At 49.6% G+C, this 525,300-nt stretch overlaps 1 protein-coding gene and 2 long non-coding RNA genes across 3 annotated transcripts; 2 read left to right on the top strand and 1 right to left on the bottom strand.

The window, feature by feature from the left end:
* The first annotated feature begins 53,280 nt into the window (after positions 1-53,280).
* Positions 53,281-398,529, top strand: LOC139059839 (hydroxylysine kinase). The gene is made up of 10 exons (XM_070538251.1): positions 53,281-53,381; positions 158,195-158,269; positions 179,509-179,647; positions 212,859-212,952; positions 286,959-287,075; positions 339,951-340,084; positions 369,083-369,260; positions 373,022-373,287; positions 391,839-391,991; positions 398,184-398,529. The coding sequence occupies exons 3-10, from the start codon at positions 179,513-179,515 to the stop codon at positions 398,373-398,375; spliced, it is 1,269 nt and encodes a 422-aa protein (XP_070394352.1). The 5' UTR covers positions 53,281-53,381; positions 158,195-158,269; positions 179,509-179,512; the 3' UTR covers positions 398,376-398,529.
* On the bottom strand, positions 256,437-258,555 carry LOC139059838 (uncharacterized). Its single transcript, XR_011514380.1, has 2 exons — positions 257,592-258,555; positions 256,437-257,507 (listed from the first exon to the last, which is right to left on the bottom strand). It is a non-coding gene; the product is annotated as an uncharacterized lncRNA (long non-coding RNA).
* LOC139059840 (uncharacterized) lies at positions 384,106-385,639 on the top strand. The gene is made up of 3 exons (XR_011514381.1): positions 384,106-384,406; positions 385,214-385,307; positions 385,502-385,639. It is a non-coding gene; the product is annotated as an uncharacterized lncRNA (long non-coding RNA).
* Positions 398,530-525,300: the final 126,771 nt, after the last annotated feature.

Genomic DNA, 525,300 nt, shown 5'->3' with positions numbered 1-525,300 from the left:
CGCCCTCTCCATCCTCACCATGTACATCATAAACAGCAGCGGGGATAAAGGGCACCCCTGCCTCAGTCCCTTGTTGATATGAACTTTCTCCGCGCTCCTCATCCCTTCCCATTCAACGCAAACAGTATTTTCTAGGTAAATCTCTCTCAAAAGCTGTATAAAATCGTTACCTAAGCCTTCCCCTTCCAGAATATCCCACAAAATGATGCGGTCTACGTTGTCGTATGCTCCTGTAATGTCCAAAAAGGCCACATACAACGGTCTGCTTTCTGCTTTTGATATTTCAATACACTGAGTAAGAACAAACAAGTTATCATTCAAACGCCTACCTATTCTAAAGCCATTCTGAAGCTCTCCCAAAATGCCATTATTTTCTGCCCATGCTTGAAGCTTTAATTTGATTGCCTGCATTGCTAGCCTGTATATTACCGATGTAATGGTCAACGGTCTATACGAGTGAATTCTGTCTTTCTCCCCCTTACCGTTATAAATTAAATTCATTCTACTTTGTCGCCAACTGTCTGGTATTCGTCTATCTTTTAAAGTTTTTTCAACTGCTTTCACGAGAGCTTCCTTACTTTTTGGTCCCAGTTCATTTATCAGCCTAACGGGAACCTCGTCTAGCCCTGTAGCTGTGCGCTTAGGAATTTTCTCTTCCGCTTTCTTCCAGTTTAAATTTGTAAGCACTAGCTCCTTTCCCCCTTGGGTCTCTTTCATGCTCTTTTTTTCTTCAAATACAACCTCGTCCTTGCCTTGGAAAGATTCGGCTGTTACTTTTTGGATGTAATTTATTGCTGCTTCTCCTTCCAGTCTGTTTTCATCTTCGTCTAGGATATGTTGTATTGTTGTTGACTTCCTGCCTAATAATTTTATGTGATTCCAAAATATTCTAGGTGCGGCCTTCTTTTTCTCACGTATTTCTGACAACCAACTTTCACTTTCACCTTTTAATTTTGCTTGCACCAGTATTTGAACCATAGACTTTTTCTCCCGGTATATTTCCCATTTACTGGTTACTTCATCCTGTGGCAACTGCGCCTTTGCCTGCCTGTGCTCTCGAGATGCTTTCTGTCGTTCGGCGATCGCTTCTCGTATCTCCTTGTTCCACCAGCTTTTCGGTTTCTTTTTTCCTTTCCAATGAACATGTTGTTTCTCTTTCCGTATTTCTGTCGTTACTACACTTAGAAGCTCACCATATTCCCACCCCTTACTTGGCGACTTGCCAATTTCTTCCTCCACTCTAGTGACTATATTTGCTATTTGTTCAGCGTTCAAATTTGGACTGGCCATTTTGCTTTTGTTGCTCTCTTTCCCAACTACATATCCCATTTTCAAAATGATGCGTTTATGGTCACTCCCTATGCTGCTAAACCCTTCCTCATCGATGACCATTTCTCTCAACTTATCATGAATTCCTTCTGTCATCAGACAGTAATTAATGGTCGATTGCCGGTTTCCCACTTCCCACGTGATCTGTCCTTCACACTTAGGCCCTGTATTCACGATCACGAGGTTATGTTGCTCGCAAAGGTCTAGCATTGACTTCCCGTTATTGTCGGTATAGCCATCTAAATCCTGTATGTGGGCATTCATGTCACCTAATAGGACTATCTCAGCACCATTCCCGAAACCCCTAATATCAGCGCTTATGCATTTCACTAACTCTTTATTCTTCTCTGTGCAATTTATTCCGGTCCACAAATACGTAACTCCAAGCCAAGTTTCTTTCCCACTCATTGTACCTGATAACCAAAGATGCTCTTGACATTGTGAATTTACTCTTTTCCATTTGGCTCCCTGATGGATGAGCATTCCGACTCCCCCTCCCTTTCTTTCCGACTTAGTTCTGTTGCAACCTTCCCATACATAATTCTCAATAACTGGCGGCTCTTCCGAGTCTCTAAGGTGCGTTTCTGTAACCGCATACACCCCTATTTGTTCTCTATGTAACTGCTCCTCAATCTCTGCCCACTTTTCCTTTCTTCTGCCGCCCTGCATGTTTATGTAGCCTATTGCATGGCAAGCTCTTGTTCTTGCTTTCCTCCTTTTTCTCTTATCAACGGCGATGCTCTTCTGATGTTCCCCTAGGGGACCTTCTTTATTACTACCTACTCTGACCTCCTGAGCGCCCGCGGGCCCCCTAAAAAAGCAACAGCGCGACCCCCAAGTCGCCAGCCCACTTCTCGTGCTAGCCTGTAATTGAAGTGGATCCCATCTCGTTTAAAATCACCACAACTTCTCACTTCCCTGTTTACTTCGACAACCTCGAAGCCTTTCTCTCGGCTCATTTTCCATATTGCCTCATTGGCAGCCATTACGGCTCTTTGTACGTGACTGTCACGCACAGGCACCTCCGGCACCGTGCACACCACGATCTGCACCTGAGGGGATAGCTCGCGCAAGTCGTCCACCCCCTTCGCCAAGCGCTGGGCTAGTCCTGGCCCTTTCCTGTTCAGGACGTCATTTAGCCCACCTGCTACTACGACAAGGTTGCGCACGTGGGCATTTTCCGTGAGCTTTTCTTTTGCTCGCTCCATGACAGAACCCAGTGTCTGCCCTGGAAATGTCCCTACCGCCACTCTTTTGTCGCCTTTCACCCTCTCCACAATTGCTTTTGAGCACCCAGCCATGTTCGAGTCGCCAGCGATAATCACCCTTTCACTCTCTCCTACCTCTCCCTGCTTCCCGGCTTCCTGTGGCTGCAGCGTCACCTCACTCAGGGCGTGTTGCGCTGCTTCGCTATAGCTACGCTGATTCACCGGCGGCGAGCTGGCGACCGCTTGCTTTGGCTCCCTGCCTCCCACTTCGCCCTCGCTTTGGTGTCCTGACCCGACATTATCCGCTGCCCGAGTCTCAAGAGTGTCGAGCCGCCTTTGCAGTTCGGCGCTCCTTTCTTTCGCCTCCCCAAGCTCGGCCACAGTCCTCACCAACTGCGCGGCCTGGGCCGCCTCCACCTTGACGAAATTTTCAACCTTCGCCTGCAGTGCTACCCGCTTGTTCGAACAGAGTGCCATGCAGTGACAAATTCTCATCACAGTAAGAAAATCTCTGAAGGAGATTTTTTAGTGTGACTACGACTTCATCTTGGGCAAATTGGTGAAGTCTGCTGCACATTGTTTTTGTGTGCGAAAATCTATTTACAGAGGAAATACACATGAAAGTGCGAACTACTAACTGATTTAATGATTCAAAGGATGAAACATAGTGTACACATTTTGTGCACAGGCAAGAGATGAATGTTGTGACAGTGCTAGTTTGTCTTTTAATGCTACAAATAGCCATTAAACAAGTGCACCTCTGGGGAATTAAGGCAATTGAAGTGCTACTAACATGTGCACTCTCTGATAAAATATACCTTCGTGAGCTCATGCGATGTTTTGTTGCTACTCCTGCCCAGGATCGTAATGTGCGAAAGCACGGCTCATATGAGCAGGCCTTGCAATGTGTGCTGCACCATCCGGTTTATTTAAATTGTTTGAATGCTCCCTCAAATAGTCATTCAGGCATTGGGCCATTTGGTCCACGTAGAACTTGCCACAGCTGAGAGATATCTTATGACCAACCCACAGCACAATGCTCAATATGGTTGGCGTGATTTTTCATACACCCTTGTCTTTTGGTACGAGAACACAATTGGGCTAATTTGACAGGTGTATAAAGGAACAAATGGGACATTGTATCTAGCAGGCATGTTCTTGAAGCTGTGGGTAAATTTGTGCGCATATTTGTACATGAGGTGTACAATTTGTACACCTCAGGCCTAGTGGCGTCTGTTCCGCTTACATCTGATTAGCAAGTCCTTCTCGAGCTGCTCTTCAGCTTTCAAGAAATGGATTCGGCCATGGCACGCATGACCTATAGGATAAACCTTCTTTTAAAAGCCTGTCGATCTTATCTGCCTCATTTAGCCATCAGTAATAAATAATTCACTGCTGTTACTGTAGCACCCACTTAAATATAGTCCAAGGTGATCCTGTTTGGTCCCAAAACATGGATGCCGTACCTTACCTGCAGAAGTATAGATCTTAAATTCTTTAGGTTGAGGGGAACAAATGTCTTCAATTTTCTTTGTTTTGACATTGTACAAAAATAACTGTGTGCCAATTCATTAAGAGTAACCTACAAAAAACAGATGCCTCTCTTCACAATAACGTACAAGCTTCTGGCACTGCCCAGGTGGCGCGTCGGTGCAAAAGCTATCATTGCTTCGCATGACAAGTTGAGTCAACACTGGCACAGTGGGTCTGGTCTGCCAGTGTTGGGCTAATACCGAAACTGCATGCATGCTCTTGCTTAGAGCAACAGAAATGGCACGAATTTTGCTTTGTTACTGGAAGCCAATAGCAAAATTATTCGCTTTCACATAGACAAATGTTGTACACTGCTGCGCATATTTTTGGGGTGAAAGAAGGGGTCTTTTTTTTGCTGAGATAGCAATTCAGAAGAGTGTGAGCATGAATCGGCTTGATATTCGAATAGCTCACTTTTTCATGGCACTGCCTCAACGCTCTAGTGAGCCCTCAAATTTTGATTACTTTAGCGTGTTCAAAGTGATTAGCCGCTTCTCAAGCTAATGCACGGAGGTAATGATGAAGTGTGACCATTATATTCACGCCACTGAAATATCTATGCATTTCGCTGGATCTACTACTGCGGCCACACATCTTTTTTAATACATACTGCAGCCTGTTAGGGCTATGGCAGGAGTGGGTGTACATGCGAGTAAAACTAATTATGATATGCAGAAACAGGAACATAGAAATAGGAAAATGAAAACTATACATCATCAATAGCATTTAAAAATTGAGAAATGGATAACAAACTAACTTAGGCAAGTAACAAATTCCACTGTTCAATCATGCGGGGTAAAAAGCTATTTGAAAGGGTTAGTTTGTGGATGGAGTGGTCTGATATTAGAGGCATGATAAGCTCTAGTTGAAGTTGGGCAAACAGGCGTTAAAAGAGAGGGATCTGATAGGTGACAAAGAGAGTTCTTGTAAGAATAGAAAATCTTCAGAGATTATATGTGCTGCCGTCTAGAAAGAAACTGGAGGTTTAATTCCGCAAAAGCAGCTGACGGTGAAAAGTCTCAGTCGAAGCGATGGCAAACATAACGAATAGCCTTCCTCTAGACCAATTCAATACAATTAATTTCACATTGTTTATATGGGATCCAAACAGAGGAAGCATATTCTAAAATTGGGCGAATCAGTGTATTGTATGCTACTAATTTAGTGTCCCTCGGAGCAGCAGACAAAGTTCGGCGGATGTAACCAAGTTTTTTTAACGCTTTACTACAAGTGTAATTATATGTTTGGACCAAGACAAGCTGGATGTAAAAATGACGCCTAGATATTTGTATTGAAAAACTCGTGTTAGTGGTGCACCGTTGAATACATAATCAAAACATATGGGCATGCTTCTGTTAGTAAAATACATTATAACAGTTTTGTCAAAATTGATGCTCATTTTCCTGGTAGCACACCAGTCACAAAATGAAACAAAGGCATCTTTAAGGCGCTGAGGATCAGCGAGTGAGTCAGCTGGGCTGTACATAACACAATCATCTGCATAGAGGCGTATTTTTGAAGTAACATGGTCTGGAAAGTCGTTAATAAACAATAAGAATAGTAGAGGGCCAAGTACAGATCCCTATGAGACCCCTGAGGTGACGTCGACTACAGATGAATCCGCAAAATCATAGCATACGAATTGGGAACGCAAAGAAAGGAAACTGGAAATTCAAGACGTTAACTGAGGGTTATTTTGAATATTATGGAGTCTCAAAAGAAATTTAGATTGTAGTACAGTGTCGAAAGCTTTGCTGTAAAGTCAATGGTGTCAGTCTGATTACCTAAGTCGTCGTAATGGGAAAGGTCATGAGTGAACTCCGCAAGTTGGGTTACAGTACTAAAACCACGCCTGAAGCCATGCTGAAATCTGTTCAATGGGTATTATTTTCAAGGAACATTATTATATGCTTATAGATTATGTGTTCTAGTATTTTGCATGAGGTTGGGGTTAAAGAAATAGGCCTATAGTTAGATGAGAGCTGTGTGCCATCAGATTTATATAAAGACAGTACTTGAGCTCTTCAGGAAGAAGGCACAACGCCGCTATTAAGGGACTTCTGACATATAATGAACAGATATTTATATGTCCATAGCGAGAATCGTACTAAAAAGGAATACGGAATTCCATCAGGGCCGGCTGGTTTTTTAGTATCTAAGTTTAGTACGAGATTCAAAACATCTAGGGTAATGTTGATATCATCAATTGCATAAGAATCGTTAGTTGTAAGTGTTGAAAGACTGGAATCATCCGAGACGAACACTGACTGAAAATATGTATTAAACACTTCTGAAATCTCTAATGGATCGTTAACAGCACTGTTGCTGATTTTAAAAGATGTGGAAGAAGAAGAGCCAGGAGATGTGAAAGACTCGAATTTACGGGGGTTAGATTTGAACAGTTTCGGCAACTGAACATTTGGCCGAGGATTTCTTTTTTCTGCAGTTCATATTTTACTTGAGTGTACAAAACGCATGCCTGAGGATTGTTTGAGCATTTAGTGCGAAGTCTGCCTGCACGTCGCGATCAGTGCAGCAGTTCTCGGTTCATCCAGGGAAGGTTATTGTTTCTTTTTCTTAGTTTTCAAAGGAACAAATAGATTTATACATGATTTTACAATGCTTTCAAAACATGCCACAAGCGCATCTACGTCACTAGATAGTCCAAGATAGTCCAAGATAGTCCAAGTGCGGAAAGCGAAATGGAAAATTTATTTAGGGGCGCGTTAAGGTAGATATAAGTCCAGATTTTTGTAATAGGGCTGCCTCACGATCGACTTTTGCCGCATTATTAGTATGCATTGCAGTGTTACCACAAGTCGGTGACAAGCTTCACACTATTTTAAATGTAAAAATTGTCTCTAGTTGCAAATCAGATTAAAGGGTCCGGTTAGGCAGACACTGCTGCTCCATGTAAATAGCACCCCCCAGGTGCATACCTTCACTGGACGCTGAAGTAACTAGAGCCTGGTCTGGCCGGCAGCATGAAACAAGAGAGGCAATGAAGCCTATGAAGCATTGGGGAGAGGGGGAATCAAGTGAGGCACTAGATCACCCGGAGCAACAGTCTAAATAAAACATGTATTTTATGTTAATCTTGCTTTATTAAGCAATTGTCTTGCCCTAATTTCGCAAAGAGGACATCTTAACCAAGCCTCTACACAGACAGGCAGAAGAATGACACAAATGTCTGGCAATGCCCTTAGAAATGTCAACATACGAGCACAGAAAGCGCAGTTGCCGGTGATGTGAGGACTGACGACTTAACAAGTACCACAACACGGAATCGAAAGCGTATGCGTCAGCTCCCGCCTTTTAAAAAGATTCATGCTTTTATTGAACACGCCAATACCATGCTGTGCGCCGACCAGCTTCAAAGCCGCAAATTGCACTGTCTTGCAGGGTGCCTATTCCCCCATCTGTTCGCTAGTTGCCCTTCTGCTGTGACGGGTGTTGCGGCGCTCGCCACCAAGGTGCTCTGTCAGGAGCATATACTAGATTGACAAGTAACCTTATTTCCGCATTTCTTCTCAGCAATTTGGGCACACTTAGCTAAACTTTCATGTTTAGTGCACTAGTGAGTAGTTACTCTAAGCACCTTTATGACAAGTTGACTGTCTTTGCTATGCGCTTAGCTGAAAACCTTCTATGTTTTTAAAGCTGATTCTGAACAGTATCCACAATTGCCGACCAAGTCACTTCCTTTGGCCTCTTCGGATGTTCTTATCTTCCAAGCTGAATTAGCCTTTATTGAGCTGAGCCGTAATTGTTTGACCAGATGATGAAAATAGGTAATGAACTTGGAGAAAGCATAGGGTAAATTAAATGTGCATTTTTGGAATTTGTAAATAGTAATGATAAGGGAAATGAAAGTGGACGAAAAGATAGTTTACTGTAGGGAGGAGCTTAATCCACACCACCTTCATTAGGCATGTAGTGCCTTACCAATTCAGCTACTGTGGCACTCACCCTCCCATCCCCTTGGCATAAGCCACTACCACTCACAGCCACAGCAGCAGACGTCTTAACTGCAGGCATCATAAAATACATCAGCAGGCAACTGTTCAAGGGCTCTGACTTCGGCTGCCCCTTGATGCCCTAAGACAGGGTATGATGGTTTATTGGCCATTTGCCCGATTGGGGCAAGTGGCCTGTTGATGTGATTTGATCAAATGAACAGGCATTTGAAATCCCACTTACTCAATTGGTTGCACATGCCGTTACCAAATCTGTTCTTTGAAAGGTGAAGCGTTCCTCACTAGGACACACCATCGGGCATAAGAAGAACAGATATCACGAGATATGACTTCGTGCCATATGTGCTCAGAATTAGCCACAAATCGAAAAACTTGACTAGTAGATATGGTGCCCCAGTGGTTTCTCCCGCACCGAAGTGATTAGCCCAATTGTGTCTTTGTAACACGAGTACTGAGAGACAAGGATGTGCAGAGAACCATGCCAAGCACTTTGTGTGTTGTGCTGTGGGGGTTATCAGTGCAATACCTCTCTGCTGTGGCAAGTCCTATGCAGGTCAGAGGGACTAGTGTCTAAAGGGACACTAAAGGCAATTATTAAGTCAAGCTAAAGTAATAGATTAGTGCTCGAGAACGTCGAAGGCATCACTGTTATTGCGAACAGAGCTTCAGTAATTGATGAACGGAAGTAACTGCAATACACAATTAGAGGCTGCCCCAGCACATTAAAGTACCAGCCCGATGATGAAGGCACTCCTCATTAAAGTTCTGTCGCTAGGACTTGTCTACTAGTAATAAAAAAGATTGCTGCATTGCATTATAAGATGAAAGAAAATGCTATTCGTCTAGTTCTATTTGATATTTAGAAAAAAGAACCCATTGAGGTTACCCTTGAAAGCATCGCCCACGCTTACATGTTTTAGTAGTTTCGTTATCACATAGTGCTGAGCTGGATTTTCTGGCTCGCGAAACTCGCACAACCTGCAAGTTACAGAGAATTCGATGTTTATGTGATGTTGCGGGATTCCCGAACAGTCCGTGCTACTTGATCAAGAGCAGTTGCAGCGGCAAGTCCATCGTTCTGTCTTGGCTCGGTTGCTACATGGCCGGGCTTACGCATTTTGCACAGAAAACTGTAGCACCGTCTGTAGGGTACTGTTTTACTCACCAATGGAAGTGAAGGGCAGTGATGGCACAACGTCGCCACTCTGTCCTCAGGAGCAGGCGAATTGAATTGCTCTCTAGGTATGCGAACCCTTCAGATGCAATTTTCTCGTAAACTATCTCTTCTTGGCATGGAAGAAGCACTGTGAGGTTTATGGAATGCTACTTTAATAGGCAACATCTACTTAGCATTTGCCTTTAGTGTCCCATTAAATGGCCATAATAGGAAGCACTCAAACAATTCAAATAAATTTCATGGTGTGCATCTTGGCACGCTTTGCAAGGCCTACTAATGTGAACTGTGCTTTTTGCGTGTTATGATCTTGGGCAGTGCATGAGTTCATGGAGGCATATGTTATTAAAGCAATCCTGCATGTGTTAGTTAATATAATTCATTTTAATTGCATGTGACCTTAGAAGCAGGCTAGCAGCCAATAAACTGTTGTATGCTACCCCAAGGCATTTAGGCGGCCAAAGTTAGGGCCGTCGACCATTTGCCTGCTCCTAAGCCCGATTAATGGCAAATCAGTTCTGTGGAAGCCCGCAAAATCAAGGAGGGTTCACGAAAAGGAAAATTCTCATCAACCTGACTTTAGCACAATGTCCTGGGTTCCATCCCAGGACCTGGAGAAAATTCTTTTTCAGCTATGAAGCTTTTTTTTTTTTTGAAGAAATCCCTTATGGGTTTTTAAAAAACTGCTTTGGGCTGAGAAACCTATGAAGCCATCATTGTTTTAACATACATCACATGACATAGCCATAGGTACGTACGATTGTATAACACATAATCACTGATAACTTGACAATCCATGCTTCTCTTTCATATGCTCGTCCAATACACATGTAGAACGCAACAGTCTGCAGGTTGTAAGCTGACTTCAAATGGCCGGAGTAGAAATCATGCTGTCAGTGTCACACAATCATAGTCACTGACGTCTTTTTGCTTTTGTTACACACATAGTTCATTTTACACAAACATGTTGGTCCGCCTAGCAACACTTCACGTTAATCATAACAATGTTGGGTTACCAGCAAAATGTTGCCATAACATTGGTTCCCATAATGAATGGGAGTCGCTCCATTTTGATTTCCGGCTTGTGTAATTGTTTAACCCTTTTGCTGGAATTCAAATTAACAAGTCCTCATTGTTAATTACATGAATGCAATAATGACTTGCAGGCTAAGGCAATGTTTTCAGACTTGCGACGGAAGCACTGTGAGCAGAGGTGTATGTACAAGTACAAAGAAGTTGTGCTAAGGCTAGGTTCGGTCGTCCTGGTCACCAATTTATGGGAGGCAGCATGAAGAGGTAACCACGGCTTATTCAAGCCAGTCAGCCATGGTGTCACGGGATCTTGGGAGCAGCCGTTCAGGTCGCGTGCACCAGCATGTTCTATTTTTGCTCTGCCTGTGCGTGAGCCCATCTTCTTTGCCTATGTTGGAAGTGATAGTCGCGCGGCTACAGAGCCCATCTCGATCCTAGTGCGAAGTGCAATTGAAATAAAGTCCAATGGTAAAGCCCCCAGGTAAAGTGTGCAGACGGTGTCGTCATTGGTAGTATCGGGTTCTCGCAATCTGAGAGGTATACACCAGGCAGCATAGGTTGTGAGTGAAGCGCAGCCACAACGATACCAGAGTGAGAAATCGCAACCTGCCACAGGCACTCGTAGATGCACAGGCCTGTAGAAGTCGTAGCTCCAAAAGTAGACCATCTGGCAGCTTGGGACTTGCGTGGAGATAGCGCAAGTGTTGGTCACTCATGCTGTTGACTTAGAAGTGATTCTCGAGCTGAAGAAACCAGATGGCAAAGTTGCTCCTGCAAAATTTCGGTAGGCCATGCATCTGCGGAAGATGTGAGCACAACATCGGAAAGCTTGCCTGCTGCTGCTTTCAGTGGAATCTCGAATGCCGATAGCATCAGGGTTGCAGTGGTCACTCAATGCATCACGAAGGTTGTGCTTGTGGCAACGCCGCGCCAGCGAGAGTGAAATTTGCGCCTTGTTGAGTCGGTGGCTGAGCCTCTGAATTGGCGATGAGTGAGTTTCCCCGAGTGGAAAGCGGGCAGCTTGTGGGGACGTCTAAGGAAGGAGAGCGACGAGCTGTAAAGTAGCCGAAGGCGCTTGCGTTTAGCCCAGTGTATTTCTTGGAAAGAATCGTCGAGCAGCTGCCTTTGAGCTGGGGGAGGAAGCTCATGGACCACGTAGAGGTTTGATGCTGGGGTCGGCGCATGCCGACGACCGGCACGGGTGGACGCAGGTGATGTGGGACGACCATATTCAGAATGACACGATAGATGGCGAGAGCTGTTGTGATGGAGCACCAGCTGGAGGAGAGTGAGTGCTCGAGGTGACATAGTGAGCAAGGACGGCTGCCCACGAGTCCTTGTACAAGTCAGAGCAGGGGCTGAGAGCCGGAGCCTGGAACCTTGTTAAGAAGGAAATGGTTGTTTAGCGGGATGAACCAGATGTCCAGCATGTCAATGTAGAATTCCCATGCCCCCTACAATCGCAAGGCTTCTGCCAAACCGTGCGAGGCCATGTCACTACTCGCCTTGGTAAAGTTGGTGTGCTGATGCTGGCATGGCAGGGCTCAGTCGTCCTGGTCACCAAGTTGTGGGAAGGCTGGGCTCGGTCAGCTGTGTCATCACTTTGAGGGAGGCAGAGCGAAGAAGTAGCTGCCGTAGCCACTGTTTGTTTAAGCCAGCCATGGTGCCACGGGATCTCGGGGCAGGCTGACACCGCGGCCGCTTTGGTCAAGTGCGCTAGCGTGATCTATTCTCGCACTACCTGAATGTGAGCTCATCTTTGTCGCCTGCGTTAGACATTCATGCCGCTAAGAGGTACTAAACATGTTCACTGTTTGAGCATCTCTGAATTGCATGAGCTATTAAATACACCCATCACGCAAGTGCAGAGCCCTTCCGCTAAGTCTATCTATCAGGAGTCTTTTGTCCTGTAAATATTCACGTTTTCCCTGTCCATTGTACAGCTGTATCCTGCTTCGTCTACTTGGTTAGATGCTGACGCCAAACTTGGAGGAAAAAGCGAAGCTAGATCCTTATTAAACGACTTCAATGTTATAGAATTTTTAGAATTATCAGCATTCAAAATTAGCTCTCATTACAAACCACATTTAAATTTGCAAGAAACTCTCACTAAAAGGCAAAGCTTATACTTTCTGATGAGCCTACCCTGTGCATTTTCATTCCTTAAGAATTTGTGTACTTTTCCTTATGGCTTTTATCTTCAACATTAAGTGAACAGGGTTTTTCAACTTACGGCCAAAAGACATTTACACAAGAACTAAAATTCGTGCTATCTTGTGCTGTCAGGCCAAATTTAAGCTTTTCTGTGTTGTACGTCATCTTGCTTTTGTGTTCTACTTGGCGCTTAATAGACAATTTACGCACAAACAAGCCATTTGTATTACAGACTCTTCAACTTTATATGCAAAAAGTATTGCCATTGCAGACGGAAAACACTGGAATATAGTAATTCTGAGAATTGTTTTCCGCGCAAGAAATTTGGCTGGCTTTGGGCAAGGGTCTAAAAATGGTGCATAATTTGGTTTCCTAAAGTCAGTTTTTCCGTAATACAGCTGTAGTCACAGGATATGTGTGTCCCTTAATTACAGACGTGCGCACCACATGTGCTTACACATGTGCTTAAGATACCCCGATAGACATTTTACACACAAACAAACCATTTGTATTACAGACTCTTCAACTTCAAATCCAAAAAGTACTACAACTGCAGACATAAAATACTAAAATATGGTAAAAAATTCTGGGAATTGTTTTCTGCACAAGAAATTCGGTTGACTTTGGGCAAGGGTCCAAAAATGTTGTGTAAGTCGGTTTCCTAAAGTCAGATTTTCCGTAATACAGCTGTGTTACGCGGGGAAGGATGTCAAAAGTGAAAAGAGGCTGTTGTCACAGGACATGCGTATTCCTTAATTACACACGCACGCACCTGCTGTCTCCTGTCATACTACAAATACCGACACATGTAATAACTACTGGCAGCCATTCAAAGCTGTTTCTGTGGAGATTTAAGGCCCATGTTCTGGGGTGAAAAGTGCGGCCCTAGCTGTAAGAAAGTAACGTTTTGTTTATCAAGCCAAAGTTTATAGTGTTCATGTTTTTGAAGTGTTTAATATTTCTAGAATAATAGCTACATCCTTGCAAGGTAGTTGAAATAACAGCTCACATTGCCCCAGCCATGTCCAAAGTAGCTCTGATGGCCTGCTAGTACAATAAATAGGTGTATTGGTGCTTTTACTGACAGGAGACGGAGGGTGCACAGGCGTATCATTTAGGGGACACTAAAGCAAAACAATAAATCAGTTTAGACTAATAAAGCATTGTTTTATGACCCTGCAGGCAGTCATTTTAAAACAATAGTTTGGTTATTAGATGTGAAAATGAGGTTCGAAGTATCAGTATTTGAAATTCACGCCAAAACCTCGACACAGCTGCGTCAGTGTGACGTCGGGGATTTCAAAGTATATTTTTGCATTTGGGCAGCGTTAGCTGAGTAAAAATTCCAGAAACTTCATATTTGGTTCCTTTAGAACACAATGCAGACAGTCTGTACCGCTATGTACTTAAGTAGGCCCTAGAAGATACCATCCAAATCCATGACGTCACAGCGACCAGGTCTGGGAACTTCAAGGAGGCATCGCCACCCGTCTTTTGTTTTTGCACTTTTTCTGGTCTACCAAGCATCTTATACTGGTAAGAGTGGTGTTTTTGGTGTTGTAGAAAGGTAATTTACTAATGCAGAAGAAATAATTTTTCTCTTTATTGTCCCTTTAAGGAACACATTATATGTCCCTGACAGTGGCCCCTTTCCACTTTTATAATATGCTTCGCCGTCGTACATTGCATATGCTTCACTGCATAACAAGACCGTATTGTGGCGAAGCTGATTTCAGGAAACAATTATGCAACATTTGGGAACCTTACATGGCTTCATTCTGTAGAGGCTCTAGGAAAAGGCACGCTGCTCTATATTCACAGCAAACATAATCTGCGTCATAGAAAAAGAAATGTTTGTGATGTTTATTCGCAAAATATTCATGTAACCTCAGCCAAAATATTACCTGCGGTTTTATTGCGGCACTGCTGCCAGTAAGCCTGAATACCTGAGTGGGTCTGAGTAGTCTGGCTCTGAAAATTGCCCATTGATAATATTTGCATTCCGTTAAGATCAGTTTTTGCCTTTACTAGGATGCAAATGAAAAAATGTTACTGTGACGTAGCATTTAGCATGACCTTTTATACGCCCCGAAGACATGGTGAACCGGTCACACTGAAGGCACAGTTCAATCTTAAGTTGGGTCCCCACAAGAGATGAAGATGAAGAACACGATGTGATGATGATCATGTGCAGATGATGAAGTGCCTAAGAAATGCCCACATTATAATTATTTGTGTCAATAGAAGAATTCTAAGCAACCTCTAAAAATCTGACTTTTTGTGATGAAATTGTAAAAGTTGGCAGGTATGTATTGTGACATTGATGCAGAAAACATTCATTTTGTCATTAAAGAAAGTCATGTATGCATTCACTTTTTCATCTTCCCTCTTGGGCTTGGGCCTTCAATTATTGACACGCATTGCAGATAGTACTATGGATCAAGCATGAAGCTGACCACAATGCCCTCGAACTCTTCCCAGCATACATATATTTTCTAGCATCCTGGGCCAACCTTCTGGCCATGCTTTGAAGCTGCTGTCAGGTTTCGAACCAAGCCCAATCTTTCTGGCTTTGTTGTCCTCCTTGTCGTACCATTTCCCCCCTCATTTATGTTTGCCTTATTGAGATAGATAGATATGTGATGATTTTTCATTTGTGTGTAGTTTGGGCAAAATCGATTTCAAATGAAACAAGCCACCCAGCTATTTTTATGGCCTAATTGTTTTTGCGCTCATTGATCATGGAGACCTACCTGCACGGCTGCATGTATATGGCAACTAAGTTCTCGTCAGATGTTATGTGAATATTTAATTAATAAACTTCATATACATTTCTGTGCAGCACAGACCCATTGCGGCTGCAACTATACTGAGCTGCATGGCTGTTCACAGTATCATTACAGAATAAAATCTGCCAGTCTTTATTTAATGAACAGTCAACATAATGAATAACCGAATACTATTTTGTATATTCTAAATTTAAGTACTTTATGGCTTGCACTGTCGTGTTCTTATAACTTTGGTAGGCCTAAAAATCTCAACAGACCATCTAACTATGTGGAGTGATTTTTTAGCCATTACATATTCATTGCGTTTGCCTGCTTTCCACACGGCTACCAATAATCAGTAGATATCATGTCGGTTATTTATATTTGGAATTGGTGACTTTCCCAAAACTTCATAGTACCCCCCCCCCCCCCCAAAAAAAAAGATCCATCGCATACATGCAACAAAAGTTTAATGCCCCCATGGAAGGGGAAGTAAATCGTAAAGATTTAAGTTAGAAGCTGAGAGTAAGATGGTATTTCGACGTGAACAGCAGTCTACAACAAATAAATCAGTGGCACAAAACAAAGCGAATGAAAAAAGTATTCAGCCAATAAAAACATTTCACTGTTGCTGCAAGGTGAGAAGAGGGAAGCAGCCCTGCACTCACCCCAGCAACTACAGGCTTGACCGAAGGGTCCAAGACATCTCTAACATAATGTCCACACTTGGCCAAAGAAGCGGGAACCATATCTAGAAGCTTGTGTTCTGGCCACAGAAGCGGGAGCTCACAGGCCTTGTGTTAGAATTCTGTAGCCTGGTGAAGTTACAAACCGTACTCTTGTAGCAATGTGTTGGCCAGGTTTTGACTGGTTGCCCTGGTTCAGTGAAGTCTTGACTGCATGTCTTCAGCACAAACCATGGGGCGACCTTCCTATGTGGCTTTCATCCATGTTTCAGCTATTCCCTTCATTTTTGTCGCCCGGGGCTTCGTGGTCCGCAGTGATTAGTCCCTTACTTAATATGTACAAATAGGTCCTTTAATTTTCTTGTTTTCATGCCTTGAATGCCCTCATACCTATTGCAAACAGAAAAGGAAGATAGCACCACTCTTCTATCATGATCGTTCACATTAGAGTTCCATTAAAGGAGCAAGATCAGGGTATCCATGGCATCTGTCTCGATTCTTTACATTTTGTGCCATAATACCCAGGACTCGTACTGTGGCTGCAGGCGTCATCTGTAGGTTTGGGAGGTGGGAGCACCTTCTGCTTGCTTCAGCTCCTGTCTGACCTTGCCCTTCAGCACAACGGTCTAAAGTTCACAAAGCCAGGATGCTCCCGGAGGTGAATGACACAACCTGTCAGTCCAGCCCTTGGAGCAGCCAATGACCTGCCTATCGATGCGAAGGACAACTGCAATGACAACTGCAAAGCTTGCAAGGCTGGGACGATAAATTTCTCCAGTGACATCCATCTTGAAGTCCTAGCCCTTGAAGTGAATGGCACATAGAGTGCAGACTTATCTTGCCACCACAACGATGACTGCTCCATAGCTCACAAGGCTGGGATAGCAAGTCTCATCCGAAGGCTGATTGTGCAGGCCTAGCCTTGAAACCACCAGCTGTGTGTCTGCCAATATTCTGTGCCTTCATCGTAATGGGCACTCCAAGGTCTGCAAGGCTGGAACGCTGAGGTCATCCCATCTGAAATTTGGAAGCTTTGCCCTTCAAGCATCAAGTATCACCATGGCAGTATTAAAGATGGGAGGAACTGCAAGGATCACTAGTGTTTACTAACAATTATGTAGCATCTTTGTCTGTGCACTCACAAGTGCCCTAGGGACCTAAAAGACTGAAATATGGGACATTGAGTGGCTGAGAATTATGGGAATATTCTTGCACACTGACATCAAAGAAAAGTAATAGAATACTTACATCTATGTCACAAATAGTTAAGTTCAACTTTGTTTGCTTTCAACAAGAGTGACGTAGAGGCTTGTGAATACCTTGAATTGGACATCTGCTGCCGTAAAGTGAAGCTCGAGGTCCAATTGACCAAATTAGACAAGAAAGCGCGTTACACATCCGCTAAGCCAACAGGGATTTTAATAAGCAGGCCATAGAGCTGGGTTTGTTCACATGACTAGAGGATGCCCATTGATAAAGCTAAGCAACTCGATCTAAATTTAACACTACTTGAGTAGCGATATTCTCACAGCAAATAGATGCGTTGCACAAGCAACAGTCATAGCTCCAGAAGCACAGAAACTCGAAGGCGAATCTGAATTTGTGCCACAAAAGCCATTCTGTTCTCTGTCAGCAGGTCTACTATGCTGTGTCTGCCCTGAAGACGGCGACAGCTTACCTTTAACTGGGACTGATAGTCCATCTAGCACCACTGCTAAAGTAATGTTAAACATTTATCCTAAAGACAAAAACGCAAAACAAAGCGGGGAGGGAGGGGGGGGATGAAGCTTGCAGAAAAACGAGACAAGGATTCTTTGAGATAAGGTGTGGCAGTCATGATCAGAACCAGAACGATAAGTCAAAGGAGAGTTTTTTGCACTTTCATGTGTGATCAAACAGACAGGCATCATACTGAAGGCGTCAAGAAGAGCACAAGGATGAAGCAAGGACACTTGGCAGCTTGGAAAGACAAGAGTCACACTATTGAATGCAGAAGAATTCTGGGAAACAACTCAAGCACCCGAATGCAAGAAAAGAGTGAAAATAATACTTTGTTAAAGAAAAATGATTGCCTTTTGAACACAATATTAATATAACACTGCCCCCACTGTACGATACATCAAACATTATACACAGCTCCAAAATTGCATAACTGTGCAAACTCAGCCTGAAATAGATGGAATAAAATTTGTTCCTTGTAAGCAAATCGGGATGTGTGGCTTGCATAAGCTGAATGTGTGCAGTTTTTGCTTAGCAGAAAGGTTATTAATTAGTCAAACTTCTATAGTGGTGACCAAAATAGGAGTTCGGCAATGGGAAAGAAAAGAACATTAACATTTGTGTGCAGTAGTGTGAGAGTTAACGTGGGCAGAAGTGAAATGTGTAAATAGGGTCTATTTTGGGCAGATATACCGAGATATAAATTGCACTGGTATTGTACTGAATCAAGTTATCTTGACATGAAGCAATAGCCTGCCCTTTAATTTGCATAGATTTTGCCATACAGTTTGCCAACACTTGCATGGCTGTTAGACTACTGCATACTTTGGCAAAGCCGGATAGCTGTCATGCTAAATGTTATGTATAAGGCAGCCATGTATGTCTATCCATGAGCAGGCATATCTGTATTTTATGACTGCGCAAGTTTATTGTTGACAGATACCGTATGTTGTGCATAACATAAAGTATGTCCTTGCATTTATAATGGACGGCAATATTTTTCAGTTCTACCCTGCCCCCTCACTCTAGGTCTTTGTCCAGAGAAGGAATGCCCACTGCTTGAGTGCCCATGACACAGTCGATGCTGCTTCAAGCTTCAACAATTCTTGTGTCAGTTACAGCTATGCAAGCCAATATTTGCACCAAGAAAATGTTACTTAGCTCCTTCAGGTTTTTTAAATAAAGTACTTTACCAACAAAACTATGCCCGGGGGCTGTCCCCCCTCGACTTTTCTTTGGCATTTACAACACATCCGAAGACCATAAATGCTTATTCAAAGCACCCAATACACTTTAGGCCGAACATTGTCTGCAAAGTTCCATTTGAAGAGGTACTGACATGATCTCTTCAATTATTCCTTTTTTTTCTCATTAAATTAAGGCTTTAGAGCTCTAAAAGTATACTAACAAGCCTTGGAGTGGTGTGATCTAGTATAATAGCTTTCCTAGAGCCGGTTTCAGTTTTTTCTGGGAGGATACTGTGTAGTGACATCACTACACACTATGTGGTCATGTGAGAAAAGGACATTGCGACGTTTTGACACTTTCTGGAGGCCTCCGGCCAGCTCAGTCGACTATTATCATTATTATCATCAGCCTGGTTACGCTCACTGCAGGGCAAAGGCCTCTCCCATATTTCTCCAACAACCCCGGTCATGTACTAATTGTGGCCATGCCGTCCTTGCAAATTTCTTAATCTCATCCGCCCACCTAACTTTCTGCCGTCCCCTGCTACGCTTCCCTTCCCTTGGAATCCAGTCCGTAACCCTTAATAACCATCGGTTATCTTCCCTCCTCATTACATGTCCTGCCCATGCCCATTTCTTTTTCTTGATTTCAACTAAGATGTCATTAACTCGCGTTTGTTCCCTCACCCAATCTGCTCTTTTCTTATCCCTTAACGTTACACCTATCATTCTTCTTTCCATAGCTCATTGCGTCGTCCTCAATTTGAGTAGAACCCTTTTCGTAAGCCTCCAGGTTTCTGCCCCGTAGGTGAGTACTGGTAAGACACAGCTATTATACACTTTTTCAGTCGACTTGTGCACTGCAAATTTTGAAGGTCAATGTAGCAGCACAGTGGACGACTGAATGAGCTAGAGTGAGTGTCATAACATTGTAATGTCCTGCTCCCACATAACCATATATTGTGTCGTGACATCAGGGCATAGTATCCTCCTGGAAAACAAAAGTGCTGTAAAGAAGCTACTATATTAAATTATTTACGGTGTTTTGAGGCTTCACCCCTCAAACGCTGTCTGTCGTCTTCTCTCCGCCCATCTTCAGCACTGGTAAATTCAATTATAAACGTGCACTAACCAGCTCAGTTAAGCACACTCGTGCAGTATGTACTACCAAGCGCTTTTTTATCCCCTTCCATGTCGCACTGTTACCCCGATGGAGGCGAAATGAAAAGGCACCCATGTATTGTGCATTTGGCGCATATTAAGGAAACCCAGATGGTCAGAATTAATGCGGAATCCCCCACTACGGTGTGCCTCGTAATCATATCATGGTTTTGGCATGTAAAACCCCATAATTCGTTTCATTCTGACGAGAAGTGGCTAATGTATTTTTAAAACCTCAGTTGGCAACGTGTTTTACCTGCTCAGAAAGAATAAATTTGCTTCTTCTTGTGCTGTCCCATGGATTATGCATTGCCTTTGATCAAAAGCCTGATTAAGCATTGAGACACATCTTGGCTTGTCCATGGCAATGCTAGAGAATGCGAAATACTGTTTATGAGCTGAGCTTGTTTTTGGCCGTTTTTAGCAAAAAGCCACGGACGAACGTAGCTCGTCGAAGGCACGGAAAATGTTAAACATGCCACTATGTGTACAAGTATTTCATTTCAGAATCAAGTAGGGGAACACAAGCTGCACACCTGGCAAGTATTGCTTGTACAATTGACGGAAAGCTAAGTCTACCAATCTTGCTAGAAAGCACGCCTGAAATGATGCACATCAGCAATTCCAAAACTAGACAGCAAGGACAAAAGTCTAAGAATGCAAGGCATGCGGTGAAAAATGTTGGGTAGCTTTTGCAAAGAAACTGCAGGTAAATTATTAGGCTACTATGAAAATGCCTTTGGCAGACCAGTTCTTTTTAATAAGCTTGATGACACAAATTTGCATTGCTTAGACAAAGGAATACTGTTAAGAGCTTGGGGTCATGGCTTTCAGTGAAACGCGCATAATGAAGAACAAGTCTTAGCACAGCCACTTACATGCTCTTTTTGTTTGGACAATGATTTAAAGCAAGGGGGGTGGGGGGCTCAGAAGCAGATTAAGAATGATGTATGTAGAACATGCCCACACATCATTAACAATGGCAGATGACATCGGTGATATTTCTGGCTCCTGTTCCAAACATTAAAATATGAACCAGATTCTCTCTACAATGACTGCTTTATCATCAGGTTTATAATATTGCCCTTTTTTATACACCTAAACTTATAAAAAGGAGCTGCAGACAGGCTTCACACAAATCAGGTAGCAATGTCTTTTGACAAATTAGCTTAATAGCATCAGCATTAGGCATATACTTCCACAATCCTGTTCATTAAGTACTACTTGGAACATATGCAGAGGAAAGGTTACTTATATTGACATTAATTAGAGCTGCATGAATCTCTGAACTTTCAAGCAACCAGCGGGGCTCCATGCTGTAACGTCTTCCTAGTTGTATTAGTATGTATGGAATACAGCTTTAGTCACATAAGTACACTAAAGGCAAAACATTTTTATTAGTGACCATGGTTCTTTCTTTTGTGTTTCTTTTTCAACTTGAAAGGAGAGAAATGAGTGCAAGATGATGGTTGTCGATACATTTAGATTGCCACAACAGAGTGATTAATAAAAATGGAGTTGCCGTGAACCCGTTAAACGCATATCCAATATATAAAGAAGGGAACCTTAGCAAAGCTACACAACCATAAATCAAGTCAGTTCAAGTGCGTATACTAGTTAAAAAAACAAGCTTAAAATATAATGTACCAAATATTAATTTAGCCGTCATATATACCACTCATAGGTGCTAGCGTGGCTGAGTTAGTGATCAGAAATGATCCTACAAAAAAACCATTGTTGTAGAAGAAACAAAATCCGTGTTCCTGCTAGGGTTTGCATTCATGACTTAATTTATAAGCCAGGTGTTCCATACATGACATGGCAGCAGTTTCATTCTTTTCTTTCTAATGTAGACACAATCCAATAATTGTAACCCAGTGTATTTGACCACATTTGAATGTTTCAACAATTCAAATGCTGAACTCTTAAGAGTACTAAAAGTGAAATATTTTTATGTGGGTAGTTCCATCAGTCAATGCAGTCATCCTTAGTCCACTATAACTGCTGTTGTCTTAAATATTAAATGATGTGCAATATTGGGAGATGTTGAACAAGTAAGCACCATCGGAAGATAAATCATTTTTGTACACCACAGGTCTTAGAACAGTTACCCATTGACAAAAAGCTAATAAAATTGACATTGTGCTTAAGAAGCCCGAGTATGTTAAAGTGAGCAAAGGCTTTGCAAGTTTAAAAGCTGTCTATCAAGAAAGATGTGTTTTCAGGGCAAGTGGAACAGTAGGAGCTCCAGATTATATTTGGTCATGGCCAGGACATTACGTGAAATGATTATGAGACTTTCAGCTGTCCACAGAGTTGACAGTGCAAGCCTTACCTTAATTAGGTTTCCCTAAAAGGCTGCCACAGTAGGTTGACGCCTACTTGTATGTAATGGTTCATTTGAAGTTTTGTGGGTTGTTTTCGTCACCCCACTTGGAAGAACCCTTAGCACACCCCTTTTACTATCGCAAACTAATCCTTGCCTTCAAAGCTTTCCACTTCCCCTTTCTATATCCTTCATTTTACTCTTACGCACCTGATGTCCTCCTCGACCCTTGCGAGCGATGAGCTATGTGGAAATCAGTTTTTAATAAGGCAAGTCCCTTTGTCCAAACATTGACTCCAGGCAGAAGATTCTCTTGTTCAGTGACTGTCAGTGATTTAACTTATTGTGTGGTGATCTACTTTCTCTACACAAAACCTTGCACAATAAGGTGTAATTTAAGACCACCATTAATTTCTGGCAAAGTGGTACCTTAGTTGGCCAGGCCATTAATTGCCTGACCAAGTGTGCTGACCAATTAGCTATCTCTAGTTAAGTACAAGGGCATCTCATTCATTCAAGTGAGTATGGGAAAGAACATTTCAACAATACCTTTGGTTTATTCTCACATAAGAATAAGTTATTCTGACAGGGCTGCCTTTGTGGAATCGCTGGATCAAAAAAGCACACATGCATGAATCACGTGCATGCATACTTTCATATGAAAAGCTGACATTTCTATTGCGTCAGTCTTTCACGCTACAAGTTAAATGATATATTTCATTAATGTGGAAAGCTGGGCTAGTTGGTGATTAATCATCATACCTTGCAGCTAGTGTCATAAATTCTTAGGTGTCTTCGCCTTGTCCTTGTCAGTGCACTGCTTCACCACCAAGATATGATAATCTATATTTCATGTTTCGCAAAGGCTAAGTATGAAGCTTTCGATGACAGTAGATACAGAACTATCAACTGACAACTCTGACTACATAAAAGATAGACCATCAGAACACCAACATGATTGGGTAAAAAGGAAGCAGAGCAGTTCCTGACTGCCACCTTTGTTTCCTATACTAGTGAACGTGCCACAAATGTCGGACACGTAAATTGGGCAGCCACAACACAACGGCTCCTGAATTTCACAGGTGCAAACACCTCGTCAAAAATTCTAATGTGCAGTGCGGAAAGACATTTTTATAGTGTATCCTGTATGTATTGGTAGTGCGCTATCAAAGAACTGCGGCGCAGAAAAATCGTGAAGCTATTACGAAATCAGCTATATTTATACATCCTTCACTGCAACCATGCAAGAACGTTATACCAGAAAGAAGTTCCTGCCGTTTACACATATAACCGAAGACAGATTCAAAACGATGCATGTTTAGAGTGTTCAAAAAACAGAGCTATCTTAATAAATTTACAAGTACCGCATCGTTAGCCTGCACAACGCCTTGTATTGCATTGGAAATAAGAAAGGAAAAAATAAAAAAATGTAAATCTAAAACATAAAAATGAGTAAATCATTGCATATTGTCCAAGTTTCTAAGTACTAACACATACAGCTTTAATGGACGACTGCAAACAGCAGACAGAATGAATCACTGATTGGTAGCGCACACCAAGAGACGCGTAGTATGAGCTGAATGAGTACTGATTTGCAGGGACTGTGAGATCACTGTGACCATTGTGAATATGGGCAGCAGTTCATGGCGAGAACCACTAATTTGTTAGTCACTGTGCAACGAGTAAAGAATATGTACTTCTGACATGCAGCTTCTTTGCAGTACAACGTAATAATGAACCTCACTGACAAAAAACTAGAAAGTTGGAAACATCTCACTCGCACGAAGACACTAAAACTACGAAACTTAAGCTAAACAGCTATTGGCTTAATTTTGTGGATGGTTTATTGTACCAGAGCAGTCGGATATGTATAGTACACGTCGAATACATTTTCACTGCAGCACAAATTTTATGCTATGAAGCCGATAGATTTTGGTGTAAAAGCTAGTTCATCGCAGCCACTGCAACTGCTGAGAACATATCGTAATTAAAAACTTGATTTGCACACACACACACACACACACACACACACACACACATATATATATATATATATATATATATATATATATATATATATATATATATATATATATATATATACTGGCTACCTGCGAGACACTGAAAATTGCGAAAACATGATGAAGCGCAATGTGTTTACCGGAGTTTAAAATTTTTACGATAGCGCTTCACTGCATAATACTTAATGCTGCTGCAAAGCCCATTTGCAGACAACAATTATGCATTGCAGCGAATAGCTGGGTTTATTAGTTGGTTTTATTGTTGTTCGCGAGCGGTTGTGTAAAGAGGGCGCAAACAGAGAGGAATCCTGAGGGCAAAAAAAACGGCTTAAAACACCACACCAGAAACACCTCTGAATTCATGTCGGTACACATGTTAGATGGTTCAGTGCTCATACTGTGACCGGAGACGACGTGTACGCACGTGTGTAATTAGGGACTCTTATTATAGTCCCCGTGAGAGTTGAACTGAGCCCCCTTTCAATCTCAGTATGTTTCACAGCAATGCAGTTTGTATAACTCACCACATAACTTGTCTGCATTGTGGTGAAGATAAAGCAAATCTGTCAACAACCATTAAGAAACACATACAAGACCTTTGCCAACGTGTGTGTGTGTGTGTGTGTTTGTGTAAACACACACACACACACACACACACACACACACACACACACACACACACACACACACACACACACACACACACACACACACACACATATATATATATATATATATATATATATATATATATATATATATATATATATATATATATATATATAGATTTAGAAACGAAGGTGCACACTTACGAAAATTGCATCTTTAATGATTGTATCATTAAACACAATCACACAATCATTAAAGATGCAATTTTCGTAAGTGTGCACCTTCGTTTCTAAATCTACTTATGCACCGGACCTACAGAACTTCTCATTGAATTAAAATATATATATATATATATATATATATATATATATATATATATATATATATATATATATATATATATATATATATATTAGCACATATGCACACTGCATTTTGTACAATTTAGCCTACAAGATGTCTATGTTGCAGTCAAGTTTGCCTCCTTTGGGTTGTATTTTGTCCCCCCAAACAATAATCGTCATTTATGTTGCCCACATTTCCTTTCTTTAATGCTGTGAGGCCGGTACTTCCTAGTCACGAACGGCTTAATTGTGCATAATCAGCTTGACACAGCAGTCTCGACAGTAAAGTATCGAGCTCTGAGTTTTCAAGAAAAGAAATATGCAAGTAAGGCAGATATGACGATTATCGCTGTAGGCCAAGACAAGCCCGAAAGGTGTAAACTTTTTTTAGAGTGTACTGTGGACTGTCAGTGGCCGTGAAATCTTCAACGTCTAGCTCTTCTCTTTCTTTCGAGATAACATTTAATTGCATCTAGAGAAGCCCCAGCTCCAGGCTTGGAAAACTATTCTCCATGTTAGACGGCAAGGGACTAAAGAAAAGAAGTAAGAAAAAAAAGAAAAAAAGCACACTGACTTACACTTACATCCGTGCGAAATGCACTATCACAAAAGTGACTTTCTCATTGCCTTTGTGGAGTGCAGCTCACATATATTTTTGGTTGCACCACAAATCGTGTATTGTGTGGCTACTAAATTCCTAAAGACAGCCCTCACTGTTACAAAGCCTCTGCAAATATAAATCAATGGTCCCTGTCCTAGTTAACACAACAGGTGGGTAAATGTATGGCATGCTAGACAAATAATTCTAAATAAATCCCTCTTGAGCACATGGCCGTTAACGAGACCTTTAGCATTTTGAAATGTAAGTTTAGCTCTGAAGTGGTTAAATTGGTGATGCAGCCATGGTCTTGAGGTAGCATTTTCTTGAATCTACTGTGTGTAAAACACACTCACGATTGTTGACAGTTGAATTGTTACAATTGCAATCAGCAGAGAGACCTAATCTCGGCCTACATAGCTATACATACTAAAGGGCTCAGAGCACATATTCAACATTCCACCATCTTGCTTGAGTACCATCTCGTTTGCTTGAAAGTGGTGAGCTCTCAGGCTACATTTTCAAGAACCATTGTTACTCACTAGCCTCCACTTTCAAAGATGTTTGCACGTGCTGCAACATCACCATTTCCCCTTCGGGGTGAGAGAAAGCTCTATCAGAACTGTTTATGACATCTGGGCCTTCTTTGTAACCCCTGGTATTTAGAGGCATACTTGATCAAGTGCCTTTACAAATTCACTGTCCTTCGTTGTTAAATGTGACCACTGTAACTGCAAAAAGACCATTGAACACCTCCCCTGTCAGTCTTTGATGTCCAATGTCAGCCCTTTTAGAGTGTACCCACACAACTGGATAGTCGACCTTTCAGAGAGGCTAGGATCCTGAGTGCTTGGCCATATTAATGAAGAACGCTATGCATACATGCTCTTATGACTTTCTAAAATAAACGAATCTGAAAAGATACTTACAGACACCATCTGTCTTTTGTGCGAGTGAACTGTCTCGACTTGCCTCCTTTTTATCTTTTAAACCCTCATACCCTCACCCCCATGCAGGGTAGCCAACTCGATGTACGTCTGGTTAACTTACCCGGCCTTTCTTGTTCCTTTCTTTCTCTCTCAGATGTAAACCCCATGCAGAAAAACTAAAAACCACACAATATCTAGTCAGCCATACCTGTTGAAACTAAGATGCGACATGCTTAAACAATTTCAGACGTGTAAATGCACCTAAAATACAACTACAAAAGAAAGGACAACACACATGTAGCACATGCACTACTGATTCTTGTGCCTTCTTTTAATTGTCCTTGTATCTTATATCCTTTTACAAGTCTGCAATGCTGAACCAACTCGCCCAACTACCTACATTGCTTAAACCAATTCAATTAATGTTTTGGTTAATGTATACCCAAGAATTCCTGCGATGACTGGCAGATTCTTCTCTTGCAGAACTTCATCCGACCAAACACCAGAGAAAAGAGTGATGCTGATACAGACACACAAGTTTTTTTGGCAGTGGAATATGTTAACTGGACAAACTGCTGCAAGCGTTGCATAGCAACATGCATTGAAGCTGGTGAGCAAGTTGAAGTGCATGATATGCAAATTTTGTGCCAATAATTTGCATTGTGAGACATCTGTGACGAAGGTGCAGAAAGGATTGCTGGCATCTGGACCAGGTTCTTGCTAAGTTCGTAGCAACTGCTATTACACTGGAGGACAAAATAAAGCAACCACTGTGCCACATGAAGCAGTATTCTCGCTTGTTGCTTAACCCAGCAAGGACAGGAAAAGAGTGGAGAATGCTGCCTTCCAAGCTTAATTACAAGCAATGCAAAAGCAACCTTGGTAATCGAATCAACTGCATCATTCTGGGCAGAAATGGGAGAAGTAAAAAGATAGGATGACATGCAAGAGTACAGAAATGTTTGTACATTGGCCCAGGAAATATTAATTTTATATTATTGCTGCAACCGAAGGAAGCTATGCTAAAAAAAAAGAGCAGCAGCTGGGCCTTGAGTTGAAAAACTGCATGCCATAATCACAATAATATCAGCTTTTGCCATGACTGGCAGGAGCTATGTCAACGTGTACAAGCATCAATGACCAGCAAATTAAAGTCCACCAAACAGGAAGTGGACTAAACGAGACATTTGCTTGAGCTTTGGCAAAGTGTTATCACCTGGCATTTCTACTTTCATGGCCTCATCAATAAAATAATGTAGCTTAAGTAATGCAATATTGCTTTTGCTGTAATGGACTTTTTATTGTGTATTTGCTTATGTTAGTATACGATTTTTTTGTGTAGTTTTATAGGTGCAACAAAGCAAAAAATTTTTTGTTATAGTTTGTATTGAAAGATTTCAATAATGGGGTTGTTACTCTTACATGTTTTTATGCCAACCCAGTAGCCCAAGTTGTATATTAGCTTGTGCTGCTAGATGAGTGGATGTGTTATGGTTGTGATGCCATCGTGTTCGCTGCGTTGTCGTCATTCCAGGTTTGTCATGCGACTCTCACGCTACCTGCGTTGGAACCAGATGGCTCACATGAAAAGATTCAGGTGTCTCAGCAGCAGCACACCCACCCATTGTTGGTCACCTCCATTTGAGATTCAAAAGGAAGTTTCACATGAGTGTTCATTTCGAATCACCGATAGCAATACCTCACCTTGGCATAGCCAACTACCTGTAAAATACTTCACATAACATCAATTTTCACATTGCGTGGGATTTACGCAAGTTTATCTCATAGTTTTCATGTAGAGCCTTTTGGACCTTTATGTGCGGGATAATAAAATGGCTTTTCAAGTCTAGCTCCTCCGAAATATATATAATTCGACACCTTGCATGCGAAGCTGCAGCTTCTTAAGTCCCAAACTGGCATCAAGAAAGCCAGGACTGTAAAATGATACTGGGCTGGACAAATCAGTTTCCAAAGATTTATGTTGCGTTCTTGACCTCCTTTCCAGAGTTCCTGTGATAAGTTTGCGTGAAAAGACATTCTCAAAGCTAACATATGTAGAGACCAGGCTGAGAAGCTTTATGTCAAGAATGGCTTAGCTGGCTGATGGTGCCTTTGGTGGAGCAATGAATTGCAATTTTTTTTATTATGTTATGAAGATAAATAACACCATAGCATGCAGACTTATGCTGCAGAAAGAAAGCAAGAAGCGAATGAGTAATTGCAAAGTGATCTGCATATTGTATCCCAGCTGTATTGTGCATGCCACATTACCAGAGAATCCTGCTGACCTTTAATTAACCTTTCCGGCACAACATGTCTTTATCAAGCCATACCTTTACATTGGGTTGATATATGCAGGGATGCCCTTTCACCTTCATGTAAGCTTAGCTCTGTCAACAGCAGATGCACTAAAGCTGAAAACTCTTGCTACCTACTTCACATACTGCAACTGAAATGAAGGAAACACAAGTCTTAACAGTAAACTTTTAAACAGTGCATTTAAATACTTGTGCAACCTTCTTTTTGGAAAGACCATGTGGTGCCTATAGATGTAGCTTGACAAGTAAGAAACTGATGTGCTTTTATCTAAAAATAGAATTGATTGATGTTTAATGGGACAAGGTGCCTGGTGTCTCAATGAGCACGCTTTATGGCTGAGAATATTTTTGCCATTGTGTCAGCTTTGAAAACTTGTCAGAATCTTTAATCTTGGTGCATTAGAAAACACCTTGACACAAAATGAATGTAACCCTTGATGTCATTGAAAGAACAGCGCTGAAAACAATTCGATGAATACAGCAGAATGAAATGCAGAGAACTTAGGTGGGAAATAGGTAAGCAATTTACCAACCACATTATGAATGCAAGCAGCTGACACTTAATACAATAAGAAAGCCCTGGAGCAAGTCTCTGGCTTGCAGTGCAAGACCTGTGCACACTTATGATGATATTGCAGTATTCATGGCAGGGACGGGACCATTCAACCTTACGCACTGCAACACTCTGTATATCTCTTTGAAATCTTCTTGAACCAATATGTAAAAACTGCATGTTGCAAACAGTAAAATCATTGCTATTGTCCTACAGACAGTTTGCATGTTTATTGGATTCTCATTTTAACAGCTGACTTTAAGCTTCCATACTGAGAGCTGGACGAGTTAGTGCGTTTTTGAAAGAGTAGAAACAGTGCACAAAGTATGAAGGACAGTGAAAACGCAACAGGAGCACTGACTTGCAACTGAATTTTTTATTCAGGTATACATAAAAGAATAATATGCACACACCATGCAATGTGAAAAAAAAGCAAGCAAATGAAGTGCAAACTATTAATCATGATTGACATTGCTAGAAAACACAAGCATGAGTGACGTCGTGAGTTAACTGCGACATCATACTAAATCCACGCAAAAAACCATGTTAGAACTTACATGGGCATTATGCGATTCAATGAATTCAACAGTATGCTTATAAACTATGTATTCTAACATTTTACTTGAATAAGGTGCTAAGAAGATCAATCTATATATAGCTACAAATGCCTTAGTCACCAGATTTGAAAAGCAGGAGGACTTTCGTTTGCTTCAGAGATGAAAGAATACCTGTTGTGGGAGAATGCTGAGAAATAACAGCGATACTGAGGAGTCCATTGGGAATAATATAATGTACCAACATGCATTAGGAATTACGTCAGGATCTCCAAATTTATTAAATTTGCAGACATACTTCTATATTTTAACAATATTATTAAGGCATACAAATTTAAAAAAGAAATGCCACTACGTTAGTATTTGCCATAGCAAATGATTTCCTAGGGGTGCATGTACAATGGCCCCCAATTGAATATTGTACAACTAAAGCTCTACCACATGTGTTTGACCCCTGTTGATTGCAAGTCGCACAAGCCTGTTCCCTTAGTGAGTGAAACTCAGTGAAAGAAACTTGGCCTTCTTTGTGGAGCAAAGACAGTTGGCAAAAATGAAGCACACAAAGGTATAGCCTGTACAGTGAAAGATCCACTCAAGATCCAGGTGCTGCACCGTATCTTCAGAAGATAAAGCATTTATCTAAACACGAGCACAGGGTGTAAATGATCGCACTCCGATGCATGTGATACATAACGACAATCACCACGAAAGCCCATCGCATTACTATTACTTCCACAGCTAATTTTCATGGCTGCTATGGAATGGCTGTCTCACTGCACCACAATCTATAGCAACTAATACACTGGGCATTTCAGATGGTTCATGAAAGCGGGTTGGGCCCTGGCCAGACTGAAGCAGCGGCACTCGAGAGACACTTTTCAACGCCCAGCCTCGTGTGAGTCATTTGACACTCGTCACGGACACTTGCTGACATTGCCTTCAGGCAGGAACAGGCCTTTCTGTTAGATTCACGTTTCACGTCCAGGCTTTCGTTACTAGGCTTCTGCGTGCGTAAGGCGACGCGAAATGTGTATGCACCCTACATCGACGTCAATGCCGACGCGCACCACTTCTGCGTTTGCGAGCTCGACAGCAGTGTGTCGGCGTGGTGTCCAAAACCAAACAGGCATCCGACTTTGCCAGAAGGCGTACACACAACTTAAGGAATCGCTACATACGACACACCCTGCAATATGCATGATCCGTGTCGGCACCATATGCGGTCGGCGCTGTGCTACCACGACTCTTCGAAACCGACAGTCCAAATGAGGCGACATGTCGTGCTGTTTCGTGGATGCAGCAGAGTTCGTTCGAAGCTTCTGTAGCTTCGTAACGGCAGCGTTATTCGTACTCGCCGATATTACACAGTGACCCAATATGCAGTCGGCGCTGTGCTACCACGACTCTTCGAAACCGACAGTCCAAATGATGCGACATGTCGTGCTGTTTCGTGGATGCAGCACAGTTCGTTCGAAGCTTCTGTAGCTTCGTAACGGCAACGTTATTCGTACTCGCCGATATTACACAGTGATTCAATACTACAGTACACACCACACAGCCACAAGGAATCGCAACGGTCCTCCCACTCCCACTGCGTGCACGCGTGTGTAGGCGCCGACAGTCATTTTCGATTTTAAAACGCAGCACAAAATAAATGCTTTATTTATTTAGGCGCAGTGTATTTAACAACAAAACGATAACGTTAGCATTTCATGTATTGTTTACTAAGTTGTCTGTTTGTGACGTCATCATGCGTGGCAGCAGCGGACTCCACTTGGGGTCGTCTGCTGCCACGCGCGTGTAGAGTTACTGTATATGCTACCGCAGGTAGCAGAGTTGCGCGTAGGTCCGCCATCTTGCCTGGCAAGCAACCATATCTATACGGCGAAGCTGCACTCTGTTTTTGCAGGCGACATGCCTACCGTATCGTCGATCGACCGTGGACTCTTTTGCATCGCTTGTGGACTGATTTTCCGCCTAATCGCAAACAAAGTGCATCGAAACAGCTGACTGAATAAGATCGTCAAGAAAAGGCGCCGAGATCGGTCCCCACCGAAGCTTATGCCAAGCGTATCCGCCGAGTCCGTCTGCACGCTCTCGGCGCGTTTAGGCTCAGGAATCAAGAAGTCTAACAAGGATAAATCACCATATTTCAGCTTTCGCATCAGTGTCCTTAAATAAACACAAGTAGCATGAGCGCACAAACAGCACAAGTAGCGATGAGCGCCGATGTGACGCGTCATGAACACATATGTGCTGTCGCCGAAGGATCACAGTCCTAGCCTGCGCTTCTCTGACGAAGATATATGAATAGACAGACGTGTCGACTGAAAGGCATCACTGAACTAAGAAAACGTTGCAGATCCTTCGCGTGAAGAACAACAAACGGCTATCCAAATCGGTAGTAACAGCCCATACAGCGTCCCGGGTCGGCGGTTCATTTAGGACTTTAAAATGCCAATCGCAAGTGAAAATCGGTGTTGTGGCACTTCCGAGCAAGCTACTGAATATGAACAGCAAAATTTTCCTTGTGGTACAGGCGTGAGCTTTAGTTGCTGGGCGATAGCGCATCTACCATGGCTGAGCGAGACTTATCTCTGTGAAACTAAAACTGCTTCTTAGTCCTTGACGTAGAAAATCATGCGCCGACGTTCTGCTTCTGGCGTGGCGTAGTGGTAAAGTATCGGGCTTGGGATTTGCAGGTCCCGCGTTCGAATCCTCGTCGGAGCTTGCTTTCTTTTTTCGTTTTTTTTATTGCGCCAAAATGCTCTGTTTCTTTCTGTTCTCAAAAATATATATACGGTGTCCAGGCACCGCGTATTCAACGTGCTAGAGCTGTTTTTCGCACCAGTACCCAGTGCCTCCCAGTACGCCGCACCTGCCCAGCATTCAGCGCGCGGCACTGGGCCCATAATCCGGCGCTGCACTGGATACTGGGTTTTGCAATTGGCATAAATGCTTATGTGCCAAAGCTCTCAACGTGTAGGTAGTCTTAAATATTACTGGTGAATCAATGACCAACCATTAGTATTTCGACTCTGGTACCCCATTAAATTTGCTGTAGGAACGTACCCACCTACTAGCAGGCACTGGATATCAGCCACACCTTCAAGTGCCATTTCATTATGTGCCTTTTCACTGCAGGGATTCGAAAAGTAACCTTCTGTGGGAGTGTAGTGAAAGTTTTTCTCTCACAGGATTGACATAGCTACAATATGGGTAATATTGCAAAACACAGTAAAGGCCCTTACCGTATGGTAAATAACGACATTAATTCCTCTTGCATCCTGCTTCACATAAGCAGTAGTAGATGAAATATCTTTACTTAGTTGTGTAACCTCTTTTATGTTCAGAAACAGCAACCAAAGCTGTGCATTATCCTGAAAATGTGAGCTGACTTTTTTATGACAGTTCTGTGAAAGCAGTGTGGTGCATGGGTTTGAATGGGATCGAATAAAAAGCTTTTCCGCTTTCAGAGCGATTCGTGCAGACGGAAGCAGAGCATCCGGTCATTATATCATTCCGATGGGACTGCGCGGACACTGCGATGAACCAACTGTGAGATGCGCTGCGCACGTTGTGTTGTTGCTCCGCAGCTAGCGCGCACGCGAACAGCGAACGCCAAGATCGGCCGGATTCGCTTTGAATTTGACTTGTGTCAATCCAGTTCGCTGCAGCGGCGGCGTCGGGAAATACAAAAATTGGCCCGGGCATCTGCTTCTCCGCAATGCACGGTTGCTTGACTACCACGTGATGACGCTCTGCCAATAGGGGCGCTAGCGGCGGGATAAAACAGACGCGCAACTCTGCTACCTGCGGTAGCATATACAGTAACTCTACGCGCGTGCACCCAGCGCCGGCAAAACCCCCAATCTCCCAAAGTAGCGCCATTCACTTCCCTCCTCCTCCGCTCGGCGCGGCCTCGACGGTGGCACCGCCGGTGGTGGGCCTGCCGTAGCAGACGACGGCTAACACGCTACGGGAGGAAATCCGCGGAAAAGTTCGTTCGAGTCCTGCGGAGCAGTTTTTTCAATCTAGATCTTGCTTTGTCAGTCGGTAACTGGCCTTAAGAATGTCGTGTCGGATTTGCGGAAGAAATAGAGAAAAGCACCATTATTCAAGGCGTATTTAAGGCGTAAAGCGCGCGCACGTTGAAAGTTCGTGTTGCTGAAACACGACACAAGCACGCGGTGTGCTCAGACACGCGAGTAATTACCAGAGTTTCAGGTTTTGACAGCGTGAAAGTATGTGCACGTGGTTTCGTAGGTTAATTTACGTACCTGCAGGATGCTTTTGTTCGGCCGGCGCGTGAGAGATTCCGACTGTCTGCGGTCAGCAATGCTGGCAGCAGGGCCGTTTCTGTTCAGCGCCTTTTACAGATGTACGTAGCTCATGCACAGGTTGTGGTGGCCATGAGCAACGTTTTCACACACAGGCGGTATAGATAATTTGAACAACGTACCAGCATATGAAATCGTTATTTATTTATTACAGTGCAAATGGTTAGAATTTGATAGAAAAAAAGAAGGAACTTGATGGGACAACTGGAAAGAGGTTCAGAAAATAATTATCCCCCTCCCCTCATTGGCACCAGCAACACTTTTGTTGAAGTGCTAATTTTATCTCTGTATACTACGTGCGTCTCTATTCTTTTGCGTTGTAAGTTTTCACAAGGAAGCAGTGTTGCGTTAACTGGAACAGTCAAGGCACACACGACAGAAAAAAAGTTGATTCTTGGGTTTTACATCCCAACACCACGATCTCATAAGGCACGCCGTAATGGGGGCTCCGGATTAATTTTTTTCCAGCTGGGGTTCTTTAACGCGCCCCCAATGCACTGGACACGGGCCCGTTTTGACACGGGCGTCAGAAGAAGAGGTCATCACCTGAGACAGTTCATCACATTGTGTCGATTAATGGTTTTAGCGATCATTCCTTACTGCAAGTCACTCTCAATGTACTCTCATCTTTTACAGGTTTCGCTACTAAAGAAATACGCGAATATAACAAAACCAATTACAACGTTATGAATTCAGCATTAGATATATTCTTTTCCCACATGCTGTTACCTTCATTCCATAGTCGATCGGTGGAAGAGAATTGCGTACTCATCAGGAATGAGATTTCTTTAGAATAAGAACAGGAACAGCGCAACACAAGACGAGCGAGTAAACAGGACAGAGCGCTAACCAATACGGATTTCAGCCTTGGCTAACCAGTACGTCCCTCTCATTAAGACAGTAAATGATAAATCTAATGCATGGTTCACCAGATCCCTATGCTTACTGAGAAACAGGAAGAAGCGCCATTACGAAAGTGCTAAGCGCTTGCGCGCGCAAGCAACTTGGGGCACCTACAATGAAAGCTTGAAAATTTACTGTTCTGCCCTGTCTTCAGCTAAACGTAAATACTTCACTTATGGCCTGCCATTGCTTTTGAAATCTAATCCCAGAAAGTTCTGGCACATTATAAGCCCAGATCAGGACCACAATAACATTCCTTTACACAACAATAACACTCCCATTACAGGTAATCTGTGTGCCTCTACTTTAAATACTTATTTTTCTTCCATATTCACCATAGATGATCAGGCTGATGTGCCAGATGCATCGGAGCAGAACTACCAATGCATGTCACCAATTGAAATAACAGTTGAAGGTGTCGCATACGTGATAAATAACTTCAAGCTGACCACATGCTGTGGCATTGACGACATCAATTCTAAAATTCTAAAAAAAACACCGTCACAGCATCTAGTAAAATTCTGTCTCACATTTTCAGGCAATCTTTAGAGACTGGACAGCTGCCTTCAGAGTGGAAGATAGCAAAGGTCATACCCGTATTTAAGTCAGGTAATAAACACGCACCGGAAGACTACCGTCCAATATCATTAACGTCTATATGCTGCAAAATGCTAGAACATGTGATTGCATGAAATGTCGACAGTCACCTGGAACCAAACAAGTTTTTCTTTTCTAACCAACACGGATTTTGGAGGGACTTCTCTTGTGAAACGCAATTACTAGAATTAACAACTGATTTGCATGGTAACATGGAAGAGGATCTCCAAACTGATTGTGCTTTTCTAGACTTCTCAAAAGCGTTTGACCTCGTAGCACATTGCCGTTTGATTTTGAAATTATCTGCTCTTCAATTAGATTCATTTACATTAGCATGGATTCGCAATTTTCTTTCTAATCGTGAGCAATTCACACCAGTTAATAATATTTTGTCTCCTCTTTCGCACGTTACTTCAGGTGTACTACAAGGCAGCGTTCTTGGGCCATTACTCTTTCTAATATACATTAATGACTTACCCGATAAGATTCCCTTACACGTGCGTATTTTTGCAGACGACTGCATTGTTTATCGTTCCATCAAATGTCGCGATGACCATGCAATCCTCCAAAAAGATCTTGAATTTATTTCTCTTTGAAGTAAGACTGGGCGAATGAAGCTTAACGTTTCTAAATGTAAAATTATCTCTTTTAGCCACAAGCAAACCAAATCTACGTTTCCTTATCACATAAATAAGATCACTATTTTGCATCATACTCAATATAAATATCTTGGTGTTTACCTAACTTCGACTCTATTGTAGTCAACGCACATTGCATACATATGCGCTAATGATGCAAGATCATTAGGGTACATAAGACACAAGTTGCATAATTCTATAACGACATTCGTAAACTAGCTTATCATTCGTTCGACGTCAGCTTGAATACCGTCTGGTCTCCCCATCAAAAATACTTGATCGAAAAACTCGAATCTGTTCAGAATAGGGCTGCGCGTTTTATTTCACGTTGTTATGACTATAACAAAAGCATAGCACAAATTAAATTTGACCTCTCACTACAGCCCTTGCATGATCGTCATGATATAGCCCTGCTATCATTATTTCATAAATATGTCCATAATAGAGCACCATCAGTCCTGTCTCTTGAACCTCCTCATTACAGGTCACTGCGGCTGTATAATCCGTTCAATTTCATGCGTATCTACGGAAAGACAAATTCATTCACCTACTTCGCTCTTCCAATAGCCATTCGCCTTTGGAACAATCGTCCTAACACAATCGCTTATGAAAGCGACCACGAAAAATTCCGGCAACTTCTAGCAATGCATTTTTCAAACTCTACATAACCTAACGTGTTATTCTTTCTTGAGTTTCCTGTTATTATTGTGCTACTACCCCTTAAATACTGTTTATTATAGCCAAATATTTTCCCCCTCGGGCTGTAATTCTACTGGCTATATTTTACTTTGGGAAAATTTCTTGTTCACTGACCTCTCGCGTTCTAAAGCATTCGGTTTGCCTTTTGCACAACGTTTTACCTCTGCATTACTGCATGTTAGCGCATTTCTTACATTGTTTTTTTTTGCATATGTATTTGCATATTGCATATATTTGCATACGCATATATGTGTATGCATATGCATATGCATTTAGAGAACGTAGACAGTAAGCTTCTACACATGTGGGAAGCTAAGGCAGGGTTGCAACGGAGATGGAAAAAACAAAAACACAACCGGACGCTTCGTAGAAAGATAGCCAAATTAAACAGGGACATAGAATAGTATGCCCAGCAGCTATGCAAACAACAGTGGGAGGAAAAATGCAACAACATGGACAGTCAGATAGGAATGGCAAAAACGTGGAACATCCTTTGAAATTTGTTAGACCTGGACCGAGCAAAGTCGGCCCATAGGCAAAATATAAGTCGGCTAATGAAAACGTACCGAGGGACAGAGCAGGACTTCCTCAAGGAAATCGAGAAAAGATACATCTCGCAAGCGCTGCCCGTCATACACCCTGACTACACAGGGCAGGTAAATGACGAATAAGGCAGCAAAATCGGCGAGTCAGAGGTCAGGGCAGCCCTACAGAAATTCAATACGAAGTCGGCACCCGTACTAGACGGTGTAACGAATAAAACGCTAAGGAACTTGGACGATGCATCTATAGCTAAGTTAACTGAATATATTAACGAATGCTGGGACTCAGGGCAGATTCCGCAGCAATGGAAGACGGCACAAATCGTATTAATACTTAAACCGGGCAAGCGACTGCAAATTGAGAACTTGAGACCCATATCTCTCACTTCTTGCTTGGGGAAACTGATGGAGCACGTGGTCCTAGTGAGGATAACCACCTACTTCGAAGACTGCGACGCGTTCCCGCCCACGATGATAGGATTCAGGAGAAACCTCTCAGCGCAGGACGCTCTGTTACAACTAAAACCTCAGATCATAGACGATTCGGGCAGATCGACAAAGGCAATCCTCGGGTTGGACCTAATGAAGGCCTTCGATAACGTAACACATGCCCCGATACTAGATAGAGTAGGCGAACTAGGACTGGGAAAACGTTTACGTACGAATATGTACGCAATTTTCTAACGGGCAGAAAGGCAAAGATCACGATAGTGGACCTAGTTTCGGAGGGGATCGAGATAGGCAGCGCAGGTACGCCACAGGGCTCGGTCTTTTCACCGATGCTATTCAATCTGGCGCTAATCGGGCTGCCAGCCAAGCTATAAGAAATCGAGGGTCTAAGTCATATCTTATACGCTGACGATATCACCCTATGGGTGAGAAACGAAAGTGACGGGCAGATAGAAAAAACGCTTCAAACAGCGGTCGAAACAATCGAAAAATATCTAGAGGGGACAGGGTTAACATGCTCGGCAGAGAAATCGGAGCTGTTGCTGTACAGACCGACTCGCAGAGGTCACAAACCAGGCAACTACAAGGAAGATCTCGCCGATAGAGAGAAGATTCAGTTAAAGACGGCCGATGGGAAACCCATACCCAAGGTCGATAGGATCAGGGTATTGGTGCTCCTCAGTGAAGCCAAGGGCAACAACGGAGAAACCCTCAGAAGACTGGAGGGAACTGCAGCGCGAGAACAAAGATAACAAATAAACATAACGGGATGAAAGAGGAAAACACGATCAGGTTAATACAGGCCTTTGTAATAAGTAGAATAGTATACGTAGCGCCGTACTTAAAATGGCAGGTCGCGGAAAAGATCAAACTAGAATGCCTCATTCGGAAAATATACAAACTAGCCATAGGACTACCGATCAGCACCAGCACGGACAAGTTGCTGCAATCAGGCCTACACAACACGATAGACGAGTTCATTGAAGCGCAGTGTACGGCACAATATGAACGCCTCTCTAAGGCTAGAGCAGGCAGACACATCCTAGAGAGATTAGACATAGGTTACCACACACAGCGCGGTGTCAAGGTGGACATCCAGAGAGAGACGAAGGAAAGATTGGTAATACCTCCCATACCAAAGAACATGCACCCAGAACACAATAATGACTAAAGAGGGAACAGAGCGAAGCAAATACAGAAGAAATTCGGCAGTGACAAGGACGCAGTGTTCGTGGACGCGTCTCGATACAGTCGAAGACGGGGGTTTACGGCAGCCGTAATCGATAGGGAGAAACGGGAGAAAGGGAAAGGGAGAAATGGAACAGTTTAGAGTGCCCCTTCTGATAACGCGCGTGCCGTTCGTTACTGGAAAGTTCCGGGCTCGAAGCGTTAAAGAAAGGAAACGCATCAAGGCAGATAACGATTATTGTTGTGTGGCAGAAGGGGCAAGCCAAAGGGTAACTTTGCCTAAGAGTGTAATTTCCATTAAGTTATCGTTTCTTAGTTTCATTTATTAAGCACAAGTAATTTCCCCTATGTTTCCTTGGTGTCAGTGTTTGTTGGCTTCGTATGATATGACTAATAAAAATCGGGCCCCTCGGTTAGCCCCCTTTCTTCTGGTTACCGCAACTAACCGCAACAGGAAGGAGCGGTGCAATAGTGGTGAAGTAGGAAGACGAGGTTTTGGAATAAACAGAGCTTCGCACGACCGCCATGCCTCTTGCGTTACACTAGTCGACAGGATCGACCGTGCCCTACATCATAACAAATAAAAAAGAAGCCATGAACATCCCGAAGTACTCGAGAGTACTCGCGGATGTTCATGACAAGTGGCTTTGACAAGTGGCTCCGGCTTTTCGAGGTGAAGACTGCGGCCGCTGCACGGATGGAGCGAGAGAAGCTGTGGCATTTCTGCAATTACATTGAACGTGAGGCCATCCGATGCTACTTTACCGAGGTCTTTGACACTGATGAATCTTGGGAGACCATGACTCAATGCATGACACAAGACTTTAAAAGCACCATTGCGGATCCTTTCCCTCAGTTCATTCATTGCCGGCTGAAGCCGGGCCGATGGACTACTGCAATGAAAAAATGTGTCTGGGGCGCCTTGCGAATCTAAAGGAAGCGCACTTTATAGCAGGGCTCATCGACGACTTTCTCGACCCGCCGTGGTTGCTCAGTGGCTATGGTGTTAAGCTGCTGGGCACGAGGTCGGGGTATCGAATCCCGGCCACAGCGGCCGCATTTCGATGGAGGCGAAATGCGAAAACACCCGTGTACATAGATTAGGGTGCACGTTAAAGAACCCCAGTGGTCGAAATTCCCGGAGTCCTCCACTACGGCGTGCCTCATAATCAGCAAGTGATTTTGGCACGTGAAACCCCATAATTAAAATTTTTTAATCGACGGCCTTCCCGCTGATATGGAGATTGATATCAGATGATATGAGCTGTGTCATATGTAAGTGCCGCGAGTCGCCCCAAGAAGATCGGAGAGAGAGAGAGAAGAAACTTTATTATAAAGTGAAAGGATTTATGTGGTTGGGGCCCTCAGTCCAGGGCCCCAATGGCTGTCGCCACCGCTCGTGCTCGTCGTATCAGGGCCAGCCAGACCTGAGGCTCGGAGCGACGGAGGATTGCCTCCCACTGCGCATATGTTGGTTGGGGGGATTGTAGAAGAGGGATATCCTTAGGTGGTTTTTGGCACTCAATCGTGACGTGGAACGTCGTCGGTGGTGCACCGCACCCTGGGCAGGTGGTGGGATATAAGGTTGGGGAGAGTTTGTTGAGAAAGAGGAGGTTCGGATACGAGTTGGTTTGAAGCCGTCGCAGTGATACGGCTTCATCCCGGGAGAAAGATTTGGGAGGAGGGTGATATTGCAAGCGCCCTAGTCTGTAAAAGTCTAGAGTGTCCCGGTATGTGTTGGGCAAATTCTGGGAGGCTTGATATTGGTTGCTCGCCTCACTGCCAGGTGCCCGGCAGGTTAGCTCTCGGGCAGCCGCATGAGCGCGGTCATTACCCGACAGTGAGGCATGAGCAGGTGTCCAAATCAGCCTGATGCGTGGTACTGAGGGATCTGGAATGGCGGGGAGCTTACGTGTGCTGGTGAGAGCGCGATTGGCTTCCTGAGGAATATGACCCCTGAGGTAGGCTCGACATGCGTCTTGTGAGTCTGTAATGATGATGTGGTCGTGGTTTGGGGATCTTTCCATGTGACCGACGATGTGGTTGAAAGCGAGTGCTATGGCCAACGTTCCCCTGTGAGCGTAGCTTTGGTTTGGACGCTACACGAGGTGACGATATTACCTTGATCGTCCGCCACCACCGACACTTGTCTTTCTTTGTTTCTGGTCGCAAGAGCATAGTGGGCAGCGTCGGTATAATAGACGGTGCCCTCCGGCTGGGCGTTGAGGAGTTTCCGAAGGTATCTAACACGTGCATCCCGGCGACCATTATGATGCTCTGGATGCATATTGCGCGGTATGGGCGCTATGGTGAGTAAGGTTCGGATGTTTGATGGGACTGGGACATGCTCTCGCGTAGAGGGTGAATGCTGTGGGTAGCCCAGCCGTGCGAGCAAATGCCTGCCTGTAGGGGTCAGACTCAATCGCTCGAGTTGTGCCATTCTGTGCGCTTCGATGTGTTCCTCGATGGTATTGTGTACCCCGAGAGCAAGTAGTCGTTCCGTGGAAGCATATACAGGAATTCCGAGTGCTTGTTTGACGGCTCTTCTAATAATTGTGTTTATACGGTTGGTCTGAGAGAGCGTCAGGTTGTGGTATGGGAGGTGATAGGTTAGCCGGCTGATAATGCATGCCTTGACCAACCGCAGCATATCGGCTTCCTTGAGTCCTGAGCGGCGGTTACTAACGCGCCTCATCATACCGATGATTTGCTCGCACTGTCGACCAAGGAGATCTACCGTGAAGTGAGCTTTGGCGTTGGATTGTAGGTGATAACCAAGGATTCGGACCCTTTGTGCAGTGGGAATTGGTATGCCTTGTATTCTCACTTCAATCACTGGAATTGGCGTTTCATAGCTGCTTAGCGGTCGGATTAGTAATAGTTCTGATTTATTTGGCGCACATTCAAGGTCTCCAGTCGCGAGGTATGCCTGCACTATATCCACCGCCGTCTGTAGGCGGTCCTGAATGTCTCCATCCGAGCCGGTGCACGTCCAGAGAGTCAGATCGTCAGCATATATCGCGTGGCATAGCCCCTCAACCTTCTCCAGTAACTGGGGTAGTCTCGCCATAGCTATGTTGAATAGCGTCGGCGAGAGCACCGACCCCTGAGGTGTCCCCGCTCCGGTAACTTTAATGTCTGTTGACCGATATGGGCCCATTCCCACTGTGGCTACACGGTCCTTGAGAAAGGCTCGCACGTAATTGTACATACGGGAGCCACAGTGGGAGTGGGCCAGGTTCTCAAGGATGAGACCATGGGAAACGTTATCGAAAGCTCCTTTGACATCAAGCGCCAAAAGAGCTCTCGTCTGAGCCCTGATGGGGGGGTCAACGAGGTCCTCTTTTATCTGAAGAAGAACATCGTGAGCGGACAAATGGGGGCGAAATCCAAACTGTGTGTGGGAAAAGAAATTTTGCATCTCCAAGAAAGGTTGAAGCCGTTTTAGGATTACATACTCAAGCAGCTTTCCGATGCACGATGTGAGGGAAATCGGCCGTAAATTTTGGATCGACAGGGGTTTTCCGGGCTTGAGCATGAAAGTGATCTCGGCACGTCGCCATTCTAGAGGAAGAGTGCCGGCGTGCCAGTGCTGATTGTACATAGCACAGAGCGTTTCCAGGTCCTCATCCGGGAGATTTCGCAGTAGAGTATAGCGTATCCCGTCCTCTCCGGGTGCGGTGTTCCTATGAATGTCTGCGAGTGCGGCTTTGATTTCTTGGACAGTTATGTCAGTGCCTAGCGGGTCACTTTCTTCTCTATACGGATAGTTCGGATAGCTTGGCTTAGAGCCACGGGAGAGATACCTTTGTTCAAGGTCCTTCAGGAGCTGGTCTCCGTCTCCTCCGTACTGGTGGAGGAAAATTTGAAGCTGCCGGTTTTTATGGGATGTCGTGTTTGTCGGATTTATTAGTGACCGAAGGATTGCCCACGTTCTCGCGGTGCCCAGCGTACCACTTAGCTTACCACAAAACGTTTGCCAGTTAGCACTGGTTAGCTGGTCTGCGTATTCCTGAGCTGCTCTCGTAATTTGGGATATTCTGCAGCGCAATTTTCGATTTAACTTTTGCCGCTTCCATCGCTTCGTGAGACTTCGGCGCGCGTCCCACAGATGTAGGAGATGCGGGTCAACCTCGGGGGTCTCTGTCGTCGTGGTTATGCGGCTAGTCGTTTTGTTTAGATCATTACGTAAATCACTGAGCCAACTGGCATAAGTTTTGGGGCTGTCATCTCCTGAGGCTCGATCCTTACGGATTACGCGAAGTTTGGTCCAATTTGTGATGCAAATTTTCTTTTCAGGGCGTTTGTAACTTGTGTGATTGATGCGGATGATGAGAATATGGTGATCGCTACCCAGCGTCTCGCCAGTGTTCAGCCACTCGCCCTGGACCCCCCTGGTGAAAGTGAGATCCGGGCAAGTGTCTCTCTCGACGCTATTTCCCTGGCGACTAGGCTGGGTATGATCTGTTATGAGGGTGAATCGGTGATTATGTGTGAGGTCCCAAAGCCGGGTGCCCTTTGGTGTGTTACTGCGATAGCCCCAGGCCACGTGTGCGGCATTGAAGTCACCGCACACTACGGAAACCGGGCCCAACTTGATGAGTTCCAAGAGTAGATACTGAAAATTGTCCCACCGAGCCCGAGGTGCACTGTATACATTTAAGATGTACAGGCTATTTTGTCTCGTGTCCGCGGGGACAACCTCGATGATTTGATGAGGGATATCTGACGTGAGAGTACTATGGGTATATGTGAGTTTCCTGGACACAAGCGCGCACACTTTCGCCTCGTCCGAGCCCCTAATGGCCTCGTAGCCACTGATAGTTACAAGGGTGGCGCCCGGCTCTTGGAGAAGTATGTTGTCCGGCGGTTCTGACGATGCGGCAACGTACTGTTGCAGCGAGCCCCGTTTAGAACGGTACCCCCTGCAATTCCACTGCCACATCGTCAGTCCCGCCGTTCTATTTTGCATTTGCATTGCAGGCGCCATCATTCTGTAGCTGGGCTGGGCGAACGTACGGGTGAGCGCGCTCGCTTGTCGCTAGTGACGGCGCTGAGGTTGGTGTAGCGCGTGCGACTAGTGAAGATGAGGAGGAGGAGGATGATTTAGGGGGAAGGGGTTGTGCCGTGAGCTCTCTCACGCTCTGCTTGAGTTCGTTAGTAATTTCATGCAGCATTGGTTTCAGCACGGTGGTTTGGAAGTCTACAAAGGCGGCTCGGATCATTTCCTTAACCTCCGTGAGAATGCTTTCTCGCATCTCCTGTATAGCTCGGTGTAATTCTCTTCGAAGCTACTGCTGGAGGTCGCGGCACAATGAAGTTGTGGACTGGGGAGGGATCTTCGCGCGAGGCGCCTGGGATTGGGATTGAGTTTGTGGTAGGGTCTGAGGTTCGGATGAGTGTGAGGGAGATTTGCGCAGTGAAGGTGGCGGGCCCTCCGCCCAACTTACCCCTTTAGGTCCGGCTGGCCCTTCGGGCGCTACTAATGGTAGCTGTTGCGGTAGTGGTGGCGGCTTCTTCTTGGCCGGTGGTGGTGCCACTGGTGGTGGTGACGACGGTGGTGATGAGGATGATGATGACGATGGTGGCGGTACCCGCTCGCGGTTCTTAGAACACTCGCAGGGGCCTCGGCTCCGAGATCGTGACCGGGATCGGGACCGAGATCGGGAACGGGAACGCGATCGGCTTCGTCGCTCTCCAGATTGGGCCATAGGACGATGCTGTTGCCGTTTTTGTTTCTCGAGTTCCTGGCGCACTCGTTGCTTGTTGGGTGGCTTTCGTGCCCGGCCCGGACAGCTGGGATCGGTTGTCGGATGATCCCCTTTGCACGTCAGGCACCGGGGCTGGCACTGGTGAGGTTCGGTGGTGGATGGGTTTTCAGTCCCACATGTGGTGCAGCGCTTGATGCTTGGCGTGGGGCAGACGTCCGCACGGTGGCCCACTGTGAGGCATACGCTGCATACCTGGGCCCTCGGGGTGTGTATGTAGCATCGGTACTCGGCCCCATAATACCTAACGTAGCGCGGTACCCTGAGGCCAGCAAATGTTATGATGGCCGTGGTTGTTCGCCCCATCATGCGAGCATGGAGGATTTCCACCCCAGGTGCCAACAGGTGGTCTAAAAGTTCGGTTGATGTAGTCCCTGTGTCGGGACCCGTGATGACTCCTTTGCAGGAATTATCGGGGGAGGCGATGTATGTTGAGATGGGGTAGCGACGCGGGCCAAGTGCAAGCGATGTCATCTTGTTAAGGCTGGTCGCTATTCTTTCACTTGGCGTGCTGATGAGGGCGATGTTTTGGGCACGTTGAACACGTAGGTGAAGTTCGTCGACCTCTTGTTCCTTGAGGCGCGCCTCGATGCCGACGGCGCGAGTCAGAGTGTGACGAGGCCACTCACCGAATGTGAGACCGTTTCTCGGGCGCAGGATGACTTTAAAATCGTCAATGGGCAGAGGTGGTGGTCTCTGGGGTCGTCGTGGTACAGTTTGGTTCGAATGCTGCGTCTCTTGGCGGCGGGCTGCTGGGTCAGACGTACCGTCGGCGCGGCGTCTCCGCCGGCCGCGAGCAGTGAGCCATGATCCATCCGCCGGGTCTTCTGGATATCCTTCTGTTGCTGGATCATCGCCGTTGGTAGCTTCCACATCCATGATCGTGGTCAACGGGTTTTCGCGGTGCTGGACAAGGTCGGCAGTCCCTGGACGCCGATCCTGACCACGCTGAGGCTTAGCTTGAGCACTACGGCTCAGAGACGCCCAAGAAGATCGGAGCGGCCACCAAGCTCCGTGAACGACGAGGAAGACAACGGGTGCACGAGCACGGCGGCACGAGGGCGCGCTCGCGGTGTTCGATCCAGGCGGGCAGCAGCTCCGAGCTCCTGGGCTGAGCGAGGCGAGGGTTCCTGCCAGGCGAGACGTCCGCGGCAAGGTGCGGAGGACCGCGGAGCCGAGCGTACACGTCCCAGGGCCCCTGCTGCCAGTGCTCGAGACGCTGGCTGACCCGAGGGCCGCCGGTCCCTGAGCTGTCGCACCTGAGCTGTGCCGAGCAGCGCTTCAGTCTGGCACAGATGTTGCTGTGCTAGACGAGGTCCTCACGTGTGACCGCTGCACGTGGATTGCGAGCGGCGTACGAGCTGGGCACTGAGGTCGTGCTGGACGTGCGACTGTAGCACGTCGGTCGTGAGCGGCGTCCGAGCCGGACATCGAGGGCGCGGGGAATGAAGAGTCCCCTGGCTGCTGCCGCTGCGGCTCCTGAGCGGGCCGAGTCCGAGAATCATGCTGAACGGGGCCCGAGCGTGTGGTCGTCGCGGCCAGCTCCAGCACGGGTGACCGCACGGTGCCGTGACGACCGAACTGTGAGCCTCGCAACCTGGGACCTGTCTCAGCCCGTGGACGCACTGACTGCAGTTAGGCTGTCATCAACTCTCTGTATATATTCATGCTTTAAAGGCTGCTTTGAGTTTTATAAACGCACATAAATGACTCTCTGTCTTTCTTCCGCATCACTGCTCACTAGCGAAACTCTTGCTAGGCTTAACCCGTCTACACCAGCGACGTGGGTTTCAGCTGCGCTGCGAGTGGAGTAAACTATGCAGCGAGTTAAATCACAGCGCGTTCTACCAGGCCGAAACACGCAGATCAACGCAGAAGGCGGCAGCGCCCATCAGCGTCCACCTAATACGCCGTTACAGGCACCCGCGTTCGAGTGCAGACACCGCGCAATGGATGGCTTACCCCGACAGATGCGCTGGCACAATGAATGTCCACGACGCGCAAGCATTTATGCCCTCGCTACCAACCAGGGAAACGAGGAGGGCGACCGCAAAGCTCTCTCAAGAGGAAGCTTTAGCTCGGGCCCAACTCCGACGCGGCCTATTCAAATACATGTAAAAACGCAAAAACGTTTTTCTGCGATAGCCCCTGGACCGATTTTGATGAAATTTGTTGCATTTGAGAGAGTAAGATAAATTCGAGTGACTGTTGGAAGCAGAATTTTGATTTAGGGCTTGAATTTTGTTAGAAAGATTTTCAAAAATTCAGAAGTGTGAAAAAAATAGAAGCATGAAGTTTACAAACTAATAGCTCTGCATCAAAAACAGATATCGCGGTTCTGTAAACGGCATCCATTAGATCATTCAAAGCGGACAAATATTATATGTCATTTTACATCTTGCGTGAATTTGTTACATTGTTTACGAGGGTTCTGCAAAAGTTGTAATTACATATTAATACATTTTTTGAGGTTCATCTGTAACATATCAATTTTGTCCGCTTTAGATGTGCTATCAGATAAAATTCACAGAATTGCGATATCATTTTTTCTTGTTGAGTTACAGAGTTGTAAACTTGATAGTTTCGTTTTCTGAAAATTTGCAATTTTTGTCAATTTTTTATAAAAAATTGACGACCCAACTCAAAAGTTCGAAACGAACAGTCGCTAGATTTTAAGTTTTTCTTTTAAATGCACCAAACCCAGTCAAATTTGGTGCAGTGGTTGCCGAGAAAAACGAATTCTCCTTTTACATGTATTTAGGTAGGAGCACGCGAGCTAAAGCTTCCTCTTAAGAGGAAGCTTTAGCTCGAGTGCTCCTATAAAGCACGCGAGCTAGAGCTAGGAGCACGCGAGCTAAAGCTTCCTCTTAAGAGGAAGCTTTAGCTCGAGTGCTCCTATATAAATGCATGTAAAAGGAGAATTCGTTTTTCTCGGCAACCACTGCACCAAAATTGACGAGGTTTGCTGCATTTAAAAGACAAATAAAAGACAAATTTAAAATCTAGTGACTGTTGGTTTCGCATTTTTGAGTTAGGTCGTCACTTTTTTATTAAAAATTGGCAAAAATCAAAAATTTTCAGAAAACGAAACTATCAAGTTTACAACTCTGTAACTCAACCACTAAAAATGATAATACAATTCTGTGAATTGCATATAATAGTACATCTATAGCGGACAAAATTGATATGTTACACATGAATATAAAAAAAATTTAATCATAGGGAAATGCAACTTTTGCAAAACCGTTGTAACCAACGTAACAAATTCATGCAAGATGTAAAATGACAGATGGAATTTGTCCGCTTTGAATGATCTAATGGATGCCGTTTACAGAACCGCGATATCAGTTCTTGATGCAGAGCTATCAATTTGTAAACTTCGTGCTTCTATTTTTTTCATACGGTAAAATATTTAAAAATTGTTTTACCAAAATTCAAGCCCTAAATCGAAATTCCGCTTCCATCAGTCACTAGAATTTAACTTTCTCTTTCAAATGCAACAAATTTCATCAAAATCGGTCCAGGGGTTATCTCATAAAAACGTTTTTGCTTTTTACATGTATTTGAATAGGCCGCGTCGGAGTTGGGTACCCTGTCAGCGCTATACTCTTGATACCGGAGCCACGTTTACCCTGTTACGTTTCGCCTACGACGCGCGGTAAAGCCAGCGCGGATGCAACGTACGTCGGAGCTTCGTTCAACGCGGCGGACATTTTGGCCCGTTCGGAGCGGCCGCGATCGCATCCCCGCCGAGCGCGTCCCGGCATGTTCAGTGCCACGTGTCTTTGTGTGTGCGTGTGTGTGTGTGTGCCCACGCTTGTCAAAGCGCGGCAGCCGGGGAGAGGAGCTCCCCCAGTGTGAAGCGAGGAGGTCTGACCGGCGCCGGCCCGGCTGATGCGTCACCTCCTTGTCCCAACGTGTCTCTCAATCCGTCCGTCGCCGCTGTCACGTGGTGTCATCTCGTGACCTTCCTTCTTGCCCGCGACGCCAAGAGTATAAGAGCAGCTGCCCCCGGACGCCAGGAGAGAGGCTCCGATTTCTTCTGTTGAGTAACGTGCACTCCCGTCTCTCTACTTCGGTCGACCTGACCGCCCGCTCTTTGCGATGCTAGAATAAACAAGTTGTTCTGTTAGCAGTCGCCTCATGCTTTGCTGGGACCTTCGGATGCTTCCAGTGTGCCCCAGGCCGCCAGGCCAACGCTACCCTTGGGGCTTGCGACCCACTTGCAACAACGGGCGCCAACGGTCCGGTTGCAACAACGGGTGTCAGCACTGAGGTTCCAACAGCTGGTGGCAGCGCTGAGATTCCAACAGCCGGTGCCATCGGTGCGGTTCAAACAACCCGAATCAGCGAAGCAGTGCTGGCGGCCGTTCACCTGCAAAAAATGAGATTCATGCATCAATGCTCGACAAGTTACATCATTTTGTAAGTTACAAACAAGTTACAAATTTTGGGTTGCTTCAATCTGAATATACAGATCGGAAAAATCACGAAGAAAATTGAGGCACATGTACTACAAGGCATGAAGAGCTTACTTCTTGGCTTAGACACTACCTGTCTACTTAACGTGTCTCTGGATCTTGATACCCTGACCCTACGCCAAGGGAATGACATCCTCCACGCTCGCCTACAAAACTATTCCACGGCTAATATGAATGACTGTTGGCAGGAAGTAGAAGTTTTTGGTGCATCTAAATGACACCCAGAGAATAGCATTGAAGCAGCTTGTCCATTAGTACGAGGACCTTTCTTTCCAAATCATGGACTGGCATTGCATGCATCACTAGCGAAACGCATCCCAATCATCTCACCACCAATGTTCCCATCCGCAGGGCTCCCTATCGATGCTTAGAAACCGATAGCGTCGAAATGGGCAGACCAATCAACGACCTTCTCACGCAAGGAGTAATACAACTACCTCCGTCACCGTGACAAGAAAAAAGGAGAAGCATGCACGCGTTTCAGCGTAGATTACCGCAAGCTAGACGCAGTGACAGTGCCCGGCTATCAACCCATTCCTCGCATCGACGGCGTTCTTAAATGTCTCGGGAAATCGCTGTATTTCTCGACGTTAGATGTAATGTCAGGTTACTGGCACGGGAGTATGCATCCGGAAGACATTCTGAAAACCGCCTTTGTCACACGTACCGGTCACTACAAATGGCTTGTCATGCCTTTTAATCTCCGGAACGCTCCAGCCTCTTTCGAACGGGCTGTCAAGTCCATTGTGACTAAACACCACTTTACGCACGTGACAAACTACTTCGATGTCCTTGTCGTCTATTCTGATACTTTCCCAGACCATTGGAAGCACCTAGACGCCGTTTTGAACGCTTTGAGAAGCGAATGCGTTAAACTGAAATAGAAGAAATGTCAGTTCAGCACAAACTTCTGTTGAGTACTTGGGGCACAGGCTTGGCACAGTCACTCCGAAGCAAAGCAACGTGGATGCAATCCTGCGGTTCCCACGCCATCACGCCCTAAAGAGTTACAGCGTTTTCTCAGCACCGTCAATGTTTACCGTCGATACATCGCCCGCTTCAGTGAAATTGCTCATCCATTGACACGCCTACTCAGCAAAGACCCCACCTGGAAATGGCTTGTGAAGTGGCTGGAAATGGACTGTGAACTGGCTTTTACTCATCTTAATTAAGAAGTGTGTAACGGAAGAACTCATCCTTGCCATCTACGATACCACCAAACATTGCGTGATACACTGGGATGCGTCCAACAAAGGTATCCACGCTGTCTTGAAACAGGCGGCTGAAGATCGAGAGCATCCAGTTGCATGCCATTCACGCCAAGCTGCTAAAACATGACATAAATTACGCCATTATAGAACTCGAACGTTAGCAATTATTGATGCCATCGATAAATGGCATTGTTATCTACATGGAAAACATTTCGCTCTGGTCACCAATCACGCGGCATTGTAGTGCCTTAAAAACATCAAAAATCCTCGAGGCCGTCTGTCCCGATGGTCGTTGAAGCTCTCCATGTACAACGTAAACATCAAGCGCCAAAATGACATTAGCAACGTTGAAGCCGATGCACTGTATAGAAACCCTATCATTTAGCTACTATCTGCTGAACAAGTGCGAGAGTGTCACCACGACAAACCGCCTTGTAAGCATACCATTGAGAATGGAGTGACCATAGTGATGTGCAGAGGAATACGAAAAGTCCACGTTCCTCTCCGGTCTTCTCTTCTTCAGAAGGCTTATGGCGCTTTCACTCATGTCGGAGTAAAAACTTTTTTGTCCGTGAAATAGAAAATTACATCCTGACTGATCGTCAGCTTGTGTTCATTGCATTCATTGCTAGAATCCCGAAGAAAGGTAGCACGCCTAACATTGCTTTTCCGCCTTTGGAAAAGGGAACTACAACTTGGTCATTCCCCCTATGTCCAGCCGCTACCAGCTAGAGCTACCAGAAATTATCACCCCTATTTTCGCGAGTATAAATTGCTTTAAATATTCCTTCTTTCCTAGAACAATAAATGATAGGAACTCTCTGCCGACTGATGTATTTCTGTCCAATAACATATTACATGCCATTGAAAAACAGCATTTGAAATAAACCTGTTACCGCATGAGTACTTTCATGCGTGTTAGCATGAAAAAAAACAACAACCTGTGTAAACTGTGCAAAACTGTGTAAACTGATACTGTAAATATTTCTCTCCTTTCAATTCAATCCCTTGCATTGTATTCTTGTAGAATGTGTTTTTTATGTATTTATATCATCCTTCAATGTACCTCATATGATTCAATGTATTTCATATTTCATATGCACTTCTTTTCTTTGAACGTATTTAATTGCATTGCTGTGTTAACGTATTCCCTCATGCCTGGGTCACAAGTTGGCCTGCAGTATTTAGTAAATAAATAATAATAAATAAATAATCTTTTATGTCACATCGTCAAATAGCTCTTAGCACAGTCGACACACATCCGCACGCTTCCATCATACGATTTTGTGGTTGTTGATGTGTCATTTTATTGTATTTAACCTGGGGCGAGTGACACAAATTGTTGTTGTCGTATTTTTCTTAAAACTGGTGTGCATACCTTTTCTCTTAAGCGCGTTTTGTAAGTCCTGTTTTTGTTACATATTTTGGTTTGTTACATTTGTTGCTCTAAACCTGTTGTTACAACCATCCCGTTGTGTTTTTCTGTATTTAATCACGTTCGACACGTGTATTGCTTATTTGTCACAAATGAAAGCACCTTGCAGCAGAAGTCTGTTTTCTGCTGCCGAAAACGAAGGAACACGAAGAAACACAGACAGCGCTCCTTTGTGTTTCTTCGTTTTCCTTGTATTCCGTCTCGTTTTCTTTGCGCTGGTCAGACTTTACTTCCGAAGAACGAATAAAGGCGCGTCGACCACGTAGTGGCGGCGTCGGCGTAACCGGCAAATTCAGATGTAATTGCGAAGCACCAAAGGGACGCGTCCAAAAGCAAGACAGCGTCAAACGGCTGCGCACGTCGATATTCGCGGTCACCGCGATGATTGGAACAACGCTGCTATCACAGCTAAGGAAAGGAATCTGATGACTCGGCTTTTGGTGGAATCTCTACTTACGTAAACCACACTATCAAGAGGACAGATGGGAAGCTACTCTCGCTCACTACGTCATATTTTGGCGTAAAGGGGACTAATGACTCTCCCAAGAACACGTACTGATACCGAACCGTATGTTTTTTTTTTCTCGTTGACTTCGTCAAAGACGAAAAACTTGACCATACGTCGATTTTACCAAGGTAGGAAGTGGAATTTGTTGTTAGTGAAATACCAGCTGAAAATTTCACTGTTGGAAATTGTTGCAGCGCACAAAATAGGCTGCGCGGCAGCAGCTGCCCCGCCTGGCCGGACAGGCTCTGCGCATCAGATAAATCGATTGAGTGCCTCTTTCGGCTCCGGCAGCCGGTCGGAAGAACTCGGCAGTCTCCGTTATCGGGCCGAGTGAGGAGGGGCACTGGTGGAGGGAGGTGCAGGCCAGTTGCGAGCAGTGAAGGAAGGCGTGTCGAGCCAGCCCATCGCGTGTCGGAGCTCAGCGCCGTCGTCGCAGTCGAGGTGAGCATTGGCTTCTTTCGAGGTACGCGTTTGTGTGCCAGGGTCTCGGGAGCGGGTGGAGTAGTGTAAAGATGCGGTACTGCCGACGTACCACCCAAATTTTACTATTGGTTGCAGAGTGTCACAAATTTGGATTAATGTTGTACTTCAAAAGGCCAGCTTCATACTTTTAATGCTTTGGGTATGGTAATGTGAAGAAATTCGTGTCGGCTTGTAGGTTTACGCAGGCGACAGTGCCAGTGGAAACCGTAATTTATCGTCTGCATTGCAATGGCGCGAAGATAAAATGCCTTCTGAGCAGAAACCAAGCAAACGCCATGATCTCGTGATGCGCCCGACTCTCGACGCCTTGCGACACTGGCAAGTGTCGCAAGGCGTCGGTTTAGTCCCGTGATGTACGCACGAGTGCACTTTCACAACCTGGCATGTGGCCAGCGGCCTATCGCGGGCAATCCTGCTCGAAGTTGTCGGAGAGCTTGCTGAGGGGCAGATGTCGTGGTGGTTCAAGGAATAATTGCGAATGATTGACGAGTGACAAACACATACCCGTTTATGCCACTCAATTACCATGCTGACACGACGCGTGACCCTGTTAGCGCCTCCACTAAAACTAAAAACAAAACAAAAACCGACAGAATTTGACATACTAGCATAAGCAATAAAAGAAAAGTTCGTACCATGTAGCGTCAAGCTCAAATTTCGGCAATATTTGACAGTCCACATTGAAGGCAAAGTTAAAAGCTCGTTAACTAATCGGGAGCAGTCCCGTTCCCATTTCCTTATTTTTACATATTGTTGGCGGTGTCCTTTCTGCAGTTTCAGTTAATTGGTTTCGAATAACGTACCGTCGATGGTAGCAAATACAAAAGAAGAGGTCCCAGAATGAAATACTTCATTGGGACTGGTTGATGTGATGATTCTAGTATGACTAGAACAGCAATAGATCAAAATAGTCTTGCACCTAATCTATAGCGAGTGCTAACAAGTAAATTTAGAACTGCATACAGGGCAAACAGAAACAACAAAATGGCAACAATGACTAGGATAGAGCATTTCTTGTGCCAACTACTATGTGAAACAGTATGAGATATGTATTTTAAGCAGCAGATTAAAACATTTTAAGTCTAAAAGAGTTTTAAAACTGCGTGGACGAAGGCTTATGATTTAGAATTTTAGTTTTGCACTGTTTGTTGTCCGTTCAGTGTGGGGCAGTCTATTTCTTTTCTGCTAGAAAAGAGGCTACGCGTGACACTCACCGTTGTTCCATTTGGCTTTACCGGGACCGGGACTGTTCTGCGTAACCCGCCCTCTATTTGAGTGTACTGTAATCGCGGCCTTTTGTCGCTTCCGTCTTGGGGGCCGTCTTTTAATGTAGAGCTAGTTTCGCTATGGTGGCTGTAGAGGCATCATACGCACGTCACTTATTCAACTTGTCTAGGTTTTGCCAGAAGGCGGCACTTCATCTGGTACGTATAAGGTGCTCCGGACTGGGCTCTGGCAGTCTATTTCTTTTCTGCTAGAAAATAGGCTACCCGTGACACTCACCGTTGTTCCATTTGGCTTTACCGGGACCGGGACTGTTCTGCGTAACCCGCCCTCTATTTGAGTGTACTGTAATCGCGGCCTTTTGTCGCTTCCGTCTTGGGGGCCGTCTTTTACTGTAGAGCTAGTTTCGCTATGGCGGCTGTAGAGGCATCATACGCACGTCATTTATTCAACTTGTCTAGGTTTTGCCAGAGGGCGGCACTTCATCTGGTACGTATAAGGTGCTCCGGACTGGGCTCTGGCAGTCTATTTCTTTTCTGCTAGAAAATAGGCTACCCGTGACACTCACCGTTGTTCCATTTGGCTTTACCGGGACCGGGACTGTTCTGCGTAACCCGCCCTCTATTTGACTGTACTGTAATCGCGGCCTTTTGTCGCTTCCGTCTTGGGGGCCGTCTTTTAATGTAGAGCTAGTTTCGCTATGGTGGCTGTAGAGGCATCATACGCACGTCACTTATTCAACTTGTCTAGGTTTTGCCAGAGGGCGGCACTTCATCTGGTACGTATAAGGTGCTCCGGACTGGGCTCTGGCAGTCTATTTCTTTTCTGCTAGAAAATAGGCTACCCGTGACACTCACCGTTGTTCCATTTGGCTTTACCGGGACCGGGACTGTTCTGCGTAACCCGCCCTCTATTTGAGTGTACTGTAATCGCGGCCTTTTGTCGCTTCCGTCTTGGGGGCCGTCTTTTAATGTAGAGCTAGTTTCGCTATGGCGGCTGTAGAGGCATCATACGCACGTCACTTATTCACTTGTCTAGGTTTTGCCAGAGGGCGGCACTTCATCTGGTACGTAGAAGGTGCTCCGGACTGGGCTCTGGCAGTCTATTTCTTTTCTGCTAGAAAATAGGCTACGCGTGACACTCACCGTTGTTCTATTTGGCTTTACCGGGACCGGGACTGTTCTGCGTAACCTGCCCTCTATTTGAGTGTACTGTAATCGCGGCCTTTTGTCGCTTCCGTCTTGGGGGCCGTCTTTTAATGTAGAGCTAGTTTCGCTATGGCGGCTGTAGAGGCATCATACGCACGTCACTTATTCACTTGTCTAGGTTTTGCCAGATGGCGGCACTTCATCTGGTACGTATAAGGTGCTCCGGACTGGGCTCTGGCAGTCTATTTCTTTTCTGCTAGAAAATAGGCTACCCGTGACACTCACCGTTGTTCCATTTGGCTTTACCGGGACCGGGACTGTTCTGCGTAACCCGCCCTCTATTTGAGTGTACTGTAATCGCGGCCTTTTGTCGCTTCCGTCTTGGGGGCCGTCTTTTAATGTAGAGCTAGTTTCGCTATGGCGGCTGTAGAGGCATCATACGCACGTCACTTATTCACTTGTCTAGGTTTTGCCAGAGGGCGGCACTTCATCTGGTACGTATAAGGGGCTCCGGACTGGGCTCTGGCAGTCTATTTCTTTTCTGCTAGAAAATAGGCTACGCGTGACACTCACCGTTGTTCTATTTGGCTTTACCGGGACCGGGACTGTTCTGCGTAACCTGCCCTCTATTTGAGTGTACTGTAATCGCGGCCTTTTGTCGCTTCCGTCTTGGGGGCCGTCTTTTAATGTAGAGCTAGTTTCGCTATGGCGGCTGTAGAGGCATCATACGCACGTCACTTATTCACTTGTCTAGGTTTTGCCAGAGGGCGGCACTTCATCTGGTACGTATAAGGTGCTCCGGACTGGGCTCTGGCAGTCTATTTCTTTTCTGCTAGAAAATAGGCTACCCGTGACACTCACCGTTGTTCCATTTGGCTTTACCGGGACCGGGACTGTTCTGCGTAACCCGCCCTCTATTTGAGTGTACTGTAATCGCGGCCTTTTGTCGCTTCCGTCTTGGGGGCCGTCTTTTAATGTAGAGCTAGTTTCGCTATGGTGGCTGTAGAGGCATCATACGCACGTCACTTATTCAACTTGTCTAGGTTTTGCCAGAGGGCGGCACTTCATCTGGTACGTATAAGGTGCTCCGGACTGGGCTCTGGCAGTCTATTTCTTTTCTGCTAGAAAATAGGCTACCCGTGACACTCACCGTTGTTCCATTTGGCTTTACCGGGACCGGGACTGTTTTGCGTAACCCGCCCTCTATTTGAGTGTACTGTAATCGCGGCCTTTTGTCGCTTCCGTCTTGGGGGCCGTCTTTTAATGTAGAGCTAGTTTCGCTATGGCGGCTGTAGAGGCATCATACGCACGTCACTTATTCACTTGTCTAGGTTTTGCCAGAGGGCGGCACTTCATCTGGTACGTATAAGGTGCTCCGGACTGGGCTCTGGCAGTCTATTTCTTTTCTGCTAGAAAATAGGCTACCCGTGACACTCACCGTTGTTCCATTTGGCTTTACCGGGACCGGGACTGTTCTGCGTAACCCGCCCTCTATTTGAGTGTACTGTAATCGCGGCCTTTTGTCGCTTCCGTCTTGGGGGCCGTCTTTTAATGTAGAGCTAGTTTCGCTATGGCGCTGTAGAGGCATCATACGCACGTCACTTATTCAACTTGTCTAGGTTTTGCCAGAAGGCGGCACTTCATCTGGTACGTATAAGGTGCTCCGGACTGGGCTCTGGCAGTCTATTTCTTTTCTGCTAGAAAATAGGCTACCCGTGACACTCACCGTTGTTCCATTTGGCTTTACCGGGACCGGGACTGTTTTGCGTAACCCGCCCTCTATTTGAGTGTACTGTAATCGCGGCCTTTTGTCGCTTCTGTCTTGGGGGCCGTCTTTTAATGTAGAGCTAGTTTCGCTATGGCGGCTGTAGAGGCATCATGCGCACGTCACTTATTCAACTTGTATAGGTTTTGCCAGAGGGCGGCACTTCATCTTGTACGTATAAGGTGCTCCGGATTGGGCTCTGGCAGTCTATTTCTTTTCTGCTAGAAAATAGGCTACCCGTGACACTCACCGTTGTTCCATTTGGCTTTACCGGGACCGGGACTGTTCTGCGTAACCCGCCCTCTATTTGAGTGTACTGTAATCGCGGCCTTTTGTCGCTTCCGTCTTGGGGGCCGTCTTTTAATGTAGAGCTAGTTTCGCTATGGCGCTGTAGAGGCATCATACGCACGTCACTTATTCAACTTGTATAGGATTTGCCAGAGGGCGGCACTTCATCTGGTACGTATAAGGTGCTCCGGACTGGGCTCTGGCAGTCTATTTCTTTTCTGCAAGAAAATAGGCTACCCGTGACTCTCACCGTTGTTCCATTTGGCTTTACCGGGACCGGGACTGTTCTGCGTAACCCGCCCTCTATTTGAGTGTACTGTAATCGCGGCCTTTTGTCGCTTCCGTCTTGGGGGCCGTCTTTTAATGTAGAGCTAGTTTCGCTATGGCGGCTGTAGAGGCATCATACGCACGTCACTTATTCAACTTGTCTAGGTTTTGCCAGAAGGCGGCACTTCATCTGGTACGTATAAGGTGCTCCGGACTGGGCTCTGGCAGTCTATTTCTTTTCTGCTAGAAAATAGGCTACCCGTGACACTCACCGTTGTTCCATTTGGCTTTACCGGGACCGGGACTGTTCTGCGTAACCCGCCCTCTATTTGAGTGTACTGTAATCGCGGCCTTTTGTCGCTTCCGTCTTGGGGGCCGTCTTTTACTGTAGAGCTAATTTCGCTATGGCGGCTGTAGAGGCATCATACGCACGACATTTATTCAACTTGTCTAGGTTTTGCCAGAGGGCGGCACTTCATCTGGTACGTATAAGGTGCTCCGGACTGGGCTCTGGCAGTCTATTTCTTTTCTGCTAGAAAATAGGCTACCCTTGACACTCACCGTTGTTCCATTTGGCTTTACCGGGACCGGGACTGTTCTGCGTAACCCGCCCTCTATTTGACTGTACTGTAATCGCGGCCTTTTGTCGCTTCCGTCTTGGGGGCCGTCTTTTAATGTAGAGCTAGTTTCGCTATGGTGGCTGTAGAGGCATCATACGCACGTCACTTATTCAACTTGTCTAGGTTTTGCCAGAGGGCGGCACTTCATCTGGTACGTATAAGGTGCTCCGGACTGGGCTCTGGCAGTCTATTTCTTTTGTGCTAGAAAATAGGCTACCCGTGACACTCACCGTTGTTCCATTTGGCTTTACCGGGACCGGGACTGTTCTGCGTAACCCGCCCTCTATTTGAGTGTACTGTAATCGCGGCCTTTTGTCGCTTCCGTCTTGGGGGCCGTCTTTTAATGTAGAGCTAGTTTCGCTATGGCGGCTGTAGAGGCATCATACGCACGTCACTTATTCACTTGTCTAGGTTTTGCCAGAGGGCGGCACTTCATCTGGTACGTATAAGGTGCTCCGGACTGGGCTCTGGCAGTCTATTTCTTTTCTGCTAGAAAATAGGCTACGCGTGACACTCACCGTTGTTCTATTTGGCTTTACCGGGACCGGGACTGTTCTGCGTAACCTGCCCTCTATTTGAGTGTACTGTAATCGCGGCCTTTTGTCGCTTCCGTCTTGGGGGCCGTCTTTTATAGTAGAGCTAGTTTCGCTATGGCGGCTGCAGAGGCATCATACGCACGTCACTTATTCACTTGTCTAGGTTTTGCCAGAGGGCGGCACTTCATCTGGTACGTATAAGGTGCTCCGGACTGGGCTCTGGCAGTCTATTTCTTTTCTGCTAGAAAATAGGCTACCCGTGACACTCACCGTTGTTCCATTTGGCTTTACCGGGACCGGGACTGTTCTGCGTAACCCGCCCTCTATTTGAGTGTACTGTAATCGCGGCCTTTTGTCGCTTCCGTCTTGGGGGCCGTCTTCTAATGTAGAGCTAGTTTCGCTATGGCGGCTGTAGAGGCATCATGCGCACGTCACTTATTCAACTTGTATAGGTTTTGCCAGAGGGCGGCACTTCATCTGGTACGTATAAGGTGCTCCGGACTGGGCTCTGGCAGTCTATTTCTTTTCTGCTAGAAAATAGGCTACCCGTGACACTCACCGTTGTTCCATTTGGCTTTACCGGGACCGGGACCGTTCTGCGTAACCCGCCCTCAATTTGAGTGTACTGTAATCGCGGCCTTTTGTCGCTTCCGTCTTGGGGGCCGTCTTTTACTGTAGAGCTATTTTCGCTATGGCGGCTGTAGAGGCATCATACGCACGTCACTTATTCAACTTGTCTAGGTTTTGCCTGAAGGCGGCACTTCATCTGGTACGTATAAGGTGCTCCGGACTGGGCTCTGGCAGTCTATTTCTTTCTGCTAGAAAATAGGCTACCCGTGACACTCACCGTTGTTCCATTTGGCTTTACCGGGACCGGGACTGTTCTGCGTAACCCGCCCTCTATTTGAGTGTACTGTAATCGCGGCCTTTTGTCGCTTCCGTCTTGGGGGCCGTCTTTTACTGTAGAGCTAGTTTCGCTATGGCGGCTGTAGAGGCATCATACGCACGTCACTTATTCAACTTGTCTAGGTTTTGCCAGAAGGCGGCACTTCATCTGGTACGTATAAGGTGCTCCGGACTGGGCTCTGGCAGTCTATTTCTTTTCTGCTAGAAAATAGGCTACCCGTGACACTCACCGTTGTTCCATTTGGCTTTACCGGGACCGGGACCGTTCTGCGTAACCCGCCCTCAATTTGAGTGTACTGTAATCGCGGCCTTTTGTCGCTTCCGTCTTGGGGGCCGTCTCTTACTGTAGAGCTAGTTTCGCTATGGCGGCTGTAGAGGCATCATACGCACGTCATTTATTCAACTTGTCTAGGTTTTGCCAGAGGGCGGCACTTCATCTGGTACGTATAAGGTGCTCCGGACTGGGCTCTGGCAGTCTATTTCTTTTCTGCTAGAAAATAGGCTACCCGTGACACTCACCGTTGTTCCATTTGGCTTTACCGGGACCGGGACTGTTCTGCGTAACCCGCCCTCTATTTGACTGTACTGTAATCGCGGCCTTTTGTCGCTTCCGTCTTGGGGGCCGTCTTTTAATGTAGAGCTAGTTTCGCTATGGTGGCTGTAGAGGCATCATACGCACGTCACTTATTCAACTTGTCTAGGTTTTGCCAGAGGGCGGCACTTCATCTGGTACGTATAAGGTGCTCCGGACTTGGCTCTGGCAGTCTATTTCTTTTCTGCTAGAAAATAGGCTACCCGTGACACTCACCGTTGTTCCATTTGGCTTTACCGGGACCGGGACTGTTCTGCGTAACCCGCCCTCTATTTGAGTGTACTGTAATCGCGGCCTTTTGTCGCTTCCGTCTTGGGGGCCGTCTTTTAATGTAGAGCTAGTTTCGCTATGGCGGCTGTAGAGGCATCATACGCACGTCACTTATTCAACTTGTCTAGGTTTTGCCAGAAGGCGGCACTTCATCTGGTACGTATAAGGTGCTCCGGACTGGGCTCTGGCAGTCTATTTCTTTTCTGCTAGAAAATAGGCTACCCGTGACACTCACCGTTGTTCCATTTGGCTTTACCGGGACCGGGACTGTTCTGCGTAACCCGCCCTCTATTTGAGTGTACTGTAATCGCGGCCTTTTGTCGCTTCCGTCTTGGGGGCCGTCTTTTAATGTAGAGCTAGTTTCGCTATGGCGGCTGTAGAGGCATCATACGCACGTCACTTATTCAACTTGTCTAGGTTTTGCCAGAGGGCGGCACTTCATCTGGTACGTATAAGGTGCTCCGGACTGGGCTCTGGCAGTCTATTTCTTTTCTGCTAGAATATAGGCTACCCGTGACACTCACCGTTGTTCCATTTGGCTTTACCGGGACCGGGACTGTTCTGCGTAACCCGCCCTCTATTTGAGTGTACTGTAATCGCGGCCTTTTGTCGCTTCCGTCTTGGGGGCCGTCTTTTAATGTAGAGCTAGTTTCGCTATGGCGGCTGTAGAGGCATCATACGCACGTCACTTAATCAACTTGTCTAGGTTTTGCCAGAAGGCGGCACTTCATCTGGTACGTATAAGGTGCTCCGGACTGGGCTCTGGCAGTCTATTTCTTTTCTGCTAGAAAATAGGCTACCCGTGACACTCACCGTTGTTCCATTTGGCTTTACCGGGACCGGGACTGTTCTGCGTAACCCGCCCTCTATTTGAGTGTACTGTAATCGCGGCCTTTTGTCGCTTCCGTCTTGGGGGCCGTCTTTTAATGTAGAGCTAGTTTCGCTATGGCGGCTGTAGAGGCATCATACGCACGTCACTTATTCAACTTGTCTAGGTTTTGCCAGAAGGCGGCACTTCATCTGGTACGTATAAGGTGCTCCGGACTGGGCTCTGGCAGTCTATTTCTTTTCTGCTAGAAAATAGGCTACCCGTGACACTCACCGTTGTTCCATTTGGCTTTACCGGGACCGGGACTGTTCTGCGTAACCCGCCCTCTATTTGAGTGTACTGTAATCGCGGCCTTTTGTCGCTTCCGTCTTGGGGGCCGTCTTTTAATGTAGAGCTAGTTTCGCTATGGCGGCTGTAGAGGCATCATACGCACGTCACTTATTCAACTTGTCTAGGTTTTGCCAGAGGGCGGCACTTCATCTGGTACGTATAAGGTGCTCCGGACTGGGCTCTGGCAGTCTATTTCTTTTCTGCTAGAAAATAGGCTACGCGTGACACTCACCGTTGTTCTATTTGGCTTTACCGGGACCGGGACTGTTCTGCGTAACCTGCCCTCTATTTGAGTGTACTGTAATCGCGGCCTTTTGTCGCTTCCGTCTTGGGGGCCGTCTTTTATAGTAGAGCTAGTTTCGCTATGGCGGCTGTAGAGGCATCATACGCACGTCACTTATTCACTTGTCTAGGTTTTGCCAGAGGGCGGCACTTCATCTGGTACGTATAAGGTGCTCCGGACTGGGCTCTGGCAGTCTATTTCTTTTCTGCTAGAAAATAGGCTACCCGTGACACTCACCGTTGTTCCATTTGGCTTTACCGGGACCGGGACTGTTCTGCGTAACCCGCCCTCTATTTGAGTGTACTGTAATCGCGGCCTTTTGTCGCTTCCGTCTTGGGGGCCGTCTTCTAATGTAGAGCTAGTTTCGCTATGGCGGCTGTAGAGGCATCATGCGCACGTCACTTATTCAACTTGTATAGGTTTTGCCAGAGGGCGGCACTTCATCTGGTACGTATAAGGTGCTCCGGACTGGGCTCTGGCAGTCTATTTCTTTTCTGCTAGAAAATAGGCTACCCGTGACACTCACCGTTGTTCCATTTGGCTTTACCGGGACCGGGACCGTTCTGCGTAACCCGCCCTCAATTTGAGTGTACTGTAATCGCGGCCTTTTGTCGCTTCCGTCTTGGGGGCCGTCTTTTACTGTAGAGCTATTTTCGCTATGGCGGCTGTAGAGGCATCATACGCACGTCACTTATTCAACTTGTCTAGGTTTTGCCTGAAGGCGGCACTTCATCTGGTACGTATAAGGTGCTCCGGACTGGGCTCTGGCAGTCTATTTCTTTCTGCTAGAAAATAGGCTACCCGTGACACTCACCGTTGTTCCATTTGGCTTTACCGGGACCGGGACTGTTCTGCGTAACCCGCCCTCTATTTGAGTGTACTGTAATCGCGGCCTTTTGTCGCTTCCGTCTTGGGGGCCGTCTTTTACTGTAGAGCTAGTTTCGCTATGGCGGCTGTAGAGGCATCATACGCACGTCACTTATTCAACTTGTCTAGGTTTTGCCAGAAGGCGGCACTTCATCTGGTACGTATAAGGTGCTCCGGACTGGGCTCTGGCAGTCTATTTCTTTTCTGCTAGAAAATAGGCTACCCGTGACACTCACCGTTGTTCCATTTGGCTTTACCGGGACCGGGACCGTTCTGCGTAACCCGCCCTCAATTTGAGTGTACTGTAATCGCGGCCTTTTGTCGCTTCCGTCTTGGGGGCCGTCTCTTACTGTAGAGCTAGTTTCGCTATGGCGGCTGTAGAGGCATCATACGCACGTCATTTATTCAACTTGTCTAGGTTTTGCCAGAGGGCGGCACTTCATCTGGTACGTATAAGGTGCTCCGGACTGGGCTCTGGCAGTCTATTTCTTTTCTGCTAGAAAATAGGCTACCCGTGACACTCACCGTTGTTCCATTTGGCTTTACCGGGACCGGGACTGTTCTGCGTAACCCGCCCTCTATTTGACTGTACTGTAATCGCGGCCTTTTGTCGCTTCCGTCTTGGGGGCCGTCTTTTAATGTAGAGCTAGTTTCGCTATGGTGGCTGTAGAGGCATCATACGCACGTCACTTATTCAACTTGTCTAGGTTTTGCCAGAGGGCGGCACTTCATCTGGTACGTATAAGGTGCTCCGGACTTGGCTCTGGCAGTCTATTTCTTTTCTGCTAGAAAATAGGCTACCCGTGACACTCACCGTTGTTCCATTTGGCTTTACCGGGACCGGGACTGTTCTGCGTAACCCGCCCTCTATTTGAGTGTACTGTAATCGCGGCCTTTTGTCGCTTCCGTCTTGGGGGCCGTCTTTTAATGTAGAGCTAGTTTCGCTATGGCGGCTGTAGAGGCATCATACGCACGTCACTTATTCAACTTGTCTAGGTTTTGCCAGAAGGCGGCACTTCATCTGGTACGTATAAGGTGCTCCGGACTGGGCTCTGGCAGTCTATTTCTTTTCTGCTAGAAAATAGGCTACCCGTGACACTCACCGTTGTTCCATTTGGCTTTACCGGGACCGGGACTGTTCTGCGTAACCCGCCCTCTATTTGAGTGTACTGTAATCGCGGCCTTTTGTCGCTTCCGTCTTGGGGGCCGTCTTTTAATGTAGAGCTAGTTTCGCTATGGCGGCTGTAGAGGCATCATACGCACGTCACTTATTCAACTTGTCTAGGTTTTGCCAGAGGGCGGCACTTCATCTGGTACGTATAAGGTGCTCCGGACTGGGCTCTGGCAGTCTATTTCTTTTCTGCTAGAATATAGGCTACCCGTGACACTCACCGTTGTTCCATTTGGCTTTACCGGGACCGGGACTGTTCTGCGTAACCCGCCCTCTATTTGAGTGTACTGTAATCGCGGCCTTTTGTCGCTTCCGTCTTGGGGGCCGTCTTTTAATGTAGAGCTAGTTTCGCTATGGCGGCTGTAGAGGCATCATACGCACGTCACTTAATCAACTTGTCTAGGTTTTGCCAGAAGGCGGCACTTCATCTGGTACGTATAAGGTGCTCCGGACTGGGCTCTGGCAGTCTATTTCTTTTCTGCTAGAAAATAGGCTACCCGTGACACTCACCGTTGTTCCATTTGGCTTTACCGGGACCGGGACTGTTCTGCGTAACCCGCCCTCTATTTGAGTGTACTGTAATCGCGGCCTTTTGTCGCTTCCGTCTTGGGGGCCGTCTTTTAATGTAGAGCTAGTTTCGCTATGGCGGCTGTAGAGGCATCATACGCACGTCATTTATTCAACTTGTCTAGGTTTTGCCAGAGGGCGGCACTTCATCTGGTACGTATAAGGTGCTCCGGACTGGGCTCTGGCAGTCTATTTCTTTTCTGCTAGAAAATAGGCTACCCGTGACACTTACCGTTGTTCCATTTGGCTTTACAGGGACCGGGACTGTTCTGCGTAACCCGCCCTCTATTTGAGTGTACTGTAATCGCGGCCTTTTGTCGCTTCCGTCTTGGGGGCCGTCTTTTAATGTAGAGCTAGTTTCGCTATGGCGGCTGTAGAGGCATCATACGCACGTCACTTATTCAACTTGTATAGGTTTTGCCAGAGGGCGGCACTTCATCTGGTACGTATAAGGTGCTCCGGACTGGGCTCTGGCAGTCTATTTCTTTTCTGCAAGAAAATAGGCTACCCGTGACACTCACCGTTGTTCCATTTGGCTTTACCGGGACCGGGACTGTTCTGCGTAACCCGCCCTCTATTTGAGTGTACTGTAATCGCGGCCTTTTGTCGCTTCCGTCTTGGGGGCCGTCTTTTAATGTAGAGCTAGTTTCGCTATGGCGGCTGTAGAGGCATCATACGCACGTCACTTATTCAACTTGTCTAGGTTTTGCCAGAAGGCGGCACTTCATCTGGTACGTATAAGGTGCTCCGGACTGGGCTCTGGCAGTCTATTTCTTTTCTGCTAGAAAATAGGCTACCCGTGACACTCACCGTTGTTCCATTTGGCTTTACCGGGACCGGGACCGTTCTGCGTAACCCGCCCTCAATTTGAGTGTACTGTAATCGCGGCCTTTTGTCGCTTCCGTCTTGGGGGCCGTCTCTTACTGTAGAGCTAGTTTCGCTATGGCGGCTGTAGAGGCATCATACGCACGTCATTTATTCAACTTGTCTAGGTTTTGCCAGAGGGCGGCACTTCATCTGGTACGTATAAGGTGCTCCGGACTGGGCTCTGGCAGTCTATTTCTTTTCTGCTAGAAAATAGGCTACCCGTGACACTCACCGTTGTTCCATTTGGCTTTACCGGGACCGGGACTGTTTTGCGTAACCCGCCCTCTATTTGACTGTACTGTAATCGCGGCCTTTTGTCGCTTCCGTCTTGGGGGCCGTCTTTTAATGTAGAGCTAGTTTCGCTATGGTGGCTGTAGAGGCATCATACGCACGTCACTTATTCAACTTGTCTAGGTTTTGCCAGAGGGCGGCACTTCATCTGGTACGTATAAGGTGCTCCGGACTGGGCTCTGGCAGTCTATTTCTTTTCTGCTAGAAAATAGGCTACCCGTGACACTCACCGTTGTTCCATTTGGCTTTACCGGGACCGGGACTGTTTTGCGTAACCCGCCCTCTATTTGAGTGTACTGTAATCGCGGCCTTTTGTCGCTTCCGTCTTGGGGGCCGTCTTTTAATGTAGAGCTAGTTTCGCTATGGCGGCTGTAGAGGCATCATACGCACGTCACTTATTCACTTGTCTAGGTTTTGCCAGAAGGCGGCACTTCATCTGGTACGTATAAGGTGCTCCGGACTGGGCTCTGGCAGTCTATTTCTTTTCTGCTAGAAAATAGGCTACCCGTGACACTCACCGTTGTTCCATTTGGCTTTACCGGGACCGGGACTGTTCTGCGTAACCCGCCCTCTATTTGAGTGTACTGTAATCGCGGCCTTTTGTCGCTTCCGTCTTGGGGGCCGTCTTTTACTGTAGAGCTAGTTTCGCTATGGCGGCTGTAGAGGCATCATACGCACGTCATTTATTCAACTTGTCTAGGTTTTGCCAGAGGGCGGCACTTCATCTGGTACGTATAAGGTGCTCCGGACTGGGCTCTGGCAGTCTATTTCTTTTCTGCTAGAAAATAGGCTACCCGTGACACTCACCGTTGTTCCATTTGGCTTTACCGGGACCGGGACAGTTCTGCGTAACCCGCCCTCTATTTGACTGTACTGTAATCGCGGCCTTTTGTCGCTTCCGTCTTGGGGGCCGTCTTTTAATGTAGAGCTAGTTTCGCTATGGTGGCTGTAGAGGCATCATACGCACGTCACTTATTCAACTTGTCTAGGTTTTGCCAGAGGGCGGCACTTCATCTGGTACGTATAAGGTGCTCCGGACTGGGCTCTGGCAGTCTATTTCTTTTCTGCTAGAAAATAGGCTACCCGTGACACTCACCGTTGTTCCATTTGGCTTAACCGGGACCGGGACTGCTCTGCGTAACCCGCCCTCTATTTGAGTGTACTGTAATCGCGGCCTTTTGTCGCTTCCGTCTTGGGGGCCGTCTTTTAATGTAGAGCTAGTTTCGCTATGGCGCTGTAGAGGCATCATACGCACGTCACTTATTCAACTTGTATAGGATTTGCCAGAGGGCGGCACTTCATCTGGTACGTATAAGGTGCTCCGGACTGGGCTCTGGCAGTCTATTTCTTTTCTGCAAGAAAATAGGCTACCCGTGACTCTCACCGTTGTTCCATTTGGCTTTACCGGGACCGGGACTGTTCTGCGTAACCCGCCCTCTATTTGAGTGTACTGTAATCGCGGCCTTTTGTCGCTTCCGTCTTGGGGGCCGTCTTTTAATGTAGAGCTAGTTTCGCTATGGCGGCTGTAGAGGCATCATACGCACGTCACTTATTCACTTGTCTAGGTTTTGCCAGAAGGCGGCACTTCATCTGGTACGTATAAGGTGCTCCGGACTGGGCTCTGGCAGTCTATTTCTTTTCTGCTAGAAAATAGGCTACCCGTGACACTCACCGTTGTTCCATTTGGCTTTACCGGGACCGGGACTGTTCTGCGTAACCCGCCCTCTATTTGAGTGTACTGTAATCGCGGCCTTTTGTCGCTTCCGTCTTGGGGGCCGTCTTTTACTGTAGAGCTAGTTTCGCTATGGCGGCTGTAGAGGCATCATACGCACGTCATTTATTCAACTTGTCTAGGTTTTGCCAGAGGGCGGCACTTCATCTGGTACGTATAAGGTGCTCCGGACTGGGCTCTGGCAGTCTATTTCTTTTCTGCTAGAAAATAGGCTACCCGTGACACTCACCGTTGTTCCATTTGGCTTTACCGGGACCGGGACAGTTCTGCGTAACCCGCCCTCTATTTGACTGTACTGTAATCGCGGCCTTTTGTCGCTTCCGTCTTGGGGGCCGTCTTTTAATGTAGAGCTAGTTTCGCTATGGTGGCTGTAGAGGCATCATACGCACGTCACTTATTCAACTTGTCTAGGTTTTGCCAGAGGGCGGCACTTCATCTGGTACGTATAAGGTGCTCCGGACTGGGCTCTGGCAGTCTATTTCTTTTCTGCTAGAAAATAGGCTACCCGTGACACTCACCGTTGTTCCATTTGGCTTTACCGGGACCGGGACTGCTCTGCGTAACCCGCCCTCTATTTGAGTGTACTGTAATCGCGGCCTTTTGTCGCTTCCGTCTTGGGGGCCGTCTTTTAATGTAGAGCTAGTTTCGCTATGGCGGCTGTAGAGGCATCATACGCACGTCACTTATTCACTTGTCTAGGTTTTGCCAGAGGGCGGCACTTCATCTGGTACGTAGAAGGTGCTCCGGACTGGGCTCTGGCAGTCTATTTCTTTTCTGCTAGAAAATAGGCTACGCGTGACACTCACCGTTGTTCTATTTGGCTTTACCGGGACCGGGACTGTTCTGCGTAACCTGCCCTCTATTTGAGTGTACTGTAATCGCGGCCTTTTGTCGCTTCCGTCTTGGGGGCCGTCTTTTAATGTAGAGCTAGTTTCGCTATGGTGGCTGTAGAGGCATCATACGCACGTCACTTATTCAACTTGTCTAGGTTTTGCCAGAGGGCGGCACTTCATCTGGTACGTATAAGGTGCTCCGGACTGGGCTCTGGCAGTCTATTTCTTTTCTGCTAGAAAATAGGCTACCCGTGACACTCACCGTTGTTCCATTTGGCTTTACCGGGACCGGGACTGCTCTGCGTAACCCGCCCTCTATTTGAGTGTACTGTAATCGCGGCCTTTTGTCGCTTCCGTCTTGGGGGCCGTCTTTTAATGTAGAGCTAGTTTCGCTATGGCGCTGTAGAGGCATCATACGCACGTCACTTATTCAACTTGTATAGGATTTGCCAGAGGGCGGCACTTCATCTGGTACGTATAAGGTGCTCCGGACTGGGCTCTGGCAGTCTATTTCTTTTCTGCAAGAAAATAGGCTACCCGTGACTCTCACCGTTGTTCCATTTGGCTTTACCGGGACCGGGACTGTTCTGCGTAACCCGCCCTCTATTTGAGTGTACTGTAATCGCGGCCTTTTGTCGCTTCCGTCTTGGGGGCCGTCTTTTAATGTAGAGCTAGTTTCGCTATGGCGGCTGTAGAGGCATCATACGCACGTCACTTATTCACTTGTCTAGGTTTTGCCAGAGGGCGGCACTTCATCTGGTACGTATAAGGTGCTCCGGACTGGGCTCTGGCAGTCTATTTCTTTTCTGCTAGAAAATAGGCTACCCGTGACACTCACCGTTGTTCCATTTGGCTTTACCGGGACCGGGACTGTTTTGCGTAACCCGCCCTCTATTTGAGTGTACTGTAATCGCGGCCTTTTGTCGCTTCCGTCTTGGGGGCCGTCTTTTAATGTAGAGCTAGTTTCGCTATGGCGGCTGTAGAGGCATCATACGCACGTCACTTATTCACTTGTCTAGGTTTTGCCAGAGGGCGGCACTTCATCTGGTACGTATAAGGTGCTCCGGACTGGGCTCTGGCAGTCTATTTCTTTTCTGCTAGAAAATAGGCTACCCGTGACATTCACCGTTGTTCCATTTGGCTTTACCGGGACCGGGACTGTTCTGCGTAACCCGCCCTCTATTTGAGTGTACTGTAATCGCGGCCTTTTGTCGCTTCCGTCTTGGGGGCCGTCTTTTAATGTAGAGCTAGTTTCGCTATGGCGGCTGTAGAGGCATCATGTGCACGTCACTTATTCAACTTGTATAGGTTTTGCCAGAGGGCGGCACTTCATCTGGTACGTATAAGGTGCTCCGGATTGGGCTCTGGCAGTCTATTTCTTTTCTGCTAGAAAATAGGCTACCCGTGACACTCACCGTTGTTCCATTTGGCTTTACCGGGACCGGGACTGTTCTGCGTAACCCGCCCTCTATTTGAGTGTACTGTAATCGCGGCCTTTTGTCGCTTCCGTCTTGGGGGCCGTCTTTTAATGTAGAGCTAGTTTCGCTATGGCGCTGTAGAGGCATCATACGCACGTCACTTATTCAACTTGTATAGGATTTGCCAGAGGGCGGCACTTCATCTGGTACGTATAAGGTGCTCCGGACTGGGCTCTGGCAGTCTATTTCTTTTCTGCAAGAAAATAGGCTACCCGTGACTCTCACCGTTGTTCCATTTGGCTTTACCGGGACCGGGACTGTTCTGCGTAACCCGCCCTCTATTTGAGTGTACTGTAATCGCGGCCTTTTGTCGCTTCCGTCTTGGGGGCCGTCTTTTAATGTAGAGCTAGTTTCGCTATGGCGGCTGTAGAGGCATCATACGCACGTCACTTATTCAACTTGTCTAGGTTTTGCCAGAAGGCGGCACTTCATCTGGTACGTATAAGGTGCTCCGGACTGGGCTCTGGCAGTCTATTTCTTTTCTGCTAGAAAATAGGCTACCCGTGACACTCACCGTTGTTCCATTTGGCTTTACCGGGACCGGGACTGTTCTGCGTAACCCGCCCTCTATTTGAGTGTACTGTAATCGCGGCCTTTTGTCGCTTCCGTCTTGGGGGCCGTCTTTTACTGTAGAGCTAGTTTCGCTATGGCGGCTGTAGAGGCATCATACGCACGTCATTTATTCAACTTGTCTAGGTTTTGCCAGAGGGCGGCACTTCATCTGGTACGTATAAGGTGCTCCGGACTGGGCTCTGGCAGTCTATTTCTTTTCTGCTAGAAAATAGGCTGCCCTTGACACTCACCGTTGTTCCATTTGGCTTTACCGGGACCGGGACTGTTCTGCGTAACCCGCCCTCTATTTGACTGTACTGTAATCGCGGCCTTTTGTCGCTTCCGTCTTGGGGGCCGTCTTTTAATGTAGAGCTAGTTTCGCTATGGTGGCTGTAGAGGCATCATACGCACGTCACTTATTCAACTTGTCTAGGTTTTGCCAGAGGGCGGCACTTCATCTGGTACGTATAAGGTGCTCCGGACTGGGCTCTGGCAGTCTATTTCTTTTGTGCTAGAAAATAGGCTACCCGTGACACTCACCGTTGTTCCATTTGGCTTTACCGGGACCGGGACTGTTCTGCGTAACCCGCCCTCTATTTGAGTGTACTGTAATCGCGGCCTTTTGTCGCTTCCGTCTTGGGGGCCGTCTTTTAATGTAGAGCTAGTTTCGCTATGGCGGCTGTAGAGGCATCATACGCACGTCACTTATTCACTTGTCTAGGTTTTGCCAGAGGGCGGCACTTCATCTGGTACGTATAAGGTGCTCCGGACTGGGCTCTGGCAGTCTATTTCTTTTCTGCTAGAAAATAGGCTACGCGTGACACTCACCGTTGTTCTATTTGGCTTTACCGGGACCGGGACTGTTCTGCGTAACCTGCCCTCTATTTGAGTGTACTGTAATCGCGGCCTTTTGTCGCTTCCGTCTTGGGGGCCGTCTTTTAATGTAGAGCTAGTTTCGCTATGGCGACTGTAGAGGCATCATACGCACGTCACTTATTCACTTGTCTAGGTTTTGCCAGAGGGCGGCACTTCATCTGGTACGTATAAGGTGCTCCGGACTGGGCTCTGGCAGTGTATTTCTTTTCTGCTAGAAAATAGGCTACCCGTGACACTCACCGTTGTTCCATTTGGCTTTACCGGGACCCGGACTGTTCTGCGTAACCCGCCCTCTATTTGAGTGTACTGTAATCGCGGCCTTTTGTCGCTTCCGTCTTGGGGGCCGTCTTCTAATGTAGAGCTAGTTTCGCTATGGCGGCTGTAGAGGCATCATACGGACGTCACTTATTCACTTGTCTAGGTTTTGCCAGAGGGCGGCACTTCATCTGGTACGTATAAGGTGCTCCGGACTGGGCTCTGGCAGTCTATTTCTTTTCTGCTAGAAAATAGGCTACCCGTGGCACTCACCGTTGTTCCATTTGGCTTTACCGGGACCGGGACTGTTCTGCGTAACCCGCCCTCTATTTGAGTGTACTGTAATCGCGGCCTTTTGTCGCTTCCGTCTTGGGGGCCGTCTTTTAATGTAGAGCTAGTTTCGCTATGGCGGCTGTAGAGGCATCATACGCACGTCACTTATTCAACTTGTCTAGGTTTTGCCTGAAGGCGGCACTTCATCTGGTACGTATAAGGTGCTCCGGACTGGGCTCTGGCAGTCTATTTCTTTCTGCTAGAAAATAGGCTACCCGTGACACTCACCGTTGTTCCATTTGGCTTTACCGGGGCCGGGACTGTTCTGCGTAACCCGCCCTCTATTTGAGTGTACTGTAATCGCGGCCTTTTGTCGCTTCCGTCTTGGGGGCCGTCTTTTACTGTAGAGCTATTTTCGCTATGGCGGCTGTAGAGGCATCATACGCACGTCACTTATTCAACTTGTCTAGGTTTTGCCTGAAGGCGGCACTTCATCTGGTACGTATAAGGTGCTCCGGACTGGGCTCTGGCAGTCTATTTCTTTCTGCTAGAAAATAGGCTACCCGTGGCACTCACCGTTGTTCCATTTGGCTTTACCGGGACCGGGACTGTTCTGCGTAACCCGCCCTCTATTTGAGTGTACTGTAATCGCGGCCTTTTGTCGCTTCCGTCTTGGGGGCCGTCTTTTAATGTAGAGCTAGTTTCGCTATGGCGGCTGTAGAGGCATCATACGCACGTCACTTATTCAACTTGTCTAGGTTTTGCCTGAAGGCGGCACTTCATCTGGTACGTATAAGGTGCTCCGGACTGGGCTCTGGCAGTCTATTTCTTTTCTGCTAGAAAATAGGCTACCCGTGGCACTCACCGTTGTTCCATTTGGCTTTACCGGGACCGGGACTGTTCTGCGTAACCCGCCCTCTATTTGAGTGTACTGTAATCGCGGCCTTTTGTCGCTTCCGTCTTGGGGGCCGTCTTTTAATGTAGAGCTAGTTTCGCTATGGCGGCTGTAGAGGCATCATACGCACGTCACTTATTCAACTTGTCTAGGTTTTGCCTGAAGGCGGCACTTCATCTGGTACGTATAAGGTGCTCCGGACTGGGCTCTGGCAGTCTATTTCTTTTCTGCTAGAAAATAGGCTACCCGTGACACTCACCGTTGTTCCATTTGGCTTTACCGGGACCGGGACCGTTCTGCGTAACCCGCCCTCAATTTGAGTGTACTGTAATCGCGGCCTTTTGTCGCTTCCGTCTTGGGGGCCGTCTTTTACTGTAGAGCTATTTTCGCTATGGCGGCTGTAGAGGCATCATACGCACGTCACTTATTCAACTTGTCTAGGTTTTGCCTGAAGGCGGCACTTCATCTGGTACGTATAAGGTGCTCCGGACTGGGCTCTGGCAGTCTATTTCTTTCTGCTAGAAAATAGGCTACCCGTGACACTCACCGTTGTTCCATTTGGCTTTACCGGGGCCGGGACTGTTCTGCGTAACCCGCCCTCTATTTGAGTGTACTGTAATCGCGGCCTTTTGTCGCTTCCGTCTTGGGGGCCGTCTTTTACTGTAGAGCTAGTTTCGCTATGGCGGCTGTAGAGGCATCATACGCACGTCACTTATTCAACTTGTCTAGGTTTTGCCAGAAGGCGGCACTTCATCTGGTACGTATAAGGTGCTCCGGACTGGGCTCTGGCAGTCTATTTCTTTTCTGCTAGAAAATAGGCTACCCGTGACACTCACCGTTGTTCCATTTGGCTTTACCGGGACCGGGACCGTTCTGCGTAACCCGCCCTCAATTTGAGTGTACTGTAATCGCGGCCTTTTGTCGCTTCCGTCTTGGGGGCCGTCTTTTACTGTAGAGCTAGTTTCGCTATGGCGGCTGTAGAGGCATCATACGCACGTCATTTATTCAACTTGTCTAGGTTTTGCCAGAGGGCGGCACTTCATCTGGTACGTATAAGGTGCTCCGGACTGGGCTCTGGCAGTCTATTTCTTTTCTGCTAGAAAATAGGCTACCCGTGACACTCACCGTTGTTCCATTTGGCTTTACCGGGACCGGGACTGTTCTGCGTAACCCGCCCTCTATTTGACTGTACTGTAATCGCGGCCTTTTGTCGCTTCCGTCTTGGGGGCCGTCTTTTAATGTAGAGCTAGTTTCGCTATGGTGGCTGTAGAGGCATCATACGCACGTCACTTATTCAACTTGTCTAGGTTTTGCCAGAGGGCGGCACTTCATCTGGTACGTATAAGGTGCTCCGGACTTGGCTCTGGCAGTCTATTTCTTTTCTGCTAGAAAATAGGCTACCCGTGACACTCACCGTTGTTCCATTTGGCTTTACCGGGACCGGGACTGTTCTGCGTAACCCGCCCTCTATTTGAGTGTACTGTAATCGCGGCCTTTTGTCGCTTCCATCTTGGGGGCCGTCTTTTAATGTAGAGCTAGTTTCGCTATGGCGGCTGTAGAGGCATCATACGCACGTCACTTATTCAACTTGTCTAGGTTTTGCCAGAAGGCGGAACTTCATCTGGTACGTATAAGGTGCTCCGGACTGGGCTCTGGCAGTCTATTTCTTTTCTGCTAGAAAATAGGCTACCCGTGACACTCACCGTTGTTCCATTTGGCTTTACCGGGACCGGGACTGTTCTGCGTAACCCGCCCTCTATTTGAGTGTACTGTAATCGCGGCCTTTTGTCGCTTCCGTCTTGGGGGCCGTCTTTTAATGTAGAGCTAGTTTCGCTATGGCGGCTGTAGAGGCATCATACGCACGTCACTTATTCACTTGTCTAGGTTTTGCCAGAAGGCGGCACTTCATCTGGTACGTATAAGGTGCTCCGGACTGGGCTCTGGCAGTCTATTTCTTTTCTGCTAGAAAATAGGCTACCCGTGACACTCACCGTTGTTCCATTTGGCTTTACCGGGACCGGGACTGTTCTGCGTAACCCGCCCTCTATTTGAGTGTACTGTAATCGCGGCCTTTTGTCGCTTCCGTCTTGGGGGCCGTCTTTTACTGTAGAGCTAGTTTCGCTATGGCGGCTGTAGAGGCATCATACGCACGTCATTTATTCAACTTGTCTAGGTTTTGCCAGAGGGCGGCACTTCATCTGGTACGTATAAGGTGCTCCGGACTGGGCTCTGGCAGTCTATTTCTTTTCTGCTAGAAAATAGGCTACCCGTGACACTCACCGTTGTTCCATTTGGCTTTACCGGGACCGGGACAGTTCTGCGTAACCCGCCCTCTATTTGACTGTACTGTAATCGCGGCCTTTTGTCGCTTCCGTCTTGGGGGCCGTCTTTTAATGTAGAGCTAGTTTCGCTATGGTGGCTGTAGAGGCATCATACGCACGTCACTTATTCAACTTGTCTAGGTTTTGCCAGAGGGCGGCACTTCATCTGGTACGTATAAGGTGCTCCGGACTGGGCTCTGGCAGTCTATTTCTTTTCTGCTAGAAAATAGGCTACCCGTGACACTCACCGTTGTTCCATTTGGCTTAACCGGGACCGGGACTGCTCTGCGTAACCCGCCCTCTATTTGAGTGTACTGTAATCGCGGCCTTTTGTCGCTTCCGTCTTGGGGGCCGTCTTTTAATGTAGAGCTAGTTTCGCTATGGCGGCTGTAGAGGCATCATACGCACGTCACTTATTCACTTGTCTAGGTTTTGCGAGAGGGCGGCACTTCATCTGGTACGTAGAAGGTGCTCCGGACTGGGCTCTGGCAGTCTATTTCTTTTCTGCTAGAAAATAGGCTACGCGTGACACTCACCGTTGTTCTATTTGGCTTTACCGGGACCGGGACTGTTCTGCGTAACCTGCCCTCTATTTGAGTGTACTGTAATCGCGGCCTTTTGTCGCTTCCGTCTTGGGGGCCGTCTTTTAATGTAGAGCTAGTTTCGCTATGGTGGCTGTAGAGGCATCATACGCACGTCACTTATTCAACTTGTCTAGGTTTTGCCAGAGGGCGGCACTTCATCTGGTACGTATAAGGTGCTCCGGACTGGGCTCTGGCAGTCTATTTCTTTTCTGCTAGAAAATAGGCTACCCGTGACACTCACCGTTGTTCCATTTGGCTTTACCGGGACCGGGACTGCTCTGCGTAACCCGCCCTCTATTTGAGTGTACTGTAATCGCGGCCTTTTGTCGCTTCCGTCTTGGGGGCCGTCTTTTAATGTAGAGCTAGTTTCGCTATGGCGGCTGTAGAGGCATCATACGCACGTCACTTATTCACTTGTCTAGGTTTTGCCAGAGGGCGGCACTTCATCTGGTACGTAGAAGGTGCTCCGGACTGGGCTCTGGCAGTCTATTTCTTTTCTGCTAGAAAATAGGCTACGCGTGACACTCACCGTTGTTCTATTTGGCTTTACCGGGACCGGGACTGTTCTGCGTAACCTGCCCTCTATTTGAGTGTACTGTAATCGCGGCCTTTTGTCGCTTCCGTCTTGGGGGCCGTCTTTTAATGTAGAGCTAGTTTCGCTATGGCGGCTGTAGAGGCATCATACGCACGTCATTTATTCAACTTGTCTAGGTTTTGCCAGAGGGCGGCACTTCATCTGGTACGTATAAGGTGCTCCGGACTGGGCTCTGGCAGTCTATTTCTTTTCTGCTAGAAAATAGGCTACCCGTGACACTCACCGTTGTTCCATTTGGCTTTACCGGGACCGGGACTGTTCTGCGTAACCCGCCCTCTATTTGAGTGTACTGTAATCGCGGCCTTTTGTCGCTTCCGTCTTGGGGGCCGTCTTTTAATGTAGAGCTAGTTTCGCTATGGCGGCTGTAGAGGCATCATACGCACGTCACTTATTCACTTGTCTAGGTTTTGCCAGAGGGCGGCACTTCATCTGGTACGTATAAGGTGCTCCGGACTGGGCTCTGGCAGTCTATTTCTTTTCTGCTAGAAAATAGGCTACCCGTGACACTCACCGTTGTTCCATTTGGCTTTACCGGGACCGGGACTGTTTTGCGTAACCCGCCCTCTATTTGAGTGTACTGTAATCGCGGCCTTTTGTCGCTTCCGTCTTGGGGGCCGTCTTTTAATGTAGAGCTAGTTTCGCTATGGCGGCTGTAGAGGCATCATACGCACGTCACTTATTCACTTGTCTAGGTTTTGCCAGAGGGCGGCACTTCATCTGGTACGTATAAGGTGCTCCGGACTGGGCTCTGGCAGTCTATTTCTTTTCTGCTAGAAAATAGGCTACCCGTGACATTCACCGTTGTTCCATTTGGCTTTACCGGGACCGGGACTGTTCTGCGTAACCCGCCCTCTATTTGAGTGTACTGTAATCGCGGCCTTTTGTCGCTTCCGTCTTGGGGGCCGTCTTTTAATGTAGAGCTAGTTTCGCTATGGCGGCTGTAGAGGCATCATGCGCACGTCACTTATTCAACTTGTATAGGTTTTGCCAGAGGGCGGCACTTCATCTGGTACGTATAAGGTGCTCCGGATTGGGCTCTGGCAGTCTATTTCTTTTCTGCTAGAAAATAGGCTACCCGTGACACTCACCGTTGTTCCATTTGGCTTTACCGGGACCGGGACTGTTCTGCGTAACCCGCCCTCTATTTGAGTGTACTGTAATCGCGGCCTTTTGTCGCTTCCGTCTTGGGGGCCGTCTTTTAATGTAGAGCTAGTTTCGCTATGGCGCTGTAGAGGCATCATACGCACGTCACTTATTCAACTTGTATAGGATTTGCCAGAGGGCGGCACTTCATCTGGTACGTATAAGGTGCTCCGGACTGGGCTCTGGCAGTCTATTTCTTTTCTGCAAGAAAATAGGCTACCCGTGACTCTCACCGTTGTTCCATTTGGCTTTACCGGGACCGGGACTGTTCTGCGTAACCCGCCCTCTATTTGAGTGTACTGTAATCGCGGCCTTTTGTCGCTTCCGTCTTGGGGGCCGTCTTTTAATGTAGAGCTAGTTTCGCTATGGCGGCTGTAGAGGCATCATACGCACGTCACTTATTCACTTGTCTAGGTTTTGCCAGAAGGCGGCACTTCATCTGGTACGTATAAGGTGCTCCGGACTGGGCTCTGGCAGTCTATTTCTTTTCTGCTAGAAAATAGGCTACCCGTGACACTCACCGTTGTTCCATTTGGCTTTACCGGGACCGGGACTGTTCTGCGTAACCCGCCCTCTATTTGAGTGTACTGTAATCGCGGCCTTTTGTCGCTTCCGTCTTGGGGGCCGTCTTTTACTGTAGAGCTAGTTTCGCTATGGCGGCTGTAGAGGCATCATACGCACGTCATTTATTCAACTTGTCTAGGTTTTGCCAGAGGGCGGCACTTCATCTGGTACGTATAAGGTGCTCCGGACTGGGCTCTGGCAGTCTATTTCTTTTCTGCTAGAAAATAGGCTACCCGTGACACTCACCGTTGTTCCATTTGGCTTTACCGGGACCGGGACAGTTCTGCGTAACCCGCCCTCTATTTGACTGTACTGTAATCGCGGCCTTTTGTCGCTTCCGTCTTGGGGGCCGTCTTTTAATGTAGAGCTAGTTTCGCTATGGTGGCTGTAGAGGCATCATACGCACGTCACTTATTCAACTTGTCTAGGTTTTGCCAGAGGGCGGCACTTCATCTGGTACGTATAAGGTGCTCCGGACTGGGCTCTGGCAGTCTATTTCTTTTCTGCTAGAAAATAGGCTACCCGTGACACTCACCGTTGTTCCATTTGGCTTTACCGGGACCGGGACTGCTCTGCGTAACCCGCCCTCTATTTGAGTGTACTGTAATCGCGGCCTTTTGTCGCTTCCGTCTTGGGGGCCGTCTTTTAATGTAGAGCTAGTTTCGCTATGGCGGCTGTAGAGGCATCATACGCACGTCACTTATTCACTTGTCTAGGTTTTGCCAGAGGGCGGCACTTCATCTGGTACGTAGAAGGTGCTCCGGACTGGGCTCTGGCAGTCTATTTCTTTTCTGCTAGAAAATAGGCTACGCGTGACACTCACCGTTGTTCTATTTGGCTTTACCGGGACCGGGACTGTTCTGCGTAACCTGCCCTCTATTTGAGTGTACTGTAATCGCGGCCTTTTGTCGCTTCCGTCTTGGGGGCCGTCTTTTAATGTAGAGCTAGTTTCGCTATGGTGGCTGTAGAGGCATCATACGCACGTCACTTATTCAACTTGTCTAGGTTTTGCCAGAGGGCGGCACTTCATCTGGTACGTATAAGGTGCTCCGGACTGGGCTCTGGCAGTCTATTTCTTTTCTGCTAGAAAATAGGCTACCCGTGACACTCACCGTTGTTCCATTTGGCTTTACCGGGACCGGGACTGCTCTGCGTAACCCGCCCTCTATTTGAGTGTACTGTAATCGCGGCCTTTTGTCGCTTCCGTCTTGGGGGCCGTCTTTTAATGTAGAGCTAGTTTCGCTATGGCGCTGTAGAGGCATCATACGCACGTCACTTATTCAACTTGTATAGGATTTGCCAGAGGGCGGCACTTCATCTGGTACGTATAAGGTGCTCCGGACTGGGCTCTGGCAGTCTATTTCTTTTCTGCAAGAAAATAGGCTACCCGTGACTCTCACCGTTGTTCCATTTGGCTTTACCGGGACCGGGACTGTTCTGCGTAACCCGCCCTCTATTTGAGTGTACTGTAATCGCGGCCTTTTGTCGCTTCCGTCTTGGGGGCCGTCTTTTAATGTAGAGCTAGTTTCGCTATGGCGGCTGTAGAGGCATCATACGCACGTCACTTATTCACTTGTCTAGGTTTTGCCAGAGGGCGGCACTTCATCTGGTACGTATAAGGTGCTCCGGACTGGGCTCTGGCAGTCTATTTCTTTTCTGCTAGAAAATAGGCTACCCGTGACACTCACCGTTGTTCCATTTGGCTTTACCGGGACCGGGACTGTTTTGCGTAACCCGCCCTCTATTTGAGTGTACTGTAATCGCGGCCTTTTGTCGCTTCCGTCTTGGGGGCCGTCTTTTAATGTAGAGCTAGTTTCGCTATGGCGGCTGTAGAGGCATCATACGCACGTCACTTATTCACTTGTCTAGGTTTTGCCAGAGGGCGGCACTTCATCTGGTACGTATAAGGTGCTCCGGACTGGGCTCTGGCAGTCTATTTCTTTTCTGCTAGAAAATAGGCTACCCGTGACATTCACCGTTGTTCCATTTGGCTTTACCGGGACCGGGACTGTTCTGCGTAACCCGCCCTCTATTTGAGTGTACTGTAATCGCGGCCTTTTGTCGCTTCCGTCTTGGGGGCCGTCTTTTAATGTAGAGCTAGTTTCGCTATGGCGGCTGTAGAGGCATCATGCGCACGTCACTTATTCAACTTGTATAGGTTTTGCCAGAGGGCGGCACTTCATCTGGTACGTATAAGGTGCTCCGGATTGGGCTCTGGCAGTCTATTTCTTTTCTGCTAGAAAATAGGCTACCCGTGACACTCACCGTTGTTCCATTTGGCTTTACCGGGACCGGGACTGTTCTGCGTAACCCGCCCTCTATTTGAGTGTACTGTAATCGCGGCCTTTTGTCGCTTCCGTCTTGGGGGCCGTCTTTTAATGTAGAGCTAGTTTCGCTATGGCGCTGTAGAGGCATCATACGCACGTCACTTATTCAACTTGTATAGGATTTGCCAGAGGGCGGCACTTCATCTGGTACGTATAAGGTGCTCCGGACTGGGCTCTGGCAGTCTATTTCTTTTCTGCAAGAAAATAGGCTACCCGTGACTCTCACCGTTGTTCCATTTGGCTTTACCGGGACCGGGACTGTTCTGCGTAACCCGCCCTCTATTTGAGTGTACTGTAATCGCGGCCTTTTGTCGCTTCCGTCTTGGGGGCCGTCTTTTAATGTAGAGCTAGTTTCGCTATGGCGGCTGTAGAGGCATCATACGCACGTCACTTATTCAACTTGTCTAGGTTTTGCCAGAAGGCGGCACTTCATCTGGTACGTATAAGGTGCTCCGGACTGGGCTCTGGCAGTCTATTTCTTTTCTGCTAGAAAATAGGCTACCCGTGACACTCACCGTTGTTCCATTTGGCTTTACCGGGACCGGGACTGTTCTGCGTAACCCGCCCTCTATTTGAGTGTACTGTAATCGCGGCCTTTTGTCGCTTCCGTCTTGGGGGCCGTCTTTTACTGTAGAGCTAGTTTCGCTATGGCGGCTGTAGAGGCATCATACGCACGTCATTTATTCAACTTGTCTAGGTTTTGCCAGAGGGCGGCACTTCATCTGGTACGTATAAGGTGCTCCGGACTGGGCTCTGGCAGTCTATTTCTTTTCTGCTAGAAAATAGGCTGCCCTTGACACTCACCGTTGTTCCATTTGGCTTTACCGGGACCGGGACTGTTCTGCGTAACCCGCCCTCTATTTGACTGTACTGTAATCGCGGCCTTTTGTCGCTTCCGTCTTGGGGGCCGTCTTTTAATGTAGAGCTAGTTTCGCTATGGTGGCTGTAGAGGCATCATACGCACGTCACTTATTCAACTTGTCTAGGTTTTGCCAGAGGGCGGCACTTCATCTGGTACGTATAAGGTGCTCCGGACTGGGCTCTGGCAGTCTATTTCTTTTGTGCTAGAAAATAGGCTACCCGTGACACTCACCGTTGTTCCATTTGGCTTTACCGGGACCGGGACTGTTCTGCGTAACCCGCCCTCTATTTGAGTGTACTGTAATCGCGGCCTTTTGTCGCTTCCGTCTTGGGGGCCGTCTTTTAATGTAGAGCTAGTTTCGCTATGGCGGCTGTAGAGGCATCATACGCACGTCACTTATTCACTTGTCTAGGTTTTGCCAGAGGGCGGCACTTCATCTGGTACGTATAAGGTGCTCCGGACTGGGCTCTGGCAGTCTATTTCTTTTCTGCTAGAAAATAGGCTACGCGTGACACTCACCGTTGTTCTATTTGGCTTTACCGGGACCGGGACTGTTCTGCGTAACCTGCCCTCTATTTGAGTGTACTGTAATCGCGGCCTTTTGTCGCTTCCGTCTTGGGGGCCGTCTTTTAATGTAGAGCTAGTTTCGCTATGGCGACTGTAGAGGCATCATACGCACGTCACTTATTCACTTGTCTAGGTTTTGCCAGAGGGCGGCACTTCATCTGGTACGTATAAGGTGCTCCGGACTGGGCTCTGGCAGTGTATTTCTTTTCTGCTAGAAAATAGGCTACCCGTGACACTCACCGTTGTTCCATTTGGCTTTACCGGGACCCGGACTGTTCTGCGTAACCCGCCCTCTATTTGAGTGTACTGTAATCGCGGCCTTTTGTCGCTTCCGTCTTGGGGGCCGTCTTCTAATGTAGAGCTAGTTTCGCTATGGCGGCTGTAGAGGCATCATACGGACGTCACTTATTCACTTGTCTAGGTTTTGCCAGAGGGCGGCACTTCATCTGGTACGTATAAGGTGCTCCGGACTGGGCTCTGGCAGTCTATTTCTTTTCTGCTAGAAAATAGGCTACCCGTGGCACTCACCGTTGTTCCATTTGGCTTTACCGGGACCGGGACTGTTCTGCGTAACCCGCCCTCTATTTGAGTGTACTGTAATCGCGGCCTTTTGTCGCTTCCGTCTTGGGGGCCGTCTTTTAATGTAGAGCTAGTTTCGCTATGGCGGCTGTAGAGGCATCATACGCACGTCACTTATTCAACTTGTCTAGGTTTTGCCTGAAGGCGGCACTTCATCTGGTACGTATAAGGTGCTCCGGACTGGGCTCTGGCAGTCTATTTCTTTCTGCTAGAAAATAGGCTACCCGTGACACTCACCGTTGTTCCATTTGGCTTTACCGGGGCCGGGACTGTTCTGCGTAACCCGCCCTCTATTTGAGTGTACTGTAATCGCGGCCTTTTGTCGCTTCCGTCTTGGGGGCCGTCTTTTACTGTAGAGCTATTTTCGCTATGGCGGCTGTAGAGGCATCATACGCACGTCACTTATTCAACTTGTCTAGGTTTTGCCTGAAGGCGGCACTTCATCTGGTACGTATAAGGTGCTCCGGACTGGGCTCTGGCAGTCTATTTCTTTCTGCTAGAAAATAGGCTACCCGTGGCACTCACCGTTGTTCCATTTGGCTTTACCGGGACCGGGACTGTTCTGCGTAACCCGCCCTCTATTTGAGTGTACTGTAATCGCGGCCTTTTGTCGCTTCCGTCTTGGGGGCCGTCTTTTAATGTAGAGCTAGTTTCGCTATGGCGGCTGTAGAGGCATCATACGCACGTCACTTATTCAACTTGTCTAGGTTTTGCCTGAAGGCGGCACTTCATCTGGTACGTATAAGGTGCTCCGGACTGGGCTCTGGCAGTCTATTTCTTTTCTGCTAGAAAATAGGCTACCCGTGGCACTCACCGTTGTTCCATTTGGCTTTACCGGGACCGGGACTGTTCTGCGTAACCCGCCCTCTATTTGAGTGTACTGTAATCGCGGCCTTTTGTCGCTTCCGTCTTGGGGGCCGTCTTTTAATGTAGAGCTAGTTTCGCTATGGCGGCTGTAGAGGCATCATACGCACGTCACTTATTCAACTTGTCTAGGTTTTGCCTGAAGGCGGCACTTCATCTGGTACGTATAAGGTGCTCCGGACTGGGCTCTGGCAGTCTATTTCTTTTCTGCTAGAAAATAGGCTACCCGTGACACTCACCGTTGTTCCATTTGGCTTTACCGGGACCGGGACCGTTCTGCGTAACCCGCCCTCAATTTGAGTGTACTGTAATCGCGGCCTTTTGTCGCTTCCGTCTTGGGGGCCGTCTTTTACTGTAGAGCTATTTTCGCTATGGCGGCTGTAGAGGCATCATACGCACGTCACTTATTCAACTTGTCTAGGTTTTGCCTGAAGGCGGCACTTCATCTGGTACGTATAAGGTGCTCCGGACTGGGCTCTGGCAGTCTATTTCTTTCTGCTAGAAAATAGGCTACCCGTGACACTCACCGTTGTTCCATTTGGCTTTACCGGGGCCGGGACTGTTCTGCGTAACCCGCCCTCTATTTGAGTGTACTGTAATCGCGGCCTTTTGTCGCTTCCGTCTTGGGGGCCGTCTTTTACTGTAGAGCTAGTTTCGCTATGGCGGCTGTAGAGGCATCATACGCACGTCACTTATTCAACTTGTCTAGGTTTTGCCAGAAGGCGGCACTTCATCTGGTACGTATAAGGTGCTCCGGACTGGGCTCTGGCAGTCTATTTCTTTTCTGCTAGAAAATAGGCTACCCGTGACACTCACCGTTGTTCCATTTGGCTTTACCGGGACCGGGACCGTTCTGCGTAACCCGCCCTCAATTTGAGTGTACTGTAATCGCGGCCTTTTGTCGCTTCCGTCTTGGGGGCCGTCTTTTACTGTAGAGCTAGTTTCGCTATGGCGGCTGTAGAGGCATCATACGCACGTCATTTATTCAACTTGTCTAGGTTTTGCCAGAGGGCGGCACTTCATCTGGTACTTATAAGGTGCTCCGGACTGGGCTCTGGCAGTCTATTTCTTTTCTGCTAGAAAATAGGCTACCCGTGACACTCACCGTTGTTCCATTTGGCTTTACCGGGACCGGGACTGTTCTGCGTAACCCGCCCTCTATTTGACTGTACTGTAATCGCGGCCTTTTGTCGCTTCCGTCTTGGGGGCCGTCTTTTAATGTAGAGCTAGTTTCGCTATGGTGGCTGTAGAGGCATCATACGCACGTCACTTATTCAACTTGTCTAGGTTTTGCCAGAGGGCGGCACTTCATCTGGTACGTATAAGGTGCTCCGGACTTGGCTCTGGCAGTCTATTTCTTTTCTGCTAGAAAATAGGCTACCCGTGACACTCACCGTTGTTCCATTTGGCTTTACCGGGACCGGGACTGTTCTGCGTAACCCGCCCTCTATTTGAGTGTACTGTAATCGCGGCCTTTTGTCGCTTCCATCTTGGGGGCCGTCTTTTAATGTAGAGCTAGTTTCGCTATGGCGGCTGTAGAGGCATCATACGCACGTCACTTATTCAACTTGTCTAGGTTTTGCCAGAAGGCGGAACTTCATCTGGTACGTATAAGGTGCTCCGGACTGGGCTCTGGCAGTCTATTTCTTTTCTGCTAGAAAATAGGCTACCCGTGACACTCACCGTTGTTCCATTTGGCTTTACCGGGACCGGGACTGTTCTGCGTAACCCGCCCTCTATTTGAGTGTACTGTAATCGCGGCCTTTTGTCGCTTCCGTCTTGGGGGCCGTCTTTTAATGTAGAGCTAGTTTCGCTATGGCGGCTGTAGAGGCATCATACGCACGTCACTTATTCAACTTGTCTAGGTTTTGCCAGAGGGCGGCACTTCATCTGGTACGTATAAGGTGCTCCGGACTGGGCTCTGGCAGTCTATTTCTTTTCTGCTAGAATATAGGCTACCCGTGACACTCACCGTTGTTCCATTTGGCTTTACCGTGACCGGGACTGTTCTGCGTAACCCGCCCTCTATTTGAGTGTACTGTAATCGCGGCCTTTTGTCGCTTCCGTCTTGGGGGCCGTCTTTTAATGTAGAGCTAGTTTCGCTATGGCGGCTGTAGAGGCATCATACGCACGTCACTTATTCAACTTGTCTAGGTTTTGCCAGAGGGCGGCACTTCATCTGGTACGTATAAGGTGCTCCGGACTGGGCTCTGGCAGTCTATTTCTTTTCTGCTAGAAAATAGGCTACGCGTGACACTCACCGTTGTTCTATTTGGCTTTACCGGGACCGGGACTGTTCTGCGTAACCTGCCCTCTATTTGAGTGTACTGTAATCGCGGCCTTTTGTCGCTTCCGTCTTGGGGGCCGTCTTTTAATGTAGAGCTAGTTTCGCTATGGCGGCTGTAGAGGCATCATACGCACGTCACTTATTCACTTGTCTAGGTTTTGCCAGAGGGCGGCACTTCATCTGGTACGTATAAGGTGCTCCGGACTGGGCTCTGGCAGTGTATTTCTTTTCTGCTAGAAAATAGGCTACCCGTGACACTCACCGTTGTTCCATTTGGCTTTACCGGGACCGGGACTGTTCTGCGTAACCCGCCCTCTATTTGAGTGTACTGTAATCGCGGCCTTTTGTCGCTTCCGTCTTGGGGGCCGTCTTTTAATGTAGAGCTAGTTTCGCTATGGCGGCTGTAGAGGCATCATACGCACGTCACTTATTCAACTTGTCTAGGTTTTGCCTGAAGGCGGCACTTCATCTGGTACGTATAAGGTGCTCCGGACTGGGCTCTGGCAGTCTATTTCTTTCTGCTAGAAAATAGGCTACCCGTGACACTCACCGTTGTTCCATTTGGCTTTACCGGGGCCGGGACTGTTCTGCGTAACCCGCCCTCTATTTGAGTGTACTGTAATCGCGGCCTTTTGTCGCTTCCGTCTTGGGGGCCGTCTTTTACTGTAGAGCTATTTTCGCTATGGCGGCTGTAGAGGCATCATACGCACGTCACTTATTCAACTTGTCTAGGTTTTGCCTGAAGGCGGCACTTCATCTGGTACGTATAAGGTGCTCCGGACTGGGCTCTGGCAGTCTATTTCTTTCTGCTAGAAAATAGGCTACCCGTGGCACTCACCGTTGTTCCATTTGGCTTTACCGGGACCGGGACTGTTCTGCGTAACCCGCCCTCTATTTGAGTGTACTGTAATCGCGGCCTTTTGTCGCTTCCGTCTTGGGGGCCGTCTTTTAATGTAGAGCTAGTTTCGCTATGGCGGCTGTAGAGGCATCATACGCACGTCACTTATTCAACTTGTCTAGGTTTTGCCTGAAGGCGGCACTTCATCTGGTACGTATAAGGTGCTCCGGACTGGGCTCTGGCAGTCTATTTCTTTTCTGCTAGAAAATAGGCTACCCGTGGCACTCACCGTTGTTCCATTTGGCTTTACCGGGACCGGGACTGTTCTGCGTAACCCGCCCTCTATTTGAGTGTACTGTAATCGCGGCCTTTTGTCGCTTCCGTCTTGGGGGCCGTCTTTTAATGTAGAGCTAGTTTCGCTATGGCGGCTGTAGAGGCATCATACGCACGTCACTTATTCAACTTGTCTAGGTTTTGCCTGAAGGCGGCACTTCATCTGGTACGTATAAGGTGCTCCGGACTGGGCTCTGGCAGTCTATTTCTTTTCTGCTAGAAAATAGGCTACCCGTGACACTCACCGTTGTTCCATTTGGCTTTACCGGGACCGGGACCGTTCTGCGTAACCCGCCCTCAATTTGAGTGTACTGTAATCGCGGCCTTTTGTCGCTTCCGTCTTGGGGGCCGTCTTTTACTGTAGAGCTATTTTCGCTATGGCGGCTGTAGAGGCATCATACGCACGTCACTTATTCAACTTGTCTAGGTTTTGCCTGAAGGCGGCACTTCATCTGGTACGTATAAGGTGCTCCGGACTGGGCTCTGGCAGTCTATTTCTTTCTGCTAGAAAATAGGCTACCCGTGACACTCACCGTTGTTCCATTTGGCTTTACCGGGGCCGGGACTGTTCTGCGTAACCCGCCCTCTATTTGAGTGTACTGTAATCGCGGCCTTTTGTCGCTTCCGTCTTGGGGGCCGTCTTTTACTGTAGAGCTAGTTTCGCTATGGCGGCTGTAGAGGCATCATACGCACGTCACTTATTCAACTTGTCTAGGTTTTGCCAGAAGGCGGCACTTCATCTGGTACGTATAAGGTGCTCCGGACTGGGCTCTGGCAGTCTATTTCTTTTCTGCTAGAAAATAGGCTACCCGTGACACTCACCGTTGTTCCATTTGGCTTTACCGGGACCGGGACCGTTCTGCGTAACCCGCCCTCAATTTGAGTGTACTGTAATCGCGGCCTTTTGTCGCTTCCGTCTTGGGGGCCGTCTTTTACTGTAGAGCTAGTTTCGCTATGGCGGCTGTAGAGGCATCATACGCACGTCATTTATTCAACTTGTCTAGGTTTTGCCAGAGGGCGGCACTTCATCTGGTACGTATAAGGTGCTCCGGACTGGGCTCTGGCAGTCTATTTCTTTTCTGCTAGAAAATAGGCTACCCGTGACACTCACCGTTGTTCCATTTGGCTTTACCGGGACCGGGACTGTTCTGCGTAACCCGCCCTCTATTTGACTGTACTGTAATCGCGGCCTTTTGTCGCTTCCGTCTTGGGGGCCGTCTTTTAATGTAGAGCTAGTTTCGCTATGGTGGCTGTAGAGGCATCATACGCACGTCACTTATTCAACTTGTCTAGGTTTTGCCAGAGGGCGGCACTTCATCTGGTACGTATAAGGTGCTCCGGACTTGGCTCTGGCAGTCTATTTCTTTTCTGCTAGAAAATAGGCTACCCGTGACACTCACCGTTGTTCCATTTGGCTTTACCGGGACCGGGACTGTTCTGCGTAACCCGCCCTCTATTTGAGTGTACTGTAATCGCGGCCTTTTGTCGCTTCCATCTTGGGGGCCGTCTTTTAATGTAGAGCTAGTTTCGCTATGGCGGCTGTAGAGGCATCATACGCACGTCACTTATTCAACTTGTCTAGGTTTTGCCAGAAGGCGGAACTTCATCTGGTACGTATAAGGTGCTCCGGACTGGGCTCTGGCAGTCTATTTCTTTTCTGCTAGAAAATAGGCTACCCGTGACACTCACCGTTGTTCCATTTGGCTTTACCGGGACCGGGACTGTTCTGCGTAACCCGCCCTCTATTTGAGTGTACTGTAATCGCGGCCTTTTGTCGCTTCCGTCTTGGGGGCCGTCTTTTAATGTAGAGCTAGTTTCGCTATGGCGGCTGTAGAGGCATCATACGCACGTCACTTATTCAACTTGTCTAGGTTTTGCCAGAGGGCGGCACTTCATCTGGTACGTATAAGGTGCTCCGGACTGGGCTCTGGCAGTCTATTTCTTTTCTGCTAGAATATAGGCTACCCGTGACACTCACCGTTGTTCCATTTGGCTTTACCGTGACCGGGACTGTTCTGCGTAACCCGCCCTCTATTTGAGTGTACTGTAATCGCGGCCTTTTGTCGCTTCCGTCTTGGGGGCCGTCTTTTAATGTAGAGCTAGTTTCGCTATGGCGGCTGTAGAGGCATCATACGCACGTCACTTATTCAACTTGTCTAGGTTTTGCCAGAAGGCGGCACTTCATCTGGTACGTATAAGGTGCTCCGGACTGGGCTCTGGCAGTCTATTTCTTTTCTGCTAGAAAATAGGCTACCCGTGACACTCACCGTTGTTCCATTTGGCTTTACCGGGACCGGGACTGTTCTGCGTAACCCGCCCTCTATTTGAGTGTACTGTAATCGCGGCCTTTTGTCGCTTCCGTCTTGGGGGCCGTCTTTTAATGTAGAGCTAGTTTCGCTATGGCGGCTGTAGAGGCATCATACGCACGTCATTTATTCAACTTGTCTAGGTTTTGCCAGAGGGCGGCACTTCATCTGGTACGTATAAGGTGCTCCGGACTGGGCTCTGGCCGTCTATTTCTTTTCTGCTAGAAAATAGGCTACCCGTGACACTCACCGTTGTTCCATTTGGCTTTACCGGGACCGGGACTGTTCTGCGTAACCCGCCCTCTATTTGAGTGTACTGTAATCGCGGCCTTTTGTCGCTTCCGTCTTGGGGGCCGTCTTTTAATGTAGAGCTAGTTTCGCTATGGCGGCTGTAGAGGCATCATACGCACGTCACTTATTCAACTTGTATAGGTTTTGCCAGAGGGCGGCACTTCATCTGGTACGTATAAGGTGCTCCGGACTGGGCTCTGGCAGTCTATTTCTTTTCTGCAAGAAAATAGGCTACACGTGACACTCACCGTTGTTCCATTTGGCTTTACCGGGACCGGGACTGTTCTGCGTAACCCGCCCTCTATTTGAGTGTACTGTAATCGCGGCCTTTTGTCGCTTCCGTCTTGGGGGCCGTCTTTTAATGTAGAGCTAGTTTCGCTATGGCGGCTGTAGAGGCATCATACGCACGTCACTTATTCAACTTGTCTAGGTTTTGCCAGAAGGCGGCACTTCATCTGGTACGTATAAGGTGCTCCGGACTGGGCTCTGGCAGTCTATTTCTTTTCTGCTAGAAAATAGGCTACCCGTGACACTCACCGTTGTTCCATTTGGCTTTACCGGGACCGGGACTGTTCTGCGTAACCCGCCCTCTATTTGAGTGTACTGTAATCGCGGCCTTTTGTCGCTTCCGTCTTGGGGGCCGTCTTTTACTGTAGAGCTAGTTTCGCTATGGCGGCTGTAGAGGCATCATACGCACGTCATTTATTCAACTTGTCTAGGTTTTGCCAGAGGGCGGCACTTCATCTGGTACGTATAAGGTGCTCCGGACTGGGCTCTGGCAGTCTATTTCTTTTCTGCTAGAAAATAGGCTACCCTTGACACTCACCGTTGTTCCATTTGGCTTTACCGGGACCGGGACTGTTCTGCGTAACCCGCCCTCTATTTGAGTGTACTGTAATCGCGGCCTTTTGTCGCTTCCGTCTTGGGGGCCGTCTTTTAATGTAGAGCTAGTTTCGCTATGGTGGCTGTAGAGGCATCATACGCACGTCACTTATTCAACTTGTCTAGGTTTTGCCAGAAGGCGGCACTTCATCTGGTACGTATAAGGTGCTCTGGACTGGGCTCTGGCAGTTTATTTCTTTTCTGCTAGAAAATAGGCTACGCGTGACACTCACCGTTGTTCTATTTGGCTTTACCGGGACCGGGACTGTTCTGCGTAACCCGCCCTCTATTTGAGTGTACTGTAATCGCGGCCTTTTGTCGCTTCCGTCTTGGGGGCCGTCTTTTACTGTAGAGCTAGTTTCGCTATGGCGGCTGTAGAGGCATCATACGCACGTCATTTATTCAACTTGTCTAGGTTTTGCCAGAGGGCGGCACTTCATCTGGTACGTATAAGGTGCTCCGGACTGGGCTCTGGCAGTCTATTTCTTTTCTGCTAGAAAATAGGCTACCCTTGACACTCACCGTTGTTCCATTTGGCTTTACCGGGACCGGGACTGTTCTGCGTAACCCGCCCTCTATTTGAGTGTACTGTAATCGCGGCCTTTTGTCGCTTCCGTCTTGGGGGCCGTCTTTTAATGTAGAGCTAGTTTCGCTATGGTGGCTGTAGAGGCATCATACGCACGTCACTTATTCAACTTGTCTAGGTTTTGCCAGAAGGCGGCACTTCATCTGGTACGTATAAGGTGCTCTGGACTGGGCTCTGGCAGTTTATTTCTTTTCTGCTAGAAAATAGGCTACGCGTGACACTCACCGTTGTTCTATTTGGCTTTACCGGGACCGGGACTGTTCTGCGTAACCCACCCTCTATTTGAGTGTACTGTAATCGCGGCCTTTTGTCGCTTCCGTCTTGGGGGCCGTCTTTTAATGTAGAGCTAGTTTCGCTATGGCGGCTGTAGATGCATCATGCGCACGTCACTTATTCAACTTGTATAGGTTTTGCCAGAGGGCGGCACTTCATCTGGTACGTATAAGGTGCTCCGGACTGGGCTCTGGCAGTCTATTTCTTTTCTGCTAGAAAATAGGCTACCCGTGACACTCACCGTTGTTCCATTTGGCTTTACCGGGACCGGGACTGTTCTGCGTAACCCGCCCTCTATTTGAGTGTACTGTAATCGCGGCCTTTTGTCGCTTCCGTCTTGGGGGCCGTCTTTTAATGTAGAGCTAGTTTCGCTATGGCGGCTGTAGAGGCATCATACGCACGTCACTTATTCAACTTGTATAGGTTTTGCCAGAGGGCGGCACTTCATCTGGTACGTATAAGGTGCTCCGGACTGGGCTCTGGCAGTCTATTTCTTTTCTGCAAGAAAATAGGCTACCCGTGACTCTCACCGTTGTTCCATTTGGCTTTACCGGGACCGGGACTGTTCTGCGTAACCCGCCCTCTATTTGAGTGTACTGTAATCGCGGCCTTTTGTCGCTTCCGTCTTGGGGGCCGTCTTTTAATGTAGAGCTAGTTTCGCTATGGCGGCTGTAGAGGCATCATACGCACGTCACTTATTCAACTTGTCTAGGTTTTGCCAGAAGGCGGCACTTCATCTGGTACGTATAAGGTGCTCCGGACTGGGCTCTGGCAGTCTATTTCTTTTCTGCTAGAAAATAGGCTACGCGTGACACTCACCGTTGTTCTATTTGGCTTTACCGGGACCGGGACTGTTCTGCGTAACCTGCCCTCTATTTGAGTGTACTGTAATCGCGGCCTTTTGTCGCTTCCGTCTTGGGGGCCGTCTTTTAATGTAGAGCTAGTTTCGCTATGGCGGCTGTAGAGGCATCATACGCACGTCACTTATTCACTTGTCTAGGTTTTGCCAGAGGGCGGCACTTCATCTGGTACGTATAAGGTGCTCCGGACTGGGCTCTGGCAGTCTATTTCTTTTCTGCTAGAAAATAGGCTACCCGTGACACTCACCGTTGTTCCATTTGGCTTTACCGGGACCGGGACTGTTCTGCGTAACCCGCCCTCTATTTGAGTGTACTGTAATCGCGGCCTTTTGTCGCTTCCGTCTTGGGGGCCGTCTTTTAATGTAGAGCTAGTTTCGCTATGGTGGCTGTAGAGGCATCATACGCACGTCACTTATTCAACTTGTCTAGGTTTTGCCAGAGGGCGGCACTTCATCTGGTACGTATAAGGTGCTCCGGACTGGGCTCTGGCAGTCTATTTCTTTTCTGCTAGAAAATAGGCTACCCGTGACACTCACCGTTGTTCCATTTGGCTTTACCGGGACCGGGACTGTTTTGCGTAACCCGCCCTCTATTTGAGTGTACTGTAATCGCGGCCTTTTGTCGCTTCCGTCTTGGGGGCCGTCTTTTAATGTAGAGCTAGTTTCGCTATGGCGGCTGTAGAGGCATCATACGCACGTCACTTATTCACTTGTCTAGGTTTTGCCAGAGGGCGGCACTTCATCTGGTACGTATAAGGTGCTCCGGACTGGGCTCTGGCAGTCTATTTCTTTTCTGCTAGAAAATAGGCTACCCGTGACACTCACCGTTGTTCCATTTGGCTTTACCGGGACCGGGACTGTTCTGCGTAACCCGCCCTCTATATGAGTGTACTGTAATCGCGGCCTTTTGTCGCTTCCGTCTTGGGGGCCGTCTTTTAATGTAGAGCTAGTTTCGCTATGGCGGCTGTAGAGGCATCATACGCACGTCACTTATTCAACTTGTCTAGGTTTTGCCAGAGGGCGGCACTTCATCTCGTACGTATAAGGTGCTCCGGACTGGGCTCTGGCAGTCTATTTCTTTTCTGCTAGAAAATAGGCTACCCGTGACACTCACCGTTGTTCCATTTGGCTTTACCGGGACCGGGACCGTTCTGCGTAACCCGCCCTCAATTTGAGTGTACTGTAATCGCGGCCTTTTGTCGCTTCCGTCTTGGGGGCCGTCTTTTACTGTAGAGCTAGTTTCGCTATGGCGGCTGTAGAGGCATCATACGCACGTCACTTATTCAACTTGTCTAGGTTTTGCCTGAAGGCGGCACTTCATCTGGTACGTATAAGGTGCTCCGGACTGGGCTCTGGCAGTCTATTTCTTTTCTGCTAGAAAATAGGCTACCCGTGACACTCACCGTTGTTCCATTTGGCTTTACCGGGACCGGGACCGTTCTGCGTAACCCGCCCTCAATTTGAGTGTACTGTAATCGCGGCCTTTTGTCGCTTCCGTCTTGGGGGCCGTCTTTTAATGTAGAGCTAGTTTCGCTATGGCGGCTGTAGAGGCATCATACGCACGTCACTTATTCAACTTGTCTAGGTTTTGCCTGAAGGCGGCACTTCATCTGGTACGTATAAGGTGCTCCGGACTGGGCTCTGGCAGTCTATTACTTTTCTGCTAGAAAATAGGCTACCCGTGACACTCACCGTTGTTCCATTTGGCTTTACCGGGACCGGGACTGTTCTGCGTAACCCGCCCTCTATTTGAGTGTACTGTAATCGCGGCCTTTTGTCGCTTCCGTCTTGGGGGCCGTCTTTTACTGTAGAGCTAGTTTCGCTATGGCGGCTGTAGAGGCATCATACGCACGTCACTTATTCAACTTGTCTAGGTTTTGCCAGAAGGCGGCACTTCATCTGGTACGTATAAGGTGCTCCGGACTGGGCTCTGGCAGTCTATTTCTTTTCTGCTAGAAAATAGGCTACCGGTGACACTCACCGTTGTTCCATTTGGCTTTACCGGGACCGGGACCGTTCTGCGTAACCCGCCCTCAATTTGAGTGTACTGTAATCGCGGCCTTTTGTCGCTTCCGTCTTGGGGGCCGTCTTTTACTGTAGAGCTAGTTTCGCTATGGCGGCTGTAGAGGCATCATACGCACGTCATTTATTCAACTTGTCTAGGTTTTGCCAGAGGGCGGCACTTCATCTGGTACGTATAAGGTGCTCTGGACTGGGCTCTGGCAGTTTATTTCTTTTCTGCTAGAAAATAGGCTACGCGTGACACTCACCGTTGTTCTATTTGGCTTTACCGGGACCGGGACTGTTCTGCGTAACCCACCCTCTATTTGAGTGTACTGTAATCGCGGCCTTTTGTCGCTTCCGTCTTGGGGGCCGTCTTTTAATGTAGAGCTAGTTTCGCTATGGCGGCTGTAGATGCATCATGCGCACGTCACTTATTCAACTTGTATAGGTTTTGCCAGAGGGCGGCACTTCATCTGGTACGTATAAGGTGCTCCGGACTGGGCTCTGGCAGTCTATTTCTTTTCTGCTAGAAAATAGGCTACCCGTGACACTCACCGTTGTTCCATTTGGCTTTACCGGGACCGGGACTGTTCTGCGTAACCCGCCCTCTATTTGAGTGTACTGTAATCGCGGCCTTTTGTCGCTTCCGTCTTGGGGGCCGTCTTTTACTGTAGAGCTAGTTTCGCTATGGCGGCTGTAGATGCATCATGCGCACGTCACTTATTCAACTTGTATAGGTTTTGCCAGAGGGCGGCACTTCATCTGGTACGTATAAGGTGCTCCGGACTGGGCTCTGGCAGTCTATTTCTTTTCTGCTAGAAAATAGGCTACCCGTGACACTCACCGTTGTTCCATTTGGCTTTACCGGGACCGGGACTGTTCTGCGTAACCCGCCCTCTATTTGAGTGTACTGTAATCGCGGCCTTTTGTCGCTTCCGTCTTGGGGGCCGTCTTTTAATGTAGAGCTAGTTTCGCTATGGCGGCTGTAGAGGCATCATACGCACGTCACTTATTCAACTTGTATAGGTTTTGCCAGAGGGCGGCACTTCATCTGGTACGTATAAGGTGCTCCGGACTGGGCTCTGGCAGTCTATTTCTTTTCTGCTAGAAAATAGGCTACCCGTGACACTCACCGTTGTTCCATTTGGCTTTACCGGGACCGGGACCGTTCTGCGTAACCCGCCCTCAATTTGAGTGTACTGTAATCGCGGCCTTTTGTCGCTTCCGTCTTGGGGGCCGTCTTTTAATGTAGAGCTAGTTTCGCTATGGCGGCTGTAGAGGCATCATACGCACGTCACTTATTCAACTTGTCTAGGTTTTGCCTGAAGGCGGCACTTCATCTGGTACGTATAAGGTGCTCCGGACTGGGCTCTGGCAGTCTATTACTTTTCTGCTAGAAAATAGGCTACCCGTGACACTCACCGTTGTTCCATTTGGCTTTACCGGGACCGGGACTGTTCTGCGTAACCCGCCCTCTATTTGAGTGTACTGTAATCGCGGCCTTTTGTCGCTTCCGTCTTGGGGGCCGTCTTTTACTGTAGAGCTAGTTTCGCTATGGCGGCTGTAGAGGCATCATACGCACGTCACTTATTCAACTTGTCTAGGTTTTGCCAGAAGGCGGCACTTCATCTGGTACGTATAAGGTGCTCCGGACTGGGCTCTGGCAGTCTATTTCTTTTCTGCTAGAAAATAGGCTACCGGTGACACTCACCGTTGTTCCATTTGGCTTTACCGGGACCGGGACCGTTCTGCGTAACCCGCCCTCAATTTGAGTGTACTGTAATCGCGGCCTTTTGTCGCTTCCGTCTTGGGGGCCGTCTTTTACTGTAGAGCTAGTTTCGCTATGGCGGCTGTAGAGGCATCATACGCACGTCATTTATTCAACTTGTCTAGGTTTTGCCAGAGGGCGGCACTTCATCTGGTACGTATAAGGTGCTCCGGACTGGGCTCTGGCAGTCTATTTATTTTCTGCTAGAAAATAGGCTACCCGTGACACTCACCGTTGTTCCATTTGGCTTTACCGGGACCGGGACTGTTCTGCGTAACCCGCCCTCTATTTGACTGTACTGTAATCGCGGCCTTTTGTCGCTTCCGCCTTGGGGGCCGTCTTTTAATGTAGAGCTAGTTTCGCTATGGTGGCTGTAGAGGCATCATACGCACGTCACTTATTCAACTTGTCTAGGTTTTGCCAGAGGGCGGCACTTCATCTGGTACGTATAAGGTGCTCCGGACTGGGCTCTGGCAGTCTATTTCTTTTCTGCGAGAAAATAGGCTACCCGTGACACTCACCGTTGTTCCATTTGGCTTTACCGGGATCGGGACTGTTCTGCGTAACCCGCCCTCTATTTGAGTGTACTGTAATCGCGGCCTTTTGTCGCTTCCGTCTTGGGGGCCGTCTTTTAATGTAGAGCTAGTTTCGCTATGGCGGCTGTAGAGGCATCATACGCACGTCACTTATTCAACTTGTCTAGGTTTTGCCAGAAGGCGGCACTTCATCTGGTACGTATAAGGTGCTCCGGACTGGGCTCTGGCAGTCTATTTCTTTTCTGCTAGAAAATAGGCTACCCGTGACACTCACCGTTGTTCCATTTGGCTTTACCGGGACCGGGACTGTTCTGCGTAACCCGCCCTCTATTTGAGTGTACTGTAATCGCGGCCTTTTGTCGCTTCCGTCTTGGGGGCCGTCTTTTACTGTAGAGCTAGTTTCGCTATGGCGGCTGTAGAGGCATCATACGCACGTCATTTATTCAACTTGTCTAGGTTTTGCCAGAGGGCGGCACTTCATCTGGTACGTATAAGGTGCTCCGGACTGGGCTCTGGCAGTCTATTTCTTTTCTGCTAGAAAATAGGCTACCCGTGACACTCACCGTTGTTCCATTTGGCTTTACCGGGACGGGGACTGTTCTGCGTAACCCGCCCTCTATTTGACTGTACTGTAATCGCGGCCTTTTGTCGCTTCCATCTTGGGGGCCGTCTTTTAATGTAGAGCTAGTTTCGCTATGGTGGCTGTAGAGGCATCATACGCACGTCACTTATTCAACTTGTCTAGGTTTTGCCAGAGGGCGGCACTTCATCTGGTACGTATAAGGTGCTCCGGACTGGGCTCTGGCAGTCTATTTCTTTTCTGCTAGAAAATAGGCTACCCGTGAAACTCACCGTTGTTCCATTTGGCTTTACCGGGACCGGGACTGTTCTGCGTAACCCGCCCTCTATTTGAGTGTACTGTAATCGCGGCCTTTTGTCGCTTCCGTCTTGGGGGCCGTCTTTTAATGTAGAGCTAGTTTCGCTATGGCGGCTGTAGAGGCATCATACGCACGTCACTTATTCAACTTGTCTAGGTTTTGCCAGAAGGCGGCACTTCATCTGGTGCGTGTAAGGTGCTCCGGACTGGGCTCTGGCAGTCTATTTCTTTTCTGCTAGAAAATAGGCTACCCGTGACACTCACCGTTGTTCCATTTGGCTTTACCGGGACCGGGACTGTTCTGCGTAACCCGCCCTCTATTTGAGTGTACTGTAATCGCGGCCTTTTGTCGCTTCCGTCTTGGGGGCCGTCTTTTACTGTAGAGCTAGTTTCGCTATGGCGGCTGTAGAGGCATCATACGCACGTCATTTATTCAACTTGTCTAGGTTTTGCCAGAGGGCGGCACTTCATCTGGTACGTATAAGGTGCTCCGGACTGGGCTCTGGCAGTCTATTTCTTTTCTGCTAGAAAATAGGCTACCCGTGACACTCACCGTTGTTCCATTTGGCTTTACCGGGACCGGGACTGTTCTGCGTAACCCGCCCTCTATTTGACTGTACTGTAATCGCGGCCTTTTGTCGCTTCCGTCTTGGGGGCCGTCTTTTAATGTAGAGCTAGTTTCGCTATGGTGGCTGTAGAGGCATCATACGCACGTCACTTATTCAACTTGTCTAGGTTTTGCCAGAGGGCGGCACTTCATCTGGTACGTATAAGGTGCTCCGGACTGGGCTCTGGCAGTCTATTTCTTTTCTGCTAGAAAATAGGCTACCCGTGACACTCACCGTTGTTCCATTTGGCTTTACCGGGACCGGGACTGTTCTGCGTAACCCGCCCTCTATTTGAGTGTACTGTAATCGCGGCCTTTTGTCGCTTCCGTCTTGGGGGCCGTCTTTTAATGTAGAGCCAGTTTCGCTATGGCGGCTGTAGAGGCATCATACGCACGTCACTTATTCACTTGTCTAGGTTTTGCCAGAGGGCGGCACTTCATCTGGTACGTATAAGGTGCTCCGGACTGGGCTCTGGCAGTCTATTTCTTTTCTGCTAGAAAATAGGCTACGCGTGACACTCACCGTTGTTCTATTTGGCTTTACCGGGACCGGGACTGTTCTGCGTAACCTGCCCTCTATTTGAGTGTACTGTAATCGCGGCCTTTTGTCGCTTCCGTCTTGGGGGCCGTCTTTTAATGTAGAGCCAGTTTCGCTATGGCGGCTGTAGAGGCATCATACGCACGTCACTTATTCAACTTGTCTAGGTTTTGCCAGAAGGCGGCACTTCATCTGGTACGTATAAGGTGCTCCGGACTGGGCTCTGGCAGTCTATTTCTTTTCTGCTAGAAAATAGGCTACCCGTGACACTCACCGTTGTTCCATTTGGCTTTACCGGGACCGGGACTGTTCTGCGTAACCCGCCCTCTATTTGAGTGTACTGTAATCGCGGCCTTTTGTCGCTTCCGTCTTGGGGGCCGTCTTTTACTGTAGAGCTAGTTTCGCTATGGCGGCTGTAGAGGCATCATACGCACGTCATTTATTCAACTTGTCTAGGTTTTGCCAGAGGGCGGCACTTCATCTGGTACGTATAAGGTGCTCCGGACTGGGCTTTGGCAGTCTATTTCTTTTCTGCTAGAAAATAGGCTACCCGTGACACTCACCGTTGTTCCATTTGGCTTTACAGGGACGGGGACTGTTCTGCGTAACCCGCCCTCTATTTGACTGTACTGTAATCGCGGCCTTTTGTCGCTTCCATCTTGGGGGCCGTCTTTTAATGTAGAGCTAGTTTCGCTATGGTGGCTGTAGAGGCATCATACGCACGTCACTTATTCAACTTGTCTAGGTTTTGCCAGAGGGCGGCACTTCATCTGGTACGTATAAGGTGCTCCGGACTGGGCTCTGGCAGTCTATTTCTTTTCTGCTAGAAAATAGGCTACCCGTGACACTCACCGTTGTTCCATTTGGCTTTACCGGGACCGGGACTGTTCTGCGTAACCCGCCCTCTATTTGAGTGTACTGTAATCGCGGCCTTTTGTCGCTTCCGTCTTGGGGGCCGTCTTTTAATGTAGAGCTAGTTTCGCTATGGCGGCTGTAGAGGCATCATACGCACGTCACTTATTCAACTTGTCTAGGTTTTGCCAGAAGGCGGCACTTCATCTGGAACGTGTAAGGTGCTCCGGACTGGGCTCTGGCAGTCTATTTCTTTTCTGCTAGAAAATAGGCTACCCGTGACACTCACCGTTGTTCCATTTGGCTTTACCGGGACCGGGACTGTTCTGCGTAACCCGCCCTCTATTTGAGTGTACTGTAATCGCGGCCTTTTGTCGCTTCCGTCTTGGGGGCCGTCTTTTACTGTAGAGCTAGTTTCGCTATGGCGGCTGTAGAGGCATCATACGCACGTCATTTATTCAACTTGTCTAGGTTTTGCCAGAGGGCGGCACTTCATCTGGTACGTATAAGGTGCTCCGGACTGGGCTCTGGCAGTCTATTTCTTTTCTGCTAGAAAATAGGCTACCCGTGACACTCACCGTTGTTCCATTTGGCTTTACCGGGACCGGGACTGTTCTGCGTAACCCGCCCTCTATTTGACTGTACTGTAATCGCGGCCTTTTGTCGCTTCCGTCTTGGGGGCCGTCTTTTAATGTAGAGCTAGTTTCGCTATGGTGGCTGTAGAGGCATCATACGCACGTCACTTATTCAACTTGTCTAGGTTTTGCCAGAGGGCGGCACTTCATCTGGTACGTATAAGGTGCTCCGGACTGGGCTCTGGCAGTCTATTTCTTTTCTGCTAGAAAATAGGCTACCCGTGACACTCACCGTTGTTCCATTTGGCTTTACCGGGACCGGGACTGTTCTGCGTAACCCGCCCTCTATTTGAGTGTACTGTAATCGCGGCCTTTTGTCGCTTCCGTCTTGGGGGCCGTCTTTTAATGTAGAGCCAGTTTCGCTATGGCGGCTGTAGAGGCATCATACGCACGTCACTTATTCACTTGTCTAGGTTTTGCCAGAGGGCGGCACTTCATCTGGTACGTATAAGGTGCTCCGGACTGGGCTCTGGCAGTCTATTTCTTTTCTGCTAGAAAATAGGCTACGCGTGACACTCACCGTTGTTCTATTTGGCTTTACCGGGACCGGGACTGTTCTGCGTAACCTGCCCTCTATTTGAGTGTACTGTAATCGCGGCCTTTTGTCGCTTCCGTCTTGGGGGCCGTCTTTTAATTTAGAGCCAGTTTCGCTATGGCGGCTGTAGAGGCATCATACGCACGTCACTTATTCACTTGTCTAGGTTTTGCCAGAGGGCGGCACTTCATCTGGTATGTATAAGGTGCTCCGGACTGGGCTCTGGCAGTCTATTTCTTTTCTGCTAGAAAATAGGCTACCCGTGACACTCACCGTTGTTCCATTTGGCTTTACCGGGACCGGGACTGTTCTGCGTAACCCGCCCTCTATTTGAGTGTACTGTAATCGCGGCCTTTTGTCGCTTCCGTCTTGGGGGCCGTCTTTTAATGTAGAGCCAGTTTCGCTATGGCGGCTGTAGAGGCATCATACGCACGTCACTTATTCAACTTGTCTAGGTTTTGCCTGAAGGCGGCACTTCATCTGGTACGTATAAGGTGCTCCGGACTGGGCTCTGGCAGTCTATTTCTTTTCTGCTAGAAAATAGGCTACCCGTGACACTCACCGTTGTTCCATTTGGCTTTACCGGGACCGGGACTGTTCTGCGTAACCCGCCCTCTATTTGAGTGTACTGTAATCGCGGCCTTTTGTCGCTTCCGTCTTGGGGGCCGTCTTTTACTGTAGAGCTAGTTTCGCTATGGCGGCTGTAGAGGCATCATACGCACGTCATTTATTCAACTTGTCTAGGTTTTGCCAGAGGGCGGCACTTCATCTGGTACGTATAAGGTGCTCCGGACTGGGCTTTGGCAGTCTATTTCTTTTCTGCTAGAAAATAGGCTACCCGTGACACTCACCGTTGTTCCATTTGGCTTTACCGGGACGGGGACTGTTCTGCGTAACCCGCCCTCTATTTGACTGTACTGTAATCGCGGCCTTTTGTCGCTTCCATCTTGGGGGCCGTCTTTTAATGTAGAGCTAGTTTCGCTATGGTGGCTGTAGAGGCATCATACGCACGTCACTTATTCAACTTGTCTAGGTTTTGCCAGAGGGCGGCACTTCATCTGGTACGTATAAGGTGCTCCGGACTGGGCTCTGGCAGTCTATTTCTTTTCTGCTAGAAAATAGGCTACCCGTGACACTCACCGTTGTTCCATTTGGCTTTACCGGGACCGGGACTGTTCTGCGTAACCCGCCCTCTATTTGAGTGTACTGTAATCGCGGCCTTTTGTCGCTTCCGTCTTGGGGGCCGTCTTTTAATGTAGAGCTAGTTTCGCTATGGCGGCTGTAGAGGCATCATACGCACGTCACTTATTCAACTTGTCTAGGTTTTGCCAGAAGGCGGCACTTCATCTGGTACGTGTAAGGTGCTCCGGACTGGGCTCTGGCAGTCTATTTCTTTTCTGCTAGAAAATAGGCTACCCGTGACACTCACCGTTGTTCCATTTGGCTTTACCGGGACCGGGACTGTTCTGCGTAACCCGCCCTCTATTTGAGTGTACTGTAATCGCGGCCTTTTGTCGCTTCCGTCTTGGGGGCCGTCTTTTACTGTAGAGCTAGTTTCGCTATGGCGGCTGTAGAGGCATCATACGCACGTCATTTATTCAACTTGTCTAGGTTTTGCCAGAGGGCGGCACTTCATCTGGTACGTATAAGGTGCTCCGGACTGGGCTCTGGCAGTCTATTTCTTTTCTGCTAGAAAATAGGCTACCCGTGACACTCACCGTTGTTCCATTTGGCTTTACCGGGACCGGGACTGTTCTGCGTAACCCGCCCTCTATTTGACTGTACTGTAATCGCGGCCTTTTGTCGCTTCCGTCTTGGGGGCCGTCTTTTAATGTAGAGCTAGTTTCGCTATGGTGGCTGTAGAGGCATCATACGCACGTCACTTATTCAACTTGTCTAGGTTTTGCCAGAGGGCGGCACTTCATCTGGTACGTATAAGGTGCTCCGGACTGGGCTCTGGCAGTCTATTTCTTTTCTGCTAGAAAATAGGCTACCCGTGACACTCACCGTTGTTCCATTTGGCTTTACCGGGACCGGGACTGTTCTGCGTAACCCGCCCTCTATTTGAGTGTACTGTAATCGCGGCCTTTTGTCGCTTCCGTCTTGGGGGCCGTCTTTTAATGTAGAGCCAGTTTCGCTATGGCGGCTGTAGAGGCATCATACGCACGTCACTTATTCACTTGTCTAGGTTTTGCCAGAGGGCGGCACTTCATCTGGTACGTATAAGGTGCTCCGGACTGGGCTCTGGCAGTCTATTTCTTTTCTGCTAGAAAATAGGCTACGCGTGACACTCACCGTTGTTCTATTTGGCTTTACCGGGACCGGGACTGTTCTGCGTAACCTGCCCTCTATTTGAGTGTACTGTAATCGCGGCCTTTTGTCGCTTCCGTCTTGGGGGCCGTCTTTTAATTTAGAGCCAGTTTCGCTATGGCGGCTGTAGAGGCATCATACGCACGTCACTTATTCACTTGTCTAGGTTTTGCCAGAGGGCGGCACTTCATCTGGTATGTATAAGGTGCTCCGGACTGGGCTCTGGCAGTCTATTTCTTTTCTGCTAGAAAATAGGCTACCCGTGACACTCACCGTTGTTCCATTTGGCTTTACCGGGACCGGGACTGTTCTGCGTAACCCGCCCTCTATTTGAGTGTACTGTAATCGCGGCCTTTTGTCGCTTCCGTCTTGGGGGCCGTCTTTTAATGTAGAGCCAGTTTCGCTATGGCGGCTGTAGAGGCATCATACGCACGTCACTTATTCAACTTGTCTAGGTTTTGCCTGAAGGCGGCACTTCATCTGGTACGTATAAGGTGCTCCGGACTGGGCTCTGGCAGTCTATTTCTTTTCTGCTAGAAAATAGGCTACCCGTGACACTCACCGTTGTTCCATTTGGCTTTACCGGGACCGGGACTGTTCTGCGTAACCCGCCCTCTATTTGAGTGTACTGTAATCGCGGCCTTTTGTCGCTTCCGTCTTGGGGGCCGTCTTTTAATGTAGAGCTAGTTTCGCTATGGTGGCTGTAGAGGCATCATACGCACGTCACTTATTCAACTTGTCTAGGTTTTGCCAGAGGGCGGCACTTCATCTGGTACGTATAAGGTGCTCCGGACTGGGCTCTGGCAGTCTATTTCTTTTCTGCTAGAAAATAGGCTACCCGTGACACTCACCGTTGTTCCATTTGGCTTTACCGGGACCGGGACTGTTCTGCGTAACCCGCCCTCTATTTGAGTGTACTGTAATCGCGGCCTTTTGTCGCTTCCGTCTTGGGGGCCGTCTTTTAATGTAGAGCTAGTTTCGCTATGGTGGCTGTAGAGGCATCATACGCACGTCACTTATTCAACTTGTCTAGGTTTTGCCAGAGGGCGGCACTTCATCTGGTACGTATAAGGTGCTGCGGACTGGGCTCTGGCAGTCTATTTCTTTTCTGCTAGAAAATAGGCTACCCGTGACACTCACCGTTGTTCCATTTGGCTTTACCGGGACCGGGACTGTTTTGCGTAACCCGCCCTCTATTTGAGTGTACTGTAATCGCGGCCTTTTGTCGCTTCCGTCTTGGGGGCCGTCTTTTAATGTAGAGCTAGTTTCGCTATGGCGGGTGTAGAGGCATCATACGCACGTCACTTATTCACTTGTCTAGGATTTGCCAGAGGGCGGCACTTCATCTGGTACGTATAAGGTGCTCCGGACTGGGCTCTGGCAGTCTATTTCTTTTCTGCTAGAAAATAGGCTACCCGTGACACTCACCGTTGTTCCATTTGGCTTTACCGGGACCGGGACTGTTCTGCGTAACCCGCTCTCTATTTGAGTGTACTGTAATCGCGGCCTTTTGTCGCTTCCGTCTTGGGGGCCGTCTTTTAATGTAGAGCTAGTTTCGCTATGGCGGCTGTAGAGGCATCATACGCACGTCACTTATTCAACTTGTCTAGGTTTTGCCAGAGGGCGGCACTTCATCTCGTACGTATAAGGTGCTCCGGACTGGGCTCTGGCAGTCTATTTCTTTTCTGCTAGAAAATAGGCTACCCGTGACACTCACCGTTGTTCCATTTGGCTTTACCGGGACCGGGACCGTTCTGCGTAACCCGCCCTCAATTTGAGTGTACTGTAATCGCGGCCTTTTGTCGCTTCCGTCTTGGGGGCTGTCTTTTACTGTAGAGCTAGTTTCGCTATGGCGGCTGTAGAGGCATCATACGCACGTCACTTATTCAACTTGTCTAGGTTTTGCCTGAAGGCGGCACTTCATCTGGTACGTATAAGGTGCTCCGGACTGGGCTCTGGCAGTCTATTTCTTTTCTGCTAGAAAATAGGCTACCCGTGACACTCACCGTTGTTCCATTTGGCTTTACCGGGACCGGGACTGTTCTGCGTAACCCGCCCTCTATTTGAGTGTACTGTAATCGCGGCCTTTTGTCGCTTCCGTCTTGGGGGCCGTCTTTTAATGTAGAGCTAGTTTCGCTATGGTGGCTGTAGAGGCATCATACGCACGTCACTTATTCAACTTGTCTAGGTTTTGCCAGAGGGCGGCACTTCATCTGGTACGTATAAGGTGCTCCGGACTGGGCTCTGGCAGTCTATTTCTTTTCTGCGAGAAAATAGGCTACCCGTGACACTCACCGTTGTTCCATTTGGCTTTACCGGGACCGGGACTGTTCTGCGTAACCTGCCCTCTATTTGAGTGTACTGTAATCGCGGCCTTTTGTCGCTTCCGTCTTGGGGGCCGTCTTTTAATGTAGAGCTAGTTTCGCTATGGCGGCTGTAGAGGCATCATACGCACGTCACTTATTCACTTGTCTAGGTTTTGCCAGAGGGCGGAACTTCATCTGGTACGTATAAGGTGCTCCGGACTGGGCTCTGGCAGTCTATTTCTTTTCTGCTAGAAAATAGGCTACCCGTGACACTCACCGTTGTTCCATTTGGCTTTACCGGGACCGGGACTGTTCTGCGTAACCCGCCCTCTATTTGAGTGTACTGTAATCGCGGCCTTTTGTCGCTTCCGTCTTGGGGGCCGTCTTTTAATGTAGAGCTAGTTTCGCTATGGTGGCTGTAGAGGCATCATACGCACGTCACTTATTCAACTTGTCTAGGTTTTGCCAGAGGGCGGCACTTCATCTGGTACGTATAAGGTGCTCCGGACTGGGCTCTGGCAGTCTATTTCTTTTCTGCTAGAAAATAGGCTACCCGTGACACTCACCGTTGTTCCATTTGGCTTTACCGGGACCGGGACTGTTTTGCGTAACCCGCCCTCTATTTGAGTGTACTGTAATCGCGGCCTTTTGTCGCTTCCGTCTTGGGGGCCGTCTTTTAATGTAGAGCTAGTTTCGCTATGGCGGCTGTAGAGGCATCATACGCACGTCACTTATTCACTTGTCTAGGTTTTGCCAGAGGGCGGCACTTCATCTGGTACGTATAAGGTGCTCCGGACTGGGCTCTGGCAGTCTATTTCTTTTCTGCTAGAAAATAGGCTACCCGTGACACTCACCGTTGTTCCATTTGGCTTTACCGGGACCGGGACTGTTCTGCGTAACCCGCCCTCTATTTGAGTGTACTGTAATCGCGGCCTTTTGTCGCTTCCGTCTTGGGGGCCGTCTTTTAATGTAGAGCTAGTTTCGCTATGGCGGCTGTAGAGGCATCATACGCACGTCACTTATTCAACTTGTCTAGGTTTTGCCAGAGGGCGGCACTTCATCTCGTACGTATAAGGTGCTCCGGACTGGGCTCTGGCAGTCTATTTCTTTTCTGCTAGAAAATAGGCTACCCGTGACACTCACCGTTGTTCCATTTGGCTTTACCGGGACCGGGACCGTTCTGCGTAACCCGCCCTCAATTTGAGTGTACTGTAATCGCGGCCTTTTGTCGCTTCCGTCTTGGGGGCCGTCTTTTACTGTAGAGCTAGTTTCGCTATGGCGGCTGTAGAGGCATCATACGCACGTCACTTATTCAACTTGTCTAGGTTTTGCCTGAAGGCGGCACTTCATCTGGTACGTATAAGGTGCTCCGGACTGGGCTCTGGCAGTCTATTTCTTTTCTGCTAGAAAATAGGCTACCCGTGACACTCACCGTTGTTCCATTTGGCTTTACCGGGACCGGGACTGTTCTGCATAACCCGCCCTCTATTTGAGTGTACTGTAATCGCGGCCTTTTGTCGCTTCCGTCTTGGGGGCCGTCTTTTACTGTAGAGCTAGTTTCGCTATGGCGGCTGTAGAGGCATCATACGCACGTCACTTATTCAACTTGTCTAGGTTTTGCCAGAAGGCGGCACTTCATCTGGTACGTATAAGGTGCTCCGGACTGGGCTCTGGCAGTCTATTTCTTTTCTGCTAGAAAATAGGCTACCGGTGACACTCACCGTTGTTCCATTTGGCTTTACCGGGACCGGGACCGTTCTGCGTAACCCGCCCTCAATTTGAGTGTACTGTAATCGCGGCCTTTTGTCGCTTCCGTCTTGGGGGCCGTCTTTTACTGTAGAGCTAGTTTCGCTATGGCGGCTGTAGAGGCATCATACGCACGTCATTTATTCAACTTGTCTAGGTTTTGCCAGAGGGCGGCACTTCATCTGGTACGTATAAGGTGCTCCGGACTGGGCTCTGGCAGTCTATTTATTTTCTGCTAGAAAATAGGCTACCCGTGACACTCACCGTTGTTCCATTTGGCTTTACCGGGACCGGGACTGTTCTGCGTAACCCGCCCTCTATTTGAGTGTACTGTAATCGCGGCCTTTTGTCGCTTCCGTCTTGGGGGCCGTCTTTTAATGTAGAGCTAGTTTCGCTATGGCGGCTGTAGAGGCATCATACGCACGTCACTTATTCACTTGTCTAGGTTTTGCCAGAGGGCGGCACTTCATCTGGTACGTATAAGGTGCTCCGGACTGGGCTCTGGCAGTCTATTTCTTTTCTGCTAGAAAATAGGCTACCCGTGACACTCACCGTTGTTCCATTTGGCTTTACCGGGACCGGGACTGTTCTGCGTAACCCGCTCTCTATTTGAGTGTACTGTAATCGCGGCCTTTTGTCGCTTCCGTCTTGGGGGCCGTCTTTTAATGTAGAGCTAGTTTCGCTATGGCGGCTGTAGAGGCATCATACGCACGTCACTTATTCAACTTGTCTAGGTTTTGCCAGAGGGCGGCACTTCATCTCGTACGTATAAGGTGCTCCGGACTGGGCTCTGGCAGTCTATTTCTTTTCTGCTAGAAAATAGGCTACCCGTGACACTCACCGTTGTTCCATTTGGCTTTACCGGGACCGGGACCGTTCTGCGTAACCCGCCCTCAATTTGAGTGTACTGTAATCGCGGCCTTTTGTCGCTTCCGTCTTGGGGGCCGTCTTTTACTGTAGAGCTAGTTTCGCTATGGCGGCTGTAGAGGCATCATACGCACGTCACTTATTCAACTTGTCTAGGTTTTGCCTGAAGGCGGCACTTCATCTGGTACGTATAAGGTGCTCCGGACTGGGCTCTGGCAGTCTATTTCTTTTCTGCTAGAAAATAGGCTACCCGTGACACTCACCGTTGTTCCATTTGGCTTTACCGGGACCGGGACTGTTCTGCGTAACCCGCCCTCTATTTGAGTGTACTGTAATCGCGGCCTTTTGTCGCTTCCGTCTTGGGGGCCGTCTTTTACTGTAGAGCTAGTTTCGCTATGGCGGCTGTAGAGGCATCATACGCACGTCACTTATTCAACTTGTCTAGGTTTTGCCAGAAGGCGGCACTTCATCTGGTACGTATAAGGTGCTCCGGACTGGGCTCTGGCAGTCTATTTCTTTTCTGCTAGAAAATAGGCTACCCGTGACACTCACCGTTGTTCCATTTGGCTTTACCGGGACCGGGACCGTTCTGCGTAACCCGCCCTCAATTTGAGTGTACTGTAATCGCGGCCTTTTGTCGCTTCCGTCTTGGGGGCCGTCTTTTACTGTAGAGCTAGTTTCGCTATGGCGGCTGTAGAGGCATCATACGCACGTCATTTATTCAACTTGTCTAGGTTTTGCCAGAGGGCGGCACTTCATCTGGTACGTATAAGGTGCTCCGGACTCGGCTCTGGCAGTCTATTTATTTTCTGCTAGAAAATAGGCTACCCGTGACACTCACCGTTGTTCCATTTGGCTTTACCGGGACGGGGACTGTTCTGCGTAACCCGCCCTCTATTTGACTGTACTGTAATCGCGGCCTTTTGTCGCTTCCATCTTGGGGGCCGTCTTTTAATGTAGAGCTAGTTTCGCTATGGTGGCTGTAGAGGCATCATACGCACGTCACTTATTCAACTTGTCTAGGTTTTGCCAGAGGGCGGCACTTCATTTGGTACGTATAAGGTGCTCCGGACTGGGCTCTGGCAGTCTATTTCTTTTCTGCTAGAAAATAGGCTACCCGTGACACTCACCGTTGTTCCATTTGGCTTTACCGGGACCGGGACTGTTCTGCGTAACCCGCCCTCTATTTGAGTGTACTGTAATCGCGGCCTTTTGTCGCTTCCGTCTTGGGGGCCGTCTTTTAATGTAGAGCTAGTTTCGCTATGGCGGCTGTAGAGGCATCATACGCACGTCACTTATTCAACTTGTCTAGGTTTTGCCAGAAGGCGGCACTTCATCTGGTACGTGTAAGGTGCTCCGGACTGGGCTCTGGCAGTCTATTTCTTTTCTGCTAGAAAATAGGCTACCCGTGACACTCACCGTTGTTCCATTTGGCTTTACCGGGACCGGGACTGTTCTGCGTAACCCGCCCTCTATTTGAGTGTACTGTAATCGCGGCCTTTTGTCGCTTCCGTCTTGGGGGCCGTCTTTTACTGTAGAGCTAGTTTCGCTATGGCGGCTGTAGAGGCATCATACGCACGTCATTTATTCAACTTGTCTAGGTTTTGCCAGAGGGCGGCACTTCATCTGGTACGTATAAGGTGCTCCGGACTGGGCTCTGGCAGTCTATTTCTTTTCTGCTAGAAAATAGGCTACCCGTGACACTCACCGTTGTTCCATTTGGCTTTACCGGGACCGGGACTGTTCTGCGTAACCCGCCCTCTATTTGACTGTACTGTAATCGCGGCCTTTTGTCGCTTCCGTCTTGGGGGCCGTCTTTTAATGTAGAGCTAGTTTCGCTATGGCGGCTGTAGAGGCATCATACGCACGTCACTTATTCACTTGTCTAGGTTTTGCCAGAGGGCGGCACTTCATCTGGTACGTATAAGGTGCTCCGGACTGGGCTCTGGCAGTCTATTTCTTTTCTGCTAGAAAATAGGCTACCCGTGACACTCACCGTTGTTCCATTTGGCTTTACCGGGACCGGGACTGTTCTGCGTAACCCGCCCTCTATTTGAGTGTACTGTAATCGCGGCCTTTTGTCGCTTCCGTCTTGGGGGCCGTCTTTTAATGTAGAGCTAGTTTCGCTATGGCGGCTGTAGAGGCATCATACGCACGTCACTTATTCAACTTGTCTAGGTTTTGCCAGAGGGCGGCACTTCATCTCGTACGTATAAGGTGCTCCGGACTGGGCTCTGGCAGTCTATTTCTTTTCTGCTAGAAAATAGGCTACCCGTGACACTCACCGTTGTTCCATTTGGCTTTACCGGGACCGGGACCGTTCTGCGTAACCCGCCCTCAATTTGAGTGTACTGTAATCGCGGCCTTTTGTCGCTTCCGTCTTGGGGGCCGTCTTTTACTGTAGAGCTAGTTTCGCTATGGCGGCTGTAGAGGCATCATACGCACGTCACTTATTCAACTTGTCTAGGTTTTGCCTGAAGGCGGCACTTCATCTGGTACGTATAAGGTGCTCCGGACTGGGCTCTGGCAGTCTATTTCTTTTCTGCTAGAAAATAGGCTACCCGTGACACTCACCGTTGTTCCATTTGGCTTTACCGGGACCGGGACTGTTCTGCGTAACCCGCCCTCTATTTGAGTGTACTGTAATCGCGGCCTTTTGTCGCTTCCGTCTTGGGGGCCGTCTTTTACTGTAGAGCTAGTTTCGCTATGGCGGCTGTAGAGGCATCATACGCACGTCATTTATTCAACTTGTCTAGGTTTTGCCAGAGGGCGGCACTTCATCTGGTACGTATAAGGTGCTCCGGACTGGGCTCTGGCAGTCTATTTCTTTTCTGCTAGAAAATAGGCTACCCGTGACACTCACCGTTGTTCCATTTGGCTTTACCGGGACCGGGACTGTTCTGCGTAACCCGCCCTCTATTTGAGTGTACTGTAATCGCGGCCTTTTGTCGCTTCCGTCTTGGGGGCCGTCTTTTAATGTAGAGCCAGTTTAGCTATGGCGGCTGTAGAGGCATCATACGCACGTCACTTATTCACTTGTCTAGGTTTTGCCAGAGGGCGGCACTTCATCTGGTACGTATAAGGTGCTCCGGACTGGGCTCTGGCAGTCTATTTCTTTTCTGCTAGAAAATAGGCTACGCGTGACACTCACCGTTGTTCTATTTGGCTTTACCGGGACCGGGACTGTTCTGCGTAACCTGCCCTCTATTTGAGTGTACTGTAATCGCGGCCTTTTGTCGCTTCCGTCTTGGGGGCCGTCTTTTAATGTAGAGCCAGTTTCGCTATGGCGGCTGTAGAGGCATCATACGCACGTCACTTATTCACTTGTCTAGGTTTTGCCAGAGGGCGGCACTTCATCTTGTATGTATAAGGTGCTCCGGACTGGGCTCTGGCAGTCTATTTCTTTTCTGCTAGAAAATAGGCTACCCGTGACACTCACCGTTGTTCCATTTGGCTTTACCGGGACCGGGACTGTTCTGCGTAACCCGCCCTCTATTTGAGTGTACTGTAATCGCGGCCTTTTGTCGCTTCCGTCTTGGGGGCCGTCTTTTAATGTAGAGCTAGTTTCGCTATGGTGGCTGTAGAGGCATCATACGCACGTCACTTATTCAACTTGTCTAGGTTTTGCCAGAGGGCGGCACTTCATCTGGTACGTATAAGGTGCTGCGGACTGGGCTCTGGCAGTCTATTTCTTTTCTGCTAGAAAATAGGCTACCCGTGACACTCACCGTTGTTCCATTTGGCTTTACCGGGACCGGGACTGTTTTGCGTAACCCGCCCTCTATTTGAGTGTACTGTAATCGCGGCCTTTTGTCGCTTCCGTCTTGGGGGCCGTCTTTTAATGTAGAGCTAGTTTCGGTATGGCGGCTGTAGAGGCATCATACGCACGTCACTTATTCACTTGTCTAGGTTTTGCCAGAGGGCGGCACTTCATCTGGTACGTATAAGGTGCTCCGGACTGGGCTCTGGCAGTCTATTTCTTTTCTGCTAGAAAATAGGCTACCCGTGACACTCACCGTTGTTCCATTTGGCTTTACCGGGACCGGGACTGTTCTGCGTAACCCGCCCTCTATTTGAGTGTACTGTAATCGCGGCCTTTTGTCGCTTCCGTCTTGGGGGCCGTCTTTTACTGTAGAGCTAGTTTCGCTATGGCGGCTGTAGAGGCATCATACGCACGTCACTTATTCAACTTGTCTAGGTTTTGCCAGAAGGCGGCACTTCATCTGGTACGTATAAGGTGCTCCGGACTGGGCTCTGGCAGTCTATTTCTTTTCTGCTAGAAAATAGGCTACCCGTGACACTCACCGTTGTTCCATTTGGCTTTACCGGGACCGGGACCGTTCTGCGTAACCCGCCCTCAATTTGAGTGTACTGTAATCGCGGCCTTTGGTCGCTTCCGTCTTGGGGGCCGTCTTTTACTGTAGAGCTAGTTTCGCTATGGCGGCTGTAGAGGCATCATACGCACGTCATTTATTCAACTTGTCTAGGTTTTGCCAGAGGGCGGCACTTCATCTGGTACGTATAAGGTGCTCCGGACTGGGCTCTGGCAGTCTATTTATTTTCTGCTAGAAAATAGGCTACCCGTGACACTCACCGTTGTTCCATTTGGCTTTACCGGGACCGGGACTGTTCTGCGTAACCCGCCCTCTATTTGACTGTACTGTAATCGCGGCCTTTTGTCGCTTCCGCCTTGGGGGCCGTCTTTTAATGTAGAGCTAGTTTCGCTATGGCGGCTGTAGAGGCATCATACGCACGTCACTTATTCAACTTGTCTAGGTTTTGCCTGAAGGCGGCACTTCATCTGGTACGTATAAGGTGCTCCGGACTGGGCTCTGGCAGTCTATTTCTTTTCTGCTAGAAAATAGGCTACCCGTGACACTCACCGTTGTTCCATTTGGCTTTACCGGGACCGGGACTGTTCTGCGTAACCCGCCCTCTATTTGAGTGTACTGTAATCGCGGCCTTTTGTCGCTTCCGTCTTGGGGGCCGTCTTTTACTGTAGAGCTAGTTTCGCTATGGCGGCTGTAGAGGCATCATACGCACGTCACTTATTCAACTTGTCTAGGTTTTGCCAGAAGGCGGCACTTCATCTGGTACGTATAAGGTGCTCCGGACTGGGCTCTGGCAGTCTATTTCTTTTCTGCTAGAAAATAGGCTACCCGTGACACTCACCGTTGTTCCATTTGGCTTTACCGGGACCGGGACCGTTCTGCGTAACCCGCCCTCAATTTGAGTGTACTGTAATCGCGGCCTTTTGTCGCTTCCGTCTTGGGGGCCGTCTTTTACTGTAGAGCTAGTTTCGCTATGGCGGCTGTAGAGGCATCATACGCACGTCATTTATTCAACTTGTCTAGGTTTTGCCAGAGGGCGGCACTTCATCTGGTACGTATAAGGTGCTCCGGACTGGGCTCTGGCAGTCTATTTATTTTCTGCTAGAAAATAGGCTACCCGTGACACTCACCGTTGTTCCATTTGGCTTTACCGGGACCGGGACTGTTCTGCGTAACCCGCCCTCTATTTGACTGTACTGTAATCGCGGCCTTTTGTCGCTTCCGCCTTGGGGGCCGTCTTTTAATGTAGAGCTAGTTTCGCTATGGTGGCTGTAGAGGCATCATACGCACGTCACTTATTCAACTTGTCTAGGTTTTGCCAGAGGGCGGCACTTCATCTGGTACGTATAAGGTGCTCCGGACTGGGCTCTGGCAGTCTATTTCTTTTCTGCGAGAAAATAGGCTACCCGTGACACTCACCGTTGTTCCATTTGGCTTTACCGGGACCGGGACTGTTCTGCGTAACCCGCCCTCTATTTGAGTGTACTGTAATCGCGGCCTTTTGTCGCTTCCGTCTTGGGGGCCGTCTTTTAATGTAGAGCTAGTTTCGCTATGGCGGCTGTAGAGGCATCATACGCACGTCACTTATTCAACTTGTCTAGGTTTTGCCAGAAGGCGGCACTTCATCTGGTAGGTGTAAGGTGCTCCGGACTGGGCTCTGGCAGTCTATTTCTTTTCTGCTAGAAAATAGGCTACCCGTGACACTCACCGTTGTTCCATTTGGCTTTACCGGGACCGGGACTGTTCTGCGTAACCCGCCCTCTATTTGAGTGTACTGTAATCGCGGCCTTTTGTCGCTTCCGTCTTGGGGGCCGTCTTTTACTGTAGAGCTAGTTTCGCTATGGCGGCTGTAGAGGCATCATACGCACGTCATTTATTCAACTTGTCTAGGTTTTGCCAGAGGGCGGCACTTCATCTGGTACGTATAAGGTGCTCCGGACTGGGCTCTGGCAGTCTATTTCTTTTCTGCTAGAAAATAGGCTACCCGTGACACTCACCGTTGTTCCATTTGGCTTTACCGGGACGGGGACTGTTCTGCGTAACCCGCCCTCTATTTGACTGTACTGTAATCGCGGCCTTTTGTCGCTTCCGTCTTGGGGGCCGTCTTTTAATGTAGAGCTAGTTTCGCTATGGTGGCTGTAGAGGCATCATACGCACGTCACTTATTCAACTTGTCTAGGTTTTGCCAGAGGGCGGCACTTCATCTGGTACGTATAAGGTGCTCCGGACTGGGCTCTGGCAGTCTATTTCTTTTCTGCTCGAAAATAGGCTACCCGTGACACTCACCGTTGTTCCATTTGGCTTTACCGGGACCGGGACTGTTCTGCGTAACCCGCCCTCTATTTGAGTGTACTGTAATCGCGGCCTTTTGTCGCTTCCGTCTTGGGGGCCGTCTTTTATAGTAGAGCTAGTTTCGCTATGGCGGCTGTAGAGGCATCATACGCACGTCACTTATTCAACTTGTCTAGGTTTTGCCAGAAGGCGGCACTTCATCTGGTACGTGTAAGGTGCTCCGGACTGGGCTCTGGCAGTCTATTTCTTTTCTGCTAGAAAATAGGCTACCCGTGACACTCACCGTTGTTCCATTTGGCTTTACCGGGACCGGGACTGTTCTGCGTAACCCGCCCTCTATTTGAGTGTACTGTAATCGCGGCCTTTTGTCGCTTCCGTCTTGGGGGCCGTCTTTTACTGTAGAGCTAGTTTCGCTATGGCGGCTGTAGAGGCATCATACGCACGTCATTTATTCAACTTGTCTAGGTTTTGCCAGAGGGCGGCACTTCATCTGGTACGTATAAGGTGCTCCGGACTGGGCTCTGGCAGTCTATTTCTTTTCTGCTAGAAAATAGGCTACCCGTGACACTCACCGTTGTTCCATTTGGCTTTACCGGGACCGGGACTGTTCTGCGTAACCCGCCCTCTATTTGACTGTACTGTAATCGCGGCCTTTTGAAGCTTCCGTCTTGGGGGCCGTCTTTTAATGTAGAGCTAGTTTCGCTATGGTGGCTGTAGAGGCATCATACGCACGTCACTTATTCAACTTGTCTAGGTTTTGCCAGAGGGCGGCACTTCATCTGGTACGTATAAGGTGCTCCGGACTGGGCTCTGGCAGTCTATTTCTTTTCTGCTAGAAAATAGGCTACCCGTGACACTCACCGTTGTTCCATTTGGCTTTACCGGGACCGGGACTGTTCTGCGTAACCCGCCCTCTATTTGAGTGTACTGTAATCGCGGCCTTTTGTCGCTTCCGTCTTGGGGGCCGTCTTTTAATGTAGAGCCAGTTTCGCTATGGCGGCTGTAGTGGTATCATACGCACGTCACTTATTCACTTGTCTAGGTTTTGCCAGAGGGCGGCACTTCATCTGGTACGTATAAGGTGCTCCGGACTGGGCTCTGGCAGTCTATTTCTTTTCTGCTAGAAAATAGGCTACGCGTGACACTCACCGTTGTTCTATTTGGCTTTACCGGGACCGGGACTGTTCTGCGTAACCTGCCCTCTATTTGAGTGTACTGTAATCGCGGCCTTTTGTCGCTTCCGTCTTGGGGGCCGTCTTTTAATGTAGAGCCAGTTTCGCTATGGCGGCTGTAGAGGCATCATACGCACGTCACTTATTCACTTGTCTAGGTTTTGCCAGAGGGCGGCACTTCATCTGGTATGTATAAGGTGCTCCGGACTGGGCTCTGGCAGTCTATTTCTTTTCTGCTAGAAAATAGGCTACCCGTGACACTCACCGTTGTTCCATTTGGCTTTACCGGGACCGGGACTGTTCTGCGTAACCCGCCCTCTATTTGAGTGTACTGTAATCGCGGCCTTTTGTCGCTTCCGTCTTGGGGGCCGTCTTTTAATGTAGAGCTAGTTTCGCTATGGTGGCTGTAGAGGCATCATACGCACGTCACTTATTCAACTTGTCTAGGTTTTGCCAGAGGGCGGCACTTCATCTGGTACGTATAAGGTGCTCCGGACTGGGCTCTGGCAGTCTATTTCTTTTCTGCTAGAAAATAGGCTACCCGTGACACTCACCGTTGTTCCATTTGGCTTTACCGGCACCGGGACTGTTTTGCGTAACCCGCCCTCTATTTGAGTGTACTGTAATCGCGGCCTTTTGTCGCTTCCGTCTTGGGGGCCGTCTTTTAATGTAGAGCTAGTTTCGCTATGGCGGCTGTAGAGGCATCATACGCACGTCACTTATTCACTTGTCTAGGTTTTGCCAGAGGGCGGCACTTCATCTGGTACGTATAAGGTGCTCCGGACTGGGCTCTGGCAGTCTATTTCTTTTCTGCTAGAAAATAGGCTACCCGTGACACTCACCGTTGTTCCATTTGGCTTTACCGGGACCGGGACTGTTCTGCGTAACCCGCCCTCTATTTGAGTGTACTGTAATCGCGGCCTTTTGTCGCTTCCGTCTTGGGGGCCGTCTTTTAATGTAGAGCTAGTTTCGCTATGGCGGCTGTAGAGGCATCATACGCACGTCACTTATTCAACTTGTCTAGGTTTTGCCAGAGGGCGGCACTTCATCTCGTACGTATAAGGTGCTCCGGACTGGGCTCTGGCAGTCTATTTCTTTTCTGCTAGAAAATAGGCTACCCGTGACACTCACCGTTGTTCCATTTGGCTTTACCGGGACCGGGACCGTTCTGCGTAACCCGCCCTCAATTTGAGTGTACTGTAATCGCGGCCTTTTGTCGCTTCCGTCTTGGGGGCCGTCTTTTACTGTAGAGCTAGTTTCGCTATGGCGGCTGTAGAGGCATCATACGCACGTCACTTATTCAACTTGTCTAGGTTTTGCCTGAAGGCGGCACTTCATCTGGTACGTATAAGGTGCTCCGGACTGGGCTCTGGCAGTCTATTTCTTTTCTGCTAGAAAATAGGCTACCCGTGACACTCACCGTTGTTCCATTTGGCTTTACCGGGACCGGGACTGTTCTGCGTAACCCGCCCTCTATTTGAGTGTACTGTAATCGCGGCCTTTTGTCGCTTCCGTCTTGGGGGCCGTCTTTTACTGTAGAGATAGTTTCGCTATGGCGGCTGTAGAGGCATCATACGCACGTCACTTATTCAACTTGTCTAGGTTTTGCCAGAAGGCGGCACTTCATCTGGTACGTATAAGGTGCTCCAGACTGGGCTCTGGCAGTCTATTTCTTTTCTGCTAGAAAATAGGCTACCCGTGACACTCACCGTTGTTCCATTTGGCTTTACCGGGACCGGGACCGTTCTGCGTAACCCGCCCTCAATTTGAGTGTACAGTAATCGCGGCCTTTTGTCGCTTCCGTCTTGGGGGCCGTCTTTTACTGTAGAGCTAGTTTCGCTATGGCGGCTGTAGAGGCATCATACGCACGTCATTTATTCAACTTGTCTAGGTTTTGCCAGAGGGCGGCACTTCATCTGGTACGTATAAGGTGCTCCGGACTGGGCTCTGGCAGTCTATTTATTTTCTGCTAGAAAATAGGCTACCCGTGACACTCACCGTTGTTCCATTTGGCTTTACCGGGACCGGGACTGTTCTGCGTAACCCGCCCTCTATTTGACTGTACTGTAATCGCGGCCTTTTGTCGCTTCCGCCTTGGGGGCCGTCTTTTAATGTAGAGCTAGTTTCGCTATGGTGGCTGTAGAGGCATCATACGCACGTCACTTATTCAACTTGTCTAGGTTTTGCCAGAGGGCGGCACTTCATCTGGTACGTATAAGGTGCTCCGGACTGGGCTCTGGCAGTCTATTTCTTTTCTGCTAGAAAATAGGCTACCCGTGACACTCACCGTTGTTCTATTTGGCTTTACCGGGACCGGGACTGTTCTGCGTAACCTGCCCTCTATTTGAGTGTACTGTAATCGCGGCCTTTTGTCGCTTCCGTCTTGGGGGCCGTCTTTTAATGTAGAGCTAGTTTCGCTATGGCGGCTGTAGAGGCATCATACGCACGTCACTTATTCAACTTGTCTAGGTTTTGCCAGAAGGCGGCACTTCATCTGGTACGTATAAGGTGCTCCAGACTGGGCTCTGGCAGTCTATTTCTTTTCTGCTAGAAAATAGGCTACCCGTGACACTCACCGTTGTTCCATTTGGCTTTACCGGGACCGGGACTGTTCTGCGTAACCCGCCCTCTATTTGAGTGTACTGTAATCGCGGCCTTTTGTCGCTTCCGTCTTGGGGGCCGTCTTTTAATGTAGAGCTAGTTTCGCTATGGCGGCTGTAGAGGCATCATACGCACGTCACTTATTCAACTTGTCTAGGTTTTGCCAGAGGGCGGCACTTCATCTGGTACGTATAAGGTGCTCCGGACTGGGCTCTGGCAGTCTATTTCTTTTCTGCTAGAAAATAGGCTACGCGTGACACTCACCGTTGTTCCATTTGGCTTTACCGGGACCGGGACTGTTCTGCGTAACCGGCCCTCTATTTGAGTGTACTGTAATCGCGGCCTTTTGTCGCTTCCGTCTTGGGGGCCGTCTTTTAATGTAGAGCTAGTTTCGCTATGGCGGCTGTAGAGGCATCATACGCACGTCACTTATTCACTTGTCTAGGTTTTGCCAGAGGGCGGCACTTCATCTGGTACGTATAAGGTGCTCCGGACTGGGCTCTGGCAGTCTATTTCTTTTCTGCTAGAAAATAGGCTACCCGTGACACTCACCGTTGTTCCATTTGGCTTTACCGGGACCGGGACTGTTCTGCGTAACCCGCCCTCTATTTGAGTGTACTGTAATCGCGGCCTTTTGTCGCTTCCGTCTTGGGGGCCGTCTTTAATGTAGAGCTAGTTTCGCTATGGTGGCTGTAGAGGCATCATACGCACGTCACTTATTCAACTTGTCTAGGTTTTGCCAGAGGGCGGCACTTCATCTGGTACGTATAAGGTGCTCCGGACTGGGCTCTGGCAGTCTATTTCTTTTCTGCTAGAAAATAGGCTACCCGTGACACTCACCGTTGTTCCATTTGGCTTTACCGGGACCGGGACTGTTTTGCGTAACCCGCCCTCTATTTGAGTGTACTGTAATCGCGGCCTTTTGTCGCTTCCGTCTTGGGGGCCGTCTTTTAATGTAGAGCCAGTTTCGCTATGGCGGCTGTAGAGGCATCATACGCACGTCACTTATTCACTTGTCTAGGTTTTGCCAGAGGGCGGCACTTCATCTGGTACGTATAAGGTGCTCCGGACTGGGCTCTGGCAGTCTATTTCTTTTCTGCTAGAAAATAGGCTACGCGTGACACTCACCGTTGTTCCATTTGGCTTTACCGGGACCGGGACTGTTCTGCGTAACCGGCCCTCTATTTGAGTGTACTGTAATCGCGGCCTTTTGTCGCTTCCGTCTTGGGGGCCGTCTTTTAATGTAGAGCTAGTTTCGCTATGGCGGCTGTAGAGGCATCATACGCACGTCACTTATTCACTTGTCTAGGTTTTGCCAGAGGGCGGCACTTCATCTGGTACGTATAAGGTGCTCCGGACTGGGCTCTGGCAGTCTATTTCTTTTCTGCTAGAAAATAGGCTACCCGTGACACTCACCGTTGTTCCATTTGGCTTTACCGGGACCGGGACTGTTCTGCGTAACCCGCCCTCAATTTGAGTGTACTGTAATCGCGGCCTTTTGTCGCTTCCGTCTTGGGGGCCGTCTTTTACTGTAGAGCTAGTTTCGCTATGGCGGCTGTAGAGGCATCATACGCACGTCACTTATTCACTTGTCTAGGTTTTGCCAGAGGGCGGCACTTAATCTGGTACGTATAAGGTGCTCCGGACTGGGCTCTGGCAGTCTATTTCTTTTCTGCTAGAAAATAGGCTACCCGTGACACTCACCGTTGTTCCATTTGGCTTTACCGGGACCGGGACTGTTCTGCGTAACCCGCCCTCTATTTGAGTGTACTGTAATCGCGGCCTTTTGTCGCTTCCGTCTTGGGGGCCGTCTTTTACTGTAGAGCTAGTTTCGCTATGGCGGCTGTAGAGGCATCATACGCACGTCACTTATTCAACTTGTCTAGGTTTTGCCAGAAGGCGGCACTTCATTTGGTACGTATAAGGTGCTCCGGACTGGGCTCTGGCAGTCTATTTCTTTTCTGCTAGAAAATAGGCTACCCGTGACACTCACCGTTGTTCCATTTGGCTTTACCGGGACCGGGACCGTTCTGCGTAACCCGCCCTCAATTTGAGTGTACTGTAATCGCGGCCTTTTGTCGCTTCCGTCTTGGGGGCCGTCTTTTACTGTAGAGCTAGTTTCGCTATGGCGGCTGTAGAGGCATCATACGCACGTCATTTATTCAACTTGTCTAGGTTTTGCCAGAGGGCGGCACTTCATCTGGTACGTATAAGGTGCTCCGGACTGGGCTCTGGCAGTCTATTTATTTTCTGCTAGAAAATAGGCTACCCGTGACACTCACCGTTGTTCCATTTGGCTTTACCGGGACCGGGACTGTTCTGCGTAACCCGCCCTCTATTTGACTGTACTGTAATCGCGGCCTTTTGTCGCTTCCGCCTTGGGGGCCGTCTTTTAATGTAGAGCTAGTTTCGCTATGGTGGCTGTAGAGGCATCATACGCACGTCACTTATTCAACTTGTCTAGGTTTTGCCAGAGGGCGGCACTTCATCTGGTACGTATAAGGTGCTCCGGACTGGGCTCTGGCAGTCTATTTCTTTTCTGCTAGAAAATAGGCTACCCGTGACACTCACCGTTGTTCCATTTGGCTTTACCGGGACCGGGACTGTTCTGCGTAACCCGCCCTCTATTTGAGTGTACTGTAATCGCGGCCTTTTGTCGCTTCCGTCTTGGGGGCCGTCTTTTAATGTAGAGCTAGTTTCGCTATGGCGGCTGTAGAGGCATCATACGCACGTCACTTATTCAACTTGTCTAGGTTTTGCCAGAGGGCGGCACTTCATCTGGTACGTATAAGGTGCTCCGGACTGGGCTCTGGCAGTCTATTTCTTTTCTGCTAGAAAATAGGCTACCCGTGACACTCACCGTTGTTCCATTTGGCTTTACCGGGACCGGGACTGTTCTGCGTAACCCGCCCTCTATTTGAGTGTACTGTAATCGCGGCCTTTTGTCGCTTCCGTCTTGGGGGCCGTCTTTTACTGTAGAGCTAGTTTCGCTATGGCGGCTGTAGAGGCATCATACGCACGTCACTTATTCAACTTGTCTAGGTTTTGCCAGAAGGCGGCACTTCATCTGGTACGTATAAGGTGCTCCGGACTGGGCTCTGGCAGTCTATTTCTTTTCTGCTAGAAAATAGGCTACCCGTGACACTCACCGTTGTTCCATTTGGCTTTACCGGGACCGGGACCGTTCTGCGTAACCCGCCCTCAATTCGAGTGTACTGTAATCGCGGCCTTTTGTCGCTTCCGTCTTGGGGGCCGTCTTTTACTGTAGAGCTAGTTTCGCTATGGCGGCTGTAGAGGCATCATACGCACGTCATTTATTCAACTTGTCTAGGTTTTGCCAGAGGGCGGCACTTCATCTGGTACGTATAAGGTGCTCCAGACTGGGCTCTGGCAGTCTATTTCTTTTCTGCTAGAAAATAGGCTACGCGTGACACTCACCGTTGTTCTATTTGGCTTTACCGGGACCGGGACTGTTCTGCGTAACCTGCCCTCTATTTGAGTGTACTGTAATCGCGGCCTTTTGTCGCTTCCGTCTTGGGGGCCGTCTTTTAATGTAGAGCCAGTTTCGCTATGGCGGCTGTAGAGGCATCATACGCACGTCACTTATTCACTTGTCTAGGTTTTGCCAGAGGGCGGCACTTCATCTGGTATGTATAAGGTGCTCCGGACTGGGCTCTGGCAGTCTATTTCTTTTCTGCTAGAAAATAGGCTACCCGTGACACTCACCGTTGTTCCATTTGGCTTTACCGGGACCGGGACTGTTCTGCGTAACCCGCCCTCTATTTGAGTGTACTGTAATCGCGGCCTTTTGTCGCTTCCGTCTTGGGGGCCGTCTTTTAATGTAGAGCTAGTTTCGCTATGGTGGCTGTAGAGGCATCATACGCACGTCACTTATTCAACTTGTCTAGGTTTTGCCAGAGGGCGGCACTTCATCTGGTACGTATAAGGTGCTCCGGACTGGGCTCTGGCAGTCTATTTCTTTTCTGCTAGAAAATAGGCTACCCGTGACACTCACCGTTGTTCCATTTGGCTTTACCGGCACCGGGACTGTTTTGCGTAACCCGCCCTCTATTTGAGTGTACTGTAATCGCGGCCTTTTGTCGCTTCCGTCTTGGGGGCCGTCTTTTAATGTAGAGCTAGTTTCGCTATGGCGGCTGTAGAGGCATCATACGCACGTCACTTATTCAACTTGTCTAGGTTTTGCCAGAGGGCGGCACTTCATCTCGTACGTATAAGGTGCTCCGGACTGGGCTCTGGCAGTCTATTTCTTTTCTGCTAGAAAATAGGCTACCCGTGACACTCACCGTTGTTCCATTTGGCTTTACCGGGACCGGGACCGTTCTGCGTAACCCGCCCTCAATTTGAGTGTACTGTAATCGCGGCCTTTTGTCGCTTCCGTCTTGGGGGCCGTCTTTTACTGTAGAGCTAGTTTCGCTATGGCGGCTGTAGAGGCATCATACGCACGTCACTTATTCAACTTGTCTAGGTTTTGCCTGAAGGCGGCACTTCATCTGGTACGTATAAGGTGCTCCGGACTGGGCTCTGGCAGTCTATTTCTTTTCTGCTAGAAAATAGGCTACCCGTGACACTCACCGTTGTTCCATTTGGCTTTACCGGGACCGGGACTGTTCTGCGTAACCCGCCCTCTATTTGAGTGTACTGTAATCGCGGCCTTTTGTCGCTTCCGTCTTGGGGGCCGTCTTTTACTGTAGAGATAGTTTCGCTATGGCGGCTGTAGAGGCATCATACGCACGTCACTTATTCAACTTGTCTAGGTTTTGCCAGAAGGCGGCACTTCATCTGGTACGTATAAGGTGCTCCAGACTGGGCTCTGGCAGTCTATTTCTTTTCTGCTAGAAAATAGGCTACCCGTGACACTCACCGTTGTTCCATTTGGCTTTACCGGGACCGGGACCGTTCTGCGTAACCCGCCCTCAATTTGAGTGTACTGTAATCGCGGCCTTTTGTCGCTTCCGTCTTGGGGGCCGTCTTTTACTGTAGAGCTAGTTTCGCTATGGCGGCTGTAGAGGCATCATACGCACGTCATTTATTCAACTTGTCTAGGTTTTGCCAGAGGGCGGCACTTCATCTGGTACGTATAAGGTGCTCCGGACTGGGCTCTGGCAGTCTATTTATTTTCTGCTAGAAAATAGGCTACCCGTGACACTCACCGTTGTTCCATTTGGCTTTACCGGGACCGGGACTGTTCTGCGTAACCCGCCCTCTATTTGACTGTACTGTAATCGCGGCCTTTTGTCGCTTCCGCCTTGGGGGCCGTCTTTTAATGTAGAGCTAGTTTCGCTATGGTGGCTGTAGAGGCATCATACGCACGTCACTTATTCAACTTGTCTAGGTTTTGCCAGAGGGCGGCACTTCATCTGGTACGTATAAGGTGCTCCGGACTGGGCTCTGGCAGTCTATTTCTTTTCTGCTAGAAAATAGGCTACCCGTGACACTCACCGTTGTTCTATTTGGCTTTACCGGGACCGGGACTGTTCTGCGTAACCTGCCCTCTATTTGAGTGTACTGTAATCGCGGCCTTTTGTCGCTTCCGTCTTGGGGGCCGTCTTTTAATGTAGAGCTAGTTTCGCTATGGCGGCTGTAGAGGCATCATACGCACGTCACTTATTCAACTTGTCTAGGTTTTGCCAGAAGGCGGCACTTCATCTGGTACGTATAAGGTGCTCCAGACTGGGCTCTGGCAGTCTATTTCTTTTCTGCTAGAAAATAGGCTACCCGTGACACTCACCGTTGTTCCATTTGGCTTTACCGGGACCGGGACTGTTCTGCGTAACCCGCCCTCTATTTGAGTGTACTGTAATCGCGGCCTTTTGTCGCTTCCGTCTTGGGGGCCGTCTTTTAATGTAGAGCTAGTTTCGCTATGGCGGCTGTAGAGGCATCATACGCACGTCACTTATTCAACTTGTCTAGGTTTTGCCAGAGGGCGGCACTTCATCTGGTACGTATAAGGTGCTCCGGACTGGGCTCTGGCAGTCTATTTCTTTTCTGCTAGAAAATAGGCTACGCGTGACACTCACCGTTGTTCCATTTGGCTTTACCGGGACCGGGACTGTTCTGCGTAACCGGCCCTCTATTTGAGTGTACTGTAATCGCGGCCTTTTGTCGCTTCCGTCTTGGGGGCCGTCTTTTAATGTAGAGCTAGTTTCGCTATGGCGGCTGTAGAGGCATCATACGCACGTCACTTATTCACTTGTCTAGGTTTTGCCAGAGGGCGGCACTTCATCTGGTACGTATAAGGTGCTCCGGACTGGGCTCTGGCAGTCTATTTCTTTTCTGCTAGAAAATAGGCTACCCGTGACACTCACCGTTGTTCCATTTGGCTTTACCGGGACCGGGACTGTTCTGCGTAACCCGCCCTCTATTTGAGTGTACTGTAATCGCGGCCTTTTGTCGCTTCCGTCTTGGGGGCCGTCTTTAATGTAGAGCTAGTTTCGCTATGGTGGCTGTAGAGGCATCATACGCACGTCACTTATTCAACTTGTCTAGGTTTTGCCAGAGGGCGGCACTTCATCTGGTACGTATAAGGTGCTCCGGACTGGGCTCTGGCAGTCTATTTCTTTTCTGCTAGAAAATAGGCTACCCGTGACACTCACCGTTGTTCCATTTGGCTTTACCGGGACCGGGACTGTTTTGCGTAACCCGCCCTCTATTTGAGTGTACTGTAATCGCGGCCTTTTGTCGCTTCCGTCTTGGGGGCCGTCTTTTAATGTAGAGCCAGTTTCGCTATGGCGGCTGTAGAGGCATCATACGCACGTCACTTATTCACTTGTCTAGGTTTTGCCAGAGGGCGGCACTTCATCTGGTACGTATAAGGTGCTCCGGACTGGGCTCTGGCAGTCTATTTCTTTTCTGCTAGAAAATAGGCTACGCGTGACACTCACCGTTGTTCCATTTGGCTTTACCGGGACCGGGACTGTTCTGCGTAACCGGCCCTCTATTTGAGTGTACTGTAATCGCGGCCTTTTGTCGCTTCCGTCTTGGGGGCCGTCTTTTAATGTAGAGCTAGTTTCGCTATGGCGGCTGTAGAGGCATCATACGCACGTCACTTATTCACTTGTCTAGGTTTTGCCAGAGGGCGGCACTTCATCTGGTACGTATAAGGTGCTCCGGACTGGGCTCTGGCAGTCTATTTCTTTTCTGCTAGAAAATAGGCTACCCGTGACACTCACCGTTGTTCCATTTGGCTTTACCGGGACCGGGACTGTTCTGCGTAACCCGCCCTCAATTTGAGTGTACTGTAATCGCGGCCTTTTGTCGCTTCCGTCTTGGGGGCCGTCTTTTACTGTAGAGCTAGTTTCGCTATGGCGGCTGTAGAGGCATCATACGCACGTCACTTATTCACTTGTCTAGGTTTTGCCAGAGGGCGGCACTTAATCTGGTACGTATAAGGTGCTCCGGACTGGGCTCTGGCAGTCTATTTCTTTTCTGCTAGAAAATAGGCTACCCGTGACACTCACCGTTGTTCCATTTGGCTTTACCGGGACCGGGACTGTTCTGCGTAACCCGCCCTCTATTTGAGTGTACTGTAATCGCGGCCTTTTGTCGCTTCCGTCTTGGGGGCCGTCTTTTACTGTAGAGCTAGTTTCGCTATGGCGGCTGTAGAGGCATCATACGCACGTCACTTATTCAACTTGTCTAGGTTTTGCCAGAAGGCGGCACTTCATTTGGTACGTATAAGGTGCTCCGGACTGGGCTCTGGCAGTCTATTTCTTTTCTGCTAGAAAATAGGCTACCCGTGACACTCACCGTTGTTCCATTTGGCTTTACCGGGACCGGGACCGTTCTGCGTAACCCGCCCTCAATTTGAGTGTACTGTAATCGCGGCCTTTTGTCGCTTCCGTCTTGGGGGCCGTCTTTTACTGTAGAGCTAGTTTCGCTATGGCGGCTGTAGAGGCATCATACGCACGTCATTTATTCAACTTGTCTAGGTTTTGCCAGAGGGCGGCACTTCATCTGGTACGTATAAGGTGCTCCGGACTGGGCTCTGGCAGTCTATTTATTTTCTGCTAGAAAATAGGCTACCCGTGACACTCACCGTTGTTCCATTTGGCTTTACCGGGACCGGGACTGTTCTGCGTAACCCGCCCTCTATTTGACTGTACTGTAATCGCGGCCTTTTGTCGCTTCCGCCTTGGGGGCCGTCTTTTAATGTAGAGCTAGTTTCGCTATGGTGGCTGTAGAGGCATCATACGCACGTCACTTATTCAACTTGTCTAGGTTTTGCCAGAGGGCGGCACTTCATCTGGTACGTATAAGGTGCTCCGGACTGGGCTCTGGCAGTCTATTTCTTTTCTGCTAGAAAATAGGCTACCCGTGACACTCACCGTTGTTCCATTTGGCTTTACCGGGACCGGGACTGTTCTGCGTAACCCGCCCTCTATTTGAGTGTACTGTAATCGCGGCCTTTTGTCGCTTCCGTCTTGGGGGCCGTCTTTTACTGTAGAGCTAGTTTCGCTATGGCGGCTGTAGAGGCATCATACGCACGTCATTTATTCAACTTGTCTAGGTTTTGCCAGAGGGCGGCACTTCATCTGGTACGTATAAGGTGCTCCGGACTGGGCTCTGGCAGTCTATTTATTTTCTGCTAGAAAATAGGCTACCCGTGACACTCACCGTTGTTCCATTTGGCTTTACCGGGACCGGGACTGTTCTGCGTAACCCGCCCTCTATTTGACTGTACTGTAATCGCGGCCTTTTGTCGCTTCCGCCTTGGGGGCCGTCTTTTAATGTAGAGCTAGTTTCGCTATGGTGGCTGTAGAGGCATCATACGCACGTCACTTATTCAACTTGTCTAGGTTTTGCCAGAGGGCGGCACTTCATCTGGTACGTATAAGGTGCTCCGGACTGGGCTCTGGCAGTCTATTTCTTTTCTGCTAGAAAATAGGCTACCCGTGACACTCACCGTTGTTCCATTTGGCTTTACCGGGACCGGGACTGTTCTGCGTAACCCGCCCTCTATTTGAGTGTACTGTAATCGCGGCCTTTTGTCGCTTCCGTCTTGGGGGCCGTCTTTTAATGTAGAGCTAGTTTCGCTATGGCGGCTGTAGAGGCATCATACGCACGTCACTTATTCAACTTGTCTAGGTTTTGCCAGAGGGCGGCACTTCATCTGGTACGTATAAGGTGCTCCGGACTGGGCTCTGGCAGTCTATTTCTTTTCTGCTAGAAAATAGGCTACCCGTGACACTCACCGTTGTTCCATTTGGCTTTACCGGGACCGGGACTGTTCTGCGTAACCCGCCCTCTATTTGAGTGTACTGTAATCGCGGCCTTTTGTCGCTTCCGTCTTGGGGGCCGTCTTTTAATGTAGAGCTAGTTTCGCTATGGCGGCTGTAGAGGCATCATACGCACGTCACTTATTCAACTTGTCTAGGTTTTGCCAGAAGGCGGCACTTCATCTGGTACGTGTAAGGTGCTCCGGACTGGGCTCTGGCAGTCTATTTCTTTTCTGCTAGAAAATAGGCTACCCGTGACACTCACCGTTGTTCCATTTGGCTTTACCGGGACCGGGACTGTTCTGCGTAACCCGCCCTCTATTTGAGTGTACTGTAATCGCGGCCTTTTGTCGCTTCCGTCTTGGGGGCCGTCTTTTACTGTAGAGCTAGTTTCGCTATGGCGGCTGTAGAGGCATCATACGCACGTCATTTATTCAACTTGTCTAGGTTTTGCCAGAGGGCGGCACTTCATCTGGTACGTATAAGGTGCTCCGGACTGGGCTCTGGCAGTCTATTTCTTTTCTGCTAGAAAATAGGCTACCCGTGACACTCACCGTTGTTCCATTTGGCTTTACCGGGACGGGGACTGTTCTGCGTAACCCGCCCTCTATTTGACTGTACTGTAATCGCGGCCTTTTGTCGCTTCCGTCTTGGGGGCCGTCTTTTAATGTAGAGCTAGTTTCGCTATGGTGGCTGTAGAGGCATCATACGCACGTCACTTATTCAACTTGTCTAGGTTTTGCCAGAGGGCGGCACTTCATCTGGTACGTATAAGGTGCTCCGGACTGGGCTCTGGCAGTCTATTTCTTTTCTGCTAGAAAATAGGCTACCCGTGACACTCACCGTTGTTCCATTTGGCTTTACCGGGACCGGGACTGTTTTGCGTAACCCGCCCTCTATTTGAGTGTACTGTAATCGCGGCCTTTTGTCGCTTCCGTCTTGGGGGCCGTCTTTTAATGTAGAGCTAGTTTCGCATTGGCGGCTGTAGAGGCATCATACGCACGTCACTTATTCACTTGTCTAGGTTTTGCCAGAGGGCGGCACTTCATCTGGTACGTATAAGGTGCTCCGGACTGGGCTCTGGCAGTCTATTTCTTTTCTGCTAGAAAATAGGCTACCCGTGACACTCACCGTTGTTCCATTTGGCTTTACCGGGACCGGGACTGTTCTGCGTAACCCGCCCTCTATTTGAGTGTACTGTAATCGCGGCCTTTTGTCGCTTCCGTCTTGGGGGCCGTCTTTTAATGTAGAGCTAGTTTCGCTATGGCGGCTGTAGAGGCATCATACGCACGTGACTTATTCAACTTGTCTAGGTTTTGCCAGAGGGCGGCACTTCATCTGGTACGTATAAGGTGCTCCGGACTGGGCTCTGGCAGTCTATTTCTTTTCTGCTAGAAAATAGGCTACCCGTGACACTCACCGTTGTTCCATTTGGCTTTACCGGGACCGGGACCGTTCTGCGTAACCCGCCCTCAATTTGAGTGTACTGTAATCGCGGCCTTTTGTCGCTTCCGTCTTGGGGGCCGTCTTTTACTGTAGAGCTAGTTTCGCTATGGCGGCTGTAGAGGCATCATACGCACGTCACTTATTCAACTTGTCTAGGTTTTGCCTGAAGGCGGCACTTCATCTGGTACGTATAAGGTGCTCCGGACTGGGCTCTGGCAGTCTATTTCTTTTCTGCTAGAAAATAGGCTACCCGTGACACTCACCGTTGTTCCATTTGGCTTTACCGGGACCGGGACTGTTCTGCGTAACCCGCCCTCTATTTGAGTGTACTGTAATCGCGGCCTTTTGTCGCTTCCGTCTTGGGGGCCGTCTTTTACTGTAGAGCTAGTTTCGCTATGGCGGCTGTAGAGGCATCATACGCACGTCACTTATTCAACTTGTCTAGGTTTTGCCAGAAGGCGGCACTTCATCTGGTACGTATAAGGTGCTCCGGACTGGGCTCTGGCAGTCTATTTCTTTTCTGCTAGAAAATAGGCTACCCGTGACACTCACCGTTGTTCCATTTGGCTTTACCGGGACCGGGACCGTTCTGCGTAACCCGCCCTCAATTTGAGTGTACTGTAATCGCGGCCTTTTGTCGCTTCCGTCTTGGGGGCCGTCTTTTACTGTAGAGCTAGTTTCGCTATGGCGGCTGTAGAGGCATCATACGCACGTCATTTATTCAACTTGTCTAGGTTTTGCCAGAGGGCGGCACTTCATCTGGTACGTATAAGGTGCTCCGGACTGGGCTCTGGCAGTCTATTTATTTTCTGCTAGAAAATAGGCTACCCGTGACACTCACCGTTGTTCCATTTGGCTTTACCGGGACCGGGACTGTTCTGCGTAACCCGCCCTCTATTTGACTGTACTGTAATCGCGGCCTTTTGTCGCTTCCGCCTTGGGGGCCGTCTTTTAATGTAGAGCTAGTTTCGCTATGGTGGCTGTAGAGGCATCATACGCACGTGACTTATTCAACTTGTCTAGGTTTTGCCAGAGGGCGGCACTTCATCTGGTACGTATAAGGTGCTCCGGACTGGGCTCTGGCAGTCTATTTCTTTTCTGCTAGAAAATAGGCTACCCGTGACACTCACCGTTGTTCCATTTGGCTTTACCGGGACCGGGACTGTTCTGCGTAACCCGCCCTCTATTTGAGTGTACTGTAATCGCGGCCTTTTGTCGCTTCCGTCTTGGGGGCCGCCTTTTAATGTAGAGCTAGTTTCGCTATGGCGGCTGTAGAGGCATCATACGCACGTCACTTATTCAACTTGTCTAGGTTTTGCCAGAAGGCGGCACTTCATCTGGTACGTGTAAGGTGCTCCGGACTGGCCTCTGGCAGTCTATTTCTTTTCTGCTAGAAAATAGGCTACCCGTGACACTCACCGTTGTTCCATTTGGCTTTACCGGGACCGGGACCGTTCTGCGTAACCCGCCCTCTATTTGAGTGTACTGTAATCTCGGCCTTTTGTCGCTTCCGTCTTGGGGGCCGTCTTTTAATGTAGAGCTAGTTTCGCTATGGCGGCTGTAGAGGCATCATACGCACGTCACTTATTCAACTTGTCTAGGTTTTGCCAGAGGGCGGCACTTCATCTGGTACGTATTGGCGGCGAGGAGTTACGGAGTCGCCCTCTATAGGAAGCGCCTCGCTGGCGTAGTATGAGGGATCACGTGGCGCGCTCCTCATAGGTTTTGCTGTCAGCGCTAACTGAAAACACCACGCGCGAGCTTTCCCGGACATTTCTGTTAGTACTTTCGAAACGAGGAAAGTTTCTTACTGTCTAAATAATAATCTTGGGCAAACTGAAAGCACACAATCGTTTACAGTCGCTATCTCTTTACCGAATACGTACAGTGAACGCCACTGCGCGCGGTCGCCGCGATGGAGTCGGCCGAACCGGCTTCTTGCGTGAAAGGTAGGTAAACGCTCAGAGCAAACTATGTGAAATATGTTCTTATAGTGTTGGTATAACTAAATGGAGCGTAATAGAATGAAGCCTCAATGCAGCGATCGCGCAGATTCGCAGCGACCGACTGCGCGTCTGCATGCTTGTCCGCGCACTGTTTCGCTTTCTCCGCGCGCGCGTTTTCGCACCGTGCCATGAGCTTTAGGCCGCAGAATATGAGCATTTGACAGTATACAAGCAACCATTGTTGCGTGGGCGCTATCAGAGCTGTTCAAAAATAATTTCATTGTAGAGACTTCGACGCCTACGGGGACTGTGATGAGCCGTCGCGACGATTCAATGTTTTTTTCTTCTAAATTCTTGGACGTTTCAATATTTCTTCTCGAGTTGCGCCGCACTGTATGTTTATCGGCGTTCTCAGCGTGCAATTTCCCGCTGCTCCTTTTTTGTAATCCAGTGCATTAATTCATAACACAAACATGACCATATGCCATGCTTTTTTTAAATGTGCTTCTTACCGCTGCCTTCCCACTCCACTGAACTTGCCAGTATCTATAGCATCGACAAGTTCATAGACCAAACCGCCATGACATTAGTCGGGCAGCGGACTCGGGCGTGCGTCTCAGTGCGCGTTTTCAGAACATCGCAGACCGGGCACCGCAGCAGAAATCTTCCTCGCGTCTGTGCTTGCTGCATACCCGAGTTGTAGCCGATGACTGTTTGCCGGTTTTATGTTTCGCGAGCCAAGCTTCACACAGCTTCTTGTCCTGCAGCTACGTGTGAATAAGGCTGACACCGGCCTCCGTTACGTGCGTCCGGCCCTGCGGCACCGAGCAGTAGCCTACCATGTCGCGTGCCTTCAAAGGTAGCCACTACCTATTGTAGTGCTTTCAAGCGTTGTAAAGGAGACACTCGAAGCGGAAAAATTTCGCCACTAAATAAAAACTTCAGCGTACGAGGGAATTTAAACTCGTTTCCAGCTCGCTTCGGCGCGCCCGAAGCAGCCGACGCGGCCGCTATGTCCACGTGATCCCTCCTAGCACGTCACGCCGACGGTGGCGCCAGCTTTTCCAGTGGTGGAGCTCGTACGTATAAGGTGCTCCGGACTGGGCTGTGGCAGTCTATTTCTTTTCTGCTAGAAAATAGGCTACCCGTGACACTCACCGTTGTTCCATTTGGCTTTACCGGGACCGGGACTGTTCTGCGTAACCCGCCCTCTATTTGAGTGTACTGTAATCGCGGCCTTTTGTCGCTTCCGTCTTGGGGGCCGTCTTTTACTGTAGAGCTAGTTTCGCTATGGCGGCTGTAGAGGCATCATACGCACGTCATTTATTCAACTTGTCCAGGTTTTGCCAGAGGGCGGCACTTCATCTGGTACGTATAAGGTGCTCCGGACTGGGCTCTGGCAGTCTATTTCTTTTCTGCTAGAAAATAGGCTACCCGTGACACTCACCGTTGTTCCATTTGGCTTTACCGGGACCGGGACTGTTCTGCGTAACCCGCCCTCTATTTGAGTGTACTGTAATCGCGGCCTTTTGTCGCTTCCGTCTTGGGGGCCGTCTTTTACTGTAGAGCTAGTTTCGCTATGGCGGCTGTAGAGGCATCATACGCACGTCATTTATTCAACTTGTCTAGGTTTTGCCAGAGGGCGGCACTTCATCTGGTACGTATAAGGTGCTCCGGACTGGGCTCGGGAAGTCAATTTCTTTTCTGCTAGAAAATAGGCTACCCGTGACACTCACCGTTGTTCCATTTGGCTTTACCGGGACCGGGACCGTTCTGCGTAACCCGCCCTCTATTTGAGTGTACTGTAATCGCGGCCTTTTGTCGCTTCCGTCTTGGGGGCCGTCTTTTACTGTAGAGCTAGTTTCGCTATGGCGGCTGTAGAGGCATCATACGCACGTCATTTATTCAACTTGTCTAGGTTTTGCCAGAAGGCGGCACTTCATCTGGTACGTATAAGGTGCTCCGGACTGGGCTCTGGCAGTCTATTTCTTTTCTGCTAGAAAATAGGCTACCCGTGACACCCACCGTTGTTCCATTTGGCTTTACCGGGACCGGGACCGTTCTGCGTAACCCGCCCTCTATTTGAGTGTACTGTAATCTCGGCCTTTTGTCGCTTCCGTCTTGGGGGCCGTCTTTTAATGTAGAGCTAGTTTCGCTATGGCGGCTGTAGAGGCATCATACGCACGTCACTTATTCAACTTGTCTAGGTTTTGCCAGAGGGCGGCACTTCATCTGGTACGTATAAGGTGCTCCGGACTGGGCTCTGGCAGTCTATTTATTTTCTGCTAGAAAATAGGCTACCCGTGACACTCACCGTTGTTCCATTTGGCTTTACCGGGACCGGGACTGTTCTGCGTAACCCGCCCTCTATTTGACTGTACTGTAATCGCGGCCTTTTGTCGCTTCCGCCTTGGGGGCCGTCTTTTATTGTAGAGCTAGTTTCGCTATGGTGGCTGTAGAGGCATCATACGCACGTCACTTATTCAACTTGTCTAGGTTTTGCCAGAGGGCGGCACTTCATCTGGTACGTATAAGGTGCTCCGGACTGGGCTCTGGCAGTCTATTTCTTTTCTGCTAGAAAATAGGCTACCCGTGACACTCACCGTTGTTCCATTTGGCTTTACCGGGACCGGGACTGTTCTGCGTAACCCGCCCTCTATTTGAGTGTACTGTAATCGCGGCCTTTTGTCGCTTCCGTCTTGGGGGCCGTCTTTTAATGTAGAGCTAGTTTCGCTATGGCGGCTGTAGAGGCATCATACGCACGTCACTTATTCAACTTGTCTAGGTTTTGCCAGAGGGCGGCACTTCATCTGGTACGTATAAGGTGCTCCGGACTGGGCTCTGGCAGTCTATTTCTTTTCTGCTAGAAAATAGGCTACCCGTGACACTCACCGTTGTTCCATTTGGCTTTACCGGGACCGGGACCGTTCTGCGTAACCCGCCCTCAATTTGAGTGTACTGTAATCGCGGCCTTTTGTCGCTTCCGTCTTGGGGGCCGTCTTTTACTGTAGAGCTAGTTTCGCTATGGCGGCTGTAGAGGCATCATACGCACGTCACTTATTAAACTTGTCTAGGCTTTGCCAGAGGGCGGCACTTCATCTGGTACGTATAAGGTGCTCCGGACTGGGCTCTGGCAGTCTATTTCTTTTCTGCTAGAAAATAGGCTACCCGTGACACCCACCGTTGTTCCATTTGGCTTTACCGGGACCGGGACTGTTCTGCATAACCCGCCCTCTATTTGAGTGTACTGTAATCGCGGCCTTTTGTCGCTTCCGTCTTGGGGGCCGCCTTTTAATGTAGAGCTAGTTTCGCTATGGCGGCTGTAGAGGCATCATACGCACGTCACTTATTCAACTTGTCTAGGTTTTGCCAGAAGGCGGCACTTCATCTGGTACGTGTAAGGTGCTCCGGACTGGCCTCTGGCAGTCTATTTCTTTTCTGCTAGAAAATAGGCTACCCGTGACACTCACCGTTGTTCCATTTGGCTTTACCGGGACCGGGACCGTTCTGCGTAACCCGCCCTCTATTTGAGTGTACTGTAATCTCGGCCTTTTGTCGCTTCCGTCTTGGGGGCCGTCTTTTAATGTAGAGCTAGTTTCGCTATGGCGGCTGTAGAGGCATCATACGCACGTCACTTATTCAACTTGTCTAGGTTTTGCCAGAGGGCGGCACTTCATCTGGTACGTATAAGGTGCTCCGGACTGGGCTCTGGCAGTCTATTTATTTTCTGCTAGAAAATAGGCTACCCGTGACACTCACCGTTGTTCCATTTGGCTTTACCGGGACCGGGACTGTTCTGCGTAACCCGCCCTCTATTTGACTGTACTGTAATCGCGGCCTTTTGTCGCTTCCGCCTTGGGGGCCGTCTTTTAATGTAGAGCTAGTTTCGCTATGGTGGCTGTAGAGGCATCATACGCACGTCACTTATTCAACTTGTCTAGGTTTTGCCAGAGGGCGGCACTTCATCTGGTACGTATAAGGTGCTCCGGACTGGGCTCTGGCAGTCTATTTCTTTTCTGCTAGAAAATAGGCTACCCGTGACACTCACCGTTGTTCCATTTGGCTTTACCGGGACCGGGACTGTTCTGCGTAACCCGCCCTCTATTTGAGTGTACTGTAATCGCGGCCTTTTGTCGCTTCCGTCTTGGGGGCCGTCTTTTAATGTAGAGCTAGTTTCGCTATGGCGGCTGTAGAGGCATCATACGCACGTCACTTATTCAACTTGTCTAGGTTTTGCCAGAGGGCGGCACTTCATCTGGTACGTATAAGGTGCTCCGGACTGGGCTCTGGCAGTCTATTTCTTTTCTGCTAGAAAATAGGCTACCCGTGACACTCACCGTTGTTCCATTTGGCTTTACCGGGACCGGGACCGTTCTGCGTAACCCGCCCTCAATTTGAGTGTACTGTAATCGCGGCCTTTTGTCGCTTCCGTCTTGGGGGCCGTCTTTTACTGTAGAGCTAGTTTCGCTATGGCGGCTGTAGAGGCATCATACGCACGTCACTTATTCACTTGTCTAGGTTTTGCCAGAGGGCGGCACTTCATCTGGTACGTATAAGGTGCTCCGGACTGGGCTCTGGCAGTCTATTTCTTTTCTGCTAGAAAATAGGCTACCCGTGACACTCACCGTTGTTCCATTTGGCTTTACCGGGACCGGGACTGTTCTGCGTAACCCGCCCTCTATTTGAGTGTACTGTAATCGCGGCCTTTTGTCGCTTCCGTCTTGGGGGCCGTTTTTTAATGTAGAGCTAGTTTCGCTATGGTGGCTGTAGAGGCATCATACGCACGTCACTTATTCAACTTGTCTAGGTTTTGCCAGAGGGCGGCACTTCATCTGGTACGTATAAGGTGCTCCGGACTGGGCTCTGGCAGTCTATTTCTTTTCTGCTAGAAAATAGGCTACCCGTGACACTCACCGTTGTTCCATTTGGCTTTACCGGGACCGGGACTGTTTTGCGTAACCCGCCCTCTATTTGAGTGTACTGTAATCGCGGCCTTTTGTCGCTTCCGTCTTGGGGGCCGTCTTTTAATGTAGAGCTAGTTTCGCATTGGCGGCTGTAGAGGCATCATACGCACGTCACTTATTCACTTGTCTAGGTTTTGCCAGAGGGCGGCACTTCATCTGGTACGTATAAGGTGCTCCGGACTGGGCTCTGGCAGTCTATTTCTTTTCTGCTAGAAAATAGGCTACCCGTGACACTCACCGTTGTTCCATTTGGCTTTACCGGGACCGGGACTGTTCTGCGTAACGCGCCCTCTATTTGAGTGTACTGTAATCGCGGCCTTTTGTCGCTTCCGTCTTGGGGGCCGTCTTTTAATGTAGAGCTAGTTTCGCTATGGCGGCTGTAGAGGCATCATACGCACGTCACTTATTCAACTTGTCTAGGTTTTGCCAGAGGGCGGCACTTCATCTGGTACGTATAAGGTGCTCCGGACTGGGCTCTGGCAGTCTATTTCTTTTCTGCTAGAAAATAGGCTACCCGTGACACTCACCGTTGTTCCATTTGGCTTTACCGGGACCGGGACCGTTCTGCGTAACCCGCCCTCAATTTGAGTGTACTGTAATCGCGGCCTTTTGTCGCTTCCGTCTTGGGGGCCGTCTTTTACTGTAGAGCTAGTTTCGCTATGGCGGCTGTAGAGGCATCATACGCACGTCACTTATTCAACTTGTCTAGGTTTTGCCTGAAGGCGGCACTTCATCTGGTACGTATAAGGTGCTCCGGACTGGGCTCTGGCAGTCTATTTCTTTTCTGCTAGAAAATAGGCTACCCGTGACACTCACCGTTGTTCCATTTGGCTTTACCGGGACCGGGACTGTTCTGCGTAACCCGCCTTCTATTTGAGTGTACTGTAATCGCGGCCTTTTGTCGCTTCCGTCTTGGGGGCCGTCTTTTACTGTAGAGCTAGTTTCGCTATGGCGGCTGTAGAGGCATCATACGCACGTCACTTATTCAACTTGTCTAGGTTTTGCCAGAAGGCGGCACTTCATCTGGTACGTATAAGGTGCTCCGGACTGGGCTCTGGCAGTCTATTTCTTTTCTGCTAGAAAATAGGCTACCCGTGACACTCACCGTTGTTCCATTTGGCTTTACCGGGACCGGGACCGTTCTGCGTAACCCGCCCTCAATTTGTGTGTACTGTAATCGCGGCCTTTTGTCGCTTCCGTCTTGGGGGCCGTCTTTTACTGTAGAGCTAGTTTCGCTATGGCGGCTGTAGAGGCATCATACGCACGTCATTTATTCAACTTGTCTAGGTTTTGCCAGAGGGCGGCACTTCATCTGGTACGTATAAGGTGCTCCGGACTGGGCTCTGGCAGTCTATTTATTTTCTGCTAGAAAATAGGCTACCCGTGACACTCACCGTTGTTCCATTTGGCTTTACCGGGACCGGGACTGTTCTGCGTAACCCGCCCTCTATTTGAGTGTACTGTAATCGCGGCCTTTTGTCGCTTCCGCCTTGGGGGCCGTCTTTTAATGTAGAGCTAGTTTCGCTATGGTGGCTGTAGAGGCATCATACGCACGTCACTTATTCAACTTGTCTAGGTTTTGCCAGAGGGCGGCACTTCATCTGGTACGTATAAGGTGCTCCGGACTGGGCTCTGGCAGTCTATTTCTTTTCTGCTAGAAAATAGGCTACCCGTGACACTCACCGTTGTTCCATTTGGCTTTACCGGGACCGGGACTGTTCTGCGTAACCCGCCCTCTATTTGAGTGTACTGTAATCGCGGCCTTTTGTCGCTTCCGTCTTGGGGGCCGTCTTTTAATGTAGAGCTAGTTTCGCTATGGCGGCTGTAGAGGCATCATACGCACGTCACTTATTCAACTTGTCTAGGTTTTGCCAGAGGGCGGCACTTCATCTGGTACGTATAAGGTGCTCCGGACTGGGCTCTGGCAGTCTATTTCTTTTCTGCTAGAAAATAGGCTACCCGTGACACTCACCGTTGTTCCATTTGGCTTTACCGGGACCGGGACTGTTCTGCGTAACCCGCCCTCTATTTGAGTGTACTGTAATCGCGGCCTTTTGTCGCTTCCGTCTTGGGGGCCGCCTTTTAATGTAGAGCTAGTTTCGCTATGGCGGCTGTAGAGGCATCACACGCACGTCACTTATTCAACTTGTCTAGGTTTTGCCAGAAGGCGGCACTTCATCTGGTACGTGTAAGGTGCTCCGGACTGGCCTCTGGCAGTCTATTTCTTTTCTGCTAGAAAATAGGCTACCCGTGACACTCACCGTTGTTCCATTTGGCTTTACCGGGACCGGGACCGTTCTGCGTAACCCGCCCTCTATTTGAGTGTACTGTAATCTCGGCCTTTTGTCGCTTCCGTCTTGGGGGCCGTCTTTTAATGTAGAGCTAGTTTCGCTATGGCGGCTGTAGAGGCATCATACGCACGTCACTTATTGAACTTGTCTAGGTTTTGCCAGAGGGCGGCACTTCATCTGGTACGTATAAGGTGCTCCGGACTGGGCTGTGGCAGTCTATTTCTTTTCTGCTAGAAAATAGGCTACCCGTGACACTCACCGTTGTTCCATTTGGCTTTACCGGGACCGGGACTGTTCTGCGTAACCCGCCCTCTATTTGAGTGTACTGTAATCGCGGCCTTTTGTCGCTTCCGTCTTGGGGGCCGTCTTTTACTGTAGAGCTAGTTTCGCTATGGCGGCTGTAGAGGCATCATACGCACGTCATTTATTCAACTTGTCCAGGTTTTGCCAGAGGGCGGCACTTCATCTGGTACGTATAAGGTGCTCCGGACTGGGCTCTGGCAGTCTATTTCTTTTCTGCTAGAAAATAGGCTACCCGTGACACTCACCGTTGTTCCATTTGGCTTTACCGGGACCGGGACTGTTCTGCGTAACCCGCCCTCTATTTGAGTGTACTGTAATCGCGGCCTTTTGTCGCTTCCGTCTTGGGGGCCGTCTTTTACTGTAGAGCTAGTTTCGCTATGGCGGCTGTAGAGGCATCATACGCACGTCATTTATTCAACTTGTCTAGGTTTTGCCAGAGGGCGGCACTTCATCTGGTACGTATAAGGTGCTCCGGACTGGGCTCGGGAAGTCAATTTCTTTTCTGCTAGAAAATAGGCTACCCGTGACACTCACCGTTGTTCCATTTGGCTTTACCGGGACCGGGACCGTTCTGCGTAACCCGCCCTCTATTTGAGTGTACTGTAATCGCGGCCTTTTGTCGCTTCCGTCTTGGGGGCCGTCTTTTACTGTAGAGCTAGTTTCGCTATGGCGGCTGTAGAGGCATCATACGCACGTCATTTATTCAACTTGTCTAGGTTTTGCCAGAAGGCGGCACTTCATCTGGTACGTATAAGGTGCTCCGGACTGGGCTCTGGCAGTCTATTTCTTTTCTGCTAGAAAATAGGCTACCCGTGACACCCACCGTTGTTCCATTTGGCTTTACCGGGACCGGGACTGTTCTGCATAACCCGCCCTCTATTTGAGTGTACTGTAATCGCGGCCTTTTGTCGCTTCCGTCTTGGTGGCCGTCTTTTAATGTAGAGCTAGTTTCGCTATGGAGGCTGTAGAGGCATCATACGCACGTCATTTATTCAACTTGTCCAGGTTTTGCCAGAGGGCGGCACTTCATCTGGTACGTATAAGGTGCTCCGGACTGGGCTCTGGCAGTCTATTTCTTTTCTGCTAGAAAATAGGCTACCCGTGACACTCACCGTTGTTCCATTTGGCTTTACCGGGACCGGGACTGGTCTGCGTAACCCGCCCTCTATTTGAGTGTACTGTAATCGCGGCCTTTTGTCGCTTCCGTCTTGGGGGCCGTCTTTTACTGTAGAGCTAGTTTCGCTATGGCGGCTGTAGAGGCATCATACGCACGTCATTTATTCAACTTGTCTAGGTTTTGCCAGAGGGCGGCACTTCATCTGGTACGTATAAGGTGCTCCGGACTGGGCTCGGGAAGTCTATTTCTTTTCTGCTAGAAAATAGGCTACCCGTGACACTCACCGTTGTTCCATTTGGCTTTACCGGGACCGGGACCGTTCTGCGTAACCCGCCCTCTATTTGAGTGTACTGTAATCGCGGCCTTTTGTCGCTTCCGTCTTGGGGGCCGTCTTTTACTGTAGAGCTAGTTTCGCTATGGCGGCTGTAGAGGCATCATACGCACGTCATTTAGTCAACTTGTCTAGGTTTTGCCAGAAGGCGGCACTTCATCTGGTACGTATAAGGTGCTCCGGACTGGGCTCTGGCAGTCTATTTCTTTTCTGCTAGAAAATAGGCTACCCGTGACACTCACCGTTGTTCCATTTGGCTTTACCGGGACCGGGACTGTTCTGCGTAACCCGCCCTCTATTTGAGTGTACTGTAATCGCGGCCTTTTGTCGCTTCCGTCTTGGGGGCCGTCTTTTAATGTAGAGCTAGTTTCGCTATGGCGGCTGTAGAGGCATCATACGCACGTCACTTATTCAACTTGTCTAGGTTTTGCCAGAAGGCGGCACTTCATCTGGTACGTATAAGGTGCTCCGGACTGGGCTCTGGCAGTCTATTTATTTTCTGCTAGAAAATAGGCTACCCGTGACACTCACCGTTGTTCCATTTGGCTTTACCGGGACCGGGACTGTTCTGCGTAACCCGCCCTCTATTTGACTGTACTGTAATCGCGGCCTTTTGTCGCTTCCGCCTTGGGGGCCGTCTTTTAATGTAGAGCTAGTTTCGCTATGGTGGCTGTAGAGGCATCATACGCACGTCACTTATTCAACTTGTCTAGGTTTTGCCAGAGGGCGGCACTTCATCTGGTACGTATAAGGTGCTCCGGACTGGGCTCTGGCAGTCTATTTCTTTTCTGCTAGAAAATAGGCTACCCGTGACACTCACCGTTGTTCCATTTGGCTTTACCGGGACCGGGACTGTTCTGCGTAACCCGCCCTCTATTTGAGTGTACTGTAATCGCGGCCTTTTGTCGCTTCCGTCTTGGGGGCCGTCTTTTAATGTAGAGCTAGTTTCGCTATGGCGGCTGTAGAGGCATCATACGCACGTCACTTATTCAACTTGTCTAGGTTTTGCCAGAGGGCGGCACTTCATCTGGTACGTATAAGGTGCTCCGGACTGGGCTCTGGCAGTCTATTTCTTTTCTGCTAGAAAATAGGCTACCCGTGACACTCACCGTTGTTCCATTTGGCTTTACCGGGACCGGGACTGTTCTGCGTAACCCGCCCTCTATTTGAGTGTACTGTAATCGCGGCCTTTTGTCGCTTCCGCCTTGGGGGCCGTCTTTTACTGTAGAGCTAGTTTCGCTATGGCGGCTGTAGAGGCATCATACGCACGTCACTTATTCACTTGTCTAGGTTTTGCCAGAGGGCGGCACTTCATCTGGTACGTATAAGGTGCTCCGGACTGGGCTCTGGCAGTCTATTTCTTTTCTGCTAGAAAATAGGCTACCCGTGACACTCACCGTTGTTCCATTTGGCTTTACCGGGACCGGGACTGTTCTGCGTAACCCGCCCTCTATTTGAGTGTACTGTAATCGCGGCCTTTTGTCGCTTCCGTCTTGGGGGCCGTCTTTTAATGTAGAGCTAGTTTCGCTATGGTGGCTGTAGAGGCATCATACGCACGTCACTTATTCAACTTGTCTAGGTTTTGCCAGAGGGCGGCACTTCATCTGGTACGTATAAGGTGCTCCGGACTGGGCTCTGGCAGTCTATTTCTTTTCTGCTAGAAAATAGGCTACCCGTGACACTCACCGTTGTTCCATTTGGGTTTACCGGGACCGGGACTGTTTTGCGTAACCCGCCCTCTATTTGAGTGTACTGTAATCGCGGCCTTTTGTCGCTTCCGTCTTGGGGGCCGTCTTTTAATGTAGAGCTAGTTTCGCATTGGCGGCTGTAGAGGCATCATACGCACGTCACTTATTCACTTGTCTAGGTTTTGCCAGAGGGCGGCACTTCATCTGGTACGTATAAGGTGCTCCGGACTGGGCTCTGGCAGTCTATTTCTTTTCTGCTAGAAAATAGGCTACCCGTGACACTCACCGTTGTTCCATTTGGCTTTACCGGGACCGGGACTGTGACGGCAAAGGTGCCGCACGAAAAACACGAAGAGGAGCTAACCAGCTGGGACCAATGCAAAGAGAAGTTGACAGAGTTGTTTGGCAAACCAGCCGGCCGTAAAATTGCCGCAAAGCAGGAACTGGCCTCCAGTGCCCAATGCCCCACGGCGTCCTATGTCTCGTACATCCAGCACGTGCTGGCATTTTGTCGTAAAGCCGATCCCGACATGACAGAAGCTGAAAAGGTCGGGCACGTGCTTAAGGGCATTGCTGACGACGCGTTTAATTGGCTCATGTGCAAAAGCTACTCAACACTTGATGCTATCGTTAAAGAGTGCCGACAATTCGAGCAGGCCAAAAGCGACGCATTTTGCTATCATTCGCCAGACCTCCCAATACTGCCGCAACGTCGAGGTGTGAAGATCCACCCGCCCAGCAAGATGCATCGCCATCAGAGGAGGTGGTGCGAATCGTTCGACGTGAACTTGATGCGATGGTGCGCGCAGCTTTCTCTTTGCGTAGCCCTGATGCTACCACTTTTACAGTTCGCTCGTACAAGCCATCATGCGCCAAGAACTTAAAAACTTTGGTTTACATTCTGTCTGTGCTGCCGCCAATCCCAGAGCTAACGAAAGCCCTTATACTATGTTCACTCCACCCCGACGCTTCTCTCCGCGTTATCGCAACCCGACTGCATGGAGAACTGCGGACGACCAGCCGATCTGTTTCACCTGTGGCCGCACTGGTCATGTCGCCAGATACTGTCGCAACTCGTGGCCCTCGACACCTCGCACGCCGACTAACCTGAGTCATTTTAATGGAAATAGCCGCAATGTTTCGCCCACCGCCAAGCCTAACGGCGCCGTCAACTCTGTTAGGAATACGTGGTGCAGTCGCTCACCATCGCCGCGCGAATATCAATCTCGTTCACCGCAAACGCATCACCCATCTTTCCATTCGCTTCAGCTACGTCACCTTTCGTCTCCAGTGGCTTTTGGCCGCAGCTTTTCGGAAAACTAAGAAATGCAGCCCTCGGAGGTGGTGCTGCATTGTCTACTACAGTAGCAAATTCTCTCTCTGTGCGCAGAAGGAGTAATTGACGTTAAAATGGACGGCGTACCTGTCCAAGCACTTGTCGACACTGGAGCCCACGTGTTTGTGATGAGTGATAGCCTACGTAGACGTTTAAAGAACGTCCTAACCCCAGCAGTGGCCCGAGTGCTTCGTGTGGCCGACAGCGGCATGCTGGTAGTTCTTGGAGTGTGTATTGCACGTTTAAGTATAGCCGGCGGCCGTGATAGACAACTGCCCTCACGACGTTAGCCTTGCATTGGACTTTTTATGCCATCATTCCGGTCTCATCGACTGTGCAACCGGCGTTCTTCAGTCGGAAATGCCTCAAGTCGCCGATGCTCCGAGCACCGCCTCACCGCACTTGAGTTTGCTTCACGATGTGCGTTTGTCACTTGAGGCAGTCACTTACGTCGCTTTGACCGCACAGCCACAAATTCCTGACGGTGAATATGTCCTTCACCCCGTCACCGACGTGCTATTCAGCCGGAACGCTGCTCTTACACACATGCTGGTGACGATTACTAATAACGGCGTTGTTCTTCTGCTTCTGAATTTTAGCCTGTGCCCTCAAGCTCTTCCGGTCGGTATGTTCTTGGCCAGCGTTTCTAATCCTTCCGAATTGCACATTGAAAGTGTGGATGCCGAGAGTAGTTTCTTAGCGCCAATTGCAGCTCACAGCTCTGGTTCCCCAACGGATGACTTCGCGAAGATGATTGCACTTGACCTCACCTCTGCAGAGGCCACGGACATGCAACTCCTGCTCGAATCATGCCTTGATATCTTTGATTTCGGTGACAGGCCTTTAGGACAAACATCTGTTGTTCACCACCGTATCAACAGTGGAGACACGAATCCTATTCGTCGGCGTCCCCATCGTGTATCGCATGCTGAACGTAGAGTCATCCAATCAGAAGTGGAAAAAATGCTCCGCAGAGGGGTCATCGAAATATTAGCCAGCCCTTAGGCTTCGCCTGTCGTCCTTGTGAAAAAGAAAGATGGTACCTGGCGTTTTTGCGTCGATTATCGCCATTTAAACGAGATCAACAAAAAATACGTGTACCCACAATCACGCATCGATGACGCCTTGGACTGCTTGCACGGAGCTAAATACTTCTCACCCATCGATCTTCGAGCCGTCTACTGGCAGGTCTCAGTTGATGAAATGGGCCGCGAGAAGACGGCCTTCATCACGCCGGATGACGCATATCAGTTCAAAGTCATTCCTTTTGGCCTGTGCAATGCTCCTACGACATTTGATGGACTCTCTTCTGCGAGGCTACGAATGCACCACCTGTATCTGTTACCTTGACGACGTTATCGTTTTTTCTCCCACGTTCGGCAGCCACCTTACCCGACTCACTGCGATTCTTGCGGTCTTCAGAAAAGTCGGCCTCCAACTCCTGCAAGTTGGAAGCCGGCGGCTCCTGCGGTCGGTCACGTACCGTTCGGTGATTCCTGGGTTCCAACTTGAGAAGACGTCAGTGGCAACCACGTCAGTGGCAACCACTGTCGTCGCCGCAGCCAGAGCATTTTGCAGACTTACGGAGTGTTGCGAGCATGAGCGTGATATCGCAACACATCCGATTATGGTGATTTGCTGCTGGACAGTCTTCAGCTTGCCTAGTCGACTCGCGTAGGCAAGAAGACGGTATTCAAAGCGGATACTTTTTGAGCAGTGGGGCAGAGGGTCCAGATATGAACTGGGACGTTTAACTTGCTCCTGCGTTGAGTGGGATTCCCTAACTGGAGTCGTGTAACTAGACTATTAAACCATTTTCCTTCATTCCTACAACCTAACCTAGCAGTCAATGGCCTTGGTAGATTCCTTGCCTTAACGCCACCCTAAGCCGCCACACTACATAGTACAGTCTCAGTATTTTATCACCATGAAAACTAAATCAAACATCTTGCAGGCGTAACTGTCGAATTTCGTTGTGCAATCACAACTTCCCGTAGATATGCTCGTAAGAGTGGCCTTCTTTGTATGTGCAGAGTCATTTTAATACCCATAGACCACTAACTTGCATTTTCCCTAAAGGCGAGTGTCACTTTTGACTTTCACGATTTCATTTTCAGGCTGTTTGTAAATAACAGCTAGATATTTAGTTGTTTCCCGGCAGCAGCAAAAACAGCAGGTATATCGTATTTTGAAAAATCGAGGGCCAATCTTTGGTTACGTCCACCAAAAATTTGAATTCTGTATAGGTCAATTATGTGCTTTCAAAACAGTTAATAATAGTCACTTTCTTCCGATTTTTATGCGTTACACACGGTATTTAGTGGTTTTGCCTCGGTATCCTCGGTGAAATATATATATGCAGAGCAAGGTGTTCACATGTGTTCGAAGTACAAATCAATGTTCTGACTCACGAGTGATAAATGCTTATTCTGTGTAGATTCATTACAGCCTTTGCGGAGAAAGGAACGTTGCTCATTGAATCATTCCAGGGGGTCACACTGCCGCTCCCCAAATGTTTTCCGGACTCCCAAAAACAAAAGCCTGGGAGATGGTTGAAATCTTGTGACATTAGAGAGAACTGTAAACGCAGTGCGTTGCGAAACTTTCACTTTCCTGCTTTGAATGCAAGTGTTGCAGATGAGCCCACTAAACCACCGCTTTTCCATGTGTTTTCGTGCATCGTACGAGTTTTTTTCTGTGGTGCCCTCGGGGAGCTTGAAGGCCCCTCGCCTTCGCTCAGGAGGTCCGCGAGCCGCGACCAGCACGACAAAGGACCAGTGGCGCAGAGAACAAAAAACCGCTTTAATTTATGATATAATAAAACACTAAATTACCGCAGCCTCGCGGCCAATAACAGAAAATAACAAGACAAAGAAGCAAGCAGCAGAACAGCGAGGCAACAAAATATACAAGCCAAAGGGAGCGACGAAAGAACGGCCGCTACAAACCATCAACCAACACAATCTTTCGGGCGATAACAGAATGCATAAAAAGCAGAAAGCAAACAAGCACCGAACCAGGCGCGCAGATAGTCCCAAAAGCGGACAATTAGAGCACTCTTTCATGCAGACACAATGCAAAGACGCTTTCCCCCCTGCTCTGCAGCCCGCTCGGAAAGAAACCTAGACGGGCCACGCCCCACCAGCGCCTCCCCAGCCCGCGCACCGCAAAAAAAAAAAAAGAAAAAGCCACGAGTGCCGTCTCAGCTGCTTTCTTATCGGGCCGCCGCTTTCCCGGCATTCCCCGCGCGAGTTCTCACGATACGCGATCGGTGCGCATGCTCCACGTGACGAGTGCCGTTGTGGCGCGCGTTTCAAAGGCTTCCACCGTGCGCGCTGCAGAGAGGGCCCAAGGGCCCGACAAGCTAAACAAGGCATTTTGCTCATACCTGCGAAAAAGTATGGCCAGCGTTTAGGCAATGTTCCAATGGGTGGGCTAAATGCTTATTTTCCACTAGAATGCGTACGCAAGTGGCCCATAGCGTAATTACTCTGTTTCACGGGTGGTGTAATAGTTATTGGAATGCATCATGTAACCACGCAAACAACAAAAGATAAAGAACGAAACACACAGGACAGGCGCGGAACTTCAACTGAGATTTACTCCGGGAAATCCCACATTTATACCTGTATCATAATCATACTTGCTAATCAACAGACAACCATCACTCGACGTTGGCATGCGGGCGTGAGTGGCATAAATGTGCATGTCAATATTTGAACTCTTTGTCACTCAGCGACACTGAAGAGCTGCTTACGCAGCGTCCCGATGCATTTTTATACAGTAAGCTTCATAGATTTCTCGGCTCAGTTGTGACGCAAACATCTTCAAGACTTTAGTATCGCGAAACCTAGGGGTGCAATTACGACAGTGGCGACAATGGTCAGTCAATCTGCCACCCCCCGCCAACACTTCTACCCCTGCGCGGTGCGCCTGCAGCCTGACGTTTAGACACCGTCCTGTCTGCCCTATGTAGCTGTTGCCACAAGGGAGGGGTATCTGGTACACTACCCCTATTCTGCATGGGAGGAAGCGGTCAACGTGCTTGATACCAAATTCGTTTCTTTTTTTTTTCTTTCCCTGCACCATGTTGCACATGCCCGCCAGTTTCTTGGGCGCCGTGAAAACCACCGGTAGTTCAATTTTTTCAGCCACCTTTTTGTGGCCGTGAGAGATTTGGTGGTAGTACGGGATGGCCACAGGTCTACGGCGTTGCGGCTCTCCGCTTGGGCGGAGCTCTGATCAACCCCGCGCTTCCTTTTCAAGGGTTTCTAGCAGCGAGGTGACCATCTCATACTGAAATCCTGCGTTGTGCAGTCTTTGCAACTGTAAGACCACGTTATGTTGCATTTTATGCTGGCAGGACTTATCAAGAGCAGCACGCAGGCAGTTTTCCGCAAATCCCCTTTTTACAAGCTGCGAATGAGCAGACTGGTAGTTTAATATACATTTTTTTGATGGAGGCTGATACCTCCAGCACGCTTGGCATCGAGCAATAATATATTCCGGCCACGGCGGCCGCATTGCGATGGGGGCGAAATGCGAAAACACCCGTGTACTTAGATTTAGGTGCACGTTAAAGAACCCCAGGTGGTCGAAATTTCCGGAGCCCTCCACTACGGCATGCCTAATTATCAGAAAGTGGTTTTGGCACGTAAAACCCCACAATTTAATTAATTTAATCGAGCAATAATAATGCAAATGTCCAGGAGCTGCAGGCATCCATGCGAAGGCAACTCAAAAGTGGAACTCAACCCAAACGCGCTCTCTCGGAAAATTTCAAGAACACGGTTTACTGCCGTTGAACCGCCTCCCTCCCCTACCCCTTTAAAAAAATGGCGTAATCGTCAACATATCAAAAAAATCTTAGCCGAGTAGGCTGTGTCAATGCGTTCAGCAATTCGCTTGTCACAATATGATAAAAATATGTCACTTAATAAAAGGGCAACAGAGGAACCACCGCACACTCCGCGCTTTTGGACGAAGTTCTTTCCTTTGAAATTAGTGATGGTCGATGCCAGATAAAAATGAAGAATTTCTAAAAAGTCGTCCACACTTACGCCACATGCATTCTGAAAAGCCACTGGGCCGTAGTCATCGATGGAATCCCTAATGGCGGATTGCAATTTATCTTGTGGAATGGAATAACGTAGGTCAATGACATCAATAGAAAACGAAAACAACGATTCCCTCGAGCCTTCCTGATCACGAAGAAATGCGATGAGCTCCCCAGGATTCCTTATCATGAACGGGACAGCAAATCTGTTTCTGCAGAAACTGATGCCACGTGTCACGCTCCGATACGATGGCTCTGAATCGAACGCCTTATTTATGGGTTTTCGCGGAGAAGAAAATGCTGAGCGATCCGCTCTTCGCACCGTTGATAGCCAATCCAAGATTTGTCAGGTTGCACCCATCACACAGACACAACCCTAGATTTTTTAGCTTAGAGGCAGTGCACGTCCTGATGGAAAATTTTTTGCAACAGCTTCCCTCGCTTTCTGTCGAAATAACGAATTGCTGTTGCAAAAAATTTTTCCGTCAAGACGTGCACTGCTGCTAAGCTAAAAAAAGCTAGCGTTGGGTCTCTGTGACAGGTGTTACCTGACAAATCTTGGTTTGGCTATCAAGTGTGCGAAGAGCGGAGCGCTCAGCATTTTCTTCTCCGCGAAAACCCATAAATAAGGCGTTCGATTCCGAGCCATCGTATCGGAGCGTGACACGTGGCATCAGTTTCTGCAGAAACAGATTTGCTGTCCCGTTCATGATAAGGAATCCTGGGGAGCTCATCGCATTTCTTCGTGATCAGGAAGGCTCGAGGGAATCGTTGTTTTCGTTTTCCATTGATGTCATTGACCTATTTTATTCCATTCTACAAGATAAATTGCTATGCGCCATTAGAGATTGCATTGATGACTACGGCCCAGTGGCCTTTCAGAACGCTTGTGGCGTTAGTGTGGACGACTTTTTAGAAATTCTTCTTTATTATTTGGCATCGACCATCGCTAATTTCGAAGGAAAGAACTTCGTCCAAAAGCGCGGAGTGTGCAGTGGTTCCTCTGTTGCCCTTTTATTAAGTGACATATTTTTATCATATTGTTACAAGCGAATTGCTGAACGCCTTGACACAGCCTACTCGGCTAAGATTTTTTGGATATGTTGACGATTACGCCATATTTTTAAAGGGGTAGGGGAGGGAGGCGGTTCAACTGCAGTAAACAGCGTTCTTGAAATTTTCCGAGAGAGCGCGTTTGGGTTGAGTTCCACTTTTGAGTTGCCTTCGCATGGATGCCTGCAGCTCCTGGACATTTGCATTATTATTGCTCGATTAAATTAATTAAATTGTGGGGTTTTACGTGCCAAAACCACTTTCTGATAATTAGCCATGCCGTAGTGGAGGGCTCCGGAAATTTCGACCACCTGGGGTTCTTTAACGTGCTCCTAAATCTAATAAGTACACGGGTGTTTTCGCATTTCGCCCCCATCGCAATGCGGCCCCCGTGGCCGGAATATATTATTGCTCGATGCCAAGCGTGCTGGAGGTATCAGCCTCCATCAAAAAAATGTATATTAAACTACCAGTCTGCTCATTCGCAGCTTGTAAAAAGGGGATTTGCGGAAAACTGCCTGCGTGCTGCTCTTGATAAGTCCTGCCAGCATAAAATGCAACATAGCGTGGTCTTACAGTTGCAAAGACTGCACAACGCAGGATTTCAGTATGAGATGGTCACCTCGCTGCTAGAAACCCTTGAAAAGGAAGCGCGGGGTTGATCAGAGCTCCGCCCAAGCGGAGAGCCGCAACGCCGTAGACCTGTGGCCATCCCGTACTACCACCAAATCTCTCACGGCCACAAAAAGGTGGCTGAAAAAATTGAACTACCGGTGTTTTTCACGGCGCCCAAGAAACTGGCGGGCATGTGCAACATGGTGCAGGGAAAGAAAAAAAAAAGAAACGGATTTGGTATCAAGCACGTTGACCGCTTCCTCCCATGCAGAATAGGGGTAGTGTACCAGATACCCCTCCCTTGTGGCAACAGCTACATAGGGCAGACAGGACGGTGTCTAAACGTCAGGCTGCAGGCGCACCGCGCAGGGGTAGAAGTGTTGGCGGGGGGTGGCAGATTGACTGACCATTGTCGCCACTGTCGTAATTGCACCCCTAGGTTTCGCGATACTAAAGTCTTGAAGATGTTTGCGTCACAACTGAGCCGAGAAATCTATGAAGCTTACTGTATAAAAATGCATCGGGACGCTGCGTAAGCAGCTCTTCAGTGTCGCTGAGTGACAAAGAGTTCAAATATTGACATGCACATTTATGCCACTCACGCCCGCATGCCAACGTCGAGTGATGGTTGTCTGTTGATTAGCAAGTATGATTATGATACAGGTATAAATGTGGGATTTCCCGGAGTAAATCTCAGTTGAAATTCCGCGCCTGTCCTGTGTGTTTCCTTCTTTGTCCTTTGTTGCTTGCACGGTTACGACCAATATCGTTCAATATCGACCACCAACTAGCCTGCCTATCCCTGTTAAATGTATAATACCTAGACGGCTGCGCTGGCATAACTACAATTCAGTGCCTCCTTCAGTGTCCTCACTGAAGGAGGCAGCTTCGTTATGTTTCATGATTACAGTCAAGTGAATGGGGGATGTGTAGCTGAAGTTCAGTATAGATGGGTAATTGAGGCTTCCGCAATAAATTACGCATGCAAGCACTCTAGAATATTTGAGCATGTCTAACGAGCGGCGAAGAATATGGCCTGCGGCCCTGGTAGCACTATAAGACCCGCCAAGGGGAAATTTAGTGAAAAATAGTGGTACGCTATAAAAACTTTATGTGCGGAGTTAAATGCGGTTTGATCAAACACAGCCTTAGTAAAAAAATATTATTCAAGAGTTAGAGCGTTTGGCATGGCCGCTATCAGCTATGTTTGAGAGTGTCCCGACATAGATATAGGCTACAACAGGTTTATATTTTCTCAAAAGGGGAGAGGGGACATGATAAATGCAATGTGCGACAAAAATATTTCTGTGCCTGGTCCAGTTAGAAGCGTTGCAAATAATTACTGAGCCGTCGTTTTCGATTCCATATTTTCAGTCGTCGTAACATGTTCAGGCTTGGTTTGATCGATGTCCTCCGTGAACTAAACGACATATTTTCTTTATTTTTGGCAGAAATAAAGGGCACATTATGGGCAATATGCTGGTAAACATCAAAGACAGGGTACACTAATTATTATATTTGCAGTAAATTGCACATGCAAGCGAACCAGAGCTTTAACAGTGCGTTTTGCGAACAAGCGATTTTACCCCGTTGCCCATTGAGAACTGTGAGCTCAAGCGATAGCGAAAATTGACATGGGGAGGGGAGGGAGGACACCATAGTAAATATTATGGCGGAGTAACATGTGTGTTGTTGAAATACTGCCTTTTTAAAAATTCCCCAAAAGAAGTGCTCCAAAGCGGGCAGATATTCAAAGGGAATATATATTGGCAACTTTTTGAAGTATGGGATACAGTCAATAGAAGCTTAGACTTTCAGTGAACCTGTTTGAAATAAACAGCTTCGCTCGAAATCGCGTTGTAATTCTGCCAAGGTCGCACACATATGTTGCCTTTCTTTCTTCTGAATATTGCAAGTAGATTATGTTGATTGTACTCCTTTGGGTGTAACCTCAACAATAATATTGACACGTGTGCTTATGTTTATCGCGCGACCACTTTTCGCCGCTTAACAATTGTAATCGCACAGCGAGGGACGCGCCTGTATGCGACGTTTCTGGAAAGTTATCAATGCTTCTACCCGGCTGTCTGTTGTCGCCGAACCTTGTATTATCTGATTTCATCGCGTAACGCGAATGGCGTAGAACTTTGTGGAAGGCACGCGGGTCCGAACGATTAGTCTGGAACATTCGACGACTGCTCTATAAAAGCCGACGCGCTTGACCCGCGGATCAGATTTTCGACGATCGCCGAGCGTGTTTGCAGCTATCGTTGTGCTATAAGTGTAGCCTGTTTTGTGGGCACAGGTTCGCCCAATAAAAGTTAGTTTTCTTGTTCACAGTATTGCTACTGTGTTATTCAACGTCACCACCACGTGACATCTGGTGGAGGTGCTTTGCGTTCATGCACCGGACGCCCCCCACAAAGCCGTGACCCAAGCCCTCACTCGGAAGACACCAACGTCGAGAAGAACCAGCGAGGTAGCCACAGGCTGCAAGGACTGCCCCCGGAGCACGGACTTTTGCCCGAGACAACTAGGAGGATAGCCACCAAGTCCACCCCAATGGTAACCCCAGCGTCACCCATCGTGCTGCAGCAGCCCAGGGAGCCTCCGACGTTCCGCGGTTCAACTTTCGAGGACCCGGAGAGCTGGCTTGAGACGTACGAGAGAGTCGCTACCTTTAACAACTAGAACAGCGACGACAAACTGCGATATGTGTTCTTCGCTTTGGAAGACGCGGCCAGGACGTGGTTCGAGAACCGAGAAGCCACCATAACGACCTGGGAACTTTTCCGAAGCGGCTTCCTGCAGACATTCGCAAGCGTCGTACGCCGAGAACGAGCCCAAGCGTTACTAGAAACCCGGGTGCAGCTACCTAATGAGACGACCGCGATCTACACGGAAGAAATGAGCCGTCTCTTCCGCCACGCCGACCCTGAAATGCCCGAGGAGAAGAAAGTCCGCCTGCTGATGCGTGGTGTGAAGGACGAACTCTTTGCCGGAATGGTACGAAGCCCACCGCAGACCGTTGACGAGTTTCTTCGCGAGGCCACCAGCATCGAGAAGACACTCGAAATGCGAAACCGGCAATTCGACCGCCGCACGAACTCGACAAATTACACCGGAGTTCAATCACTGGCCACCGACGACCTGCGCGAGACCATCAGGGCAGTCGTACGAGAGGAGCTTCAAAGGATCTTCCCTTCATCGCAACCTCAAGTGGCCACAGTCGTCTAAATTGTCAAAGAAGAAGTTCAGCGATCGCTCGGAGTTCCCGAGTTACAACCACAATCATCGCAGCCCCAGCGAGAAGCGATGACCTACGCTGCCGTCGCCCGCCGTCAAGGTCCCCCTCCACGACCGCGCCAGGGACCTGCAACGTCGCAATTCCGACGACCACCGCCGCCGCCGCCGCCAGCACGCCCACCCGTCGCCCAGCGCAGCTACCCGAGAAAGACAGACATTTGGCGAGCCCCCGACCACCGCCCGCTCTGCTATCACTGCGGAGAAGCCGGCCATGTGTATCGCCGATGCCCTTACCGCGACTTGGGACTGAGAGGGTTCGCCGTCAACGCGCCGCGTCCACAGCTTGGAGAGCGCCCACGTGACATCGCCGACTACCTCGCCGCTACTCAATGGAGCCCTCGACGACCGTCCCGTTCGCCGTCACCAGGCCGCTACCTGTCGCCGCGGCGCCGACCATACACTGGCCCAGCCCGGGGCCGTCCTGCGAGTCCATATCCGGAAAACTAAAAGCAGCAACCGATGGAGGTGCGGTTGCTGTTCGTCGAACTGACGAAGATCCTCCGCCGCCGACGAAGACACCGAAGAAACTACCTCGACGACATAACGACACGCCGCCGTCCCGTCGAAATCGGGAAGCCAAGACTACACCGACGAAAGACGACTTGACGACGCGACGTTCCAACTTCAGTTCAACACGACGCAGCCGTGATCCGACGCCAAGACCCAACTGCAACGCCAGGCAAAGAACCACCGACCTCGACGTGCTTCTCGACGGCCACGCAGTCACTGCCTTAGTCGACACAGGGGCCGATTACTCCGTAATGAGCGGACACATCGCCGCCCAGTTGAAGAAGGTCAAGACTGCATGGGAGGGCCCCCAAATTCGGACCGCTGGAGGACACCTCATTACGCCGACTGGAATCTGCACGGCAAGAATTACCGTTCATGACCGGACTTACCCTGCCACCTTCGTTGTCCTCCAACAGTGTTCACGAGACGTCATTCTCGGCATGGACTTTCTGAATCAACATGGCGCAGTCATCGACCTGAAGTCGAAATTGATAACGCTGTCACAAGACCAAGCGATACCGCCGGAGAGCTGTCGTAGTCACCACGCCTTGAGTGCGCTCGAAGATCAAGTGAGAATCCCGCCGCGCTCCAGCATTATTATTTCCGTCGGCACTGAAACACCCGCTGACGTAGAAGGCGTCATCGAGGGCGACCAACATCTACTGCTCGACCGTGAAATATGCGTCGCAAGAGGGATCGCTCGACTCCACGCAGAGCAAGTAGAAGTTATGCTAACCAACTTCAGCCAAGAGTTCAAGCACATCAACAAGGGCACGACAATAGCATGCATCGAGGAAATTATGGAAACCAGCAGTGCCTTTGCCCTCTCGGATTCAGCCGCATCTACCCCGATGAGCATTGTCCCTGAACCACCAGACTTCGACGTGAATCCAAGTCTTCCTATGAGTAAGCAGCAACAGATCAGAAGTCTTCTCCGACGATACAAAGACTGCTTTTCGACGTCATCGAGGATTCGACAAACACCAGTTGCAAAGCATCGCATAATAACCGAAGAGAGCGCTCGACCACTCCACCAGAGCCCTTACCGAGTTTCGACGCGAGAGCGTCAAGCTATTAGGCAACAAGTCGACGAAATGCTGCGCGACGACATCATCCAGCCGTCGAAAAGCCCGTGGGCCTCTCCTGTAGCCCTGGTAAAGAAAAAGGACTGAACCCTACGCTTCTGCGTCGATTATCGTCGACTGAACAAGATCACGAAGAAGGATGTGTACCCCCATCCACGGATAGACGATGCATTGGATCGGCTCTGCAACGCTAAATACTTCTCGTCGATGGACCTCAAGTCTGGCTACTGGCAAATAGAAGTCGACGGGAGAGATCGCGAAAAGACTGCCTTCATCACGCCAGACGGCCTCTACGAGTTCAAGGTCATGCCATTCATACTGTGCTCGGCGCCTGCAACGGTTCAGCGCGTCATGGACACGGTGTTAGCCGGACTGAAGTGGCAGACGTGCCTTGTTTACCTGGATGACGTCGTTGTCTTCGCAGGAAATTTCGACGATCACCTTAGGCGGCTTGCGACAGTGTTAGAAGCCATCAAGTCATCAGGGCTCACTCTGAAGCCGGAAAAGTGCCGTTTCGCTTACGATGAACTTTTGTTCCTAGGCCACGTGATCAGCAAATCAGGAGTACGCCCCGACCCACAGAAGACAGCTTCCATCGCAAAGTTCCCGCACCCAACCGACAAGAAGGCAGTGCGCAGATTCCTTGGCATGTGTGCCTACTATAGGCGCTTTGTCAAGGACTTTTCACACATCGCGGAGCCGCTAACACATCTAACCAAATGTGATGTCGCGTTCAAGTGGGAAACGCCGCAGGCCAAGGCATTTCAAGAACTCAAACAACGCATGCAGTCGCCGCCGGTACTTGCACACTTCGACGAGGACGCCGATACCGAAATCCACACTGACGCCTGTAGCCTAGGCCTCGGTGCCGTCCTAGTCCAGAGGAAAGGAGGACTTGAAAGGGTGATATCGTATGCTAGCCGGTCGCTGTCAAAAGCGGAAAGCAACTATTCTACGACTGAAAAGGAATGCCTCGCCATCATTTGGGCTACAGCTAAATTCCGCCCTTTCCTCTATGGCAGGCCATTCAAAGTCGTCAGTGACCATCACGCATTGTGTTGGCTAGCTAACTTAAAGGACCCTTCAGGACGGCTGGCGCGGTGGAGCCTCAGACTACAGGAATATGACATCACGGTAGTATACAAGTCCGGAAGAAAACACTCCGACGCCGACTGCTTATCGCGCGCCCCCATCGATCCTCCGCCGCTAGACGACGAGGACGACGACGCCTTCCTTGGGATAATAAGCGCGGAAGACTTTACTAAACAGCAACGAGACGACCCTGAACTAAGAGGCCTCGTCGAGTATTTGGCAGGGAACACCGACGTTGTCCCTAAAGCATTTAAGCGCGCGTTGTCTTCGTTCACGCTACAAAACAACCTGCTCGTGAAGAAGAACTTCTCACCAGTCCGCGCCAGCTACCTTCTTGTTGTACCATCAGCGCTGCGTCCAGAAATACTGCACGCCCTACACGACGATCCAACCGCTGGGCACCTCGGATTCTCCCGGACGCTGTCGAGAATACAGGAAAGGTATTACTGGCCGCGTCTGACCGCCGACGGCGCCCGTTACGTCAAGACATGCCGAGACTGTCAACGACGCAAGACACCACCGACAAGGCCAGCAGGATTACTACAGCCGATCGAACCTCCTCGCCGACCATTCCAGCAGATTGGGATGGATTTGTTGGGGCCCTTTCCGATATCAACATGCGGGAATAAGTGGATCGTCGTGGCGGCGGACTATCTCACCCGTTTTGCTGAAGCTAAAGCTCTACCAAAAGGCAGCGCAACCGAAGTGGCGAAATTTTTCGTGGAGAACATCCTGCTGCGACATGGTGCCCCAGAAGTCCTCATCACCGACAGAGGAACGGCTTTTACAGCAGAGCTCACCCAAGCCATTCTGCAGTACAGCCAGACAAGCCACAGGAGGACAACTGCCTACCATCCGCAGACGAATGGTCTCACGGAGCGCCTGAACAAGACCCTCGCCGACATGCTAGCAATGTACGTCGACGTCGAACACAAGACGTGGGACGCGGTCCTGCCGTACGTAACCTTTGTGTACAACACGGTGGTGCAGGAAACAACAGATCACGCCGTTTAAGCTGGTTTACGGCAGGAACCCGACGACGACGCTTGACGCCATGCTGCCGCACGTAACTGACGAAGAGAATGTTGACGTCGCTAGCTATCTCCAGCGCGCCGAAGAAGCCCGACAGCTCGCCCGCCTGCGAATCAAAAGCCAGCAGAGGACCGACAGCCGACAATACAACCTCCGACGACGCTTCGTCGAGTACCAACCTGGCGACCGTGTTTGGGTCTGGACCCCGATACGCCGACGAGGACTCAGTGAGAAACTACTCCGACGCTATTTCGGACCCTACAAGCTCATCCGACGTATTGGCGCTCTGGACTATGAGGTCGTGCCAGACGGCATTTCGCATTCACAGCGGCGCCGCGCACGATCTGAAGTGGTCCACGTGGTGTGCCTTAAACCCTTTTACGGACGCTGACGAACTTCGCCATTTTTGTTCTTTTCTTTGCTACGAGTGTTTTTGTTTATTACCTTCGTTTGTTTGCAGCATCGGGTCGATGCTTTTTAAGAGGGGGGTATTGACGCGTGTGCTTATGTTTATCGCGCGACCACGTTTCGCCGCTTAACAACTGTAATCGCACAGCGAGGGACGCGCCTGCATGTATGCGACGTTTCTGGAAAGTTATCAATGCTTATACCCGGCTGTCTGTTGTCGCCCAACCTTGTGTTATCTGATTTCATCGCGTAAAGCGAATGACGTAGAACTTTGTGGAAGGCACGCGGGTCCGAATGATTAGTCTGGAACATTCGACGACTGCTCTATAAAAGCCGACGCGCTTGACCCGCGGATCAGATTTTCGACGATCGCCGAGCGTGTTTGCAGCTATCGTTGTGCTATAAGTGTAGCCTGTTTTGTGGGCACAGGTTCGCCCAATAAAAGTTAGTTTTCTTGTTCACAGTATTGCTACTGTGTTATTCAACGTCACCACCACGTGACAATATCATTTAAACTAGCGATACATTTCTGTCGTAGACTTAAACAGCAAATACAATTCAATGTTTTATGTTGAAATTGTTTGTAGCAAACGGCCACTTTTTATTTGCGCTGCACTTCTACTGGGGGGGGGGGGGGGGTCTAGGACCTCTGTCAGGCATTCGTTACCTTTTATATCTGTATCATCATGAGGTTTTGTATAGTTTCTAGAAACACATTAAAAATGAAACAATTTTTCGGGTCTCCAGGGTTCAGCATGTGTGATTGATGAAATACAACTGACAGAAGCCTTTCAAGGCTCTTTCACTTTTTGTAATAGTAACTCGCAATATATCATCATCATCATCATCATCGTCGTCGTCATCATCAGCCTGGTTACGCCCACTGAAGGGCAAAGATCTCTCCCATACTTCTCCGACTAGCCCGGTCATGTGCTAATTGTGGCCATGTTGTCCCTGCAAACTTCTTAATCTCATCCACCCACCTAACTTTCTGCCGCCCCCTGCTACTCTTTCCTTCCCTTGGAATCCAGTCCGTAACCCTTAATGACCACCGGTTATCTTCCCTCCTCATTACATGTCCTGCCCATGCCCATTTATTTTTCTTGATTTCAACTAAGATGTCATTAACTCGCGTTTGTTCCCTCACCCAATCTGCTCTTTTCTTATCCCTTAACGTTACACCTATCATTCTTCTTTCCATAGCTCGTTGCGTCGTCCTCAATTTACGTGGAACCCTTTTCGTGTGCCTCCAGGTTTCTGCCCCGTACGTGAGTACTGGTAAGACACAGCTATTATACACTTTTCTCTTGAGGGATAATGGCAACTTGCTGTTCGTGATCTGAGAATGCGTGCCAAAGGCAACCCAGCCAATTCTTATTCTTTTGATTATTTCAGTCGCATGATCCGGATCCGCGGTCACTACCTGCCCTAAGTATATGTATTCCCTTACCACTTCGAGTCCCTTGATACTTATCGTAAACTGCTGTTCTCTTCCGAGAGTGTTAAACATTGAGCGCTAAATCTGCCCACCATCCTTCAGCAAATCTGCTGTTACCTGATCCTCTCCAGCTGCCTTCCCCCTCTGCATAGCTCCGAAGGCTGTCTTTACTTTTGCGGCGTTACTTGTGGGATGTCAAATTTCTCTAGACTATTCTCTCGTTCATTATCGTTGTGGGTGCCACTGGTACTGTATAAATCACTGTGGAACTCCTCAGCCACTTGAACTACCTCATCCATATTAGTTATGATATTGCCGGCTTTGTCTCGATACGCATGTGTGTGTGTGTGTGTTTGTGTGTGTGTGTGTTGCTACGGCATGAGCCGGGCGAGGAGAAGAAGAAGACGTTAGCGTGTGCATGCGTGTGCAGCCTCGGGACGCCATCTTTACTTCACCATCAATCTCGGTCTTTAAATAAAGCCTGTTTAACCGTAACAGTTTTGTGGTGGAGGTGCGGGGTACTTCGACCAAGACGACGGAGCTGCTACAGCAAGTACCACGCCGGAGCCGACGCCTCGCTCGACTGCCCCCAACACCACTTGAGATCCCGATGTCCCACAGCGGTGACCAACAACCTTCTCTGGCAGCTCCAGTGCGAACAACCGGCGCCTGGATGCATCAGATGGAGCCCCGCCCTTTCTGAGGGAAATTCGGCGAGGACGTGGAGGAATGGCTCACCCACTACAAGCGTGTGAGCAAGTACAGCGGCTGGAACTCCACGGCTCAGCTCGACAATGTGGTTCTGTTCCTCACAGACACTGCGCTCGTGTGGTTCGAGAACCATGAAGATATCTGCACAACGTGGGACAGCTTCGTCACGCACCTTACCGAGTGCTTCGGCGATTCCACCACGAAAAGGAATCGGGCGGAGCAGACATTGCTTCAGCGTGCTCAAGTCCCAGGTGAGACCTGTACTACGTACATTGAGGCAATCCTGAAGCTTTGCAGAACGGTCAATCCTCGAATGTCCGAAGAGGACAAGGTTAGACACCTTCTCAAAGGCATAGCCGAGGATGTGTACAATTATTTAATCGGAAAGGAGAGTCTCGCCTCGGTCGCCGACCTAATCAAGCATTGCCGCACATTTGAGGCTTTGAAGCTGCGCCGTATCACGCCTAAGTTCGGCAGGTTGACAAATGTCACAACGGTGGCAAGCGTTGAAGACAATGACAACTACAGTTTTCAATGTGACCTTGCGGCAACTATAAGGCAAATTGTCCGCGAAGAACTTGAAAGACACACCAAAGGGGCGGATGTCGAACTGCTTGACTGGGCTCCCAACCAACCTCAAGAACATGCATCTGCTGTGTCCGCATTGTCTGCCATGCCAGGCGTTGCAGAGTGTCGAGTCGATCAACTGCGACAGCACCGACGTACCTTTCCCGACGACGCGATGCACGATCAACGAACTCGTCGAGCTACCACCACGAATCGGAATTCGGAAGATCGCGTTTATTATTCTCAGCGTCCCAGGGTTGACCCTGAGGCTTACAACGTCGGTCGCGCATCGCCTGTGTGTTAGAGCTGTGGCGCCTCAGGACACATTGCTCGTTTTTGTCGCCGGCGCCGACAGACAACAAGATATGGCCCACCACCAACTTGGCCTAATTTTGAACGTGACAGTTATGACGACCGTTGGCCGACAGACCCTGATAGTACAAACGCCACAGGCGCACCACCCCAGAATACCTTCCATCAATATAGTAGAAGGAGTGGCTCGCCAGCTTCAGACCGAAGCCTGACGCCCCCAACCAGTCGCCAACGCCGTTCACCGTCACCACGGCGACGTGCTGCGTCACCACAGCCGTCGGGAAACTAGCCGGCGCGGCCGATGGAGGTAAGGTCGCCGGACAGTCTGCGTCTCTGCGAAATACTCCTCTGCCTATTATGATGGTGAAGAACAAAGTGCGTGTGTTAATTGATAGTATACCTGCAACAGCATTAGTGGATACTGGTGCTACCGTTTCCGTCATGAGTGTGACTTTCAAGGAGAGGCTGGGTCGGAAAGTTATGTTCCCGTGGAATGATGGTGTGACGTTTCGTGGTGTCAGCGGAGAGTGCCTAGTTCCCCTTGGTATTTGTGTTGCAAGTGTTTTATTCGGAGGAGAAGATCTTAAAACAGAATTTCTCGTACTACCGCGATGCACTCATGATGTGATTCTCGGGATTGACTTTCTTCAGGATTGTGGTGCATCCGTTAACTGTGGCACAGGCGAAATTACTTTGAATAGCGCGCTTCTCGCCACCCTTGCCGACACATCCTTACCAGTGAAAACCTATTGTGTTGTTTCGAACAATTTGCTGATACCGCCTTGGTCGCTCTCCCGTGTCTCTGTCAATTTCGCTGCTGCCGACCTTTCATCGTTTGACGCGCAAGTCCAGCCACTTACGTCGAGCTGCGCAAAGAAAGATGTACTTGTACCACGCTCTGTGGTGAGAGTAGTGGATGGCACCTCAAATTTGTGGGCTTTCAATTGTTCTTGTGTCCCTGCCGTTCTCCCGCGTCATATGAAGCTTGCTGAATTTGACGAGATTACTTATAGCTCCATTACAGTGCTAAGCGAGGAGGAGCAGTCTCATACTAGCGATCCCCAACGAAACATTTCTGAACAGCAGATCCTACGAATGATCAACAAGGCACTGCCCTCACATGAGCGCCGCGCTCTCGCACAAGTATTGTGGGCACATCTTTCTGTGTTCGATTTCACACAAGGCGACAAGCAGGCTTCACTCCCGCGTTCTCGTGCTCGCCACAGAATTGACACCGGATCTGCGCATCCCATTCGGCAAAAGCCTTACCGCGTTTCTGCAACAGAGAGGACAGTTATTGCTGAACAGGTGAAAGACATGCTGCGGAATAATGTCATTCAAGAGTCTTCTAGTCCGTGGGCAGCACCAGTAATCTTAGTAAAGAAGAAGGATGGATCGTGGCGGTTTTGCGTCGATTAAAGGAAACTGAATGCGGTCACCAAAAAAGGATGTGTATCCGCTTCCTAGAATTGATGATATCACCGATTGTCTACATTCCGCTGCCTACTTTTCATCACTGGATTTGCGATCAGGGTATTGGCAGATACCCATGCACCCAGACGATAAGGAGAAAACGGCCTTCGTGACACCAGACGGTCTTTTTGAATTTAACGTTATGCCGTTCGGTCTTTGTAACGCGCCAGCAACATTCGAACGATTCGTGGATACTATCCTCCGAGGACTTAAATGGGAAATTTGTTTGTGCTACCTCGATGATGTGGTGATTTTTGGCAGCACATTGAGTGAACATAACAGCCGTCTCAATCTTGTTCTGGATTGTGTCAAACAAGCCGGCTTGATCCTAAATTCCAAGAAACGTCGTTTCGGAGAAACCGAGACGTTAGTACTTGGGCATCTGGTCGACAAAAACGGTGTGAGGCCAGATCCACGGAAGATTGAGGCAGTCAGCTCCTTCGAAGCACCGAAGTCAGTGCGGGAGTTGAGGTGTTTCTTGGGCCTGTGCTCGTACTTTCGTCGCTTCGTTCCAAGATTCGCCGACGTGGTGTACCCCCTAACATGTCTTCTCCAAAAATCCGTCCCTTTCAATTAGACATCGGCTTGCGACGACGCGTTCCGTCAGCTAAAATTTCTGCTAACGTCAGGGCCCATATTGCGTCACTTCGATGCATCCGCACCTACGGAAGTGCACGCTGATGCCAGTGGCATCGGCATCGGTGCCGTACTTGTGCAACGTCATCAAGGAGCTGAACACGTTGTGGCTTATGCTAGTCGCTCTTTGACTAAGGCGGAACGCAATTACACTGTGACCGAGCAAGAATGCTTGGCAGCTGTTTTCGCTGTCCACAAATTTCGACCTTATATCTATGGACGCCCGTTCACTATCATTACTGACCACCACGCGTTGTGCTGGTTGGTGAATCTCCGTGACCCGAGTGGACGACTGGCACGTTGGGCTCTTCGACTGCAGCAGTACGACTTCGTTATTCCCTACAAGTCCGGGCGTCGCCACGCAGATGCGGACTGTCTCTCCCGCTTTCCTCTGACGACGACGGAGTGTGACGAAGACAATTTTGATGACTGTTTCGCTCCCATTTCTTCTACATTCCCAGACTCGATGACTTTCAAAGCAGAGCAGGAAAATGATATTAGTTTGGAACCTCTATTTCTAGCCGCATCGCGTCCTGGAGCCACCGGTCGATTTTGTGTCCGTGACGGCCTGCTTTACAAGACCAATTATGCGGTTAAAGGAGCACGCTTCCTTCTGGTGGGGCCGCAAAGTCTGCGAACGAACATACTGAGAGCCATGTACAACGATGTAACTTCTGGCCATCTAGGATTCGTAAGAATTTTGAACCGGATACAGGAGCGTTTTTACTGGCCCAAAATGCGGGACACAGTCAAGCACTACGTCGCCAGTTGCGAACAATGTCAACGCTACAAGCGCCTTACGACCGCTCCGCCAGGTCTTCTCCAACCTCTGCCGCCACCTTGCCTGCCATTTGAACAAGTGGGTATCGATCTTCTGGGCCCATTTCCCCGATCATCTAACGACAACCGATGGGTGATCGTATGTGTCGACCATCTGACCCGTTACGCGGAAACGGCGGCCGTACCATCTTCAACAGCTGCGTCCGTTGCGACGTTTTTGCTTCGATTCATTATTCTTCGACATGGTCCCCCCCCCCCCCCCCCCGTGTCATCATTAGCGATCGCGGTCGTCAGTTCGTTGCGGACGCCGTAGAAAAACTGCTTCGTCTCTGCAGTTCGCAGTTCCGTCATTCAACGCCTTATCACCCTTAGACAAATGGGCTCGTGGAACGTACGAACAGAACTCTAAATAACATGCTGGCCATGTACGTATCTTCCGATCACAAGGACTGGGATGACGTACTCCCCTTCATCATCTATGCTTATAGTACTGCAAAGCATGAGACGACCGATTACAGTCCTTTTTATCTCCTTTACGCACGTTCACCGCTAAGCTCCATTGACCCTATACTACCGTTTGACTTTCACAGCGAGTACTCTGTTGCCAAGACGCTTTGTCTTGCCGAAGAAGCCAGGCGTATCGCTCGTCTTCGCACTGTGGCACCGCAAGACCGATCGAAAGAGTGCTATGACAGCCGACATCAGTCTGTCTCGTACGCCAAAGGAGACTTTGTGTGGTTGTGGACTCCGCAACGTAAACGTGGCTTATGCGAAAAGTTTTTACCCCAGTACACGGGCCCATTCGTCATTGTAGATCGCTTGAGTGACTTGACGTACGTGGTGGCACGCTTGACGTCGGCTGGTCGTCGGTCTAGCCGGACCCAGTTAGTACATGTTGCCCGTCTTAAGCGGTTTCACCCAACGTTCTTAGACATACTTCAGTTTCGCAGCTCCGCTTGGGAGATGGCTCCGCTTGGGAGATGGGAACTGCGAACTAGCGGCGCTGCGATTGCGTCTTTCGTCACTTTTTGTTTCGTTTTTGATAGAAGTTGCTCCATTTCTGGTAGATTTCCGGTTTCAATTTTGAGAAGTAGTTATTTCACCGTTCTTAATTTTGAACCTCTTTGTGAAAATTTGTCATATGTGAGCTAGGTATTGTAAATGCGTTTCTGGTAATGAACTTGAAACATGACTTCTGCTTTCACTTCTTGTTTCATGTTGGTTGCGCTGCATCGTCTGTCGTTATCCTTCTCCATTTTGTAGTTGTTGTGTGATGCGTCGTGATTTGTTCTCTTGAAAAGCTTTCTTGAAGAAGCGTTTCCGCGTCTCATGACAGCAAGAAGTTCCCTATGCCGTGCTGTTTTTCCCCCGGCTGCACCAGCAGCCTAAGACACGATGCCGCAGGTCACCATGTTTTCGAACCGCCGCAAGACGCTGGAGAGTTTAAAAGTTGGGAACGCATGCTACAGCAAAAAGACAAACGCCTCACAAACAAATCAAAAGTGTGTGAACTCCACTTTGAGGACGACGACATCTTGAAATACTACGAGCATGTTATGGGTAACAAAGAAATATTGATTCCTCACGGGAAATGGATGCTTGTTCCCGGCCCACTTCTACGGCTCTTTCCTGGGCTGCCTGAGCACATCTCAAAGCCAAAAAATGTGAAGCGAAAGCGACGTCCACCAAAAGAACGAGCGCAAGTGCCGGCAAGTACATAGGGCGAAGCTTGTAGTGATAGCGCTTCAACTTAATCCAAACCTGCTGTTGGGCTTGGAAGAAGGAACTTGAGAAATATGCCCTACACACTTGGTGCTCAACGAGCTCAGGAACGTGACACTGCCTTCTACGCTCTGGAAGTTCGAAATTGTTGAGGACGACGCAACACAGAAGCGATGGGGAATATTTTATATGAGGCAACTGGTAGCCAGGCATCTGCGAGTAATGAAAACTGTTGTACTTGAAGAGGATGATACTTGCTGCATAAACGGCTACAGCAAAATTTACAAGAGGCTATTTCGAGCTGCGACTAGCATTGCAAATGTGGAAAGAATCCTGAGGGAAGCAGAGAGCTTGAACATGTGTGCGGGCGTGAAAGCAGGCAGCGTGACATGGTGACATCAGATAATATGTACCACAAGCAGTGCAATGTACTTACAAAGCAACTTGTCTGCGCGCGTTGTCTCCGTCTACAGAGGAAACTTCGACTGAGCATTGAGGCTCCGAGCGCAACGCTCAAGCAATATCAGAAACTACGCAATGTGAAGAAGAGGATGCTTAGGGCGGCTGCTGCGCATCAAAAGCAAAAGGATGAAATTTTGCCTCTGAAGAAGGCTTTCTGAAATGCCCGATAACAGAATCGAGGAAGCGTTGGCCGAACTTCCTTGCATTTATGACATCGTTTAAAGTGTTGAAAGCAAAGTCTCCGTGTGGCGCGCGGTACAATGCGGACTGGCTTCTGAGCCCTCGAGCATATAAGCTTCAGACATGAATATGCTGCCCTTGCCCTCCGTAAGCCGTCTCACACAAATTCTGAAAGGAATACCATGCAAGTATGGTTTCAATCCTCTCTGCATGGAAGCTGTTGGAAAACAGCTGGGCAACAGAGCAGATGGGAAGAAATTCAGCACACTGATTTTGGATGAAATTAAGTTGCGCCAGGCGTACAATTTCAACAAGTCAACCTTCAAACTTGATGGTTTTGTGGACTACGGTGGTATTTCAAATTAAGGAACTGACCAACTTGCAGATCATGCACTCGTGCTGATGTTCGTACCACTTCTGGAGAGCTGGGTGCAACCGATTGCCACCTAGCTTTGCCACGAAAGGTGCTGCGCCTGGCAGGATTTTAGCAGAGCTGGTGTTGCAAGATGTAATGTAATTGCATAAACATGGTGCTATGGTGATCGCCGTGGTCAGTGACGGAGCTGGGAACAATCGCTCGGTGTGGCAGCAGATGGTAATCAGCGGCAGCGTAACCTCACCTTCTCACAAGATTCCACATACATGCCTGCCTGAGCGCGCGTACCTTTATTTCCTGTGTGATGTGCCACATGCCCTGAAGTGTGTACGCAACCATTTGCTCAAGCACAAATATGGACAGGTGAGCTAGCGTAGTTTATTTCATATATAACCTGTGCTGATTGGCGTTGATAACTCGCAACCACCTCGATGGTCCGAATAAATGTTTTCTCTCTCTCTCTCTCTCTCGCTGACAGAGCAGGCGCAAGCAGCCAGAAAGAGGGCAAAATTGCTTTGAGCAAAAGTAGCTCAAAATTACTTTTTTGTGCACAAAGTAAATAAAAAGTGTCACTGTGTTTGTTGTTTGTTTTGTTCGTCAAAAAGAAAATGAATTAAGCTTTGACATAAATATGTTCATAGTATTTAACTTCTTCCTTGTCACTGCTCACAGATCACTTCCAACTCATTTGCACGTCCCATAATATCCGCGGACAACTATAAAAAATACATGTGTCAATTCAATTTATTAGGCGAAGAAGCGTTGACGGGGGTGGATCAATTCACCACAGCGTTGTCTCAAGCGACTGCTGGGCGTGATGCGTTAATGTCCCTACGTCTGCACAGGCGCTCGCCGTCTTTAATGAATACACATCTTAAGATTAAGCAGCAAAAAACAAAGCCCCTGCTGAAGGGAGCACCGTGGCGCTTTTATATGGAAAAAGTTGGTTGAAAAGCGGAATCGCAGTGCACGACCTCTCATTTGCGGTGTAGTTGCAGCTTCTAAAGACTAGCTAGACATGTCATTCAAAGGTCTTTGGCATAAAATACTGTTCGGGCAGCCAAAACACAGTCGTCGAAGAGCAAACGGCCGGCACAGGCCAGTTGGGGAAAACGACCCACCGCAGAGATGACATCGCAGGAGTAGACGATGCGCGCTGCGTGAGAGATGTGTCACTGCAGCGCCGATAGTGCACAGACACCGTGAAGTCCCCGTTACTTACGCGCGGCAGGTTTGTCACAAAACTCAGACTGCGTATCTAAACTACATTTACCAACGGATAAGCGTTTACAGGCCTGTTGGTGCAAACGACGTGTCGCAGCAGGAGCAGACGACGCGCGGCGCATGACGAAAGACGCGACTGCAGCGCCGGTAGTTTCAGTGACACCCGTTTCGGCCACGTCGGCCAATGGGCTCGCATAGGGAGCTGCGAAACTGAAGTATGTCTAAGAACGTTGGTTTCACCCTACGCTTTCCGAGTGATTTGGACTTGCCCAGCGGGCTTCGTCTGGCAACCGGAGATTGCTACGGCATGAGCCGGGCGAGGAGAAGAAGAAGAAGACGTTAGCGTGTGCATGCGTGTGCAGCCTCGGGACGCCATCTTTACTTCACCATCAATCTCGGTCCTTAAATAAAGCCTGTTTAACTTTAACCGTAATAATAATAATAATAATATTTGGGGTTTTACGTGCCAAAACCACTTTCTGATTATGAGGCACGCCGTAGTGGGGGACTCCGGAAATTTTGACCACCTGGGGTTCTTTAACGTGCACCTAAATCAAAGCACTCGGGTGTTTTCGCATTTCGCCCCCATCGAAATGCGGCCGCCGTGGCCGGGATTCGATCCCGCGACCTCGTGCTCAGCAGCCCAACACCATAGCCACTGAGCAACCACGGCGGGTAAAACTTTAACCGTAACAATATATATATATATATATATATATATATATATATATATATATATATATATATATATATATATATATTGTAACGACGTGGGGTCGACGAGTATGCGTAGCAGCACCGCCAAGAAACGCACTTTATCAGTCGTCCAAGGGAACAACAACAACGTCTTCTTCGTTTCCCCCGCTTCACCTAAACACCCGCGCTACTTCAGCGTCGTCCTCACTGGCGCATACCCGCTGAATTATGGTTCTGTCAAATATAGTTGTGTCATTTGCTCCCCCTTTAGAAAAGATCATCGTCCCGATGATAGAGGCTTGGAAAGCAGCGGTAAAGAACTGCGCAGTCTTGGCAGTCCTCATAGTACGGCTTCATACGCAGCACGTGAACGACCTCGGGTTAATGCCGTCGGCGCTTTGAACAGTGCGAGCTGTCTGGAACGACTTCGTAGTTGACGTCACTGATGCGTCGGAGAACTATGTAGGGCCCGAAGTATTTGCGTAGGAGCTTTTCAGAGAGCCCACGCTGTCGAATAGGTGTCCAGATCCACACTTTGTCGCCGATGTTGTATGTTACGGCTTTGTGCCGAAGACTGTAGCGTCTGGCGTCAATGTCCTGTTGTTCGCGGATTCGCAGACGCGCAAGCTGCCTAGCTGCCTCTGCTCGGTGTGTTATCTGTTCAGCAGCCGTCTCGTTGTCGTCAAATTCATGAGGGAGCATGGCGTCTAATGTTGTTGTAACCTCAAGGCCGTATACGAGACTGAAGGGCGTCTTGCGAGTGGTCTCTTGACGAGCCGTATTGTACGCGAAGGTGACATAAGGTAAAACCTCGTCCCAGTTCCTATGCTCTACATCTACGTACATGCTGATCATATCAGCCAGTGTCCTATTGAGTCGTTCTGTCAGTCCGTTCGTTTGAGGGTGATACGCTGTTGTCTTCCGGTGGGCGGTACCACTTAGACGTAGAACGATATCTAAAAACTGGGCCATGAACGCAGTACCTCTGTCCGTGACGACTACTGCGGGAGCGCCATGCCTTAAAACGATGGATTCCAGAAAAAATCGTGCCGCTTCATCTGCTGTTGCCCGTTGCAGGGCACTTGTCTCGGCACATCTAGTGAGATAATCCGTGGCAACGATTATCCACCTATTACCAGTAGTAGACGTTGGGAAGGGGCCCAGAAAGTCCATGCCTACTTGTGCAAATGGTGTGGCCGGTACGTCAACAGGGTGCAGTAAGCCGGCTGGTTTGACGGATGGCGGTTTACGACGTTGGCAATCCAGACATGTCTGAACGTAACGTTTAACGACCGCAGTAAGTCTCGGCCAGTAGTAATTCTGCCGAATCAGCGCCAATGTGCGAGTGTAGCCCAAGTGCCCAGCAGTCGGCTCGTTGCGGCAGGCGTGTAAGATTTCACGTCGAAGCGGTGATGGAACAACAAGTAAGTAGTTGCTGCCGCTAGGCGAGAAGTTCTTGTAGAGGACGTTGCGACGCAAGCAGTATGATGCCACCCCTCTTGCAAAGAGCCTCGGCACGCTGTTGGTTCGTCCTTCAAGGTAATCAATAAGCGGCAGTAATTCAATGTCATACCGTTGCTGGCGTGAAAGATCGGCAGTATCCACGAGTCCCAGAAAAACCGTGTCGTCATCGTCTTGTGCTGCCGGCTCAACAGGAGACCGAGAAAGGCAGTCGGCGTCTGCGTGCCGTTTTCCCGACTTGTATGTAACAACAAAGTCGAACTCTTGGAGTCGAAGACTCCAGCGTGCGAGCCGGCCGGAAGGATCTTTCAAATTAATGAGCCAGCAGAGGGAATGGTGGTCACTAACGACGGTGAAAGACCGACCATACAAATACGGACGAAATTTCAGAACTGCCCATACCATTGCGAGGCATTCTTTTTCAGTGGTGGAGTAGTTAGCTTTGGCTCGGGATAGTGTTCTACTGGCGTAAGCAATCACTTTTTCGCTGTCGTCCTGCCATTGTACTAGCACCGCCCCTAGACCGACGTTACTAGCGTCTGTATGCAATATCGTCGGGGCTTCCTCATCGAAGTGTGCTAATACGGGAGGAGATTGCATGCGTTGCCGGAGCTCGTGAAATGCCCATTGCTGGTCTTCGCCCCAAGTAAAAGGCATATCTTCTCGGGTGAGCTGTGTTAATGGCCATGCGATACGCGAGAAATTCGCAATACATCGCCGGTAATATGCACAGAGTCCCAGAAAACGTCGCACGGCTTTTTTGTCTGATGGAATCGGAAATTAGCGACGGCGGCAATTTTATCCGGATCAGGTCGGACCCCTTGGCTACTGACGACGTGACCGAGGAACTGGAGCTCATTAAAACCAAAATGGCACTTCTCAGGCTTCAAAGTAAGACCGGCAGAGCGTATCGCTTCAAAAACAGTTTTCAGCCTTCGTAAGTGTTCGTCGAACGTTGCGGAAAAGACAATCACGTCATCCAAGTACACCAGGCATGTTTGCCATTTGAGTCCGGAGAGCACAGTGTCCATTAGACGCTGAAATGTTGCTGGCGCCGAACACAAACCGAAAGGAAGTACCTGAAATTCATAGAGTCCGTGCAGGCGTCACAAAGGCTGTTTTCTCGCGGTCTCTCTCATCCACTTCGATCTGCCAATAACCGCTTTTCAAGTCCACTGAGGAAAAGTAGCACGAGTTTCGCAACCTATCCAAGGAATCATCAATACGTGGCAGTGGATAAACGTCCTTCTTTGTGACCTGATTGAGCTTCCGATAGTCGACGCAGAAGCGCAGGCTACTGTCCTTCTTCTTCACTAAAACTACAGGTGATGCCCACAGACTATTAGATGGTCGAATAACGCCATCTTCTAGCATCGTCTTCACTTGTTTTTGTATTGCTTCGCGTTCCTTTGGGGCCACACGATAAGGGTTTTGGCGGATGGGTCTGGCGTCGACATCAGTAATGATGCGGTGTTTGGTAAGTGGCGTTTGACCAACTCTTGACGCAGAGGAGAAACAGCGCTGGTACTGCTTGATGAGCTCAAGCAGACGGTTCCGCTCAACGGCCGTTAACGTCGGATTAACGTCTACAATAGGTGCAGCTGTGTGGATTGTAGAGGCCGACTCCTGCGCTAAGTGGCAGTCTTGTATTTCTGTCACTTCGTCGAAATAGGCGACAGCAGTGCCTCTAACGATGTGTCGGCGCTCCCTACTAAAATTTGTCAGCAAGAGTTCGGCGCTTCCGTCGATTACATTGATAAGTGCTCTGCCAATAGCCACACCGCAATTCAGTGCTAGCGCACTGATGTGTTGAGCTACTCCAGTCGCGCTTTGCAGGCTGTCACAGCGCACCTGTACGAGAGAGCAACTCCGCGGCGAAAGTATGACGTCGTCCGCGGCAATACGTAAGCGAGGTTGTTGTGGCTTCTCATGGGTGACATTATCTGAACTCGTGGCAAATGTAACGCTTCTGTCACGGATGTTAATCACGGCGCCGTACTCCGGTAGGAAATCCATGCCCAATATAAGTTCTTTACAACACTCAGTAAGGTTGACACTCACTCAGTGAGTACAACTCAGGTACAACACTCAGTGACGAGGTTGACGACGAAGGTTGAACCGGCGATTAAGAGTCGGGCCGTGCATTTCCCGACAGGTGTCATCAACTGACCTCCGGCGGTTCTTATGTTGGGCCCGTGCCATGGTGTCTTCACCTTCCTCAGTTTGTCAACGACCTGTAAGCTAAGGATTGAAAAATGGGAGCCAGTGTCAACCAGAGCGGCTATTTCGTGGCCATCAATGCAAACAATGAGCTCGGCGCTGACGATGTCAGTTACGTCTTTCGTACTTCTATCCGTCGTATTCGTCGTTATGCTGGGTGTCTTTTTCGTCAATGTCGTCTTCACGTCGTCGTTCGTCGATAACGGGGTATGTGGAGCAGTTCGAGTATTGGCAACCTCACCCCCGGAAATCGCTGCGGCTAGTTTCCCCGTCGAGGGCTAGGCGATCTGCCCCTAGTGATGTCGGCAAAACTGCGACGAGTCGGCGAATTGTAGCGCGCCGGAGATGGAGAAGGAGAACGTGGTCGGGGCGTCGTCGTATTTGGTGGCTGACTGTTCACAGGAGCGTCGTTGTAAGCGCGTCGACCGTCGTACGGAGAATAAGCATAGTTGGCAGGAAAGCTTGGGTATTGAGCGGTGCGATAGTTGTTCCATTTGCGGCAAACTCTATAGACGTGTCCAGCTTCACCACAATGGTAGCACACTGGTCGACGGTCGACGGTGCGCCACAAATCGGTTTTCCGACGCTGGTAGTTCGGCTCTCCATGGAGCCAAGGAGTGGCGTGCGCATGTCGAAAATACGGCGTTGTTTGTGCTGGCATGATCGGGGGGGTCGGTAGAGTCGACGAGGGTGACGATGTCGGCTCTAATTGTGGCGTAGGTGGTGTTGTAGTTATGGGAGTCAACAGCGTTGAAGTTGCGTTGAGTGGACGGCGAACAGCTTCCGCATAAGTGAGGCGCCGCGGGACGTTGCCACAGTCTGGCGCTGAAAAAGCTTGCCGGACTTCCTCCCGGACTACATCAGCAACAAAAGATAACGCTGGCGTCGGTTCCGTAGGCGCAACCACAAAGCCGAGCTGCCGAAGCTCTTCTCGCACCACTTCTCGGACAACTTCACGCAGAGACAGGTCGTTACTCGCAGCCAGTACGGAAGTGTTCGCCGTCGAGTTGCCCATGTCAAGCTGGCGGTATCGTTGATGCAGGGCCCTTTCAATGGCTGTAGCCTCTTTTGTGAACTGTGCCACTGTTGTCGGTGGATTTCTCACAAGGCCGGCAAACAGTTGCTCCTTCACTCCTCGCAGGAGATATCGCAGCTTTCTTTCCTCTGGCATGTCTGGGTCTGCCCTACGGAAAAGACGGGCCATGTCTTCCGAGAACATAGCAACACTCTCATTGGGCTTTTGAACGCGGATTTCAAGGAGTCGCTGCGCGTTTTCCCTCCTGTCGATGCTTGTAAAGGTACCCAGCAGCTGTGCGCGGAAGTCGTCCCACGTGGCAAAGCTCCTCTCCCGGTTTACGTACCACGTACGAGCATTGTCCTTCAAATAGAAATAGACACTCGAGAGTTTGTCCGCCGAGCTGGTCTTATGGTTGTACTGGGCGACGCGCTCGAACTGGTCCAGCCAATCTTGGACGTCTTCAAAGGCATCACCATGAAAGCTCTCCGGGACCATAGGATTCTGTAGTGTTACTTGCGATGGAGCTGCGGTGGCCATATTATTTGTAGGAGGCAAACGATTTCTCGAAGTTTTTTGTAGGGGACTGGACTCGGGCGCTAAGCCTAGCAGGCGACGACTGAAGCAGTGGACCGGAGTTTCGATGCACGATGGTGATTCCGGGCTCGATCATCGGCTCCGCGAAGGGATGCCAAGCATGAAGAATACCCAGCACCTCCACCAGTGTAACGACGTGGGGTCGACGAGTATGCGTAGCAGCACCGCCAAGAAACGCACTTGATCAGTCGTCCAAGGGAACAACAACAACGTCTTCTTCGTTTCCCCCGCTTCACCTAAAAACCCGCGCTACTTCAGCGTCGTCCTCACTGGCGCATACCCGCTGAATTATGGTTCTGCCAAATATAGTTGTGTCAATATATATATATATATATATATATATATATATATATATATATATATATATATATATATATATATATATATATATATATATATATATGGAGAGAGAGAGAGAGAGATAGAGACCAGATTGAGTACTATCTCTCCAGAGGGGGGTGGGGGGTGTTAGATATGGAGCTGTTTCCTGCGATTACTTCGAGTTCCCCAAACCACTTCGAAACGCAGCACAGCTAATTGAGGAATGCAGAAGCAGGAAAGCACATTCCAGAGGAGCACCCGACAAGTGCAAACAAGTTTGCGGCCCCCAGGTCGTGCGCCGCCGGGATTAGAAGGGGGCCTCGGACAATGGAGCTCAATCGTCCCCCTCCGGCTTTGAAGAAGGCATTTGCCACCACTGCGGAGCCGTACCACCGGGAGCAGGTGGGCACTCGTGCAATGGAGTATGAGCGCCCCCCCTCCTTCTCCTCCTCGAAAGAAGTGGATTGCAATTCTGCGAGGCAAGAGCGCACCGCGATCAAGTGATCAAGAGAGGAGGACCAGGCGCCGACTCTCTTCGCCGGGTATGACACCATCGCACGGGCGCCTACCATTGGCTGAAAGTGGCGTCATCGGAGCGGACTCTCCCATTGGTCGAACATGACGTGACTTACAGTGCTCGAAGGGTTTATAAGAAGCCTTCCAGAGAGACCGGAATATTCCCTGATTCCCTGATTCACCTCTCTCGAACTTCTTGCCGCGGGCCGCAGCGTCCGAGTTGCTGCCGGCCCGTAATGACTGTACGACTGTTATTTGACGCTCACCTCCCTGTACATAATGTAAAATAAATCTCCCAAGTTTGGTTTTCATCCCGAAGTCCGTCCCACAACCCCTACATCTGGTGGCAGCGGTGGGATCGCCTCCGAATGCAACAGCTGGTGGCAGCGCTACGGAACAACCTTCGTCGAGAGAGATCCTAAGGAACCGGGAAGAGCGAGGAAGAGAGAGCCTTCGTCGAAAGAGGTCCGAAGAAACTGGGAGTAGCGAAGAAGGAGCGAGCCTGCGACCCAGGGAGTCCGGAGGAACCGGGAACAGCGGACGAATGAACCGGATGGCAGGGTGCTGCAACCGTAAGTGAGCGTGTGGTTTTTTTCCTTATGATTCGCCAGACTCAAATGTTGTGTGTTCATTTTGATAATTCTGGGAATCGGCAGTTTGTTGCATTGTGTGTTTGCCCAAATTAATTAAGGAAAACAGTTTTAACCACCTGTCGGGGCAGCTGCCATGGATCTTAGAAGGTTGACGAGGTTGGACTTGTTGGTGTGCGAAGATTTGGGAGTTGAGGCGGACGAACGGATGGAAACGCCAGCTATCATAAAGGCGATTGAAGATAGTGGCAATGATGATAAAAGCATTGAGCTTGCTTGGGAAGTGATACAGGAGCCACGGGAGCGCGAGCGTCGTGTATGTGTGCGGGAGCGTCGTGAACTTAGGAGTGAACATAAGCGTGAAGAACGCGAGAATGAACGGAAGCATGAGCTTCAAGAACTTACTCTTAAGTGTGAGCGTCGCGATCGTGAGTATCAGGAACGTAAGCTTGAGCGTGAGCAAAAGTATGCGAGAGAGAAGGCAGCACTGATCAAAGAGATACAGTATTGTGATCAGTTATTGGCACAGAGACAACGGCTGTCTGAGAATTCTGTAGGTAGTACAGAGTGAAAGAATGAGGAAGTATCTAGTGGATTTTCGCCAAAAGCCGACCAAAAGAGTAGTGCCTGTGAGATTAGCTGCAGATTCATAAGTGAAGGGAAAAGGCTAGCTGCTAACGATGCCTTAGTGGCAACAGAGGCCGTTAAAGGCCGCAAGGAGAGCGACGAGCCTGCTGTGCCAACAGATGACTAGAGACAGCTAGGCCAGCTGCGAACAAATTGGCACAGTTACCGTGTGTGTGCGTCGCTGATAATGTTAGCGAGGTTGCTAGCGAAGAAAAGGGTACTTCTGACCCGACAGAAGCGAGCACCCATGTCAGGCGAGATGTGCGTGCAGAAGTGAAGTGCGAGCTGAGCGATGCAGTTGAGGGTAATTCTCAGGATTGCGAGCTGCGTAGCTCAAGAGATTACAACTGCATTGTTCAGGGATCGGTGCGGCTCTCCGCCAGTCTAGATGGCCTAGATAGGGATGATTCAGTTGTTAATCATTCGGACTGTGCGCGTGAGACAGCGAGCGATACCGACGGGCTGTGTGCCGATGCACATCGTGAGCTGGGCGATGTAGTAGAGGGCAGTTCGCAAGAGTGCGAGTTGTCTAACTCGAGTAAAGCCTGCTGCATTGTTCCAGAGTCGGTTGGGCTGTCCGCCAGTCGAGGCAAAGTGAGAGTAGATTTAAATGTAAATCACTCAGACTGTGCGGGTAAGAGACCGATCCGGGCCGACGAAATGTGTACCGGCCAGCACGAGGCACGAGAAGGCGACATGGAGGCGAGTGCAAAGAGAAAGCGCCGTAAAAAGAAGCGCGGTAAAGACCGAAAGACGGTAACTAATGTAGCGCCGCCAAAAATGGCGAGAACCCCAAATGGGCAGGGCGCGAGGAGAAGAAAGGTGCGGTCGTCACTGACGATGTTGATGCATCCTAAACGTTCGAGCCACAGGTCAAAGGGGGACCGCGAAGCATGTTCTGCACGGACGCGGACAAAGGGCACGGGGCAGTTAAACTCCTCGTCGTTCCGTAGTTCTTTTCAAAGCTCAGCGTGCAGTTCGAAGAAACGCAAGGTGGCAAGACGAGACCAGGTGGGGAGTATACCGACGCGGTCAATCGAGTTCGTGTTGAAAGCGGGGTGCGAGGACGCAAATTGGCAGGAGACCGTAACGTCTTGGGGGAGCTGATAGTGAATCAGCCCTCTTGTTGTCTCTCGGCGGCCAGAATAGCTTTGAAACTTCGACCACCCCGGGTTCGACTCAAAGTATGAGTCAGACGTAAGCGTTTGGAAAGGGAGGCCAAGAGCCCTTCCGTAGAAATGAAACGTGTTATTTTGTTTTATTTTTGAGCATCGGAAAGTTTTCGCGATTTGAAACTGGGATTTCTTTCAATGTGTAAGGTTTGAGCTTTGTTTGTTTTCGTTTGAGAAAAGCTCCGAGATTTGAAAGACGCGTTTGTGTAAACATGTAGTCTCGCGAGATGCTCATTAATAAGTAGATAGGCTTTTTTTGTGTGTGTGAGTAACCTGAGGGTCAAGGTTATTGTTGAGAGGCCTATCGTAACGCGCGTGTGTGTTATTTAACCTTCTTTCTTTTAAGTGTTGAATTTTCTAAGGTTAAGCGCGTAGATTTTCAGTGATTGCATGATTTGCACGGAGAAGCGTTCTTAGTTCCATTAGCGCGTGTCCTGTGTGGACGGAAGGAAGCAGACTTTATGACTGGGTTGCTAGTGTGTGTGGAGGGCAGCCGTATTCTGTCTTCTCTTATAAGTACGCGTGGAACGAGTTATTAAAAGACGGATCAGTTTAAGGGTTCTGCGGAGTGTGTAAGTCCCGCAAGTTTAATTGTTCGTTTAAGTCACGTGTCCTGTAGGACTTTCAGGGAAGAAACGTGAGTAAGCGTAAATGAAAAGTTTGCCTACAACGCAAGTACGCGTTCTGTTTAGTGACCACAAGGCTAGTGCGCTTGTGATTACGTACTTGTGAGGTTGACCAGATTGTTCAGTGGCACCAATACGTGCGATAAGTACGCCACTGCGATAGATTGGAAACATGCTGTTCGTGTAGTTAGGCCACTTAAGTTATGTTCGGCTGTTTTCATTTGTTGTTTGCATCGTCAACGACCCTTTTGTTTTGCAACAACAATAGTACTCTGGTCTTGTCGGCAATCGAGGAGAAATGCATAGCTGTTTGGAAGGGTGGTTACAACTGATTTGTCAAAATTGGGGAACTAAAAGATCAGGGTTGATTTTGACTCAGTAATAGCCTGGCGAGTCAGGGGTGAAGAGCCTGCGCTTACGCGTGGTGCAGCGCTGTGTTGTTTGGTTTGTTTGACGTATGTTCTCCAGGGCCCAGGATCCCGAGGGTTGTCAAACGAGGCTCGACCCCAGTACCCTGCAGCTTCTTTCAGCGTTCCTCATGGCCAGCGAATTGAGTTCACCGGCCATTCAGAACAACCGGGGCGAGGACTAGCTGTTAGATATGGAGCTGTTTCCTGCGATTACTTCGAGTTCCCCAAACCACTTCGAAACGCAGCACAGCTAATTGAGGAATGCAGAAGCAGGAAAGCACATTCCAGAGGAGCACCCGACAAGTGCAAACAAGTTTGCGGCCCCCGGGTCGTGCGCCGCCGGGATTAGAAGGGGGCCTCGGACAATGGAGCTCAATCGTCCCCCTTCGGCTTTGAAGAAGGCATTTGCCACCACTGCGGAGCCGTACCACAGGGAGCAGGTGGGCACTCGTGCAATGGAGCATGAGCGCCCCCCCCTCCTTCTCCTCCTCGAAAGAAGTGGATTGCAATTCTGCGAGGCAAGAGCGCACCGGGCTCAAGTGATCAAGAGAGGAGGACCAGGCGCCGACTCTCTTCGCCGGGTATGACACCATCGCACGGGCGCCTACCATTGGCTGAAAGTGGCGTCATCTGAGCGGACTCTCCCATTGGTCGAAAATGACGTGACTTACAGTGCTCGAAGGGTTTATAAGAAGCCTTCCAGAGAGACCGGAATATTCCCTGATTCCCTGATTCACCTCTCTCGAACTTCTTGCCGCGGGCCGCAGCGTCCGAGTTGCTGCCGGCCCGTAATGACTGTACGACTGTTAATTGACGCTCACCTCCCTGTACATAATGTAAAATAAATCTCCCAAGTTTGGTTTTCATCCCGAAGTCCGTCCCACAACCCCTACAGGGGTTAACCGCACACAATCTGATCAACTATGTGATCCTGGACTTCTCTGATCTCTACGGCGAGCTGCACATGTGATCCATTGCGTAGTGCTTAGAGTACACTCTGTAGGGCTGCCTTGGAATCACAGAAGATTGGCCATGCATGGGGTTGTTCCTCCTTAATGAAATGAAGAGCCGCACGCAGAGCTACTAGCTGTCGTTGATGATACATATGATGCTTTTAGCTGTATTTAGACAGATCTTGCTGGTTTCACCACAGCGACAGCTGAACTTGTAGGTCGATATAAACATGTACGCGGCCACTGTGCACCTCGTGTAAATGTCCTAATGTGACCTACTTCAGGTCAAACGACAGCATGTTAGCTTTCTTCGTGATTCCTGGATGGTGAGACATATATTAGAAGCAGCCAACAAACAGGCACCAAGGACAATACAGGGAAAATTGTACTAACTAAATTAAAGAAATGATAAATTAATGGAAATTAAAGTGGGTGGAAAAGCAGCATGCCGCATGTGGGGATCGATCCTACGTCTTCGCGTTACGCGTGAATGCTCTGCCAATTAGCTATAATGGCGCCATTTTCCCATCCCCGTTCTGAGGGATTTATGTGTTACTACTATAACTAACCCTGGGAGTATTCTAGTTCTAGAAGTAACACATAAATACCCCAGAATGTGTATGGGTAAACGGCGCCGCGGTAGCTCAATTGGCAGAGCATTCTACGCGTAATGCGAAGACGTGGGATCGATCCTTATCAGCGGCAAGTTGCTTTTCCATCCACTTTAACTTTCATTAATCTATAATTTCTTTAATTTACTTAGTAAGTACAAGTAATTTTGCTTGCCTTGGCCTCGGTGATGTTGTTTGTTGGCTTCCTCTGATATAATTAATAAAATTGTGCCCTCAATTAATCTTCTTTGTTCTCGCTTATTGCATAACGCGTTTCTGCAATCCGACAACATTGATACCTTCAAGTAGCATGTGTGGGTTTATTGAGCAGTTGCCTTTACCCAAAAAGAACACGTACACGTGATACCTGCGGTAGAAAGGATGTTCCACATCCGCCGCTTAGGTTTGTGAGTAGTGGCGCTGTCTAACAGGTTTCTTGTCCGAGGGTTAGTCCCAGGGTTAGTCGCAGGGTTAGTTGTAGTAGTAGCACATGAATACCCAGGAGAGTGCGTGAGAAATCGTGCGAGTGTTTAATATATGTCATTTTAATGTATAACATTTTAGCTTTTAGATGTGGTATGAGAGTCGGGAGTATGTAGCGGTATAACTACTAGAACGCTTACAAAATATGACATGTGAAACGGCGACTATATTGTCCTGCTTTAGTTGTAAAGAAATATGTGCTGAATTGCAGGCAGAAATAGGAGCGTTAAGCTTTTTACCTTATTTCACATTCATTACACAACGTGTGCGCTAAGAAATAGGAGCGAGCGGTAAGAGAAAAACGTGGCACAGCCGGCCCCGTCTGTGCCTCTTTGCAGGGAGATGTTTGTGGAGCAGCCGATCAAGCCGTGGCTGGACGTTCAGCGGGCCGCCCTTTTGACCAGGGAGGAATTTGGCTTCACCGCCCACACCATCACTGAGCTAATCAGCTACGACGACCGGAACTTCAAAGTCCAAGTAAGGCGTGTTAGAGATGCTTTCTGAGGCAGGGATGATGGTTTTGAACCGAACCGTAACTGATACGAAAACTGGACGTGAACGGTTATTTTGAGTCTTCAGCTGAACTGCAACCAAAGAGAAGCCAATTATCGTTACCGCTATCTTGGAAGCAAACGCAGACTGGGGGATTATTGGAACAACCACCCCGAACCGCTCTAATAGACATTTGAGAAGTTCCCTCTCTGCCACTGCACATCAGACAGCGTACTGCTGCGGTGTTTGCGTAGCGCACGACAGTAGGAACGACAGGGACGAGTAAAGAGTGCTACAGTGACGCTCTTCATTTGTCTCTGTTCTTCCTACTTTCGTGCTCTACGCGAACACCACCGTTATGAACCACGACCAACTCGCCCAACCCTCTGCCATCATACAACCGCCATTCGTCGCAAACCAATGCTCTGCTCTCTGCGCATTTAATAATAATAATAATAACAACAATAATCAGCCTATTTTATTTCCACTGCAGGACAAAGGTATCTCCCTGCGACTCCAAGTAGCCCTGTCTTCCGCCACCCGATTCCAACAAGCGCCCGCGAACGTCCTAATTTCATCGCTCCACCTAGTCTTCTGCCGTCCTCGACTGCGTTTCCCTTCTCTTGTTACCCATTCTGTAACCCTAATGGTCCAATGGTTATCTAACTTACGCATTACATGACCTGCGCATTCTTTTCTCTTAGGGGGCACGACACCACTCGGCACACCATGCTGATCCACAAATTGTTCCAGCTGCTGCTATGCTGGCCTCTTGTCTTCCCTTGCCCATTACCGGACCCGTTACGATTGCCGACGCCATCGACTGTCAACGAAACTGAACCCGTCACCGCCAACCAACCCTTCTTCGCCACCTTTTCTTCTGGATGTCTAGTTCCAGCGCGCACGGAAGTGCCCGTCTGGCAACACTACGCCTCGCCTCAGGGGACCGCACCAAGCACTACTTAACAAGGAATGGAATGGCGCCTGCGTGGGGCACGACACCGCTCGGCACCATGCTGATGCCCGAATCGATCCAGGTTTCTTACCTCGACATTTCAAAATATTTTCGTGGTAGTGACCGCTTTTTCATTGCGATGTCTTGCCCCTTCCATGCAAATTGGCGCATTGTGATTTGGTTATGTAGTGACATGATTGCTTTTGAAGTGCTTTCGGAATTTATGCAGTTATTGTCAGGTGATGTCGAGTTGAAGGCAGGCCCACCTGATGCTACAGACATCGCCCCTTTGTTAGAGACAATTCTAGTAGAAATCGTAGAAATACGAGCATTTCAAGCAAACCAAGACAATATATTGTCGTCCCTTCAATCACGCCTAACACAGCTGGAATGTGTTGTAGCGGGTGGCAGAGTGACGGAGACGATCCAAGAGCACGTACCGCACTGTTTTATTTCAGCGACAGCGATCTAGATATATAGGCTGCTTGCCTATGACGTAACATAAAAAGAACGAATCATGTTTGACACGTGTGGCACAGCACTTCATATCACTTCTCCCTTTCTTTAAAACTGCAGTCTTTGCACGGGTCTTCGTTGTCGGGTAGACCTCCGTAAGACGGGTGGACTTGGGGGAGAGAGCCTGTTCGGCTGGGACGGACGTTGGAGGTGTTGTCGAAGGAACAGGCGCAGCGCCACTTGCTTCTGGAGTGGCCACGCTGCACCGGGCTTCTGGCGTTGGCGTGGGCCGATGCTTGTTGTCCGAGCTGGGTTGAAGCGAGTCGGACGCCTCCGCTTTTGGGGTCACGGGTGACACAGGCACGCGACGGAAAATTTGGTCGAAGTGACGTCTGGCTAGGCCATCTGGAGTGTCGACCGTTACAAGGCGTGAACCCTCTATGCTCTTGACGATGCCTGGACGCCAACGCTCCCCTTGGCCAAAGTTGCGCACCCACACCTGGTCGCCGGACTGGAATCTGGGAGGCTGCGAGTAACTTTGAGGTAGAGAAGGAACGCAAGTATCCAAGCGCGAACGAATTTGGTAGTTCAGCAGCATCTCTGAAGGAGACTTGCCGCACGGTAGTGGGGTACGTCGATAGCCTAGGAGCACTCGCGCTAGCTTTGTTTCGAGATCGTTTACCATCGAGTGCTTAAGAAGGCCATCCTTTATTGTGCGGACCGCACGCTCTGCGAGACCATTAAATTGTGGGTGGTACGGCGCACTACGTAGATGAGTTATGTTGTTGACAGTCATGAACTGGGAAAACTGCTGACTTGCAAACTGAGGCCCGTTATCTGATACAACTGTTTGCGGCAAGCCAAAACGCGCAAACAATTGTCGAAGCCGCGCACTTGTGACTTCTGTGGTCGCCGACTTGACGGGAAGTGCCTCAATCCATTTAGTATGAGAGTCGACGACTATCAACAGCATGCGTCCCTCTATCGGTCCGGCGTAATCAATGTGAAGCCTTGACCACTTGGTTCCAGTTTCTGACCAACAGATAGGAACCTGTCGGTGGGGCATTGGCTGAGCTTGTACACATGAGATGCACGAACGTGCGAGGCTTTCGATCTCGCCATCCAACCCAGGCCACCAGAACAGCGTCCGAGCCAGTCTTTTCATCGCAGATGCACCCTGGTGTGACCGATGTAGCTCAGCGAGCATGGAGACTCGCGCTTTGCGGGGTACGACAATGCGATGACCCCAGTAGAGCAGGCCTTCTACGCTTGACAGCTCCAGTCTTCTGCAAAAACAAGGTTGAAGGTGATTGTGACACGGTGACAAGCGTTTAGGCCATCCATTCAGTACAAAGTGCTGCACAACGCTAAGGTTTTCATCTCCGTTCGTCAGCGCCCCTATGGCATCCGCTGGCACGAACGAGCTGTCAAGGGTCCCTGAAGACAACACGTATTCTGGTAAGGTGCCCGATCGACAAACGTCTGTTAACGGCACGGGTAGGCGGCTGAGTGCGTCCGCGTTGGCGTTTTCCTTGCCGGCCTTGTACTCTATGCGGTAGCTATATTGGCTTAGAAACAGAGTCCATCTCTGAATACGTGCCGACGCCATTGTGGGGCACAAGTCGATCTTCTCGTAGAAGTTCCACCAGTGGTTCGTAGTCTGTGACCAATATAAACTCGCGGCCCAGCAGGTAGTCTCGAAACTCCGAACACCAGTGTGAGCGCTTCCTTCTCGAGCTGAGAATAATTATTTTTCGGCGTGTGTTAACGTGCGTGAACGGAAAGCAATTGGCTTATCCAATTGTCCAATTCGGTGCGAGATTACGGCACCTAAACCCGAAGGTGACGCATCGCATTCCAAACGCACTGGTTGGTGGGGATCGAAATACGTCAGAACAGGCGAACTCAGAAGTGTTTGTAGAGCAACCTTGAGATATGAATTTTCCTGCGCCGTTCCCCAGTGCCATTGATGCTCTTTTTCAAGCAAAAGATACAACGGTGCCAGCATCGTTGACATGTGTGGCAAGAACCGGTGATAATAAGTCAACAGACCCAAGAAACAGCGCAGTTCGCTCACATTCGTAGGCCGTGGCGAGTCGCGTATTGCTGCTAGGTTCTTTTCAAGCGGATGCAAGCCGTCTTTGTCAATGCGATGGCCGAGGTAGACGATTGAGTCTTTGCGAAAAATGGCATTTTTCGGCCTTCAGCTTGATACCATTTTCTTGAAGCCTGCGCAAAACGTCCCGAAGCACTGAGCCATTATCGCCTTGACGTTCCGCTATCAATACATCGTCCAAATACACCTGCACGGCTGGAATACCGGCCAGGACCGTTTCCATGCGCCGCTGAAACATCGCGGAAGCCGAGGCAACTCCAAACGGAAGACGGTTGTAGCAGAACAACCCCTTGCGAGTGTTTATCACGGCCAACTTCCTCGCCTCCACATCCAATGGGAGTTGGTTATATGCATCCTTAAGGCCCAGTGTTGTGAAAAATGATCCCCCACGTAGCGACGCGAAAATGTCTTCAATGTTTGGTAAAGGGTACTGCTCAGTTATGCACGCAGCATTGATTGTGGTTTTGAAATCGCCGCAGATGCGAAGGGAACCGTCTTTCTTCAGTACTGGCACGATTGGCGCCGCCCACTCAGAATGTGCTATGGGCGATAATATGCCTTGCTCCACTAAACGGTCCAGCTCAGTTTCCACTTTTTCACGAAGAGCATAAGGAATTGACCGCGCCTTGTGGAACTTCGGTTGCGCGCCTTCTCGAATGTGGAATTTCACAGGTGGCCCCTGAATGTTTCCAAGTCCTGGCTCAAAAAGGGCAGGAAACTCGGTCCTGAGGCTGTCGGGATCTGCTGAAGTCGACTGAACCGTAGCGAGAAACCCCGACGGCAAAAGCGAGAACGCTTGGATTAAGTCCCTTCCGCAAAGGCTGGGACCCGAGCAGCCTGTAACTATCAGTGTGGCAGGTACAGTCTTCCCCGCAAAATTGGCTTCAAGGTGCAGTTCACCGACAATGGGTAGCTTGCCCGAGTAACAGTTGAGCGTGTGTTTGCATTTCGATAAGCGTGGCCAACTCAGACGGTGCTTTAGATACACCTCCTGCGGAATGATAGAAAACGGTGATCCCGTACAATAATCATGTTCAAGGGCACGCCACCCCAGCGGATAACTCTGCGGAACGCCTGGAGCAAAGATTTCTTTTCCCGTGATTCCTGCAATGTGAAGACTGATGAAACATCGCCTTCCTCCGTTTCGGATACAGAGCTCTCATAATGAACTGCGTTAGCGACGCCATCGCGCCTACGACCAGCCCGGAGCCCCGACTGGGAGCGGCATTTTCTTGCGAAATGACCAGTCTTCCGACAGCGAAAACACTGCTACTTTTTGTGCGGACAGTCGCTTGCTTCGTGATCGTAGTTTCCGCAGCTTGCGCACTCAGTATGGCTTTGCTTACCTTTGGCTAAAGTCTGATATCGGCGCGATTTACTCGCTACAGTGCACACCGCTGCCTCATTATCGGGTCTAGTCACGGCGCTTACTTCCAGTGCGGCTGTCTCTGCCACTATGGCAATCGTTGCAGCTTGGGCAAGTGTGAGCTCAGTTTTTTCAAGCAGCGTCTGCTGCCCCGCATGATTTCGGATGCCGCACACAATGCGGTCCCGTAACATACGATCCAAACTGGTGCCGAAGTGACAATTATCCGCAAGCTTGCGTAGCTCAACAACATAGTCCCGGACAGATTCGCTTGCAGCCTGATCCCTTGTAAAGAACTTGTAACTTGCGGCAACCTCATTAGTCTTCGGCGCATAGTGGTTATTTAGGATAGTAAGTGCGTCCTTGTAACTCAGGGCGTTTACTTCTGGGGGGCGCACTGTGCAGCAAGAACGCCTATCGTCTTCGTTGATAGCGTCGAACCCAAGAGCGCCCTTTTCTTATCATCTGTCTTAATATCATTTGCTTCAAAAAATGCCTCCAGTCGAGTCAAGTAAATATCCCACTTATCTTGATTTTCGTCGAAACTTGGGGTACCGAGGTTCGTAGCCAGGGCCATGACCGCCGATGCTCCGTAGACTCGATTACTTTCAGTACCCAGCAGGACTCCCAGCGCTACCGAGACGCCGCTGTTCGTGGCGGGGGCTCCGCGGGGTGGTCACCCTCGTCGCCACTGTTGTAGCGGGTGGCAGAGTGACGGAGACGATGCAAGAGCACGTACCGCACTGTTTTATTTCGGCGACAGCGATCTAGATATATAGGCTACTTGCCTATGACGTAACATAAAAAGAACGAATCATGTTTGACACGTGTGGCACAGCACTTCATATCAGAATGCACCAGACAAACACCAGGCAATCATACTTCAACATCCCAAACAACTCAGACCCGCAACGATATTGCAGCCCTAAAAACTGCAAGCATAAGTACTGGTAATAGGATTCGACGAAATCACCTTCTATTCATAGGATTAGACGACTGTGTCGGTGAGTAATGGAAGGAGTCCGAAGATTTGGCATTGTGCATTGTGCATACTGGCATTGTGCGCAGATAATCTAAACATTAAATTAGAACCGAACTCTATTGAGCGAGCGCACCGAATCGGTAAATTTTGCGAATCAAAGAAGCGGCCTATCATTGTAAAGTTCACCTATCACAAGACAAAAGACAACATTCTGTCTCATGGACGAAAATTAAAAGATACCAGCTACGCCATGAGAGAAGACTTCGAGGCTACCACGGGTGTGTGTCTATAAAATGCGATAAAAACAGTTTTTGGCATTTGTGACTGACCACCTAATAAACAGCAAGCTTTCATTGATTTGCTGTCCCAATCCTTGGCAAACATTAAACTCAAGCTGCCGAATGCACTGCTTTTTCTTTTTGGAGATTTTAATTGCCCCCAGATTAACTGGAGTATGCTGTCTGCATCAACAGGGACCTTTCCTACCGAAGCCAAACAATTTCTTAAAGTTACAGAAGATTTCAACCTCCAGCAGGTGATAGCATGTCCCACCAGAGGCGATAACATACTCGACTTCCTTCTTACAGGTCACCCGGACGACATATCAGTCATTACCGCGATACCTGGCTTCAGCGATCATTGTCTCCTGCACGCTTTTATACGTTTCCCACGGCGTAAGAAATCATCTACCCAAAACCTAATGTCTGACTACCGGAGAGGTAACTATGAGGCTATAAACAGTGGAGTAGAGTCATTTTAGCCGAAATTTCAGACCACTTTCTCGTAACGCTCAGTCAACTCTAACTGTGAGCTATTTAGAAACATAATGTTAAACCTAAAATACAAGTACATGCCCACTATTGGTGTAAAATCAGATTATAACAACCCTTGGTTCACTAAACGTGTAAAATATCTTCCTAAACGTAAAAAAAAACGTCTCTACAGGAAAGCAAATCAAAGGAATAACACTGCACGTGCGTAAAACTGTATATTCAGGAGGTCATTCAAGCCAAAAATAAATTTAACAGACACGATCTACTCTCCATTTTTCAATCAAATCCAAATAAATATTGGCGCATGCTCTCCACTAAAGACAGATCTAACACAATCGCACTCGTTGACCTCGATGGTGAACCTATTCCGAATGATGAATGCGCAACCGCCCTAAAACTACTTGTGTAATACTGCTCCCATTCACGTACCTGACCGGCGCATACTTACTGCTTCAGTGCAAACTGTCCCAGACGTAGACATTTACCCGGAGGGCATATTTAACCTAATCAATAGTCTTAAACCATCATGTTCCGCTGGCTGTGATGGTATAAGTAGTAAACTTCTAAAGAACATCCCTCATGTATCAGCACAAATACTCGGCGTACTATTCAAACAATCGCTAGAAACTGGGACCGCTCCCGGAGACTGGAAGATAGCTAATATTGTCACGTGGTAGGGACGGTGAAGAAGGCAGAAAAACTTTGATTAACGAAACTAGCGTTTTATTGGGAGAACTTAAAGCAGCCTACACTCAAAGGACGATAGCGGCGAATATTGACACGTGTACTTATCTTAATCGGGCGACCACGTTTCGCCGCTTAACAACTGTAATCGCACAGCGAGGGACGCACCTGAATGTATCCGATGTTTCTGGAAAGTTATCGATGCTTCTACCTTTCTGTCTGTTGTCGCCGAACCTTGTGTTATCTGATTTCATCGCGTAACGCGAATGCTATAGAACTTTGTGGAAGGCACACGGGTCCGAACGATTAGTCTGGAACATTCGACGACTGCTCTATAAAAGCCGACGCACTTGACCCGCTGATCAGATTTTCGACGATCGCCGACTGTGTTCGCGAACCCTCCCTCGTACTGTGAAAGACAAAACTAGCTTTTATTGGGCGAACCGCCCAATAAAAGCTAGTTTTGTCTTTCACAGTACTGCTACTGTGTTCTTTCTTCACCGTCACTACCACGTGACATCTGGTGGTGGTGCTAGTGCGTTCATGTACCGAACGCCCCCGCAAAGCCGCGATCCAAGCCCGAAGCCCGAGGACAAAACCGACACCGCCCAAGACCAGCGTGCTAGCCGCAGACTGCAAGGACTGCCCCCAGAGCACGGACTTCTACCTGAGGCGACAAAGAAGATCGTGGTCAAGACAACCTCAATGGCTGCCCCAGCGTCCCCCGTTATCTTACAACAACCCCGGGACCCACCGACCTTCCATGGAGCAGCGACTGAAGACCCGGAATCCTGGCTGGAGACCTACGAGCGAATCGCGACATTCAACAACTGGGACTCCGACGACAAGCAGCGGCATGTCTACTTCGCCTTAGAAGACGCCGCCAGAACGTGGTTTGAGAACCGGGAGTCGACCTTAACGACATGGGACCTCTTCCGTAGCGGCTTCCTGCGCACCTTTACGAGCGTCGTGCGCAAGGAAAGGGCCGAAGCCATGCTGGACGCCCGAGTGCAGCTACCGAACGAGAACGTTGCTATCTTCACGGAAGAAATGAAACGTCTCTTCCGCCACGCCGACCCGGATATGCCCGAAGAGAAGAAAGTCCGCCTTCTCATGCGTGGTGTGAAGGAAGAACTTTTCGGCGCAATGGTACGAAGCCCACCGAAGACCATCGACGAGTTTCTTCGCGAGGCCACCAGCATCGAGAAGACACTCGAGATGCGAAACCGGCAATTCGACCGCCGCACGACCTCGACAAACTACGCCGGAGTTCAGTCACTGGCCACGGACGATCTGCGCGAGACCATCAGGGCCATTGTGCGCGAAGAACTGCGCAAGGTCTTGCCTTCGTCGCAGCCTCAAGTGGCCTCGATCGCCGACATCGTAAAAGAAGAGGTGCGCCGATCGCTTGGAGTTCCTGAGGTGCAACCAGAACCGCCGCAGCCTCAGCCGCAAGCGATGAGCTACGCCGCCGTTGCCCGCCGTCAAGGTCCCCTTCCACGGCCGCGTCAGGGCCCCGTAACGCCGCAATTCCGTCGACCACCGCCGCCGCCGCCAGCACGACCACCCGTCGCCCAGCGCACCTACGCGAGGAAGACGGACATCTGGCGTGCTCCTGACCACCGCCCGCTCTGCTACCACTGCGGAGAAGCGGGTCACGTCTACCGAAGATGTCCGTACCGGGAGATGGGACTGCGAGGTTTTGCCGTCAACGCGCCGCGTCCACAGCTTGGCGAGCGCCCACGTGACATCGCCGATTACCTCGCCGCTACTCAGTGGAGCCCTCGACGGCCGTCCCGTTCGCCGTCACCAGGCCGCTACCTGTCGCCGCAGCGCCGACCATACACCGGCCCAGCCCGGGGCCGCTCTGCGAGCCCATATCCGGAAAACTAAAAGCAGCAACCGATGGAGGTGCGGTTGCTGTTCGTCGAACTGACGAAGATCCTCCGCCGCCGACGAATACGACGAAGAAACCATCTCGACGACCTAATGACGAGACGCCGCCGTTCCGACGAAGTCAGGAAGCCAAGACTGCACCGACGAAAGACGGCTTGACGACGCGACGTTCCAGCTTCAGTTCAACACGACGCAGCCGTGATCCGACGCCGAGACCTAACTGTAACGCCAGACAAAGAACCACCGACCTCGACGTGCTTCTCGACGGCCACGCTGTTACCGCCTTAGTGGACACAGGGGCTGATTACTCCGTCATGAGTGGACACATCGCCGCCCAGTTGAAGAAGGTTAAGACTGCATGGGAAGGCCCTCAAATTCGCACCGCTGGAGGACACCTGATTACGCCGACTGGAATCTGCACGGCAAGGATAACCATTCATGACCGGACTTACCCTGCCAACTTCGTTATCCTCCAACAGTGTTCTCGAGACGTCATTCTCGGTATGGACTTCCTGAACCAACACGGCGCAGTCATCGACCTGAAGTCGAAGTCAATAACGCTGTCGGAAGATAAAGCGATACCGCCGGAGAGCCCTCGTAGTCACCACGCCTTGAGTGTGCTCGAAGACCAAGTGAGCATCCCGCCCCGCTCCAGCATTGTTATTTCGGTCGGCACCGAAATACCCGCTGACGTAGAAGGTGTCATTGAAGGCGACCAACGCCTCCTGCTAGACCGTGAAATTTGCGTCGCAAGAGGGATCGCTCGACTGCATGGAGGGAAAACTGAAGTGTTGCTGACAAACTTCAGCCCGGAGTTCAAGCACATCAACAAGGGCACGACGATCGCGTACATTGAGGAAATTGTGGAAACCAGTAATGCGTTTGTCCTCTCGGATTCCGCCACATCTACCCCGACGACCACGGTTCCCGAACCAGACTACGACATTAATCCGAGTCTCCCAGTGATTAAGCAACAGCAGCTCAGAAGTCTGCTCCGACGATACAAACACTGCTTTTCGACGACATCGAGGATTCGACAAACACCAGTCGCCAAGCATCGCATAATCACCGAGGAGTACGCTCGACCACTCCGCCAAAGCCCTTACCGAGTTTCGCCGCGAGAACGCCAAGCTATAAGAGAACAAGTCGACGAAATGCTGCGCGACGACATCATCCAGCCGTCGAAAAGCCCGTGGGCATCCCCTGTTGTCCTGGTGAAGAAAAAGGACGGAACCCTACGTTTCTGCGTCGATTATCGTCGTCTGAACAAGATCACGAAGAAGGACGTATACCCCCTTCCACGGATAGACGACGCATTGGATCGGCTTTGCAACGCTAAGTACTTCTCCTCGATGGACCTCAAGTCTGGCTATTGGCAAATAGAAGTCGACGAAAGAGATCGCGAAAAGACCGCCTTCATCACCCCAGACGGCCTCTACGAGTTCAAGGTTATGCCATTTGGACTGTGCTCGGCGCCTGCAACGTTCCAGCGCGTGATGGACACGGTTTTAGCGGGATTGAAATGGCAGACCTGTCTCGTTTACTTGGATGACGTCGTTGTATTCGCCGGAAATTTCGACGATCACCTTAGGCGGCTTGCTACAGTATTAGAGGCCATCAAGTCATCAGGGCTCACTCTGAAGCCAGAAAAATGCCGCTTCGCTTACGACGAGCTTCTGTTCCTAGGCCACGTCATCAGTAAATCCGGAGTACGCCCCGACCCGCAGAAAACAGCTGCCATCGCAAAGTTCCCGCAGCCCACCGACAAGAAGGCAGTGCGTAGATTCCTTGGCATGTGTGCCTACTACAGGCGCTTTGTCAAGGACTTTTCACGCATCGCCGAGCCGTTGACACGTCTAACTAAATGTGATGTTGAGTTCAAGTGGGAAACGCCGCAGGCCGACGCATTTGAAGAACTCAAACGACGCATGCAGTCGCCGCCGGTACTTGCGCACTTCGACGAGTACGCCGATACAGAAATCCATACTGACGCCAGTAGCCTAGGCCTCGGCGCCGTCCTGGTCCAGAGAAAAGATGGACATGAACACGTGATAGCTTACGCTAGCCGGTCATTGTCAAAAGCGGAAGGCAATTATTCTACAACCGAAAAGGAATGCCTCGCCATCGTTTGGGCTACAGCGAAATTTCGCCCTTACTTATATGGCAGGCCATTCAAAGTCGTCAGCGACCATCACGCCTTGTGTTGGCTAGCGAATTTAAAGGATCCCTCAGGACGGCTGGCACGGTGGAGCCTCAGACTACAAGAATACGACATCACCGTAACATACAAGTCCGGACGAAAACACTCAGACGCCGATTGCCTATCCCGCGCCCCCATTGACCCGCCGCCGCAAAATGACGAGGATGACGACGCTTTCCTTGGAATAATAAGCGCGGAAGACTTCGCCGAACAACAACGAGCGGACCCGGAACTTAAAGGCCTCGTCGATTATTTGGAAGGGCACACCGACGTTGTCCCCAGGGCATTTAAGCGCGGATTATCTTCCTTCACGCTTCAAGACAGTCTACTCGTGAAGAAGAACTTCTCGCCAGTCCGCGCCAACTACCTTCTTGTTGTCCCGTCAGGACTTCGTCCAGAAGTATTGCATGCCCTACATGACAATCCGACCGCTGGACACCTCGGTTTTTCCAGGACACTCTCGAGGATACAACAAAAGTATTATTGGCCGCGCCTGACCGCCGACGTCGCCCATTATGTCAGAACATGCCGAGACTGTCAGCGACGTAAGACACCGCCGACAAGGCCAGCCGGATTACTACAGCCAATCGAGCCTCCTTGCCGACCATTCCAGCAGATCGGGATGGACTTGCTGGGACCCTCTCCGACGTCAACAACCGGAAATAAGTGGATCGTCGTGGCGACAGACTACCTCACCCGCTTCGCTGAAACTAAAGCACTGCCGAAAGGTAGCGCAGCCGAAGTGGCGAAATTTTTTGCCGAAAACATCCTGCTTCGACATGGCGCCCCAGAAGTCCTCATCACCGACAGAGGAACGGCCTTTACAGCGGAGCTCACCCAAGCCATTCTGAAATACAGTCAGACAAGGCACAGGAGGACCACGGCCTACCACCCGCAGACGAATGGCCTTACGGAGCGGCTGAATAAGACCCTCGCCGACATGCTAGCGATGTACGTCGACGTCGAACACAAGGCTTGGGATGCCGTCCTGCCGTACGTAACATTTGCTTACAACACGGCGGTGCAAGAAACAACACAGATCACGCCGTTTAAGCTGGTTTACGGCAGGAACCCGACGACGACGCTCGACGCCATGCTGCCCCACGTCACTGACGAAGAGAATGTTGACGTCGCTAGCTATCTCCAGCGCGCCGAAGAAGCCCGACAGCTCGCCCGCCCACGGATCAAGAACCAACAGAGGACCGACAGCCTACACTACAACCTCCGACGACGCTTTGTTGAGTACCAGCCCGGCGACCGTGTTTGGGTTTGGACACCGATACGCCGACGAGGACTCAGTGAGAAACTACTCCGACGCTATTTCGGACCCTACAAGGTCATCCGACGTATTGGCGCTCTGGACTATGAGGTCGTGCCAGACGGCATTTCGAATTCACAGCGGCGCCGCGCACGATCTGAAGTGGTCCACGTGGTGCGCCTTAAACCCTTTTACGGACGCTGACGAAATTCCTTATTTTTTGTTGTTGTTTTCTTTGCTACGGGTGTTTTTATTTCGCTTGTATGTAGCATCGGGTCGATGCTTTTTAAGAGGGGGGTATTGACACGTGTACTTATCTTTATCGGGCGACCACGTTTCGCCGCTTAACAACTGTAATCGCACAGCGAGGGACGCACCTGAATGTATCCGATGTTTCTGTAAAGTTATCGATGCTTCTACCTTTCTGTCTGTTGTCGCCGAACCTTGTGTTATCTGATTTCATCGCGTAACGCGAATGCTATAGAACTTTCTGGAAGGCACACGGGTCCGAACGATTAGTCTGGAACATTCGACGACTGCTCTATAAAAGCCGACGCACTTGACCCGCTGATCAGATTTTCGACGATCGCCGACTGTGTTCGCCGCTATCGTTGTGCTTTAAGTGTATCCTGTTTTGTGGGCACAGGTTCGCCCAATAAAAGCTAGTTTTGTCTTTCACAGTACTGCTACTGTGTTCTTTCTTCACCGTCACTACCACGTGACAATATACTCGGCGATCTTCGAAAATCTGATGAGCGGATAAAGCGCTTCCGCTTTTATACATCAGTCGTCGAATGTTCCAGATTAATCACTGGGACCCACGTGCCTTCCTCAAAGTTCTACATTATTCGCATCGTGCACACATGCAATAAGAATACCCAAGGTTCGGTCACAGGCAGCGGTTCGAACCATCGATAACATTCCAGAAACTTCCGATACATGCAGGCGTGTCCTGCGCTGGGCGATAACATTTGTTAGGCGGTGAAATGTGTCGCCCGATAAAGACAAGTACATGTGTCAATACCCCCCCTTAAAAAGCATCGACCCGATGCTGCAACCAAATGAAAGTAATAAAGAAAAGCACTCGTAGCAAAGAAAACAACAAAATAAGAAAGTTCGTCAGCGTTCGTAAAAGGGTTTAAGACGCACCACGTGGACCACCTCAGACAGTGCGCGGCGCTGCTGTGAATGCGAAATGCTGTCTGGCACAACCTCATAGTCCAATGCGCCAATACGTTGGTTGACCTTGTAGGGCCCAAAATACCGTCGCAATAGTTTCTTTTCAATAGTTTCAATAGTATTTTACTAGCTACCCACCCCTTATGTAATACCCGCAATCCTGGGGGCCTTTAAGGTAATAAAGTGAAGTACGCGTTCTGAATAGGGACCACAAAGCTAGCGTGATTGTGATTACGTACCTGTGGAGCTGACCAGACTGTTCAGTGGCAGCAGTACGTGCGATAAGTACGCCACTGCGATAGGACAAGAACAGGCTCTTCATGAAGTTAGGCTGCTTAAGTTATGTTCGGGTATTGGTGGTTGAGAGCCTTCAACTGAGGTCTGGGCAAACCTTTGCTTTTGTGCAGCACGATGGTCAGGTTTGGTTAAACTCAGGGGGAACAGGAACGCTCGCTTTGGTGGCACAAAATTTTGGGGTGAAAATTTGGGGTTCCCAGTTGAACGGCTTACATTGTAATTTTGATAGGGAGCCTGGTGGGTTAACGGCTGATTCCGGGCGTTTGCACGCTGAGGGGTATTGTGCTGCAGGGATCGACTCACGGTTGTTGTGAGATGGCTTAAGGCATTCTAAGGGCGCAGTTGCTGCAGACAGCACAGCCGTATTCGTGCTCGCCAGCCATTCTCTTCCTGCCCAGCGGTTGTCAGCAATGGCCAGTCGAGATCTTCTGGGCCATGGAGGCGTTGTTACGATCGGCCTGCAGGGGTACTGACCTGCAAACCTTTCACAGCCCACTGCAGTTGTTTCGATAATCCTGCGGGGGTAGCTACCTTCGAACCTTTCCCGACCCGCTGCGACGAGTCGTTTTGGAGAGCCAATAATGCGCCTCTTCGGAGAACCGGCGACGCCAGCTAGGTTACCCGACCATGCACCTCCTTCGGAGAATTGCAGACCACCGCAAAGTTAATCAGCCATGCGCCTCCTTCGGAGATTCGGTGACGCCAGCAACGATAGCCACGTTCGGTGGACCGAGTATTGTTACTTGATTCGCTGTCGCCTTCATGGTCTGCTTGGAGCAAGAGGACTCCTGGAAAAGGGGGTTTTGCGGTGCGTTTTCGCAGGCCCCAGAATTCGTCACAGTCTGCTGACAGTCGCAGCGGCTACCTGAGAAGTCAGCGCTGGAATCAAGAGGTGCCCGCTAGGGTCAAGCGCGACAACCTATGTGTACGAGGACCCGCTCACCTCAGCGTGTTCAGTGAGAACATAGTGAGCAAGATGGTGTGTGAACCCTCCCCCTCAAAGGGGGATCGACTGAGCCTCCAACGATGACTGTGGACGGTGCGATGCGATAGGACGAAGGTTGGACGGCAGTTTTCCCTCACCTAGGGATCTAGGGGAGACAGTGTATTTTTAAGCAGCAGTTTTTGGTGTGCTCGTGTGGAGTGTGCTTCGCGCTTCGTACTTCGTACTTCGTCTTTCGGGCTCCATTTGGGAGTCATGCTTGACTGTTGAAATGTATCTTCTGTCGTAATGTAAATATTGTAAATAAATGCCGTAATCCTAGTTATCGATGAGAGCAAGTCCCTCCCTTCAAAAACGTCAAACTGTTACACTGCAAAAGCTATCTGGATTTGGAATCTGCAATAACTTACTCAGATGGATTTAGCAGTTCCTATCCAGGCGCACACAGTACACTTCCATAAACAATCACCGCTCACCTCTTATCGATGCGATTACCAATTCACTGTATTAGTGGACACGCCCCTAAGGGTTACTGTTTAAAATCACATATAATTTCATCAAGATCAATGAAAACCTTCAGTACCTTTACTTCACCAGGAGCCAGAACCATCTGCCTGTAAAACAGATAAAATTATTGTTACGTTACATTGGTCGACGAGAGAAAAAAAGAGAACGAGGGTTCGTTTGGATTCAGAGCGGCTTCTCCAGCTAAGCCTTCCGCTATCATCGTCCATGCTCGCACTTCTCAGTAACACCTTCATTCGTAAGAATATATAAGTCAGGACAAAGATTGCTGATTGCCTATGCAATGTGGCTCCTGCTCGTGGGAGCGCAGTGTTTCTGAAATATAATCGGAAAAACAAATATGCTTTTTCGCGTGAGGTATTGAAGGTCGATTGTATCTCAAAGAACGAGATATTTCTAGGAGCCATACGCGTGTAGCCCAGCGCAAAAAGGAACATTGTAACAAGCATGTGAGGCCCCCAGGGGCATAATATTCGTTGGCCCGCCAGGCTTGGTGGCCTGCGAGGCTCAGTAGGCAACATTTCGTCACCGCACCAATCGCACCAATAAACACCGACGAGCACAGCTGCTCGGTGGTCAGTCATCGTTCATCACCACCTCGCTGCTGAGTGTCTGTCTAACGGAGGGTGCCTCCAGCCCTCCCTCATTCACGAACCCGGGCGGATCGTGACACTGGCGACGAGTACCCACGGATTGTGCCACGCCGCCGTGAGCGGTAGAACACCACTCCCTGTTGTTGCCGCCATGCCGCTGTATGGAAGACTCGAGCTGTTCGAGGGAGATGGGTCCGTCTGGCCAGTTTAGAAGGAACAAGTCCACGTGTTCTTCCGGGTAAATGACAAACCCGAGGCGAAAAAGCGGGACGTTTTCTTGGCCAGCTGCGGGTCAGGCGTCGTCATTGTCACCGGCCGTGGTGGCTCAGGGGCTATGGTTTTGGGCTGCTGATCATGAGGTCGCGGGATCGAATCCCGGCCATGGCGGCCGCATTTCGATGGGGGTGAAACGCGAAAGCACACGTGTGCTTAGATTTAGGTGCAAGTCAAAGAATCCCAGCTGATCGAAATTTCAGGAGTCCTCCACTACGGCGCTCAGAAAGTGGTTTTGGCACGTAAAACTCCATAATTTAATTTTTCTTCAGTGGCCTGCTCGACCTTCTTAAGCCAGCCACGCCACATGTTATGAGGCTGGGTGAGCTACTCGCCATACTGCGCTCGCATTTCAACCCAGCACCGTCAAGACTAATGGAGTGTTTCCGCTTCAACAACCAGAGCCGCCGGAAAGGGGAGACCCTCGGGGAGGCAAGGGTACGCGGCGGGGCCATGCGTCAGCAGGCTCGAGTTCTTCCGCGGCCAAGCTGCACGTCGTGGCCGAGGACCTGCCGATTTTCGACATGTGGCACAGAAGCTTTGTTCCGTCGTATGCGCCGCCGTACATGCTGGCCGTAGAAGTCTGCGGGCACCCCATTTCGATGGAGCTGGACACAGGGGCCAGCGTGTCAGTAATGGCCGGGAAGCTCTTCAAACGCACTTTCCCCGGCGTGTCCGTCGAGGCTTCGGGCATGATGCTGTGCAGCTACTCCGGGCAGCTCTCCCATGTCCAGGGTGAGGCCCAGGTCAACGTTCGCTTTTACTAAAGGGAGGCGACAAAGGGGTCGTCGCCGACGCTGCTGTGCTGAAACTGGATTCATGCACTGGCATTCGTCTGCCAGAGTACCAGGAAGCCAGCCTGAATGCGGTAAAAGACGTCTGCAGCCTCCTAATTGAGTTCAAGTCCTTCTTCCAGCCAGGGCGGGTACATTTGTCGGCCCGAATGCTAGCATCTATGTACCTGAGCGACCCCGGTCACGTTTTTTCAAGCACCGCCCCCTGCCGTTTGCCCTGAAGGACGGGATCACCCAGGAGCTACAACGGTTAGAGCGAGAGGGCATCCTGGTGCCCGTCAAAACGTCTGAATAGGCCGCTTCCGTCGTACCAGTCCTCAAGCGAGACGGCAGTGTCAGGATCTGCGGGGATTTCAAGGTTACCATCAACCACGCCGCTACCGTCGAGAAGTACCCGCTGCCGCGGATAGAAGAACTTTAGGCAGCGTTGTCCGGTGGACAGAAGTAAACCAAGCTTGACCTCAGAGATGCTTACCAGCAGCTGATGCTCCAGGATGCCTCCCGGAAATATGCCACAATATGGACAACCTTGGGGTTCATCCAGTACACGCACTTATCGTTTGGCGTGGCCTCAGCCCCAGCCCTATTTCAGAGGAAGATGGACATCCTCTTTAGGGGCATGAGGCACGTAGAGGGGTACGTGGATTACATCCTGATTACTGGCAGCGACGACGTGGACCGCCTGCAGAACCTGCACAACGTCCTTGCACGACTGCAGGACACCGGTCTCAAGCTAAAGCAGGAAAAGTGCATTTTCCTAGCCACCAGTGTTTTGTACTTGGGACATGTCATTTCCCAGACTGGCCTAGCCCCGGCTTGCCGCAAAGTTGATGCTGTACTCAAATCGCCTAAGCCCCAGAACAAGAAGGAGCTTCAGAGTTACCATGGCCTCATCAACCACTACAGGAGTTTCCTGCCGAACCTGTCGCCGGATCTACAGCAGCTCCATCTTCTTCTTCAAGATGGTCAGTATTGGGTCTTGAAGTAGGAGCAGGACCGCGTTTTTCAGCGCACCAAGGAGCTAATCACAAAGGCTCCAGTGCTGGTACATTTCGAACCTGCGAAGCTTGTCCTCCTGATTTTAGCTGCGTCACCATACGGCGTGGGAGCCGTCTTGGCGCACCGGGCAAGGATGGCCAGGAGCGCCCTGTCTTGTTTGCTTCTCGTCCGCTTCATGCTGCAGAGCAACGCCATAACCAGCTGGACAAGGAAGGACTGGCCCTCATGCTTGGTATCGAACGCTTCCACCAGTATCTTTGGGGGCAGAAGTTCGAGGCGGTCACGGACCACAAGCTGCTGTTGGGGCTGCAAGGATGTGACAAGGCGGTACCCGTGCAGGCATCACCTCGAGTGATACGCTGGGCCATGAGGCTGGCAGTGTACATTTACCAGCTGGTTTACCGTCCAGGGAAGGACCTGGGACCTGCTGATGCAGGGACCTGCTGCCCCTGTATGAGGTGCCTGATGCCGTTCTAGAACCTGCTGAAGTGTTCATGCTGGAGCGCGCATACACAGAGGCACTCTGCAGATATGTAGTATGGCAAGCGACCAGCCGTGATCCCGCCCTCTCTCAGGTGGTCAAGGCGGTGTTCCGTGGGGAGGAACTGGTTCAGCAGGCCTATAGCCATAAGGCCGCTGAGCTGAGCTTGGAGCAGGGCTGCCTACTCTGGGGTTACAGGTTGGTGATCCACAAGTCTCCGGTCCAGGGTCCTGCAGTTGCTGCACGGGGGTCATCCTGTCATGGCAAAGACCAAGATGGTGGCCCGGTCCCTTGTTTAGTGGTATGGCCTGGGCCAGGACCTCAGTCACATGGTGCAGAACTGCCAAATCTGCCAGGAGCATCAGCGGGCCTCACGTCATATGGAAATCACCCCGTGGCCGTTCTCACAGATACCCTGGTACCGCCTGCACGTGGATTTTGGGGGGCCCTTCAAGGGGCATTCCTTCCAGGTGGTAGTGGATCCCTTTTCGAAGGGAGTGGAAGCTCTACTTGTCACCACTCCATCCGCAGGCACGACCATTGCAGCGCTACGACAGGTCTTCGCCTCCCAGGGGTTGCCAGACGTCATCGTGTCCGACAATAGTCCTGCTTTCGCCAGCACATAGTACCTGGCCTGGCTGATGAAGAACGGTATCCACCGGATCATGGTGTCACCGTACCACCCTGCTTCAAACGGTGGAGCCGAGCGGGGGACGCGAACCATCAAGGACAAGCTCAAGAAGAGCCAGACTGGGGATTTCCCGACGCTGATTGCGCGGATACTGTTCCAGTACCGGACCGCGCCACATGATGTCACTGGCCGTGCCTCCTGTGAGCTTCTGCTGGGCCGGATGGTCAAGACACCCTTGGACGTCTTTCATCCGGACCTTTGATCCACAGTGCTCCTGAAGCAGCTGAAGCAGAAGCTGACTGCCGACCGAGGGCGCCGTCCCGGGCCTTTGCCGGAGTCGGGAGCTCCAGATTTCGCCAGGAAGTTCCGTCCTGGCCCACGCTGGTCCACCGGACAGATGGTGCGTGATGCCAGCGCCTTATCGCTGCTCGTCAACATGCCACGCGGCACAGACACGCCGACCATGTAAGGCCTCGCCTCGGGAGCTGGCTAGCACCTTCGACTGCCACTTCAGAGTTACAGCCCACAGGAGGACTAGCGGCAAAACCAGTCGCTCCCAGCGGAGCTCCGCCCAACTCGGAGGCCGCAAGCATTGCTAGTGTTGCGGTGCCCATAGGGGGGTCGGTGCGAAGTCCGGCAGCACTCACAAGGCCGACCACTGCTGACCCTCCGGACGGAGCGAGGCTGGCTCAGGCAGCGCCCAGCGTCGCCACATACGACCCGTCAGCACCAGTGCCCAGGCGGAGTACTCGACCGTGGAGGCCGCCGAACCGTTACTCGCCTGGATAGCAGACACCATCGACTTGGCTGGGAAGGCGGCAGAGCCTTAAGCTCTGAACTTAGACGTTTGTTTCTTTTAGTTAACTACCTTGATCATAATCTTCGTTAATAATCTTCGTCAGGCTTGGTGGTCTGCTAGGCTTGGTAGGCAACATTGGTAACCGCACCAATAAACACCGACGAGCTCAGCTGCTTGGCGGTCCGTCATTGTTCATCACCTACGCGTTGCGGGGCGTCTGTCTAACGGAGGGTGCTTCGAGCCCTCCCTCGTTCATGAACCAGGGCGGATCGTGACAAACAACAATTGTTTGTGTGCTAGAAGAGGCGTCTTTCTTGGCAGTTTTGTTTGGCAAGGGTTAACTTTGATGCTGATGACACTAATATCTTCTTTTCTGGTGGAAACTTGCTTACTCTCGAGGAAGAAGCAAATATTTGGCTCAGTAATCTTTCAGACTGGCTTAGAGCAAATAAATTGGAATTAAACACTAAAAAGACAAAATACATTATTTTTCGGCCTCGTAACAAAGGTATTGATGATAGCTTAGTCTTACAATTTCGTGATGAAGTCATTATACGCACTACGTGCCAGAGGTTCCTTGGTGTTACGTTTGAAGAAAACTTAAATTGGTCCAGTCATGTCGGCAACATTAAAACCAGCATTGCAAGATCCATCGGTGTTATTAATAAATTAAAACGTCTATTACCTTCTAGATTAAAAAAAACAATTATACTATAGCCTAGTGCATTCGCGCCTCCAATATTGTTTATCTGTGTGGTGTACCACGACGACAACTAACATCCATAGTTTACTAACCTTACAGAAACGCATGATTCGGGTAATTGAGAATGCGCCCTATAGAAGCCACTCCGCTCCTCTTTTCAAGAAGAATTGTATTTTAACATTAGAAAACCTTATTAACAAAAAAAACAGCCATTGCAATATTTAAAGAGGTAAGACTCAATGAAAGCGCCTTTTTTAAAAAATACCTTCCGAACGAACATAAATACAACACAAGGCAATTAACTTACACCAAAGGCAAGATCCGTACCAATTACGGCATGCAAAAGCAGGCATTCATAGTTGCAGATTTTCTGAATCATCACCCTGGCTTACTCACTATAATAAATGAATCACCGTCCCTAAACATTTTCAAAAAAAAAGTGAACATGTATTTGCTGTCGCTTCAGGTATGACTGTGCATTCTTTTGTACACAAATCAAATTCAGTATTTCTGTTACATATTTCATGTACTTTTCATTTTTTTTGTGTATGCATCCACTTTGTGTACCATGCTTACCCTGCGTGCTTGAGTGTTTTGTGCTCTGGGAATGGGTCGGGGAAGGGGACTGACACTTAGTCAGGCATTCGTGCCTTTTTGTCAGCCTCTTTGACAGAGATTATTTGTATTTTATTTGTATTTTATTTCTGTCAAAATAAACATTCATTCATTCAAATTCAGAACTATATTGTTACAGAAAGGAAGAAGCGTGCGTCTATTTACAGATAGCTTTCGATGCCTGAGCCAACAAGCGTAGAGCAGCGATAATACTAAATTCGTCTTTGTCGTCTCCTAGGCCACCATCAGCGTCCTCTTCTTCCCACATTACCGACTGTGACATCTCCTCCGTCGGAAAAAGCACCTTATTGGTGTGGCTCGTCGGTCTGAGAAAGGTACGTTTTGAGACGGCTGACGTGGATGATGTCAGAGAGAGGTGAAGGCACGGTGTCTTCTGGCGGAGACACTTCATATGGGACGGGGGTCACCTGGCGAAGAATGCGGTAAGGGCCATAGTATCGCGAGAGGAATTTTTCCGAAAGACCAACACGCCGAGTTGGATACCAAATTAGCACAGGAGCATCTGGTTCGTAGTCCACGTAGATTGCGCTGGTCGTAACGGCACTTCAGGCGTGTCTGTGAAGCAGAAAGATGAATGCGGGCAATCTGGCGTGCTTTGGTCGCTGTGGCTATGATATCCCGAGTGTACTCTGTCGGCGGCTCGGAGATAGAAGGGTAAATAGCCAGCTGTGTCGTGGCGCATCATCCCTTCATCATCCCATCATCCCTTCAAAGGTCGCCGGGCCATTGCACAAACCAAAGGCATTACCCGGAACTGATATAGGCCTTCTGGAGCAACGAATGCGCTCTTTTCACGGTCCATTTCATCCACGCCAATTTGCCAATACCCAAAGCGAAGGAATATAGATGAAAAATAAGTGGCACTGTGGAGACAATCCAGAGCATCGTCAATGCGGGGAAGTGGATATACATCTTTTTTGGCGATCGTGTTTAGGTGACGATAGTCAACGCGGAATCGCCAGCTGTTATCCTTTTTGACGAGAACAACAGGGGACGCTCACGGGCTGGGAGAGTGTTCAATAATCCCTTTGGCAAGCATCTTGTCAACCTCGTTCTGGATAACTTGTCGCTCAGAGGGCGACACCCATTATGGGCGTCGGTGAACAGGTGCTGCCTCAACGGTATTTATAGGATGCTTCACGACCGTAGTTTGACACAAATGGCGATCGTTCAGGTCGAAAATTTTGGAGTAGGACTCGAGGAGGCCACGGAGCTCTGCGGTTTGTTGGGTTGAAAAGTCCGGTACAATCATTTTTGTAAAGTCGTCGGTCCGGGCTGATGCAGAAGGCTCAGAATGAGCATTGGTCGAAGACGGCGCAACAGATACAGTGGAAATGTGGCACTTGTGAAACGGTCACAACGTGGCATGAGACATGTCTCGAAGTACTTGTGGGAACTGTCCGAAATTTAGGATGGGACGACATGTCGGATTGTCCACAACAGAAACAATGGTGTGTGGGAAGGAGACGTGTGGCGACCGGCGATACTGACACAGGCAGTACACATTCCGAGCATAGCCGGAGTTCCACCAATGGCGACCTGGAGCAGTCGAGCCGGAGCAGAAGTACTTTCTTCAAGCGCGTTCGAAGCTCCGCACTCATGATGGAAATTTGGGCTCCAGTGTCAATGAGGGCTATAATGGGCAAACCCTCCACGTCCACGTCCAGAAGGTTCCTAAGGCAGGGTCCAGAGGGCAGGGTCAGCAGAGGAATTTCAGGCCGGTGGTTCTAGAGCAGCGTCACCTCCAGGAGCTGCCCCAGTTAGTTTCCCGTCGGAGAGCGGGGAGAGTAAGCTGGGGATGGAGAGCGACGCAGCTGGGGCGAAAGGGAGCGGCGACTATGTGGTGATGGCGAGTGGCTAGTCGCGATGGCTCGAGCATTGTCAGGTGCGTCTGCAACCTCGGTGGGGAGTGATGGTGGGTGAGGATTCGGTGGGGAGCGGCGGTAAGCGGGAAAGCTTGTTTGAGAGTGGGCTGGCCAGGAACTTCGACAGTGGCGAGTGGCCCACACGTCCACAGTAAAAGCAGATGGGTCTATCGTCATGCGTGCGTCATTCGGTCGGGTTGCGATAGCTCGGATATGGACCATATTGGGTCCGGTGAACAGGGGGAGAGGTGACACACGAAGCAAAGTCAGGACGGCTGACGGAGCAGATGGACGGAAGACCCACATGGGCAAGTTCTCGGCGAATGACCGACTGAATGAGAGACAAGCGGCTGGGAATCGTCAAAGCACTGCGTCACTGGCGTGGCAGGAGACGCTGCTTCTATTTCTCGCCGAACTACACGATCGATGTTCTCGCAGGAAGTGGGCTCACGTGGTGGACAAATGTCTTCGCACGTCAATGAAGCTGCGGTATTAGGACGACGCGCAAACTGTTGAACTATGCGGCGACTCTTCGCGTCTTCAAAGCGGCGACATTCGTTAATGATCTCATTGACCGTTAATATGTTGTTGTAAACAAGCAGGGTAAACGCGTTGTCCGCGATGCCTTTTAAAACGTGGCTGACCTTGTCTGCCTCAGCCATATTGTTATCCACTTTGCGGCAAAGAGCGAGGACGTCCTGGATATACGCCACGTAGGATTCAGTGGACGTCTGTGCATGGTTGCGAAGATCCTTCTTCGCAGCACGTTGGCGGCCGACGGGCTTGCCGAACAAAACTCTAAGCTTCTGTTTGCACTGGTCCCAACGTATAATCTCTTCTTCGTGTGTTTCGAACCAGACCCCTGCTGTTTTCTTGAGGTAGAATATTATATCAGCTAGCATAAGCGTGTTATCCCACTTATTGTGTGCGCTGACCCGTTCGTAATTCTGCAACCAGTCTTCGACATCAACGTTGTCAATCCCGTAAAACATGCCAGAGTCGCGAGGCCGGGCAAGGATGACGGTCGGTGGCAACGATGGGGCCGTGGCTGAAGTCTCTCCTTCGGATGACATGGTAGCCAGGTTACGTCCGCTACGGAGCTCCGTCTTGTGCAAGTGATTACCCAGCGCTTCCACCAATTAGGTTACGGGAAGGAAGGAGCGTGCGTCTATATGCAGATGGCTTTTAATGGCTGAGCTTACAAACGTAGAGCAGCGATAATACTAAACTCTTCGTGGTCTCTTAGGCCACCATCAGCGTCCTCTTCTTCCCACATTACCGACTGTGACAATATTATTAGCGGTGAACCGTTCTTTCAAACTTGTATTGCTTAAACGAATTCGGCTGGCCTTATTTGAGTGGGACGCTATCAGTGCCCCGAAAACTAACGACAATAACGATGCCTGAAAACGACTACGTTGGACACGTTGGTAATCCATACTGAACACTAGTGACTGCGCGAAGCGACATGAACGACTCAGAAAAGATACACGGACAAACGCAGACCATCAACGGACAACTTTATTGAAAGATCACACATAAATGAGCAATGATGCACGTGACAACAACCGAAAATGACACTGTAAGGGCACACATGCCTGGAAATAACCTTGTCAACAAATTCCCAAAGAAAGTTGGCAAAGTACTGTCTGCTGATAGTCCTCGCTTGCCCGTGTATCTTTTCTGCGCTATTGGTGTAGTTTTGCGCTGTCAGTAGTTTTCAAAGATGCCTCCTCGGCTACCCGCCCAGGTGATACAATGTTCCTGAGCTTGGTTAATAAGTCCCTATCGTTAGAGAAGCGACCAGCCTTGGTTTGCGTCCTCTCCTAATATGCGTTCATATTTGAGTTTGCGCGGAATGGCCCCGAATACTAGATTACCACCCTCATGCACTCGCCGTGTGATTGACACGGGAGTCGCCCATCCCGTCGACAGACACTATATGAAGTTTCGCCAGCCAAGCTTAACATTGAAGAAGCGGTTGAGAAAATGCTGACAAAGGAAGTTATTCAAGAATCATCGAGCCCTTAGGCTGTCGCTGTTATCTTTGTAAATAAGAAACATGGCTCTTGGAGATTCTGTGTAGATAGATTATCGATGGCTCAACTCTGTTACGAAAAAAAAAACGACGTATAATTAATTTTGCGCAATGAAGATGTAATCGATTGTTTACATTTTGCTTGACATTTCTACTTTTTGAACCTCAGATCTCGGTATTGTGAAACTGCCACGCATGCCAAAGACAAAAAAAAAACTACGGTTATTACTCTAGGCTGTCTGATTGAATTCATTGTCATGCTGTTTGGTTTGCGAAAGCCCCTACTACGTTCGAGTGCTTCATGGACACAAATCTCCGTGGCTAGAAATCGGAAATCTGTCTTTATTATCTTGGTGAGATTGTGATATTTGGCCGCACTTTTGGCGAACGCAATTGTCGTCTTGATGTGGCCCTCACGTGCGTTGAAAGTGCTGAGCTTACCTTGAACTTGAGAAAGCTGTCATATTGGTGATCGTGAAACGTTCGATCGTGATCGTTCACGGTCCTCTTGTGGATAAGCACGGTGTTGTACCCGAGCCACATAAGATCGCTGCGGTCAGCAGCTTACAATCACCGCAGTCCCGTGGGGTATTGGAAGCTTGTGAAGTAACCATCTATTTGTATGAGCGATGCGAAGAAAGCAACACCATATTTATTTATTTATTTATTTGAAAATGCTGCCAGCTGCTTTTTAGCAGCAAAGCAGGAGTGGTACATTAAAATAAAAAGGGATACTGTACAAGCAAAGAAAATGTCAAAATGAAATTGAACAAAGCAAGGTCACACACAGTGCAACACAGATCATACTTGTTGGCTACTGCGCAGAACAATATCTCCAAAACTAGAGACACGAGTTGACTAGAAGTTCAGTACGAAAGGAATTGCGTGCTTCGCTCACGTCTGAGAAATAGCTGATAAGAAAGAGCCGACAGTACGTTTGTTCGTTACCTCGTGGAAGCCTGTTCCATTCTCTTATCGTTCTAGGAAAAAATAAAATTGATAAGCGATAGTTCTAGCCTGGGGTACCATAAGGGTAAGTTCTTGCTTTCCGCGGGTACTTCTACACGTGTTAAACAAAGTATTTGTTAAAATTCATTTTAGTTTGACCGTTGACTATCGTATAAAGCATCTTGAGACGGTGTAGCTTACGGCGTTCCTCCAGTGTTGGGAGACCAGACCTTGAACGGAGATCATGATGTAGGCATTAAAAATAAATCTGAGTGCTCTTTTTTGTATTCTTTTCAGCTTATCTGTATCAGCCTTGGTGTGCGGGTCCCAAACGACATCACCATATTCAAGTAGAGGACGCACCATTGAATTATAACCAACTAGCTTTGTCTTGCTCGTACAGTGCTTAAGACGTTGCCGAACTAACCATAGTCTTTTTGAGATTCACGAAACTATGTTTTTATTGTGCGCAATCCATCTTAAATCGCGAGATATTTCAATCCCTAGATATTTAAACGTATCGACAAGAGTAATGCTAACGTCGTTAATTTTGTATGCATGCGATAGTGGACTCTTCTTTTTTGTAACGGTTATCTTGGAGCACTTAGGGATAATTAGGCTCATATTCCAGGTCTGGCACAAGTTATAAATTGATGTTAGAGAATTACTTAAGAGTAATTCGTCATCTTTAGTTTGAATGGCATTACAAACAACGCAGCGGTGGCGTAACGGTGGTATAGAAGGGGTAGAACATCCGCCTCGCGTGCAAGAGGACCGTGGTTCGAATGCCGGTGCCGCACAATTTTCCACCGGATAAAAAAAATCCGCGTGTTGATAAAAGTGCACAAACAGGCCTAGAGTGTGACCTGACCCCGGTGACCAGAACCGGTAACGCACTCCCTCACCAGAGCAGGATTGGCCACCCTGGTGCAGTACTTGGCCACAACCTCCTATATGAACACAACAATAAACCCCGGCCCTCAGTCCCCAGCAGCTGCGAAGCAGCTTACCACGGCGGCGGTCAGACCTGCAACGCAGCAGAGGGTGCTAAAAATCCCTGGTTCCGGACAGGCCACCTTAGGAATCTGAACGTAGCAACATTTAACGCTAGAACGTTAACTACTGAGGCGAGTCTAGCATTGCTATTGGAAGAATTAGAGGGCAGTAAATAGGATATTACTGCCCTCTAATTAACAGTACTCACCTACGGGGCAGAAACCTGGAGGCTAACGAAAAGGGTTCTACTTAAATTGAGGACGACGGAACGAGCTATGGAAAGAAGAATGATGGGTGTAACGTTAAGGGATAAGAAAAGAGCAGAGTGGGTGAAGGAACAAACGCGAATTAATGACATCTTAGTTGAAATAAACAAAAAGGAATGGGCATGGGCAGGACATGTAATGAGGAGGGAAGATAACCGATGGTCATTAAAAGTTACGGACTAGATTCCAAGGGAAGGGAAGCGTAGCAGGGGGCGGCAGAAAGTTAGGTGGGTGGATGAGATTAAGAAGTTTGCAGGAACGACATGGACACAACTAGCACATGACCGGGGTTGTTGAAGAAGTATGGGAGAGGCCTTTGCCCTGCAGTGGGCGTAACCAGGCTGGCGATGATGATGAATTAGGATATAATATGGCTCGGTCAAGTGAGGAGGACGAAAGAAGCACATACAGTGCTGAAGAGTGGGCACGTCCTGTGCTACCGGGGCTTAGCGGAGAGACGAGAACTAGGAGTCGGATTCCTGATTAATAAAGATGTAGCTGGTAACATACAGAAAGTCTATTGCATTAACGAGAGGGTGGAAGGTCTTGTTGTGAAACTTAATAAGAGGTACAAATTGAAGGTCTTACAGGTCTACGCCCCTACATCCACTCATGATGACGAGGAAGTCGAAACTTTCTATGAAGACCTGGAATCGGCGATGGGTAAAGTCAAAACAAAATACACTATACTGATGGGTGACTTCAATGCCAGGGAGGGCAAGAAGCGGGCTGGAGACAAGTTAGTGGGGGATATGGCATAGGCTCTAGGAATAGTAGGGGAGAGTTATTAGTAGAGTTTGCAGAACAGAAAAAATATTGCGATAATGAATACCTTTTTCCGCAAGCGGGATAGCCGAAAGTGGACGTGGAGGAACCCGAATGGCGAGACTACAACTGAAATAGACCTTATACTCTGCGCTAATCCTGGCATCATACAGGATGTGGAAGTGCTCGGCAAGGTCAGCTGCAGTGACCATAGGATGGTAAGAACTCGAATCAGCCTAGACTTGAGGAGGGAACGGAAGAAACTGCTACATAAGAAAAAGCTCAATGAGTTAGCGGTAAGAGGGAAAATAGAGGAATTCCGGATCAAGCTACAGAACAGGTATCCAGCCTTAACTCAGGAAGAGTACCTTAGTGTTGAAGATATGAAAGACAATCTTATGAGCACCATAAAGGAATGTGCAATAGAAGTAGGTGGTAACTCCGTTAAACAGGATGCTTGTAAGCTATCGCAGGCGGTGAAAGATCTGATCAAGAAACGCCAATGTATGAAAGCCTCTAACCCAGCAGCTAGAATAGAACTGGCAGAACTTTCCAAGTTAATCAACAAGCGTGAGACAGGTGACATAAGGAAGTATAATATGGATAGAAATGAACATGCTCTCAGGAACTGAAGAAGTCTAAAAGCAGTGAAGAAGAATCAAGGAATTGGCAAGAACCAGATGTATGATTTAAGGGACAAAGCTGGCAATATCATTACTAATATCTATGAGATTGTTCAAATGGCTGAAGAGTTCTATAAAGATTTATACAGTACCAGTGGCACCCATGACGATAATGGAAGAGATAATAGTCTAGAGGAATTTGAAATCCCACAAGTAACACCGAAAGAAGTAAAGAAAGCCTTCGTAGCTATGCAAAGGGGGAAGGCAGCTGGGGAGGATCAGGTAACAGCAGATTTGTTGAAGGATGGTGATCAAATTATTCCCGAAAAACTGGCCACCCTGTATACGCAATGCCTCATGACCTCGAGCGTACCAGAATCTTGGAAGAACGCTAGCATACATCCTAATCCATATGAAAGGGGACGCCAAGAGCTTGAAAAATTATAGACCGCTCAGCTTACTGTCCGTTGCCTACAAAGTCTTTACTAAGGTGACCGCAAATGGAATCAGGAACACCTTAGACTTCTGTCAACCAAAGGACCAGGCAGGATTCCGTAAAGGCTACTCAACAATAGACCATATTCACACTATCAATCAGGTGATAGAGAAATGTGCGGAATATAACCAACCCTTATTTATAGCTTTCATTGATTACGAAAAAGCGTTTGATTCTGTCGAAACTTCAGCAGTCATGGAGGCATTACGGAATCAGGGGGTAGATGAGCCATATGTAAAAATACCGGAATATATCGATAGCGGCTCCACAGCCACCATAGTCCTCCATAAAGAAAGCAACAAAGTCCCAATAATGAAAGGCGTCAGACTGGGAGATACGATCTCTCCAATGCTATTCACAGCATGTTTACAGGAGGTATTCAAAGACCTGGATTGGGAAGAATTGGGGATAAAAGTTGATGGAGAATACCTTAGCAACTTGCGATTCGCTGATGATATTGCCTTGCTTAGTAACTCAGGGGACCAGTTGCAATGCATGCTCACTGACGTGGAGAGGCAAAGCAGAAGAGTGGATCTAAAAGTTAATCTGCGGAAAACTAAAGCAATGTTTCAGTTTCTGAAGAGAACAGGAGCTTAAAATAGGATGCGAGGCACAGGAAATGGTGAGGGAATACATCTACTTAGGGCAGGAAGTTACAGCGGATCCGGATCATGAGACTGAAATAATCAGAAGCCCATAAGGGGTGCGTTTGGCAGGCATTCTCAGATCATGAACAGCAGGTTGCCATTATCCCCCAAGAGAAAAGTTTACAACAGCTGTGTCTTACCAGCACTCACGTACGGAGCAGAAACCTGGAGGCTTACGAAAAGGTTTGTACTTAAATCGAAGGCGGCGCAACGAGCTATGGAAAGAAGAATGATGGGTGTAACGTTAAGCGATAAGAAAAGAGCAGATTGGGTGAGGGAACAAACGCGGGTTAATGACATCTTAGTTGTAATCAAGAAAAAGAAATGGGCATGGGCAGGACATGTAATGAGGAGGGAAGATAACCGATGGTCATTAAGGGTTACGGACTGGATTCCAAGGGAAGGGAAGCGTAGCAGGGGGCGGTAGAAAGTTAGGTGGGCGGATGAGATTAAGAAGTTTGCAGTGATGACATGGCCACAAATAGTGCATGGCCGGGGTAGTTGGAGTATGGGAAAGGCCTTTGCCCTGCAGTGGGCGTAACCAGGCTGTTGATGATGATGATGATGATTATTCATACAATGACGCACCGCACATTTGAAGTGCAGCCACAATCTATTAACAGTTGTAAAGTTTCTGTGCCACTGTAACAAGAAATCATAGTCTTGTTCCAAGAAGTCTAATACGCTGACATCGTCCACATTATTAAAATAATAGTAAGGCCTAGGCTTGCTGCGCTCAGCTTTACGCCACAGTTGGCTTCTAAAAAGGACAGAGAAATGGTCTGGTATACCAGGCACGATATCGACAGTATAACCTAGCTGGCTGACGTTTTGTCATATGAAGACGAGGTCGAGAATCGAACTTGATAACGCAGTCTGGCGCGTTGGGGTATGCACTACCTGCTGTAGATCAAAGCCATGTGCAATATCTAGTAACAGATCCACCTGTTTGCGTGTTGAAGTAGCACACATCAAGTCCCAATTTATGTTAGGCATGTTGAAATCGCCACTCATTATAACGCAAGTGTAGCGCTTTTTTGTTGTCTTACAGAAAGTCGTGTAGTGCCTCCAGCATAGAGCTGCGACCATTGGAAGTTTTATACACACCTCCGTTAAGTGCGTTTTGGCAGGAAAGTTTGGCAGCTATCCACACCATTTCAATCTGCTTATTGTGTGGGACCAGCGTATAGTGAATGCCTTCTTCATCAGAAGTGCCACACCTCCCCCTCTTGAACAGCGATCATGACGGATAATTTTATGCGTTACAGGTACAACATCTGCATCATCTATGCTATCGTGAAGCCAAGTCTCTGTTACCGCGGTGATGTCAGGATCGTAAGCAATGAGTTATCAAGCTTCCAGATCGCTTTTATTTACAATGCGTTGACATTCATTAAGGATAAAGCTCTTTGGTCGTGAGAAACTATAGGCTGCGATCGAGGGTTGTTCAGATTGCACTGTTGGGTGCAGTCATTCCAAGAGCGTGGTCATTGCCTAGTAGACTGAACCACTCCATTCCATGCCTTAATCCAAAACTTAAGGCTTTTATTGATTCTAACCTTGTCGAGGACAAGGATGACGTTATCGACAATGGACCTGTTTACTTTGGTACTTGCCCGAAGCTTCTTGCGGACAGACTGTACCCTAGGCGAAAAGTCCTCCGATATACTGAATTCCGTATCTCGCAATTTGCCACACTTTTTCAAAAATTTTATATTTGTCTCTCTCATCAACAAGTTTGAGAATAACTGGATGACACTTATTCTCAGTTGGCCTACTGGTTATGTGGATGCGTTTAATGTCCCTGTTTGGCAGCTTCAGTAGGTCGCCAAGGTATCTTTCGATACTGTCCGCTCAAGAGAGGCAGTATGCTCCCCTTTTGCATCCTTTACTCCAAAAATGATAAGGTTACTACGTCTGCTTCGGTTCTCGAGGTCATCAATCTTCAAAAGTAAGCTGTCAACTGCCTCTTGGAAGGCATCAACTTTACTTGTATATTTGGTGACCATTGAAGCTATGTTATCCAATTTCCTGTGAATGGCGTTCAATTTGTTAGCAAAGTCAATTAGGTTTACTGTTCGTCGTTTGCTTGATGTCTCGTATGTCGTCGCCTATGATTTGAAGAATGTCTTCAGTAGAAGGATCCGGATTAGACTCAATGTCTCCACAACACGGTAACAAATTCACAACATAGTGATACATCATCAATGTAAGATCAAGAATGGGCCGTGGGTGCGGCAGAAGCAAGAGGCATACGCTGTTGCTATGGTAAGAATGAACCAAATGGTCTTGGCTCACCTGCACAATAAACAAGAAGGAATTCGTGAGCTGCATGGTCTCGGTGCTTCCGCCGTGCCCACTGGTCGTGATATGTGCAGCGCAGTCCCTTAAGTACACCCATGTAGGAGACGTGACATGACTTGACTGTGGTATCACGTGAACGTCCGGCGTAGCTTCCCAACCACGCAGGCTCCATAGACAATCGTCGGCACCCTGAAACGATGTGTCAAACCCGGCAACTTGATGCGCAATCGTAGTAGCATTAGGTAGATTGTCGGTGTCCAGTGCCTCGGCCGGTACAGGCTAAGAAATGAAAAGGATGGCTTGCAGAATAAAGAAGAATGGATTCGGGAGATGCTTGGTATCGGTGCTTCTCCCGTGCCTAGAATAAGCGTCTATTTCGGCAGTTTTGTTTGACAAAGGCCAGCTTTTAAAATCACTTGATTTACCAGGTATATTTTCGTTGCGCAAATGTGTTTGTTCGCGCTGCAATCTTCCTTAAAAGGTTTTCTCTAAATAGTTGCGCTCTGTGCTGTCTTTTCACAAGGTTTCGCGTCTATTCCACCAAGAGCATTGACTCAGACATGCGTGAACAAAGAATTCTGCCTGAAATTCAGACATGTTAAGCACAGCTTCGCACTGACGATCCAAGCCGACTTGCCCCACTAGTGCGCATACGAGTTCAGTCTTCATCTGAAATAATCACTAATAAAAAATTATGTACACTTTTCAGCTGGCTAGGGAAGATCCTGATTGGGAGAGACACCCGCATGGATTTGTGCTGAAGGTCACCAACTGGATTGAAAGTCAGCAGACAGAATTCCTCGGTGAGTGAACCAGCTGACCGACAGCACGCAACGTCGCCTAATTTTTCTCGCAGTAATGCGTTTCCCAAATTCCACTATGCTGGAAACAAAAGGTTGTCGCAATGTCTGAGGCATATTATTCTTCAGTTAAGTTCTGTTTAGTACCTTAACTGTCCCCCGCAGGGGACATAATGGGTGGGTTTTTTTAAATAGCGAAAACATCGTGAGAAATAACTATTTAACAAAATGGTCGGTCACAAGTTCTGTGAATGAAAATGGACAAGTGGTAGTAGCTATGTTGTTGGGAAGGCCGTTCCAGTCTGTGGCGGCACCGAAGAAAAAGGAGGCTGTGAAGGTGGTTGTCCGTGCACGTGGGCGTGCTACCTAAAGTGGATGGCTGGTGCGATGAGATGTGCCTGCTGCAGCGGTGATGTAAGGTTCTTGCTTAAGGGAAGAAAAGAAGAACTTGTGCTAGACTGGAAATGCGACGTCGACATGAAAGCGTTGACAAGCCGGATTCTGATTTCTGAGATGAAGCGCTGACGTCGTTGATTATGAGGTATGAATGAGTCCAACAGCACTATTTTGAACTGATTCTAATGCGTCGGTGAGGTATGCCTGATGCGGGTTCCAGATGCCTGACGTATTCCAGTTTCGGCCTGACAAGTGATTTATATGCTAGCAATTTTAGATCTTGTGGGACGTGCCGTAGATTCTCTTTTAGGAAACCTAAGGTTTGGTTAGCTGCGCAGATAATGCTAGTGACATGTGCGCGCCAAGACAAATCGTGAGATAGGGTTACACCTAGATATTTATAGGATTTTACTGGTACTAATAGTGGGTTATAATTATATATGGGAAGAAGAAAGGGTTCCGACTGTGGGAGAAGGACACGAATTTACATTTGTTGGCATTAAGGGTGATCAACGAATTGCTGCACCATTCTCAAATACTATTACGATCATTTTGGAGTGAAGTATGGTCAGATGAGTTATTGATAGAGCGGTAGATTACGCAGTCGTTTGCGACCATGCGCATATTACAGGAGACACACTGAGGTAAATAATAATATATATTAAAAATAACAAGGGACGAAGAGGAGATCCTTGCGGCACGCCAGAGGTTACTGGGAGGGGACTCGATAGCCTATTGTCGACTAAAACCATTTGTGTGCGATTAGACAAAAATGCTTTTATACAGATTAGAACGTTAGGGTCCAAGTTCAACAGTTGAAGTTTTAGTAGCAAATGTGGGTGGAATACTTTATCAAATGCCTTTGCAAAATCCAAAAAGATTGCGTCAGTTTGTACATTGATGTCAATGATAGTATGTAAGTCATGAACGAAGAGAGCTAATTCAGTTTCGCAAGAGAAACCTTTGCGAAAACCATTCTGTGAAGGATGAAAAAAGTGATAACTGTCCAAGAAGGCAATGATTTGACAGTAGATGACATGTTCCTTTATTTTGCATGGCACGCTTGTTAGTGAGATGGGTCGATAATTTAATGGAGAATTCCTGTTACCTGTTTTGTAGACTGGAACGACCTTTCCCACTTTCCAACCACCCGGCATGTTTCCTGACGCGAATGACTGTGAGAACAGTAAGGACATGTATGATGCAGCCATGTGTCTTGTGTTTCTTAGACGTTTAGAGCTAATTTCATCAATGCCAAATGAAGATGATAGCTTAGTCTTCTGGATTACGGATGAAATTCCGTCAGCACAAAATATGACGCATGGCTTGTGACCTTCAATATTGAATAAAGGTAAAGAAACATTTGTTTCCATTTCTTTCGTGAATACTGTTGCAAATGCGGAATTAAAGCGTAAGTGCATTCAGTATCGGTAATTGCCTCGGGTGAGTCATTGTTGAGCATAATAGTGGGAACAGAATGAGGGTTTATTACTTGCCAAAAGTGTCTTCAGTTGGTGTGCAGCAAATGTGAGAGTTTGGTGCCATAAAAGGCGCAGTGTGTAGGCTGCCAGAATCAGGGTTAGTTTCGACGTCGCCAGATATGATTAGTAGCAGACAGGTGACATAAATGCACCCAGTGGCAATCACGACGCGGCACTGTGGGCTCTGGAGCTGTACCAGAAGACAATTGCTTGGTTCTTTAGCATGAAGTGCATATGTTTGACTAATGCTGATGGAAATGGTGATAAGTTTAAACCGGGCAAAGGATTGCACGTGGCCCCACCATCGTGACCAGCGGAAGCCTGCACTGGCGAGGCGCCCGAGAATACGCATGCCAGAGCAGGAAGCAGCTGGTTGGAGTTGAGATAGGCGGCCATCTGCATGGCGAGAGCAAAGCGGTTAGCGAACTGCATCAAGGTACGGTCACTGGGCCCACAGAGCTGCGTCGACGGTGGTTGTTCCTTTATAGCTGGTAGGGCTGTCGATGACGATGATTCTTTTCAAGTTGGCTCCAGGACCCGTAGCTCGCGTTCAAACGGCGAAGCCGATGGAGATGGTGATAAGTGGAAATCTGGCAAAGGATGGCACGTGACCACCCCGTCTTCGTGACAAAAATGAAAAATTAAATGATGGGGTTTTACGTGCCAAAACCACTTTCTGATTATGAGGCACGCCGTAGTGGAGGACTCGGAAAATTTCGGCCACCTGGGATTCTTTAACGTGCACCTAAATCACATGGGTGTTCTCGCAATTCGCCCCCCATAAAAATGCGGCCACCGTGGCCGGGATTCGATCCCGCGATCTCGTGCTCAGCAGCCCAACACCATAGCCACTGAGCAACCACGGCGGGTCGTCTTCGTGACAAGAGGAAGCCTGCACTGACGAGGCACCCAAGGATGCGCATGCCAGAACAGGAAGCACCAAGTTGGAGATGAGATAGACGACCATCTGCATGGCGAGAGCAAACCGGTTAGCGAACTGCACCAAGGTACAGTCACCGGTCACACACCGGCAACTACAGCATTGGCCTCCAATGACGGACCATGAATGAACACCCGTAACCCTCCGAAGTGAGGCATAAGCATAGTGAGCTTGATAGCTGTTGGAGGAACAAGGAGCCAGTAAGCATACCGTAAGCATACCTGGTGGCTATAACGCATCAGCTCTATATAGGGTAATATATTTACCAGGGATTGGTGGGCTAGTTGGTGGTCGATATTGGAATGCATCATGTAACCGCGCAACCAACAAGGGACAAAGACCGCGCCTGTCCTGTGTGTTTCTTCTTTGTCCCTTGTTGGTTGCGCGGTTACATGATGCATTCCTATATAGGGTATCACACGCAACTTGAGCCAAATTTTAAAAATGTGCGAATCGCACGTAACTCTACAGAACCAAGGTAGTGTTGTTTGCCGTCGCATGGAGATACTCATATAATTTTTTTTGGATTCTGCCTAATTACATAATTAGTCTAAATAATTGATCAACTTCTGAACTATTATAATTAAATGAAAAGTTTTATTAAGAAAATTGTAGAGCAATATGATGCAGCCTTTTGTTCCTCAATACCTGCTACAGAAAAGTGTTCCTCCAAGCATGAAGGTAGCCCTTGAATGCACGCAACTTGCCTCGAGCGGCCAGTCGCGCTGAAACGAAGTCGCTATTCCCACGTATTCAAGTCTACCCTTTAAAGCTGTCCACCTCGACTTCTCTGATGCCAAGACGAAGGGATGTTAAAGACGCAAGCTTTCCTTGCCGCCATTGACGAATGTACATGATATACAGCAGCTAAAAGTGAAAAAAGAGGTAACCCACGGTGTAATTGCCTTTCCCTACAGCAATGCATCTTATACTATAGCAATGGTCTCCAATAACGGACCTGCTTTTCGTAACCTGAAACTCACTATGTGGGTGGAAAAATGAGGCATCACTAAGATTTTGGACGCCGTTCCACTGGACAGGTAACGCATTCGCAGAGGGTTTAATTGGTGGTCCCAAGAAGTACTTGTATTTATACTCTACCTTGTCTGGTGGATGTATATTGTTATGCAGTAGTGATGGTGAAGAAAGCAGCCAAAACTGGGAAGGAGGAAGTTAGCGTATTATTGGGCGAACTTGTGCCCTAAAAACAGGTTACACTCAAAGAACCACGACAGTGGCGAACACAGTCGGCGATCGTCAAAAATCTCATCAGCGTGTCAAGCGCGTCGGCTTTTTACATCAGTCCACGAATTTGCCAGAGTGTTTGCTGGTACCCGCGTGTCTGCCACAAAGTCCTAGACTATTCGCGTCGCGCATATGTGCAATCAAATTACACAAGGTTCGGTGACAGATAGCGGAAGGAACCATCGATATCATTGCAGAAATCCCGAAACAAGAAATTCAGAAATTCAGAAACTTCTGATACATGCAGGCGTGTCCTGCGCTGTGCGATAACATTTGTTAGGCAGTGAAACGTGGTCACCCGATAAAGATAAACAAGTACACGTGTAAATAACCCCCTCTTCGAAAGCATTGGCCCGATGCTGCAAACGAAGGTAATAAACAAAAATACCCGTAGAAAAGAAACAACAAAATAAGGAAGTTCGTCAGCGTGCGTAAAAGGGCTTAAGACGCATTACGTGGACCACTTAAGATTGTGCGCGGTGCCACTGGGCATGCGAAATGCCTTCTGGCACAACCTCATAGTCTAGTTCGCCAATACGTTGTATGGTGTTGTAGGGTCCAAAATAATGTCGCAATAGTTTGTCACTGAGTCCTCGTCGGCGTTTCGGGGTCCAAATCCAAGCACGGTCACTGGGCTGGTACACGACGTAGCTTCGCCAGACGTTGTAGGGTCGACTGTCGGTGCGCTGCTAGTTCTTGATCCGCAGGCGGGCGAGCTGTCGGGCTTCTCTGGCGCGCTAGAGATAAGTGGCTACGTCAAGATTCTCTTGGTCGGCGGCGTGCGGTAGCATGACGTCAAGAGTCGTCGTCGGGTTCCTGCCACAAACCAGCTTGAACGGCGTGTGTGTGCTGTTTCTTGTACTGCGGTGTTGTAAGCGAATGTTACGTACGGCAGGACGGCATCCCAGGTCTTGTGTTCGACGTCGATGTACATTGCTAGCATGCCAGCGAGGGTATTATTCAGGCGCTCCATAAGACTGTTCGTCTGTGGGTGGTAGGCAGTTATCCGCCTGTGCGTTGTATGACTGTATTTCAGAATGGCTTGGGTGAACTCCACTGTAAAAGCATTTCCTCTGTCGGTGATGAGGAATTCTGGGGTGCCATGTCACAGCAGTAGGTTCTCGACGAAGAAATTTGCCACTTTGGCTGCGCTCCCTTTCTACAGAGTTTCGTTTCAGCGAAGCGGGTCCATAGCCACGATGACCCAGTTATTTCCGATTGTTGACGTCGGAAAGGGTACCAACAAGTCCATTCCGATCTGCTTGATTGGTCGGAAAGGAGGCTAGATCGGCTGTAGTAATCACGCGGGCCTTGTCAGTGGTATCGTGCGTCGCTCACAGTCTCGGCAGGTCTTGACGGCCAACGTCGGCGATCAGGCGTGGCTAGTAATACCTTACCTGTACCCTCGATAGCGTCCGGGAGAATCCGATGTGCCCAGCGGTCGGATCGTCATGCAGAGCGTGCAGTACTTCTGGACGCAGCACTGAGGGAACAACAAGGAGGTGATTGGCGGCGACTGCTGAGAAGTCCTTCTTTACTAGTAGGTTGTTTTGAAGCGAGAACGAAGATAATCGTCACTTAAATGCCCTAGGGACAACGTCAGTGTGTCCTTCCAAGTACTGGACGAGGCTCTTTTGCTGCGGGTGAGCTCGTTGCTGTTTAGCGAAGTCTTCCGCGCTTACTATTCCAAACAAGGCGCCGTCATACTCGTCATCTTGCGGCGGCGGTTTAATGGCGCGCGTGATAGCCAATCGGTATCAGCGTTTTCGTCTGGACTTGTAGGTTACAGTGATGTATTCTTGTAGTCTGAGGCTGCACCACGCTATCCATCCAGAAGGACCCTTTAAGTTCCCTAGCCAGCACAACGCGTGATAGTCGCTGACGATTTTTAATGGCCTGCCGTGTAGGTAAGCGCGCAATGTTTCTGTAGCCCAAACAATGGCGAGGCATTCCTCTTCGGTCGTAGACTAACGGCCTTCCGCTTTTGAGAGCGACCAGCTAGCGAAAGATATCACCCGTTCAAGTCCGTTTTTCCTGTGGACTACAAGGGCACCGAGACCTAGGCTGCTGGCGTCAGTATGGATTTCTGTATCGGTGTACATGTCGAAGTGCGCAAGTACCGGTGGCGACTGCATGCGTCATTTGAGTTAATCAAATGCGTCAGCCTGCGGCGTTTCCCAGTTGAGCTCGACATCACATTTAGTTAGATGTGTCAACAGCTCAGCGATGAGTGAAAAGTCCTTGACAAAGCGGCTGTAGTGGGCACACATGCCAAGGAATCTACCCAGTGCTTGTTTGTTGATGGCATGCGGGAACATTGCTATGGCGGCTGTCTTATATGGGTAGGGGTGAACTCAAGATTTGCTGATGATTTGGCCCAGGAACATAAGCTCATCGTAAGCGATGTGGCACTTTTCCGGCTTCAGAGTGAGCCCTGATGACTTGGTGGCCTCTATTACTGTTCCAAGCCGCCTAAGGCGATCATCGTAATTTCCGGCGAAAACGACGCCGTCATCCAAATAAACTAGAGAGGTCTGCCACTTAAATCCTGATAAAACCATGTCCATGAGGCGCTGGAACGTTGCAGGCACCGAGCACAGTCCGAATGGCATAACCTTGAACTCGTAGAGACCGTCTGGGGTGATGAAGGTGGTCTTTTCGCGATCTCTCTCGTTGGCTTCTATTTGCCAGTAGCCAGACGCGAGGTCCATCGACGAGAAGTATTTAGCGTTTCAGAGACGATCCAATGCGTCGTCTATCCGTGGTAGGGGGTATGCGTCCTTCTTCGTGATCTTGTTCAGTCGACGATAATAGAGGCAAAAACGTAGGCTTCCGTCCTTTTTCTTCACTAAGATAGCAGGAGATGCTCACGGGCTTTTAGACGGCTGGATGGTGTCTTCATGCAGCATTTGTCGACTTGTCTTATAGCTTTACGTTCACGCATCGAAACTCGGCAAGGACTCTGGTGGAGTGGTCGAGCGCACTCTTCGGTTATTATGCGATGCTTTGCGACTGGTGTTCATCGAATCCTTGATGACGTCGAAAAGCACTCTTTGTATCGCCGAAGTAGACTTCTGAGCTGTTGCTGCTTACTCATGGGGAGACGGATTTATGTCGAAGTCTGGCTCGGGAACTACGGTCGTTGGGTTACATGCGGCAGAATCCGAGAGGAGATACGTATTGCTGGTTTCCAGAATTTCCTTGGTGTACGCGATCGTCGTGCCCTTGTTGATGTGCTTGAACTCCTGGCTGAAGTTTGCCAGCGACTCTTTCGTTTTTTGTCCGTGCAGTCGAGCGATCCCTCCTGCGACACAAATTTGACAGTCAAGTTAGTAGACGTAGGTCACCCTCGATGATGCCTGATACATCTGGAGGTGTCTCGGTGGCGACGGAAATGACAATGCTGGAGCGGGGCGGAATGCTGACTTGATCTTCGAGTACACTCAAGGCGTGCTCACTACGACAGCTCTCCAGCAGTATCGCTGGAGAGCTGTCAGGGCGATGATTGCGCCGTGTTGGTTCAGGAAGTACGTGCCGAGAATGTCGTCTCGTGAACACTGTTGGAGGACAACGCAGGTGGCCGGGTAAGTCTGTTCATGAACGGTAACTCTTGCCATGCAGATTCCAGTCGGCGTAATGAGGTGTCCTCCAGTGGTCCAAATTTGAGGGCCTTCCCATGCAGTCCTAACTTTCTTCAACTGGGCGGCGATGTCTCCACGCATGATGGAGTAATGGGCTCCTGTGTCAACTAAGGCGGTGACTGCGTGGCCGTCGAGAAGCATTTCGAGGTCGGTGGTTCTTTGCCTTGCATTACAGCTAGGTCTTGGCGCCGGATCACGGCTGCGTCACGTTGACCTGTGGCTGCTACGTGGCGTCGTCAGGACGTCTCCAGTCAGCGTATTCTTTGGTTCCAAACTTCGTCGGGGCGGCGGCATGTCGTTGTTATGCCGTCTAGATGGTCCCTTCGGCGTCTTCATCCACGCCGGAGGATCTTCGTCAGTTCGACGAACAGCAACCACACCTCGATCAGTTGCTGCTGTTAGTTTTCCAGATATGGGCTCGCAGAGCGGCTCCGGGCTGGGCCAGTGTATGGACGGCGCTTCGGACGGCGTGAATGCTGGCGTGAATGGACCGCGTGAATGCGAACCTGTCACTGAACGGTCATCGAGAGGTACATTGAGTAGCGGTGAGGTAGTCGGCGATATCGCGAGTGCGTTGACCTTGCTGCGTGCGAGGAGCGTTGACGGCGAACCCTCGTAGTCCTATTACGCGGTATGGGCATCGGCGGTAGAGATATCCGGCTTCCCCGCAGTGATAGCATAGTGGGCCACGGTCGGGGGCACGCCGAAGGTACGTCTTCGTCAGGTGGCTGCGCTGCTTGGTGGGCGGGCTTGCCAGCGGCGGCGGTGGACGACGGAATTGCGGCGTTACAGGGCCCTTGCGTGGTCGCGGAGGGGCATCTTGGCGACCGGCGATGGCGGCCTAGTTTATCGCTTTCGGCACCAGAAGCGGAGATTCGGGCTCGACTTCGGTAACACCCAGTGATTGTCGAAGTTGGTCCTTCAAAATGTCAGGGACTGGGGACACCTGAGGTTGCGACGAAGGAAACATATTGCGCAGTTCTTGGCGCACAATGGTCCTCATGGTCTCTTGGACATCACCGGAGCCCAGTGCTTCGATGGCGCACTGCGGCGTGATCACTTAGTGTTCCTGTATATGCTCCCGCAGGCAGCAGTGCTGCGCATAGGTCCGGCATTACGTTTCAGCTATGCAGTGAAGCGACTCATCACGCTCGCAAGAAGCAAATGCCACGCGGTGTTTCATTTGCTTTTTCTGCTGGTCTGGAGCTACATGCGGCATTGTTTCCAAGTGCTGAGCAAGATGAGACTTTTTAATGCAGGCTACACTCGAACCATTGGCGTAGACGAAGGGAAGTAGTTTTCTTACCCCCCGAAATGTTTAGTTTGTATGTACATATACACACGCGCGAACGTGCGCATAGGGGGCAGGACCCCCCTCGATCCCCCGAAGTAAAATCCCGAGCACGCCTGTGGCTCGAACCACTCAAAAGTTCGCGTGCATACCCGCAGTCCCTTGCAGCAAAAAGCAGTGCAATGTTTTTCAGCTTACATATGAAGTTTTCTCGCGGAGGCCAGAAGGCAAGAAATGTTTTAGAGGATGTTTAAGTATAACTTCACTCCCTTAAGGTGGATAGTTATGTGAGCGCGTTTTCACTGCCGAAACCACCTAGTTAATGATCGTCGCCAAGTGAACTATCGTTACTGCAGTTATATCAGTTAACTGAGCGTGATTTATCACTAACCTCACTAATCTTCGTTCAGAGCAGCTGCACCCTTACATTATATGCGTGAAGAAACGCATTTCAAATGTTAACGTGCACTCACTTTATTCATAGCTTATTTTTACGATTCATTCACACTGCAGACTAAACAGCTGCTTCGTAGCAGCGAACCTGCAAGTGGAAAAAGATCAAGATGCAGGAGTTTCTAGATCAAATGTATTTCGTACAAGGGAATAGATGACCAATGGCTGCTGGCAGCAGGGCCGGAGTGCTGGTTCTTGGAGCCTTGGGAGGCAGAATTCAACGCAACTAAAAGGCAAGACGCTATTAAGAGTAACAGCTTATTTTTTATTGCACTAATGATACCAAGATAGCAAACTTGCAAATTATTCACACATTGCGGACTGTAATATGGGAACAAATTTTTTCTTGATCGCTTCATACGACTCAGGTCAATTTACTGTAACACAGCGCTTATTAAACTTACAGGCAGAATTTTACATTCCTCATGTTGACTAAGGTCGGTCTAAGACGCAAGATATTGTTACGCGCGAAGGAGACCGTTTATAACCCCAACGGATGAAGAGGACCGTTTATTTTAGGTCGCGAAGGTGAGCGCAAGACAGGCCAGCTGGTTGATCAACTCAGCGTCGTTCTCTTCTTTGCTCCACTCGGGACCGCAAGCACGTTCACCGGTCTTCGGCTTCTTCATGCGTAACATCCCTCTCGTCGCAGACGAAGCCCGCAGGGCGAGTCAATTCATTTGTCTTAATGTGAACAATTTCAAGCGGGTGACATGGACCACTTGTGCCTTGGCAGCTCTTCTACCACTCGCCCTGAGGCGAGCTATGTTATACGTGACTTCCGTGAGCCTGTTAATAATAACAAACGGTCCATCGTAGATGGCCAAAAGCTTTTGGCATAACCCGCGTTTCCGTACTGGAGTCCACAGCCAGACTGAATCACCAGGTCGATAGGTTACTGGACGGAGGCGAATGTCGTAGCGTGCTTTTGTCTGTCCTGCGATGCCAAAGTGCGCAAACGAGCAACACGACGAGCCTCTTCGGCAAGGCAGAGAGTCTCGGCGACAGTGGGATTTTCGTGACTACAGAAAGGGAAAACAGTGTCGATTGTGTACCGGGTTGGCCGTGCGTACAGCAGGAAGAAATGGCTATAGCCGGTAGTCTCGTGCTTGGTAAGAACGAAACCGCTGAACCGCAAAAATTACCGCGAGGCATTCTTGTTCCGTGACAGGGTAATTCTGCGGTGTTGAACGCGTACGTGATAAAAGGCAGTACGTCATCCCAGTTCTTGTGGTCGGATGAAACGTAGATAGATAGCATGTTTACAATTGTTCGGTTGGTGCGCTTCGTAAGCCCATTCGTTTGTGGATGGCATGGTGTCGAGTGACGCAAGTGGGATGCACACAAACGAAGCAGCTCCTCTACGACGTCCGCTGGGAATTGTCGTCCATGGTCGGCGACTGCCGCAGTCCAGGCCAATAAAAGCATTCCTGAATCCGGTAGAGCGTCCTCGCCGAACCTAAATGGCCAGACGTAGAGTCGTCGTGCATAGCACTCAGAATCGCTGTGCGAAGGCTCTCCGGTACCACTAGGAGAAAACGTGCGCCAGTGCTGGAAAAGTTCTTATACAGGAGTCCATCACGTATACAGAAATGGTTCGCTGTCGTCGAGGCGGTCGTGGCGGTGAAGAGCGGTGTTAATTTATCGTCTCTTCGCTGTTCGGCTTTGAAGTAGTCGAAGTCTGGAAAACGCGGCGACGCAGAAGCCACGAGGTGATCGAAGTCGTGGGCGTCACAGTCCGTAGTGCTAAGTGACATATGCGAGAGGCAGTCCGCATCAGCGTGTCGTCGACTGCTCTTATAAGAGACGGTGAAGCTGTATTCTTGCAGTCGGAGCGCCCAGCGAGCAAGGCGGCCACAAGGGTCACGAAGATTCACAAGCCAACACAATGAGTGGTGGTCGGTGACAACTGTAAAGGGGCGTCCATAGAGGTAAGAACGAAACCGCTGAACCGCAAATATTACCGCAAGGCATTCTTGTTCCGTGACAGGGTAATTCTGCTCGGGCCTACTTAATGAGTGGCTAGTATATGCGATCACGTGTTCGCGGTCACCGTAGCGTTGAACTAGGACGGCACCAATGCCTATGCCACTGGCATCCGTATGGAGTTCCGTCGGAGCTGAAGGAGTGAAGTGTTGAAGAACCGGTCGTGACGTCAACAGAAACTTCAACTGACGAAAAGAAGAGTCGCACTCCGGAGTCCACTCAAATGGGGTGTCCTTTCGTTGCAGGCATGTCAGCGGATACGCGACGTCGGCGAATTTAGGAATAAATCGGCCGAAATAGGAACAAACCCCCAGACAACTACGGAGCTCCTTGACAGAGCGCGGTGCACTGAATGCTTCAACGACTGCTGTTTTCTGGGGATCAGGGCGGATGCCATCCTTGTCGACGAGGTGCCCAAGCACAAGGGTTCGGTGGTCACCGAAGTAGCATTTCTTAGATTTTAAAACTAGACCAGCGTTTCTGATGCAGCTCAGGACAATATCCAGACGCGAGTTGTGTTCGCTGAAGCTGCGGCCAAAGATAACGATGTCGTCTAGATAGCACATGTAGATGTTGCACTTCAAGCCGCGCAGAACAGTGTCAATAAATCTCTCGAAAGTTGCCGGAGCGTTGCACAATCCAAATGGCATCACATGAAATACGAAGAGCCCGTCAGGGATTACAAAGGCAGTCTTCTCCTTGTAGTCAGGATGGATCGGAATTTGCCAATAGCCGGATAGTAAATCTACTGAGGAAAAGTAAGAGGCGGAATGAAGGCAGTCTATTGCGTCATCAATACGTGAGAATGGGTACACGTCCTTTTTTGTTACAGCATTGAAACGGCGATAGTCGACGGAAAATCTCCAAGATCCATCTTTCTTTTTAACAAGAATCACATGAGCTGCCCACGGACTCGCTGACTCTTGTACGACTCCCTTTTTCATCATTTCGTGCACTTGCTTGTAGATAATCTGGCGCTCTGATGGTGAAACACGATATGGCTTTTGTCTAATCGGATTTGCTGAACCCGTGTTGATGGTATGGTGCGTTCGAGACGCAGGGATTGCAGGTATTTTGTCCTTCTGCGCAAAGTCAAATACTGAAACGTGCTTCGAGAGCACACCCATTAACGTTCGGCGTTCACTCGTGCTGAGCGATTTATTTACCATCGACAAAAGGGCTGTTTCCGAACTGTGGCCATCAGGTTCTTCCGGCACATCTGTAAGTTCAGCCACTGATAAGGACGCGTGTTCCCTGGCGAAGGCTAATTTCATGCCATCTGGTAGTATAACGGGCTCTTTAAACCAGTTTACACTCCATAAGCCAGTGCGTCCGCTTTTGATCGACACCACACAATGTGGCACCAACACATTCGTCTTCACACAGTTAAACTGCATCGGTTCAACGGTAGCTTCGAAGCTGTGGGAATCGGCGCCGCAACAGACAACGGGAACGCAAACGGTAGATGATGCAGCTATGACCATATCAACACAAACACACAGTGTAGTTTCGCGATCTACAGGGTTCTCCAGGAGTCCTGACGGGATCCTACCACTTATGAATACCTTCCCTGTGCGGCAGTCGACAGTAGCACCACATTCCCTCAGGAAGTCCATGCCGAGAATAACATTATGGGTCGACCGAGGAATAATTACAAACTCTGTCGTAATAACATGGCCTCCTAAAAACACGTCAGCACTACACACCCCAATAGGTCGCAACGGCTCGCCACTCAATCCACAGAACTTTGAATCTTCGTCCCATTTAAACAAAACCTTTGGCCCTATCACGTGTAAAAGAAACACTCATTACCGAAATTGTTGCGCCTGTGTCCACTAGAGCCATCACAGGGACATTATCTACAAGAACGCGCACTTTGTTTTTCAGCATCAACACAGGAGGTATTTCTGTCAGTAGCACTTCTCCAGCGACCTCACCTCCATCAGCCGCGCTAGCTAGTTTCCCGTTGACGAAGGGGACGTGGTGCGACGCCGCGGTGAGGGAGAACGGGGAGCGCGACGTTGCGGTGGGGGTGTCAAACTCAGCGTCGTTCTCTTCTTCTTTGCCCCACTCGAGACCGCAAGCACGTTCACCGGTATTCGTTTTCTTCATGCGTAACAATATTAAGGGCAGTAAATGCTGAGGCTATCACAGCTGGCTAATAAGTGGGAGCGCGTGAGGTTTTCGCTTACTACGTAGAAATGAACACTAGCACATCAATCAACGGTACATGAAAATTACAACGCCTACAAAAAATAAAATAAAGAACAGAAGAGAAAAAACGAGGGTGCAGCGGGCAAAATGTGCCTGCTAGTCAGAACAATCATACATTTGTACCTGCTAGTCAGTCAGTCGAGACCCGCATAGTCAGAACAATCGTTAGAGCAACAGAGTAAATTCGGCGAGTTGGTAAGCTTACATTCTTAGCGTATATGCACAGCGCGACACGAACATATCGTTCACATATACGCCAAATATCGTTAAAAAAGTGAACAGCCTCTCATGCCAGGCGTGTACACATCTCGGCGTTAAAAGTGGTGTTAGCCGCGATAATTGTTGCTTTAGTGTAAACAAGGCGAACGCACCTCGCATATGCCTTTCGGAGCCGGGTGGTCTCAGCCTGTACGCAGTAGCCACACCAGTCGCCGGCGCCGTTCGCACGGCACCGCGTAAGAAGCTTTGTCACCTCTCGTGCGGTTTGTGCAGTTTGGTGCGCTTCACCCCATCATACTGGAATACAAGTGCACCTGCTACCCGCAGCCGATTAATGCAACGCACGCTGGAGGGTCCGCTGATTGCAATCTCGATGGCACTGACGGAAATACCGAGTCGGCGTCGCGCGCATAAAGTTGGCTTCGCAGTGGCGCAGTTGAACATTTGACCTCATTTGGTGCCACGTGATAGCGCTCGGCAAATAGCGATGCGAGCGGTGCCCAAAAAGTGATGCGCAACTCTGCTCCCTGCTGGAGTCTGTACAGGAACACTATGAGCACATGGCGGTTATATTGCCTAACACGTACTTCTAGAATTTTCAGGGTCAACTCAGTCGGGTCGACTAGTGAGGGTCGACTCCCGGTTCTCAAACCACGTTCTGGCTGCGTCTACTAAGGCGAAGTATACATGCCGGAACTTGTCGTCGGAGCCCCAGTTGTTAGAGGTCACAATTCGTTCATAGGTCTCCAGCCAGGCTTCTGGCTCTTAAGACGATGATCCATAGAATGTCGGTGGCTCCCTGGGCTGTTGTAGGACGATGGGGGAAGCTGCGGCTGCCATTTGGGTTGTCTTGACCACAATCTTGTTGGCCTTCTCAGGTAGAAGTCCGTGCTCTGGGGGCAGCTGTTGTAGCTGGCAGCTTGCTTGATGGTCCGGGACAACGTTTGTGTTTTCGTTGGGGTCCAGGCTTGGATCACGGCTTGTCGGGGGCGTCCGGTACATGGACAAAAAGCACCTCCACCAGATGTCACGTAGTAGTGACGGTGAAGAAAGCAGCCAAAACTGGGAATGAGGAAACTAGCGTTTTATTGGGCGAACTTGTACCCTGAAAAACAGGCTACACTCAAAGAACGGCGACAGCGGCGAACACAGTGGGCGATCGTCGAAAATCTGATCAGCGGAACAAGTGCATCGGCTTTTATACATCAGTTCAATGTTACAGAGTAATCGCTGGTACCCCCGTGCCTTCCACAATGTTCTACACTATTCACGTCGCGCATACGTGCAATCAGATTACACAAGTTTCGATGGCAGACAGCGGATGGAACCGTCGACAACATTCCAGAAACTTCCGATACATGCAGGCACGTCCTGGGCTGTGCGATAACAATTGTTAGGCGGTGAAATGGGGTCGCCCGATAAAGATAAACAAGTACACGTGTCAATATGTGCCTTGGAACGTGCAGTGACTGACTACAATAGCATCTGCTTGGAGAGGTTGGGCTGTAGTCCTTACATTTCTGCAAATAGAACAAGTGCTTGGCTGCCTACAGGTCATTACTTGGGAATAAGCCTGTTGCGTTGCTCTTCTAGAGGTCCTCAAGACAGCCGAACAGCGAATGATATATAAATTTGGTATGAAGAGATGAAGATGATGAAAAAACTTTATTTATCCCTCTTTAAAGGGAAGGGGGCAATGGAATAGAGGATGGGGGGAGAAGCTACTTGAAGTAGGCCTCCTTTGTCCTCTCAGCCCACTCCAGGATGGCCTCCTGAAGATTGCACCTGGAGCTGCGCAAGGCAGCCTACCACTTCTCCTCACTAGATATTAATTGCTTGAGGAAAGGGGGAAGAGGGTGCTTAGGGCACCCCCACATGATGTGGTTTAAGTCTGCTTTGGCAGAGACACCGAATTTACAAGAGGGAGAAAGGTAAATGGCGGGATGAATGCGGTGGAGAAGGTAAGGGGACGGAAAGGTGCGAGTCTGCAGCTGTCATCCCAGAACTTCATGCCTACGCGCGGATTTGCGCATGAGTGGCGGAAAGGTTAAGTGGTATAATTGGTAGTGTGTGCAGATGTCGTGGTAAGTAATAAGTCGATCCCGTGCTGTCAACGGCGCCTCCTTCGTGGCGAGGTCCGACACATCTGATGCCTGAGCCCGGGCTGTAAATCCTCGGGCACTGGCATGAGCCGCGTCATTTCCGGCAAGGCCCGCATGCGCGGGAGTCCAGATTAATGCCACAGATTGATGTAAAGGATGGGCCAAGAGGAGAGAAAGGGCTGACTTGGAAACCCTGCCCGCTCCGAAGTTATGTATGGCTGCTTTGGAGTCGCTAATGATAACTGATGAATTTGGGATTGTGAGGGCCAGGCCTATGGCCACTTTCATTTTCATTTTTTCATTTTATTACCTTAAAGACCCCTTGCGGGGTACTACATAAGGGGTGGGTGGTACAAAAATACAGGAGGTAGCCCACTATCTTATTTTGAAGACAGAATACTCGTTACTTCATCCACGAAGGCAGATGAGGTGGTGATGGCAGCGACGTGGTGGGGAAGGCCGTTCCAGTCTTTAGCTGTACGATGAAAAAATGATGACGAGCAGGTGACAGTGCGCGCGCTAGGGCGAGCAACATTTAGTGGGTGGCCTGTGCGCAGCGATATGCGTGAAGGTGGTACAATGTAAGGTGCGTGGCGAAGCGAGCTGGTGAAGAATTTATGGAATAATGATAAGCTCGCGATACGGCGACGGTGCGCTAATGTGTCCAAACCAGACTCTACTTTTAATGGTGATACGCTGATATCATATGAGTATGTCGAGTGAATGTATCTTACGGCGCGGTTCTGTATGGATTCTAATGCGTTGCTGAGGTAAATCTGGTGAGGATGCCATATGGGTGATGCGTATTCGAGTTTTGGCCTAACCAGTGTTTTATATGCTAGTAGTTTTACTTGTTGAGGAGCGTTGCGGAGATTGCGTTTCAGAAATCCCAAGGTTTTGTTAGCAGATGATATGATGTTAGTTATATGCGAGCACCAGTTTAAATCATGCGTGATCGTAATGCCTAGGTACTTAATAGAGTTTACAGTGTCGATTGGAGTGTCATTAATTGTGTAGATAAAGTCATGCCGATTACGTGCGGGAAATTGACATAGATTTACATTTATTATTGTTTAGTACCATTAACCATTGATCACACCAGGCTGTAATGTTGGTCAGGTCATATTGAAGAGAAATGCAGTCATTACTATTAGTAATAGTTCGATAGACAACGCAATCATCAGCAAACATACGAATCTGAGAGGAAACATGCAATGGAAGATCGTTAATGTATATTAGGAACAGGAGGGGACCTAAGACTGAACCTTGGGGTACGCCTGATGTTACGGGAAGAAATTCTGAGGTAGTATTGTTAACACTGACGGACTGTGATCGGTTACTAAGAAATTCTTTTATCCATGCTAGGACATTGGGGTGGAAGTTCAAGCGAGAAAGTTTTAATAATAAGCGTTGATGAGCTACTTTATCAAACGCCTTTGCAAAGTCAAGAAAAATTATATCGGTCACAGTGTTAATATCGAGATTTGAGTGTAGATCATGAAGAAATGTAGCTAATTGAGTGTCACATGACAGCCCTTTACGGAAGCCATGTTGCGACGGATGAAAGAAGTTATTACTGTCTAGGAAACTGTCCATTACGTGTGAGTATATGATGTGTTCCATTATTTTGCAAGGGATACTAGTTATGGATATTGGACGATAATTTAAGGGTGAATTACGGTTACCTGATTTGTAGACTGGAACGACCTTGCTCTTTTTCCACTCGTTAGGAAGCGTGCCTGATGACAGTGATTGGGAATACAGCAGGGTTAAATACATGGCAGAGATGCGCTTCGTGTTTTTTAAAAGCTTTGACGTGATATCGTCAACACCAGCTGATGAAGATAATTTAAGATTATCAATTAGTGAGGATATTCCATCTGGCGAAAAAATAATAACTGGCATTGGAGCCATGGCAGCAACAGTGAAAACAGGAAGAGGCACGTGTGGTTCGGTGGTGAACACAGATGAAAATGCATTGTTAAACAGTTTCGCGCAGTCAATATCAGGTAAGATTTCACCATCTTTCGAAATTCTGACACCAGGGGATGACTGGGGATTGATAACCTGCCAAAATTTTTTTTGGGTTACTGCTGAGCATGCGGGGTAGGTCTGAATGAAAAAATGAGTGCTTCTGTTGCCGGATAGCTATCAGGTAGGAGCGTTCAGATACATAGTATTTTTCCCAGGAGCTAGGGCTTGGCCTCAGTTTAGCGAGGCGAAACTGACGTTTCTTTTTGTTTTCCAGTTTCTTTAGTGCGTTAGTGAACCATGGTTTATTGCGATTAGAGCGAAGTAAGGTGGTTGGTATAAACTGCGCAACGAGGTTAGTCATCTTATTTTGGAAGAGTAACCAGTTTTCTTGCATTGAGCGATTTTCAAAACCTAATTCAAATGATTGATAGAATGCAATTAGTTCGCTGTTTATGGTGGTATAATTCCCCTTTTCATACAGGCGGATTGTTTTCTGATCTGAACGACGTACTGTAGGTGAAAATGAGAAAACAGCATGGATTACTTTGTGATCACTTATTTCGCGTAGGTAGCTAATGGAGGACATGCTTTCAGGATGAGTCGTTAGTATGAGGTCTAGTATGTTAGCCGAGACACGAGTTGCACGCGTTGGCTCTGTTATCATCTGGGAGAGGTTAAAATTAAGGCAGATATCTAAGAATTCTGTAGCTCCTGTCGTGCTAGTAACTGTGCTAGAATAATTTGACCAATCGATATGTGGGTAATTGAAATCCCCAAAGAGCAAGATGCAAGCGTTCGGGAATTTTTCTGTTAATTGGTTCAAGGTGTTATTCAGATGGCGGGGGAAGTCAGGATTAGCGTTGGGGGGACGATAGATCATGAAGAAATGCCTCCGCCTCCTCCGAAAAAGAGCCAGGAATGGCAGCGGCCTCAGTGACCTGGCCGTGAGAGTTAAGGACTGATATTGCGTAATGATCTCTGTTCCCATATTCGCCGGCATCAACACAGAGCACGTCTTTTGAGGTGGAGAATTGTTTTTGGAGAGCCTTTGCTCGTTGCCTCCTGCGCTGTTTGTGGTGTGCATGTTTTTAGGAAGTGGGGGGATGCAGAGGTTCTCGTGTATGTGACGTGGAATGTTGTATTTAGTCTTGATGATGGGTGCCTGAGTGATAGAAAGAGTTTGTAGAATGTGTCGACCTGTTGCGGTGCTAGAAGGTCTGCTATATTGGGATGTGAGGTGGGCTTCTGTGAGTTCAGGAAGTGTGTTGAAAGTTCCAGTAAGCATTAGCCTTTCAGTGGAGGTACGTATGGGGTATGAAAGCCTCTAACCCTACAGCTAGAATAGAACTGGCAGAACTTTCGAAGTTAATCAACAAGCGTAAGACAGCTGACATAAGGAATTATAATATGGATAGGATTGGACATGCTCTCAGGAACGGCGGAAGCCTAAAAATAGTGAAGAAGAAACTAGGAATTGGCAAGAATCAGATGTATGCGTTAAGAGATAAACCCGGCAATCTAATTACTAATATGGATGAGATATTTCAAGTGGCTGAGGGGTTCTATAGAGATTTATACAGTACCAGTGGCACCCACGACGATAATGGAAGAGAAAATAGTCTAGAGGAATTCGAAATCCCAAAGGTAACGCCGGCAGAAGTAAAGAAAGCCTTGGGAGATAAGCAAAGGGGGAAGGCAGCTGGGGAGGATCAGGTAACAGCATATTTGTTGAAGGATGGCGGGCAGATTGTTCTAGAGAAACTGGCCACCCTGTATACGCAATGCCTCATGACCTCGAGCGTACCGGAATCTTGGAAGAACGCTAATATAATCCTAATCCATAGGAAAGGGGACGCCAAAGACTTGATAAATTATAGACCAATCAGCTTACTGTCCGTTGCCTACAAAAATTTTACTAAGGTAATCGCAAATAGAATCAGGAATACCTTAGACTTCTGTCAAGCAAAGGACCAGGCAGGATTCCGTAAAGGCTACTCAACAATAGATCATATTCACACTATCAATCAGGTGATAGAGAAATGTGCGGAATATAACCAACCCTTATATATAGCTTTCATTGATTACGATAAAGCGTTTCATTATGTCGAAACCTCAGCAGTCATGGAGGCATTACAGAATCAGGGTGTACACGAGCCGTATGTAAAAATACTGAAAGATATATATAGCGGCTCCACAGCCACCGTAGTCCTCCATAAAGAAAGCAACAAAATCCCAATAAAGAAAGGCGTCAGGCAGGGAAATATGATCGCTCCAATGCTATTCACAGCGTGTTTACAGGAGGTATTCAGAGACCTGGATTGGGAAGAATTGGGGATAAAAGTTAATGGAGAATACCTTAGTAACTTGCGATTCGCTGATGATATTGCCTTGCTTAGTAACTCAGGGGACCAATTGCAATGCATGCTCACTGACCTGGAGAGGCAAAGCAGAAGAGTGGCTCTAAAAATTAATCTGCAGAAAACTAAATTAATGTTTAACACTCTCGGAAGAGAACAGCAATTTACAATAGGCAGCGAGGCACTGGAAGTCGTAAGGGAATACATCTACTTAGGGCAGGTAGTGACGGTGGATCCGGATCATGAGACGGAAATAATCAGAAGAATAACACTGGGCTGGGGTGCGTTTGGCAGGCATTCTCAAATCATGAACAGCATGTTGCCATTATCCCTCAAGAGAAAAGTGTATAATAGCTGTGTCTTACCAGTACTCACCTACGAGGCAGAAACCTGGAGGCTTACGAAAAGGGTACTGCTCAAATTGAGGACGACGCAACGAGCTATGGAAAGAAGAATGATAGGTGTAACGTTAAAGGATAAGAAAAGAGCAGATTGGGTGAGGGAACAAACGCGAGTTAATGACATCTTAGTTGAAATCAAGAAAAAGAAATGGGCATGGGCAAGACATGTAATGAGGAGGGAAGATAATCGATGGTCATTAAGGGTTACGGACTGGATCCCAAGAGAAGGGAAGCGTAGCAGGGGGCGGCAGAAAGTTAGGTGGGCGGATGAGATTAAGAATTTTGCAGGGACGGCATGGCCACAATTAGTGCATGACCGGGGTAGTTGGAGAAGTATGGGAGAGGCCTTTGCCCTGCAGTGGGCCTAACCAGGCTGATGATGATGATGATGACGTATGGCGACCCCCAGAGCGCTATTATATATTTTGCGTAAAAGAGTGTCGATCTTATCTGATTCTGATTTAAGGAAATATAGATATGGTGTTGCGAATGTAATCTTACTGATAACGAAGGCCTGGATCAAGCGGAGAAGTTCGGCCTCCTTTAGTCCGCCATGTTTATGGGAGACTCACCCTAGAAGGCGCATGGTGTGATCGACTGTGGTGTGGAGTGTATGTAGGGTATAGGTGTTGAGCCGGTTGCATTGAATGTGTAAACCGAGCAACCGGTGCCTGTCCACTCTAGTAGCGGGGATGTGATTTAGGATGACCTCTATACTAGACATGTGTTTTCCGGCCTCCCGGTGGGATGGCAGAAGTAGTTCGGATTTTTGAGGGGAACATGTGACATTCAAAGCCGCGGCATGAGCCACGACGGCGTCTGCTGCGGCCTGTAGAGTGTCTTGAATCTCTCTATCGGAGCCGCCAGTCGTCCAAAGAGTGATGTAATCGGCGTAGAGTGAAAACTTGAGATCGCGAATAGACCGCAATGCTTGCGCCATCGGCATCATAGAAAGATTAAAAAGAAAAGGGGACAGCACTGAGCCTTGGGGCGTGCCGTAGCTACCTAAAGCGTATGAAAGGGATTGCTCTTTGCCTATGTGTATCGTTGCGGTACGGTTAGATAAGAAGGTACATTTGTAGTCATATGTCTTTCCGCCAACCCCAATGAGATTAAGCTGTCGCAGGATGGCGAAATGTGAAACGTTATTGACGGCTCCGTGGAGGTCCAGACTGAGAATTGCTTGCGTATCTAGACTGCTATTGGGTGTAATGATGTCATGCTTCATTCGAAGCATGGTATCTTGGCATGAGAGAGATTTTCGAAAACCTACCATTTCTGATGGCTAAAGATAGTTGTCTTCCATGTATATACTGAGTCGGTTGAGGATGACGTGTTCGAGTGTTTTACCTACACATGAGGTTAGTGATATAGGCCTGTGATTAGAAGTGTAGAGTGCTGCGTTTGGCTTTGGGATAAAAATTACCCTGGCATCTTTCCACGAACTAGGGAGGGTACCAGTGTCAAAGCAGTGATAGAAGTACGCCGTCATGGCTGTACCAGAGTTGTCGTCTAGATTGCGGAGTATTTTATTGTTAATAAGGTCGGGGCCTGGTGCTGACATTGTGCGCAGGGTGGCGAGGGCATGGCGAACCTCTGCTTCCGTGATAGAGGGGCTAAGTAGCTCGTTGGGTTCGCCAGTATATTTTGGCATGTCAGACTTCTGAGCGTGAGGCAGATGTTTATGGCGGAGGTCGTCGAAGAATCCGTTTAGATTGTTTTTGAGTGCATGTAGCAGTCGGTTTATGCTATGGTTGTGGTGTGTGCGCGATGTGGTAGGGTCTAATAAGTATCGCAAGAGCTGCCATGTGCGCTTATTATCGAGGTTGTCATGCATGCTTTCACATACCTGACCCCACTGCTGGCAGGCCAGTTGTGTGGCTTACTCCTCGATCTGGAGGTCTAATTTGGCAATTCTGAGTCTTAGTTTTCGGTTGATCCGTTGCCTCTTCCACCGTTTGAGAAGAGGCTGCTTGGCTTCCCACAAGTGTAGAAGCTTGGAATCAACCATAGTGAGAGCGGTTTCGGGGGGCAGAGTGGTAGTGAGCGTCTAGGCATCTGGGCGTCTGAGTGTAGTTGCTGAACCTATTCTGAAATGTCTTGAATGTTTGTGGGAGCTGATGTCTGGCGGGCCTCTCGAGAATCGTCCCAATTGCTAAGGCTGAGGCGTTTGGGTGCAAAGGGTTTGTGTTTGAATTGTAGTGTGATGGTAATGATGTAATGGTCGCTACCGAGGTTAACTTGTGAGTTGTGCCATGTGACGTGTTGGATTCTGTGTGTAAGCGTAAGATCGGGGGAGGTGTCCTTAGCTACGTTGTTGCCTAGCCTGGTTGGTGCATCGATGTCGTTATGTAATGTGAGTCTGTGGTCTTGTATGTGGGTCCATAGGGCTCCGCCCTTAGGGGTAGAAACGAAGTGACCCCACAAATGGTTGGGTGCGTTGAAATCTCCAAGAATTAGGAGGGGGTGGTGGGTGGCAGCGGCAATAGCTTGAGCGGAAAGGGAGACAAAGCGGTGATGTTTGTCTTGTGAAAGACTATAGACATTCAGAATGTAAAGGCCAGATGCATTACTTTTGCGAGGAATAATTTCTAGAAAATCGTGCTCTATTTTGTTACACACGAGGTGTTTTAATGCAGAACCAGATGAATCTGGCTGATAGACGCGGTTGTTGAAGAGCGGTCTCGCGGCAGCTTGGCTCACGTCGTTCTCTTCCTTCTTTCATCTGGTTGTTTGCGCGGCAGGCGTGGTTCATGACAGCTTGTGACATTTCCCCGCTGGCAGACGAAGCCCACCGGGCGAGTCAGTCATCTCGTGGATTGTAACGTCTCAGACGCGCGACGTATGGCACTTCAGCCTGTGCCGAGCGTCGTCCACTACTCGTGAGACGCGCAATGCGGTAGTTTACATCGCTGAGACGCTCCAGAATAACGTAAGGGCTGACGTAGTGGGCGAGAAACTTCTGGCACAAGCCGCGCTTCCGCAACGGCGTCCAGAGCCACACAAGGTCACCAGGATCGAAGTAAACGTGGCGGTGACGCCCGTTATAGCGTATCTTGGACCGGTCCTGCGATGCTATGGTGCGTAGCCTAGCGAGGCGTCGCGCTTCTTCTGCTCGACATAGGAGCTCATCAATTGATTCGTTGTCATGAGCGAAGTAGGGAAATATTGTGTCGAGGGTGTAGCGCGGCGGACGAGCATACAGAAGGAAAAATGGTGAGTAACCAGTGGTCTCGTGTCTCGCCGTATTGAAGGCATAGGTAATGAAAGGCAAGATACTGTCCCAATTCTTGTGTGCTGAATCGACGTACATGGACAGCATGTTGGCAAGCGTTCTGTTTGTGCGCTCGACCAGACCATTAGTTTGTAGATGGTAGGGCGTAGAATGGCGGAAGCTACATGAACACAGACGAAGGGTTTCTTCAACCACGCCCGCGGTAAACTGTCGCCCACGATCGCTGATTACTATGCGACGAGGTCCATGTCGGAGTATAACGTTTCCCAGCAAGAAGATAGCAACTTCTGTAGCTGTGGCCGATGGCAATGCGGCGGTCTCACAATAGCGGGTAAGGTGATCTACGCAAACGATAACCCAACGATTACCCTTGGAGGATCGCGGGAAAGGGCCTAGAAGATCTATACCAACTTGCTCAAAGGGGACGCTAGAAGGGGGAACGGGTTGAAGCAGGCCATGTGGCGCTTGTGGCGGACGCTTGTAGTGCTGGCATTGAGAGCAGCTGGCGACGTACCGTTCGATATCTTTCCGCATCTTAGGCCAGTAAAAACGTTCTTGAGCCCGGTAGAGTGTCCGTGTGGAACCAAGATGACCGGAAGTTGGGTCATCGTGCATGGCGTGTAATACTTGGTGGCGAAGGTTCTTGGGGACAACTAAAAGGTAACGTGCACCGGTGGTCGAGTAGCTCTTCTTATACAGCGCGCCACTATCCCGTAGGCGAAAGCGACTGCCCGCAGGTGACTCCTGTGCTGCCGCGAAGAGCGGTTGTAAGCTCTCGTCCTTGTGCTGCTCGGATATGACGGTACCCATATCCGGAAATTCCGGGGACACAAAAGCGATGTACTCATCAAAATTGTCCGCATCACATTCAGTTGTTTGAAGTGGCATGCGAGAGAGACAATCAGCGTCAGCATGCCGCCGGCCACTTTTGTAGCAAATAACGAAATCGTATTCCTGTAGACGGAGGGTCCAGCGCGCTAGTCGTCCTGAGGGATCCCGCAGATTCACAAGCCAGCATAGCGAATGATGATCTGTTATCACAGTGAAGGGGTGCCCATAGAGATACGAACGAAACCGTTGCACGGCGAAAATGACCGCCAGACACTCTTGTTCGGTGACTGTGTAGTTGCGCTCGGAGTGGCTCAAGGACCGGTTAGCGTAAGAGATCACGTGCTCACTGTCGCCAACACGCTGAACTAGCACAGCAGCGATGCCTACGCCGCTGGCATCGGTGTGAATTTCAGTTGGTGATGAAATATCAAAGTGGCGAAGAATTGGTTGGGATGTCAACAGGAACTTGAGCTGGCGAAACGATGAGTCGCAATCTGCAGTCCACTCAAAGGGAACGCCTTTTTGGAGAAGGCGTGTAAGGTGATGAGCCATGTCAGCAAACCGGGGAATGAATCGGCGAAAACAGGAGCACAAGCCCAAGAAACTTCTTAACTGCTTGACAGAGTTGGGTACTCTAACCCCCGTATTCTTAAACACGCCTTCACTTGAAGCTCCTCCTCGACTCAGCCAAGTCGAGGCGACGGGGCTTCCTTCACTCAAGGCTCCGTTGCGTTTCATGAACACTACTTCACCTTTCCTCCGCCAAGGAACGCCTTGAAAATGCGCCCTCGACTCAAGTGAAGTGTATCGACCGAGAAAAGCGTCTGATATCGAGACTATTCTTCAATGTGCTTATTAAAGGTCCCATTATTTAAGACAGAGATGTGTTTCAGTTGATTCGTCTTCCTAATCAAACAAGTACACGGCGCAATGTACAACTTTAGCTCGGCAATGCTGCCACTGTGAGCGTTCGACTGATAGAGCCAGCGGGAGCTGTGTTTGAGGTCTGGCAGCAATCGCATCCCAACAGCTGAGAGCATGGCGCATGGCTGAGAACCAAGATAATTTGCGCCGGCATTTGTCCGCTGCTCTTTTTTTCCTAGTGTTTCATTGGTGACTGACGTTGCGGTTGATAATCGCGGTTATGATGGGTGATTTTGTCCTTTTGCGTAAGGTGACCGAGCCTGAATGACTTCTGAGGCCATAGATGGAACGGCCGATGGGCAGCTTTGTTTACCTTCAAGACCGAATGATGCTGCGAGTTTGCTGGAAGCAACAACAGGACAGAAAATATGGGTGAGTGAGCCATTATTTCATGGAAGCACATATGTCAATGCGGTTTTCTTGAAGTAGCCGCTGCGCTGTTGATAAGCCGTTTCCGATGTACACAAGCATGATTAACTCCAGTTGCTCATGCTGCGGGCATTAATTAGTACCTGAAACATATCCGAGGCAGCATAAGCTTGTGCAAAACATATTATTATAATTTTTTTGCTAATGGGAACTTGTGGAAGATTTGGCACGACAATCTGTTGTAGGTTTCGCTTTTTGAAACGATAATGTAGAAGGTACGGATCGGCGCCTGCATCCAACGATCATTCCAGTATCGCGTATGAAATCTTTCGGTAGAAGGGAAGCAGTTATAGTATAGATGTGGCAGAATGCGTAGCTCCGGCAGGTAGAAAAAAAACAAGCGTCTTTTGAGTCCTGTACTTTGTTTTAGAAGCCGTGGTGGTCAGTCGGCTTGCTCAACTTGTAGCACATATGGGCAACGAACCAGCACTGGCGCCTGCATTTCCTGTGCTCCCTCACTTCACATATACGCTACGCAATGTTTTAATCTTCCGAAAATTCACTTGTCAATACTTCATCACTGCCATTTGTTTTTTCGTCCTAACTCTTTCAGTGTGCTATGTGGTAGCAGCAGATGCACGTTCTATAAACCGGGCTTTCAAGTTCCCGCATTGCCGACATATTTTTAGTTGAGCTACCTTTTTTCATTTCCATTGCTTAGGTACACTGAATTTACTTAGCGCGTGAGCGCCCTGTCTACATAAAAGTTTTGGCATTCTGGTGCAGGATGTGGGCCTTGGAAGGACCAGCTGATGAAAAAATCAATGCCTGTGCTGCACAGTAAGGCTTCTGGCAGACCTGAAAGCATCGATAGATATGGTGCCTGCCTGTTGGAATTGCACCAGCTCGCTTCCCTGAAAGAAGCTAGGTGCTGAAGAAGTACTTGACTAGCCTACCCGGTAATTAGTTTGTGCTTATTTTCATAAACTTTGTAAAAATATTCATGTTACGTGTCCCCACATTCACAAAATGGCGAAATGGACACCCTGTTATTTAGAACCACATACATGAAACAGCCATGTCAATGAAATCAAATTAATTTTTTATTCCCCTTCAGCTGTCATATAATTTTTGTTTTAAATCGCATGAATATGATTGTCGAGGTCATCAGTTGCCCGAGGTGCTTTGCAGCTGCGACAGGATCTTTTTGCTGCGCACAATTTGTGAAGCAACACTTTCGTAGTATTTGTAGACAGCACTTCAGTATTTTGTGGCATGCTGAAGCTACTTTAGCATGAGCAAGTGTAGATTAAAAATATGCTTTAGTTTTGATGGTTGATCTCAGCTTTTCTGAAATAACGGTAGTAATGCGCTATATACTGTATTTTTCAGCATTGTCATTGTGACAGTCTGCATCACCATTTGGCCTATTGTGGGATCCCACAAGACACGCTGCTACCCTGGGTGTTGTACCTCGGTCTATTGCTGAAGTTCTGCAAACCCATTGGAGCCAACTGTCATCCGCATCCAATGGAAGAAACTCATTGTTCGGGCCGTCATAGTTTATCTTAAGCTGAAGCTAGAAGGAGGGTAGAAACAGCATATATTCTACAAGAATTTACCACTGCATGCCATCGGGTGGCTACACCCGACAGACTACTGTCTTGAAGAGAGATGGTGTTTTATTCTAGAATATATTTGTCAGCAGTACTACTCCTTCTGTTTATATCCTTGGAAACAAACAAGCGAAGACACCAAAGACAACAGAGGGGAAATTACTTCTACTTACTAATTGAATTAAAGCAATGACAAATTTATGGCAATGAAAGTGGTTGAGAAAACCTGCCATAGGCGTGTGATGCTGTAACCAATGGAGCTACTGCGGCACCGTTTTCCCATCCACTTTCTTGGGTATTTATGTTTTACTACTAGAACTAACTACTACTACTACTACAACTACATCATTTCCCACCTGCGGCAAGTTGTTTTTTCATCCACTTTCATTGCCATTAATTTATCATTTCTTTAATTCAATTAGTAAGTACAAGTAATTTCCCTTATGTTGTCTTTGGTGACTTTGCTTTTTGGCTTCTCATGCTATGATTATTAAAAATCGCGCCCCTCGGTCAACCCCCTTTCTTCTCCTTCATTACTGCTTCTGTTTGTAGGATCAGAGTTCACGCTGTATTGCATACTATCAAAGTACAAAAAGGCGAGAATAATGTTAATTTATTGTTTTAGAAAAAATTTGTACTTGAATTGACCAGAAATATTAAGGGGTACATACTGACTTAATAAGTATGACTGAAGAAAGGCCATCTGGATGAAAAATACAATGACTGCAGCTACAACGTGTCTATAAAGGCAAATACATGCAGTCAAACTGCTTTTAGTGGTGACGTTTGAGCTGGTAGGATATCAGAAAAATGATAGATGTCTTAAGCAGAATATTTCGACGGCTATTATAGTGCAGCAGGACATTACCTCGACCTCTCCTCCACTTGCACACCTATGCAAGCGCAGCACACACAGCACAGTTGGAAAGGCAGTTGCTCTTGAAGAAGAAGACGACGAGTCTGCTGCTAGCCTGTCTGAGTAGCTGTGCCTACATTTATCGTTATTTTCGTTATTTTCTGCTAGTGTTACTGGTCAGAACGGTTCAAGACGTCGGTCGACTCGAAAAGGTACCTTCCGTATCGGAGACCGACGGGTGCTGCGCCACCCGCCGCCTCACAAGGTGCTAGAAGGAACCAAGCTGGCACCGACGAGCACCCCGCCATGACCTCCCAAGGGCTGACACCGGGTCAGAAACGCCAGCTGGTTTGTACAAGCCAGCCTGACAGCAAACGACAAGACACTGGTGAATCTGACGACGAGTCAACTATCATCGAGGGCGACAACGTGGCAAACCCTTCAGACCTGGACATGGACGAGGGTGGTTTCCGAATTGTGCGCCATCGTAAAGACAGGGCGGAGGGCATTCCAGTGTTAATCACTGCAACATCCGAAAGAGCTGATCTAAGGCAAGTAAACCCTATTGCCCTGTATTCTGAGCTTGAAACGATCCTCGGTGGAGCACCAGTGAAGAGCCACTTCACAGCACAGGGAGCATTGCTATTAGACGTAGAGACAGAAGGACAGGCCAGCGTCCTTCTAGAGACCAAGAATATCGGCGGCATAGACATATCTGCCCGTGTCCCGCACAGTTATATGAAAAACACGTGCATTGTTAGAGGAGTCCCTATATGGTACTCGGATGAAGAGCTGCTCACCTACCTGAGACCTCAGGGAGTATTCCATGCAAGAAGAATCACCCGTCGGGTCCAAACCTCGTCATCTGAATGGGAGTCAAGGCGCACTAACTCGGTGATTCTCACATTTGCTCCAAATTCTGAACGCCCGGAGAAGATCAACCTTGGTTTTACCAGACACGAGCTTATCGACTACGTGGAGACACCACCACGCTGTTTTAAGTGTCAGCGCTTCGGACATATCGCTAAGTACTGTCGTGGAGAACAGAGGTGCAAGCGCTGTGGGGGACCTCATGACTTTAAGACTTGTGCAACTAAAGACAACTTTGTGTGTGCAAATTGCGGCGGTGACCATCCTGCTAGCTACGGTCGATGTCCTGCGCGGACAGCTGCTCAGCGGAGAAATAAGTTGTTTGTTCTGGGTCCAAAGAGTGCACGCGCACCATCGACCACGAAGAAGACGTCCAGAGCGCCACAACTAACTGGTTTGGAAACAGAGTACGCATCTCATTTCCCGCGCCTCACACCGATAAACGAAGTTATTGAGCCAACGCAAACGGTCACAGCGGCTGAGAAACCTGTTCGAAAAGAGTCCGAAAAACGCACCTATGCGGCCGCAGTAAACCGACCTCAAGTACCACTTGGCAACAGTCAGCAGGAGAACTGCCAGCATGTGATACGCGCCTTGTTCACGGCACTACGTTCCCACGTCGCGAAGATGCCTGCTAGTTCAACGAAGGATATCTTGGAAGCAGTGCTGGCTCTTGAGTCAGTAATACTCTGCTCTACTTCCCCGTACCCTCAGTAACATAATGGCAGCTTCTCGCCCACTTGGTCCATTCCGTCGTCCAAAAGTGCCCTTAACAATGCAATGGAACTGCGCCGGCATTCTACAGCGTCTTTCTGAACTCAGCCTTTTCCTTCGAGACATACCTATACCAATTCTAGCCCTCTCGGAGGCCGGTCTCCCAAATGGAAGGACGATCCCAGGGTACATCAGACATGGAAATCAGAGTATACCATCATTTGCAAACGGAAGTGCGATGATATACATCAGGCGAGAAATACCTCACGTCACCTTACCAGTGCAAGACCTTTGTTCTACCTTCTTGGAAGTCGCCGCTGTGCAAGTGTGCCTAGGAAAACGAAAACTCAGTGTGGTGTCGGTGTATATAAGCCCTCGCAGGAAGGTCTCCATGGAGGCGTTCATAAAGGACCTTTGCATTCGTTGCCCCTCTCCTATAATAATATGTGGCGACTTTAACGCACATCATTCGCTTTGGGGAGATAAGACTGCAGATTACCGAGGCAAGGAACTTGTCGCAGCCACGGATGCTGCTGACTTATGTATCGCGAACGATGGCAAACCAACTTTCTTCAGACCACCAGATTCATGGAGTGCCATAGACCTCGTGATCCATTCTACAGACCTTGTCGTATCGTCAACAACGGCCCCAGACAGGATGGGCAGTGACCACTTTCCGATCTTCACCACCATCACCGGATTTCACACTGCTGGGCGGCAATTCTGTGCTGTGACCCGCTGGGACACATACAGAGAAGCGTTGGATGAATCCCCTGGTGAGCTGTTCGCAGATATGCTGCGGAGCAAAAGAGTGGCTACCTCAATGTTGAAACTGCCAGACCATTTCCCTACTCCTGATTTGAAACTAAAGAACCTCTGCGCAGCGCGTAGGAGAGCGGAACGAAAACTAATGAGAAAAACGGGAAATCCATCTGCGAAAACTGAATACAACAGGATAAACGCTGTCATCCGTCGTCACACAAAAAGATTAAGACGAGTTCAATGGGCTGCTTTCTGTGAGAGTTTATCGGCGTTTACTCCCATGACAAGAATATGGGGAGTAATGAATAGCCTATCTGGAAAGATTCGCCTATACAGGCCATTTGAAGCACTTGCTTTAAAGCAAGGAAAAGATTTGCAAACCCTTGCAGAAGATTTTGCAGACGTATACACATCTGGCAGATCAGCAGGAGTATCGAACCCTCTGTTGTCTGAAGCATCACATACCATGGATACGCCGTTCACCTTTCGTGAGTTGGATTTGGCGCTTAGCAAATTAAGAAGACGCTGTGCTGTGGGTCCCGATTCGATCAGCAATCGGATGCTGACAAATCTGCCATATGAACGAAAACGAGCCCTTCTGGACATATTTAATCACGTCTGGAGCACAGGAGAGATCCCAGAAGCGTGGAAGACAGCATGGGTGGTGCCAGTGCTCAAGTCCGGAAAGGATCCTGCAAACCTCACCTCCTATCGGCCAGTATCGCTCACATCATGCGTATCAAAGTTGATGGAAAGACTAATATCTACGAGGTTAACATGGTATCTTGAGCAAGGAAATAGACTGCCATCATGTATGACCGGATTTCGTCCACGGTTGAGTGCCCAGGACAGTGTCTTGGATCTACTAAGCCATATCGAGCACCATCGCGTAGACGGCCTTTCCACACTCGCCATATTTATGGACGTTGCCAAGGCATACGACTGTGTGCTTCACACAGGCATCATCAACGGACTCCGAGCCGTGGGCGTCTCTGGAAATGCTCCTCGATTCGACCATGAATTTCTCAGTGACCGATGTGTCCAAGTTAAGCTCGGAAGTGTAATGAGTGACAAACGACGAATTTCCCTCGGCGTCCCACAAGGAAGTGTCCTGTCTCCCTTGCTTTTTAACGTTGCCATGGCCAGCCTCCCAGATGCCCTGAAAGTAGGTCGGACGGCAGTTAAAATGTCCATCTACGCAGATGACATCTGCATTTGGATCTCGGGGTACCAACACAAACGTTTGGCCCGGATAGCCCAGGCCGCAATCTCCACTATCGATCGCCACTTATCGACGCTTGGCCTGTCTTTATCAGCAGAAAAATCTGCCTTCATGCTTTTCCCGGGAGTGAGACGCAAGTCAACACGTCTGACGCTGAATATCAGAGGGCATTCAATTCTTTGTGCAACTCATGTTCGATTCCTGGGCATCACCATCGATAACAAGCTACTTTGGCGTGGTGCGGTCGAAAGTGTTGTGGCTGCATCAGTGCAAAGAATCAACGCACTTCGTCGATTGGCAGGTGTACGTTGGGGAAATAATCCTATATCCATGCTTAAACTGAACGCTGCACTGATAACAAGCCGCATTCTCTACCAGCTCCCTCTGATATCACCGTCAGCGAGTCAATTCGAGCGCTTGGAGGCAGTGCACAGAAAGGGACTTCGCTTGGCGGTGGGAGTTCCAACGGCGGCTTCAAACAAGAAAGTCACTAATGAGGCAGAGTCTCTCCCACTCCGCCTCTTGGCATCTCAGGCCTTGCTGACGCAGCTATTAAGGCTGGGCGAGTCACGCGCAGGCACAGCGCTTCTCCGACGGTTAAGAGCAAGAACTCGCTCACATTTTCATGCGGCGCTGAACACCTTCCGATTTTTAGGATTGCAATGGCCTAAACAAAGCCGCCTTGACCCGCCATGGTCTTTTCCGGACGTTACCTGCAGCCTTAATGTACCCCACCTACCGACGAAACGCACCATTTCAACTGCCGAAGCCAAGTTTCTTGTGCTGAACCACTTGAGCACTGTGTTTCAAAGCCACCTACAAGTATACACAGACGGTTCGGTGTGCGCACAAACAGATAGCTGTGCAGCGGCATTCTGCATAACATCCCTTGATGTGTCATGGTCTGGCCGACTGGATCGCGTGGTTTCCTCTACAACAGTAGAAAGCGCCGCAATCACCGCGGCTTTGCGGAAACTACGGGCCTTCTCTGCACGTGATGTCGTGGTGCTGACGGATTCCAAGTCAGCATTACAGAGATTACATCGGGGCCTACCTCTAGAGAAATTTACAAGGCAGTCTCTGGCACTGATTGACGACCTAACGAGCAAAGGATTTAGCATAAGGTTTCAGTGGATTCCATCACACGTAGGAATTGATGGAAACGAGGAAGCTGACGCCCTTGCACGCCTAGCGCTTACATGTGTCCCAAAAGTGAAAGCTCCAAAACCTTTTCAAAACTCTAAGGGTGCAATCCGCCTTCACTTTAGAGAGATGCACAAGAATCCACACGAACCCTGTGTGACTCATGGATTTACACGCGAACAAGCGACGCTTTTATACCGCATCAGGACCGACTCCGCGTACACCCCAGCTTGGTTATTCAAGACTGGGCTTCGCGCTTCCCCACTCTGTGCTTTCTGTGGTGACATTGGCGACATCGAACATTTCATTTGGCTATGCCCGCAGTTTGACACAGAAAGAAAAGCGATGGTCGACAAGCCACAAAAAAGCGGTCACGCACAGGACCTTTGAGGACGTTGTTTTCCCCGGAGGGCCCGCGGCGTTCAGGAAGAGAGCGCAACGACTGCTGATAGCCTTCCTGCAAGACACGGGGCTCATCGACAGCTGGTGACACACCCCTGATCTCAACTCGAAGGAGGATCAGGCGGAACAATTGCCGGCTATGTATGCCAGGCTAACCCCGCCTGCTTCAACATCACCACCACCACCACCACCGCAGTTGCTCTTCGTGCGTGTGTTGGCAACCTTGTTCCTGCAAAAAGAAGGGTTTGGTAATAAACATACAACGATGTTAAAGAAGGTCCATGTAACTAGCTTACGTACTGTATTCGTTTTCTTTAGTTTACATTCCTAATAATACATTAGTTTAAGAAGTTTGTGTTCTAGAGCGCGATTTTTTTTACATTAAGTAGCTCATACTGTTTTTATTTATTTTTATTTACAAAGAAACATTCTTCAGCAGGTGTACCGCTTGCTGAGCAAGACCGACAACAGCGATCTAACCCTTACATAATGAACCCTTTAGAGAGCTGCGATGTTCGCAATAAAGGTGTGCGAGATATATCTGCTACCACTTGCTAGCACTGTCTGTATTAGGTGCTGTCACTACACTGCTACATATTTATTTATCGGAATAAAAAATTATGTGATGCACAAAACTCTACTCTGTTGTATTGTTATTCTGCCTCCGTTATTCGACCAAAACATTACATTAACCTGTGTATACCTGCAGGTAGAATTCTGAATGCCATTTCATGGTTGGTGACTTCCTCGTTGAGCTTGGATCTTCATAAGGATGACAAGCTAATTAAACTGAATGGTTTGAAGCAAGGATTACGTAATTATTGCTTATGACTTTAAATTGCACCAACTGCACACGGTCCGCGCGAAATTACAGTCCATTTCTTATTTTCCTTAGCGCAACTAGCCGCATCAAATTAAAGAAAATTCCAAAAAAAACTGAACGCACCTGCTCGTTTACAAAGGTGCTCGCTTTGCTGCGGTGTGCTTCGCCGTCCTCGGATTAGCGTAGGCAGTGACGATCTGCCCGAGTACAAACAGCGCCGACGGCCGGCGCTCGCGCAAGCCACACAAGCACACAGGCAATACACCCACTGGTGACAGGAATCTTCGTAGCTGTCTTCTTTTTGCAAGTTCGAAGTCCGCCGCAGTTATGTATCGCGCCGTGCTTGAACTGATACGGCTTTCTACGATGAGCCACAAGAAACACGTGAATACACTGACGCCGATAGTAGGACGCCTGCTTCACCTCCGACGTGGGTCGGCCCGGCATTCCACAGTCTTCAGGTTGGGCCCATGTAGGGGTAGTCTTTAACGCCTGCTTCACCACCACCACGAATCAGCCCGGCATTGCACTGTCTTCGGGATCGGCCCATGTATGGGGAGTGTTTAACGCCGGCTTCACCAGCGCCGCGGGTCTGCCCGACTTTGCATTGTCTTCGGTATCGGCGGACGTATGGGGAGTGCTTAACGCCTTCTTGACCTCCGCCGCGGTTCGGCCCGGCATTGCACTATTTTCGTATTCGGCCCACGGATGGGGAGTGCTTAACGCCTGCTTCACCTCCGCGGCGGGTCGCCCCGGCATTGCCCTATCATCAGGAACGGCCCATGTATGAGGAGTGCTTCACGCTCTTCATCTCCACCGCGGGTCACCGCAGCATTACACTGTCTTCGGTATCGGCCCACGTATGGGGAGTGCTTAACGCCTGCTTTACCAGCCCCGCGGGTCGGCCCGGCCTTGCACTGTCTTCGGTATCGTCCCACGTATGAGGAGTGCTTAACGCCAGCTTCACCTCCGCCGCGGGTCGGCCCTGTATTGCACTGTCTTCGGCAGCGGCCCACGTATGGGGAGTGCTTAACGCCTCTTTCATCATCGACGTAGGTAGGCCCAGGATTTCACTGTCTTCGGGATCGACCAACGTATGGGGAGTGCTTAACGCCTGCTTCACGTCCGCCGCGGGTGAGCCCATCATTTCACTGTCGGCGGGATTGAGCCACGTATGGGGGGTGCTTAACGCCTGCTTCACCTCTGCCTCGGGTGAGGCCGGCATTGCGCTACCTTCGGGATGGGCCCACGTATGGGGAGTGCTTAACGGCTGCTTCACCTCCGCCGCGGGTCGCCACGCCTGCTTCACACCGGCCGCGGGTGAGCCCATCATTTTACTGCCATCGCGATCAGCCCACGTATGAGGAATGCTTAACGCCTGCTTCACCAAAACCGCCTCTCGACCCGGTATTTCACTATTTTCGGGAACGGCCCACGTATGGGGTGTACTTAACGCCTCCTTCACCAGCCCCGCGGGTCGGCCCGACCTTGCACTGTCTTAGGGACCGGCCCACGTATGGGGAGTGTTTAACGCCAGCTTCACCTCCGTCGCGGTTCGGCCCGGCATTGCACTGTCTTCAGGATTGGCCTACGTATGGGGAGTGCTTAACGCCTGCTTCACCTCTGCCGTGGGTGAGCCCGGCACTTCACTGTCTTTGGGATCGGCGCACGTATGGGGAGTGCTAAACCCCTGCTTCTCGACCGCCGCGGGTCGGCTCAGCCCTGCACTGTCTTCGGGATCGGCCCACGTATGGGATGTGCTTAACGCCTGCTTCACCTCCGTCGCGGTTCGGCCCATCATTTCACAGTCGTCGCGATCGGCGCACGCATGGGGAATGCTTAACGCCTGCTTCACCTCCGCCCGGGTGAGCCCGGCATAGCACCACCTTCGGGATCGGCCCACGTATGGAGGGTGCATAACACATGCTTCACACGAAGCGCGGGTCGACCAAGCATTGTAATAATTTCGGTATCGGCTACGTATTGGGAGTGCTTAAGGCCTACTTAACCAGCCCCGCGGGTTGACCCCGCCTTTCACAGTCGTCGTCAACGGCGCACGAATGGGGAGTGCTCAAGGCCAGCTTCACCTCCGGCGCGGGTCGGGCCGGCATTGGACTATCTTAGGGATGGGCCCACTTATGGCGAGTGCTTAATGCCAGCTTCACCTCCGCCGCAGATGGGCCCGGCCTTGCACAGTCTTCCTGATCGGCCCACGTATGGGGAGTGTTTTACGTCTGCTTAACCAGCACCGCGCATCGGCCCGGCATTTATTTATTTATTTATTTATTTATTGTACCCTCAAGGCATACAAGCATTATAGAGGGGAGGGGGTCAATCATTCAACATAAGTTCAGTTATTTGCACATACACAATCAAAAATTTCAAAAAATGGGAATGAATGTAATTTCTAATAACAAAAATTCACACTGTCATGCACGGCTTTATACAATGATTACGGCAAGAACATACCATTGTAACCGATTGAGACACCAAAAGATGAAGTTTCCAACCAACATAGAGAAAAAAAAAAGTTAGAATGCGTTAAATTTCGCTGGAAAGAGCATCACGAAAATGGTCACAGTTGGTAATGTTAACTAATGAGGCGGGAAGATTGTTCCAGTCGAGGCTGGTTTTGGGCAGGAAAGAGTGCGAGTATGTTGCAGTGTTTTGGTGAGGAACGTGGACTTTATGGTTGTGATCAAGTCGAGATGAAACAAAATTAGGCGGTTTAATCAGACGCGTCCTAAGAACATGATTATGATGATAGATCTTATGAAACAATGCAAGTCGAGATAGTTTCCGTCTATTTGCAAGCGGGGGCAGATTAAGTGTTGATTTCATGTTAGTTGCGCTGGAAGTTCGATGATAGTCACTTAGGATGAAACGTGCTGAGCGATTCTGCATTGCCTCCAAGTTATTGGTAAGAGTTGCAAGGCCAGGGTCCCAGATTGACGATGCATATTCAAGGTTAGATCGGACATAAGTGATATACAACTGTCGCTTGAGTGATGAAGGTGCGAGAGAGAAGTTCCTTTTCAGGTACCCAAGCATGCGATTGGCCTTTGAAGTTACGTGCTCGATGTGGTACTTCCATGAAAGGTCATTAGTAATATGTACACCGAGGTATTTATAGGTAGTTACAGATTCTAACGCCGTGCTGTGAAGAAGGTAGTTTGGGCAAGGCATGTTATTACGCGCTACTCTCATTGATTTACATTTAAGAATGTTAAGCTTCATTTTCCACGTTTGACACCAAGCAGAAATATTATTTAGGTCACTTTGAAGGATTATTGTGTCAGTGTAATTAGAAATGTTGCGGTAGATAACACAATCATCAGCAAAAAGACAGACAGAAGAAGCTATGCTAGTAGGTAAATCATTAATATATATCAAAAATAGTAATGGGCCTAAGACTGAACCCTGTGGCACTCTTGCACCATCTTGCACCATCTTCGGGATCATCCCACGTATGGGAAGTGCTTAACGCCTGTTTCATCTTCACCGCGTGTAAGCCCGGTATTCCACTGCCTTTGGGATCACCCCACGTATGGGGATCGCTTAACGCCTGCTTCACCTCCACAGCGGGTCGACCCGGCATTGCACTACTTTCGGTTTCAGCCCAGGTATGGGGAGTGCTTAGCGCCAGCTTCATGAAAACCGCGGTTCGGCCCGGCATTGCAGTCTTCGGGTTCGGCACACATATGGGGAGTTCTTAACAACTGTTACACCGCCACCGCGGGTCGGCCGAGCATTGCAATATTTTTGGTATTCGGCCCACGGATGGGAAATGTTTTACGCCTGCTTCACCACCTCGGTGGGATGCCCCGGCATTGCACTACCTTCAGTATCGGCCCACGTATGGGGAGTGTTTAAGACCTGCTTCTGCTCCGCCGCCTGTGAGCCCGCATTTCTCTGTCTTCGGGATCGGCCCATGTATCATCATCATCATCATCATCATCATCATCATCATCATCATCATCATCATCATCAACCTGGTTACTCGCACTGCAGGGCAAAGGCCTCTCCCATACTCCTCCAACAACCCCGGTCATGTACTAATTGTGGCCATGCCGTCCCTGCAAACTTGCTAATCTTATCCGCCCACCTAACTTTCTGCCGCCCCCTTCTACGCTTCTCTTCCCTTGGGATCCAGTTCGTAATCCTTAATGACCATCGGTTATCTTCCCTCATTATATGTCCCGCCCATGCCCATTTCTTTTTCTTGATTTCAACTAAGATGTCATTAACTCGCGTTTGTTCCCTTACCCAATCTGCTCTTTTCTTATCACTTAACGTTACACCTATCATTCTTCTTTCCATAGCTCGTTGCGTCATCCTCAATTTGAGTAGAACTCTTTTCGTAAGCCTCCAGGTTTCTGCCCCGTAGGTGAGTACTTGTAAGACACAGCTATTATATACTTTTCTTTGGAGGGATAATGGCAACCTGCTTTTCATGATCTGAGAATGCCTGCCAAACGCACCCCAGTCCATTCTTATTCTTCTGATTATTTCCGTCTCATGATCCGCATCCGCCGTCACTACCTGCCCCAAGTAGGTGTATTCCCTTACGACTTCCAGTGCCTCGCTGCCTATTGTAAATTGCTGTTCTCTTCCGAGACTGTTAAACATTACTTTAGTTTTCTGCAGATTAATTTTTAGACCCACTATTCTGCTTTGCCTCTCCAGGTCAGTCAGAATGCATTGCAACTGGTCCCCTGAGTTATTAAGCAAGGGAATATCATCAGCGAATCGCAAGTTACTAGGGTATTCTCCATTAACTTTTATCCCCAACTCTTCCCAATCCAGGTCTCTGAATACCTCCTGTAAACACGCCGTGAATAGCATTGGAGAGATCGTATCTCCCTGCCTGACGGCTTTCTTTATTGGGATTTTGTTGCTTGCTTTATGGAGGACTACGGTGGCTGTGGAGCTGCTATAGATATCTTTCGGTATCTTTACGCAGGGCTCGTCTACACCCTGATTTCGTAATGCCTCCGTGACTGCTGAGGTTTCGACAGAATCAAACGCTTTCTCGTAATCAATGAAAGCTATATATAAGGGTTGGTTATATTCCGCACGTTTCTCTATCACCTGATTGATAGTGTGAATATGATCTATTGTTGAGTAGTCTTTACGGAATCCTGCCTGGTCCTTTGCTTGACAGAAGTCTAAGGTGTTCCTGATTCTATTTGCGATTACCTTAGCAAACAGTTTGTAGGCAACGGTCAGTAAGCTGATCGGTCTATAATTTTTCAAGTCTTTGGCGTCTCCTAATGAATTAGGATTACGTTAGCGTTCTTCCAAGATCCGGTACGCTCGAGGTCATGACGCATTGCGTATACAGGGTGGCCAGTTTCTCTAGAACAATCTGTCCACCATCCTTCAACAAATCTGCTGTTACCTGATCCTCCGCAGCTGCCTTCCCCCTTTGCATATCTCCCAAGGCTTTCTTTACTTCTTCCGGCGTTAGCTTTGGGATTTCGAATTCCTCTAGACTTTTTTCTCTTCCATTATCGTCGTGAGTGCCACTGGTACTGTATAATTCTTTATAGAACTCCTCATCCACTTGAACTATCTCATCCATATTAGTAATGATATTGCCGGCTTTGTCTCTTAACGCGTACATCTGATTTTTGCCAATTCCTAGTTTCTTCTTCACTGTTTCTAGGCTTCCTCCGATCCTGAGAGCTTGTACAATTGTTTCCATATTATACTTCCTTATGTCAGCTGCCTTACGCTTGTTAATTAACTTCGAATGTTCTGCCAGTTCTATTCTAGCTGTAGGGTTAGAGGCTTTCATACATTGGCGTTTCTTGATCAGATCTTTTGTCTCCTGCGATAGTTTGCTGGTATCCTGCCTAATGGAGTTACCACCGACTTCCATTGCACACTCCTTAATGATGTCCACAAGATTGTCGTTCATTGCTTCAACACCAGTGGCGTAGCAACAGGGAGGGTCGGGGGGCCGTGGGCCCCGGGTGCAAGGGGCCAGTGAGGGGGGGGTGTCATATACGCCTGAAGACACCCCTCTTTCCGCCTGCTACACCCGGGGAGGGGGGTGACAGAAGACCTATGGGCCCCGGGTGCCAGACGACCTTGCTACGCCACTGTTCAACACTAAGGTCCTCTTCCTGAGTTAAAGCCGAATACCTGTTCTGTAGCTTGATCTGGAATTCCTCTATTTTCCCTCTTACCGCTAACTCATTAATCGGCTTCTTATGTACCAGTATCTCCCGTTCACTCCTGAGGTCTAGGCTAATTCGAGTTCTTACCATCCTGTGGTCACTGCAGCGCACCTTGCCGAGCACGTCCACATCTTGTGTGATGTCAGGGTTAGCGCAGAGTATGAAGTCTATTTCATTTCTAGTCTCGCCATTCATGCTCCACCACGTCCAGTTTCGGCTATCCCGCTTGCGGAAGAAGGCATGCATTATCGTCATATTCGGCCCACGTATGAAGACGCTTAACGCGTGCATCAGCACCACCGCGGGTCTTCCCGGCATTGCACTATCTTAGGGATCAGCCCATGTATGGGGAGTGCTGAACGCCGGCTCCACCAGCGCCGCGGGTCTGCCCGACTTTGCACTGTCTATGGGAGCCGCGCACGTATGGCGAGTGGTTACCGCCTGCTTCACCTCCATCGTGGGTCGGCCCCAGCGTTGCACAGTATTCGGGATCGGCCCATGTAGGGGGAGGGCTTAACGCCTGCTTCACCTCCGGAGCGGGTCGCCCGGCATTGCACTGCCTAAAAGATCGGCTTACGTGTGCGGAGTGCTTAACACCTGCTTCACCAGCACCACCTGTTGGCCCGGCCATGCACTTCTTCGGGATCGGTACACGTATGGGGAGTGGTTAACGCCTGCTTAACCACCTCCGCGCCTCGGCCCGGCATTGCACAGTTATCGGGATCGGCCCATGTAGGGGGAGTGCTTAACGCCTGTTTCATCACCACCGCGGTTCGGCCCGGCACTTAGGAAGAAGAACACAACTGACAAGACCGGCGCCGGGGCATCCTACCTCCTCGGTAGGATGCCACGGCACTGCCCTATCATCGGGATCGGCGCACGTATTGGGAGTGCTTAACACCTGCTTCACTTCCACCGCGGGTGAGCCCATCATTTCACTGTCGTCGGCTTCGGCCCATGTATGGGGAGTGCTTAACGCCTGCTTCACCTCCGCCGCAGGTCGGCCCAGCATTGCACTCTCTTTGGGTTCGGCCCACGCATGGGGAGTGCTTCACGCTGGCTTCACCAGCGCCGCGGGTTGGCCCGGCCTTGCACGATCTTCGGGATCGGCCCACGTATGGGGATTGCTTAACGCCTGCTTCACCTCCACCACGGGTCGGCCGGACATTGCAGAGTCTTCGGGATGGGCCCATTTAGGGGGAGGGCTTAACGCCTGTTTCACCATCCACTCGGGTCAGCCCAGCATTTCACTGTCTTCGGGATCGGCCCACGTATTGGGAGTGCTTAACGCCTGCTTCACCTCCGCTGCGGGTCACCCGGCATTGCACTACCTTCGGGATCAGCCCACGTATGGGGACTGCTTCACGCCTGCTTCACCTTCGACGCGCGTGAGCCTGGCACTTAACTGTATTCCGGATGGGCCCACGTACAGGGACTGCTTCACGCCTGCTTCACCTCTGCCGCGGGTCGCCCCGGCATTGCCCAACTTCGGGATCGGCCCACGTATGGGGATTTTTTTTTGCTTTCCACGCTAATAACGACAAGAAAATCTCCTTGGCTGGTATAGGTATATAGGTATATGTCTTTTAGCTTTTAATTAGGTACTCCCTTACGGCGAGGTTTTGTGTATCACGCAACCATTACCATTTATGGTCATTTGCCCCTATACACCATGTGTGATTGTCATGAACGCCACGTTTACAATCGTTTTATCGCCTTTTGCCTGTGACCATGTGATTTTCGACAACGTGTGAGTTGCGTCGCGAGATTTGCGTATGTGTATTGTGTGTTTCCGTCTATAAAGCATCAGTTGTAAGTAAGTGTTCATCCGTTTCTCTTCTTGTGTTCTCTGTTTTGCGTTTCAGTACTTCAATCACATGCACCAGCTAGCCCAACAAAAAGTTCTGCCGGGATACTTATATAGCTTCGCTGTGAAAACAACCATAAAACAAAGTCCCAATGTTTGGCAGTGCTGGTAGAACGGCTTAAGCCCCATAACATGCAGTATTTCAGGTCGTGAGCAGCGGCGCTGTGATAGCGAAATGCCGTACGACGTGACTTCATTATCCCGTGCGCTAATTCATCGGATGGTCTTGAAGGGTTCGAAGTAGCGTCGCAGAAGTTTCTCACTAAGTCCTTGTCACTGTGTTAGGGTCGAAACGGAAAGAATGGTGCTTGCTAGCACTCCACATATTGTCGTCGAAGATTTTCGTGCTGGCTGTCGGTCCTTTGCTGATTTTTGGTGCGGAGACGGGTGAGTTTCGGAACTTTTTCGTCGTGCTGGAGATAGGCGGTGGTGACAAGAATTATCTTCGTTGTTGATGTGCGTCCGCATGGCATTGAAAATCGTCGTTGAGTTCCTTTCGTATACCAGCTTGAATGGCGTGATATGCGTCATTTCTTGCAGGGCCGTGTTTAAGCGAAGGTTACGTACGAATGGACGGCATCCCACGTCTTGGGTTCGACGTCGACGTAGATTGCCGACATGTCGGTGAGGGTCATATTTAACCTCTTCGTTAGACTATTCGTCTTTGGGTGGTAGGCTGTTGTCCTCTTGTGGTTTGTCCGGCTGTGTTGCAGAATTGCTCGCGTGAGCTCCGTTGAAAAAGCCGTTCCTTTTTCGGTAAGGAGCACTTCCAGGACACTATGTTGTAGCAGTATATTCTAAGTGATGAATTTTGCCACTTTCGCAGCACTACCTTTATTCAGGGCTTATGTTTCGGCATAGTGGTTAAGGTAGTCGGTATTCATCATGGTCCACTTATTTCTGGATGTTGATGTCGAAAATTGCCCAATAAGTGCATCCCGATTTTTTGAAAGTGTCGGCAAGGAGGCTCGATTGGCTGTATAAATCATAGTGGCCTTGTTGGGGTTCTCTTGCGTAGCTCACAGTCTCGGCATGTCCTGACGTAAAGGGCAGCTTCGGGGGTTAGGCGCGGCCAGTAATAATTCTCTTGCATCCTTGCGAGCGTACGGGAAAATCTGAGGTGCCTGGCTGTTTGATCATCATGCGGAGCATGCAGTAATTCTGGCTGCAATGTTACGGGCACTACGCCAAGGTAGTTTGCGCGGACTGAGGAGTTCTTACGAGGAGGCCTTTTTGCATGGAAAAGGAAGCGCTCCTCTTGTAGACTGTAGCTCCTCACGGAATAGGACGCAGTTGTAGCAGGCAGGCGCACGATAGCACGCAGGCGCAGCTTGTTCCAAACCAACCTTGCGTCCAACCTTGAGTATCAAGTGTGAGTGAAGGCACGTGAGCCTGTAGACGACGTTCATAGTTTCCTCGCCACTGCCAAGTGAAGCAGCTGCTGACAGGAATGCTCCTCTTGTAGACTGCGGCTTCTCACGTGGTAGGACGCAGTAGTGGCACGCAGGTGCACGACAGCACGCAGGCGCAACTTCTTCCACACCAACCTTGCGTCCAAGATGGGGTATCACCAGTGAATGAACGCATGTAAGCCTGTACTGAAGCAGATAACATCACGTTCACAGTTAAGTCGCCGCTGCCAAGTGTAGCAGTCACTGGCGGGAATGCTTCTCTTGCAGACTGTAGCTTGTCACGTGGTAGGACGCAGTGGTGGCACGCAGGCGCAGCTTGTTCCACGCCAACCTTGCGTCCATGATTCGTTATCACCGGTGAATGAACGCACGTGAGCCTGTACAAAAGCAGATAGCACGATGTTCACCGTTTTGTCGCCAGTACCAAGGGTAGCAGCCACTGACGCGAATGTTCCTCGTGTATACTGTGGCTTGTCACGTGGTAGGAAGCAGTGGTAGCACGCAGGCTCACGACAGCACGTATGCTCAGGACAGCTCGCAGGTGCACGACAGCATGCAGGCGCAGCTTGTTCCACGCCCGCCTTGTGTCCAACATTGGGGATCACTGGTGAATGAACGCACGTGAGCCTGTACAGAAGCGGATAACACGATGTTCACAGTTTCGTCGCCACTGCCAACTGAAGCAGCCACTGACGGGAATGCTAATCTTACAGACTGTAGCTTGTCACGTGGTGGGACGCAGTGGTAGCACGCAGGCGCAGCTTGTTCCACGCCAACCTTGCGTCCAAGTTTGGTTATCCTCGGTCAAAGAACGCAGGTGAGCCAATGCAGAACTATATACAACGATGTTCACAGTTTCGTCGCCACTGTCAAGTGAAGCAGCCGCCGGCGGGAATGCTCCTCTTGTAGACTGTAGCGTGTCATGTGGTGGGACGCAGTGGTAGCACGCAGGCGCAGCTTGTTCCACGCCAGCCTTGCGTCCAAGCTTGGTTATCGCCGGTAAACGAACGCAGGTGATCCTGTATAGAAACAGATACCACGACGTTCACAGTTTCGTCGCCACTGCCAAGTGAAGCAGCCACTGGTGGGAATGCTCCTCTCTTAGACTGTAGCTTGTCACGTGGTGGGACCCAGTAGTAGCACGCATGCGCAGCTTGTTACACGCCAACCTTACGTCCAAGCTTGGTTATCACCGGTGAATGAACGCACGTGAGCCTGTATAGAAATAGATACCACGACATTCACAGTTTCATCGCCACTGGCAAGTGAAGCAGCCACAGCGGGAATGCACCTCTTGTAGACTATAGCTTGTCATGTGGGTGGACGCAGTGGTAGCACGCAGCCGCAGCTTGTTTCACGCCAACCTTGCGTCCAAGCTTGGTTATCACGGGTGAATGAACGCACGTGAGCCTATACAGAATTAGATACCACGATGTTCGCAGTTTCGTCGCCACTGCCATGTGAAGCAGCCGCTCGTGGGAATGCTCCACTTGTAGACGTGGCAGGACGCAGTGGTAGCAACCAGGTGCAGCTTGTTCCACGCCAACCTTGCGTTCAAGCTTGGTTATCACCGGTGAATGAACGCACGTGAGCCTCATGAGAAGTAGATACCACGATGTTCGCAGTTTCGTCGCCACTGCCAAGTGAAGCAGACGCTAACGGCAATGCTTCTCTTCTAGACTGCAGCGTGTCACGTGGAGGGACGCAGATATAGCACGCAGGCGCAGCTTGTTCCACGCCAACCTTGCGTCCATGATTGGGTATAATGAACGCACGTGAGCCTGTGCAGAAGCAGACAACGTGTTGTTCACAGTTTCGTCGCCAACGCCAAGTGAAGCGTAACGTGGAAATGTGGAAAGTAATGTGGAAAGTTGGGCTAGTTGGTCAATAGGCATCATACCTGGCTGGTGAAATAGCGCACTGACACGGACACAGTTAAGACATACAAGAAAAGACGGCACTCGCTGCGCAGCGAGTGTCGTCTTTTCTTGTGTCTCTTCACTATGTCCGTGTCATTGCGATGCTTCAACAGCAATGTCCAAGGAGAAGCACACACGTCGTAGCTTATCCTCAGAGGTCCAGTTGTTGAAGGTCAAGATCCTTTCGAAGGTTTTGAGCCAGGTTTCCGCCTACTGCGACGTAGCTGCACGGAAGGTAGGGGGTTCTCTGGGTTGTTGAAACACGATGGGTGACGCTCGAGCCGCCATTGTGGTTGTTAAGCTGGCCACGGTCTTCCTGGTGGTATCCAGAAGTCCGTGCTCTGGGGACAGTCCTTGCAATCTGTGGCTAGCTCGTTGGGGATGGGCGATGTTGTTCTTGCCCTCGGGCTTGTGGCTTTGTTCATGGCTTTGCACCTCCACTAGATGTCACGTAGTAGTTACTGTGAGGAATACAGCGGTAAATCTGTGAATTACGAAACTTTTATTGGGCGAACTTGTCCCCTCAAAAACAGGCTACACTCAAAGAACGGCGACAGCGGCGAACACAATCGGCGATCATTGAAATCTGATGAGCGGTTAAAAATCGCGTCAGCTTTTATACGTGAGCCATGGAACATTCCAGAGTAATCGCCGGTGACAGCATTTTTTCTAGAAAGTTCTACACCATTCGCCTCGCGCATACATGCAATCAGATTACACAAGGCTCGGTGACTACAGACAGCGAATTGAAGCATTCTATAAACTTCTGATACATGCAGGCGCGTCAAGAGCTGTGTGATAGCATTTATTAGGCGGTGAAATGTCGTGAGCCAGTAAATAAGTTCACGTGTCAATATACAAGCATGTACCTTGATTCTTGTGCAGATTCCTGTAACTGTTAATACATTAGTGGGCCAATGATGAACTCATATTCACCATGTGCACGATGTTAAATGCTCATCTCTCCATGAATGTGTGCGGCGGCGACGCCGTCAGCAAGATGGACGGACGGATGTTATGAGTTTCCCCTTTGTAACGGGGTGGTGAGTTGCGCCAACAAACTTTATTTACTTTATTGCCTAATGTAATACCTACGTTAAAAAGAAAAAACAAGGGAAAGAAAAAAACAACAACGATGAATTCCCATAACAACAATTTGTGAACCCTGATGGGAACTTTGTTTTTGTACTCTTCCGTTGTTAGTCCTTTCCCTACTTTTCTTCTACAAATCTTCCAATAGCCTTTTACGAATAATAGCCTCCATTGCGGACTTGTTTACTTTCCCCTGCTATCGCTGAACTCAAGAGCTTCAAGGAGGCCAGTGATTCTTAAGTCGACCACTGGGCAGATATTTTCACATTCTAATAAATCATGCCCCATCGTTTCCCTAGCTTTACCGCAGCAAGCACTTGCTTCTTCTTCCTTCATATATCTCGCTTTATGGTGCGTGTTCTAAGCATTCTGATGTGGCTACGAAAAGTAGTGAGCTTCCCTTTGAGTTATCCTAAAGTGTTTCTTTAACCTTTGAGTTATAACAGCCTTGAGTAGCAGTAAAGGCTACTCAACAATAGACCATATTCACACTATCAATCAGGTGATAGGGAAATGTGCGGAATATAACCAACCCTTATATATAGCTTTCGTTGATTACGAGAAAGCATTTGATTCAGTCGAAACCTCACCAATCGCAGAGGCATTGCAGAATCAGGGTTAGACGAGCCCTGTGTGAAAATACTGAACGATTTCTGTAGCGGCTCCACAGCCACCACCACCACCACCACCACCACCACCACCACCACCACCATCATCATCATCATCATCATCATCATCCTAGTTACACCCACTGCAGGGCAAAGGCCTCTCCCACACTTCTCCAACAACCCCAGTCATGTACTAATTGGGGCCATGTTGTCCCTGCAAATGTCTTAATGTCATCCGCCCACCTAACTTTCTGGCGCCGCCTGCTACGCTTCCCTTCCCTTGGAATCTAGTCCGTAACCCTTAATGTCCATCGGTTATCTTCCCGCCTCATTACATGTCCGGCCCATGCCCATTTCTTTTTCTTGATTTCAACTAAGGTGTCATTTACCCGCGTTTGTTGCCTCACCCAATCTGCTCTTTTCTTATCCCTTAACGTTACACCCATCATTCTTCTTTCCATAGCTCGTTGCGTCGTCCTCAATTTCAGCAGAACCCTTTTCGTAAGCCTCCAGGTTTCTGCCCCATATGTGAGTACTGGTAACACACAACTGTTATACACTTTCCTTTTGAGGGATAGTGGCAACCTGCTGTTCATGATTTGAGAATGCCTGCCAAGCGCACCCCAGCCCATTTTTATTCTTCTGGTTATTTCAGTCTCATGATCCGGGTCCGTGGTCACTACCTGCCCTAAGTAGATGTATTCCCTTCCCACTTCCAGTGCCTCGCTACCTATCGTAAACTCCTGTTCTCTTCCGAGGCTGTTAAACATTACTTTAGTTTTCTGCAGATTGATTTTCAGACCCACCTTTCTGCTTTGCCTCTCCAGGTCAGTGAGCATGCATTGCAATTGGTCTCCTGAGTTACTAAGCAAGGCAATATCATCAGCGAATCGCAAGTTGCTAAGGTATTCTCCATCAACTTTTATCCCCAATTCTTCCCACTCCAGGTTTCTGAATACCTCCTGTAAACATGCTGTGAATAGCATTGCAGAGATCGTATCTCCCTGTCTGATGCCTTTCTTTATTGGGATTTTGTTGCTTTCTTTGTGGAGGACTACGGTGGCTGTGGAGCCGCTATAGATATCTTCCAGTATTATTACATATGGCTCATGTACACCCTGATTCCGTGATGCCTCCATGACTGCTGAGGTTTCGACTGAATCAAACGCTTTCTCGTAATCAATGAAAGCTATATATAAGGGTTGGTTATATTCTGCACATTTCTCTATCACTTGATTGATAGTGTGAATATGGTCTATTGTTGAGTAGCCTTTACGGAATCCTGCCTGGTCCTTTGGTTGACAGAAGTCTAAGGTGTTCCTGATTCTATTTGCGATTACTTTAGTAAATACTTTGTAGGCAACGGACAGTAAGCTGATCGGTCTATAATTTTTCAAGTCTTTGGCGTCCCCTTTTTTATGGATTAGGATTATGTTAGCGTTCTTCCAAGATTCCGGTACGCTCGAGGTTATGAGGCATTGCATAAACAGGGTGGCCAGTTTCTTTAGAACAATCTGACCACCATCCTTCAACAATTCTGCTGTTACCTGATCCTCCCCAGCTGCCATCCCCCTTTGCATAGCTCCTAAGGCTTTCTTTACTTCTTCTGGCGTTACCTGTGGGATTTCGAATTCCTCAAGGCTATTCTCTCTTGCACTATCGTCGTGGGTGCCGCTGGTACTGTATAAATCTTCAGCCACTTGAACTATCTCATCCATATTAGTAACCATATTGCCGGCTTTATCTCTTAACGCATACATGTGATTCTTGCCTATTCCTAGTTTCTTCTTCACTGTTTTTAGGCTTCCTCCGTTCCTGAGAGCCTGTTGAATTCTATCCATATTATAGTTCCTGATATCCACAGTCTTACGCTTGTTGATCAGCTTAGAAAGTTCTGCCAGTTCTATTCTAGCTGTAGGGTTAGAGGCTTTCATACATTGGCGTTTCTTGATCAGATCTCTCGTCTCCTGCGATAGCTTACTGGTTTCCTGTCTGACGGCGTTACCACCGACTTCTATTGCGCACTCCTTAATGATGCCCATGAGATTGTCGTTCATTGCTTCAACACTAAGGTCCTCTTCCTGAGTTAAAGACGAATATCTGTTCTGTAGCTTGATCCGGACTTCCTCTAGTTTCCCTCTTACCGCTAACTCACTGATTGGCTTCTCATGTACCGGTTTCTTACATTCCCTCCTCAAGTCTAGGCTTACCAAACCATACTTCTTACCATACCATGGTTCTTACCATACTATGGTCAATGCAGCGTACCTTGCCGAGCACGTCTACATCTTGTATAATGCCAGGGTTCGCGCAGAGTATGAAGTCGATTTCATTTCTAGTCTCACCATTCGGGCTCCTCCATGTCCACTTTCGCCAATCCCGCTTGCGGAAGAAGGTATTCATTATCCGCATATTATTCTGTTCCGCAAGCTCTGCTAATAACTCTCCCCTGCTATGCCTAGTGCCTATGCCATATTCCCCCATTGCCTTGTCTCCAGCCTGCTTCTTGCCTACCCTGGAATTGAAGTCGCCCATCAGTATAGTGTATCTTGTTTTGACTTTACCCATCGCCGATTCCACGTCTTCATAAAAGCTTTCGACTTCCTGGTCATCATGACTGCATGTAGGGGCATAGACTTGTACCACCTTCAATTTGTACCTCTTATTATGTTTCACAACAAGACCTGCCACCCTCTCGTTAATGCTATAGAATTCTTGTATGTTACCAGCTATTTCCTTATTAATCAGGAATCCGACTCCTAGTTCTCGTCTCTCCTACGTGCCCACTTTTTAGCACTGTATATGCTTCTTTTGTCCTCCCAACCTCACTGAGCCCTATTATATCCCATTTACTACCCTCTAATTCATCCAATAACACTGCTAGACTCGCCTCACTAGATAACGTTCTAACGTTAAACGTTGCCAGGTTGAGATTCCAATGGCGGCCTGTCCGGAGCCAGGTATTCTCCACAGCCACCACAGCCACCGTAGTCGTCTATAAAGAAAGCAACAAAATCCCAATAACGAAAGGCGTCAGGCAGGGAGGTACGATCTCTCCATTGCTATTTACGGCGTGCTTACAGGAGGTATTCAGAGACCTGGAATGGAAAAAATTGGGGATAAGAGTTAATGAAGAATACCTTAGCAACTTGCGATTTGCTGATAATATTGCCTTGCTTAGTAACTCAGGGGACCAACTGCAACGCATGCTCACTAACCTGGAGAGGCAAAGCCGAAAGGTGGGTTTAAAAATTTATCTACAGAAAACTGAAGTAATGTTTAACAGTCTCGGAAGACAACAGCAGTTTACGATAGGTAGCAAGGCATTGGAAGTGGTAAGTGAATACCTCTACTTAGGACAGTAAGTGACTGTGGATCCGGATCATGAGACTGAAATAATCAGAAGAATAAGAATGGGCTGGGGTGCGTTTGGCAGGCATTCTCAGATCATGAACAGCATGTTGCCATTATCCCTCAAGAGAAAAGTATACAACAGCTGTGTCTTACCAGTACTCAAGTACAGGGCAGAAACCTGGAGGCTTATGAAAGGGTTCTACTTAAATTGAGGACGACGCAACGACCTATGGAAAGAAGAATGATGGGTGTAACGTTAAGGGATAAGAAAAGAGGAGATTGAGTGAGGGAACAAACGCGAGAAATGCTCTTGCGTCTCATGTTCAGACATCTACAGAGCCGCACGTTTCATACATCTTCGACGTCTTGGCTCTATGCCGCAAAGCTGACGATGCTATGTCTGAATCAGATGAAGTGTCACATGTTCTAAAAGGCATCGCCGACGTTGCTTTCAATTTGCTTGTTTTCGGCAACGTCTCGACAATCGACGCCATCATTAAAGAATGCCGTCGCCTCGAACAAGCCAAGAGCCACCGTATCACACACCACATCACGCGGCTACACAACACCGCTGCTACGTCGACATGCGAGGGTCGACCCCATCAGGCCACCACCTGTGACGACGTCATTCGTATTGTTCGACGCGAGCTCGAGGCCGCCTGTTCGCCAGCTTTCTCCGCGACGCCTCCCAATCCGCCAGCAACCACGATTGCCATGATTCAGGCCGCAGTCAGACAGGAATTTGAGAACATGGGTCAGAACTCCGTGTGTTCAACATCTCAACCCAGCGTTCCCCAGTTCTCTACCGGCCCTCCTCGTCCCCGACAGTCCTTTTCCGCCACATCTCGCCGCAACCCGTCCGAATGGCGTACCCCTGATGACCGGCCGATCTGCTTCCACTGCTGTCGCATCGGTCACGTCGCTCGTCACTGCCGCAACCGATGGCCACCACCTCCTCGGACATACACGCCGCTTATTCCCGCACCTTTGGACCTTTAGTACCCTATACCACCCGCCATGAACCCACTGCCGCTGATGCTCCTGCCCCGAACCTTCGCTACAGCCGCTCGCCCTCACCTCGACGCCATCAGTCTCGTTCGCCCCAACCCCGCCGCTTCTCTTCGCCGCCTATCGCCTCCCGGACCCAGCCGGAAAACCAGGCACTGCAGCTTCTGAAGGTGAAGTTGCATTGTCCACCCTGCCCTCAAATCCTCTGCTCACGTTAAACACGAATCAAAACCTTCTTGACGTTGACGCCCTGTCACGGCACTCATCGATACAGGGGCACATCTTTCTATTATGAGTGCTAGCTTCCGACGACGACTGAACAAGCTCCTCACTCCAGCGTCGGCACGCGTCGTCCGCGTTGCGGATGGCGGTACTGTGCCTATAATCGGCATGTGTACGGCACGTGTTAGCATCGCCGGCCGCCACACTCCTGTGCTTTTCACCGTGATTGCTCATTGCCCCCACGACCTCATTCTCGGCCTCGATTTTCTCTCCGCGCATTCTGCTCTTATTGACTGCCCTGCCAGTACACTTCGCCTTGAGTGGCCGATTATCGCAGAACCTTCTGACCCACCCCAGTGCCGCCTACGCCCCACCGGCTTTATTCGCCTGCCACCAAAATCGATAGCGTATATTGAACTCTTGTTTTCCCCACTAGTCCCTGATGGCGAGTACCTCGAGTACAGTATGGCGTTACGGTGCCTCACAGTATACTTCCTATTACTTCGAACCGCACTTTCACGCCTATCTTTAACTTTGGATTGGCAAAGCAAATTCTACCACAAGGTACTTACCTTGCCAACGTTGATGGTCTCGGCGACCATCACGTGGCAACCTAATCGACTGATGCTTCTTGCGAGCTTAGCAGGCCCATCGTGCCAGCCTCGGCCGCCGATACCAAGATACAGAAAATGGTTGCGACGGACCTGTCTTCTGCGCAGGCTGAAGACCTTTACCAAGTATTATCGTCCTACAGAGATATTCCCGACTTCGACGACCGCCCTTTAGGGCAGACGCTCGCGGCCAAGCATAAAATTCTTACTGGCGATCCTACTCCTATTCACCGATGACCTCATCGAGTTTCGGCGTCGGAACACCAAGTAATTCAAAGTGAGGTGAAGAAAATGCTAGACAAAAATATAATTGAGCCTTCTTCGAGTCCCTGGGCGTCACCTGTAGTGTTGGTTAAGAAGGATAACACGTGGCGCTTCTGTGCAGACTACCGTCATCCGAACAACATTACCAAGAAGGACATCTACCCACTTCCACGTATAGACGACGCCCTTGACTGCCTCCACCGTTCCAGCTATTTCTCTTCTATTGATCTTCGTTCTGGATACTGGCAGATTGCTATTGACGATACGGACATAGAAAAAACCGCGTTCATCACACCTGATGGCCTATACCAATTTAAAGTAATGCCATTTGGATTATGCAATGCCCCTGCCACCTTTGAGCGTATGATTGACTCCTTGCTCCGAGGTTTCAAATGGTCCACATGTCTATGGTACCTCGACATCGTCATCGTCTTCTCGCCCACGTTCGACACTCACCTTGAGCGTCTAACAGCTATACTTGATGTATTTCGAAAGGCGAAGCTGCAACTTAACTCGTCCAAATGTCGTTTCGGCCTCCACCAAATTACTGTTCTGGTCCACCTCGTTGACGCTTCCGGAGTACAGCCTGATCCCGACAAAACTCGCGCTGCCCGAGACTTTCCGGTTCCGAAGACAGCCGCAGACGTTCGAAGTTTTGTAGGGCTACACTCGTACTTTTGTCGTTTTATTCAAGATTTCGAGGCAATTGCTAGACCCCTCACTAATCTTTTGAAGAAAGGCATACAATTCTCGTAGGGTACTGCAGAAGCCGCGGCCTTCTATGGTCTCGTTACTCTTCTCTCCTCACCACCCATTCTCGCCCACTTCGACCCTGATGCCCCTACAGAATTACGTACTGATGCCAGCGGTCATGGCATAGGTTATCTCTTAGCACAGCGTCAGCGTGGCCAGGATCGCGTTATTCCTTATGCGAGCCGCCACCTCACACCATCAGAGCGCAACTATTCCATTACGGAACGAGAATGCCACGCTGTAGTCTGGGCGGTTGCGAAGTTCCGTCCTTACCTTTACGATCGCCCTTTTTCCGTAGTCACTGACCATCATGCTCTCTGCTGGCTCTCATCGCTAAGAGATCCCACAGGCCGGCTTGGTCGATGGGCTTTGAGGCTACAAGAATTTTAATATTCCGTGGCCTACAGGTCTGGCCGCCTGCACCAAGACGCTGACAGCTTGTCGCTTTACCCTGATGACGACCCTGACTCCTCCAATATTACCAGGGCTGCTTGCGTATTCTTTGTGTCGCAGCTGCTTCATTTCGCCGACGAGCAACGTCGTGACGCCTACATCAGAGCACTCATCGACCGTTTTGAGCAATCTACGGCCGACGCCACACTACGCCTCTTCATCCTCCGCGACGTTACTCTGTACCGTCGTAACCTTCATCTGGACGGCTCTGAGTTCCTACTTGTCATACCTAAACACCTCCTCTCAACCGTTCTAGAATAGCTTAACGATGCACCAACGGCAGGACGCCTCGGCGTATCTCGAACCTATGACCATGTACGTCACCGTTTTTTCTGGCCGGGCCTTGCCCGTTCCGCAGGACGTTACGTCGCCGCTTGTGAACTTTGCCAACGACGCAAGAAGCCTTCCCAGCTCCCCCCTTCCTTCGTGTCGGCTTAGACCTTCTCGGCCCATTTCCGGAATCTACATCTGGAAACAAGTGGGTTGCAGTCGCGGCGGAGTACGCGACTCGCTACGCCATAACCCGCTCATTCAACCAGTTGCGCAACTGATGTTGCGGACTTCCTCCTGCATATCATTTCGATTCATGGTGCTCCGCGTCAATTGCTAACAGACCGTGGGCGTACGTTCTTAGCCAAAGTCATTGACGACATCATGCGTGCCTGCTCAATACAGCATAAATTTACCACCTCCTACCACCCTCAAACGAATGGCCCCACTGAGCGTTTGAATCGCACCCTAACAGACATGCTATCCAAATACGTTTCAGACGATCACCGTGACTGGGACCAGGCTCTACCTTACATCACTTTTGTGTACCACTCTTCCCGTCTCGACACTGCTGGCTTTTCTCCTTTATACCTCTTCTATGGCCGTGAACCGACGCTACCACTGGGCACTGTGCTTCCGTCCAGCACAGCATCAACTAGCGCTGATGCCCGTGATGCTATCGTCCATGCTCGTCAACTTGCGCGCGCTTGTCTACAAATCTCTCAAGGCAAACAAAAGCAATGCTACGACCTCCGTCACCGTGATGTCCATTTTGTGCCCGGCACCCTCGTGTTGCTTTGGTCACCATCGCGTAAAGTTGGCCTTTGTGAAAAACTGCTTTCCTGTTACACGGGCCCATATCGCGTGCTTCGCCAAAAGACCAATGTCACCTACGAAATTGTTATAGCCACGCCCACTGCGTCCTCTGCTGTGACGACCAGTGACATTGTCCACGTCGCACGACTCAAACCCTACAACTCTCCACACCCCTTGGATATTTAACAGCACCGTGACGGCGCTTTTGCCGCCGGCGGTAGTATTACGATATCATCGAGCGATGCTCAAAGGACGAGCCGCCGCGAGAACTGCGACGATGTGGGTCTGTGCCCTTGGCGCGAGTGAATGTCGGCCTGGCGCTCTGGCTCCAGTCCAGTGTAAATAGCCTGTGAATAGCCTCTTTCATCTGTCTACACGTAACAATATCTTAGTCGAAATCAAGAAAAAGAAATGGGCATAGGCAGGACATTTAATGAGGAGGGAAGATAACCGATGGTCATTAAGCGTTACGGACTGGATTCCAGGGGAAGGGAAGCTTAGCAGGGGGCGGCAGAAAGTTGGGTGGGCGGATGAGATCAAGAAGTTTGCAGGGACAACATGGCCACAATGAGTATATGACCGGGGTAGTTGGAGAAGTATGGGAGAGGCCTTTGCCCTGCAGTGGGCGTAACCAGGCTGGTGAGGATGATGATGATGAAAGTGTTTCTTTCCTGGCTTCGTTTTTTTTTCTCTCTTAAGTCGTTATTCATGGCAGGTTTCTTTTCCATTGCCGCCACCCTTGAGATTATCTCAGCCTGTCTGACTTTCCGCTTGACGTTCTTTGTTGCAGCGTTGCTCACCATACAGGCATCATACTAGTTGTTAAGCTTCCTAGTTGTTTTCCACCACTGTGAATCAATGTTATTTTTGTACAAATACGTGAACTCTCCTCCATCCCATTTACTTTCTTATATATTCATCATTCGTCCTTCACAATTGATTTTACTATGAGCTCGCCTCACTTCAAAACTTGTCCAACCCCTGTCACCCTGAACAGCTTCATTTGTAGTGTTCCCGTGAGCAACTAATGCGAGGCGTCCCACTGACCTTTGGTTGCCATCACGTCCTGATTGTACCCGTAATTTCAAGCGAACAACCGCAATTCCAAATGTAAGTCCTGGAAGCATTACACTTTTCCTCATACCCCGGAGCACCGCGTACCTATGGTATCCGCGTAACGCTCTGCGCTTCAATATGGCCGCATTTCTCTTCTCCTTTAGTGATGTGGTTTTGTCCTGTGTTTTCATAGATATGTCGCCTTCGTTTATTCATATACCAAGGTATTTATATTCTTTTGCTCGAGATATGTCCTGGCCCTGTATTCTCACTGTAGGTTCGCTGTTTTCATAGAATGCCATAACACCTGATTCTTTAACTCTAAATTCAGACCTAACTCAGTGCCTTCCTGTCCACAGATATTAGCCAAACGTTGCAGATCACTTTGCTTGTTAGCTTGCTTCAGGGGGGGGGGGGGCACAGTGCGGCCTCGCGTCGCGCGTAGGAACTTCCTGAATAACAGTTATTCAATGGGGCGAACGTCGAATGGGACGGCCGCAGCAACCATGCGGCCCACGTGGATCTTGGCGGCCATGCAAGCAGCCACCCTGTATCACATGGTATCGGAATGTCAGCCCAATCCACCCCGACAACAAACGACACAACCCAACAGAGATGGGTGGCAGGCAGCTCTGCCTAGCTCCGATCCGAAGATCCGAGGGGCCTTCGTGAAACGGGCGAAAGGCAGCAGCCCGCGCCAACGGGATCCCGGATTCCACTTGTCGATCTTCTTTAAAGCATTGAATGAATGTTTCATTCTCTGTTTAGGAGGCCTGTCATGGCTGCTGTGTGAATCGCGCCCAGGCGTCACCCACGCACTGGCTCTCGTGATCCCCAGATTAGCGAGGCATTTGCGCCGCACTTGCTTCATTTACGCGCAGGAGACATTGTCAGCTCCAACTAATATATCGCAAAATTAAAGCCCGTATAGAGCTGCGGTCGAATTTCAGCTTAGGGACTATCGTACTCGTCGGTGAATTTGAAAGGAAAGCTTTCTTTTCCTCTTACTTCGGCTTTCCCACTACTGCTGCTGCTGTCGCGCACACCGCGTCGAACGGTGGTTCAGAGCGTGTATATAGATGACAGGCGCGAGTAAGAGAGGAAAGGCGACGGGAGAAACTCGTTTTCACCCCACCGCGTCGAATGTGCACAATGCCCACTGGATCTCCCTGGCCGTCGCCACATTAGCCGCTTGACACCTGTAATTATCCGTGACTCCCCTCAGAAACATTGCAAAAATCGCAGCACTTCCTTTCTACTAACATGCGAGGCCTGAAGGGAGGCAGATAGAACTGCAGAGAGGAGAAGGAGAGGGAGGAGAAGAGCCAGTTCCCATATACGAGGGCGAGAGGTGACGATGAAGGCAAGGAAACATCGCTGCTATACGACAGCGGTCGCGGGGAAACAGGATAAGCTTAAGTTCAAGGTACGGTGCGGTACGTTGCTGCTCTTTCTGAAAAATAAACGCCATGCAAATATGTCAAGCGAGCAACTTACACAGGGCGTGCAGAAGCAGAGGCGCAATAATTAAAGCGCACCGCAGTGTCCAGGAGGCACTACGGAAGCGGTTGACGGTCAAATCAATAATTCCGTACCTGCCACGTTAGATTCGTAGAATAAAGATCCACTTTTGGAGAAGGGAAACTGTACCTTCCCCAGTGGTGCGAAAAGAAGCAGCGGGAGTGCATGGAATTTACTTAGATGGATGCCAGATGGCACTGCTCAACCAGGATGCGGAAGTTGTTTTTCTTTAGCAAAATACAATATGGCCGCTTTTTACCAGTAGTGTACGCTGGTGCGTGCCGTGCTTATCCTGCTGGCCATGCGGCATGCCTCAATGACTTGGCTGCCGCGTAGCTGGTGCATTCTAATTGCCAGGAGACTAAAGAAACTCTACTGATGCCAATACAACAAGCCACAAGTGAGAGAACATTACGTGCGACTTTATTAGCAAAATCCAATATGGCCGCTTTTTACCGGTAGTGTACGCTGGTGCGTGCCGTGCTTATCCTGCTGGCCATGCGGCATGCCTCAATGACTTGGCTGCCGCGTAGCTGGTGCATTCTAATTGCCAGGAGACTAAAGAAACTCTACTGATGCCAATACAACAAGCCACAAGTGAGAGAACATTACGTGCGACTTTACTGGCAAAATACAAGCAGTGTGCATTCTCGGGCATTACCAGAAATAAAATTTTCATTTCGAGAGATGCTGCAATCATTCCCGCGAGCTCGTAAAAGGCTCACTATCGTCGTCGCACATGGCGGTCTGGTGACGAGCGACAACCAGCGGCCCAAGCAGATTGGACAGAGTGTCTCACCTGTTTGCAGCGGCAGTCGCCGTTAGAGATGAGGAATCGGGTGATGCAGGCATCTGCTGCCGCAGCCAGCACAGCGCCATGGACGATGCGGCATTTTAGCGTTAACTCCTTTCCAACCTGCACGTTCCTTTTCTTTCGGGGGTGGCTAATGTGTGCCTCACTCTTGGTGTCCCACATTGTCTCATTATGTAGAAGTCGCTTTCGTGGGCATCACATTCATCAGTCACTTTCGCGCCTTTCCACCCATGTGGCTATCAACTTCATACACGTCGGACCATGTAAGCACGTATGCTGATCCCCGTTCATGCTTTATTGCGGCCGAGAAAGGCCACAAGCACAATTTGCCCATGGCTGCAGCAGGAAACAATGAACAGGAAGCAGCAGTTACGGTGCGTGGATACTCGGAGTCTATGTCGCTGTGCGGACTGCAGGAGCAAATGCTTACCGCGAGAGACTGCTTACCAACGCAACTGACCAGGGCCCCACATCCGAGAAACGTAGCACGGCAACCACAACCAAGTGTGGCAGCAAAACCAGATTCTGCACTCAATCACTTCAGTGTAGCTTGCGCAAAGAGCCAGGCTAGCGAGGAAGAAGGACAATCATCAACGAGACTAGAAATATGGAAAATGGGAAAGCTTGCATTCAAGAAGGAAGCCACTCTGTTCTACTAGCATTGAAGACTAAAAACATTAAGAAAAGTAAAATAGTGCATAGCACAAGGTACGTAGGTTAATGAAAGACACATGCCAGTGATGCATCAGCTATTTCCGGAGAGAAATTGCGCAGTACAACATACACTAGAAGATACTGCTACAGATATGTTACGCTACGAGACAGACTAGTATTAATAGTATCAGCGAAGAATCGGTTGAGCATTATGTTTGCATCAGCATGAATTATCTCTAACGAGAATGGGCAATGAAAAAGCTTGCATTTATAGAAACAAAAATTACATTTGGCACAAGTGGAATTTACTTGGCCAGGAAGCTGATAAAGGGCAAACTGACGGAACTCTTTTGGCCAGCGTCGTCTGTATTTGGTCAGAAGTCGCAGGTGCATCTGAAAGCGAAGAATTTGTAGAAAGTCCTTTTTGACTTACCCGGATGACTCAGCCAAATGTCCGTGCTGGTGGAATGGTGCCTGAAGCTCTTTTCAGTCTTGACACAGTCCTCTGCTGATTTGATATCTCATCCAAATTCTTCTACATGCGCTTCTTTGTTCGTGGCGTAAAAGCCTTGAAAATTCGGCTCCAGCCCCTTCCTGTTGGTGTAGATGAGAGCGCCTGTGATGACCAAGGTGTGCTTGGCATAGACTCTGTTGGGGCAGAACAGTGACAGATGAGATACAGCGCATATTAGCCAAACTCATGTAGTGTTTTCTTTGTATGTTCGAACCAATTATATTGAACCATAAATAAGAACAAACGTTCATATCTGCTGCAAACAAATGACATGTATCTCGAAACTAGGAAGCCGATACAGCATATATCAAGCATATTTATTTCTGAACCAGGTGTTCTTTACCTTGTAGTAGCAGCCAAAGTCCACACAACGGCCTTGTTGTAGCAGGCAGTAGCTTCTGTTTAGCGCATGGAGTGTGTTGCTTTATACTGGTGTCGGCCTCATTACTGCATGTCTGGAAGAGAAGAAATTGAAAAAGGTCAATGTTGCCATGTGAAATCAAAAAGGTGGGACATCTATATTCTAATGGTTTGCGACTACAGAACCCATACAAATGCAGAGGTCTGTTCTAGGGCGCTTAAGCAGCATAATAAATAAATATCGCTATTCTCCGTAGAATTGATGTCTGCCTAACTACAATGCATGTCAACAGCTTAAGTATTATTAAGATCACAAGTGAGAATACTTGAGTATTAATTTATACAATGCAAGAGATTACGCTGCTGGTTCCACAAGCAAATATATCAGTCATGCATCTATTACAACTGATGCATTATTTTTCCGCATGAACGTGCTGCACCGCTTCACTACTGCAAAATATAAATGCCCTACGGTAAACCAAACTGAACAGCAAGAACATTTGGAACCAACAAGTACGAAATATGGGTGAATTATCATGCTTGCAACTTCTTATTACAATAAATTTGGTATTCGCACTTCATTTTGCCAAATGACTATTCGGTTTTGTGGACGAAAGAAGTTGCCGGCGGACTCGAAAAAAACATTTATATGTATATTGATAAGGCTACTCAGTCACCTATGGCCACGACTACAATAAAATTAAAAATGTGGCGTGCGTTCCGATATCACTCTCTCTTTCTTTACTGGTTGTGTGTGTATAACGACGGCCTCGCAACAAAAGGTTTATTTAGGAAAGAGCAACTGAGGATCCTGTCTGCCCATATGTAGTGCGCGATCTAGTATCTAGTTCGTTAACTTGTCTCCGCCTGTAAGTTAATGAGACGAATATTATATAACGATTCAAGGAGCGGTGTTAAACGACTCACCGTTATTGTCGTTTTCAGAGGCAGCAGAATCCAGCTCTCGTTTCGATGCAGACGTGTTCCGAATGGCTCACGACCGAAACATAGCTTTCATGCTTACATGTCCGCTTGCAAACATGTCACTTCACCCCAAATTAAATAACGCGAGACATTGAAGCGCAATAAACTAGTTTTTGCAACGAAGAAACAACCACTCCAAGTGTACGAACGAATAAATCCGTGCCGCCGTGTACTCGAACATACCGACAAAAATTTTTAATCCAGGCCAGAGGTCACGCGAAAGATCGATGATGCTGAACGACATTTGCGTTTATAGTGGCAACGAAACAATAACCTTACTAAGAAAGAGTACAATATCTAATAACAATGATAATTTCGCCATCTTCCTTGTGAAATCGGAATCGGAATCGGAATCGTTTTCTATTGAGATCATTAGAAGGATTACAAGTTGTTAATATTCAGGAGGAGGTCCCGGAGTCAAAGACTGCAATGGGACCTCCTGTACAAAGTAAACGTAATAAAAGAAAAGTACAGCAGTTTTCAACAAATTGTTAACATAGAAAAATTACAGGTTTTTGTATGAATACCATGATTGAAGAATTACATATGCATAAATGTCATGAAAAAAAAAGCACTGTAACACAATCTCGTTGACAACTGATAAAGTAACTGCGTAGATGACGTTACGAACACAGTAGAATTTGTTAACTCGAATGTATATCTGAGGCAGAAGCAGAAACGTAACTGTATGGCATTGAAAATGAAATGAAGGCACCCTGAAAGAATGGTTGTCAGTATGGACTAGGCATCAGTATTCGAGCATTATCCAAGCATAAAATTGCTTGGATAATTGTAGGAGAACGTTTGTAAGATAAAATGGATGGATGGATGTTATGAGCGTCCCCTTTGCAACGGTGCGGTAGGTTTCGCCACCAAGCTCTTGCTATCATACTGCCCAATGTCCTACTTAGGTTAAACAATAAAAAAACGCTATGAACTCCCACAAACAACTTTTCTGACCCCTATTGCGAACAGTTTTTTGTACGCCTCCGTTTTTTGTCGTTTCCCTACTTTTCTTCCACCAATCCTCCAATCGCCTCTTACTAATTCCTATTGTGGACATGATTACTTTTCCACTGCTCTGACTGAACCCAACGGCTTCAAGGAGGCCAGTGGTGCCTAAATCGACCGCCGGGTAGACGTATTCACATTCTAATAAAACATGCTCCATAGTTTCCCTAATTTTACCGCAGCAAGCACATGCCTCTTCTTGTTTCTTATATCTCGCTTTATAGGTTCATGTTCTAAGGCATCCCGACCTCGCTTCAAGATTCCGCTTATTATACCGCCTCTATTGGGAAATACTGCTAATAACGTAAGCATCCCGAAGTGATTATACTATGCTGGTTTCATGAGCAGCGGCATGCGGTAGATTCTTTCGCCCTCTGTGGCCGTTTGTTGAACTTGAAAGTGTGCTACCCCTTTTAGCTTTGCGGCAACGACATTGCTAGACGTTGTGGATTTGATTCCAGTCGCGGCACGCGCGTTTCAACGGGGGCGAAGCAGAAAACGCACGAGCACCTATATTTTGGGATACGTTGAAGGACATCACGGTGTCAAGATTAATCCGGAATATGCCACTACGGCGTGCCTCATAATTGGACTGTGGTTTTGGCACGTACAGCCCCATATTCCAAGTCAAGTTTAATACTTCTGCCACTTTGTGATGTGCCATGTGAGGAAATGACAACGCTTAACCCTAATCAGAAGTTATAAAATATGGCGTACAACAACGCCTCAAGCAAACACTTCTGCCTGTGTGTTCCGCGTACTATACAGAAAAACAGCAGTGGCGCGCGCAAGGTAACGTTGAACATCAACTTACCTCTCTCATGTTAGACTAAACATTCAAGAAATTAAGCTTTAGCCGTCAGCATCACCGCTAACTATCGTCAATCGATGTATCCCGTACGGAAATCTTCGCTTACATGGATTCCCAAAGTGCGTGGGATCTGCATAATTTTTAACAGAGTAGCTTTTCGTAAATTTTGAAGACATAGAGTATCAGATGAATCGCTACCATTGTAGGCGTTTTTGTGGCAATTTATATAGATCTCTACGATGGCAATATCTTCATAGATCTAGAGAGTAGTATGGGTGCGTCTTAACGCTATCATGTGTATTAGATAGTGGGGTTTCGATGGAACTGTAAGAGAGCTAAACCAGTTTTGCCAATTTAGTGGTTTGCGCACCCAAGTTACCGGTTTCTCGCACCGCCTAGCAGGAAATTCGTTCTCTTGCAGGTCTTTATGGGTATTCAAGAATGCTGGCTTCTTTTTTCGAACCCCGCAGGGACATCTGCGTCAGTAGGCGTTTGGTGCATTGCGACACCACGTACCCGAGCACACGAGAGTTGGACCCTCCCATGTGTAACTGTGCCCGGCTTAGCCGTGTCCGGGGAAAAGGGGATCCTGGGGGCTGAGCCTATGCCGGGTGTTCGCACCGTTAAGGTCCCCCGGTGGCCGGTGGAGGCAACACACCTCTCTGGCCTCTGCTTCACGTAGACGGCAACCCTGGACTGACCCACCCGGGGGAAATCGCTAGTTGCCTTTTCCTGTCTCTTTCTCACTCCAACCTCCACCTTTTTTCTCTCACATTGCATCTTTCCTGTCTCCTTCTCATTTATTTATTATTTCCGAGCTTCCTGGCAGCAAGGGTTAACCTTGTGTGCGTAACCAACCCAGGTTATGTCATATTTGGTTATAGTGGCAACGTACAGCTGGCGTTTGCAGGCCCTGTTTTTGCAGGCCCTGCAGCGTCCCCTTGTTGCACTCCATGGTGGGTGGCTGGCGTTGCTGCCGAAAACTGCACGTCTACACATGGCTACTTCCTTCCCTCCACTACCTGATCGCCCTCAGAAAAGAGGGCGCACCGAAGATGTTTTCCAATTCTTCGGACGCCAAGTCCACACCTTCCCTCGTTTTCATGTCGTACACTCAGAAAAACTAGGCAAACCAGTGCGAACCGTCTCACCATTCCTTGTTTCAAAGTCGTTAACTGAAATTTTTGGTCCAGGATATGAGGCGTCGAGGATGGCAAGCGGTGATCTCCTCTTGGAGCTCCGCGATCAGAAGCAGCTTGAGATACTCCCAAACTAGGGTCATTTGGGTAAACCCAAGTAATCGTAACCCCAAACCGTACTATGAATACCAATCGTGGCGTAGTTTCAGATGATTATCTTTTGGAGTTAACTGAAGCGGGACTCTTGGAGGGCTTCAGTGAACAGAATGTGATCAATGGTAAAAGAATTAAGATGAGGCGAGATGGAAAAGAAATCCAAACCAAGAACTTGATGATTACCTTCGGTTCAAGTATCCTGCCCGAGTCAATCGAGGCAGGGTACATTAAGCTCCGTGTTAGGTTATACGTGCCAAATCCCCTGAGATGTTTCAAATGGCAACGTTTCGGCCACAGTTCGCAGAGCTGCCGAACCCGCCAAACTTGTGCGAAATGCAGTGAACATGAATACACCTCTGAAGCCTGTGAGAACTCTCTCCACTGTGTAAACTGGGATGGGGAGCACGCCGCGTACTCGCGGTCGTGCCCATACTGAAAAAAAAAGAAAAGGAGATTGTCACAATCAAAGTCAAAGAAAACATATCTTTCAAGGAGGCATGTAGGCGGGTGTCATACCTGCCTAAGTGAAGCTTTGACGATGTGGCGCGTCAGGGGGAGCGACACAACGGCATTTGGCGGCTGTCCGACCAACAAGCAGTGAGTTGGCAGTTACGCCACCTGCCCCCGTGGCGGCTGCAGCTAGCGCTGCGCCGTCACCCCAGCAGAAGGGGTCATCCACCTCCGGGCAGGCGGCCTCAAATGCCTCATCCAACATGCCGAGGCCTTCACATAAAACAAAGCGCTTGGAAGATCGCGTGTCCAGCGCCTCGCAAGAGGCAATGGACACAACCACCAGCAAGACGGTGCCACCAGCGCCTAAGCAGCGGCGAGGCTTACTCGATCGCTCCGAAAAAGACAAAACTTCAGTCACGGCGTCTGCAAAGGGCTCGTGAGCTAGTCCTCGTATCTTAAACACAGAGCACTAAACACAAGTGGCATTATGGATACACAAATACTACAACGGAATGTTAGAGGAGGTCTCCATAATCTTGAAGATATTAGATAGCTCCTACACAAACATAATGCAAAGTTGCTGTGTGTTCAGGAGACGCATCTAAAACGTACACAAACAAACTTTCTTCACCAGTACACCTTCTTTCGCAAGGACCGTGATGAGGCTAACACCTCGGGTGGCGGTGTAGCAAACCTTGCAGACAAGTCTGTAGCTTGTCGCCACGTAGCCTTACAGACACCCCTCGAAGCAGTGTCAATTAGAGTTTTTTTTTCAATAAGTTAGTAACTGTCTGTACCAAATATATGTCCCCAAGCTGTTACCTTCAAAAAGCCGATTTCTATAACCTCATAAATCAGCTCCCGGAACCTTACATACTTGTGGGCGATTTTAACGCCAACAACACGTTGTGGGGAGACGCACGTTGCGACGCAAGAGGGCCGACTCATTAAAATTTTATTCTGAACTCAAGTGCCTGCCTGTCTAATAACAAGGAGCCAACATATTACAGCATTCAACACAATTCATATTCATCTATAGACCTAGCAATAGGCTCTGCTTCCCTTCTGCCTCATCTGGAATGGAATGTCATCAATAATCCTTTTGGAAGTGACCACATTCATATAACGTTAAACTTCATAACGCAGCATGACGACCGTGCCAGTGTTCTCATTTGGAAATTAGCATCGGCTGACCGGGAGCAGTTTAAAGAATCAACTCATTTATCAACAGATTTTACAGACAATTTTAGTATAGATAATGCTGTCGCATGTTTTACCGCTTTTATTTGTGATGCTGCTGAAAAGTTTATCGCGCAAATGAATGGTTATTCACTTAAAAGCCTTAATCCCTGGTAGAATGATGACTGTAGAAATGCACAAAAGAGGCAAAATAAAGCATGGGGAATATTGCGTAGATCGCCGAATGCAGAAAATATAATTGAATTTAAACACATAAAATCACAGGGAAGGCGGATACGGCGTCAGGCGAAGAGAGAAAGCTGGGTGAGGTTCCTTTCAGGTATAAGTTCTTACACACAGGAGGCGAATGTTTGGAATGGAGTAAGGAAGCTAAAAGGGCAGCAAATAAATCCGCTGCCTCTGGTGAACGATCAAGTGAATACCTTAGAAGAGCAGGGAGACACCCTAGGGGAGCACTTTGAGCATGTGTCGAGATCAATCCCCTATTCCCAATTCTTTCTTGAACATAAAAGAATAGAAGAACGTAAGTCAATCCTACGCAAATGCAGACATAATGAACAGTATAACCTGCCTTTCAGTATTGCCGAGTTGAGAGCTGCCTTAACACACGCAAAAGCTCTGCACCGGGACCTGACAGAGTCATGTGTGACATCGTCAGAAACTTACATACTGACACACAAGGTACACTACTCCCAATTTTCAACACAATTTAGGCTGCGGGATAGTTTCCATCCACATGGAAAGAAGCGATTGTGGTCGTAAAGGCCCTTCCTTGGCGGCAAGTTACCGTACGATAGCTCTTACAAATTGTCTGTGTAAGCTTTTTAAAAAAATGGTTAATCGCAGACTCATACATTTCTTTGAACTCAACAATATGCTCGATCCCTATCAGTGTGGCTTAAGAGAAGGACGGTCGACAACCGATCATCTTGTGCGCATTGAAGGAAATATCAGCGATGAATTTTCTCGACATGGTGAAGGCTTATGACACGGCATGGCGTTACGGGATCTTGCGAGACTTTTCGGGAATGGACATCCATGGAAATGTGCTGAACTTAATTGAAAGCTATTTGTCCAATCGTATCTTCCACATGAAAATCGGCAACGTATTATCGCGACCTTTTATACAAGAAACCGGTGTACCCCAGGGAGGAGTACTCAGCTGCACTCTCTTTATCGTTAAGATGGACATACTCCGTTCTTCACTGCCACCAGCAATTTTTTATTTTGTCTACGTAGACGATATACAGATAGGTTTCAAATCCTGCAACCTTACAGTGTGTGAAATACAGGTACAGCAGGGCTTAAACAAGGTGTCCAAGTTGGCAGACCAAAATGGATTTAAAATCAACCGCCATAAAAGTTCTTGTGTTCTTTTTACTAGATAGAGAGGCCTGGTTCCAGATCATTGTGTTCAACTGTGTGGACATCAAATACCTATTCACAAAGAACACAAATTTCTAGGTTTTGTACTTGACTCCAAGTTTACTTTTATTCAGCACATTAAATATCTTGAAGAAAAATGTCTAAGGACACTGAACATACTTAAAATTCTGTCCCACACAACATGGAGTAGCGACAGGAAGTGTCTGATGAATGTTTATAAGAGCCTAATTCAATCACGATTGGACTATGGTGCCGTCTTATATAACTCTGCCACAGCGAGCGCGCTAAAGATGTTAGACCCCGTTCACCATCTGGGTATCCGCCTGGCCACTGGCGCATTTAGAACAAGCTCTGTTGAGAGTCTATACGTCGAGTCAGATGAATGGTCACTCCATTTTCAGAGAACGTACATCAGCTTCATCTATTTTCTCAATGTGCCCTCTAATAAAGAACATCCTGTTTCACAACCGTTAACGACTTGACGTGTGAAACACTTTTTCGTAACAGACCCTCTATGAGACTTTCTTTGTCACTCCGTGCAAGACAACTTAGCGAAGAAATGGATGCCCTAGTTGTCGAACATAGCCTAATGCCTCCAGTTAAGCTATTACCGCCCTGGGAGTGGCAGGTGATAGATTGTGATGTATCCTTTGTAGAGGTCACAAAGCACGATCCTGACCTCGAAACCGCTATGCATTTCCATTAACTTCAATCGAAGTACTCCTGGTCTGAATTTTACGCAGACGTGTCAAAATTACATGCTGGTGTATCTTATGCTGCTGTTGGCCCCTCTTTTTCTAAATCTGACGTATTGAACCCGTGAACAAGTATCTTCACTGCAGAAGCCTACGCAATACTGTCTGCATTAGAACACATAAATAAATTAAACCTCGACAGGGCAATAGTATTCACAGACTCGTTCAGTCTTGTAAAAGCGTTAATTTCTTAAAAAAAGCACACAAATCCGGTTTTCATTGAACTTTACTCACTCTTATGCAACATTTATCTATCACATAGACATGTAGTAACATGCTGGGTACCTGGCCATAGAGGCATCGAGGGCAATGTACTAGCTGATAAAATGGCCACATCACTCACATCACTAACCACGTCTCCTACGGCTGCTGCCCCTGTCACAGATCTGAAGCCTTTCTTACGAAAGAAACTGCGACAACACTGGCAGCACATGTGGAACGCGGATATAAATAATAAACTGCACGCTATAAAGCCACAGTTAGGTTGTTGGCCCTCCTCAAAAAAATCACGGTGAACAAAATGTCCTATTTTGTCGCCTCAGAATAGGGCACACATTTGGTACCCACAATTTTATGCTTACTGGAAATAAACCACCAACCTGTGGTCGATGTGGTGAGAGGCTGACCGTCCTCCACGCCCTCTTGTAGTGTCGCAAAGCCGAATCTGAAAGAAACATTTTCCACTTGCATATCTATATTGCGTCCCTCTTCACCCAGCTATGTTTCTTGGTAAAGAATCGTTTTTTATCACCAAAGTAGTCCTCAATTTCCTAAATGATGTTGTCCTACATGTTATAAGCCCAGTAAACTCGTATCGCATTCTCTTTCCAGAAGATGCCGCTGTGATAGTTGTTCTGTATAGCACATGCCTCTAGGCCTTTGTGTCTCAAGAGCTCTAACGAGGCTGTGGTGCTCTAGTGAATTTTAGAATCTTATACATTTTTTATATCGTATCATTATTTCGCAACGCACAATAATGCTCATATTACGTTTCATTTGTCATCGCCATAATCTTATTACACGACATATTACGCACTTTACAGTGACTATATTTAGGCCCCTTTACAGCCACGTCACATCAACTTCATAGAACCCATCACGAACACTTGCGTGGCGCTCATTGGCCATACCTGGCCGTTGCGCCAATCAAAACCACACATTCATTAAATCATTCTTTTTTCGAAGGTGTAGGACAGGGGGGAAACAAGTTGCTCGCAACAGTACCATGTTTTCCGAGGGTTGTGTGTAATGTTCTTACCTCGCTTGGCTAAGCAACTGCAGAATAGATTACCTGATTAAACGTCCTAATCCATCTACAAGTTTCACTACTCTTTGTTGCAAATCATCTGGGCGCAAAGAAGGAATCAGTTGTAATTTATTGTAATTTATGTAATTTATTAATCTCCCATAAGCACATTTTAATAAACTGGTGCAACCATACAGACATAGTTTCCTACTGGCACAAGGGGAACACACACAGAGTGTCACGACTGGCCGGTGTGGTGAACAATTTGTGTCATCGCCGTGTATTCTGCCTCGCCCCCTCAGTACTCGTGAGCCGCTCAAAATGCAGTAGGTGGCATGATCCGTATGACTGGTGATCTGTCTTTAACAAAGGGTGCCAGCGGTGCAATCTGACATGTACTGGTTGTCTGCGTGAGATGCAACAGTGCGTCGGGGTGGTCTACGCCCGATTCTTGGCTGCGGGGTTTGGTGAGTGCGATGCCTTTCACCAGGAGTTTCACCAGGATTTTGCCCGTGGTAAGAAAGCGGGTAAAAGCTGTCGTTGTCGCCTACTGTGTGAGAACATCAAGGCAATACTAGCTGTATGTACAGTTGACAAAGCAGCACTGAACTGAGCTATGAATTTCAAGCAGTTGCGTAAACCGGAGTTGTCGGAGCTTGCGAAGGAGTCTGGCGGAGGCTGTATGATGATGACAAGCTTTCGGAATGCTTTGAGACGATTCGGGAGCAGGCAATAAGAGAGGCACAAGAGCGGGAACGTGCAAGGCAAGATGCCCAGCGTGCACGTGAAATAGGAAAGCGTGGACTACGAAAGCGAACAGAGCGCAGAGCATGAATTCGCATTTCAAATAACGCGACTTGTGACAAAATAGAGCACATTTAGGTAGCAGGTTTGAGCAACAAGGGGCCCGGTAGAGGAAAATGCATCTTCGAGTTAGGAAGGTTGCGAAAAGCCGAGCTGTTGAACTTGTGTTTGCAGCTTGATTTATATGTTGCGGAAGATATGACCTTTGCCGCTATTCGTGCGATCATTTTAAAAACGAGAATGTTTTCATATACTTCGTGAAGATAATTCTAAGATCAGGACTCATGACGGTTTCAACGACGGTTTCAAGCGGCAAGCCAGAGCCATACGCGCAGCGGGTGGAGCTTGTGAGAGCCTGCGCGATGGAAACGAACGAACACGCAGCAAAAAAAAAAAAACAGTAGTTCCAGGGCGGATAGTTCCCAGCGGCGAACACAATTCGGAGGCGCAACGTGCTGAGATCGCATGTACGACCTCGTTAGAGGTAAATAAGCAAGCTCCAAATGCAGCAGTTGCGGAAATGGCGGCTTCAAGAGGCGAGTCAGAGGAGTACATGCTGAGAAGGCTGAGATTGAAAGCATGTCCGAGTTTGAACCTAGTGACATCGCTGTGAAAGCAGTAGCACAGAATATCTATATGCAGAAGTTCGAGTGACTAGGAATTAGCGTGACCCATGAGAAGCGCCGTATTCCAAGATCTGAAGCACCTCTGCGATGGAGCAAGACTGCGACATGGAGTGGCCTCGGAGTCACGAAGGCGCGTAACAGGCGTGACGTTGATGCAACAGAACCACACAAAACGCCAGAGAGGTCGCCCAGAAGAAACCGGTAAATGAATCCACAGAGTCGGTCGTGGAGCCTGCGTTGAAAAGCCGAACTTGACTGCAGTATGTCCGCCTTGATTGCTGAGCACAACGAGGACGGATCCAGCCAACAAAACATCCAGGGTGACGTAAACGGAGGTGCAGCGCGGAAAATTGTGGGCTTTCAAGACGAAGGCGTCGCAGAGCTGCCAGAGTGTCCGGAAATCACGGAAACTGCGTCCAATCGTGCCTCAGTGTACCGCCCGGATGCGCTGCGCTTATGGCATGCATGTCCGCGCTCCGAGGAGTAGGGTGCTAGAGAAAGTGGTTGCTACCGCGATGAAGCGCAGCCTATATGGACATGCGACTTATGCCACGTGTTGACAAGGCAGTGGACCCAGCGGAAGCGCCAGTGATGCTAGTATGCATGACTACAGAGCCCTTTCGTCGACTCGTAGACGATGCCGTTGTAGCGACGGGTGCGCCTAACATAGAGGAAATATTGCACGGCGCAAGGGAATCGCCAGATAGGGCAACGCTTAAGGCTAAGACCGCAGTCAAGATGTATTGCTAATCTACAGCAGGAATGCTAGAATAGCAGCTTGGGCTTGTTGGTTTTCCATCCTGCTAGCAACAGCGCAAAATGTACACAAGAGACGAGACAAGAAGACACTACAAGCGCTTGTGGTGTCTTCTTGTCTCGTCTCTTGTCTACATTTTGCGCTGTTGCTAGCAGGAGCAGGAACGCGTCACTGTGAGCCAGGTGGTCCAGTGCTAAATCGCCAACTTGCAGCCTGCCTGACATTGACAAAGCTGACAAAGCTGCGAGACGCGAAATGGCCCAGGGAAAAGTTATTTTCAGGGAAGGGAAATTTGAATGGGCTTTTCTTTCCCTAGAATGAGCAAAGCCTAGCGAGCCAGTACAGGAGAACATTGAGTACGGAGTACAGGGAGTCACTCGTGGTCAAGGGAGGTACGGTTCGCTTGCCAGGTAGGCGACGTCGAAGAGGAGCGCCCCACTGATTATGTGAGTCATGAATGGACAATGCAGTGGAGAACAAGTGTGCAGCACTACTGAGAAATAGTGCTCTCGTGCATTGTATCAGTCTGTTCCTAAATTGTCAGGCCGCCATGCCGCTTCGCGTTCCATTAGTTGGAAGGCTCAATGCTCTCAGCGTTGTGCAACAGTCGCAAACACATTTCTTCAGAAATGGCCTTCTACTGCTCAAGCGTCTCTCCGTGTAGAAAAGTTATTTCGTAAAAAAGGGGAGCCCCAAGGACAAAGCCGGTGGCTTAATTCAAAGCCCTCAACGCGCGAATATACCTCGACGGGTGGGAACTTTCAGTTGTTTTTCTTCGTGACTCAGGCGTTCTCACTGTGGCTTTTATTTCGCCCTATTCGTAGAGAAAGTGTTTTCCAGTGCGACTAATTTATGTGTGATATTAGTGCTGCTGCGTTATTTTGTTAGCTTAGCTTGGCATTGAAATGGAGTAGTAAGCCTGGTGAGAATTTGTCTCGTGCTTGCCGGTTGAGTGGTCGCGTTTTCGATGTGGTTCCGACTGACGCCTGCCGTGAACTCGAGACTGCACCTCGACCTCGCAAGGCATTAGCGGTGTTGTCAACGCGGAATAAAACACCTGTCGGTAGAGATTCACCAACTGTCTACTGGACGCAAGCTGTGGGACACCCGCCTGAGGCTACGACTACCAGTGCAATCCCCCCGAACAACGGATGCAGTCCTCTGCCAACCGGGGCTCCCTGGTGGGGCAATCTGTTACTACTGGCCTGTGCGGTTAATAATCTGCATCTTCGCCGTGTCTTCTGCACGGCCCCCTCAGGGCTCGTGAGCCGCTGCAAAATGCAGTCGGTGGCACGATCCATACCACCGGGTGAACCTTCTTTAACAAGCGATGTCTCTGACAAAAATTCCTCCGAGAGGTAGGGCTGATTTTGCTTTATCATATATTAATTAGCTGGTGCTGCCATGGCCCAACGCGGAAGTTCAGAGTGCTTTCGGTCCGCTGAAACTCATTAAGTGTTAGATAAGAAAAAAATGGCTACATAGATGGCAAACGCCATCCTTACTGGGCGGGATGGTCTCCGAAGAAACGATAAATGATGCTTCGATGGAAGGCTGCACGAGCACGTTCTTCCCAAAATCGGTATGGGGAAGGTAAAGTGACCGTTCACCCAGCCACACCAGAGAAGAGATACGCATACGCACAGAGGAAGCACAGCCCTACTAAGACGACATGGAGGACAAGTAATGTTTATCACTACACCGTAGTTCAACCTATTCCGGGTCCGTGATTCTTGTTCACGGAAGGGCCTTTTTTCTAAAATTTCTTTTCCCAATATGTCTCCGCACTTCACAGCCACAGAAGAAAGAACAAGTTTATTGTTATTTATAATTTATATATTTTATGTCATTATCGAAGAAAAAAAGAGTTATCCGTCCAGCGTAATTTTGTTTAGTATATTTACTTAGACGCAATAAAAATATTTTAGACATGATAATGAGTGTAGTTTGCATTTAGCGGCTTTTTAGTGGATTTCGGGTGCTCGTAGCGCGGGTTTCAGCATTTTGTAAAGCCCCGATTAGCAGGTTTTAATGTCTAGTTCACGGGACTGAGCATGACTGGCTTTGTAGCGATGCTGAACGTTTCCCGCTGCATGGAAGGGGGCTATATTTAGCCCTGCTGTTCGCTGAAATATTTTCTTGCATCCAGTGAAATCTACTTAGCATGCTCAAAACGTAGTGCAGGGCTTCTTTAAGCAATTCACAAGACAAGTTCTTGACACTAACACATACTTGCCTCAGTGGCTCATTCCCTACGGCCTCGCGTTTTTGAGTTCGAGAGTTCCGAGCAGTGTGTTCTTATGGGGCGGAATGCGTGTACCTCGCTTTGGGCGCTCGAGGCGGTAAAAGATAAAGAACGGCGTCTCCCGCACCGGTGTGAAGGGTTTTCGCGAAACTATTCATTTTGTTCACATTTTCTGCTTTGCCAAGTGTGAATACACGGTCGCTCCTTCCATCGCAGAGTCTGTGTCTCGGCTCATGAGCGAGGTGAGCGTGCATGTGCAATGCCAGCTGCCCGTGCTATCCACGGAGGGACGCCACTTCGTCATGCAGCGCTTTCCCATCGGAGGCCCGGAAAGTAAGCGGACTACGCCACCATTTCATAGCAATTTGTGTCTCAGTAAAGCTGGTTGTCGAGCTCCAGTTTTCACTTATATTCGCTCGCAGCGGATGCTACGGTAAGCGCCTTCGCTGTATGCAGAGAAGTCAAGCTTGATTCCTCTAGTAAGAATAAAAAGATCAAGATGGACTCCGACCATCAACACAAAATACGAGGAGACTCCTTTTAATGTGCGTGCATAACTTCCAGTATTGACTTCCGTACTCTCAGTGTATTGCAAATGAAGGAGTGGTGCAATTGTAGTAAAATAACCAAAGCTTTATCGATGAGGTTGCCTATAGAATAGCAGGTGTGCGCAGCTCTAAGCTCCTTCGTGACTGGAAGCAGTTCTTACTGTGGGTGGATTGCGATTGAAATGATAACGGTTTGTACTATTCAGTCATATGAAAACAATTTTCGTAAGTTCGCAACTGCTACAAGTGCATTGTGTAAAAAAAAAAAAGGCGATGCCGGTCCTCAGCACAGAATGCGCTGGTCATGCAGATTTAGAGGATCACTAGCGATTAGAAGGAGGGCGCAAATTAACACATACGCTGACGGAGGAAACACAACGAGGCCCGTTATGTATCTGGGTGTGATGAGTCATCCCAGCTGATGGAATATTTCTGTCGACGGCAGCTCAGTGAGGGCTCAGCTCACAGGTAAGTCATGTGTGACAGCGAATGCGTGCCGAAAACGTGCAGCTTCGGGTGTAAATCCTACGCCTGCGCGAGTGTGTCTCGAGGCAATTTTCCAACGCTCATGGTCGCCGATGTTGGTACAGCGCCAGCGAAGCTTTTCATTGTCCGTGCAATGAACGCCAGTGATTGGGAACTCTACCCAGGCGTGTTGCGTTGCAGCTGCCTTCAGCGTAGGTCGGAAAAGTTATTAGAGAGCCACAACGGTGACTGGCCGAGTCGGGCCCTCGGTGCACTCTGATAAGGTAGCATGAAGAGAACCGCATATATGTATAGAAGGATTCCTGTCTATAGAAAGCTATGGGGCTGCCACATCTGCCACTCTGCGTATTTCTGCACGCAATCGTGTGCGTACTGCGTTGGCCACCTCACAGCATTTTTCGATGTGTCGTCGGCGCAGACTAGCACCCGTACAACTTGCCCCAGGATAAACGTTTGTGTACGCTCATGCACCACTCCAACCAGCACCGTATCAAGTGGACGGCGTTCCAACAGCAGCCCCCGCCCTTCCGATGCAGTCGCTCAAAACACTGATCCGAGTTTCACGGTTGTGCTTCGAGCCGCCATCTGTCGGATCGACATTAGCATTGTGGAAGGGCAATATCAAGCCTAGCGTACCTTTGTGAATCCTCACAGGGCCTTGCGGCAAGCTAATTATGGGGCTTCCCTATCCGCAACTCTCCGTGTTCATCCACGTAAAAAACTGTTCACTATATACGCCGTGAACACGTTAAGACGCATTACTAATGTGGCCAAGACCACTTTGTTGCTTCACTATTGCATGCGCATGTACTCACGTTTTAATCAGGTGACGTGGAAGATAATCCGGGACCAATACACCCTCACAACCACTACAGAAACTTCCAATGATGGGATGTGAGTTCTGGAAGAAATCAGATATCGCCAAATAGCTCTTCTTAACAATATGAAATCCGCTCATCGTACCGTGAGCGCAACTGCACCGACGCACCCAGCGGCTGCATCGCTGCCTGCCTGGACTGCCTAGGACTGATTTCGGGAACCACGAGGATCTACGTCCCGTCGATTGCTTTGCAAGTCCTTTACACGGAGCACTGCTGCCCCTTCGCCGTCATTTGGCAGCAGAAGCAGGAACAGGAGCCGACACTTACCTTTCATCTATTCTGCAGATTCTGCAGACGCTCAGCGACGTTCAACAGGACAGTGGGCGGTTGCATCGAACCATGAGTGCAACTGCACCGACACACGCAGCGGCTGCATCGCTGTCTGCCTGGACTGCCTACGAGGTATTGCGGGAACAACGTGGACCTACGTCACGTCGGTTGCCCTGCGAACCCTTTATAAGGAGAATTGCTGGCCATACGCCGGCCTTTGGCAGCAGAGGCAGCAACTAGAGCCGACACTTACCTTTCATCTATTGTGCAGGTCATAAATTATTATTTTTTATTCCTTATAGTCTGCTTTCCTGCTTTGCTGCCCTGCTGCCAACTTTTGTCAGAGGTGCTCGTATTTTGTGTGTTTGCCATGTGTTTCTGCTGTTGATGAACTTAAATGAGAAATTGCGGATCTCAAACGTGAGTTCCGCGAGGAACTTGGAGAACTCGGGCAAAGTGTAGAATTCAGTGTAGTACGAGGCTTTGAAAGCAGAATGTGAAGCACGTGGAAAAGAAAATGCCGACCTAAAAGCAGCACAAGAGCATCTTCTGCAAGAAATTGAGAACTTGAGAAAGCCAGTGTGTCAGAACTCATCAAAATATGGACAGGATCAATATTCGAGAAATATGAACACTTATGTGAAAGGTGTTCCTTGCTTGCAGAATGAAAATCTTGGGAATGTTCTGCAAAAGGTCAAGACAGTTCTTGGGGTGCCGATAACTGAGCAATATATTGATGCTTGCCATCGCGTTCCTGTGCGGAATTCTGATACCGATAAGAACATGGTCGTCTCTTTCAATCGTCGGTCGAAACGTGACACTGTGATCACAAAAGCACGATGAGCAAGGATCACCGCACAAGACGACGGTTTCTCTTCCTAGCCTTCGCGAACGAGCATCTGTGCCCTCTACTGAAGAAACTGCTTGGCATGACTGTGGCAAAGAAAAAGAAAATGAAATGGCACTTTGTGTGGGTGAGGGACGGAAAAGTGTTGGCGCGAAATACGGAAGAGTCTAGTGTTGTTAAAATTACATGCGAGGCAGACCAAGCAAAAATCTGCTAGCGATGTCTGGCGACGAACACTTTTGTATCTTATTTTGCTATGATCGTGCCACTCAACCTTGTTCGTCCTGGTTACGCCGACTCTCTTACCTTTTTGCACTTTATTGTTCAGTCTGCCCGTAATAAACACGATCAGATAGAAGCATTTCCTAATGAATTCACGTTTAGGTTTGAAATAATAATGATACGTGACACATGGTACAACTATGAAGATGATGTTATTTTCTTGCCCGGACACCAAAGCTTATTTCTAAATAGACCAAACCGCCGTGGCGGAGGTGTGATGCAAATGGTGTCAGAAAGGCTTTCGTGTGACTTGATTGCAGATTTCTCAAAAACCACACCAGACTACGAAGCGCTTACAGTACAATGTGGGTCCTATGCTTTCACTGTTTTGTGTCGACCACCTGATTGTTACAGTAAAACCTTTATAGTCTTTTTAGAACAGCTATTATGCTATGCTTACCAGAATAGACTATGGATAAACATAGGCGGTGACTGTAATATAAACTTACAGCAATCGAATACAGTTTCTCGCAATCTGATCTTACTCCTTGATTCTTTTGCTTTTGCGAATGTGATAAAAACACCCACTCGAGTCACATGCCTTTCTCAATTCCATATCGAATTATTTATTACGAACAGCCCAATGCAAAATATCGATGCTGGTATCATTATTGCAGATCTAGGTGATCACTTGCCGATATACATGCTTCCTAAACGAAACCACACACTTATATTGAGACGAAACCAATGTACACCTTTCGTCATGCAGGAAATAAATCCAAGGACAATGAATTACTTTCGAAACCAACTTCGAAGTGTCAATTGGACACCCGTATTTGAATATAACGATGCTGATACGGCGCATGATACACTCATGCGTATCATAAAAAATATGCACAATAGATGTTTTAAATTTACAAAGGTAAAAACATCCAGAAATATACGCAAACCATGGTTAACAAATGAGTGTTCAAATCTAATTCCGAAAAAAAAAACAATTTTTCTCTCACTTATTGCAGTCAAGAAGGCCAGATCATTTTTTTGCATTTAAGAAATAGCGGAACTGTGTAACTTAGTTTCTTCGAGACACGAAAAAAGAGTATCTGGAAAAACTACTAAGTGATGCGGATACCAAAGGCGACCTAGTTTGGCGTGCGCTTAAGAAACTCCTAAATCGCGACAAAAGTCGTTATGAAGAGCTCGAGATTACAGAAAATAGGAAGCCGCTAAAAGGTATAGAATTAGCAAATCGCCTCGATGAACACTTTACAAATTTACTGATTAGCACTCACAATATAGATGCTCTCAGTTTTTTGGATGCGCCCAGTGTAAATACAGCGTTTCTTGAGCCTACGACACCTGACGAGGTTCACTCTGTTTTTATTTCCTTAAAGAATAGTAAGGCACGTGACATTGATGGTCTCAAGATTAAGCCTATTAAATTTGCAATCGACTTGTTAGTGGCCGCTTTCACTCCCGTATTCAATATTTGCTTGTCTACTGGCGTTCTCCCTACAAAAATGCACAGGCAAAAGTTACTGCTCTGTTCAAATATGGGGACAGAAATGACGTGTCAAATTATCGCCCGGTGTCAGTGCTCCCTGTCATATCAAAACGCTTAGAGAAGCTTATCTATGAAAGGGTTGTGTCGTTTTGTGAAATACATCAATTATTATCTCCGCATCAATTGGGTTTTGTAGGGGCCGATCAACTGAATTACCTCTATTAGCACAAAAGGATTTAATCTTAAGCGGCTATGAAGAAAAAATTAACAATAGGCATATTTATTGATTTTTCCAAAGCCTTTGACAGGAGCAATCATATCACTCTACTAAAAAACGCGAACATTACGGATTCCTTTCATTACCCCTGGACATTCTAAGGTCATACTTAGCCGATAGGAAACAATTCGTTTATTTCTCAGGAGAACACTCCGACTCCGTCAATTTAGAAGCTGGTGTTCCCCAAGGGAGCATATTAGGGCCTATCCTGTTCAACATCTATATAAATGATTTAACAAACATCAGTAACTTACCACTCTGTATCATATACGCAGATGACGCCAGCCTTTTCTTCCAATCATGTAATGCTGATAACTTATCACAGCTAGCAAACAACGTCCTTGATAAACTATATTGGTGGAGTAGAGCAAATCCTTTACAGATTAACTCTAAGAAAACCAAAGCTTTACTTTTTGCACCAGCCCAAAAACATGTAAATCGTAATCTAAACTTATGCTGTCGATCAGAACTAATGGACGTCACCGCGGACGTGAAAACACTGGGAGTGATTTTCAATCAGCATATAAGGTGGGACAAACACGTAGAACGCGTGCAAAAATTATGGCAAAAGCATGTGGTGTGCTTTTTAGGCTTCGATATGTTGTTTCGTTAAAAGTACCGCTATTGCTGTATACCACCATGTTTATTTCTCATGCAAATTATTGTAGTCTTGTATGAGGGACAAAGTCACAAAAAATATTCAGACGTTATCTCTTTTACAAAAAGAAAGCATTGCGTCATGTTGTTTGTATTTCTTACGGCAGTCCATACAAGTACATGCTTTTCTAAGTATCAAGTTCTCCTATTTCATTACAATTATCAATTTAATCTTGCTATGAAATATAAAGAAAGCGTAAAATAAGGCCACGTGGGATTTTCAGATCTTTGTAATCTAAGCAAACCCCATCACCTCAAATACGACATTCGCGAGCGAGAAACGGGCCATGCCATTTTCACGAACAAATCATGGAAAGGACAGGCTACCGTGCCGAATAGGGGTATTACTGAACAATCTTGAAAAAAAAAAGACATGGATCTTAAGACTGTTTCACGTAGAATTCTGAAGGAATATATTATTAGCCGTGCGATTGCATGTGAACAGTGTATGTTGTATTTGCGTTTCCTTATCTTGCTTGTAACTTAAGTATGGAATAATTTTGTATTTGTCTTGTATGTGAAAGTGCTTTTTATATTCTTATGTGTCTGGAAAAATGTATTCTTTCATCACGTTGCATAAGTCTCTAAGTTCTGTTAGGAGAAGGCGTGTATTGTTGGTAAAAAAGATGTTGGTTATAGTGTATGTTTTCAAAAACGCATGTTATCATGTCCTTAGAAATGTTTTTTCAAAATATATTTTCTGTATCGACGTATCGTTGCGTGAAAAGAGTTCACAAACTGTACGCAGCCAAATACTGTAGGGGCCGGGGCTTTGTAAAGCCGCTTAAAATAGGGGATTTTTGCTCCTGTCCTAGCATTTGTACATTTAAATATATATGCTGAAATAAAGGGATTGAACACAATAAAAGCTTCGTCGAGATCAATAAAAGGTTCACTAAAATCGAACACGATTGCTCATCCATTACAACAATGAAGGAGCAATGTCCATGCCCTCTCGGACGAGAGCGCGTCGAAAATCGTTAGCCTAACCGCAAGAATGGATTATCGTGGAGACAGGGCACGCCGGTTGAAACTCGTGTTCTTTGGCCTTGATGATTCGACTCGGGAGACGTGGGAACAATAGGAAAAACTAGTGACAAAGCTTTGCGCTGAAAAGCTCGACATTCACGTGCAGCCAGCGGATATCGATCGGGCACATCGGCTTGGGTCTTTCCAGCCACATGAGAATCGTCAAAGTTGCACATTTCAAACTCAAGAATACTCTTCTATCAAGGGCCAGAAAACTGAAGGGTTCTTCATACATCGTTTCCGAATTCTATTCTCCGGCCACTCGGATGGCCCGCAAGCAACTACTCGAGTTGGCAGGAACACAGGGCAAGCACTTTAAGCTACGGTACAGCAGGCTAAGGAATGGAACTTGAACGTTCTTGAACAACCACACTTCTCGGAAAGTTGTTGCTAGTCCCGAGTAGCTAAAGGCAGTCCCACGTGCGAGAAAAAAACCTACTCCGTGCCTTTCCTCTGCACTTTTCTTCGGAATATTTTACCGAAGCTTGATTCATTGCGTCACCTAATTGACACTACAGAAAGCATAATAATTGCGCTAACTCAAACATAGTTCCATTCTTCCGTTAACGATTCCGAAATCACTTCTTACTTAGCAGGTTTCGACATCTTTTGGCACGACCGCGTTAACAGGCAAGGTTGGGGCGTCCTAATGGCAATTCACCACAGCTTACGCTGCTATCAACTTGTTAACCATAGTGATCTAGAAATAATTTCGTACGACCGCAAGTTTTTTGCCCACTCCTGATTATCGGCACGTGTTACCGACTTCAGGGCGCTGACTGCTCCTTCGTCAACCAATTCCATGATGTGCTAGATTCCCTGCTTGTAACGCACCTCCGCAGAGCGTTACCCTTGAGTGACGACTACAGTTTTCCCTCGATAAAGTGGAACGATCTCGCCCTCACGGCGTCGAAACGTTCCATGGAAGGCGATTTTATTAACTCATGCCTCACCTTTAGCTTATCTTAGTTTGTAATGAAGTCTACAAGACAAAGCGCTCGTACACCCAGCATACTAGACGTCGTGCTCACATCCCACCCCGATAATATTCCGCCACTCACACATTTATCTGGCGTCAGTGACCAAACAGTACTTCACGGTACACATTTTTGTGACCTAGCACGCATTAAAAATCAAACAAGGACATTAACACTTTATGATAAAGGTGTCCATGGCACCATTAACAAGAAATTAAATGACTTTTTTATTGTTTTTATCAATGATTTTTCGCAGCGTTCAGCGAACTATTCCCTATACAAAAATATTGCTACGGAATAGTATTTCGAATGATGAAGAGGCGAGCAGAAAGAAGACGACGACGATTGGAGGCTTGCGCGGGCTGTTGCCTCTTGGCCAAGTGCGCACTCTTGGCCAAGTGCGCCATATCACGTTGTAAATATAATTGTACATAGCTTTTCATCTGCGCCTTCTTACGTAAGATATCTGGTGGAGGTGAACGTTCTCTGTACCTCGTCACGAAGCTTCGCAGTGGACGGTACGTCGAGCCTTCCTTCATGGCTCCCGGCGATGACAACTCGACTCAGCTGCCTCCGACACATGCTGCCACTTCGACGACCTACATCACTCTCCCTGCTCCTCGTGATCGTGGCGTATTCTCGGGCAAAGACGGGGAAGACGTCGATGACTGGATCCGCCTGTATGAACACGTCAGCCGCAATAACCGGTGGGACCCTACTATTATGCTCGCCAACGTAGTCTTTTACCTCGGTGGCACACCTCGAGTTTGGTATCGCACGCACGAAGATGAGCTCACCAGTTGGGATTCACTTAAGACACAGCTTCGAGACTTGTTCGGCAACCCCTACGGTCAACAACTTGCCGCGCAGAAGGCGCTTTCCGGCCGTGTGCAGACGTCAACAGAGCCCTATGTCACGTACATTCAGGACGTCTTGGCTCTGTGCCGCAAAGTTGACACCCACATGACTGAGTCAGACAAGGTTTCCCACATCCTCAAAGGCATTGCCGATGACGCCTTCAACTTGCTCGTTTTTAACAACGTGGCGACGGTGGATGCAGTTATAAAAGAGTGCGCGCCGCCTGGAACTCGCTGAAAGCCGACGTATTGACCAGCAGTTTTTCCGTTTGCCCAACACCCCTGCGACATCTTCCTGTGCCGACGCTCCTCGTCCCAACAACACTGGCAATATTCCCAGGATCGTCCGGCGTGAGATTGAGGCCGCCTATCCGGCAGCCTTCGACTCCAGCCCCACCAACACACCTGCAGTCACGGTTTCCCTGATCCAGGCAGTTGTCTGCCAAGAGTTCTAAAACATGGGTCTTCACACCATCTGTTCGGCCCATCGCCCTGATACCCACCCGGCTTCGTCGATTCCGCCCCGTCCCGCATCTTTTTACCCACCACGTTTCCGCAACCCATCTGAACGGCACACTGCTACGGCAAGCCCATTTGTTTTCACTGCCATTGAATCGAGCACATTTCTCGGCACTGTCGCAGTCGCTGGACTTCCCCGACCCGGTCTGCTTATACTGCCTACTCTCGCCCCTCAGATGGCCCTTCTCGTCCCTATGCCGCTAGCTCCAATAATGCCGCCACTGATTCCCTGCGCCGAACCGCCCCTGTTCTCGCTCACCTTCGCCTCAACGACGACAATCTCGCTCCCCCCAACCCCGGCGCTCCTATTCGCCGACTCCCTTTGGACGCCGCTCCCAGCCGGAAATCTAGATGATGCAGCGCCTCGAGGTGACGCAGCATTGCTCCCTACGCCACCAAATCCTCTACTGACGTTGCCCACTCATCTGAACCTTTTTGACGTGCAAGTGGACGGTGTTTCTGTATCTGCTCTTATAGACACTGGGGCGCATTTGTCGGTAATGAGCGCTTTTCTTAGTAACCACCTCAAGAAAATAATCACACCCGCCTCCTGTCCGACGACGCCTCCTGTCCGTGTCGCCGATGGTGGAACAGCCCCCGTAATTGGTATGTGTGGCGCCCGTGTCTCCTTCGCCGATCGCTCCACAATCGTGCTATTCACAGTCATCGTTCACTGTCCCCACAAAATTATCTTCGGCTTAGACTTCCTCTCCGCACATTCTGCTCTCATCGATTGTTCCGCCAGTGCTCTCCGCCTTGACCTGCCTGTTCTAAATCCCGCTAAACCACACCCCAGTCGCCTCAGTTCCGTCGACTTCGTTCGCTTGCCACCTTCGGCACTGACTTACGTTGACTTGGTGTCATCCCCACCAGTGCTCGATGGTTACTACATCGTGGCCCCTATGCAAGACGTCTTACACACACACGGGATCACAGTACTTCATAACGTTTTATCTATTATGGCGAATCGCATCTGCCTTCCAGTGGTCAATTTTGGCTTGACGACACAAGTGCTGCCATGCGGGATGTCTCTGGCCCAGCTTTGCTCATTCGAGGATCTCTCAATAGCATCTATTACAGTAGACGACAATTCAGCCGATCCTCCTCCACCATCGCAGTCGGCAACTTGTACAATCACCGACTTATAGAAATTGATTGCGCCCGACATGCCATCCGAACATACTCATGAGCTCCACCGCGTTCTGTTTTCCTACCACGATATTTTTTACTTTAACGATCGTCCTTTGGCTCAAACTACAGCTCTTAAACATCGCATTAATACCGGCGATGCCTCTCCTATTCATCGCCGCCCGTATCGAGTGTCACCGGCTGAGCGTCTGGTTACTCACGCAGAAGTTCGCAAAATGCTTGCCAAGAACATTATAGAACCGTCTTGTAGTCCGTGGGCGTCACCTGTTCTACTGGTAAAGAAAGAAGGATGGCTCATGGCGCTTTTGCGTGGATTATCGGCACCTTCACAGGGTTACCAAAAAGGACGTGTGTCAAGGATGTGCGCAGCTTCATCGGCCTTTGTTCGTACTTCCGCTGTTTCCTGAAAAATTTCGCCGCCATAGCACGACCGCTAACCGACCTTTTGAAAAAAGACGCCCCTTTCGATTGGGGCGATAACGAGCCCTCTGCATTCTCGCATCTAATCGACCTTCTCACAACACCTCCCGTTCTAGCCCATTTCTATACTTCTGCGCCTACCGAAGTCCGTACTGATGCCAGTGGTCACGGAATTGGCGCAGTACTGGCACAACGCCAGCGCGGCAACGACCGTGTTATCGCTTACGCCAGCAGGCTCCTCTCACCCTCCGAGCGCAACTATTCCATCTCTGAGCGTGAGTGTTTGGCCCTAGTTTGGGCGGTTGCGAAGTTCCGCCCACACTTATATGGCCGACCCTTTTCCGTTGTCACAGAGCATCACGAGGTTCGCCGGTTATGCTCACTGAAAGGTCCTAAAGGAAGACTTCGTCGTTGGGCCTTACGCCTCCAAGAATATTCGTATACTGTCACCTACAAATCTGGCCGACTACACAAGGACGCTGACTGCCTGTCTCGCTACCCGGTAGACGAGCCTGACGACGCCGACAGTAGTACCACCAACGGCATTTTCTCTATGTCTGCCTTCGCTAACATCGCCGATGAGCAGTACCGAAACCTATCGCTGCGAGCACTCATCGAGCGTCTGCGCTCCTACCGACGCATCCGTTCGCCGATATGTCCTCCAGGGTGGCATTCTGTACCGAAGGAACTTCCTCCCTGATGGATCTGATCTTCTTCTTGTCGTGCCAAAATATCTACGACAGATTGTGCTCTTTGAGATGCATGACGCACCCACTGCAGGACATCTTGGGGTAACCCGCACGTACGACGGCGTCCGGCGCCGCTTCTATAGGCCTGGTCTCGCTCGCTCAGTCCGACGCTATGTTGTTGCCTGTGATCCCTGCAAGGGTCAGAAAACACCTCAGGTGCTACCTGCCGGTCATCTCCAGCCGATCACCGTCCCTGTGGAACCGTTCTTTCTTGTTGGATTAGACCTCCTCGGTACCTTTCCCACGTCATCCTTTGGGAACAAATGGGTAGCCGTCGCAACTGAATACGTCAACCGATATGCTATCACGCGGGCTCTCCCTACCAGTTGCGCTACTGACGTCGCGGAATTTCTCTTGCGTAACATTATCTTAGTGCATGGCGCCCCGCGACAGCTACTTACTGACCGGGGTCGTAACTTCCTCTAAAAAGTTATTGCCGAGATTGTGCGTTCCTGCTCCACTCAACACAAGCATCCTCAAACCAATGGCCTGACGTAGTGGTTAAACCGCACTCTTACCGATATGCTGTCCAAGTACATTTCCAAGGACCACCACGACTGGGACATTGCTCTTCCTTACGTTACATTTGCATATAATTCTTCCCGGCACGACAGCGCCGGATTTTCTCCATTTTATCTACTCTACGGTCGCGAACCGACCTTGCCCCTAGACACGGCACTTCCTCCTGCTGCGATCTCAACAAGCGAGTATGCGCGCGACGCCATCGCCCTCGACGACCATACACGCCAGCTTTCCCGTACTCGACTGACGGACTCGCAAACCACTCAGCAGCGTCAGTACAACGCCCGCCACCGTGACGTACAGTTTTCGCCTGGTGCGCTCGTGCTCTTGTGGTCGCCCTCTCGACACGTCGGACTTTCTGAAAAGCTCCTTTCGCCATACACAGGGCCCTACCACGTGCTGCGCCAGGTGACGCCTGTGACGTACGACATTGCTCCTGTGAGCTCAACCTCGTCATCTACTGTGGCATCTAGTGATGTCGTGCACGTCAGTAGGCTCAAGGCCTACTACACTGCTTCCTAGTCCGGCCTTTAGTAGCTCCAGGACGGCGCTTTTGCCGCCAGGGGTAGTCCTACGGAATAGTATTTTCAATGACGAAGAGGCGAGCAGTAAGAAGACGACGACGACAATTGGAATCTAGCGCGGGCTGTTGCCTCTTGGCCAAGTGCGGTGTATTACGTTGTAAATATAATTGTATATAGCTTTTCATCTGCGTCTTCTTACGTAACAATGTAATAAAATAATTAGTTCATTTATACGTCCCCACTATCACGGCACTAGATGATTTAGCTTGAGCGTGATTTAACAGCACGTCAAGGGGCCCCTCACCAGGTCTGGCCTTCTTGAGCTGACAAGCGCAGAACATACAATGCGTGCTAACTATCGTGTTTGCAAAGAATTACATGGCTAGGCACCGCGGAAAGGTGTAAACTTTTAATCCGAATCCAGTTTTCCTTTTCCCTCGCGGCGAACGCGCTCCAAGCGGGTCGGTGACACACTCGTGTCCCTGCGCCTACGTACTCGTGTCCGCAGTGTGATGTAACTCGTGGTGACACGTGGCTTCGAGAGTTATTCAAGGCAACATCTGTCATTTGTGTGAGCTTTTGCTTGCATTGACGAGTTGAAGTTTAGAGAAATAATAAAACATACAAACTGAATGTCGGCGTGTTTTTTGTTTCACTTCGCACCGAAGCAAGGAAGATGTACTTCCGCTTCGTATGCTTGTTCCCACGGTCGTGCAGGCGCTTGAGCAGGTACCGAAATTATGCCATTTTCTACTGTGTTCCAGCGCGTGATAATCCTCTGTGATGCGCTTGTTCTGCCTCAGTATTCGCGTAGCACTGAATTATACCGCTAGTCATGTGTCCTTGTGCGCAGCGCGCAAAGTCGTGCGCTGCGCGAAAGCAGACAATTATAACAGCTCGCGCGTGACGCCGACAAAGTGCACAACGCCGGAAAAAAAAAGCGAGGAGGAAAAAAATGCAGACGGGGCCCGTGACGCGATCATCGAGGTCCGGCATGGAAAGGAATTTCGCTTGCGGAAAAAAAAATTAATTATTGGGATTTACTTGCCAAAACCACTTTCTGATTATGAGGCACGTCGTAGTGGAGGACTCCGGATATTTCGGCCACCTGGGGTTCTTTAACGTTGTGATGTGTGGTGCGCGACATGGTGCGGTGACCGGGACGGTTAGGAGCAGACGACAAGGAGTGCGCGCGCCGAGGCAAATCCCGTGCTGGAAGGAGAAAAACGACAACGCCAAAAAGCGTCCGGCACGTGAACGCGCGGCGCAAGAAAAACAACTAAAAGAAGAAAAGCAAACCAATTAGGAAAGACCACGGGGCGTCAGGCAGCCAATCGGAGAATGCCTAATCGGCCAGAGAGAAGAAAAATGGCTGTGGCTTAGCTAAGGTTAAGCCCAGGATGCGAAGCATCCTGGCCTAGCTTCTTCTTGCATGTTCTTCAACTCTTGCATGTTCTTCGCTCTTATTCTTCTTGCATGCGAACTCTTCTTCTTCTTGCGAACTCTTCTTGCATGTTCTTCACAACGTTCCGCCTCACGTTGTTCTATATCGGCATCGGTGAGGCATTCTTGCGTCTGTAGTAAAACCATCTCTTCTGCGAGCTGCTCCTTTCGTTTCTCGCTTTGCCTCTTCCTCTAAGCACGTTCCTTTTCGAGACGCTGTTGCCTCTGTTCCGGAGTTTCTTCGGCACGTATTCTCCGCTTGGTTGCATTTCGCCGCTCCGAGCGAGTAGAAGTACTCCCAGTTACACTCGCAACTTCATCCTTTACCTCGGACTCTGTGGAGGAACGCTGCTGTTTAGCCGCGTACTGTGCACGTCGCTTGGCAAGCCGAACTTCTCGTTCTTCGGCCGTTTCCGTGGCTCTTTGTACCTTGCGCTTTGCGGTCTGACGAGCGGCCCTTTCCTTTCCCACCATCGCGCTATACAACTGGCCTCAACGAGAGCGCGCCACTTTTTTATACAGCTGTTATGACGTCAGTGCCCTAGCGGGAGGAACGGGAGTTAGGCCGCAGCACCGGCTGTGCGATCGCAAGCGAGCGCACGAGTTGAGCCTCCGCTTTTGCAGCTGTTATGACGTCATATGGTAGCTACGCGGCCGCGCGCGGCGCAGCAAGGAAGAGTGTGGTTGTGCGGCTAGTATGCTTCGCATAAAAGCGTGGTGTGCTGGCAGAAGAGGGGGAGACGCCGGAAGATTTCCAGGAAGTGACGCCGGGAGGAGGTCACCCACCGGACCGGGAGTTGAAGACGGGCCGTCGAGTTCCGGACCCGAGGCACCAGGACTTCACCCGACCGGGACCGCCTGCCAGCCCGTTCCTGTGCGTCGCCCGTCTACCCGAGCGTGCCGTCAGCTCCTCAAGGCCGGTGAGCTTCTGCGCCAGTGGGCAGGACGAGAACAGTCGGGCTACGGGCCCGAGTTCTACGCCAGCCTTCGTGGAGTGGTGCTAGTGACTGTGCGGAGGTTTGAAGCTGACGGTGCTTGACAACTTGGTGGGCTGGTCCACATTCGAAGGCCGGCAGCAGCGTTTGTATTTGGCGGCCTTGCAGGATATCTGCTGGCGACTGGTCACACTACAAGAGGGAAGTCCTGTAAGCCAAAAGTGCCAACCAGAAATCCTGTTTAGCTTCGGTCGTTTTCTTTAGGAGTCTCTTCACCACCGGTACCCCCTTTTCCGGTAAGCCATTGGAACGTGGGAATCCCGGACTTGAGGTAATGTGCTTGGAGTCGTAAGTGCGCGAAAACGTGGCAAATTCTCTGCTTGAAAATTGGGGACCATTCTCCAAAAGAACCTCCATTAGAATGCCATAACGAGCAAATATAGCGCTAGTCACGTCAACGACGGTCCTGGCTGTAATGCCTCTGAGGCATTCTACTTCTGGGAGTTAGACAAGGCGTCATAGACGCACAGGTAAGACTTGCCGCCGTAATGGAATATGTCGATTTCCAGGTGATACCAACGCTGGTCCAGAACGGGACGCATCCTAAGTGGCTCCTTCGGCTGGTTATACGCACACTTTTTGCATGCAGCGCACCTCTGAGCGAACACCTCGATTTCCGAGTTCATCCGAGGCCAGAAGACGAGACGACGAGCCCTAGCTTTACATTTGCCGATTCCGAGTTGACACTCGCAAATCCTTTGCAAGGTCTCTCGCCTCATACAGCTTGGAATGACGACCTTGCACCCCTTGAATGGGATACCTTTAATATGAGATAGCGCAGATGAAAATGGTTTCAACGGTCCGTCTATTGGCTTATTTGTTATGAGGTTTTGCACTACCACTTTGAGATAACTATCCTTGGCTGCTTCTGTGGCGAGACGCTTCGGTGTTTCGTCAGGGGGGGGGGGGGGGACACTCCGCATGGCTCCCGTTGGCCGTTTTCGAGCAGACGCTCTTTCGACGCTAGCGTCAAGGTCCCCTTCCATTACGGCCCTAACCAATAGGCGATGCAGAAGCAAAATGGCGGCGCACATGATTGTTTACGTTTTCATAGCAACAGCAACAGTAGCCGTGCGGCACCTTCTCTCCCAAACGTTTCTCTTTCCTTTTTGTTTTTATTATGCCGACCCGCTCCACTTTATTTCCCCCTTTCCCCCATGCAGTGCGCGCCACTCACTTTATTTTTGTTTTTACCCGTAAGCGGCGCGTTTTCTGTTTTTTTTTTATAGCGCGCTTGTTACGGCGCGCCACGCGCCAGCTCGCAAGCAATGCACGCGCTACGCCGCGCATTGGCATTGCTTGCGAGCTGGCGCGTGGTGCGCCGTGGGCTATGCGTTGGCGCGCACGCAGTCTTGCCCATACTTATAATATACCAGCATGTGCCGGGAAAAAAAAAATTTCACTTCCAACACAACACATGTTTAGTCTCGCTTTATTGACTTCGTTTCCGAAAACAGATTTTTCTTACAACGTGGTGTGATACACGCTCAAAAAATTAGCAAAAGTGAAAAGGTGCATGACATATACAAGAGTACTAAAGACAAAAGTTCACAGATGATGAAATAACAAAAGAAAGCGCTGGATAACGCGAAGGCCGTTTCATGTACACACATAAAAAACAAGATTTTTATATAACGTCCTCAAGACCTAAATGTAGACGAGCTCCTGATATGTGCACTAAGATAATGTACAAAATTGGACGACGTGTATTACATAGTCATGACAACTATAAAAAGGGAAAACTCACGGTTAATGGCAAAAATAATGACACGCAAAAATACCTGAAAGATAGAATAAAATGCTAAAATTGTTTGATTGAGAGCCATAGCAAAAGAAAGCTTACTTATAAATCTGCACGAAAGTATATGAAATGCGTGACATGTTCATTACGGCTGAACAAATTGAAAAAAGAACATGACAGAAAAAATAACATTGTACTAAAAGCTGAAACACACATTATCACATTATTTTGCACTTGGCCACAACTTGAGTGACGGTGGCAAGGGGAACAGAAGGTAGTCGGCTTTTGCAGCAGCACATAGAAAACATTCGCAGAAAGGCTTATTCCTCAATCAAAGACCAGGTAAAACAAGCCAACACGACTTTTCTTTCTGCCCGAATGCAATGCTTAGCAATAAAATTACGTCACTTAAGGCACTAAGTCGTACCTACTGGGCTCTCCTTTGTATAATAAACACGAACTGCAAAAATCTGCGTGTAGGACACTTGCAATGCTCATGTTTTCCAGAAGAAGAAACAGCGTATCATGCCTACACATGAAGGTTGTTCGCGCGGTTTTCCCATCGGGGGTTACTCAGATAGTACACAAACACTAACAGTAATTTTTCAGCCGTTAGTAGGTTCGTAGAACGTGATACACAGAAAAAGCACTGAGGGCGGTATGGAAAGCTGGGCAAGTTACTGAAGTTGCAGAATGAGACTTGGCACAGAAAAACACAAGTCCCAGACCAGGTGACAATGAGGAAGAACATCTATTTGTCAGCTTTCTCTACCGGGAAGAGGCAAGTGTAGCAGAATCAAGGCGCAACGACGTCCGAAGCCTCATGGAGCACACAAATGGACAGGGCTGTGTTCGTGTACATGCGCCTTCTGATGTCCTTGGGTCTGAGCGCTCACCTGTTGTCTTTAGGCACCCGGAATAAACTTGCAGGACTTGTTTTTGAGGTATTTGTGCACCACTGCACGATGCACGAGCGGTACGAGTCGTGAAACGGGTGAAACATCTCGGAGCACAAGCACACAGCTACCGAGGACCGCAGAACTGACGAAACTAGCCACGCCGGTCAACGCACAGCAGCGCACGCATCTCGATGACAGTATGTACATAACAAAAATAAAGCGTTACGTAAGCAGCCGCCGGGCCGGCACGGCGGCGCGGACGCGTAGACATAAAGCCCCTCAATTTTCCAAAAGTAGCGCCATTCTTAGATCTTTCCGCCACCCCGCTCACCCAGGCGCTTCCTCCTCCACTCCTCCTGTCGCCCCAGCCTCCTCCGCTCCCCCATTGGCCAATCTGTGTCACGTGAAAGCAGGCCCCGCGCTTTTGTATATTTTTTTCTTTCCGGCGCAGAGCAGGCGCCGCACTTTTGTATATCTTTTCTTTCCAGCGCGCTGCGACCCCCATTCTTGGGCCTGCGCGACGAAAATACGGCAGGCGGTTTGAAGGAGCGCGGTAGTTTTATACAATGTGTTAGTGCTGAGTGCTTAATTGCGATGCCGTGCTTCTGCGCCTACGGTTGCCACAACAGACCCAGTGACGGCAAAAAGCTTTTTGCTTTACCATCCGCCGGGCGCAACGGAAAACGAAAAGTGTGGATTCACAAGATCGGGCGGGCTGACTTCGAGCAAGTGGCAAAGAACGCGCGGCTTTGTGAAGTAAGTGCCACGGCTCCTCCAACCTCTTCTTTTGACGCCCGTGTCAAAACGGGCCCGTGTCCAGTGCATTGGGGGCGCGTTAAAGAACCCCAGCTGGAAAAAAATTAATCCGGAGCCCCCATTATGGCGTGCCTTATGAGATCGTGGTGTTGGGATGTAAAACCCAAGAATCAACTTTTTTTCTGTCTTGTGTGCCTTGACTGTTCCACTTAACGCAACACTGCTTCCTTGTGAAAACTTACAACGCAAAAGAATACAGACGCACGTAGTATACAGAGATAAAATTAGCACTTCAACAAAAGTGTTGCTGGTGCCAATGAGGGGAGGGGGATAATTATTTTCTGAACCTCTTTCCAGTTGTCCCATCAAGTTCCTTCTTGTTTTCCTATCAAATTCTAACCATTTGCACTGTAATAAATAAATAACAATTTCATATGCTGGTACGTTGTTCGAATTATCTATACCACCTGTGTGTGAAAACGTTGCTCATGGCCACCACAACCTGTGCATGAGCCACGTACATCTGAAAAAGGCGCGGAACAGAAACGGCCCTGCTGCCAGGCATTGCTGACCGCAGACAGTCGGAATCTCTCACGCGCCGGCCGAACAAAAGCATCCTGCAGGTACGAAAATTAACCTACGAAACCACGTGCACATAATTTCACGCTGTCAAAACCTGAAACTCTGGTAATTACTCGCGTGTCTGAGCACACCGCGTGCTTGTGTCGTGTTTCAGCAACACGAACTTTCAACGTTCGCGCGCTTTACGCCTTAAATACACCTTGAATAATGTTGCTTTTCTCTGTTTCTTCCGCAAATCCGACACGACATTCTTAAGGCCAGTTACCGACTGACAAAGCAAGATCTAGATTGAAAAAACTGCTCCGCAGGACTCGAACGAACTTTTCCGCGGATTTCCTCCCGTAGCGTGTTAGCCGTCGTCTGCTACGGCAGGCCCACCACCGGCGGCGCCACCGTCGAGGCCGCGCCGAGCGGAGGAGGAGGGAAGTGAATGGCGCTACTTTGGGAGATTGAGGGGTTTTACGTAGACAGTCGAAGGTGAGGTAGTTGCGAGGGCGTTACGAGAGAGGGCGTGGGAACAGGAGTTGATCGGGGGGAAGGACTTGGCCACCTGGATCGGCGCGCGTGCGCGCGACGATCTAGGAGGCCATGTAAGGGAAACGGATTTTTGCGTTCGCCCTTTATAGACCGTTTCATCGGGCGAGGAGGATAGGGCGCGCGGAGAGCCTTTCCCCCTCTCTGGCTTGGGTGATCCGGCGCGGCGCTGCTTGAAAGTATTGCTTAAAGCCCCTCAATCTCCCAAAGTAGCGCCATTCACTTCCCTCCTCCTCCGCTCGGCGCGGCCTCGACGGTGGCGCCGCCGGCAGTGGGCCTGCCGTAGCAGACGACGGCTAGCACGCTACGGGAGGAAATCCGCGGAAAAGTTCGTTCGAGTTCTGCGGAGCAGTTTTTTCAATCTAGATCTTGCTTTGTCAGTCGGTAACTGGCCTTAAGAATGTTGTGTCGGATTTGCGGAAGAAATAGAGAAAAACACCATTATTCAAGGCGTATTTAAGGCGTAAAGCGCGCGCACGTTGAAAGTTCGTGTTGCTGAAACACGACACAAGCACGCGGTGTGCTCAGACACGCGAGTAATTACCAGAGTTTCAGGTTTTGACAGCGTGAAAGTATGTGCACGTGGTTTCGTAGGGTAATTTACGTGCCTGCAGAATGCTTTTGTTCGGCCGGCGCGTGAGAGATTCCGACTGTCTGCGGTCAGCAATGCCTGGCAGCAGGGCCGTTTCTGTTCCGCGCCTTTTACAGATGTACGTAGCTCATGCACAGGTTGTGGTGGCCATGAGCAACGTTTTCACACATAGGCGGTATAGATAATTTGAACAACGTACAAGCATATGAAATCGTTATTTATTTATTACAGTGCAAATGGTTAGAATTTGATAGAAAAAAAAGAAGGAACTTGATGGGACAACTGGAAAGAGGTTCAGAAAATAATTATCCCCCTCCCCTCATTGGCACCAGCAACACTTTTGTTGAATTACTAATTTTATCTCTGTATACTACGTGCGTCTGTATTCTTTTGCGTTGTAAGTTTTCACAAGGAAGCAGTGTTGCGTTAACTGGAACAGTCAAGGCACACAAGACAGAAAAAAAGTTGATTCTTGGGTTTTACATCCCAACACCCCGATCTCATAAGGCACGCCATAATGGGGGCTCCGGATTAATTTTTTTCCAGCTGGGGTTCTTTAACGCACCCCCAATGCACTGGACACGGGCCCGTTTTGACACGGGCCCGTTTTGACACGGGCCCGTTTTGACACGGGCCCGTTTTGACACGGGCGTCAAAAGAAGAGGTTGGAGGAGCCGTGGCACTTACTTCACAAAGCCGCGCGTTCTTTGCCACTTGCTCGAAGTCAGCCCGCCCGATCTTGTGAATCCACACTTTTTTTCGTTTTGCGTTGCGCCCGGCGGATGGTAAAGCAAAAAGCTTTTTGCCGTCACTGGGTCTGTTGTGGCAACCGTAGGCGCAGCAGCACGGCATCACAATTAAGCACTCGGCCCTAACCCATTGTATAAAACTACCGCGCTCGTTCAAACCGCCTGCCGTACTTCCGTCGCGCAGGCCCAAAAGTGGGGGTCGCAGCGCGCTGGAAAGAAAAGATATACAAAAGCGCGGCGCCTGCTCTGCGCCGGAAAGAAAAAAATATACAGAAGCGCGGGGCCTGCTTTCACGTGACACAGATTGGCCAATGGGGGGCGGAGGAGGCTGGGGCGACAGGAGGAGTGGAGGAGGAAGCGCCTGGGTGAGCGGGGTGGCGGAAAGATCTAAGAATGGCGCTACTTTTGGAAAATTGAGGGGCTTTAGTATTGCTGTCGCGTGCTGCGGAACGATTTCGAGTTGGTTTTATATCGTACTTTGTGAAATTTACGCCATGTCAGTTCATATAAGGTCGTCAGGGAAGCCTTTCGGTGCATCGGTAACTACTATAGGTAGAAATATGTCTTGGGGGCGCAAAAATGTGACGCGCATAATTAGCCGCGGTGTACGCGCATTATCAGTCGTGGTGCGTGTATGTGTTCACTATTTTGCTTATATCGATTTTAATGCAACAAAGAAAACCGGTGTCCCTGTATTACCAGCATTAAATGGTAAACCAGCTCACTGTCTGATTGAATGGCGTAGGGAGTAAAACATAAAACATAAGAGCGTATGCTCATGCACAGCCAACCTAAGGTAACCACAAAACATCTGAGCGGCAGGCGCTATCAAATATTTGTGATACACTGGCATCGTTCTCATGCATTTCTAGTCTAGTATGCTTGAAATTACCATATGCCTACGCTAGCATTGCTGCATGAGGCCCATGGCGCTGCTCAACACAGCGATCACTGCGGTTGGTGGGCCATATATAAGCTGTGTGCTTCGGCATTGCCTTTTTGGCTTGTATATAGCCATAATATATGATAGGGTTCGCATAAAAAGAATGCGATGGCAATTTTTGAGCGCAAGATTTCCGTAATACGTGAGTGCGTCGTAGAGAACTGAACGAATACAACCGAAAAAAAATTTGGTTATCATCATCTTTCTCTAAAAAAAGCAAGAGAAAACGGACTAACGCCGCACAACGTTTATAAATGTACAACCAATGATGCCGTATGCTAACAAAGATATCCATAATCCAGCACCTACTACTGCTTAGGACGCTTGCGAAGTTCGTAAACGGTCGCTTTGATGGACAAGCTTAATTCAGACTGTAAGGTATGCTGCTATTACTAGCCAAGACTATTTTATTCATGGGTGGAAACCTCATCCACCCAACCAAGTAGTCACGCAATGTAACCTGCAGTGAACAGTCTGAACGCTTGTCAAAGTATAACAGCACAGCTCCTATCGTAGCAGAACGGTGCACACACTGTTACGATCGTCGCGTATGTTTCATGGCTCCTAAACCGCAGTTTAGAAGTAGAGGATAATACTGCAATAACATCACATTAGTGATTGGAACATTCAGAAATACACAACTTATCTCCGAGGTTGATTGTAGGCTCAAATATGCGCGCACACTTCGCGCTGCGTGTTCCGTCCACCTCAACGCCGTGTACTTAGATTTAGGTGCACGTTAAAGAACCCCAGGTGGTCAAAATTTCCGGAGTCTTCCACTACGGCGTGCCTCATAATCAGAAAGTGGTTTTGGCACGTAAAACCTCACAATTTTTCACCTCAACGCCAGCAGAAATTCCGGCCACGACGCCTTCAATCGCTTGAGCACGTCTCACAGAACCGTTTACCACGCAGAAGACGCACGTCATACTAAATAGACCGCACGACCGCGAAAACAAAGCCAGAACCTACCGCCGAGCGTATACCTGCCATGCAAAAGACCGCTTTCACCCAAGCCAGTATGGCGCTGCTCATAGGCGGCGCCACTGCGGTCCCAATATGGCGGCGCCTACGAAAAAACGGTCTATAGAGATGGCGCTAATTTCCTGTGCCACCTAGAGTTACTGTATATGCTACCGTAGGTAGCATATACGGTAGCACATACAGTAACTCTAGTGCCACCTAAAGTCCCTTGATAATTTGAAAGTACCGCCACTCTTTGAACTCTGCCGCCGCCGCGTGACCTCCTCGCCTCCTCCTCGCCCCTTGCGTGTCCCCCCCGCGGCAACCTGTTTTGCCCCCGTTTTTCTGCACGACGATTGGTCTCCCTTCCGTTGCCCTTGGAAACGCGCGGATCTTGAGTTTTGCTTGTGTTTTTCTTTTTCGTTCGCGCCATTTTCCTCCTGAGCACGGCTGGCTCGGTGCTTTAGCTCGGCGTAGCGAACGTTGTGCGCAGTGTTTCTGGTCGATGTGCTAGCGCAATGCCGGGCTGTTGCGCATATAACTGCAGCAAGAAGCCTGAAGATGGTTATGCCGTTTTTATGATACCACAACGAAAGCGTAACGGCTTGCGTAGGAAGCAGTGGCTGCATGACATTGGCCGAAGCAACTTTGTTCTGACAAAGAACAGCGTTGTGTGCGAGCTGAGGAGTCTTTCTTATAGCTCGTAGCAAAGCATCCCGTAATGCTGCATTTTTTTATCATTCTTCCGGCCTGCTCACTAGCGTTTTTGTTGCGGTTGTCCTCAGTATGCTTAATATTCTGGGGTGGCTCCATCACTTCGCACGTCGCTAACTGTTGTTATTCAGGCGGAAGCACAGTATTATTGATTCTGCTTTGCGCCCTGAAAAAAATAGTGGCAAGTATCCCCGTGGTATTGTAGATGATGAGTGTTCACTAGTCAAAATTGAGATTTCTTTTAAGTTTTAAGGTGAAAGCCTTTAGATCTTTATGTTTCAAGGTCGCGTTCTAAACTGGAAGTATCACGTGACTCAAGGAAGGCCAGAGGGGACCCAAAGCATGTCCACCCCTGTATGAGAGCATGATTACCCAAGTTAATGAATCATTTGTGGTTGACATAAGGTGGATTAGGGAGGATTAAGGCTGATTAGAGTGTATTAAAGAAGATTAAGGTGGATTAGAGTGCATTACGAAGGAATAAGATGCGTGGAGGAGAATTAAGGCGGATTATGGTGGATTAAGGTGAAGTCTTGATGAAAGGGTATTAAGACCGATTGGGGTGGATTAGGGTGCATGAACAACAATCCAATCACTAATCAATCATTACTTTGGTAATCATTAATCATCTCTTATGCGCGGCTGCACATGCTTTGATTCGTTTCCCGCCTTCCTTCGGTCACGTGATATTTTCTCTAGCTCACAACGGGACCTTGAAACAGAGGTCTAAGGCTTTCGCTTAATAAGCCACACACAAAGGGATGTGTCACAAGCAATACTAGACCAGACGCACGAAGTAAAGCATCTGATCATGTGGCAGAAAAATTGTCTGGAGTATAGAACTCGCCTCAAAGCTCCTTTTAAATCAGTATACCCTGTTCATACGGCTTTAAGAAAAAACCAACCTCCTCATAAACGTTGCCTCCAGCATTATTGATGCTGTTATTAGCATTTCTCAAAATTTTCAACCCCACTGGGGCGCGCAACTGACCCAAAATAACACGCCTCCATAGAATCCTGCGGCCCGTCCGCGGGAGCCCAGGAGGAATAGCGTGCCGTGCGCAGCCGGCGGGCGAAGAGAATCGAGGAGGAAAGCGCCGTGAGGAGGAGAGTGTCGCTACTTTCAAATCATCAAGGGGCTTTAGTGCCACCGAAACCGGGGAGTGTTCACCCCCTGGTTTCTTCGCTGATGAGTGAAGATACCGTACTCACGGCGTGCACTTCTACGTCAGTGGTGCCATCCGTGTCCCAATTGCTGGGTGCTCGAGACAGCATGGCTGCGATCACGAGCTGTTTTCCTCGAACAAATTGCAGGTCGAAGCCGCATCTGAGCAATCGCATAAAGAAACGTTCTAGCTTGGTGGCCTGTCACCGATTGCTTTCTTTACAGATAACAATCAAAGGTCGATGGTCGGTCTCAATGACAACCTTTCGGCCGTACACAAGGTGTTCGAATTTCTCGCAGCCCTATGTAATGGCCAGCGTTTATTTTTCTAATTGCGAATAGCGTCTTTCCGCTTCCGAGAGTGTTCTCGATCCATACGCGACCGGTTTCCATATGTCATTTTAGCTCTGCAGAGTGCGGCACCTGCGCCACGGCGTGTTGCGTCACACGAGAATTTTGTTTCTTTTTCTTTGCGTTACTTCCGAAACGCGACTTGTATTTTGCATTGCGTCGACTTGCTTTTATTCTCGCATCCAAATTGCCTGGTTCGCTACTGCTACTTCAGCTGCACTGCACTGTTCTTCTGCCTTTTGCAGCGTCAACTGGTTGTTAGAAACTACTCTCGAGTCTTTGCGTCTTTTATGCCAAAAACAATTTGGTCTCTGATCATTGACTCTGCTAGCCCATCAAAGTTACATGCTCGTGCTTTCTTCTTCAGATCTCGTAAGAAATGCTCAAAACGCTCACCAGGCTCTGGCATTCGGCTACGGAACAGGTATCGCTGATGTGCCTCATTGACTTGTGAAGCGAGGTATTCGTCGAACTTTTTGATGACTGCGTTGTAATCGTCCTTTGACTCGTCGTCCGTGAAGCTGAAGGTGTTGTATACCTCGATGGCTTCCTTGCCGGCAACGCCCAGTAGCAACGCAGTTTTTATCGATGCTTCCCTTTTCTTACTCGCTGGTTCCGTTGCAGGCAGGAATAGTTGAAACCACTGCTTGAACAGCCCCCAGTGCTTGCTCATGTCACGTTCAAACCGCAATGGCTCCGGTGGTTTTATGAAATCCATGCTGGCAGCCTTCGTTTGGCTACTGCTATCCTTCAGACGAGCGGATGCGGGCAGGTGATAGACACTTCTGACACCATACATCAGCATGGCCCCCTGGTTTCGGTTGCCAGAGCACGGGTGCCCGCGATTTTTTGAACAGTTATTTTATAAGTAAAATGGGGTAACGCCTCTCAGATGGTCATGCCACGATATACAGAGAAGTGGGACTGCGCCGCCTCAGCTTTCCAGCATACCACACGTGTCCGACGCGATGCGATACATACTGTATCTAAGTGCGGCAAGTTCGTGACACATTCTCTGGCCCCCAAAATTATCGTAATTAATTTTGTTACTTTTGCGATACATTTGAGGCACGCTCGCGGCACCAGTGGTTGTGAAGCAGTTAGTAAAAAAGCAACCCGGCCTTGGTGACAGTTTGGCGTGTACTGAATCTTGGTGAGACAAGTTTGTGACCTTGCCTATGGCGCCGCAACATATACCTTCTTTTGGTACTCACGCTTGTCGAAGACGCGACGAGCGATTGCCAAGAGCGATAACATTGTAGTTTGTTGCTTTCACCGGCAGAACGCGCACAATATAACGCCGAGGAGTACAAAAAACCAAGAACTCGAAAATTATGTCTTCTGAACTACTGAAAACAGGCTTTGCACCCACGCATTTCTCTTGAGTGTGAGTATAGAAGGCATTCTGCGAGCGTCTATAGCATGGTCTGGCTGAGAGCCTATGTCGTAGCCACCTCTGCGTATGTAGCGTACTACCACCTCGGCAGAGACCAAGCTGTTTTGCAAACGCGCAGTCGACCATGAATATGTGCTCTTAAAGTGCACGAAATAATGCCCAGGATTGGAGGAACGCTTGAAAGTCAGATGTTTTCTTCATAACTTATAGTACTGCTTGGAATGAGTCGGGTATTTCTGACGACGTGAATGTAAAAGCGAATTGCTTTTGTTTGTAAGTTCGCCCATTCACCACTTTCGCACGTTTCCCCTCTACGCACAGTATTCATATAAGGGCTAAATACGAAATGACTCATGCATGTAATTTACTTATTTCAGCTGATGCCATCCGGTGGAGCTTCGAACAGGAACTACTGCTGCTTACCTGGTGCCACAATATAGGAAAAACGCGCAAAAAGCCTCGAAGGAGCCTTTATATACAGGGAAATAGACATTTCCTAATTTAGAAGGTGTTTTGCGTCTACTTTGTGAAATTGCACGTGGCACAGATTCGACGGAGGCTCGCAAAGATCGTTCGCAATGATCTTAATTAAATAAACGATTCCGCGCTAAGACCGAGCGCGATTGAGCAGAAGAGGGAGCGAGAGAAAAAAGAGAGGCCCCGAGTTGCACAGCCGTAGTAGCCCGCGCACCCGAAACCAGTTGGAATCTCGTCCGCTTGGCGCGCTACAGTCAGTTCGGCCGCTGGGCTCAATGGGAGTGTCCGCTCTTGTTGAATGTCTTTCTTTGTGTGCCGCCAGCATGATGGTTGCATCGCGGGCTTGTAACCTGTTCTGGTCACCGCAAACAGAGCAGTTTCCATTCGTACATGTTTCTTGCTCCGTGGTGCACGGCCCTGCGGTGGCATGCGGTACGTGAGCGCAGAAGCACCTCCACCATTTGTCACGTTATGAGGACGCAGTAGCAAAAGCTGTGAATCGCATAACTTTATTTTGGGGAACCTGTGCCCGCAGATGCGAGTGAGACTCAAAGGGCGACAGCGGCGAGCGCAGTCGACAATCTGAGGCGCGGCTCAAGCACGTCCGCTTCTTACACGAGACTCGTCCAAGATTTCAGCGCAATCAAGGTGGCCGCGTGTCTTACAGAAAGAACTACGCAATTTGCGTCGCTGATTTGATCATGATCATGATACAAGATACCCAAAGAATATCTAAGATAGAATTGAAGATAAATGTATCATCGATACTGCCCTGCACTGGCGACATCGAGCAACCGATGGAACCATCGTTAACATGCTGGAAACTTCCAATAGCTGCAGGCGCGTCCTCTAGTTAGCGATAACGTTTAAAATTTGTCAGGTAATGAAATGTGGTCAGCGGAGAAAGATAAACAGGTACACGTGTCGATATCTCACATTCAACATCTGGGATATTCGATTCAACATCCGAGAAGCGACTTCGGCTGCTTTCAATCTGAGATTCAAAGCAGCCGAAGTCGTTTGCGGCACGACTCTGTGGTTGCCGGTTGAATTTTTCGTCCCATTCTCTTCAGCACCACTTAACCCGCAGCACTACGTGGAACAAATGGGGCTCCCTTTTCATCTTCTGTGAGCGACCCCGCGAGCAAAGGACTCGACTCGTGCCTTTGTATGTCGGGCAAGTATCCTGCAGTCTGTCGTGCCAAGTTACGACGGCCCTTTCCGAGCTCTCCACCAGAAGGCGCTGGCGATCCGCGGTCGTTGGTGAGGCTGCCAAACACGATTGCGCCAATCACATCGAACGCTGATGTCTTACGACGCCGCCATTCACCCATGCTCCACTTGAGTGGCGGTGCTAGGACCATCCGTTCGAAAAGTTCGTAAACGCGTGAGCAGCTTTTCGTGTTCCAAGCTATACGTCTGAGCGTTTCCAGTGAAGCGAGCTTCAGTTTTCCAGTAGAAACGCTGGAACAAGGTTTTACGGGGTAAAAGCTGCTCCTGCTTGAAAGTCCGCTACAGTGGAAGCGTACTCATTGCAAAAAATGGCGTAGTTGAATAGCAGCTGGTTTGATGAGAGGAGGAAGAGAACATAATACACGCGGAAAACTTGTCATCACTAGTTACATATGCAAACAGCGAGAAATCTAGTAGAAAGATACAGCACATATGATTGTACGAACGATGTATGAAAATTGTGTTCTCATACGAGTTTCAGGAGGAGACACAATCAAATCGCTCCGCTACTACGTGCCTGGATAGCATTGCGGCTATCAAGGCTGGCAAACACCATTTGACTCAGTCCCCGCCGCCTATCGAAAGCACCAGCACTATGTTGGTTCTCTTGGGCGCGGTCGTGTGCTGCATGATGCCATTTGCCGTTGTTCATATGGTTTTCAGTTAGATTTTTATGTGCACGTGTGCGGATGCGTGTATTTTTTAGTGTTTGCATGTGTACGTACGTGCGTGTTTGTGCAGTGCGTGTGTGCGCATTTTCGCGCTTATACACGCGTTTGTACAAATGTTTGTTTGTGTGTGCGTGATTTTGTTTACGTGTGCGTGCGTGTTAGTGTGCGCGCGTGTGCCTTCGCGTGTGCGTGATTATTTTTATGTGCGCGTGTGTGTGTGCAATTGTGGTATGTGTATGCCTACATTTGTGGGATTGTGTGCGTTTATGTGATTGCTTTTATGTGTGCGTGCATATTGTGTCTGTGCGTACATGCGTGCTTGTTTGTGTGGGTGATTGTGTGTGCGCTTGTGTGTGCAAGCGTGTTATTGTATGTGTGTGTGATTTTGTGCATTTGTGGGTGCGTGTATATTTGTGTACGTGAATATGAGTGTTGTCTGTGTGCATAGACGTGCGTTTGTGATTGTGCATGTACGGCCGTGAGTTTCTCTGCAGAAGCGCGTGTGTGGGTGCGTATCTGCATGCTCGCGTTCCGCGTGCACGTCCTTTTTTTGCGTGTGCATGCTCATTCATTCCATGGGGTCGGTAGAGTTACTGTCACGTTTATATATATATGGGATCAGTTGAGTAAATCTTCCTCTTAAGTGCTTCATTTTATATTTACGACTTTCTAACGAATATGCTAAATCCCGAACGGTTCTTTTACCAAATTTCAACCTCTGAATAACTTTTCCCGGGCACGTGCGGACAATTGCGACAAAATCACGACGCTTTTCATACATGCGCCACGACGGCGTGGAGAAGGTGAGAGCCATCATTGCACCGGCAGAGACCCCACCCTGAAAGCCGGGCACCGTAGTTTAAAAAGCGAGCGGTATTGCGTACTCCAGGGTAGCGTATCATACTGCTGCCGAGTTGTAGCGGCGCCTGCCTATAGAAGCTCGACCGACGTTACTTATCGGGTAGCGTGGCGTTGTCTGCGGGCTGCAGCCATCCGGTAGACCATGGCGATCAAGCAAGGGCGAGACAATTTCTAGTGCGAAACTTGCACGATTTATTCAAAGGCAGATGAAAGAAAATGAAAGGAGCATGAAGTGTCCAAAAGTACATTTTGGAGCCCCGTAAATAGGCTCTCTACAATAGTGCGCGAGATCTTGCTTCCGTCGACGTCACGTGAACGGCACGGAAAGAATGTCCCTCCTCCTCTGGTTATATCGAGCCTGCTATTCGGTTATACCGAGCCTGCTATCGTCCCGCCTCCTGGAATTGTAGACGCCTGTCCGCTTCCTCTGCGCGTTGCGGTTTCGTGGAAGTTCTCCTCTAGGTCCAATTCGAGAAAAGGGTCTCTCTAAACTCGCACACCCACACGCACATACACACACAAAAGAGGCCTGTACACCGCGGGGCTTCCGGCAGACAGGCAGACACTCGAAACGGTCAAGGCGAATTAGAAAGTCACGCTTCATTTCGACGATGCCTGGTGGAAGAAGGTCGGGTGAGAGAAAGTTCTTTCTGCACGTGGAGCGGGACGCCAACAATAGCAGGCGAAGCCACGCCTCATTTCGACGAGGCAGGGTGAGATGGTCGGTGGAAATTCCTTTCAACACGTGGTTCCAAACGCCAACTCTAACAACGTCTCCGGCGGGGGAGGAAGAACCAGAGGTGTAGGGGCGAACAGCCGCTGTACGAGGGATCGGCGTTTCGGTAGCAGAATTCCCCTTAGTGGTGACGAACCCTCAGTTCGTAGCACGTAGATTCCTGGGAGTGGTCATCAGTCCTCGTGGCGCTGTTGTGACTTTTCTCCCTGGTCCGGCCCGGTGAAATTGGTCTTGCAAGCAGGTCTCGCAACTTTTCCTCTCCTGCGTGGGCAACCAATCACCCCAGAACAGTGCCGGACCCACAACCACAAAGCAGCGAGCACAAGGCAACTCTCCCCCAATACACACCCGGCTTTCAAGAAAAGAAAACCCGCTACACCTTTCCCATTCCCTACGCGCGTCCTCCCCCCCTGAACACAAAAAACAGCCATTTCTTGAAAGCGTTAAGACGTGGTTATTAGAATCAGCTAACAATCGGCTTCACTTCGAAAAACGTATGAATTCGGAAAAACGAATGAACGAACGTAAAAATGCCACGGAGACCCGGATGAGCATGGGGCTTTCGTTACTCTAGGGGCAACGACTCAAACCATCGGCATTGCTGTTAAGCTTACCCTTCTGGTAGCGAATATCGAAGGTGTACTGTTGAAGAGCCAAGCTCCAGCGCAAAAGACGACCGTTTTTCGTTGACATGGACTGCAGCCATGTGAGGGGGCAGTGGTCAGTCTCTATGGTGAACACAATTGAGCTTGGGAGTAAGGGTACGCACCAGGGATCAGTGCTGTCTACCCTACTCTTCAACGTGGCTATAAGAGAACTCCCCGAGCAATTGGCAAAGCTCGAGGGATTAAAATTTAGTATATATGCGGATGATATCACCTTCTGGGTCAACCGGGGAAGTGATTCAGCCGTCGAAAGCCTGTTCCAGGCCGCCACTGACATCATAGTCGATTACGCGGCCGAGAAATGCCTAGCATGCTCGCCGCAGAAATCAGAATTGTTGATATACAATCCGAAACACTTAAGGTGCAAGGCACCGTCGGAGATCAGAATTAAAGTGGCGGGTAAGGAGGTACCAATAGTCGAGCAAATTAGAATCTTGGGCCTGATTCTCCAGTCACCCTGACACAAAGGCGAGACCACCAAGAGGCTGCAGAATCACGCAATACAGACCCTGAGCCTAATTAGGCGGGTGGCCAGCAAAGGCCGAGAGCTAAAGGAGAAAAAATTTAATTTAACTAATACAGGCGTACATATTCAGCCGGGTGAGCTATGCAACGCCATATCTCGATTTGAAAGCGGTGGAAAGAGGAAAGATTGATTCTCTAATGAGGAAATGCGTAAAAGGAGCGCTGGTACTGCCCATGTGTACATCCACAGAGAGAGTGATGGCTCTAGGAGTGCACAACACATGGGCAGAACTGGCGGAAGCGGTACGAACCTCTCAAATTGAGAGACTTAGCACCACGAGGACAGGAAGAGCCATATTCGCCAAAGTTGGAATAAATCCGGACAGAGGCCCCACCCAAAAGGTGGAAGTAGATCGGGAAGTGAGAGAAAATCTGACTATCCCCCCCGCGCCAAAAAACATGCACCCGGAACATTGCAAAGACAGGAGGCATAAACGAGCCGAAGCAAAAATTAGATTAAAAATTCGGTAATATTTCGAAACATGAGGTGGCCTATGTAGACGTGGCGGGAGGTAGCGGCAGTTTTACGGTGGCAACGGCCGTCAGCGGCTGGGGTATTCCCGTGACCACTGTCACTCTGCGCGGGCGCAACATAGACGTTGCCGAGGAAATTGCAATCGCATCAGCTTGTGCTGTAACGGACGCGAAATTTGTGATCAGTGACAGCAAAACTGCCATACAAAATTTTAGCAAGGGAAGGATCTCCGAAATGTTCAAGTGGGCCTGATAATAATATCCCTAATTTGTTTCTCCGTAGATATGCTGTAACCTTATCAAAGTTTCTTGTTATAATATTCCGTGCTTCATTATTGTCGTCTGAGTTACCGAATGACTGGAGAACAATAGCACCAATTCATAAAAAGGGAGACCGTCTACTTGTAGATAATTACCGTCCTATTTCTTTGGCGTCATCATGCTGCAAACTCATCGAACATATCTAGAACATATCATAGCAAAAAGCATAATCACATATCTAGAAAAACATTCAATTTTAACTAATTTCCAGCACGGGTTCAGACGAGGGTATTCGACTGTCACACAGCTGGTCACTGTAGTTCATTCAATAAAACTTGGTGCTGGGCTATTTGGTGATGCATTCTTTAAAACTGATGGTAGCGCTAAAGTGTGTCCGTTCCTTTTTAGCGCTACCATCAGTTTTAATGAAATTAGTTCATTCGTTTGCATCAACCCTTGACAAGAACGGACAAACAGACATAATTTTCCTTGACTTCCGTAGGGCATTCGATACGGTCCCTCATGATAAATTATTCCTAAAACTTGAAAATGCAGGAATCCCTCAGTTGTTTATCTCTTGGATTTCGGGTTATTTGTCTAACCGGACACAATTCGTTGAGATAAATGGCGAAAAATCGGGCTGCCTTCCGGTCACATCGGGTGTTCCCCAGGGCAGTGTGCTCGGTCCTCTTCTTTTTGTTCTATATATTAATGATATTGTTAACACGGTTGAAGGTGGTGTACAGATTCGATTATTTGCCGATGACTGTGTGCTCTTTAAAGATATTGTTTCTCTCCATGATCAAACTAGTTTATGTTGTAGTCTAAATAACACTCTTGCATGGTGCGAGTGCTGGGGAATGACAATAAACACAGACAAAAGCGTACTACTGCGAATGACACATAAGAAATCACCCCTGCTTTACACATATAAGTTGGGTCCATCACCTCTTCGTGAAGTCACTAGCTATAAATACCTAGGAGTGACCCTTAACAATTCACTATCAATCACATAACTAACACTTGCGCTTCAGCCTTCAGAAAACTATGCCTGCTGAGACACAAACTTAAGAAAGCCCCACCTAACGTTAAAATGCTATGCTACAGCTCCCTAATTAGACCTAAGCTCGAATATGCTTGCATAGTTTGGGATTCATACACAAAAACTAATATCAATAGTCTTGAGAGAATTCAGAGAAAAGCGGTCAGATTGATATTTAACAAATTTTCCAGATGTGATTCCCCCACCGAACTTATGAAAATTAACAACCTTGAACCACTCGAACTTAAAAGAAAAAAAACAGAGACTTGAGTTCCTAAAACTACTTCACACTAACAATTTATCCCTTGACTCATCTGAACATTTATCGCAGTTTTCGACCAGAACTACACGCCACCGCAGGCATGATGCATTAACCCCTTACTTTGCAAGAACAAACACATATAAGTTTTCTTTTTTTCCTCGAACTGTAACCGAATGGAATTGTATAAATTGAATCTACTTCCAAATCTTGTTTTTCATTGTTCTGTTTGTTTTGCCAATCTGATTTTCTTTGTATGTACCATATGTCGCCCTCCCTGCTTGGACCACGTGTCCGCAGTATTCAATAAATAAATAAATCTCGCCCTTAGCGGCCAGAATCCTAGGCCAGAGAAAGTTAGATAGAAAAATTCAAATACTTTGGACTCCGGCGCACGAAGCCGTCCCCGGCAACGAGGCGGCCCACGAGCTGGCTCGAGATCTCTACCGCCGAGCCGCTACGGGGCCCCTCGATGACCGAGGGAGCGGAGAGCGCATGCTAAAATATAGGCAGATCACGCAGCATTATAGATTGGCTCGTAGACTGGTATCCCCGCCAGACCCAAAATTAAACAACAGACAAGCAGTCGCGTGGAGACGACTACAAACTTAAACGTATCCGCACCCGGTTATGGCGAAGCACATGTTCGCCGAGGCCAGGAGCGATAGATGTAATCTTTGTGGGGCGAGAGGGTCCCTCGACCACATAATAAGGGAATGCCCGTACTCTCCCGGCGGAACGCACAAAATAGGTAGTAAAGACACCTGGGAGACCCTGCTGCGCAGCTCGGACTCTGAGCTCCAGCTCCGGCTCGTCCAACTGGCTGAAGCGGCTGCTGGGACCCAAGACCTCCCAGCCTGCATCTGAGGCGGCGGTACTCACCCCCTGACCTGCGTGTCGAGGGGTGGGTAGACCACCTTATCCGTTGGAAAGTATAGTTTATTCTATCAATCTATACGGTGAACCTTGAACCAGCGATATAGCAAGGTAGCTTCTGCACCACCCATACTACGCAGGCGCATTCCTTTTCTGATAGCTGAAAGCTTTGTACTGGCGTACAGTGCAGGGTGTTCGTTCTCGTCATCTCTCTTTTGACAGAGCACCACCCCCATACCCCTGTCGCTGGCGTCACACTGAAGAATGAATGGCTTAGAGCAGTCGGGCGCGTTCAACACTGGCTGACTCGTTTGTGCGTTCTTCAGCATACTAAAGGTCTTTTCTTTTGCGGCATCCCACTTTACCGTTTGTGGTTCTGTTTTTCGAAGAGCATCCGTTAAAGGACTCGTAATCTCGGAATACCGCGGGACATGTCTTTGGTAATAACCTGCCAAGCCAAGGAATAATCTGATGTCCCGCTTGGTGCGTGGTTGCGGGAAGTTGTCTATTGAGGTCAGTTTAACCTCTGAAGGCCGACGATGACCTTGCCCTATTACATGACCTAGATAAGCTACCTCCGCGCGCCCTAATTGGCACTTGGGAGCCTTAACAGTTAAGTTGGCCTCTCGCAGACGACACAGCACGGTTGGCAGGTGTTGCATATGGTCGGCCCATGATGAAGAAAAGATTGTGATGTCATCGAGATACGGAAGTGCAAATTCGTCGTAGCACCTGGTCCACAAGGCTAAAGAAGCAATATGGCGCATTCTTCAATCCAAAGCTCAGGACTTTCGGACGAAAGGTTCCCATCGGTGCAATAAACGCCGCAAGCCTGCTTGCCCTCTCGGTCAATGGAACCTGCCAATACCCTCTGATTAAATCGAGCGTAGAGATGAAATTAGCACTGCTGACTTTCTCAAGCCTTTCCTCGATATGCGGTATTGGATAAGTCTGGTCTTTCGTGATTAAATTGAGCCTGCGGTAGTCGATACATGGTCGCAGCTCCTTTCCTAGGACCTCAACTAAGATAAGAGGCGAGGTATAATCACTCTTTCCTGACTCGATTACACCTAGCTCCAACATCTTGTTTATTCCAGCGGTCATGACTTCACGTTGACGAGGCGAAACGCGATAAGCTTTCGAACGAACTGGGTCCGACGAGGTCAACTCAATATCGTGAACGATCGCAGTGGTCGTGCCCGGTGTGTCTGATGATACGTCTTTAAATCCAAGCACGCGTTCCCCTCAGTTCGGCCCTTTGATTGGGACTCAACTCCGCCTGTTCTTCTAACTTGTCAATCTTCTTGTGAATGCCTGTTGCCACCGTCACTGCTGTTAGCTCTGGAAAGTCGACAGGCATCTCCTCAGGTTGGTTAAGGGACATGTTCACAATGGCTTCCCTCTGCCGGTAGGTTTTAAGTAGATTGCTATGGTACACTTGGTGGTGTCCTTCGTTATCCCGGTACCGTGATTACGTAGTTTGTTTCAGATAATTTCTGAATTATGTCAACCAGTCCTTCCCATTGAACTTCTAGTTTGTTTTTTAAACGAGGATTCCGTGACTTGTAACGAGGATCCCGTGACTTGTAATCGCTGCATCATGCGTGTATGAAGGGACGTATGCAGCTTCACCGTCGATGTCGCATGTCGATGTCGCTGTTGTACACGGCTTGACTGAAGGCGCAGTAAGGAAGCTGGCGGATGACAGGAACAAAGCCTGTACAAGAACAACGAGACGCATAGTCAGCGATGTGCACCCTGCGCTTTCGCCGTGCCCACTCAAGTACGGCCCACACGGCTTTCGCCATGCCCACTTGTGTAGCATAGCAGCAATACGTCGAGTAAATTTGAAGTAGTTAAGATGGCGACAAGGAGTCTGCCGTGCAATGTATGGGGTGATTGAAAGGCAGCGGCATGGTCTTTCAAGGGGCACTGCCCCAGTCGCTCAACGTAGGTGTCGTTACGGGGGCATCCAGAAATGAAGATACCCTATGTTGAGGCGTCGAAAAAGCCATATTGACTCCAGAATGTGTTGGTGAGGGTGTTTCAAAAAATATGTAAAAAAAGGAAAAGAGAGGGGGGGGGACCGAAACCCGAATAACAAATTGGAAGGTTACGTTCGCAGAAGCGGGTGGGGGCAGGTGTACATGGGAGAAGGGTGTCGTACAGTTGATACAAACGTAAAAACCTGAAAGAGTATATAAAATTGAGTAGTAGGCAGGAAAAAAATTTTCTCAATGGAAGAGTAGGTGAGGTTAAGGATTAAGGTTAGCTGGTGGCATAATGTGTTTTGTATCTTGGTTGATGATATGAGAATTTCATATTTAAGTTACCGCTTTTAAAGATTCTAAGTTGCTACGTGCCAAATTAGTTCCCGTCGGGCGTAGGCAATTAAACTTGTGTATGAGGTATGATTCTGTATATTTCCTTTCGCGAGGGGAACGGAAATTTGTTTGTAGTATATCGAGCCTTGCTTCGTCAAATATATGATCATGTTCATTAAAGTGGCTGACTACTGCTTTAGGTAAATTGTGTTTTGTGTCTGCACGGTGACCGTTGAGTCTTGTATGAATTTGTTGTCCAGTCTCGCCTATGTATTGTTTGCTACAAGCGGTGCATTCTAAACAGTAGACTACTTGTTGATGTGCAGGTGAAAGCCGAAGTTACCTTGTGTGCTTAATTCGACGCTGTACTTTATTACCGTAGTAGTAGAATGAATATGCTTGCATGTAAAGCACCTGGGGCGGCCGCAGGGACTGGTTTCCAACTTCCTCGTTGTCTTTAGTTTGGCGTGCACAAGAACATATTTAAAATTAGTGTTGCGTATTTAGGCTACTCTGGCAGGGTCGGGAAAAATCTTGTTTCTCGTTGCTGGTGAGAATTGGGTAGTATTTACTGAGGATTTTATTCACGTTTGGGAGTGCGTTTGAGAATTTAGTAGTAAGAAGAGGCGTTGTTGCTCTTGTGATCCTTGGGCGGGGCTTGAGGACCTCAGCTCGATCAAGTTTTGTAGCAGTGGCGTAGGCTGTTTGAAGGTCACTGTTTGGGTGGTTCCTGTTTGATAGGGTTTCTTTGAAGTGATCGAGTCTATCTATGTAGTCTTGGTATTCAACGCAAATGCAACCTAGTCGTGTGGCTTGGCCTTTAAAGATACCTTGTTTGCAATGTCTGTGATGGTGGCTGGTACATTCTAGGTATTGTTGTTTGTCGAAAGGTTTCCTATACAGCGTTGTCTTTAGCTCCCCATTGTCAATGTATATTGTTGTGTCCAGAAAGGTTATGCGCTCAGTTGAGGATTCTGATGTGAATTTTAATGTTGGGTGGAAAGAGTTTAGAAATGCTTCATATTTATCTAGACTGTCTTGACCATGTCCCCATATTATGAGTACGTCGTCTACGTATCGTAGGTATGTGTGGGGCTTGTCAGTGCAGCGCGATAGGAAATCTGTTTCTAGAATCCCCATAAATATGTTCGCGTAGGTTGGTGCAAAAGGCGTACCCATGCTTGTACCATGTATCTGTAGGTAGTAACGCTCCTCAAATTCGATGTAATTATGTGTTAGAAATAATTCAAGGAGAGGCAAGTAGACTTCAGTAGAGTGTTGTGTATTGTGCTTAGACAGCGTTTGTTTTATCGAAGATAAACCATCAGGGATTGGAATGTTGGTGTACAGCGCCATGAGGTCTAGTGTTGCGAGAATTGTGTTTGTTGTGGGGTAGTGTGCCTTTAGTATTATTGTCCTCTATAATTCTCAGCAGGTGGGGCGTATCCTGTACAAATGACGGAAGTGCTTTTGGCAAAAGGACTTCTTCTTGGGCAAGTTGGTGCTGTAGTGGTTAAAGGTAGTGGTTAAAGGCAGTGGTTAAAGAATGTGGAGAAGCTCTCTGTCGGGGTGTTGTTGTTTGATAGCATTGGGCGACCTGTGATAATAGCAGTGTACAGTTCAGCGGATGGAATTTTATGAATTTTTGGAAGGTGGTAGAAACGCCCGGCAGTTTAGTTGCTTGGTTTAAGAAATTTGTATTCTGACGGTGTTATCAATTCATCACTCAAAAGTGATTTCAGCCTGTTGGTAATTGTAACTGTGTAGGATAATTTCGGATCGTTATCTATGCGTTTTCAGTAAGTTGAGACTTGGCTCGCCAGCGAGGATCGGGAGATGCAACTAGCGCTTCTCGACCAAGCACGGCGGACCGCTCAAGCCAGTGGGGCCCTGGACTAGGGGCTCCACCCACTCGCTTTCTGCATTTTTTTTCTTTTAAATAAACGTTTTGATATATATTCAGTAAGTTGAAGATAACGCGCCCAACTGACCTCTTGAAGCATGCAGCTGAATGCGTGCTGCAAAGTTTCTGACTAGCACTGGCACTGTACGTAACTTCAGTAGTCCCGGATTACCTGTGGGCCAGACACCGTCAAGCGCGCGGCTGATTTATAACGAAAGCATGCCACCAGCAAAATGACACCTTCTGTTTTGTGACTCCTTAATTCAACAACGTTCCGTACACAGTAGACTGCCAAACTGAATAAATTCAAACACACAAAACTCACGTTAAGCATGGTCCGCATCGTGGGCTGGTGAACAAACCATGTGATCCGTCCAGCGAGCAGCAACGAAGGCCTTTCAAAGGAGATAATTTGTCAGCCATCTCGCGTCGCCGCGAAAACACGACAGTCGTTAGTCATTCGTTGGATGTAACAACAAATCCTCCACGGTAACTGAATTCTAACTTAGGTGCACATTCTGCCTATATGACATACTCTCGCCAGGTAGTTGTCGCGACGCTGCGCCGACGCGATTGACGACGGACTAGGCAAGCGCACTGTGTATCTCGACGTCAGTCGAAAAAGCCAGTCCTCTCGCCCCACATCTTCTTGAACATACCATGGTTCTGGCAGCATTTGCAATCTTCAAAACTTTTAGGGATAGCGGCAAGTGACAAAATCACATGCAGTTATCGCGACGACTGAGTTATCGAAGTGATCGAGGCCGTTGCATCCGGCGACGCAGGCTCATTTTCGCTGGCTGGCTGAAGATCATAAAAACGTTGACAGGAGGCTTGACAGGTAATCACCTGCAGCAGGAACGAATATTGCGTAAGCGACGCAAGCATAGTAGCGCCGCTCCCACGCCCCAAGTGCAGACTGATGTGCCGGTTCTTAAGTACACAAGTAATCCTCGGTGTTAGTCCATGGTTGGCTGGCTGGCAGAGGACACCACTCGTAGAGGGCTTTAGTGTAAAAGTCCATATTGTTGCTTTCTTTATCTGTAGTGTCTTCCTCAGAAATGCGGAAACCAGTCCAGTCCGTTGCATTCGGTGACGCAGGCTCATTTTCGCTGGCTGGCTGAAGATCACAAAAACGTTGAAAGGATGCTTGACAGGTAATCACCTGCAGCAGGAACGAATATTGCGTAAGCGACGCAAGCATAGTAGCGCCGCTTCCACGCCCCAAGTGCAGACTGATGTGCCGGTTCTTAAGTACACAAGTAATCCTCGGTGTTAGTCCATGGTTGGCTGGCTGGCAGAGGACACCACTCGTAGAGGGCTTTAGTGTAAAAGTCCATATTGTTGCTTTCTTTATCTGTAATGTCTTCCTCAGAAATGCGGAAACCAGTCCAGTCCGTTGCATTCGGTGACGCAGGCTCATTTTCGCTGGCTGGCTGAAGATCACAAAAACGTTGACAGGAGGCTTGACAGGTAATCACCTGCAGCAGGAACGAATATTGCGTAAGCGACGCAAGCATAGTAGCGCCGCTTCCACGCCCCAAGTGCAGACTGATGTGCCGGTTCTTAAGTACACAAGTAATCCTCGGTGTTAGTCCATGGTTGGCTGGCTGGCAGAGGACACCACTCGTAGAGGGCTTTAGTGTAAAAGTCCATATTGTTGCTTTCTTTATCTGTAATGTCTTCCTCAGAAATGCGGAAACCAGTCCAGTCCGTTGCATTCGGTGACGCAGGCTCATTTTCGCTGGCTGGCTGAAGATCACAAAAACGTTGACAGGAGGCTTGACAGGTAATCACCTGCAGCAGGAACGAATATTGCGTAAGCGACGCAAGCATAGTAGCGCCGCTTCCACGCCCCAAGTGCAGACTGATGTGCCGGTTCTTAAGTACACAAGTAATCCTCGGTGTTAGTCCATGGTTGGCTGGCTGGCAGAGGACACCACTCGTAGAGGGCTTTAGTGTAAAAGTCCATATTGTTGCTTTCTTTATCTGTAATGTCTTCCTCAGAAATGCGGAAACCACTCCAGTCCGTTGCATTCGGTGACGCAGGCTCATTTTCGCTGGCTGGCTGAAGATCACAAAAACGTTGAAAGGAGGCTTGACAGGTAATCACCTGCAGCAGGAACGAATATTGCGTAAGCGACGCAAGCATAGTAGCGCCGCTTCCACGCCCCAAGTGCAGACTGATGTGCCGGTTCTTAAGTACACAAGTAATCCTCGGTGTTAGTCCATGGTTGGCTGGCTGGCAGAGGACACCACTCGTAGAGGGCTTTAGTGTAAAAGTCCATATTGTTGCTTTCTTTATCTGTAATGTCTTCCTCAGAAATGCGGAAACCAGTCCAGTCCGTTGCATTCGGTGACGCAGGCTCATTTTCGCTGGCTGGCTGAAGATCACAAAAACGTTGAAAGGAGGCTTGACAGGTAATCACCTGCAGCAGGAACGAATATTGCGTAAGCGACGCAAGCATAGTAGCGCCGCTTCCACGCCCCAAGTGCAGACTGATGTGCCGGTTCTTAAGTACAAAGTAATCCTCGGTGTTAGTCCATGGTTGGCTGGCTGGCAGAGGACACCACTCGTAGAGGGCTTTAGTGTAAAAGTCCATATTGTTGCTTTCTTTATCTGTAATGTCTTCCTCAGAAATGCGGAAACCAGTCCAGTCCGTTGCATTCGGTGACGCAGGCTCATTTTCGCTGGCTGGCTGAAGATCACAAAAACGTTGACAGGAGGCTTGACAGGTAATCACCTGCAGCAGGAACGAATATTGCGTAAGCGACGCAAGCATAGTAGCGCCGCTTCCACGCCCCAAGTGCAGACTGATGTGCCGGTTCTTAAGTACACAAGTAATCCTCGGTGTTAGTCCATGGTTGGCTGGCTGGCAGAGGACACCACTCGTAGAGGGCTTTAGTGTAAAAGTCCATATTGTTGCTTTCTTTATCTGTAATGTCTTCCTCAGAAATGCGGAAACCAGTCCAGTCCGTTGCATTCGGTGACGCAGGCTCATTTTCGCTGGCTGGCTGAAGATCACAAAAACGTTGAAAGGAGGCTTGACAGGTAATCACCTGCAGCAGGAACGAATATTGCGTAAGCGACGCAAGCATAGTAGCGCCGCTTCCACGCCCCAAGTGCAGACTGATGTGCCGGTTCTTAAGTACACAAGTAATCCTCGGTGTTAGTCCATGGTTGGCTGGCTGGCAGAGGACACCACTCGTAGAGGGCTTTAGTGTAAAAGTCCATATTGTTGCTTTCTTTATCTGTAATGTCTTCCTCAGAAATGCGGAAACCAGTCCAGTCCGTTGCATTCGGCGACGCAGGCTCATTTTCGCTGGCTGGCTGAAGATCACAAAAACGTTGACAGGAGGCTTGACAGGTAATCACCTGCAGCAGGAACGAATATTGCGTAAGCGACGCAAGCATAGTAGCGCCGCTTCCACGCCCCAAGTGCAGACTGATGTGCCGGTTCTTAAGTACACAAGTAATCCTCGGTGTTAGTCCATGGTTGGCTGGCTGGCAGAGGACACCACTCGTAGAGGGCTTTAGTGTAAAAGTCCATATTGTTGCTTTCTTTATCTGTAATGTCTTCCTCAGAAATGCGGAAACCAGTCCAGTCCGTTGCATTCGGTGACGCAGGCTCATTTTCGCTGGCTGGCTGAAGATCACAAAAACGTTGACAGGAGGCTTGACAGGTAATCACCTGCAGCAGGAACGAATATTGCGTAAGCGACGCAAGCATAGTAGCGCCGCTTCCACGCCCCAAGTGCAGACTGATGTGCCGGTTCTTAAGTACACAAGTAATCCTCGGTGTTAGTCCATGGTTGGCTGGCTGGCAGAGGACACCACTCGTAGAGGGCTTTAGTGTAAAAGTCCATATTGTTGCTTTCTTTATCTGTAATGTCTTCCTCAGAAATGCGGAAACCAGTCCAGTCCGTTGCATTCGGTGACGCAGGCTCATTTTCGCTGGCTGGCTGAAGATCACAAAAACGTTGAAAGGAGGCTTGACAGGTAATCACCTGCAGCAGGAACGAATATTGCGTAAGCGACGCAAGCATAGTAGTGCCGCTTCCACGCCCCAAGTGCAGACTGATGTGCCGGTCCTTAAGTAGACAAGTAATCCTTGGTGTTAGTCCATGGTTGGCTGGCTGGCAGAGGACACCACTCGTAGAGGGCTTTAGTGTAAAATTCCGTATTGTTGCTTTCTTTACCTGTAATGTCTTCCTCAGAAATGCGGAAGCCAGTCCAGTCCGTTGCATTCGGTGACGCAGGCTCGTTTTCGCTGGCTGGCTGAAGATCACAAAAACGTTGACAGGAGGCTCGACAGGTAAGGATCTGCAGCAGGAATGAAAATTGCGTAAGCGACGCAAGCAAAGTAGCGCCGATTCTACGCCCATATATATGTAACATTCGTAATGTACGTTTCATACTTTACATGGGTGACATACATTACATGCGGTACATATGTTAACATACGTAACGTACGTTAAACCATACGTTAAATTGCTTTATTTACAGATAGCACCTCACGAGGGTTGACCCAAATATTGTGAAATTGGGCACCCTGAATCCGTCGAAAAGCACAGTAACCGAGCCCGTAGCTTTGGTACGCTGTGCAGCCAACGCTGTTGGGTTGTATTCATGCACAGCATATTTCGTGATCATACTTTGACTCTCATTGAGGTTCGCTCTTCTAACTCCCTTGCATATAGAGTGGGGGGCCGTTTCATAAGCGCTCACTTCATATTCCATCTCCATGACCATAATACTATTGACTTCATTCTCAGATACTTTTCGTCATGATCGCAGTCCGGTTTACTAACCACCACGATATTCTGTGTGAAGTTGGGACAGAAATCTTCCTTCGCCTGGTCTGCTGTGAGTCCAGCCGCCTCGACGACCGCTTCTGCAATAGCTGCAGTGCTGACCTTGTTCAGGTTGAGGCCACCCCGAGGCCTAACGATCATTTTTTTTGTGCTCCTCCGGCAGTTGCGGCATCCTCGACGCCTTTACAATCCGGCGCTTGAGTTTGTCGGCCCCGGCGGCACTTTTGTCGGCGATCTTTATTTCTTGTAATTCTTGGGTCAAATCGGCAGCTCCACCAGCTCCCCAGGTCCTTTTCGTAGATCGTGATCTTCGGTTAGTGATCACCTGTGAACCCACATTCTTTTGTCATCTTCCGTCTCCGAGCAGAGTTTGTCGTCCCTACGTGTATCAGCCATGCCGGCTTGGCGGGCTCGCTAGACCTACGTGGCGTTAGGCCCATCGTGGCGTCCACGCGCGATGCACAGAAAAGGTGTTGAAAGTAAAAAAATCGTGGCCCACCTCGTCCAAAGGGACCCACCATTTCCTGTTAACTTTACGAATCGGATGATGTGCTTGAATGCGCGATCCGTCCCAAATTGCCTGCGGAATCATTCGGAAAAGACAGAACCGACGCGGGGACGAACGTCCGCTCTCTTCTGCTTCTTCTTCCTTCCCTTGTTTGCATTGTGTAAATGCACTCTGGCTTTCTTTTTTGTACGTTTAATCCCTGTATCAGCTTGGTGGAATATTAAAGAACAGAACATACAGGGACTCTCATTTTGCTTTTCGCATTTGTTCGCCATTGTGCTATGTGCTGAAGAACCAGACGATGTAAGAAGTGACAGGACGTAAAAAAAAATCTTGTATTCGGACAAGGACATGTCTGATTCATCGGCGTTTCCAGGCGTAAATTGGTAGAAATTTGCCTTGCCTCGACTATCTTTTTTTTTATTTCGCCATAGAACAGCAAGTTTCACGTGACCAGTACCGGGAATTTTAGACAAAAGTTGGGTAAGAATGATGGAAATAAAGTCCTTCGAGACGAATGAGGTCAGGCGAACTTTCAGCATTACTCTCGTAGTTCGATTGAACGTCTCGATGTAGCTTTCGAGCGCATACTCTTGGCGGACTTTGAGCGACGGAAATAAAATGCGAATACGCAGCCAGCGCCGAGCAACTAGCGTCGGCATGCCACCGTACTACACGATCTCACCAGACGACATTTTCTCCAGAGCGAATCTGCGCAATGTGTCTTCAGGAGCCCTGCACGGTTATTGGGCTTTCTCAAACACTATGTTACGCGGTAGGTATTAGTGGCAGCCTCGTTGCACTTTCTCCATTCCATGCGCTCAGCGGATAACCATTATTGCTTTCGCATCAGATGGGGCGGCTCTATTCCCCATGAGTATCTTTTGCGGAGCTGTCTTAGGCTAGTGTACAGCGTTTTGTCACGTGCGTGTGCGAAAACTATCATCATCTGGGCCGCGTTTACTGGCGTATGAGGCTGTAGGGGGCATGATTACATAGGTGAACGACGTAGTAAATCTCAGTTCCGTTTCACCTTTCCGATGGTTTGGCGACGTGTCGCCCGAACTGAGGGAGAACAGCGCGCGCACGATGAGCAATGGCGGGGGCAGAACCGGAATGTGCGCGGCGGCAGCGAACGGCACAGAATGCCGACGAAGCTCGTGCGAAAAACGCCAAGCGTATGCAGGTCGCCAGGCAATACGACCCATATCGCGAGGCGGAGAATTCTGCCCAGCGACTTCGGCGCCATTGGGTCAACGTCCATCTGTTCAAGGGTGCGAACGCCAGGTTCCACCTCTTAGGGGGTTACCTACCCTGACGTGGTGTACGAGTACGACAGGAGGCTCCCACAGAAGCTAGCGTACGTGGCGTTGAGTCTCTGTACCGACGTTAACCATCTCTACGTTGCCAACGCCAAGGGTGAACGCCTGTTATACCATGCCAAAGAAAACTTGCATCTTGACCTACAGGACGAGTACAGCCACAGACCATCTTCCTACTGCAACCAAGGCGTGCGCTGCTCGGCTCCTCGAGCGGCGTTCGCTCGCGCTCGCCGCGTTGAACGTGAGCTCGCTGCGTCTTCGCGCCACGGATATCGTCCACGACGCCGTGCTCAGAGACATGCCTCCCTGTGCCCGTCCGGGGCCTGGAGGGACGCCATGTTTCAGGTGGATGGCTACATTCGCGTCGTGTGCGACAGGTGCGTCGTTACCCGAGCGGGCGGCGTTGCCCTCTACGCCACGAACGACAGCGCCGCCGTTGCGCCCGATGCCTTACCGACGACGGGCCTTGCCGTGGAACGTGCCTACATCGTCGCCACCGTATACGTTCAGCACGGAACGTCAAAGAGGAACCCTGAAAACTTTAGGAACGACACATTTGGGTGGATCCACCCGGTCAACCCCAGTCCCATCATCATTGCAGGCGACCTTAACGTCGACATTTTTCCTCAAGAGGGAAAGTAGCGTTTCTGTTAGAAAGGTTCGGCCTTCAATGTTACACCAAGACCAACGTCTCCACGAAGTGCCATCGGTCGTGCATAAACCTAACGTTCGCCAAGAGCACCTCTCGGACCCTCACAGAGCCCATAGGCGTCCATGATAGCAACCATGAAGCCATAATTACAGTGGGCACGAGATAAACGTAAATACAAATAAACATAAAAAAGTGGATAGCTCTGCTATATTATTTTATTTTATTTATTTACAATACCTTACAGGACTCCAGAGGGCATTGTGTAAGGGGGACGAACAAGGATATTATCAGAAATGCAATATATATAGGTCAAAAACGGAAAGGAAAGCCTTGCACAGGGCTAGCACTAAAAAGCAGCAAACAAACATAAGTGCTAAGTACACAAAATAATTGCAGTATATAAATACAGCACAATTTTCGGATACAGGACTAAAGAAAAAAAAGTAAAGCAGGGGTTTACAAAAACACAGTCGCCAAAAAGTGCGATAATTTATGCAAGAGATGGTTTAACGTCACGGTGTCACTTGAAAGTATTCGCGCAGCTGATCATAGAATGATTGATGCTTGCATATGAATGCAATACCTGTCGGGAAGATCCATCCAAAGAACGATGGCACCTGGAAAGGCTGAAGAATTGAAGGCTTGTGTTCTTCCGTGTATGCGCTTGATGTTGTACTGATTACGTAAACGGCTCCAAATGCGTGACGGCGCTTTGACAGGTAATGCCGATTCCCTGGTGCAGTGGCGATATTTATGAAATAAGCACAAAAGCGTTTGAACGACGAATATATAATGGTTCAAGAGCGATATCAAGTTTCATCTGTGTTACGCTCGAAAGGGGGCTGTAGTTTCGTGTAATGAAACGATTGGCTCTGTTTTTTAAGGATTCATCATCATCATCATCATCAGCCTGGTTACGCCCACTGCAGGGCAAAGGCCTCTCCCATATTTTTCCTACAACCCCGGTCATGTACTAATTGTGGCCATGCCGTCCCTGCAAACTTCTTAATCTCATCCGCCCACCTAACTTTCTGCCGCCCCCTGCTACGCTTCCCTTCCCTTGGGATCCAGTCCGTAACCCTTAATGACCATCGGTTATCCTCCCTCCTCATTACATGTCCTGCCCATGCCCATTTCTTTTTCTTGATTTCAACTAAGATGTCATTCACTCGCGTTTGTTCCCTCACCCACTCTGCTCTTTTCTTATCCCTTAACGTTACACCTATCATTCTTCTTTCCATAGCTCGTTGCGTCGTCCTCAATTTCAGTAGAACCCTTTTCGTAAGCCTCCAGGTTTCTGCCCCGTAGGTGAGTACTGGTAAGACGCAGCTATTATACACTTTCCTCTTCAGGGATAATGGCAACCTGCTGTTCATGATCTGAGAATGCCTGCCAAATGCACCCCAGCCCATTCTTATTCTTCTGATTATTTCTGTCTCATGATCCGGATCTGCCATCACTACCTGCCATAGGTAGATGTATTCCCTTACTACTTCCAGTGCCTGGCTGCCTATTGTGCCTCGCTGCCTCTGGGACGCCCACATCCAAACCACCAAAACCATCCAGCGCACAGTCGAGACGCCCGAAGTCAACCGCCGGCTCCTACAGCTGTGGGAAGCCCGTGAGGGCCTCTTCAAACGGTGGAAGCGACGGCGGTTAAACCAGAAACTATGTCTACGAATCGACCGTATGACAGACGAAGCCAGAAATTACGTGAACGTCCTGACGCAGAAAAATTGGGTACAGTTTTGCACCTCGCTCAAGGGTACCCTGAGTACGGCGCAGACGTGGGCCATCCTACGTTGCCTGATCGAGCCGGACAAGGCGAAATCGACAACCATACGGACGCTTCTAGATATCGCTCACAACTTCCCCGGAAACGACCAGGATCTCATAGGCATACTAAATACCAGATACCTGGGTAGCGACCCCATGCAACCCTGCCTCCTAAAATACGAAGAAGCAACAAGACTAGACCTGAACGCTCCGATCACGGAGGAAGAGGTGTATGCCGCGCTACGAGCCTCAAAACGCAACACTGCTCCCGGAGCTGACAAAATCACCAATGCCATAATTAGAAACCTGAGTCCGATGCACATTCAGGACTTGACCTAATACCTAAATGAGGAACTCTGGAGCAAGGGCCACGTACCGAACGAGTGGTAACACGCGGAAATCGTGACCATTCCGAAACCCGGCAAGAAGCCTGCGATCGACGCCCTGCGTCCCATCTCGCTGACTTCGTGCCTCGGCAAGCTGTACGAGAGGGTCATCAAAATCCGCTTCCAACATTTCATACAGGACAGTGACCTCTTCCCGCCCACTATGCTTGGCTTCAGGTTGGGACTTACTGCGCAAGATCCTTTCCTAATCTTAAGGGAAGAAGTTCTCAAGGGCATCCCGAAGGGAGGAGAACACCTCCTGCTCGCACTCGACCTGAAAGGGGCCTTCGATAATATCTCTCACGAGGCCATTCTCAAGGGGCTGAACGACATCAGATGCGGGGAGCGCATCTCTATTTACGTCAAATTGTTCCTGATGGGCCGGAGGGCAACCATCGAAATAGGCCAGACTCGATCGGATGTGATCGACGTGCCGAACAAAGGAACGCGGCGAGGGGCGATAGTCTCCCTGATTCTCTTCAACGTTGCGATGCTAACGCTGACCAAAGAGCTGCGGAAGATCCCGGACCTAGGTTACGCCCTGTACGCAGACGACATCAGGCTCTGCGCCACCAAGGGCTCCCTCGCGCGAAAAGACGCGACCCTTCAGGAGGCCGCGACGGCCGTGGAGAGATTTCAGGCAGCGAGCGGGATGCGTTGCGCACCCCAGAAGTCCGAGGTGATGCGGGTGCACGGAGGAGGAATCTACAAGTCCCCCGGCCCTATCAACCTCTATCTAGAGGGCCAGAAGATCACGGAAAGCAATAAGACTAGGATTCTGGATTTTTGGATCCAGAGCAACCTGAAAGCCTCCCACACCATCCGAACACTAAGGTCTGCTACCAATCAGATCTCGCATATGATCAAACGAATAACAAGAAGCCGCAAGGGCACGCGAGAACAGGACACGCTTCGCCTCGTCCAGGCTCTGGTGATCAGTAAAGTGACGTATAGCATGCCGTATCACTGCCACTCGCTAAACAAACGCGACCAAGAACAAGTCGATGCCATCATCAGAGGCGCGTACAAAACGGCCTTGAGTCTCCCTGTCGCCACCTAAAAGGAGAAGTTAGCAGCCCTCGGGATTCACAACACCCTTGCTGAGCTGTCGGACGCAGTTATGACTTCGCAAAAAACCAGATTACAGAACACGGCGGTGGGCAGAGCCATCCTCCACCGGACCGGAACGGCAACGGAACTCTGTGCCCTCGGTGGGCAACGATCACTCCCACCCGAGGTCAGAGGCAAGATCACGGCTAACCCCATACCGAAGCACATGAGTCATGAACCCCATGAAGGACGACGCAAGGCTCGCATCGACAGACAGCGCCGACAATTCAAGGGTGACTCGTACGTAACGTATGTGGGCGTAGCGGCGTACCCTGTAGGGGGCCTCTTCGCGGTGGCCGCTGTGAACGGGAGAGACAACTCCTTGACCCTCGCGGCCTCCGTAAGGGCAGAGACCCCAGCTGTGGCGCTAGTAATAAAGCAACAAGACAGGGTAGGCAGGGAAGTTCACGTCGTTGCCGACTCGCAGCAGACCTGCCGTAACTTTATCAACGGACGAACACCGCTGCTGCCGGCTCAGATTCTAGACCCAAGGCTGCAAGAATTTCATCAAATCACGTGGACGCCGGGCCACGCTGGACTGTAGGGGAATGAAAGGGCGAACGCCTTAGCTCGAGTGCTAATCAACTAAACGAGGCGAAACCAATCGTCTCATGCTCTTGCCATCGAATTACTGCGACCGACTCGAGATCCAGCGACTCAACCACAGGATTTATCCTCCCCCTCACACGAAATTCAGCACTGAAGAGGCAGTAGCTCTCAGGCTTATTCAGACCAACACACTCCCAAACCTACACGGATACAGCAAACTGTACCCCCATATACATCGTGGCATATGCCCCTGGTGCGGCGACACACGCCCTACACTTTCACATCTCGTGGGGGTGCGAGGGCAAAGCTCAACACTTAAAGACGCCAAGCACGTCATTTGAGCGGTGGGAGGTACAGCTGACCGGCGATACCCTGGCGGGAAAAGAAGCTCTCGTCCAGCAAGTACGTCGAGCAGCCACGGCCAGTGGAGTCCTGGAATGAGGACCCCACCCACTCGACCTCAAGAGCAACGACCTCGATGGTCTAAATAAATGTTTTCTCTCTCACTCTTCGCGTTGCGCTATGTGCGACACTTCAAAATGCATAACCGCGAACTGGACCTCCTGCGGTTCTATAGTTAGTCCTAGATAAATGGCATTATGTATAGTCAAGTTTCTTTTCGCAACGTTCCAGGAAGGAATGTTATGAGGCAAGTCTTCATTTAGTACAAGCCAAAAATGAATATGCGCCGCATAAATAAAGGCGTGTGCCCACCTCTCGAATGCACGCATGTACAAACAAATAAGAGTTTGCGTATTTTTGAAGATCTCTTTTGCACATTTTATCTTTAGGCAAAATAAATCCGCACTGCCAAGGTCAAGCGCCATAATAATTTGGTTCTTACAACACATCATGACGAACAAAAAATAGCGAAATTTCGTGTATGTTAGTGACTCTCGTGCATACGGTGTTCTGAATTATTAACGTTTGTTATTATTAGTCGTTTTATTAGTAATTATTAGTATTTTCGTGAATCTTGGTTTGATTGAGCACGGATGAGTAGAATTTAGTCAGTCTGAGTCCGAGTGGCCCACCTGAGTATAAAATCTGTAAGTTTGAATCTGAGTGAGCCTGGCTGAGTGTAGCTCTGGTGAGTCTGAGTCCGTGTTACCCGGCTGAGTAGAATTTAGGTGAGTCTGAGTGAGCTCTAAACCATAAATATAATTTGTGAGTCTGAGTCCGAGGGAACCTTGTTTGTTTTGCCGACATACGGTCAAACGCCGAAAAGCACAGCCGTGTGTCACGCTTTCACGACAGGAACGACACTGGCAAATCATGGTTGTAAGTTAAGCTCGTGGGTAGAGAAATGGTTTATTTTAAATTGTAGAAAACGTAAGAGAAGAATGGTTGCCTTTTCAGCTTAAGACATAGTGTACAACTTCTTATAGGTGGTGACGAGGGCGCAGGTGGACCGTAAAAATTTTCAACGTGAAGGCGAGGTGAGGGCGGCCATTGCGCGGAAAGGGTGAGGGACCAAAAGAAATAATGAGCAAAAGAATTTTGCCCACCTCTTCTCGCGGTGTGATCACACTGACCTATGCTTGGGGGAGTGTTGGAAGTATCGGATACATGAAAAATTGGAGGACGCTTAAGCTTCACCTCCAAGAGTGGAACGCGATAGCGTTATCACACCCCGTTCGCACCGCCCCCTCAAACGATCTACGCGAGCCTAACGTCGTGATCGGCACGGACAGCCGGGCCACAATGCGCCATGAAGGCGGACGCGATAATGGGGCTGACGCCTCGATGGGATCGTCCTCTATCTCGCTTGGGAGCAAGACGCAGACGCATACTCCTCGCCAGCAGCACGGCAAACATCGCAAGGGACGCTTTCCCACCAGACGCGCTACAGCGCAGCGATCACGTCAGAGGCGCCCCGCATCGGACGGTGCAACAAGGAATCGCGCTGTGAGCGGAAAGAGGCACGGCGTCGCCTAAACACACACGAGGGTTCGAGTGACGTACCCTGGAAGTTGCAAGGGCAGATAGCGACAAAACTTATTAAACGCAAGGGTATTGGAGCATCCTCGCGCCGGCCCCCCGCACGGCCCCAATGCGCTCAAACGAGATAGAGGGGAGAAGCGGGTGAGTGGTGCGCCACGTGTCGGGGCAGCGCCGTACATTGCGACGAGGCGGTCTTCTGTGTTTGCCGCAAGATGGCTCTGCGTGTACGCAGAGCGCAGAAGAGATGTAGTGGAAACTTACTTCGCTACTCGTGTAAGTGTGACTTCTGTAATTTACATGCTCATAATTGCTGATGTACACCACAGTATAACTTTCTACGGCACGTTTCAAAGGCAACACCCCATTCCCTAGAGGCACTTTTGTCCCGCTTTGAGCCATCGAAGTTGTATAAAGATCTTGTTGATGTGTTCTTGCCTGTACCGTTCTATCGTGCAGCATTTGGTTTCGGTTCAGAACGAGATGTTCTTAAGAGAGTTAAACGAATGCCGGTAAGAGCTTCTGTCAAATCTTTCTTTCTTCAACTACATACAGGCACTGTCCCAGTGAAACTGTGGTTGCAAAGCGAAGGCATTTTTTTACCTTGGTCTGTGAATTGCTTTATATGCAAAAAAGCGGAGACGATTGAGCATATCTTTCTGGACTGCCATGACACAGTGTTCTGTGGGATATTCTGAACGCAGCTGTAAAAAGGATTTGCTGTTAAGTGCTTTCGTGATACGCTTCCTGCCATGCGCGGAAACAGAGGGAGTGCCTGTCGATCTGTTAATGCTCCTGTGCATGCATAGGGTGTAGCGAACGCGTATAGATATTAGACATGAGCGCATTTTTCAGGCGCCAGCACATGAATACTCCCATTGAAAGTGTGCTATATATGCGCGAATTTTTCTGTGCAGAGAGTGATCGTCCTGATTGGCTAAGCGCTTTGGACAAAGTGACTAGCCTACATCGTTTTTATCACAACACACTGGTCCGGCATTGACTAGTTGTTCTTTATGACCATGTAATATTCACATTGTACTTTCTTTTGCAAAGCCGGTAATAATAAAAAAACTTGTGTCTGAGTCGTAGCGTCTCCGTCTCAGACTCGGGAGACCCTGGTTCGATCCCCATCCAGCCCATCTTGCCAGTTCATGTTATTTTTTCATAGCCTTCCAAAATTTTTCTCTCACGGCCAACGCCACCGATGCCGACGGCACGGCTTTTCTGCGACACGAACTCCTTAACGGTTTCGCGTTAAAAATGCAGGTCAAGCAGCCGCAGCACGAAGAGCCTGACAAAGGACAGAGCATTGCAAGGAGACCGTCCTTTTTTCCTACATTCGCGTACTATGCAGTAGCGCCCTTATGACCTGTGACCAACTCGCCCAAGCTTCTAGCCTGATACACTACAGGCAGAGCACATAGGGATGAAAGTGCCGGGTTATCTCTAAACTGACGGTATCTGGTAAATGGAGCAACAAATGCAGTTACAGCTGGTTTATTTCAACTTCTTTTAAGAAAGGCACTCACCTGAAAGGTATATGTTAAGCCCAACAGTAACTCGCGCCCTCCACCGCAGGTACTTTTGTGAAGGAGTGCGCAGTACGGCTCTTCACCTTCGTGCCTGGACGCACGCTGAACCGCAGGAAAGTCAACGACCGCTTGTGCCTCACTTGGGGTGATCTCCTTGGAAGGATACACCGGACCATCCAGGTGCGTAGGAGGAAGTGTTACTCCGAAAACAGCGTCTGTTCTTCAGCCGCCTCTGGTGCGTTACTGGACGCGATATCCAGACCTGCGGAATAAAAGAGCAAATGATCAGGGTGTGCAGTTCTGGCTCTTACTTTAGTATTTTCCATGGGAGCGGTTCGACACGATGACTAGTTGTTGGCATCGCAGTGTTTCTTAGCATGACATTTTTGCCGGCATAATCGGTAACTCAATAATTTCGAAAGAAACTTGGCACCCGTGTAACTGTTCGTTAGACGATGTGTTTATATTTTCCAATAATGATATTGCAGAAACAGTCAGGTATTGGCAACGTACGTTTTAGGGCCAGTTGACATATGTTCACAAAAACATTTATGCAGAAACTCCTCTGGGAGTTGTCTACGTATGGGTAACCACTGTGCCACTTGCTCAACTCCATGGAGTCTGGTGTCATTACCAATGTTGTGAAACCTTATCCGACAAGTACAACTCCGATGGCGAATAGGTAGAGTATCCGCCTCGCGTGCAAGAGGACCGTGGTTCGAGTCCCGGTGCCGCGCAATTTTCCACCGGATAAAAAAAGAAAATCCGCGTGTTGATAAAGTTGCATAAACAGGCCTGGAGTGCGGCCTGATCCCGGTGAACAGAACCGGTAACGCACTCTTTCACCAGAGCAGGATTGACCACCCCGGTGCAGTACTTGGCCACAACCTCCTAAATGAATACAACAATCAAACCCCGGCCCCTTCAGTCCCCAGCAGCCGCGAAGCAACTGACCACGGCGGCGGTCAGACCTGTGACGCAGCAGAGGATGCTAAGAATCCCTGGATCCGGACAGGCCGCCATTGGAATCTGAACCTGGCAACGTTTAACGTTAGAACGTTATCTAGTGAGGCGAGTTTAGCGGTGTTATTTGATGAATTAGAGGGTAGTAAATAGATAGATAGATAGATAGATAGATAGTACTTTTATTCATGTCAATTCACGTACACCAAAATCAGGCCTACCAAAGCCTCACCAAGGGCTTGAGTGGCAGCGCCTGGCAGACAGCGAACATTAGCAAAACAAAGGAAAATAGAGATGGTTGCAACGAACTCGACAAACAAACAAAACAAAAAAAGAAAAATTTAACAACTCGTAGAGACAGATATAGAAACATAATTACAACAGCAAAAGGATGACAGTAATGCGAAATTAAGAGAGTAACCCTCGATTAAATCATTATGGGGCAGGAAGTAATGCGGAGACATACCGCAAAATTTTTTTCAGGGTGTATTTTGTTCTCATGCGGAATACACTAGGTGGCATACTATTGAAACAGGCAGGTACGTAGTATTGACGCGTGCGCTTTCCGTATCGGGTTGAGGAGCGAGGAATGCAGTAACGGTATTTAGGTCTTAAATCACGTGCAGGAGCATATGGAATGGTGAACTGACTGTACCAGAAATGTTTAAGCACAATAGTTTCTGTTAATAGAGCGTTAAAATTTGGAAGCTGTAATCTTCTAAAAATATCAATGTTATTACCAATGGGCAGGTCGTAGGCAATATTCTTTAAAAGTAAACGTAGAAGCGAATTCACCCTGCGCTGCCAACGAACCGTGCAGTGACCATAAATAGTGATTGCGTATCTAAGCACACTATAAGCTAGAGCGTGTGTAACACATTTACGGACAGAAAAAGGCATAAAATGCCTAATATTATACAGGACACAAGATGCAGCGCGAAGTCTTTGACAAACAAAAGAAAGGTGCGAGTTCCAAGACAGATCACTGTCGAAGATCAGGCCAAGATATTTGACCGAATACGCATATTTTACTGGTACACAGTTACAATGAGAACAGGAGGAAGTGTGCAAATAAACAGGATGACTCAACTCAATTTTTTTTAAAGGGTTATGAAAACATATAAGTTGCGTTTTAGAAGTATTAACATTGATAAGGTTAGACTTAAACCAGTCCATGGCTTTAATAGCTGCCATCTGTAATGCGGTAACAGCATCAGTGTATTTCTTTGCGCGCGCAACAATGACAGTGTCGTCGGCATACTGAAACAATGAAACAGGCACATTGTTAGCAAGATCATTAACGTATAGATTGAATAACAAAGGACTCAATATAGAACCTTGTGGGACTCCGGAAGTAATTGCCGTGAAATCGCTATGGAATCTTGAAATTGACACATACTGGCGCCTATCTTGTAAAAAGTTAGTAAGTAAGTGTAGAAACGAACCTCGAAATCCCAATGTAGAAAGTTTATCAAGCAGAAGAACGTGGCAGATACTATCGAAGGCCTTGCTGACGTCAAGAAAAAGAGAGCATACGACTTCATTCTTATCAAAAGCTGAATTTAGTGTGTCAGAGAATTCTTCAAGAAGATCTGTTGTTCCTTTTCCTGGTATGAAGCCATACTGACAAGGTGATAGAACATTGTGCGTATTAAAAAAATTAGTCATGGTAAGTAATAGATGCTTTTCAAAAATTTGGCCAATGCATGGTAGAATAGAGATAGGTCGATAATTGCTCATCATGTTTCTGGAGCCACCCTTATACAAAGGTATAACTTGAGCAGTTTTCATTGAAGTCGGTATTATACCTCTGGAAATGATACTATTAAGCATAACTAGTAGGACACCCTTAATCGCTTCAAAATTTCTGCACAATTCAGAAACAGTGAGGCCGTCATGACCAGGAGACTTGCTACGTTTAAGACTGAAAAGTATACACCTTAAATCACTTTCGGTAATGTCAGGAAGGAAAGCAGATTCCATCACACTGGGAGGCATAGGACAGTCATTAGGCGGGGTACGAGATGCACCAGAGACCAGAGAAAGTAGTTTGTTAAAGTCATTCGCAATGCTCTGTCCATCTTTATGGAAATGAGATATGAAATATGTATCATTATAGATAGCAGCGCTCATTCCTTTCAGGTTATTCACCAATGACCATGTTTTCTTGCTGTTAAAACGTGCGGCGTTAAACTGAGACCTAAAGTGATTGCGCTTGGCCACACGGATCATGGCATTAACTCGGTTTCGTTCATGTTTAAACTGCAGTCGTAGTTCAGAACAGTTTGGAGCACGTCTTGATCGAGCCCAGAGCAGATCTTTCTCTTTGATGGCTTCCAGTATTACGGGTGATATCCACTTATTGTCTAAATTTCGTTGTTTAACGGTCACCATGCGTGAAGATTCGGCTTTGTGTGAACGAAAAACCTCGACGAAACTGTCATATAAGTCTGCAGGGGACACATTGTCAATAAAAGAAGCCCAATTGTACTTTGCTATTCTTTCATCGAAACGCTTATAATCAAGTACTGATACGCTTTGGTGGCTGCGCAAAGGTGCAGGGTGGCTGGAACCATCCGTTAACGAGCAGCAGACGAAATAGTGATCTGCAAGCTTGAGTTCAACAACAGCAGACCGCACCAACAGGTTTTGAGAACGCACGTTTATGTGGTCGATGCAAGACGAGAGTAGCTGCCCAGATAAGTATTCCTCACGTGTAGGGCTGTGGATTCTTGTCTCTAGTCCCCACTTTGATAAAGTGTCAAGATAATCTGCGACCGTTGGCACAGTTGGGCGTAGAATATCGATATTCATATCCCCGATAATGCACACGTGTTCCTCACTGGAAAACGAAGATATTGCAGAATCAAGCTCAGCTAAAAAGATTCGACCGTTACAACACGGAGGGCGGTAAATTGCGAGTAGAATCAACGACAACCAAGGTGTACTTAGGCGGAGCGCAACTACTTCTGCTTGAGTAAATGGAATACTAATTTCGGAAACCGACCAAGAATCTATAACAAAAACTGCGATTCCTCCTCCTGTTCGTTGTAGACGAGTATAAGAATGTAATTGGTAACCTGGCAGCGAGAAATTTGGTAACACATCTGAAGAAACGTTCACTTCCGTGAGAGCAACAACGTCAAAATTTGAATGAAAAGGGTGAATCAGCGCACAAAAATGATCCCAATGCTTCCGTATACTGCGAATATTAACGTGAGTAAACTGAAATGAATTGCCTGTGTGATGCTGAAAGAACTTCTGGACTTCAGAAAAATTAGAACACTTCACGAAACCAATGTCAGACATGGTTATGTTAGTTTTTCAAGATCAGAAAGCTTGTTGACACGAATGAGAGGCGCGCGTTCGGACTGTTTTGCAAGGATCTTCCCATTTTTGGTCCAGATGAACTCAAAACCCTTTTCTTTGCCACGAGACCTTGCTAGACGGAACAACTCGCGATTAGCCCGAGACAGGTTATCGTTGAAAAACAGCCGAGGAGACTGATCGTCATGCACCAAATCACGAAGGCCCCTCCGGGCCCCGAGCCATTTCTGCTTAACAGTAATTGAGCGAGTTTGCACTAGAATTGGTGGAATATAGTCGCCTCTGGATGGCAGCCGATGCACTGCCGAGATATCTGCTTGTTGAAAATCAGTTATGTTTAGCTTGCCTGCCAAAGTACTTAAGAAAGAGTGTAAGTTCTCGTCAGATTTGACAGGAAGGCCGTGAATCTCGAAGTTACATCTTCTGCCATATTGTTCGAGGTCATTTATTTCCCCACTCATCCTGTCAATCACCTGTGTCTGGGAAGCTACTGTTGAAGAGAGCGATTGAACTTGTGAGCGAAGGTCTGCAAGCTCATTCTGATTAGTGGTCACTGTAGCAAGCACCGAGTCATACTTCGACGAAAGGAAATCAATAGCGGACCGTATGTCCTCGACTGCCGAAGCAACCTTTTCACTAGCTTCCCTGACCAACAATAGTTCCTCGATTTTCACCATCAGTGTTGAAACAGTTGTAGTCAAAGAATCTAGTTTCATATTCAGAGCAGACAGTTGCTGTGAGAATGAAATATCACCTGGGTTGGATGCCTCGTCTGGTTGCTTAACCGAATCAACCTTGCATGAAGGACACTTCCACGTTTCACGTGTCACTGTACTCATCTTCTTGTAGGCGCTATCAGAAACTGACGAGCAGTTTTTCCCCAGGTGGAATTCGCCCTCACAGGTAGAACAACTCATAAATCTTCCATCTCTCGGTATGGCTTTTGAGCAAGAAGTACATAAAGAAGACATGGTGCAGTCAGCGGCAAAACCCAAAAACTGATGAATTACAACAGGTGTAATCAACACTCACCTGCCAAAAACGAAGCAAACGTTTAGTCTAGGACAAAGGTTTGCCGCTGACTGCAACGTTCCACGAAGTTGACGGCCTTTAAATAGTCGGTGATCGACGCCAGGGGGACATTATTGGCAGGTCCAGAGCCAATGAAGTCAAGGATGGCTTGCTACGTCGAAACTGCAGCTTCCCCGAGATCCGCATGCGTAGATCAGTCACCAGGAACAGTTGCGAAGATGATAGCCATTGAAGATACGGGCGGTTTTCCAGCTGATACTGTCCCACAGGTATATAATAAAATGGTATATAATAAGGCTCAGTGAGGTTAGGAGGACCAAAGAAGCATTTACAGTGCTAAAAAGCAGGCACATCCTGTGCTACCGGGGCTTAGCGGAGAGAGAACTAGGAGTTGGATTCCTGATTAATAAGGATATAGCTGGTAACATACAGGAACTCTATAGCATTAACGACAGGGTGGCAGGTCTTCTTGTGAAACTTGATAACCAGTAAAAATTGAAGGTCGTATGGGTCTACACCCCTACACCCAGTCATGATGACCAGGAAGTCGAAAGCTTCTATGAAGACGTGGAATCGGCGATGGGCAAGGTCAAAACAAAATGCACTGTCCTGATGGGCGACTTCAATGCCAGGGTAGGCAAGAAGCAGGCTGGAGACAAGTCAGTGGGGGAATGTGGCCTAGGCTCTAGGAATAGCAGGGGAGAGTTCTTAGTAGAGTTCGCAGAACAGAATAATAGGCTGGTAATGAATACCTTTCTCCGCAAGCGGGATAGCCGAAACTGGACGTGGAGGAGCCCGAATGGCGAGACTAGAAATGCGAGACTTCATACTCTGCGCTAACCCTGGCTTCATACAATATGTGGACGTGCTCGGCAAGGGGCGCTGCAGTGGCCATAGGATGGTAAGAACTGGAATGAGCCTAGACTTGAGGAGGGAACGGAGGAAACTGGTACATACGACGCCAATCAATGAGTTAGCGGTAAGAGGGAAACTAGAGGAAATCCGGGTCAAGCTAAAGAACAGGTATTCGGCTTTAATTCAGGAAGAGGACCTCAGTGTTGAAGTAATGAACGACAATCTTTTGGGCATCATTAAGGAGTGTGCAATAGAAGTCGGTGGTAACTCCGTTAGACAGGATGCTAGTAAGCTATCGCAGGAGACGAAAGATCTGATCAAGAAACCCTAATCAACCCCTATCGGTCTATATCAACTTTATCCCAACCAATCCAATCCTTAACAGCCCTTATCTCTCCTTATCAACCTTATCGGACTTGATCCGAACCTTATCAGCAATTATGCTTGCCTATTAACCTTATCACAATTGATCCTACCATCATGAGCTCCTATCGCACTTTAGCAGGTAGTCCATCCCCGTCGAACCGTCATGAACCATGATGAGAGCCATATAACCCCTCATCACTCCTTATCAACTCGTTAGCTGCTTATCTCTGTGTTGCGCGACGTGAAGCTCATGCGCCCTTAGAGATCGGTGGCAGTTTGGTCTCTGAAGGAACGCCCCACAGATGACACTTCCCGCGACCACTGAAACGCATTGGGGATGTGGCATGGTTGGCATTAAATCTTAGCAACATTGGAATTTTCCTGATGTCTACAGTGCGCCCACTTTGCTCTACATGTGGTACTGGAGATGGCTTGTATTTCACTATTATCAAATCTCTCAGCAAAGCCTTCATACAAACTGTTCTGCTTTGACATTTGTTTTGTACCGCCGGTACAACATATTCATATGGTTCAGATATACTCACTATCTCTAAGCGAGCGCGGTGTGTAGCCCAGTGGTCAAGACACTCTTTTTTGGAGCGCGGGGTCATAGGTTCGAAATTCGCCACTGCCAACGTGTTTTTCTTTAGGAACTCATTCTGTATTTTCATAGAATAATTTCTTTCATTATAGGTGACGGATGGATGGGTTATTCAGTTGAGTTGGCAATAAATTATTAAGCATTTAATAAAGGCAAATCCCACGCATCGTTATAATCGACGTTATGCGAAGGTTTTTGCAGGCAGCTGGCTGTCCAGCCCACATTTCTTTAAAGACGCCACATGAGCGAATGTGTTTCTGTTAAAGAAGTAACTACGTGTGTTACGCGTGCCCCTCTGTAATGACAGAAGTAGGAGAATGAGGAAAGCACGACGACATTTTTTTTGTTTTCGTGACGAAGGAATTACCTTTTGATCCTCTAACTTTACGACCTTGGCGAATCCCAACGCGGTAGGGTGTCGCATCTGGTGATTCCATGCCAAGTGTCGCAGGCGTGTCGCGCTTCACATTTTATTCTAAAGAATCATGACAATATACTACCTTTCCCAGGGCGACTAACCGTAGCAGATCCAAAAAGGTCCGCAGTGAAGAGCACTGGTTCAGGTGGTGCACTGTCTCTCGCACTGTGTTGGCAATTCTGTCTTTTCATTACAATTGCACCTGCGTAATAATCACGAGCCATCCTTGTGATTTAAGAGGTGGTTACCGGAGGAGTGAAGTAGCACTTGAGGCGGTCTACATGAAAGTTATCGCGTCCACCGCGGTGAAGGTCGGCTGGTGGTGTAAAGAGCTCGATGACGCAGTGAACAGGAGAGACGCACGCTCGACCACGCGGAGGGGTCCTTCATATTTAGGCTGCAATTTGGAAGACAAACAAGAAGTGTGGAGGGGTACCTGCAGCCATACGAGGGTTGTGCAGAGGAAAGTAGCGGCGGGAGGGCTGATCTCTTTCAGGCGCTGGCGGTCGGTGGCAGTGAAATACCTGGCCAGTAGATAGCAGGTTTGTGCTTGGTGCTATATCCTACGAGTGTAGGGTTAGCCGTATTGATTTCCTGCATGATAATTAGATGTGGTGCATCACCTGTGGCGCGAATATATTGTTGTAAGGGCGCTTTTTTGCAAGCATATCCCCTACAGTTCCATTGCCAGATTCTAAAGGCGCCTTTGGCGCCGCTGGCCTCAATTGTTATATCTAGAATTTTGATTGAGTCTACTATGGGAATCATTCATCTGCTTTTAGTGTGAAGTTTGATGTCCCGGTCTTTAGTGTAGACCCAGCCCATTGGTTTGGGTCCAGGTCAGATTGTTGTATAAAAGAGAAGTTCTGACTTTGTTGGGGAGCATTTGAGTGACGTGGGCTCTAAGTAATCCTTGATCGCATAAAGAGTACTTTGTAATGTTGATTCAATGTGGCCGTTGCTGCCATCGGTACGCCATACAGTTACATCGTCAGCATAGATTGCGTACTTGATGCCTTCGATGGCGCTGAGCTTCCGGCCTCAGCCTATTAGGACTAGGTTGAAGAGGGTAGGTCAGATAACGGGCCCCTGTGGTGGCCCCTTGTTGCCTAGCGTTAGCAGCTGCGACGTTAGTCTGCTAAGCTTAAGCGTCGAGGTCCTGTCGGCAAGGGATGAGCTGACATATGCTGTAATCTGATTGATGCGTGTAATCTGAGTGATTGATTGGCCATGTTGTTGAATGTTTGTGTCGTCAGGTGCCAAAGGTAGAGAGGTTGGAGGCAATCTGTTTGGTACCACCGTATTCTGGTAAGCCGTGATTTCTGTTGATTGTGTGTTCGCTTCCACGGAGTGCACCCTTTGGACTAGCTCAGCGACTGTGCCACGGATCCGTTGCATTTGCTGTATTATTTTATTCTGTCCTTCCATGAGTGCGTTGAAGCTTTGAAGTAATTTTTCTAATGTATCTGTATTATATGTGCTCGCTTTGGCTGTCTTGGTGTGCTGTGTGGCCGAGCTCGCTTTCCTTTTAGCCGGGTTTGACGCTTGTTCGACTACCGGTATGTCCATTGTTTCAATTTCTTAGTTGTTTTCTTTGGATGATGCGGCAAGAGAAGCTCGAAGTTGCTTAATTTCATCCATTAGAAGAACGACCAATTTCCCGAGTTCTAGGTTGTCGTGTCTTTTGATTGTGCCGCCATTATTATAAGGCTCCGGCGGTGTGGCCGAATCTACCTCTTTCGCTCGTTGTGATTGAAGTCGCTGGGTCCAGGTGGCTCCGGCTCCCCCATCCTGGCTAACATCCATGTGGCCGCGTGGTCCGTCGGTCCACGCCCGGACGTCGAACCGGGTCCTGGTCTCGTGCTTGTCCTTGGTGGGTCCTCGGGATCGGCTCCGGGGTCCCCTGGATTGGTTGCGTGATCTTCAACTATGGTCCTTGAATCTGCTTCTTGATCTCGATCTTCCGCGGGCTAGGTTACCCCTGCTTGGTAGAGATAGGGTGAGCTCAGGGAAATGTTCCTCGTTCAGCATCAATGTGCTCTGCTGGATCCCTTGATTCGGGGTCAGCGTTGCTCTCTTCTCGATTCTACGTTTTCTAACGATGTAGGGAAGTTGGAAGCGTTGCCTGCATTCCTTGCCAGCCGTGATTTGTTCCTTCCCGCATAGGGAGCATTGTGGAGTGCAGTTATGTGCTTCCGTGGGATTTGGTTTTCCACAGCCCCTGCAGATGGGCTCGTCTGGTGATGGGCAGACACCCGCTCGATGTCCCAGTCGTCCGCAGGCATAGCAGTTGTCTACCTGCTTGCGGTATAGCGCGCAGCGTATGAGGGCGTTGCCATATCTTATGTAGTTTGGAACTTTATAGCCGTCGAAAGCAATGACGACGGTATTAACCTCTTTATTTCGTTTGGCTGCCAGGGCCAGGGGATTATGCGCGTTAACAACGTTGCGGTCGAGTGTGTCTTTTTTTCTCGCTGAGCGGGATGCTTGTAATGACGCCTGCGGCGCCGCCCTGTATGCGGCTACCTCGCGGGTCATCGATGTCTCGGATCGTGGCGCATAATTGGTTGCATTCTCTTCGAGTAGTGCGCTGACCACAACTATGCTCTGTTGCAAGTAAGGGCATATTATATCGTTCTCTTGCTTGGCCGCCTCAATGCAAGCTGCCGTTGTCGTTCGGTCAGCCACTCGTATGAGGCCCAATTTGGCAATATTAAATCCTCCACGGATCCTCATGATGATCTTAAGATCATCCGCAGGTAATGGAGGCATTTTAATTTGTCTAACGATGACCTTGTAGAAGCTTTGTGATTGCTTGCCTGTGATGGCGGTGTACAAATAGGAAGGGAGGCGAAAATCCGATAGTAATGTACTTCTTTCTTTCTTGCAGAAGAAAAGGGAGACGAGCAGAGCAGACGCCTGAAAAAGGCACCTGTGGTTCGCAACATATACGCATGTATTTAAAGATATATTTGACGCATCATAGATCAATATGAGCTATAACAAATTAATAGTTTGCATTTACAAAAGCCGCTAATTACAGACACTTCTCATACAGAAGAATCGAAAAAAAAAGAACTTTGCACTCGCGCCTTCGTACGAGAACAATATTGAAGTTTTTGCCGATGACTGTGTTATTTTCCGGGAGATCAACAGTCATGTAGACCACCTTGCTTTGAATGCATCGCTCAACACACTATCTGAGTGGTGTGAGCTGTGACAGAAGACAACGTAAAACAATCCACCGTAATTACTATAACTACAAAAAATATCCTTCTAACTTCGCTTATGCAGTCAATGACACCATGCTGACAAAAGTTAACAAACATAAATATTTAGATGTGACACTTACCGCAGACCCCACACATCGTTAACTATACCGCAGCACCACTACGTAAGTTATTTTTTCTTAAATGGTGCCTAAAACTAGCGCCTACTCCAATTAAACTGCTCGCCTATAAGACAGTCATACGGCCGACTTTAGAATATGCCAACGTGGTTTGGTTTCCGCATACAATGACCAATTTAATATAACTGGAAGCAGTGCAAAGAAAAGCCATGAGATTTGTACATAAATGGTACAGGCGCCCAAATTCACGCTCCAACCTTCTTGCCGTATGCAATCTAGAAACACTACCAGATAGAACGAAAGAAGCCCGCCTCAAACTTTTATTCCAGATACTTCACAACAATCTCAAGCTAGACGCGTCCAAATACACTTCGTTTGCCAACACTCGACCTACACGCCAAATCCATGCAAACAAACTAACTGAATATTCCTACAATAATGAAACATTTAAACATTCTTTCCGCTTGCCGTAAGAGAATGCAACCAACTGCACCCATCTCCCAAACACCAAATCGTTCTGAGAATTCACTAATAAAATTGAAGGCAACGAGACGCAGGTTTTTTTGAAATTGTAACTTTATGGTATCAGTATTGCTAAAGTTTAGTAAGACTAGAGTGATGTTCACTGTCTGTATTCATGTAACCAGTATGTGTTGTAATGCATTACTGTAACCTCTTAATTCCTACATTTGTTAACACATTTGATTGTTTTGTAAACGTTTCACATATACATATTGCCCTCCTGCTATGCTCTCAGCTGAGAGAACCAGTATTGAAAAGAAAATAATTTCTATATTAGTTCTGATCAATATTGTTTAGTGTTGCTAAGTCATTTAGTATTGTAACTAAAATCATTAACCTTAATTTTAAGAACCTGTGGATGAACGCTATATATAGTTATGCCAATTTATACATATATATATATATATATATATATATATATATATATATATATATATATATATATATATATATATATATATATATATATATATATATATATATATATATATATTCAAATTCAATAACTAATCGCAGTGTCTGGTATTGCGTCGTGTGTTTTCCATAACTTGTCCTAGTTCTTGGCAATTGACGTGAATTTCCTTTCGTAGGATAAGGCTGACTATTTTATTTGCCTCTCTACAGCTAATTCTTATGTGTCTCTTGATGGTACTTTAAAATAATGTATTTGGCCTAAATGGAGTTGTGGGTTTTTCCGTGCCAAAATCATGATTTTATTAAAAGGAACGCTGCAGTGGTGGACTATGGTTTAATTTTGATCTCGTTAACAGTGGCATGCGCCCATATTGATATGCGGCCGCCGTGGTCGAAATTTGACCTCGTGTTTAGCAGCGCAACAGCAGAGCCGCTAAGGCACCGCGGCGGGTAATATATTTGGATTGCCACCCGCCGTGGTTGCCCAGTGGCTATGGTGTTCGGCTGCTGAGCACGAGGTCGCGGGATCGAATTCCGGCCACGGCGGCCGCATTTCGATGGAGGCGAAATGCGAAAACACCCGTGTACTTAGATTTAGGCGCATGTTAAAGAACCTCAGGTGGTTGGAATTTCCGGAGTCCTCCACTACGGCGTGCCTCATAATCAGAAAGTGGTTTTGGTGCGTAAAACCCCACAATTTAATTTTATTTGGATTGCCTTCAACATTTTATGTCTATAAAGGAGCATTGGTGCGTGCAAAAGGTCAGTATTGACACGTGTACTTTATCGTGTGACCACGTTTCACCGCCTAACAAATGTTGTCGCCCAGCGCAGGACGGGCCTACATGTATCAGAAGTTTCTAGAATGTTATCGATGCTTCAATCCGCTGTCTTTTGTCGCCGAACCTTGTGTAATTTGATTGCACATAGTGCGACGCCAATGGTGTAGAACGTTGTGGAAGGCACGCGGGTCGAAGCGATTACTCTTGAACATTCGACGACTGATGTGTAAAAGCTGACGCGCCTGACTCGCTCATCAGATTGTGGCGATCGCCGACTGTGTTCGCCGCTGTCGCCGTTCTTTAACTGTAGCCTGTTTCGTGGGCGCAGGTTCGCGCATTAAAAGTCAGGTTCATCTTCCACAGTATTGCTACTGTGTTCTTTATACGTCACAACCACGTGACATCTGGTGGAGGTGCGGTGCTTACAATGAGCTTCTGTTCCTAGGCCACGTCATCAGCAAATCTGGAGTTCACCCCGACCCACAGAAGCCAGCTGCCATCACGAAGTTCTCGCAGCCCATCGACAAGAAGGCAGTGCGTAGATTCCTTGGCATGTGTGCCTACTATAGGCGCTTCATCAAGGACTTTTCGCGCATCGCGGAGTCACTAACACATCTGACCAAATGCGATGTCGAGTTCAAGTGGGAAACGCCGCAGGCCGATGCATTTCAAGAACTCAAACGACGCATGCGGCCGCCAGCGGTACTTGCACAGTTCGATGAGGACGCCGATACCAAAATTCACATTAACGCCAGTAGCCTAGGCCTCGGTGCCATCCTAGCCCAGAGGAAAGATAGACTTGAACGGGTGATATCTTTTGCTAGCTGGTCGATGTCATAAGCGGAAGGCAATTATTCTACGACGGAAAAGGAATGCCTCGCCATCATTTCGGCTACAGCTAAATTCCGCCCATACCTATATGGCAGGCCATTCAAAGTGATCAGCGACAATCACGCGCTGTGTTGGCTAGCTAACTTAAAGGACCCTTCAGGATGGCTGGCGTGGTGGAGCCTCAGATCGGAAGAATATGACGTCACGGTGATCTACAAGTCCGGACGAAAGCACTCTGACGCCTTCTGCCTATCACGCGATCCCATCGATCCCCCGCTGCAAGACGACAAGGATGACGACGCCTTCCTTGGAATAATAAGCGCGGAAGACTTCGCCGAACAGCAACGAGCAGACCCGGAGCTAAAACGCCTCGTCGAGAATTTGGAAGGGAACACCGACGTTGCCCCTAGGGCATTTAAGCGCGGATTGTCTTCATTCACGCAACAGAACAAACTGCTCGTGAAAAAGAACTTCTCACCAGTCCGCGCCAGCTACCTTCTTGTTGTACCGTCAGCGCTGCGTCCACATATACTGCACGCCCTACACGACGATCCAACCACTGCGCACCTCGGTTTCTCCCGGATGCTGTCGAGGATACAGGAAATGTACTACTGGCCGTGTGTGACCGCCGACGTCGCCCATTACGTCAAGACATGCCGAGACTGTCAGCAATGCAAGATACCACCGACAAAGCCAGCAGGATTATTACAGCCAATCGAACCTCCTTGCCGACCATTTCAGCAGATCGGGATGGATTTGTTGGGATCGTTTCTGGCATCAACATCCGGAAATAGGTGGATCATCGTGGCGACGGACGATCTCACCCGCTTCGCTCCTCTTCGCTGAAACTAAAGCGCTACCGAAAGGCAGAGCAGCCGAAGTGGCGAAATTTTTCGTCGAGAACATCCTGCTGCGACATGGCACCCCAGATGTCATCATCACGACAGAGGAACGGCCTTTACAGCAGCGCTCACCCAAGCCATTCTGCAATACAGCCAGACAAGCCACAGGAGGACAACTGCCTACCACCCGCCGACGAATGGTCTTACGGAGCGCCTGAACAAGACCCTCGCCAACATGCTAGCAATGTACGTCGACGTCGAGCACAAGACGTGGGACGCGGTCCTGTCGTACGTTACATTTGCTTGCAACACGGGTGTGCAAGAAACAACTCAGATCACTCCGTTCAAGCTGCTTTACGGCACGAACCGCACACGAATCTCGCGCCATGCAGCCGCACGTCACCGACGAAGAGAATCTTGACATCGCCACTTATCTCCAGCACGCAGAAAAGCCCGACAACTCGCCCGTCTACGGATCAAGAACCAGGAGCGTACCGACAGCCGACACTACAACCTCCGCCGCCGTTACGTCCAGTGCCAGCCTGGCGACCGTGTTCGGGTTTCGATCCGAATATGTCGACGAGGACACAGTGAGAAACTACTCCGACGCTATTTTGGGCCATACAAGATCATCCGACGTATTGGCGAAATGGAATATGAGGTCGTGCCAGACAGCATTTCGCATTCACAGCGGCGCCGCGCACGATCTGAAGTGGTCCACGCAGTGCGTCTTAAGCCCTTTTACGCACGCTGACGAACTTCCTTAGTTTGTGGTTTCTTTGCTACGGGTGTTTTTGTTGATTACTTTTGTTTGTATCCAGCATCGGGTCGATGCTTTTTAAGTGGAGGATATTGACACTTGTACTTGTATATCTTTGTCGGGTGACCACGTTTCACCGCCTAACAAATGTTATCGCACAGCGCAGGGCGCGCCTGCATGTATCGGAAGTTTCCAGAATATTGCCACGACCTCGACACAGCTGACAGCCACTCGGTGCGATTCAGTGCCACATACTAGGCATGTTGGGTGGCTCCCAGAAGAGCAGAACGACGGAGGTGCCCGGACAGCGATAAATAAACAGATTTATAGCATCGACCGAAGTCTTTTGTGACTTTGTCTGTGACAATATTATCGATACTTCTATCCGCGGTCTGTTATCACCGAACCTTGTGTAATCTGATTGCAATTCGCGCGACGCGAATGGCGTAGAACTTTGTGGAAGGCACGCGGGCCTCAGCAATTACTCTGGAGCATTCGACGACATATATATGTATACAAGCTGACGCGCTTGACCCGCTGATGAGGTTTCGACGATCGCCGACTGTGTTCGCCGCTGTCGCCGTTCTTTAACTGTAGCCTGTTTTCGTGGGCGCAGGTTCGCCCAATAAAGGTTAGTTTTGTCTTTCACAGTATTGCTACTGGGTTCTTTGCCGTCACAACCACGTGACAATATTACCATAGTAGCTTTCATAACAACCATTTTGTTCTGTAGCACAATCATTTTGATATGATTTCATTCAGTTGCCGTGTCCCATCTAATACGCCGTAACATATCTTTAGATTAGAACAACAAACTGTACTAATGAGAACTAGGGCGCTATAACGTAAAGCTGTTCCAAACTTTTCTATTCCACTTCTGCAATCATCCCTCGTCCATTGGCCAACAACTTATTTAAGCACCCCCACTTCGCCTGTCTGTCACGCGATGTCACGAAAACCGCGGTATCTGATATGATGTGAACACACTGATTATGCATGACGGAAAAGAACAAAAGAAAAATAGTTATTTCTGATTTGACGCCTTTTCAGCATTAGACCTCGACTATTGGTATAAAGTTTTCGGGCTACACCTACTTCAGCTGCCTGTCACGCGACGTCACGAAACCACGAAAACTCATCGCGTCAAAGTGATGAGTACGCATTAAAGATGCATTATTATGCCAAACAAAACTGAACTTTTCTCTGGATAACCTCAGGCTGTCCCGTTCCGAAAGGAATAAAAGATGGCTGCCGCCTGTCGCTCAGGCATTGAACACTCGCACCGGCCGGAGAGAATGGGTTTATTTGCATACAATAATACTTCTTGCATGACTGTGTAACGTTTTCGAGCACTTTCGGCACGTTTACGACCTCGCTCAGTCAATTTTTCTTTGCTAATGATTTTTTTAGGCATTCTTAACCTTCCATTGCATGCCGCCGCGATTTTCCACGAGCCACCCTAAGCTAAATAAGGGAAAGCGTACCAATCGCAGACGCCGCTCCACTCACTTCATCCGGTTATCGATTTTCAGTGCACTGGCTCGGCCCCATCGAATCCCTCTCCACTTGAGCCGTGAAGCTTGCCTCTTATCTGCCAATTAGATAAGAGAAGCCGCTCAGTTTAGGCAATGTTATTCGTTTTTAAAGCAAACAAAAGAGACATCCTATAAACGAGGAAAGCATTTGATTGGTCCCTTTAAGCAATCCTGCGTACGTGTCGCTGCCCGGGGCTTGCGTCGGCGGTTACGCAAATCTGACGTCAGGAGATTGGAATAAAAACATCTTGGAACTGTTTTACGTTATAGGGAACCTAATTCTGTACAGGTATTCGAACATTTGCGCAAGTTGTTTAAATAAATGGACGTGTCAAGCGTTCGCTGAACCATACGCCATCAAATCTTTCATATTTGCCTTGCTTGATAGTGCTCCTATAAAAGTTTATTTTTATGTGATGCTATATATGTTCGTTTACTAGACGAAATATGGGGCCCTATAACGTAAAACTATTCCAATATGTTTTTATTCCAATCTCCTGACGTCAAATTTGTGTAACCGCCGACGCAAGCCTCAGGCGGGCACCCACAGGGTTGTCTAGACAGACCACTCAAACGCTCTCCTCGTTCGTAGGGGGTCACATTTTTTTGCTTGAAAAACGAATAACATTGCCTACACTGAGCAGCTTGTCTTATCTAATTGGCTCACAAGAGGCCAGGAGCACGCTCAAGTGGAGAGGGATTCCATGAGGCCGAGCCACTGCACTGAAAATCGATAACCGGTTGAAGAGGGTGGTACCAGCGTCTGTGATTGGTCCGCTTTCCCTTACTTAGCTTACGGTGGATCATCGACAATCGCGGCGGCATGCAACGCAAGCTTAAAAATGACTCTAAAACGGATCCTCAGCAAAGAAGAGTTGGCAGAACGAGATCGTAAACGTGCCGAAAGTGTTCGAAAAGGTTACACGACCAAGCACAAAGCTTTATTACATGCAAATAAACCCATGTTCTCCGGCAGGTGCGAGTAGCCAGTGCCTGAGCGATCGGCGGTAGCCATCTGTTATTCCTTTCGGAATGGGGCAGCCTGCGGCTATTCAGAAGAAAATTCAGTTTTGTTCGGCATATTAATGCATCTTTACCGCGTACACGTCACTTTGACGCGGTGTGTTTTTGTGGTTTTGTGACGTCGCGTGACAGGCAGGTTAAGTAGGTGCAGCCCGAAAACTCCTGACCAATAGCCGAGGGCTAATGGCAAAAAGGCAGTCGAATCAGAAATAACTATTTTTCTTTTTTTCGGTCAAATCGTACATAATCAGTGTATACAAGTCTTATAATATGGGGAGCTATCGCGATTTTCGTGACGTCGCGTGACAGACAGGTGAAGTGGGGGTGGTCCAAAAATGTTTTTCACCAATCGCGGAGGAATGACTGCAGAATTGGAATAGAAACGTTTGGAATAGTTCTACGTTATAGCGCCCACGATTTGCATTATTTTCGTAGCCTTAAATGTAATTTGGTTTGTTTGAGCCAGTTCGAGGATAATTTCATATACTAATTTAAATGTTTGAGTGTTTCTAAGTGTTTTAGTGCAAAGAATATGCTCGTGTCGTCTGCAAATATAACAAGCTGCGGGGAGTATGGCATAGCGACAATATTATTCTTTTAGAGCGGGCAGACTGCCTACCCAATATGGAACGTTGCCGGACTCCTCGGGCCAACTCAAACTGACTTCAAGTAGAAGTTTTAGTTTTTATTAGTGTATACCGATTGCTCAAGTAATTTTTCAAAATCTGAAGGGCAACGTCGCGTATGCCGCACCTTGACAGTTTATGTAACAATATGTCAAAATTTATGTAATGCAAGGTTTCTTTATGTCTAAGAATAAGCCAACTGTACATTTCTCATTTGTCATATTTTCACTTACTCTAGCTTTCATTAACGGTAATGATTTTCAGTTGATTTATTTCGCAGAAAAACATATTCACGTTCTGTAAAAATCTGGTGCTTCTTAAGAAAATGATTGCTACTAGTCGTGAATAACGCCTAAAAAAATTTGGGAGAATGTTGTAAGTGCTGATACTATGGTCTGAAGTTTGACAAGTTGTTCATATATTGGCGTTGCATGGCAACTATTAATTGTTAATGGAACACGTCTGTTGTCAATGCCGGATTTACAATGTAAGCATGGACATCGGATATAATTGGACATATTAGCTTCAGTTCAGCCAGTTCAGTGCAACCCTGGTTCAGGCTGGTCAAGTAGAGACCACGCTGAAATCTCTAGAGAAAGTGATGACTTTTCGGACAAGAAAAATTGACTAGTTTGGAGGCCCATAGCAGGCGTTCCAATCTGATTATTTACGGGATAAAGGAGTTCGCCGACGAAACCGAATCTATGACGAAGGAAAAGACTGTCAAGGAAGTATTCCAAAGCAAGCTGGGCGTGAAATGTGAATCTATTGGTCGAATAGATAGGCTAGGAAAAAACAAAGTAAACAAACAGGTCATAATTTATTTACAGGTTTACAGTGAAAAGAAGGCAATTTTCGCAAACTACAAGAAACTCAAAGGGTGTGACATCTGCATTCAGAGTGATTACTCTCCTTCCACACTGAAAAAATAGAAAACTCTTCTGGGACAGCTGCAGCAAGACAGGCTGCTTAAAAAAACAGCTTCATTCATCCATGATAAGCTTAAGATTGGCAGGGATACATTTTATTGGGATGAATGCCTAAACAAACGCGTACAAATTCCCCCAAAGCTCCATTCGGACTTGTACTACGAACGAACTAAACAATTCTTCAAACTCACAGAATTGACGTGCTCCCGAAAAGCCACATAAGCAGCTCAGACTGATTAATGGCAATGCCCGCAGTGCTAAAAATAAAACCGATGCGTTGGAAATTTTATTACTGAAGCACGATCCTCAAATTACTGTCTTAACCGAGACTTGGCTACATGATGAAATAAGTGATGATATATTTCCTCCTTCTTATACAGTGTTCCGAATAGACTGGCGCCAGGGGGTGGTGGTGTTGCCGTCCTGATCAAAAATGGCATTTCTGCCCATCTTTTGAAAGGTATCCCTGAGATTGAATGTTTGCGCGTCAATATAAGCTCTTGGAGTCACAGCTTTATTGTTTACGCCATATACAGGCCACTGGATACTACTCCCGAATACTTACAAAAATTAGGGGATGAAATGAATAGGCACAAAAAGAATAAGATTATATTGGCGGGTGACTTTAATTTACTGAGCATCGATTGGGAGCGCCTTAATACTGGAAACACGCTCAGCAAGCACAGCAACATTGTCTTCAATAGTATGCTAGGTTATAACTTGAAGCAGGTTGTTCGCGAGCCGACACACGCACTTGCAGTTCAATTCTCGGCTTGGTATTTCTTAGCCAGGAATTTTAGGAAGATTTTATTTGTGTTGAAGAAGGACTTTCCGACCACCGCCTGGTGAGCATTAGCTTACCAGTTACAGGTGGCGCAAGACTATTCCTCACTGCTTAGCTACAAAGATTGTTCTCATGCCGATGATGTGTCCATCATAGAGCACATGGAAAACTGTCTTGTTGATTTTGCATTACTGATGCCTGTTCTCTGTAGAATCGCTTCAAAATTATGTGCCACTGCTGCATGAACAAATTAATTCCTAGTAAAAATAAAAAAGTTCGCAAACATACACCTTGGATGACAAGCGTTGTTATTCATATTAAACGCAAGGTAAAAAGGTTAAGAAAAGCATGGGAATCATGTTAAAACAAAAGAGACGCAGAACTCTCTCGAACAGAAGGTGACTGCTGCAAAGAGTTACTATTATAACAACTCTCTGCGCAACTTCATTAAAAATGATCCCACAAATTTCTGGAACGATATGAAGGAAGGAAAGAAACCGATTTCACAGATAATAATTGAGGGCACATCAATAAATAATGACGAAGACATAGTACAGCATTTTAATGAGTACTTTCAAAGTGTATTTACTGTGTGAGATGGTTTCATTACTATGATTCCATTAAAACAGGTATTTGATGTGGATTCTATTACGCTGGAATTGTCAACATGTTGGCAAACCTGAAAACCAAAGCTTCTTGCGCCCCTGATGAAATCCCAAACATCTTTCTAAGATGTTATCCTGAACTTATTGCCAGCTTTCTTGTAAGGATTTATTCTGCTTCTCTGCTGTCGGCACAACTGCCTGATCAATGGATAGTGGCCCGAGTTGTTCCAATATTTAAAAAAGGGGATCGATTAAGTTTACAAAATTATCGTCCCATTTCTGACATCGCAATGCTGCAAGCTCTCGGAGCACATTGTGTGAAACTACATAAAATAATTCTTGGCTTAAAACAATGTGCTCATGGAGTTTCAACATGGTTTCAGAAAGAGTTATTCGACTGTAACGCAATTGGTGTCATTGATTTATTCGTTTGCTTTATCTCTTGACAATAATGACAAAATGGATGTAATATTTTTAGATTTCAGAAAAGTCTTTGATAAGGTTCCGCGCGACAAATTATTGTTCAAACTTAGAATTATTGGCATACCTGACATTTTCATAAACTGGATAATTGCTTACCTGATCAAACGCACTCAGTACGCTACAAGTGGTGAACATAGCTCCGCCACTCTCCCAGTCACATCAGGGGTGCCCCAAGGTAGTGTCTTAGGGCCTTTACTGTTTCTAATGTATATAAGTGACATCGTAAAAACCATAACTCCTAGTGTGCAAATTAGACTGTTTGTCGATGGTTGTATGTTGTACAGTGATATAACTTGTCAGAATGATCAGGCTGTCCTCGAAAGGAACTTAAATAACATATTGAAGTGGTATAATGAATTGGGTGTGTTTATTAACGCTGATAAATACGTATTCGTATTACTCGTAAAAAAACCTACTAACTTTCTTATACGCCAGGTTCTTCAGCTTTGAGTGAGACTAACAACTACAAATACTTAGGTGTTACTTTGACTTCCACATTGTCGTGGAACATGCACATTAGTTACATTTAGTTTTTTATATTTACTATTTTCGCACGGAAATACAAAAAATTAACCTCAGCTCTGTACTTGACTGCACAGACGCAAATGAAGCGTATAATATATTTATCCATACACTTTTAAAAGGTTACGAGGTTTGTTTCCTGTACAAAAAAATTAAAATATCGAGAAACATTAGGAAACCATGGCTTACTGATGAATGCCTCAGAATGATCCGCGAAAAAATTCTTTGTACGCAAAGTTTCTTAAGACTCGGGATCCTGCGGACTTCACTTCCTTTAAAAAATACAGAAACTCTTTAAATAAATTATTGAGAAATGCCAAGAACAGAAATTTTGAAAACGTTTTTGATAGAGTGGGAACTAGGAGCGATGTCGTTTTGCATGAAGTAAATAAACTGCTACTGCCGGAACCTCATAGTAAGCAGGAATTAGAGCTGACAATTGATAACAAAGCAATTAGTAGTGAAGAATTAGCTGACACATTTAACAAACACTTTACGTATTTAACCCTAAGCGCCCATAATATAAATGCGACTTCCTTCCTGGGTACTCCCAATGCTGACACAGCTTTTTTTGAACCTGCTACATCAGATGAAGTATACTCGACCTTTATGTCCTTAAAGAACAGTACATCGCGCGATATAGATGGATTGCAGATTAAAACCATTAAATTTGTGCTTGAGCTTTTGTTACATGTGCTTACACACATTTTTAACATTTCCTTATTAAACGGCGTCTTCCTTGAGCAAATGCAACAAGCGAAAATTATTGTTATATTTAAGTCCGCAAACAAAAACGCGTTAACAAATTATAGGCTAATATCTATGCTTCCCGTAATTTTGAAAGGGCTCGAAAAGATCATTTGCGCGAGAATTAAGTCATTTTGTGATAGACATAGCATCCTAACAGATACTCAGTTTGGTTTCCGACAGGGAATGTCTACAGAGCTTGCCTTGCTAACGCAAAAAGAAATAATTTTAAATAACTTTGAGAGCAATATGTTAACCATGGGTGTATTCGTTGACTTTTCCAAGGCTTTCAGTTCGGTTAACTAGCAAACCCTATCTTCAAAATTAAATCATTATGGCTTTTGCAGGATTCCCCTCAAACATTTGAAATCATATCTTGAGCACAGAAGGCAGTGCGTCGCAATTGGATCAAACCTTTCATCAGCAAGAGAACTAACACAAGGCGTTCCACAAGGAAGTGTACTCGGAGCGATTTTATTTAACATTTATATTAATGACATAACGAATATTAGTCAACATGCACAATTCATAGTCTATGCGGATGATACTAGCCTTTTCTTCAGATCACTTGATATTGCGCAACTTACAAATATGGCAAATAACACTTTAAACTTATTACAAAAGTGGAGTAATCTAAACTCAGCAATTAATGCGAATAAAACAAGGCTGTGTTGTTTACGCCACCACAAAAACAAGTAAACTGCAATGCTGTTCTAAAGAACAGTATTGCAGTATTGCACACTAGGAGTTATGGTTTTTACGATGTCACTTATATACATTAGAAACGGTAAAGGCCCTAAGACACTACATCGGCACAGAAAGGATAGAATTAGTTGATAATGTCAAAACGTTAGGCGCAATTTTTAACAAACATTTAATTTGGAATACACACGTTGAGCGTGTTATGTCCACTTTGGCGAGAGCATGTGGAATAATCTGTCGATTACGACACATACTGCCCTCTAAGGTAAAACTGATGTTATATAACAGTATCTTCCTTTCACATGATAGCTATTGTAATCTAGTGTGGGGTACGACATCGCAAGCAAACATACGAAGCTTAAAAACATTACAAAAAGAAAACTGTCCGACATGTTGTCAACACACCGTTTGATGCACATACACTCGAGATATTTCGTGCTCTTAACGTGCTTCCTATTGAATATTTTTATGATTATAACCTAGTCTTAAAAAGCAAAAATTATTTTTACTGTAACAACAACGTTTTCATAAACTTGTGCAACTTAGTCAAATCAAGGGAAGCATTATATCAATTCAGAAAACAGAGCCAGTGGGTGTTACCTTTCACAAGAACTAATTATGGTTTCAAGCGATTGCAGTACCAGGTGCCGAGAATATTAAACGGGATACATGCTTCCCATACCGAACTAAATGCTATTACGAGAAAGGCACTGAAATTAAATTTATTTATTAATGGTGAAATTTTACAAATGATAACATTTGCAATTTTTCCTTTTTCTTTTTTTAATGTTATTTTTTATCAGGTTCCAAATCTCTCTTTTCCATCGTTCCGCATTTCTTCTTTTTTGTTCCGCTGAACATTGCCGTTACATTCTGAGCAGAATCGTTGGTATTTTTAAAGCTTATTTTTTCAGGTGTCGCTTATCATTTGTACATGATCTTTTTTCCTGCACTTTTTCTGCATACAGATGTATGCCTATATGTAAAGATGCAAATATGTATAGATGCTGAGTTGGTGTAGATACGCATGTGAATATATGTATATAAATGTTCTGATGTGAATATCGATGTCTGTATATTATGAAATTGTTTTGTACATATTAACATAATTGTAACAGATTCTCTTTATGAATATGCTGCAACTGTTCGTCAGAGACAGCGGACAGGAACATCGTCAAGCTGCGATTATGCAGCTTTTTGTTCCTGCCCTTACATTTTCTTTTGCTGTAAGAAGGAAAATGCGAAATAAAGTTGAAAGTTGAAGTTTGTTCTTCTGCTTTCCACAAACTCTGATTCCTAAGACACAAACTGAAAAATGGCCCTCATATTGTGAAATTACTGTTATTTTTGATTTATTAGACCAAAGAGTATGGTTGTATGTCATGGGATCCTTACATTAAGTCAAATATCAGGCGTCTTGAAAAAAAATAAAAAAGGCAGTTAGGTTTATATTTCACAAATTCGCAAGGCTACACTCTCCCTCTAAAATTATGACAGAAAATTTCATACCCACTCTTGAATCACACTGAAAGCTGCTAAGGCTTTCCATTCTTCTGAACAATAGGCTTGAAATGAAACCATCGTCTTACATAACGCCTGCAATAACACGGCACACAAGACAGCATCATCCGAACTCACTAACACCCTATTATGCTCGATTTGACAGCTTGAAACTTTCTTTTTTTCCCAGAACAACACGGGAGTAACACATAACATTAGTAACACCGAAGGATAACACGGAACACAGGCTCTGGTTCCACGCAGCGACAGTCACGCTGAGGCACTCACTACCTGCACAGCACTTCCTACGATTGGGTGGATCATCACTTAAAAAATGAGGCACTCACAGTTCAGACTTACGAGCTCAGGCACCGTGGCTTGGCGAACTTGGCTTCCGACGACAGTGAACGCCGTGTCGACTTACGATAGCCAGGACCTAGCACGGGCTCAGGAAGACAGCTCCGGCATATAGTATGGTTCAACCTGGGTAGCGACGATCAGGTTCAGGGGACGCAGGGCCAGGACGAAGCCCAGGTTGGGAGCATTAGTTCAGGGAGGTGGCCCGAGCTTGGCAATACAGCAGCGGTGGTGAGAGCCGGGACGAGTCCCGGATCGCAGTTGGAAACCTCGGGACGTGGCCCGGCGTTCAATCCGCTGCACACTAATGTGGAATTCCATTGAGAGAACAGGAGCAGAGCGCGGTGCAGTGCGAAGTCGGGTGGCAGCGCAGTGAGAGCCGGAATACTCGACCCGCCACTGGAATGAGGCCTACATCCGGAGAACAGGTTGAGGGGGACGTGTGAGGATAAATGTACCGTGTGACACAAGCAATCGACGTCTCAGTATTCTCTGGGGGAAAGCGGCAAAACACGTGTAACCGTGTTGCGACCATGTTCACCACAGCGCATAACATCCATTTGTACAACGCCGACGCATCCCGCAACGTTTCCGCCTGCGAAAATTATCTGAAATCATAAATTCTGAAGCTCAGCGCATCCTGTATTTAGGGCAATTCAGCTGCCAAGAGGTCTGCCATTGGCCGCGTGATGCCTAATTTTTTTTTTTAACTAGGAAGAAAGAACCGGCACTTTAACGACCTCACCACCCTCGGACGCTGAATAACGCACCCCCTCATCGGAGTAGGAAGAGACAGTCTTTGCAATTTATTAGTCCACTTTCGGTCTTTGCTCCGGCAACAAAAACAGCTGTTGAGACATCACTCGCAGTTGTCATCATTGCTACTACTGTCGTCCGTCGAACTGCTACTCGAAACCGAAGCTGAGCTGCTGTCACCGTCGAGCGTCTCAAGCTCTTCATCAAGGCTAAGACCGCGGTCCCCCGCGCATCCGACGCGAAGCAAGGTGGACTAGAAATGCCAGTATCTGTCCGTACTCCACTTTTCAGGCGGGAGCAGTGCGAACTGCTGCCGGCTGCTCTCGGCACAGCGAAACTGCTCTTCTTCTACCACTGGATGACGGCGCTTCCACTCCTGTTTGACCATTTAAACACGACGCGACTGGAAGGAGCACTTTCAACGTGCTTTTGAGTGCCCCTGTTCTCCCAATGAACTTCGCCATAAGGCTCGCCGTGCTGCATTGTTGCGGCAGCCTGCCGCAACGAATAGTGTAGTATTTACTGGACGGTATGCGATCACCAGCGATTACGCTAGAAACATAGACGATTCGTGTATTAAAGCCGGCGCACTTGACCCGCAGTTCGACAATCGCCGACTGTGCGGGCCGCTATTGATGTGCTTCCAGTGTCGCTTGCTTTTGTTGTCATAGGTTCGCCTAATAAAAGGTTAGTTTCTTGAATACATGGGTGCTCTCGCATTTCGCCCCCATAGAAATGCGGCCGCCGTGGCTGGGATATGATCTCGCGATCTCGTGCTTAGCAGCCAAACCCAAGAGCCACAAAGCAATTACGGCGGGTTGTGCAGTTTATTTATTTATTCTTACTCTCAGGGCCAAAGGCATTAAAGAAGGGAGTTGGTTACAGCAAACGAGAAAGGAAGAAATATAAGCAGTTAGAACGTTTTGGTACAAAAGCTTCTGATTACACAGTTTTAGCTAGGGTTAACAACGTCATGATAAATTGGTAGCAAACTAAGATAGCAAAGCGGTAAATAGAAATGCACTTATGTTGCAACCATACAGTAGCAACAACAAAAGAAATGCTTGAATTACACAATGTTAGCTAGAGCTGCTCGAAATCTTTGATTATTATAAATGGATACAACTTCACCAGGACGACGGTTCTATTCTGTGGATGACCGCAGAAAAAATTACTGCAAGAAATTTTGGTGGGACATGATTCAAGATCAAGTTCATAACGGTGGTCGATTCAAGGCCATACGTATTCTGGCTGAAAAATGAAATTGTTGGGAAGTGTTGAATGATGGCGTAATTTATGAAAAAGGACTAGACGTGCGATTTTACGACGAGACAAAAGTAGGGTTATAGCAAGGTTCCTTTTCATGGCAGACACACTTGCAGTTTTGTTGTAGTCACGTACGATGAAACGAACTGAATTATTATGCATGACTTTTAATGAATTGCGGATGACGCAACGAGCTATGGAAAGAACAATGATGGGTGTAACGTGAAGGGATAAGAAAAGAGCAGATTGGGCGAGGGAACAAACGCGAGTTCATGACATCTTAGTTGAAATTAAGAAAAAGAAATGGCCATGGGCAGGACATGTAACGAGGAGGGAAGATAACCGAGTGTCATTAAGGGTTACGGACTGGATTCCAAGCGAAGGGAAGCGCAGCAAGGGGTGGCAGAAAGCATGGTGGGCGGTTGAGATTAAGAAGTTTGCAGGGACAACATGGCCACAATTAGCACATGACCGGGGTAGTTGGAGAAGTGTGGGAGTGTGTGGAACAAGCTCCTTACTGCATGCTAAACTGTCCATCGCACCACTATTGGCTATCAACCACAGACTAACGACTTTGCACTTTGGGCTATATGCTATGAATGTACACTGCGTCGACCACATCAACTGGGACTTCGTAATACTATGTGTGGCCTACTCACACAACACCGCTTCACAGGCCACGACATGTTTTTCCCTATTCTTCCTCGTGTGTGGCCATGAATGTTCCTGCACCCTCGAAGGATTCTCCCCCAATGGCCTGACCCATCGAAGTGCACGCCCCTGTATGAAGCTTCCAGATACTCCGCGGAATGGCGTGAGCTAGCCCGCTCTTTTAAGACTGAAGACCAATGGCAGCAAAAGTTCCGTCACGATGACGACCAACCCACCAGCTCCTATCAACCGGAATCTTTACTCTGGCTCTGGATGCCATCCACCGTCCCCGGTCTTTCCTCTAAATTCCTAGTTAAGTACCATGGTCCCTACCGCGTCGTGCAACAGACGTCCCCTGTAAATTACCTTGCCGAGTCTCACGCTGTCCGCTGATTTAAGGCACCGCGGAAGTGAGATGGAGCGTACAGCGACTCAAACTTTACCACAACCCGGTCGTCCTATCCTCCCCTTGAGTCGCCAGGATGGCGCCCTCTTCTCCGGGAGGGGGGGGGGGGGGTTCAGGTGCACTGTCAACGCCTCGCTCGAGAACAGAGCTCGCGCTCTCGGTGCCCGACACTTGATCAACAGACCTGTCTGTGTATCGTGCAACATTCTGGCTGGTTAATTAAACAGCCTTACAACACATTTTCCTGGCTGCCATTGCCTGCTGGTTTCATATCTTTGTTCATTTCATCTTTGTAGCATCTCATCATTCACTAGCGATTCAGACACTGCAGCCGCAGCCAGTCCTTGTGAGAAACTCTCCCAGTAATAAAAATTTTTGACGTCCTCTAACTCTCGTGTGGACAGCAGATCCTAATTGGCTCCAAAATCGAAGCCAGTCTCGGCAACGTACGTGTCATTCCGCACGCTCAAGCCTTGGTAACTTCATTCTCCTGCAAGGCGTCACGTTAGATGTGCGTAACGTTTCAGAAAACGTTTATACAGACTCGCCTATTCGCTGTTCTGCGAAACATTAGCGAGGCTGTGCCACCACAACCTTGTTGCTGAATGTTTCTGCGTCGGAAGTCTCTTGTTCAAGGAAGCTGTCAGATCTGTCCGCGCAAATTTGCTCGTCAAATTTTTTGATGGGTTGGAAAAAGTACACGATCTTTTCCAAGTAAATCACGCAGTCGATCCCCCCAGGGCAAATTCCGGACTTTACCAAGTAGGGAGTGCAGCTGCGCTCCAAGCGTAGTCCTGCCTTAATGTAAACTTTTCATGGAGGTCACCTTCCCAGAGAGGTTTGCGTCAGCAGAAACCGTCGAAATAGTTTTAGTGGTCCTGACTTTTATCGATTCCCAGGTTTCAACATCCCTTGTAGGATTCATTACCTTCTAGTTACTCCTATGATGTAGGAAAGACGACCACCAGGTCGCCTTCGTGTCGTCAAACAGCACGCTTCAATGGCTGCTGCAGTGCTCTTACATTAAAAGAAGAGTCAATTTTTATTCAATTTATTCTGCCTGGCCAATTACGGAGGAAGGCCACTCCGAGCGGGCGAGGCTCGTGCGAGCGATAGACAAATGAATGTAGTGTGAAAATATTTGCTACAAGATGCTGTAGTCGTAATCTGTCCGACCATCGCGCTATGGCATTTTCTCACAGAGTTGCGGTGTAATTTTCGCAGGAGCCTGAGCGATACCCAACGCTGCTGAGCCGCTACACTCCATGGAGCCTGTGGAGCGTCACCGAATTGGTCGGCTTGGTGGACAACACTGTTGACACTCACCAAGACAGGGCACTGGTGCACAGCGTGCTTGCGGCATTCACCCAACTGCAACCACAGCTCCGCTATTTGCCCACGGGTCAGTCGGGAACTACGCACATGCGAACTTGGGGGGGTTTATAAGTAGCGTTCGCCTTACGTGCAGTATACGCACAGAAATATCACTGCGAATTCTTCGCAACTATGCATCGTGTTGTGTACGATGTTGCGTATGTGACATACCTTACATTCAGAGTTCAACGGACTTGATGTCTGCGTAGCAACTGCATAAATTGAGATGCGAAGATGAAAAAGAAAAACACCTTAGCACCTGATTAGCCGTAATTGCTTGGAAATGCACTCAATACGTAACTGCTTCTCAAGCATGACGTATCATTTTGAACATAAACTCCATCAATGTCATAGACGCAGGTGAACCTAGAAGCGCAACAGTACACTGTTGTCGTTCTAAAATTGTTCTAATTTGAATGTTTGCCGGTTATGCAACAGGAAATAAAGTTGTCAATTTTGACGGTGGCACCTGTGGCTCCGGCTTGTGTCCTGATCACTCGGGTCTTGCTATTCGACAATAAATTATGGATTAATATTTTACCTCCTCCAATCTCGCCTGAATTACATTTCATGAGTGGATAGCCCGCACAATTTCTGAGATCATTCAGTAGTTCTAGCGCCCATAGGCCTGATGAAACACATTGATATGGAAACGCCACGAGGTATATGAAGGGACCTGAAGTGGTTTTGGAATTGGAAAATTTGGGGTGCTTTCGAAATCAGCTTAATTACAAGTAAGTTTCGTTATCGTGCGTTCGTGCAGCCGCACCACAATCGCTGTTTGCGTCCAATGGCGAAGCGCAAGCCATCGACGGTTGCATCGGCATACGGGTCACATGTGCAAAGCTCACTTTTCGGGCTACCGATATACCGTGAAAAGATTCAGAGCCATTCCGCCCTGTGGTGGATGACCAGCGCACCTGTATGTAACGAGAAAAAATATAAAATAAAACAAGAAAATAATATAAAAGAAGTATGCACTTTTTATATTTATTTATATTTACGTTTATCTCGTGCCCACTGTAATTATGGCTTCATGGTTGCTATCATGGACGCCTATGGGCTCTGTGAGGGTCCGAGAGGTGCTCTTGGCGAACGTTAGGTTTATGCACGACCGATGGCACTTCGTGGAGACGTTGGTCTTGGTGTAACATTGAAGGCCGAACCTTTCTAACAGAAACGCTACTTTCCCTCTTGAGGAGAAATGTCGACGTTAAGGTCGCCTGCAATGATGATGGGACTGGGGTTGACCGGGTGGATCCACCCAAATGTGTCGTTCCTAAAGTTTTCAGGGTTCCTCTTTGACGTTCCGTGCTGAACGTATACGGTGGCGACGATGTAGGCACGTTCCACGGCAAGGCCCGTCGTCGGTAAGGCATCGGGCGCAACGGCGGCGCTGTCGTTCGTGGCGTAGAGGGCAACGCCGCCCGCTCGGGTAACGACGCACCTGTCGCACACGACGCGAATGTAGCCATCCACCTGAAACATGGCGTCCCTCCAGGCCCCGGACGGGCACAGGGAGGCATGTCTCTGAGCACGGCGTCGTGGACGATATCCGTGGCGCGAAGACGCAGCGAGCTCACGTTCAACGCGGCGAGCGCGAGCGAACGCCGCTCGAGGAGCCGAGCAGCGCACGCCTTGGTTGCAGTAGGAAGATGGTCTGTGGCTGTACTCGTCCTGTAGGTCAAGATGCAAGTTTTCTTTGGCATGGTATAACATGCGTTCACCCTTGGCGTTGGCAACGTAGAGATGGTTAACGTCGGTACAGAGACTCAACGCCACGTACGCTAGCTTCTGTGGGAGCCTCCTGTCGTACTCGTACACCACGTCAGGGTAGGTAACCCCCTAAGAGTTGGAACCTGGCGTTCGCACCCTTGAACAGATGGACGTTGACCCAATGGCGCCGAAGTCGCTGGGCAGAATTCTCCGCCTCGCAATGCTCAATTTGGCGCATGAGCTTCGTCGCCTGCCACCCGCAGTCGCCTCGCACATATCCGGTCCTGTTCCCGCCGTTGCTCTCTCGCCGCGCTGTTATTCCGCAGTTCAGACGACAGGTGACCTATCCACTCTAAGGGTGAAACGGAACTGAGATAAACTACATCGTTCGCCTATAGGGCCACGCCCCCTACAGGCTCATATCACCTTAAGCAATGGTTTATACCCCCGTAAACGCGCCCACATGATGGTAGTTTTTGCACATGCACATTACCCAACGCTGGAAACTAGCCTAAGACAACTCCGCTGTAAAAATTTGATTGATGAACGCACGTATTCCTGACAAATTGAGCACTGTTTCGAACGAAATTGAGCATGAGCTTACAGATATTGTTGAGTCTACGGAGAACCCAGTCGCTCGCTTGCATTCTTTCTCATTACTCCCCTCATCCCAGTGTATTAGGAAGGAATGAATGAATACTTTGGCCTTCTCGCCGCTGACTCCTGGGGCTTTTCCACAAGACACCTTACACTAATCTCACTTCTATAAACAACATGTTGATCATCCGTGCTACGTGCCATCCCGCACCAATAACCGGTACAATGTTGCTGTCCCATTAAGCAGCGCCAATCTAACTCCTTTATTCCAACGACTGGAACCGCCTTCCCGCCACCATCTCTGACGCCACTAATTTGATAGGAGGTGAAGCTAACTACCTCCACACCTATCTGTATTGCCCCTCGGTGCCGTGAGAGCATGACAAACATAAATAAATAAATGAAACGTCAGGTATTGAATGAAGACACCGTGGGTACAGGAAAGAACAAAGCGTTCAGGCAACTGTGAGAAAGAACCAGCTCCCTCTTTCGTGACCGTTTCTTCGCGCTGCCATTTCTATACTTATCGAATAAATAAAGAAGGCCAAACCAAACTTTTATTGCTCATTGAGGAACTTGTAGCATGCCTTGCTCTCGTATATATTCCAAAGGAAGATGCAGACCCAAAGGCGCTCGCAAAAGGAAAGTGGGAAATCAGCGAGTAATAGCGACTAGAAAAACAACAAGGCGCCCATGCTCAAGGTAGTGTGAGGCTCTCAGAGCTAGAAAGCTGGCAACGTTACGGTTGTTGCGGAACCTCCTGAGTTGTTTTCTCTTTTGTATAGGAAACAATGATCGTACCGAGCGGTTCTTGCTACCTACGTGCGCGGACTGGCACTTAACAGAAAGGTGTGTCGCGTGCTCTGTGATACCGCTGCAACGTTTAACGTGATTGATTATGTCTTAGTAGAACCGAATAATTTCACGGAAAGCAACATATGGATCAGGCAAACGCTTATCACCGCAGCATTTGTCTCCAAGGAGCGCAGATTCGCATACTGGGTGTGTACTATATTTTTTTGGCTTTTATACTGCAAGCTTTCATAAGAAACCTTACATGAGCTTGTATCTTGCAGCACAGAAAATACGTCCGTTAAGCTTCAAATTAGTCCTTAACCTCTATGTAGCTGCCAAGACAGATTTTGCTAATTGTTATGACACCTTTCTTAGAGAGTGCACATGGGTGTAGATAGCGAAACTCGTACTCAGCACTATATGCCTGTCATTCGCACATACTCGTGTCATGAAATGTTATGGCGGAAGATTGGTGCTGAATGACGAGTGTAAATATAAAGACTTCAATTTTGGCTGTTTTAATCCTTGTTGCGTAACTAGGGCTTTCAAAAAGGAAGCGGAAATGCAGTCGAGAGTCGTGGAGGGACTGGAAAACATCTCCAGTGGCCCGCATGATCTATCTTTACCGTGCAAGCAATGACAAACCCAGTGATCTGGATGCTGCACAACTCTCGCGTGCAGCCGTCCTTCACGGCGACCTCAACGAGAACAACGTGCTAACGCGCCCAAAGGGCGACGACAGTGGGAGTGAGAGCGACGAGGAGGTCTACGGCGTGCTGGACTGGGGTGACGTACACGGTGGACCGCGGGTTCTGGACCTGGCCGTGCTGCTGGCCTACGTGTTTCTGGCTCCCGGTGACAGGTCGCCTGAGGAAAACGCCGGACTCGCGCTATCTGGATATCTGCGACACATGCCTGGTGAGGCGGCGACTATGCCTCTACTCAAGGTGAGCTTGCTTGTCACTTGAATGCACGCTAGGCTCCGTCAGCTTCGGAGCCTAGCGATTCGCTGGACCTTACGTATAACCACTTCGCCTGCAGCCATAAATAGGTATAAAACTGCGAAAAAAAAGACGAATACGAAGAAACTCGCAACGACAGTCCCGTTGTGTGTTTCTTCGTCCTCTTTTCTGCGCCTTTTACGATTCGGGGGTCGTGGTCTCGGAGTCTGGGGTCAACTCAGGGTCGCTCTTTAGACTACGCCACCGGTGCGTTGCCTAACGGTAGCTGGCCTACGCTACCGCGTTGTCACACAGATGCTTAGCGGGCCCACACCGTCGTCCGATCTTTCTTGAGGAGGGTTGCTTCTTTCGCGATGACTACGCGGTCGAGAGGATGGAGAAACCGAAGAGGAGGTTTATGCACCCCGGATAGGCAAACTTATTTACCGAACAAGGGATCCTCGTACTGGCCGGAGCACGGAGCGCAGTAAATCGTTCTCGTAGCAAGAGATACAGGTCAGATCAGGCAACATTTTTCTGGGAGAGTATGTCAGGGCACGTCATCACACCTAACTGCGTAAAAGGCTTCCGCCTTTAATGCACTTAATTAATTTCCCTAGGTAACTAGATTAGGGAGTCCGATAACAATGTCTCGGCCCACCATAGCCATCAAATCATTCTCAAAATACCTCTCATGACGTCGCACTAATCCTCCGGACCCCGCGTCCAGTGTTTTCACAATGGCGCCCACATATGGCGAAACCAAGTGGAAATCTGGGAACCTGGTGTCGACATCGTTCCCACGGAAGACATTGGCCCAGTACATCGATTAGTGGGCTCTGCGTGACGGTCAGCTTGCAGTGACACAGGAAGCCTGGCCATCATGGTGGTTGCCGCGTCTACAGAATCCTGTGGTCGTTGCCACCTTGAAGGGAGTCGCCGCACTCTACGGCGGGCCTCGACGCCATCTGGGTTTTGCTGGTGTGACGTGCTGTCAGCTTCACAAAGCAGATTTGACGCAGGAAAATAGAAAAGGCTCGAAGGTCGATGCCGCCCCCTAGCCGGTCGCAGCACCCTTGATACTGTCACGTGGTAGTGACGTTAAAGAACACAGTAGCAGTACTGTGAAAGACAAAATTACCTTTTATTGGGCAAACCTGTGCCCACAATGACAGGCTACACTTAAAGCACAACGATAGCGGCGAACACAGTCGGCAATCGTCGAAAATCTGATAAGCGGGTCAAGCGTGTCGGCTTTTATAGATCAGTCGTCGAATGTTCCAGATTAACCGCTGGGACCCGCGTGTCTTCCACAAAGTTCCACATTATTTGCGTCGCGCACACATGCAATCGGATTATACAAGTTGCGGTGAAAGACAGTGGAAGGAACCATCGATAACATTCCAGAAACTTATTTTACATGCAGGCGCGTCCTGCGCTGTGCGATAATATTTGTTAGGCGGTGTCAGGTGTGACAAGCGTAAACGAAGAAAGAGGACGAGGAAGAAGGAGTGGAGCGGGCGCGTGGAGCCGCCATCTTGGAGAAGGGGCGTGCGCAAGGAAGGACGTGGTGGCCAGGGCGCAGCGTTCCAGGAGAAGACGGCCGGAGATCGCCTCTCTGGGTCCTGCCCCAGTTTCTAGGCGACGCATCGACGTCCCGCCCGAGTACCAGGCTCGGCAAGCAGATGACCGACATCCACGGAACTAGCGCTGGCCCGGACCTACCTGCCAGGACACGTCAGCGTTTGCGCCGCTGAACGTAGACGCGTGGGGGCTGGCTACAGCCAGTCACCGTCCCGTCTAGAGAACTAAGCTGGGCCGGCGCGCACCGGGAGCGCCAGCCGGCACGAGCCCCGCTCTGCCGGAGCGCGACAGCTCCTCAGCGACCGCGCGTTCGTCACGTCGGCCGGGGCATCGGTGACGCCGGACACCAGCAAAGACTGAAAACGACCAGATTACAACGACGGACCACAGACCGGGGGACGCCGTTACCCGCCTGGAACAGAACCGGTACTGTAAGCGCCCCTACTATAGCGTATAGACGATCGCCGCACAGACGTTAGTAAACGCGGTAGTGCGAGCGGAAAGATTAGCAAGGGAGGACGCATTCCGTGTGTAATAAGTGTTGAATCTTACCGTGTGTTCCTGTTGCTAAAATAGCCTATTGAATGAATGTTACGTGTGTGCTGCATCTTGCGTTCGTGTGTTCCTTCCGCCCGCTCAAGCAAGCGTACCAGGCCTTAACGTATGCGCGACAACATTGGCGAGCCTGCCAGGATCCCTTTAACTTCGTCACGTGCCTCGGGGTGTCTTGAGCAGCGGAATGGACCTTGAACGTCTGATGACGGCAGGGAGTGCCGCGGGCATGTCGGCTGAGGCCATAATAGCACTGTATCACGAGGAGCAGAAGCGATTGAGAGAGGAACGCGCCGAGGGCCGAGAGGCTGCGAAGGAAGAGGAAGAGAGAATCAAGGGAGCTGAGGAGAGAGCGAAGGATGCGGACGAGCGTGCACATAGGAATTTGATTTTGGGAAAAGAGCTTACAGAAAAGAAATTGCAGCTGCGCATGAGTCACAGTGGAGAAGGGGCAGGAAATAGCTCAGACGTGCTACCTCAGAGAATAGCGACAGTGTGTCCCAAAAAGCTTATCGCCCCTTTTGACGAAAGGCGAGATGACCTAGATGCCTACATGCAGCGTTTCGAGCGAATAGCAACTGGACAAGGCTGGCCGAAGAGTGACTGGGCGACGGGATTGAGTATGTGTCTCGTGGGGGAAGCGTTGGCCGTGTACAGCCGGATGTCAGCGACTGACGCACTAGATTACGACAAGGTAAAGAAGGCTCTCCTACAACGCTTCAGACTGACGGCCGAAGGTTTCAGGGATAAATTCCGAAGCTCAAGCCACACGATAACGAGACAGGCTAGCAATTCGCCGCTCGAATCTACAACTACTTTGATCGTTGGTTGGAGATGGCTAACATAGAGAAGACATTTGAAGACTTGAGGGATAACATGATTGCATAACAGTTCCTAGCATCATGTCATCAGGGCGTGGCAATATTCCTGAAAGAACGCAACTTGAGGACGCTGGCGGAACTTTGGCGAGACGGTGGCGAGGACGGTGGCGGAACCACTATTTAGAAGCCCAAGGCCAAAAGAATTTGGGAAAGGGGAAGGAAGATAAAAAGACACCAGATGAGAGAGAACAGACTCGAAGCACAATCAAATGTTTCATGTGTGAGAGGATAGGGCATCGGGCTGTGAATTGCCCCTTGGGTCGCACTCGCAGTTCGACGTTGAAGTGCGAGTGGTGCGGACGGCATGGACATACAGCACGAACCTGCCGAGCTAAGTCGGAAAATAAGAGTGCCTGCATTGTTGTGAGCGAAAACCCCATTGGTGTTGACAGTACGCAAATGGAACAGAAGGAGGCCAGTGACAAGGCAAGCGCCGTCACGACGGCTCCGAGGTCGGAAGACCCGGAAACCTCGATGCCAGTAGTAGTGGGAATGCTGCAGGGACGAAAAGTGTCTGTACTCAGAGACACTGGGTCCAACATTGTTCTGGTAAGACAATTCATGGTGCCGGACAGAGATATCACCGGTACAGAAACACCAATTCGATTGGCGGATGGTACAGTAAGGCGAATGCCTATGGCTCATGTGTTGCATTTGACGCCTTATTATTGTGGTTGGATTGAAGCCCGGTGCGTCAAAGAACCGCTTTACGACGTCATTCTTGGCAATGTGCCAGGAGTCAGAAGAGTGGATGATCCAGATCCCCTCTGGAGTTTTCCCAATATCCAGATTACAAGTAGGATGGAGCATGAATCCACCGAAGCCGGGGCCAGAGATAACGAAAGAAGTTCGGATCCGTATACCGGAGAAGCTAGCATATTGTCAGTAGAGAAAAGCACAAGGAACCAGGATAGGAAAGATGTCGGTATAAAGAATACTTCAGGCACCGACATCGATATAACCGCGACAGAAATGAAGAAAAGGCAAGAAGCGGACAGTACGCTGCGACATTATTTTTATATTTTAGGGAAATGGATTCAGAATAAGAAGAGCGGGGTCGTACATAAGTTTGAGAAGGTTGGAGAATTACTGTACCGAATAGCCAGAACCCACGATGAAAGAGAAACACGACAGCTAGTAGTGCCAGCGAGTTCACGAAGAGCAGTCCTCGAGTTGGCGCACGACACTATAATGGCTGGCCATCAAGGAGTAAGAAAGACGACCAGCCGAGTATCAGAAGAATTCTTTTGGCCGTGCATGCAAAGTGGCATTAAACGGTTTGTGCGATCTTGCGACATATGCCAGAGAACCACACCAAAAGGATTGGTATCAAAGATACCTCTAGGGACTATGCCTATTATTGAGCAACCTTTCCAGAGGGTCGCAGTGGACATTGTAGGCCCTATTAACCCAGCATCAAATAAAGGAAACAAGTACATTCTCACGATGGTGGATGTTTCCACTAGATATCCTGACGCTGTCCCATTAAAAATGGTGGACACGGTAACAATTGCTGAGGCTTTGGTAGAAATCTTTACTAGGTATGGAGCCCCGAAGGAAATACTGACGGATAGAGGAACCTATTTCACATCAGAATTGATGACAGAGATTTGTAGGCTGTTGTCGCTACGACACCTCTTGTCGACGCGATATCGCCCCATGTGTAACGGGCTGGTAGAAAAGTTGAATGGCACGCTCAAGAGCATGTTACGCAAGTTGTGTCAAGGGAAACCCAAGGAATGGGATCGCTATTTACCTGCACTCTTGTTTGCATATGGGGAAGTGCCGCAGGCTAGCACTGGATTTTCACCATTCGAGTTAATCTATGGCAGAGCGGTGAGGGGACCATTAATGGTTTTGCGGGAAATGCGGTCGAACACGAAATTGAAAGAAGAGCAAAAGTCCTCGTATGTCTATCTATTGGAATTGAGAGATAGGCTAGAAGAAACCTGTCCGATCGCCCGAGAGAGTCTTACCGAAGCCCAGGCATCGTACAAGAAATATTATGATAAGAAAAGCAGGAAACGAGTTCTTCAGGTTGGGGACATGGCACGGGTGCTACTTCCGAATGACACCAACAAGCTCACCATGAGTTGGAAAGGACCATTCAATGTGAGCAAGAGAGTAAGCGACGTGGACTACGAACTAGAAATTGGAGAAAGAAGAAAAGTTTTCACGTCAACATGCTGAAAAGATACGAGTTGAGACAACCAGAAAATGTAGAGGAAGTTGGAGGAATGGTCATCACAGAATCGGACGCCGAAACTCCATACGAAGCAGAAATCCCTACGTACAGCAGCAAGAAAACAATGGGTCGAGAGAAGGTGGTGATAAACCCTACTTTAAGGGAGGTGGAAAGAGAAGAAGCGCAGACAGTGCTAAAAGAGTTTGATGAGATATTCTCGGATCTCCCGGGCAAGACGACGGTGCTCAAGTGCAGCATTCGATTAACAACTGACAAGCCAGTCAACGTAAAACAGTATCCTCTCCCATTAGCGGTGCAAGAGGACATAGATAACGAAATTCGGCAGATGTTAGAACTGGGAGTGATCGAGCGTTCCACCTCTGCGTACTATTCGCCTCTGGTGGTGGTAAAGAAGCCCGACGGGTCTAACAGAGTCTGTGTCGATTTTCGGCGCCTAAATAAGGTGTTGGTCGATGATACCACGAGTGGATGCAGTCTTTGCGAAGGTTGCCAAGAAAAAGTATTTTTCTAAGCTGGACCTAACTAAAGGGTATTGGCAGATACCACTTGACGAGAAATCGAAAGAAAAAACAGCCTTCTCATGTGCGCGGGGGTTATTTCAATTCAGGTTTATGCCATTCGGACTCAAGACTGCTGCACAGACGGTTACTAAACTTAGGCGAATACTATTTCAGGGACTGCACAATGTGGAACACTATATAGATGACATCTTAGTAGCGACAGATACCTGGCAGGAACACTTGGAAACATTGCAGGAAGTGTTCGATAGGCTTCGCGCGGCGGCGATCACAGTTAAACCAAACAAATGTCAAATTGGGTTCCATGCAATTACATTCCTTGGTCACACGTTGGGCATGGGCCACGTCGCGACCCATACAGACACCTTAGAGAAGATCCAGAGTGCTCCTAGACCAGTGAACAAGAAACAGCTGAGATCCTTCTTAGGCCTTACAGGCTACTATGGAGAGTTTATTCCTCAGTACGCGGAGATAGTGAGTCCCCTTACCGATCTCACGAAAAAGAATGCTCCAAATATATTACCCTGGTCAGAATGTCATCAGCACGCATTTGAACGATTAAAGAAATGTATGGCGGAACCTCCGGTTCTGAGGGCAGCGGATCTCAAGAAAAAGTTAGTTTTGCGAACAGATGCATCGGAAAAATGTGTAGGGGCTGTGCTGTTGCAGGAGGCTGATGGTGTATTGCACCCTGTCCTTTATGCAAGCCGAAAGTTGAATGACCGGGAAAGGAACTACGCTACAGTAGAAAAGGAATGTTATGCTTTAGTGTGGGCTGTCAAACGATTTCATATTTATCTATATGGGACTCAGTTCGTTGTGCAAACTGATCATCAGCCACTAGAGTATCTAAGCCGGGTAAAGCACAACAACGCCAAAGTCATGCGCTGGAGCCTAGTGTAACAAGAGTATGACTTCTCGGTGCAGTATATTAAAGGGCGAGACAACGTGGGTGTGGATTTTATGAGTAGAGTGATCTTTTAGGAAGCCACAAGGTGCCGCTACCAAAGTAGAACAGTGCTGTATGAATGGTGGCACCGTTGACATTGACGTAGTGTTAAGACTCGCCCGAAACTTGCGTGATGTGCGTGTGGGTGCAGTGAAGTGCGGTGGAGTGCAGTGAGGTGTGAAGGAAGAAACGGCGAAGAGAAGTTATATGTGATGTAGTGCAGTGAAGTGCAGTCACGTGTGAACGAAGAAGTGGCGAAGTGAAGTGATATGTGGTGTGGTGAAGTGGAAGTGCAGTGTCCGTGTAAACCGAAGAGGTGACGAGCAGTGAGTGAGGTTCTCGCGGAGCGAAAACTCGGAAAACAGGGGGGTCATTGTCAGGTGTGACAAGCGTAAACGAAGAAAGAGGACGAGGAAGAAAGAGTGGAGCGGGCGCGTGGAGCCGCCATCTTGGAGAAGGGGCGCGCGCAGAGAAGGACGTGGTGGCCAGGGCGCAGCGTTCCAGGAGAAGACGGCCGGAGATCGCCTCTCTGGGTCCTGCCCCAGTTTCTAGGCGACGCATCGACGTCCCGCCCGAGTACCAGGCTCGGCGAGCAGATGACCGACGTCCACGGAACTAGCGCTGGCCCGGACCTACCTGCCAGGACACGTCAGCGTTTGCGCCGCTGAACGTAGACGCGTGGAGGCTGGCTACAGCCAGCCACCGTCCCGTCTAGAGAACTAAGCTGGGCCGGCGCGCACCGGGAGCGCCAGCCGGCACGAGCCCCGCTCTGCCGGAGCGCGACAGCTCCTCAGCGACCACGCGTTCGTCACGTCGGCCGGGGCATCGGTGACGCCGGACACCAGCAAAGACTGAAGACGACCAGATTACACGACGGACCACAGACCGGGGGACGCCGTTACCCGCCTGGAACAGAACCGGTACTATAAGCGCCCCTACTATAGCGTATAGACGATCTCCGCACAGGCGTTAGTTAACGCGGTAGTGCGAGCGGAAAGCTTAGCAAGGGAGGACGCATTCCGTGTGTAATAAGTGTTGAATCTTACCGTGTGTTCCCTGTTGCTAAAATAGCCTATTGAATGAATGTTACGTGTGTGCTGCATCTTGTGTTCGTGTGTTCCTTCCGCCCGCTCAAGCAAGCGTACCAGGCCTTAACGTATACGCCACAGCGGCGAAACGTGTTCGCCCGATAAAGATAAGTACACGTGTCAATACTTATATGAGTATGTCTGACCAACTGGCCCAAGGGATACCTCTGTTACCACTCCGAATTTCAATTCGCATGATTTCTTAACCCTGAAAAGGCCTTCTGTTTCCGCTACCAATTTATTCCGTGGCCTTGTCTTGTCCACACTGCACTGGATTTCATGGTAACCACACACTAGGGCAATGAATTTTATTTATTATTGCGATCACTTGTGTGGACTATCCAGCTGCATTCCATTCGTCGGTGTCGACGGGATGATCCGTATAAAATCCCAGTGCGTTAACATCGAGGCCACGCGTCGTATGCTGTGTGTGCGAGTGAAAGCGTGCAATGGTGAGCCGCGGATGGTGGATGGATCTTGCGCGCGTTCAAGGTAGGACGGCGGAAAGGAACGGTGCTGTCTTCCCTCGCGCGCCAGGCACCGGAGGGAGGGGGGAGGGAGAGGCGAACGCGGAATTCTGCTCAGGCGGCGGCTGCCTGGGATAGGCCCAGAGTCTAGGTGTGCTGAAGGCTGATAGTTTCGGGTGAGCTGGGTCCTCGTTGAAGTTCGCGTTGAAACGCAGCACGAAGGTCGATTCGCTCCCTGCTGCTGCCGCTCTTCCTCGCGCCAGCGTTTTCACAGCGAGTGTCCGCGTTCATGGAGTCCGATGTGTTTCTTTGCCTGTGAGAGAGTGTGTGATGGTGCGGCGTTATTCAATTTGGCGAAGCACCGACCAATGGGCGCCGAAAGGTCGTAGTAATAGAAACCGACCACTCGGGAAAGCGGCCCAAAAGGGTCGAAAGCAGGTTTAGGCGTTATTGCCTTTTTGTCGTCGGCGCGACCGTGACACCCCGAAAGCTTTTTTTTGTATGAACCCTTGTGTATTCTCTCCCCCACGCGTGTATTGAGAAGCTTACCCAGAAGGCAGGGGTGCGAATACTCCGAAGTATGTGGTGTCTGCAATCCTGTGTCCACCAAGTGCTGACAGTGTATGGGGTGTCTCTGTGCAATCCCGTGTCCACGACTTGCAGCCAGTGTATGTGTGGCGACAGCGCCGTATGGCCAGCTGCCGTAGTTTCCCCCATGTTTATGAACGAACAATGTAGGCCAGGCACGGACTCAAGGGCGTGCGTGTGCGGTGCAATACGAGTGCGCGAACTCTATCAGCAGGGGGAAGCACCCGTTCCCTCGGCCGTAATCAAAAGGGACATGGCCAAAGCCTTGGGAGGAGCCAGTATACAAGTGGATGAACTTTATTGGATCGTCACCATTATCTGCCGTCCTCCCACCCAGGGCACTAGGGAAATGAGAAGTTATTTAAGCGCAGGTTTTAGACCGAGCTAGGCAGTCTAGAGTCTAGAAGCGGAGCCTGCAATTTGCTGAGAAGCGTCAAGGGGCTAGTGCCGCCCAGTGTCGCCTGGGCCGCCCAGCTGCGTCTGACCTGCGATTTACTAGTTGGCGTAAGAGACGACAAACCAACGTCTGCAACGAAGCTCACGGCTGTTCAGCTCAAGTTAGCTCAACCTGCTCGAGGGAAGACGTCAGACCTATATTCCCGGGAAACGCAGCCCAGCAATCGCATCCACCGCAACAAAATCGGCTTGCCAGCGTCCTTCGGGAAAGCTCTGCCGTAAACTGCACAATTTTCATAATGGGAACAGCGTGAACAAGACTACGACGGAGTAAAAGAACACAGGACAGAGCTCGTCCTGTATCCTTGCACACCGTCGTTGTCTTGTTTGCGCTGTTCCCATTCGAATGTGTGCCAACTCGCCCAACTTTCCACTTTAATACATCATGGACTTGCTGCCCAAGCATGCGTGTGCAATCATTTGGGTTCTTTTGAACTCGGTTTAGTGGACCACCGTTAAGTATATTTATGTGTAGCGTTAATTTTTACATCCACTATTAATTGCTCATTGCATTTCTTTTGTATTCATCATTGATCTAGAATAAGTGCATGTGTGTTAGTGTTCTTGTGTTTTTTCTGTTTCCGTTAAGCCTTGCCCGACGTACAAGAAAGTTGTATCCATCCATCCATCCATATTAATCTTTGTTTCATTGTCAGTCGATCAATATTTTTTTCTCTCTTTCTCGCGGCTCTGACTCCTTCGCTGTGTTCGCTTGAGTGCGGAACGACCAAACGGCTTGTATACCCCGTCGACGACTTCGCGCGGACGGCGAACGGGTGACAAGCTGTGACAGTGTGACACCAAGCTTGCTAATTCAGTTAGCATGATAATGTTTACTACTTAATTTATACGGCCAAGAAAACTACTATCCATGCTTGATATTGCTGTCTAATCATTTGCTATCACAGTCAATGCTTCGCCTTCGGGCGGAGGTGCGACTTTTTCTTTCATAGTTGCAATCATTTCTTTAAGCTACGCAACGATGCACTAAACTATCAACTGGACGAACAAAGAACAAGAAAGCTGTAGCGAAAATTGAACCTACGTCACACGGTTTGCTGAATAAAAGAGACCCGACGATTTAGCAAGCTGTTCCACAAATGCACTATAGTCGGATACAACTTTAGAAAAAAGGGGGCGTTTACTCCTCCGTGGCGGGTGCACCAATGGGCGCGCACTCTGGACCGACGTCATGCGCCGGACGGCCGGTGACTTCGCCGCTTCGGTCATCTGGGTGGGGCCTCCCCTTTTTTCTAAAGTTGTATCCGACTATAGGTATCTGCCGTTTTTCAATGAACGTCTTTCGCTCCAACGTTTTAGTGAGCTACACCATGAAAGTCATTTGTATGTGCCACGCTTCAATGAACTTCTCGCAAACCGTATCAGTGACACTGAGCGTCCGGCAAGGGAGGGGGAGAATTTCCAGCATTCGGTACGTCTGGAAGACAACGCACGGACTTTTCGGCAGCAGCACAAGATGGCGCAGCGTGTTTAGATGAAATAGGGTGCCTCGATGCGCGCGCCCCCGCTTAGGGTGAGGTCACCCTTTGAACCAGCCGGCGCCGCCTAAACCTGTTTTCGCGCGCTCCCTCCGCCATTGCGTTGCCCGCGTCGACTTCGCCGCGCTGCTGTGCGGGCGTCCTCGAAACGCTGCTGCGTTCGCGCGGCTTTCATCGGCGTAGAATGCCTGGATGTTGTGTTCCTCAGTGCTCCAACCATTCGAGAAATGGTTGGAGGATGTTCCATTTTCCAAGGGACCCAAAAAGGCGGCTTCTGTGGCTGGTGCGAGTCAAGCGTGACAAGTGGCAACCGACGAACTCCTCGTGTGTCTGCAGCGTAAGTGCCACATGTTGGTTCAGTGCTGTTTTTGTTGCGATTTATTTGTATTTTGTTGCGTTTGGGCAGCTAAGTGTCGTTCAATATTCTTCTTGCTCGGCTTAAAAAAGCTGCGTGAAACACTAAAACAAAGTAAATGAGTTTCACTACAGCGCGGTACAGGCCATTGTCTGCCGCTTGCTTGTTCGCATCCGAAATTGCACGACACGTGTCCGCTGGGGAATACGTACCACGCGTGCTTTCGCCGCTTCTTTTCATTCAAAGGTAATTGCCTTTACTAGGCGCTTGCCAGCGAATTGCGGTCTGGGCCCAAACATTGCATCAAGGCACAGAGCATGAGGACAAGCAAGGGCACATAAGCTGTGGCAATTACTGTGCAAATGGATGGTCCAGGAACCAATTTTGATTAATTCACTCACGATTTCTGAAGTTGTTTTTGACATGTGTGCGGCGTTGGGTAGCTTCCGCTGCCTATTAACCGGACGCTTCGTCCTACGACGCCGCATTATGTCAGTAAATGAGATTAACAGAGATCGTTGTTATGTGCAGATTGAGGCGCTCATTCGAGTAATTCGCCTGATATTTCGACTAATTTGTTCTTTGGCCTGTTAACCCGACGCTTCGTTCTGCGATGGCGGATTAAGTCAGTGAATGAGATAGACAGGATATGTTATGTGCAGATTGAGGCTCTCATTCGAGTAATTCGACTGATATTTGGACTACTGTGTTCTCTTGCGTGCTGCCTTCATTGTTTTCATTATCGAGCCGGAAATGCGCCGCTAATTTCAATATCAAATTCATCTGCAGGCTCATTTCGAAGCCAGCAGCTTCGAACAGAACCGCGCGGATGGGTGGAAGAAGCTCAAGCCTAATGCTGTACCAACGGTGTTCCCATTCAAAGGTGAGATGCCTCCTGACCCTGGTATTTGTTACCACGTTGCTTATCGGCTCATTATCTACATTTGAAAAAGTTATGTGAGGAAACGATTCATGCGCATACATATTAAATTTTCTGGCGCGCCTTCTATTCTGCTTTTAGTTAACACAATCTTAAATATATGTAATGGGCATTTTTTCTTATTTATCTGTTTCCAGAACTTCCTAAAGAGCGAAGGCCACCAAGGGAACGAAATGCACACGTGCCTGCATTATTCAGTGACGACGCAGCCGCACACAATTCTTCACGAGAAGTGAGAAACGTTCTTCCCTCAACTACGCAGGAATTTTCTCCCGCTGATTCTTCGTCAGAAGGGGAGATAAATGAGAGATTGGCGGCTACGGAAACCAACAATGCTAATGGGCAACTTACTTCGACCCCCAGGGATGCACGGCTTCAAGAAACTGCAATAGTTACTGCGACCCAACCCCTCGATTCTGAGGCAGCTGAGCTTAGGAAGAAGATTGCAGATCTCACAGCAGCCAATAATAAGCTTAGACAACATCATAACGAATCTAAGAACACTGTCAAAAAACTACAGATGCAGGTACGCAAGCTGCAGAAAGAGGCAACTAATTTCTCACGAAATACGAAGTTTTTAAATGAAGACCAAATTCGTGCTCTTTCTCGGAACAACAATCATGGTAATTCGTGGTCAGCGCAAACAGTAAAGCAAGGTCTAAAAATTAAATTTGCTTGTGGAACCACCGGGTATGAAACACTCAGAAAGATTGGCTACCCTCTTCCATCCAGCAGAACGTTAGCAAGAAGAATTCAGGGCCTGAAGTTTCTGCCAGGTATCCTGCATGAAGTGATCGACGTCATGAGGTCGAAAGCAGAGGGAATGGAGGACGTGGAGAAAGACTGCGTTCTCTTTTTAGATGAAATGGAGATAGCACCCGGATTTGAACTCGACCGTGGCGAAGACGTGCTTCTGGGAGGAACGACGTTGCCCTCAAAGCCTGAAGAGCCAGCCAATCATGCTTTGGTGTTTATGCTAGGTGGGGTAAACCAGAGATGGAAGCAAGTGATAGCCTATGAATTCACTGGTAGGCACGTGGACGGCTCTGTACTCAAGGCATATGTCCTGGAAATAGTGCAGATATGCAGCCAGATTTCTCTAAGAGTCCGTGTTATCACATGTGACATGGGTGCAGCAAACCGCGCTATGTGGAGAGAATTTGGCTTTTCGAGCCACCGCCATTCGACAACTTCGTGCTCAATACCTCACCCAACCTTAAAAGGGAAGGAACTTTTTTTCATCTCGGACCCGGCACATGTCCTTAAGAACCTGAAAGGACAGCTTCTAAGCTCAAAAGTTTTCACACTCAGTGATACTACAGTAAGCAGGAACGGACTGACGGCCTCGAAGGTGAAATTGGAGCATGTACAGGCCGTCTTGGATTATGACGCAGCCAACGAACTTAAGGTAGCACCAAATTTGTCAGAAACCCACATTAGTTGTGGGCACTTCACCAAAATGAAAGTAGGAGTCGCTGTCCAGCTCTTCCGTGAAGCCCCACCAGCTATTCGGTTCCTAATAAAAGAAGGAGTGATTGAGCCAGAGGCCGAAACAACAGCGTGGTTTATGGACCTCGTTTCTAGGTGGTATGCCCTCATGTCATCGCGTCATCCCACCATGGCGCTAAGCCGCAGGAACATTACTAAATATCATGCCGCCTTGGACACACTACGCACGGCAACAGACACCATCAGAGAACTGAAAATGGGCACTGGATCTCAGTGGAAGCCATCGCAAGCAGGGGTCCTAATTGCGACAACGGCTGTCCTTCGCCTTCAAGAAGTGCTTCTTGGCAGTGAAGGGTATGAATTCCTCCTCACGAGCAGGCTGTTGCAAGACTGCCAAGAAAACCTTTTTTCTGTGGTGCGGCTCATGAAGCCAGTGCCCACTGCGTATGACTTGAAGTGTGCACTCCGACTCGTCAGCGTCAGCCACTTTCTTCACACTCCGAGATCAACAAGCTACGAACTTGACGACCGCGAATACCTTGTCGATCTGCTTGCACATAACAAGAAGGAATGTGCAGAAAGCGAAGTCGATGAAATCAACGACACGGAAATTCTGTTCATTGAAGAGCTCACGTCAACCGAGTGCCGCATCTTGTTTTACCTTGGCGGTTTTATTTTGAAAGGAATTTTGAAATCTATAACTTGTCCGCAGTGCAAGGCTGCTCTCCTTGGCAAGCCTGACGATCAGTATGCTTCCCTGACTGCACTCAAGGAATACGTCAGGGATGGGCAAAACCTCGTATATCCAAGCGCTGATGTCATGAAAACTTTAAAAAACTACGAGGAACATTTCACCGCTGTCAACTCATGGTGCACAGGCAAATTTTTCACCATGAAGTCGCCACTTCGTTCTCTGATAGCCTATCTCGAAGGCATAGACAAACCCTCAGTGAACACATGCATGGCTCACAAAGAACGAATAAGCAAAATGCTGACTGCTGCATATGCCAGAGTGAGGCTCCGAATTCATCTCCGACAAATTCCGAGCACTCATCCTAGTGGCCACGGAAGCAAGACTTGTGCAGGGGTCAGCCTTGCGTAAGCAAGCTGGAATCTGCAGTTCTGCGAGCCTTTTCCTTCAAAGTCTGAAGTCTGCATCTATATATATAGTGATCACAACTATTTTATCAATTACGGTCTATTTAACATAAATGTCGACTTTTAAAAAGTGCAATAATGTTCAGTGTTCACGTTCCCATTAAACACAAATCTCTAACTTTGTGTGTTTTCATAAGCACTGAATAAATGATTTCATGTTTGCTTGGGTAACAGCTTTTGTATTCATCTGGCTGTTACCAGACGAAAAGGGGACTTTATATTTTATTACCGTTGCTGATGCTGTTTCTTCAAAGCGTGCAGAACCAAGACGTTGTTGCATTGACCGCGTCGGCTGAATTTTCTTACCGATCAAATTCACTCACTTGCATTGGGACATCAGTGAGGTTTCCCATGCAATCCTGTTTACCGCGCCTCCGTTCACGAAGAAAAATGCCCATTCAGCCTTTTAACGCCCTCCGCTTAACAGCGCGGGAGAAAGGGGGTTAGCCCCAGTCGCTGCCGAGCGTGAGATAGGGAGCCGGAAAGCGGAGGAGTCCGTTCTCCGCGAGAACGAGCATGCAGTGGGAGCGAGAATGGCGGCCGCCGTAGCAGACGACGCAGATGTCCTCACCCTAAGCGGGGGCGCGCGCATCGAGGCACCCTAAGATGAAAAGCGCGATAGTCCGATTGCGCATGGCGCGAATCTCGGCGGTCGCACGCCCTTCACGTGCCATGCGCAGGCTTTGCGGCAACGGCACTAGATGGCGCCCAGTGTTCCTAGGGCAGCATAAGTAAAGAGTGCAGCTGCAGTACGCGCCTCATGCATAACTTGTTTCCACCGAGACAATACGTTGTGTCGTTATAGTGATCTGATGCTATATGCATTACCGTCACAGTCATCGTGAGACGGGGTCTGTCGAATTGTAGACCTGCACATTCCGAGTTGCATATACCTAGTTACCCAGGTATATGCAACTATTCATGTAACGACGAAAAAACAAATGATTAAAGTGTCTAACCCTAGAGATCAGATATAATTCGCTGAACTGTCAGAAATGATAAAAAAAAGAAAGTAAGGGATATTCAAAGCTTTAACGTTCCAGTCGCCTGCTGTTCGGAAGAAAAATGACTTGGAAAATGTAATCGTACGAGTACGTTGGCGTGAGACTTTCAGCGGATGACCAATTCGGCGAGACGTGCGTCATGGCGGTGCCCAGATGTATGGCTGCTGTTTGAGCTGGGAATGAGAAAATTTGTGAAATTGGCCCAGGCTAGAAATACGGCGACGGAGGGAAAGACTGCGTAAATGGGACTGTAGCTTGAGAGATGAAACACTAATATAGGATGAGTTTGAACGGTGAATGAAACGGGCGGCTCTGTTTTGCGCAGCTTCTAATGAGTCAATGAGGTAAGCTTGCTGTGGATCCCAGATGGCGGATGCATACTAAAGTTTTGGCCTGATTAATGATTTATAAGCAAGTAGCTTTACATGTTGAGGGGCGTCGTGAAGATGACGTTTAAGAAAGCCTAGTTTTTTATTCGCAGATGATATTAGCTTTGTTACGTGCTCGCGCCATGATAAGTCATTGCTGATAGTGATGCCGAGGTAAGTATAGCACGGGACGAGTTCGACAGGAGAATCGGGAATCTTATAAGTAAATAAATGCGGGTTGTGACGACGATGAAAAGACATGAGCTTGCACTTATTGGGATTAAGTGTCATCAACCACTGACTCCACCATGATTGAATGATGTCGTGCGATTGCTGGGGATTTATCACGTTCCAAAATTTTCTCGGGTTAGTTGTTATCTTTTTGGGTAAGTCGTTGTGAAGAAAGAAACGTTTCGCGCTTTTCACTTCTGCCAAGTACGCATCTTCAGCGCTGTAGTATTTTTCCCATGCAGAAGAGCTGGGTCTAAGTTTAGCTGCACGGTACAGCCACTGCTTTTTATTTTTTAGTCTTTTGAGCGTTTTGTTGAATCAAGGATTTTGGGAATCAGAGTTGATAGTGCACTTTGGAATATATCTGCTCATTAGATCACCAATTTTGCGTTTGAAGATTGACCAGTTTGCGTCGACTGTATGCTGATGGAAGTGGAGTTCAAAAGTGGATAAGAAGGAGTTTGATTCACTGTTTCTTGCTGCGTAGTCGGCCTTACCGCAAAGGTTTATTGTTTTTTTGGACACTCTCCTTTGAACGGGAGTAATGTTAAATAAGGCGTGAATAACTTTAGGATCACTTATTTCCCTCAGGTAGGTAAGCTAAGGTCTCAGGATGACTAGTTAGAATGAGATCAAGAATGTTTTGTGAAGTCTCTGTGATGTGTGTTGGCTCAGGTATTATGTGAAAGATTAAAATTTAGACATACGTCGACAAATTCTCGAGGCTCTCGAGAAACGGTAACGTGAGGTTTGTGCCAGTTTATAGAAGGGTAGTTAAAGTCACCGAAAAGATTCATTCGTGCGCTTGGATACCTAGTTGTTAATTGTAGCAAAACACTGTTAAACTCACGCAGGAAGTCAGGGCTATTATGTGGCGGTCGATAGCAGACACCAAATAATGTTGTTATTGGCGCAGTGCGGCAAGTGAGCCACATAATTTCAAGGTGAGATGTGATGTGGACAAGCGAGAATGGTAGTTCTCGATTAACGGCGACTAAAACACCGCCCCCTCGAGAACCCTCGCTGTCGTTGCGAAAGAGGCGAAAATTTGGGAAATCATGCAGAACTTCAGAATCTCTGAGGTGTTCGTTGAGCCATGTTTCTGTTAGTACAAGTATGTTACTTCCGGACGACGATACAATGTTAGACACAAGGTCTCGTTTGGGAAGGAAGCTGCGCATATTTGTGAAAATGATGCAAACGCAAAGGGTGGTTCGGGAGTTGGTTTTAGTATGACAAGCTGATAGAGGGCATTGTGGGTACCGGCACCGAAAAGTTATCTGCTATGCGATTTCCTTCAATGCGTTTGTCGTTTCATCGAAGAAGTAGCGATTGGGCCCTATATGAAGCGTCTTATAGCGGAACGAGAATTTATTAGTTGTTTCTTTTGCAAATGCAACCAAGTGCTTTCGAATATTTGGACGCGGCGGGTATAATCTTCGCCTACACAGAATTTCATTCCTTTAAATTTGGGCCCTTTAGATAGAATAGCTTCTTTTATCTTGGATGATATGGATTTGACAATGATAGGGCGTAGATGGTTTGGGGTATGAAGGCCAAGCCGGTGAGCGCGCTCTATTACTTTGGGATCCAAGGCTATTTTCAGGTGTTCGAAGCAATGATCACCAATAATTTTTGCAGACTCGGCATATGTTTCACGGGGGGATGAATCAGGGAGACCGTAGAAAATTAGATTGTTCCTGCGGGAGCGGTTTTCAGAATCGTCAAGACGAAGCTGCAAGTCTTGAACCAAAAGAGCTGTCTGGCTAACTGTTTACTGAATGATTTCAACGTCTGATGTAACTGTAGGCAGATTATGGAAATGTTCTTCGAGTTCAGTGAGGCGGGGATCGAAATCAGATATTGTGCTGTGGACTGAAAGCATACGCCCTATTATATCTTGCAGGTCATATATTAGTGTTGCCTGGCCATTAGACAGCTTTTTAAATTCAGCCAGAACGACATCCAATTTGTCAGGTCCAGGGTTAGTTTCAACATCACCAGCAAGGAGTAATAAGCACCGTACATTATGACAACATTCGGCACAAATAGCGGTCAAACACTTCGGGCTCGGCAGCTGTATCAGGAAACAATTACTGGATTTTTTAGTAAATAGACTGACCTGTCCACCAACCTCCATGATGAAGAGAGCCAGATTCGATAAACGTGACGTGGCACAGCTGCCGAGCCCACAGATTGTGCGAGGTTATTGCTGGTCCTTTATAGGTGGCTCGCCGAGTGATGTTGCTGATGGTGTTTCCCAGTTGAAGTCGAGGGTCCAGTTTTTCAAGTGCGGTAAATGGGCAGAGTCGGCGATGGCGCTGTACCAGCGGTGGCTGTCTTCGACGACGCTCCAAGAAAACTCGGCTGCGGACCGGGAGGTGTCCAAGAGGGTCCGGGAGGTGTCGAGGAATACGGTAAGCAGAAGGCAAGCAGAGGCATGAAAGAGCACCTGCATGATGAAGAGAGCCAGATTCGATAACCGTGCCGTGGCACAGCTGCCACGGCGACATTAGACTGTGCGGCGACTTCAAGCTAACCGTTAACCAGGCGACACATCTGGAACAGTACCCGTTGCCGAAAATTGAGGACATCTTCGCATCTTTGTACGGGGGGGAGTTGTTCACCACTTTGGATTTGCGGCATGCGTATAATCAACTTCCACTGCACGACGAGGCACGAGAAATGGCCGTGTTGAACACACACAAAGGGTTGTTTGCATACAACGGCCTCGCGTTCGGAATCGCATCGGCTCTGGCTTTGTTCCAGCGCCACCTGGAATCCGTTCTGCAAGGCCTCCCTTGCGTCAAGGTGTACTTGGATGACATCATTATAGCCGAAAAGCAGAACGACAACTCAACTCTCCGACAATGGACTCAAGTTGAACCGTGACAAATGCAGGTTCTGCAAGAAACAAGTTTCGTTCTTAGGCCACAAGATCGACGCAACTGGTCTACACCCTCCTGAGGATATCGAAGCCATCACCGATGCACCAAGACCGGAGATGGTGAGCGAGCTAAAATCCTTATTGGGATTGCTCACTCATTACGCCTAACCTAACTAACTAACCTAACCTTGCAACCACGTTAGTCCCACTCTATAGGCTGCTGGCTAAAGGAGTTCGATGGCAATTGAAAGCCGAACACGAGAAAGCCTTCCAGACAGCCAAGCGCGCTATGGTGGCAGCGGAACTACTCGTGCACTACGACCCCAGAAAGCCGTTGCGGCTTGAATGCGATGCCTCGCCAGTTGGAGTTGGCACGGTGCTGTCAGACCGAATTGGGATCACAGACTATCCCATATCGTTCCGTTCGAGGGCACATACACCTGCTGAGCAGAATTACTCGCAAATGGAGAAAGAAGCGTTGGCCTTGTTGTTCGGCGTTACTAAGTATAGAGATTACTTGTTCGCGAAGCAGTTTACTCTGGTGAGGGATCACAAACCTCTGACAGGACTGTTTCACCTGGAGAGGCCGATTCCGCACATAGCCGCAGCGAGAATTCAACGGTGAGCATTGCTACTGTCGGCTTACCATTATGACCTCGAGTACCGCCAAGGACAGCTAAATGCTAACGCAGACGTTCTCAGTCGCCTACCACTGCCGTGCTTAGGTGACCCAGGAGGGCAAGAACCCATAGAATACGTGCTTTATACGCGGAGCCTAAATTCAATGACCCTTTCCGCTCAGCAATTAGCGGACCTGAGCCGATCGGACGATACGCTTCATCAGATCACGGGGTGGATCACACATGGCTGGCCGCGGCAGTTATGGGTAGCACAGCAACACCTGATGCCGTACTTTTCTCGCCGTAACGAGCTCACGGCCTGTCACGATATGCTTTACTGGGGCCATCGATTAGTGCTACCAGAGGCGGCGCGACGATGCATGCTAAAGGAACTGCACGAAAGTCACCCCGGTATCAGTGCCATGAAGCGCACAGCGCGAGCGTTTTTTGGTATCCTAGACTAGATAGGGACATCGAAGTGTTGGTTAAAAGCTGCCGTTAGTGTATGCAATATTGGCCCATGCCGGCTGCTCAAGTTCCATCTCCATGGCCGGCGAGCAACAAACCATGGTACAGGTTGCATATGAACTTCGCGGGCCCCATCAGTGGCTGCCAAGTTCTTTTGTTGGTGGATGCCGAGACGAAGTGGATTGAGGCCATACCTTTGAAGACCGCCACAGCACAGACGACCATTCAAGTACTTCAAGGTATTTTCGCACGTTTTGGCTTGCCCTACTGCTTAGTATCTGATAAAGGACCACAGTTTTCAAGTGCCACTATGTCCAGTTTCTTGAAGGAAAGTCAAGTGAAACACATCAGAAGAGCCTCATACCATCCTCAGTCAAATGGGTTGGCGGAACGGGCTGTACGAACAGTAAAGGAATGGCTTCGAAAGAATCCGGCAGGTACACTGCAGGAGCGACTAATCAAGTTTGTGTAACTGGAAGGAGGAAAATCGCCCGCAGAACTGCTGTTGGGCTTCCGTCCCCGAACCAGGCTGACAGCTTCACTGACAGACAGAAAGGTGACAGAAAATGATGGTTCTGGTGAACCTGTTCTAGGAGCAGCAAAAGAACCAACACGGTATAAGCCTGGTAGGCAAGTATGGTCATGCCAGTTTCAGTCTGCTCGGAAGTGGATGCCGAAGACAGTAGTGTCCTCGACAGGAGCACGCATGGTTACACTGGAAACAGCGGAGGGACTGCAGCGGCACCACGAAGACCAACTCCGGCCACGGCTCGGCACAGGGTCGTCACCTAGCAAGCCGAGCGAAGTCCATACCGGCGACGAAGCTCACTGTAGCGCCGAGCAGGCCGCAGCTCATGAAATTTCGGACGCGCGGGATGTCGGCTCTCAAGACGATTACCAACAGCCACCATGTCGTTCGACTCGCCTACGGAAACCCCCAGATCGCCTCACTTACTCCAGCTTAGGGGGAAGGGATGCAGTGTTATCAAGCACGCGTGATGTAACGTTATCAAGCCCGCAAGCTGATGTATAGCATAAGCAAGACAAATTACATGTGTCGCACTCTTGCTATCATGTCCAGTCATGTGACCCTTTTCTGTTTTGTTATAAAACTAGCAACACCAAGCAATAACGCATTCTTTGATCTGCACTACCCGCCGGCTACGTCCCGTCACTGGATCCTTCCTAGCACTGACAGCCCTTCGAGGCGAAACTGCCACTTCTTGAAGAAATAAATGATGCAATTGTCCGTCGGCCGGATTCCAACAGATGGCTTTTAAGCACAGAAGCACGACACTATAATCGATACGCTACGAACATTACACCCGTGTGCCTCATAATCGATCGTACTTTTGACATGTAAAACCGCGGAAACTGTTTAAAATTAACGCTTCATTAAACATCAAAGCATGGCCCAGTTCCAGAAATAGTGCCGTGTAAAACATCAATTCCATCTTGAAGATAGCGTAGACTTGCCACTCGCGTTCCAGTGAAAATATTTCGCCCACTGACCCACCCCCCCCCCGAGCGACTGGTGACGCGTTTGAGTGCCACCACTCGCGACTCAGTGACACTACCACTAAAATGATTATTTCTATTCTACGGTTTCGATATGATTGAAGCACGCATTAGTCGGGAACTCAGGAATTTTTTGGCCACCTGCAAATCTTTCACGTGCAGTCAATGCATGGCACAGGGTACTTTGCATTTCGCCCCCGTCAAAATGCGGCCGCGGTTTGATCCCTCGACCTCGTGCTTAGCAGCGTAACGCCTTAAGCCACAAACAACCACGTGCGATTGACTCCGTTCCTGATCTCACCCGCCTCACGAAGGCTGTCTTTTATAGACTTCTAGTGAAATTTGAATCACCTTCCAACTTTTTTAGTTACTCTATTTCAGCCTTCCTTCTCATAATGATGTAACGTGCGCATGTGTACAATAAAGAGTTGAAATTTCGCGCACATGTTCATCAGTGTCTCCTTTTCTTGGTGCCTTGCTTAAAATAATCGAACGCAACCAGCGAACGGTGGTTACTACATAAACAGTCTCGAAATCGCTTGGCCGATCTGGGACAGCCAATCTTCTGCCCTGCCGTATGGGTCCTCATCTTCATACCTGAGGGCTTTTTTAGCTGCACCCCATGCCTTTTTTTTTAAATCGCCTGTGGCAGATGGCACGATTCTAAACTTTGAGCGACATTACTCGATGAGCAAGCACATCACTTTAAATGCAGTCAAAATGCTTAATTAAATAATTAGCATAATTACGCTAATAAACTAATTACCTTTCTGCACATATTTCAATCTACGGGTCGTAGCCAATGAGTTCGCAAGGCATATCCACTTGGAACGAATTCTCAAGACTACACCATTTTCGAGATACCATCTTTCAGGTGCAGACGAAAGGTGTTGACGATCGATTTACTTTTGGGCTTCGATGCAGAAAACAAAATGGCAGCGCATATCGCGATACAGGTCCATCCTCAGAATATGCCTTGCGAACTCACTAGCTACAAAGTAGATTGAATTAAGTGCCGGAAAGTGATCAGTGTAAGGAATATAATTAGCGTGATCAAGTTAGTTATTCAATTAAGTGTTTTGATTTCTGGTGTATGTAATGACCACCTCATCGTCTTTCTCCCTTCTTGCTTCCATTTCGTTGTTTGTCCTGGCATTTCAGCGGAGTGCAGGATTGTTTCCTTGATTATGTATTGTAGCGGACTTGTCTTTAAGTGTAAGTGAATTGTACCACATGCTCCCCTCAATCAATGCCTCTCTGGAGGCCTCTTAAAATCAACAAATAAATAATTTAGCTAGATGATTAGGATTTTGCTATTTGCAGCAGGCGATTCTTTTAAAATTTGGTGCAGCTGAGAGAAACGTGCTATTTAGATTGGATCCACCAATTCTCGTGCTCTTTGTTCCCCGCTCTTGCCCATGCTGCTGGCATGCAAAAGAAAGGCTGCTTGAAGGACAGGTCCTGCAGTGCATTGCAAGATGTGCGCTATCACATTTGCTCCCTCAGGTGGCCGTTAATGCCCATGGTCGGACTTCCGCAGCTAATGGGGCCAGTGCAAAGCGTCCAACTTTCTGTTTTCATCCTCGCTTTTCATCACCACGCGTAATACTAGGGCATAACACTGAATTACGCGCGTTGGAAGCTGTAAAGGCCATGTTGGTGAGATGACCCTCGTGCGTGTCGTGTTCTCTGCGTGGTGTCTCTTTTTGTCGTCGTTAAGATGACTGTGCTGTATCACAAAGTGGCAAAGTTATCTGGAAGCTTTGCTGGTTAATACATCGACAGAGAAACTAATGGCACTTGGTTTAAGCAACACCTTCGAAGAACTAAAAGAAGCCCAAAATATCGCACAGCTCATGAAACTCCAGCAGACCAAAACGGGAAGGGAACTGCTAATAAGGCTAGGCTTCACGGAATCAATCAAAGAAACCCAAAGAACGGAGGGGGTTCCTGATGAATATCGGAAAACATACACTTTTAGCCCCCTACCCAAAAACATGGACCCAAACCTCCACACGGTGCGAAGGGACGCAAGGGCGAAATACGTCGAAAAGTACCTGGCCACAAAAAAAAAACACCAGTATACACAGATGCTGCAGTATACGCAAGCAAAGAAGCACAAACTTAGTAAAGACAGCTGCGATAGTAATAAGCCAGGACTACAAAGAGATCAGCAGCGCGTCAATGAAGGACTGCTCGGTGACGGAAGCTGAGGAAATAGCCGTAGTTCTAGCGGCAGTGGAGGGCTACCGATCCGAAAGGTCTTCAACAATACTCACCGACTCGCAAGCTACGTGTCGGCATTACATGAACGGCAGAATAGAACGCACAGCGCTTCACATCCTCCGCTCATGCAAAACTAACAACAAAGTCAGGCATACGATTTTCTGGGTACCGGGACACGCTGAAATAGAAGGGAACCTAAGGGCGGACAAGGCAGCTCGAGAGCACACAAACCGAGCAGCCACAAGCACCTACCCTGAGGAAACCATACCAGTCAACCCAAGCTACTCAGACATACTGAATTGCTATAAGGGGGTCTGAATCAAATACCCTCCACACCACAACAGCCTAAATCAGCATGAAGCAACCTCTTGGAGGAGGCTGCAAACGGGCACATACCCAAATCTAAACACACTAAGCAAGATGTTTCCCACCCAGTATATAGAGGCATTTGCCCCTGGTGCGGCGCCAAGCCCACCTTTTATCCCATTACATGGGGATGCGTTCAGAATCAACAATTCCTTCAAATAAAAGACCCGAGTGCGGAGCAGTGGGAGAGGGTACTCTCCAGCAGTGACCCGAAAGTCCAGCATAGACTAGTAAGGCCCGCTCACCGAGTAGCCACCCTCAGTGGTGCCATGGAATAGGGGCGTCGACCCTGCGCAGATGGGAAGGAAGACCGTGAAGACGGCCGACCACATCTGCCACCGCTAATTTCTAACCAATTAGAGCAAATAAAAGTTTTCCTCCTCCTCCTTGCTGGTTCACCAAGTGTTCCTTAATTCAAGTTTCTATCATGCTTTGACAGCTCCATTTTTATGGGTTATGGCTATATTGTCATTTTAACATGTGTGACCGAGCAACGTAGCTTCATTTTTATACTTTCTTTGCAGACGCTGGTGGCTGCACGATTGTGTCAGTCTCTGGTGAAAGGACTGGAGTCATTCCGGAAGAATCCCGACAACCCGTACGTGCTGTATACACAAGAAAGCGGGTGGCGGTGCCTGCGGAGGCTTTGGGACACTCCGAACGAGCTTCTGCTTCGCACGTGGAACGGCGTCATTGCCGAGGCTGACGAAGCGTGATTCGACGTGATTTCTCCGGAGCATCGGCAGTGCTGGCATGCAGGGTGTCGAAGCCGTCCTTCTGCAACACTTTTTGTGCGCTCGAATATGAACGTGATTGCAGGATGGCATGAGAAAAAATAAATTAATACCATGCACAAAGGGTGGCATTGAATGCGTAGTGTCATGTGCGTGTCAGTGACTTTTGTGGGAAAGTGAAGGAATATAATGCTACGTCCAAGAGCTTGTTTTCAAAAAGTGTGCGGCATTCCTTATCTTCATTCATAGCTGTGGAAAAGAGTGCGGAGAAACTGTGGGTCAATACGCCTGCTAGCTGTCACGAGCGAGGCCGTGGCTCGTCTGCTTTGTGATGTCACTCATAGCTTTCTAAAAAGGGGGGCGCTCCCACACTGTATACGTGTCCGAAGAACAAACGTGCGGTTGAGCTTTGCAAAAACAAGGGAAGTCACGAGAATGCAGGGTCAGTATAACATAGACGAAATGTTTACTAAAAGAATATGCACATCCTATTAACTGTGAGAGTTTATGTTACACAAAGAATTTTGCTGGTAGATCGTATACAGCACCATTTGGGTTTCTTCCAAGAATTGGAAGACTGACAACGTGTTTGTGTAAAGGAAGGAATTGCGTTTGACATGTGCCTGTTTGCATCTGCAAGACGAAGACCTTAAGAAATGGCTTGCGGCGAGCCCGGCGCTGCTTGAATATGTTGCCGCCACGTTCTGTGCAACTATTCGGAAATGTTTGAGCTCGTTGTCCTTGCGATTTGCGTAATGCCAGTTCATACAAGGTCGTCACACAAGCACTGTGTAACCTTTCGGTGCAGCAGCAACAAGAGTGTGCGGGAATTAGTCTAGGCTGCGCAAACACGACGGGCATCATAAGCGGCGGTGTGTGTTGTGAACTCCTTTCGCCGCATCAGTTTTCGCTATACGATGAGAACCGGCATCTGTGAATGACCTGCGTGTATGGGAAACCACTCACTATGTTATCGGTTGTCGTGGAAATTATTACTTAGCAGTGCTTGTCTACGGCCAACTCAATGAAACCTAGAAACTAAGCACCAAATCTTTTGCGTCAGCCGCTGGCACCGTTCTCACGCATTTCAAATCTAGTAGACGTAGCATCAATATGCTATATGTCCCCATTAGCCTTCTGTGTGAGGCCGATGGAGTCGCTCAACAGGGAGATCACTGCGGTTGGTAAACGAGCATGACACATTTAATCTTTGTGCTTCGGCGTCTCTTTTTGCCCTGTAAAGCATTATTATCCAAAGGGGATAGCATAGAAAGGATACGGCGGCTATTTGTGAGGATACAATTTTCGTTGAGTGGGCAAGTGCGTTGTGCACGACGAGACGGACAAGGTCCCCAAAAATTTGTTTTCGTCCTCTTCTATTGCTAAAAAATAAAAAATAAGGAAATCAAATTTTAATAAAGAACTCACGCCGCAATAACACCACGCCTGGTCATGCAGAATGCTTGGACCATGTTTCATATTCTCAGGTCGTAGGGATGATAAATATTGGTGCAACGTCAAAACTGTGAGCTACGAATTTAACTCTTTATTGCGCGAACTTGTGCCCAGAAAAACAGACACTCAAGCATAACGAGGAATGTCAGCATTCGCCGAGAATGTGATCACTGGGTCAAGAGGCTTTTATAGACGAGAAAACCATGGCCAGGCGGCGCTACTGCGCCTCCTGACAGCGCCCCAATGTGGAAACGCCAAGCAGCGCGGTCGCGTCGTGGCGTAGTATCCGCTTTGTTTACATTGTGCCGTCCGCGCTTTTCTTCGCTGCTCATTCTCACGGCGCTCCGTTTTCGACGGCGGCAGATCGCCTGCTTGCACCACAGCGATGCAAAGATTGTCGTGCGGTACCAAGAAGGTTGCCGACGCCGACAGCTTTTTTTCGTGGCGGCAACCTCACGATAGGGGAGCGTCTGCTTCCGAACGTGTGCGGCGTTGAACAAATTGTGGACGGTGATGTGAGAGTGAAAGCCAAGTGCGTGTCACAGCTGTCCGACAAGATCGTAGACGACATCGAGTTAGAGGTACGCGCCATGTTCATAAATTTAACCACTTTATTTCAATTACAACATAAGTCACACTGGCAGCACGAACTTCTGTTTTCATACTACTCGGTGACTGCAGATCCATTGGGCTGCTTCTTGACGGTTCCGTCACTTCACAAATGCATGTTCTGGAGTCTGTTTCACACGTGTCTTGCTGCTGCTCAAGAGCTGTGTCGCTGCAGTACGAAAGCACATGTCCCGGTGGTGCTGACTGCTTGGAAGACAGTTGTGATTGCCATTGGTCTGTTTGGCGCCGCTTCCACCTGCATCGCATATAAATGAAACAGTATGTGTGCCTATTTGTTGTGGGGACTAAATTACTCCCAATAATATGTTTGCAAAGGTAACCTTCCTGTGATTGTGTGCGTATATTATTCCACAAGAGTGGCACCACTACAAGTTATGATACTTGCACACTTAGATATTTAGAAAGCACGGGCAAACAACAAACATAACGCGCACGTCTCGAGCGGCTGCTTTCTGATCTGCCGCTTCCCGACGCACGCGACGACCGCGGCTTGCATTAAATACGGTCTGCTACCACACAAAAGTAGCGCGCAGCCCCTTTCGTTACCTGCACAACTAGTAATTTAAGTTGCAGCGTTTGGAAAAGGGAAATAATTCTCTTGAGCTCGTCCATGCCGATCGCGAGGGAAGGCACAGTGCAATTAAGTAAATTCGGGGGTTCTAAGTGCCAAAACCATGCCAAAACCACGAAATCATTATGAGGCCCGCTGTAACGGGGAGTCTCAGGAATAATTTTAACCTCTGGGGGTTCTTTAACGTGCCTAAAAATCAAAGCACCCAGTAGCAAGGGTGTTCTTGCATTTTGCCCCTATCGAAATGCGGCCGCCGTGGCTGGGAATCGAGCACGCGTCGTAGAGCTTAGCGGCGCAAAACGCATCAATTTACCGCTAACAAACGGCGGATGCCGCCACAATTCAACAACGCGACACGACTAAACAAACGGCCGTGCACTAAAAACAGGCATATGGCTGTTCCGCTTTTAAGATATTACACGCGAATGCGAAAGTATGAGACCTACTTGACTCGGCGCACTGCAGTTATCCATGCTTGTCGTCCGTCCTTCTCGTACCACTTCCCAGGAAACCTGTAGAACCTCAAGGGTAACGTACGACCTTTCGTGTTTTCGAGGCTGCTGTGGCAATCAACAACACATCAGTATTTTGTGCCACCTCTCCTGGCAGATGAGGTCGCACTCGGCATCTCAAAAACCACGCGCACGAGCGCTGCCGCCGTACAGAACACGGGCGCGGGCTAGCACAGCGACGACCCTCGAAACTTCCATCGGTCCGCTAGGGGAGCATTCGGCGCTGGTGCCGCGCGGGCAAACTTTAGGTTGCCTCGTCTATACGTGACACGTTGAAGCTTCCAGTGTAATTGCTCGCGCACGCGTACCTTCCGGAAGGTGCTCCACCATTAGCGTCGTACATACAATCAGAAGTCACATGGTCTAGTAACAACGTACGAAACGAGCGATAACCTCCAAGATACTTCAGACACAGAGAAGCGCGTCTTGTGCTGGGCGATACCATTCAACATTTGCTAGCTGGTGAAATACGGTCAGCGGGAAAAGTTATAAGTACACGTGGCAATATGGTACAAACAAATACAAAGCATAGAATCTACCACTGTTCCGGATGCTCACGCAGTTCACAGCCAGTCGCTCGACCATTCCAGAAGTCTGATACACACGTACGGTATCATGTTACTACTAATAAAAATTATGTTATTCTTGGGCGGAGACCTTTTCGAACAAACAAGGTAGTCGTGCAATGTATCCACAGACAACAGTCCAACGCTTGTTTGACGCGCACCCTGTACGCTTATCAAAGCGAACAGCAGAATTTATCCCGCACAAGAAAGGTACTGACGTTGTTAGGATCGTCATATGTTTCGTAATTACTCCTTGCTACTAAACTACAGCACAGAACTGCAATGCAAATGTTGCAGTACTTGACATACGTGAAACACATTTTCCGAAATATATATCCCCGAGCCTGATTGTAGGCTCAAATTGACACGCGCGCACAGATCGCGCTGGGCGCTCTGTCCGCCTCAACGCCAGAAGAAGCACCAACCGTGTCGACCTTGCATGTCCCTTCTGTATATCTCAGAAAACCATTTCCCATGTATCATGTCATGCAAAATATACCGCGCGGGAACAACCTAGATATATTGCAGACTTTTAGCTCAGCGGGCTTACGTTGCGCTCCGCTTGTAGACCCTATAGTGCAGCGCCATCGGAGCGTCGCACGAGCACGGCTGTTCTTCACCTGCTCGAGATGACGATTTATTCACGTCCCTTTGAAGCGGGGCGGTTCCCTAGCCTGCTTGTGCTACAAGCTGTAATGAACGAGAAGAAACCGAGGGGTACGATTTCGATTACACATATCACAAGAAGCCAGCAAGGACACCAAGGACAGCACAGGGGAAATTGTACTTACTTATTGAAATAAGGTAATTATAGATAAATGGAAATGAAAGTGGATGAAAGAAAATTGGCCGACGATTACGCTTCTTGGTAATGCGATCTTTAAGCACAGCTTCTTCCTTATTTCAACCATACACGCAACCGCATACAGAACACACAGTGCCGAACGGAGGCAATTCTGTGTTTCGAATCGGGCTTCACACACCGCGATCCGCGGCTATCGAGCCGGCGCTCCGGCGATGTGCCATCGCGCCATCTTATAGTGTGTCACCGCCGAGAAGCGGAGGTTATAAATTATTATTTAGTGTTTCTTCTGAGGCGGGTGAGGAAACGGGTGGAGAACAGGGGTACTCAGTAGAGGTCACACACTCATTCACTCACAGACAGGCCTCAATGTGACCACACAAGGTTGGGGTGGGAAGTAGAAGTAAGGGGACGAAACGAGTCACCGCAAGAGCACCGCGCCAGGTAAGGGGAGGGCAAGAGTGAAAGCGGGAGAAAGACAGCCGGGCGTAAGCGCTGCCAGAGGCGACAAATGCCTCTGACGAACGCGCCCCACGAATGTGGAAGCGCGACACGGCTGAGGGCCGTGCAGCCACGCGACGCGGGGCCGTGGAGCAGGAGCGAGGGGGCAAGCAGCGATAGCCACCGGCACCGCAGCAGGGACGGCGAGGGTGGAGTGACGAGACGTTCACTTGAGCCGTTTGTGCGCAGGCACGAGTAAGAGCGGGCGCGAGAGAGAAAATCTGGCGGCTTTCCTCCTTGAATACGACTCTGTCTAGGCACTACGGAGGTAGTTTCTTAGCGCGTGTTGTAGGCGTTTGTCCCTAGGCGTAGAGCAACAGAAAGCTGAGTAAGTTGGTGAGGACTCATTATGCAAAAAAGAGGTGAGGCGTGCAGACAGGGCACAAAAGTAGAGAAGTGGACAACACGAACGCCGGCGTTCGTGTTGTGCACTTCTCTACTCTTGTGTCCTGTCTGCACGCCTCACCTCTTTTTTGCATAATGTACAAAAATCCCTCACGTGACCTGATCCTAGGTGCCTAGGGACAGGATCATTTAGGGATTTTTGAGAAGGCGCGGTGGTGGCGCAGAGCGACGCCGTCGCGTGTTCGTCCTCGGCGTGATCTTTCTCTGGCCCGCGCGGACCGCGCATTGTTCAACGTTGTTTATGTGATTGTGCTTGCGGCGCTTGTGTGTTCGCTGTAGGTTCTGTGTTACTTGGCGGAAAGCCGTGAGCAGTGGTGTTGCGGCAGTGCGGCTCTGGCCTCGGTGAGCTCTGGCAGTACAGAATCTGCGTTGTGTGACCCGTACACTTCCTTGAGAACTCGGCGGTGGTGACTATTGAAATGTCGAAGTGGCCTAGTGGCCCAGCGCCTCGGCAGTGAAGTTCTGCGAAACCACGTGTGGCGTCACCGTGTCCGACTTTGCTCAACGGACATCGAGGGATGTGCTGCTCGCTACAAGTCATGTAAATGCGACTGCGTCAACCTGTGCTCCCGTTTTGGTCTGATTAGCGGCTGTCGCGGGATGGTGGTGTTCTCCTTGCCTAGTATGAAGTTTACGATGCTAACACACAGCATGTTCACGTTTTTCCGTGCTATATGTCATTTCATTGGTCATTTGCATGACGACCCAGTTGAAAACGAGCTATTTGTCTGTGTGTTTGTGTGTTGTAAATTACTTTCTATTGTCGAAGTTCTGGCAGTCTTATTAAGCAAGGAGTATGAACCCAAACATATTGTCGCGGTACAACACGGCCAGAAGACAGGGACACGTTCAAGAACAACAGGACAACCTTGTCTTGTCTTGTCTTATGTCCCAGACAGTGGCGCATACCCACTATGGGGGATTGGCCAAGAAGCAGGCGGTTTTTTGTATGCTTAGAAGTAAAGCCAAACTAGATTTAAATTGTGGAGCGTGAGTCTAAACTGTAATTTAGACGTGTGATGAAAATATTGTGAATAATTTTGATAAAATAAGTTAACGTAAATAAATAAAATAATAGAAAATATTAATAATTTTAGAAAGTCAGCAACGTACTCTTTTTGTATCTCTAATAAAATTGTAAATTGCAAAGAAAAGAATCCCTGTGGCTGGATCCCAGTGAGGTCGCACCAAAAGAAAGAATGGTTGGTGAGGTTAGCGATAGCCCAAGTTTGGTGAATGAGAGTACTAATAATTTTCCTTGTCTTATAAAGCAGCGGCAGGAGAGAAAATAATATTCGATACTTTCAGGTGCACTGCAAAAAGAACATAGAGGGGACATAGCAAGAAAAGACCTGTGTAAGTAAAAATTTAGAGGAGGTATACGGCATCTCACTTTTGTAAAAGCAACTTCGAATTGTCTTGGAGGACACCAATTAGTATTCCATGGGAAGCCAAGATGGTGGAAATCAGAAGACGGTGTTAGTATGGATGTTGCACAGTTTTGAGATATAGCGAAATTTCTGTACCTAGCCGCGGTGACATAAGCTGATGTCGGCAAAACAGATATGATATGGCTGTTGAGGGATGCTCGTGCGAGTGAATCGGCCGTTTCATTCAAATGTAACCCATGATGTCCCGGTACCCAAAGCAAACATACTTTCCGCAAGTACGGAGGTACCATTGAACGAAAGGTTCCCTGACTTCTTGTATCTAAAGATGCAGTCAGTGCGGCACATACAGTTAGCGAGTCGGTCACAATAACAGCTAATGTGTCGTTTTCGGGAAGTTTTCGTAGCGCTAATATAATCGCTAATAATTCTGCTTGAAATATAGGTGTGAAATCGGAAAGGCGAAGTGAGTAAGACCATTGTAGAGATTCGGAGAAGATCCCAACTCCGGCCTTCTCATTGCACACAGAAGCCTCAGTGGCTATTACATTTTCAGTGGTTATTTGGTATAGGTGGTCGTGTAAGATATAAATTAAATCTCGCCTTGGTAACAGTTTAGCATGATTCGGAAATATGTCTTCGAACTCAATTTTGAGGTCTGTTAAGTCATTATTTGAATGACAAGCTTGGCGTATGGACACATCCAATTGTTGTAACTGTGCTTGCACAAATAATATCTGAGGACTGTGGAATCTTGACCACGATACCTGAAAAAACTCAGACGGTTCAGTGATAAAAGCATATTGCGTACGCCTTTTTGAAAACTCATAAATTTGAAATATTTCTGAACCGTAAGCATGCGGAATCTGCAATCTAGGGTGGGTATATGGGCTTCCTGATATAAAACAGCGTTGGCAACAAATCTAGGAAGCCCGAGGCACGACCGTAGTGACCTGTTCAAAAACAAACAGAACTGAGGCACGTCTTCTTCCTCCTCTCCCAAATCTCAGCCACGCACTAGACGGTAGTCCGTTATTGCCCCCATCGTCATTGTCTTCTTAGTATATACGCGTCATTCGTCCCTCCCTAAAAGAGCATCGCCCCGATGCTAAACCAGAAATGTCACTCACGGAAGTAAGAGTCTCGCGCATAGTTATCCGCTCACATACGGCTTTATGGGGACAACGTGCACACGTTCAGGACAATGCGTGTGGCGCCGCGTACAACTGGCACTATCGGGGACGACCTCGTACGTGACATCACTGAGCCGGCGTAATACTCGATATGGTCCGATGTATCGTCTTAACAGCTTCTCGGAGAGGCCTCATTTGCGTATGGGTGTCCAAACCCACACTCCGTCGCCGACGTCATAGATGACCATTCGACGGTTAAGATCATAGCGCCCTGCGTCGTAGTCTTTCTGCTGGCAGATCCGCAAGCGCGCGAGCTGTCGAGCCTCTTCTGCGCATTGCGTAAACACATCGGCGTCGATATCAGTGTCGTTAAAGTCGTGAGGAAGCATTGCATCCAACATCGTTCGTACATCCAGTCCGTGAACAAGGGTGAACGGAGTCATGAGCGTTGTTTCTTGTTTCGTCGTGTTGTACGCAAAGGTGATATAAGGTAGGATGTCGTCCCAATTGTTCTGTTCAACATCCACGTACATGAAGAGCATGTCTTCAATTGTTTTGTTTAGGCGTTCTGTTAATCCGTTGGTTTGTGGATGGTAGGCGGTTGACTTCCGATGAGACGTTCCACTTAGCAGCAAGACGGGATCTAACAGTGCAGCCGTGAATTCGGTTCCTCGGTCTGTTATTAGGACGGTTGGTGCACCGTGTCACAACACAACGTGATCAATGAAAAAGCGCGCCACCTCGGCTGCTGTACTTCTCTGGATTGCCTATGTTTCAGCGTAACGTGCGAGATAGTCGGTTGCGACGATAACAAAGCGATTCCCTGCAGTAGAAGTAGGAAGTGGGCCCAAAATATCCATTCCGATTTAGTCAAATGGTCTTCGAGGAACCTGGACGCGTTGTAGGAGGCCGCCTGGTTTCGACGGAGGCGACTTGCGCCACTGGTAGTCGAGGCAAGTGCGAACGTGATGCTTCACGGTGGTGGTAAGTCTCGGCCAGTAGTACCTCTGCTGCACTCTGGCCAGCGTTCTCGTGTAGCCTAGGTGACCAGAAATCACCGCGTTGTGACAGGCTTCAAGTACTTCCGTACGACGAGCTACAGGAATGACGAGCAGATAGGAGGACCCGGTCGAAGAAAAGTTTCGTTTGTAAAGTACTTTCGCCCGCAAACAAAACGACAAATGTCCTCTTGCGAAAACTCTGGGTGGTTTTGCAGATCTTCCCTCTAAGTAATTGATGAGTTCCAGCAACTCAGGGTTGTCCCGTTGTTGTTGCGCGATGGTGGATGTGTCCAGAACACAAAGAAATGCTGAGTCTTATTCTCGAGGAGCAGACGACTCTATCGGCGATCGAGACAGGCAGTCAGCATCCGTATGTCGTTTACCCGACTTGTACGTGACAGTCATGTCAAACTCCTGCAACCGTAGGCTCCAATGCGCCAGTCGTCCCGAAGGATCTTTAAGGTTTCTCAACCAACACAGTGAATGGCGGTCGCTCATGACTGCCAAGTGGCGGCCATACAAATATGGGCGAAATTTCATGACCGCCCATACTACGGCGAGGCATTCTTTCTCGGTCGTGGAGTAATCAGCCTCTGTGCGCGAGAGTGTTCTACTTGCATAGGCAAGTACTCTTTCTGTGCCCTCCTGCCGTTGCACAAGAACAGCTCCCAAGCCAACATTGCTGGCATCAGTGTGGAGCAATGTAGGAGCGGTCTAATCAAAGTGAGCAGGCACTGGAGGTGTCTGGAGACGTTGCCGCAAGTCGTTTTATGCACTTTGCTCTTTGTCGCCCCATACAAAAGCAACGTCGTCTCTCGTCAGGCGAGTTAACGGCGACGCAATATGAGCGAAGTCTGCAATAAACCGCCTGTAATAGGCACAGAGGCCGAGGAAGCGCCTGACAGCCTTTTTATTGGATGGTACGGGAAGCTGTGCGACGGCGGCAATTTTTTCGAGATCCGGGCGGACACCTGCGTGGCTGACGACGTGACCAAGAAACTGTAGTTCCGCAAAGCCAAAGTGGCACTTCTCCGATTTCAGGGTAAGGCCGGCGGACCGGAGGGACTGCAGAACCGCTTCAAGCCGTTCGAGATGTTCTTGAAATGTTGCGGAGAACACGATGACGTCGTCGGGGTACACTAAGCAGGTTTTTCACTTCAGGCCTGAAAGCACAGTGTCCATGAGGCGTTGGAACATAGCAGGGGCAGAGTGCAAGCCGAAAGGCAAGACCTTAAATTCGGATAGGGCGTCTGGGGTCACAAAAGCAGTTTTTTCACGGTCTCTCGGGTCTACAAACATATTTCTGTGTGTCTGAAATGGTGAATTGCCCATAATACCCTTTACGACTGATAACTGGGATACGCGGCTTGCGTGAATCAGGTACCTTTTGTTGCGACGCTCTTCCGTGTAGCAGACTGATTCATGGTGCGCGTTTATTTCTGTACTGCTGTATATACCATTTGTTTATTCACTCAATACAAATGTACTACTTCGCAGCAGTACATTTTTGTTACGCGCTGAAGCATACTAAAAGTGGGAGGGGGCCGCTATCACCCAGAACAGTATGTCCACTTAGGCGGCCTGAGAGGCGGCTGGTGCCCGAGTGCATAATTAAAGAACTCTTATGTCCAGTGACAGTGGCCCCTTTCCACATTTCGTATGCTTCACCGCAGTACATTGCTTAGGCGTCACCGCGAAACATTGGTGTATTGCGAGAAAGGTAATCCTGAAAGGCCCAGTTATGCAACGTTTCTTTCGTAGCTTGCTACACCGCTACAGGCGTGGAAATAAGCATCGTGCAGTAAAGCCTACTAAGAGTGGAAAGGGCACATCGATTCACACTGTGCTCATTATTTCCAATTGTGATGTAATTTGCAAGTGCATCTGCTCGTGGTAAACGTCACTGCCAATTCTTCGTACATTACAAATTCATATTGCAGGGAAGCTTACCAAGGCACATTTGCCGTTATGGAACGCATTCTTCACCTTCAATGCAGGAGCGCAATGCGGAGTCATGTCCATGCTTTTGAATGGACTGCACATGCTGTTTGAGAATTGATTCGTTGTTCATAAGTGCACTGATATTTAAGCTGGAGAGGTGAAGTTGATATGGAAGCACAATTCTTATTAAGGGGACAAGATGTTGCCAAGGTGGTTGCAGCACAATACGGAGTCATGCCCATGCTTTTGGATGGACTGCACATGCTCTTTGAGAATTGATTCGTTGTTCATAAGTGCACTGGTACTTCAAACTTTAGGGATGAAGTTGATATGGAAGCAATATTTTTATTAAGGGGACAAGATGTTGCCAAGATGGTTGCATCACAGCTTCTTTTTTTTCTTTCTTCCAGGCACCTTTTTGCTAGAAGCTTCCACTGCAGTGTCTCTAGCCTCTTTGAGCCAGCACATAGTGTATATAAAAATCAGACACTGATTGAGAACATCATCTAAAGCTCTATGCAGTAAGCTGTGAATAGAAGTGCATGCCTATTTATAGTAAAAAAATGTAGCACGACCAGGCAAAATAAAAGAAGGGGGTAGGTTGCACCAATACTGAGTGTTAAATGGTGCTTTATTCTTTCCCTTGAGTTTTCTAATTTTGTGCTTTTTATTATGGATCCTCCACAGAAACCACGCAAGTGCCGAACTTGAGCTTGTTCGTTTCAGGTCTCATGGCTCTTACTAACAGAAAAGTGTAATAAACGAACAAGGGTTTGGAGGCATCCAGTCACGTTGCTTGTCTCATGGTGTCGCTTCATGAGCACCGTGAGCCTCCAGACCAATGAGGAAGGGAGGTTTGTTGCAATCGCTTCTGAACTGTATTGCCACCAAACCATCAGTGCTCTCAATAACAACTTTTGGACAGTAGAATGCTTGTACCCAGCAAAATCTAAGAAAGAAGCATTCAGGATGGGGTGCAAAGTGGGCCTTTTGAAGCTGACAGCATTGCTGAAGGGGCTTTGCCTGTCTGCCCTCTTTAAGATACACAAAGATGATTTCCTCTTTGAGAGGGATTGTTTCAGAGGTCGTTACACGGAAACAGTGCTGGGTGTTCAGTAGCTGAGAAGCTTGTCTTTTCCCACTGTCACCCCTGTGAAGTGCCTACTTTTTGGACGCAATGTGCTCTCCATGCATGCATGCATTTTTAGCTTGTAAAGACGTCTGTTACCCTTTGCCTCAAGCTGGTCCTTGCTGGTGTCACCCAAAAAGGCATCGGGGAGTATGTCGATGCACACTTACAAAACTCTGTTGATACTAGTAAAACCAGATTATTGGGGCTGCTGTTTTTTTGTTCACTCCATCCTTGTTTGTTGCAATTAGCAATTCTTTGTCCGAACAGAAGACATATGTAGTCGGTCGTGCGTAGCCTGCCCACTAAGACTTGTTGGCGTGTTATGACAGAGACCTGTCTGAGAACCTTAGCACAGCGTCTATATGTAAAAAACCTTCTGATGTGCTTATGACTTCCTTTTCTTTATCACACTTTGCCTTATGAAGCCAGCAACTGGGTCAACCAGATGTTCAACGGGCTTCCCACTACTTTTCCTAGCGTCTCCTTTACCAGGGGGCTGCTCATAGATACCTGTTTTCTTGAACTTGCGCTGCGCTTCATCCATGGCCACACCTGCTGCACCTATAACATGCGATCAAAAAAGTGCTATATATAATGTTGCTCCAAACTCATGACATGTGCTGCAAGGCCTTGAAGAACACCCTCATTTATTTACACCCTCATCATACTGTATGAAGCTTCGCATGATAAGTGCGAAAATCAACATCTTGTTTTTCAGTGTTATTCCTATCCAGCTTCCTGAAAGCTATCCTGAGTGTTTCAAAAGCAAAAGACTGCTGCCGGACAAGATGTGCATAAAGCAAAGGTCGCTATAACCACATATCTCACACAAAATGAAGGCCATTGAGTGTACAGGCAGTTTACATCATATCCAACAAGCTTGGTTCTCCCTTTGCATGTGAGTAAACTCAACTTGCCCCGAATACATGGCCTGTGACAAACTATGTGCCAGATGCTGTGTCCCCTGCAAACCTGAAAATGTCTATGAGATCCTGACACCGCGCTGCGGCTTCTACACTGGGGAAACAGGCTAATATGAAAATGACTGCCTTTACTAATATGCTAATAACATAAAAATGGGCAGAAATTTGGCTATTCATTGGGCCCAACTGCAGGTGCAAGCCACTCTTTCACCAGATGTGTGTTGTTCACAGGAACTGGGACTATACAAATGCAGATAAAAACAATGATGTTTGAAAGTACTAGAGTTGAAGTATATTCTGCACAAGCAGTGCTACCTGCAGCGCTGGCACCTTAGAGCCACAATTCGTGGCCGCACCACCATGCAAAGGTACTGTTCTTGAATTAATAACTTCTATTTATTATATTTATGGTGGCCATATATTGCAAGTACATATCCACATTTTGTGCAATATGGTTAAATGATAGCCATTCCTAATCTGAAATGCAACAAAAGACCAAATATCGGCCACAAATTGTAATTCAAGAAGACAGCCAGTGCACAGGATAAGTGACAGACTTCCCTTTACTGAAAAAAAGAGTCACATGTGTCATGCCACCAGCAGTGGGTAGCAATCTTTCAAGCTTGGGGGACAGAGGGATAACTTAGCAAAATGCTACAGTCACACTCAAATGTAAAATTGCCTTGCACACAAAAAACTGACATCATATTGTACAGAATGAAAGGGCAAGACTCCATCCAAGAACACTATGGCACCACATACTTGACATAGTGCAAAAAATGTTAACACGTCCTACCCATAAAAACAAAAGCAAAAAACACGGAAAACGCACCTTAAAATGCAATGTGCAGTCGGAAACCAAGAAAAACAACCCAAAAAGGTTTGGTGGAGTCTCTCAGTTATTAAAATTGTCAAGCTGTCTAGTCACTTCCTAATGAACATTCACAGCTGAAAAGGAAGGAAAGAAAGCGCAATAGTGGGGCCGCATAAGATGTCACCAAATGAATACACTTTGCTTACCAAGGATACCTCCGGTTTAGTTGTGCGCTGACTTTGCACAATAATTGTGTATAAGCTTGTTTAGAATGGTTTAGCAGGTCGGGAAAGAATGCTCATAAGAGCACCAGGGGTATGCATAGTCTACGCACAAAAATCCACTGCTTTCTTACTTTTATTTTTTTCTCTACTACTATTCACGAGTATTTCAGTGCCTAAATAGCACTGCTAGCATCCTACTGCAAAACACAAAATCGGGCAAGTTGTGGCATAAAGAAAGTTAGTTTTACTCATAACCTGAAACAATTATGCAGTAGCTGGTGAAATATGCGCAGGAAGCTTGCTTCATGTGGTGTTTGTGGAAATGAACACTTGCCAATGCAAGTCAGTAATCTCCTTTAAAGATGTAAAATAAGCACGAGTCGTATTTTTTTGTGGGAGTTGTGCCTCCCAGTGTTCAAGTGGAAAAACTACATTTCGTCCTTCTCTTTCATATCTGGACTTGGCCACTGGTCTCTACCAAAACAGCCCTTTAGCTTTTTACTGCAGAATTCGTTTCGGTTTTCTCAAATATATATTTCAGCTACCCACTGATAGGTCTCGCGCTGTGCTTGAGGAAAACAAGACACCAACAGCCCCATCCAGTAAATATGAGAAGCCAAGCACTAGAAGAAGATTGATGAAGCAGATGCACCCAATCACTGTCATTACATGCAAAAAAATTTAACATAGGTCCGCCTTCACAAGTGGGAAGGTGAACCTGCAGGCATGGACGCCAGCTCTATATACAGTACGCAGACATTGAGCAGGCGTTAGGCAATTATGGCACCTGTTGGCTAGATCGCGCTCTCCAGGATCAGTATTCACCACGACTGTACTTTCAGCAGAATGGCTGAAATGTACAAGGGCTGTTTTTTTTTTCAACCTCCGATAGCTCCGTGCAGACGCTACGGGGGCAGCAGAAGGCGGACATGCGCTGTAGGCGACTGCGCAGCTCTCGCACTACACACTCCGCCATTGTTGACATTCAGGCGTCAGTCGGCATTGTGCTACAGCCACGTAAACATGGCTGCTATTATTGTTGCTCCCGCCAAGTGTGAATTGCGAAGTGTTATTCGTTTTCTACAGGCTGAAGACCATGGTGCTGCAGAAATCCATCGGAGAATGAGGCGAGTGTGTGGGGAAAACTTCATGAGTGATGGTGTTGTGCGTGAATGGTGTCAAATTTTAAAGATGGACGTAATGATGTGCATGATGAAGGGGGCCAAGGACGCAAATCTGTCGCTTCAGATGACCTGGTTCAACGAGTTGACAGAATGGTTAAAGAAAACCGCAGATTCACCATTACTGCTTTATCCACGGAATTTCCAGAAGTTTCAAGGTCTGTTATGTGCTCTATTGTTACTGAACGGTTACGCTACAAAAAAATTTGTGCACGTTGGGTCTCAAAAATGTTGACGGACGGCCACAAAACTCAACGAATGGCGTCAGCTTTGAAGTTCCTTGAGCGTTATCAGGATGAAGGAGACAACCTTTTGAAATCGATCGTGACTGGGGATGAAACCTGGAGTCAATACGACACACCGGAAACAAAACGACAATCACAACAATGGATGCATTCAAATTCACCAAACAAACCAAAAAAAATTAAAAAAACCCTTCAAGAACAGAAAGACCATGGCTACTGTGTTTTGGGATCAACAAGGTGTGTTGCTTGTGGAGTTTATGGAGCCCGGAACCACAATCACTGCAGCTGTTTATTGTGAAACATTACGACGTTTGCGTAGAGCCATTCAGAACAAACGAAGAGGAAAGCTGACCGCTGGAGTTGTTCTGATTCATGACAGTGCCCGTCCACACACTGCTGGAGCAACTCAACGGCTTCTCGAACATTTTGGATGGGACATTATCGATCATCCGCCATACAGTCCAGACTTAGCACCCTGTGACTTTCATCTTTTTCCTGGACTGAAGACGTGGCTTGGTGGGAAGCGCTTTCAAACCAATGGTGACCTTCAAACCAACGTCAAGGACTACTTGAATTCATTGGCGGCAACGTTTTTTGAAGAGGGTATTGCAAAGGTTGTCCACAGATATGACAAATGCCTTAATCTCTTCGGTGATTATGTCGAAAAGTAAGCGCAACTGTACTAATCTTTTGGTAATAAAATTATTGTTTTTGATGAATTTGTCTTTTATTTATAGCCTATCGGAGGTTGAAAAAAAACGGCCCTCGTAGAATTGTGGAGTACCAATCTTTTGATTGTATGTTTGAATACTCGCAGCGCAACGAGAACCTTATTTGCAATATTCTAGCAAGAAATTTGGGAATTCCTGTGACAACACCAGTAGAGATCAGAACAACCAGGGGAGTTAGCCCATAGTAGTTATTCCTGTAAAAAAAAATACTAGCATAAGCACAAGAATTCAGGTGGGCACACTACATGCCTTTGTTCTAGTAGTGGTCCACTACTTTGGTGCTACAGTTAAGGATCTCGAATGAGTTCAAGGAGCAAGAATTTAGCCCAGAAAAAGTATTTCGCTGAACAGCTGTATCTAGTTGCATCATTTTGCCTATGCAGCTTTATATAACCCTGTCCACACTTACCTAAAACACGTGAGTGGCATCCTGAAAAAAAAAAACTTTTGATATTGGTTTGGAGAAAATTTACCTGTTTCGGCCCAACAATATATATACATACTGCACATACCTGCATTCGGCATACCTTATCACCAACTGTAACTCACATCCTTACCTCATCAGCGAAACACTCCTGCAACCAAGTGTGCTGGTCCGGGTTTTACCTGCATTTCCACCTGTGCAGATGGTAAAAGTCTGGCTGTTTACTGTACCTTCATATTTCAAATATTTGGTAGCATAAGAGGCTTTGCCAACACTGGCAACCCTAATGTCTGGGCAGGCTTCACGAAAGGCCACCAGTACCTCCTTGTTGCAGACTGTGCTCAACATCCTTCTTGGTTCGACTGACTAAAAACCCATATATCTTTCCTCCGAAGCTGCTGGTATTGGCGATAGTTTGATGCAGAAAGAGGCTATTGTTGAACATGTGAACGTTATGCCAGAAACCAATCTCGCACAGGTGGAAATAGTCTTGACATCAAAATTGTAACAGTGCAAACACATGCAACCACAAAGTAACAAGGACGAGACACAAGCGCTGACTGTCAATTAAATTTTATTGACGGAAGACGGATACCTTATATAAAGGGAAAGCAGAAGTGAAGGGGGAAGGGAGTGACAAAATCGGGGAAAATGATATTGCGCATCGATGAACGAACAAGATGTCAACGGAATCAGGCGCAGAAAAACAAGAAAAGTAGAAAAAAGGAGAGGGGTACTAACATACAGTCAAATCAGTAAGCGGTCGCTTCCAAAAACTGAAGCTCTGCAGCAAAAAGCGATACAGAGGGGGTGCTTACGCACTTGCTGCCACATTTCCGTATGTGAAACGCTTTCAAACTGACGCGCGCCGTCGCGTCGGCACTCTTAGCGAGAAACTTCGTCTCTCCAAATCGACCTTCGCAACCTGTGCATTCAATTACGTGGGCAACCAAATGTGCGTACTTGTCCTTTAAGTTAATTAAATTTGGGACATGTTCTCCCAAGCGTTCATTAATGCAGCGGCCGGTTTGGCCGGCATAAGCCTTTCTACACTTCAAGGGGATGGCGTATACCACTCATGTGGAACACTTGATGAATGGCTTCTCATGTTTTAGCTGACAACCTCTTTTTTTCGAGTTGCAGATGCCTGGGCATAACTGTGCCAGCTTGTTGGGTGCCGAAAAAACAACGGACACCCCATGCCTGTTGGCTACCTTCTTGAGACTGTGCAGGTTGCGAGATATGGAGCTGTTTCCTGCGCCTACTTCGAGTTCCCCAGACCACATCGAATCGCAGCACAACTAATTGAGAAGCGCAGAAACGCGGAAAGCACATTCCAGAGGAGCGCTCGAGCAAACAAGTTCACGTGCAAACAAGTTCGTACGCTGCCGGTGGAGCCGTGCCACCGGGAGTAGAAGGGGCCCTCGGACAATGAGGCCCAAGCGTCCCCCTTCTTCGCCTTTGAAGAAGGAATTTGCTACCACAGCGGGGCCGTAACGCCGGGAGTAGGTGGGCCCTTGGACAATGGAGCCAAAGCGTCCCCCTTCTCCTCCTTTGAAGAGCGCATTGCAAGTCTGCAAGGCAAGACCACAGAGAGCCGCCGGGTGTGACACCACGACACGGGCGCCAACCATTGGCCGAAAATGGCGTCATCTGAGCGGACTCTCCCATTGGCCGAACATGACGCGACTTCCAGTCCTCGAAGGGTTTAAAAGAAGCATTCCAGAGAGACCAGAGCATTCCCTGATTCACCTCTCTCGAACTTCTTGCCGCGGGCCGCAGCGTCCGAGTTGCTGCCGGCCCGTAATGACTGTACGACTGTTACTTGACTCTCACCTCTCTGTATATAATGTAAAATAAACCCTCCCAAGTTGGTTTTCATCCCGAAGTCCGTCCTCGACTCCTACAAGGTACGGCACAACCAAAGGCTTGTCGGTCTTCCGATGGTCATCTTGTCTTCGTGTTCCTAGTTTTAGCTTCTGAAGGAAGGTCTCAGACACAGCAATCAAGACCGAATAGGGGAACCCCGCCGCCAAAAGTCGCCTGGCCTGATTCTCAAAACTTTTCTGCATTACGTGCGGGCACGTTCGTTCGTTCGTTCGTTCGTTCATCGATGCGCAATGTCATTCTCCCCGTTTGTATCACTCCCTTCCCCCTTCACTTCTGCCTTTCCCCTTATATAAGGTATCCGTCTTCCGTCAATAAAATTTAGTTGACAGTCAGCGCTTGTGTCTCGTCCTTGTTACTTTGTGGTTGCATGTGTTTGCGCTGTTACAATTTTTATGTCAAGTATGCACCAACTCGCCCAGAAGTTTTAACGAAATAGTCTTGTTTTTCACAGATCCTGGTTCAGCCTCGGGTGGCACATTCCTTCAGTCAATTTGCACACTGTCAATGTGAGTCAATCAAAGGTTGGCTATGGTGTCAGGTTTCTTGCCTGATTTCGGTAGTGGCATCATGACTAAGGGTTTCCACTCTCAGTGGAATTCCAATATTCCAGATTTCATTGACTACAAGCAATAGTGCTTGTTTCCTCGTTTCGGCGAGATTCTTCAACATCTGCAAGATGCCTCCCATCTTTGCCACGTGCGCTTTAAGTGTACGTTGACATGCTCGAGATCATAAAGAGGCTTTCCATTCCTTCTTTGGCAAGTGGTCATTAAGGTGCGTACAACGCTGGTGACGGTCACTCACTGTGGGGTGGTCGGGGAAAGCATCTGCAGCTTGTTTTGCAAATATGTCAGATGTGCACTTAAGATCGAGCAGCGTGTTTTCAATACTATTACAGTACTTCATTCATCATGTTATAGCCGAGAACGTGTCACAGCGCACTGAGACCTATACGTTCAAACGATGCACAGTGGCCCATCCACTAGTATCTGGCAAGTTTATTAGCATGACATTTTGCCTGCTCAATCTTGTGCAGAAGATTGATCAGGGTTCGTTGCATGCAGCCACACTTAAATATGCAGTATGCAGCTTGGCTTGCTCACCCCAAAGTGGCAACAGGCGCTTGTCAGGGCTGGATGATGCCCCAGTAAGCTCTAGTTCGCATGTCGCTATTTGCAGAGTGTAAAGGATTCGTGTTGCTACCGATTCTTCAACACCTCCAAATTCTGAAGACTCAAGTGCATCACGGAAATGGTCCCAGCCTGAAACCCTGATTTTGTGAACGTGGCACATTTTCACCCCTACATCAAGCGTTATATCGGATAGTGGTTGCTGCCTCTTGAGGCAGAGTCACACTGACACTCTGGTTGAAGGCCCCAGTTACCCATGATAGGTAAGTGTACTGCCCTTCTGGTTTTAATGGAGGGTGTGGCACTTTGGACAGATGGTGTCATTTGTTAATTTGAGGTCTGTGGTGTCTGCTTCGTCAAGGTGGCATCCTTTTGCCCGTATGTCCTTGCATCCCCAATGTGGGTAATGTGCATTCAGCTCACCTCGACTGAGTGTTCTGTGCTCAGGAAGGCGAATTTGAAGATGTCAAAGCCAAGTGAAGTCACCTCGGCTGCGTTGCCTGGTTTTGGAACAGAGGTAGACCAATGCCAAAACGGCTTCCTTTCACTGCCTTAGCCTGCAGCACACCACTTCAACTTTCTGTTCAGACATATGTTTATTCAAGCCGTTCATTCCGTGCTCTCATTTCATCATCATCTTGGTCACGCCCACTGCAGGGCAAAGGCCTCTCCGATACTTCTCCAACTACCCCGGTCATGTACTAATTGGGGTCATGTCGTCCCTGCAAACTGGTTAATTTCATCCACCCACCTAACTTTTTGATGCCCCCTGCTACGCTTCCCATCCCTTGGAATCCAGTCCGAAACCCTTATTGACCATCCGTTATCTTCCCTCCTCATTACATGTCCTGCCCATAACCATTTCTTTTTCTTGATTTCAACTAAGATGTCATTACCTCGCATTTGTTGCCACACCCAATCTGCTCATTTCTTATCCCTTAACGTTACACCTATCATTCTTCTTTCCATAGCTCGTTGCGTCGACCTCAATTAAGGAAGAACCCTTTCGTAAGCCTCCCGGTTTCTACCCCGTAGGTGAGTACTGGTAAGCCACAGCTATTATACACTTTTCTCTTGAGTCATAATGCTAACTTTCTGTTCATGATCGGAGAATGCCTGCCAAACGTATCCCAGCCCTTTCTTATTCTTCTGATTATTTGCGTCTCATGATCAGGATCCGCAGTCACTAATTGCCCAAAGTAGATGTATTCTGTTACCACTTCCAGTGCATCGCTACCTATTCTAAATTGCTGTTCTCTTCCGAGACTGTTAAAGATTACTTTAGTTTTCTGCAGATTAATTTTTAGACCCACTCTTCTGCTTTTCCTCTCCAGGTCAGTGAGCATTCATTGCAATTGGTCCCCTGAGTTACTAAGAAGGGCAATATCATCAGCAAATGGCAAGTTACTAAGGTATTCTCCATTAACTCTTATCCCCAATTCTTCCCAATCCAGGTCTCGGAATACATCTTGAAAACACGCTGTGAATAGCATTGGAGAGATCGTATCTCCCTGCCTGACGCCTTTCTTTATTGGGATTTTGTTGCTTTCTTTATGGAGGACTACGGTGGCTGTGGAGCCGCTATATATATCTTTCAGTATTTTTACACACGACTCGTCTACACCCTGATTCCGTAATGCCTCCATGACTGCTGAGGTTTCGACTGAATCAAACGCTTTCTCGTAATCAATGAAAGCTATATATAAGGATTGGTTATATTCCGCACATTTCTCTATCACCTGATTGACTGATTGATAGTGTGAATATGGTTTTTGTTGACTAGAATTTACGGAATCTTGCCTAGTCCTTTGCTTGACAGAAATCTGAGGTGTTCCTGATTCTATTTGCGATCACTTTAATAAATAGTTTGTAGGCAACGGACAGTAAGCTGAGCGGTCTATAATTTTTCACGTCATTGGCGTCCCCTTTCTTATGAATTAGGACTATGTTAGCGTTCTTCCAAGATTCCATGAATACTTTGTTTAGCGCAAAAAGACAGACACAAGAAAGACGTCGTCTTTCTTGTGTCGGTCTTTTTGCGCTAAACAAAGTATTCATGGATTCGCACCAACTAGGCCGCCAACGCATTGTGCTGAACTATCTTCCAAGATTCCGGTACGCTCGAAGTCATGAGGCATTGCACATACAGGGTGGCCAGTTTTTCTACAGCAATCTGCCCACCATCCTTCAACAAATCTGCTGTTACCTGATCCTCCCAGCTGCCTTACCCCTTTGCATAGCTCCCAAGGCTTTCTTTACTTCTTCCGGCGTTACCTGTGGGACTTCAAATTCCTCTAGACTATTTTCTCTTCCATTATCGTCGTGGGTGCCACTGGTAGTGTATAAATCTCTATAGAACTCCTCAGCCACCTGAACTATCTCATGCATATTAGTAAAGACATTGCCCGCTTTGTCTCTTAACGCATACATCTGATTCTTAATTGCCAATTCCTAGTTTCTTCTGCACTACTTTTAGGCTTCCTCCTTTCCTGAAAGCATGTTCAATTCTATCTATATTATACTTCCTTATGTCAGCTGTCTTACGCTTGTTGATTAACTTAGAAAGTTCTGACAGTTCTATTCTAGCTGTAGGGTTAGAGGCTTTCGTACATTGGCGTTTCTTGATCAGATCTTTCATCTCCTGTGATAGCTTACTGGTATCCGGTCTAACGGAGTTACCAACGACTTCTATTGCCCACTCAACAAGATTGTCGTTCATTGCTTCAGTAGCTTGAACCTGTTCTGTACTTGTACCTGTTCTGTAGCTTGATCTGTAATTCCTCTATTTTACCGCCAACTCATTAGTCGGCTTCCTATGTACCAGTTCCTTCCGTTCCCTCCTCAGGTCTAGGCAAATTCGAGTTCTTACTATCCTATGGTCACTGCAGCGCACCTTGCCTAGCACGTCCACATTTTGTGTGATGCCAAGCTTAGCGCAGAGTATAAAGTCTATTTCATTTCTAGTCTCGCCGTTCGGGCTCCTCCCCGTCCACTTTCGGCTATCCCGCTTGCGGAAGACAGTATTCATTACCGGCATATTATTCTGTTCCGCAAAGTCTACTAATAGCTCTCCCCTGCCATTCATTTTCATTTCATTTCATTTTCATTTCCTTAAAGAACCCCTCTAGGGGGTTTTACAGAAGAGGTGGGGTTAACATGAGAAAGCAAAACATTTTTTTCTTCATGACAGGTGGGATGTAACTTTTTCTAGGAAGGTTGACGGACAGGTGATGGCTGCAATTTCATGGAAAAAGTCGTTCCAGTCGCTTGCTGTTCGGTGGGAAAATGACTTTGAAATTGTAGTCGTACGGGCACGTCGGCGTGAAAATTTCAGCGGATGACCAATTCGGCGAGACGTGCGTGATGGCGGTGCCCAGATGTATGGCTGCTGCTTGAGCTGGGAATAATAAAGTTTGTGAAATAGGCACAGGCTAGAAATACGGCAATGGAGGGAAATACTGCATAATTGGGACTGTAGCTTGAGAGATGAAACACTAATATAGGATGAGTATGAGCGGCGAATGAAACGGGCGGCTCTGTTTTGCACAGCTTCTAATGAGTCAATGAGGTAAGCTTGCTGTGGATTCCAGGTGGCGAATGCATACTCAAGTTTTGGCCTGATTATTGATTTATCAGCAAGTAGCTTTACATTTTGAGGGGTGTCGTGAAGATGACGTTTAAGAAAGCCTAGTTTTTTATTCACAGATGATATTAGCTTTGTTACGTGCTCGCGCCATGATAAGTCATTGCTAATAGTGATGCCGGGGTAAGTATAGGATGGGACAAGTTCGACAGCAGGATCGGAAATCTTATAAGTAAATGAATGCGGGTTGTGACGACGATGAAAAGACATGAGCTTGCACTTATTGGGATTAAGTGTCATCAAGCATTGATAGCACCATGCTTGAATGCGGTTAAGATTTTCCAGAACGTATTCTTGATCAGCGGTATTATTAATTGGGGCATAAATAACGCAATCGTTGGGGAACAGATGGAAATGACATGATTAATTTTGTGGTAGATCATTATTATAAATTAAGAATAGGAGGGGGCCAAGGACAGTTCCCTGAGGAACGCCCGATGTTACTGGTAGACGGTTAGAGGAGTAGTTGTTAATAGTAACGGACTGTGAACGATGTGTGAGGAATTCTTTCAACCATGCAATATTTCTCGATGGAAGTTTAATCTGGAATGTTTTAAGAGTAGACTTCGATGAGGTACCTTATCGAATGCTTTGGCAATGTCTAAAATGATGGCGTCAGTTTGTAAGCTAGCATCAAGGTTGGAATGAAGATCGTGAAGAAAGATGGCAAGCTGTGTCTCACATGATAAGCCTTTTCTAAATCCATGTTGGGATGGAGGGAAAAAATTTATAGAATTTAGATGCAGTGTTATTTGGGAGTAGATGACGTGTTCCATTAGTTTACAAGGGATGCTAGTCAGGGAAATGGGGCGATACTCGAGTGGAGAATCTCTGTTACCTGATTTTAAAACAGGAACGACCTTCCCCATCTTCCAGTCTTCTGGGATGACACCTGTGGCGAGTGTCTGAGAAAACAACAAGCATAAAAGCTTGGATGAAATGTCCTTAGTCTTTTTGAGAAACTTTGTATTAATTTCGTCGGTTCTGGCTGACGATGAACTTTTGAATTTGTCGATTGCGCACGAAATGCCATTTGGATGGAAAATTATGGCTGGCGTTGCTAGTTCCGTAATGGAGGGTAGGGAAAGGAACGTATCTTCAGGTTCTTTCGTAAATACTGATGAATACTGATTCCTAGTGCCTATGCCATATTCCCCCATTGACTTGTCTCCAGCCTGCTTCTTGCCTACTTTGGCATTGAAGTCGTCCATCAGTATAGTGTATTTTGTTTTGACTTTACCCATCGCCGATTCCACGTCTTCATAGAAGCTTTCGACTTCTTGGTCATCATGACTGGATGTAGGGGCGTAGACCTGTACGACCTTCAATTTGAACCTCTTATTAAGTTTCACTACAAGATCTGCCACCTTCTCGTTAATGATGTAGAATTCCTGCATGTTACCAGCTATATTCTTATTAATCAGGAATCCGACTCCTAGTTCTCGTCTCTCCGCTAAGCCCCGGTAGCACAGGACGTGCCCGCTTTTACCGCTGTATATGCGTCTTTTGACCTCCTAACTTCACTGAGCCCTATTAAATCCCATTTACTGCCCTCTAACTCCTGCAATAGCACTGCTAGACTCGCCTCACTAGATAACGTTCTTGCGTTAAACGTTGCCAGGTTCAGATTACAATGGCGGCCTGTCCGGAGCTAGGGATTCTTAGCACCCTCTGCTGCGCCACATACTGACCGCTGCCGTGGTCAATTGCTTCGCGGCTGCTGGGGACTCATGGCCGCGGTTTTATTGTTGTATTCATATAAGAGGTTGTGGCCAAGTAGTGCACCAGGGTGGCCAATTCTGCTCTGGTGAGAGAGTGCGTTACGAGTTCTGGTTACCGGCTCTTTGAACTAGGCGCACACTCAAGCCAGATCATAACCACATGACCATGGAACACTCCCTCGCCAACGCCCTATCTACAGTAAAATATGAATCGCTTCTTGAAAAGAAAGAGCTTTTCAAGAAGAAACTGAGAGAAGGGATTCCAACTGTTCTGGGGCGTAGCTTGCGCCATGTGCTGTCAGTTCGTCTTTGTCTCATCGTAACAGCATTGCGGTGAATGTGCAGTCCTATTCAATTTTGAGGAAGGAGTGAGGATAGATCATGCTTAAGTTTCAGATTTGTTTATTATTAAAACAAAACTAATATGGTAAATTTTTTGAATTTGTGGTGCATCCCAAGTGAAATTAAATTTCAACAGAAATTTGAGCAATATCAAGGGTGACCTCATGACACGGTCGAGTTGAAGCTGAGGGAGTTAAATAAATGCTACATTAGACCGTGTCCAAGGCCTTCAAGGTAATTATTTGATTATTTTTGTTTGCATCTATCTCCCCAAAATACTTGTCAGTATCTAATGCTATTTCGTGCTTTTATTACAAAATTTCATGAATGGAAAGCAGAAGAAGAGAGTAGCCAAAGCGGCTGGTTCATTTCGCCCACGGGTCCCAAAAAGCTGGCTAGTGGAGAGACAAGAATCCACTATTACTGTAATAGATCAGGCGAGACAAGGAAAAAGGAAGGTCATAGTGACCGTCGGGAGAAAAGTGATGGGAGCTGTAGGGCTGGTAAAGTACGTCTTTCATTTATTACTGTCACAAAGGACAACACTCAGAGTCCGACACATGAAGGCATCACCATAAAAGTCAGGTATCAAAGAGACCATTATGGTCATAAACCAAAAATTCAGCACTTGAGAATGAGTGACACGGAAAAGGCCAGTATAGCAGAGGACCTAGAAGGGGGTGTGCCCATGAAAACCATCCTAAAACGAATAACATCTGTGACATCCAAGCTGAGGCCAGTGCACTTAGCAGAGTGCTCAACCCTGCATAACATCAAACGGCAGTTTACCATCGCTGCTCCTGAACGTTGCCACAATAATGACGCTGTCAGTGTAGACGTGTGGGTGCTTGTGATGAAAGAAAAAGGTGAAACACTTCTCCACCTGTACAAGGCACAAGGTGCAGTGGGCCCAAGTGGTACATTTCCTTCAGCAGACTTTACTCTTGTTCTCATGACAGAGCCTCAGAATTGGGCCCTGCAGGGACTGTATGTCTTGACTCCACACATGTAACTGTAAAGTACAAGAGTAATACTTGTTCGGGGGCTAGTTGGTTCATGTTTCCAGAAGAGGGTTATAGCGCCGAAAAAACACAACACACAGCAAGCGAGACGGGACTGTGTCGTGTTGCGACTGTGTCGTGTTGCGACCGACACAGTCGTGTTGTGACCGACACAGTCCCGTCTGACCGTGTTGTGTTTCCCGATGTTGTCCCGACATGACCGTGTTGTGTTTTTCGGTGCTATAACCCTCTTCTAGAAAAGTAGAGTACCAGTTTGAGCTGACCACTCTCCTGGTGCTAGATAACGTAGGATAACGTGTACCTATAGGTTCTTTCATCTGCAACCGGATGAACGAGCAAACTTTCACAGCATTCTTCAAATGTCTGGAGTCGGCCATGGCTAAAAAAGTGGCCGCGAAGACATTTATGTCTGATGATGCCTCGCAGTTCAACAAAGCATGGTTCACGGTCATAGGTGCCCCAAAACAAAAACTTCTCTGTGCCTGGCATGTGGATAAGAATTGGCATTAGAAGATAATCAAGTGTGCAGAGAAAGAGCTAAGGCCACATGTCTGCCATAGTGTGTGGCTACTCTTAGAGCTCCTTGAGGAAAAAGCATTTGAAGATTATCTTAAACAATTTCTTGCTAGTGAGGAAGAAAAACTGAGGGACTTCCTGAAGTACTTCAAAGACCCCTATGCAGTTAGGCCGCAAGAGTGAGCATATTGCTTTAGGACTAGAGCAGCTGTCAACACTAACATGCACTTTGAGAGCATGCACAGGATGTTAAAGCATACTATGCTCGAGGGAAAGCAGAATAAGCCTGGTGACAAACTAATTTCTGCCCCCATGGATTTGACATATCATTTTTTAATGAAGAGGGCTATCCAGATGATGAAAGGGGCAAAGGGGAAGAAGCTGAGCACAATTCAGAAGAACCACAGGTCTGGGAGTGAAATGGCAGCTTGCGCCAAATTAAATGAAGGTGGCACATGGACTATGCCATCTCAGTCTATTAGAAGGCTCCCATATAAAGTGCCAAAAGGGAAAAATGGCGCTTGCTGTCCTTTGAGGTGCAAGGAATGTGCAGTGTGTGCGCATATTTACATGTGCACTTGCTATGACCATCTTATACGCTTTACAGTGTGCAAGCAGATTCACTGTGTGGTCATCTCTAATCCAACTAGCAGCGACAAGGACCATGAGAGCTCACCCGAAGAAGTATGTGAGGCGAGCCGGGCGTTGTACATTGTGCAGAGTATAACAAAGCTGGAAGCAGCTAAAGCAGTGTCAAGCTCAGCACTCTTAAGAGCAAAATGGACTCAGTCAGACAGGCAATATCAGATGAAGTCTCTGAGGGTGTGGCTGAGCAGGCAAGCAATTTGTTTGAGCGAGTTTTCATGCCTGTTGAAAGTGACCCAAAAGAAAGATGCCAGACCATTCAAATGAACAAGCCAACAAAAATGTTGTGCACCTGTCAAGATTTCACTCTGCAAGAAACCCTAGATTGTTGCAGCCATCATCTAGCTTTTAAGGCCCACTGAAGTTCAAACGGAAGTCCTTAAACAATAGCTTAAAGAAACATAGAAACTGAACAGATAACCATGTCAGCAGGGCGCGATTACTGGTAACAAACCTCCAGTGCAGTTAGGAAGAGAGGAGTGGTGCTGTAGTGTTTTGCTGTCATGCGGTATTGAAGCAGGTTGAGGTCTCACATATTAACAAATCATGACATGTGGTCTCTGATGATTAGTCCATCTGTTTTTGTCTGTTGCGTGCAGCCATATGTCACAGCTGGATGGTATGTGTGTTAGAGCACGAACGATGTCTCGATGCTTGTTGTATGAGCTGTTGGTAAGTGCTCTGTGAAAATAGGTACAGACCCAGAGGTCATCTCTGGTATGTGGCTATGTGGCAGCTGCTGGATGGTACGTGTGTTAAAGCACGGCAGGTGCTTCCATGGTTGTCATATGAGCTGCTGGTATGTCTTTACATAGATGTAAGGAAGTGCATAGGATGGTGTGCAGTGTTTCAGTGTACAAAAGCCTCCAATGTGTTTTGATACTTATAAATTTGCGTAAACACTCAGTAGCGCAGTAGTTATGATGTTGTCTGCTGAGCTCGAGCTCACGGGTTCAATCCCAGCAGAGGTGGCTGCATTTCAATGGTGGTGAAATGAAAAAAAGAAAGCGTGTAGTTGAATTTAGGTGCACATCACAGAACCCAAGGTGGTCAAAAGTAATACCGAGTCCTGCACCGTAGCATGCCTCATAATTGGATCTAGATCTTGTGTTCAATGTGATGCTTTAATTGCCCATTTGAATAAACTTTAACTTTTCAGATTACCAAAATATAGGGCATATGCAGTGGTGTTGTGGCAGTCTGTGGATAAGTTGTTCTGGTCATGAGCACTCAGTTAAAGCTTCTGCATATTTGGCTGCAGTAGACAGTGTCATAATGATTGTAAAGACTATGCAGAAACCTTTAGGCCACTCTACATATCAGAATAATTTTATATAGCATCCCTTATGGTGCATCTCTTACTTGAGTAGAAATAATAAGAATTGGCAATGCTTCCTTACACATTTATTATTTTCTTCTTTATCTTGGAAAAGTTACCTTGGAAGAATAACCTACAACAGTGCTCCTACCTTCTCTTTAACTGTCTCCCCATTTCGTTTCTACACTTCAACTTCACTCTACACACTATCTTATTCTGCTCTTCACCCTACATTGAGGGTGTAGGAGAGTGGCCTAAGCGTGCATAAAGATTGCTGTGGAGAACTTAATTGCAGCACTCACGAAAATAAATCTTTGTCGAAAGGTTCACTCCAGCTTCATTCCTCCTCCAAACACTGTTTATCACTTCAAGCCTTCTTATTCCTGTGAGCTTCTGACAGGCATACTATTTATTACTATTAATTACCAGTATACATTTAGCACTGCAAAGTGCTGTTTAGAAGCTGTGCGAGTTTCCACTTCCCTTATGATAAATACTCCAGACATTGAGTTTCTGTTTCATGAAAATCTTTCAAACATTGCCAGTGATGACCACTGCCTTGACGACCACCATATGGGTTAATGTCGGCATGCGACTGAGGATTTCCCGCGAAAAAAAACAGTTATGTTTTGCTCATATCATGTGACTGACGGTTTCTGCTGTAATTTTTGCAATTGTCGACTGTACTGTGAAGAGTTCGCTTCTGTGAATATGAGCTGGCCTGATTCTTCTTGTTCACGCGTTTCAGATCTTGTGCTATGAGATGAGGAGGTGTAAAATAAAAACACGGTGTAGATTTCACAATGTTTTTAAGAAACCACGCAAAGCTAGGAGATGAAGCATTACATGCAACTTGAACCAAGTGTCTGGACACAGCGAGTGAAAGTTATCATGAGCGAGGGTGTCGGTGTTACTTGTAACCACCTTTAAATAAAAGTGTGTTTCAAAACAGTGGCTCAACTCTGTTTTCTCCCGGTAAAAAACAAAACCATCAGGATTTCCTATTCGTTTTTTAAACATAATTGACCAATATGAACAAAAAATACTTGATGAATCAATATATAACCTTGCCATACCATGGAAACACTTGAAACTGCTTTTGAGAAGTTTACTCATGCACGAACACACTATAGCAATTATTTTCAATCGTGTACTCACAATTTGCCGCGTCGCCACGTCAAGTTTCAAGACAGATTTTTTTAGACTCCAAGAAGCTATAGGCTTAATTCTATCAATTGCTTACTGCACTGCATCTGATTTTCTATAACAAATAAAATCGAATTCTCGATTGATTGCGCCGACGCTCACATTATAATTATATGCTAGTTTTTTATATATTTTCTTGGGGGGTGGGGGCGCTGCACTGGTGGAGTGCTACGAATTTGGGCGGCGTGTTTATTCAGCTTCAGATTAGAATTTTTTTACACGTTATGAAAACAATGCACTGCAGATATATTAATTAATGCAACTAGCTGTATGAAAGATCGGTCGAGGGGTAAAAAAATAGGTTAAAGGGTAGAAAAATCCAATCTATCATAGCAACGACAAAAGCGCCCCGCGACTTCTACAACACCAGTCATAACCTTGCCTATTGGTTTACCTATGTGTGGCCGCAAACATCTGAAATTTCATGCCAGTTCAACAGGTTTGTTGGCAAAGGTGTCAGGTCGTTACTTTGTGTTGAATCGGCCTTTTCTCAATGTTTAAAAATTGGAATCCACCTGACCAGTACTGCGCTGTGGTGCTTGCCACCAGTCCCTTGGACAGGGAAGACATATGAGAATACCTGTGCATACACTTTAAACGCAGTGGTATGACCGCTTCCTTCGGGAAACTACCATTTTAGCGATATTGTGAGCGCAATATGTAACTTTCCTTCATCTTCCTCATCCGTACGAAGTGTGTGTCGCTTCTTCCTTGTCATAGCCCTAGCTCGGTGAGAATAAAGCGGTTCTTAGAGGTGGTGGAGGTGCTGGGGTTCTGCGTACGAAGGACGTAAAATGTAGCAGTGTTTGTCCCTTTAATATATCGCATTCGATCATTTTGAGACGTGGGGTGTTCATGCGTTAGCACAGTGCAAGGACAACCAAAATGTAAGAGGTACATGATTCTCGAATTGTATACTCTCTCCGGGCTTTTCTCGCGACCTCAGCACAAGTAGTGGGAGCATCAAAAAACTGACAAAGTTGGTGCATGAATGTTGCCTAGTCAGAAAGATGTGGCTCTTGGATCAAAGCCAATTTTTTTTTTTACATTGTAGAGGCAGACGGGCATGCTGTGAAATTTCTAAGAACTGTCCCACCATCGCTGACTCTGTCGTACGTTTATCAAACCACTTGATTCTCACCAAGCTCGAGCTGTAGTGACGAAGATGCGGCATGTGCTTTACTGTCACATATTGCACTCGCAATACATCTATTATCTTGGAAATCATATTTAGCGCCAGCAAACAAGGACGGAAGGGAGACGACACCACAATAGCGCATTGTGGTGTCGTCTCGCTTCCGTCCTTGTTTGCTGGCGCTAAATATGCTTTCCAAGTCAGTTTAGTTTACGAACATGCCCAACAAATGGTAATGCTGACATCTATTATGCCAGTGTGCCGAAATAAGCGTGCACAGTAGGGACACGTTCACTATGCGTGCACAGGGATTTGCCTTTCCTATCCAATGGGCTGTTGGCAAACAACACAGCGCTGCGTCAGGTGCAGGGTCGTCCACTCTAGGATGAACACGGCTCACCGTGGCCGTGGGGTGCCAGTGCGTGCGGCGCGGTGGCGCATCGAAGCGGCGCAGGCGCACACGGACCTCGGGGAGGTGCGTCGTCTGCTACAGCGCTAGAGCGCGCCGCTCTGGCTTTGCTGTAAAGTACGCTTCGCTAGACCCAGGTTACTGAGTGCCTGTTTATGCATATAGATCAAGCAGGCTGTTCACAAGCTGCAGACAGAACCAGCTGGAAAATGCTCCAGTTAGTGAAGTGCGCCTTCCCGCAGTGCCGCCTCGGGCACTCAGTCACCTGGGTCTAACTAAGCGTCCTTTACAGCAAAGCCAGAGCGGCGCGCTCTAGCGCTGTGGCAGGCGACGCACCATCCGGTGTGCGCCTGCGCCGCTTCGATGCGCCGCCGCACCGCACGCACTGGCGCCCCGCGGCCACGGTGAGCCGCGTTCACCCTAGAGTGGAACGACCCTGTACACCTCAGCTTTCAATATGTTTACATTCGGTTGCATGAACATGGAGGGAGTGTGTTCGCTGTAATCAATACCACACAGATTTTGCTTATGTATGCTTGAGTGGCTTTCCCATGCCTCCAATAGTCGGAATACGTCCATGTATGATAGAATGATGAGCATTTTAACCTCCAGACATGCAGCAGTCTTCACACCACTGCAAGGCGGAAACAGCCTCCTCATAATGTTCACGCTCAAATTAATGCCATTATTAAGGCATTTTATGGGCCAGCCAAACCGCCCGCACCACCTGAATGATGTCACTTGTTGCAGCTGGCTGTTCATTTCATTTGCTCACCTTGGCATCCTCTGCTCGCACATATTCGTTTCCAATAATTCAGGAAAAGTGCAGGGCTGGTTCGCAATCTTTACAAAGCCTCAGGAGGCACAGGACCAGATTGTGGGTCTCAAGCAGCAGCTCACCAAACAGGCATAAGTGTGACTGACATGAACCACACATATACCTCTCTGCTGTGTCTAGGAGTACCAGGTATGTTGCTTACATGCATGTTTACGCTCGTGTATGCGAGCATGTGATGTGTTTATCATAGCTATCCACAATAATCAATGTGCCTGTCGGTAATATTGTCAGTACTGTTTCCTTTATTTCTCTTTATGGCCTTGTAAAACTGATAAAAGATAATGAAAAAGAGAAAGAAAGGCTGGCTTCCTGTTCACGACTGAAAGTATCGTTGCTTAGAAAGAGGCGCAAAAAAAGATGTATATGCATGTCAGACAGCCTGCACAAGATTTTATCTTTGTCTCTTCAAACATGGCGTACCTGCTCGGTGTCAGTGGAATTGCTGTTCTGTAGCCTTACCCCCGGCAGCGGAAGCACTGTCCCAGAGCTCTGAAAAGGGTCATCGGAAGCACAGTGCTAAACCTTCAGCCTTGAAACGTGAAGGACGTCACTGGACAGGACGAGAGATGACAAGGTGAGACTGACTGGGGCAATGTTGTGGTGATGGGTGCCGCCTGGTTCAGCACACACTATGGTCCCCTGCCCTGAGAAAAGCTTTTCTGGGAGGCCCACACAGTGGAGAGGGGACCAGAGAAGTACAAGCGCACCAGGAGAGAAATGAATGTCGCATTGTGAAGCATGGTACTCTCATTTCTGGTTGCTTGATGACGCAGTAATGGCAGTAATGATAGTCGCAGCACAATATTTTCAATTTATTCTGGCAACTCATGATGTGCAAGTGAATGCTGCTCCCCCTGATCATGTGGCTGTGGCTCAGCGCGTGAATATCTAAGGCCATGTTGCAAAATGCACAAGAGCTTTATAATCGACTTCGTATACACACAGAATGCAAGCACAGTTCTAATAGCACTGAAAAGACGAAGAGTTTTCACGGCGTCGTTCAAGCTCAGTGTCTTTCAGCGTGCTCAAGGTGGTGGTGGTAACAACTTTATTGAGACTCTGCTCAGTTATGATCTGGCAGGCCCGAGTCCTAGAATGGCCCCTCACGAGGAGCGACCCTTTCGGCCCAGGCAACGAGGGCTTTTTGTACTTTTTCATCCGGCGTTCTGAGCAGCTCTTCCCGCGTCTGTTGTGAGGGAGCTGGCAGGAGCGACCTGGGAGGGGGTAAGCCCTCGCACCCCCAAAGAATGTGATTTTGTTTGATTTGTGCAATTTTGACATATTGGGTTCCATTGCCCGATGGTAATTATGGCTAGCCAATGTGGGCTGGCGAACGATTTAGTTTGGATTCGACGCAGGATCGAGGCTTGCGCTCGTGTGAGGCTTGCGTTTGGAGGCGGGTAGATTCGCCTTTATTGCTTGTAATAGTGTGTTATTTCGTGGTATGTCGTCGGTGCCTCATCCATGGGATCCGAGTCTGAGGGGCACATCTCCCTGTTGATTAGACCTCGGGCTACCCAGTGCGCCTCCTCATTCCCTTGATTCCCCGAATGGGCGGGGACCCATACGAGTTCAACAGTGTTTTCATTATTAAAGTCCCGTAGGACTCGCACTGTACAGACGCCTATGCTGCCTCTCGAACAGTTGACTATTGCCCTTTTGGAATCGCTTATGATAGTTTGCACGGAGGGATTCATGATGGCCAAAGCAATGGCAGTCTCTTCCGCTTCCACGGTGGACGCTGTTTTTATGGTCGCGGCGTTGAGGATACTTCCCTCTCCGGTCACGACGCTCACTACGTAAGTTTCGTGATTTTGCTTTGATGCATCGACAGAAGCGTTGTGCTGGTTGCTTTGGTACCTTTCTTGAAGGGCCTTGGCTCTGGCAGACCGCCTTTGTCGTGTCTCCCAGAGGGCATGTTCTTGGGTAACGGTTTTATAACCAAACGGCGTTTGACCGCACCGAGTAATGTTGTTCTTCCTGCTGAATTCATAACGGTATTCAGCCCGAGTTAACTTAGAATAGCCCTGCCAGTTGCGGTGCGGGAGAGTCGTTCACCTTGGGCTGTTTTATGGGCCTCCAGGAGTTCGTCTAGGGTATTGTATATACCTAGCTCAAGTAATCGTTCAGTGTTCGCATACCTCGGGAGACCAAGGGCAGCTTTATGAGCTGTGCGAATGACGCTGTTAACTTTTTCCTTGTCAGAAAGGCGTAGGTGGTAGTAAGGGAAGGAATACACGACGCGACTGATCAGGAAAGCCTGCGTCAAATGGCAGATATCAGCCTCCTTCATACCGCGGTGTCGTGTGGCTACTCGTCTGATTAGGCCACATATTTGGCGGGCTGTCGTCCGTAATCGGACAATCGCCTCAGAATTATGGGTGTTATGTTGAATTAACATGCCCAGGACCCTTATAGTCAGTACGGGCGAAACTGGGCCGTCTTCCATACTGACTCGTATAGGGGAGGTGACGTCCCTTTCGGTGGCGTGTTTGGTTGATTTATCGCGGATGACGGCGTGCACAAGAACTAGTCTAACTGATGTTATGACTGGCCTGTGTGGTCAACAATTTGTGTCGCGCCGCCAAAGCAACAGCGAAAGGCTCGACGCTGTAAATACGCCGTCACCCGCAACCGTTGGAAAACGCCTAGGAGGCCCCAACAACAACAACAACAACAACAACAACAACAATAATAATAATAATAATAATAATAATAATAATAATAATAATAATAATAATATTTATTTCCATCGGGATGATGGAGGAGGTTGTGTGTAAAAGCTGCTCGCAAACGGCAGCTTGAGAAAGGCCCACAGCTCCCTTCTACAGGGCAACAACAGCAAAGCAGGGAAAGACACACACAAGTATACGTATAATCTCTTCGCAATTTAGCAGAGCCAAAAATAACAGGATCATTTCATAAATGAAATAAAAATACAAAGAAAATAGAACAACAATCGATACAAGTACAGACGGTATAAAGCTGTACAATAAACATAGGATTAAGTATACACATTATAGGAATGCAGGTGGAGTTACTAAGAATGCGTGCAGTGAAGCGGCCGTAATTCAAGTTTAGATATTTCAAGTAGGTCAGTCCCGGATGTTTTACAGTTGTTTTATAGAGTTGGAAGTGTGAACGATAATTTTTCCATTGTGTATTTGGTTCTAGGAGTTGGTACAATCCACTCCTCTTTATGACGGGTAGGGTAAAACACAGTGCTCCTTTTCAGTAATGACAACTCATGCAGAGATTCAAGATAATATTTTAGTTCGCGCTGAAGTGCAAGTGCTAGCTTATAAGTGTAAAGATTGAATAATGGTATTATGTATGCTTTGGAAAAAAGACCTTGCGAGTGACTGTTGTATGGTAGATTAAAAAGTACTCTGATAAGCTTTTTTTGAAGTATAAAGATCTTTTGAAAATTTGTATACGTGATTGCACCCCAGACCAAGAAACAGTAATTAAGATGAGAGTAAAACAGGGAATTATAAAGCAGGATCTTTACTTCATACCGGAGATATGATCTGTAATGGGAAATAATGCCGACTGCTTGAGCTAACTTAAAACAGCATCAATGGGACCATCCCATAGCACGCTCTGAGAAAATGTAACACCCAGAATTTTCATATTATTTGTGATTTCTATTGGTGCGCCACCATAACTTAAGCTTACATGAGAATTTAGGTGCCTTGATTTAGATTTAAATATTACAGCTTTCGTCTTATTACCATTTATGTTTGGATGGTTTACTACTGACCACGTTTTAAGCTTGGTAAGGAGAGAATTCGCGTCATTTTATAAGATATGGCAATCTGGAGCAGTGAGAAATATGCGAGCGTCGTCGGCATACAAAACAGCATACAAATTTAGGATTGGTAGAGAGGTTAGTGAGATCATTGATGTAAATGTTAAAAAGAAGCGGACAAAGAATGCTGACCTGAGGAACACCTTTCACTATGGATTTTAAATCAGAACGATAGGTTTCGATTTGAACGAACTGCTGTCGAACACTGAGATATGATTTGACAAGTTGAAGAAAATGCCCTCGGATTCCATAAATTTTCAGTTTCTCCAACAAAGTGAAGTGATGAATACAATCAAATGCTTTAGAAAAGTCGACATAAATACCTAGTACAAAGTTCTTTTCTCCAAATTCAGACAAAATAAATTCTTTCTGTTCCAGCAAAGCTAATTCGATCGATTTGTTCTTCCTAAATCCATATTGAGCATCTGAAATAAGTTTGTGTAAATCAAAGAACGAGCAAAGCTGATAATGGATAAGCTTCTCCAAGCCTTTCGAATATAAGGGTAAGACGGAGCTGGGTCGGTAATTATTCATATCATTAGGATCACCCTTTTTGAAGAGCATAGTTACTTCAGCGATTTGCATTCGCTTTGGAATGCATGCACTTGTTAGGCAAAGGTTTAAAATATGGGTTAAATATGGACATAAGACATCCAACACATATTTCACCGGACGTGTCTGAACTCCTTCAGCGTCGCAACTTGAACTAATATTTAAGGAAGAAAAAACTGATGTAACTTGATCCTCTGTTACAGGGCTTAGAAAAGCAGATGAATCATTTCTAACGGGCATAAAATTGTAACATTCTTCAAGTATACCATGATCAGAATAATGAAGTAAATACACATTAAAGGATTCTGCAAGGGCGCAGCCAGACGTGCACTTCACAGTCATTTATTGACAACTTCTCGACTCTAGGTGAAAGTTTCGTGCGTTTAAAAACAGTGTTCAACTTTTTCCATACGAGGTCACTTTTCTTCAGGCAACGCTGGAATTCAGAGTAAATGTAACCAGATCTGCTTTTTTTAACCTCGTTGTTTAATTTATTTCGGCACGCCTTAAATTGCTTTAAGGTATCAGGATCTTTTGTTTTAATAAACTGATTATAAAGCCCATTTTCCTCGTTTATTTTTCGGCGCAGTTCTAGAGTTATCCAAGGTTTGCGGATTTCTTTATCTAGCTTAAATGTTTTTATTGAAAAATGTCGCTTGTAAATTTGCAGGAACTGGTTCATAAATTTTTCATACCCTTCGTCGGCATTTTTTATCTCCATTACCCATGTAAAATCTGACTTCAGTAGTTCTGTCCTGAAGCTGTCTAAATTTGACAGAGTAATAGATTGAAAAATATTGGGTGGTCGGCTTTTGAATCCTTCTAAATTCTGCTTCTTTACCATAACAAATATCGGAAGATAGTCGCTAGGACCACATGATATAGCTCCTGCTGTGATTTCTGTAGTATCAAAATTTGTCATAAAGAGGTCTAGCAGTGTTTTATTGTCTTTCGTAATTCGGGTCGGTAATGCGATTGCATTATCGCAACCATTTGATGTAATAAGCACTTTCATGTTTCTTTTCTCTATAGCGTTTGCTAACATATCTATATTAAAGTCGCCGGCTGACGTGACAGAGTAACCATTTGCAGAAACTGAATCGAGAAACTGCTCGTAAAATTTAAAAAAAGCTTGACACATTTCCATGGTGGGGCCGGTAACAAACAGAAAACACATGCTTATTTACACGAACTGACAATATTTCAAAATCATCACATAGCACAGAAAAAGAATAAACCAGTTCACACTTCACATTCGGCTTCATCGATAGCATGACTCCACCACCACGACGATTTTTCCCATTTAAGCAGAAGGATTAATAACGTGAAAACCAAAAGTTATCCTGGTCGTCTTTACACCAAGTTTCAGTTACCATGACAGCGTCGAACAGAAAAGAAAAACTAGAGATAAAACAATCCATTTCTGCTTCCTTGTCGTAAAGTGAGCGAACGTTTAAATGAAGGTATTTTAGTGAATTTTTGTGCTGGTTGGTTGCAAATGCGTTTACATCCTTTGGAAGAAGGTAATTGTCATTAGCCATTTCAACCTCCGACAACACATTTTACGCCCATTTGTTGGACACATTCTAATATGCTATGACGGAAGGTCACGCATATTGCGCACTACGATTGCCGACTGGCCATCTGTTTTACGCATGAAGATCTTTCCATTCCTGTGCCAGACATACTGATATGCATTTTGTTTTGCCCAGTCCCTCGTCAGTCGCAACAGATGTCGGTTATGACAAGTCATATTTTCCATAATGGCAATGTTGCTTTTGCCGTCCCTCAGTTTATTCCTTTTCTCGAGCCACTTATCTCTGACAGCGTGCCTGCTGTTTCTAGCTATTATTCCTAGGATATTATCGTGCTTTGCAGGTAGCCGGTGCCTTCCATCGACGTCTGCGCTCGAAAGCCTTGAAACTCCTATCGTGTCAGCCACAGCGTTTACCTTGTCTAGCAGATTTTCACGTTCGGTGGACTGAATTCTATGGAATTCAAGGTTCAGCTTTCTGTTCCTCCATTCAAGATCATTGACGTCACTTCGCAACGTTTCATTTTCTTTTTTTTTCCGACCTTTCTCTCCAAAATTTCCAATCTCTTGAATATCCTTTGTCTCTTTTCTTGCGTAGTTAGCATTTCTAGGACTGTTTCAGCGCTAGCTACAGTTTCTTTAAGCGGCATCAGCTCGTCTAATTCTCCATTTATAGTAACGAGTAGTGTTTTAATGTCGGCTATCTCGTCATCAGCCAGCTTTTAACCTTGATTGTCTCCTTTGATGTTTCCATTTTTGCAGGTGGGGCATGCCCATTTCTGCTTGGCTGACTCCGATTTAATTTTGTTCTGCTTTACGGTAAGTGCAGCACAGGTTCAGAGATGGTACAATTTGTTGCATACAGTACATTTGGCAGAAGTTTCCTCGGGCGTAAACTTATTATTGCGTGGGGAACAAAAAAAGGACAACAGCAGAATACTAGGGCCGCGGCCCTAGTATTCTCCGCGGCGGCCCTAGTAATCACAAGTAACGACCCCCCCAAAAAAAAACATCGCTCTGCGAAAAAGCAGAGTGGTGTTCAAGCGATGGTCTTTCGTGCTGCCGCTGCCGCCATGTGCTGCTAGACACGAGCAGTCCGTCTTTTGTCTTCAGAGAAGGTCGCTTGTCGCGCCTCGGGTGGTTCCAAGCAGTTCACAGATCTAGGTCTGCCACACTTGCGCAGTCGGGTTCCTTCGTCAGGTACAGCGTGAGCAACCAAGCCGCGGTGGAGACAAAACTGCGAAAAAGAAGAGCGGTGTTCAAGCGATGGTTTTTCGCGCTGCCGCTGCCGCCGAGTGCTGGTAGACACGAGCAGCCCGTCTTTTATCTTCAGAAAAGGTCGCTTGTAGCGCCGCGGGTGGTTCCAAGCACTTCACAGATCTAGATCTGCCACACTTGCGCAGTCGGGTTCCTTCGTCAGGTACAGCGTGAGCAACCAAGCCGCGGTGGAGACGAAACTGCGAAGAAGGAGAGCGGTGTTCAAGCGATGGTTTTTCGCGCTGCCGCTGCCGCCGAGTGCTGGTAGACACGAGCAGTCCGTCTTTTATCTTCAGAAAAGGTCGCTTGTAGCGCCGCGGGTGGTTCCAAGCAGTTCACAGATCTAGATCTGCCACACTTGCGCAGTCGGGTTTCTTCGTCAGGTACAGCGTGAGCAACCAAGCCGCGGTGGAGACAAAACTGCAAAAAAGCAGAGCGGTGTTCAAGCGATGGTTTTTCGCGCTGCCGCTGCCGCCGAGTGCTAGTAGACACGAGCAGTCCGTCTTTTATCTTCAGAGAAGGTCGCTTGTCGCGCCGCGGGTGTTTCCAAGCAGTTCACAGATCTAGGTCTGCCACACTTGCGCAGTCGGGTTCCTTCGTCAGGTACAGCGTGAGCAACCAAGCCGCGGTGGAGACGAAACTGCGAAAAAGCAGAGCGGTGTTCAAGCGATGGTTTTTCGCGCTGCCGCCGAGTGCTGGTAGACACGAGCGGTCCGTCTTTTATCTTCAGAGAAGGTCGCTTGTCGCGCCGCGGGTGGTTCCAAGCAGTTCACAGATCTAGATCTGCCACACTTGCGCAGTCGGGTTCCTTCGTGAGGTACAGCGTGAGCAACCAAGCCGCGGTGGAGACGAAACTGCGAAGAAGGAGAGCGGTGTTCAAGCGATGGATTTTCGCGCTGCCGCTGCCACCGAGTGCTTGTAGACACGAGCAGTCCGTCCTTTATCTTCAGAAAAGGTCGCTTGTAGCGCCGCGGGTGGTTCCAAGCACTTCACAGATCTAGATCTGCCACACTTGCGCAGTCGGGTTCCTTCGTCAGGTACAGCGTGAGCAACCAAGCCGCGGTGGAGACGAAACTGCAAAAAAGCAGAGCGGTGTTCAAGCGATGGTTTTTCGCGCTGCCGCTGCCGCCGAGTGCTGGTAGACACGAGCAGCCCGTCTTTTATCTTCAGAAAAGGTCGCTTGTAGCGCCGCGGGTGGTTCCAAGCACTTCACAGATCTAGATCTGCCACACTTGCGCAGTCGGGTTCCTTCGTCAGGTACAGCGTGACCAACCAAGCCGCGGTGGAGACAAAACTGCGAAGAAGGAGAGCGGTGTTCAAGCGATGGATTTTCGCGCTGCCGCTGCCGCCGAGTGCTGGTAGACACGAGCAGTCCGTCCTTTATCTTCAGAAAAGGTCGCTTGTAGCGCCGCGGGTGGTTCCAAGCACTTCACAGATCTAGATCTGCCACACTTGCGCAGTCGGGTTCCTTCGTCAGGTACAGCATGAGCAACCAAGCCGCGGTGGAGACAAAACTGCGAAAAAGAAGAGCGGTGTTCAAGCGATGGTCTTTCGCGCTGCCGCTGCCGCCGAGTGCTGGTAGACACGAGCAGCCCGTCTTTTATCTTCAGAAAAGGTCGCTTGTAGCGCCGCGGGTGGTTCCAAGCACTTCACAGATCTAGATCTGCCACACTTGCGCAGTCGGGTTCCTTAGTCAGGTACAGCGTGAGCAACCAAGCCGCGGTGGAGACAAAACTGCGAAGAATGAGAGCGGTGTTCAAGCGATGGATTTTCGCGCTGCCGCTGCCGCCGAGTGCTGGTAGACACGAGCAGTCCGTCCTTTATCTTCAGAAAAGGTCGCTTGTAGCGCCGCGGGTGGTTCCAAGCACTTCACAGATCTAGATCTGCCACACTTGCGCAGTCGTGTTCCTTCGTCAGGTACAGCGTGAGCAACCAAGCCGCGGTGGAGACAAAACTGCGAAAAAGAAGAGCGGTGTTCAAGCGATGGTTTTTCGCGCTGCCGCTGCCGCCGAGTGCTGGTAGACACGAGCAGTCCGTCCTTTATCTTCAGAAAAGGTCGCTTGTAGCGCCGCGGGTGGTTCCAAGCACTTCACAGATCTAGATCTGCCACACTTGCGCAGTCGGGTTCCTTCGTCAGGTACAGCGTGAGCAACCAAGCCGCGGTGGAGACAAAACTGCGAAAAAGAAGAGCGGTGTTCAAGCGATGGTTTTTCGCGCTGCCGCTGCCGCCGAGTGCTGGTAGACACGAGCAGTCCGTCCTTTATCTTCAAAAAAGGTCGCTTGTCGCGCCGCGGGTGGTTCCAAGCAGTTCACAGATCTAGGTCTGCCACACTTGCGCAGTCGGGTTCCTTCGTCAGGTACAGCGTGAGCAACCAAGCCGCGGTGGAGACGAAACTGCGAAAAAGCAGAGCGGTGTTCAAGCGATGGTTTTTCGCGCTGCCGCCGAGTGCTGGTAGACACGAGCGGTCCGTCTTTTATCTTCAGAGAAGGTCGCTTGTCGCGCCGCGGGTGGTTCCAAGCAGTTCACAGATCTAGATCTGCCACACTTGCGCAGTCGGGTTCCTTCGTCAGGTACAGCGTGAGCAACCAAGCCGCGGTGGAGACAAAACTGCGAAAAAGAAGAGCGGTGTTCAAGCGATGGTTTTTCGCGCTGCCGCCGAGTGCTGGTAGACACGAGCAGTCCGTCCTTTATCTTCAGAAAAGGTCGCTTGTAGCGCCGCGGGTGGTTCCAAGCACTTCACAGATCTAGATCTGCCACACTTGCGCAGTCGGGTTCCTTCGTCAGGTACAGCGTGAGCAACCAAGCCGCGGTGGACACAAAACTGCGAAGAAGGAGAGCGGTGTTCAAGCGATGGATTTTCGCGCTGCCGCTGCCGCCGAGTGCTGGTAGACACGAGCAGTCCGTCCTTTATCTTCAGAAAAGGTCGCTTGTAGCGCCGCGGGTGGTTCCAAGCAGTTCACAGATCTAGATCTGCCACACTTGCGCAGTCGGGTTCCTTCGTCAGGTACAGCGTGAGCAACCAAGCCGCTGTGGACACAAAACTGCGAAGAAGGAGAGCGGTGTTCAAGCGATGGATTTTCGCGCTGCCGCTGCCGCCGAGTGCTGGTAGACACGAGCAGTCCGTCCTTTATCTTCAGAAAAGGTCGCTTGTAGCGCCGCGGGTGGCTCCAAGCAGTTCACAGATCTAGATCTGCCACACTTGCGCAGTCGGGTTCCTTCGTCAGGTACAGCGTGAGCAACCAAGCCGCGGTGGAGACAAAACTGCGAAAAAGAAGAGCGGTGTTCAAGCGATGGTTTTTCGCGCTGCCGCTGCCGCCGAGTGCTGGTAGACACGAGCAGCCCGTCCTTTATCTTCAGAAAAGGTCGCTTGTAGCGCCGCGGGTTGTTCCAAGCACTTCACAGATCTAGATCTGCCACACTTGCGCAGTCGGGTTCCTTCGTCAGGTACAGCGTGAGCAACCAAGCCGCGGTGGAGACGAAACTGCAAAAAAGCAGAGCGGTGTTCAAGCGATGGTTTTTCGCGCTGCCGCTGCCGCCGAGTGCTGGTAGACACGAGCAGTCCGTCTTTTATCTTCAGAAAAGGTCGCTTGTAGCGCCGCGGGTGGTTCCAAGCACTTCACAGATCTAGATCTGCCACACTTGCGCAGTCGGGTTCCTTCGTCAGGTACAGCGTGAGCAACCAAGCCGCGGTGGAGACGAAACTGCAAAAAAGCAGAGCAGTGTTCAAGCGATGGTTTTTCGCGCTGCCGCTGCCGCCGAGTGCTGGTAGACACGAGCAGCCCGTCTTTTATCTTCAGAAAAGGTCGCTTGTAGCGCCGCGGGTGGTTCCAAGCACTTCACAGATCTAGATCTGCCACACTTGCGCAGTCGGGTTCCTTCGTCAGGTACAGCGTGACCAACCAAGCCGCGGTGGAGACAAAACTGCGAAGAAGGAGAGCGGTGTTCAAGCGATGGATTTTCGCGCTGCCGCTGCCGCCGAGTGCTGGTAGACACGAGCAGTCCGTCCTTAATCTTCAGAAAAGGTCGCTTGTAGCGCCGCGGGTGGTTCCAAGCACTTCACAGATCTAGATCTGCCACACTTGCGCAGTCGGGTTCCGTAGTCAGGTACAGCGTGAGCAACCAAGCCGCGGTGGAGACAAAACTGCGAAGAATGAGAGCGGTGTTCAAGCGATGGATTTTCGCGCTGCCGCTGCCGCCGAGTGCTGGTAGACACGAGCAGTCCGTCCTTTATCTTCAGAAAAGGTCGCTTGTAGCGCCGCGGGTGGTTCCAAGCACTTCACAGATCTAGATCTGCCACACTTGCGCAGTCGTGTTCCTTCGTCAGGTACAGCGTGAGCAACCAAGCCGCGGTGGAGACAAAACTGCGAAAAAGAAGAGCGGTGTTCAAGCGATGGTTTTTCGCGCTGCCGCTGCCGCCGAGTGCTGGTAGACACGAGCAGTCCGTCCTTTATCTTCAGAAAAGGTCGCTTGTAGCGCCGCGGGTGGTTCCAAGCACTTCACAGATCTTGATCTGCCACACTTGCGCAGTCGGGTTCCTTCGTCAGGTACAGCGTGAGCAACCAAGCCGCGGTGGAGACAAAACTGCGAAAAAGAAGAGCGGTGTTCAAGCGATGGTTTTTCGCGCTGCCGCTGCCGCCGAGTGCTGGTAGACACGAGCAGTCCGTCCTTTATCTTCAAAAAAGGTCGCTTGTAGCGCCGCGGGTGGTTCCAAGCACTTCACAGATCTAGATCTGCCACACTTGCGCAGTCGGGTTCCTTCGTCAGGTACAGCGTGAGCAACCAAGCCGCGGTGGAGACAAAACTGCGAAAAAGAAGAGCGGTGTTCAAGCGATGGTTTTTCGCGCTGCCGCTGCCGCCCAGTGCTGGTAGACACGAGCAGTCCGTCTTTTATCTTCAGAAAAGGTCGCTTGTAGCGCCGCGGGTGGTTCCAAGCAGTTCACAGATCTAGATCTGCCACACTTGCGCAGTCGGGTTTCTTCGTCAGGTACAGCGTGAGCAACCAAGCCGCGGTGGAGACGAAACTGCAAAAAAGCAGAGCGGTGTTCAAGCGATGGTTTTTCGCGCTGCCGCTGCCGCCGAGTGCTAGTAGACACGAGCAGTCCGTCTTTTATCTTCAGAGAAGGTCGCTTGTCGCGCCGCGGGTGTTTCCAAGCAGTTCACAGATCTAGGTCTGCCACACTTGCGCAGTCGGGTTCCTTCGTCAGGTACAGCGTGAGCAACCAAGCCGCGGTGGAGACGAAACTGCGAAAAAGCAGAGCGGTGTTCAAGCGATGGTTTTTCGCGCTGCCGCCGAGTGCTGGTAGACACGAGCGGTCCGTCTTTTATCTTGAGAGAAGGTCGCTTGTCGCGCCGCGGGTGGTTCCAAGCAGTTCACAGATCTAGATCTGCCACACTTGCGCAGTCGGGTTCCTTCGTCAGGTACAGCGTGAGCAACCAAGCCGCGGTGGAGACAAAACTGCGAAAAAGAAGAGCGGTGTTCAAGCGATGGTTTTTCGCGCTGCCGCTGCCGCCGAGTGCTGGTAGACACGAGCAGTCCGTCCTTTATCTTCAGAAAAGGTCGCTTGTAGCGCCGCGGGTGGTTCCAAGCTCTTCACAGATCTAGATCTGCCACACTTGCGCAGTCGGGTTCCTTCGTCAGGTACAGCGTGAGCAACCAAGCCGCGGTGGAGACGAAACTGCAAAAAAGCAGAGCGGTGTTCAAGCGATGGTTTTTCGCGCTGCCGCTGCCGCCGAGTGCTGGTAGACACGAGCAGCCCATCTTTTATCTTCAGAAAAGGTCGCTTGTAGCGCCGCGGGTGGTTCCAAGCACTTCACAGATCTAGATCTGCCACACTTGCGCAGTCGAGTTCCTTCGTCAGGTACAGCGTGAGCAACCAAGCCGCGGTGGAGACGAAACTGCGAAGAAGGAGAGCGGTGTTCAAGCGATGGTTTTTCGCACTGCCGCTGCCGCCGAGTGCTGGTAGACACGAGCAGCCCGTCTTTTATCTTCAGAAAAGGTCGCTTGTAGCGCCGCGGGTGGTTCCAAGCAGTTCACAGATCTAGGTCTGCCACACTTGCGCAGTCGGGTTCCTTCGTCAGGTACAGCGTGAGCAACCAAGCCGCGGTGGAGACGAAACTGCCAAAAAGCAGAGCGGTGTTCAAGCGATGGTTTTTCGCGCTGCCGCTGCCGCCGAGTGCTGGTAGACACGAGCAGCCCGTCTTTTATCTTCAGAAAAGGTCGCTTGTAGCGCCGCGGGTGGTTCCAAGCAGTTCACAGATCTAGGTCTGCCACACTTGCGCAGTCGGGTTCCTTCGTCAGGTACAGCGTGAGCAACCAAGCCGCGGTGGAGACGAAACTGCCAAAAAGCAGAGCGGTGTTCAAGCGATGGTTTTTCGCGCTGCCGCCGAGTGCTGGTAGACACGAGCAGTCCGTCTTTTATCTTCAGAGAAGGTCGCTTGTCGCGCCGCGGGTGGTTCCAAGCAGTTCACAGATCTAGATCTGCCACACTTGCGCAGTCGGGTTCCTTCGTCAGGTACAGCGTGAGCAAGCAAGCCGCGGTGGAGACGAAACTGCCAAAAAGCAGAGCGGTGTTCAAGCGATGGTTTTTCGCGCTGCCGCCGAGTGCTGGTAGACACGAGCAGTCCGTCTTTTATCTTCAGAGAAGGTCGCTTGTCGCGCCGCGGGTGATTCCAAGCAGTTCACAGATCTAGGTCTGCCACACTTGCGCAGTCGGGTTCCTTCGTCAGGTACAGCGTGAGCAACCAAGCCGCGGTGGAGACGATACTGCGAAAAAGAAGAGCGGTGTTCAAGCGATTGTCTTCCGCGCTGCCGCTGCCGCCGAGAGCTGGTAGGCACTAGCAGTCCGTCTTTTATCTTCAGAGAAGGTCGCTTGTCGCGCCGCGGGTGGTTCCAAGCAGTTCACAGATCTAGGTCTGCCACACTTGCGCAGTCGGGTTCCTTCGTCAGGTACAGCGTGAGCAACCAAGCCGCGGTGGAGACGAAACTGCGAAAAAGCAGAGCGGTGTTCAAGCGATTGTCTTCCGCGCTGCCGCTGCCGCCGAGTGCTGGTAGACACGAGCAGTCCGTCTTTTATCTTCAGACAAGGTCGCTTGTTGCGCTGCGGGTGGTTCCAAGCAGTTCACAGATCTAGGTCTGCCACACTTGCGCAGTCGGGTTCCTTCGTCAGGTACAGCGTGAGCAACCAAGCCGCGGTGGAGACAAAACTGCGAAAAAGAAGAGCGGTGTTCAAGCGATGGTTTTTCGCGCTGCCGCTGCCGCCGAGTGCTGGTAGACACGAGCAGCCCGTCTTTTATCTTCAGAAAAGGTCGCTTGTAGCGCCGCGGGTGGTTCCAAGCACTTCACAGATCTAGATCTGCCACACTTGCGCAGTCGGGTTCCTTCGTCAGGTACAGCGTGAGCAACCAAGCCGCGGTGGACACAAAACTGCGAAGAAGGAGAGCGGTGTTCAAGCGATGGATTTTCGCGCTGCCGCTGCCGCCGAGTGCTGGTAGACACGAGCAGTCCGTCCTTTATCTTCAGAAAAGGTCGCTTGTAGCGCCGCGGGTGGTTCCAAGCAGTTCACAGATCTAGATCTGCCACACTTGCGCAGTCGGGTTCCTTCGTCAGGTACAGCGTGAGCAACCAAGCCGCGGTGGACACAAAACTGCGAAAAAGAAGAGCGGTGTTCAAGCGATGGATTTTCGCGCTGCCGCTGCCGCCCAGTGCTGGTAGACACGAGCAGTCCGTCTTTTATCTTCAGAAAAGGTCGCTTGTAGCGCCGCGGGTGGTTCCAAGCAGTTCACAGATCTAGATCTGCCACACTTGCGCAGTCGGGTTTCTTCGTCAGGTACAGCGTGAGCAACCAAGCCGCGGTGGAGACGAAACTGCAAAAAAGCAGAGCGGTGTTCAAGCGATGGTTTTTCGCGCTGCCGCTGCCGCCGAGTGCTAGTAGACACGAGCAGTCCGTCTTTTATCTTCAGAGAAGGTCGCTTGTCGCGCCGCGGGTGTTTCCAAGCAGTTCACAGATCTAGGTCTGCCACACTTGCGCAGTCGGGTTCCTTCGTCAGGTACAGCGTGAGCAACCAAGCCGCGGTGGAGACGAAACTGCGAAAAAGCAGAGCGGTGTTCAAGCGATGGTTTTTCGCGCTGCCGCCGAGTGCTGGTAGACACGAGCGGTCCGTCTTTTATCTTCAGAGAAGGTCGCTTGTCGCGCCGCGGGTGGTTCCAAGCAGTTCACAGATCTAGATCTGCCACACTTGCGCAGTCGGGTTCCTTCGTCAGGTACAGCGTGAGCAACCAAGCCGCGGTGGAGACAAAACTGCGAAAAAGAAGAGCGGTGTTCAAGCGATGGTTTTTCGCGCTGCCGCTGCCGCCGAGTGCTGGTAGACACGAGCAGTCCGTCCTTTATCTTCAGAAAAGGTCGCTTGTAGCGCCGCGGGTGGTTCCAAGCTCTTCACAGATCTAGATCTGCCACACTTGCGCAGTCGGGTTCCTTCGTCAGGTACAGCGTGAGCAACCAAGCCGAGGTGGATACAAAACTGCGAAGAAGGAGAGCGGTGTTCAAGCGATGGATTTTCGCGCTGCCGCTGCCGCCGAGTGCTGGTAGACACGAGCAGTCCGTCCTTTATCTTCAGAAAAGGTCGCTTGTAGCGCCGCGGGTGGTTCCAAGCACTTCACAGATCTAGATCTGCCACACTTGCGCAGTCGGGTTCCTTCGTCAGGTACAGCGTGAGCAACCAAGCCGCGGTGGAGACGAAACTGCAAAAAAGCAGAGCGGTGTTCAAGCGATGGTTTTTCGCGCTGCCGCTGCCGCCGAGTGCTGGTAGACACGAGCAGCCCATCTTTTATCTTCAGAAAAGGTCGCTTGTAGCGCCGCGGGTGGTTCCAAGCACTTCACAGATCTAGATCTGCCACACTTGCGCAGTCAGGTTCCTTCGTCAGGTACAGCGTGAGCAACCAAGCCGCGGTGGAGACGAAACTGCCAAAAAGCAGAGCGGTGTTCAAGCGATGGTTTTTCGCGCTGCCGCTCCCGCCGAGTGCTGGTAGACACGAGCAGTCCGTCCTTTATCTTCAGAAAAGGTCGCTTGTAGCGCCGCGGGTGGTTCCAAGCAGTTCACAGATCTAGGTCTGCCACACTTGCGCAGTCGGGTTCCTTCGTCAGGTACAGCGTGAGCAACCAAGCCGCGGTGGAGACGAAACTGCCAAAAAGCAGAGCGGTGTTCAAGCGATGGTTTTTCGCGCTGCCGCCGAGTGCTGGTAGACACGAGCAGTCCGTCTTTTATCTTCAGAGAAGGTCGCTTGTCGCGCCGCGGGTGGTTCCAAGCAGTTCACAGATCTAGATCTGCCACACTTGCGCAGTCGGGTTCCTTCGTCAGGTACAGCGTGAGCAATCAAGCCGCGGTGGAGACGAAACTGCCAAAAAGCAGAGCGGTGTTCAAGCGATGGTTTTTCGCGCTGCCGCCGAGTGCTGGTAGACACGAGCAGTCCGTCTTTTATCTTCAGAGAAGGTCGCTTGTCGCGCCGCGGGTGATTCCAAGCAGTTCACAGATCTAGGTCTGCCACACTTGCGCAGTCGGGTTCCTTCGTCAGGTACAGCGTGAGCAACCAAGCCGCGGTGGAGACGATACTGCGAAAAAGAAGAGCGGTGTTCAAGCGATTGTCTTCCGCGCTGCCGCTGCCGCCGAGTGCTGGTAGACACGAGCAGTCCGTCTTTTATCTTCAGATAAGGTCGCTTGTTGCGCTGCGGGTGGTTCCAAGCAGTTCACAGATCTAGGTCTGCCACACTTGCGCAGTCGGGTTCCTTCGTCAGGTACAGCGTGAGCAAGCAAGCCGCGGTGGAGACGAAACTGCCAAAAAGCAGAGCGGTGTTCAAGCGATGGTTTTTCGCGCTGCCGCCGAGTGCTGGTAGACACGAGCAGTCCGTCTTTTATCTTCAGAGAAGGTCGCTTGTCGCGCCGCGGGTGATTCCAAGCAGTTCACAGATCTAGGTCTGCCACACTTGCGCAGTTGGGTTCCTTCGTCAGGTACAGCGTGAGCAACCAAGCCGCGGTGGAGACGATACTGCGAAAAAGAAGAGCGGTGTTCAAGCGATTGTCTTCCGCGCTGCCGCTGCCGCCGAGAGCTGGTAGGCACTAGCAGTCCGTCTTTTATCTTCAGAGAAGGTCGCTTGTCGCGCCGCGGGTGGTTCCAAGCAGTTCACAGATCTAGGTCTGCCACACTTGCGCAGTCGGGTTCCTTCGTCAGGTACAGCGTGAGCAACCAAGCCGCGGTGGAGACGAAACTGCGAAAAAGCAGAGTGGTGTTCAAGCGATTGTCTTCCGCGCTGCCGCTGCCGCCGAGTGCTGGTAGACACGAGCAGTCCGTCTTTTATCTTCAGATAAGGTCGCTTGTTGCGCTGCGGGTGGTTCCAAGCAGTTCACAGATCTAGGTCTGCCACACTTGCGCAGTCGGGTTCCTTCGTCAGGTACAGCGTGAGCAACCAATCCGCGGTGGAGACGAAAGTGCAAAAAAGCAGAGCGGTGTTCAAGCGATGGTTTTTCGCGCTGCCGCTGCCGCCGAGTGCTGGTAGACACGAGCAGCCCGTCTTTTATCTTCAGAAAAGGTCGCTTGTAGCGCCGCGGGTGGTTCCAAGCACTTCACAGATCTCGATCTGCCACACTTGCGCAGTCGGGTTCCTTCGTCAGGTACAGCGTGAGCAACCAAGCCGCGGTGGAGACGAAACTGCAAAAAAGCAGAGCGGTGTTCAAGCGATGGTTGTTCGCGCTGCCGCTGCCGCCGAGTGCTGGTAGACACGAGCAGCCCGTCTTTTATCTTCAGAAAAGGTCGCTTGTAGCGCCGCGGGTGCTTCCAAGCACTTCACAGATCTAGATCTGCCACACTTGCGCAGTCGGGTTCCTTCGTCAGGTACAGCGTGACCAACCAAGCCGCGGTGGAGACAAAACTGCGAAGAAGGAGAGCGGTGTTCAAGCGATGGATTTTCGCGCTGCCGCTGCCGCCGAGTGCTGGTAGACACGAGCAGTCCGTCCTTTATCTTCAGAAAAGGTCGCTTGTAGCGCCGCGGGTGGTTCCAAGCACTTCACAGATCTAGATCTGCCACACTTGCGCAGTCGGGTTCCTTCGTCAGGTATAGCATGAGCAACCAAGCCGCGGTGGAGACAAAACTGCGAAAAAGAAGAGCGGTGTTCAAGCGATGATTTTTCGCGCTGCCGCTGCCGCCGAGTGCTGGTAGACACGAGCAGTCCGTCCTTTATCTTCAGAAAAGGTCGCTTGTAGCGCCGCGGGTGGTTCCAAGCACTTCACAGATCTAGATCTGCCACACTTGCGCAGTCGGGTTCCTTAGTCAGGTATAGCGTGAGCAACCAAGCCGCGGTAGAGACAAAACTGCGAAGAATGAGAGCGGTGTTCAAGCGATGGATTTTCGCGCTGCCGCTGCCGCCGAGTGCTGGTAGACACGAGCAGTCCGTCCTTTATCTTCAGAAAAGGTCGCTTGTAGCGCCGCGGGTGGTTCCAAGCACTTCACAGATCTAGATCTGCCACACTTGCGCAGTCGTGTTCCTTCGTCAGGTACAGCGTGAGCAACCAAGCCGCGGTGGAGACAAAACTGCGAAAAAGAAGAGCGGTGTTCAAGCGATGGTTTTTCGCGCTGCCGCTGCCGCCGAGTGCTGGTAGACACGAGCAGTTCGTCCTTTATCTTCAGAAAAGGTCGCTTGTAGCGCCGCGGGTGGTTCCAAGCACTTCACAGATCTAGATCTGCCACACTTGCGCAGTCGGGTTCCTTCGTCAGGTACAGCGTGAGCAAGCAAGCCGCGGTGGAGACGAAACTGCCAAAAAGCAGAGCGGTGTTCAAGCGATGGTTCTTCGCGCTGCCGCCGAGTGCTGGTAGACACGAGCAGTCCGTCTTTTATCTTCAGAGAAGGTCGCTTGTCGCGCCGCGGGTGGTTCCAAGCAGTTCACAGATCTAGATCTGCCACACTTGCGCAGTCGGGTTCCTTCGTCAGGTACAGCGTGAGCAACCAAGCCGCGGTGGAGAAAAAACTGCGAAAAAGAAGAGCGGTGTTCAAGCGATGGTTTTTCGCGCTGCCGCTGCCGCCGAGTGCTGGTAGACACGAGCAGTGCGTCTTTTAACTTCAGAAAAGGTCGCTTGTAGCGCCGCGGGTGGTTCCAAGCACTTCACAGATCTAGATCTGCCACACTTGCGCAGTCGGGTTCCTTCGTCAGGTACAGCGTGAGCAACCAAGCCGCGGTGGAGACGAAACTGCAAAAAAGCAGAGCGGTGTTCAAGCGATGGTTTTTCGCGCTGCCGCTGCCGCCGAGTGCTGGTAGACACGAGCAGCCCGTCTTTTATCTTCAGAAAAGGTCGCTTGTAGCGCCGCGGGTGGTTCCAAGCACTTCACAGATCTAAATCTGCCACACTTGCGCAGTCGGGTTCCTTCGTGAGGTACAGCGTGAGCAACCAAGCCGCGGTGGAGACGAAACTGCGAAGAAGGAGAGCGGTGTTCAAGCGATGGATTTTCGCGCTGCCGCTGCCGCCGAGTGCTTGTAGACACGAGCAGTCCGTCCTTTATCTTCAGAAAAGGTCGCTTGTAGCGCCGCGGGTGGTTCCAAGCACTTCACAGATCTAGATCTGCCACACTTGCGCAGTCGGGTATAGCATGAGCAACCAAGCCGCGGTGGAGACAAAACTGCGAAAAAGAAGAGCGGTGTTCAAGCGATGATTTTTCGCGCTGCCGCTGCCGCCGAGTGCTGGTAGACACGAGCAGTCCGTCCTTTATCTTCAAAAAAGGTCGCTTGTAGCGCCGCGGGTGGTTCCAAGCACTTCACAGATCTAGATCTGCCACACTTGCGCAGTCGGGTTCCTTCGTCAGGTACAGCGTGAGCAACCAAGCCGCGGTGGAGACAAAACTGCGAAAAAGAAGAGCGGTGTTCAAGCGATGGATTTTCGCGCTGCCGCTGCCGCCGAGTGCTTGTAGACACGAGCAGTCCGTCCTTTATCTTCAGAAAAGGTCGCTTGTAGCGCCGCGGGTGGTTCCAAGCACTTCACAGATCTCGATCTGCCACACTTGCGCAGTCGGGTTCCTTCGTCAGGTACAGCGTGAGCAACCAAGCCGCGGTGGAGACGAAACTGCAAAAAAGCAGAGCGGTGTTCAAGCGATGGTTGTTCGCGCTGCCGCTGCCGCCGAGTGCTGGTAGACACGAGCAGCCCGTCTTTTATCTTCAGAAAAGGTCGCTTGTAGCGCCGCGGGTGCTTCCAAGCACTTCACAGATCTAGATCTGCCACACTTGCGCAGTCGGGTTCCTTCGTCAGGTACAGCGTGACCAACCAAGCCGCGGTGGAGACAAAACTGCGAAGAAGGAGAGCGGTGTTCAAGCGATGGATTTTCGCGCTGCCGCTGCCGCCGAGTGCTGGTAGACACGAGCAGTCCGCCCTTTATCTTCAGAAAAGGTCGCTTGTAGCGCCGCGGGTGGTTCCAAGCACTTCACAGATCTAGATCTGCCACACTTGCGCAGTCGGGTTCCTTCGTCAGGTATAGCATGAGCAACCAAGCCGCGGTGGAGACAAAACTGCGAAAAAGAAGAGCGGTGTTCAAGCGATGATTTTTCGCGCTGCCGCTGCCGCCGAGTGCTGGTAGACACGAGCAGTCCGTCCTTTATCTTCAGAAAAGGTCGCTTGTAGCGCCGCGGGTGGTTCCAAGCACATCACAGATCTAGATCTGCCACACTTGCGCAGTCGGGTTCCTTAGTCAGGTACAGCGTGAGCAACCAAGCCGCGGTGGAGACAAAACTGCGAAGAATGAGAGCGGTGTTCAAGCGATGGATTTTCGCGCTGCCGCTGCCGCCGAGTGCTGGTAGACACGAGCAGTCCGTCCTTTATCTTCAGAAAAGGTCGCTTGTAGCGCCGCGGGTGGTTCCAAGCACTTCACAGATCTAGATCTGCCACACTTGCGCAGTCGTGTTCCTTCGTCAGGTACAGCGTGAGCAACCAAGCCGCGGTGGAGACAAAACTGCGAAAAAGAAGAGCGGTGTTCAAGCGATGGTTTTTCGCGCTGCCGCTGCCGCCGAGTGCTGGTAGACACGAGCAGTCCGTCCTTTATCTTCAGAAAAGGTCGCTTGTAGCGCCGCGGGTGGTTCCAAGCACTTCACAGATCTAGATCTGCCACACTTGCGCAGTCGGGTTCCTTCGTCAGGTACAGCGTGAGCAAGCAAGCCGCGGTGGAGACAAAACTCCGAAAAAGAAGAGCGGTGTTCAAGCGATGGTTTTTCGCGCTGCCGCTGCCGCCGAGTGCTGGTAGACACGAGCAGTCCGTCCTTTATCTTCAAAAAAGGTCGCTTGTAGCGCCGCTGGTGGTTCCAAGCACTTCACAGATCTAGATCTGCCACACTTGCGCAGTCGGGTTCCTTCGTCAGGTACAGCGTGAGCAACCAAGCCGCGGTGGAGACAAAACTGCGAAAAAGAAGAGCGGTGTTCAAGCGATGGTTTTTCGCGCTGCCGCTGCCTCCGAGTGCTGGTAGACACGAGCAGTCCGTCTTTTATCTTCAGAAAAGGTCGCTTGTAGCGCCGCGGGTGGTTCCAAGCACTTCACAGATCTAGATCTGCCACACTTGCGCAGTCGGGTTCCTTCGTCAGGTACAGCGTGAGCAACCAAGCCGCGGTGGAGACGAAACGGCAAAAAAGCAGAGCGGTGTTCAAGCGATGGTTTTTCGCGCTGCCGCTGCCGCCGAGTGCTGGTAGACACGAGCAGCCCGTCTTTTATCTTCAGAAAAGGTCGCTTGTAGCGCCGCGGGTGGTTCCAAGCACTTCACAGATCTAGATCTGCCACACTTGCGCAGTCGGGTTCCTTCGTGAGGTACAGCGTGAGCAACCAAGCCGCGGTGGAGACGAAACTGCGAAGAAGGAGAGCGGTGTTCAAGCGATGGATTTTCGCGCTGCCGCTGCCGCCGAGTGCTTGTAGACACGAGCAGTCCGTCCTTTATCTTCAGAAAAGGTCGCTTGTAGCGCCGCGGGTGGTTCCAAGCACTTCACAGATCTAGATCTGCCACACTTGCGCAGTCGGGTTCCTTCGTCAGGTACAGCGTGAGCAACCAAGCCGCGGTGGAGACGAAACTGCGAAGAAGGAGAGCGGTGTTCAAGCGATGGATTTTCGCGCTGCCGCTGCCGCCGAGTGCTTGTAGACACGAGCAGTCCGTCCTTTATCTTCAGAAAAGGTCGCTTGTAGCGCCGCGGGTGGTTCCAAGCACTTCACAGATCTAGATCTGCCACACTTGCGCAGTCGGGTTCCTTTGTCAGGTACAGCGTGACCAACCAAGCCGCGGTGGAGACAAAACTGCGAAGAAGGAGAGCGGTGTTCAAGCGATGGATTTTCGCGCTGCCGCTGCCGCCGAGTGCTGGTAGACACGAGCAGTCCGTCCTTTATCTTCAGAAAAGGTCGCTTGTAGCGCCGCGGGTGGTTCCAAGCACTTCACAGATCTAGATCTGCCACACTTGCGCAGTCGGGTTCCTTAGTCAGGTACAGCGTGAGCAACCAAGCCGCGGTGGAGACAAAACTGCGAAGAATGAGAGCGGTGTTCAAGCGATGGATTTTCGCGCTGCCGCTGCCGCCGAGTGCTGGTAGACACGAGCAGTCCGTCCTTTATCTTCAGAAAAGGTCGCTTGTAGCGCCGCGGGTGGTTCCAAGCACTTCACAGATCTGGATCTGCCACACTTGCGCAGTCGTGTTCCTTCGTCAGGTACAGCGTGAGCAACCAAGCCGCGGTGGAGATAAAACTGCGAAAAAGAAGAGCGGTGTTCAAGCGATGGTTTTTCGCGCTGCCGCTGCCGCCGAGTGCTGGTAGACACGAGCAGTCCGTCCTTTATCTTCAGAAAAGGTCGCTTGTAGCGCCGCGGGTGGTTCCAAGCACTTCACAGATCTAGATCTGCCACACTTGCGCAGTCGGGTTCCTTCGTCAGGTACAGCGTGAGCAACCAAGCCGCGGTGGAGACAAAACTGCGAAAAAGAAGAGCGGTGTTCAAGCGATGGTTTTTCGCGCTGCCGCTGCCGCCGAGTGCTGGTAGACACGAGCAGTCCGTCTTTATCTTCAAAAAAGGTCGCTTGTAGCGCCGCGGGTGGTTCCAAGCACTTCACAGATCTAGATCTGCCACACTTGCGCAGTCGGGTTCCTTCGTCAGGTACAGCGTGAGCAACCAAGCCGCGGTGGAGACAAAACTGCGAAAAAGAAGAGCGGTGTTCAAGCGATGGTTTTTCGCGCTGCCGCTGCCGCCGAGTGCTGGTAGACACGAGCAGTCCGTCTTTTATCTTCAGAAAAGGTCGCTTGTAGCGCCGCGGGTGGTTCCAAGCAGTTCACAGATCTAGATCTGCCACACTTGCGCAGTCGGCTTTCTTCGTCAGGTACAGCGTGAGCAACCAAGCCGCGGTGGAGACGAAACTGCAAAAAAGCAGAGCGGTGTTCAAGCGATGGTTTTTCGCGCTGCCGCTGCCGCCGAGTGCTAGTAGACACGAGCAGTCCGTCTTTTATCTTCAGAGAAGGTCGCTTGTCGCGCCGCGGGTGTTTCCAAGCAGTTCACAGATCTAGGTCTGCCACACTTGCGCAGTCGGGTTCTTTCGTCAGGTACAGCGTGAGCAACCAAGCCGCGGTGGAGACGAAACTGCGAAAAAGCAGAGCGGTGTTCAAGCGATGGTTTTTCGCGCTGCCGCCGAGTGCTGGTAGACACGAGCGGTCCGTCTTTTATCTTCAGAGAAGCTCGCTTGTCGCGCCGCGGGTGGTTCCAAGCAGTTCACAGATCTAGATCTGCCACACTTGCGCAGTCGGGTTCCTTCGTCAGGTACAGCGTGAGCAACCAAGCCGCGGTGGAGACAAAACTGCGAAAAAGAAGAGCGGTGTTCAAGCGATGGTTTTTCGCGCTGCCGCTGCCGCCGAGTGCTGGTAGACACGAGCAGTCCGTCCTTTATCTTCAGAAAAGGTCGCTTGTAGCGCCGCGGGTGGTTCCAAGCACTTCACAGATCTAGATCTGCCACACTTGCGCAGTCGGGTTCCTTCGTCAGGTACAGCGTGAGCAACCAAGCCGAGGTGGAGACAAAACTGCGAAGAAGGAGAGCGGTGTTCAAGCGATGGATTTTCGCGCTGCCGCTGCCGCCGAGTGCTGGTAGACACGAGCAGTCCGTCCTTTATCTTCAGAAAAGGTCGCTTGTAGCGCCGCGGGTGGTTCCAAGCACTTCACAGATCTAGATCTGCCACACTTGCGCAGTCGGGTTCCTTCGTCAGGTACAGCGTGAGCAACCAAGCCGCGGTGGAGACGAAACTGCAAAAAAGCAGAGCGGTGTTCAAGCGATGGTTTTTCGCGCGGCCGCTGCCGCCGAGTGCTGGTAGACACGAGCAGCCCATCTTTTATCTTCAGAAAAGGTCGCTTGTAGCGCCGCGGGTGGTTCCAAGCACTTCACAGATCTAGATCTGCCACACTTGCGCAGTCGGGTTCCTTCGTCAGGTACAGCGTGAGCAACCAAGCCGCGGTGGAGACGAAACTGCGAAGAAGGAGAGCGGTGTTCAAGCAATGGATTTTCGCGCTGCCGCTGCCGCCGAGTGCTGGTAGACACGAGCAGTCCGTCCTTTATCTTCAGAAAAGGTCGCTTGTAGCGCCGCGGGTGGTTCCAAGCACTTCACAGATCTAGATCTGCCACACTTGCGCAGTCAGGTTCCTTCGTCAGGTACAGCGTGAGCAACCAAGCCGCGGTGGAGACGAAACTCCAAAAAAGCAGAGCGGTGTTCAAGCGATGGTTTTTCGCACTGCCGCTGCCGCCGAGTGCTGGTAGACACGAGCAGTCCGTCCTTTATCTTCAGAAAAGGTCGCTTGTAGCGCCGCGGGTGGTTCCAAGCACTTCACAGATCTAGATCTGCCACACTTGCGCAGTCAGGTTCCTTCGTCAGGTACAGCGTGAGCAACCAAGCCGCGGTGGAGACGAAACTGCGAAAAAGCAGAGCGGTGTTCAAGCGATGGTTTTTCGCACTGCCGCTGCCGCCGAGTGCTGGTAGACACGAGCAGCCCGTCTTTTATCTTCAGAAAAGGTCGCTTGTAGCGCCGCGGGTGGTTCCAAGCAGTTCACAGATCTAGATCTGCCACACTTGCGCAGTCGGCTTTCTTCGTCAGGTACAGCGTGAGCAACCAAGCCGCGGTGGAGACGAAACTGCAAAAAAGCAGAGCGGTGTTCAAGCGATGGTTTTTCGCGCTGCAGCTGCCGCCGAGTGCTAGTAGACACGAGCAGTCCGTCTTTTATCTTCAGAGAAGGTCGCTTGTCGCGCCGCGGGTGTTTCCAAGCAGTTCACAGATCTAGGTCTGCCACACTTGCGCAGTCGGGTTCTTTCGTCAGGTACAGCGTGAGCAACCAAGCCGCGGTGGAGACGAAACTGCGAAAAAGCAGAGCGGTGTTCAAGCGATGGTTTTTCGCGCTGCCGCCGAGTGCTGGTAGACACGAGCGGTCCGTCTTTTATCTTCAGAGAAGGTCGCTTGTCGCGCCGCGGGTGGTTCCAAGCAGTTCACAGATCTAGATCTGCCACACTTGCGCAGTCGGGTTCCTTCGTCAGGTACAGCGTGAGCAACCAAGCCGCGGTGGAGACAAAACTGCGAAAAAGAAGAGCGGTGTTCAAGCGATGGTTTTTCGCGCTGCCGCTGCCGCCGAGTGCTGGTAGACACGAGCAGTCCGTCCTTTATCTTCAGAAAAGGTCGCTTATAGCGCCGCGGGTGGTTCCAAGCACTTCACAGCTCTAGATCTGCCACACTTGCGCAGTCGGGTTCCTTCGTCAGGTACAGCGTGAGCAACCAAGCCGAGGTGGAGACAAAACTGCGAAGAAGGAGAGCGGTGTTCAAGCGATGCATTTTCGCGCTGCCGCTGCCGCCGAGTGCTGGTAGACACGAGCAGTCCGTCCTTTATCTTCAGAAAAGGTCGCTTGTAGCGCTGCGGGTGGTTCCAAGCACTTCACAGATCTAGATCTGCCACACTTGCGCAGTCGGGTTCCTTCGTCAGGTACAGCGTGAGCAACCAAGCCGCGGTGGAGACGAAACTGCAAAAAAGCAGAGCGGTGTTCAAGCGATGGTTTTTCGCGCTGCCGCTGCCGCCTAGTGCTGGTAGACACGAGCAGCCCATCTTTTATCTTCAGAAAAGGTCGCTTGTAGCGCCGCGGGTGGTTCCAAGCAGTTCACAGATCTAGGTCTGCCACACTTGCGCAGTCGGGTTCCTTCGTCAGGTACAGCGTGAGCAACCAAGCCGCGGTGGAGACAAAACTGCCAAAAAGCAGAGCGGTGTTCAAGCGATGGTTTTTCGCGCTGCCGCCGAGTGCTGGTAGACACGAGCACTCCGTCTTTTATCTTCAGAGAAGGTCGCTTGTCGCGCCGCGGGTGGTTCCAAGCAGTTCACAGATCTAGATCTGCCACACTTGCGCAGTCGGGTTCCTTCGTCAGGTACAGCGTGAGCAAGCAAGCCGCGGTGGAGACGAAACTGCCAAAAAGCAGAGCGGTGTTCAAGCGATGGTTTTTCGCGCTGCCGCCGAGTGCTGGTAGACACGAGCAGTCCGTCTTTTATCTTCAGAGAAGGTCGCTTGTCGCGCCGCGGGTGATTCCAAGCAGTTCACAGATCTAGGTCTGCCACACTTGCGCAGTCGGGTTCCTTCGTCAGGTACAGCGTGAGCAACCAAGCCGCGGTGGAGACAAAACTGCGAAAAAGAAGAGCGGTGTTCAAGCGATGGTTTTTCGCGCTGCCGCTGCCGCCGAGTGCTGGTAGACACGAGCAGTCCGTCTTTTATCTTCAGAAAAGGTCGCTTGTAGCGCCGCGGGTGGTTCCAAGCAGTTCACAGATCTAGATCTGCCACACTTGCGCAGTCGGCTTTCTTCGTCAGGTACAGCGTGAGCAACCAAGCCGCGGTGGAGACGAAACTGCAAAAAAGCAGAGCGGTGTTCAAGCGATGGTTTTTCGCGCTGCCGCTGCCGCCGAGTGCTAGTAGACACGAGCAGTCCGTCTTTTATCTTCAGAGAAGGTCGCTTGTCGCGCCGCGGGTGTTTCCAAGCAGTTCACAGATCTAGGTCTGCCACACTTGCGCAGTCGGGTTCTTTCGTCAGGTACAGCGTGAGCAACCAAGCCGCGGTGGAGACGAAACTGCGAAAAAGCAGAGCGGTGTTCAAGCGATGGTTTTTCGCGCTGCCGCCGAGTGCTGGTAGACACGAGCGGTCCGTCTTTTATCTTCAGAGAAGCTCGCTTGTCGCGCCGCGGGTGGTTCCAAGCAGTTCACAGATCTAGATCTGCCACACTTGCGCAGTCGGGTTCCTTCGTCAGGTACAGCGTGAGCAACCAAGCCGCGGTGGAGACAAAACTGCGAAAAAGAAGAACGGTGTTCAAGCGATGGTTTTTCGCGCTGCCGCTGCCGCCGAGTGCTGGTAGACACGAGCAGTCCGTCCTTTATCTTCAGAAAAGGTCGCTTGTAGCGCCGCGGGTGGTTCCAAGCACTTCACAGATCTAGATCTGCCACACTTGCGCAGTCGGGTTCCTTCGTCAGGTACAGCGTGAGCAACCAAGCCGAGGTGGAGACAAAACTGCGAAGAAGGAGAGCGGTGTTCAAGCGATGGATTTTCGCGCTGCCGCTGCCGCCGAGTGCTGGTACACACGAGCAGTCCGTCCTTTATCTTCAGAAAAGGTCGCTTGTAGCGCCGCGGGTGGTTCCAAGCACTTCACAGATCTAGATCTGCCACACTTGCGCAGTCGGGTTCCTTCGTCAGGTACAGCGTGAGCAACCAAGCCGCGGTGGAGACGAAACTGCAAAAAAGCAGAGCGGTGTTGAAGCGATGGTTTTTCGCGCTGCCGCTGCCGCCGAGTGCTGGTAGACACGAGCAGCCCATCTTTTATCTTCAGAAAAGGTCGCTTGTAGCGCCGCGGGGGGTTCCAAGCACTTCACAGATCTAGATCTGCCACACTTGCGCAGTCGGGTTCCTTCGTCAGGTACAGCGTGAGCAACCAAGCCGCGGTGGAGACGAAACTGCGAAGAAGGAGAGCGGTGTTCAAGCAATGGATTTTCGCGCTGCCGCTGCCGCCGAGTGCTGGTAGACACGAGCAGTCCGTCCTTTATCTTCAGAAAAGGTCGCTTGTAGCGCCGCGGGTGGTTCCAAGCACTTCACAGATCTAGATCTGCCACACTTGCGCAGTCAGGTTCCTTCGTCAGGTACAGCGTGAGCAACCAAGCCGCGGTGGAGACGAAACTGCAAAAAAGCAGAGCGGTGTTCAAGCGATGGTTTTTCGCACTGCCGCTGCCGCCGAGTGCTGGTAGACACGAGCAGTCCGTCCTTTATCTTCAGAAAAGGTCGCTTGTAGCGCCGCGGGTGGTTCCAAGCACTTCACAGATCTAGATCTGCCACACTTGCGCAGTCAGGTTCCTTCGTCAGGTACAGCGTGAGCAACCAAGCCGCGGTGGAGACGAAACTGCGAAAAAGCAGAGCGGTGTTCAAGCGATGGTTTTTCGCACTGCCGCTGCCGCCGAGTGCTGGTAGACACGAGCAGCCCGTCTTTTATCTTCAGAAAAGGTCGCTTGTAGCGCCGCGGGTGGTTCCAAGCAGTTCACAGATCTAGATCTGCCACACTTGCGCAGTCGGCTTTCTTCGTCAGGTACAGCGTGAGCAACCAAGCCGCGGTGGAGACGAAACTGCAAAAAAGCAGAGCGGTGTTCAAGCGATGGTTTTTCGCGCTGCAGCTGCCGCCGAGTGCTAGTAGACACGAGCAGTCCGTCTTTTATCTTCAGAGAAGGTCACTTGTCGCGCCGCGGGTGTTTCCAAGCAGTTCACAGATCTTGGTCTGCCACACTTGCGCAGTCGGGTTCTTTCGTCAGGTACAGCGTGAGCAACCAAGCCGCGGTGGAGACGAAACTGCGAAAAAGCAGACCGGTGTTCAAGCGATGGTTTTTCGCGCTGCCGCCGAGTGCTGGTAGACACGAGCGGTCCGTCTTTTATCTTCAGAGAAGGTCGCTTGTCGCGCCGCGGGTGGTTCCAAGCAGTTCACAGATCTAGATCTGCCACACTTGCGCAGTCGGGTTCCTTCGTCAGGTACAGCGTGAGCAACCAAGCCGCGGTGGAGACAAAACTGCGAAAAAGAAGAGCGGTGTTCAAGCGATGGTTTTTCGCGCTGCCGCTGCCGCCGAGTGCTGGTAGACACGAGCAGTCCGTCCTTTATCTTCAGAAAAGGTCGCTTATAGCGCCGCGGGTGGTTCCAAGCACTTCACAGCTCTAGATCTGCCACACTTGCGCAGTCGGGTTCCTTCGTCAGGTACAGCGTGAGCAACCAAGCCGAGGTGGAGACAAAACTGCGAAGAAGGAGAGCGGTGTTCAAGCGATGGATTTTCGCGCTGCCGCTGCCGCCGAGTGCTGGTAGACACGAGCAGTCCGTCCTTTATCTTCAGAAAAGGTCGCTTGTAGCGCTGCGGGTGGTTCCAAGCACTTCACAGATCTAGATCTGCCACACTTGCGCAGTCGGGTTCCTTCGTCAGGTACAGCGTGAGCAACCAAGCCGCGGTGGAGACGAAACTGGAAAAAACCGGAGCGGTGTTCAAGCGATGGTTTTTCGCGCTGCCGCTGCCGCCTAGTGCTGGTAGACACGAGCAGCCCATCTTTTATCTTCAGAAAAGGTCGCTTGTAGCGCCGCGGGTGGTTCCAAGCAGTTCACAGATCTAGGTCTGCCACACTTGCGCAGTCGGGTTCCTTCGTCAGGTACAGCGTGAGCAACCAAGCCGCGGTGGAGACAAAACTGCCAAAAAGCAGAGCGGTGTTCAAGCGATGGTTTTTCGCGCTGCCGCCGAGTGCTGGTAGACACGAGCACTCCGTCTTTTATCTTCAGAGAAGGTCGCTTGTCGCGCCGCGGGTGGTTCCAAGCAGTTCACAGATCTAGATCTGCCACACTTGCGCAGTCGGGTTCCTTCGTCAGGTACAGCGTGAGCAAGCAAGCCGCGGTGGAGACGAAACTGCCAAAAAGCAGAGCGGTGTTCAAGCGATGGTTTTTCGCGCTGCCGCCGAGTGCTGGTAGACACGAGCAGTCCGTCTTTTATCTTCAGAGAAGGTCGCTTGTCGCGCCGCGGGTGATTCCAAGCAGTTCACAGATCTAGGTCTGCCACACTTGCGCAGTCGGGTTCCTTCGTCAGGTACAGCGTGAGCAACCAAGCCGCGGTGGAGACGATACTGCGAAAAAGAAGAGCGGTGTTCAAGCGATTGTCTTCCGCGCTGCCGCTGCCGCCGAGAGCTGGTAGGCACTAGCAGTCCGTCTTTTATCTTCAGAGAAGGTCGCTTGTCGCGCCGCGGGTGGTTCCAAGCAGTTCACAGATCTAGGTCTGCCACACTTGCGCAGTCGGGTTCCTTCGTCAGGTACAGCGTGAGCAACCAAGCCGCGGTGGAGACGAAACTGCGAAAAAGCAGAGCGGTGTTCAAGCGATTGTCTTCCGCGCTGCCGCTGCCGCCGAGTGCTGGTAGACACGAGCAGTCCGTCTTTTATCTTCAGACAAGGTCGCTTGTTGCGCTGCGGGTGGTTCCAAGCAGTTCACAGATCTAGGTCTGCCACACTTGCGCAGTCGGGTTCCTTCGTCAGGTACAGCGTGAGCAACCAATCCGCGGTGGAGACGAAAGTGCGAAAAAGCAGAGCAGTGTTCAAGCGATGGTTTTTCGCGCTGCCGCTGCCGCCGAGTGCTGGTAGACACGAGCAGTCCGTCTTTTATCTTCAGAGAAGGTCGCTAGTTGCGCTGCGGGTGGTTCCAAGCAGTTCACAGATCTAGGTCTGCCACACTTGCGCAGTCGGGTTCCTTCGTCAGGTTCAGCGTGAGCAACCAAGCCGCGGTGGAGACGAAACTGCGAAAAAGCAGAGCGGTGTTCAAGCGATGGTTTTTCGCGCTGCCGCTGCCGCCGAGTGCTGGTAGACACGAGCAGTCCGTCTTTTATCTTCAGAAAAGGTCGCTTGTAGCGCCGCGGGTGGTTCCACCATGGCTTGGTTGCTCACGCTGTACCTGACGAAGGAACCCGACTGCGCAAGTGTGGCAGACCAAGATCTATGAACTGCTTGGAACCACCGGCGGCACGACAAGCGACCTTCTCTGAAGGTAAAAGACGGACTGCTCATGTCTACCAGCACACGGCGGCAGCGGCAGCACGAAAGACCATCGCTTGAACACCGCTCTGCTTTTTCGCAGAGCGATGTTTTTTTTGGGGTCGTTACTTGTGATTACTAGGGCCGCCGCGGAGAATACAGCGTGAGCAACCAATCCGCGGTGGAGACGAAACTGCGAAAAAGCAGAGCGGTGTTCAAGCGATGGTCTTTCGTGCTGCCGCTGCCGCCATGTGCTGCTAGACACGAGCAGTCCGTCTTTTGTCTTCAGAGAAGGTCGCTTGTCGCGCCTCGGGTGGTTCCAAGCAGTTCACAGATCTAGGTCTGCCACACTTGCGCAGTCGGGTTCCTTCGTCAGGTACAGCGTGAGCAACCAAGCCGCGGTGGAGACAAAACTGCGAAAAAGAAGAGCGGTGTTCAAGCGATGGTTTTTCGCGCTGCCGCTGCCGCCGAGTGCTGGTAGACACGAGCAGCCCGTCTTTTATCTTCAGAAAAGGTCGCTTGTAGCGCCGCGGGTGGTTCCAAGCACTTCACAGATCTTGATCTGCCACACTTGCGCAGTCGGGTTCCTTCGTCAGGTACAGCGTGAGCAACCAAGCCGCGGTGGACACAAAACTGCGAAGAAGGAGAGCGGTGTTCAAGCGATGGATTTTCGCGCTGCCGCTGCCGCCGAGTGCTGGTAGACACGAGCAGTCCGTCCTTTATCTTCAGAAAAGGTCGCTTGTAGCGCCGCGGGTGGTTCCAAGCAGTTCACAGATCTAGATCTGCCACACTTGCGCAGTCGGGTTCCTTCGTCAGGTACAGCGTGAGCAACCAAGCCGCGGTGGACACAAAACTGCGAAGGAGAGCGGTGTTCAAGCGATGGATTTTCGCGCTGCCGCTGCCGCCGAGTGCTGGCAGACACGAGCAGTCCGTCCTTTATCTTCAGAAAAGGTCGCTTCTAGCGCCGCGGGTGGTTCCAAGCAGTTCACAGATCTAGATCTGCCAGACTTGCGCAGTCGGGTTCCTTCGTCAGGTACAGCGTGAGCAACCAAGCCGCGGTGGAGACAAAACTGCGAAAAAGAAGAGCGGTGTTCAAGCGATGGTTTTTCGCGCTGCCGCTGCCGCCGAGTGCTGGTAGACACGAGCAGTGCGTCTTTTATCTTCAGAAAAGGTCGCTTGTAGCGCCGCGGGTGGTTCCAAGCACTTCACAGATCTAGATCTGCCACACTTGCGCAGTCGGGTTCCTTCGTCAGGTACAGCGTGAGCAACCAAGCCGCGGTGGAGACAAAACTGCGAAAAAGAAGAGCGGTGTTCAAGCGATGATTTTTCGCGCTGCCGCTGCCGCCGAGTGCTGGTAGACACGAGCAGTCCGTCCTTTATCTTCAAAAAAGGTCGCTTGTAGCGCCGCGGGTGGTTCCAAGCACTTCACAGATCTAGATCTGCCACACTTGCGCAGTCGGGTTCCTTCGTCAGGTACAGCGTGAGCAACCAAGCCGCGGTGGAGACAAAACTGCGAAAAAGAAGAGCGGTGTTCAAGCGATGGATTTTCGCGCTGCCGCTGCCGCCGAGTGCTTGTAGACACGAGCAGTCCGTCCTTTATCTTCAGAAAAGGTCGCTTGTAGCGCCGCGGGTGGTTCCAAGCACTTCACAGATCTCGATCTGCCACACTTGCGCAGTCGGGTTCCTTCGTCAGGTACAGCGTGAGCAACCAAGCCGCGGTGGAGACGAAACTGCAAAAAAGCAGAGCGGTGTTCAAGCGATGGTTGTTCGCGCTGCCGCTGCCACCGAGTGCTGGTAGACACGAGCAGCCCGTCTTTTATCTTCAGAAAAGGTCGCTTGTAGCGCCGCGGGTGCTTCCAAGCACTTCACAGATCTAGATCTGCCACACTTGTGCAGTCGGGTTCCTTCGTCAGGTACAGCGTGACCAACCAAGCCGCGGTGGAGACAAAACTGCGAAGAAGGAGAGCGGTGTTCAAGCGATGGATTTTCGCGCTGCCGCTGCCGCCGAGTGCTGGTAGACACGAGCAGTCCACCCTTTATCTTCAGAAAAGGTCGCTTGTAGCGCCGCGGGTGGTTCCAAGCACTTCACAGATCTAGATCTGCCACACTTGCGCAGTCGGGTTCCTTCGTCAGGTATAGCATGAGCAACCAAGCCGCGGTGGAGACAAAACTGCGAAAAAGAAGAGCGGTGTTCAAGCGATGGATTTTCGCGCTGCCGCTGCCGCCGAGTGCTGGTAGACACGAGCAGTCCGTCCTTTATCTTCAGAAAAGGTCGCTTGTAGCGCCGCGGGTGGTTCCAAGCACTTCACAGATCTAGATCTGCCACACTTGCGCAGTCGTGTTCCTTCGTCAGGTACAGCGTGAGCAACCAAGCCGCGGTGGAGACAAAACTGCGAAAAAGAAGAGCGGTGTTCAAGCGATGGTTTTTCGCGCTGCCGCTGCCGCCGAGTGCTGGTAGACACGAGCAGTCCGTCCTTTATCTTCAGAAAAGGTCGCTTGTAGCGCCGCGGGTGGTTCCAAGCACTTCACAGATCTAGATCTGCCACACTTGCGCAGTCGGGTTCCTTCGTCAGGTACAGCGTGAGCAAGCAAGCCGCGGTGGAGACAAAACTGCGAAAAAGAAGAGCGGTGTACAAGCGATGGTTTTTCGCGCTGCCGCTGCCGCCGAGTGCTGGTAGACACGAGCAGTCCGTCCTTTATCTTCAAAAAAGGTCGCTTGTAGCGCCGCGGGTGGTTCCAAGCACTTCACAGATCTAGATCTGCCACACTTGCGCAGTCGGGTTCCTTCGTCAGGTACAGCGTGAGCAACCAAGCCGCGGTGGAGACAAAACTGCGAAAAAGAAGAGCGGTGTTCAAGCGATGGTTTTTCGCGCTGCCGCTGCCTCCGAGTGCTGGTAGACACGAGCAGTCCGTCTTTTATCTTCAGAAAAGGTCGCTTGTAGCGCCGCGGGTGGTTCCAAGCACTTCACAGATCTAGATCTGCCACACTTGCGCAGTCGGGTTCCTTCGTCAGGTACAGCGTGAGCAACCAAGCCGCGGTGGGGACGAAACGGCAAAAAAGCAGAGCGGTGTTCAAGCGATGGTTTTTCGCGCTGCCGCTGCCGCCGAGTGCTGGTAGACACGGCAGCCCGTCTTTTATCTTCAGAAAAGGTCGCTTGTAGCGCCGCGGGTGGTTCCAAGCACTTCACAGATCTAGATCTGCCACACTTGCGCAGTCGGGTTCCTTCGTGAGGTACAGCGTGAGCAACCAAGCCGCGGTGGAGACGAAACTGCGAAGAAGGAGAGCGGTGTTCAAGCGATGGATTTTCGCGCTGCCGCTGCCGCCGAGTGCTTGTAGACACGAGCAGTCCGTCCTTTATCTTCAGAAAAGGTCGCTTGTAGCGCCGCGGGTGGTTCCAAGCACTTCACAGATCTAGATCTGCCACACTTGCGCAGTCGGGTTCCTTCGTCAGGTACAGCGTGAGCAACCAAGCCGCGGTGGAGACGAAACTGCAAAAAAGCAGAGCGGTGTTCAAGCGATGGTTTTTCGCGCTGCCGCTGCCGCCGAGTGCTGGTAGACACGAGCAGCCCGTCTTTTATCTTCAGAAAAGGTCGCTTGTAGCGCCGCGGGTGGTTCCAAGCACTTCACAGATCTAGATCTGCCACACTTGCGCAGTCGGGTTCCTTCGTCAGGTACAGCGTGACCAACCAAGCCGCGGTGGAGACAAAACTGCGAAGAAGGAGAGCGGTGTTCAAGCGATGGATTTTCGCGCTGCCGCTGCCGCCGAGTGCTGGTAGACACGAGCAGTCCGTCCTTTATCTTCAGAAAAGGTCGCTTGTAGCGCCGCGGGTGGTTCCAAGCACTTCACAGATCTAGATCTGCCACACTTGCGCAGTCGGGTTCCTTAGTCAGGTACAGCGTGAGCAACCAAGCCGCGGTGGACACAAAACTGCGAAGGAGAGCGGTGTTCAAGCGATGGATTTTCGCGCTGCCGCTGCCGCCGAGTGCTGGCAGACACGAGCAGTCCGTCCTTTATCTTCAGAAAAGGTCGCTTCTAGCGCCGCGGGTGGTTCCACCATGGCTTGGTTGCTCACGCTGTACCTGACGAAGGAACCCGACTGCGCAAGTGTGGCAGACCAAGATCTATGAACTGCTTGGAACCACCGGCGGCACGACAAGCGACCTTCTCTGAAGGTAAAAGACGGACTGCTCATGTCTACCAGCACACGGCGGCAGCGGCAGCACGAAAGACCATCGCTTGAACACCGCTCTGCTTTTTCGCAGAGCGATGTTTTTTTTGGGGTCGTTACTTGTGATTACTAGGGCCGCCGCGGAGAATACAGCGTGAGCAACCAATCCGCGGTGGAGACGAAACTGCGAAAAAGCAGAGCGGTGTTCAAGCGATGGTCTTTCGTGCTGCCGCTGCCGCCATGTGCTGCTAGACACGAGCAGTCCGTCTTTTGTCTTCAGAGAAGGTCGCTTGTCGCGCCTCGGGTGGTTCCAAGCAGTTCACAGATCTAGGTCTGCCACACTTGCGCAGTCGGGTTCCTTCGTCAGGTACAGCGTGAGCAACCAAGCCGCGGTGGAGACAAAACTGCGAAAAAGAAGAGCGGTGTTCAAGCGATGGTTTTTCGCGCTGCCGCTGCCGCCGAGTGCTGGTAGACACGAGCAGCCCGTCTTTTATCTTCAGAAAAGGTCGCTTGTAGCGCCGCGGGTGGTTCCAAGCACTTCACAGATCTTGATCTGCCACACTTGCGCAGTCGGGTTCCTTCGTCAGGTACAGCGTGAGCAACCAAGCCGCGGTGGACACAAAACTGCGAAGAAGGAGAGCGGTGTTCAAGCGATGGATTTTCGCGCTGCCGCTGCCGCCGAGTGCTGGTAGACACGAGCAGTCCGTCCTTTATCTTCAGAAAAGGTCGCTTGTAGCGCCGCGGGTGGTTCCAAGCAGTTCACAGATCTAGATCTGCCACACTTGCGCAGTCGGGTTCCTTCGTCAGGTACAGCGTGAGCAACCAAGCCGCGGTGGACACAAAACTGCGAAGGAGAGCGGTGTTCAAGCGATGGATTTTCGCGCTGCCGCTGCCGCCGAGTGCTGGCAGACACGAGCAGTCCGTCCTTTATCTTCAGAAAAGGTCGCTTCTAGCGCCGCGGGTGGTTCCAAGCAGTTCACAGATCTAGATCTGCCAGACTTGCGCAGTCGGGTTCCTTCGTCAGGTACAGCGTGAGCAACCAAGCCGCGGTGGAGACAAAACTGCGAAAAAGAAGAGCGGTGTTCAAGCGATGGTTTTTCGCGCTGCCGCTGCCGCCGAGTGCTGGTAGACACGAGCAGTGCGTCTTTTATCTTCAGAAAAGGTCGCTTGTAGCGCCGCGGGTGGTTCCAAGCACTTCACAGATCTAGATCTGCCACACTTGCGCAGTCGGGTTCCTTCGTCAGGTACAGCGTGAGCAACCAAGCCGCGGTGGAGACAAAACTGCGAAAAAGAAGAGCGGTGTTCAAGCGATGATTTTTCGCGCTGCCGCTGCCGCCGAGTGCTGGTAGACACGAGCAGTCCGTCCTTTATCTTCAAAAAAGGTCGCTTGTAGCGCCGCGGGTGGTTCCAAGCACTTCACAGATCTAGATCTGCCACACTTGCGCAGTCGGGTTCCTTCGTCAGGTACAGCGTGAGCAACCAAGCCGCGGTGGAGACAAAACTGCGAAAAAGAAGAGCGGTGTTCAAGCGATGGATTTTCGCGCTGCCGCTGCCGCCGAGTGCTTGTAGACACGAGCAGTCCGTCCTTTATCTTCAGAAAAGGTCGCTTGTAGCGCCGCGGGTGGTTCCAAGCACTTCACAGATCTCGATCTGCCACACTTGCGCAGTCGGGTTCCTTCGTCAGGTACAGCGTGAGCAACCAAGCCGCGGTGGAGACGAAACTGCAAAAAAGCAGAGCGGTGTTCAAGCGATGGTTGTTCGCGCTGCCGCTGCCACCGAGTGCTGGTAGACACGAGCAGCCCGTCTTTTATCTTCAGAAAAGGTCGCTTGTAGCGCCGCGGGTGCTTCCAAGCACTTCACAGATCTAGATCTGCCACACTTGTGCAGTCGGGTTCCTTCGTCAGGTACAGCGTGACCAACCAAGCCGCGGTGGAGACAAAACTGCGAAGAAGGAGAGCGGTGTTCAAGCGATGGATTTTCGCGCTGCCGCTGCCGCCGAGTGCTGGTAGACACGAGCAGTCCACCCTTTATCTTCAGAAAAGGTCGCTTGTAGCGCCGCGGGTGGTTCCAAGCACTTCACAGATCTAGATCTGCCACACTTGCGCAGTCGGGTTCCTTCGTCAGGTATAGCATGAGCAACCAAGCCGCGGTGGAGACAAAACTGCGAAAAAGAAGAGCGGTGTTCAAGCGATGGATTTTCGCGCTGCCGCTGCCGCCGAGTGCTGGTAGACACGAGCAGTCCGTCCTTTATCTTCAGAAAAGGTCGCTTGTAGCGCCGCGGGTGGTTCCAAGCACTTCACAGATCTAGATCTGCCACACTTGCGCAGTCGTGTTCCTTCGTCAGGTACAGCGTGAGCAACCAAGCCGCGGTGGAGACAAAACTGCGAAAAAGAAGAGCGGTGTTCAAGCGATGGTTTTTCGCGCTGCCGCTGCCGCCGAGTGCTGGTAGACACGAGCAGTCCGTCCTTTATCTTCAGAAAAGGTCGCTTGTAGCGCCGCGGGTGGTTCCAAGCACTTCACAGATCTAGATCTGCCACACTTGCGCAGTCGGGTTCCTTCGTCAGGTACAGCGTGAGCAAGCAAGCCGCGGTGGAGACAAAACTGCGAAAAAGAAGAGCGGTGTACAAGCGATGGTTTTTCGCGCTGCCGCTGCCGCCGAGTGCTGGTAGACACGAGCAGTCCGTCCTTTATCTTCAAAAAAGGTCGCTTGTAGCGCCGCGGGTGGTTCCAAGCACTTCACAGATCTAGATCTGCCACACTTGCGCAGTCGGGTTCCTTCGTCAGGTACAGCGTGAGCAACCAAGCCGCGGTGGAGACAAAACTGCGAAAAAGAAGAGCGGTGTTCAAGCGATGGTTTTTCGCGCTGCCGCTGCCTCCGAGTGCTGGTAGACACGAGCAGTCCGTCTTTTATCTTCAGAAAAGGTCGCTTGTAGCGCCGCGGGTGGTTCCAAGCACTTCACAGATCTAGATCTGCCACACTTGCGCAGTCGGGTTCCTTCGTCAGGTACAGCGTGAGCAACCAAGCTGCGGTGGAGACAAAACTGCGAAAAAGAAGAGCGGTGTTCAAGCGATGGATTTTCGCGCTGCCGCTGCCGCCGAGTGCTTGTAGACACGAGCAGTCCGTCCTTTATCTTCAGAAAAGGTCGCTTGTAGCGCCGCGGGTGGTTCCAAGCACTTCACAGATCTCGATCTGCCACACTTGCGCAGTCGGGTTCCTTCGTCAGGTACAGCGTGAGCAACCAAGCCGCGGTGGAGACGAAACTGCAAAAAAGCAGAGCGGTGTTCAAGCGATGGTTGTTCGCGCTGCCGCTGCCGCCGAGTGCTGGTAGACACGAGCAGCCCGTCTTTTATCTTCAGAAAAGGTCGCTTGTAGCGCCGCGGGTGCTTCCAAGCACTTCACAGATCTAGATCTGCCACACTTGTGCAGTCGGGTTCCTTCGTCAGGTACAGCGTGACCAACCAAGCCGCGGTGGAGACAAAACTGCGAAGAAGGAGAGCGGTGTTCAAGCGATGGATTTTCGCGCTGCCGCTGCCGCCGAGTGCTGGTAGACACGAGCAGTCCACCCTTTATCTTCAGAAAAGGTCGCTTGTAGCGCCGCGGGTGGTTCCAAGCACTTCACAGATCTAGATCTGCCACACTTGCGCAGTCGGGTTCCTTCGTCAGGTATAGCATGAGCAACCAAGCCGCGGTGGAGACAAAACTGCGAAAAAGAAGAGCGGTGTTCAAGCGATGATTTTTCGCGCTGCCGCTGCCGCCGAGTGCTGGTAGACACGAGCAGTCCGTCCTTTATCTTCAGAAAAGGTCGCTTGTAGCGCCGCGGGTGGTTCCAAGCACTTCACAGATCTAGATCTGCCACACTTGCGCAGTCGGGTTCCTTAGTCAGGTACAGCGTGAGCAACCAAGCCGCGGTGGAGACAAAACTGCGAAGAATGAGAGCGGTGTTCAAGCGATGGATTTTCGCGCTGCCGCTGCCGCCGAGTGCTGGTAGACACGAGCAGTCCGTCCTTTATCTTCAGAAAAGGTCGCTTGTAGCGCCGCGGGTGGTTCCAAGCACTTCACAGATCTAGATCTGCCACACTTGCGCAGTCGTGTTCCTTCGTCAGGTACAGCGTGAGCAACCAAGCCGCGGTGGAGACAAAACTGCGAAAAAGAAGAGCGGTGTTCAAGCGATGGTTTTTCGCGCTGCCGCTGCCGCCGAGTGCTGGTAGACACGAGCAGTCCGTCCTTTATCTTCAGAAAAGGTCGCTTGTAGCGCCGCGGGTGGTTCCAAGCACTTCACAGATCTAGATCTGCCACACTTGCGCAGTCGGGTTCCTTCGTCAGGTACAGCGTGAGCAAGCAAGCCGCGGTGGAGACAAAACTGCGAAAAAGAAGAGCGGTGTACAAGCGATGGTTTTTCGCGCTGCCGCTGCCGCCGAGTGCTGGTAGACACGAGCAGTCCGTCCTTTATCTTCAAAAAAGGTCGCTTGTAGCGCCGCGGGTGGTTCCAAGCACTTCACAGATCTAGATCTGCCACACTTGCGCAGTCGGGTTCCTTCGTCAGGTACAGCGTGAGCAACCAAGCCGCGGTGGAGACAAAACTGCGAAAAAGAAGAGCGGTGTTCAAGCGATGGTTTTTCGCGCTGCCGCTGCCTCCGAGTGCTGGTAGACACGAGCAGTCCGTCTTTTATCTTCAGAAAAGGTCGCTTGTAGCGCCGCGGGTGGTTCCAAGCACTTCACAGATCTAGATCTGCCACACTTGCGCAGTCGGGTTCCTTCGTCAGGTACAGCGTGAGCAACCAAGCCGCGGTGGGGACGAAACGGCAAAAAAGCAGAGCGGTGTTCAAGCGATGGTTTTTCGCGCTGCCGCTGCCGCCGAGTGCTGGTAGACACGAGCAGCCCGTCTTTTATCTTCAGAAAAGGTCGCTTGTAGCGCCGCGGGTGGTTCCAAGCACTTCACAGATCTAGATCTGCCACACTTGCGCAGTCGGGTTCCTTCGTGAGGTACAGCGTGAGCAACCAAGCCGCGGTGGAGACGAAACTGCGAAGAAGGAGAGCGGTGTTCAAGCGATGGATTTTCGCGCTGCCGCTGCCGCCGAGTGCTTGTAGACACGAGCAGTCCGTCCTTTATCTTCAGAAAAGGTCGCTTGTAGCGCCGCGGGTGGTTCCAAGCACTTCACAGATCTAGATCTGCCACACTTGCGCAGTCGGGTTCCTTCGTCAGGTACAGCGTGAGCAACCAAGCCGCGGTGGAGACGAAACTGCAAAAAAGCAGAGCGGTGTTCAAGCGATGGTTTTTCGCGCTGCCGCTGCCGCCGAGTGCTGGTAGACACGAGCAGCCCGTCTTTTATCTTCAGAAAAGGTCGCTTGTAGCGCCGCGGGTGGTTCCAAGCACTTCACAGATCTAGATCTGCCACACTTGCGCAGTCGGGTTCCTTCGTCAGGTACAGCGTGACCAACCAAGCCGCGGTGGAGACAAAACTGCGAAGAAGGAGAGCGGTGTTCAAGCGATGGATTTTCGCGCTGCCGCTGCCGCCGAGTGCTGGTAGACACGAGCAGTCCGTCCTTTATCTTCAGAAAAGGTCGCTTGTAGCGCCGCGGGTGGTTCCAAGCACTTCACAGATCTAGATCTGCCACACTTGCGCAGTCGGGTTCCTTAGTCAGGTACAGCGTGAGCAACCAAGCCGCGGTGGAGACAAAACTGCGAAGAATGAGAGCGGTGTTCAAGCGATGGATTTTCGCGCTGCCGCTGCCGCCGAGTGCTGGTAGACACGAGCAGTCCGTCCTTTATCTTCAGAAAAGGTCGCTTGTAGCGCCGCGGGTGGTTCCAAGCACTTCACAGATCTAGATCTGCCACACTTGCGCAGTCGTGTTCCTTCGTCAGGTACAGCGTGAGCAACCAAGCCGCGGTGGAGACAAAACTGCGAAAAAGAAGAGCGGTGTTCAAGCGATGGTTTTTCGCGCTGCCGCTGCCGCCGAGTGCTGGTAGACACGAGCAGTCCGTCCTTTATCTTCAGAAAAGGTCGCTTGTAGCGCCGCGGGTGGTTCCAAGCACTTCACAGATCTAGATCTGCCACACTTGCGCAGTCGGGTTCCTTCGTCAGGTACAGCGTGAGCAACCAAGCCGCGGTGGAGACAAAACTGCGAAAAAGAAGAGCGGTGTTCAAGCGATGGTTTTTCGCGCTGCCGCCGAGTGCTGGTAGACACGAGCGGTCCGTCTTTTATCTTCAGAGAAGCTCGCTTGTCGCGCCGCGGGTGGTTCCAAGCAGTTCACAGATCTAGATCTGCCACACTTGCGCAGTCGGGTTCCTTCGTCAGGTACAGCGTGAGCAACCAAGCCGCGGTGGAGACAAAACTGCGAAAAAGAAGAGCGGTGTTCAAGCGATGGTTTTTCGCGCTGCCGCTGCCGCCGAGTGCTGGTAGACACGAGCAGTCCGTCCTTTATCTTCAGAAAAGGTCGCTTGTAGCGCCGCGGGTGGTTCCAAGCACTTCACAGATCTAGATCTGCCACACTTGCGCAGTCGGGTTCCTTCGTCAGGTACAGCGTGAGCAACCAAGCCGAGGTGGAGACAAAACTGCGAAGAAGGAGAGCGGTGTTCAAGCGATGGATTTTTGCGCTGCCGCTGCCGCCGAGTGCTGGTAGACACGAGCAGTCCGTCCTTTATCTTCAGAAAAGGTCGCTTGTAGCGCCGCGGGTGGTTCCAAGCACTTCACAGATCTAGATCTGCCACACTTGCGCAGTCGGGTTCCTTCGTCAGGTACAGCGTGAGCAACCAAGCCGCGGTGGAGACGAAACTGCAAAAAAGCAGAGCGGTGTTCAAGCGATGGTTTTTCGCGCTGCCGCTGCCGCCGAGTGCTGGTAGACACGAGCAGCCCATCTTTTATCTTCAGAAAAGGTCGCTTGTAGCGCCGCGGGTGGTTCCAAGCACTTCACAGATCTAGATCTGCCACACTTGCGCAGTCGGGTTCCTTCGTCAGGTACAGCGTGAGCAACCAAGCCGCGGTGGAGACGAAACTGCGAAGAAGGAGAGCGGTGTTCAAGCAATGGATTTTCGCGCTGCCGCTGCCGCCGAGTGCTGGTAGACACGAGCAGTCCGTCCTTTATCTTCAGAAAAGGTCGCTTGTAGCGCCGCGGGTGGTTCGAAGCACTTCACAGATCTAGATCTGCCACACTTGCGCAGTCAGGTTCCTTAGTCAGGTACAGCGTGAGCAACCAAGCCGCGGTGGAGACAAAACTGCGAAAAAGAAGAGCGGTGTTCAAGCGATGGTTTTTCGCGCTGCCGCTGCCGCCGAGTGCTGGTAGACACGAGCAGTCCGTCCTTTATCTTCAAAAAAGGTCGCTTGTAGCGCCGCGGGTGGTTCCAAGCACTTCACAGATCTAGATCTGCCACACTTGCGCAGTCGGGTTCCTTCGTCAGGTACAGCGTGAGCAACCAAGCCGCGGTGGAGACAAAACTGCGAAAAAGAAGAGCGGTGTTCAAGCGATGGTTTTTCGCGCTGCCGCTGCCGCCGAGTGCTGGTAGACACGAGCAGTCCGTCCTTTATCTTCAGAAAAGGTCGCTTGTAGCGCCGCGGGTGGTTCCAAGCACTTCACAGATCTAGATCTGCCACACTTGCGCAGTCGGGTTCCTTCGTCAGGTACAGCGTGAGCAAGCAAGCCGCGGTGGAGACAAAACTGCGAAAAAGAAGAGCGGTATTCAAGCGATGGTTTTTCGCGCTGCCGCTGCCGCCGAGTGCTGGTAGACACGAGCAGTCCGTCCTTTATCTTCAAAAAAGGTCGCTTGTAGCGCCGCGGGTGGTTCCAAGCACTTCACAGATCTAGATCTGCCACACTTGCGCAGTCGGGTTCCTTCGTCAGGTACAGCGTGAGCAACCAAGCCGCGGTGGAGACAAAACTGCGAAAAAGAAGAGCGGTGTTCAAGCGATGGTTTTTCGCGCTGCCGCTGCCTCCGAGTGCTGGTAGACACGAGCAGTCCGTCTTTTATCTTCAGAAAAGGTCGCTTGTAGCGCCGCGGGTGGTTCCAAGCACTTCACAGATCTAGATCTGCCACACTTGCGCAGTCGTGTTCCTTCGTCAGGTACAGCGTGAGCAACCAAGCCGCGGTGGAGACAAAACTGCGAAAAAGAAGAGCGGTGTTCAAGCGATGGTTTTTCGCGCTGCCGCTGCCGCCGAGTGCTGGTAGACACGAGCAGTCCGTCCTTTATCTTCAGAAAAGGTCGCTTGTAGCGCCGCGGGTGGTTCCAAGCACTTCACAGATCTAGATCTGCCACACTTGCGCAGTCGGGTTCCTTCGTCAGGTACAGCGTGAGCAACCAAGCCGCGGTGGAGACAAAACTGCGAAAAAGAAGAGCGGTGTTCAAGCGATGGTTTTTCGCGCTGCCGCTGCCGCCGAGTGCTGGTAGACACGAGCAGTCCGTCCTTTATCTTCAAAAAAGGTCGCTTGTAGCGCCGCGGGTGGTTCCAAGCACTTCACAGATCTAGATCTGCCACACTTGCGCAGTCGGGTTCCTTCGTCAGGTACAGCGTGAGCAACCAAGCCGCGGTGGAGACAAAACTGCGAAAAAGAAGAGCGGTGTTCAAGCGATGGTTTTTCGCGCTGCCGCTGCCGCCGAGTGCTGGTAGACACGAGCAGTCCGTCTTTTATCTTCAGAAAAGGTCGCTTGTAGCGCCGCGGGTGGTTCCAAGCAGTTCACAGATCTAGATCTGCCACACTTGCGCAGTCGGCTTTCTTCGTCAGGTACAGCGTGAGCAACCAAGCCGCGGTGGAGACGAAACTGCAAAAAAGCAGAGCGGTGTTCAAGCGATGGTTTTTCGCGCTGCCGCTGCCGCCGAGTGCTAGTAGACACGAGCAGTCCGTCTTTTATCTTCAGAGAAGGTCGCTTGTCGCGCCGCGGGTGTTTCCAAGCAGTTCACAGATCTAGGTCTGCCACACTTGCGCAGTCGGGTTCTTTCGTCAGGTACAGCGTGAGCAACCAAGCCGCGGTGGAGACGAAACTGCGAAAAAGCAGAGCGGTGTTCAAGCGATGGTTTTTCGCGCTGCCGCCGAGTGCTGGTAGACACGAGCGGTCCGTCTTTTATCTTCAGAGAAGCTCGCTTGTCGCGCCGCGGGTGGTTCCAAGCAGTTCACAGATCTAGATCTGCCACACTTGCGCAGTCGGGTTCCTTCGTCAGGTACAGCGTGAGCAACCAAGCCGCGGTGGAGACAAAACTGCGAAAAAGAAGAGCGGTGTTCAAGCGATGGTTTTTCGCGCTGCCGCTGCCGCCGAGTGCTGGTAGACACGAGCAGTCCGTCCTTTATCTTCAGAAAAGGTCGCTTGTAGCGCCGCGGGTGGTTCCAAGCACTTCACAGATCTAGATCTGCCACACTTGCGCAGTCGGGTTCCTTCGTCAGGTACAGCGTGAGCAACCAAGCCGAGGTGGAGACAAAACTGCGAAGAAGGAGAGCGGTGTTCAAGCGATGGATTTTTGCGCTGCCGCTGCCGCCGAGTGCTGGTAGACACGAGCAGTCCGTCCTTTATCTTCAGAAAAGGTCGCTTGTAGCGCCGCGGGTGGTTCCAAGCACTTCACAGATCTAGATCTGCCACACTTGCGCAGTCGGGTTCCTTCGTCAGGTACAGCGTGAGCAACCAAGCCGCGGTGGAGACGAAACTGCAAAAAAGCAGAGCGGTGTTCAAGCGATGGTTTTTCGCGCTGCCGCTGCCGCCGAGTGCTGGTAGACACGAGCAGCCCATCTTTTATCTTCAGAAAAGGTCGCTTGTAGCGCCGCGGGTGGTTCCAAGCACTTCACAGATCTAGATCTGCCACACTTGCGCAGTCGGGTTCCTTCGTCAGGTACAGCGTGAGCAACCAAGCCGCGGTGGAGACGAAACTGCGAAGAAGGAGAGCGGTGTTCAAGCAATGGATTTTCGCGCTGCCGCTGCCGCCGAGTGCTGGTAGACACGAGCAGTCCGTCCTTTATCTTCAGAAAAGGTCGCTTGTAGCGCCGCGGGTGGTTCCAAGCACTTCACAGATCTAGATCTGCCACACTTGCGCAGTCAGGTTCCTTAGTCAGGTACAGCGTGAGCAACCAAGCCGCGGTGGAGACAAAACTGCGAAAAAGAAGAGCGGTGTTCAAGCGATGGTTTTTCGCGCTGCCGCTGCCGCCGAGTGCTGGTAGACACGAGCAGTCCGTCCTTTATCTTCAAAAAAGGTCGCTTGTAGCGCCGCGGGTGGTTCCAAGCACTTCACAGATCTAGATCTGCCACACTTGCGCAGTCGGGTTCCTTCGTCAGGTACAGCGTGAGCAACCAAGCCGCGGTGGAGACAAAACTGCGAAAAAGAAGAGCGGTGTTCAAGCGATGGTTTTTCGCGCTGCCGCTGCCGCCGAGTGCTGGTAGACACGAGCAGTCCGTCCTTTATCTTCAGAGAAGGTCGCTTGTAGCGCCGCGGGTGGTTCCAAGCACTTCACAGATCTAGATCTGCCACACTTGCGCAGTCGGGTTCCTTCGTCAGGTACAGCGTGAGCAAGCAAGCCGCGGTGGAGACAAAACTGCGAAAAAGAAGAGCGGTGTTCAAGCGATGGTTTTTCGCGCTGCCGCTGCCGCCGAGTGCTGGTAGACACGAGCAGTCCGTCCTTTATCTTCAAAAAAGGTCGCTTGTAGCGCCGCGGGTGGTTCCAAGCACTTCACAGATCTAGATCTGCCACACTTGCGCAGTCGGGTTCCTTCGTCAGGTACAGCGTGAGCAACCAAGCCGCGGTGGAGACAAAACTGCGAAAAAGAAGAGCGGTGTTCAAGCGATGGTTTTTCGCGCTGCCGCTGCCTCCGAGTGCTGGTAGACACGAGCAGTCCGTCTTTTATCTTCAGAAAAGGTCGCTTGTAGCGGCGCGGGTGGTTCCAAGCACTTCACAGATCTAGATCTGCCACACTTGCGCAGTCGGGTTCCTTCGTCAGGTACAGCGTGAGCAACCAAGCCGCGGTGGAGACGAAACGGCAAAAAAGCAGAGCGGTGTTCAAGCGATGGTTTTTCGCGCTGCCGCTGCCGCCGAGTGCTGGTAGACACGAGCAGCCCGTCTTTTATCTTCAGAAAAGGTCGCTTGTAGCGCCGCGGGTGGTTCCAAGCACTTCACAGATCTAGATCTGCCACACTTGCGCAGTCGGGTTCCTTCGTGAGGTACAGCGTGAGCAACCAAGCCGCGGTGGAGACGAAACTGCGAAGAAGGAGAGCGGTGTTCAAGCGATGGATTTTCGCGCTGCCACTGCCGCCGAGTGCTTGTAGACACGAGCAGTCCGTCCTTTATCTTCAGAAAAGGTCGCTTGTAGCGCCGCGGGTGGTTCCAAGCACTTCACAGATCTAGATCTGCCACACTTGCGCAGTCGGGTTCCTTCGTCAGGTACAGCGTGAGCAACCAAGCCGCGGTGGAGACGAAACTGCAAAAAAGCAGAGCGGTGTTCAAGCGATGGTTTTTCGCGCTGCCGCTGCCGCCGAGTGCTGGTAGACACGAGCAGCCCGTCTTTTATCTTCAGAAAAGGTCGCTTGTAGCGCCGCGGGTGGTTCCAAGCACTTCACAGATCTAGATCTGCCACACTTGCGCAGTCTGGTTCCTTCGTCAGGTACAGCGTGACCAACCAAGCCGCGGTGGAGACAAAACTGCGAAGAAGGAGAGCGGTGTTCAAGCGATGGATTTTCGCGCTGCCGCTGCCGCCGAGTGCTGGTAGACACGAGCAGTCCGTCCTTTATCTTCAGAAAAGGTCGCTTGTAGCGCCGCGGGTGGTTCCAAGCACTTCACAGATCTAGATCTGCCACACTTGCGCAGTCGGGTTCCTTAGTCAGGTACAGCGTGAGCAACCAAGCCGCGGTGGAGACAAAACTGCGAAGAATGAGAGCGGTGTTCAAGCGATGGATTTTCGCGCTGCCGCTGCCGCCGAGTGCTGGTAGACACGAGCAGTCCGTCCTTTATCTTCAGAAAAGGTCGCTTGTAGCGCCGCGGGTGGTTCCAAGCACTTCACAGATCTAGATCTGCCACACTTGTGCAGTCGTGTTCCTTCGTCAGGTACAGCGAGAGCAACCAAGCCGCGGTGGAGACAAAACTGCGAAAAAGAAGAGCGGTGTTCAAGCGATGGTTTTTCGCGCTGCCGCTGCCGCCGAGTGCTGGTAGACACGAGCAGTCCGTCCTTTATCTTCAGAAAAGGTCGCTTCTAGCGCCGCGGGTGGTTCCAAGCACTTCACAGATCTAGATCTGCCACACTTGCGCAGTCGGGTTCCTTCGTCAGGTACAGCGTGAGCAACCAAGCCGCGGTGGAGACAAAACTGCGAAAAAGAAGAGCGGTGTTCAAGCGATGGTTTTTCGCGCTGCCGCTGCCGCCGAGTGCTGGTAGACACGAGCAGTCCGTCCTTTATCTTCAAAAAAGGTCGCTTGTAGCGCCGCGGGTGGTTCCAAGCACTTCACAGATCTAGATCTGCCACACTTGCGCAGTCGGGTTCCTTCGTCAGGTACAGCGTGAGCAACCAAGCCGCGGTGGAGACAAAACTGCGAAAAAGAAGAGCGGTGTTCAAGCGATGGTTTTTCGCGCTGCCGCTGCCGCCGAGTGCTGGTAGACACGAGCAGTCCGTCTTTTATCTTCAGAAAAGGTCGCTTGTAGCGCCGCGGGTGGTTCCAAGCAGTTCACAGATCTAGATCTGCCACACTTGCGCAGTCGGCTTTCTTCGTCAGGTACAGCGTGAGCAACCAAGCCGCGGTGGAGACGAAACTGCAAAAAAGCAGAGCGGTGTTCAAGCGATGGTTTTTCGCGCTGCCGCTGCCGCCGAGTGCTAGTAGACACGAGCAGTCCGTCTTTTATCTTCAGAGAAGGTCGCTTGTCGCGCCGCGGGTGTTTCCAAGCAGTTCACAGATCTAGGTCTGCCACACTTGCGCAGTCGGGTTCTTTCGTCAGGTACAGCGTGAGCAACCAAGCCGCGGTGGAGACGAAACTGCGAAAAAGCAGAGCGGTGTTCAAGCGATGGTTTTTCGCGCTGCCGCGGAGTGCTGGTAGACACGAGCGGTCCGTCTTTTATCTTCAGAGAAGCTCGCTTGTCGCGCCGCGGGTGGTTCCAAGCAGTTCACAGATCTAGATCTGCCACACTTGCGCAGTCGGGTTCCTTCGTCAGGTACAGCGTGAGCAACCAAGCCGCGGTGGAGACAAAACTGCGAAAAAGAAGAGCGGTGTTCAAGCGATGGTTTTTCGCGCTGCCGCTGCCGCCGAGTGCTGGTAGACACGAGCAGTCCGTCCTTTATCTTCAGAAAAGGTCGCTTGTAGCGCCGCGGGTGGTTCCAAGCACTTCACAGATCTAGATCTGCCACACTTGCGCAGTCGGGTTCCTTCGTCAGGTACAGCGTGAGCAACCAAGCCGAGGTGGAGACAAAACTGCGAAGAAGGAGAGCGGTGTTCAAGCGATGGATTTTCGCGCTGCCGCTGCCGCCGAGTGCTGGTAGACACGAGCAGTCCGTCCTTTATCTTCAGAAAAGGTCGCTTGTAGCGCCGCGGGTGGTTCCAAGCACTTCACAGATCTAGATCTGCCACACTTGCGCAGTCGGGTTCCTTCGTCAGGTACAGCGTGAGCAAGCAAGCCGCGGTGGAGACAAAACTGCGAAAAAGAAGAGCGGTGTTCAAGCGATGGTTTTTCGCGCTGCCGCTGCCGCCGAGTGCTGGTAGACACGAGCAGTCCGTCCTTTATCTTCAAAAAAGGTCGCTTGTAGCGCCGCGGGTGGTTCCAAGCACTTCACAGATCTAGATCTGCCACACTTGCGCAGTCGGGTTCCTTCGTCAGGTACAGCGTGAGCAACCAAGCCGCGGTGGAGACAAAACTGCGAAAAAGAAGAGCGGTGTTCAAGCGATGGTTTTTCGCGCTGCCGCTGCCTCCGAGTGCTGGTAGACACGAGCAGTCCGTCTTTTATCTTCAGAAAAGGTCGCTTGTAGCGCCGCGGGTGGTTCCAAGCACTTCACAGATCTAGATCTGCCACACTTGCGCAGTCGGGTTCCTTCGTCAGGTACAGCGTGAGCAACCAAGCCGCGGTGGAGACGAAACGGCAAAAAAGCAGAGCGGTGTTCAAGCGATGGTTTTTCGCGCTGCCGCTGCCGCCGAGTGCTGGTAGACACGAGCAGCCCGTCTTTTATCTTCAGAAAAGGTCGCTTGTAGCGCCGCGGGTGGTTCCAAGCACTTCACAGATCTAGATCTGCCACACTTGCGCAGTCGGGTTCCTTCGTGAGGTACAGCGTGAGCAACCAAGCCGCGGTGGAGACGAAACTGCGAAGAAGGAGAGCGGTGTTCAAGCGATGGATTTTCGCGCTGCCGCTGCCGCCGAGTGCTTGTAGACACGAGAAGTCCGTCCTTTATCTTCAGAAAAGGTCGCTTGTAGCGCCGCGGGTGGTTCCAAGCACTTCACAGATCTAGATCTGCCACACTTGCGCAGTCGGGTTCCTTCGTCAGGTACAGCGTGAGCAACCAAGCCGCGGTGGAGACGAAACTGCAAAAAAGCAGAGCGGTGTTCAAGCGATGGTTTTTCGCGCTGCCGCTGCCGCCGAGTGCTGGTAGACACGAGCAGCCCGTCTTTTATCTTCAGAAAAGGTCGCTTGTAGCGCCGCGGGTGGTTCCAAGCACTTCACAGATCTAGATCTGCCACACTTGCGCAGTCGGGTTCCTTCGTCAGGTACAGCGTGACCAACCAAGCCGCGGTGGAGACAAAACTGCGAAGAAGGAGAGCGGTGTTCAAGCGATGGATTTTCGCGCTGCCGCTGCCGCCGAGTGCTGGTAGACACGAGCAGTCCGTCCTTTATCTTCAGAAAAGGTCGCTTGTAGCGCCGCGGGTGGTTCCAAGCACTTCACAGATCTAGATCTGCCACACTTGCGCAGTCGGGTTCCTTAGTCAGGTACAGCGTGAGCAACCAAGCCGCGGTGGAGACAAAACTGCGAAGAATGAGAGCGGTGTTCAAGCGATGGATTTTCGCGCTGCCGCTGCCGCCGAGTGCTGGTAGACACGAGCAGTCCGTCCTTTATCTTCAGAAAAGGTCGCTTGTAGCGCCGCGGGTGGTTCCAAGCACTTCACAGATCTAGATCTGCCACACTTGCGCAGTCGTGTTCCTTCGTCAGGTACAGCGTGAGCAACCAAGCCGCGGTGGAGACAAAACTGCGAAAAAGAAGAGCGGTGTTCAAGCGATGGTTTTTCGCGCTGCCGCTGCCGCCGAGTGCTGGTAGACACGAGCAGTCCGTCCTTTATCTTCAGAAAAGGTCGCTTGTAGCGCCGCGGGTGGTTCCAAGCACTTCACAGATCTAGATCTGCCACACTTGCGCAGTCGGGTTCCTTCGTCAGGTACAGCGTGAGCAACCAAGCCGCGGTGGAGACAAAACTGCGAAAAAGAAGAGCGGTGTTCAAGCGATGGTTTTTCGCGCTGCCGCTGCCGCCGAGTGCTGGTAGACACGAGCAGTCCGTCTTTTATCTTCAGAAAAGGTCGCTTGTAGCGCCGCGGGTGGTTCCAAGCAGTTCACAGATCTAGATCTGCCACACTTGCGCAGTCGGCTTTCTTCGTCAGGTACAGCGTGAGCAACCAAGCCGCGGTGGAGACGAAACTGCAAAAAAGCAGAGCGGTGTTCAAGCGATGGTTTTTCGCGCTGCCGCTGCCGCCGAGTGCTAGTAGACACGAGCAGTCCGTCTTTTATCTTCAGAGAAGGTCGCTTGTCGCGCCGCGGGTGTTTCCAAGCAGTTCACAGATCTAGGTCTGCCACACTTGCGCAGTCGCGTTCTTTCGTCAGGTACAGCGTGAGCAACCAAGCCGCGGTGGAGACGAAACTGCGAAAAAGCAGAGCGGTGTTCAAGCGATGGTTTTTCGCGCTGCCGCCGAGTGCTGGTAGACACGAGCGGTCCGTCTTTTATCTTCAGAGAAGCTCGCTTGTCGCGCCGCGGGTGGTTCCAAGCAGTTCACAGATCTAGATCTGCCACACTTGCGCAGTCGGGTTCCTTCGTCAGGTACAGCGTGAGCAACCAAGCCGCGGTGGAGACAAAACTGCGAAAAAGAAGAGCGGTGTTCAAGCGATGGTTTTTCGCGCTGCCGCTGCCGCCGAGTGCTGGTAGACACGAGCAGTCCGTCCTTTATCTTCAGAAAAGGTCGCTTGTAGCGCCGCGGGTGGTTCCAAGCACTTCACAGATCTAGATCTGCCACACTTGCGCAGTCGGGTTCCTTCGTCAGGTACAGCGTGAGCAACCAAGCCGAGGTGGAGACAAAACTGCGAAGAAGGAGAGCGGTGTTCAAGCGATGGATTTTCGCGCTGCCGCTGCCGCCGAGTGCTGGTAGACACGAGCAGTCCGTCCTTTATCTTCAGAAAAGGTCGCTTGTAGCGCCGCGGGTGGTTCCAAGCACTTCACAGATCTAGATCTGCCACACTTGCGCAGTCGGGTTCCTTCGTCAGGTACAGCGTGAGCAACCAAGCCGCGGTGGAGACGAAACTGCAAAAAAGCAGAGCGGTGTTCAAGCGATGGTTTTTCGCGCTGCCGCTGCCGCCGAGTGCTGGTAGACACGAGCAGCCCATCTTTTATCTTCAGAAAAGGTCGCTTGTAGCGCCGCGGGTGGTTCCAAGCACTTCACAGATCTAGATCTGCCACACTTGCGCAGTCGGGTTCCTTCGTCAGGTACAGCGTGAGCAACCAAGCCGCGGTGGAGACGAAACTGCGAAGAAGGAGAGCGGTGTTCAAGCAATGGATTTTCGCGCTGCCGCTGCCGCCGAGTGCTGGTAGACACGAGCAGTCCGTCCTTTATCTTCAGAAAAGGTCGCTTGTAGCGCCGCGGGTGGTTCCAAGCACTTCACAGATCTAGATCTGCCACACTTGCGCAGTCAGGTTCCTTCGTCAGGTACAGCGTGAGCAACCAAGCCGCGGTGGAGACGAAACTGCAAAAAAGCAGAGCGGTGTTCAAGCGATGGTTTTTCGCACTGCCGCTGCCGCCGAGTGCTGGTAGACACGAGCAGTCCGTCCTTTATCTTCAGAAAAGGTCGCTTGTAGCGCCGCGGGTGGTTCCAAGCACTTCACAGACCTAGATCTGCCACACTTGCGCAGTCAGGTTCCTTCGTCAGGTACAGCGTGAGCAACCAAGCCGCGGTGGAGACGAAACTGCGAAAAAGCAGAGCGGTGTTCAAGCGATGGTTTTTCGCACTGCCGCTGCCGCCGAGTGCTGGTAGACACGAGCAGCCCGTCTTTTATCTTCAGAAAAGGTCGCTTGTAGCGCCGCGGGTGGTTCCAAGCAGTTCACAGATCTAGATCTGCCACACTTGCGCAGTCGGCTTTCTTCGTCAGGTACAGCGTGAGCAACCAAGCCGCGGTGGAGACGAAACTGCAAAAAAGCAGAGCGGTGTTCAAGCGATGGTTTTTCGCGCTGCAGCTGCCGCCGAGTGCTAGTAGACACGAGCAGTCCGTCTTTTATCTTCAGAGAAGGTCGCTTGTCGCGCCGCGGGTGTTTCCAAGCAGTTCACAGATCTAGGTCTGCCACACTTGCGCAGTCGGGTTCTTTCGTCATGTACAGCGTGAGCAACCAAGCCGCGGTGGAGACGAAACTGCGAAAAAGCAGAGCGGTGTTCAAGCGATGGTTTTTCGCGCTGCCGCCGAGTGCTGGTAGACACGAGCGGTCCGTCTTTTATCTTCAGAGAAGGTCGCTTGTCGCGCCGCGGGTGGTTCCAAGCAGTTCACAGATCTAGATCTGCCACACTTGCGCAGTCGGGTTCCTTCGTCAGGTACAGCGTGAGCAACCAAGCCGCGGTGGAGACAAAACTGCGAAAAAGAAGAGCGGTGTTCAAGCGATGGTTTTTCGCGCTGCCGCTGCCGCCGAGTGCTGGTAGACACGAGCAGTCCGTCCTTTATCTTCAGAAAAGGTCGCTTATAGCGCCGCGGGTGGTTCCAAGCACTTCACAGCTCTAGATCTGCCACACTTGCGCAGTCGGGTTCCTTCGTCAGGTACAGCGTGAGCAACCAAGCCGAGGTGGAGACAAAACTGCGAAGAAGGAGAGCGGTGTTCAAGCGATGGATTTTCGCGCTGCCGCTGCCGCCGAGTGCTGGTAGACACGAGCAGTCCGTCCTTTATCTTCAGAAAAGGTCGCTTGTAGCGCCGCGGGTGGTTCCAAGCACTTCACAGATCTAGATCTGCCACACTTGCGCAGTCGGGTTCCTTCGTCAGGTACAGCGTGAGCAACCAAGCCGCGGTGGAGACGAAACTGCAAAAAAGCAGAGCGGTGTTCAAGCGATGGTTTTTCGCGCTGCCGCTGCCGCCGAGTGCTGGTAGACACGAGCAGCCCATCTTTTATCTTCAGAAAAGGTCGCTTGTAGCGCCGCGGGTGGTTCCAAGCAGTTCACAGATCTAGGTCTGCCACACTTGCGCAGTCGGGTTCCTTCGTCAGGTACAGCGTGAGCAACCAAGCCGCGGTGGAGACAAAACTGCCAAAAAGCAGAGCGGTGTTCAAGCGATGGTTTTTCGCGCTGCCGCCGAGTGCTGGTAGACACGAGCACTCCGTCTTTTATCTTCAGAGAAGGTCGCTTGTCGCGCCGCGGGTGGTTCCAAGCAGTTCACAGATCTAGATCTGCCACACTTGCGCAGTCGGGTTCCTTCGTCAGGTACAGCGTGAGCAAGCAAGCCGCGGTGGAGACGAAACTGCCAAAAAGCAGAGCGGTGTTCAAGCGATGGTTTTTCGCGCTGCCGCCGAGTGCTGGTAGACACGAGCAGTCCGTCTTTTATCTTCAGAGAAGGTCGCTTGTCGCGCCGCGGGTGATTCCAAGCAGTTCACAGATCTAGGTCTGCCACACTTGCGCAGTCGGGTTCCTTCGTCAGTTACAGCGTGAGCAACCAAGCCGCGGTGGAGACGATACTGCGAAAAAGAAGAGCGGTGTTCAAGCGATTGTCTTCCGCGCTGCCGCTGCCGCCGAGAGCTGGTAGGCACTAGCAGTCCGTCTTTTATCTTCAGAGAAGGTCGCTTGTCGCGCCGCGGGTGGTTCCAAGCAGTTCACAGATCTAGGTCTGCCACACTTGCGCAGTCGGGTTCCTTCGTCAGGTACAGCGTGAGCAACCAAGCCGCGGTGTAGACGAAACTGCGAAAAAGCAGAGCGGTGTTCAAGCGATTGTCTTCCGCGCTGCCGCTGCCGCCGAGTGCTGGTAGACACGAGCAGTCCGTCTTTTATCTTCAGACAAGGTCGCTTGTTGCGCTGCGGGTGGTTCCAAGCAGTTCACAGATCTAGGTCTGCCACACTTGCGCAGTCGGGTTCCTTCGTCAGGTACAGCGTGAGCAACCAATCCGCGGTGGAGACGAAAGTGTGAAAAAGCAGAGCAGTGTTCAAGCGATGGTTTTTCGCGCTGCCGCTGCCGCCGAGTGCTGGTAGACACGAGCAGTCCGTCTTTTATCTTCAGAGAAGGTCGCTTGTTGCGCTGCGGGTGGTTCCAAGCAGTTCACAGATCTAGGTCTGCCACACTTGCGCAGTCGGGTTCCTTCGTCAGGTTCAGCGTGAGCAACCAAGCCGCGGTGGAGACGAAACTGCGAAAAAGCAGAGCGGTGTTCAAGCGATGGTTTTTCGCGCTGCCGCTGCCGCCGAGTGCTGGTAGACACGAGCAGTCCGTCTTTTATCTTCAGAAAAGGTCGCTTGTAGCGCCGCGGGTGGTTCCACCATGGCTTGGTTGCTCACGCTGTACCTGACGAAGGAACCCGACTGCGCAAGTGTGGCAGACCAAGATCTATGAACTGCTTGGAACCACCGGCGGCACGACAAGCGACCTTCTCTGAAGGTAAAAGACGGACTGCTCATGTCTACCAGCACACGGCGGCAGCGGCAGCACGAAAGACCATCGCTTGAACACCGCTCTGCTTTTTCGCAGACCGATGTTTTTTTTGGGGTCGTTACTTGTGATTACTAGGGCCGCCGCGGAGAATACAGCGTGAGCAACCAATCCGCGGTGGAGACGAAACTGCGAAAAAGCAGAGCGGTGTTCAAGCGATGGTCTTTCGTGCTGCCGCTGCCGCCATGTCCTGCTAGACACGAGCAGTCCGTCTTTTGTCTTCAGAGAAGGTCGCTTGTCGCGCCTCGGGTGGTTCCAAGCAGTTCACAGATCTAGGTCTGCCACACTTGCGCAGTCGGGTTCCTTCGTCAGGTACAGCGTGAGCAACCAAGCCGCGGTGGAGACAAAACTGCGAAAAAGAAGAGCGGTGTTCAAGCGATGGTTTTTCGCGCTGCCGCTGCCGCCGAGTGCTGGTAGACACGAGCAGCCCGTCTTTTATCTTCAGAAAAGGTCGCTTGTAGCGCCGCGGGTGGTTCCAAGCACTTCACAGATCTAGATCTGCCACACTTGCGCAGTCGGGTTCCTTCGTCAGGTACAGCGTGAGCAACCAAGCCGCGGTGGACACAAAACTGCGAAGAAGGAGAGCGGTGTTCAAGCGATGGATTTTCGCGCTGCCGCTGCCGCCGAGTGCTGGTAGACACGAGCAGTCCGTCCTTTATCTTCAGAAAAGGTCGCTTGTAGCGCCGCGGGTGGTTCCAAGCAGTTCACAGATCTAGATCTGCCACACTTGCGCAGTCGGGTTCCTTCGTCAGGTACAGCGTGAGCAACCAAGCCGCGGTGGACACAAAACTGCGAAGGAGAGCGGTGTTCAAGCGATGGATTTTCGCGCTGCCGCTGCCGCCGAGTGCTGGCAGACACGAGCAGTCCGTCCTTTATCTTCAGAAAAGGTCGCTTGTAGCGCCGCGGGTGGTTCCAAGCAGTTCACAGATCTAGATCTGCCAGACTTGCGCAGTCGGGTTCCTTCGTCAGGTACAGCGTGAGCAACCAAGCCGCGGTGGAGACAAAACTGCGAAAAAGAAGAGCGGTGTTCAAGCGATGGTTTTTCGCGCTGCCGCTGCCGCCGAGTGCTGGTAGACACGAGCAGTGCGTCTTTTATCTTCAGAAAAGGTCGCTTGTAGCGCCGCGGGTGGTTCCAAGCACTTCACAGATCTAGATCTGCCACACTTGCGCAGTCGGGTTCCTTCGTCAGGTACAGCGTGAGCAACCAAGCCGCGGTGGAGACAAAACTGCGAAAAAGAAGAGCGGTGTTCAAGCGATGGTTTTTCGCGCTGCCGCTGCCGCCGAGTGCTGGTAGACACGAGCAGTCCGTCCTTTATCTTCAAAAAAGGTCGCTTGTAGCGCTGCGGGTGGTTCCAAGCACTTCACAGATCTAGATCTGCCACACTTGCGCAGTCGGGTTCCTTCGTCAGGTACAGCGTGAGCAACCAAGCCGCGGTGGACACAAAACTGCGAAGGAGAGCGGTGTTCAAGCGATGGATTTTCGCGCTGCCGCTGCCGCCGAGTGCTGGCAGACACGAGCAGTCCGTCCTTTATCTTCAGAAAAGGTCGCTTGTAGCGCCGCGGGTGGTTCCAAGCAGTTCACAGATCTAGATCTGCCAGACTTGCGCAGTCGGGTTCCTTCGTCAGGTACAGCGTGAGCAACCAAGCCGCGGTGGAGACAAAACTGCGAAAAAGAAGAGCGGTGTTCAAGCGATGGTTTTTCGCGCTGCCGCTGCCGCCGAGTGCTGGTAGACACGAGCAGTGCGTCTTTTATCTTCAGAAAAGGTCGCTTGTAGCGCCGCGGGTGGTTCCAAGCACTTCACAGATCTAGATCTGCCACACTTGCGCAGTCGGGTTCCTTCGTCAGGTACAGCGTGAGCAACCAAGCCGCGGTGGAGACAAAACTGCGAAAAAGAAGAGCGGTGTTCAAGCGATGGTTTTTCGCGCTGCCGCTGCCGCCGAGTGCTGGTAGACACGAGCAGTCCGTCCTTTATCTTCAAAAAAGGTCGCTTGTAGCGCCGCGGGTGGTTCCAAGCACTTCACAGATCTAGATCTGCCACACTTGCGCAGTCGGGTTCCTTCGTCAGGTACAGCGTGAGCAACCAAGCCGCGGTGGAGACAAAACTGCGAAAAAGAAGAGCGGTGTTCAAGCGATGGTTTTTCGCGCTGCCGCTGCCGCCCAGTGCTGGTAGACACGAGCAGTCCGTCTTTTATCTTCAGAAAAGGTCGCTTGTAGCGCCGCGGGTGGTTCCAAGCAGTTCACAGATCTAGATCTGCCACACTTGCGCAGTCGGGTTTCTTCGTCAGGTACAGCGTGAGCAACCAAGCCGCGGTGGAGACGAAACTGCAAAAAAGCTGAGCGGTGTTCAAGCGATGGTTTTTCGCGCTGCCGCTGCCGCCGAGTGCTAGTAGACACGAGCAGTCCGTCTTTTATCTTCAGAGAAGGTCGCTTGTCGCGCCGCGGGGGTTTCCAAGCAGTTCACAGATCTAGGTCTGCCACACTTGCGCAGTCGGGTTCCTTCGTCAGGTACAGCGTGAGCAACCAAGCCGCGGTGGAGACGAAACTGCGAAAAAGCAGAGCGGTGTTCAAGCGATGGTTTTTCGCGCTGCCGCCGAGTGCTGGTAGACACGAGCGGTCCGTCTTTTATCTTCAGAGAAGGTCGCTTGTCGCGCCGCGGGTGGTTCCAAGCAGTTCACAGATCTAGATCTGCCACACTTGCGCAGTCGGGTTCCTTCGTCAGGTACAGCGTGGGCAACCAAGCCGCGGTGGAGACAAAACTGCGAAAAAGAAGAGCGGTGTTCAAGCGATGGTTTTTCGCGCTGCCGCTGCCGCCGAGTGCTGGTAGACACGAGCAGTCCGTCCTTTATCTTCAGAAAAGGTCGCTTGTAGCGCCGCGGGTGGTTCCAAGCTCTTCACAGATCTAGATCTGCCACACTTGCGCAGTCGGGTTCCTTCGTCAGGTACAGCGTGAGCAACCAAGCCGAGGTGGAGACAAAACTGCGAAGAAGGAGAGCGGTGTTCAAGCGATGGATTTTCGCGCTGCCGCTGCCGCCGAGTGCTGGTAGACACGAGCAGTCCGTCCTTTATCTTCAGAAAAGGTCGCTTGTAGCGCCGCGGGTGGTTCCAAGCACTTCACAGATCTAGATCTGCCACACTTGCGCAGTCGGGTTCCTTCGTCAGGTACAGCGTGAGCAACCAAGCCGCGGTGGAGACGAAACTGCAAAAAAGCAGAGCGGTGTTCAAGCGATGGTTTTTCGCGCTGCCGCTGCCGCCGAGTGCTGGTAGACACGAGCAGCCCATCTTTTATCTTCAGAAAAGGTCGCTTGTAGCGCCGCGGGTGGTTCCAAGCACTTCACAGATCTAGATCTGCCACACTTGCGCAGTCGAGTTCCTTCGTCAGGTACAGCGTGAGCAACCAAGCCGCGGTGGAGACGAAACTGCGAAGAAGGAGAGCGGTGTTCAAGCAATGGATTTTCGCGCTGCCGCTGCCGCCGAGTGCTGGTAGACACGAGCAGTCCGTCCTTTATCTTCAGAAAAGGTCGCTTGTAGCGCCGCGGGTGGTTCCAAGCACTTCACAGATCTAGATCTGCCACACTTGCGCAGTCAGGTTCCTTCGTCAGGTACAGCGTGAGCAACCAAGCCGCGGTGGAGACGAAACTGCAAAAAAGCAGAGCGGTGTTCAAGCGATGGTTTTTCGCACTGCCGCTTCCGCCGAGTGCTGGTAGACACGAGCAGCCCGTCTTTTATCTTCAGAAAAGGTCGCTTGTAGCGCCGCGGGTGGTTCCAAGCACTTCACAGATCTAGATCTGCCACACTTGCGCAGTCGGGTTCCTTCGTCAGGTACAGCGTGAGCAACCAAGCCGCGGTGGAGACAAAACTGCGAAAAAGAAGAGCGGTGTTCAAGCGATGGTTTTTCGCGCTGCCGCTGCCGCCGAGTGCTGGTAGACACGAGCAGTGCGTCTTTTATCTTCAGAAAAGGTCGCTTGTAGCGCCGCGGGTGGTTCCAAGCACTTCACAGATCTAGATCTGCCACACTTGCGCAGTCGGGTTCCTTCGTCAGGTACAGCGTGAGCAACCAAGCCGCGGTGGAGACAAAACTGCGAAAAAGAAGAGCGGTGTTCAAGCGATGGTTTTTCGCGCTGCCGCTGCCGCCGAGTGCTGGTAGACACGAGCAGTGCGTCTTTTATCTTCAGAAAAGGTCGCTTGTAGCGCCGCGGGTGGTTCCAAGCACTTCACAGATCTAGATCTGCCACACTTGCGCAGTCGGGTTCCTTCGTCAGGTACAGCGTGAGCAACCAAGCCGCGGTGGAGACAAAACTGCGAAAAAGAAGAGCGGTGTTCAAGCGATGGTTTTTCGCGCTGCCGCTGCCGCCGAGTGCTGGTAGACACGAGCAGCCCGTCCTTTATCTTCAAAAAAGGTCGCTTGTAGCACTGCGGGTGGTTCCAAGCACTTCACAGATCTAGATCTGCCACACTTGCGCAGTCGGGTTCCTTCGTCAGGTACAGCGTGAGCAACCAAGCCGCGGTGGACACAAAACTGCGAAGGAGAGCGGTGTTCAAGCGATGGATTTTCGCGCTGCCGCTGCCGCCGAGTGCTGGCAGACACGAGCAGTCCGTCCTTTATCTTCAGAAAAGGTCGCTTGTAGCGCCGCGGGTGGTTCCAAGCAGTTCACAGATCTAGATCTGCCAGACTTGCGCAGTCGGATTCCTTCGTCAGGTACAGCGTGAGCAACCAAGCCGCGGTGGAGACAAAACTGCGAAAAAGAAGAGCGGTGTTCAAGCGATGGTTTTTCGCGCTGCCGCTGCCGCCGAGTGCTGGTAGACACGAGCAGTGCGTCTTTTATCTTCAGAAAAGGTCGCTTGTAGCGCCGCGGGTGGTTCCAAGCACTTCACAGATCTAGATCTGCCACACTTGCGCAGTCGGGTTCCTTCGTCAGGTACAGCGTGAGCAACCAAGCCGCGGTGGAGACAAAACTGCGAAAAAGAAGAGCGGTGTTCAAGCGATGGTTTTTCGCGCTGCCGCTGCCGCCGAGTGCTGGTAGACACGAGCAGTCCGTCCTTTATCTTCAAAAAAGGTCGCTTGTAGCGCCGCGGGTGGTTCCAAGTACTTCACAGATCTAGATCTGCCACACTTGCGCAGTCGGGTTCCTTCGTCAGGTACAGCGTGAGCAACCAAGCCGCGGTGGAGACAAAACTGCGAAAAAGAAGAGCGGTGTTCAAGCGATGGTTTTTCGCGCTGCCGCTGCCGCCCAGTGCTGGTAGACACGAGCAGTCCGTCTTTTATCTTCAGAAAAGGTCGCTTGTAGCGCCGCGGGTGGTTCCAAGCAGTTCACAGATCTAGATCTGCCACACTTGCGCAGTCGGGTTTCTTCGTCAGGTACAGCGTGAGCAACCAAGCCGCGGTGGAGACGAAACTGCAAAAAAGCTGAGCGGTGTTCAAGCGATGGTTTTTCGCGCTGCCGCTGCCGCCGAGTGCTAGTAGACACGAGCAGTCCGTCTTTTATCTTCAGAGAAGGTCGCTTGTCGCGCCGCGGGGGTTTCCAAGCAGTTCACAGATCTAGGTCTGCCACACTTGCGCAGTCGGGTTCCTTCGTCAGGTACAGCGTGAGCAACCAAGCCGCGGTGGAGACGAAACTGCGAAAAAGCAGAGCGGTGTTCAAGCGATGGTTTTTCGCGCTGCCGCCGAGTGCTGGTAGACACGAGCGGTCCGTCTTTTATCTTCAGAGAAGGTCGCTTGTCGCGCCGCGGCTGGTTCCAAGCAGTTCACAGATCTAGATCTGCCACACTTGCGCAGTCGGGTTCCTTCGTCAGGTACAGCGTGAGCAATCAAGCCGCGGTGGAGACAAAACTGCGAAAAAGAAGAGCGGTGTTCAAGCGATGGTTTTTCGCGCTGCCGCTACCGCCGAGTGCTGGTAGACACGAGCAGTCCGTCCTTTATCTTCAGAAAAGGTCGCTTGTAGCGCCGCGGGTGGTTCCAAGCTCTTCACAGATCTAGATCTGCCACACTTGCGCAGTCGGGTTCCTTCGTCAGGTACAGCGTGAGCAACCAAGCCGAGGTGGAGACAAAACTGCGAAGAAGGAGAGCGGTGTTCAAGCGATGGATTTTCGCGCTGCCGCTGCCGCCGAGTGCTGGTAGACACGAGCAGTCCGTCCTTTATCTTCAGAAAAGGTCGCTTGTAGCGCCGCGGGTGGTTCCAAGCACTTCACAGATCTAGATCTGCCACACTTGCGCAGTCGGGTTCCTTCGTCAGGTACAGCGTGAGCAACCAAGCCGCGGTGGAGACGAAACTGCAAAAAAGCAGAGCGGTGTTCAAGCGATGGTTTTTCGCGCTGCCGCTGCCGCCGAGTGCTGGTAGACACGAGCAGCCCATCTTTTATCTTCAGAAAAGGTCGCTTGTAGCGCCGCGGGTGGTTCCAAGCACTTCACAGATCTAGATCTGCCACACTTGCGCAGTCGAGTTCCTTCGTCAGGTACAGCGTGAGCAACCAAGCCGCGGTGGAGACGAAACTGCGAAGAAGGAGAGCGGTGTTCAAGCAATGGATTTTCGCGCTGCCGCTGCCGCCGAGTGCTGGTAGACACGAGCAGTCCGTCCTTTATCTTCAGAAAAGGTCGCTTGTAGCGCCGCGGGTGGTTCCAAGCACTTCACAGATCTAGATCTGCCACACTTGCGCAGTCAGGTTCCTTCGTCAGGTACAGCGTGAGCAACCAAGCCGCGGTGGAGACGAAACTGCAAAAAAGCAGAGCGGTGTTCAAGCGATGGTTTTTCGCACTGCCGCTTCCGCCGAGTGCTGGTAGACACGAGCAGCCCGTCTTTTATCTTCAGAAAAGGTCGCTTGTAGCGCCGCGGGTGGTTCCAAGCAGTTCACAGATCTAGGTCTGCCACACTTGCGCAGTCGGGTTCCTTCGTCAGGTACAGCGTGAGCAACCAAGCCGCGGTGGAGACGAAACTGCCAAAAAGCAGAGCGGTGTTCAAGCGATGGTTTTTCGCGCTGCCGCCGAGTGCTGGTAGACACGAGCAGTCCGTCTTTTATCTTCAGAGAAGGTCGCTTGTCGCGCCGCGGGTGGTTCCAAGCAGTTCACAGATCTAGATCTGCCACACTTGCGCAGTCGGGTTCCTTCGTCAGGTACAGCGTGAGCAAGCAAGCCGCGGTGGAGACGAAATTGCCAAAAAGCAGAGCGGTGTTCAAGCGATGGTTTTTCGCGCTGCCGCCGAGTGCTGGTAGACACGAGCAGTCCGTCTTTTATCTTCAGAGAAGGTCGCTTGTCGCGCCGCGGGTGATTCCAAGCAGTTCACAGATCTAGGTCTGCCACACTTGCGCAGTCGGGTTCCTTCGTCAGGTACAGCGTGAGCAACCAAGCCGCGGTGGAGACGATACTGCGAAAAAGAAGAGCGGTGTTCAAGCGATTGTCTTCCGCGCTGCCGCTGCCGCCGAGAGCTGGTAGGCACTAGCAGTCCGTCTTTTATCTTCAGAGAAGGTCGCTTGTCGCGCCGCGGGTGGTTCCAAGCAGTTCACAGATCTAGGTCTGCCACACTTGCGCAGTCGGGTTCCTTCGTCAGGTACAGCGTGAGCAACCAATCCGCGGTGGAGACGAAACTGCGAAAAAGCAGAGCGGTGTTCAAGCGATGGTCTTTCGTGCTGCCGCTGCCGCCATGTGCTGCTAGACACGAGCAGTCCGTCTTTTGTCTTCAGAGAAGGTCGCTTGTCGCGCCTCGGGTGGTTCCAAGCAGTTCACAGATCTAGGTCTGCCACACTTGCGCAGTCGGGTTCCTTCGTCAGGTACAGCGTGAGCAACCAAGCCGCGGTGGAGACAAAACTGCGAAAAAGAAGAGCGGTGTTCAAGCGATGGTTTTTCGCGCTGCCGCTGCCGCCGAGTGCTGGTAGACACGAGCAGCCCGTCTTTTATCTTCAGAAAAGGTCGCTTGTAGCGCCGCGGGTGGTTCCAAGCACTTCACAGATCTAGATCTGCCACACTTGCGCAGTCGGGTTCCTTCGTCAGGTACAGCGTGAGCAACCAAGCCGCGGTGGACACGAAACTGCGAAGAAGGAGAGCGGTGTTCAAGCGATGGATTTTCGCGCTGCCGCTGCCGCCGAGTGCTGGTAGACACGAGCAGTCCGTCCTTTATCTTCAGAAAAGGTCGCGCGCCGCGGGTGGTTCCAAGCAGTTCACAGATCTAGATCTGCCACACTTGCGCAGTCGGGTTCCTTCGTCAGGTACAGCGTGAGCAACCAAGCCGCGGTGGAGACAAAACTGCGAAAAAGAAGAGCGGTGTTCAAGCGATGGTTTTTCGCGCTGCCGCTACCGCCGAGTGCTGGTAGACACGAGCAGTCCGTCCTTTATCTTCAGAAAAGGTCGCTTGTAGTGCCGCGGGTGGTTCCAAGCTCTTCACAGATCTAGATCTGCCACACTTGCGCAGTCGGGTTCCTTCGTCAGGTACAGCGTGAGCAACCAAGCCGAGGTGGAGACAAAACTGCGAAGAAGGAGAGCGGTGTTCAAGCGATGGATTTTCGCGCTGCCGCTGCCGCCGAGTGCTGGTAGACACGAGCAGTCCGTCCTTTATCTTCAGAAAAGGTCGCTTGTAGCGCCGCGGGTGGTTCCAAGCACTTCACAGATCTAGATCTGCCACACTTGCGCAGTCGGGTTCCTTCGTCAGGTACAGCGTGAGCAACCAAGCCGCGGTGGAGACGAAACTGCAAAAAAGCAGAGCGGTGTTCAAGCGATGGTTTTTCGCGCTGCCGCTGCCGCCGAGTGCTGGTAGACACGAGCAGCCCATCTTTTATCTTCAGAAAAGGTCGCTTGTAGCGCCGCGGGTGGTTCCAAGCACTTCACAGATCTAGATCTGCCACACTTGCGCAGTCGAGTTCCTTCGTCAGGTACAGCGTGAGCAACCAAGCCGCGGTGGAGACGAAACTGCGAAGAAGGAGAGCGGTGTTCAAGCAATGGATTTTCGCGCTGCCGCTGCCGCCGAGTGCTGGTAGACACGAGCAGTCCGTCCTTTATCTTCAGAAAAGGTCGCTTGTAGCGCCGCGGGTGGTTCCAAGCACTTCACAGATCTAGATCTGCCACACTTGCGCAGTCAGGTTCCTTCGTCAGGTACAGCGTGAGCAACCAAGCCGCGGTGGAGACGAAACTGCAAAAAAGCAGAGCGGTGTTCAAGCGATGGTTTTTCGCACTGCCGCTTCCGCTGAGTGCTGGTAGACACGAGCAGCCCGTCTTTTATCTTCAGAAAAGGTCGCTTGTAGCGCCGCGGGTGGTTCCAAGCAGTTCACAGATCTAGGTCTGCCACACTTGCGCAGTCGGGTTCCTTCGTCAGGTACAGCGTGAGCAAGCAAGCCGCGGTGGAGACGAAATTGCCAAAAAGCAGAGCGGTGTTCAAGCGATGGTTTTTCGCGCTGCCGCCGAGTGCTGGTAGACACGAGCAGTCCGTCTTTTATCTTCAGAGAAGGTCGCTTGTCGCGCCGCGGGTGATTCCAAGCAGTTCACAGATCTAGGTCTGCCACACTTGCGCAGTCGGGTTCCTTCGTCAGGTACAGCGTGAGCAACCAAGCCGCGGTGGAGACGATACTGCGAAAAAGAAGAGCGGTGTTCAAGCGATTGTCTTCCGCGCTGCCGCTGCCGCCGAGAGCTGGTAGGCACTAGCAGTCCGTCTTTTATCTTCAGAGAAGGTCGCTTGTCGCGCCGCGGGTGGTTCCAAGCAGTTCACAGATCTAGGTCTGCCACACTTGCGCAGTCGGGTTCCTTCGTCAGGTACAGCGTGAGCAACCAATCCGCGGTGGAGACGAAACTGCGAAAAAGCAGAGCGGTGTTCAAGCGATGGTCTTTCGTGCTGCCGCTGCCGCCATGTGCTGCTAGACACGAGCAGTCCGTCTTTTGTCTTCAGAGAAGGTCGCTTGTCGCGCCTCGGGTGGTTCCAAGCAGTTCACAGATCTAGGTCTGCCACACTTGCGCAGTCGGGTTCCTTCGTCAGGTACAGCGTGAGCAACCAAGCCGCGGTGGAGACAAAACTGCGAAAAAGAAGAGCGGTGTTCAAGCGATGGTTTTTCGCGCTGCCGCTGCCGCCGAGTGCTGGTAGACACGAGCAGCCCGTCTTTTATCTTCAGAAAAGGTCGCTTGTAGCGCCGCGGGTGGTTCCAAGCACTTCACAGATCTAGATCTGCCACACTTGCGCAGTCGGGTTCCTTCGTCAGGTACAGCGTGAGCAACCAAGCCGCGGTGGACACGAAACTGCGAAGAAGGAGAGCGGTGTTCAAGCGATGGATTTTCGCGCTGCCGCTGCCGCCGAGTGCTGGTAGACACGAGCAGTCCGTCCTTTATCTTCAGAAAAGGTCGCGCGCCGCGGGTGGTTCCAAGCAGTTCACAGATCTAGATCTGCCACACTTGCGCAGTCGGGTTCCTTCGTCAGGTACAGCGTGAGCAACCAAGCCGCGGTGGACACAAAACTGCGAAGGAGAGCGGTGTTCAAGCGATGGATTTTCGCGCTGCCGCTGCCGCCGAGTGCTGGCAGACACGAGCAGTCCGTCCTTTATCTTCAGAAAAGGTCGCTTGTAGGGCCGCGGGTGGTTCCAAGCAGTTCACAGATCTAGATCTGCCAGACTTGCGCAGTCGGGTTCCTTCGTCAGGTACAGCGTGAGCAACCAAGCCGCGGTGGAGACAAAACTGCGAAAAAGAAGAGCGGTGTTCAAGCGATGGTTTTTCGCGCTGCCGCTGCCGCCGAGTGCTGGTAGACACGAGCAGTGCGTCTTTTATCTTCAGAAAATGTCGCTTGTAGCGCCGCCGGTGGTTCCAAGCACTTCACAGATCTAGATCTGCCACACTTGCGCAGTCGGGTTCCTTCGTCAGGTACAGCGTGAGCAACCAAGCCGCGGTGGAGACGAAACTGCAAAAAAGCAGAGCGGTGTTCAAGCGATGGTTTTTCGCGCTGCCGCTGCCGCCGAGTGCTGGTAGACACGAGCAGCCCGTCTTTTATCTTCAGAAAAGGTCGCTTGTAGCGCCGCGGGTGGTTCCAAGCACTTCACAGTTCTAGATCTGCCACACTTGCGCAGTCGGGTTCCTTCGTGAGGTACAGCGTGAGCAACCAAGCCGCGGTGGAGACGAAACTGCGAAGAAGGAGAGCGGTGTTCAAGCGATGGATTTTCGCGCTGCCGCTGCCGCCGAGTGCTTGTAGACACGAGCAGTCCGTCCTTTATCTTCAGAAAAGGTCGCTTGTAGCGCCGCGGGTGGTTCCAAGCACTTCACAGATCTCGATCTGCCACACTTGCGCAGTCGGGTTCCTTCGTCAGGTACAGCGTGAGCAACCAAGCCGCGGTGGAGACGAAACTGCAAAAAAGCAGAGCGGTGTTCAAGCGATGGTTGTTCGCGCTGCCGCTGCCGCCGAGTGCTGGTAGACACGAGCAGCCCGTCTTTTATCTTCAGAAAAGGTCGCTTGTAGCGCCGCGGGTGCTTCCAAGCACTTCACAGATCTAGATCTGCCACACTAGCGCAGTCGGGTTCCTTCGTCAGGTACAGCGTGACCAACCAAGCCGCGGTGGAGACAAAACTGCGAAGAAGGAGAGCGGTGTTCAAGCGATGGATTTTCGCGCTGCCGCTGCCGCCGAGTGCTGGTAGACACGAGCAGTCCGTCCTTTATCTTCAGAAAAGGTCGCTTGTAGCGCCGCGGGTGGTTCCAAGCACTTCACAGATCTAGATCTGCCACACTTGCGCAGTCTGGTTCCTTCGTCAGGTATAGCATGAGCAACCAAGCCGCGGTGGAGACAAAACTGCGAAAAAGAAGAGAGGTGTTCAAGCGATGATTTTTCGCGCTGCCGCTGCCGCCGAGTGCTGGTAGACACGAGCAGTCCGTCCTTTATCTTCAGAAAAGGTCGCTTGTAGCGCCGCGGGTGGTTCCAAGCACTTCACAGATCTAGATCTGCCACACTTGCGCAGTCGGGTTCCTTAGTCAGGTACAGCGTGAGCAACCAAGCCGCGGTGGAGACAAAACTGCGAAGAATGAGAGCGGTGTTCAAGCGATGGATTTTCGCGCTGCCGCTGCCGCCGAGTGCTGGTAGACACGAGCAGTCCGTCCTTTATCTTCAGAAAAGGTCGCTTGTAGCGCCGCGGGTGGTTCCAAGCACTTCACAGATCTAGATCTGCCACACTTGCGCAGTCGTGTTCCTTCGTCAGGTACAGCGTGAGCAACCAAGCCGCGGTGGAGACAAAACTGCGAAAAAGAAGAGCGGTGTTCAAGCGATGGTTTTTCGCGCTGCCGCTGCCGCCGAGTGCTGGTAGACACGAGCAGTCCGTCCTTTATCTTCAGAAAAGGTCGCTTATAGCGCCGCGGGTGGTTCCAAGCACTTCACAGATCTAGATCTGCCACAGTTGCGCAGTCGGGTTCCTTCGTCAGGTACAGCGTGAGCAAGCAAGCCGCGGTGGAGACAAAACTGCGAAAAAGAAGAGCTGTGTTCAAGCGATGGTTTTTCGCGCTGCCGCTGCCGCCGAGTGCTGGTAGACACGAGCAGTCCGTCCTTTATCTTCAAAAAAGGTCGCTTGTAGCGCCGCGGGTGGTTCCAAGCAGTTCACAGATCTAGATCTGCCAGACTTGCGCAGTCGGGTTCCTTCGTCAGGTACAGCGTGAGCAACCAAGCCGCGGTGGAGACAAAACTGCGAAAAAGAAGAGCGGTGTTCAAGCGATGGTTTTTCGCGCTGCCGCTGCCGCCGAGTGCTGGTAGACACGAGCAGTGCGTCTTTTATCTTCAGAAAATGTCGCTTGTAGCGCCGCCGGTGGTTCCAAGCACTTCACAGATCTAGATCTGCCACACTTGCGCAGTCGGGTTCCTTCGTCAGGTACAGCGTGAGCAACCAAGCCGCGGTGGAGACGAAACTGCAAAAAAGCAGAGCGGTGTTCAAGCGATGGTTTTTCGCGCTGCCGCTGCCGCCGAGTGCTGGTAGACACGAGCAGCCCGTCTTTTATCTTCAGAAAAGGTCGCTTGTAGCGCCGCGGGTGGTTCCAAGCACTTCACAGTTCTAGATCTGCCACACTTGCGCAGTCGGGTTCCTTCGTGAGGTACAGCGTGAGCAACCAAGCCGCGGTGGAGACGAAACTGCGAAGAAGGAGAGCGGTGTTCAAGCGATGGATTTTCGCGCTGCCGCTGCCGCCGAGTGCTTGTAGACACGAGCAGTCCGTCCTTTATCTTCAGAAAAGGTCGCTTGTAGCGCCGCGGGTGGTTCCAAGCACTTCACAGATCTCGATCTGCCACACTTGCGCAGTCGGGTTCCTTCGTCAGGTACAGCGTGAGCAACCAAGCCGCGGTGGAGACGAAACTGCAAAAAAGCAGAGCGGTGTTCAAGCGATGGTTGTTCGCGCTGCCGCTGCCGCCGAGTGCTGGTAGACACGAGCAGCCCGTCTTTTATCTTCAGAAAAGGTCGCTTGTAGCGCCGCGGGTGCTTCCAAGCACTTCACAGATCTAGATCTGCCACACTAGCGCAGTCGGGTTCCTTCGTCAGGTACAGCGTGACCAACCAAGCCGCGGTGGAGACAAAACTGCGAAGAAGGAGAGCGGTGTTCAAGCGATGGATTTTCGCGCTGCCGCTGCCGCCGAGTGCTGGTAGACACGAGCAGTCCGTCCTTTATCTTCAGAAAAGGTCGCTTGTAGCGCCGCGGGTGGTTCCAAGCACTTCACAGATCTAGATCTGCCACACTTGCGCAGTCTGGTTCCTTCGTCAGGTATAGCATGAGCAACCAAGCCGCGGTGGAGACAAAACTGCGAAAAAGAAGAGAGGTGTTCAAGCGATGATTTTTCGCGCTGCCGCTGCCGCCGAGTGCTGGTAGACACGAGCAGTCCGTCCTTTATCTTCAGAAAAGGTCGCTTGTAGCGCCGCGGGTGGTTCCAAGCACTTCACAGATCTAGATCTGCCACACTTGCGCAGTCGGGTTCCTTAGTCAGGTACAGCGTGAGCAACCAAGCCGCGGTGGAGACAAAACTGCGAAGAATGAGAGCGGTGTTCAAGCGATGGATTTTCGCGCTGCCGCTGCCGCCGAGTGCTGGTAGACACGAGCAGTCCGTCCTTTATCTTCAGAAAAGGTCGCTTGTAGCGCCGCGGGTGGTTCCAAGCACTTCACAGATCTAGATCTGCCACACTTGCGCAGTCGTGTTCCTTCGTCAGGTACAGCGTGAGCAACCAAGCCGCGGTGGAGACAAAACTGCGAAAAAGAAGAGCGGTGTTCAAGCGATGGTTTTTCGCGCTGCCGCTGCCGCCGAGTGCTGGTAGACACGAGCAGTCCGTCCTTTATCTTCAGAAAAGGTCGCTTGTAGCGCCGCGGGTGGTTCCAAGCACTTCACAGATCTAGATCTGCCACAGTTGCGCAGTCGGGTTCCTTCGTCAGGTACAGCGTGAGCAAGCAAGCCGCGGTGGAGACAAAACTGCGAAAAAGAAGAGCTGTGTTCAAGCGATGGTTTTTCGCGCTGCCGCTGCCGCCGAGTGCTGGTAGACACGAGCAGTCCGTCCTTTATCTTCAAAAAAGGTCGCTTGTAGCGCCGCGGGTGGTTCCAAGCACTTCACAGATCTAGATCTGCCACACTTGCGCAGTCGGGTTCCTTCGTCAGGTACAGCGTGAGCAACCAAGCCGCGGTGGAGACAAAACTGCGAAAAAGAAGAGCGGTGTTCAAGCGATGGTTTTTCGCGCTGCCGCTGCCGCCGAGTGCTGGTAGACACGAGCAGTGCGTCTTTTATCTTCAGAAAAGGTCGCTTGTAGCGCCGCGGGTGGTTCCAAGCACTTCACAGATCTAGATCTGCCACACTTGCGCAGTCGGGTTCCTTCGTCAGGTACAGCGTGAGCAACCAAGCCGCGGTGGAGACGAAACTGCAAAAAAGCAGAGCGGTGTTCAAGCGATGGTTTTTCGCGCTGCCGCTGCCGCCGAGTGCTGGTAGACACGAGCAGCCCGTCTTTTATCTTCAGAAAAGGTCGCTTGTAGCGCCGCGGGTGGTTCCAAGCACTTCACAGATCTAGATCTGCCACACTTGCGCAGTCGGGTTCCTTCGTGAGGTACAGCGTGAGCAACCAAGCCGCGGTGGAGACGAAACTGCGAAGAAGGAGAGCGGTGTTCAAGCGATGGATTTTCGCGCTGCCGCTGCCGCCGAGTGCTTGTAGACACGAGCAGTCCGTCCTTTATCTTCAGAAAAGGTCGCTTGTAGCGCCGCGGGTGGTTCCAAGCACTTCACAGATCTCGATCTGCCACACTTGCGCAGTCGGGTTCCTTCGTCAGGTACAGCGTGAGCAACCAAGCCGCGGTGGAGACGAAACTGCAAAAAAGCAGAGCGGTGTTCAAGCGATGGTTGTTCGCGCTGCCGCTGCCGCCGAGTGCTGGTAGACACGAGCAGCCCGTCTTTTATCTTCAGAAAAGGTCGCTTGTAGCGCCGCGGGTGCTTCCAAGCACTTCACAGATCTAGATCTGCCACACTTGCGCAGTCGGGTTCCTTCGTCAGGTACAGCGTGACCAACCAAGCCGCGGTGGAGACAAAACTGCGAAGAAGGAGAGCGGTGTTCAAGCGATGGATTTTCGCGCTGCCGCTGCCGCCGAGTGCTGGTAGACACGAGCAGTCCGCCCTTTATCTTCAGAAAAGGTCGCTTGTAGCGCCGCGGGTGGTTCCAAGCACTTCAGAGATCTAGATCTGCCACACTTGCGCAGTCGGGTTCCTTCGTCAGGTATAGCATGAGCAACCAAGCCGCGGTGGAGACAAAACTGCGAAAAAGAAGAGCGGTGTTCAAGCGATGATTTTTCGCGCTGCCGCTGCCGCCGAGTGCTGGTAGACACGAGCAGTCCGTCCTTTATCTTCAGAAAAGGTCGCTTGTAGCGCCGCGGGTGGTTCCAAGCACTTCACAGATCTAGATCTGCCACACTTGCGCAGTCGGGTTCCTTAGTCAGGTACAGCGTGAGCAACCAAGCCGCGGTGGAGACAAAACTGCGAAGAATGAGAGCGGTGTTCAAGCGATGGATTTTCGCGCTGCCGCTGCCGCCGAGTGCTGGTAGACACGAGCAGTCCGTCCTTTATCTTCAGAAAAGGTCGCTTGTAGCGCCGCGGGTGGTTCCAAGCACTTCACAGATCTAGATCTGCCACACTTGCGCAGTCGTGTTCCTTCGTCAGGTACAGCGTGAGCAACCAAGCCGCGGTGGAGACAAAAGTGCGAAAAAGAAGAGCGGTGTTCAAGCGATGGTTTTTCGCGCTGCCGCTGCCGCCGAGTGCTGGTAGACACGAGCAGTGCGTCTTTTATCTTCAGAAAAGGTCGCTTGTAGCGCCGCGGGTGGTTCCAAGCACTTCACAGATCTAGATCTGCCACACTTGCGCAGTCGGGTTCCTTCGTCAGGTACAGCGTGAGCAACCAAGCCGCGGTGGAGACGAAACTGCAAAAAAGCAGAGCGGTGTTCAAGCGATGGTTTTTCGCGCTGCCGCTGCCGCCGAGTGCTGGTAGACACGAGCAGCCCGTCTTTTATCTTCAGAAAAGGTCGCTTGTAGCGCCGCGGGTGGTTCCAAGCACTTCACAGATCTAGATCTGCCACACTTGCGCAGTCGGGTTCCTTCGTGAGGTACAGCGTGAGCAACCAAGCCGCGGTGGAGACGAAACTGCGAAGAAGGAGAGCGGTGTTCAAGCGATGGATTTTCGCGCTGCCGCTGCCGCCGAGTGCTTGTAGACACGAGCAGTCCGTCCTTTATCTTCAGAAAAGGTCGCTTGTAGCGCCGCGGGTGGTTCCAAGCACTTCACAGATCTCGATCTGCCACACTTGCGCAGTCGGGTTCCTTCGTCAGGTACAGCGTGAGCAACCAAGCCGCGGTGGAGACGAAACTGCAAAAAAGCAGAGCGGTGTTCAAGCGATGGTTGTTCGCGCTGCCGCTGCCGCCGAGTGCTGGTAGACACGAGCAGCCCGTCTTTTATCTTCAGAAAAGGTCGCTTGTAGCGCCGCGGGTGCTTCCAAGCACTTCACAGATCTAGATCTGCCACACTTGCGCAGTCGGGTTCCTTCGTCAGGTACAGCGTGACCAACCAAGCCGCGGTGGAGACAAAACTGCGAAGAAGGAGAGCGGTGTTCAAGCGATGGATTTTCGCGCTGCCGCTGCCGCCGAGTGCTGGTAGACACGAGCAGTCCGCCCTTTATCTTCAGAAAAGGTCGCTTGTAGCGCCGCGGGTGGTTCCAAGCACTTCACAGATCTAGATCTGCCACACTTGCGCAGTCGGGTTCCTTCGTCAGGTATAGCATGAGCAACCAAGCCGCGGTGGAGACAAAACTGCGAAAAAGAAGAGCGGTGTTCAAGCGATGATTTTTCGCGCTGCCGCTGCCGCCGAGTGCTGGTAGACACGAGCAGTCCGTCCTTTATCTTCAGAAAAGGTCGCTTGTAGCGCCGCGGGTGGTTCCAAGCACTTCACAGATCTAGATCTGCCACACTTGCGCAGTCGGGTTCCTTAGTCAGGTACAGCGTGAGCAACCAAGCCGCGGTGGAGACAAAACTGCGAAGAATGAGAGCGGTGTTCAAGCGATGGATTTTCGCGCTGCCGCTGCCGCCGAGTGCTGGTAGACACGAGCAGTCCGTCCTTTATCTTCAGAAAAGGTCGCTTGTAGCGCCGCGGGTGGTTCCAAGCACTTCACAGATCTAGATCTGCCACACTTGCGCAGTCGTGTTCCTTCGTCAGGTACAGCGTGAGCAACCAAGCCGCGGTGGAGACAAAAGTGCGAAAAAGAAGAGCGGTGTTCAAGCGATGGTTTTTCGCGCTGCCGCTGCCGCCGAGTGCTGGTAGACACGAGCAGTCCGTCCTTTATCTTCAGAAAAGGTCGCTTGTAGCGCCGCGGGTGGTTCCAAGCACTTCACAGATCTACATCTGCCACACTTGCGCAGTCGGGTTCCTTCGTCAGGTACAGCGTGAGCAAGCAAGCCGCGGTGGAGACAAAACTGCGAAAAAGAAGAGCGGTGTTCAAGCGATGGTTTTTCGCGCTGCCGCTGCCGCCGAGTGCTGGTAGACACGAGCAGTCCGTCCTTTATCTTCAAAAAAGGTCGCTTGTAGCGCCGCGGGTGGTTCCAAGCACTTCACAGATCTAGATCTGCCACACTTGCGCAGTCGGGTTCCTTCGTCAGGTACAGCGTGAGCAACCAAGCCGCGGTGGAGACAAAACTGCGAAAAAGAAGAGCGGTGTTCAAGCGATGGTTTTTCGCGCTGCCGCTGCCGCCGAGTGCTGGTAGACACGAGCAGTCCGTCTTTTATCTTCAGAAAAGGTCGCTTGTAGCGCCGCGGGTGGTTCCAAGCACTTCACAGATCTAGATCTGCCACACTTGCGCAGTCGGGTTCCTTCGTCAGGTACAGCGTGAGCAACCAAGCCGCGGTGGAGACGAAACGGCAAAAAAGCAGAGCGGTGTTCAAGCGATGGTTTTTCGCGCTGCCGCTGCCGCCGAGTGCTGGTAGACACGAGCAGCCCGTCTTTTATCTTCAGAAAAGGTCGCTTGTAGCGCCGCGGGTGGTTCCAAGCACTTCACAGATCTAGATCTGCCACACTTGCGCAGTCGGATTCCTTCGTGAGGTACAGCGTGAGCAACCAAGCCGCGGTGGAGACGAAACTGCGAAGAAGGAGAGCGGTGTTCAAGCGATGGAGTTTCGCGCTGCCGCTGCCGCCGAGTGCTTGTAGACACGAGCAGTCCGTCCTTTATCTTCAGAAAAGGTCGCTTGTAGCGCCGCGGGTGGTTCCAAGCACTTCACAGATCTAGATCTGCCACACTTGCGCAGTCGGGTTCCTTCGTCACTACAGCGTGACCAACCAAGCCGCGGTGGAGACAAAACTGCGAAGAAGGAGAGCGGTGTTCAAGCGATGGATTTTCGCGCTGCCGCTGCCGCCGAGTGCTGGTAGACACGAGCAGTCCGTCCTTTATCTTCAGAAAAGGTCGCTTGTAGCGCCGCGGGTGGTTCCAAGCACTTCACAGATCTAGATCTGCCACACTTGCGCAGTCGGGTTCCTTAGTCAGGTACAGCGTGAGCAACCAAGCCGCGGTGGAGACAAAACTGCGAAGAATGAGAGCGGTGTTCAAGCGATGGATTTTCGCGCTGCCGCTGCCGCCGAGTGCTGGTAGACACGAGCAGTCCGTCCTTTATCTTCAGAAAAGGTCGCTTGTAGCGCCGCGGGTGGTTCCAAGCACTTCACAGATCTAGATCTGCCACACTTGCGCAGTCGTGTTCCTTCGTCAGGTACAGCGTGAGCAACCAAGCCGCGGTGGAGACAAAACTGCGAAAAAGAAGAGCGGTGTTCAAGCGATGGTTTTTCGCGCTGCCGCTGCCGCCGAGTGCTGGTAGACACGAGGAGTCCGTCCTTTATCTTCAGAAAAGGTCGCTTGTAGCGCCGCGGGTGGTTCCAAGCACTTCACAGATCTAGATCTGCCACACTTGCGCAGTCGGGTTCCTTCGTCAGGTACAGCGTGAGCAACCAAGCCGCGGTGGAGACAAAACTGCGAAAAAGAAGAGCGGTGTTCAAGCGATGGTTTTTCGCGCTGCCGCTGCCGCCGAGTGCTGGTAGACACGAGCAGTCCGTCCTTTATCTTCAAAAAAGGTCGCTTGTAGCGCCGCGGGTGGTTCCAAGCACTTCACAGATCTAGATCTGCCACACTTGCGCAGTCGGGTTCCTTCGTCAGGTACAGCGTGAGCAACCAAGCCGCGGTGGAGACAAAACTGCGAAAAAGAAGAGCGGTGTTCAAGCGATGGTTTTTCGCGCTGCCGCTGCCGCCGAGTGCTAGTAGACACGAGCAGTCCGTCTTTTATCTTCAGAGAAGGTCGCTTGTCGCGCCGCGGGTGTTTCCAAGCAGTTCACAGATCTAGGTCTGCCACACTTGCGCAGTCGGTTTCTTTCGTCAGGTACAGCGTGAGCAACCAAGCCGCGGTGGAGACGAAACTGCAAAAAAGCAGAGCGGTGTTCAAGCGATGGTTTTTCGCGCTGCCGCTGCCGCCGAGTGCTGGTAGACACGAGCAGCCCATCTTTTATCTTCAGAAAAGGTCGCTTGTAGCGCCGCGGGTGGTTCCAAGCACTTCACAGATCTAGATCTGCCACACTTGCGCAGTCGGGTTCCTTCGTCAGGTACAGCGTGAGCAACCAAGCCGCGGTGGAGACGAAACTGCAAAAAAGCAGAGCGGTGTTCAAGCGATGGTTTTTCGCGCTGCCGCTGCCGCCGAGTGCTGGTAGACACGAGCAGCCCATCTTTTATCTTCAGAAAAGGTCGCTTGTAGCGCCGCGGGTGGTTCCAAGCACTTCACAGATCTAGATCTGCCACACTTGCGCAGTCGGGTTCCTTCGTCAGGTACAGCGTGAGCAACCAAGCCGCGGTGGAGACGAAACTGCGAAAAAGCAGAGCGGTGTTCAAGCGATGGTTTTTCGCGCTGCCGCCGAGTGCTGGTAGACACGAGCGGTCCGTCTTTTATCTTCAGAGAAGCTCGCTTGTCGCGCCGCGGGTGGTTCCAAGCAGTTCACAGATCTAGATCTGCCACACTTGCGCAGTCGGGTTCCTTCGTCAGGTACAGCGTGAGCAACCAAACCGCGGTGGAGACAAAACTGCGAAAAAGAAGAGCGGTGTTCAAGCGATGGTTTTTCGCGCTGCCGCTGCCGCCGAGTGCTGGTAGGCACGAGCAGTCCGTCCTTTATCTTCAGAAAAGGTCGCTTGTAGCGCCGCGGGTGGTTCCAAGCACTTCACAGATCTAGATCTGCCACACTTGCGCAGTCGGGTTCCTTCGTCAGGTACAGCGTGAGCAACCAAGCCGAGGTGGAGACAAAACTGCGAAGAAGGAGAGCGGTGTTCAAGCGATGGATTTTCGCGCTGCCGCTGCCGCCGAGTGCTGGTAGACACGAGCAGTCCGTCCTTTATCTTCAGAAAAGGTCGCTTGTAGCGCCGCGGGTGGTTCCAAGCACTTCAGAGATCTAGATCTGCCACACTTGCGCAGTCGGGTTCCTTCGTCAGGTACAGCGTGAGCAACCAAGCCGCGGTGGAGACGAAACTGCAAAAAAGCAGAGCGGTGTTCAAGCGATGGTTTTTCGCGCTGCCGCTGCCGCCGAGTGCTGGTAGACACGAGCAGCCCATCTTTTATCTTCAGAAAAGGTCGCTTGTAGCGCCGCGGGTGGTTCCAAGCACTTCACAGATCTAGATCTGCCACACTTGCGCAGTCGGGTTCCTTCGTCAGGTACAGCGTGAGCAACCAAGCCGCGGTGGAGACGAAACTGCGAAGAAGGAGAGCGGTGTTCAAGCAATGGATTTTCGCGCTGCCGCTGCCGCCGAGTGCTGGTAGACACGAGCAGTCCGTCCTTTATCTTCAGAAAAGGTCGCTTGTAGCGCCGCGGGTGGTTCCAAGCACTTCACAGATCTAGATCTGCCACACTTGCGCAGTCAAGTTCCTTCGTCAGGTACAGCGTGAGCAACCAAGCCGCGGTGGAGACGAAACTGCAAAAAAGCAGAGCGGTGTTCAAGCGATGGTTTTTCGCACTGCCGCTGCCGCCGAGTGCTGGTAGACACGAGCAGTCCGTCCTTTATCTTCAGAAAAGGTCGCTTGTAGCGCCGCGGGTGGTTCCAAGCACTTCACAGATCTAGATCTGCCACACTTGCGCAGTCAGGTTCCTTCGTCAGGTACAGCGTGAGCAACCAAGCCGCGGTGGAGACGAAACTGCAAAAAAGCAGAGCGGTGTTCAAGCGATGGTTTTTCGCACTGCCGCTGCCGCCGAGTGCTGGTAGACACGAGCAGCCCGTCTTTTATCTTCAGAAAAGGTCGCTTGTAGCGCCGCGGGTGGTTCCAAGCAGTTCACAGATCTAGATCTGCCGCACTTGCGCAGTCGGCTTTCTTCGTCAGGTACAGCGTGAGCAACCAAGCCGCGGTGGAGACGAAACTGCAAAAAAGCAGAGCGGTGTTCAAGCGATGGTTTTCCGCGCTGCAGCTGCCGCCGAGTGCTAGTAGACACGAGCAGTCCGTCTTTTATCTTCAGAGAAGGTCGCTTGTCGCGCCGCGGGTGTTTCCAAGCAGTTCACAGATCTAGGTCTGCCACACTTGCGCAGTCGGGTTCTTTCGTCAGGTACAGCGTGAGCAACCAAGCCGCGGTGGAGACGAAACTGCGAAAAAGCAGAGCGGTGTTCAAGCGATGGTTTTTCGCGCTGCCGCCGAGTGCTGGTAGACACGAGCGGTCCGTCTTTTATCTTCAGAGAAGGTCGCTTGTCGCGCCGCGGGTGGTTCCAAGCAGTTCACAGATCTAGATCTGCCACACTTGCGCAGTCGGGTTCCTTCGTCAGGTACAGCGTGAGCAACCAAGCCGCGGTGGAGACAAAACTGCGAAAAAGAAGAGCGGTGTTCAAGCGATGGTTTTTCGCGCTGCCGCTGCCGCCGAGTGCTGGTAGACACGAGCAGTCCGTCCTTTATCTTCAGAAAAGGTCGCTTGTAGCGCCGCGGGTGGTTCCAAGCACTTCACTGCTCTAGATCTGCCACACTTGCGCAGTCGGGTTCCTTCGTCAGGTACAGCGTGAGCAACCAAGCCGAGGTGGAGACAAAACTGCGAAGAAGGAGAGCGGTGTTCAAGCGATGGATTTTCGCGCTGCCGCTGCCGCCGAGTGCTGGTAGACACGAGCAGTCCGTCCTTTATCTTCAGAAAAGGTCGCTTGTAGCGCCGCGGGTGGTTCCAAGCACTTCACAGATCTAGATCTGCCACACTTGCGCAGTCGGGTTCCTTCGTCAGGTACAGCGTGAGCAACCAAGCCGCGGTGGAGACGAAACTGCAAAAAAGCAGAGCGGTGTTCAAGCGATGGTTTTTCGCGCTGCCGCTGCCGCCGAGTGCTGGTAGACACGAGCAGCCCATCTTTTATCTTCAGAAAAGGTCGCTTGTAGCGCCGCGGGTGGTTCCAAGCACTTCACAGATCTAGATCTGCCACACTTGCGCAGTCGGGTTCCTTCGTCAGGTACAGCGTGAGCAACCAAGCCGCGGTGGAGACGAAACTGCGAAGAAGGAGAGCGATGTTCAAGCAATGGATTTTCGCGCTGCCGCTGCCGCCGAGTGCTGGTAGACACGAGCAGTCCGTCCTTTATCTTCAGAAAAGGTCGCTTGTAGCGCCGCGGGTGGTTCCAAGCACTTCACAGATCTAGATCTGCCACACTTGCGCAGTCAGGTTCCTTCGTCAGGTACAGCGTGAGCAACCAAGCCGCGGTGGAGACGAAACTGCAAAAAAGCAGAGCGGTGTTCAAACGATGGTTTCTCGCACTGCCGCTGCCGCCGAGTGCTGGTAGACACGAGCAGTCCGTCCTTTATCTTCAGAAAAGGTCGCTTGTAGCGCCGCGGGTGGTTCCAAGCACTTCACAGATCTAGATCTGCCACACTTGCGCAGTCAGGTTCCTTCGTCAGGTACAGCGTGAGCAACCAAGCCACGGTGGAGACGAAACTGCAAAAAAGCAGAGCGGTGTTCAAGCGATGGTTTTTCGCACTGCCGCTGCCGCCGAGTGCTGGTAGACACGAGCAGCCCGTCTTTTATCTTCAGAAAAGGTCGCTTGTAGCGCCGCGGGTGGTTCCAAGCAGTTCACAGATCTAGATCTGCCACACTTGCGCAGTCGGGTTCCTTCGTCAGGTACAGCGTGAGCAAGCAAGCCGCGGTGGAGACGAAACTGCCAAAAAGCAGAGCGGTGTTCAAGCGATGGTTTTTCGCGCTGCCGCCGAGTGCTGGTAGACACGAGCAGTCCGTCTTTTATCTTCAGAGAAGGTCGCTTGTCGCGCCGCGGGTGGTTCCAAGCAGTTCACAGATCTAGGTCTGCCACACTTGCGCAGTCGGGTTCCTTCGTCAGGTACAGCGTGAGCAACCAAGCCGCGGTGGAGACGAAACTGCGAAAAAGAAGAGCGGTGTTCAAGCGACTGTCTTCCGCGCTGCCGCTGCCGCCGAGTGCTGGTAGACACGAGCAGTCCGTCTTTTATCTTCAGAAAAGGTCGCTTGTAGCGCCGCGGGTGGTTCCACCATGGCTTGGTTGCTCACGCCGTACCTGACGAAGGAACCCGACTGCGCAAGTGTGGCAGACCAAGATCTATGAACTGCTTGGAACCACCGGCGGCACGACAAGCGACCTTCTCTGAAGGTAAAAGACGGACTGCTCATGTCTACCAGCACACGGCGGCAGCGGCAGCACGAAAGACCATCGCTTGAACACCGCTCTGCTTTTTCGCAGAGCGATGTTTTTTTTGGGGTCGTTACTTGTGATTACTAGGGCCGCCGCGGAGAATACAGCGTGAGCAACCAATCCGCGGTGGAGACGAAACTGCGAAAAAGCAGAGCGGTGTTCAAGCGATGGTCTTTCGTGCTGCCGCTGCCGCCATGTGCTGCTAGACACGAGCAGTCCGTCTTTTGTCTTCAGAGAAGGTCGCTTGTCGCGCCTCGGGTGGTTCCAAGCAGTTCACAGATCTAGGTCTGCCACACTTGCGCAGTCGGGTTCCTTCGTCAGGTACAGCGTGAGCAACCAAGCCGCGGTGGAGACAAAACTGCGAAAAAGAAGAGCGGTGTTCAAGCGATGGTTTTTCGCGCTGCCGCTGCCGCCGAGTGCTGGTAGACACGAGCAACCCGTCTTTTATCTTCAGAAAAGGTCGCTTGTAGCGCCGCGGGTGGTTCCAAGCACTTCACAGATCTAGATCTGCCACACTTGCGCAGTCGGGTTCCTTCGTCAGGTACAGCGTGAGCAACCAAGCCGCGGTGGACGCAAAACTGCGAAGGAGAGCGGTGTTCAAGCGATGGATTTTCGCGCTGCCGCTGCCGCCGAGTGCTGGTAGACACGAGCAGTCCGTCCTTTATCTTCAGAAAAGGTCGCTTGTAGCGCCGCGGGTGGTTCCAAGCAGTTCACAGATCTAGATCTGCCACACTTGCGCAGTCGGGTTCCTTCATCAGGTACAGCGTGAGCAACCAAGCCGCGGTGGACGCAAAACTGCGAAGGAGAGCGGTGTTCAAGCGATGGATTTTCGCGCTGCCGCTGCCGCCGAGTGCTGGTAGACACGAGCAGTCCGTCCTTTATCTTCAGAAAAGGTCGCTTGTAGCGCCGCGGGTGGTTCCAAGCAGTTCACAGATCTAGATCTGCCACACTTGCGCAGTCGGGTTCCTTCGTCAGGTACAGCGTGAGCAACCAAGCCGCGGTGGACGCAAAACTGCAAAGGAGAGCGGTGTTCAAGCGATGGATTTTCCCGCTGCCGCTGCCGCCGAGTGCTGGTAGACACGAGCAGCCCGTCTTTTATCTTCAGAAAAGGTCGCTTGTAGCGCCGCGGGTGGTTCCAAGCACTTCACAGATCTAGATCTGCCACACTTGCGCGGTCGGGTTCCTTCGTCAGGTACAGCGTGAGCAACCAAGCCGCGGTGGACGCAAAACTGCGAAGGAGAGCGGTGTTCAAGCGATGGATTTTCGCGCTGCCGCTGCCGCCGAGTGCTGGTAGACACGAGCAGTCCGTCCTTTATCTTCAGAAAAGGTCGCTTGTAGCGCCGCGGGTGGTTCCAAGCAGTTCACAGATCTAGATCTGCCACACTTGCGCAGTCGGGTTCCTTCGTCAGGTACAGCGTGAGCAACCAAGCCGCGGTGGACGCAAAACTGCGAAGGAGAGCGGTGTTCAAGCGATGGATTTTCGCGCTGCCGCTGCCGCCGAGTGCTGGTAGACACGAGCAGTCCGTCCTTTATATTCAGAAAAGGTCGCTTGTAGCGCCGCGGGTGGTTCCAAGCAGTTCACAGATCTAGATCTGCCACACTTGCGCAGTCGGGTTCCTTCGTCAGGTACAGCGTGAGCAACCAAGCCGCGGTGGACGCAAAACTGCGAAGGAGAGCGGTGTTCAAGCGATGGATTTTCGCGCTGCCGCTGCCGCCGAGTGCTGGTAGACACGAGCAGTCCGTCCTTTATCTTCAGAAAAGGTCGCTTGTAGCGCCGCGGGTGGTTCCAAGCAGTTCTCAGATCTAGATCTGCCACACTTGCGCAGTCGGGTTCCTTCGTCAGGTACAGCGTGAGCAACCAAGCCGCGGTGGACGCAAAACTGCGAAGGAGAGCGGTGTTCAAGCGATGGATTTTCCCGCTGCCGCTGCCGCCGAGTGCTGGTAGACACGAGCAGCCCGTCTTTTATCTTCAGAAAAGGTCGCTTGTAGCGCCGCGGGTGGTTCCAAGCACTTGACAGATCTAGATCTGCCACACTTGCGCGGTCGGGTTCCTTCGTCAGGTACAGCGTGAGCAACCAAGCCGCGGTGGACGCAAAACTGCGAAGGAGAGCGGTGTTCAAGCGATGGATTTTCGCGCTGCCGCTGCCGCCGAGTGCTGGTAGACACGAGCAGTCCGTCCTTTATCTTCAGAAAAGGTCGCTTGTAGTCCCGCGGGTGGTTCCAAGCAGTTCACAGATCTAGATCTGCCACACTTGCGCAGTCGGGTTCCTTCGTCAGGTACAGCGTGAGCAACCAAGCCGCGGTGGACGCAAAACTGCGAAGGAGAGCGGTGTTCAAGCGATGGATTTTCGCGCTGCCGCTGCCGCCGAGTGCTGGTAGACACGAGCAGTCCGTCCTTTATCTTCAGAAAAGGTCGCTTGTAGCGCCGCGGGTGGTTCCAAGCAGTTCACAGATCTAGATCTGGCAGACTTGCGCAGTCGGGTTCCTTCGTCAGGTACAGCGTGAGCAACCAAGCCGCGGTGGAGACAAAACTGCGAAAAAGAAGAGCGGTGTTCAAGCGATGGTTTTTCGCGCTGCCGCTGCCGCCGAGTGCTGGTAGACACGAGCAGCCCGTCCTTTATCTTCAGAAAAGGTCGCTTGTAGCGCCGCGGGTGGTTCCAAGAACTTCACAGATCTAGATCTGCCACACTTACGCAGTCGGGTTCCTTCGTCAGGTACAGCGTGAGCAACCAAGCCGCGGTGGAGACGAAACTGCAAAAAAGCAGAGCGGTGTTCAAGCGATGGTTTTTCGCGCTGCCGCTGCCGCCGAGTGCTGGTAGACACGAGCAGTGCGTCTTTTATCTTCAGAAAAGGTCGCTTGTAGCGCCGCTGGTGGTTCCAAGCACTTCACAGATCTAGATCTGCCACACTAGCGCAGTCGGGTTCCTTCGTCAGGTACAGCGTGAGCAACCAAGCCGCGGTGGAGACGAAACTGCAAAAAAGCAGAGCGGTGTTCAAGCGATGGTTTTTCGCGCTGCCGCTGCCGCCGAGTGCTGGTAGACACGAGCAGCCCATCTTTTATCTTCAGAAAAGGTCGCTTGTAGCGCCGCGGGTGGTTCCAAGCACTTCACAGATCTAGATCTGCCACACTTGCGCAGTCGGGTTCCTTCGTGACGTACAGCGTGAGCAACCAAGCCGCGGTGGAGACGAAACTGCAAAAAAGCAGAGCGGTGTTCAAGCGATGGTTTTTCGCGCTGCCGCTGCCGCCGAGTGCTGGTAGACACGAGCAGCCCGTCTTTTATCTTCAGAAAAGGTCGCTTGTAGCGCCGCGGGTGGTTCCAAGCACTTCACAGATCTAGATCTGCCACACTTGCGCAGTCGGGTTCCTTCGTCAGGTACAGCGTGAGCAACCAAGCCGCGGTGGAGACGAAACTGCAAAAAAGCAGAGCGGTGTTCAAGCGATGGTTTTTCGCGCTGCCGCTGCCGCCGAGTGCTGGTAGACACGAGCAGCCCATCTTTTATCTTCAGAAAAGGTCGCTTGTAGCGCCGCGGGTGGTTCCAAGCACTTCACAGATCTAGATCTGCCACACTTGCGCAGTCGGGTTCCTTCGTCAGGTACAGCGTGAGCAACCAAGCCGCGGTGGAGACGAAACTGCGAAGAAGGAGAGCGGTGTTCAAGCAATGGATTTTCGCGCTGCCGCTGCCGCCGAGTGCTGGTAGACACGAGCAGTCCGTCCTTTATCTTCAGAAAAAGTCGCTTGTAGCGCCGCGGGTGGTTCCAAGCACTTCACAGATCTAGATCTGCCACACTTGCGCAGTCAGGTTCCTTCGTCAGGTACAGCGTGAGCAACCAAGCCGCGGTGGAGACGAAACTGCAAAAAAGCAGAGCGGTGTTCAAGCGATGGTTTTTCGCACTGCCGCTGCCGCCGAGTGCTGGTAGACACGAGCAGTCCGTCCTTTATCTTCAAAAAAGGTCGCTTGTAGCGCCGCGGGTGGTTCCAAGCACTTCACAGATCTAGATCTGCCACACTTGCGCAGTCGGGTTCCTTCGTCAGGTACAGCGTGAGCAACCAAGCCGCGGTGGAGACGAAACTGCAAAAAAGCAGAGCGGTGTTCAAGCGATGGTGTTTCGCACTGCCGCTGCCGCCGAGTGCTGGTAGACACGAGCAGCCCGTCTTTTATCTTCAGAAAAGGTCGCTTGTAGCGCCGCGGGTGGTTCCAAGCAGTTCACAGATCTAGATCTGCCACACTTGCGCAGTCGGGTTCCTTCGTGACGTACAGCGTGAGCAACCAAGCCGCGGTGGAGACGAAACTGCAAAAAAGCAGAGCGGTGTTCAAGCGATGGTTTTTCGCGCTGCAGCTGCCGCCGAGTGCTAGTAGACACGAGCAGTCCGTCTTTTATCTTCAGAGAAGGTCGCTTGTCGCGCCGCGGGTGTTTCCAAGCAGTTCACAGATCTAGGTCTGCCACACTTGCGCAGTCGGGTTCTTTCGTCAGGTACAGCGTGAGCAACCAAGCCGCGGTGGAGACGAAACTGCGAAAAAGCAGAGCGGTGTTCAAGCGATGGTTTTTCGCGCTGCCGCCGAGTGCTGGTAGACACGAGCGGTCCGTCTTTTATCTTCAGAGAAGGTCGCTTGTCGCGCCGCGGGTGGTTCCAAGCAGTTCACAGATCTAGATCTGCCACACTTGCGCAGTCGGGTTCCTTCGTCAGGTACAGCGTGAGCAACCAAGCCGCGGTGGAGACAAAACTGCGAAAAAGAAGAGCGGTGTTCAAGCGATGGTTTTTCGCGCTGCCGCTGCCGCCGAGTGCTGGTAGACACGAGCAGTCCGTCCTTTATCTTCAGAAAAGGTCGCTTGTAGCGCCGCGGGTGGTTCCAAGCACTTCACAGCTCTAGATCTGCCACACTTGCGCAGTCGGGTTCCTTCGTCAGGTACAGCGTGAGCAACCAAGCCGAGGTGGAGACAAAACTGCGAAGAAGGAGAGCGGTGTTCAAGCGATGGATTTTCGCGCTGCCGCTGCCGCCGAGTGCTGGTAGACACGAGCAGTCCGTCCCTTAACTTCAGAAAAGGTCGCTTGTAGCGCCGCGGGTGGTTCCAAGCACTTCACAGATCTAGATCTGCCACACTTGCGCAGTCGGGTTCCTTCGTCAGGTACAGCGTGAGCAACCAAGCCGCGGTGGAGACGAAACTGCAAAAAAGCAGAGCGGTGTTCAAGCGATGGTTTTTCGCGCTGCCGCTGCCGCCGAGTGCTGGTAGACACGAGCAGCCCATCTTTTATCTTCAGAAAAGGTCGCTTGTAGCGCCGCGGGTGGTTCCAAGCACTTCACAGATCTAGATCTGCCACACTTGCGCAGTCGGGTTCCTTCGTCAGGTACAGCGTGAGCAACCAAGCCGCGGTGGAGACGAAACTGCGAAGAAGGAGAGCGGTGTTCAAGCAATGGATTTTCGCGCTGCCGCTGCCGCCGAGTGCTGGTAGACACGAGCAGTCCGTCCTTTATCTTCAGAAAAGGTCGCTTGTAGCGCCGCGGGTGGTTCCAAGCACTTCACAGATCTAGATCTGCCACACTTGCGCAGTCAGGTTCCTTAGTCAGGTACAGCGTGAGCAACCAAGCCGCAGTGGAGACAAAACTGCGAAAAAGAAGAGCGGTGTTCAAGCGATGGTTTTTCGCGCTGCCGCTGCCGCCGAGTGCTGGTAGACACGAGCAGTCCGTCCTTTATCTTCAAAAAAGGTCGCTTGTAGCGCCGCGGGTGGTTCCAAGCACTTCACAGATCTAGATCTGCCACACTTGCGCAGTCGGGTTCCTTCGTCAGGTACAGCGTGAGCAACCAAGCCGCGGTGGAGACAAAACTGCGAAAAAGAAGAGCGGTGTTCAAGCGATGGTTTTTCGCGCTGCCGCTGCCGCCGAGTGCTGGTAGACACGAGCAGTCCGTCCTTTATCTTCAGAAAAGGTCGCTTGTAGCGCCGCGGGTGGTTCCAAGCACTTCACAGATCTAGATCTGCCACACTTGCGCAGTCGGGTTCCTTCGTCAGGTACAGCGTGAGCAAGCAAGCCGCGGTGGAGACAAAACTGCGAAAAAGAAGAGCGGTGTTCAAGCGATGGTTTTTCGCGCTGCCGCTGCCGCCGAGTGCTGGTAGACACGAGCAGTCCGTCCTTTATCTTCAAAAAAGGTCGCTTGTAGCGCCGCGGGTGGTTCCAAGCACTTCACAGATCTAGATCTGCCACACTTGCGCAGTCGGGTTCCTTCGTCAGGTACAGCGTGAGCAACCAAGCCGCGGTGGAGACAAAACTGCGAAAAAGAAGAGCGGTGTTCAAGCGATGGTTTTTCGCGCTGCCGCTGCCTCCGAGTGCTGGTAGACACGAGCAGTCCGTCTTTTATCTTCAGAAAAGGTCGCTTGTAGCGCCGCGGGTGGTTCCAAGCACTTCACAGATCTAGATCTGCCACACTTGCGCAGTCGGGTTCCTTCGTCAGGTACAGCGTGAGCAACCAAGCCGCGGTGGAGACGAAACGGCAAAAAAGCAGAGCGGTGTTCAAGCGATGGTTTTTCGCGCTGCCGCTGCCGCCGAGTGCTGGTAGACACGAGCAGCCCGTCTTTTATCTTCAGAAAAGGTCGCTTGTAGCGCCGCGGGTGGTTCCAAGCACTTCACAGATCTAGATCTGCCACACTTGCGCAGTCGGGTTCCTTCGTCAGGTACAGCGTGACCAACCAAGCCGCGGTGGAGACAAAACTGCGAAGAAGGAGAGCGGTGTTCAAGCGATGGATTTTCGCGCTGCCGCTGCCGCCGAGTGCTGGTAGACACGAGCAGTCCGTCCTTTATCTTCAGAAAAGGTCGCTTGTAGCGCCGCGGGTGGTTCCAAGCACTTCACAGATCTAGATCTGCCACACTTGCACAGTCGGGTTCCTTAGTCAGGTACAGCGTGAGCAACCAAGCCGCGGTGGAGACAAAACTGCGAAGAATGAGAGCGGTGTTCAAGCGATGGATTTTCGCGCTGCCGCTGCCGCCGAGTGCTGGTAGACACGAGCAGTCCGTCCTTTATCTTCAGAAAAGGTCGCTTGTAGCGCCGCGGGTGGTTCCAAGCACTTCACAGATCTAGATCTGCCACACTTGCGCAGTCGTGTTCCTTCGTCAGGTACAGCGTGAGCAACCAAGCCGCGGTGGAGACAAAACTGCGAAAAAGAAGAGCGGTGTTCAAGCGATGGTTTTTCGCGCTGCCGCTGCCGCCGAGTGCTGGTAGACACGAGCAGTCCGTCCTTTATCTTCAGAAAAGGTCGCTTGTAGCGCCGCGGGTGGTTCCAAGCACTTCACAGATCTAGATCTGCCACACTTGCGCAGTCGGGTTCCTTCGTCAGGTACAGCGTGAGCAACCAAGCCGCGGTGGAGACAAAACTGCGAAAAAGAAGAGCGGTGTTCAAGCGATGGTTTTTCGCGCTGCCGCTGCCGCCGAGTGCTGGTAGACACGAGCAGTCCGTCTTTTATCTTCAGAGAAGGTCGCTTGTCGCGCCGCGGGTGTTTCCAAGCAGTTCACAGATCTAGGTCTGCCACACTTGCGCAGTCGGGTTCTTTCGTCAGGTACAGCGTGAGCAACCAAGCCGCGGTGGAGACGAAACTGCGAAAAAGCAGAGCGGTGTTCAAGCGATGGTTTTTCGCGCTGCCGCCGAGTGCTGGTAGACACGAGCGGTCCGTCTTTTATCTTCAGAGAAGCTCGCTTGTCGCGCCGCGGGTGGTTCCAAGCAGTTCACAGATCTAGATCTGCCACACTTGCGCAGTCGGGTTCCTTCGTCAGGTACAGCGTGAGCAACCAAGCCGCGGTGGAGACAAAACTGCGAAAAAGAAGAGCGGTGTTCAAGCGATGGTTTTTCGCGCTGCCGCTGCCGCCGAGTGCTGGTAGACACGAGCAGTCCGTCCTTTATCTTCAGAAAAGGTCGCTTGTAGCGCCGCGGGTGGTTCCAAGCACTTCACAGATCTAGATCTGCCACACTTGCGCAGTCGGGTTCCTTCGTCAGGTACAGCGTGAGCAACCAAGCCGAGGTGGAGACAAAACTGCGAAGAAGGAGAGCGGTGTTCAAGCGATGGATTTTCGCGCTGCCGCTGCCGCCGAGTGCTGGTAGACACGAGCAGTCCGTCCTTTATCTTCAGAAAAGGTCGCTTGTAGCGCCGCGGGTGGTTCCAAGCACTTCACAGATCTAGATCTGCCACACTTGCGCAGTCGGGTTCCTTCGTCAGGTACAGCGTGAGCAACCAAGCCGCGGTGGAGACGAAACTGCAAAAAAGCAGAGCGGTGTTCAAGCGATGGTTTTTCGCGCTGCCGCTGCCGCCGAGTGCTGGTAGACACGAGCAGCCCATCTTTTATCTTCAGAAAAGGTCGCTTGTAGCGCCGCGGGTGGTTCCAAGCACTTCACAGATCTAGATCTGCCACACTTGCGCAGTCGGGTTCCTTCGTCAGGTACAGCGTGAGCAACCAAGCCGCGGTGGAGACGAAACTGCGAAGAAGGAGAGCGGTGTTCAAGCAATGGATTTTCGCGCTGCCGCTGCCGCCCAGTGCTGGTAGACACGAGCAGTCCGTCCTTTATCTTCAGAAAAGGTCGCTTGTAGCGCCGCGGGTGGTTCCAAGCACTTCACAGATCTAGATCTGCCACACTTGCGCAGTCAGGTTCCTTCGTCAGGTACAGCGTGAGCAACCAAGCCGCGGTGGAGACGAAACTGCAAAAAAGCAGAGCGGTGTTCAAGCGATGGTTTTTCGCACTGCCGCTGCCGCCGAGTGCTGGTAGACACGAGCAGTCCGTCCTTTATCTTCAGAAAAGGTCGCTTGTAGCGCCGCGGGTGGTTCCAAGCACTTCACAGATCTAGATCTGCCACACTTGCGCAGTCAGGTTCCTTAGTCAGGTACAGCGTGAGCAACCAAGCCGCGGTGGAGACAAAACTGCGAAAAAGAAGAGCGGTGTTCAAGCGATGGTTTTTCGCGCTGCCGCTGCCGCCGAGTGCTGGTAGACACGAGCAGTCCGTCCTTTATCTTCAAAAAAGGTCGCTTGTAGCGCCGCGGGTGGTTCCAAGCACTTCACAGATCTAGATCTGCCACACTTGCGCAGTCGGGTTCCTTCGTCAGGTACAGCGTGACCAACCAAGCCGCGGTGGAGACAAAACTGCGAAGAAGGAGAGCGGTGTTCAAGCGATGGATTTTCGCGCTGCCGCTGCCGCCGAGTGCTGGTAGACACGAGCAGTCCGTCCTTTATCTTCAGAAAAGGTCGCTTGTAGCGCCGCGGGTGGTTCCAAGCACTTCACAGATCTAGATCTGCCACACTTGCGCAGTCGGGTTCCTTAGTCAGGTACAGCGTGAGCAACCAAGCCGCGGTGGAGACAAAACTGCGAAGAATGAGAGCGGTGTTCAAGCGATGGATTTTCGCGCTGCCGCTGCCGCCGAGTGCTGGTAGACACGAGCAGTCCGTCCTTTATCTTCAGAAAAGGTCGCTTGTAGCGCCGCGGGTGGTTCCAAGCACTTCACAGATCTAGATCTGCCACACTTGCGCAGTCGTGTTCCTTCGTCAGGTACAGCGTGAGCAACCAAGCCGCGGTGGAGACAAAACTGCGAAAAAGAAGAGCGGTGTTCAAGCGATGGTTTTTCGCGCTGCCGCTGCCGCCGAGTGCTGGTAGACACGAGCAGTCCGTCCTTTATCTTCAGAAAAGGTCGCTTGTAGCGCCGCGGGTGGTTCCAAGCACTTCACAGATCTAGATCTGCCACACTTGCGCAGTCGGGTTCCTTCGTCAGGTACAGCGTGAGCAACCAAGCCGCGGTGGAGACAAAACTGCGAAAAAGAAGAGCGGTGTTCAAGCGATGGTTTTTCGCGCTGCCGCTGCCGCCGAGTGCTGGTAGACACGAGCAGTCCGTCTTTTATCTTCAGAGAAGGTCGCTTGTCGCGCCGCGGGTGTTTCCAAGCAGTTCACAGATCTAGGTCTGCCACACTTGCGCAGTCGGGTTCTTTCGTCAGGTACAGCGTGAGCAACCAAGCCGCGGTGGAGACGAAACTGCGAAAAAGCAGAGCGGTGTTCAAGCGATGGTTTTTCGCGCTGCCGCCGAGTGCTGGTAGACACGAGCGGTCCGTCTTTTATCTTCAGAGAAGCTCGCTTGTCGCGCCGCGGGTGGTTCCAAGCAGTTCACAGATCTAGATCTGCCACACTTGCGCAGTCGGGTTCCTTCGTCAGGTACAGCGTGAGCAACCAAGCCGCGGTGGAGACAAAACTGCGAAAAAGAAGAGCGGTGTTCAAGCGATGGTTTTTCGCGCTGCCGCTGCCGCCGAGTGCTGGTAGACACGAGCAGTCCGTCCTTTATCTTCAGAAAAGGTCGCTTGTAGCGCCGCGGGTGGTTCCAAGCACTTCACAGATCTAGATCTGCCACACTTGCGCAGTCGGGTTCCTTCGTCAGGTACAGCGTGAGCAACCAAGCCGAGGTGGAGACAAAACTGCGAAGAAGGAGAGCGGTGTTCAAGCGATGGATTTTCGCGCTGCCGCTGCCGCCGAGTGCTGGTAGACACGAGCAGTCCGTCCTTTATCTTCAGAAAAGGTCGCTTGTAGCGCCGCGGGTGGTTCCAAGCACTTCACAGATCTAGATCTGCCACACTTGCGCAGTCGGGTTCCTTCGTCAGGTACAGCGTGAGCAACCAAGCCGCGGTGGAGACGAAACTGCAAAAAAGCAGAGCGGTGTTCAAGCGATGGTTTTTCGCGCTGCCGCTGCCGCCGAGTGCTGGTAGACACGAGCAGCCCATCTTTTATCTTCAGAAAAGGTCGCTTGTAGCGCCGCGGGTGGTTCCAAGCACTTCACAGATCTAGATCTGCCACACTTGCGCAGTCGGGTTCCTTCGTCAGGTACAGCGTGAGCAACCAAGCCGCGGTGGAGACGAAACTGCGAAGAAGGAGAGCGGTGTTCAAGCAATGGATTTTCGCGCTGCCGCTGCCGCCCAGTGCTGGTAGACACGAGCAGTCCGTCCTTTATCTTCAGAAAAGGTCGCTTGTAGCGCCGCGGGTGGTTCCAAGCACTTCACAGATCTAGATCTGCCACACTTGCGCAGTCAGGTTCCTTCGTCAGGTACAGCGTGAGCAACCAAGCCGCGGTGGAGACGAAACTGCAAAAAAGCAGAGCGGTGTTCAAGCGATGGTTTTTCGCACTGCCGCTGCCGCCGAGTGCTGGTAGACACGAGCAGTCCGTCCTTTATCTTCAGAAAAGGTCGCTTGTAGCGCCGCGGGTGGTTCCAAGCACTTCAAAGACCTAGATCTGCCACACTTGCGCAGTCAGGTTCCTTCGTCAGGTACAGCGTGAGCAACCAAGCCGCGGTGGAGACGAAACTGCGAAAAAGCAGAGCGGTGTTCAAGCGATGGTTTTTCGCACTGCCGCTGCCGCCGAGTGCTGGTAGACACGAGCAGCCCGTCTTTTATCTTCAGAAAAGGTCGCTTGTAGCGCCGCGGGTGGTTCCAAGCAGTTCACAGATCTAGATCTGCCACACTTGCGCAGTCGGCTTTCTTCGTCAGGTACAGCGTGAGCAACCAAGCTGCGGTGGAGACGAAACTGCAAAAAAGCAGAGCGGTGTTCAAGCGATGGTTTTTCGCGCTGCAGCTGCCGCCGAGTGCTAGTAGACACGAGCAGTCCGTCTTTTATCTTCAGAGAAGGTCGCTTGTCGCGCCGCGGGTGTTTCCAAGCAGTTCACAGATCTAGGTCTGCCACACTTGCGCAGTCGGGTTCTTTCGTCAGGTACAGCGTGAGCAACCAAGCCGCGGTGGAGACGAAACTGCGAAAAAGCAGAGCGGTGTTCAAGCGATGGTTTTTCGCGCTGCCGCTGCCGCCGAGTGCTGGTAGACACGAGCAGTCCGTCCTTTATCTTCAAAAAAGGTCGCTTGTAGCGCCGCGGGTGGTTCCAAGCACTTCACAGATCTAGATCTGCCACACTTGCGCAGTCGGGTTCCTTCGTCAGGTACAGCGTGAGCAACCAAGCCGCGGTGGAGACAAAACTGCGAAAAAGAAGAGCGGTGTTCAAGCGATGGTTTTTCGCGCTGCCGCTGCCGCCGAGTGCTGGTAGACACGAGCAGTCCGTCTTTTATCTTCAGAAAAGGTCGCTTGTAGCGCCGCGGGTGGTTCCAAGCAGTTCACAGATCTAGATCTGCCACACTTGCGCAGTCGGCTTTCTTCGTCAGGTACAGCGTGAGCAACCAAGCCGCGGTGGAGACGAAACTGCAAAAAAGCAGAGCGGTGTTCAAGCGATGGTTTTTCGCGCTGCCGCTGCCGCCGAGTGCTAGTAGACACGAGCAGTCCGTCTTTTATCTTCAGAGAAGGTCGCTTGTCGCGCCGCGGGTGTTTCCAAGCAGTTCACAGATCTAGGTCTGCCACACTTGCGCAGTCGGGTTCTTTCGTCAGGTACAGCGTGAGCAACCGAGCCGCGGTGGAGACGAAACTGCGAAAAAGCAGAGCGGTGTTCAAGCGATGGTTTTTCGCGCTGCCGCCGAGTGCTGGTAGACACGAGCGGTCCGTCTTTTATCTTCAGAGAAGCTCGCTTGTCGCGCCGCGGGTGGTTCCAAGCAGTTCACAGATCTAGATCTGCCACACTTGCGCAGTCGGGTTCCTTCGTCAGGTACAGCGTGAGCAACCAAGCCGCGGTGGAGACAAAACTGCGAAAAAGAAGAGCGGTGTTCAAGCGATGGTTTTTCGCGCTGCCGCTGCCGCCGAGTGCTGGTAGACACGAGCAGTCCGTCCTTTATCTTCAGAAAAGGTCGCTTGTAGCGCCGCGGGTGGTTCCAAGCACTTCACAGATCTAGATCTGCCACACTTGCGCAGTCGGGTTCCTTCGTCAGGTACAGCGTGAGCAACCAAGCCGAGGTGGAGACAAAACTGCGAAGAAGGAGAGCGGTGTTCAAGCGATGGATTTTCGCGCTGCCGCTGCCGCCGAGTGCTGGTAGACACGAGCAGTCCGTCCTTTATCTTCAGAAAAGGTCGCTTGTAGCGCCGCGGGTGGTTCCAAGCACTTCACAGATCTAGATCTGCCACACTTGCGCAGTCGGGTTCCTTCGTCAGGTACAGCGTGAGCAACCAAGCCGCGGTGGAGACGAAACTGCAAAAAAGCAGAGCGGTGTTCAAGCGATGGTTTTTCGCGCTGCCGCTGCCGCCGAGTGCTGGTAGACACGAGCAGCCCATCTTTTATCTTCAGAAAAGGTCGCTTGTAGCGCCGCGGGTGGTTCCAAGCACTTCACAGATCTAGATCTGCCACACTTGCGCAGTCGGGTTCCTTCGTCAGGTACAGCGTGAGCAACCAAGCCGCGGTGGAGACGAAACTGCGAAGAAGGAGAGCGGTGTTCAAGCAATGGATTTTCGCGCTGCCGCTGCCGCCCAGTGCTGGTAGACACGAGCAGTCCGTCCTTTATCTTCAGAAAAGGTCGCTTGTAGCGCCGCGGGTGGTTCCAAGCACTTCACAGATCTAGATCTGCCACACTTGCGCAGTCAGGTTCCTTCGTCAGGTACAGCGTGAGCAACCAAGCCGCGGTGGAGACGAAACTGCAAAAAAGCAGAGCGGTGTTCAAGCGATGGTTTTTCGCACTGCCGCTGCCGCCGAGTGCTGGTAGACACGAGCAGTCCGTCCTTTATCTTCAGAAAAGGTCGCTTGTAGCGCCGCGGGTGGTTCCAAGCACTTCACAGACCTAGATCTGCCACACTTGCGCAGTCAGGTTCCTTCGTCAGGTACAGCGTGAGCAACCAAGCCGCGGTGGAGACGAAACTGCGAAAAAGCAGAGCGGTGTTCAAGCGATGGTTTTTCGCACTGCCGCTGCCGCCGAGTGCTGGTAGACACGAGCAGCCCGTCTTTTATCTTCAGAAAAGGTCGCTTGTAGCGCCGCGGGTGGTTCCAAGCAGTTCACAGATCTAGATCTGCCACACTTGCGCAGTCGGCTTTCTTCGTCAGGTACAGCGTGAGCAACCAAGCCGCGGTGGAGACGAAACTGCAAAAAAGCAGAGCGGTGTTCAAGCGATGGTTTTTCGCGCTGCAGCTGCCGCCGAGTGCTAGTAGACACGAGCAGTCCGTCTTTTATCTTCAGAGAAGGTCGCTTGTCGCGCCGCGGGTGTTTCCAAGCAGTTCACAGATCTAGGTCTGCCACACTTGCGCAGTCGGGTTCTTTCGTCAGGTACAGCGTGAGCAACCAAGCCGCGGTGGAGACGAAACTGCGAAAAAGCAGAGCGGTGTTCAAGCGATGGTTTTTCGCGCTGCCGCCGAGTGCTGGTAGACACGAGCGGTCCGTCTTTTATCTTCAGAGAAGGTCGCTTGTCGCGCCGCGGGTGGTTCCAAGCAGTTCACAGATCTAGATCTGCCACACTTGCGCAGTCGGGTTCCTTCGTCAGGTACAGCGTGAGCAACCAAGCCGAGGTGGAGACAAAACTGCGAAGAAGGAGAGCGGTGTTCAAGCGATGGATTTTCGCGCTGCCGCTGCCGCCGAGTGCTGGTAGACACGAGCAGTCCGTCCTTTATCTTCAGAAAAGGTCGCTTGTAGCGCCGCGGGTGGTTCCAAGCACTTCACAGATCTAGATCTGCCACACTTGCGCAGTCGGGTTCCTTCGTCAGGTACAGCGTGAGCAACCAAGCCGCGGTGGAGACGAAACTGCAAAAAAGCAGAGCGGTGTTCAAGCGATGGTTTTTCGCGCTGCCGCTGCCGCCGAGTGCTGGTAGACACGAGCAGCCCATCTTTTATCTTCAGAAAAGGTCGCTTGTAGCGCCGCGGGTGGTTCCAAGCAGTTCACAGATCTAGGTCTGCCACACTTGCGCAGTCGGGTTCCTTCGTCAGGTACAGCGTGAGCAACCAAGCCGCGGTGGAGACAAAACTGCCAAAAAGCAGAGCGGTGTTCAAGCGATGGTTTTTCGCGCTGCCGCCGAGTGCTGGTAGACACGAGCACTCCGTCTTTTATCTTCAGAGAAGGTCGCTTGTCGCGCCGCGGGTGGTTCCAAGCAGTTCACAGATCTAGATCTGCCACACTTGCGCAGTCGGGTTCCTTCGTCAGGTACAGCGTGAGCAAGCAAGCCGCGGTGGAGACGAAACTGCCAAAAAGCAGAGCGGTGTTCAAGCGATGGTTTTTCGCGCTGCCGCCGAGTGCTGGTAGACATGAGCAGTCCGTCTTTTATCTTCAGAGAAGGTCGCTTGTCGCGCCGCGGGTGATTCCAAGCAGTTCACAGATCTAGGTCTGCCACACTTGCGCAGTCGGGTTCCTTCGTCAGGTAC

Source organism: Dermacentor albipictus, chromosome 5, assembly GCF_038994185.2.
Source record: "Dermacentor albipictus isolate Rhodes 1998 colony chromosome 5, USDA_Dalb.pri_finalv2, whole genome shotgun sequence".
NCBI classification, from domain to species: domain Eukaryota; kingdom Metazoa; phylum Arthropoda; class Arachnida; order Ixodida; family Ixodidae; genus Dermacentor; species Dermacentor albipictus.
The sequence above is the reverse complement of the archived record's forward strand: the minus strand, read 5'-3'. Positions and strand labels throughout refer to the sequence as shown.

What these genes read in the sequence shown, in the direction of transcription:
- LOC139059839 (XM_070538251.1), top strand. Translation starts at nt 179,513, where the DNA reads ATGTTTGTGGAGCAGCCGATCAAGCCGTGGCTGGACGTTCAGCGGGCC. An exon ending in ACCGGAACTTCAAAGTCCAA is followed by an intron (nt 179,648 to 212,858) that starts GTAAGGCGTGTT and finishes TACACTTTTCAG; the next exon opens with CTGGCTAGGGAAGATCCTGA. An exon ending in CGACTATGCCTCTACTCAAG is followed by an intron (nt 373,288 to 391,838) that starts GTGAGCTTGCTT and finishes GGTGTTTCCCAG; the next exon opens with TTGAAGTCGAGGGTCCAGTT.